Here is a 522,256-nt window from a genome sequence, read left to right as displayed (position 1 = left end):
TAATGTGCTGATATGAATGCATCATCTTGTGTCTTCAGTTTTGGGCACTAGTAGCTTTTTCTGCAGAAGATGAAACTTTAACTATGTTTCACCACCATAGCCCCCAGTTTGGCCCTACCACATACATACACACTGCCCACCCCTGTGTTATCCCTCAACTCATCTTTCCTAGAACTCTGGCGAGGTTATATATATTTATATATACATTATATTACATTCTTATACATTTATATTACATTATTAAATGCATGCCAATGCTATTTACTACTAAGCCACCAAGAAATACTATGACTACTTTTCCCTTCTGGCATGTCTTTTTGTTTCTCTGGAATTAAAATTTGTCCAGTGTTCAGAGGAGACCCAGCAACAGCTGGGGTTACTGTGGGCCTGGCTGCCACAGGTGAGCCAGCAGGTGAGTGACAGTGTGTGTGTGAGCTGTGACAGTTCCTGGTGCCCTGCATCCACCTTCCTAACCTGCAAGATCAGGGCTGCTGCCCACTTTTTCACCTTCCACATCTCATGCAAAATGTCACTTTGGCCAAGGCTAATCTGGAATCATTCAGGAAAGGAATTCTGCAGGGTAGAGTTCTAATGCAGTGAAGTTAACCCAATTCAAATGCAGCCCAATATTCTTGAAGGAATCCGACCTGTTCTAGTCCGGGCTGGGCATGCTCTATACGTGGTGCTCTGTTTCATCCTGGGATCACCTTCACCATCCAGGTGAGTCCCTTTGCTTTTTTTCTTTTGATTTAGACCTCCTGTTTCCTAGATGCCATGATGTCCCCTTTATTGGTTTATATTCTCGTTTCTGTGGATCACATGATCAGGAACACTGATAGAACACCAGGAGTTCATAGGCAGTGGATGTTTTCAGGTCTTCAATGTCTGACAGTGTCTCCATTCTACTCCCCCCTCTTAACTCTGAGTTGGAAATCATGTTCGTGAAGCATCCTTGCATCCAGTGTTGAAGCTGAGAAGTTCAATGCCATTCTAATTTCTGGGCTTTGTATGTAAGCTTTCCTTTTGTTTTTTTTTTCCTCTCTGAAAGCTCATAGGATCTCTTTGTTCCCAAAACTCTGAAATCTTGTGATGATGTGTGGTTCAGCTTTCATCCAGTGTGTTGGGCATTCAGTGGGCTATAATTTTTTTTTACCAAGTTCCTTAATTTTGTTGGTTCTCTCTTTATGGAACTCCTATCACATGGGTATTGGAATGTTCTGGAACCAAGTCTTCTATTTTTCCTCCCTTTCCTCCTCTATTTTCACCACGTTTGTTTGAGTTTTGCCCTTTCCCCCCCTTCTACCTTCTGGCAAATTTCCTCAGTTTTGCTTCCAAATGCATCTACTGAGTTTTTAATTTGTTATCATTTCTTAATTTCCAAAAACTTTTTGTTTTCTAATTGTTCCTTAAAAATCGTGTGTGCATGCTCATAAGTGATCCTGGAGTCCCGGGATCCAGTCCCATGGCAGGCTCCCTGTGTGGAGCCTGCTCCTCCCTTTGCCTGTGTCTCTGCCTCTCTCTGTCTCTCTGTCTCTCTCTCTCTGTCTCTCAAGAATAAATAAATAAAATCTAAAAAAAAAAAAACAAAAAGCTGACCAGAAGTTTGCGGATGTGCCCACATAAGGCTTTATCTTATGATGACACAGCAGAACCATTTTATGGGATCTTGATTCATTAGTATCTGGAGGATTTTTCCTTGTTCCAAGAAAGATCTTGTCTCTTTCCTGGAGGGTATGACCTTGACCATCAGTGTGCAAGGGCTGCCTGGTGTGTCAGCATTCCTACAGTCCTCAGTGGTGCCTGGCATCCCACAGTGTAGGAACCTCCACAGTCAGACCTGGGATTTTCTGTCACCTCCCCCAGCTTTCTCCTCACCTCCTAGCCTTGCTTGGGATTGCAAAGCAGTAGGAGAAAAGGAGAGGTGAGTGCTCTATTTCTTCAGTGTTCTCTCCAGCACTGCACAGAATGACACATCACATCCCCAAATCCTGTTTTTAGCCCCACCTTCACCCTGCTTTCCCTGTCGCCAGATCTGCCACCAAATCAGGTGGGAGTCATGCAGGGCAGAGGGAGCAGTGCTCGGTTTGTCCTGCCACTGAGGCTACACCTTTGGGGTCTGCACACATCCGTCTGCTCTGCAGACTCCACATTTCTTACTGTTACCAAACTTCTCATCCTCTCTTTCCTCAAGGGCTTGTGCCTTTTTGGAAATCCCCTTTTCTGTCCATTTTGGTGAGGTTTGGGAGGGAGCACAGGTATGTACACAAGTCAGTATTTTATTAACAGATACTATCTTTTCCTGGAATTCAAGGGTCTTTGTTCCCAGGTTATTCACAAATAGGACCCAGTGAGGTACTGACTTAGCTCTAAGAGGCATCTGTGCTGATCCAGGACTATCAGAGGAATCTGATTCTTTTCTGCCTGAATACACAAAGAGGCAACCCCGTTCTTCTCTTTAGAAAAAACGTTTTTAAAATCTTAATTCAAAAGAGAGGAATTCTGTATGCTTGGGGCGGGAGCAGTTTCTCTAAGCTGCCAGCAATCATTGAAGAAGGGTCTAGTGGCTCCTTGCTCACAGCAGGGGTAAAAAGAGTTAGTTTGCTGATACCTGCCTAACACCTTTTCTGCACAGTTTGCCTAATTCCAACTAAGGGGCCCATCTCTGACCCTTTCTTGTCCACTGGCTGAGTCACATGATTTCTCTCCCTCTAATGCCAATAGTTTCCAGCTCCTTCCTGGGGCAAGCAACTCAATGAGGACATCCATTTTCTTCCTACTCAGTATCAACCAGGGGATTAATCTCTGCAGACACGTCCTATCAGTCATCCACTTCATAGTTGAAAAATGAGATCAAATTCGCTATAGATTTTACCAAGAATATCTTTCTATCGTTAGCACAGAAAGCACTTTTTAAAAATGTGATTTACTTTTTAGTTTATAATTTTTTAGTTTAGAAGTTTTTCATAAGCTGTCACTATGACAGCCATAGATTTTTTGGTGATTAACTTTTAACTTTACAACTGACTTTTCTCAAGGAGCAAGTGGCTTGGGGTTTTGTTTGCTTCCTCTTAGAAAACTTTAATGGAATCTTGACAGAGGTAATTATAATAGCTTAAGAGGTTATATGCATTATCTTCAGTGTAATGATTTATTGTTCCTAGGAAACCACTTTTCTTACATGTAAAATGGGTGGTTCACTTTAGAGGTACACCTGACCACTATGAGAAGGTAATGGGATTTGTCAGGATGCCTGGGTCGCAGATGATTTAATAATGCACAAACACATCATTAGAAAAACAGAGGAGTGTGTGCTTCTGGCAACCTGGTGGTAAAACAATTCTTTGATATACTCAGATGTCTATTTAAACATGTTTATATTGTAAAGTGCAGGATAATCTCTTCCTAATCATTCTTAATGGCTGTTGCCTACTCCCATTTCTGGCTTGGTACTAGGTAAGGTTTGATGTTCAAAAGTCAGTTACAGTTATTTTGCTCCTCACTCTTGAATAACAGTGGAGCTGTTCTAGTTCTGAGTTAACTGGACAATGTGACAAGCCAACCAGAATTCAGATGTCTTGAGGACTAAATTTGATATACATTTTTTATAGACCAGCCATACTTACAGCTTTACACTAAATTAAAATGTTTTAAAGATTTATTTATTTATTTATTTATTTATTTATTTATTTATTTATTTATTTATTTTAGAGAGGAGGGTGGGTTAGGGGCAGAGAGAGGGGGAGAGAGAGACCCAATAGATTCTGTGCTGAGTGGAGCCAAATGTGGGGCTTGATCTCATGACCCTGAAATCACAACCCGAGCTGAAACCAAGTGTAGGATGCTTAACCTACTATACCTCACAGGTGCCCCAATAAAGTGATTTTTTAATAAGCCATTGGAATCAACCATATTTTCTCCTACTATACAATAAAGGTCTTCTACCCTTGAACACATAGCCTTTCTTTTCAATGTGGCTGTCCACATAGCTATTGCTTTAAAAAGCATAGACTGAGAGATATAGGGTCCTGAATGGAGACATGGTGAAACATTCATGCTGTGTTGAAGGCCATGTTATAACTCACTAGTAATAACTCACTTCCAAACTCTGCTGTTAATGTGTTCTGGGTCTGTGCTCCCTGAGTAGGGCCTCCCCGTGGCTTAGACTCTTTTCCCCTAGAGTCTGGGGCTCTTTTCTCAGTACCTATAGTCTATATCACTGAACAAGAGAAAAAACATTCATTGTCCAACAAATACTGGCATGATTTTCTGAAATAGAAATGTGTCCCCAAGCCAACTTCTATTTTAGAAATAGCCAGTGACATACTGGTAACCTTGTGCAAGAAAGGGGTGACCTTTATTCCTTGTTCAAGTTCCCAGGACTCAGAAACAAGTTATAAGGAACATGGTTTCTGACAAGGTTCTCCAGCATGCAGAGTGTATATGAGCACCCCTCCAGGCAGTGCATGCCCACATTCTCAGACACCTTTTGTTAGAGTGTTCAGGATGGCCTGGGAAAGAGGGGCACAAGATACAGAGCCAGACAGGGGTTTCTAGCTCCAATAGAGGTGCCGACCTGGGCAAATTCCTTAGTGTCTGTCCTCCTCTGTCCTCTCCTTGACAAATAAGGATAGTGATAGAACTTGAGGAGTTGTGGGGAACAAATATGTTAATGTATAGGAAGTGCATGTAACAGCACAGGGAGAGTGCTTAAAAAGGATCATCATCATTATTATTGTTTTATTTTCTTCACAAGTGTAATAGGTGAAGTTATTGTTGCCAATATTATATCCTCCATTTCCCATGTGTCTTTGAAGTTCCTCCTCTAGAGGTGGAATGCACCTCCTCACCCCTTGACTTTAGGTTTGACTATATGACTCGCTTTGGCCAACGGTGTGTGGTTTGAGCTTGTCAATCTCCAGCCTAAGCCTTAAGAAGTATTACGTGTTCCCACTTGTGCTCTTAAGCTTCAGCCATCATTCCTGAGAGTGGTAAATCCCAACCACACCTCTCATCTGGGGAGGATGAGAGACATGTGGAGCAGAGCTGGGCCCATCTGGCTTCTCAGAGCCAAGCCAGCTGTTCACTTGACTCCTGGCTGGTTGTCACCAGACAATCTGAACATGCATGAGTGAGAATAAGTGATGGTGCTAAACCAGTGATTTTTTTTAGATATTTATTTATTTATTTATTTATTTATTTATTTATTTATTTATTTATCTATCTATCTATTTATTTATGAGAGACACACACATAGGAGAGGGGGCAGGGCAGAAACACAGGCAGAGAGAGAGAAGCAGGCTCCATGCAGGGAGCCCAATGTGGGACTCGATCTTGGGTCTCCAGGATCATGCCCTGGGCTGAAGGCAGTGCTAAACTGCTGAGCCACCCAGGCTGCCCTAAACCAGTGAGTTTTGGGGTGGCTCTTTATTCTGCAATTGTGGTGATCACTGGCACATACAATAGGAAAATTAGTTAACTACTAGTTAACTCAAAGTTAGTTAACTATTTTCTTTCTTTCTTTCTTTCTTTCTTTCTTTCTTTCTTTCTTTCTTAACTATTTTCAAAGGCATACGCAAAGAATGGCATGGAAGCAAAGTATGAAGGGTGATTTAAAGGCAGACCTGAGAAAGAAATCTGCTTTTTGGATCTCACTGCAAAGCCTAGCACATGAAGATCTGGCTGTTCTGAACCTGCTGAGAGTCTTTTTCTTTTTCTTTTTTTTTTTAATTTAGAGAGTCTAAGTTTTTTTCCTCAACATGTATCTATTTTGACCACATTTTCTGTCTCTCTCTTTCTCTCTCTTTCTCTTTTCTTAATCAGCATAGAAAGGGCTCTACTTTTGATTCACATCCAGGGGAAACCCTGCCTTCCTCTGGTTGTCAAAGGCTCTTACTATGAAGGATGGTGAGAATTTGGATTCTGAAAGTGCTCTCTTCATCCATGCCCAGAATGTGTCACTATTTTTCTAATTCTGTGGAGGGGGCTGAGTGATATAATCTCTTTGGTGTAATGCTGAGGCTGCAAGGAATCACTGGCTTGACATCTTAGCATGCTCTGTCCTTGCTGTCAGCTTATGAGGTAGAGAAAGAGAGGGAGAGAGAGAAAGAGAGGTTGAGAGAATGCTATTGAGCATGCATTCAGTAGAGGCAACAGACTCTGGAAATTCCAGGATAGTGGTGGCCATAATGTCTTGTCCTGTTGACTGGCCTGGTTTCTTCGACTTCCTGACTCTCTTCTCAGATCTCTCGGGCAGAGTTAGAGACACCTTTGAATGAAATGAAGGAAGGCTTTTGAAATGTTACCTCACCCAGTTTGGTTAGAGTGACTTTTCTAGTTGCTTGTTTTTTCCATACCTTTTCTACGGTGATTTATTTATTTTATTGGGCAAAACTGGCATGAGAGGTCAGTGGATACTTTAGTAATGGAAATGTGACCCTCAGTTGTGTCATGCACTCAGCCTTCTGTGTGGTGTGATGAACAAACCCACAGGGCATCTATGGGATCTTAGGGACAGAGACTGCTCAGTCGGGGAGGGAACAAGACACCTGTCTAAACCCACCCCGTGCTAGGACTGAGCATGGCGCTCCCATTATTGTGTGTGTGCTCTCTGCCTTTAAGACAATCATGCTGAATTCTGCCTGAGGTGGTGGAAGTAGTAGCTGACATGAGGAACATTCTAGTTAAAATGGTAAGGAGATGCATCTCTGACTTCCGCCTCTTACAGATGCTTCATTAATTAAGCAAAGGTAATGATGCTTGTTGTTTAGAAAAGTACATTTGCACTAGTAACCCTTTCCTTAAGATCCAACCACTGCCTCGGGATAAGAATCAATGAAAGGTCAGAATTGGGCAGAGTGGGCCATCCTGTCAATTATGACTTAAAGGGAAATGTTGCCACGTATAAATTTAACATGAAGATTTCTATTACAGGGATAAATAACTAACCTTATTATCCTACTAATTAGCTTCTGTCTGCAGGGAGAAAGTAACTTTCACTGGCAAACAGAGCCAGGAACAGAGGTTCTCAAAGCAGGATAGAAGGAATCTGGAGCAAAACTGTAGTTACTTCCCTGAGGCCTTCTCGGCTCAGCACAGGCTGCACCTGCTCACTGGCCTCCCCCAAGCACTGTGGCCCCTGGTCCAGAGCAGTCTCCTTCCAACACAGACGGGCTCAGGTCATCCTTCTACCCACACCCAACCTCCTGAATAACTCCTTGCAAAGGCTCCCTGTTGTCCCAGAACCAAGTGTTCCCTCTGCCTCTGAAGTCCATTAGATCTGGCCCCTTATGAGGCACCTTTACTATGCACCGACTTCCCATTCCTGTGGCAGCCTCCAGCTGTCCTCCCACCTGCGCAGGGCATTCCTCTCCAGCCAGGGCCACACCTCTCCACTCTTCAATTATTAACTGCAACTTAATCCCTTTAGGCACTGGCTCCCGCTATGATGTTATTCCTTAGAGGAACCATCCCCTGTCCTCCAGTCAAGCTCCCCTGTTATGAGCATGTACACCATTTACCACACGTGGAGTTACACATTTGCTTTTTTGATTAAGTCTCTCTCCCAATAAACTCTGTAACTATCTATGAGTATAGCAGGTTTCTGCTCACCTGATTAGGACCCTAGCACTGGAATGGTGTTGACACCTAGCATGCCCTCAATATCTATTGAGCAGGTGGGAAGGGAATTTAGTTTAAAATGCACACAGAAGCCATGTATTCTAGATTAGATCCTTCCTCGGGGAAAGGACATAGCATCCAGGTCATCGTGGAAGTGTCTTTTCTGTGGTCAGACTCAAGCCAATAGCTCTTGGTTTGGCTCAGCAATTTGTATGTATGTAGGTATGTATGTATTTATGATTTTGTTTATTTATTTATGAGAGATACAGAGAGAGAAGCAGAGACACAGGCAGAGGGAGAAGCAGGCTCCCTGCGGGGCTGATGTGGGACTCGATCCCAGGACCCCAGGATCACGCCCTGAGCCAAAGGCTGATGCTCAACAACTGAGCCACCCCGGTCCCTGGTTCAGCAATGTGCTGGTTTGATTTTTGGCTCACTGGTTTTTGCCAATATGCAACCTAAATTCTATTTAGGTTCTTACTGACTTAAAAAGAAACATCCTCTCTACTCATTTATCTATCCATCCATCTCCCTCTTACCTATCTGGTGAATAAACTGAATGCATCTGGCTTCTTCAATCCACATTATTAATAAAAGTCTGGGGTTCTATGTTTTGTTACTGAGCTCATTCCCTATCCAACCGGTTCTTTTTAATCAATATAGTTCTGAAATCATCTCGGCCAGCACAGACCATATCTATATCTCCAGCGGCAGAGCTCTAGGGTCACCTGCTCTAAGTGAACAGTTACAGAGTGCAGGGAAAACAGGTGGTGAAGAAACAAAAGTGGGTCATTTTGGGGCTCTGTGTTCAATGGAGCAACATTGTTTGAACAGGGAACCATTCAGGACGTTTTTACACTACTTTTCTTGTGATTTGTTCATTTTCTTCCATGACTTCCTCATGGTGAATACTGGGAAGGGGCTTCTGAAGGGAGGCATGATGTCCTAGAAGGATGTGGAAGCATATGAAGCACCATTTGCAAAACAACAAAGGAAGCCGTACCAGTGAGCACAGCAGAGTAAACAGCACAGACGCTGCCAGCACACCGTTCAAAGCTTGGCCATTCAGGGGAACAACGCAGACAAGCCACCACAAGAAGCCTGTAGTAACCTTTCCCCCAGTTTACGAAACAGGCAGAGATCAAACAAAGGAGGTCAGGGTTCGAATTCCCGCTAACAGCCTCCCATTTGAACAGCGGGCAGGAGAGGAAGTCAGGTAGGGTTTCCAGAGATCAGGGCTATTTTTAGCAAAAGCAAAGGAGAAAAACCCTCATAGTTGTAGATTCCAGAGTGAACAACGCAATTGTTCAGTGAACTGTGCTACAGATGCACAGAGTTTGTCCCAACTGAATGACTGCACTGGACTGGCCCTTCTAAGCATGGGAAATGGGCAAATCCAGACAGCACCACCAGTGGTCCGGGAGCCAGGCTGGGACAAACACAGGTCTTTACCAGAGGACTATGGTCTCTACCACAATAGGGAGCGTGTTTACTTTTAACAGTTCAAGTATTATCAAAAACTGTAGTCTGCAGGAAGCAATTCGCAAAAGGGAAGTCTGGGTGTTGAGAGGGTAGATTGTTTGTCAGGGGGGATATGGTGGCAGAAGTGTTAAGTGAGAGGCCCGAGGACCCTGATTGTCAAGGAGGGAGAGACCACAGGGAACGCCTGCCCTGGCCTGTCTCCCAGTCTCAGTGAGGGCACCCATCAAGCCGACAGGTCCATGTTTCCTGTCTCTGAGGGTACGAGACATTTCAAATCATTCCAAATCCCTTTTCCAGCCAAAGGGACAAAATTGGGAAGTGGTGGAGAGGGATCTATGGCAGAGGCAGAGTCCTGGAGAAGACAGCATAAGGAGCTTCATGGGCTGTTTATGGATGGTTCGGTTAGTGCTACTCAAGCAATAAGCTACGATCCTGAGTGGCTTTGTGTGAGACATGATGGCAAAGAAGGGCTCTGCCTCGGGAATGCAGGATCCTGGCACAGACATTTATGGGCCTGAGGATGTCGAGGAGAAGATGGATGGAAGGAGATGCATCAGGAAGGTGTGAGGTGTGGGGGCAGAGAAAGCAGCAGGAAGGACAGCGGCCTCTCCAGCAGCTTCTATTCATCAGCCGTAGCCCAGGCCACACGGGCTTGTGAGCAGACCTGCAAAGGACCTGGGAGCCTTTACTTCAGTGGTGGGCCCCAGGGTAGCATCCGGGGTCCCGTAGTAAGGGGACTGCAGAAGCAGCCAAGTAGGTGTTTGGAAATCCAAATGAAGTCTCTTTAAAGACAATCTCCCCTTCCTAATGAGAAGGGGCTCTGTAAAGACATGACTTTCACCTCTCCAGGGATTAAGAATTGCTCTGGATGTCGAAATGGACCTTGGGGCCAGGTAGGAGTTTGCCTGAGGATTGACCATGGCATGTGGCTCTTACACAAACATCCGATTGGCCTGCACAGAGGCTTGTGTGTTTGGAAAGCTTTATGGAAACAGTGGCACAGAGCCGTGGGTCCCGGCTTGCCTGTTGTGTGTGGCATTGATTGGCATCGTGCTCCAGATCAGGAGGCCAGCGCTCCAGTGACCCCTCCCGCTGGCCCTCCAACACCCCTTCACTTTCACCCCTCTGCTGTTTGGCCGCATTGCAGGGGACGGTGAAGAGGACCAGAAGTCCAGCTGCAGCGTGTGAGAGTGACCCTGATGGTCTCAGCTGGCCTCTGGGGATCACCAACACTATGTATGGTGAGAAGTAAACTTTCAGTTCTGCTTTTTTCCTTTTCCCAAGGTAAACACCGGAATACTCAGCAAATTCCACTCGTCCCCACCCCTGCTTTACGGACTTTTTGTTTGTCAGGAATGAATCAACAGTTTAAAAGAGAGTTGTGTACTGGTGCACCACCTTGTCCATGAGCATTCTCTGGAGTAAAGTAGCGACTACACTCCGGCTCAGACAATGTCCACACTGTTCACCTGCGCACAGCATCACCCCATTGGCCTGTGGAGCAGGTGCTCACAAAGGTGCATTTTCCAGATCACAGGCAGTTCAAACCTTTGCATGTCAAAACTTTTAAAAACTCACTGTTTCTCATGAGCACCTTATGATATGTCTGAATGCTTCTGGACTTTTCTAAGCAGAAAATACGTAATGTAATTTGTCTTTTCATGATGACTCAGGAATATCATTATATCATTATAATCACCAATTGCTGGGCTGTCCTAAGTTAATAGCAGTGCCTGGAGGATTGAAAGAGCTTACAATATTGCTGTCCCCTACAATGAGCAATCCCAAACCTCAGTGACCCCTCCCCCCCAAATTTAGAAAACAGGACAACTAGACATTTATTTGTTAAAAATTGCTCTTCTAATTACAACAGTAATACATGTTCATTGGAGAAAACTTATGTATGAAATAAGAAAAAGTCACTAAAATGGGACTTAAAATAGCTTTTTGCTGCCAGGCATTCCTGGCACTATTTTGCTGATGTCTGCGTGTCGTACTGTTAGAATTCTCTGTTTCTACCTAGTGATTCTCATTTCTCCTTTAAGATAATGTGCCTGTGCTTTGTGATCACTGCTTTTACTTCTGGGTAAAACGGTTTTGTGGTTTCAAGAAGATAAGATCAACGTTATCATAAATGTATAAAAAAAAGTCCTCTATGACCTTATTAAAAAAAAGATAAAATTGGGGTGATTTATAAATGGTATCTTACAAATAACGTTTATCAGTTGAAGTCTATAGGAAGCTGGTGACATTGACAAATAGTCCTTAATCTCTGCATTTTTTCATAGCTACTCTCAAAAACTTCAAAACTTTGCAGGTAGATTCTAGAATAGAAGGTGTCAGGGTATCTTGCTATAACAAAATACTATTGGCTGGGTGGCTTGAGCAACAAAAATTGATTTCTCGCTGTCTAAGATCAGGGTGCTGCTAATTTCTGATGAGAGCCCTTTTCCTGGTGTGTAGACAGTCTCCTTCTCCTTATGTCTTCATGTGGCAGAGAGGAAGCAAGCTCTTCCATGTCTCTTATCAGGGCACTAGTCCCATCGTGAGGGCACCATGCACATGACCTAAGTACTTCTCTGAGCTCCCATCTCCAAACATTGTCACACTGCAGACTAAGCGTCCACATGAACTTTGCAGGGACTCAAACATTCAGTCTACAGCATTTCTGGAATATGCTTTGGCATCATTATAAAAAGCTTGAGAGTCCCTCAGAGCTTTATGCTGAGATTCTGGTGGCCACATGTTAATTTTCAGATTTCTAGCTTCCTACAGTCCACCTAGGATAGTTCCAGTGGGTGCCACCTGTCTAGGCATAGCTGTTTTGTTTGTTTGATTTTAAGATTTTATCTATTTATTTCAGAGAGAGAGAAAAAAAATGCAAGCATGAGCAGAGGGAGGGGCAGAGGGAGCAGCAGACTCCCCACTAAGCAGGGGCTTGATCCTGAGATCCAGCATCATGGACCTGAGCCGAAGGAAGACACTCAACTGACTGAGCCACTCAGGCACCGCTAGGCATAGCTATTAGTTGTGCCCCTTCTGCCCTCCAAAGGCCCTGATTATCACGCTCCAGCCTCAGGCCACATCCCTGCCTTGGCGGGGAGGCTCCTGAGTGTGTGCCAGTCCAGAGCCCATCAGGAGAGATGGGGAGGTGAATCTGTGTAAGGCCCTCCCCAGGCCTGGAAAATAGTTCAGGAGGATTCAGCACATGCAAAAAAGCACATTTTTTTCAATGACCAATTTTTGCATGCCTGAAGTAGTGACCATCCTCTTGGTCCCCTCTTTACTTTGAAGCAAGGGGAAAGAAGGCAAACCAGCAGTCACGATCTCCCAGTTCTTAGGGGCCAGGAAGGACACAATGGATAAATCATGCAATTAAGTGGGGAAAGCAGCCCTCAAAGATGTATTCCTTACATCTTTGAAACTCAGAGTCCTTTAGGCTGGGAGAAAGGTCAAAATGGCTCCTCTCATTCATATTTCATGATAGTTGCTAGTTCAGAGTTACCAGTTACTTAAAAGATCATTAAAAATGTAATGTCAAGAAAAAACAATTAGACCAGTCATGTCAAACCACATATATTTATGTTTTTATGTCCATTTTTGTCTGTAGGCATGCTTTATGTGTGCCTTTCTGTTCTTGCAACATTTTTACTTAACACTGGCTCTTACATAATTCCTTAACTGCACCCTGTGCGTTAGCCCGCTGCTGGACACGTCCCCCCTTGGGGGCCCTGCAGGGTGCTCCCAGACCCAGAGCCTAGACAGGCTGTTTCTCTGCAGGGGCTTCAAGGGAGGGTTGTTGAAGCCACAAGGAAAGGCTGGGGTTTGAAGAGAAAAGTGATTTTCCTCTTTTGAAGGCAGCATGAAACTGAGGAAGCCTGAGGAGCCTGAAACCAAGAGGTTGGGACTCTAAGCCTGTACCTACCTCCTACTTTTATGTGACCTTGAGAGGGGCTGAACCTTCCAGAGCCTCGGTGGACTACTGTGAAGGGTAATAAACCTCACGGGGCATTGAGGGATGGATGTGGATGGAGCCACTGAGGTCCCAGAGACCTAGGGCTGATGAGGGGCCCTGACCCCGGGAGAGGGGTAGGTTAGGTGTTGACAATGCTTTCAAATGAGTAGCTAAAGTAAAAAAAATGCAACTCTGCTCTCTCTTCTGTCCACCTGCTGAAGAAGAGGGGTCCCTGAGGCAGGGAGGGACGGCTAGACAGCAGAGCAGTAGGGGAAGGCCAAAGAGGAGGAAAACCCACAAGGAGGATTTCCCATGAGGGTGGAGGACCACCCTGAGGCCCTGGTGTGCTCAAATTCCTGGGCCATTTTGGTTTATATAACCAGTGTGTTATCCACATTCTCCCTCTTGACAGTTGTGAAGCTTTCCCAAGACTTGATTTTCTCTTTTGTAAAGTGGTTTAATAAACAGTATGCATACTAAACTAGTACGTACATTAATATGTATACTATTGTGGTAGGTGTACATACTGTAATTCGGAAGATCTGTGCCTTTTGTTTCATTGGGTCACTGAGGCCCCAGAGAGCTAAAGCATATAAAAGCCCTTTGTGAGAATGTTCACATATAAATAATTATTGTATAATTATATATATATATATATAGTATATAAATAATTACTCAGCCAATGTAACTGATTGCTGTGGGTCCCAGTACTTCTGCCTCAGTTGGCCTGGCTCTGAGTGGAGGGGGAAGACCTCATCTGTGTTTGTTCACTCTACTAGCTCCAAGATCTGGCCTGGTCTGGCACTCAGTAAACATGGAGGAGGGATGCACAGCCCTAGGCCATTATGTTCTTCTGGTAGTTTCCACCATAGACTCACATCCGGCTCAGCTGAGTGGTACCAGGTGGTTGAAAGGCAGCATTGCCTCAGTGCTGTTGGCGTGGTGCCTGGGCTCCAGGCCCTTGGGGTAGACACCCGGAAACATGGGGGCAAAGCCACCCTTCATGCCCCAGTCAACAAAACCCCCCTCCCTCTTTGCATTTTCTTCAGCAACCAAGCTTTTATTTTGCTAACTTTCTTTCAACATGAAAGCTGTGCTCACCCCCAGTTCCCTCCCTCACCTCCAGCCCCACCACATCCGTTCACTCTCTTTGACCTTCTGCCAAATACTCTATTTCTTAACACTCAGCCGCCCTCCATCTCGTCTGTTCCCCACGTTTCAGGCCCTGTAAGTTCCTGGTGTTCAAACCCCCTGAGGTTACATAAACAGTACTTGGAGCTGATCTTCTTTCTTTCTTTAGAGCTTTGTTTTCAGCTTCATTAGGGACTTCCTTCTATGAATAATTACCACCATTCTGTTTTGAGCGCTGACCACCTTCCCCCTATTTTGTTAAAAAGTCATAGATCTTCTGAGATTGCTTTACTTTTAAAGTTATTAATTGCCTGTGCATCAGTCTTGCTGATCCTCTTCCAAGAGATTTTCCAAAGTGAGCTTCTGCAGGGCTGTTTTTCTGCCCCCGAACCCCTTTTGCAGGAAGGAGAAATAAGGCAGGAGGAAGGAATTAGAACGCAAGCACCTCAGCTCCTTCAAACACCGAGTCTGCAAGCCAACACTGTGCCTGCCGGCTGTAGCTCCCTGTCTTACAACACTTGTGGTGAAGTCAACTACATGGATGTGGGGCTCTTCTGTGGATCCCTTGACTTCTACCCCATACAGTGCACTCATTTTTTTCCCTGTCCCACTCCATTAAGGAGGTTCCCTTCCCTCTGTGATGCCATTTCCTCCAGTTCAGACCAGAGGCCTGGCAAGGCAAACAGGATGTGTCATCCTTGGGCTACTTCCTACCTCTGGCTCAGGTAGGTGGTTTAAATGAAACTCAAATTGTGATCATCAAGCATCTGATTAAAGTTAACATTGATTAGAAATCACAGGTCAGAATGGAAAATTAATTTCCCTCGGGTTGCAGGTGTAAATACTAATGAGCAATCACCTAATTCTATGATAGAACCTGCTAATTCTCTGGGCTTCAGGGGAATCTCTGCACATGTCATTAGGAGCTGACAACTGCACCATATGTGACCAGGAGCTAATTTTCCCTGGATCCCTAAAGAGGCTTCATATTTGATCCCTGTCATGGAATGATGAGATGTAAATCCTCTCTGAGTTGTTAGAAGCTGAGCATGTGACATTGGTCGTGGGAAATCCATTTCCTTTAGATTGGCCATCAGGCCTCAGTTTCATTTGTTCATTGAGTGCAATGGTGACATCTCATAGGGAGTCATTCATCAACTAGTCACTCTTTTCCCTAGGATAGAATAATGCAAATACTCATGGCTATGGATGGCACCTGTCCATTTTAATCTTTCACTCAGCCTAGCTCATTTCTGTGAGCTGAGATTTTGATCATTCCATTTCCAAGACTCTCCTTGCAAACAGAACCACTGAGATGAATTGGGTGCTGTGGCCCAGCCACTTACGGTTCAGACCTGCCCCAGAAAGCAGGTGAGGTGGGGTCCCGGGCTATGCCCCTTGGGAGTTGTTTCCTGTTCTATCTCTGGAGGGAGTGAACTGCAGAGAAGGAGGAGACTGGACACAGGAAAGTGGGGACCTGGAATATTGGCGAGCCAAGCAGAGGGCTCATGAAAAGAGGATCTGGAAGAAGATAGGGGAAGAAAGCAGCAAGCCAGCAGCAAGGTGAAGGCCTAGCAAACAAAGGAAGCATGCTTGCTGGAGCTGGGTAAGCACATCTCAGCATTCCTCCTCCACCTGGCTTCATGCATTTCACTGAGCCAGAGTTAGACCAGATGGCTCTCAACCCCACCACATTGTACTCCCAGATACATCTTAAATAGCTTATTGGATGTGTAGGGCCTTCTCGGATGAACTGACAGCTGTGGTTCCTTGGGCTCGTTCTTCAACAGCTGAGGAGACATTCTCAAAAACAGCAGGGGCTTGGGTGAAACCTCTACTCTGAGCAGATCACACTGTTAATAGCCAATAAACAATAATGGTTGATGATTGCTCAGAAGCCTGATCACAAGGAGAGGGCAGGAAAATGAAAAGGTATGGGAAATTACAGAAAAGTAAAGAGATACATTTAAAGAAGGCAAACAAGGTAAATCCAGGGCCATTGGCCTGGATCTTTGTGAAGTTACTTTGTGAAATAACTTCCCAAAATCAAATTCTCCAGAGGGTCTGGATGGGTTGGACATGTCTGTTACTTATAAGAAATGCAATTTTGTTATGTGTAAGAAAATGGAATAATTTGTACTGTCAGGGTGCTTCAAGCTTTGCAGGTATGATGGTCATCTTTTTCACCTTTTCACACTTTTTAAGAGTGAAATATAACTAGTACAGAGGAAAGCATATTAAGACTTGAGTGTTGACTTCTGGTTCTTCATGGGTAGATAGTCCCATTCCTCACAAGTTCTTCATACACTCCCAAAGCCCCAGACTTAACACAATAGACAAGCGTAGGGAGACTCTGAAAGGTGGAAAAAGGAACACAGAAAGCCTAGAGCTCTCAGGACATACAGAATTACATGATGCTAAGTTCCCTTTTTTTTTTTTTTATCACTCCCACATATCCTGGACAGGGCACCGCAGAAGCCTCTAATCTGAAATTACCTACAGATATAGACAAAAAAGCTTTAAGAAAAGCCTGTTTCCCTGGTCAAAGGACAGGGAGGAGGGTGGCCTGACAACAAAAGGAAACTTTTTAGCAATATCTACCCTATCCCCCCAAAATACCAGTGGGCTGAACAGGGAGGGTCCAGCCCCACTGGTACCTGTTCTACTGTCAGAAGCTGGCTGAGGTACTGCTACTCTGCACTCCAGTGTTGTGGGCACCTGAGTAGGGAGCTGGGAACTAATCTTCCATCCCCCAGTGGAGCAAATCCAAATAGGATGAACACAAAGAAATCATAAACTCCTTAACATCATACATGTGTGAAAACAAAAAGTGAATAAAAATATTTGTAAAAGAATCAGAGAAACACAATGCCTTACTTAAGGGAACATTTTATCAAATGGCAATGAATTTCTCACTTGTAACCATAGAGGCCACAAGGGAGAGAGGCACATATTTTTCAAGTATTGAAAGAAAAGAACTGTTACTCATAAAGCCTATATCCAGCAAAAATATCCTTCGGGAATGAAGGGGAAATCAGAGATTGCCAGAGGAAGGAAAACTTGAAGAATTTGTCACCAAGTTAGAAGAAGCGGGTCAATTCCTAGAAAACCACAAACAACCAAATTCAACCAAGATGAAATAGACAACCTGAATAGTTCTTTGGCCATTCAGTAAATTGAAATTGTAAGTAAAAAGCTCTTAAAAAGGAAATCTTCAGGTGAAGATATTTTAAGAAGAATTAATGCCAACTTTTCACAATCCATCTCAGAGAATCGCAGAACAGAGTACATTTCTCAACACATTTTATGAGGCTAGTATTACCCTGATATCAAAACCAGAGAAAGATAGTACAAAATAATAAACAAAAAAGAAATAAAAATTTAAAAGTCCCCAGTGTAAACTTAGCAAATAAAATCCACTAATGTATAAAAAGAATAATGCACTGGGACACCTCGGTGCCTCAGCAGCTGGGTGTCTGCCTTCCTTCCGCTCAGGGGGTGATCCAGGAGTTCCGGGATTGAGTTCCACATTGGGCTCCCCTCATGAAGCCTGCTTCTCCCTCTGCCTGTGTCTCTGCCTCTCTCTCTCTGTCTCTCATGAATAAATAAATAAAACCTTTTTAAAAAAAGAATGCACCAAGACGAAGTGGGATTTATTCAAGGCATGCAAGACTAGTTCAGTATTCAAAAGTCAATGTAATTTGCATGTTGACACACTAAAGAATAAAAATTGTATGATTATATCAACTGCTGCATAAAAAAAATTTGATACAATCTTACATTCATTCACAATAAAAGCTCTTAGCAAACCAGTAGTAGAGGGAGCTTCCTTACCTGGATGAAAGGAAGCTACAAAAATCCTATAGATGACATTATGCATAATGATGAAAGCCTGAATGCTTGCCCCTAAGGACTGGGACAAAGGTGTCTGTTCTCACCAGATAGTACTGAAAGTTGTCCACTGAGATAAGGCACAAGAAAGAAATAGAGGCACCTGGGTAGCTCAGTTGTTTGAGCATCCCAGTCTTGATCTCAGCTCAGGTCTTGATCTTAGGTTGTGAGTTCAGACCCCTAATTGGGCTCCGTGCTGGGCATGGAACCTAGTTAGGAGAAAAAAAAAAAAAAAAAGAAATAAAACATAACAGTTGCAAAGGAAGACATTAAAATTAAAAAGTATCTTATGTGTAAGATGCTTTTTTGCCAGTGATGTGGTTGTTCATGTTAAAAGCCCAAGGAATTTACAAAAAAAATTTCCTACAACTAAGAAATGAGGTAGGCAAGGTAGTAGGATACAAGAACCATATACAAAAACCAGGGGCATCTCTATATACTAATAATGAACACTTTAAAACCAAAATTAAAAATTCAATATTATTTACAATAGTTCCTAAGAAAATGACATACTTAAGCACAAATCTAACAAAATTTGTACAGAATCTGCATGTTGAAATTATGGAATGCTGATGAAAGAAATCACAGAAGACCCTAGAAAGAGGAAAGATACACTATATTCACGGATTAGACTGCTCAACATCATAAAGATGCCAAATCTCCTTCAACTGATCAGTAAGTTGAATGCAATTTTTATTAGAATTCCAGCAAGGGGCTTTATAGACAGAGTGAGGTTTATCCCAAAATTTATATAGAAAGGCATAGGTAATAGAATAGCTAAAACAATCTTGAAAAAGAAGAATAAACCGAGGGGAGGCAGTTTATCCTACTCTCTAGTTACAGCAATCGTGAGTGTGGTACTGGCAGAGTGACAGACACATAGGTCGATGCAACAATATAGACAGCCCAGAAAATAGACCCCTACACGTATACCCAAGTGATTTTTGTCAAAGATACAAAAGCAATTTAATGGAGGATGGATAACCTTTTCAACTAATGGTTCTGGGGAAACTGGACAAAAGTCAACCTGGACCTAAATCTCATTCTTTATATAAAAAGTAGCTCAAAATAGATCACAGACTTAGATATAAAAGATTTATGAATTGGACTAATCAAAATTAAAAACTTGTGTTTTGTGAAAGACCTTGCAGAGAGGATCAAAAGCAAGCTACAGACGAGGTGAAATATTTACAAACCACATATCTGGCAAAGACTAGGATCTAGAACAAAGAAACCTTAAAACTTAAGAGTCCACAAACAATCTAGTTAGAAAATAAGTGAAAATTACGAGCAGCCATTTCAACAAAGAGGAAACAGAGATGGCAAATAAGCCCACGAAAAGGTGTTCAACATTCCTAGCCTTTAGGGAAATGCAAATTAGAACCACAATAAGATATTGCTGCATGGCAAAGAGACAAATAGTGATGGCACTAATTCCTGATGTGGATGCGGAGAAACTGGATCACCCACACATTGCTGGTGGGAATTATGAAATGATGCAGCCACTCTGGAAAAATGGTTTAACAATTTCTTACGAAAATAAACAGTCAATTACCATACGACCCAGCAATTGCACTCTGGGGTATATATCCCAGTGAAGATTTATATTCACACAAAAATTTGTATATGAGTGTTCATAACAGCTTTACTTGTAATAGTCAAAACTGGAAAGAGAGATGCCCTTCAGTGGGTGAATGGTTTAGCACAATGTGCATCCATATCATAAAACACTCTTCAGGAACAAAAAGAAGTGAACTATTGACACACACAACAATTTGGCTGCATCTCCAGGCAATTACTGAGTGTAACTAGGTAACCCCAAAATGCTATGTACTGTATGGTTCTATTTATATAACATTTTTCAAAAGACAAGATTTTAGAGTCCCTCCATTTATATTAGTATCTGCTAACTTTTATGGTAACAACATCCTTGCTCTTATTCTTTTCCTATATACCCATGCATCTTTAAATATTAGAGATTTTAAAACTTTATATGATTGAATTCATACAAGATATATTACATTGTGTTGCTCTTTATTCACTTAACACATTATGTTTATTTTATTTTTTATTTTTTAACACAGTATAAGATGCACCTAAGATATTACGTGTATAATTATTCCACTTTCATTTGCTATATAAAATTCCATGGACTAGTAGACCATAACTTACCCATTCTTCCCTTGACAGACAATTGAATTGCTTACAATTCTTGGCTACCTTGAGTAATGTTAGGGTCAACAATTTTTTGCATGTCTTCTCATGAGTATGTGCATGTACTTCCTTGGGTAAATACCAAGGAGTGGTCATAGGTTAAGACCATCTGTAAATATTTTCTAAAGTGGTTTCACCAAGTTTGATATCATTAGCAGCATGTGCAAGTCCCCATTTCTCCACATTCTAACAGTTAATGTGGCTTGTCTTTTTAATTTTTGCCATTCTGGTACATGTGTAGTGGTACACGTGTGGTGGTATCTCATTGTAGTTTTAATGTGCATTTTTCTGTTGTTAAGGAGGTTGAATGTGATGGTTAATTTTATGTTTCAAACTGGCTAGGCTGCGGTACCCACTTGTTTGATTGAACCAGTCTCAATCTAGGTGTTGCTGTGAATGTGTTTTTTAGATGGGAGTAACATTTAAATTGCAGACTTGGAGTGAGTCAGATCACCTTCCACGATGTGGGTGGGCTTCATCCAATTGGTTGAAGGCATTAATAGCAAAAACTGATGTTTCCTGGAACGAGGAAATTCTGCCTCTAGACTGCTTTCAGACTCAAGACATTAACTCTTTTTTGGGTGTCCAATCTTCTGGCCTTCCATGCAGATTTCAGACTTGCCAGGTCCCTAGTTGTAGAGGCCAATTCCTTAAAATCAATCTCTCTCTCTTTTTCCCTGTCTCTCTCAATAGATGACAGATAGATAGATAGAGATATAGATAGATAGACCGACAAATAGGTAGATTGTCTACTGGTTCTGTTGCTCTGGAGAAACCTAATACATCATATGTTTATTTGCTATTTTGATTTTCTCTTTTGTTAAATGCCAGTTAAGTCTTTTCTCTATTTGTTATTGGTATATTTATCTTTTTCTTAATAATTTTTAGGCATTTAAAAATATATTCTGAGTATGAGCCCTATGCAGTAGTGTATGTTACAAATTTCTTATTCTATAACTTGCCTTTTTATTCTCCTAATGGCATCACTTAATTAATAATTCATAATTTCATAATTCGTAATTCATAATTTCAGTGTAGTCCAGTGTATCAATCTTTTCCTCAAGTTAGTACTTTTTGTATCCTCAACCTAATTTTCCCTAACCTAAAAACATGAAGTTCTCTTCTACATCATTTTGTAAAGCCTTTACTGTTTGTTCTTTCACAGTTAGATCTGTAATACACCTGGAACCGATTCTTGTGTATGGCATGAAGTAGGGTCAGGTTTTATTTTTCCCCCATATGGATATCTAATTGTCCCAGAACAATTTATTGGAAAGCCCATTCTTTGCCCCATTTTTCTACATCTTTGTCATAAATCAAGTGTCTGTACATGCATGATGTGTTTCTGGGGTCTCCATTCTGTTTCACTGGTTTTATCTCCTATCCTGGAACTAATAGCACACTGTCTCAATGATCTTCAGCTTTATAATAAGTCTTGATATCCAAAAGATTAAACTCTCTCACCTGGTTCATTTTTGTTTTTTAAAGAGTGTCTTCACTCTTCTAGATGATTTGTATTTTTATATAAATTTTAGAATCAGCTTGTAAAAGTACACATACACAAAACCTGTTGAAATTTTTGTTCGGATTGCATTGAATCTCTACCAACTGGAGGAGAACTGACATTTTTATGGTGCTGAATTTTCCATCCATGGACATATAGACATGGTATCTTTTTCCATTTACTTAGATCTTTAATTTCCCTACTAAGACTTTTAATTTTCTGCCTGGAGGTATTACGCATTTCTTGCTAGATTCTTTTCCCATTTTTTAATGTGATTATATATCTCAGGACTTTTGCTATTACGTCTCATATTTTGTATCTTGTTATTTGATTATTTACATGTATATGGAAATGCAATTGATTTTTAAAGTACTGATTTGTGTATACCCAGCGATCTTGCTAAACTCAGTTATTGATCCTAATAGCTTACCTATACTTTTCTTAGCAGTTTTTACTTATACAATTATATCATCCATAGATAATGATAATCCCCTTTTCTTCCTCCCTCCCTCCCTCCCTTCCTCCCTCCCTCCCTTCCTTCCTTCCTTCTTTCTTTTCCCTCCCCGCCTTCCTTCCTTTTTTCTCTTTTTCTTCTAGCCTTACTGATCTATCTGGCTAAGACCTCCAGAAAAATGTTGAAAAGAAATAGTAATAGAGGACATCCTCGTCTGAATCCCTACTTCAAAAAGAAAACTTTCCACATCTCACTCTTACATATGATGTTCACTATACACCTTTATGTAGTTATCTCTTATTTGATTAAAATGTTCTGTTTCTAGCTTAATAATTTTATTTTTGTTTTTAGAGAGCAGGGAGGGGCAGAGGGAGAGAGAGAATCCTAAGCAGGCTCCATGCCCAGCACAGATCCAGACATGGGAGGGGCTCGATCTCACAACCCTGAGATCATGACCTGATTTGAAAGCAAGAGTCAGACGCTTAACTGACTGAGCCCCCCAGGTGCCCTGCCCTATGATATTATGTTTTTACGTATAGCTGGACTCAGTTTGATTTTTTTTCTTCAGATTTCTAAGAGAGAACATAACATTCCTGAGAGAAATCAGCTCTTTTACTTTCTTGTAATGTTCTTGTCTAGTTTTAAAATCAAGTGGAACTTTCTTCATTAAATAAGTTCCTTCTTTTTCCAGTGTCTGAGTACAGAGCTCTGGGAAGACTGTCACTTTGTTCCAGTATACTCAAGATATCATTTTGTTATATTTTGAGGACCTCACAGTTTCTGCTGGGAAGTCTTCTGATTATGAGTAATTGAATGGAATCCATCTTGTATCTCTGGCTGCTTTAAAATTTTTCTCTTTGACTTTGTTTTCTGTAGTCTTACTATTATTGTGTATTTGTATTTATCCTATTTAACATTTGTTTGGCCTCTTGAAATATGTGGTATTGACACTTTTAACTTACTCAGCCATTACCTCTTCAAGTATTGTTTCCATTCCATTGTTTTTCTCTCCCAGAAGAAATTCTGGATCCTGTCTTCTGTATTTTTTATATTGTTTTCTGTTTTGACTTTTATTTGTTTCATATCCTTTTCTTTACATCCATACTTCTTTCTGGATAATTTCTTCTAACCTGTCTCCAGTTAATTGATTGTTTTCTCAGTAGGGTCACTTTTTGTGCTAAACTTATTCTCTGAGTTTTATATTGTTATTTATGTTGACTTCAGTTACTTTATTTTCAGTTCTAGGGTCCCTATCTCATGCTATTTTAAAATCTTATTTTAGGATCCCTGGGTGGCTCAGCGGTTTAGCGCCTGCCTTTGGCCCAGGGTGCAATCCTGGAGTCCAGGGATCGAGTCCTGCGTCAGGCTCCCTGCATGGAGCCTGCTTCTCTCCCTGCCTGTGTCTCTGCCTCTCTCTCTCTCTCTATGTCTATCATGAATAAATAGATAAATAAAATCTTTTAAAAATAAATAAATAAAATAAAATCTTATTTTAATATTTCAATACATAAAGTTTCTGTAGGTATGCTTCTATTGTTTCTTGCTTTTGATGTCATGTCCTTTTGTGCCTATTATTTTTGATTTTGTGATGAATGTTCTATTTGAAATTTTTAAAGTAGAAATAATTTCAGCCGTGAGCTTATCTTCTTCCAGAGAGCTCTATTTTTCTTTCTTTTTCTCCTGGGATACTAGCAATCCAAGATTTCCTTAATCCAATTGGAAGAACTGAATTGTTTACAAGCCACCCAGAGGACATGAATCTGTGGTGTAGTCTGTGTTAAAGCTGGATTATTTCCAGTCTTCTTATAGCTTGATCCCATACCAAAACTCAAGGGGCTTGCCAGATCCCAGCCCTTGGAAATATGGGGCTCTGATGTTTGTCTCCCTGAAACTAAAGGGCTGTCACCAATCTCCATGTTAGGCAACAACACCAGCCTCTCATCAGTCTCCATGTTATCAAAAAAAAAAAAAAAAAAAAAAAACTAGGGCAAGAGGCTGGGCTAGTTTCAAGGACTGGGCTTGATTATCTGGATTTCAGGGTTCTCCTGGATATTTCTTTACAGTTCTTATCTGTGTTGTTAGCTCTCCTATGCCCACAAACAGATTTTTAAAAAGCATTAATTATCCTTTATAAGAGTTCCAGGAAGGAAGATTGATCCTAGTCTACCAAAAATGGAAATCCTAATGACCCTTTTCATAGTCAGTAAATTTATATTACTCTTAGAGTTTATGACTATAAACTCTATTTACATTACATAATATATATACCAAATGATCACAGTCTCCTGTGTTTAATGAACTTTAAAAGTGAATTTTATTTTTTGTATGTAATAATTACAAATATATTTGAAAAATAGTTGTTTATATGTATGTAAGTGCTTGAGATACATACAGAATCAGGAATAGGTTCAAAGTAATTGCCCTAAATTTTTTTAGTCCACATACTAAATACATGTTATTGAGTAAAGTAATGCAAAGAAAATAAGTTTACTATAATTCAACCAACATTTATTAATCATCTGTATTCAGCCAATCCCAGTGATAGAAGCAAGGAAGGCCACTACATTCAGTTGTGTGTAGTGTTCAATCCATAAGGGCTCTTGGCAAAGAAAATGAGTGGGAACTGGAATTTTAGACCAGGCTCTGCTGGCCAAACTCATCCATGTAGGTTTCACCTTTTTCTATTCTGCATGAAGACTAAGAGTGACCCTAGCTAGGAACTGACACTGCAAAGGTCTAGAAGATAAAGTTTGTCCCTAGGATTTGCAGAAGACCTGAAAATAGGTAGCCTAACCAGAGGGGCATAGTGTGGGAGGCTTCCTGAATTAATGAACAGCCAAGAATGGTTTGTAATTAGTGAATCCTTTGTATGTAAATTTTGATTTCTGAATTACTTTATGGTATTTATTCATATAAGAGATTTTTTTCTTGAAGTTTTATTTACATTGTTCACTTGCCTTGCCAACTTAAAAAAATTTCAAACAATAGTTAATACAAGAGTAAACTTTACTATAGATTACCTTTGAATTACAGTAAAACCCTATGTTTGCATTAGAGCATGTCTGGAGAGATGATGATTTCATGACATGAATAAATGCATTTTAAAAGCATCCCAAGCACAGCTATTTAAATGTCACTTGAAGCCTGGCATTGGAAGAGAGACATTGGAAGATGAAAATGATGAATTCTTGATACAGTCAGAAGACTATCAAGAGACCAAAACACCATGCTAAAGAAGTTGGATGTCATCCTATAGTGAACACTTACCTGGGCTTACCCCCAGGAATGTTCTGGAGAGGCCTTTGAGAAGATGGTGGCAGCCTGGAGCTGAACCATGGGTAAGGAAGCCATCACAGTCACAGTATTGATGGTGGTGTAGCCCAGCCAGGGAGGGGCCACCACAAGGAGAGCCAAGCCCAAAGTGAAGATGGTGGGGAGGCATTTTTGGGGTAGAATCCTCACACAGCTTGTCACCTAATAAGTGAGGGGAATAATCAAGAAGGAAAAATCAAAAGTGGTTGTTAGCTCTAGGAATTAAAACTTGAGTTGTGCTTTAAAGATCTTTATATCATTCAATACATGGTATTAAAAAATAAAATTATTTATTCCTAAATAAATTATTAAGGAGAGAAAACCCATGGTGTTATCTCTCGTTTAATTAGAATAGAATTTTTAGCAATAAGATTAGTAAGATAAATCACCAATTTCAATTAAAAACAGTATTATGGAATTGCCTTTATTTGACTCATTCTGTTAAAATAAAATTTCACAACGCCACAAAGCTATAAAGTGGAAGCATATAAATATGTGGGGGTTTCTTATATAGTCCTTTTCCATTCTAAGCTCTGCTTTTAGCTATCTGGGGCCCTTGGGAATTGAGGGGGGCGGGGGGAAGAGAAGGCAGGGCTGGAGAAAAGAAGCCTGTTATACTCCATGTCCGTTCTACTCATGTTTGGAAATTTTTACTGTAGTTAAGACATAGTCTACATCTGCAAAGCAAGCAGTTCATGTGTCAATGAAAAGCACCCCCAAAATTATTTCGGTCATCTAAAAGGGTGCTGTCTTTTGAACAAATAATTGGCACTACTATAGTTTTCATACAAAAAGGATTTACTGTATTAGATATAGTAAACCAGTAAGCCATGGGTGAACTGTGAGGATAGTTCTAGCTCAAATTTTTATTCCAAAAAAGTCCCTGCTCTGTGACTAGCCAATATGCTTGAAGGTGTGAGCGCAGGGTAGCTGGAGGAGCCTCCTTGAATGAACCTCTGCAAAACTGTCATCTTGTTCTAGGTGCAGGGGCCCTGAGAAGCCCTGTGGGGCAAGGAGTGCCCTGTTAAATATCTGGAAAGTTTAAGGTGTGAAGAAGGAATAAAGAGCATAGTCAGACAGGACGGAGGTAGAGAGCTGTCTCTTGGTGATGTTCAAAGTATATTGTTAAAATAAAGAAAGGTTACCAAACAGTGGGTTTTATTCCCAATAGGAATGATATTTTTGGAAGCATGAAATCAACTTATGTTTCATTATTTTCTATAACCTTTTCCCGTTGGGGCTAAGCCAGGAAGGTGACCCCAGGGGAGGGAGAGCCAGAATCCGAGTTTGGGGGCTGAACAGAAAATCTTGCCGCAAGTCCCCATGGAGCCCATTCTGTAAGAGACGGTGCCAGGTGAACATGCGAAGACTGAGGTCAGGAGTAAGTGGGGTGCTCCCTCTTCAGGACAGGGTAGGAGCACAGTCCCATGGAGAGGAAGTTCAGGGCATGGGGGCTGGTAGAAGCCCAGCAGTGTGAAGGACAACTGGAGCCCTGGAGCCCTGGGGTGGTCTGGTCTGGGCCCTCCCCTCCTGCCAGAGGCTAGCCATAGGCCCCAGCATGGGGGGGGGGGGTGTCTCTGGTGACTTTTAGCTTTCTACTCTCTTGGCCTGGAAATGAAGGAGGAAGAAGACACCCAGAAACTCAGAACACACCATTACTTCCAAAGAGACTGAGGTGACCTGAAAGACAGTGCTGTCCACCTGAGTGAGTTTATTCTCTCACATGGGAATTTCTGAGTTTCCTCCTCTTGGGACACCTTCACTCTCATCCTCATTGGCAGGATGAGCAGGTTATAGGAAATTAGGGATCCCAACATCTTGCAGTCCTCAGTTGGTAAATGTGTGTATTCATTTATGTGAAGGAGAATCCAAAACAGTGTTTGGTTTTGGTGGTGAAATCATGGGTGATTTTTTTTTCTTTTTGCCATTTTTCTTGGTTTTTGAATTGGGTGAACATTTTATGACCACGTGTAGCTATTTCTTTTCCAAAACAAGACAATGCACACTATAAGGCTATGTGCACTTAGATGAGAGAGAGACAAGCAGCATTCCCTTCACCCCTGTGTCCCTGAGCAAGTGGTTGTCTCTCCAGGGCTGGGGCTCCAGAGCTCTGTCTGGGCTGCTGTGGGGACAGAGGGCTGGGTTTGGGCCCAGCAGTGAGGCCACCAACAGGTGGCAGGTAGGAGGGAGACAGGAGACAGGAGGAAGGCAGTGCCTGGGGAGGAGGAAGCCTCCCTGATGGCCCAGCATCCCCTCTACCCTTTGGCTCCGCGCACTCCCCCTCCCCCCAGGCTGCATGTTCCCTCTCTCTGCCCAGAGCCTTCTCATGCCCCTCCTGTGGCTCTGCCTGGCCTTGCCACCTTGGGGCAGCACCCTCTGCTCCAACACGGCCTTGCCTCATTACCCCCACCTGTGCTTGGCCAAGGACATGGCTCCCCACTGCTGTGCTGGGGATTGGCCGTCCTGAAGAACTTAGGGCCAAGAAATGGGGATGAGTTAATGCCCAGTCTCTCCTTGACCTTCTGAGGGGCCAGAGGGGCCAAAAGGACCTTTTTATTAAATATATTTTATTTTATAAATATAAATATTTTATAAATAAAATATTAAAATTATTTTATTAAATATTATAAAAAGGCCTTTTACCTTTTTATTTTAGAGGGGATCTCCTAGTGACCCCGTAGGTGAAAAGTAGGCCTTATGCTCTGCCACACAGTTCCCACAAGGGAGATCTGCCCCCAATAACTTTGTGGGACTGGCACGACTGTCCACAGATTACAAACAAAGAAACTGAGGCTTAGCAGCCTCAATGACCAAACAATAAGAACAAACAAAATCCTCATCCCAATCACGCAGCTAACTAGGGGCCTGGCTGCAACCAGATTCTCCACCACAGCTGAAGGGAGCCCCCCAGGGGCTGGCCGCTGCGCTACTATCCCTCAGAATCTAGTCCTGGCCTTAGGCATGTGAGTCCACCTCTCCTGTCATTATTTCTGAGGACACAGCATCACTCTCATCAGCAGTCAATACTCACTGATGTGCAACAGAAATGTGCAGATCTCTGAATGTTGGGTAAGTCACATGGAGGAAAAAAAATTGATAAAAAATACTTAGAAATTCTGTGTAATCTAATTTTTTGAAGCATTTGAGCCATTAATTTTGTCTGTAAATATAATAGCTGTAGCTGAATAATTTTGCTCTTTCTTGTGAGGCATGATTTATTTATTTACTTTTCAGTGTTTAGTCATGCCTTTGGTCTTAAATATTAGGCTCAGACTCCTTCCTAAAAGGCATAACTTATATCATGGGGACATTAAATTTAATCATTGTTGGCAATTATTTAATGCTATCCTGGAAAATCAGCTTACTGCAGCTGCAGACACGTGGGGCCCCAAGCTCCCATGTACATTGTATCTGTGATAAAGCCGCCACTGAGATCCTGCAAAGCAGCCTATTGACCTTCCTTGCGCCCTATAACAATATGCCTTGTGCTGAGTTTCCGTTGTGGTAATTGAATTTCGGGGAATTCACATGAAGCCTCCAGTGTCTGCTCTTTTGAGACCTTTTTATACTTCTTTTCCATTTTTCTTTTAATTATTGTAGAAAGTGAAACCAATATTTTTTGGAGTGTGAATCTTTGGAAGCTGTTCTATATTCTATAGACATCTCTACAGTCCCCGACAGCCTCCTCCTAAATAATCCCATACCTTAACTTTTCTTGTGGGCTGGAGACAAAAATAAAGAAGTTGACATTTTTAGAGCAGGAGCAGGAGGTCCATCTCATACATAATATATTCTTATATCTGGACCATGAAAACACTGCTAAAGGGAGTTAATGAACCTTAAAAATGAGGATTTTGTTTCCTCATTTTAAAAGAAATCTTATTACCGGATTGGTATCATGTTTCTCATTTTTGGATCATTCACAGTTTTCCCTCTGTCTTTTTTTATTTTATTTTATATTTATTTTCCCCCCTCTGTCTCCTTTTAAAAGGCTCATTGCGTTTACAGCATTAAAGATACTCTCTGTGAATAAGATGGAGAAGAAAAAAGACCCAGTTTTTCCTAAGGTACCCACAGGGCAAGAATTTCAAACAAAGGTATTTTGGACTAAAGCTATTCCAGGTGACTGTGTTGGGGGCGGAGGTGTCTTTCCTCACTGGGCTCATTGTGGGACGGTTGGGAGTGGCTAGAGCTCAGGAGCTCTGCAGGCTTTGGAGACTCCTGGAACCATGGGAGGCCAAGCGCAGGTGCCATCTTTCTTTGGGGTTGGAGTTTCACTTCCTTTTCCATCCACCTTGTCCTTCCTTCCTCACTCATCCATTCTCTCCTGAGCACTGTTTTGCTGACCACGCCTCTGGGAGGTGTACTTAGGTGTATATTTAGTGTATACTTTTCTTGTAGCAGCCAATTGTCCCATTTGGGTCCACAGATCATTCACAGTGAGCTTTTCTCTGCTGTCCTGCCAATAAACGACCTCCTCGCCCCCATGAAGAACCCCTCTTAGTTTTAATACACTTGCAGGTCAGGTTTATTCTAGACGGGTGCTTCTCTTGGTATCTGAGAACAGAGGTGTAACTGAGAACCTTTTCTTTTTTGATTTGATAAGCATGATGATCTTTGCGAGGGACCATGCTGATCTTCTCTGTATCCTTCCAACTCTAGCATGTGTGCTGCCGAAGGGAACACAATAAGCATTAGAATCTGCTTAAATTGCTTTTTGTATTTACTTCTATCAGTGGGACGTGGGCCACTCATTATGCAGGCACTCAAGTTAGCCCCTCACTTTTGAGAAATTGCTTCCCTTTTTAGTTCAGCTTTTATGGCACATGGGAATTTATGGAGCTTTAAATAAAATCTGTGGATCACGCTAGTGCAAAATGTTGCCAGGAAAACATCAGAAATTTAGCTTTTCCGTATTTGGAGCTATAATTCATTTGCTCAGAATAAACAACAAAACCAACAACATCAGTGCTGACAAACACACTTTGGTCATAGTGTTTTGTCTCCTACGTGCTAGATGCAAAGTGTGTGTGTGTGTGTGTGTGTGTGTGTGTGTGTGCTTGTGTGTGCATGTACGTGAGCTCATGTGATACACCTGGGAGGTCTGATTTGCAGCCACTAGCCACTGTGGCTCTTGGGACCTTGCAGTATTAGACCTAGTCTAACTTATGTCAGTATAAAATATTCACTGGATTTCAGACTAAATATTAAAAAAATTATAAAATATCTCAATTATTTTTACAATTGATTACATGTCGAAGTGTTATTGGGATACTTTGAGTTAAATAAAACATACTAAAATTAATTTTACCTATTTCCTTTATCTTTTAAATTTTACCAGTTTCTAAAAATAAATAAGTAAATTTTACCAGTTTCTTTGTGTTGTTGTGTTGTTTTGCTTTTTTATCTTGTTAATACAAATATGTGGCTCACATCATATTTTTCTTGGACAGCACTGGAATGGGAAGTACATCCACCACTTAACAGCCAAGATTTAAAGATTTTAAGGGGCTGTGTATCCGATAGTCCCTCTCCAGGCTCCTAATGCTTGATTATAATTGCCATTTGGGTCTAATGGGTCTTAGGGACTTTAATAAGTCTTTTTAATACTAAAAAATGTTCAATGTTCTTACATTTTTTTTGAGATGGAAGTATTAACTATAAAGGATTGAATCCACACTGCAGGAGACAATGTACAGTTTACTGCACATTTAGGATGTGCATGGTATGTATAAACATATAATTTCTACAAATGTGGTACTTAGTTTGGTATTAGCTCCCCATCCCTCCTCACTAGACAGCATACGATTAATTTAGCCAGGTGTGAGTAAGTCCCACTTCCTCTGCCCTGGTTTCCCCATTGTCCATCTCCTGTGTACCCCGCACTGTTTGTATCCCATACCATCTGCTGTGGGATTCTTGCTTTGTTTTATCAGGACTTCCCAATTGCAGAGATAGCTTTCAGCCTCTCTGTCTGCAGTTGCTCAATAGGATGGCTTAGAATATAACATCTTCAACAAATTTCTGTGACTATTCTTTCCAACAGCATAGGCTCTCAGGAGATTAACTGCCTATACTGCTCTCTGCGTAAGGCCTGCTGGGGGCAGCGTCTTCGTCTGTCTGCTCTGGAACCTAGATGGGACGACAGCTAGTTGCTGCATCTGTTTGCAACTTTCTTGTCTGCCCTGCACTGCTGTGGTGCAAGAAGTCTCATCCTGAGTCTTGGGAAGAGAACGATTTCCATGTTGATTCCGCGATGGTAATGGCTCCTGTTTGTTCATGAAGACTTGAGTTTGCAACATCTTCTGTTTCCCTCTTGAATATTCGCCCCTTTCCCCATCAAGGTCCCAAACAGCTGATCAAAATATTTATCCAATAGAAACGGTTCTTGTTCCAGAGGGGCATTTCTCCATGACCCTATGCTTGCATTAGAGGCGTCAAAACCCATTCTGGTGTTCAAGCAATACTACAGAGCTCCACGTATTATATACTAGAGCTCCATATATACTAGAGAGCATGCCGAGAAAGTGTGCAGGTTTGCTTTCAAATATTTCCTCAGGTCAAACCAATATTTAACATATCAACCTTAGAAATAATAACCTAAAAGAGAGAAGGGTAAGTTATATGAAAGAATGTGTTCTTTTCAAATAAAAAAACCCCAGCTGACTGAGCCACCAATGTCCTTTGCTTTTATTATGGTTGCTCAAGAAAACTCCATGTTTGTGATTTTCTAAATCCTTTTTTATTTTTTAACTAAAATTGCTAGACTGCTTCTGACATCTTAAGAAATGAGAGACACACTTTGGGGTGAAGTGCTTTGTGACTTGTTCTGACTGGACCGAGCTGGCTGATGGGAGAGGCCTGGCTACTGCCCAGTTTATTCTATAACATTTTAGAGTCCCAAGGAGGTGGTCCTCAGGGTCAGGGTCCTATTGCTGGTTGAGGGTTAGGTAGGGTTCATTCCCAGTCTGGGCCACTTTCTAACAGATTGTGCAGGTTGGGGGAACTTGTCAAATATTTGGTGCTTAATAAACGGTCACTAAACAGGCAAATAATTGAATGAAAGGAGCGTTTATTCTCTTCTTGTTTGTTTTGGTTTTAAAATTCAATCACTAACAGTAATCACAAATTTTAACAGTAGTGACTAACATTGGTTTCCAATGTCCCAGGAATTCTCCAGTGTCTTAAGAAATGTCAGAATGTCCTTAAACCTAAGTTTAAATATCTTTAATAAAAACAAACATAGAAGGCATAGTTTATAGAAAGATGGACATAGTGTCACAGGCTATATCAATGTCTTAAGGGTGGGCTTAACATATTACAATATTTATACTTTTGGGAAAGCTTTTTTGCAGTAAGCTTTGACTCAAGTCTGATTTTCTAAAGCGGCAAATGAGAGACACACTTTGTGGTGAAGTGCTTTGTGACTTGTTCTCACTGGACCGAGCTGGCTGATGGGTTCAAACCAATTCTTAATTCTGAGTGTTTCTGGGGCAAAAAATGGTAAAGCACAAGTATTCCAATTTTTTAAAAAGCATTTTGATGACCTTGGTTTAGCTTCTTTATAGTTTCTGTGCCCAAGAGCAACAAAGGGAAGTGCAGCTTCTTACAAGGGGTTATCACTAACAGGAAATGGTGGTGGGGCAGGGAAGAGAGGCCTCTTTCTATGGGCTGGAGGTTGGGCTGGTCACCTGGCCCCAGGTACCTGGGCCTACCTAAAAGAGCACCTTTGTTCATTATGCTGTCAGCCAATGCCCTGGAGTGCCCGTTCCTGCCAGGTTTTCTCCTGGCAAGGAATCAAATGGGTTCTTGGTGAAATTTCATGCTCATTCTAAATCCAGAAAACTAGTAGGAATGAGTGTTTTGAGTTTTCTTAACCAGAACATGCTGGTAGTTAGGGCTTTGCTCATTCCTCTGAGGTAGGCCCGGACTGTCACTGGGTGTACCCCAGGTGGCCCCACAAGGCACGCTGGTGTCGGGGTCTGGGAACATCGTGGGGCAGTCTGGTAGCTCCCACCATGGCAAGAGTTGTCCTGGGCTGAGGTCTTGGTTGCTGTTCTGCCTCACGAAGTGCCACCTCACAATGTGGCCAGCAGTGCATGGATTGGACCAAGAAATGCTGCTCAGAAGCTGCCATCTGCTCTAGAAGTGATGGAGATTCTGGGCTATGGGGGCAGGTCCTATCCATGCAGAGTGCCCAGCTGTGGTTATGGACACAGTAGGGACTTGCACAAAGGGCCAGGGACAACAACCTGCCCTCATGGGTCTGTGGCTTTTGGGGGAACAGCTTGCTGCTGACAGGCAGGTGGAAGCTGAAATCCCCCAAAGTGAGGAGAGCCCTCCTCCCTATGGTCTGCTGTTGAAACAGCCGGCAGAGCACACCTTACAGTGTGGGCTCGACTCCCTCCTCAGTCAGAAACTTCTCGGGCTCCCACCACACTCAGCATTAGTCCCATGGCCCAAGTGTGCCACGCCTTCCACGTCCTGCTCCGTCCCACCAGGCACTTCAAACAGCATGTACCCATCACCCCAGCCTGGCACGTTCACTGCCCTGCAGTGACTGCTCCACACCCACCGTCTTAGGAGAAGCTCTCCGTGCCCCACTTTGTACAGTAGTCCCCGCACCCACACTGTGGTCCATGCTCCTCTTCTTGTACCTTTAGCTTCATTTTCTGCCATGGCCCTAGTCTCCCCCTGAGACTTGGGTGCTTTGCTTGTCTCCCATCATGAGTGCGAAGATTTATCTATTATCCTCACTGCAGGGTCTCAGTGCCCAGCAGAGAGCCCAGCATGTGATAGATGCTGAATCCATTTCAATCATAATTCAGGAAATAATAAATAAGTGTGGTAGGCAAGAATCCATTTGGGAAGCAGGGGTGAATTTGTCAAGGCTATTACTAGAAGAAAACTATCCGATTAACTCCTAGATTGCACAAAGCATTACTTTTGTCATGGAGTCAACCCTTATCCTATCCATCTGAGAGTCAACCTCAAAGGGCTCTGGAAGCCTGTTCTGTGGGGTCTCCCAATGAGCCCTGCTGCTTCTCCTGGTTCCGAGGTGCCCTGGCAGAGCCCCGGCAGGAAGCCCAGCACATCCAGTGGGGCAGGCCCTCATTGTACTCTGTGCCCAGAAATCAAGCCTTTGTGCCCTGCCCCAAATCGGCTCTTCCTCCCATCCAAGTCTGGAGTTCTGCCAGGATCACCAGGGCAGACACCCCCTTTCCTTATGACCAAACCTCTCCAGAGGCCTCTGACCTCTTCAGCTGCCGCTGCTCTTAATTGAGACAATGTGTTAGAAATGTCTACTCAAGCTGAAACTTCAAAAAGAAGAAGATGCCCATCCCTCCTCTCCCCAGGGGATCCTGGGCTCCTGTGTAGATTTTCTCACTCTCTAACATCTTTCTTTTTTAATTGAGTATAATTTACATAAAATAAAAGACACAGATCTTAAGAGTTCAGCTGGATGAGTTTGGATAAATACACACACCTGTGAAACCTCCACTCCAGTCAAGACATGGAGTGCTTCCATCGCCCAGTGTGGTCCCTCCTGCCCCCCTCCCAGGCCCTCCTCAAGGAGGAGCATTCTTGTATGAACATTCTTGTATCAGTGTTTGAGTGGACAGATGTTTTCATTTCTATTGGATAAATAGGAAAATTGCTTGTTCATAGAATAGATACATGTTCTATATATGTTCTTTCATCAAGTATCTGTTCAAGTCTTTTGCCCATTCTTAAGAACTGAGTTGCTTATTTTATTATTATTGAAACGAGGACGGTTCTTCTAGTCTGCATCTTGTCCTTTCACTCTCTTCAGAGTCCCCAAGTCTTCTTCATGCCTTTGCAGTAACCCCTGTGACTGCGCTAGCACCATCAGTTATGATTACTTAATTCTTATGGTTTTTCTCCCAAGATACTCAATGGTAGGGTCCTTGAAAATGGGGTCTTGGCATTTATTCTGTGTATTTCTTCCTCCTATTCCACCAGCAGAGCTCAAAACCTTCTCCTGAGTGATAGCATTTGTGACCTAACTTCTGCACCGACTCTGTAGCCAGGGTAACTCATTGGTGCTGCTTCCTATTGAATTATAAGCTGCGGAGGGTTTAGGATACCTCAGTGTACCTTAGGTACAGTGTTCTGAAGATCTTTTCTTCTCAGAGTAATTTGTTCTTTGGTCCCTCAGCCCCCAAAGGCGAGGGTCTTGTTCAACACCAGTGTCCTGCAGTGCTCTATCTTGCTGAGCACAGTACCTGGTACACAGCAGGTGCTTGTTAAATATCCCTTGGATAAAATACGTGACGATGCCTAAGAAGCACTTGTGTGGCCCTCCAGGGTCTAAAGGAAAGATTCACAGTCTGGCCGTACATGGTTAACAGAGCTCAGTAGTGTCTCTGAAAGTCACCGGTAGGAGGGAAGAGTCTGAAAAAGAAAGAGGAAATGGCTGTGTTCCTGTCTTTCGGTCTCTTGGGTTTAATCTATTGCTCATCTTTGATTAAAAATCAAGCATTTCCTCATGTGTCTTTACTATTACCTACTTACCTTCTGAAATGAATTTTTGAATACCTAGGGTTTCTGTAGGTTCAGGAAATACATTTGCAGGTGTCAGTGTCTGTTCCTATGGTGTTCCTTTGACAGCACATGATTATGCATGTTACAACCTAATTAGTTCTCTTGAATCAGTTGTCAGTGTCCCCCATAAATCTACCATTTTAATACTTTAAACTAGAGACATTTTTCAAGAAAGGGGTCAGCATGTTTATTAATTTGATCTATGCGCTGTATGAATTATGTAAGGAGGAACTGGATTTCTGTATTTTCTGTAATGTAAATGGCGGTGCGGTACCTCAAATTGTTTCTACTGGCTCTTAGTGACAGAGGACTGTCCTGACCTTGACTCTGACACTTGCGGCAGGAAAATCACCGTCTGATAATTAGGGTAGACCGAGGGCTGAGCAGATGGCATAGTCGACAGCAGGCCACCTTCAGCCCCCTGTGGGATGTATCTCTTCTGGACCTCTCAGGAGGGCCCGCAGGGGAGCGGTGGGCCTCGGCTGTTGGTGGCTGGTCCAGGGCGAGGGGAGCAGAGGTCTTTGCAGAGCCTCCTGCCAGCTGCTCCGCGCACACTGTTGTATTTCCCTGTCTGCCCCCCGCCACCACCCCCGCTGGGAACTTGAGAACAGACATTTGCTTCTCTCTGAGCTGCCCTTGGGCACTCACTTCATCCTCTGCGCACCCTTGGGCCTGGGTCTGCCGGGCTGCGACCTTGTAGGCCCTAGCCTGGCCCCTACTAGGTCCTTAGCAGTTTTCAAGGAAGATGAGGACTGTCTACATCAGTACTTACTCTTCGTGTTTATCAAGTGCTCGAATGCCAGGCAAGGCCTCTGCAGCAGGGAGGGGTTGTACTGTGCAACCAGGAGAGTTTTCTGCCCAAACTTCAACTGGAGACCCATGGGGGCCCTGTTGGCTAGAGGGTCACTGGGTGGTGGCCGCGAAGCCACGGTGGCAAAGGCAGCGGGCCTGTCCTGCCCACGGCACCACCTTGCAGGTGGGGGCTGAGGGTGATGGAAGGCTCAGCCACAGGGAGCCCCAGGAGCCCTCCGGGCTTTGAGCTACTCCAGTGCCAGCCTGCCAGCCCCAGCCTCCCTCTGGGGGCCTGGCCCCAGGGCAATGAATTTACTGGGAACCATGCCCCACAGTCCTTAGGAAAGCGGCATCTGGAAGCTCTAAGTCATTGTCTCATTTTCCAGAGATATTTATAGACTTCTGAAAAGCACAGAGGAGATGATGCAGCTGGCCCAAGATATTTGCATAAATGTGGCGTTTATTTAACGATTCCATCCCAAGCCTGTCCTCCTTGCCCTACTCTCTCCCAGGACCTCAATTATTCTGCTCTTATCTCACCATTTCTGTGATGTGGTTCATTAAACACGGACAATTCTCACCCAGGGGTTGTGCCAGGATGCTGGTGCTCACTGACCTGTCAGAATGGGGAGCATCCTGTCAGGATTCGGGGCTGATCATTTTTATAGCCTGGGTAATCATGATAAATACGGGGGGCCCCCTTGGTCAGGAGGGTGGAACTGATTGGGGTGGGGAGAGGGGAGGGAGAGCAGGGGCTATCTCTGGGAGGTGGAAGGGGTGACATCTCCAGAAGCCATTGGGGGCAGTTAGTTGGGGGCAGGACCTGGAGAAAACATGGTCCCATGTAGGATCACTTTTGCAGTGACACACACAGGTGGGGTGGAAAGCTGCCCTCTCATTGGGGTGGGTGGAGGGGGGAGACAAACAGAACACAGAGGCAGGGAGCACACGGCGGATGGAGGGGAGAACACAATGAGGATACTGTGCGGTGGGACAAAGGAGCCACGGGCCGCCTTGTCCCAAGGGCGGGCAGGGAGTTGGTGGATCTCAAACACAGCTTGGACCTGTGAGCAGGTTCCAATCAAGATGTAGTTTGGGAAACAGAAACTCTAAGTTCCAAGGACTTAGAGGCCTGTAAAATCACCAGCTGGCCTAGAGGCAGGTCTGGCCTAGGTCCAACATCTAGTGTTAAGGTCAGACAGTAGAGTTGTCCTCCAGGGGTTAGGGAGTTGCATGCTCCCACCAACCATGGCTGTAACCACGTGTCCTCTGCCACTAGGATGTGGGACCGCGTGCCTGAACACCTCCAATGAGCTTGCTCATAAGCCACCATGCCGCAGCATGAGAACCTCTATCCCTGGTGCGACCCGCACTTGATGGCAGTGTGTCTTGTTGGCAGAACATGAACGCACAGGGGACCCTTAGGAAATGCCTTTGTGCCTTCAAGCCTGAAATGTAGGGAAGGATAGCGGGACAAGAGCACCAGCACCCCCGAGGGGTAAGGGACTATGGAGGGGGGGCTTTCCAATGCCCCACAAGCCTGATGGCAGAGCTGACTGGGTCCCTGGGGCTCCCAGTGCAGCCTGCCCAGACCCGCTCACCTCATCTAATGAGAACTCCATTTCCACCTCAGAGCTGCACATCTTGAGGCATGCAGAGCAATCCTTAGAAAATTTTGCAGTTACAGCTGATTAAAAATGGAAAACTTGATCCATGTATCTAGAAGCTGAAAATGTAGAAATAAGGAAGGAACTGAGTTTCAGTAACTGAATACACCCTGTCACCTTGGCTGCTCTCTTGGAGACATGTGTCTAGCTCCACCTTGACTTGGTTCCATGGTGAATAAATATGCCTTTGGAATAAGCAAGCATCTGACTGAATGTTGACCCAGCTCCCACATGTCATGGTCTATTCATTGTACTCAGTGAGGAACTCCTGCACAGCTGCCCGCCTCTCTCCACATCCCAGCCCACACGTGGATGAGCCTGCTTTGCTCTCACCCTTACTTGCATTTGAGAACTTTGGGACTAGACCAGGCTCCATTTTCTAAATTATAAAGATCCAGTGAATTATTCTGAGTGCCGGGAAGTGGGAGAGTTGGACCGTTCTGCATGCAAGCTACTCTCCCTGGGCTGGCTTTGCTGAGCAAATGTACAGAGACCAAGGACAAAGTACCAATCCCAAGATGATCCAACTGCTGCTCTGGGCCTCAGTTTCCCCCATGTGTCACAGAGAATGGTCTTCCTTTCGGGCCTTTAATGACTGTCTTACACTTTATGAATTTCTCTGAGATTAAAAGTTCAATTGTAAATGTAACATATGCACCTGTAGGTAACTCACATGCTCAATGTACAAAATTTGGAAGAAGTCAAAATGCTGCAAAGAACATTCATAGTCCCAGCACCCTGAGGAAGTCAATACTGATTTTTTTAGCTTAGAGGGCATCCTTCCAGCAGAGTTTTTCAAACTTGCTCCATTTCTATGAAGAAATTGGCATAGAGAAACCTTTTATTCTTCTGCTTTTATGTATATATGTTCATATATGTACACATACACACACACAAATAGAGTTGCTGCTTTTACACATAGATAAGTGGTGAAGGTAGGCTTCCTTCTTGGCTGTGGAATGGACAGTACTTGTCAGCATCTTCAGGTCCTCACAGACATTCTGGGGACTTGCCCGGGCCCCTCGCTGTCCCCCGGAGCTGAGGGCCCAGCAGCCTGCCCAGCTGTAACCTACAAGCCCAAATTAAGGGGAAGTTGCTAACATGCATCCTGCCTGATCTATGATCTTATTTCTTTGGTGCTTCCTTGATTTCCTTGGTGTTCTAGGGATGTTGGTGAGATTCTTCTTATCTCTTTAAAGTAGTAAAAACAGAGAACTGCAGTTGTGGCAGAGACTGCCAGTTCTGTGGCGTCCTGTCACAGATGAGGAAACAGAGGCCAGCCTAGGTGGGGCCCAGGCCCCGAGGCACAGGGATCCACTCAGCTTCCCTGGCCGTGGTCAGGCCCTTGGGGCCTCCCCAGCGATGCTGCTCTACTGGGAGTGAGGTGAGACTTGAGTCAGGCTTCCCAGGTTGCCTGATATTTCCCCCTTGAGTTCCAGGGGATGCAGATGCCCTATATTAACACTGAGCCTATAGGATATAAGTTGCTTAGATCAAGGCTCTGGGGGGACCCTGAGACTAGTACACTGGCTCTCGGTGTATGTGTGTGTGTGCGCACATGCACCTACATATGTGTACTTGTGCACAAAAGGATCCCTGAGCTTAAGCTGAATTTCCCATTCAGTATTTCTGAGAAATTCTAGATATGTTTGTGAAAATATATGCCAAGGGACAGCTGGTAGCTCATTCAGCACAGGGAAGATTTGCTTTACATCACTCGTCATGTTGGTTTTCCCTCCCTTCCAGTTGTCTTTCTCATCTCCATCAGGGGTGTGTACGCTGCTTCAGTGGGTCTACATGCAGCCCTTGGCCCCCACTGGGCTGTAAGAGCAGGGAGGCACTGGGGTAACTGCAGCCTGAAGCCATTCACCTTGCACACTTACGTACAATGGTTTTTCAAGCACAACTAGATATTGTCATGGCTGGTACGTGCAAAAGAATTTTAAAATATTCCTCAATTCACCGTAACTTTGGATATTCTGAATTTCCTAAGGCTACAACTCCTATTATGTGCGGGGTGAAGTGGGGGAGGGAGATAATTTGGGATGTTAAAAAGTGGTTAATCCACATTCTCAAAATGTACCGGTTGAAGTTGGTGAGCTCTTGGGCTAGTTTCCCCTTGCCTGATTCAAATAGGGGGCAGGATCAGCCTGGAGCTATATGTACCCCCAGCAGCAGGGGCCAGCTGGCCATGTGGCTGTCCCTGAGCCTGTCCCCTCCCTCATTAGGGCCCCAGGACACCCTACTGTCATCTTCTCTAGTCCCTGTGCCCTCAGTCCCTGGAGTCCTGGCCTGTTGGGGAGAAGGCGGGTGGCTTGCTTCTTCATCTGTTCCTTTCTCTATTCCAGAGGGAGGAGCAAAGCTCTTCATACATAGTCTGCTTTGGGCAGAGATAAGACATGGGAAAAGTGTATATTTGGTCCTCTCTCTCCATCCCTATCTGCCCCGTGAAGTAGAAGTGAGACAAGGCAACAGTTGACTGCTGTACCAATTCAAGACAGAACTTTCAGCCAAAGGAGATCGTTTGTAACAGTAGAATTTCTAGCACCAATGAGAGGGGGAATGGGGTGGAGTGAATGTCTTTGGAGGAGATGCCCTGGGCCACTTAGACCACACCAGAGGCAGCCTGTGCCACTAATTTCTAAAGCAGGGCCTTATTTCAACATGCAGTGAAGCATACAATCTCACATGGATAGCTGGTAAATGTGTAGATATATATGCATCCAAGTAGAAACCACCCACATCAAAACAAAAGGTTTCACACACCCTGGAAAGTTCCATGAGGCCCCCAACTCCCACCCCACAACCTCTGTTCAGCAAGAGGTTTCTGACCCACTCTCAGATGGGATGACTGAAGCTGGGAGCAAACCCTCATTTACACTGCCCTTTCTCGTGTGACTGAACAAATGCAAGACTGCTGTCATTTCCCCAGGGAAAAATCCAGAAGATTTCAGATCTTGGGTGCTGGGATGGTGTGGGGGAAGGTGTCGGCAGCCTCTTGTATTTGTTCACCTTGGGGTGACCACTTGTGCAGAGCCCCTGCCAGCACCCCCGTCCCACCACGCCCCCCACGCACACTGCCCCTGGGCCAGGCTGTGCTAGGAGAGGAACTAGCAGGCAGATGGGCCAGAGCACTGGGTCCTGCCATCTCAGGACAGGACAGGAGCCACTTCTCTCTCTTCCCCTGCCATAGTATTCAGCTCCCCACCACCCTCTATGTCAGCCTGAGAGCCAGCTGTGTCTTTCCCCTGGGGCCACCCTATCACGTCCCTCCCCTCTGCTGTGCTTGTTGGGTCCCCAGGTTATGAGTGAGACCTGGAGGTTTTCCAACTGTGCTTGTATATCCCCAGGGGTTGGGGAAGGTGAGCGGGAGCCACCCACTCCGCGGGCTTTTGATCCTGCTTCAAATTACTGGTTGAATCTTTGAGTATTTCCTGGCTCCCTCCCTCTCCAACTGCCCTGTACCTGGGTTTGCCTTTCCTTCTTCAGGTACTCCCAGGGCATCCTGACACCATGGCCCACACTGGCCTTTGCTATGGCCTTTGCTATGGCCTCTCCTTCAGCCAGCAAGGAGCTTCCTTTCAGCTTAGTAAATGAGCATGTGGTAGGCCTCTCCCTCACAACTGTCCTGCCAGAAACACCTGCTGCCTGCTACTTCATATGCAAACGAGAAGACTCTCAAGTGATCTTGCCCAGTAATGAGACATAGAATTGGATAGTGAACAAACAGCTTGAATTTTCCTGAAGGCACCTGAGTACACACACACACACACACACACACACACGCACACGGCATCTATTCCCCACATACGCACTACAGACTTCTGACTTTCTTAAGTGCAGATGTAACTCATGACAAATTATATACAGTTAGTGGCTTGAGTTAGGGCAGGCTGGCTGAAAGGGTAACCAAAAGTGGCAGGAAAACTGATATAGTGTCTTTAGAAAACATTTTTTTCCCTTCACATAATATTAAGCTCTGGCTTTGATTCAGGGGTTCAGTGATAGCTGTTGACCATAGTTCTGGTCTTATCCTTATGCTGTTGTGGCACATCTAAAAAAATGACTGCCCCAGTTCCAGCCATCACATCCATTCCCAGTGGTTGGATTGTTTCTGGGTGCCACACTGAGCTTATAAGAGAAGAGACAATATGAGTTCTAAGTGCCAAGCACTGTGCTAACAAGCATTATCTCATTTAATCCTATGGTAATTCTATAAAATAGGTCCTAATGGTATTCCTATTTTAGGCACAAAGAGACTGAAGCTTACAGAGACTAAGAACTGGTAAGTGGCACAGTTTGGACTTGAGCCCACTTCTCTCAATGCAGTCTTCCTTTAAATGTGACCTGAGCTTTCAATACAAAGTAAAGAGTTCACGGTAGTCTAATGGAAATACAGAGGGGTCAGGGCAAGATGGCGGAGGAGTAGGGTCCCAAAGTCACCTGGCCCCACCAACTTACCTAGATAACTTTCAAATCATCCTGAAAACCTATGAGTTCGACCTGAGATTTAAAGAGAGAACAGCTGGAACGCTACAGAGAGAAGAGTTTGCGCTTCTAACAAGTACAGCTCATTTTTAGTCACTCTGCATTGGGCAAAATGACTAGAAAGAAGAACTCACCACAAAAAGAAAGAATCAGAAACAATACTCTCTGCCACAGAGTTACAGAATTTGGATTACAATTCCATGTCAGAAAGCCAATTCAGAAGCACAATTAAAAAGCTACTGGTGGCTCTGGAAAAAAGCATAAAGGATTCAAGAGACTCCATGACTGCAGAATTTAGATCAAATCAGGCTGAAATTAAAAATCAATTAAATGAGATGCAATCCAAACTGGAGGTCCTAACCATGAGGGTTAATGAGGTGGAAGAAAGAGTGAGTGACATAGAAGACAAGTTGGTGGCAAGGAAGGAAGCTGAGGAAAAAAGAGAAAAACAATTAAAAGACCATGAGGAAAGGTTAAGGGAAATAAATGACAGCCTCAGAAGGAAAAATCTATGTATAATGGGGGTACCAGAGGGCACCGAGAGGGACAGAGGACAAGAAAGCATATTTGAAAAAATCATAGCTGAGAACTTCCCTAATTTGAGGAGGGAAACAAGCATTCAGATCCAGGAGATAGGTCACCCAATTAAATCAACAAAAACCGTTCAACACCTTGACATTTAATAGTGAAGCTTGCAAATTCCAAAAATAAAGAGAAAATCCTTAAAGCAGCAAGAGACAAGAGATCCCTAACTTATATGGGGAGAAATATTAGATTAACAGCAGACCTCTCCACAGAGACCTGGCAGGCCAGAAAGTGCTGGCAGGATATATTCAGGGTCCTAAATGAGAAGAACATGCAGCCAAGAATACTTTATTCAGCAAGGCTCTCATTCAAAATAGAAGGAGAGATAAAGAGCTTCAGGATAGGCAGAAACTGAAAGACTATGTGACCACCAAACCAGCTCTGCAAGAAGTATTAAGGGGGATCTCTGTAAAAGAAACAGGAAGCCCAAAGAAATAATCCACAAAATCAGGGACTGAATAGGTATTATGATGACACTAAATTCATATCTTTCAATAGTAACTCTAAACGTGAATGGGCTAAATGATCCCATCAAAAGATGCAGGGTTTCAGACTGGATAAAAAAGCAAGACCCATCTATTTGCTGTCTACAAGAGACTCATTTGACTCATTTGAGACCTAAGGACACCTCCAGCCTATAAATGAAAGGTTGGAGAGCCTTTTACCATTCAAATGGTCCTCTAAGGAAAGCAGAGGAAACCATCTCATATCAGATAAATTAAAGTTTATTCCAAAGACAAGACTGTAGTAAGAGATGAAGAGGGACACTATATCATACTTAAAGGATCGAGCCAACAAGAGGACCTAACAATCATGAATATTTATGTCCCTAATGTGAGAACTGCCAAGTATATCAATCAATTAATAACCAAAGTAAAGATATAGATAATAATACACTAATACTGGGAGACTTCAGCACGGCACTTTCTACAAATGACAGATATTCTAAGCACAACATCTCCAAAGAAACAAGAGCTTTAAATGACACGCTGGACCAGATGGATTTCACAGATAGTTCCAGAACTTTATAGCCAAATGCAACTGAATACACATTCTTCTCAAGTGCTCATGGAACTTTCTCCAGAATAGACCACATACAGGGTCACAAATCAGGTCTTAACTGATACCAAAAGATTGGGATTGTCCCCTGCATATTTTCAGACCATAAATCTTTGAAACTTGAACTCAATCACAAGAAGAAATTTGGAAGAAACTCAAACACGTGGAGGTTAAAGACCATCCTGCTAAAAGATGAAAGGGTCAACCAGGAAATTAGAGAAGAATTAAAAAGATTCATGGAAACTAATGAGAATGAAGATACAGCCGTTCAAAATCTATGGGATACAGCAAAAGCAGTCCTAAGAGGGGAAATACATCACAATACAAGCATCCCTTAAAAAATTGGAAAAAACTCAAATACACAAGCTAACCTTGCACCTAAAGGAACTGGAGAAAGAACAGCAAATAAAACCTACACCCAGCAGAAGAAGAGAGTTAATAAAGATTCAAGCAAAACTCAATGAAACAGAGACCAGAAGAACCATGGAACAGATAAACAAAACCAGGAGTTGGTTCTTTGAAAGAATTAATGAAATAGATAAACCATTACCCAGCCTTATTAAAAATAAAAGAGAAAGGACTCAAATTAGTAAAATCGTGAATGAAAAAGGAGAGATAACAACCAATACCAAGGAAATACAAATTATTTTAAAAACATATTATGAGCATCTATATGCCAATAAGTTAGGAAATCTAAAAGAAATGGAGGTATTTCTGGAAAACCACAATCAAAACTGGAACAAGAAGAAACAGAAAACCTGAACAGGCCAATAACCAGGGAGGAAATTGAAGCAGTCATCAAAAACCTCCCAAGACACAAAAGTCCAGGGCCAAATGGCTTCCCTGGGGAATTCTATCAAACGTTTAAAGAAGAAACCATATCTATTCTACTAAAACTGTTCCAAAAGATGGAAAGGGATGGAATACTTCCAAAATCATTTTATGAGGCCAGCATCACCTTAATTCTAAAACCAGGCCCCCCCAAAAAGGAGAATTATAGACCAATATCCCTGATGAACACAGATACAAAAATCCTCAACAAGATACTAGCCAATAGGATCCAACAGCACATTAAGAAGATTATTCACCATGACCAAGTGGGATTTATCCCTGGGATGCAAGGCTGGTTCAACACTCATAAAGCAATCGACATGATAGATCATATCAACAAGAGAAAAAACAAGAACCATGTGATCCTCTCAATAGATGCAGAGAAAGCATTTGACAAAATACAGCATTAATTCCTGATCAAAACTCTTCAGAGTATAGGGATAGAGGGAACATTCCTCAGCATCTTAAAAGCTATCTATGAAAAGCCCACAGCAAATATCATTCTCAATGAAGAAACACTGGGAGCTTTTCCCTTAAGATCAGGAACAAGACAGGGATGTCCACTCTCACCACTGCTATTCAACATAGTACTGGAAGTCCTAGCCTCAGCAATCAGACAACAAAAAGACATTAAAGGCATTCAAATTGGCAAAGAAGAAGTCAAACTCTCCCTCTTTGCTGATGACATGATACTGTACATAGAAAACCCAAAAGACTCCACCCCAAGATTGCTAGAACTCATACAGCAATTCGGCAGTGTGGCAGGATATAAAATCAATGCCCAGAAATCTGTAGCATTTCTATACACTAACAATGAGACTGAAGAAAGGGAAATTAAGGAGTCAATCCCATTTACAATTGCACCCAAAAGCATAAGATACCTAGGAATAAACCCAACCAAAGAGGTAAAGGATCTATACCCTAAAAACTACAGAATGCTTCTGAAAGAAATTGAGGAAGACACAAAGAGATGGAAAAATATTCCCTGCTCATGGATTGGCAGAATTAATATTGTGAAAATGTCCATGCTACCCAGGGCAATTTACACATTTAATGCAATCCCTATCAAAATACCATGGACTTTCTTCAGAGAGTTGGAGAAAATCATCTTAAGAAAAAAAAAAAAGATTTGTGTGGAATCACAAAAGACCCCAAATAGCCAGGGGAAAATTAAAAAAGAAAACCATAGCTGGGGGCATCACAATCCCAGATTTCAGGTTGTACTACAAAGCTGTACTCATCAAGACAGTGTGGTACTGGCACAAAAACAGACACATAGATGAATGGAACAGAATAGAGAACCCAGAAAGGGGCCCTCAGCTCTCTGGTCAACTAATATTTGACAAAGAAGGAAAGACTATCCACTGGAAGAAGGACAGTCTCTTCAATAAAAGGTGCTGGGAAAATTGGACATCCACATGCAGAAGAATGAAACTAGACCACTCTCTTTCACCATACACAAAGATAAACTCAAAATGGATGAAAGATCTAAATGTGAGACAAGATTCCATCAAAATCCTAGAGGAGAACACAGGCAACACCCTTTTTGAACTCTGCCACAGCAACTTCTTGGAAGATACATCTATGAAGGCAAAGGAAACAAAAGCAAAAATGAAGTTGTTGGGACTTAATCAAGATAAGAAGCTTCTGCACAGCAAAAGAAATAGTCAACAAAACTAAAAGACAACCTACAGAATGGGAGAAGATATTTGCAAATGACATATCAGATAAAGGGCTAGTTTCCAAGATCTATAAGGAACTTATTAAACTCAACAGCAAAGAAACAAACAATCCAATCATGAAATGGGCAAAAGACATGAAGAGAAATCTCTCAGAGGAAGACATAGACATGGCCAACACGCACATGAGAAAATGCTCCGCATCACTGGGCATCAGGGAAATACAAATCAAAACCACAATGAGACACCACCTCACACCAGTGAGAATGGGGAAAATTAACAAGGCAGGAAACCACAAATGTTGGAGAGGATGTGGAGAAAAGGGAACCCTCTTGCACTGTTGGTGGGAATGTGAACTGGTGCAGCCACTCTGGAAAACTGTGTGGAGGTTCCTCAAGGAGTTAAAAATAGACCTGCCCTACGACCCAGCAATTGCACTGCTGGGTATTTACCCCAAAGATACAGATGCAATGAAACACCGGGACACCTGCACCCCGATGTTTCTAGCAGCTATGTCCACAATAGCCAAACTGTGGAAGGAGCCTCGGTGTCCATCGAAAGATGAATGGATAAAGAAGATGTGGTCTATGTATACAATGGAATATTCCTCAGCCATTAGAAACAACAAATACCCACCATTTGGTTTGATGTGGAGGGAACTGGAGGGTATTATGCTGAGTGAAATGAGTCAATCGGAGAAGGACAAACATTATATGGTCTCATTCGTTTGGGGAATATAAAAATTAGTGAAAGGGAATAAAGGGGAAAGGAGAGAAAATGAGTGGGAAATATCAGTCAAGGTGACAACATATAGAGACTCCTAACTCTGGGAAATGAACAAGGGGTGGTGGAAAGGGAGGTGGGTGGGGCTTGGGGTGACTGGGTGACGGGCACTGAGGGGGGCACTTGATGGGATGAGTGCTGGGTGTTATGCTATATGTTGGCAAATCGAGCTCCAATAAAAAATACACCAAAAAAAAAAAAAAAAGGAAATACAGAGAATGTGTTATGAAAGTTCTTTAAAAAGTGATTCTTTCTGGCTGGAGAAGTGAGCAGGGGCGGTGAGTGAGTAGGGTCTTGTGGGGCAAGTGTGACCGGGACACACAGGGGAGGAGGGATGAGCATCCCTCCCACTCAACCTCCTTTCTTTCCTGTCTAGGGGAACAACCTGAAGCTGTTTGTTTCTCCAGCCAGAGGGTCTCTCAGTCCTCTGTGATTTTGTATCCATGGGGAAAGAGCTTCTGCACTCTCACCACAGCTCCTTTGGAGCTTCTGCCTGGAGACAGGACTTTAGGCAAGCCCACAGCCCTCCTTCTAGCAGATAGGGCCTGGAGGACTGGATCACTTTTCTAAAAAAGGAGAAAAAGAAATTAAAGAAACTAAAAACATCTTGAGTCCATTTTAAGCAAAATTCTGGGGTAGATTCTTAAACAGATAGATCAAACAAAAATAAACTAATTTTCCTTTTTGAGTGCAACCTTCTGGGGGTACTAGACCTTGTGTGAGTTGTAGCTGATGGATAAATGTGCCCACAGAACCAGGGTTATTTGAATGGAAGGCTTGCGTGATGTGCCTGGGGCTCTGTATTGATCCAGTTCAGCTTAACACTTTTTAATCAATAATTTTAAGGAAGAGATAGGCAGAATGGTTTAGAAATTACAGAAAACAGAAATCTGGAGAGAGAGCCTGTGAGCTGGATAGTAAAATAAAAACTTCAAACGATTTTGAAAGACAGGAGCTTTGGTGCTTAAATAAATAAAAGGGAATGTAATAGGATTCATATCATGTCGAGCCATTAGATTCAGTGCATGAACGGAGATGCAGGGGGTCGGGAGTCCTGGTTAACTACAGGGGCCTGTGGAAGAAGCAGAGTGGACCACACGCAACACTACTGGCCTGGCTTCCTCGAAACCCACGTGAGGAGTCATTCTGGGTAAGGACGGAGCTCCTTGTCGTACGTGACCTTAGAGATCCCTGGTCCCTCAGCTTGTGGTCAGCATGCACCGGACAGAGATTTCCATTATGCTCCAAGTCAGCCTTCTCTTGGTTTTACTTGCTTGCTATAAACTTGTGACTCTTTTCTAGACTTCTAACAAAGTTGATCTTGCCAGTTTTGCCCGTTTTTCCTGTGTCTCTGTGGAGGGATGGGCCCTTGGGGATGCTTGCTCTGAGGTTTTTGCTGCAGCCTCTCCCACACTTGCAGTGTTCCACTTAAATTGTAGATGTCAACCCTTGTTCCTTTCCGGGAAGCCCAGGGCCTCTGTGTGGCGTGCGTCCCCAGGCTCTGGGGACTAACTGGGGGTGAGCAGCTAGTGAAGGGTGAGAAACCGTACTGGACCTGGAAGAGAGGAGGTCAATGGAAATAGAGTGGCTGTTTAAGTCATGATGGTCCAACCCTATGCAGCTCCAAAGAGGAAAGTATGCATTTTGGGAGGCGGGGGTGGGGGGGTGGGGTAGGGAGTGGCAGAGACCTGGGGACCCTGTATAAGAATGGAAGTGCCTGTCCATACAGGGGCCTCTGCATCGTGGGAGGGGTTTGGGCAGGCTGCCTGATGTCTGCCCAGGGACATCCTGCTGAGGTGGCCAAGATCCTCTCCATTCTAAGGAACTGCCATTCTTGTCTACTCTAGTCTTCTGTCCTCAACTCTTGCTGATGCTTCTTGGTAAAGTCCTGCCCAAGTCAAGCCCTGCTGCTTACCCTCACTGGATCCAGCTGACCCTTGCCAGCTCCTACTTGGACCCCCAGATCAATGCCTAACTGCCCTCCTCATTGCCTCCCACCCCCACCCCCATGTGGGAGCTGTCTCCCTAAAACAGACATCTAATATGAAAACATGCGCTTAGTTTCTGCTAAGGGTCAGCTCTGATTCCTCAGGGGAAGGCTATTTACATTGGCGAAGTCACCTTTCTAGACCTGGGTCCCACATGTCCCATTCTCCCTACCCCTGTTGCTGCTCAATCTCTGGGGACCTGACCAAGATATGATGAGGTGGATGTCCCGGGCTGGCCTGGAGGAGCATCGGGTTCGGAGGCTGTGGCCAAGACAGTCTGAGTTGCAGGATGAGTGATGCTAGAGCTGAGCCAGATGGGAAGAGGGTCACAGGTGATGAGGGGGGAGAGAGCATCTCAAAGTCACCAAGGGCCCCTCAGTGGATCACACTTCTCTGAATCCAAGAGGTGGCCAGGATGCTCAGACAATCATGGAGTTCTACATGAGATCAATCCAATAATTTCATTTCCTTTCAACATAGTGATGTCACAGCCTCTCCAAAGCGGGGGCTCTGGAGGCAGACTAGGAAACCTGGTGCTTTATCCTGGCATAGCCTTGGAACTTCCTCTCTGCAGGAAACAACATATAGCACAAAAGAATAATAAAAAGGAATACAGAAAGAAAAAAAATAAATAAAACCCAATATTGCAAAGAAAGGCTGCAGAGGCCACAGAGAGGCCAGCTCAGTGGGCTTGTTCAGCCCAGAATGCACAGGGAGGAGGGAGTAAGTGCTTGGCTTGGGCTGGCCCCTGGCTGTGCTTTCCCGGGAGAAGCCACTACATAAGGGTTAGGGGGACTCAGCCAGTCTTGCCCCTTATTCCATTCAGCCTTGGAGAATTAAAGCAGTTACTCATCCGAAAACACACGTGGACAGCACCACCTCCAGAGGTCAGTCACTGTGTTGCCTCTCGGCTACTCTTTTGCCAGGAGTGGTTCTCAGGGGAGGTGGCAGTGGCCTGGGAACTGTGTGGTTGGACATCGCCACCGCCTGCCAGGCACCAGTTGACAAGTCACCGCACCACTGCCTTCATGGCCAGGAAGGGGCGTAGCGGCATCTCCCAGGGTGTGGAGAAGCCAGTGTATACACACGCACGTGCAGAACACTGCAAACGTGACAGACGCCACCAGCTTTCCAGGAACCAAACTGAGCTCCTCTTCCCCCCAGACCCATTCCTGTCCCGGCCTGCGATCCTTCAGTGGCTCAGGCCAAAATTCCGGGAAGCCTCCTGATCCTCCTCTTCCTCCAACGGCTCCTATCCAGTGCGCCAGCAAATCCTGTGGGCTCCAGTCTAATTGTACCCAGAAGCCGCTTCACTGCGCAACTTCATCCCTACAGCTCTGCTGTGGCCTGTCGCCTCCCCCAGCAGTCTCCCTGCCCCACCGGAGCCCTGCGGGCCCTTAGGGCCGGTCCGGCTCGGCCTGTGCCCTGTGCACCGTCACCTGCGTGGAGGCACAGGCCCCCCTGCTGCGGCCACACCACCTGCTTCAGGGGAAGGCCCAGCTTGCCACTGCTTCAGGCAGCCGCCCGGGATGCTGGGGCCCCAGACATCTGCCTGCGAGCTTTGTGGCAGTGCCACCTTCCGAGTAAGCCTCATTTGACCACTTGACCACTGCCACCCACGCTGCCCACCCCTAGGTGTCCCTTTACCTGGTTCATTATTATCTGTGGTATAGTATTACCCGTAGCATATACGAACCTCTAACACACCATGCCATTCACTTACTCATTCTTTGACTACCCCATTTTTCCCTCTGGAAGTACAGTTCTCAACCACAGGATATCTGTCAATGTCTAGAGACATTTCAGGTTGTCATAACTGAGAGTGGGGTGTTACCGGCACCTGCCAGGTGGAAGCAGGGATGCTTCCACGTGAGAGTACTCTGTATCTTTTCCACCAAAGAAACACCTAATCGAGATGTGAGTCAGACCTACGATGAGAAACCCTGATCTAGAACATGAACTCTAGGGGATCCCTGGGTGGCTGAATGGTTTAGCACCTGCCTTTGGCCCAGGGCGTGATCCTGGAGTCCCGGGATCGAGTCCCACATCGGGCTCCCTGTGTGGAGCCTGATTCTCCTTCTGCCTGTGTCTCTGCCTCTCTCTCTTTCTGTGTCTCTCATGAATAAAGAAATAAAATCTTAAAAAAAAAAAAAAAAAGAACATGAGCTCTGGAAGAGCAAGAGTCATTTTCCCCTATTTTGGTCACTGTGATACCATGAGCACCCAGAACAGAGCTTGATATAAGAGAAGCTCAATAAATGTTGGGTGGACAGAGAGAGGTGGGCACATATGCAGCACTTGGTAAATATTAGTTTAGATTGTTATCATTCCTTATGGGTTTGTAGTTTCTGTGCCTAAGGTTTTCAGAAAAGTCTCTTCCCTTCTCCTGGCTGTGTGACAGAGTGGAAAGTGTGCTGGACTAGGCATCGAAGAACCTCAGCTCAGCCATTATGAGCTGTGTGTCTCTGGGAAAGTTGCTTGGCCCCTCTGAGATTTCCTTTTTTTCATCTAGGAGGTTGGAATAAAATAAATTTTTCTCTTTATCTGTCAAACTGATGGGATAAGAAAACAGGATAATATGTCAAAGGCTTATAGGCACTAAATACCTTTAAATGATTGCCATTATGTGATGCCTACTGCAAAATGGAAAAAACAATTGATTTTATCATGGCTGACAATCTCATATTGATTATGAGAGCCCACTTTTCATAATTTCAAAGAGTTTCCATTTCTGCCCATATGGCACTTCTTTAGGTATCTTGAGAGAAGAAAAGGAAGAGACAGCCCTTTAAAATACAACACACATATCACATATATTTTACTGAACAGCTTTTGCATTTGAAATTCAGACAATATGCTCAAAATAATACTAATAAATTTTCTGTCTTGAGTCTTGTTTCTCAGACATGTACCAAGGGAAAATAATTAAAGAAAGACCCAATAAAATAGACATCATAAAATAAAAGGAGGGGATTGTAAATCAAGGGCCTGGTCTTCTAGTTGTTATCAAGGCTGCTTTTGAGTGCAGGGACCCCAGATGTTTGATTTGGACACATGCGTTCTTGCAATATGATCACATTCTTCTTATGAATGAAACATCAAAAGGCACATGGCCATGGATGCCAGCATGCAATAATGTTGGCAAATGTGTCTTGGAGACCAGAAATAGCCAGCTTACAACTCCCTTCATCCTTTACGAAGTTGTTAGGAGCAAGCCCCAGGGAGCACATTCCGCCCTGCTGGCAATGAATAGCCACTCATGACAGATCATCGGAAGGCCTTTGTCTAAAGCCCCACAACATCAAAGAGTGAGCAGCATCGTGGGTCCAGAGACAACATGCTTCATTCCAGAGTTTCACCTTTCTGCCTCGGCAGGGATTAAATCTGAAAGAGCCGTTAGAAAATTTGATATAAAATGAATGTAAATATTATTTACCTAGCAACGTAATTCACATCTTTACTTCTTGGTTTTTTTTGTTTTTTGTTTTTTTGTTTTTTTTGGCTCGCTCCTTCAAGGAGTCATTATTCTTTCCTTGAATCAGCAGTTCACTTATTCATCCAACAATTACTTATTGAATTCTTTTTTCCAGTTTTATTGAGATATAATTTTCATGCAGCCCTGTATAAGGTGTACAACATAATGCATTTATTTACATATATTGTGGAATGATCCCACAATAAGTTTAAGTAGCATCCATCATCTCATATAGATACAGAAAAAGGGAAAAAGAAAAGAATGTTTTTTCTTGTGATGAGAACTCTCTTAACTGTCATAATATAGAACAGTGTTAGTTACAGTCACCATGCTATATATTACACCTCTAGTACTTATTTATCTTATAGTTGGAAGTTTGTAACTTTTGACCACCTTCATGCAAGCCCTATCCCCTGACTACTGCCCCGCCCAATCTGGTGATCACCAATCTTATCTCTTTTTCAATGAATTTGTATCTAGGATTCTACATGTAAACATGAGATCGTGCGATTTTTGTCTTTGTCTGTCTGACTCATGTCACTTAGCATAATGCTCTCAAGGTTCACCCATGTTATCACAAATGGCAGAATTTCCTTCTTTTTTATAGTTGATTAATATTCCATTGCATATGTATATCACATTTTCTCTATCCATTCATCCATCAGTGGATACCTATTTCCACGTCTTGGCTATGGTAAATAATGCTGCAATGGACATGGGGGTGCAGATAATCTCTTCAACATAGTGTTTTTGTTTCCTTCAGTTATATTCTCAGAAGTGGAATTACTGGATCATAGGGTAGTTCTATTTTTAACTTTTTGAGGAAACTCCATGGTATTTGCTAGAGTGGCTATACCAGTTTGCATTCCCACTGATAGTGCAAGAGGGCTTCCCTTTCTCCACATCCTTGCCAGTATTTGTTATCTTTTGTCTTTTTGACGATGGTCATTCTAATATGTGTGAGGTGATGCCTCATTGTGGTTTTGATTTGCATTTCCCTAGCGATGAGTGATATGGAGCACCCTTCCATGTACCTGTTGGCCTTTTGTACATCTTCTTTAGAAATATGTCTATTCAAGTCCTTTGCTCAGTTTTATATTAGATTACTTGTTTTGCTATTGACTTACATGAGTTCTTTATATATTTTGAATATTAACCCTTATCAGATAAATGGTTTGCAAGATTGTTTCCCATTCTGTAGGTTGTCTTTTCATTCTGTTGACCACTTCTTTTGCTGTGCAGAAGCTTTTTAGTTTTATGTTGTCTTACTTGATCTTGTTGCCTTATGCTTTAGGTGTCATATTCAAAAAAGATTTGCCAAGACCCACATCAAAGAGCTTTTTTCTTATGTTTACTTCAGTTTTATGGGTTTTGGTCTTAAAGCCATTTAAGTCTTTAATCCATTTCAATTAATTTTTGTTAGTGATATACAATAAGGGTCTAGGTTTATTCTTTTGCATCTGAGAATCCACTTTCCCGCACCATTTATTAAAGGGACTGTCTTTTCTTGGGGCAGCCTGGGTGGCTCAGCGGTTTAGCGCCACCTCTGGCCCAGGGCCTGATCCTGGAGACCCGGGATCGAGTCCCACATCGGGCTCCCTGCATGGAGCCTGCTTCTCCCTTTGCCTGTCTCTCTGCCTCTCTTTGACTCTCTCTGTGTCTCTCATGAATAAATAAATAAAATCTTAAAAAAAAAAAGAGAGACTGTCTTTTCTCAATTAAGTATTCTTAATCCCTTGTCAAACATCAGTTGACTGTGTATGCATGGGTTTGTCTCTGGGCTCTTGATTCTGTTCCATTGGTCTATGTGTCTTTTTTATGTTAGTGCCATACTGTTTTGATCACTTTGTAACATAGTTTGAAATCAGGAAGTATGTGCCTCCTGTTTTGTTCTTATTCCTCGGGATTTCTTTTGCTATTTGGAGTCTTTTGTGATTCTATATAAATTTTAAATTTTTTTTACTTCTTTAAAAATTGCCATTGGAGGGACGTCTGGATGGCTCAGTGGTTGAGTGTCTGCCTTTGGTAAAGGTATGATCCTGGAGTCCCAGAATTGAGTCCTGCATCAGGCTTCCTGCATGGAATCTGCTTCTCCCTCTGCCTATGTCTCCGCCTCTCTCTCTCTCTCTCTCTCTCTCTCTCTGTGTCTTTCATGAATAAATGAATAAAATCTTTTTTAAAAATTGTCATTAGAACCTTGATGTAGATTTCACTGACTCTATGGATGGCTTTGGGTAGTATGACCATTTTATCAGTATTAATTCTTCTAGTTCATGAATACAAAATATCTTTTCCATTTATCTGTATCTTCTCTGATTTCTTTCATCAGTGTCTTACAGTTTTCAGTGTAGAGATACTTCACTTCCTTGATTAAATTTATTCCCAAGAATTTTAATGCTATTATAAATAGTATTGTATTCTTTATTTCTTGTTCAGATAATCTATCATATATAGAAACCCTATTGATTTTTGTGAGTTAATTTTGTAACCTGTAACTTTACTGAGTTCATTAGTTAGATATAACAGGGTTTTTTTGTGGAACCTTTAGGATTTCCACATATAAAATCATGTCATATGCAAATAAAAACAATTTTACTTATTCTCTTCCCATTCTGATGTCTTTTATTTCTTTTTCTTGCCTAATTTTTGTGGCTAGGACTTCCAGCCATAGGTCACCAATTGTGTCTTCTGCATGGTTGCATCTGCTTTTGAAGCTCCGTATTCAATTCTTCAGTTTACTCATTGTATTTTTCAGCTCTAGGATTTCTATCTGTTTGTTTTGGTGGTTTCTATTTCTTTTTTGAACTTTCATTTTGTTCATGCATTGTTTACCAAAATTTGTTTAGTTTTCTGTTTTTCCTATAATTCATTAAACTTCTTTAAGAGGAGTATTCTGAATTATTTGACAGTTCATAAATCTCCATTTCTTTAAGGTCAATTGTTAGAACTTTATTGATGCTGTCATATTTGCCAGAGTTCTTATCATCCTTGATTCCTTATGTTGGTATCTATGCATTTGAGTCTTCCAGACTTTACAGGTTCACTTTGGCAGAGACTTCTTCACCAGTCAGCTGTGTTGGGTTTCTGGATTTGTCAGCTGAGAACATCCTTGGGAAGTAGGGCCTATCAGGATCTCTTTTTTGGGCAAGCCCAAGCTCTAAATTTGCAGGTAGGGAGGTTGCTGCTGGTGGAGAATGGTTGGATAGGACTGCTGACTGGTTCCCTGCACAAGCCAGGCTGTAGAATTGGCTCTGTAGTTGCTTGGGTTCTCTGCTCAGATTTAGTAGCTGGTCAGGGCTGGGGACTCCATTCAGCAATAGGTGGGACTATGAGTTAGCTTCTCTGCCCTGGCAGGGCAACAGAAAAGGCTCTAGGGCAAGACCATGAACTGAATTCCCTGGCCAGATGGGGCCACCAGTTTTATTCCGCAGGTAGAAAAACCATGGGCTGCACTCTGCTCAAGTGCCACTGTAAGCGGGGGTGTCAAGCATGCTATGGGACTCCCTGAGTGCTCTGCTTAGATTCCCTGGTTGGGTAGCCTGAAGTCTGTGTTTAGCAATTGATAGGGCTCTAAGTTTGTTTCTCTGTCTAGGACAGGTTGGAGAACTAACACCAACAAGGCTTTTTGTTTGTGGTCTTGATTCAAGTCGACCTGCACCCCAAATTCTCTGGTCAAATGGGGCCCCTGGCTTTGCTCTGCCTGCTTGACTTTGTTTAAATGTTGCTGAACTACACAGATTTCCAGGTGTTTTATCCAGGCTTCATGATTGGGTGGGTTTGGGAGCTACACTCAACAACGAGCTAGGCTATGACTCAGCTCCTCTGCCTGGGTGACATGTAGGGGGTCAAACCAGTTCTGGAGACAGTAAGACTTTTCAACTGAAGAGCTGAATAGGCAGATCTGTACCCTGCTAAGTTCCCTGATCAGATTGATAAGTTCATCTTGGCTCTGCAGATGAACAAAACCACTGGTTGGACTACTCCTTGGATGTTGCAGGTACGAGTTTGGTCTATCAAGGTCTGGGTGCTGCTTGTTGCATGCCCTTCTTCGTTCTCCATCATAATTGGCTTCCCAGTGGTCAATGTCCACAGATTCCCCTATAATCCTCATAGGGTGACATCAGAGTGGGGCCTCTCAAATAGCTACCTATTACATTAGGGAACCTGAATATCTGCCCTGGAGGTACTGTAGGTTGAGGGGAGCCTCTGAGCATGGAGCTGCCTGGCCTGTGGTAGGGGGCAATGTGGTCAACACGTAGCTTCTTCTTTTACCTTTCTAATGCATCTGTCTTGGCCTCCATGGTACAGGGGTTCTTCAGCATCACCTTCATGTACTAAAGTTCTTTTAGCTGTGTCTTGTCCATGAATAGTTGTTAGTTGTTCTTGTGATTGGGAGCAAAGTCAGCAAAGACCTCTGCCTCCATCTTGGTGATGTTACACCTTCTAAATTCTTTCTTCTCTGGGCAGTGTTCTAAGTCCCAGGAATCTTGTGGAAAATAAGAAAGATAAGTATGCTGTCCTCATGAAGCTTACAATCCGGAAACAACTAAATAACTGATAAACAGATGAATAAACAGCATAACTCCAGAATGTAGTAAGTGGAGGGGAAAAGAGCAGTCAAGAAAGGTGATGGTTGCTGGAGGTTGGTCTTTTTTTTTTAATTTATTTTTTATTGGTGTTTAATTTACCAACATACAGAATAACACCCAATGCTCATCCCGTCAAGTGCCCCCTTCAATGCTCATCCCGTCAAGTGCCCCCGTCACCCATTCACCCCCACCCCCACCCTCCTCCCCTTCCACCACCCCTAGTTCGTTTCCCAGAGTTAGGAGTCTTTACGTTCTGTCTGCCTTTCTGATATTTCCCACACATTTCTTCTCCCTTCCATTATATTCCCTTTCACTATAATTTATATTCCCCAAATGAATGAGAACATATAATGTTTGTCCATCTCCGATTGACTTACTTCACTCAACATAATACTCTCCAGTTACATCCATGTTGAAGCAAATGGTGAGTATTTGTCGTTTCTAATGGCTGAGTAATATTCCATTGTATACATAAACCACATCTTCTTTATCCATTCATCTTTCGATGGACACTGAGGCTCCTTCCACAGTTTGGCTATTGTGGCCATTGCTGCTAGAAACATCAGGGTACAGGTGTCCCGGCGTTTCATTGCATCTGTATCTTTGAGGTAAATCCCCAGTAGTGCAATTGCTGGGTCACAGGGCAGGTCTATTTTTAACTCTTTGAGGAACCTCCACATTTTCCAGAGTGGCTGCACCAGTTCACATTCCCACCAACAGTGTAAGAGGGTTCCCTTTTCTCCGCATCCTCTCCAACATTTGTGGTTTCCTGCCTTGTTAATTTTCCTCATTCTCACTGGTGTGAGGTGGTGTCTCATTGTGGTTTTGATTTGTATTTCCCTGATGGCAAGTGATGCAGAGCATTTTCTCATGTGCCTGTTGGCCATGTCTATGTCTTCCTCTGTGAGACTCCTCTTCATGTCTTTTGCCCATTTCATGATTGGATTGTTTGTTTCTTTGGTGTTGAGTTTAAGAAGTTCTTTATAGATCTTGGAAACTAGCCCTTTATCTGATACGTCATTTGCAAATATCTTCTCCCATTCTGTAGGTTGTCTTTTAGTTTTGTTGACTGTATCCTTTGCTGTGCAAAAGCTTCTTATCTTGATGAAGTCCCAATAGTTCATTTTTGCTTTCGTTTCTTTTGCCTTCGTGGATGTATCTTGCAAGAAGTTACTGTGGCTGAGTTCAAAAAGGGTGTTGCCTGTGTTCTCCTCTAGGATTTTGATGGAATCTTGTCTCACATTTAGATCTTTCATCCATTTTGAGTTTATCTTTGTGTCTGGTGAAAGAGAGTGGTCTAGTTTCATTCTTCTGCATGTGGCTGTCCAATTTTCCCAGCACCATTTATTGAAGAGACTGTCTTTCTTCCAATGGATAGTCTTTCCTCCTTTATCGAATATTAGTTGACCATAAAGTTCAGGGTCCACTTCTGGGTTCTCTATCCTGTTCCATTGATCTATGTGTCTGTTTTTGTGCCAGTACCACACTGTCTTGATGAGTACAGCTTTGTGGTCCAACCTGAAATCTGGCATTGTGATGCCCCCAGCTATGGTTTTCATTTTTAAAATTCCCCTGGCTATTCGGGGTCTTTTCTGATTCCACACAAATTTTAAAATAATTTGTTCTAACTCTCGGAAGAAAGTCCATGGTATTTTGATAGGGATTGCATTAAACGTGTATATTGCCCTGGGTAACATTGACATTTTCACAATATTAATTCTGCCAATCCATGAGCATGGAATATTTTTCCATCTCTTTGTGTCTTCCTCAATTTCTTTCAGAAGTGTTCTATAGATTTTAGGGTATACATCCTTTACCTCTTTGGTTAGGTTTATTCCTAGGTATCTTATGCTTTTGGGTGCAATTGTAAATGAGATTGACTCCTTAATTTCTCTTTCTTCAGTCTCATTGTTAGTGTATAGAAATGCCACTGATTTCTAATCATTGATTTTGTATCCTGCCATGCTACCAAATTGCTGTATGAGTTCTAGCAATCTTGGGGTGGAGGCTTTTGGGTTTTCTATGTAGAGTATCATGTCATCAGCGAAGAGGGAGAGTTTGACTTCTTCTTTGCCAATTTGAATGCCTTTAATGTCTTTTTGTTGTCTGATTGCTGAGGCTCGGACTTCCAGTACTATGTTGAATAGCAGTGGTGAGAGTGGACATCCCTGTCTTGTTCCTGATCTTAGGGGAAAAGCTCCCAGTGTTTCTTCATTGAGAATGATATTTGCTGTGGGCTTTTCGTAGATGGCTTTTAAGATGTTGAGGAATGTTCCCTCTATCCCTACACTCTGAAGAGTTTTGATCAGGAATGGATGCTGTATTTTGTCAAATGCTTTCTCTGCATCTAATGAGAGGATCATATGGTTCTTGGTTTTTCTCTTGCTGATATGATGAATCACATTGATTGTTTTACGAGTGTTGAACCAGTCTTGTGTCCCGGGAATAAATCCTACTTGGTCGTGGTGAATAATTTTCTTAATGTACTGTTGGATCCTATTGGCTAGTATCTTGTTGAGAATTTTTACATCCATGTTCATCAGGGATACTGGTCTGTAATTCTCCTTTTTTGGGGGGTCTTTGGTTTTGAAATTAAGGTGATGCTGGCCCCATAGAACGAATTTGGAAGTATTCCATCTCTTTCTATCTTTCCAAACAGCTTTAGGAGAATAGATATGGTTTCTTCTTTAAACGTTTGATAGAATTCCCCTGGGAAGCCATCTGGCCTTGGACTTTTGTGTCTTGGGAGGTTTTTGATGACTGCTTCAATTTCCTCCCTGGTTATTGGCCTGTTCAGGTTTTCTATTTCTTCCTGTTCCAGTTTTGGTAGTTTGTGGCTTTCCAGGAATGCCTGCACAAGCCAGGCTGTAGAATTGGCTCTGTAGTTGCTTGGGTGAGTTCAAAAAGGGTGTTGCCTGTGTTCAATTTCTTCTAGATTGCCTAATTTATTGGCTTATAGCTGTTCATAATATGTTTTTAAAATCGTTTGTATTTCCTTGGTGTTGGTAGTGATCTCTCCTTTCTCATTCATGATTTTATTAATTTGAGTCTTCTCTCTCTTCTTTTTAATAAGGCTGGCTAATGGTTTATCTATCTTGTTAATTCTTTCAAAGAACCAACTCCTGGTTTTGTTGATCTGTTCCACAGTTCTTCTGGTCTCGATTTCATTGAGTTCTGCTCGAATCTTTATTAACTCTCTTCTTCTGCTGGATGTAGGATCTATTTGCTGTTTTTTTCTCTAGCTCCTTTAGGTGTAAGGTTAGCTTCTGTATTTGAGGTCTTTCCAGTTTTTGAATGGATGCTTGTATTGCGATGTATTTCCCCCTTAGGACTGCTTTTGCTGCATCCCAAAGATTTTGAATGGTTGTATCTTCATTCTCATTAGTTTCCATGAATCTTTTTAATTCTTCCTTAATTTCCTGGTTGACCCTTTCATCTTTTAGCAGGATGGTCCTTAACTTCCACGTGTTTGAGGTCCTTCCAAACTTCTTGTTGTGATTTAGTTCTAATTTCAAGGCATTATGGTCTGAGAATATGCAGGGGACGATCCCAATCTTTTGGTATCGGTTCAGACCCAATTTGTGACCCATATGTGGTCTATTCTGGAGAAAGTTCCATGTGCACTTGAGAAGAATGTGTATTCAGTTGAGTTTGGATGTAAAGTTCTGTAGATATCTGTGAAATCCATCTGGTCCAGTGTATCATTTAAAGCTCTCGTTTCTTTAGAGATGTTGTGCTTAGAAGACCTATCGAGTGTAGAAAGCGCTAGATTGAAGTCACCAAGTATAAGTGTATTATTATCTAAGTATGTCTTAACTTTGGTTATTAATTGCTTGATATATTTGGCAGCTCCCACATTCAGGGCATAAATATTGAATATTGTTAAGTCCTCTTGTTGGGTAGATCCTTTAAGTATGATATAGTGTCCCTCTTCATCTCTCACTACAGTCTTTGGGGTAAATTTTAAGTTTATCTGATCTAAGGATGGCTACCCCTGCTTTCTTTTGAGGACCATTTGAATGGTAAATGGTTCTCCAACCTTTTTTTCAGGCTGTAGATGTCCTTCTGTCTAAAATGAGTCTCTTGTAGACAGCAAATAGATGGGTTCTGCTTTTTTATCCAGTCTGAAACCCTGCACCTTTTGATGGGGTCATTAAGCCCGTTCACGTTCAGAGTTACTATTGAAAGATGAGTTTAGTGTCATCATGATACCTATTCAGTCCATGTTTTTGTGGATTGTTCCACTGGACTTCTTCTTAAAGGGGAATTTTAAGAGTCCCCCTTAAAATTTCTTGCAGAGCTGGTTTGGAGGTCACATATTCTTTCCGTTCCTGCCTGTCTTGGAAGCTCTTTATCTCTCCTTCCATTTTGAATGAGAGCCTTGCTGGATAAAGGATTCTTGGTTGCATGTTCTTCTCATTTAGGACCCTGAATATATCCTGCCAGCCCTTTCTGGCCTGCCAGGTCTCTGTGGAGAGGTCTGCTGTTACCCTAATACTCCTCCCCATAAAAGTCAGGGATTTCTTGTCTCTTGCTGCTTTAAGGATCTTCTCTTTATCTTTGGAATTTGCAAGCTTCACTATTAAATGTCGAGGTGTTGAACGGTTTTTATTGATTTTGGGGGGGGGGGATCTCTCTATTTCCTGGATCTGAATGCCTGTTTCCCTTCCCAGATTAGGAAAGTTTTCAGCTATGATTTGTTCAAATACATATTCTGGCCCTCTGGCCCTTTCGGCGCACTCGGGAACCCCAATTAAAGGTAGGTTTTTCTTCATCAGGATGTCGTTTATTTCCCTTAATCTATCTTCATGGTATTTTAATTGTTTGTCTCTTTTTTCCTCAGTTTCCCTCTTTGCTATCAACTTGTCTTCTAGGTCACTCACTCGTTCTTCCACCTCGTTAACCCTCGTTGTTAGGACTTCTAGTTTGGATTGCATCTCATTCAATTGATTTTTAATTTCTGCCTGATTGGATCTAAATTCTGCAGTCATGAAGTCTCTTGAGTCCTTTATGCTTTTTTCTAGAACCACCAGTAGCTGTATAATAGTGCTTCTGAATTAGCTTTCTGACATTGAATTGTAATCTAGATTTTGTAACTCTGTGGGAGAGAGGACTGTTTCTGATTCTTTCTTTTGAGGTGAGGTTTTCCTTCTAGTCATTTTGCTCAGTGCAGAGTGGCCAAAAACAAGTTGTATTGGGAAAAGGAGAAAAAGAGAGAGAGAAAAAAAAGGAAAGAAAAGAGAAAAAGAAAAAAGAAAAAAGGAAGATAAAAGGAAAAAAGAGAAGAAAAAAAAGAAAGAAAAAGAAAGGAAAAAAAGGGGGTGGGGGAAGCAAACAAATCAAAAAGAAAAAGAAAACACGGGGAAGTATCTTCTGATTCTGTGTACTTTAAGTCCCTTGGCTTCTCCTGGAAGTTGTCCGTCTAGCTGGTCTTCTGGGGGAGGGGCCTGTTGTGCTGATTTTCAGGTGTTAGCACTTGGGGGAGCTGCTGTGCCCCCTGCCTGGTGCAGGGCTCAGTGGGGGTTGTTTACCCCGTGAGGCCCCAGGAGCAACAGCCCTAGTGGCGGGGCCAGCCCTGGAGCCCTGGAGTCAGCCCCCGCAGTAGCCCCGGAGCTCTCCGTCTGCAGGGCCTGGAGGCTCCGGGGCGGGGCCGCTGATCTGCTCAGCTCGGGGCAGGAGCGTCCTCGCTGTCCTGGGCCCTCCCGGCCTCTGCCTGTCCCCGGGGGGAGGCGGGATCCTGGGCTGTGTCCCGGCGCCCTGTGCTCCGGAGCCTGCACTGTTGGATTCGCGCTCCCGGCCCGCAGCCCCCTGAGCTGCTCCCGCCCCGCAGCCCCCTCCGCGGAGCCGCCCCCGAGCCCCTCCGAGCTGCCCCGGGTCCCGCCGTGCGCGCTGCAGCCCTTAGGGAGCTCGGCGCACTCTCCCGGGGCGCAGTTCCTCTGTTAGTGTCCCAGGGAGCCCGAGGGCATCCCCGCCCTCCTGGGTCCTGCTCCAATTCCCTGCGAGCCCCTTTCCACCCGGGAAGGTTGGTGCAGCTCCTGCTTCTCTGGGACGGGGCTCTCCTGTCCTGGGGACACCCGCCCGGGCCTTAGCCCGGCTCCTCGTGGGGCCCCTCCCCCTTGGAGGCCTTTGGTTTCTTTATTTCTACCCGCCCCCCCCCGCCCCCCCCGTCTTTCTACCTGATAGAAGCGCGAACTCTTCTCACTGTAGCATTCTAGCTGTTCTCTCTTTAAATCTCAGGCCGAATTCATAGATTTTCAGGATAATTTGAAGGTTATCTAGGTAATTTGGTGGGGACAAGTGATTTGGAGACCCTACTCTTCCGTTATCTTGCCCCTCCTCTGGAGGTTGGTCTTGAATAAGAGAGAGCACCAGTCAGCAGAAACTGAGTGAGGAGATAGAAGGGAGTGGCTGAAGATGTAGGCATTAAAAGCTATGCTGAGGTGAATTTGCATGCTTTTTTAAGGGAAACAGGGTTTTTGAAGCATGTTAAGTAGAGGAATGAGATGCTCTGACTTACTTTATGAAAAGAGCTCTCTGGCTTTTAAAATGATAGTTTATGGAGAATAAGGGGGAGGCAGGGAGACTAACAGGGACTACCACACCAGAGCAGCAAGAGAGGGATGGGCTTGAGGCAGAGAGGATGTGCTTGAGCCAAGGTGGTGGCTTGGAGAAGGGAGCATGGATTGCATTGAGGTGAACAGCAGGCCTCATGGATGGAATAGTCAGGCTGTAATGAAAAGGGAAGGTCAAGTATGTCTTCTGGGTTTCTTGCTTATGCAACAGTGCAGAAATACGGAGAGCTCAGAGGGCAAGCAATGATTTTGCCTTGGATGTGTGAAATTTAAATGCCCATTAGACATCTGAGTGGAGATGTCAGGTTGGTATTTGGTTAAAAGTCTTGTGTTTGGGGGAGAGTTCAGGGCCAGAAATAAAGGTTCACCAACATGTAGATAGTATTTAAAGCCACAAGAAGAGACAAGATAACTGAGGGAGACTTAGAAGAAGATGGCCCAAGGACCCCTGGGTGGCTCAGTGGTTGAGCATCTGCCTTCCACTCAGGGCATGGCCCCAGGGTCCCATGATCAAGTCCCACATCGGGCTCCCCGAAGGAAGCCTGTTTCTCCCTCTGCCTGTATCTCCGCCTCTCTCTCCGTGTCTCTCATGAATAAATAAATAAAATCTTTAAATAGAAGAAGAAGATGAAAAGGGCCCAGGAATAAGCACTACAACACTCTGGCATTTGAAGGACAGACAGAGGGTTATCATGGAAGGTGACCACAGAAAATGCCACCGAGAGGAATGTGTTCAACTGTGTCAAATGCTGCCAAACATCTTACAGCAGAAGCAAATGCGAAGTGTTATGGTGATATTGAGGGCAGCGTTGCCTCTAGGGTCCATGGCACCTTGAGCAAGTATTTGTAGGGGGGCTCTTGTCTATAGGATTAATTCAATTTTAAAATGTATTACAAATTCTTGGGCCTTTGTGGGGGTTTTATCAATAAAGACTTAGAATAATGGGTAAGAAGAGGTATTTCTGTATTTGTTTATTGGACAGTTAGTGTGTTTGAAGATTCTTCATGTTGTACCCCAAGTGAGTGTATCTCCCTAAACCAGTGCATCATTACCATTGTGATGGTGGTGGTTAGTTGCATTCTCACACAGTCCCATGTAAGAAGTGCTGGGCTGGCCAGGGGGCACACACTCTAGCCAGACTCTCCTGAATGTGTCCTGGCTGTGGACACTAAGTTCTGGATATGAAGGGCACCTGGTCAATTGTACATATAGAGTAGGGAAAGCACCAAAGGTCCTGATTTGGGCTCAGGGTCACACATCCAGGTGGAACAGCTGGCCCCATCAGGTCCCAGTCACCAAAGGGAACTCAGAAAATTTTGAGGAAGATACTCCAAAGTGCAAGGTCTGGGGTAGGGGGTCTGCTTGTCCTGGTATAAGATCAGTGCTGACTGAGGCTAGGGATGCTGAAGAAAGAATTACAGAAGTAACAACGGTATAGGACAGTCATCCTTTACCAACATTTTTGAGCATTCTCACTTCACTCTGAATCTGGCCTTCTCAAGGTAGAAGCCAGAAGTCTTGCAACTGCAGGCCTTGCTGCAGGCACTGGGAAGTTGCTAACGAGGTTCTGACTATGAGATATAGACCCTTACTTGGACTTGGATTCAGAAGTGAGCCACGTGAGGAGAGCCTGCAGGCAGGGAAATCTCTTTTGCAGGGGTTGGAGTGGGTGGCCATGGGCAGTTTACCTTCCCTTCCCATGGCTTAGTTTCTCCAGTCATAGAATGGGGATAATAATAGCACTATCTCATGGGAGTATCAGCTGGAATATGGAAGGCACTTACAAGCACGCTTGACACAGGGTAAGAACTGCATAAGCATTGTCCACTCTTATCATTATTCTGCAAGCCTGGTGGCAGAGGCATGGATACTCTTGAGTTGATGGGGCAAAGCCTCTGTAATGAAATCACAAGTTCCAGAGGTGTTGAGAGGTATTAGTTGCAGTGGTTTTGTTGGTTTGTTTGTTTTGCTGAAGGAGGAAGCAGGTTAGTTGGTCTCATTCTTGACTGTGCAACTTCAAGATCTGTCTGTCCAGCTCTCCTGGAGATTTGTAAGCAGTGGGAAACCCTTTAATGAATTTCTTTGCTGCTTAGACTCTCCAGAATGATTTCTTCTGTTTGGACTAAAAACTCTGATTGATATGATGACCTGTGAACTAAGCCTTGAGGATATTGGCCTTACTCAGCAGGTAGGGGGTGAATGAGGTCAGAGGGCCTCACCAGGAGGTAAGGCACCAAGGCATGAAGCTTCACGGCATGTTGGTAGGGTGACCATGTAATCTGTCATTAAGCTAGGACCCTTTTGAGAGGGAAAGGCATTGCTATTAAAAATTAGCATGGAGCAAACACCTAGAACCAGACTATCTTGGGTAAACAGGAGTGAGTGGCCTTCCTAAATATCTGGAGAAGAGTGAGTTTCTAGTATAACCATATAACCACAATCACACAACAGGCATTAGTGAGCGATGGAGGATTTAGTGACAATATCATAGGGAAGAGGGAACACATTTGCCTCTCACATCATATATCCCACATGGAAGGAGGTGGAGGAGGAAAGAAACAAAAACAAGTACAAAGGGGTCAATGAGAATTCTCAGCTATTTATAGTTTCATTGTTCATTCACTAAGTATCAGTGCAACTATTACTGTGTTTTGTGCCAGGCATACAAAGATGGATAAGGCCTGTCCCTGAATTCATTCATGTGAGGGGAGACAAATACACACACACACACACACACACACACACACACACACATCCCAAACCTACAAGTGTAAACATAGCTGAGACACCAATGGGGCCCATGTGGGCTAAAGGAGGAGGCTTCTTGGGGAAGGGGATTATAAAGGACTGGGGATTATCTACACAGCAGGTAGGAATTCTAGGCAGAGGAGAGATCATGAACAAGGCAGAGACAAGGACAGCTGAAAAGCACTGGGGGCTTTCTCGGCCACTAGAGTGTTGTCCGTGAGGCAGGATACAGCTAGACACTGATACAGGATACAGCTAGGACTGAATCATGGAGGGCCGCTCTACCTACCAATGGGCGGGCACACACCTGCAGACCTCTTTTCAAGTAGCAGATCTGAACCAAGCTGATGACTACAAACCTCAGTCAGTTGCCAGTGCTCCATGCTTTCCTTTTTAAAATTAAAAAATAATGTTTCTTTTGATAAAAGTTGCCATCTTCATCATTTTAAAGAGTACCATTCACTTCAGGTCACATTGCTATGCAATCATCAGCACCACATCTCTAGAACTGATTTTCATCATCCAACCAGAAACTGGCAACCACCATTCTACTGTTTCTATGAATTTGATGATTCTCAGGACGTCATACAAGTGGAATTGTTAAGTGTTTCTCCTTTTGTGTCTGGCTTATTTTGCTTAGCATAATGTCCTGAAGGTTCATCCATGCTGTTAGCACATGTCAGAACTTCCACCCTTGTCAAGGCTGAAATAATATTCCATTGTGTTCATATATCACATTTTGTTTATCCATTCATCCATCAATTGAATCTTGAGTTGCTTCCATATTTTGGCTATTGTGAACAATGCTGGTACTAACATCGGTATATAATTAAATTTTCAAGACCCAGCTGTCACTTCTTGTGGACATATACCCAGAAGTAGATTTGCTGAATCAAAAAAAAAAAAAAAGATTTGCTGAATCATTTGGTAATTTACATAGAATATTTTGAAGAACTGCCATACGGTTTTCCATGGTGACTGCATATTTACTCTCCCACCAGCCCTACTCACCATGGCATTCCTTTTCACCAGTCACATTGTCTTCCTTCCTCAGCAGCTTTCCCAAAACATTTTTTAATTTCCTCAATCTTTTCTCTTTTCTGCCTACTGTTGCATCCTCCAAAAAAACCAAAACCAAAACCATAATCCACCCTTGTTCAGTAGATAATTCAGCCTCATAGCATAAGTACTGGCAGGATTAGTGGTTTGCAGTGACATCATGTTTTGCCTTTTTCACACTGATCTTAATGCTTTGTGCTACCCTTCCCCTCCAGGTGTCCTAGAACTGCCACAAATTGGTTACAAAGTGGATCTTTGAGGACCTTTAGTAACAGTTAAGTTCCTGATCTAGCTTTGATCCCCAGTAAGCTCCAATCTGTGGCTTCTTCTGTTGCCTTGCAAAGACCCTCCTTTTCCCTCCACTGGAGTTCAACCCACAACAAAAGGATCCCAAATAGCAAATGAACCAGCTAGGTGCCAATGTGTCCTTGTTTCTTCAGAATTTTAACTAAATTCAGACCAAACTCATCTGGGATGTTGATACTTAAAAAAAAAAAAAAAAAAAAAGGGAAGTCTTCTCATTGGTCAGAAGGGTGGTAAAAATGTAACTACTAAAGAGCTAAGATTTACTTTAAAATGACAAATACACCTGTAAAGCCAGTGGCAATCACTGAGTTTACTGATAGCAGCTGTGAATCTTTCAGGAAAACAGGAGGCAAATGTTGTTACTTTAGGTGAAGGATGTTGTTGATATAAAAAACCGGACAGTTCCTAATCCTTCAAATTCCTAGAGCTTTCTATAAGAAGAGTTGGCCTGAAACCAGGCTGAGGTTGTCTGTGAGATTGCTGTCCCTGTGGGATTCCAAAAAGAGTGTGGCCTATCATTTCTACCTCCTGCAGAGGTGAGGGGTGGTAGAGATGGAGCAACCCAGATTTTGTCAGACTTATGCCAGGGACACTCAAGGTTAGAATGAATTGAGGCTTGTAAAACTCTTAAGGAAAATACAAGTGGGCTCTCTTCATCCTTAGAGCAAGGAGGAAGGTGTAGGGCCCACTGCTCATCATCAGAAGACAACACTGTGAACACAGAAGGACTCTGCCCAGGTTTTGTCTGCTTTCTCTTTCTAGGAGCTTGGGATTCAAATGTGAAGGACAGAAGGGTCACTGTTAGAGATGAAATGAAAGCGTAAAGTAGAAGAGAAGATAGTTGCAGAGCAGATTTATGTCTACAGATCTTGACAAGTTAATCCAGATCCTAGTAGAAATTTGTGGTGGTGAGAACTGAACCAGGGCTGGCCATCCCTGGGCAATACAAGAGCAGTTGTTCTCACTTGAGGGGCACATGACAACCACTTGGGGTCTTGCTAAACAACAGACGTCTGCCTCCTGCCAGGTGGGTAAAGACATTCAGAAGAAGAAGAGAATCCACAAATCTGAAGCCAAAAAATGTCCTCAATTTCAAAAGGAGGAAGTAGTAGATTCAAGGAATTTCCAAACATTTCCCACCAGACAGAAGCCCGGTCTGTGTCTGTCCTCTGAACTGTGGTAGCAGCTTCATCAGCTGAGGTAGTCCAGTGGGGGCATCTGAACCACAGTGAACTCAGGCAGGACTGTGGGTGGGGGAATGTGGGTGTTCACAGCCAGGGAGGCACTTTCTGCCTCAGGCAATCCCAGTTCAGCTAAGAGCCAAGCCACTGTTCCAGTCCAGGGCCTGAACTGCTCTGCTTCATGCTTTGCACTCCACAGTGTAGGCAGGTCAGTGATCAGATTATCAATTTTTTTGTCATTGTGGTAACACACACATAATGAAATTTACCATTTTTAACTGATTCTTGTGTGCAGTTCAGTGATATTAAGTACATTCACATTGTGGCACACCATCCCCACCATCCATCCCCTGGACTTTCTCAGCATCCCAAACTGAAACTCCATACCCATTAAACGTGAATTCTCTTGGGACTCCTGGGGGCTCAGCAGTTGAGCATCTGTCTTTGGCTCAGGGTATGATCCTGGTCCTGGGATCGAGTCCCACATCCAGCTCCCTGCGAGGAAGCTGTTTCTCCCTCTGTCTGTGTCTCTGCCTCTCTCTGTGTCTCTCTTGAATAAATAAATAAAATCTTGAAAGCAACAACAACAACAACAAAACCCCATGAATTCTCCATTCCTTCCTCTTCTCAGCCCCCGGCAGTCAGTCTCTATGAATTTGACTATTCTAGCCATCTAGTATAAGGAGAACCATACAGTATTTGTCCTTTTGTGTCTAGGTTATTTCACTTAGCATGTGTCCTCAAGGTTCATGCATGTTGTAGTGAGTGTCAGAATTTCTTCCCTTTTTGAGGCTGAATAATATTCTATTGTGGGTATATATCACATTTTATTCATCAATTCATTTGTCATTGGACCCTTGGGTGCATCCATCCTTCAGCTCTTGTGAATAATGCTGCTATAAACATGGCTGTACAAGTATCTGTTTGAGTCTGTAGGGTATCACTTTAAATAAAGTCATTCACCTCTACTGTTGACAGAGTCCCTGGAACTCTCAGAAGCAGGAAGGTGCTGTGCCAAGTCCTTTTAAATATGGGATCTTGTGATCTCATGTAATTCTTCAAACACCCCTAGGAGGAAGGATGTCATTCTGTTTTACAGACAAAGCTCAGGTTGGAAACTTGCCAGAGGCCCTGAGGTGGGCGATGGTGGCCCCAAGGGCCTAACAAGCCAGGGTGAGCAGAGGCCAATCTCTAGTTTCTAAGCCCACTGAGTGGGTCTGCTGGAACCTAGGTAAAGTGTGGGATCTATTCCAGTACGTCCCAAGTTCAAGACTCTTCATTTCATCAGATTCCCACCAGGTAATATCAGTGTTGCTATTTGAGAAAATACTCATGAGCAGCAAAGATTTAAGTGACAGGTCCTGTCACCACTCCACTGCCCTGGGAAATGCCTTCTACCCCTGCCACTCTGACTGCACATTTGCTAGGGTTGGTCACATATTTCTTTTTCATTGAATTACCTTTTCTCCTTTGTCAATAGATGCATATTTATATGGGTCTATTTCTGGGCCGTCTCTTCTGGTCCACTGATCTATTGTCTATTCTCTCATCACTGCCCCACTGTCTTGATTACTGTAGCTTTATAGTAAGTTTTGAAGTGGAAATAGTTTAATCCATGCATTTGGGGATTTTCTAGTTGTCTGTTGATTTCTAACTTACCTCATTGTGCTATGAAAACAAGATATATGATTTCTATCTGTTAAATTTGTCAAGATGTGTTTCATGGCCTAGAACATGATCTGTCTTGGTGAATGTTCCATGCAAGCTTGAGAAAAGCATGTATGTATATTGCTATTACTGGATGAAGTAGTCTTTAGATATCTGTTATATCCCATTGATTGATAATGTTAAATTCAACTATGTCCTTATTGGTTTCCTGTGTGCTGGATCTGTCCATTTCTAATAGAGGGGTACTGAAGTCTCCAACTATAACAGTAAATTCATCTATTTCTCCTTGCAATTCTATAAGTTTTGTCTTATGCATTTTGGTGCTATTATTAGGTGCATACACGTTCAGGATTGTTATGTCTTTTTGGAGGATTGGCCTCTATCATTATGTATGCCTTATGGTCTATCTGGAATTAGTATAGCTACTCCTGCTTTTTGATTAGTGTTAGCATGGTATATTTTTCTCCATTCATTTACTTTTAATCTATATGTGTTTTTGTATTAAAAGTGGGTTTCTTGTGGACAAAATATATTTGGGTCTTATTTTTTGATCCACTCTGACAATCTCTGTTTAATGATGCATTTAGACCACTGGCATTCAAAGTAATTATTAATATAGTTTGATTAATCTCTACTGTATTTGTTATTGTTTTCTATTTGTTACTGTTGTTCTTTGTTACTATTTTCATCTCCCTTCATCTCCCACTCTCTTTATGCCTTTTGTGGTTTCAATCAAGCATTTTTTATGATTCCATTTTGTTTCCTTAGTGTATCAGTCATATTTTTTCTTTTCTTTTCTTTTCTTTTCTTTTCTTTTCTTTTCTTTTTTCTTTTCTTTTCTTTTTTTTTTTTACCTTTTTTGGTGGTTGCCCTAAAGTTTGCAATAGATGTTTACAACTAATCCAAGTTCACTTTCATAACACTACACCACTTTACAGGTAGTGTGAGTACCTTATAATAACAATCCTAATTCCTCCCTCCCATCCCTTCATTTTACTTACATACAGCATACATAAGCATTTATAAATAATATAATATTGTATAATCTATATATGTATATGTATGTATATATGTATGTATATATATAACATATATACATATATGATACATAAGCATACATTATTGAATACATTGTTGCTATTATTTTAAATAAATTATTATCTGTTAGATTAAGAATAAGAAAAACAAAACACTTTTATTTTACCTTACTTACTCCTTCAATCCTCTTCCTTTTTCACATATATCCAAGTTTCTGACATACTATTTTCTTTCTCTCAAAGGAACTTTTGACATTTCTTGCAAGGCAGATTTACTGGCCATAGACTCCCTCCATTTTTGTTTGCCTGAGACAATCTATTTCTCTTTTCACTTTTGAAGAACATTTTCTCATGGTACAGATTCTATGTTAGTGGGTTTTTTCCTTTGCAGGTTTAATTATTTCATTCTACTCTCTTTTTGCTTACACAGTTTCTAAGAAGTTGGCTTTAATTCTAATCTTTGTTTCTCTACAGGTAAGGTCCCCCCCCGCCCCCCCCCCACCTCTGGCTTCTTTCTGGATTTTTTCTTTATCTTTGATTTTCTATAGTTTGAAAATGATATGCCTAGGTTTAATTTTTCTGGCATTATCTTATGTGGTATTCAATGAGCTTCCTGGATCTGTGGTTTGGTGTCTGACATTAACTTGGGGGAAATTATTGATTATTGTTTCAAACATTTCTTCTGTTCCTTTCTCTTTTTCTTCTCCTTCTGGTATTCTCATTACATGTATGTTACACCTTTGTCCGTTGGATATTTTCTTGTTTTTTTTTTAAGTCTTTGTTTTTCAGGTTTGGGAGTTTTCTATTGATAGATCCTTAAGCTCGGAAATTCTTTCCTCAGCCATGTCCTGTCTACTAATAAGCCTGTCAAAAGCACCCTTCATTTCTGTTACAGTGTTTTTTTAAAAATCTCTAATATTTATTTTTAGTTGTTTCTTAGGATTTTCATTCCTCTGCTTGTATTAACCATCTGTTCTTGCATGCCACCTTCTTTATCCATTAGAGCCCTTAGCATACTAATCATAGTTACTTTTAATTCTCAGTTTGATAATTTCAATATTCCTGCCATGTCTCATTCTGATACTTATTCTGTCTCTTCAAATTGTGTTTCTTGTCTTTTAGTATGCTTTGTACTTTTTTTTGGTATCTGGATATGATGTATCAGGTAAAAGGAACTTCTGTTAAAAGGTCTGTAGTAATGTGGTAGTAAGCTATTGGGGGAGAGGAAGTTTTCTATAGTCCTATGGTTAGATCTTAGTCTTTAAGGGAGCCTCTGTTTCTGGACTATGAACTTTCAAGTGTTTCTCAGGTTTTTTTCTTTTATCTACTCTCTTTTTAGGTGGGAGAAGATGGTTAGAGTGGGCCTGAATTGGGTATTTCCTTTCCCCCAGGTCTATCTAGACTCTGATAATATCCTAGGAAGTTAGACTCTGGTTAACTACTTTCCCCTTGAGGGAGACTGGGTCAAGAAAAATAGAATGCCTTGGGTTATTTCAAAATGGTCTAATTTTCCCTCTTCCTCCAGAGGCACAAAGAGGTATTTCTTTGATATTTACAATGAGAACCTGGTCAAGCTCCTGGTGGTAAGTTTTACAATATTGTGGGGCCTTTCCATGACTGGGTGTCCCTGGAGTTTTTAACTCTTAGGCTTGCCTGCACTGAGCCTCCAGTAATTAATCAATTACATTTCTGGCTTCCTGACCCTGGTACTGGCTCCCATGGCAGTTTCTGCTTGAGTCTGTTGCAGGAAGATGTGACTCTCTGTATTCACCTGTCTGTCTCTCTGTCTGTTTGGGGATAGCATTTTGCCCTGTGACCTCTCTCTCTTATCCAAGAAGATCTGTTAATTGTTCAGTCTGTTCAGGTTTTTATTTGTTTTCCAGGTGGAGTGGCAACTTCCAAACTCCTTACATGTGGAACTGAAAACCAGAAATCCTTTCAGATCTTGTTTTTACTTAAAATTTTGATGTTTTGTTTCTCATATACTTTCATTAAAGACCCAGTACAAGGAAAGGTTTGTCTCTTGTTGATGTGGGTCTTTTGTTGTTGATTTTTTGTATACCTTGTATTTTGTTGAAAGTCCGATATTTGTGTGAGCTGATAAAGACATGGGTGAATAGATTTAATGCTCAGAAATGAACAAACCCTTCCTTGTACTGGGTCTTTTGTGTAGAGGTGTGTCAGTCTAGTCAGGAATTGAGCTGGGTTTGAGATTTCTTGTTGCTGTGGTTGCTTTCAGTGCACCACAGACTTTAATTTCTTCCAGTGTGATTTTTGTTTAAGATGAGCATGGTTTGCTGGAGGGTTTTTAAAAAGCAGTATCTGCTCCTCCTTCAGCTTTAGGTCTTCCCTTCAGACGGAACCTCAGAGAAAATCTCTTCCCATGCTATCAGCTTGTCCTTTGTCTCTCAATACCTGCTGGCCTTGTGGAGGTTGCAAGACAGGGTGTTCTCTGCTGTTCTGATTAAGACTGTCTTTGGACATGCAGTGTGGCTGGGTCTCAGTGGTGTGGTCTTCTCAGTGGTCCTGCCTACCCCAGCTATAGATCTGGCCTCCACCAAGCTTGGGGACTTTTTTCTGTTTCCTTATCCCAGTGGGAATGGGGTTTCACCAGTACCAGAAGGGCAGCATGCTCCATCCCTGGAAGACAAAGCTTTTATTCTGTAGGGGGACGGGGAGAGCAAGCTGGGCAGATTTTGTACTTTTCCCTCAGTGGCAGCCCAGCATGCAGCCACTTTCTTTCCCTCAGCCCAGCATGACAGGGATTCCTTCCTCAGGACACTCAGAGTCATTATGTGACTACCCTGTGAGGTAAATTGAGAAGAGCTTTAAGCAGATCCAGTTCTTCCCTAAATATATGGCACTGGGAATCCCAGACTCAGCTGTTAGTGATACATTAAGAATTTTAGCTTAATTCCTCTCACTAGTGTCAGATGGTATCTTCCTCAAGTAAGCAAGTGTTCATTTCTGTCTCTGCTTGGATGTATCTGTCTTTTTGGAGATTTTAGGTCATTGGCTGCTTTGCAACTCCAAATCACTGAGGGGTTCAAGAAAAATTGTGAAGTTCTAGATTGCCCTATATTTTTGTGGTTGCTATTGTTGTAAGGGTGGGAACTATGCCTTTCCCAGCTTTCTGTATCTGTTTAAAAAATAAAAATAAAAAAAAAAAGACAACAGGCTCCAAATGGAGTCACTGTGCTAAGCCCCATGTCAGCAGACCAAGACTTAAAACCTAACTTAATTGCAGTTTCAGCCTCTCTGAGGAATGCACCCTTTAACAGGTCAATCTGGAATTATTTGGTCAGCACTAGAGAGGTAATCCACTCTGTAGACCCATCCCATCCCCCATAGGAAGGTGACCTTGTCTGAAACAATCAACTCTTTTCTATAAATGTTCTTGTCCTGTCCCTTCTTGTCAATAAAAGTCTTTCATTTTCCACAGCTCTTTGGACTCTTTCCTGTCTACTAGGTGGGATACTGTTAACTCAAGAATCATTGGATAAAGCCAATTAGATCTTCACATTTTCTTGTTGAATTTTATTTTTTTAAACTGACTTCGTGGCAGTGGCAGAACAAAAGGAGACTTCCAACAGTTTCAGGGGCAACAAGAAACAGAGGCAAGGTACCTTCAAACTCTTTTGAGTTCACTGTCTTTCTCTTTCTGAAGGCTGTGGGTAAGTTCCTCTCAGTTTTGAGCTCCATTGTCCTCGTATCAAGCTCTGGATCTAATTGGTTTTCCAGTCAGTTCTATGGAGGGAGCTGTTGGTAGTTCAGAACCCAATTCCCCATCTGGGAACCCCAGTTCTTGGTTTTGTCTCCAGTTCCATGTTGGGAACTGCTGGTGGTACACACAAGGCCTCTACTGGCCAGTCTGCATGACATCTCATTCGCTACTGCTGGTGTGCTAATGTGCATATGAGGTCAAAGCTATTGTTAGCATGCATCTTGGAAGACAAAAGCCACAAAATTAGTGGTCATGGCTGAGCACTTAAAAGCTGTTGGAGTGCTTACCACCTAACTTGAAGACTCCTGTGTTGGAATAAGTTGGTCACAGAATGGTTTAGATTGACACTGTGTCACCTGCCAAACTTAAGAAAATGTCCATTCAACAAGGTATACTCTAAAACACCAAACAATCCCCAACCCAGTGACACATCCCTTTTAGGTATTAATTTGGCTCCTAGAGACCCAGAGTCTTAGTTAGAAGAAATGAGCTCCTTAAATGTGAAAGAGTCAAGTGTGCCACCTTCTGGCACACCTGCTTATTTTGTGTATAAGGACTGTGGCCCCAGAAGCATATGTATCTAGAAAAATAGCAAAATTGTACTAAAAACAAGCTAGAATCACAATGGTCATTATAGGAAATGTTTCGATTTGGTAAGATCATTTACCAAATGTACTTAAAAGCAAGGGTTCCCAAATCAGCAAACAGAATTGCATGCCTATTTCAACTGGTATAGAGAGGACTCCAAAAGGCTTCAAGATTCCAAAATAGCTTCATGGAAAGATTTGTTATAAAAGCTAGCCTGTAAGAAGTACATGAAATGAAAGACTATATAAGGCTGACATAACTCCTACTGCTCTCCTCTATTCTTTATTGAGTAGTCATTCTAGTAACCCCTCTGTCTCAATTGCCTTTCCAATCTGAAGAGAATATTAAACAGTTAACTTTTAATATAAGACCATTCAAAGCTAAAGGCAATCTTTTTCAGATATCTTTTACCCCTTGGTCAAAGGCTAAATGAAGGGCCATAGTTTAAAAAGTTTCCTAAGCACAGAGAGAAACCTCAAAAGTTTTTGTAAGTGGACTGATTCCTGGTATTAGTGGGTTGATAAAAAAGCAGAAAATAGGTTGGGAAGCCACTGTTCTGACTAAACTCACAATTATAGCTGACTGCTTTGAAAGGATTTTGAGACAAGACCATAAACACCTGCCAAGGTAATCAGCCTTACAGATGCCCCCATATGTACCCTCCAGGAGGGCTTCCATATGGGTCCCTCCCAGAGTTGATGAGACTCTGAAGGATTTTCTGGTAAACTGCAATGGGAATCCAAAGTTCAAATTAATGGAAATCTTTGCCACATTCTGATAGATACCAGAGCCTGCAGATGGGATCCTGTGAAACCCAGCAGCAGTCAGCAAAGGTGAGAATTCTAACCAGCATCACTCTCCTGGATCTCTGTCTGTAGTACCTGGTTGAAAGAGGAAATCAAAATATCTTTTGAACCCTCTCTAGGGATACCCCTTGCAGCCAATGGATTGTTTAATATTGCCAAGAATATTTATTATTTGTCTGGCTGAAGCCTGGCAAGATATTTAAAAGGATCTTGTTTTAAGTAGCTCCATGGCCAGAAGTTGGCTAAATTAGGAGCTAATATTCAAAACGTGATAGGAACTTCTTTTTTAGGCCTTTCTTCTAAGCTAAAATGAAACTATGTACCCAGAGGGAAAGAAAACCTTCCAAAGCTTTTGTGAAATTATTTACTATAACAATCTGATAACAGGCAGCTTTCAATCCAGAACACAGATATCTTTTGATTTCTACTTTAATAGTAAATCTCCCTGATATAGAAAAGCACATTGAAGATAATGTAGTTGGATGGATGGATCAAACTGTAAAGTCATTTAGGCTTCTACCCAGATCTTTGAAAATTTAAAGCTACTGTCCTTACTTTACAAATCTTTGCAAAACCAGAAATACAGTTCTAACAGCAATTCAAAGTCCACCTATCCTCTTTATCAGTCCCACAAATTTCACCTATTAATCTCAGAAAGCTTATATGTTTTGTAAAAACCTGGCTTTAGGAGACAAGAGTCCTTCTGGCAGGAACTTGTATTCTTTCCCTGTGCCTTTGAGATGTAAATGTTCTAGCTGGGCTTCTCCAAGAACCCTTATCCAGACCATCTCTTTAAAATGCAAACTTCAAGGAGGTAATTCTTATCAGAAGAAGAAAAAAAGGGGGGAAAGGTTATTTGAAACTCAGGTGAGTGAAAAATCTGAAGTGTCCTCTCCACAAATATTAGTAGAAAAAGTGTTAGCCATCTGAGCAGGTGAATTGTTCTCTTGTAAGCTAGTGAGGGTTTTTTTTTTTTTTTAAGATTTTATTTATTTATTTATTTATTTATTTATTTATTTATTTATTTATAGTGAGCAGGAGAAAGGGCAGAGAGAGAGAGAATCTCAAGCAGACCCCTTTTTGAGGGCAGAACCCAATGTGAGGCTTGGTTTCATTATCCTGAGATCACAATCAAGCCAAAATGAAGAGTTGGGCACTGACTGAGTCACCCAGACACCCCAAAGCTAGTGAGTTTTGCATTATCATGCCCATTTTATGGCTAAAATTATATAACAGAAGCTATAAGTTCTCCTCCCCCCTCTCTCTAGACTATCAAACACATGTATTGGTTGTAGATGTGTGATATTTTTTACCTCTGAGTGGTATTGCTGAAATTAATTTGTAAAAGAGCTCTATTTGACTTAAAGAAAATTAGGGATTTATATAAATTATTCTAAAATTCTCAAAAATAGAGACAAACTCAAATGTTTTTCAGATTTACATGATCTGGGAAAATATTTTGTATTAAAGCTAATTTAAGTATGTAGTTGGATTAAAATACACAAATCTTTAGAGGTATCAACAGTGAATATAATTTTGGCATGCAACCTTTATTCTTCCTGGGTTTATTAGGGAAGTTCATGCTATCTTTCTTACAAAATTTGTCAGCAAGAAAATTTACTTGGTATAATGGATTTTTCATAAATTAGATATAAATGGTATAAAAAGTTTTAGGCAAACTTTTAAAATAGTTTTCTGAAGTCTTTTTGATAACCTGAAACCTTAAAATTTTACTAAGTCAAAGTAAATGATGGATAGTCATTAAATATATCATTTGCAAGTAAGATAAAATTTTGAAATATTAATTGCTGAACATAGGTTTATTTACTTTGGGCTTCCTTTTGCAGAGGAATTAAAGATATTTGTATCTATTGGTAAACATGTCCTATGCACACTGATAAATTCACTATAAGAAAGTTTGCACTTCTAAAAATTATACAGGGGCCTGAGTGGCTCAGTTGGTTAAGTGTCTGCCTTTGGCTCAGGTCATGATTTCAGAGTCCTGGGATCAAGCCCCATGTCAGGTTCTCTGCTCAGCGGGGAATTTGCTTCTCCCTCTCCCTGTGCTCCTGCTCATGCTCTCTCTATTTCTCTCACTCTCTCTCAAATAAATGAGTAAAATCTTTAAAAAAATAAAAAATATACAAAGTGTTTATAAATCTGCCAATCCACAAAATGCTAGGATAAAAGGCAGTCTACTATTGTTCATTTCTTAACGTTCACCAGAAATTAAGTTTTTTAGAGTTAAAAATTCTAGTATATTTAATTAAATCTACTAAATATAATAAATGACACATCTCCAAATGCAAGGAAAATAGGAGAAAGTATAAGGAATGGAGATGTTTTTGTTGAAGGAAAATAATGTAATTTTGTCCTAAAGGGGAAAAAACAGACAAAACATGAATGTGAAAAAGAAAGTTGTAGAAGGTTTGTGGGAAAAAAAATCTTTGGAAAGAAATTTTATTTTATTAAAAAAAAATTTTTTTTAATAGATGTTATTTATTCATGAGAGTCAGAGAGAGAAAGGCAGAGGCATAGGCAGAGGGAGAAGCAGGCTCCTTGTGGGGAGCCCAATGTGAGACTGGATCCTGGGACTCCAGGATCACGCCCTGGGCCAAAGGCAGACACTTAACCACTGAGCCACTCAGGTATCCCTGGAAAGAAATTTTAACATGTGGTCAAGCTGGCTAAGATTAGACTGAATTTAATTAAGTTAAACGAATTTTAATATCAAAAGTAAGCTGGTAGCAAAATTAGAATTTGAATTTCTCTTTGTTAAAAGGACAACTAAGTATTGTTGGTGATGTTAAATTAATTAACATAGCTTATTTGCTATGTTAAATTATATGGGAAGCATTTGACGATATAATGCTCGAAGAAGAATTGAAGTTATAAAAAAGGCAAATAATGCAAGAGAAGGGGAGACTATAAGGAATTTTTGGACTGGGAGTAGGAAGGAAGCCAAACTGGAAACTCATGGTTCAGAAAAAATAATAGAAAGGCAAGGCTGTATGGTCATCAGCTTCTAAAATCCAGATTTGGGCCATGTTGTCAGCACCATTAGGAATGTAGGCTGGAACTGTGTAATGCCATCCAGCTAACCAGAGGAAGAGCCAAAACACAGTGAGGGATGATCCAGCAAGGGAGAAGGGAAGGTGTGGGGCACTGTCCAGTGAAGGGGGGTAGGGAGAAGGGGGTACAAAGCCTGGCTGTTATTTCAGCTCACCATCAGGAAGGAAGGGGGGGGGGTGTGGGCTAGGCTGGAGGGGTCCAGGGCAGAAGCTCAGAAGCAGATGCTCTCCAAGTGCTCTGTCAGGAGGGGCATAAGAGTGGCAGTGGTGGGGGTGTGTGTGTGCTGCGTTTTGTTATTCACTATCTGGTACCTATTTTACTTTGATAAAAATGTGAAAGAACCCTATACTGATGAGGGATAGAAGCAGAAAAATGCTCACCGTTAGCCCAGAAGGCTGACCTATGCATAGTTTCCATAAAGATCAAACATGAGCTGGTTGCTGGGTTCTTAAAGGGTCTCATGATTGCCTGTACACCTCATCCATAGTGGTTAATATTGAACTGAATGATAAGCACCAGAGAAATCTGGTGAAAGTGGTTTTATGAGTAGAAATTTGAAGAAGACATTTAGATCTAAATTTATTTGAGAGAGAGAGAGAGAAAATGAGAGTAAGAAAGGGAGAGAGAGAGAGCACATGAGCTGGGGGAGGAGCAGAGGGAGAGGGATAAGCCGACTCCCTGCTGATCTTGGAGCCCCATATGGTGCCTGATCCCACAACCCTGAGATCATGACCTGAGCCAAAACCAAGAGTCGGATGCCTAATAGACTGAACCACTCAGGTGCCCCTCAAGAGTTCTTTCTTGACCGTGGCGCTCAACAATCCCATAGCAATACTGGCTATTTTCTCAAAAGCCCATCACCTGTCAAAATGTACCTGGCAGAGCCTCTTGCAAGGGAGGGGGAGGATGAGGAAGGGAGGGTCCCATAGCCTGACTGGATTCCCACAAGGTGACAAGATGTCCCTTCTCTCTTAGCTGGGAGAGGACCTCAAGTTTCGGAAGACACGGTAAGTACCACAGAATGATGTAAGCTACTAAGTACTTGCAAGAAAACAAAAGTATTTTGGTAAATCATTTAATAAGCTGTTTTGTCCAAAAAAAGGAATTTGAGGTAGGGCACTGACAAGTGAGGAGAAGCCAATTGAAAGCTGTGTAGAGTGTCATAAAATCCTCAGGAGAGGAGTGATTTGTGGTGCAGGAAACAATTCTGGAAAAGACTACTGCAGTGCATCATGTGACTACTACAGAGAGGAGACTAACATTTATATGGAGCCCCAGCTCTTGGGGGGCACTGTGCCAGGCAGTGGGCACAGCTTGTGGCTGCCGGCTTCCTGACTACAGGGGAGCCAAGGTTGTGGGCGAATGTTCTAGCCTCGGTGTGACCCTACAGATGATAGAGGTCAAGATGTAACTGTGAACGTGATGGTTACATGCATGGAAACCTTACTACCCGCCAGACACTGTTCCAAGTGCACACATTAACTCATTTGGTCTTGGCAACAAGTGCCTGAAGGGGGTCCTGTAATCACCCCACTTCACAGATGAAGGACCTGTGAACTACCTGCTCTGAATGTAAAGGACCTACTTCATTTGGTTCAAGAGATGTGCCGTGCCTTGGTATAAGGTCATATTTTGCACAAGACAGCAACTGGATCATGATGCATCTAAGCAAACTTCCAAGTTGTTCTCAAATACAGTGGCCCACCTGAGAATGCAGAAATATCTGTTTGGGGAGTATCTTTTCTTGTCTGTCATCTCAACAACCAAAATTAGCCACTTTTTCTGAAACTAATCTCTCAGGTTTTTTTCCCTACTGTTCCCGTTAATGATGTTCTGTGGGCCTTCTCCATTTTCTGTAGCTGCCAGAGACTTTGAGAGTTTGAAAAGACCTCGGTGACCACTGAGGGAAGAGGGCAAAGCGAGGATGGTAGGCTAGACAGGCACTCTCTGGAATGAGTACAGGTCCGGACCTGGGTTTTATAATGGGCAATTGGGCAAAGTGAAAAGGGACAAAGTAAAGGAAGCTGAGTGTTCTTACCTGTGTACATCCGGGGTGTCCGAGGGGGACCAGCAGTGCTGGGTACCCAGTCTCCAGTTTCCTAACTGCCAGGATCCCTGGAAGTGATGCAGTGTCTCTGCCCCGAGATTGTTTTCTCCTGGAGAAGGTCAATTCTTTGTGTCTCTTTACCTTCATTCAAATATCACTTACAAGCTTCTTACCTCTGCGTGGTTATGCTTCTCAAGCCATAGCGTTAGTGCTCCAGTCTCAGAAAGACTGGATCAGAGAAACTCAGCCTCACCCACAAAAAGAAACTTCAACATAATTTCTTATGCCTTTAATTCTATGAAAGGGATATTTAGTCTGCAGCAACAACAGCAATTGTTTAAAAATCCTCCGTTTCCTCACTCTTGGTAGGTATGCAATCTGGTGCAGTCACTCTGGAAGAGAGTGTGGAGCTTCCTCAAAAAGTTAAACATTTAACTACCCTACAATACAGTAATTGCACTGCTAGATTTTTACCTCCAAAATACAAAAAAAAAAAAAAAAAAAAATGACGTGGATGGAGCTAGAGTGTATTATGCTTAGTGAAACAAGCCAGTCAGAGAAAGACAAGAAAGACATATGATTTCACTCATATATGGAATTTAGGAAAAAAAAAATGAGTAGGGGAGATAAAAAGAGAGACAAACCAAGAAACAGACTCTTAACTCTAGAGAACATACTGATGGCTCCCAGAGGGGAGATGGGGGTGGGTAGGTGAAGCAGGTGATGGGGATGAAGGAGTGCACTTGTCTCAGTAAGCACAGGGTGTTGTATGGAGGTGTTGAGTCACTATATTGTACATCCAAACTAATATTACACTGTATGTTAACTAACTGGAATTTAAATAAAAAACTTAATTAAAACATGAAAATAAAGGTAGCCTAAGTGGCTCAGTGGTTTAGCACCTGCCTTCAGCCCAGGGTGTGATCCTGGAGACCCAGGATTGAGTCCCACGTCGGGCTCCCTGCATGGAGCCTGCTTCTCCCTCTGCCTGTGTCTCTGCCTCTCTCTCTCTCTGTGTCTCTCATGAATAAATAAAATAAAATCTTTAAAAACAAAAACAAAAACAAAAGAAAGCGTGGAGAACTCCTCTGCCACTTTTTCTTGAGGACAAACAACCTGAGCAGCAGCCACTCCTGGTCCCCCTTGTGGGGAATGCACAGAGCCCCGGAAGAGACAGGGCCAAGTGGGGGCTCTCACTCTGAATCTTGCTGCTAACATGAATTTAATTCAGGACCTTAACGGCGTTTTGAAATGGCTTTTATATTTAATTATAGATAACATAGGTAAGTATAGGCAAGCAATTACTTAAAGGCAAGCAGACACAGGAAATCCAAGAGCACTAATAGGTTTTTAATGACCAGTTATTTATTGTATTGCAAGTTTAATTAAATTGCTTCCTTCAAATGCAACCCATTGCTGATTAATAAAAATATGTTTTCTATTTATGTGATATGAATACTTAGTATCCCATCTTACTATACTGCCAAAATAGACTTCATAAATGTGAATACAAATTATATTTAACTTGTATCAATAGATTAGAGGCTCAGCTCTACTAATCCTGATGCAATTAGGTGAAGTTAAAAGGACATTGAATCAATTTTCTTTTCCTGAAGATAATAGTCTTGGCATGATACTCACATTTTTCTCTGGTCCTTATGTTCTTATCATTATTTTAAAAAATATTTTATTTATTTATTCATGAGAGACACACAGAGAGACACACACACAGGCAGAGGGAAAAGCAAACTCCATGCAAGGAGCCTGATGTGGGACTTGATCCTGGGACTCCGGGATCACTCCCTGAGCCGAAGGCAGATGCTCAGCTGCTGAGCCACCCAGGCGTCCCTGCTCTTATCATTATAAACAGAATCTTTGATCTTAAATTCTGTCACCCCATATATGGGCAATTGGGCACATGAGTCCCACAGTCCTCCTTCCCCCCAGCTCTGTGACAAATGTTCAGAATAGACCCTGAAAATAGAAGACAACCACTTCTGTTAAGCAACACAGTATCTCTTCTCTTAGAGATCTTTAGTCCCTTCATCTGTTTTCCTTGTTTCTCCAAGGTTTGTTTGCAACAAAGTACTAGAAGGTACAGTAGGGATGTTGGAATCTAATACATGCAGGCATTTTTGTACAACAGGCATAAAGTGGATTATAAATGAAATCCTACTTGCCCAATAATGCCTGGGTGTCTATCCTCCTGGGGTACTTGGTAAGTAGGATTTATTTCTTGCCTTCCTGGCAAGTAGCAGCAGCTCTGTGAGTAGGTGGGAATGCTCCAGGGGCAATGGAGTTAGGGCGCTGGAAATCACAAGAAGGCCTCATTGACTCTGAACCATTAACAGGCCAGTGACGTTTACCATCATTGAAACTTGGCAGAGTCCCAGATATCTGTGTCCTTGATCTTGGGATCACTTATCCACAGCACTTAGAGATGGCCAGGGCATGGAGGGCTCCTGTCCAAGTCCTAACCCAGAGCCACAGGGCAGATCAATATCATCACCCATCAAAATAACACCTGGAACTGAGAGAGGTATCCTCTCCACCTCTGTCTTGGCAATACTTAAAACTTAAACATACTATTCTGAGATTTATAGATTCTAGAGTCGTAGGGACCTTGAGGGTAATGGGCTCAGTCTCTTGGCCAATGCAAGAGTTCCATCTGCAATCTGCATCAGAGCTGGTTGGCCAGTCCCTTAAAGCTAAGGTTTCTTCTTCCAAGGTGAGGAACTGTCTTGGGAGGTAGCTATGCATATTATCTTGCACCAGGTGAGATCAGTTCATACAAGTTCGCCCCTGTGGATGGAGGTGGAGGTGCTGTGTATCACTCAGGCACAGTCCTCTGGCTGGTGGCAGAGGACTCCAAGCACTGTAGTAGGCAGAGTGGCATGGCATGATGGAAGGTGTGGGGTCCTGCATCACCACTCACATCATCAACCCTACCAGCTAGGATGCTCACACTGGACATGAGTCAGAAATAAACTTGTAAGGTATTAAGGCACAGAAAATTTGGCTTTTGTTTATAATGACAACTAGCATTACTCTAGCACAGAAGATGATTCCATCGCTGCTTGAATATTTTTGTGCTGAGATACTTCCTGGTTTAGAAGACACTCCATTCTATTTCTGAATTAATAGATCACCATTCTTCATCACGCATTGAAATCCCCCTCCCTCTACCTTCCACATGTTGGCCTCAGTACAGCCATACACAATGATCCAAGTCCCATTTTTTACATGCAGATCTGTATTTACAAAGGTTTATCTTTATGAACCGTTGAAATACGGCTTTGCTGCGAGAACACTAAGGCATAGGAATGGTACTGCCTGCCTGTCACACCACTGAGCAGTGTAATAGCAGCATGGGATGAGAGCAAGTTATGACTGTAGCCAAAGGGAAGTAGCCATAGTCCAGAACAGTGAAATGCTCAGGCTCACACCTGGACTCTGTCCCTTGCCACATTTACCCTGAGTCTCTCTCCTTCAGCATTTCAGACTTGTATAAGGCTAAATGACGTTGCAAACCCTTTGTATTTGGGAGAAGGCATTTTCCCAGAAAAAGAGCTATAGCAATATTTTCAATCTCTTATGTTCTTCTAAAACCTAGATATTCTCCCATTAAGAGGTGCAGGGTACTTTGCCAGCTCTTTAACCTGCATGAGTTCTTGTGACTACTGCCTGTGACCATCTGCATGGATGTGGTGCAGAGAAAGAAGTCTGCATGACTTTGGAGGTGAGGAGGCTTCCACCTCCTCGCTCTGTGGGGATGCTCACCTTGGGACCCAGGCCACACGAAGAGGCTGCATGTTGGTTCTGGCTAACAAGCCCCTGCCAAGGTAACCAGCACTGCCATCCAGGCATGTGAACTTTCTGACTCTAGTCCCCACCTTCAAGCTGAGTGGAGGAGAGACATGCTATTCCCACACGCCCCTGTCCAGATGACAGATGTGTGAGCAAAATAAAGAGTACCATTGTTTGAAGCCTCTAAATTTTGGAGTGGTTCTTTACATGGCAATAGATAACTAGAACATTTCACTATGACAGCCTGTGACAGGGTCTACAAATATCGCTCCTGTCCTGGGTGAGTTAGAGTGAGCATGTCAACAGAGTTCACACAAGATCCATCAGATGATTTCCTAGGGAAAAAAAGCCATAATTTCAAATATTTGTCATCATGTGGTTGAGAACCGCATTAATTCTCATTTTCGTAGAGCAGAGAAAATAGGTGGATGCTAATTGAAGCATGAATGCAGGCCAGGTATGTTGGAAGGACTTTCCAGGTTGTGGGCTATGACTGGCAATCGTCTGTCATTGGCAATGGCCATGCAAAAGTGAGTGGCCACCATGCTGCAGGGGTGTTGGCATTAGGCATCAAGGCTCAACCCGGGGACATTCTAAATTTGATTCTGTGATTCTGTAACTGAGTGACCATTGCTGCCTTTACAAAGCTTTTTCTGGAAAGTGTCATACTGGGCACACATGAGGCTATGACCTGGCTTTTCAAGGAGTGTCTGAGTCTTTCGTAGGTAGCTCCTTGGAAATGCCAAGAATGGCTTGTCAGCCCTGGAGTCTCTAAAAAGATGTCTATCGAGCTACCTGCAGACTTGCAATATGTATTTTGTTCTAGAAAACGTCTTTGTATTTCACCACAGCTCAGAACAAAAACAACGCGTGGCAGATTCATAATACAATTCTAACCTTTCCTGAGAAGGAGGCAAATATCATCTTATCTCTGAAAAGATTCCATTACTCTTTCTCATGAGATTGATTATTCTACTTTAGCTCGGTATATTTCATAAAGTATTTCACATTTTTCTAGAAAACACATCACTATTATTTATAATTGACAACCTCCCCTTGGATGATTTAGGATGTACTTCTGCCAAGACATGAATTTAGATATTAAATATTATTCAATGTCAATTATGCTGTGATTATTCTGGAAGCTTTTTTATATTCAATTTTCACTCATTTTGCTTATGACTGTAATTTAAATATGGGATTTTCTTTATTGTGTTAAACATATTACCAATGCAGTGCTTTAGCTTAATAACTGTACCATGCATACAAGTTTAAGTACCTTCCAAGTTCTTGAGCCAAACTAAAATAAAGTGTGTTATGTCTCTAAATTGGAGAAGAGAATTTATTATAATTCTTTTGAAGACTGTGAAAGAAAACAGACAACTGCAGGATTATTTTTAATTCCCAAAAAGAATTTGAAATATTTTTGTCACAGTGCTATGGAAACTGCAGTCAGTAACAAGGAGATACCTCCTGAGTAAAATGTTCGTTGCCTTAGATATTTAGTTGAATGACCTGTTTTATCAGTTTGAACAAATTCATGTTTAAATCTTGATGTTCCAAGTAATCTCTCCAGTCTCCACCTGATCAGATTAAGGAAGTCCAGAAATTTGTCTTGGGAGGGACCTCCCTCTACATTGTCTAAGAATTATAGTCTAGAGGGGCTGGCTGGCTGCTTCCAAGGCATCAGGGGGAGAACTGGAGGCTGTGAGTGCTTGCCCCAGGCCCCTGGCACCTGGTGGCCTCAGGCATTCTTTAGGGTGCGGTCACCCTGCCTATGCTCATCTGGGTGAGAAGGAGAGGACTCCAATATATGCTTACCCAGCATAACTCACCGTATCAGGGGTCTGGATCCACCCACTTTTACAAAAGGGGCAGTTGTAACTGGATGACCATGAGACATTCCAAGGGTCAGTCTCTCCCCCTTGGCCACCTTCAGCCAATGGAACCCTCCAGATGGCATCTCTTGAAGTTACCCTCACAAATGTGACCATTGTCCCTGCAAGAGGTTGGATAGGGAAGGTCTACCAGCCTCAGCCACTTCAGCTGGGTTAGCTTTCCCATGACCACCAAGACCTAGGTCGTCAGACCAACCTCACTTCTTTCTGATGGGGGGCCCTTACACTCTGGCCTCTCCCTCCGACTCCTCAGTCAAAAAAGTATCTTGGTGAAGGGCTGAGGAGACGATAGAAACTGGAAGCCTTGAAGCTTTATACACCAAGAGGTCACTTTCCAGAAGCTTTTGTCAAGTCACAAAAAAACAGTCCCACTGGCTTTCTGCAGGCAGCAGATACCTACCTGTCTTACCTGTGTGTAACCAGAGGGAGCACTCAGATATCTCTTCCCAAAACAGAGGAGTCCTGCTCCATGGTGCCCTGCAGCCTCACCTACAGTCAAAGGGCCAATACTGATGAGGCAGCTTACACAGGTTTAAAAATAGTTCAAGTTCTGCCTAAGCAGGTATCTGGGTATCTCAACATTAAGACCCAAAGGTGAGCTCCTGTGGGCAATAACGTATCCTGCATGTGGACTGATACTATTTCCACCAGAATGACCTAGAACAACTGCTCCAGTGAAGTAAATGCATGGCATATGTTTCACAAGCTCAAGAACGTTCCTGTCATTCTCTCTGCAATGGCAATGGCCACAGTTTTGTAGCACTAAATCACATCTGTGAAGCATTTTGCAACCCACAGATGGAAAGTGTTATGAGTAACTGAGAGTGACTGATGAGACCCCCTGGTGAAGGCTCCTCCCCTGTTGTCCATGTAGGAAGTGGGAATGACTCTTCTCGGCAGGTTCCAAGGAAGCAGCTATGCCTGCTCTTTTCACCACAGCTTCATCTATCACCTCTAGGAAAATGATTCCCAGATTCCCATCCCCAACTCTGACCTCCCTCTGGAGCTGTTTGAATCAATCCTTAACTTCCAGACATCTACCCTTCCCTGGCCTGCCAGCACCTCAAACTCATGTCCCTAAAATAAAACTTGTTATCTGGCTCCTCCAGACTCATCTTTTTGGTGGAGGGTCTCCATGATTCCCTCTGATCTTCCTTCTGCATCTAACCAGTGAGAGGAGGTATTTATTTTTATGTGTGTATTCAACAAGTATTTACTGAGTACTTGTTTTGTGTAAAGCACTGTGCTTGCTAGGGAGGATGCAAGCTTAAATCCAGGTCCTCAAGGAACTTGGATTCAGGAAAGGGAGGCAAAGCATCCATGTTGCATGAGAGAGAGGGACAAAATCAAAATGAAGATTACAGATAGTTTTGAAGAGAAATGGGGAAACACACTTTCGACGAAGAGGGTTTATGTTTGTTGAGTGCCTGCTCTTTGCTCAGGATAGTGCACACTGCTTTGGTTTGGGTTTTTCCCCAGAAGCAGATCCCAAGAGAAGGATTGGAGGCAAATGGTATATTTGGGAAAGGGTCCTAGGCAGCATCTGCAAGGGTGTGACACAGAGAAAGGGAAGTCAGCCAACCGAGTTCCATTGTGGGCACCCAAAGCTCAACCTACTTAAAGCAGGAGGTGTTGGGGAGCCAGTATAGAGCTGTCCTTCCCAAGGGGCAAGAGAACTGTTCCCTGCCATTGCTGAGGCCGCCCTGGCATTTCAAACTGGCCACATGCACTGGAGCAGAGAAGACCCCAGGCAGCCACAGAGAGCCTCCCGGCCACCACACATTTATGGGCCAGGCCGTGAAGGTCGGGAGCACAGAAGCAGAGCCTCCACAGCTGCCACTCCCTGCACATCGTCTCACTGAAACTCCTGTCAGGTTTAACTCATCTCACTTGGAATGGCCAGGCTTGTGCATATGCAGCTTGTGCAGCAAACTGGCCGTGGTGGAAAGAGGCCTGACGGCACGCCACTCCACTCTATAGTCCACGATCTTGGCTCAACAACCCAAGCTGGGAGACGTAGCAGGCTGCACGGAGGAGGCACCAGAGCCCGTCATGCAACTGTGTGGCTCTCCTAAAGCTGGCGGGGGGGGGGGGGGGGGGGGGGGGGGAAGGGGGGGGAGCGACCTGTGGGTTTCAGCCCTGGCTCCAAGTTGGTGATACCCTCACACCTGCCTTTTATCCCTTATGGGCTAGCGGGGTGCCTGCACTCCCTCGCAGCCACTCCTGTCTGGTTCCTCTCTGTTGCTGTTCCTTGTCTCCCCTGCAGTGCAGTGCTCCCCAGGGCTCTGCCCTCCGAAAGCTTTCCTCGCCTCTTTTCCATGGATAAAAGCACTCTGTCCCCTGGGGCCTTCCTGCTGCCTGGAAGCTGATGATTTCAAGTGTGCATTTTCAGCTCTTGCCTTATTCATGAGCTCCAGGAGTTGGGCGGATATAAAAAGAGATGCTGGAGTCCCGTGTCCTTTGTATGCAAATCCTAACTCTTCTGTTGGGAAGCTGTGTGACCCTGGGCAAGTTGCTCCTCCTCTCTCTGCCTCAATTTCCTTGCCTGTAAAGGGGAGGCAGCGTATTCCTTTGACTTCAGCGTGGGGCTATGCCTGGCAGCTACTTCGCAGTCCATGACCCTGCTTGTAGAGCTACGGTATCTCCACCGGCCTGTTGCACAGAACTCTGGCAGGGCCAGGATCCTTAGCACCCAGGCCCCAACTCCCATGTCATTTCAGTTTTTATTTCTATTTTTAAAAAATTATGGTGAAATATATGGAATATAAAACTTAACTGTTGTAACCATTTTAGGTGTTCATGTTGTTGTGACTCTTACATTATTTGTTAACCGGTGAGCTGCTGTCTAATTTCTCCTTGCCCCAAACGACTGCGTTTCATGGCTGCCCAACTTCCTAAACACTGCAATGCCCTAAGAGAGACCCTGATGGTGCTTCAGGACCTCAGGGTTCCACTAGTCCCTGACTTTCCAGCACTTTCTTGCTGTGTCTTTGACTACTTACTCTCCAAACCTATCATCACTCCCAGATCTGCCAGTGAGGTTTCTTCTCCACGCCTATGCTCCACCTCTGACCTTGCAGATACTCTTGTGCCCGACCTGGGGGTTGTCTCCCCTCTTTTAGCTCAGGCAGGTCCGGTCCATCCAGGAGACTTAGTGCCTCTTCCCAGGAGTGCTCCTGGCTGACTTCATGGTAATGTGTCAGTAGGTGGCCCGACTTCACAAATAGACTGCAAATCCTGAAGACAGGCTATGTATGAACTTTCTGCCTACTGATTCTCTGGGTCTATGACAGTGAATTGGGCCTCCAACCCAAGTGAATGGGTATTTGTATCCGTGGAAGATAGATCCAAAGGGGGCTTGCTCTGGAGATCAGAACAATAGATAAGGATTGGGAGGGGCAGATGTGCAGTGGAGAGAAGTCCATATGCTTTGCAGAAAAGGGACAACTGATGTCAAAGTTGGCTCTGTGGATGGCATGGTGGCATGTGGCTCCTGCTTGCCTTCTCTCCGTACATTACAAATGCGGACACTTTGAGTACGGGAGGCGTTGAGTTCCACAGCTATTAGGAGTCTTGCTGTTATGACCTCATGCCTGTGCACACAACATATACTATGTGAAATTAATTTTGAGAGATTCTTTTTTATGAAAAGAAAGCACAATAGAAGGTCCAGATCTCAGATGCTGAAAAGCATTTGTTATGATCTCATATGGTTTTGGAGTGAGAGGGAATTTAGAGGTCAACTGGTTCAGCCCTTTCAAACTCAGTTTAGTCCAACTCTGCAAATTTGTATTAAATGCCTACACTGCTCAGAACATTTTTGACAGGTCTTAATGAACAATAAAACACAGTCTTTGCCCTTGAGGAGTTTGTAGGCTGGTAGGGGCTACAAGACTTCCATAACATAAATATAAAGACAGGGAAGAATATGAAAGATGCGGGGGAAAAAAGGCCAAGTGGATCCAAAAGAGAGGCTATCAGGAAGGGCTTCCTGGAGGAGGTGGTCTGTGAGATAGATGGGTCTCCACAGGAGGATAGATACAGCATGAGTTATATGCACAGGCAAGGAAGTGCAGGTTTGGGAAAGAGCTTGGAAGATGAGGAGCCACAGCCCATGGAAAACCAGCTGGGAAAAGCCTGCAGCGGATGGGAAGAGAAGAGGCTGTGGACGCCAAGTGCCATGGTCCAGTTAGAGGCGGCAAGAGGAGATGGAAATGGGAGCCACCTGGGGGATGCACATCCATTATGAGGTTAGGAAGCTGCAAAAAAAAAAAAAAAAAAAGGTAACTAGGTACATATAAGGGCCTGGGTTCGGGGAGTCCTCCAAGGTGGGCTTCTGTGTTAAACGTGGGCACTCAGGTTAAGGATGGGGTCTGGGTAGCCACAGGATGGTGCCTTTTGGTTGAAATTCACTTAGTTCCAAGTGACAGACGCCCAGCTTGAACTATCTTCAACAGAAGCAGGTTTATCATGGCTCACATATGCTTCAGGTATAGTTTCATTCATGGACCCCCACCTACCCTCCAGCAGGCTTTCCACACACGGGAGGAAATGTGGCCCCTACAATCCTGGTGTCTACATCTTTAAGGCTCAGAATCCAAAGGGAAGAAAGAACTCCCTCTTCTTCAATACCTGTAGCTATCTGCCAAATCTCAGGTGCAGCTGAGGGAAGTGCCTGCCTGGAACCAATCATTTCAAGGGGTGAGCGATTCTGATTGGCCAGCTTCGGCCACAAGACCCGGGGGGGGGGACCTAGGTATAGGCACAGTGAGCGGCCGTCTATGAGGGCCAAGTGGACCAGGCAGGGCTGGTGGGCTCACCAAAGAAAGCAGTGCTGGGCCGACCGGAGGTGCTTTAGCAGATTCTTTACAGACATGATTTGTGCCTGAATTCTTTCTTTTGGGGATCCCACTTCACAAGACTGCCAATGCTGTAATTGGACAACTTGACCTTATCAGGAAGCCCTTCTCTATGTTCAGCTGGAAACTGCCTCCCTGTAACTTTAGTTCATTTTACTTTTCTTCCTAGTAACAAGGCAAAAACCGACATCCCTTCTAATATTTCATTCAATCTTAAGAGATTTCAAGGGCCTCAAAGCCTCTAAAGAGGTGAGATATTTTTGCCTTCCGGTTTATAGAAGACATAACTGAGGTTCACAGAAGTGATGTCACTTGCGAAGAGTTGACCCTGCTGGGCTTCCTGCACTCGCAGGAACAGGCTCCCCTCCCTGCCCCACACAGCCTGTCCTGGTCTGCGGGCCCTGCTCTCACCCTGCTCTCAACCTGGTCTGCGGGCACTGCATTGTCCAACGCATTCAAGAAGTTCTTGTTGAATGAATGAACAGTGCTCCGGGTGGCTCACTTTGATGCCTTTCCAGCATGAAGACCAAGAGGACTTACAGTTCAGCACAGTGACAATGGTCTCATCTCGAGGGTTTCCCCCAGTCTCTGATTTATAATAAATAATGCAAATCAATTAGGGCACCGTCTCACAAACAACAAAAACAGACTGGCCGATTTAACAAAAAAGGAACAAATTAAGGAAAACTGAAACATCCATAGGATCACCAGGAAAGCTGGCAAAGCAATGGAGGCCACGGGCCAGGCTCACAAGGCCAATCGTGCTGGGGCTGCTCTGCTGACAACAGTTGGCCCCGCTCCTTGAGATACCACGTGGTTCCCCCTGCCGTCCTCCCGCCCCTGCCCCTGATGCTGCATCTGTCACCTTCCTTCCACCTTTTAGGGCACGGGGTAGGGGGCGGGCGGGGGCAGCTCTCAAATGGCAGAGCCTGAGTCACATCCCCACACCCCAGCTGGAAAAACAAATTTCACCAAGCGGATAATCTCCCAAACCTAAGAAGGAGTTCAGCTCTTGGACAGCCAAAAACTTGACACACAGCTACCCATCCTGTTTCCTCTGGGCTTTCTCTTCTTTGGACAGACACCTTCTCTTCCTTCATCCTAAATTCATGGGTGAGGCCTCTAGATCTAATTACCACCTGTCATTAATATTTGGTACCCAAAATTGAAAGTAATCCTGCAAATGGGGTCTGACAAGCCTAAGGGATGATGAGATTATTTCTTTCCATACTCGGTCCCTTAACTTCTATTAATGCATTATAAGATTTCATTACTTTTCTAGGCAGTCATACTGTATTGATGACTCATGTTGGCTCATATTATGCTTGTGGTCGACTCAATTCCCAAGATCTTTTCCTATGAGTGGCTTTTAAGCCAGGTCTTTTCAATCATTGACTTATATAATTGCCTTATTGAACATGTGCACATTTAACCGAGTAATATAACACTGTATTTGTAATACGTCAACTATTTAGTTCACAGTTCACACCCTTAAGTTCTTTTACACTGTTAGTACATTTTGCTTGGCTACTTCTATCACAAATTGCAAACTGGTGGCCTGTGGGCCAATTTGGCCCCGCATTCATTTTGTTTGGCTTTAATATGGTGTTTTGTTGAGAACTGAATTGGTTGCCAACTATTGAACATCAGGAGATCTCACATAACGAGCAGGCCTTCCAACTCCTCTTGAAAAGTAGAAAGATCTGGCAATACCAGGTTCTCCTTTCCTTGAGGCCAGGTGTGATTGGCTGCAGCTGAGTGGCAGCTGCCCGCTTTGCAAGGTACAGCAGACCCTGCTCACTGCAGGGCCCACCATGCTCTATCGCTTCACCCACTTTGCACTGCTTCCTGAATTTCCATGCCCTGTGCAGCCTCTGTGTACATTTGTGACGACAACCTGTCTGCTGCGGGAGCTGGTGAAGGCAGGAGCTAAAAAGGGTAGAGTGGAAGCAGGGGAGGTCTGGGAAAGGTGGGGCTCAGTGGCACCTGAGGATGCTGCCAGGTTGTGGATGATCCTGCTCCTGTGGCCAGCACACAGTAGTCCATAGAGTGACCATGTGCACCAAGCTAGGTGATATGGTTTTAAAACTTCCAGCGCGTGACAGTGCCATTGGATTAAATGCTTTTGGAGCTTTGAGAGTGTTTCCTATCATGTGGGTTGGGAAATAGAGGCAGCTAGTGCAAGAAAGAGACTACCATCATATAGGGAAATGTGGAGAGCAAAACACGCTGTGGTCCCTCTGCTGTAAGCTGGCCCAGCTCTTAGCCTGGGGTTCTGTGAGGTCCATTCTCCTCATTTCAAACCTGTCTTGGTTTCTATTGTTTGCTACCAAAAGCACCCGAGGCATGTCATCACGAGTGGCCCCTACTCTGTGCAAAACCTGCCAGTGTCTCAGGTTCCCCCTTGTGCCCTGTATCCATGCCACCTGCTTTTGGATCAAGCATTCTGTGTCCTCTCAAAAATTCCACTTTGTTGTTCCTGAGGGAGGGTCAAAGAATAAAAGGAGGATGATGTGAATGTGCTTCTGGGCACTGTGACATGCCCTCTGGCCCTCCTGGAAGTCTGTTCCCAGGTACCAGTTAGCCAGGCAGTGCAGGAATGCCACCCATCTCACACGGGTGCCAGTGCTCATGTGATTAATACATACTGAAATCCAGACCACCCAGAGACATCCGCAAAGCAGGCACCAGGTTTCTAGGCACTGGCGACCTGGTATGAGCTCAGGATACCTGGAATTGAGATGTTAAGATGCACGTTCAAAACAGCACTAGGTGATGACTCTGAGACCTTCATTTCATTAACTCCATAAAGGTTGATCGAGCACCTACCATGTGCCAAGAACTGTCCTAGCACGGGGGTTCTAACAGTGTAAAAATATGTAGCCTGTAGGGAAGCTCCATATTCTGGAATACAGTATTCCAGTGGAATGGGATCTTAGTATGCATTAGGTTCGGGAGACACAAAAATTAACAAAGCTCAGCCTCAATGGTTTCATAACTATAAACCTTATTTCCCTCACATGTAAAATGAGTGTAAGATAATCATCTCACGGGGCTGTTTAGAGAAGGATTAAATAAAATAATACACAGGCAAGTCCTTAGCATTTAGGCCTCAGCAAATGGTACTTTCTTCCTGAAAAGTCGAACAGGGTGCGCTTAATTTCACACGCCCCACGTGTGCCTGACCCGGTGAGCGGGCCCAGGACGCCCTCCGGCCCTTAGAGGAGAGAGACGCCGCGTGCAGCTGGGCAGGGGCCGGGCGGGCCGGGCTGGGAACCCGACGCGGCCACGAGGGGGCAGCGCGCTGCAGGGAATCTCGGGGCCGACCCCAGCCCGCGGCCAAACTTCCCTGCTGCTCCCGGTCCTCCGTACGTACTTCCGTTGCTCTGACGCTCGCAGAAGCCGGGGCGTCGGGAAGGGAGCGCGGGTTCCCCCTGCCTCTGCGCCTGCCGAGGAGACTCGAGAGCGGGGTTCGCGGACTGCGCCGCAGCCGGTGCCCGGCGCGGGGGCGCGGGGGCGCGGGGCCGCGGGCGTGCGGGTCCTCGGCCGGCGGCTCCGGGGAGGGCGGGCCGCCGCCGCCAGGGGTCCGAGCCGCCCGGGGCGGGGGCCCCCGCACCGGCCCCCGCACCCGCACCCGCACCCGCACCCGCACCGCCGCTGCAGGCCGGCCCCTTCTGCGCCCCCCGCAAGGGGCCGGGCCGCGAGCGCTCCGGGGAGTCGTCGGGGAGATGCCCGGGTGTTGGCCGTGTGCCCACGCTGCGTGCCGGCGCCCGCGACCGAGGCGGTCGGGGTAACGCCGCCCAAACTTTCCTTGGCGGCCGCCTGGGAGGAGGCATCCCTGGCCGGGGTTCGCGGAGAGCCTGCTCGGGAGGGCGCGCCGAGGGCCCGGAGCCCCGGAGCCGCCCCGGGGGCCGCGACTAGTCGCCGGCGGGCGCCCGGCCGAGGGGCGGTCCGGCGGGCGCAGCGTCTCCTCGGCGGCTCGTCCGTCTCCCTCGCCGTGACCTCCGCGCGCTCCCTGCGCACGTGCTCGCGGCCGAGGAGGAGGAGGAGGAGGAAGGTCCGGCCGAGCCCGCCGGGGGCAGGGGCTCGCGGACAGGCCCCGGGCGCATGGAGGCGCCGCGGGGGAGCGCGCACGCCGAGCCCCGCTCTCCCAGGGGACCCGGCCGGCAGCCGCCGGCGCTTCCCGCCGCGGGGCTCCGCTTTCGGCGCCGCGCCCGCTGACGCCTGCCGGGCGGTGCCCCGGACCCCGCGGGGCTGGGCGGACACCGGGCCGGGCAGGTGTGGCCCCGCCGACGCGGGCGCCGCGCGCAGATCGACTGCGGGGCTCCGCCCGGAGGGATTTGGCCCGCGCGGCGCGAACTCCGGGCCCCGCACGCAGCGGGGCGGCGCCCCCCCCGCAGCGGCCCGGCCGAGCCTCGGGCGCCCCTCGGCTGGAGGCGGCCCCGGCAGAGCGCGGCTCCCGGCGGCCGCTCCGGCGCGACCCTGATGCCCGCTGCGCGCGGCGGGCCCCGCTCCGGCCCCGGGACTTAGGCAGCTGCGCGCGGCCGCCGGCGCCTCCCCATGCTGCTCGGAGCGTCCTGGCTGTGCGCGTCCAAGGCGGCCGCCGCTGCTGCGCAGAGCGAGGGCGACGACGACAGGCCGGGCGAGCGGCGGCGGCGGCGGGCGGCGGGCGAGGACATGGACGAGTCGTCGCTGCTGGACCTGCTGGAGTGCTCGGTGTGCCTGGAGCGCCTGGACACCACGGCCAAGGTGCTGCCGTGCCAGCACACTTTCTGCCGCCGCTGCCTGGAGAGCATCGTGTGCTCGCGCCACGAGCTGCGCTGCCCCGAGTGCCGCATCCTGGTGGGCTGCGGCGTGGACGAGCTGCCGGCCAACATCCTGCTGGTGCGCCTGCTGGACGGCATCCGCCAGCGGCCCCGCGCCGGCGCCAGCCCCGGCGGGAGCCCCCCCGCGCGCCCGGGCCCGGGCCCTGGCTCGGGGGCCGCCTCGGCGCTCGCGGGTGGCGGGGGCGGCGCGGCGGGCAGCGCCCCGGGCTCCCCGGTCTTCCTCCCTGCGGGGGCCGGCAACGCCACCGCCACCGCCACCGCCACCGCCAGCCTGCGCGAGCTGGCGACCAGCAGGAGCGCGCCCGTGGCCAAGGTGGGTACCTGCCTCGCGGCGCCCCCGTATCTGTGTGTGTGTGGGGGGGGCGTGACGTAGGGGACAGTGATGAGGGGCAGGGGCAGCAGGGTGGGGGGCCGTCAGTGTCGGGGCAGTGACGAGTCCCGCTTGCCAACTCTTGGGCATGGTGTCCCTACCCCCATCCTGTCCCCTTCTCTCTGAACTGCTTGTCTGCACCTGCTGTCCATCCGTCCCCTGTCTCTGAATCCTTTTCTGCACCACCTGCACTTACTCCGTGCCAGCATGCGGTCCTAGGGAACCTTGCCGCTTGTTCACATGTGGGGACACCCCACCTCCCCCAGGGTGGGAACGCCTTCCTGCTAACCTCTAGTCCCTGTAGCCCCTCTGCTAGCAGGGCCTGTTTCTCTAACTTTTTTTTTTTTTTTTTTTTAACTTTGCTGGGCCCTCCCATCTCCCCAGAAAGCGTCTTCTTCCCCTGGACCCCATACTAGCCCTCTGCACACCTCCGCTGGTCTGCGGGGGGGGGGGGGGGGGGGGGGTAAAGTGAGTGCTCAGTGTTTCCTGGGTTGTTCTGGCCATTGGGGAGACTCTGGGCCTCTTGCCTGCGTGTCTGGCCAGGGAGGATGGGGCAGAGGGAATTGTGTGACTGGGGTTGGAAGAACATAAAATACAAACTCCAGGTAACAGGAGGGAAGAATAAGTTAACCTGGAGATGGAGGGAATGTTTGGTTCAGCCCTTCTTGAACTTGGTCTGCCAGCAAGCCCTAGACCTCTTTGGGCTCTTAGGTGGGGTCACATTCCCAGGTGGGACATTATTTGAGTTTTTTGGTTTTTGGGGTTTTTTGCAACTACGTTATAGGGCATCTTTCACTGTTTCTGCTTTAGTAGAAGACTTTATCTTGGGGTTTCAGGGATTTGGTTTCAGAAGCTATTTGGAATGTATCACTTCACAACCCCCACTACTACTATTATTGTGGAGTGGGGAGGACAGCCTATGGGATGCTGGTTTAAATGAGAAGCTAGTACTCACGTTTTGTATTTTCTTTAAATGTAGAAAATTCCATTTGCAGGTAAAATAACCCATTATTATTATTATTATTTTAAATAACCCATTATTGATCTGTTGTAATTATCATTCATTTTGGAAAACACGACTTTCTCCGCTTTTGACCAGTTAAGTAGCTGGTGGTGCATAAACAATTTAAATAATCCTTCCAATGTGTGTAATACCAAGAAGCCGGAAAAGTTCTAACCATCTGAATTAGTACTACAGCATCTTTGAGGTTAGGAACTTAAGCTCTTGGGTGTTGAGCTTTAGAGGTAAATGCCCTACTTTACCGAACTGGGTGTTTCCTACAGATCACAGGAGAAAAGTCCTCTTTTCTCCTTTAACTTCTTTATTTTTCGGTCTAGCTTCCCGAGGATTACCCTGTGTCCACACAGCTTAGTGAAAACTAAGATTTGATAGGGATTGTGCTCAAGTAACTTGATTAAAATTTTGGTCTTCCGCTAAATGGTTTTGTTGGAGGTATTGGGTAGAAGAAGAATGGGCAATCATGAATAGTCAAGGAATCATTGCTGTGGGGTTGGGGGGAAGGCAGGTAAATAGTTTTTCTTTGGTTTTAATTGTGCTTAAATCCAGTTATGAGTATGCTTGTTCCAGATTTTCAAACTTCTTTTCTCCTGTCCTTGTTATTTTCATTTAAAGTATTATAATTAAAGGTCTGTTTGCAGAATAAGCAGGTTACCTCCTCATGCTCAGAAAACTGATTGGTTTTTGGAAAGATGTTTGTAGTTAAACACTAGGACATTTTGATGAGCGTGTATTTACAAATGTCCTCCCACTTCATTTTATGTGAATTATGTTTGATCTGGAAGGTTAGGAGGTAACCTCTGAAATTTGAAAGGCGGTAGCCTGAGGCAGCTCCTGAGAACTCTGTGGCATTTGTGGCATTAAAAAAAAATTTGTCAAAGAGGTTGAACTTATAACTTTAAGCAATGACACTAACGGGGTGGTAACTTTTTGTTCTCTGGACTTTGGGATTATTGGTGGACTTTCTCTGTAGGCATATGTAGGGTTTTTGGCTGTCTGAGCCTCAGGGAAACTTTAGAATGCACTCGCTTTCTTTTTGTTGTGTTAACTGAGTGTGATCCTGACCCCTTTCTTCACAGGCTCACCTCATAAGGACAAAGCTTGGGTTCCAGGAAGTCTGAGTTAAATCCAATTTTTGATTAATATTTTATCGTTTTCCAAAAGGCAAATGGAGTGACGGTGGGGATCATGGTATCTTCTAGCTTTTTAGTCACTGATGTTTAAATCAGTGGGAGTCTTCTTGGGCAGCCAGAAGTCCTGCATGGAGTGTTGCACGTTAAGCAACCCTATAAATTTGGCAGGCAAACACTTCAGCTGAAAATTTACTTCCAAATAGGCTTTTGATACTTCACTGTCTGTTGGATTGCTTTGACTCCTCATAGCAAGGCTGCATGCTGGAGGTTGCTGTATGTTAGTAGATGTGCACTTGTGTCATGATTCAGCAAATATGATACATGCCTTAGTAGAAGGTGGACTGTAAGTAGAAGACCGTCTCCAATTTTCCTAGTGAGAAGCTCCTCAGACCTTTTTTTGGGCCAACTGGGATATGTAAACATTGTAGATATGTAGATAAATATCTGCGTAGATTGGATATTTACTTACAATTAGACATTGGTTCTGCCTTATGTATAGAACGGATTGATTCTTGTTTGGTTCTACCTGGAGTTCATGAAATAATTTTTCTACACTCCTCACCGGCATCTTTTTCATCAAGGTTTTGGTTCTTAGCAGAGCTGCCTGGAATCCTCTAGCCTGGTGAGCAGAACCTCTCAGCTCTGCTTTCACTTGAGCTATCTGAGATGAGGCAGTTTTTGAATCAGTTAATTATGCTTCCCTTGGAAATTTTATACCAAGTTACAGGTACCCACTGCCCACGGTTAGGATTGTTGGTTTCTTTGTTTGCCTGTTGGGAAATACTTGCTGTTCTGCATTGCTTCTGAAAGTGATCTTTTAAAAAGTCCTGTCTTAACAGAAGCATCCCACCCTTACAATTGCTAAATGTGTGCTAAGTTTCTCAGCCTGACTTGTTTTTGTTTTGTTTTTACCATTGTGTGAGGTGACCCCTGTTAACACCCCCAACTAGCACTGGTTGAGGTGTTTCTGGGCAACATGTTTTTTAAAAAGGTTTTTTGTGGTTCTAAATTGAGTAATTTACAGAGTACTTTTTAATATGCTTTCATAAGAACTCCATTGTAAGACAATTCTAATTTTTTGAGTGATTTTTTTTTTTTTCTGGTGGGGAAAACCTCTTGCCTTATTATTTGGGCATAAACAGAATTTACTGTGGACCTACACTGTGCCCAGCATTCCAGGTGAACTGGGCCAGCCTGGGCTCTCTTTTTGGAGCTGCCGTTAAGGGAGTGAAAGCCAGGCTGGTCTCAGGAGGTTCCTGAAGGCACTGGATTGGTGTCCATCCTGTGAAGGTGAAGAGGAAGAGCATTTTCACAAATTAAAGAACTCTAGAAAATTTGGATAATGCTTTTGATGATATAAAATGTAGGTGGGGGAGCCTAGTTTGTCTGGATTGTGTTTGGCTATGTTTGGGCTATGTTTCAACTGGAAATCTCTTGTATTTCTCAGCCAGTGTGACTGGGACCCTGTAACGGGAAAAGTCAAATAAACTGGAGCATCATACAAGTGATATCTATTGGAGGTTTTATTTTATAAGGACATATGTTTATGTGTTCACTGTGTTTTGGATATAGGTTTAAGGACTGGTCTTTGAGTTCCAAGTTGACTTAAGCCACAGCCAGAGTTTATGGTTTCCTATTTGTTTCTTTCAAACTGAGGACAAAGAGACTTTCAAAGATTTCTGAAAATTCCCACTTAATGTTGTGTGGTTTTGGTTTTGCCTAATTTGATGATTTTTAGATTGATCTGTATTTGGTCAGTCTTTCCTAAGTGGTCACTGAGTTTTTCCAAAGAGTGACTTCTTTTGCCCTAAACATCTTTTGTTTACATAGCATTTCATTGGAGTGTATGCTTGCCATTACCAGTATACTTGCGTAAACATGGTTGGGAATCAAGCCAGTGAATTCCAAATAAGCACAGGCATCCCTGGGCAGGTAGGAAGGCTTGGGCAACAGTGGGCCAGACTGAGCCTTCCAAGGGGATGGGTGCCTTAGGAAGGAGTCCTATGAAGGAGATGGGGAATTGACCAGTCCAGCTACTCACTTCTCTGGAGGCCAGTTCAGAGAGAGTCTGTGGTATCTGAAAACAAGTCAGTGTGTGTTCTTTAGTCATCAGCAGTTGGGCAGCTTATGCTTGAGATTTTGTTTGAACAATGACTCAGTGCCTACCACATGCTGGGCACTTTGGCATATGTTGCTTAAAGAAATTTCACCATAATCCTGTGAGATGTGTGGCATAATTAACCAAGAGGGATTGATATATGAGCAAAATGGCCAAGTCAGAGAGATAGGAAGTGTTGGGGTCAGGGTATGTTCTTGGGCTCCGTTCACCTGCCCTTCCTATTCTGTTCTGCTGGGCTGTATCATTGGGGTTTTGTTGTCATTTGGTCTTGGATGTAATAAGGACTGCAGAGGAAATGGCCCAGCCTCTGGAGGCTTCACAGAAAGCCAGACAGCTCAGAAGGACAGCAGACAAGTGGTTGACTTGTGGTCTCTGTGGTGACAAGGGCAGACACCAGCTTTTGGAGATATAATAGGTGAGTCACAGTGAAGTCCTTTCTGGGCCTGTTTTCAGAAGGCTCCTGGGTGTGAAAACAGCACCTCTGAGACTTATACCAGTGTTGTGTTTCAGTGGCCAGTTGGTAAAGAATCTCAAGTTACCATTCATGAGTGCATGCTATGTGTCAGGTGTTCACTCAGTGCCTGTGTGTGCCAGGGCTTGAGTCAGGTGGTCTCAGCTCGTCTCATCTGTTCCTTACTACAGCTCGGTGAGGTGGCCATTTACAGAGATGGGGAAGTAGAGGCGCCAAGCTTCCTTGTTCAGAGACACCCAATGAAAAGGCGGTATACTCAAAAGGTGGACTCTGGACTGACAGGCTAACAGCTTCGTGTCAGAGGAGGCCTGTCCCTCTATAACGAACCCAGTTAATTAGAGACCAGTGTCCCACTCACTTTTAGGTCCATTTGCCCCCTGGCTGCAGATGCTTTTCTGGGTTGTGGCTGTCATCTTGTACCCCTAGGCTGTGAGCCTTGTGGGTAGTTAGGTCCTGAGGAAGGAATATCGTATCAGTTGTGGTTTTGGTGGCAATGTCATAGGCAGCTCCACGTAAACAACATGAGCAGTAAATTTGGAATCTGAATGGGTCAGAAGGCATCATATCCTCATGGCATGACTTCATAAGAAAAAGGATGGTTTCTTCCCCTTATGTTTGCTCTAGATCACCCTCACACGCTTCCCTTCTCACCTCAGGTGCCCGGACCAGCCACAGCTCGGCCAGGGACTTGGCACACAGGATCAGCTTCTCCTCCAGGGACTGAGGCCCACTGCCCGCCCTGTGCGTGTGGCTGCAGACAGGGTGTATCCCTGGGCTTTGCAGAGTTCTGTGAAGAAGGAGGGCAGAGGTAGAGCACAGGGGTGGGGAGCTGTAGCACAGGTGGAGTTATCCTGAGTTCTTTACTTCCTCACCATGTGCCTCTAGGCAAAGGTTTAGCTTTTCTGAGCCTTCTTATTAGTGAGAGGGATCCTATCTGCTTTATCAGATAAATGAGAGGATGTACCTGCAGTGCCTAGCACACATAATTGGCTATCATTTCAGCGCCTATTACTAATACAAAAATCTCAAAATTTTGTGTCACCAGTGAGGCACACTTCACAGGGCCTACCTTCCTGCTAGTAGATTCATTTATATGGTATCTTAAGAGTGTGTGTGTGTGTGTGTGATATAATGCTTTGCCTTGAGATTTGAAGTTGGCCTGTGTCACTGTGACTAGGTTGTTGAGCATTGATGCGCAACAAAGTTATATGCTTGAATCTGTTTGTTTCACCTTTTAAAATTGCTTCTGATTTCTATCTTTGTTATCACAGGTAGTGTTCCTTATCCTTATAAGATTCATTAAAGTGAAACAAAATCCAAATTATAACTGTTTTAAGAAAGGCAGTAGCGGAGAATAATGCCACCCAGTTGTGGGTATAGCTGGTTGGCAGGCTCTCCTGAAAAATGAAGCACACCTCCTTAATCTGTAGGACACAATAGCTTGTCTACAACTGCCTGGAATTAGGCTGCTCAGTGCGGTTGAGCTGAGCAGAATTATATCCAATTGTTCCTTCGTTCCGGCTTTTGAGAGCCCGTTTGCTTGCTGGAGCATGACGAAATCGGGTCTCAATTATGCAGTTGTTTTAAGTGTGTATTTCAGTTCAATCTTTATTTAATCTCTATTTTTTGCAGTTAATGTGCTCTTTTTCGGGGTACATATTTGAAATAAAACATCAGCAAGGATTTAGTTAGAGGAAAATGCTCATTATAGCACCACTTGCAAAGGCCAAGGTCAGTTTTTATCAGATTGCCTTGCTTGGAAGATCTTCATATTTGATGAATTAGAAATGCATGCTCAATGGGCATCCTGTAGGAATTCTAATTAACCTTAAAAGAATAAGGTGTCAAGCTGAAGGTGTTGGCAGTGGTGAATGGTTTAAACATGTGCTAGCACAGTATAACGTGGGGCTCCCTTTGCCCATTGAGTGGAAGTTAGAATAAAAAAAGGCATCTAAAGTAGAAGCACAATCTGAATTCTACTCACAGGCGCTGCTTTTTGGGCCCTTGGTGGCTTATGGTATTTAGAGGTGCAGTTGTCCTTTGAGAGACCTGCAAGAGCAGCCGAGAGGACTTGCTTTAGTGGGGTGTTTCTCTCATCTGGCACACATGTTTACATTGGTAACGGATATGATGGTTATCTGCAAACATGAAGATATTATGATATTTGCATTTCTGCTTAATGGAATGTATGCATAATGCTCATGTGAATTTATATGAGTTTAAATGAATTAAGATTTGCCGCAGGAATTCAAGTCAATAGAAGTGGTGAGGGATTTTAAGAGCACACTGGTAGTGGGAGTGGATATACATGTTCTAGAGCTCAGAGTACGTTCTCAACAATGCTCAGACAGGAAGCAGGCTTCCAGGAGCACCGGGGCGTCACGGCGAGGCTGTGACAGTAGTTTAAGGGACAGGATGGTGTGCATTCTCTTCTGCTTCACTGACAACTTATTTAAGTGCCTACTAACGTCTCAGGCACTACAATAACACTTGGGGTAAAAACTATATAGGTCTTTAGAAAGTGGCACAAAATTTGCTTGTCACTTTGCAGCAAATGGAACACCAAGCTCATTTTCAAAATGGTGCTGTTCCTGGCAACAACAGCTCCTGTGCCTTCTTTGACAGTTAAATTCCCAAGGCTTTGTTTGCTCTATACACAAAACTGCAGCACCACCACCTTATTTATCCCTAATGGTTTAGAAATTTCTGTGTAAGTATTTACTGTTATGGACAAACCATTGGATTCCTTAACTCTTTATCATCATACTTCAAATTCTGCATAACTTAAAAATTGCATGTGGTTCCTTTTCCCAAACATAGGTAAAGGTCATTAAAGCCAGATGTGCTTGTGCAAGATGAAGCCTGCAGAGCATCAGGAACAGGGCAGGCATGCAGACTTTGCGAAGGTACATCACCTTAAAACCGATAACCAACGAGACCCGCCCTTATCTACCAGCTTAACCATGGGTTACCAGCAGTGAACCCACGGTGCCTGTGGGTTAATTAGGTCACTAGCAATGATTGTCTGGATCATATTTGTAGTCTGAAGGTGTGTAGGATGAAAGGTGGGTGCTCCTAAAGAAAAGACAGCTCTTCTTTTGCTGAATAGCCATGCTGTTGTGCCTTCTATGGCTGAATTTGTATTGTCTGGTTCTTACAGATTTGGGCATTTCTCTGGTGTCACCTGACAAACTTAAGCTTTGGCCTGTGGTCTGTGAGATGAGTTTTCCCAGACTCAGGTTGTTGCCCTCAACATCTCAAATGAGGCAACTGATCTTGGATTCTGAGGACTTGTATGTACCATGTGGTTGAGCCTCAGCAGTGAGAACCCGCTGCAAATATTGGTAGCCTGTTGAATGATGGATTGCAGCTCCTTGGCTTTCCCATCTGTCCTTCGCTGGAGCTGTTGTGCCCTCGTGGACCTGTGTCCCCCAGGGCTGCGTGGATGAGGCCCGGCCAGCAGGGGCGGCCCTGGCAGTTTTGGACGCATGTGATGTCCATTCCCAGGCAGGTGGAAGCTGTCTCCCATACAGCTGCTCTAAAGAAATGGACAGAATGCTTTACTGAGCGGAGCTAGCGACCCATAAATGTTGAAACTCAGATCAAGGCAGAGGTGAAGAGTACAGGCTGGTGGAAGTCTTTTCCTCCCGGGGCTGGGTCTTCTTTGTGCTGTCCTTCCACTGCGGGGGTGATGTCCTCTCTGAGGGCCCGGAGCCCCCAGAGTGTGTGATGCTCTGTTCCGGGGTCAGCTGCTGGCTGGTGGGTTTCATTTCTGCCTTGTGAACCATGATTCACAAGGTCCTGTTCAAGGTCCTGTTCAAGGTCCTTTTACATACTGACATTCTTCCATTCCCCTAGACTTCGGCAATTTCTTGCAAATCAAAACATTTCTTTTTTAATTTAGGCGTTTAGGACATAGAATTTTCTTTCTTGCTCCTTTCAGCAGAAGGCATATGTACTCTACATGGGGTTAATAGCCAGTCAGTGAAGTGTGGTTGATATTAGTTGTAGCATTTCCTGTGTGTCTCCACACTAATCAATGCATCAGCTTTAACCACCCAGCACCTACGGTCTGTCCCCCAGGGTGCCAGTTTTCCACCTAATGCTTTACTTCCTGTAATAGAAACCCTTCCTCATATAACCCTGGGCTGTGCATCTGGGGTCATCATGAACTGAACAACTCCTGAGATGCACCCGACAGCCAGGCCCTCTGTGGGAGACCCCGGGATGTTGGGTGGCTTGCGGGTCTGTGTTGAGGGCAGTGGTCTAGGTCAGGTCCCGGACTACTCCCTCCCAGGTCAGAAGGTGGCTGTCACCAGCCCAACCCACTGAAGCCCAAACCTCTGCAGCCCTATCTTTTGTCTCTTCTGCACATAAAAAATGATTCCATTTTTATTTCCTCAAGCTGTTTTCAGTGTTTTTTCTTCACTGTTCCCTTCTGTGGGCTGCATGTTTTCCTGACAATTACTGCTTTGTTGGCCCTTTAAAGTTTGGATCATCTGGCTTCCCAGAGGCAACAGTTCGTCATGTGGTCTCTGGTCCCCTTCCTCTGGCTTTCTTAGTGATTAACGGGCTCTCCCCAAAACTGGCAGTGGCTCAGAGGAGGGGACGGGGGTACCTTGCTGCCCTGTGGCATTGCCTTCCCTCCCAGGGGTTAGAGGCTGGGCGTGGAGTGGTCCCCAGTCTTCAGGGACCACCAGTTTGGGGCCTTAGAGCTTCTTTCCAGGTGCACATGGAAGTCTGCTGTGGATTTAGGGCAGCTGTCCCAGAAATGGTGAGGCTATCCCTGCATCGGGAGGAGGGTTTGGCCTGTAAGCCAGCATCTCTCCAGAGACAGCAGAGTGCTCCTTTGCTAGGCTCAGGGGAAAGACCTCCTGTAGGCTACCCGTGGGAGGTCAGACCGGAGAGAGTGGCCATGGGGGCTGAGAAGAGCATGCCTAGAGCAGTTAATGCCACCCAGCAGGCCCAGGAGCTCACCCCCTTCTATGCCTGCTGGGCCACCACGTGGCACCTGCTGGTTCTTGGGTGTGCTCACGCTGAGGCTGAGGGCATCCTGTCTGTTCAGGGTTGGTATCCGGTGAATGAGGACATCTTTCTGGTTGTTCCACCATCACATGGCGTTTTCGTTGGCAACGGTTTACCTTTGGATGAACAGATATGTCTGGTGTCTGCCTTGGGGAATGTTCCTGGCTGTGCTCTGTGGGGTGCACACTGGAAGGTCATGCCAACCTGAGAAGCAGCCTTGTGTCATGGGCGGCAACTTCCCTATTTGAGGCTCCCGAGGTAACACACACAGACCTCCCCTGCTCTTACCTGGACAAACCACATGGAGAACTTTCTCTGCCTCGTCACTTCTGCCTCCTGGGCCCTGCTGGGTGTTTCTCGAGTTGTGATTCCTAAGGGCCCCTCTGATCTCTTCCTCTGGTCTCCCATCTGTTCTCCCTGGTCCCCACCCCACTGCTGCCTTTGTGGGAAAGCTGCTGCCTGCTGGGTGATAACTTCCAGCCTGTTGTGCTGAGCTGTCCCCAGGTTCCAGGTCCCCTCTGGGTGGACTGGTACCTTCAGACTGGGTAGCCTGTGTATCCCAACTTCTTTGCTAGCTGCTCCCTTCCCAGCCATACCCCTCCTGCTGCATTCTTTCCAGCAACAGGTGTTTATTTGAGGTCTTGTATTATCTTCTTAAAAATTCACACGAATGTTATTTTAGAATATGCTTCCTCTAATTTTTGTGGGGTTTTCTGCTCAAACTTGGAATCAGATGGGTTTCCCATGACTTCCCACAGCCCTGCAGGCCCCAGCACATCGGGCACAGCTATGGGAGGTGAGGTGCCACTGAGCACAGTGGGATGTCCTGGCTTCCAGCCACAGGAGAGGGCTCCCGCATGGGGCTTCTCTGAAGAGGAGTGGGTGGTCTCTCCGGGTCCTGACAGTGGTGTGCACTGAAGGAGGGCTGTAGATGGGGCTGCTGCCATGGGCTTGGCCCATTTTCAGGAGACCCACTCCCTCCTGTGGGTGAAGAGCTGCCATTGCCCTGGTACACCACGTGGAGCATAGCCTTCATCCTGGAGTATGGTTGGTCTGGCTGAGGCTTATTTTCTAATAGTTGGCATTTGGCCTTCCCTGTGAAGCAGTCCTGGGCTGTTGCTGAATGAAGGATGTGCCGTGACTTGTCATCATTGTGGGGAGAGGTGGCTGTTGCTTGGGAACACTTCTGCTTTCTGACTGTAAGTGGGAAACATTCTGTTGGGTTGAGGGATTTTCAAGCCTGTCGGTTTTCAAGGTGACAACTGTTATGTTGACAGATACAGTGAGGGGTGTTGCATGGGGTGTTGTGGACTCAGAGTGGCAGCCTGGCTGGCGGAGGATAGCCTGAGAGATGTCCCACGTGGTACTTGGTGATGCTCTATGTTGATGTTTGTGTTTATTTTAGTTATTCTTTCTATTAGGTCTAGCGGCCCACTAAAAAATTTATGGTAGTTACAAGAAATCTTATTTGGAAGCAAATTAATTAATTAATTAATTTATTTTTGGATTTTACATTTTATTTTATTTTTTTAATAATAAATTTATTTTTTATTGGTGTTCAATTTGCCAACATACAGAATAACACCCGGTGCTCATCCCGTCAAGTGCCCCCCTCAGTGCCCACCACCCATTCACCCCCACCCCCCGCCCTCCTCCCCTTCCACCACCCCTAGTTCATTTCCCAGAGTTAGGAGTCTTTATGTTCTGTCTCCCTTTCTGATATTTCCCACACATTTCTTCTCCCTTCCCTTCTATTCCCTTTCACTATTATTTATATTCCCCAAATGAATGAGAACATATAATGTTTGTCCTCTGATTGACTCATTTCACTCAGCATAATACCCTCCAGTTCCATCCACATTGAAGCAAATGGTGGATATTTGTCGTTTCTAATGGCTGAGTAATATTCCATTGCATACATAGACCATATCTTCTTTATCCATTCATCTTTCGATGGACACCGAGGCTCCTTCCGCAGGTTGGCTATTGTGGACATTGCTGCTAGAAACATCGGGAAGCAAATTTAAATAAAAAGTTAGTCAAGTTAAAGAACCTCATTAAGCAAATATTGTGAAGATGAGGCGTGGATGACTATAGTTTGGATAAAAACCACCTGCAGTCACAGAGTAAGTCGACTCTGTTTCCCTAGAGCATCTCAACATTTTATCTTTTCCACTCATAGTTTCCTCTGTATCTTAGCTGCTGGGCCTGGGCACTGGATTTTTAAGATTGGAGAGGGTTGGGTGAGGTGAATATGAGAGAAGGGGCAGCATTTGATGCTTGGAAGCCAACTTTTGGAAAAACCACTTAAAAATTTTTTTTCAACCCAAATAGCAAGTGTGAGCAACTTAGCTTTTGGGGTTTGTTTCGGGCTGAAATATCAATGGGACAGGGAGACTAAGAGTGACGTGTGTTTTGGGGGTCCTCATGCTTACTGAGCTGGGGTCCGAGCTGGGCCATCATCACACCCATCTGCAGCTTGGGGCACCCACCTGGCATGGAGTCATCTTTACACCCACCTGAACCAGTCACGTACCAGACTGGTACCTGAACTTGGCAAAGTGTGATCACAGCAGAAAAGTGGCACATGGTTCAGAATGGAGGGATACACGAGGGGTAAAGGAAATGGACGAAACAGGCTCTGAAACAGGCTCTCCCACCACCTTGTCCCCAGAGCTCTAGTGTCCTGGGGGTGTGCGGGCTCCAGGGCTCGTCTCAGGGCAGAGGGCTCTGCATGCTGGTTCCCAGTCTTAGAATCCCAGCTCCAGCTCCAGGGCCACTGCAGGGCTGTCTGGGTAAGCTCAGGACAGCATGCGGAGTGGGGAGGGCCTGAGTGAGTACTGACATCTTACAGGGACAGAGATCCTTTTGGATTTTCCTTCATCAGCTGTGTCTGTGTCGCCCAGTCTTATCCTACTGCATCAGGAGCATACTATGTCTTCCTGCCTGCTTCTCAGCACCAAACCCAGGTTCTATTGCACCAGGCCAGGTCCCCGATGGCCCACTCCCTGCCAGCCTGCTGCTCTTCCCAGTCTGAACAATTATCCCAGAATGCTGTTTGGTTGTCATAGCTCCTCAACTTCTTTGTTGGGCCAGATTCTAGGTTCTGTGGTCTTATTTCTGTATGACCTGTGGCCACAGGGCCAGGAGCTTGTGCCTGTTCTCCCATCCTGCCCTGTGAGGTGCCTCCTGCCACTTGCTCAGTGCTTGCACAAGACCCGGTGCCTTCTCTGCCATTGATCATGGTGATCCTTCCCCGAAGGACTGGTACCCCCCTCCTCTGTCCTTGTCCTCAGGACACACAGAGGAGCCTGTTATCACATCATCGGTGTGTGCTTCCTTAGGTGTCCTCCACCACCCCGTGTTGTCCCAGGGACAATGCTCTAGCCACTCGTCTCATCTCTCCAGTGCCGACCACTACGGGAGGGACTATGCACTTCTCTAAGCCATACTTGTCTACACACAAACATCTGAAGCTCTTCTCTAGAATTTGTCATTCTTTAGGTCTTGAGTTTCTCCCCCTGTGCAAGTGTTCGTCAGGGTTCACCATAAGTTTGTCAGGATCAGGACAATGCCTTGCGTTGAGTCTGAGCAATGTGGGAGCAGGACTTGTGTTGTGGTACTGGTATAGGTTAGTTGGTTTTTATGAGGAAGGAAAACCAGGAAAGGACAAATGAGTTATGGAGGGCTGCACAGGGCCCTGGGCAGGCCTGGAGTCTTGGGGCCTGAGCGTCTGGATGGACGTGCCCCTCTCCACATCTCCTGGCAGTGTGTGGGTGGGCCAGCCACTGGGTATGGGATGTGACTGCTGGGCTGCAGTGACCTCATCTGGGGCCCAGGAAGAGCATCTAGCATCTCAAAGGACTGAAGCTGAATGTGTTGAGACAGGTGTTTAATAAATGTGGTCTGTCATTATTTTTGAGCCTTGAGTTTTCATAATAATAAGTAGTCGAATGGCTGAACCCCAACAGAGATGTCTGGGACCCTGTAGAAGGACATGAGGGCAAGGTTGGGGGACCCTACAGAGTCTATATATGTGTATCTTTTTTTTTTCAATCCTTCCTTTCAAAAATTTCGGGTATCCCTTTTATCTAGTTTTGGATCACCTGCTGGTGTCATAGATTTTAGGGTATTCAAGTAAAGTAATGTTCTTGTTAGCTGCACTTCTCACATTCCCAGAGCAGCCCCTGGGAAGGGAGAGTTAGAGGCTATGCTCACCCAGAGGAGTCGTGGCCATGGGTAGGAGGTGGGCCCTGCTGTGTGCTTAGCCTGTGACCTCTGCCGGAGCCCTGGCTCCACATGAGCCTCACAGTGGCCTTTTGAAGGTCACACGACATTGGCTGGTAGCCTTTCCAAGTGTGTGGGAGGCCCTGTATTCCCCTCCCTGTCTCTCAGGAGATTGGGGGCCTGTGCCTTCTCTCAAGCCTCCTGTGGCCTCCACTGCCACAGCCTCCACTGACATGGAATCAGTTCACTTCCCGTGGTCTTGGGTCCTCTGTGGAGAATCTCCTAAAAGGCACTGACCAAGGCTTTATTGAGGATCATGGGCCTTAAGAGGCTTCACGTGACCTCACAGCCAGCCCCATCACGTAGAGCAGCCTTCTGTGTTTACCGTCCTGATGGTAACACCCTCCTCGTTGTGGGGAGCCCTCTTCACTGGCTGCCCTTCCCTTCCTCTCTGTTCTCACGGTCCTGTTAGTAAGCCCTTCCAGCAGTTACCATTATGTCTCCTTTCCTCTTGGTGCCTTCCCTGGGGCCTCCCCTCCAACCCAGTGGCCTCTGAGGCTCTCTCCTCAGCAAAAGCCCTTTCCTCCCTCACTACTATTCAGATAAGCTCTTTCCCTGGCTCTGTTCCTTTCCTCTGCCCCCCAAGCGCCATGAGCCTGGAGTGGGTCACAGAGCAGGCTTTCCCTTTCTTCCGAGGAGAGCGGCGTTGGGTGGCACCTTCCTAGAGATGCCTGGGATGAATGGCCACGGTGCCTGTTTCTTGGAATCACAACTGCCAGTGGCTACTGGGAGGCTGTTAGAAGACAATGAATACAGGGACAGTGCTGCACTCTGCCAGAGGACGTGAGCACACCAACACCCCTAAGGCCAGTGTGGGCTCTGTGGGTTGACGAGCAGCCCCACAGTCACCAGGCCCAGTGAAGGCAGTACTTGAATTGTTGCTTTGGTGCTGTTGGCGCAGCACATGGACACTAGATCTGTGCGTATTTATTGTTTCCATCTGCTGCTTGGTCAACAGGTCTGATAAGCCAACACTTGTGTGAATTATTTGGTAGCACCAAAATGAGATTCTAAACATAGTCTTATAAATGGTCCAAGAAAAGATGCCTCGTCAATTATTCAAGAGAGACACATCAAGGTCTCCTGGCTTGTCACTGATTCCAGTTCTTTCAAAATGATTTATTTGTTCATTGTCCATCAAGTGACCTTTCTAGTTATGTGTTTTCTGCTTCTGGGTCCTAGGACACTTGGTTTAGTAGTTTGAGTCTATCTTGTCTATCTTGTAAGGATGCAGAAGTTAATGCCCAGCTGTCTGGGTAAAATGTCTGGAACTTGGTAAAATGTCTGACTTGTTCACTTTTCACTCAATAACTAATACATGCTAATGTATATAAGTTAAGTATGTTTATATGTATATATATACATGTACATTGATATATAGAAAATATATGTATATCTTTTTGCTTTTCATAATTTCTGCATTTAAGGTGATTAATTTGACTGGCAGTTCATCCCTTTGAGAGTTTGGAGACGAGCTGACTTCTGATCCTGAGGTTTGCTTAAGATTACTTGGCCCTTTGAAATACATTGTATAATGGAAAAGGTCATCTGGGTGGACTGTTGTTGGTGACTGTGGGAATCGGGCTGAGGAAAGCACCCCAACTTGCTATGTGGCCTATCCAGGTCTTGTATGTTCTCCTCCTGGACTCCTGCCCTGTGCTGTCAGTGAGGGTGGGATCCTAGCACTCCCCCTGTCTGCTGCTGGGCTTGGGCACATCGCTCACCATCCAGAGTACCCATTTCTGTTCATGCCTCTGTGCAGGGTGACAGGGAGCTGTGGCTGTTCCCTCACTGGTCCATAGTGTCACTTTGCCAGAACTCACTAGGAAGCCAATGTAGAGTGAGTTCCTCCAAGGATAGCTTTGTCTTTTGGACAAATTGGTAAGATGCTATGGCTCAATCTGTGTATAAATTTGTGCACGTGTAGGCTGGCACATTTGAGAAATGGAAGAAGGGTTGAGTCGTTGGCTCTGGGGAATATGATTGCTGACTGGGGCCATTCTAATGAGTAATAGACCCCATTAGATCATAGTAAAATACTTGATGTATAATTAAAGATAACATTAGTCAGGCAGAAACCATAATATTTAAAGATGTGAAAGGAATAATCTCTAATGCTGAAAAGTACATTCATGACTTAAGAAGCAGAACATAACGTGGATGTATTTGAATCATGAAGTTACTAAGACTTGGTTATAGACAGGCTGCTTATTTGTCAGGACAGCTGGTGTCTCAAATATTTGTAGTGACAGTGACCATAGTGCTTTAAAGAAAAGTATTTTAGGTGAATTAACAGCTTGTGGAGCAGTCCTGGATTGGTGATTTTACCAAAAGAAGTAGTTCTAGTTTTTGTCTTCGGTGGAGTAGGCAGAGAGAGCCGTGTACGCCCTGGGTCTGAGTTCCTGTCTGCACTTACTAGTGTTCCATCCAGAATTCTCCTTCCTCCTTTGCCCCCTTTTCTCCTTTATTCATTTGTTTTTTTCCTGAATCCAGAAACTTTGCTGGGGTACCATATGCAGGCCAGACACTGTTCTGTGCTCTGGGGAGAACAGCAAGCCTCGCCGAGCTCTGCCTGTGGAGCTCACACCCTCGTGAACAGAAAACACAGGGAAGTTGTGACCTGATGGCGGGAGTGGCAGGACCCACCTGACTTGGTGTAAACTTCTTTGGTCAGACATTGAGCACATCCTCTGTCCCCCTGGGGACCAGTGCTCTAGCACGGATCCTTCCGCTTTGAGCTGAGATGTTTCTGGCTTGGCTTGAGCTCCTCACTTCTTTAATCAGGAGTCAAGTGTCTGGCAGACAACTTGAGTTATTAATAACGCTGCTATTAATATTCATATTGACAGTCATTTGCACTTCTAAACCTCTTTGCATCTCAAAGGTTACCACAGTATTTCATAAACTGCAGATGAATGGCTTCAAACACAGGCGGGGGGGCTGTCTCCTGCAGTGAGCGGACAACCGGGAGCCAGGCACACAGAGAGGAAAAGCCACGGGGGAGTTCATTTGTTCAGAGGAGCCAGTGCTGTTAAGCAGTGTCTGTCTCTGTGCTAGGTGTTCCCGTCAGTCGGCTGCGGTCTGGTCGGGGAAGGCCTGCACCTCATGTCACAGGTGTCCATGTGGCACCTGTGTCTCCTGGGCATGCTTCCATATGCTGCTGACATCACAGAGAGCAAGATCAAGTCTCTGGCTTCCCAGAGCTTCCAGTGGGTTGATATTATGGGGGTGCTGTCCAGAGACTGAATAAAATGCTGATTAAAAATCTCAGATACAGTGGAGATGTTTTGTAAGATATGTATTTTTATACTCTACTTAAAAAAATCATGTGTTTTCTTTAGAGTTGATAGATGATTTTTAAAATACTATTGGAAGATTGAAACCATCCTTTAAAATACAACAGCTGTGTTCTTGTATCGATGCAGTGGTTCGACTTGGGTCACATGTTGAAATCCTTGGGGAACTTGCCCAAACATTGAAGTGTGGGTCCGGCCCAGAGGTCCTAATATAAATGGTCTGGGTGCAACCTGGCATCAGCTTGTCAAAGATCCCCAGGTGATGGTGATGCTGATGCCAGGGTTGAGCAGTGCTGGTCTAAACCACAGAAAAGTTGGTGGGGTAGAGGGAACCTTTTCTGGAAACCCATTCCCAACCTGCAGAGAAATATAAAGGATTGTGAAAGCAAAGGACTGGAGAATCCCGCCTGATCTGTGCAGGAAGGATGAGCAGCTGGACTAGGCCAGGTGAAGAGGAAGGAAGAGTGTTCTAGCAGAGGGAACAGCAGGCATAGTGGCCTGGAGTCCTAAAGTGTTTGGAGCAAATGGGGAACTGAAAGGAAGTGGTTGAGGGCCCAGTGGGGATCATGAGACCAGCTTGAGATAAGGTTGGAGGGGCCGGGGGAGGCAGAGGTGCAAGACCATGCGAGGGATATTGGTCTTTACCTGCTGGTGGCTGGAACCATTTTATTTATGAGCCTGGAATTATTCTACTCATTAATTCACTTAAAGAGTAATTCTCTAGAAAAATAATTTTGTACAAAAACAATGAATTCAATTCATGAATTACTTAGTGAAATAGGTACTCTGATTACCCACATTTAATAGATGGGGAGACTGAAGCCCAGAGAAGTTGAGTGGCTTGTCACACAACTGGTGGGTGGGAGCTGGGACCAGGTGGACTCTGGCTTTTGCTTTGGGCGGTGCATTTTTGTAGGATTGATGCCATGAACCTCATTTCACAGAGCAGGAAACCAAGGTGTGAGCTGGGATTAGAATTCACTTCTGATTGCCTCAAAGTTCCCATTATTTTCTCCTCACCAGCTGCCTGGACCAGGGGAAATTAAAATATTTTGTGCTATCTTTTACCGTATCATAAAAAAAAAATATGTGTATAAAGATGCAAGTCATTGGTAGAATTTTCATAGCTGAACATAAAGAGGAGCTGGTGGGGGACGTGATGGGAACAGGAAGATTCTCTCTGCTCTGTTGCTGGAATGCTGGTGAAGGTCAGCCCTGCCTTTGGGGCCGAACACAGGAAGAGGCTTTTGAAGGTCATCTTGTGTCATTTCACAGCGCAACATGGGAAGTACCTGCCTTGTATTGGGGAGATGGGTCCTTGGGTTCTTGCTTATGTTTCAGTTTGTTCTTGATTCACATAGTGAAATGAACATTATGGAAAATGTGTACCCAGTGACCCCAAGGAAGTGTCAGTGCTGTCTTTTTTTTTTTTTTTTCTATGTTTTCTTGCAAAGGTAGCCTCTCCCCAGCATCTGAGTCTTCTCCTCTCTGGATTGAGTGTTAAAATCAGGCCCAGATGTTTGTAGGGCTCCACATTTGTGGCCATGGAGACAGACTGAATACAGGATTTTTTTTCCCTTGGACATCTGCGCTTACATGTCTCAAAAACATTTACAGAAAGCTAATGGATTAACATGTGTTCAAATAAAGTCTTTTGATGGCTTGAATTCTTAATCTCATTCTCCAAAACAGTACTGTCCACAGAAAGAATGTGAGCCACATGTATAATAAAATTTTCTAGCAGTCACATTATAAAACGTAAAAAGCAGCAGATGAAATTAGTTTTAATACTGTGTCTTATTTAACCCACTGTATCCAAAATATTGGCATGCAAGCATAAGCCACTACAAATAATATTAGTGAGATATTTTGCCTTCTTTTGTCCAGGCTTCCTTTGAAGTGTGGTGTTTATTTCACACTTAGAGCACATCTTGGTTCTGACTCACCCCCTTCCACACACATGGCTGGTGGCACCATGTTGGAGGGCTGGGTTTGAGCACTTAGGATACTCTAAGTGCCATGAGAGAGGTTCTGATGCCAATGTGCTTTTTCATTACTCTGACCGATTTGTACCCGTATGATGTACTTTCAGAAGGCTAATAGGCAACGATCTGAAGTTTCCTCTGATACCGAGATTGTTGTAGTGATAGAATCTGCAAACCACTGCAGGAATTTTGGGGCTGAGCCTAATGTAGTAACAGCCTGGAGGGCTTATAAAAGGCACGCTGAGAAATTGCTCTGAAACCCAGAAGGTGCACATTTTTCAGACCCAGCTGATTATTTAAATTTCCCAATGGGAAGTTATTACTTCTCTGACATGTCTCCTCATCAGCAGTCTTTTTTCAGTGGTCTTGATGGACATGGAGTCTAATTTTGTTTTTCTTCTGGCCCCTTTTTGGAGGGAGTGGAATCTGATGTCTGGATTTACATTCCTTCAGAGGAAGAGTGCTCGGTGTTTTAGGATTAAGTGATTACAAGGCTGTCACCTGCCAGCCTGTCCATTTTCTGAGGTGACAGGCAGTATCATAAGGGGAGGTGGACAGTTTCCCCTTCTCCATCATCCTGTTATAGCTTTATGGTTTGGGGGAATATGCATGGGGGTGGCCTGTACTTTCCCTGTGCATTTGTCACATCCTTCATGCAATGCTTTTGTTAGCTGACACGTACAGTGCATTGAGTAAATAATTCTGGGCTCATATTTCAAGTGAGGAACAAGTGTATAATAGCCTTGTTCTGGGGGCCTGATGTGCCTGCAGTGGCTTTTTGCAGCATTTAGATTGAAAGCTAGAATAATGGAAACAGTGGAGTTTGAAAGTTCACTACATGGAAATTGGATTTTTGCATTTTATTATTTACATTGTGTATTATCAGATTTATATTTAAGGTGGTGAGGATTATTCTGTTTAAATGATACTATTTAATAAAGAGTCAGCTTCTCATCAGAAATTCAGTTGATGGGTTCTATCTGGAGTGGGCATGGTTGGGAACCTGGGGTGTCCTCTTGTGTCCTCACTAGGAGGTGGGGGCCCCAGTTACTGTCCCCCACGTGGCCGCCTCTCAGTGTTTTGTTAGTCATAGTTGAGACAGCTTGTCCTTCAAACAAGAAATGGAAATCTTAGCACACTTTCCCCTTCCCTCTGGTGGAGTCTCTCTCTGGGCAGCCTGTTTTAAAGCTTTAATCTCTGGGATGAAATCTCCCTTGGTGAAGGTTGCCCTTAAACCTGATGTGATGATGCGCTAAGCATGAGTTCCCCTGGGGAGCACGTTCTGACCGGCAGAAGTGAACTTGGTCCTCAGACAGTAATTGTGAAGCTTTTTTTGGAAAGCCATCCCCCACCAGAGCAGAACATAGCATTGGGGCAAATATTTCACTCAAAGAGAACTGACCTCAGTCAGAATGTGTGTGTGATAGTGTTAGCCCTCTACCTGGCCTGTGGATGAGGATCACGAGCACATTCCTATCTGATAAGAGAAATTAAATCCATCCTCAAAGGTGATGTGGGCATTTGAGGAGTAACTGAGAAGGCATTACTGAGAGAACGCTGAGTTGTGTGTTTTTTCTCTATCTTCTTAGTGATTTTTTAATTTGTACCTTTGTTGGACAGATTGGCTCTGTTGAGAAGGAAATAATGGGGGTATTAAAGAGGTAGAAAATGCGGTGGGATTCCTGAAGGGAATCGTAAGGTTGGGAATAGATGGACACTGCGGGCCAAGGGTGCCGCAGATGGGGCATCAGGTGCCATCTCTCCACATACGGAAGCCACTGCAAAAGAGGAGCACATTGGAGTGAGAGTTCACGCACATGAGCACTTCTGGTGCCCTGGGAATGCACTGTGACTGGGTCCTGCAGACGATGTGCTCACACTGAGCTGGGATTTCCTGCAGACCCATCCTACAGAGCCACCCACCCACCTCCCGGCACTCTGTGGCCTTCTCAGTTGGCACCACTACGTCATTGGTGGGGCGCTATGCAAAGTGAAATTCTGGCCCCTTATTCAGGTTATAGGAGTTTAAGATAGGACCATGGTGCAGGTGAAGGGGCCCAGGCTGTGACTCCCAAGACTTAGGGTGCTTTGCATTTTCCATTTCATTTGTCACCTTTAATGATTGTAGCCTGGAATAACTCCTGCTCTTTTCCTGTTGGATTCATAAAACAGGACCTCGAATGTTTCATGTGTGCTGTATGGCGTGCAGGAGCTCCTCCTGTGCTCTGGAGGTCAGGTTGACTATTGAATGTGCTGTGTAAGGTGTTATTGCAAATTGCTGTGCTAATGTTAGGTGGTGTTCTAAACGATGTGTATTTTGTATTTATGCCTATTTTATGGTACTTGTGGTATAACGTTACTGTCTAAATGAGGGTAGAATTTTGAAGTTGTATCTTTGCTTTGATGAAACATATTCAGTTATGATTTATTTCAAGCAGAGTATCTGGCCTGTAATTCAGTCCTGAGTTATAACATTCAACTTTGATATGGCTTCCAGTAGTACTTTAGAACAAGTGAGCGCTGCCAATATGTATAATAGTACATGTGTTGATGCATATAAATAATATACAATTGAGTACATTCTTACTCTCCAGTAAGGGCTTTATTTGGGCTGTTTTGTTGTGTGTCTTTCAAAAATTACTGTACTTATTGTACCGAGTATATTGGATTAGTTGTGGTTTGCTTGGTGACTAGGGGCCATCCTGTATGTCCTGTGATTCAGGGCTCCCCCTGGGAGCTCCCATAGTGCTCTTGGGTCTGTTTTGCTCTTGGACAGATAGACCATATTGCTGAAAGTAGAGGTCCTTTCTCCACCTTTCCTGTCACTTTAAAGACTGCTGGCTGCTTGGTGCTGGGTGTGGAATTAACCCCATGAGTTATTGATAGGAGGCTCCTCCCCTACATGCTTAGGAAGATCAGGCGCACCCATCCTGTGCTGGTGTTTTCTCAGTTGTTGGTAGTGCCCTGGGCGCTTGATACTTGCTATCCTGTATAAGGATCTTGCAGGGAGAGCAAGTGCTCACCTAAGGCATTTGTTTCAGGACCTTCGAGTGATTCCATGGAGAATCTCTAAGTATGGACAGTAGTATGAATTTTAAGTTAAAAAAAATCACATGAAGGGCTATTTTATCTTCCTTGATTATGAGTTTAAAACTAGCCCTATGCAGAACCAAGGGAGCAGAGGAGACACTTCTGATGTATTGATAATAGCTGACAGAGGCACGTTCTGCTTTCTTTTCAGTTCATGTTCTATCATTCATTTAAGGACTACCAAATAAAGGTGAATGGAGGTTGATTTGTCCCTCAGATCGCACAGAGGCTGCGCATTACTTCAGCTTGCTTCCTTTACATGGAGAGATTTGCATCTCTGGCCCTGGGAGGGACTGCAGGACTCTCTTTGGTAAACATAGCAGCCTCTGCTGACCTGCGCACATAACGCTTCAGGACATTCTCACCAGCTGGGTGAGAGCTCCTGAAATGGACTTCCGGGTTGTTGTGATGTTACCAGAGGGAGTTATATTAATGGTTGTGGACTTTTACATATTACACTCTGACTCATTTTATTCTGTAGACTCAGAGTCTATGTGTTGTCCGTAACATCATAGGCAGGAGCCCCACTGATGGACCAGCAGCAGAATTCATAAGGGGTTACATGATTTGTCAAAGTCCTGGGGCTGGGTGAACGGATTGTGACCTTAGTGTAAAGCCCATGAAGGCCCCACTGCAGCACCGGGCCAGGAATTGAGGGGAGGAGGGGTCCCTCTCCCAGGTCACATGGGTGCTTTGGCGAAGGCTGGGCTCCCTGGGGCTCCTGCATGCAGCTCCTTCTGTTGAAGTGAAACACCGCGGTGGAAGTGGCCCATCACTACCTCATCCTTCAGCTCCCGTGGGGGCGCGGCCTTGGTCCCTGCCTCCTCATTACAACTGGGTGGTGGTCAAGTTCGCTGACTTCACCTTGTCTGCTTCTCACAGGAACTGAGCTAAGTACTTGGGAGCCCTGATTTTCCAGGGAACATGCATCAGAAGCGGTGCAGCCAGTTCAGACTCCCCGTCTCTGACTCAGAGGCTGTGCTGTCTCAGTCGGCTCTCTGGCTCTGGAATCCAAATCTGGACACACCTGGGGTCTGGCCCAGGAGTGTGGATTTGACCTGCAGGCCAGGAGGGTCACTGAGGTGCGGTTGCAGGAGATGTCCCAGGGGCTGCCAGGAGGCTGCTGGACTGCAGATGGGTCTGTGGTTGGGCTGTCCAGTGCAAGGTGGTGCCAGGAGCCTTAGCTAGGGGGGAGGCTGAGGGGGGCATTGAGCCCTGGGTCAGACTTGGCCATGAACTTGGGGAGGAGCTGGAGGGCGGGTGCTGAGAGCACAAAGCAACGGACTTTCCTTACAGAGACTCTCTTGGAGGCTTCCTGTTGTGCTCTTTGCTTCCTCTGCATAAAATCATGGTCACCCCCAGAGAGACTGGTTCTTTTGGTTGTGGGGTAATGATTCAGTCATGTGGGGCCGTTGAAAGGCACGGAGGTCGTGGCTTCTGAGCTGGGATGAGCCCACGGTGCTCTGTGTTGTGAGTGGCGGCTGCCGGCCCCAGGTTAGCAGGAGTTGGCAGGCGCGGCGTGCAGGGCGGGCGGCCTCAGGCTCTCTGGCCTGGAAGCCAGGCGCTGCCCAGCCCGGCCTGCTTCCCTTCCTTCCAGCGCAAGCATGAGGCTTCCTGGGGGGTAGAGGAGTGGATCCCCTGCACCGCATCCCGCCAGTGCTTCCTGCGGCCCGAGCGTCTCCGGGGTGCTGCCGCTGCTGCAGCCTCCTCCACAGGCCTGTCGTCAGGGTGCGGAGCCTGGTGCTGGTTCAGGAGTTCGCGGTGTGGCGGAGTTGGCTGCAGCACGAGACGCCTCTTGTTTTCCGCCCCAAAGTTCTATGGCTGTGAAGTGGACTCCAGAGAGAAGGGAGGACCTGTGCCCTGCAGCTCACCCGATACGTGCACCCTGGGGTGGCCTCCATCCACTCCTTCCTGAAGGTAAGCTCGCCGTCTGTGAGCACGGAACGTGTCAGCGCAGCTGCTGAAATCCTTGCGAGGTGCTGGTGTAAATAAAGCTGCAGGAAGCTGCTCTGACAACTGACAGGTGCCCACGAAGCTGGGGCTGTGCTCATGCTCCCCCCTCTAGTTTTTGATGTGAGATGAAGGGTTCCTTCGGTGACCGAGTCCTTCTTTTCTTTGGTGCCATGGTGCTGGAGACCACAGACTACAATAGAGCAGTTTCGTCCTAACCTTTCTTGACTGTGAGAGCCCCTTGGCTGCCACGTTTTAAGGTGGCTGAGGTGGTCACCTGGCTTAGAGGTTTGCAACTTCTCCTGGACTGACCGGTGACTTAGACTTGGCAGGAAAAAAGCCCGGGATATTTATAGTGCCCGGCCAGGGCTTGTCCCACCAAATAGGCTGAAGTGGAGTAGACGGTCGTAGTGACCCCTGTTTACCTTGGCAGCCGGGCCACACCCGGCCCCGCAGAGGGGTCTGGAATCCGAGAGCCACTATTGGGTTACTCATTTTCCCATTTCTGTCCCTGGAAGCAGGAGTGAGAGCCTGGGGGCGGCTGTGGCTCAGACACACTTACTTTTGGGGTGTGGTGCGTCAGCCGTCTGCCCCGTGTTCAGCTTCTGCTCTAATGAAACAGGTGATTACAGCGTAGGGAGAATAGAAGTTGAAGATGGACTGTTAAGGGTCATCGGAGGGCAGCTGGGGCTCTTCCTAGATGCACGGAGAACAGCTGTCTGAGACTTGGAAGTCTCGCGGCCCCATAGTTGGTAAGTGATATCACCGTAGGGTGAGTGCAGCGGCAGCTTGGTGTGAGCAGGAAACAGCTCAGTAATTGCTCCGCTTCCTCCTACACAATGTGTTTTCCATGATCTCTCTGGTCTCTTACCAACTCTTTGTGGTTGGACCAAGTATGAATGAAAGAATGCACTTAGAGTTTGATGGATGGGCTGGGACTGATTTCAATTTCGTGATCTGGACATGTTACTTCTCAGCATCTTTCCTTCCCTGGGTCTCTCGTTGACTTCTTGAAGGGAGAGGCTACATGATCCCTGTGTTTATATATTTGTCTCTAAGGTGAACCCCACCGGCTTTGGAGGGCTGAGGGGCTCTCTCTTCTCCCATTGATGTTAATTTCCAAGAAACTTTTGGCCTGGGACAACTCCTCTGCCTCCCCTTCTAATTTGTGTGTGTGTGTGTGTGTGTGTGTGGACTCTATGGCCAACCCTGCTTCTCAATGTAATGTAAATATTCCTGCCTCTACCTTCCCAGCTTCCTTTTCTAGGACTCTACCACACAATGGTGGGATAATAAAGGTTTAAAAACTGGGCCTCTGGGAGTGGGAAGGAAAGCCCACTGATTGTAGCATTTACTGATTTTCAGGGTGTCAACACTCACACCTTGGTCAGTTTCAAGCTACCAACCGTGATGTCTACTGGCTTGCAAAACCTCCCCCAATTTAACTGGCAATCCTTGAGCTGGTGAGAGCTGGTTTCAGCAGCCCCTACACTAGGGCCTAAGTTTCTACCTTCTTTTCCCCGTTCTAGATGCTTCAGGTTACTTTCAGATTTAAGAGGGGCTGACGAATGATGGTTATTGCATCACATCGGACCCTTCTTTTTTAAAATTTTTATTTATTTATGATAGTCACACACAGAGAGAGAGAGAGGCAGAGACATAGGCAGAAGGAGAAGCAGGCTCCATGCACCGGGAGCCCGACGTGGGATTCATCCCGGGTCTCCAGGATCGCGCCCTGGGCCAAAGGCAGGCGCCAAACCGCTGCGCCACCCAGGGATCCCACATCGGACCCTTCTAAATGAAAATAACCAACAGTGGGGATGTTGTAAATGTTTTTCTTTTCAAAGCCTCTTCACTGGAATATAAAGAAAGGCAGCCAGGGTCCTCCATGGGATCATTTTCTGTTCCTGTTGGGAATAACCCTTGACTGGACTTTGTGTTTCCCCGCTAGAGTTAGTTTTTTCCTGCAGGACCCCTCCTCTTTTGGTAGAGATAACTGGTGTTAGGTCCACAACCTGCCCAATTCAAGCAAAACCATCACCCACAAAGCTGAGGGAAGATGGTGCCAAGTCCACAAATCTTTACCAGGTGGACTAGGAAAGTTAACTTTCACATTGGAGGGAAGAGGAATGGCTAGTGGGGTTGCCTGTCTGGGGCCACTGTGGCCATGTCCACACAGCCTCCCTGTGCCTTCCTGCCTCCAGTAGGGATCTTTGGCAGGATTGGGAATGGTGTGCTCAGTGCACCTCATTGCCACTGCTGGAGGGAAAGTAAGAGTCAGCTGGAGGGAGCAGAAGGGAAAGCCTTGAAGCAGGGGAGTGGACCTCAGCCTGGGGGAGTCAGACCCTGCCACAGCCCCTTGTTCATGGCTGTCTGGGGCTGCTTTCCTGCTAGAGAGAGCAGCAGAGGGGGAGGAGCAGTGATGGGGCTTGGGGCCTGCAAAGCCTGGAATGTGTCTCAGGCTCTTGACAGAGATGCTGCTGACCCACCTTACAGCAGCCATTCTGCAGACTGTATCTCCCCAGGCATGGACACGCCCCACCTAGAGCCAGTCTGGCAGTCTCTTTTGCCCCAGAGACATGGCAGGCCTGAGATCTTTCCCTTGCCCAGACTCCCCTCCTCTGGTTCTTCCTTTTTTAGGCACATGAGAGTTCTCACTTGGCATGAGTGAGATAAACACGTTTATTTTAGCACATTTCAGTGTATTTGTGGCTCCGTGTAGACATTCAGTGTTTTTGTGTGTCCCCCTGGCTGTGTCCTGTCTGAGAAATGTGCAGAGACTAATTTTGTGTCTCAGGTATTTGACTTTAGCTCTTTCTTCCTTCCCTTTTTGTTTTTTCCCCTCTATTGGGTTACTCATTTTCCCATTTCTGTCAGTTTTCCTGCACATTCTATAGATAAATACCCTTGCAGACTGCATAGGTAAGCTTGGGCTTTTCAGAGTGAAGCCTGGAGGGGGCAGAGCATAGGAACGGCTGACCACGAAGGAGGGGCGTGAGTGCCTTTGTATGGCTGGCTTTGGCCTAAGTTCTTCTGTTAGAGGAAGTACACCCTTTCCTATTTCTGTTGATTTCGTTTGTAGTGTTTCACCTTTGTGTGCTGAGACACCATCTCCCTTGCTGAGTCATAGTGGAGTCAATAAGAAAAGATTATTCATAAAAAAAAAAAAAAAAGCATTCAAAGTAGTTACTTTGAGGGAATTCCAGTGGAGGGAGTGAGGGGGAAGTCCCAAGTACAAAGAATATAGGGAACAGGAAATAAAAGAAACCCCGTAAAATCTTCCTTAGAGCAATATGGAATGTCTTTTTTCCCTGTTCACCTTATTGGCAATTGCTATGAGTTCTGGCTATATACTACATATGTTAAAATTGTAATATGAAATTACAATAAATTCTAAAACTCTGTGCCCCCATATGTGATTTTTAAAAGATAATTTTGGAGGCTATAAGGTATGCTCAGGGCTCACTACTTAAAAATAACATCACTGTTTTTATGTTAACATGACGTATGCAGCTGCCCATTCCCTTGATGTGGCCCCCATAAGCTAGAGAGTTGAGAAGTGTCAGAAGTACAATGCCAGCTTCCTGCAGGCATCCCACAGGCATCCCATGGAGGCCAGTGTCAACCCAGAGGTGAATTATTAGCAGAATTGGTATAGGAGTAGTTCTGAGTATTCTTTTGTGATATGGTTCCTGCCATGGGGGATTCTGTTTTTCCACTTTTCTAGAACAGCGTGGCCTTATAAAAAGAGAAGTGGTGGGGTGCCTGTGTGGTGCTGTCAGTTGAGCATCTAACCCTTGGTTTTGGCTCATCTCAAGGTTGTGAGATTGAGCCCCATGTCAGGCTCTCCATTTCAGCATGGAGTCTGCTTGAGATTCTCTCTCCCTCTGCCCCTCCTGGTTACTCATATTCTCAATCAATCTCTCTCTCTCTCTCTCTCTCTCTCTCTCCCCCTCTCTCCCCTCCTCCTCTCTTCATCTCTCTCCATCTCCCTCTCTCTCTCAAATTAATAAATAAATCTTTAAAAAAAGAAAAAGAAGTGGCATTTTAGTCTGATACATGGTTGCCAATTTATTTACAGACAAGAGAAATCACAGGGGCAGGAGATGCAGTAGAGCCATTAACACAAGGTGGCTTCTCAGCATTTGCAGCCTGTAACAGGAGTTGAATTAATGCTTGTGTCTAATCTTGGCCCATATTTGATTAAAGAATGTTGTGGAAACTTAGGGTTCCTGGCTGGCTCAGTCGAGGCAGCATGCACCTCTTGATCTTGGGGGTGTGAGTTCAAGCCTCACGTTGGCTGTAGAGATTACTTACAAATAAAATCTTTAAAAAATAAAAAGAGTATTGCAGAAACTTGATGGCTGATGGTGACAGGTGATCAGTGGGTAGGAGAGCCCCCCATCTTACCTTTTCCCTTCTGTTATACTCTGGACTTCCTGTTGGGCTATCATAGCACGTTTGTACTGTTTCGTGTCTGAAGTTCCCACTTGAGGGTTACCTCATGATTGAGGTAAGGGGCTCTAGCTTTGTTCACTTTTTATCTCTTGCATCTATAACAGAAACATTCATTAAATGGATGAGCACATTGTACAAGGTGATCCCTTTAAAATGTGGCTTTAGAGAGAAGCTTGTTCTGTGCAAGGTCTCTGTGACACTTTGATTTGCTAAAATGAAATCATCTTACAAACCCAAATAAGGTAGGCCTTCTGTTATGTTTAGAGTACTTCCTTGTTAGGCTTAAAATATCTGCTTTCTGGGAGTCCAAACAGCGATGAATGCTCTGATTTGCAAACATTTCATCACCAGGTTACAAATTCAGAGCCTTTTTGGAGGGATAGAAACTACACGTTTTCACCATCTGCTAGAGGGTCTGGCCGTTGGGAGATGATATTCCCATTCTCAGTTTGATTCTGGCCTTTCGGCAGTTGATCTCAGAGCCTGGTGCTAGGATGAGCCAGTCCAGAGTTATCCTGCCTAGTTTGGAACAGCTATGAAGAGTGACATGACTGGAAGCCTTGATAATACTAGGAGATTCCAGGGCTTGGCAGACGGCTCTGGATAGGAGGCCGGTCCCTGTTCTGAGGGGGACCACTTGCAATAAATCCTTAATTCTTGATTTTCTCCTTCTCCTGACTTCTGGTGGCTTATAGCTGTCCACTGTGAGCTGAGTGGACTTGATGCTCCAATGCAGGGGGTGGGCCAGGAGGAGACCCTTGTGTGGTGCAGATGCCTCTGGACAAGCTCTTGAGAATCCCTGGAACGGGATATTGCCCAGGCTACCTGCCTGAGCTGGGCATAGGTTGTTGTGATCTTGCAAATCTGTGCTTGTCTGGATCGTTAAATTCTCTGAGCTCCTGCTTCAGGGTGAGTCATTAGAGGTAGCTTTTCCTTTCAAGCAGTGATGCTTTTATCAAGGAAGACACTATGCATTTGGAAATGGAAGTCGACCTCACAGGTTCTCATGCACCTAATGGGGAAGGTGGGAAGACTGGGGTGGGGTGAGGAGGCTGCCTGATGTGGTCACTTAGGGTGATGAGAGATGGCACTTCTCTGGGGCTCCTGTTGGATCTTTGGGTGTCGCTCCTGGGGCTAGTCATGGCTCCACCCTAGAAACCCACTTCGTCTTTAGATTTTCCCTGCTCATACTTTTAGAATAAAGAGGCAAAATGATTTCCAGCCTTAGAAGTTTAATTTATAATTTATTAAGAAGCCTGTGAAAAAAAAAGAAAAAAAAAAAAAAAAAAAAGAAGCCTGTGGAAGCCATGCAAATAGGTCCTAACCACATGGGTGGGCTTTGGCATGATTTTCACATTAAATCCTTATAGGCAACAGTTGATTGTAGATTCTTATGAAGATAAGCTTCATTCTATCCTTCAGCAAGAATGGCTATCTGTGCTCTCCAGACAGGGACTGGCGGGAACTGAAGCCAGGGGTTTAGGAGCAGTCCCCTTCACCCATTTCTCCCATCCCCAGCCCCAACACCCACTTCTGGCAACCATCAATCTGTTTTCTGTATGTGTGAGTTTGTTTTGTTTTGTTTTTTCCTTTTAGGTTTTGTGAAATCATATGGTATTTGTCTTTTTCACCCTGATGTATATTGGCCTACTTAGTGTCCTTTGGCTTCATCAGTGTTGTCACCAGTGTTAGGATTTCCTTCTTTTGTATGGATGAATGATATTGTGTGTGTGTGTGGGTGTGGGTGTATACTACATTTTCTTTATCTGCCCATCCACTGATGGACACATAGGTTGTTTCCATGTCTTGCTTATTGTAAATGCTGCGATAAATATGAATATAGGGGTACAGATAGCTCTTTGGGATAGTGACTTTATCTCCTTTGGGTATATGCCCAGAACTGCAATTTGCTGGTAGCTCTATTTTTAACTTTTTGAGGAACCTCCGTACTGTTATCCACAGTGGCTGCACCAGCTTGCATCCCCAGCAGCAGTGTACCAGGGGTCTCTTTTCTCCACATCCTTGCCAGCACTCATTATTTCTTGTCTCTTTGATATTAGCCATACTGACAAGTATAAAGTGATACCTCATTGTGGTTGTGATTTGCATATCCCTGATGGTCAATGATGTTGAGCATCTTTTCGTGTCTGTTGGGCATCTGTATGTCTTTGGAGAAATGTCTTTTCAGGTCCTCTGCCCATTTTTTAAATTGGATTGTTTGTGTTTTTTTTTGCTATTGAGTTACATGGTTCTTTAATCCCTTACAGATAGATGATTTACAAATATCCCCTCCCACTCACTGGGTACCTCTTTGTTTTCTTCTGGTTTCTGTCATCCAGGAGAGGAGTAGGAAGTCCCCCTCCCTTCAGCTGCTGTGATGTCTCCCAGGATGGACCTGGTGAGAGGCCATTAGGACTGTCAACCCTCCTCATGCTTCCTGATAGAAAGTAGGCCTGGAGGGGACAGCTCTGTCTTCCCAGTGTTAAGACCTCATTGAGAATGGTCCTTGCAAGTGTGCTGATGGCCTTCTGCTGTATCTCCATGGCTCTGTACTGACCCCAGGTTTCCTCACCTCCTTGAGGGAAAGGTAGCATTTGAGTGTCTGGGAGAAAGGCAGCCCATGGGTTTGTGTAAGGGGACTCCCCCTGGGTCACCAAGGGCTGATCCTTTGGTCCCTGGTAGCTGGGAAGTTGTCAAAGGAGGCAGCCTTTTCCATAAAGCAGTGTTGCTAGGATCTCTGTGAGTGTACTATCTAATGATCCCAAGTTGTAACTTTCTCTGTGGTTAAAAAGCAGCTGTGGGCATGAATAGATATTTCTCCAGAAAAGACATGCAGATGGCCAACAAACACATGAAAAGATGCTCAACATTATTCATCATCAGGGAAATACAAATCAAACTCACAATGAGATACCACCTTACACCTGTCAGAATGGCTAAAATCAACAACACAAATATCAGGTGTTGGTGAGGATGTGGAGAAAGGGGAACCCTCCTGCACTGCTGGTGGGAATGTGAACTGGTACAGCCACTCTGGATAACAGTATGGAGGGTCCTCAAACAGTTAAAAATAGAGCTACCCTACAATCTAACAATTGCACTATTTGGTATTTACTAAAAAAATACAAAAATACTAATTCAAAGGGATACATGCACCCTGATGTTTATAGCAGCACTATCTAAAATAGCCAAGATATGGAAAGAGCCCAGATGCCCATTAACAGATGAATGGATAAAAAAGAGGTGATATTATATATTCATATATATATTCATACATATATATGAATATTACTCAGCCATCAAAAAGAATGAAATCTTGTCATTTGCAACACCATGGATGGTGGTAGAGATATTAAAAATAGGTCAGAAAGACAAATACCATATGATTTCACTGATGTGGAATGTAAGGAACAAAACAAATGAGTAAAGGGAGAAAAAAGGACAAAGAGACAAACCAAGAAACAGACTCTTAACTCTAGAGAACATACTGATGGTTCCCAGAGGAGAAGTGGGGGGATGGGTGAAGCAGGTGATGGGGATGAAGGAGTGCACTTGTCTCAGTGAGCACAGGGTATAGTATGGAGGTGTTGAGTCACTATATTGTATACCCAAACTAATATTACACTGTATGTTAACTAACCGGAATTTAAATAAGAACTTAAAAAAAAAAAAACAACTATGGGACAATGCTGATCTGTCTTCTAGAATTTAACACCATTTTGGGATGTATTTGTACTCATCAGGAGGTAGGTATATTGTTAAGTTTATAGAGCCTTCCACTGATGGTATGAAATTAATTTCTGAACCTGCAGAAATTTTAGGAAATGCTCTCTTGCTCTATGTTATGAGGATGATGTTGGTGATGAAGGTGAAGAGCCACACAACCCAACTACCTGAGGAGGAGGATGGTGTCAGTCATAGGGAAGGGGGGGGGGGGCACAGGGGCTTGTTGTCTGCTCTGTGCTAACGTGTTCACCAGACCATTTTCTTTCTTGCTTCCTTGAAGGAATCTGGACTGATGCATAAAATTACTTTATGCTGAACAAACAGACCATCCCTTAGCAAGTAGGGATAAGAGAGAACTGGGTAACATGTCTGAACATAGTAGGAATTTCATTGTTTCATTGACATGATTTAAGTAGCAAAAACATGTGAATTTCTTTAACTTAGAGATTGTAATGCATTAACCAACGATGAAAGAAATATTACATCCTGTTTACTTGATGATAGTGACTTAGGCCTTGATTTTCATTTAGACCATAGCTATTATTACTTTGATAATCATGGCATTTTGGCTAAAACACTTTACTGAAAACTACAATTGACATGTCTTTTAAAGTTCGGTTAGGATATAAGGTGTTCTAGAGTGTGGATCACAGGTGACAGTGGGATAAGGCCAACAGGGCTCAATTCAGAATACCTGGAATCCAGGACAGGGCTTGCCTGTGACAAGTGTTGTAATTTTACACACAGTGTTACCAGGTTGGCTCTTACTTCCTTTTCTGCAGAGGAGTGGCGGGATATTTTCTGAGGATTGGTCCTGCTCCAAATCTGAGATTGTCCTTTGTTCATCAAACCTGTTTTTTGGTGAGCACTAACTATGTGCCTGGCACTGAGGGCAAAGTGGTCAAGAGGCCTGACCCTTCAGGAGATCAGGAGCTGGAATTCAGTTGCTTGGGGCAGATTTCCAAATGAGAAGAGAGAGCATGTTCTTCTGCAATTCAGAGATGACAGAGGGGTGCACACTGTTGGCAGGATTGCAACCCCTCCTTGCTGTGAGCCACAGAGGCTTGGGGCTCAGAGGCACCCCAGAAAATAGGGTGTGCTCCCCAGGAGCATGAAGCCAGATGGGAGGGAGGTTTTGCCACCGAAGTGTGTCCAAGCTTGGGAGCGAAGAAGTCTGTATCTTGCATCGGTTCATTGAAATCCCATGTTTATGTAGCGTACATGCTGTTTGACTTCTCTTTTCTGGAGTAATTTACAGAGTTGAAACAGCACATCAGATTTTTGTTGGTTGCATATTTGTCTGGTTGAAGGTCCTTTTATCTCCTTGCCATATCTATGTCTTGTCTACAGTCTGTTAAGAATTTAGAGTTTTTGTCATCTTCAAACAAAACGATGTGCTTTGCTGCTAGTTACTATGCATGTGCAGAGAAAATTAGATGAGTATTGACTTGAAATACCCTTTCTACTAAAGATAGATTTCCCCACATTCCGTGCTTCTGTTGCTTTTCTTTCTGTCTTGCTTATAAGGATGCATGGCGCTTGGGCTCGCAGGCATTGTGAGGCTGCTTAGGCCTGGGGTGGGACAGTGAAATGCATGAGAACACAGAACAGATGATGCCATTTCCTTCTTGCCGTCTATTATCTGTGCAGAACTGCACTGGAGAAATTTCCCTCTGGGGAACAAGATCCAGGACTCTCCAGGCTTGTTTGGTCTGGGCCTTTGGGAGCTTGGTCCTAGTGATGCCTTCCAGAGCTCTGCCCCTCCATGTGGTGGCCCCAGCTCCCGCCCCTGCTCCCCACATGGCCCTCAGAGGCATGGAGGGCCTAAACATACTCCCAATTTGGGAGGAAGAGAGTGGTTGCTTGCTCTGAGCTGGCATCTCTTTCATGAAATGAAGCCATGCTATTCATGTTTTATATGGATTCATTTGTGAAAACCTCATTTTGTGTTCCCATAAAATACATGAACGTGCAGAGAACTGAATCATAAATCCTTCCTTTGGTTGTGGTAGAACTGTTTCTTTTCAGTGTGATCTTGAGTGGAGTGGCCCTGTTTTCCAGTTGATAACAGAGTCCAGGGCTGTGGGCTTCCTGATGGCCCACTTGGTTGCTTGCTTTGGAGCAAGAAGAAAACTTGATATGCACGGCATTTCCAATGAAATGACCCAGAGGCAAAGCAGGATGGAGAGTGTTTCTCCCCATCAAAGCCATCTGGAATGTGCTGATGAGTAAGCTGGAAATTAGCGCCAAGTGGCAAGACTCGCAGGCTTCCAAGTTTCTTGAGCACAGCTGCTGAGGCATTGAGTCACTGAACATCTCATCTGCAGGAAGGATCACTTGGGCCACCGTCTTCAGCACTGGGCATGCACGTGCCTGGAAACACCTCTCAGACCTCCTCCAGCTTTCAATACCTCTGTTCATTATGCACTTACCTTCACTTCCCTTTCTCCCTGTCTGTGGTGGCTTCCCTCTTTCTGTGGCTATGTTTACAATTTAAAAATATTTAGAGAATATTTATTGTAGTATCAAACTTTATCCTCCCTGGTGAATGAAAAATATCCTTTCATTGTGTAATCTGCCCCCTTCCTCCTCTTCTCTCTGCCTTCCTTCCTGGATACGTTACTCTAAATGTGAGTTGCTCCATGGTTCTGCCTTGCCACTCGTGCTGATGTTTTTAATCAGCTGCATTACTTGCGGGAGAGCAGGGACAGGGTGGCAGTTGCTTGCAGTCTGGAGTGGCTGTCCTCTGCTCTGGGCTCTTTTCCTTCTTGTGACTTGAGACCATGACATGGCACCTGTGCCCAGGTGAAGCTCTGGTGGGAGAGCTGACCACATGTGGATTGTGGATTGTGGAAGTGGCCTCCTTAGTTTGCTGGCCTTAGCACTTAACCTCATGGCATGTATTACAGAAGAGGATTGTTTTGGGTGAGGCCAGTATTTCTTTTCCAAAAAGAATATACAAGTTCAAAGTAATTGCTTGGCTGTGGCTGTACTTGTTATGGCTACCGTGCTTGCTTTGTTATAACGTGTGTCTCTTTACATAGACCAGACTTCACCAAAATGCCAATGCCAGTCATCTCTGGGCGGTGAGGCTTAAGAGGAATTATAACTTTCTTTTTTATGCTTTTTTAAATTTAAGTTTTCATAGCATTTAAAATTTTTTTTTTTACTCAGATTAAAGAATTTATAATCTTTCAGAATTTTAGATTCATTTTCTTCATGGACATTGACGACTAAGTAATAGGTATTTTAGAATCGTAGAGTTGGAAAGAACCTTAAAGATTGCCAAGTTCAAAACTCATAATTCAGATGAAAGGTAGCATAGCCCACACCTGGATTCTCTCCTTTTTTTTTTTTTTAAAGATTTTTAAAATTTATTTTTATTTACTTTAGAGAGAGTGAGAGTAGGAGAGGAGGGGCAGAGAAAGAAGGAGAGAATCTCAAAGTCCACTCAGTGTAGAGCCCCATGTGGGTCTTGATTTCGTGACCCTGACATCATGACCTAAGCTGACACCAAGAGTTGGATGCTTAACCAACTGAGCCACCCAAGTGCCCTGAGGGTTCTCTCCTTTTGGTTCTAGCTCTTAGACCCTTTCAACCACTAACCAAGCCATCCTTGACCTGGGTGTCTTATATGACTATTTCAGACAGAGGTGGGCTATTGTGGTTTGGGATAGTTTGGACAAAAGCTGTAGTTCCTTATTTACTTTGCAGTTAAGGCCATACTCACAGATAATATTGATCAGGGCTTGGCAGACTACAGCCCACTGACCAACTTCCTGTTCCTAGAAATGAAGATTGTTATTACTGGAACACAGCTGTGCCCCCTTGTTAATGCATTGTCAACAGCTGCTTTGGAGCTACAACAGCAGTGGTGAGTGATTGCAGCAAAGACCTCATGGCCTGTGCAGTGGAGAGTGTTGGTTATCCTGACCTTTCAGATCAGTTTGTCGATGGCTATTAAAACTCGTAAGAAGGGCACCTGGGTGGTTCAGTGGTTGAGCGTCTGCCTTTGGCTCAGGTCATGATCCCAGGATCTTGGGGTCAAGCCCACATCAAGCTCCCTACGGGGAGCCTGCTTCTCCCTCTGCCTATGTCTCTACCTCTCTGTGTCTTTCATGAATAAATAAAATCTTAAAAAAAAGTAAAACTTGTAAGATGGTGAATGTTAATAGCAGATCTGTGACAAGGACCCTAATTCTAAGAATGGGCAGTCTACACTTTGGGGGTAGAACTGTCCAGGAGAGAACAGAGACCAGTGCTAGCTTGCCTCTGTCATTTGAGATGATCTCAGTTTTGGCCCCTCCTTGACCAAAGGCGTGAGATGGGGCTGGAAAGCTACTGTTATACTTGGGAGTGGATATTAAAACTCAGCTCTTTTGCTATATTACTTCATCTGGAATGTTCTCATTAGGAATGTAGAATCTGGTGTGGGCCAACTCTTATGCCCTTTAAAGCAGATGTCAAGTTCAGGCTGTGGGCACTAAGTACCGGAGGCTGGAATCTGCAGTGGAAAATACCATTTGGGCTTAATTCAGATGAAATATCAGAGGATGGCCAAGCAAGCAGTCTGGTAGGCTCCTCTTTCAGTGTCCTCACAACCATCCCCACATGTGCAGTGGCCCCAGGTGCCCCCCAGGAGAGGAAGGCCAAGCACAGAGCAGAGCCTCCCAGCCGGAGGTGCTGAATACCAGGGAGTCCCCTGAGCCACATAGTGTTCCTGAGCATGAGTGGACATTGAACAGTTATCTAGGACAGGCCAGCATGCACAAAGAGAAAGATCAAGTTGTATTGTTTTGGCAGAATGAGGAAAGGAACAAATATTTGGGTATGCTGCCTTTGTGCCAGTCAAGGTGCTGGGCACACCTTGAAATAATTTTTTAATTTCATTTCATGTTTTCTTTCAGAGGACCTCACTGCAGTTGGTAGCTAATATCTCACTTTGTAGCTGGGCTGTGGGTGGGAATGGTGCAGTGCTGATGCTCAGAAGTTCTGGTGAGGAGCCCAGCCAGGCCTACAATTCAGAACTGTGGTTTTTCTACTGTATCACATGGTGTTTGAAATTCCCTTTGTGTAGCCACAGTGTTCATGTCCAGAGGGTACAGCTGGGAATTGGATATGTTTGGTAAGGAATCAGAAGATGAATGGTTAATAAGTGCATTTATTTGGAAGATAAAATTATTGCAAGATGGGGCTCATGTTGAGACGGGGAATTTTAGTGGCATCTTCGGAGGTAGGGTTGGGGACTTTGCCTTATTATTGTGTAGAACAACCCCTTGGAGACATGCTCTGAGGGCTTTGAGGGCGTGTTTCAGAACTGGCAAGTGCCCTGGTAAGTTCTGTCTTTCTCACCATATATTTTGGGTTGTCTTTTGGGCTTGTTCAACAGTGGATGCCATCAAGGAGGGAGATACCTTCTAGTTGCCTAAAAATGATGTATTTGAAAGGTGCTTTCTACCTCTTTGAAAAATAATATACTGTGCATTTGTCTTTAGGCTTCTGTGAGCAGCCTTTCCTTGAGTCTGGCAGTAGAAACCCATCCTGAAAGTATTTTGAGATGCCGCTGAGGAATGCATTCATGCCTGCTTGTATGCACGCCTGGTTGTATTCAATCCTGTTGAAGCCCAGGACCTTAGAATCAAGACTGGGAATCTGAATCATCAGCTCCAGAGCCAATGAGAGGTCAGTTTGGTGCCACAGACTGTAGGACTTCTCTGTTGCTTCAGCTGGTGCTTGCATTTCATCATTTCCCCTCCCGCCTTTGCGTAGCTTTATCTTGATGAAATCTCTGAGGGATCTGTATTTCATCCTTTGTCATGGAAATAAAAAAGGTTAGCTTACTGAAAAGTCAATGCTGGTGAAGTTAGGCACCTCTGAAAGTAAATACAGAATTATTTGCAGTTGTCTGTCTAATCAGGAAGCATTGTGAATTGGCAGGGAGATCATACATCCGTTTGTTCATTTGCTCAACAAGTGTCTACTGAGAGCAAACAAGGGTGAGCTCATAGCTTCCCTTAACAAAGCTAGTTTTGTGACTATGCTCAATGAGCAGCAAATCCAAAATCTTATGCTATTGTTGTGGTTTAAAAGTGGAATCTGAGGAAAAGTGTAAGGATCTTCAGAATCAGTAAGAGAGCACAACTGAAGGGAGTAATTTTGAACAGTGTGACCTATGGGATTAATAGAAAGGCATCCTGAAGTAGGGAGTAATTCAGTTTTTACTAACTTCAAGCTGTCATGCCAGTAGATTAGCATGACATTTTCATTAATGAGAAAATAGTGTCCCTAATCCTGACCTCAGGGTTGGATAAGTCTTTAAGGAAAAGACCTCTCTTTGAGAGAAATTTCACCATCACTGACAAATAGGTCATTACATGAGTGACCTTTTTCCTCCAAAGAGAACTTACTGTCTTAGATTTTGGAACCATTAAAAGTCACTGACCCCATGTTACAGGGTAAATGGTGGACAAAGCTGGGAGAAGCCTGCACTTAAATTATTTATTGGATAAGTACTGATTTCTTTTTCCTGAGAATCCTTTGAACATTTTACGGTAATACTTTATTTGTCTGGGTCACTTACATTGAAGCAAATCAAAGAGCAAGGAGAAAAGATCCACATGGTCCACATGCTGCTCTATATGTGTATCCAATGAGACAGCCTTTGTCTTTGCCTGGGGCTTGTCTTCTTTTGCTTTTGGAAAAATTTACTTGGTTGACCTGCATTTCCTTGGTACCTGCTCTTTGCTTGGCACAGTGATAAATATTGAGAATTCAAAGGGTAATAACTAATATACAACCTAGTGAGCGGGGGAGAAGAACAGACTGTGGAGTAATTATTTTGTAATGCTTGAGTTAAGTGGTAATTATAGAAGTTCATAAAATATATAAAAGTGCTGAGGAAGAAGTCAATTAATTGAAAGGTCATTTCAGAGTGGGCTAGATGGAGGTGTTTTGAAAAGACAGATGAATGGCAATGAAAGAGATACTCCAAGTAGAAAGAATGCCATCTGCAAAGACATGGTTTTTTTTTTTTTTTGAATGTTAGGAGATCAATAGTTGTTCACAATTTCTGGATCAAAAGGCATCAAGAGCATAGAAGTAAGAAAGGAGGCTGCTGTGTAGGCAGAAGAGCTTTATTTTATTTATTTTTTTGGCAAGATTTTATTTTATTTATTCATGAGAGACCAGAGAAAGAGAGAGAGAGAGAGAGAGAGAGAGAGGCAGAGACACAGGCAGAGGGAGAAGCAGGCTCCATGCAGGGAGTCCGATGCGGGACTCGATCCCGGGACCCCAGGACCACTTCCCGGGCTGAAGGCAGGTGCCAAACTGCTGAGCCACCCAGGGATCCTCAGCTTTATTTTATAGATGACAGGACATTGTTAAATGGCTTTTTGGCAGATTGATATGTATTTAGTGGAGAGAGATATTTTTGGCTGGAGGGTGAGGATGGATTTATCTGAGGTGAGGCTGGCGGTAGAAGATCACTTAGGAGACTTTGTATTCTCCATGAAACATGTCGGTCTCCACTAAGGTGATGGAGGTGGGAAGAGATGAATGAGGACCTTACCACAGTGTAGTAGAGAAAGCCTTCCACTGGGATTGGGTGATCAGGCTTCTCCCAGCTTTGCCCATCACTTACCCTGTAACATGGGGTCAGTGACTTTTAACGGTTCCAAAATCTAAGACAATAAGTTCTCTTTGGTGGAAAAAGGTCACCCATGTAGTGACCTATTTGTCAGTGATGGTGAAATTTCTCTCAAAGAGAGATCTTTTCCTTAAAGGCTTATCCAACCTTGAGGTCGGGATTAGGGACACTATTTTCTCATGTGTAAACACAGGAGAAGCAGCAGCCCCTTTGTAGGATTATTAAGCAGTAAGATTAAATTCCTAGCATAGGGCTAGTGCATGGAAATGGCCCAGTGAATGGTGGTTTTCTTTCGTATCTATAAAGGATACTTGTGGTAGAGCCAAAGAGTGTAACCAACTAGGCCCTGCCCCTTCAGGGGTTAATTGGGTATGAAATAGTTGGAGCAGGGATTTCTTAACTTAGGACCTGTAGCTCCCTAAAAGGGCCCATGAATGGGCTCAGAAGGAGACATGAAGGAGCCCTTGGTGCCACGTGAAAGCTGATGTTATGATGGATTGGCGGGGCTTTTCTTTCCTGTGGAGTGTGGCCATCAGGTTCCCATGGGGATGCATGATCCCCCACAAGGTTAGAGTCAGTGATATGGAGGGGTCTGGTTGGAGGGACCTGGCAGGAGTGATCTGGAAGGATGAAATGGTGTGTGTGGTGGGTGGGAGGGAGATGGTTAGATGTCTAGGACTCTGAGGTCCTGCTCTTATAAAGCAATCTAACAACTCTTCAGGTAACTTAGGGTAGGAATGCTGCAGAGGAAAATTACAGGAGCTCCCTTCCTTTAAATGTAAGGAGTATCAAAACCTATTTATTAGACAAAGCAATTTGTTTGATTTATTTTGACTGACTGCCTGATGACTTGTAGGTCAGGAGCAAGTGAGCTTGTTTGTTTAATCCATCTTCCTCCCTTGAGGTGGGATTTCATTACTAAATTGGAAACTTCTGGGGAGCAGGAGTCTCATTTGATTTGTCTTTCTGTCTCCCAAAGCATCTAACTAATCAGAAAGCCAGAAGACCTAATGGCCTAAATCTTTTCTCCTAATTATTTAAGTATGTTTCTATGTTAAGGTATAAGCAAAACAAACAAATACATCCTAAAACCAGACACTTTCTCTTCCTATATGTAAACCAAATCTGTCCTGTTACACTGCAAGCTTTACTTTGGGTGACAAAAAGATATGAGGCACCATTCTACCAAGCAAAATACCTTTGTATGTACTTCATACGTTGCAAAGTCTTATTCTGAAACTTCTTTGGGAACATAGGAGGCACATTTTTGTCCTCCTCATTGCTTTAATTTTTAGAGCTCTCTTACGTACGTTCTCTGTTTAATTTTGAAGGGCGTGAATATATAGTGCTGCTAGTAGGCCTGATGTACACTGAGCATGTTGGAAGAAGAAGGGGTGGGGGCTATGTGATTTGCTGCTGTGCTGTACCAGTGAGCTGTGGCTCAGTGTGAGCCTTACATCATCTGCAGCAGATGCTCTAGACACATTATATTTGGATAGTTTACATTCTCTAAGTATATTACTCAGAGATTATTCCCAGCATTGCTATGTATTATGTCAGCTTTTTGGCCCAATATTGTTGAATTCAAATATGGCATTTTTCAGAATCAAAAAGGTCTGAGGTAGGAGAGCCAGGTGGAGCTAACTGCTTATCTCTTGGCTTACTTATCATATTCTTCTCCTTTCCCTCTCTGGAATTCACTTTGTTAAATTTCTTGTGCTGTTCACTTAGATCTAATTACCATTTTTAATTGGCATGTTGTTTAGTTCTGGAAACTGCTTATTAGATTTCATAGGTGTCTCTGGCAGCACAAAATGTTTAATGAGCAAAATAATTGTGTTACAGTGAAATGAATATGTACATATTCACTGAATTAATAAATGAATTAAATGATGACTTCATGGAAACCTCCTGAGAAAGTGGTTATGGACTTTCTTTTCAGTGTAATACTGAAATTGAGTTTTTATGTGTGTATGGAGATTCTGGAGGGAAGAAATGTGCTTTTTCTTTTAGATGATAATAATAATATTTTGTGTGTATATGTATGTTTAACTGTGTGAGTCTGTAAGTAAAATGGGATTCACAGCCTTTGACCGAACCTCAGAAGAATTTAGAATGCCTTGGCAGCTGAAAGCGAGTAGGATGTGCAGTACCTCTGATCAGGAAACAGGTTTCTCACAGCTGTGTAGAAATCGAGAGGACCAAAATTAGATCCTACCTCCTATTCCATCAAGCAGTCCTCTTCCTTCTCTGATTCTAGAAGCAGTGATCAAGGATTAAGGGGATGATGTAAAGGAAGGTGGTTAGGAGCCTTTTGGAGTGGCTGAGACCAAGTCTAAACTTGTCTTGCAGCAGGTGAAGCAGCAGAATCCTGGAGGCCGTGACTTGCCTGGTGTCAGGGTCACAGGAGCTCTTAACCGCTGGTCCACAACCTTTGGACCTGAACCACACCATCTCCTACCCTCAAAGTGTTCCTTATAGGAGGATAATAGGAGACACCAACCTCCCCCTGCCCAGATAAATAAATCACTGAAAAATAAGGAGGGCATTAAAGCCAGAGGCTGGATTGTTCTGGCTCAGAGGCGTTTTTTAAAGACTCCTTTGGTTGCAATAACTAGACTCACTGCACTCCCTCATGGAGGGGCTTATTGGAAGGTCTCCCCCTATGGGGACCCTGGCATAGCTGGGTACCAGGCCTCAGAAGAGGTGGCTGAGGGGCAGCCGTCCCATGGGTGGGGGCCAGGCACAGGCTGGGCTCTCCCCCACCTGCCCGCTTCCCCGCTCCCTGTTGTATGGCTGACTGCTTCCGTCTCTGTTCTGTCCCCCAGCCCTTCTCACAGTCCCCCACTGCCTCCAGCTCGTGCTGCCTTTCCTGATGTGGGTCTTCTTGTCCTGGGTCCTGATTCCCACTCCCCAAAGAGACTGTCCTATGGGCCCTGGGATAGTGGGACAGCAGGCCCGAGTCTGCCCTGAGCTAGCCCATGAGCTGGCTCTCTGGGATTGGGTGACTTTCCTGTGATCAGCTGGCAGGGTGGTCACATGGGCCCGTGGGGTCGAGTCGACTGAGGGAAGGGACGGCGAGGCCTGTGTCAAGGGTGCCAGTGGGCCACAGTCGGCTTACTCTGAGCAGGTCTCTCAGGTTGACGGAGTTCCCAGCCTGCTCATCCCCTATTTGTCCCTCTTTGACGTGGAGTCCCTGTGGCGGGCCGGCCTGCTCAGGGGACCCTCCTCATGGGGACCCTCTGTGGACACAGGCAGGCAGAAGAGTGAGGAGGAGGAGTGGGTAGGCCCTTTTAGTCCATCTATTCTCAATGTTAGACTTCTGTGTCAGACTTTTTCAAATCAACCTGATATTTTGGAATAATTTTAGATTTATGGCAATGTGGAAGAAACAGTACAGAGAATTCCCGTATACCCATCACGCAGTCTCCCCTAATGTTAACCTCTTACACGACCATGGTGCATTGGTCAAGACTAAGGGATTAGCATGGATGCATTCCTGCTAACAAAATTATAGACTTTATTCAGATTTCACCAGTTTTTCCACGCATATGCCTTTTCTGTTCCAGGATTCAATCTAGAACACCACATTGCGTTTAGCTGTGTAAGACTTTGTCAGAAAAAGGACTGCTGAATATGCACACAGACACACATACACGCACACACCACTCCCACTGACATGAAAGTGTACAAGTCTGCAGCCCCTGTCTTCTCCAGTCTCTCTCGTTCTACATACTTTTACCAGATTACCCTTCATCAAATCTGCTTTTGCCTTCTTTTCTGCCTTAAGGACCTACAGTAGTTGCTTGTTGCAGAACACATCAAATCCAAACTCCTGACCAGGCCCTTGGGCCTCCCATCCTTTGGTCCATGCATACACTCCTGCTCCCCGCCCCTTCTCTAGCCAGGGGGTTTCACACTCCCCCCCACCCCGCCCCTGTGCTCTTGTATTTGCTGTTGGTTTCCTTGCATCTCTGAACATGCTTCCTCATGTCACTTTCTGAAGATTGTTTCTCTGTGATGCCGCTTGGTTTGATGTCTGGGCAGATATTTAGCTTACATGTTAGCCTATTCTCTGTTTTCCTATTAGATCTTAGTGTAACCATACTGCTGCATCTGTAAGGGTCTTGAGAGGGCCTCCCCAGGTCTTCATGCTTGACAGGGATGGGAACCATGAACTACTTCAGTGACATTCACTCCTTGCTCAGGAGGAAGAGGATCCTGATTCTGGATTAAAACAATATTCTCCATATGATAAACATGTACATGCTGCAACCAGAATAATGTTTGAAAATAATGCTAACCCTGTTGAACCCTGAAGAAGTTGCATGCAGTTGTCTACAGAATCTTTGTCTCACATAGCCAGTGTCTCTGCTGGTTGTGCCTGGGACATAGAAGGCAGGTGGACATGGCACACAAATACTTGTTGAATGGACCAGGGAGTATGGGGATGAGTGAATGGATAAACGATGGCTCCAGTTAAATTCTAATACCTTGTAGCTACCCTGTTATATCCTTTGTGTCATCTACTGTACTTCCCTAAATATGAAGTGATGTCCTGTTTTTTTCTATATGAAAATTTAAAAGAGCATCAGGCCAATCTGGACATTTTAATTTCTGGGAATGTAAGTGGAATACTCAAATGTCCACTTCTAATATTTAGTTAATTCAATTATACATACTAAAAACACATATATTACTTTACAAATATTCTTTCACCCTCATGTTTCAGAAAACAATTCAGAAATTTCCCATGAATTTTTGCCATTGGTGGCTTTATTATGCCCATCTTAGGTATCCTAACTGATTTCAGAGCATGTCATTCTTAAACAGGACTGAATTGTGGGACACCTTTTCTTTCCTCAAATGAACTTTTTCATTAATTTATAAAATTGCACCATATAGAGCCTCTGGGAGGTTTGAAAAACAAAGCAAAACAAAACAAAACACAATATTAGGATGCAGAGAGGTTGAGACCATCACTGGTCAAGAACTTCTGATCCCATCTGATACCAGACTCCTGGCTACTCCTTGCATTGTGGCTCTTACACCAGGATGGTACTTTGCAAAGGCTTGAGACTCTTCATTTTAGTGTTCTACATCAGTGCTGCCAAAAACAAATTTGACGTAAGCATATATGTATAATTTTAAACTTGCAGTAACATTAAAAAAAAAACAAGCAGGAAGAAACAGGCGAAATCCATTTTAATACTGTATCTTATTTAACCCAGTATATCCAAATTAATATCATTTCAGCATGTAGTGAACATAAAAATTATTAATGCAATACTTTACATTCCTTTTTGGAGTTAAGTCTTCAAAATTTGGGGTCTGTTTACCCTTACTTTGCATCTCGATTCAGAGAGTCCCATTTCATATGTGCGGTGGCTAATGTAGCTGATGGCTGTGTTGGACAGTGCAGTTCCAGAGTTTGCCGAGGGGGATTTTTGGGTGTGGGAAGACCTGGGTTTGAATGCCTGTTCCATCCCTTACGCCCTTTGTGGCTTTGCACAAATTATTCTCCTGCAGAGCTTCATGGGCCTTTGGCGAGGCGAGTTCCCTGAAAGCACCTCTCCCAGCATCTGGCCCATAGTAGGCGGCCAGTGGATGTCTGTTCTCTTCCTAGTTTTTCACAATGGAGGCTCCGGCAGGGGTGGCTGGAGGGTAGAGGTGTTAACTGCGAGGAAGCCTGGGTGAATGTCTACCCTTCAGGAAGAGCGGAGCACAGATGCAGACTGCTTGGCTGGGGAGGGGGTGGGGTGCTGACCTGGCAAGCCGAGACACCCCACGACCCTCACATTTTACACACATACTTGAACCCCTTGCACCTCACACACTCACCCTTCTTTTGCACCCTTCTTGCATCATCCACTCAGTTCAAGACATACTCTCTGATCATTTTTATTCTGAGCTTCAATGACTGATTCGTCCAACACTGGAACAGTTAGCTAGTTAGCTGCTTTTTTTTTTTTTTTTTTTTTTTTTGAATACAGTGATCTTTAAAGGATTGTTTATAATATAGCCAGCACTTGGAATGTGGGCCATTCATTTCAGGTTCATTACCTACTCTGTGTTAACTTTGTCCCTTGTATCACGATCCCCCAAAAGCACAACCCAAGACCACCGTTGACTGAGTTAGTCTCAGGCTTGCGTGTTTCCTTCAAGTACTTCTTTGGTGTTGATAACAAAGTAAATGGCAGAGTGCTTTCCACGGTGACAGTCTGAGTAGGAAGCCCAGGAGAATGTGGCTCCTCGCTGCTGCTTTTGGTGATGCTGGAAACACAGCTTTGCCTTGTATCCAGGAACATGTGGTACAGTTCAACACCCACACGGTAAAGATCAGGAAATTGAAGGCTGGAGATGTTTCCAGGGCCTTTTGAAGGCTGTGCCTTTTGTGTGTAAACTAGTACGAGAACATTTGAGTCCCACACCAGCTCTTCCCAATTTAGTCTTAATTTTTTTTTGACTAGACGAACCTAGAAATTAACATCTACCTTTCCTGCCTGTCTGCTCACTTATTTTCTTTGTGAAAATGAATAATTCACCCCTCAAAACAGAAATAAAACCTGCCAGTACATTGCTACATAGAGTATTTGATCCTCGCAAGAGCTCTGTCAAGTCAGAAATAATTTATCCACTTTACAGATAAGGAGGTAAGACCCAGAGAAGTTAAGTTACCTGTCCAAGGTCATAGTGCTAATAATGCTAATAGGGAGTAGAGCCAAGGGCCCTGTTGTCCCACCGGAGTCATGTGATGTCTGGGAGTGGGGCTGTCACATTCCAGTCCTGACTTACTCAGGGTGGTGAGCTCCTCAGTGTTTTGCAAGGTCAGTTTTTCTCAGATATAGAATGAAGACAGAGCAGTCTTTAGTGGGGTTAAATGGCTCAATGTGTGTGGAGCTCTGGGTGCTGCCCTGGGGTGCCACAGTCTCTTCCTGGGTATGGCATGTGGATTTGAGGCTGCCTGGTGGTGTCCTGTGCTTTGGGAGCACCTTCTACTGCCACTGTCTGCTGTTGGGCCTGCCTCATCTGGCACCTGGCTGTGGTACTTCGGTAGATCCAGATCTCCTAGTTCTGCTTTTGCCCTTGGGAGCTCTGGGAGGCTCTTGGGTTAGTCTAACCATGATTAAGCTCTGTCTCTCCTCCCACACCTGCCTCTTTAAATGAGCAGGTTTATATCCCTGTTCATAAAAATAGACATTTTTTTGCATAAAGGCCTGTAGTTTCCTTGTAGGATGAAACACAAGCAATTTTTCAAGAGATGAAGTTAGATGTAGCCGGTGCACCTGTGCCGCTGGCAGTGGGCCCCTGGAAGGAGTGCTGGGTCCTCCTCCCACCCTGGCCCGGGGCTCTGCTCCCTGTCCAGCCTGGGCGGAGGTGGAGCTCCAAGCCGTGCCTCAGCCCCAGGTTCCCTCCTTTCCAGAGTGTTTGCTACCTCAGCCCCATCCTGGGGTACCCCTGTGCCTTCACAGAGCACGCCTAGAGAGCGCGCCTCTCACCCACATCCCATACTGGACTGGATGCCCTTCCTTGCCACCTGGCAGCAGCACCTTCTGGTTCTGCTTTTGCCCCAGCCCAGCTCACTGTTGGGTTTGCTGAGTTTGGGAGTTCGAGAACTTGTCTGCCCAGCCCAGTGAGGCATTTGAGTGGTCGTGCAGAACATGGGCAGAAGTTGGTGTCTGTCACTGAGGCAGGTGCTGGGCAGGTGGCCTCCTCAAACAGCAGAAAGCAGGAAAAAATGTTTACATTTCCCACTTACTGCATGAAGAAAACTCTAAGTGCCTCTGAATAATGTGTTATCCCCATGTTATACCCACACCAGCCTGTGGTTAGAATATGAGACCCCCTTCTCAGCGTTCTTCCATTTTCTTAGTTGGGGTCTGAGCTCTGCCCTCAAGATAATAAAACGTGAGCTAGGTGGAACATATGCATTGGTAGATGCTTTGGGTGGCATCTGGAATGTTTTTTTCTGGCTGCTGAAAGTCCTCCCATTGGGACTTGAAGGGTGATTGTTTTTCTGTATATTGACCAGAATAACGTGACAGGGACATGTGTGGGACGTCTCTTTTTGGGTTGATGTGAATACAGTCCCACGGAAGACTTCAGTGGGCGTGCATTTTTTTTCCACAATAAAAGATTGGATTGTTAGAGCTTCAGAGAAGAGTGAAGACAGCTGTGTTTGTTTTCTTCGGGCACTTAAATGAAAAGTCTTGTTTTAAATCCCCTTAGTCTGAAGAGGCAAATTAATGTGATGAAATACATGGAGGACATCACCTTTCCTTGAGTCCCAGAACACGTAGAGAAGTGCAGACATCATGAGGAGCCAGGGCGGGGGGAGAGGGTGTCCCCCATGTCTTTGGGCAGAGCTGGCTCTCCTGCTGCTGGGGATGGTGTAGAAGCCAGGGCCAGGCCTGCCTGGGCCAGCCGAGGACGCTCCTGGTTCATGCTAGTTCACAAGGCACATAGCACAGCGGAAGGGAAGCGTCCTGGCTGGGAAGTGGGAACTTAATACAGTTTAGACGAATACAGCTCATCCAGGATTTTATACTGTGGTTTTAGATGATTAAATTGGTGCACGAATAAGGTTATAATTAAGCTCCTGGACTGCAGTGGAAGAAACAGCGAGATGGTGTCTCTTCCTGAGAGGCATTCTTGCGCTTCTGGAAGCAGCCAAGTGACTCACTAGTGTGGACATGCTGTGTTCTGCTGTGTAGTCACTGTTCCCCCTAGTTCTGGCAGGGCTGGCTCCATGCCCTGTCCTGTGGCTGGCCAGTGGTGGCCTGGACTTGGCTGGCGAGTGCGCAGTTCCTGCCATTCTCCGTGTGCTTTCTTTCCCTTCGTCACTGGCTTGGCTGTTCTGTAACTTAGCCCAGTGTCGCTGCCTGTGTTTTACATTCCCAGAGTGATGTTAGCTTCCGTGTCTCTGTGTCCTTGGCGTGTTCCTTTCAGTAATTTTCCTACTGTTTGACAATGTCATTACTGAGACTGACACTTTTGCCTCTTTGGGACGAAGACAATGGTAACCAGACTGCTTACTGTCTTCTTGGTGTCTGCGCAGGTTGATTCGAGTAGTCCTAGAGGCAGGGAATGCCACCACCTCCACCCTCCAGTTGAGGACTCTGTGGCACAGAGAAGCTGAGTAACTTAGGTGAGGTCACACAGCACTAAGAGGTAGAGCCAGGATTTGAACCCAGGGAGTGAGGCGTTACAGTGTGTGCTCTTTGCCACCACATGAGTTTGCTAGATGCTCTGTGCAAGTTCAAATCGCATGTGAAATAACAGTACATAGGGTCAGCCACTCTGATTCAGAAACTCATTTGTGTTAACATTTCCAACAACTGCTAAAACAAATATCTCCTTGCCAACAAATAAATAAAAAGTTCATACTTAATAGGGTTTTAGACTGGGATGGAGAATCCTATGATGTCCACGTAGGAGATCTGTCTTATTTGTTCTTTCCTAATAACAGAACCTACCTACGACTTTAAGGTGAACACTTTTGGCACATTTGTAAGGATTTAGGAGGGTGTGGGAGAGAAGGGCCCCAGTCCAATATTGCATTATAGTCAACCTGCTAATTTAGCGTCTACCTTGCTTTGCCAGCTGTTGGGCCAGAATTTAATTTTTAGTAAATGTGTGATTCTGTAGGTCTCCTTATTTTATAACATAAAAGAATGTTGGGGCTGGGTGGGGACCTAGAGGTCGCCAACTTGCCTCCCCTGTTAGTGGACTTGACAAGTTTGCGAGGCTCCCACAGGCCAAATGGGGCCTGGCTCTGGTGTCCTGCAGCCTGTGAGCGCTGGCCTGGCTGGTCACATTGGTAGGCACTGTTTATTGAGCACCTTGGTCACACCATATGTCAGGCCTCAGAGCTGCAAGGTGAAGGACCCTGGGCCCCTCAGTGCATGCCACTTTTTTGTCATTACAGCAAATCATTCCCACAGGCATTGGTTTACCTTTTATTTGAAAGGTGGGGTTGTAAAAATCTACTTGAAATTCCAGTGATTGCTCAACTAAAAACGTTTGTGATGCTGATTTAAGTTGCTGAGTGGCCTCTGTTTAGTTTGAGATAGTGTTTTGTTCTAGACTTTTGAAAATTGGCAGTGTGTAGAAAAACTCAAGATGGTGCTTGAGGCTATATGCATGTAAATATGTATGTATGTATGTGCCCATTGCAGCGAGGATGCAACACGGGGAGGGTGGAATGGCACCCCTCATTTCCCCTCCTTGGGTGGAATGGCACCCCTGGGAGGCAGTGAGGGGTCTCTGCTTTGCAGCCACCTGCTCCCTCCAGAGCCCTTAGGGCTCCAATGAACGGGAAAACAGTAGGTGATCTACATCCATGGAGGGACCTTCTGAGAACCAGACCTGTTCCCTGGGCCCCCCAGGGCATCTCTGTTGCCAGCATCATAGTCTTCACCTGCCACCAGCAATCTCTGTGCTCTTCTTTCTATAAGATCCAGAAGCAGAGAAGAAAAACTGTCTGATCTGGAACATGGCTGAGACCCCAAGGGCCACACTATCGACACATCAGGGCGGAGCAGGGCGTGATCCTTTGCCTGGGGATTGTGCTCTCCATGGACTTGCCTCATTATCCAGATGAAAGACCATGTTCAGAAGAACAGCAGCCCCCCTCTCCCGTCATCATGGCCTGTATCTGGAAAGGAGAGTCAGACAAGTTTGTGCAGCGACAAGTCCCTCTTGTCCTGAACTGCCGAGGGCAGGATTAAGCGCAAAGTGCCTGAGTCTGCTTGAGTTTTCCTCCATCCCATCACATGGTGCTGCTGTCCATGTGACACTTGACACTTGCTGAGAGACACCATTGTAAAAGCAAAAATGTTACGATTTGCTTATTTATTGATATCCATGAATAGAATAAAAAATGGTTCATACTTTCTAGGCTGCTGCTTTAAGTGTAATTGAAAGGGAGAAAGTATTTGCTTTTCTGGGGCACTGTGTGGCAGCTGACATTTATTCTGGCATTTTTTTGTTTAATGAAAAAATCTGAAAATATGTTTAAAGTGCCCTTTTCAGTCTAAAAAACAGAAGCTTCTTCAGGGGGAAGGAGGCAGCTCTATCCTGGCAGCCTTCAGTGTCCCCCAAGACTGAACATGGGGGAGAATGCAGGCAGTGACTGGGGCAGAGACCTGAAGGCCCATGGATTTGGGGGGAGAGCTTCTGTGCCCCTGTGAGCAGAAGCTCCTTGTGGGCTCTGTGACTTGTGGACAGTGTTGTGTTTCTTCTGGGATGGAAAATGCTGCTTATGATTCCCCACGGTGATAGAGAGGCCTCACGTGACAGGGTATGAGGCCTGGCCAGGAGTGATCTGGAGTTGCCTAGCCTTGGGGTCATGGCAGCAAGTGTGTGTTTGTAATTGTCAGGCTCCATCTGGTCCGTCATCACCCCACATGAGGTGAATTTATGTTCGACCCTTTGACTTTCTGTGTTGTACCTCTTGGAGAAAAATGACTATCTTGATCAGGTTATAATCTCCTCCCCGCTCAAAGCCTTACATTGTATATCAGAATTCTCCATTTTTTATACCTTCCCAGCAAATGACTTTGTAGCTTATCACAAGTATATACCTTGGAAATATATCAATTTCATGTGTTATTAAATAACCAAAGTTGAAATTATAAGCCCATTAAAAATAGCTTTTATGTCTTCTATGAACTCCCCCAAAGTGATACCTGCTTTGCAATGCAGGTCAGGGTGTCAAGATGATAGTGACTGAAGACCATTCTTAGGTGCATCCAGCGGCAGTTGGCATAAAGCTGGAGATCATTCTCTCTGCATATAACTGCATAATGGATGCTTCAGTGATGTGGGGAGCAAACTGTGGTTGTGTAAAATGGCACCAGAATGTTTCTTTAGCAAATGTATCCATTGCTTATGATAAAGGAAGTTTGCAGAAATAAACAGGTGAGGAGACTTCTAAGTGCTTCTTGACACCCTAACTGCTGTCGCTTTAAACTTTCCTGCACTTAGGTGGGATAATTTTGTGTATGTGAACTTTTACGAAAACCTTGATGAAAATCTTCTTTTCCCCTATTATAATCAGATTGGCGTCTTATTTTTACGGGTTGTGGCTGATGGGTTATAAACTTCCAAAATGTTGATTCTTTTTCCTGTGGAGTTGTGTAGCACCTGAGAGAACAGATTGTTAATGGAGATGGGTAAATTACCAAACTCCCATCGAATCTAATTATGTTGTGGTGACTTAGTGTGAATTTTTCCTCGCTTTATTCCCACAGCCCATGTGCACTTAAAATCACCCACAAATTATTTTAAAAAATTATATATAGTAGGCATCTGGCATCTCTCTTCTTAGTCAAATGACCTGACACCCATGGAGTGGGATAACCAACAGGTGTAACATGTAAGACCAAGACTCATTAATAATTTTTTAGTGTTTAATCCAGAAAATATTTGATTAAATGCTTAATGGTGTGCAAAGCACTGTGCTATATATAAGGAGAAAATGTAAAGAGTATTGTGATATCTTGCCCCCTGGAAGCAAATGTTTTTGTGGGGGAGATAACTCCAATTAATTGTAATAATTGATTTAATACAGGAGTCAGCAAGTTTTTTCTATGAAACACCAGATAGTAACTATTTTAAGCTTTGCAGGCCACATATGGTCTAAGCTCTGGGGTGGTAGCAGGAAAGCAGCCCTAAATGATCTGTAAATGAATGGGGAGAAGGCAGGGCGGGGGAGGAGGTCCCTGTGTGCCATGGACAAGGAAGGACAGTGATGGTGCTACTTGAAGGGAGAAGCTGGGGGGGGGGGGTGTTCTTAGAAATGTGGATGGAAAGGTCCTTTCCTGACACCAAAAGGAGAGGGAGGTGGTTGTGAAATTCTCACATTTGAGGTGTACAATTTAGTGGTTTTAATGTAGGTACAGACATGTGCAACCATCACCACTGTCCGTATACAACATTTCCATCACGTCAGGAAGATACCCCGTGCCCTCCACCCCTCACCCTCAGCCGTGAGCAACCATAGCCCTTCTTCTGGGCTTTCAGATGAATGGGGTCATGTGGCCTTTTGAGATTGGCTTCTTGCACTCAACATGTTTTTGAGGCTCATCCATTGTAGTGTGAATCAGTACTTTATTTCCTTTCAAGTGTGAGAAATATTCCATTGTATGGATATACCACATTTTGTTTGTCCATTCATCATTGGCTACTTGGGTTGTTCCTGCCTCTCCCATTATTTTTAATGATTGTATAGGAAAATGAATATATACTCTCCATTTTGAGGACCAAATTATTCTTTTTCTCACATGACAACAAGCTGACAAAGGGAAAATATTGGCATAATGCTGGATCCCTTGGAAAACATGTTTCCTACACACCTTCATTAACTCCTCAGCAAACCTGGTTCAGACTCGGGGTTTGGCAGGCCACAAGACTTTCCCAAGGTTTCCTGGCCAGTGAACAATGATGGCAATGTAGAGTCAGAGACTGTGTTCTTCTGGTGTATCAGATGAGCAACTTCTGCCTGGAAATCAACACTGTGAGCTTTAGAACACTTTGTTCTGCCTTGGTATGTACACAAAATGCCGAATCTGCAGGTTAGGATATTCTAATAAAAATTCTACAGAACACGAGATTCAAGGACTATCGCTGTTGATGAACTGCCCCCAAGCTTGCTGACACTCTTGCTAGCAGTCTGTGGGGTTCCTCAAGTGTGGCTCAATTGCTTTGAGCACAGAGCACGTTTGGGAACTCAGCACCTATCAGCTGCAATGCGCAGGTAGATATATAAGGCTGGAGATGCTGGTTCCTGGACGGCTCAGCTCCAGGGGAGTTTTTGAAAGCTCAGGCTCTGATCTCCCTTGGATGTACCCCTTCCCAATTTCCCAGGCTCCCCGGACTCCTGGCTGCCATGGTAGTTGTAGACTGCCACCGGGGCTAGGCCGTCTGTGAGCCCTCCCCCTGCTGGCTCCACACTGTGCAATCCCCTCCTGGCTTGTGAGGGGCAGGCATGCTTTTCTCCTGGTGATCCATTCTGGTGCTGCCTCACCTCCCTGCCGGCTATAGTTCTTGGCTGAGCTGTCAGCCGACGGCAGGCATGTCTCAGCTATTTGTAATGGAGAAGCCCACTGATACGCCCGGGTCTGTGTGGGTCTGAGGAAGAGATCCAGTGAAGGCTGCTGGATCAAATCTACCTTAGGGGCATGGGGCATCCACTCAGTAGAGGGCTGTGCTGGATGAGGCAGTGCCTGCACTCCTAGGTGTGTGCTCTGGATCTTTCACACATGGGGACTGTGTACTTGGTAAGTACTGAATGTACATGTCATGGGGGCAGGTGATGTGCTCTCTTCCCCTGCCCCCAAAGACTGCCTGGCAGGCAGGAGATACTTCCTTGGATAGAGTACCCAGGACATGGCAGTCAGGCCAGTGAGACGAATTGCTCACAGAGCTCTAGACGCCAAATAGGATTTCTTGCGTTTCTTGCTCACCTACTACAGACTCATTTTTTTTAAAAAATGCTAGTTGGAAAAAAAAAAAAGGAGGAAAAAGTCCAATGGAGGGTGAAACAAGAACCTGTGGAATGAGAAGGCAGGGGAGAGATGTAGCCTATCACAGGGATCCTCTCTGCAGACCCGGAGACGTGCAGTGTTTAGGAGCAGGGCAATGAAAAGGAAAAAGTGAAATGGTTTTTAAAAGGAACCCTGATATTTTGGCTCCTTGGCTGAAAAAGAAAGCACTTTACAAATGTATTTGGCAGATGGTTAAAAAGAAGATGAATTTGGTTCTCTCTGAAGTGAGGGAAGCTCACTGGAGACAGGAATAGGTGAATAGCAGATGTCTTCGTTGGCTCAGTCCTTTCCTGTGCTCGTGCTCAGGAGGTGGAGAGGCGAGGAGGCCTCTGTATGGGGGCGGGGGGATGTCTGCAGGTGTCCTCCCATGCCCAGGGAGGGGACTTCCATGAGGGACAGGGGACACAGGAGCTGCCCCCTCCCCCAGGATTCTAACCCTTTAACCGCAGTGTCTGCTGTTGGCTCAAGCACCCAGCCTCTGGGGACCCCACCCTTTCCTGGCCTGGGCATTTAAAGAGCTGTCTGTTTTATTTGGGAAACCCACGTTCTTCAGAGACCTGTTTCATTAAGTTCCCATTTGCACCTAACACTGGCATCTGTGGTGGATTTCTTTCATTGGAGCTATTTTTAGGTCGTTTTCTGGAAAGTTGCCTCTTTTGCCGCAGGCAGCCTCTGACTGTGTGCCAGATAGCTCAGCTTTTGCATTTTATTTTTCAGAGGACTTACTATTTTCGTGGGTTTTTTGGTGCTTATTTGACCTGGACCTCTAATAGGGTGTTTAAAAATACCTTTTGGGGCTCCTTGTGGGCTCTTGGCCTTTTACAGTTACTCTTCCAATTTAAAATACCTGCTTTTGGTCATCACTTGATCTGGAATGGAGTAACTCCAGGTATTTGGAAGATTTTTCTAATTCCCCTTCCACCTCTGAGTGTTGGCCTTGCTGCTTCTCGCCTGGCCCACAGTGGAACGGGCCAGGTGACTTGTCCATCTTGTGGACCTTCTAGAAGTTTACTCACACAGGTTGGTTTGCTGATCTGCGGGTGTATGTTTTTTCAGTAGCTGGAATCCATGTGATCCCAAGGGTCTGCAGGAGGTGACTCTGGGCCATTTTGTTCAAAGCCTCCTTTGTGGGATTTGGCACAGAAGCCAAGAGGGGTCGAGTCGCACTCAAGGTAACACAGCTGATCAGTTGAGGCAGAACTGGCTCTCTGGCATCCCTAGAGGTGGTGTCAGGTGGCATTTGGGATGGACAGTCCTGGAGATCATCACAGGGCATCTCTGAGAGGGGGTAATGGTAGAGACTGGCCCTGACTGTGGGTGCCACCCCAGCCTTCCTATTTCCCTTGGCTCCCTGGCCTGATGGGGCTGGCTCACGGCTAGGTCATCCTCCCCCCTGTAGCCCGGCCGGGTCCTATCCCAGACATTCATTGTCATTTCTTGCTGGCATGTGGCCCCCAGCCCTGAGCATGCTTCCTGTGCCTCAGCTTCTCCCCTGGCGCTGGTAGGGGAGAGAGAAGCAGACGTTCTCATCTGGTTGGTTGCTGGGACCAGCTGCCTAAAACATGTGCAGAGACAGCCTTGGCTCGTCTGTAGGGTAGCTCAGACGGTGAGACAGGGCTAGACCATGTGCATGGGCCCTGGGCACGCTGTGGCAGGAGTGTTGCTGTTTTGTGATCACAGGCTGTGCCCTGAGCTGCATGGCCCAGGTCTGGGCATGAGGACCGAGGAGATCCTGATGTGTTTGCATGGTGTGCCCGAGCAGGGGCCGGGGATGCCGTACCTCACACCCTTCGTAGGCCCACAGAGCCCAAGGAAAACAGAAAACCAGGGCTCAGCGTGGTGGACCCCAGCACTGCTTCCAGTCTGACTGCTGACCTGCGGGGCTGCAGCCCTGGGGTTGGCAGGGGGGAGGGGGCAGGGGTGCTGCTGAGCCCAGATGAACATCTTCCGGGAGCCCGGGCACAGGTATGCAGAGGCTGGGCTCACCTGCCGAGGAAGATAACTGCTCCATTCAGCTCGTGGCTTCCACGTGCTGTTCCCAGGTTTGGATCCATTCCCTTGGCCTCCACTACAAGCTCAGTGCAAGGGTGCCACTCCTTTCCCTTCTTTGCAGGTGGGTGCACCTGAGGCCTGGAGAAGAACTTGCCCAAGGCGGGCAGAGGGTTTGAGCTCAAGTAGTGGTCTGCTGTGCATCCCTGGGGTCCCTGCTGTTCCGCCTGACCTAAGGGAGCCCTGGAGGGCACAGGGTGGGTGCTGGGTGGGGGTGGGCTAGCCCCTGCGTGGCTCAGTCTTGCCTCTTACACCTGCAGGCTTTTTGTCCTCAGGCAGGTGGTGTGATTCCTTGGACCACATGTTTTTTTTCATTAGTAGATGGGGGAGGATGAAACTCTCATCTGGGAGCAAAGTTGATCCTGTTTGTAGAAGCGATGTGGGACTCAGACACCTACATACCCCCAGCTGCTCCTTGAAGCAGGTCACCTGTGGTTGGCGCCTGAGCAGTGGTCTATGTAGGCAAGTGGCCACAGGCCCTCAAGGGGACCCTGAGCTTGACATTTAATGCTCTGTGGTCACTGTGTTAATATTCTGAATGATCTTTTAAGTCTGTGTTTTGTAAGGTTCAGTAGGGCAGCAAGTGTTGAGGCTTGGTGCTTGGGCTCCCACGAGGTCTGGCTTCCCCAGAACAGCCACTCCCTGCTGGTGCCACCACCTGTAGGGCAAGGGTGGCTGGGTGTCTTTGAGCCTCTGTGCTTGCCCCACCTGCCTTTCCTGCCTGGGGAGCCAGTGTGGACAAGCATGTAGAAACCACTGTGACCAGTGGGAGTGTGATTGCAGAAGAGAGGAAGAGCCTCTGCTTGCTGCATGCACCTACATTTTGTACTGGGTCCCACAGGGAGGTGGCTCTTGGTGGCAGCCTCTATTATTTGGGATCTAGAAGGTAGAGGATTTTCATGGAGTTGGGCCTATGATTTGTGAGGAACAGGCCTATAGTGTGGCAGCCCTGGGGGTGGTTCAGCAGCACCCCTGTTAGTTTTCCTGGCAGGCAGATCATGCTTGGGAACGTGGTGCCTGCGGCTGGCATTGGCTGGCTGGCTGTGACCAGCACACTTGGAGGTCCCTTCTTGATGCCAGGAACCTCAGGGAATGTAAATGACATTGACTGCATGTGTTTGAATGAAAAATATAAAGCCGCAATCTAAACCCTGTGAGATTATAGCTGCAGTAAGTATGCATGGCAGTAACATTTATGTCCCTAAAGGATAAATTCCCACAGGGCAAGAGAGGGATTACTTTAAAAGTCCATGTGATGAATAGTCTAAAAATAAAACTCAGTGAGCTAGGTGTGTGCAGGAGGGAAGAGGCATGATGAATGGCCTCTTGGGGTAGCGGGGGCTGACTGTATGTGCCCTGAAGGGCACACGTGCAATGTCTGGAGAAGCTAAGCTAAGGGGAGGGAGCAGTTGCTGAGCATCCTCCAGGGCATATGACAGACCCCACCACAGAGAAATGTCACCAGTGCTAAGGCTGGGAAGCAGCATCTCTCTTTAAAGAGACTGTGGGGTAGTTGACCTGGCAAGATGGGAAGCCCCTCCCGACAGCCTGCCCTGTGGGTGATACCACCAGCCTGTTCCCTTCATCTGCTGTAGTGCTCAGTTCTGGGCTGCCACTTCTTGTCCCCACATTATCTGCTGCATAACCAGGTCCTTTGGGGCCCAGAGCAAAGAGAAGAAGTAAAGGCTTTTCCTTGTCGGTGGTCTCTCTCCCCCTGTTGATCTGATATGGGATGCTCTATGGGGTCCCCATGGTTTGGTGCAGGGCTCTGCGGTCAACCTGGCCCTTCTAGCTTTGTTGTCAGGTGTCGCTGGGGACAGCCAGTTGGGAGGGGAGCGGAGGTGATGGCACTGAGGACAGACAGACGTCCGCGGCAGGTGGGACCAGCTGAGCAGCCCCGGTCCATGTGGATCACATGGGAGAGAGACTCTGTTTACTTCTTCCTCAACTCACCCTGTAGAGCTGCTGAGCAGCAGTGGGCTGCTGGGGAGGCGGGCACATGGCGGGAGGGCACAGCCATGGTGCTGAGTGGTGTAAGCAGGGCTGTTCATGCTGGTGCCTTGGGAAACCAGCAGAAATGCTGCTCAGCAGATGTCTTCGTGTTCCTTTATGGGGAAAATAATGCCCTCCTAAGAGAGTCATGTCCTGTGCTGCTAAGCCAGCAATATCCCACTGATTTGTCTACCATGTTTGAATCAATACTAGGGCACACAGAGTCACAACAGAATGTTGCTTGAGAGGCAGCTGCTTTAATGAAGGTCATTGGTCATATATTCAGAGAAAATGGAGGACACGAGCAGTGACCACAGGTCACCTTAGGATTTGCCGCGAGGCCTGGCTGGGTTTGTGACTGTGAAGCTCACAACGGCCTTGGCCCACCTCCTCCCCTTGCCCACCCTCATGGCACAGAATAAAGGGCTGCATTCACAGCTGGTGGGCGGAGGGAAGAGTGCAGCCCCTTGGCCCTCGGCCCTCGTCTTGGACCACCCAGGTCACCCCAAGCCCTCCTGTGGACGGCAGGCCCCTGGCCTCGTATCAGCATCCACAAGGCTGCCCCAAGCATCCCAGCTGGTCACGGTCCCGCCAGAATGGACCATCACCTGCTTTCAGGTCCAGTGCAGGCAGGGTTCTGAACCCATTTAAAAGAGAGATTGCCAGCGGGATTCTCTGGTGACTGCATTTTAGCTGCTTCAGGGGCCTTCCATCGTCTCGGGTTTCCTGCTGTGAAACTGTACCTGGGTATATTGGACTTACAGCTTTGGTAGCACCTTCTCTCTCGCTGCCTCCACCCTCCCGATGCTGTTTGCACCACCTGCCTCTGTTGTGACAACCAAAACCATGTCCAGACGTGGCCCAGGGCCTGCCAGGAGGCAGATTGCTCATTTGAGAACCGCTGTCCAGAACAGTCTCCCCAACATTGTTTTCCAAGGCATTGACCTCTTGAAGACACCAAGCCGGTAGTTATCTGATAAAATGTCACACATTCTAGATTTGCATTCTGGTCATTAAGTTGTTTCTCAGTTCCCTGTATTTTCTCCAAATTGGAAATGGGGCCAGACAAAGGCTTTGTTACATTTCAATGAAATGATGTGCAAAGCCTAATTTTTAAAGTAGAGCAACGTACGTGACTGTGTACACTCGCAACACAGATCCTTTCTGGGGGCGGGGGAGGGTGCGTTTCTCCCCCGTGGGTGAGAGTGGCCGCCGGCTGACCTCGTGGGGAGAGCCCCCCTGCAAAGCCCAGCGGCGGCTCCGTGCGGGCTGCCTTGCTCGCCTGTCGCCTGTCGTGAGGGCCGCCGGCCTCTGCCATGCCCCCCACACCGTGCTTCCTGGGGCCGGTGAGAGATCCGTGCACCCGTGTCCCTGACACTCTTGGGCCCCTCAGGCTCACATAGTCTCGTCTACTTCCTGTTTTTCCATCAAGACCACCCGAAGGTTCTGTATTATTTGTTTACTTAAAAAAGTAGATGTGTGTTCCTCTCCGCTCCATGGAATACGGAAGTGATCATACATCCTTTAAAAAAGTGTTTGAAGGCCAGCGGGTAGCTGGGACCGCCAGGGGCCTGTCGCTTGGAGTCTGAGGCTGCCCTGCAGGCTGTGCGGTCACCCTCCGGGGATCTCATGAGCCAGAGTGGTTGAATGGGAGGGCAGTGGGCCCTCCCGGCCTGGACATGCGGCTGGTGGCTGCGGTTGTTCTGGGCATTCAGTGGCTGTTCTTACCATGTCAGGAGCTAGAGGGTTTGTGGCAGGAGAGACCATGGGTCGCTGAACTCTTGCAGGTCTCTCCCTGTACCTGTCCTCAGAGTTCATCGAGATCATTCTTAACACCTGCCCAGCTTGCGATGGCTGTAGTCAACCTTGGCACACTTGTGTACAGCTGGTTCTGCCCTCTCGGAAGGTGAGGGGCCAAGGTCGTGCATGAGCCCTCGGGTGCCCGAAGCAGGGCCTGTCCTGCAACCAGTTGCAGGCCAGGCCGTGGGGCCGTTCATGCTTCTCCAAGGAGGGGTGCTGTGGCTGGGTAAGGGTGTGGAGGATGGTAAATGGGGGCGAGGGCACAGCGGTGAGATAAGACTGAGTGCTGTGTTTTATAATTATGCTATCATTGAGTGTAAACAGAGAGGTCTGTTTACAGAGGTTCATTTTTATGAGCTACAATGATTATTTCTGGATAATTCTGGTGTATGGTAATCATTAGTGTAAGCTGTGTATCTGATTAAATAAAGAATTTGTCTCTAGTTTATGCCAATTTAAAGATGTCTTCTGTATTCTTTGTCTCTGGGGGAGGGGAGGCAGGTTGCTATGGAGATGGCATAAGAAAAAGAGACAGCAAGGAAGCTTAGCAGTTTCGATTTTGAAAATATTTGTGATGTAGGTAATTATATATGTAATACTGTTATACAGCAGAGCCATCTGCCTTTGGAAAGATGTGTGTCATGGAATTTTACAGTAGGACAGTGTTTCTGTATGGCACACAATGCTGTCTGCGTGTTATTAGGAATTGTGAACGGTAAAGATGCACTGGAGCTCTGGACATGTGTGCAGGGGTGCAGCTGCTGCGGTGCCACATGCCACCTACAGAACTGGGGAGGCTTTCTCCCTTGGAAATGAAACATTTATATCCTAAGACTTATGTGAGACTGAACTGGGTAGGTAACTAAGGTCAATTTTAGTCTGCTGAGTAACTGATTTTGAGCAGCTGTATCAGTGGCACCATTTTCTTTCTCTCTCCTTCTTTTTTTTTTCTTTTTTTTTTCCCCAAGAAGGCCCACACCCAGTGTGAAGCCCAGCACAGGGCTCGAACTCACCTCTATGAGATCCAGACCTGAGCTGAGACCAAGAGTTGTACACTTAACAACTGAGCCACCAGGGTGCCCCTCTGTCTCCTTTTTTTTTTTTTTAAATTTTTTTTAATTTATTTATGATAGTCACACACAGAGAGAGAGAGAGAGGCAGAGACACAGGCAGAGGGAGAAGCAGGCTCCATGCACCGGGAGCCCGACGTGGGATTCGATCCCGGGTCTCCAGGATTGCGCCCTGGGCCAAAGGCAGGCACCAAACCACTGTGCCACCCAGGGATCCCTCTGTCTCCTTTTTTATTAAAATGTATCTCGTATTGTTGGGAGCCAGTTTAATACACTGACACATGGTGGTTTCCCTCCGTCCTCATTTTCCTTGGCATTGCAGTTTAGTTTTGCTCTAATTTGGAATTCTTTCTTTTACTCACATGCAGTTGGTAATCTCCTCTCCCTTCACACGCTCTGACCCCCACCCCACCGAATTTTAGAATTCGGACGTGATTAGAAAGAGCACAGGACTTGGTAAATGTAAGAGTTGAGCAGACGTTTATGGAATGTGTGTGCTAGGCACTGACCTGGTCCTCTGTTGGCCTTGATGGAGCTCACGCCCTGAGTCTAAGCTCTGCTGAGACATGGTGGGACTAACCTGTGGTTCCTGCGTGATCTACTAGTAGAGCTGAGGTTTCAGCTCACATCTTCAAGAGGTGGGTTTGACGTACATGCACATTGTGGACACTCCTGCCATTGAGGTGGGGGCATACTCCTTCCCCTTGAGCCTGGACTCTGTGGTGGCTTATAGTGGAGGTGACTCTGGGCCAGCTTCTGGATCAAGCCTTCAGAGACTGGCAGCTTGTGCTTCATCTCTTGGAACACTAGCCCTTGGAACCTGGCCATCCTGTGAGGAAGCCCAAGTAGCCCTGGGGAAAGGTCCATGTGGGGAGGAGCCAAGGCCTCCAGCTGATGGTCTTGGCAAAGCTCCAGCAGCCAGCATCCTGTACCTGCCCCACAAATGAGCTGCTCATAGGCGGATCCTCTGGCCCCTACTGACCTGCAAGGCTATTCTCAAGTGGAACCGAGACACACTGTTCCTGCCAAGCACTGTTCAAGCTTCATGTTTGTAAGCAAAACTGTTGTTTTACGTCACTGAGTTTGGGGCTGGTTTGCTTTTCAGCAATAGATAATCAGCCTCTCGACTATTGTTCTGGGAATGTGCCAGCGTGGAGTAGTCTTTTCATAAGAAGTGAGGTAAGGAATATTGGCCTAGGTCATACATGTGTTTGATAGATGTCCCGAGATGAAGTGCACAAGCAACTCCCACCATAGACAAATTCAGGATAATTATCTCTTACCAATAACTTTTGTTTTACTGATCTGCTAGAGTAGATCCTTAAAGAATGCCAATGTGGGTGAGAAGATCTTTAAAGAGGATTAGTGTGGGTGGATGGAGAAGATCTGAGGGACCTAGGTCACCTGATAGGGGGGCTCCCAAGGAGGTCCAGCACTGATAGGGATGCACCCAGAGTGGATGGAGTGACCATGAGTGGACAGAGCCACTAGATGTCTCAAACCAAACCCACAAACTTTGCCCCTCTTTTCCTAAATGCTCCAAGTTGGATGAGGTCTTTTTGTGGCACAGCCAGCATTCTCAGTGTGCTAGTCTGGGGTTGGTTCTGTGTTTACTTAGCCATGTGCTTGTCCTGAGGATGAGCATGCTGGGCCTTTGGTGAGTAATTTATGCAAAGGGTGAGGAGGATGCATTAGTTCTTTTTTCCCTCTGGGAGAAAAGCACTGTGGTCTGGCTGCCATTGTTGTGTAGCTGAGACCTGATGGTCTGATATCCTCTGGAGTCATAAGGTCTTTATGGACTATAGGAAACCAAGAAGTCATCAAATTTTGAAGTTTCCTCCGGCCAGGTCATGTGCAGGTGACTTTGACAATCATGACTACTTTTTTTCTGGCTGCAGGGATATGCTGGCAAATGCTTAATGATCAATAATCTGGAAAAAAGCCCTGATAACATATGCCAATTTAGGGTGTAAATATTCCCATCACGGCAGATTTCAAGCCACCAACGTGATGTCACTGATTTGGGGATAGATGTACACTATTGGCTCACCTGACCCACTGTAGGCGGCTTGGGCCCAGGTCCCTGGCATGATGAGGGAATGAGAACAGTGTGAAGGGTGTGTGCACACATGCAGCTTCTGTCTCACAGTATCTGAGTAAAGGTGCCAGCTGTCCCAGAGAAGATTTTCCTTCCTTTTGAGCTTTTTGTCCAGTCTTCTTTTTGGTGTTAAAATAGTTTTTCCTTTATGAGTGGATTTATTATTTTTATTGTGATAAAATATGCATAATACAAAATTTACCATTTTAGCCATGTTTCAGTGTGCAATTCAGTGGCATTAACATTCACAGTATTTTGCAACCACCACCATGATCCATTTCTAGAACTTTTTCATCATCCCAAACAGAAACCCTGTACCCTTTTAACAATTGTTCCTCATTCCCTCCTTCACCCAGCCCACTAGTAACCTCTGTTCTGCTTTGTCTCTGAATTTGACTGCTTAGGTAGGTGCGGTCATACCATATATTGTAGCATGTGTCGGAATGTCCTTCGTTTTGAAGGCTGAATAGTATTCCACTGTAGGTATAGACCACATTTTGCATGTCCATTTATTCGTTGATGGATATATGGGTTGTTTCCACCTTTGGGCCCTGTGAATTATGCTGCTGTGAACATGGGTATATAGGTATCTGAGTCCCTGCTTTTATGTTTTTTGAGCATAAACCTAGAAGTAATATTCCAAGATTTCTAATGCAACTGGTCCATTAAAGTCCACAGTGGGGAACCACTGGTCTTCTCAGTTCTTCATTCTTGTCTGTGGAAATTGAGCCCAGAGAGGCTACATGCTGTTCTCAAAGTTGCCCAGCTAATATGTGTAATGGTAGGTATGGAACCCAAGTACTTGGGGGACAGGGTTGGCTGGAGTGACATGAACTGAACAATTGGAATGAATATCTGAGCTTAGAGCAAATGATCTGAGCAGGGTAGTTACCAGTTTTTCCTGACATCTGCAGGCACGGGCAGGAGAAAACTTTCTACCAGCCTTGTCCCAACTCAGGGAGGTATCTGGGTCAGGCTGGACAGAGTAGGGAGATGGAGTCTGGTGAGCTTCTTTCAGGCGGGGAGTCAGGGGATACAGTTGGGTTTCCTACTGAGGTTCTCTTGTTTCAGGCAGGGAGAAATGCTACAGAGCTTTTCACTGTCCCCATTTTAAAACATGAGGCAGTAGAAAACATAATATTTTATTTTTTTTTGAAGATTTATTTATTTGAGAGGGAGATAGTGTTTGCACACACACATTCACGCATGAGTGTGAGCAGGGGGAGGACCAGAGGGAGGGAGAGAGGGGAAGAATCTCAAGCATACTTAGCATTGAGCAGGAGCCAATGCAGGGCTCCATCCCAGGACCCTGAGATCATGACTGGGCCCAAACCAAGAGTTAGAGAGTTAACCGACTAAGCCACCTAAACACAGTATTTTAAATTTAAAAAATCAATTTATAAATCCAGGTAAGAAACTTTGGTTTTTCAATTGAAAAGAGAAAAACCGGGATCCCCGGGTGGCGCAGCGGTTTGGCGCCTGCCTTTGGCCCAGGGCGCGATCCTGGAGACCCAGGATCGAATCCCATGTCGGGCTCCCTGCGTGGAGCCTGCTTCTCCCTCTGCCTGTGTCTCTGCCTCTCTCTTTCTCTGTGACTATCATGAATAAATAATAAAATAAAAAATCTTTAAAAAAAAAAAAAAAAGAGAAAAACCCTATTTCCACATGGTGGAATTACTACTGTACTTAACCTTCCAGACACCCTTCCAGGCTTGCTCACTACCTCTGCAGGGGGGCATGCGGTCTCTGCTCAACTCTCTCAGGATATGGGGATTGCTGATGGGCTGTGGGTCAATTTGCTTGGCTCCGGTCTTCTGTAAATAATCATCTACTTTGGTTAATACACCCATTTATGCATATCTGTGGGGCCTCTGGAGAAAACATTACTTGCAGAATTAAGCTCAATTAAAGGAGAGTTGAGCCCTGCCACTGGGCCTGAAAGCTGGGGGCGGGGGTGGGGGCGGGGATGGTTCAGTGGCAGAGATGACAAGCAAGAAAGTGACCATGATAAGTGGCAGGATAGGAAGTGGAGAGGGGGTGTCCCAATTGCAGCAGGCATTGGATACAAGCCTGGATTTTGTTTAACATCTTTATTAATGATGCTGGAAGCATCAGTAAACAGCAATTTAATGAAAATCACAGATGATGCTAAATTGAGAGGTGTTACAAACAGCAATGAAGGCAGAGCAAAGCCCTGGAGAAGGTAGAAAAATGGAGAGGACATAGCATAGGCCTTGTTGAGGAAAAATGCAAGGGAGAACAAGCAGAGGGAGGGGAGGAACCAGCCTTCACAGGGGTGTGTCAGGAGGACAGGCATCGGGAGAGCAAAGGGGCCGTTGCAGATGGGGAGAGGTGAGCTTAGAACACTGTGGCCCTGGAGGATGTTAAAGATGCAAAGACCAATGGTATTTCTTCACAGTTCCCCACCCTTTGTCACCTCTTCTTAGAAACCTGATGAATTCAATAAATTCAGTGAGCACTTGCTTTGGCACAGCTGGGCTGGCTCCAGAATTCCGGGAAGATGTTCAAGATTCAAGGGTGATTCTGTGTTTGGTGAATGGGTTGGTGGGTATGGCTTGCTTGATGAGGGCTCAGAACCATGGCCCTGAGTGGGATATGATTTTGTTTGGCTTCTAGCTGACTTGTCAGGATCCCAGGCCACTGGTGTCTCACTTAGAATTCTCTCCCTCCTTTCCTTCACTCCTGTCTCTCCAATTCCATGAACTAAGGCTCCCCAGAAAAGGGGAAGGAAGGTAAATTGGCTTACAGTTAAATTCTAACACAGGTGCCCTAAGTGAGGAAACTGCTCTCACCGATCACAGCTGATTATCAGTCCCAACTTGGACAGCATTTCATTTAGGAACCTGGCAAGGAGAAACTATATAAAAGTCTCAAAATGAATCCATTCTAATCACGGTGGCAGCTTGTGGGGATTAAATATAGCACCAAGGAATGCCTGGCATTGTTTGACCGTCTGTGAAGAAATGAGACTGTAGCTGATGAGCTTATATATGGCACAACCACTGTCCCAGGCTGGGCACTGAAAGAAAAAGGGGGGACCAGGCACAGCAAGCTTCTGTTTGGGGAGGAAGAAAGATGGTTGGATTATGATGTACCAGATGATAGGACAGACATCTGCTGGGGCTCCCTGGAGGAGGAGAGTCAAGCAGGTAGGAATGGTATCCTGAGTAGGCAGAGGAAACGGTCTGGGGGGAAGTTCAGAGCAATCTACTAACGTAGTCAAGTAGATGTGTCTTTTGGATGCCCTTGGCTACAAGTAACAAAAATGCAGCTTAAAGTAGTTTAAATCATAGAGAACTCAAGATCTTATTTGTAAAGAACTCTGGCAGTAAGTGCTCCCAAGTGTTGGTCCTGGGCTCACAGATGTCATCAAGGATATGGACTCTTTCTACCTCTCTGCCCTACCTACCACACACAGTATGTTCCTCACTAGAAGATGGCTGAGACAGTCCAGGCATCGTGTCTTCCAAGGACGAAGTCCAGTGATAGAACAGAAGCACCAGGGCTTCTTGAGCTGCTCTCCATTTTTGAGGGAAGAAAATCTTCCCCTTGTATCTCACTGATGGGAATGTGACCATAGGATCTGCAAGGGATCTGGGAAAGTGAGTGCTGGGCATTTTTAGCCTTTCTTTCAGGTAGGGGCTCTTAAAACAAGGAAGACACAGGTGGCTGGGGAGGGATAGGAGTCAAGTGGGTACCACTGTGTCGGCTATGGCAGGCCCCTTTGAGTGGTATCAGGATTGCAAACTGAGTGTGGACAGGCAGTTGGGATTGGGTCAATAGGGGCCTCATGTGCCATATTCTGGAGTCTGACTTTATCCTTTCCCTTGAGTGGGAAACCATGGGATGGTTTTGTTTTATTTTATTTTTTTCATGGGATGGTTTTAAAGAGCTGTAGGACACAATCACTGTGGTTATAGCATGGTGGATGGCAGGGAGGTGTGCATCTAATCAGGAGCTTATTTTAGTGATCCAGGCAGGTGGTAGTACTAGAACACAGAAAAGGCTGCCTGAGTGACCCCTTGAGGGGGCTTGAGGTCAGTCCGTGAGGCAAGATTTGTTGATGGGGTTGAATGTCAGGACCAAGGGACAGAGAAAGTCTGAAATGAACCCCCTGTTTTTGGTTTGAGTAAATGAAACAGGGAGAGCAGGCAGGTGATCAGGTTCAGACAGGAGGAAGACCCATGTTTTCTATGATTTGTTGTAAATGTATATGCCTATACCTGTGCAACATCTAACATCAGCAAGTGGTTGGACAAAACAGGCTAAGATGTAGCCTGGAAATAGAACTCCAAACATATGGTTTACAATTAAAACCACGTGAGGGGATGGGACACCTAAGGCCAGTGACAGGTGAACTGGGCAGAAGGGGCTCCTCTGCTCTTTCTGGAAGCACCTGCCATGATGGCTGAATGGAGGAGGAGCCCAAGGGCCACAAGAGGGAGGCAAGAGCCTGCAGAGGTCAGAGCTCTGAGCACCAAGGAGCAGAGATGTGGAAACAGGAGTGAGGCCCAGGACTGCCAGTTGCTGTGGGAGTGAGCAATAAGACAGGATCAGGCTTTGTGTTGACATGAAGCAACAGGACAAGGACCCATTTTGAAGGACATCTGACTTCTTTTTTTTTTTTTTATGGTGAAAAAATTTATATTTAGATTTATAGCCGGCTGGACTCAGTTTAGATGATCCCAATTTTGTTGGCAACATCCAAAGCATCATAGTCAGGAGCCAGTCGAACATATGCTTTCTTCTCTCCATCAGGCCTGATCAAGGTGTTGACCTTGGCCACATCAGTGTCATAGAGCTTCTTCACAGCCTGTTTGATCTGGTGCTTATTGGCCTTGACATCCACAATGAACACAAGTGTGTTATTGTCTTCTATTTTCTTCATGGCTGACTCAGTAGTTAAGGGGAACTTGATGATGGCATAGTGATCAAGCTTGTTTCTCCTGGGGGCGCTCTTTCGAGGATATTTGGGCTGCCTTCGGAGACGCAGGGTCTTGGGTCGTCGGAATGTAGGTGACGTGCGGATCTTCTTTTTTTTGTGACTGTGCACGCCTTTCAGCACCGCTTTCTTAGCTTTCAAAGCCATTGCTTTGGCTTTGGCTTTGGGAGGGGCAGGGGCTTCCTTCTTCGCCTTCTGCGCCATCTTCGTGAAAGGGGACATCTGACTTCTGACTTCCCCTGGAAGCATGGATAAGCCTGACCTTCTGGATGACACCTGAGCTTCTGTGAATTCCACCATCAGAGAGAGGAGGTCTGGATACTGATTAGTGCATGACCCTGAGCCAGTCACTGCCCCCTCCCCTTTCTTCCTCATCTGCCAAGGGCACAACTCTGTGGGGCCCAGGGGGACCCAGGCTGTGGAGGGTGGAGAGGTAAGCAGGGAGGCTTTGGGAAGTGGAAGGCCCAGTGGGGAAGCCACAGAGATGTGGGGTGGAGCAGAAGCGCCGTCAGGTGGAGCTGTGGACCAGGCAGGGCCTGCGTGTTCTGGTGGGACTGAGGCTCCGTGAGAACTCGCCATTTTGGCCACATGTCTCCTTAATGGCATAATGAGGGATCTAATAGTCTGGGAAACAACTTCAGTACATCTGAATCTAGTAATTCTGGACTGTTATTTTATATTTTTATTTTTTAATTTTTAAAAATATTTTATTTATTCATGGGAGACAGAAGCAGAGACATAGGCAGAGGGAGATGCATGTTCCTTACAGGGAGCCTGATGTGGGACTCGATCCCTGGGGCCTTAGGATCACACCCTGAGCTGAAGGCAGATGCTCAACCACTGAGCCACCCTGGTGTCCCTAGTTTTATTGTTTTAGGTAGGCTCCATGCCCATCATGGAGCCCAATGTGGGGCTTGAACTCACAACCCTGAGATCAAGGCCTGAGCTGAAATCAAGAGACACTTAGCTGACTTAGCCACCCAGGGGCCTCTAATTCTGGACTTGAAAAAAACATGAGCGGCATTAAAATTTCAGCTGAGATTACGAAGTTTTGCAATTTACCATGCTAAAATATTTCATGTGTCTGTCTGTCTCTCTCTCTGTCTTGTTTCTCTCTCTTGGAGCATTTGTCATTTTTGTGATAACAAGTCTACAGTCCAGTTCCTTGCCAGTGCCAGGGGAATGGAGGGGATAGAAGGGGGAGAAGGCAGCTTTGGGTCCTGGGAGAAGGGAGAATGAGTCTTCATTATACAACTGTTTTCTTGGTTAAAATCATGACAGTCAATTTAACACAGGGGAAGAGAGTTGCTCTATCAAGAAGAAACATTTTGACGAAGATCAATGAACCTAGATGATCTGTAAAATATGCAGTTTAGCCAACCTCTTCACAAACCACTTTAAACCTTTGGAAGAGCAGCAGGAGGAAAATGAGTCTATTTAAACAGCGTGTTTCCTGGGAACGCACTGTGAGTTCTGCACACGTGTCCTCTTTGGAGAGCTGCTTGTCTCAGGCACCTGCTGCCTGCCTCTGGTGACAGTCTACGGGATGAGCCGTTTTGTTGCTGAGGCTGGGGTCCCAGCAGTGCTAGTGGTTGGGATGCTGCTTCTGGGATCCTGCCACGTGCCATGTGCTTGCTGCTTTGACCTCACAGGAGGCATTGCACACAGTCGTTCCCGAGGGTGGAGTGGGAAACTAGAATTTGCCCATGTGCAGGTTGTTCTAGTTTGTCCCATTTCCTTCTATCTGGGGTTCGCTCCAAGTTGCAGATGTGTGCTTGGCTCTGGCCTTGCCAGGGCCATGGAAGGGGGGGGTCGGGTGGGCTTTCGAGTTGGTGTGAGTGCTGAGTTCCCAGGCTTCTTCCATGCCTTGCACTTCTCAAATATACATGGTCGCCAGGGAGGAGAGGGCTAGAGGGAGACCCTGGCTAGTTGATCTAAGCAGTGAACACATCAGCCTCCAGGGGAGAGCCCAGACCTGGCTGCAGCATGGAGCGGGGAGCAGGATGGGAGCTACCAGGCACTGTGGCGCCTGCCCACGATCGCATCTGGCCCCAGAAGAGTAGTTGCTGCTGCCTCACTGCCTCCTTTAGATTCTGAGCAGATTCCTCCCTGGCCAAGTCTAGCCCTGAACCATAGGAAAGAGGATGCTAGGAATTCGAGTTCCCAGCCTAAGGAACACCGGGAACAGTGTTTACCGGCCTACACTATCTCATTGAATCCAGTACTCAAAGCAGCCCTCTGTGTTCAAGTGATTAGATCCACTTTGTGGAGGTGAATCGGTCACCTGAGTACAGCCCTGCATCTGGTCAGGGAGCTCCAGAACCATGCTCTTTCCCTCCTGGGAAAGGAATCCTGAAGCCTGAGGGTGGTGCCAAGTGTTCTTGGGGCTGTTTGGCTGACTGTAGGGCTGAGCCAGCCATGCACATCACTAGGGACCTTCCTTCTGGCCCAGCTGCCTACCCCATTCCAGTCTGTGTCCTCATGGTGGCAAAGGCGGGTCAGACTATAGAGTCAAACGCTTATCCTAGAACCTGATATAAATCAGCATAGAAATATCTATTTTTTAATTGTAGTAAAATACACATAAATCTTATCATTTTAAGTATTCTTAAGTGCACAATTCAGTGGCTTTAAGTACATCCCTGTTGTTTTGTAAGCCATCACCACCATCCATCTTTGTGACTTTTTCATCTTGTAAAACTGCAATTCTTCCCATTACGTGCCAGTTCCCCATCCTTACTCCCCCAACCCCTGGCACCCAGCATCCTACTACAGAACTCTGAATCTGATGACCGTGGGACCTCATGTAAGTGTTATCATACAGTATTTGCCCTTCTGTGATGGGCTTATTTCACTGAGCATCATGTCCTCCAGGTTCACCCATGATGTAGCACATGTCAAATTCTTCTTCCTTTTTGAGGCTGAGGCTCTCTTGTATGGATAGACCCTATTTTGTTTATCCATTTGTCTGTCAAAGTTTGCTCTTGTAAAAATATTTTCATAGGCTGTATTCTGGGAGCAACACCTCTTTTAATACAGTCTTAGCTTTTCATTGAAGCTTTTGAGTATGCTTTGTTATTATTTTTAGTCCTTGAGAACCTGGGCGTCCTTATCCATACATACAAAGTTGGGGCTGCTGTTAGCAGACACAAGGGAAGTGACAGCTCAAGCTCCCAGGTGAACATTGCTGCCTGACAGCTTTTTTTTTTTTTTTTTTTTTTTTTTTTTTTAAGATTATTAGAGACCATAAGCGGGAGGCTGGGAGGAGAGGCAGAAGCAGACTCCCCACTGAGCAAGAAGCCCAATGACAAGGGGCTCAATCCCAAGATCCCAGGATCATGACCCAAGCCAAAGGCAGGCAATTAACCCACTGAGCCACCCATTAAAAAAAAATTTTTTTTAAGATTTTTATTTATTTATTCATGAGAGAGAGAGAAAGAGGCAGAGACACAGGCAGAGGGAGAAATGGGCTCCATGCAGGGAGCCCCACGTGGGACTCGATCCTGGATCTCTAGGATCATGCTGAAGGCGGTACTAAACTGCTGAGCCACCCGGGCTGCCTGGCTAACAGCTCTTAATGTGTTCCTCTGTGACCACTGCAGGTCCTCTAGCCTTGGTGCAGGTGAGCCATCCCTGGTCCTGACCTGACTTTGCTCAGCTGCGTCCTTCTCCAAAACAGGGTTTAGGGCCAGGATTGAAAAATAGGCTTACCCCTTGTCCTATGATAGGAGGAAGTCTTCTTGGCCAGCCACCTTTAGGATGCCCAGCCCCAGGGCAGGTTTTTTCCCCCACTCTGACCCACTCTGTCACACATGTTTGATGGACATGCTCAGTTCACCAGAATGAGGATGAGAAGGACTAACACAGGGGTCGCCAGCAAGGCTGCTCGGGAAGGAGGGATGTTACTTAGCACCAAATAACTAGAGCATAACAATAAGCACAGATTATTCTTGCTACTGTGTTTAGTTAATGTGAGGCTGGGTGTGGTGGCCGGGCAGGCCAGGCCCACCTGTTGGTACCAGCCCTGGAGGCCCGAGTGTCACGGACTTGTCCAGCCTTGAGCCTGTGTTGCCTCATCTGCATCTCTGGGTTGTGAATTGGATCCTGCATCTGAGGGTGACGAGGATGTGCCCCAACAGGGCCACATACATCACTACTGACAGCTCTGGGCTACACATGCAGCCTGTGGTTTCAAGACAAAGTCCCTTATTTCTGGGAGAAAGCTAGCAGTGGTGTTGAGCTGGCCAGGAAGTTCCGGAGCTGTGCTTGTGTAGCAGTGCAGATGAGAACTATGCTTTTTTTCCTTGCCAGTACCTTTGAATTCATGATTCAGGACGTCCTCTGAGTCTCCTCTAAGTCCCAGAAGACTGCAAAGAAGCCCCAGGGTAGCCCCTTCTTGATTAGGGCATCTTTCCTTTATCAGTAAAAACATTCAGCCCCTCATTGGACCCCCATGCTGTGGTCTCCTGTGGACGGAACCCAGGTGTTGTGAGGAATTAGGGTATGATGCCTTGATAATTCTGTGGAAACCCACACAGGCACACCCTCAACACATAGGCTACCAACACCCCTTGACCTGGGCTGCCTTCTAGAGCAGCTGGGACTCCAACTGTCCCCTCAAAGTCATCCCAGGGCTACTTTGGTGCTTCTAGTCACTCCCTAGCCCACCAGAAGTCTCTTAAAGTTTTCTCTGTAAGCTAAAGACCTCTTATGGAGCTTAAAAACAATGGACTGAGCTATGAAGAATAAACCTTATATATCTTATATATATCTTATCTTAGGTATAAGATATCTTATACATCTTAGGTTAACCAGCTGCTGAAAGGCAGGCTTCCCAGGTCTCAGACCCACCCCTCACTCCTGTGTATACTTTCTTCCTCTGTCCTGCCTGTCCTAAATGAGGAGAGATGTTGGTGTTTCACCTGTTTTCCTTTGTATAGGCTTGGCTCCCGGCCATGTCTGCAGGTTTCTAGCTATGTCTGCAGGTTCCTGGCCAGATCTGCCAGTTCCTAGCCATGTCTGCAGGTTCCTGGCCACATCTGCAGGCTCCTGGCCATGTCCATAGATTCCTGGTCATGTCTGCAGGTTCCTAGCGATGTCTGTGGGTTCCTGGCTGACCAGCATTCCTTCACCCCATCCAGTCTTTGTCAATACAGTGAGGCACAGTTCCACAAGGCACACAGAGGCCTTTGCAGACCAGAATTCTGCTTGTCATGTGCATAATTAATATATGAGCAGAGAGCTGATGAGGGCACAGTGGCTTTTAAATTTGCTTTCTCTTTGGCCTGTTCTGACTTTCTCACTGGTTGACTCAGACAGGCCAGGCTCTTGCACAGAGGTGATTGTGAGAACTTCCTTCCCTGACTCATTTATTTATGACTTGCCTAATTTCTACCCTTGAGACATCTTATGAGGAAAAGAAAATACAGTAGAAAAGCAAACAGGGACTGCAGTTCCTACTGGAAGTGGGAGTGTCAGGTGGCCTTTGGGTAGACAGACCCAGGGCCTGTCTGAGCCAAGCACATAGTTGGTACAGAGCAGGCCAGAGAATAAGTCCAGGAGACCTCTGTGTTTTCCTTTGGTCCCAACATGGGGGCCGAACTTCCCCTCAGACTGCCTCCCCCATGCTGGCAGGGCATCTCTTCATGGCCTCACACAAAAGGAGCTGCTGGCTCCTGAGACCTTGCAGGGCAGCTCAGCCAGGAGTACATGGTGGCCCTTCCCCACTAGGGTTTCTACTGTGTTCCTGTCCCCTGCTTTCTCATGGGCCTGTGGACTTTGCAGAGAATGAGGTACACTCTAAGGGTGGGCCATGATGAAGGTGACCACAGTTGTCAAGCTAGAGGGTTTTGGATACTGAGTTAAAACAGAAAATTTTTAATCCCCTTTCTGCCCTAAAACGAAACAAAACAAAAACAGAAAAACATTTAAAAAATTTTAAAAAGTCCCACCTCACCTCACCAGCTTGCCAAGATGTGTGACAAAACCTAGTTTTAATCAGAGCTCATTCATAGGACAAGGCATAAGGAAGGACATTGCAGTATTTGGGACTTCTTGGCTCTCCTGCTCTTGTTTTTGTGGTTGGAAGGAAGGTGTGGATTTTTTCTACTTCCCCAGAAGTTGTCCTTCTCTTGATTTGAAATATGAGCTTCTGAGTTTCTGGATGGAATGTTCTAGAAATAGCCTCTGAGTGAAAATGTTATGCTTAACAAAACTGGGCTTCAGTTTCCACTTCTTTCTGGTGTATGAGCCTATGCGGTGCTGCTTACTAGGCAGAAATGGGGGAGATGAAAGGTGTGTATTACTGGCGCCTCTGACCACAAAATCAAACAATAGACCTTTTCATCTCCCAGGCAAAACAGAGCCTTCTTGCCCCCCTCTCAGTCAGAAAGCAGCACCAAGCTACAGTTTGGGTACAGACATGGGACTGTGCAGTGGAGGGAGGTGCTGTTTTTCTATCCTGTCCTGGGAGCCTTGCTTTGGCATCTTGTACTCTAAGTGAAAACAAAAAGAGCTACTCACTAGGGCTCTACTACATACTCTATTTATTTAATGTTCTCTGCCTGGCTGCAATTAAATTTGAAGTGATTCATTTAAAAAAAAAACAACCCACGATTAATACAATTAGAAAAATAAAGATGAAGAAGGTGATTAGATCAAGGAAGGCTAGGAGAGCCTCATGTGCCCAGAGAAGAAATTAAGATTCAACACATTTTCTGAATTCCAAGTTTAGAGATTAGTGGCCAAGGAGAAAGGGCAGGAAGTTCAAAAGTCCCGAGGAATTGCATGTCCACCAGGCTAAGGCGTACTATCTGCTGTGATAGGAAGACATGCATGAACATTCAGGGCAGAAGGAACATTTCCATTTTTATCCTATGAGAGCCCTCAGCTTTGGCCTCAGAGAGGTGTGATCCTCAGTTATATGGAGGAGATGGACACAGAGGAGCAATAGTGAGGATGGCAGGTGGTTCTCCAAGACTTTGTGCTACATCATTCAATCATTCATGGGCATGGCTGCTTCTCCTTCTCAGCAACCCCAAGATGTAGGGGATGGATTGTCCCCATTTCACAGTTGAGAAGATTAGGGTTCAGAGAAGTTAGACAACCTATCCACGAAGTCACAGCTTGAAACAGCAGAGATTTGACCCCAGAACCATTGCCCTTAACCTGAGGTTATGGAGCTTGTTTTCATACCTGCAAGACAGAACCAGAACTTGTGAATGCATCAGGATCACCTGGGGCTTGTGAAAATGCAGATTACTATTCCCCCATCAGCAGCAGGTCTAGGTCTGGGTGGGGCCTTCTTACACTGTGCATTTCTAACAAGTTCCCAGGGGATGCTGGTGCTACCAAGGGAGCACTCTCTGAGAATCATTGAAAGCAAGATCTTGAAGAGATATTTATATACCCATGTTCATAGCAGCATTATTCACAATAGCTAAAATGTGGAAGCAACCCAGGTGTCCACCGATGGATGAAAGGATAAGCAAAATATGATACATATACAGTGGAATATTATACACACCGTGGAATATTATTCAGTCTTCAAAAGGAAGGAGATTCTGACACATGCTTAAATGTGGATGCACCTTAAGGACATTTTGCTAAGTGAAATAAACCAGGCACCAAAGGACGCATACTGTATGCTTCTACTTCTGTGAGGTACTTAAAATAGTCAAATTTATGGAGAAAGAAAGTAGAATGCAGGTTCCCAGGGGTGCAGAGGAGGAGGGGGTGGAAAATTAGTATGATTGAGACAGAGTTTCTGTTTGGGAGGATAAAAAATATCTGGAAATAATGGTGGTGGTTACACAACAGTACAGATGTGCTTAATGTCACTGAACTGTATACTTAAAATGGTTAAAATGGAAAATTTTATGTTATATATATTTTATCACATTTTTTCTTAAATAGAAATAACATAATCTGAATGGTATGCCTGTTCCTGAGAAAGGTCAGTAGGCAAGTTTATACAAATACATTCTAAAGAAAAGAAAGACTGTTAATTTGAATGGAAAAAAATTACAAGGTTAAAACTTTATGTCAATATGTGTAATAGCTTTCTGGATATGAGGTTTGGGGAGTCTGTATTGGACAGTCTGGTATTAGTCGAGCTTGGTTTAGCAATTCATTTGTCTCTGTTACGGCCCATAATCCACTTTAAGACAGGTGGGTCCTATGAACATGGTCTACCACTCTGGCCATCAGGTGTCCTTAGTCCGTGGCTTGGCAAAGGCTGGCACCCCAGCCCTGCTGCTTCTTTGTCTACAACAGGTTGGGCCAGGGGATGTGGCAGGCCCTTCTTACCTAAAACCAGACTGTTGCTGAGAAAGGTCTTGAATGCTTCTCCCCTCTCCTGCTACCCCCATAACATCACATGTGCCCTCAGAACAAGCAGCTGGTTATTGCCAGAATGTCAGAGCCTTCAAGTGACATAGTTCACCCTCTACCCCCTTGGTGAGCTACCTTGGCGACTTTGTTTCCCCCGCTCGAGGTATCAGAGCATTGTGGAAGCTGCTGTGGGCTGGCTTTGTCTGAGTTGTGAAGTGCTTTGATTCCCAAATTATTTCAGCATCAACTGGGTGAGCAGACCTGGTAAGGCAGAGGCTGATTTCAAAGTACAGGTTTCTGGACTCGACCCAACCTATCCCAGCAGTTCTTATACAGATGACTCACTCTGAAGGCACCTTGCGAGCCACCTGCCTGGCCTGGTCAGTGCAGATACCCACTGTGGAGTTTTCCCCCCTGAAAGCTAGGGCCAGAAGATGGTGTCCCATGTGGAATACTCTGAGCCCCCTCTGTAGGACCAGCCAGCGAGGCAGCCAAAATCACCTTCATGCCTGGATTCAGAAAATGGGAAGTTACTCCTTTCTTTCCTTTAAATATTGCCGGGGGATGCGGGGGGAAGGAGGGAGAGGGAGAAGCAGGTCAGTGCATGTGTCCTTGACTTAGCTTTAATATTTGTAAGTGAGTTTCAAGTTTTACTTACAAGAGACCCTATTGTAATCTCCTGTCGTTGGAGCTAGCCACAATGAATCCCCAGAATGTGATTTTAATATTAGAATATGACTTTGTCATGAAAAACAGACCTAACCAATTCTTCTGCCTAACTATAGTCTTGTCATCTTTGACTCAGAACAAGCTATTTTCTCATTTCTGGGAGGACATGGAGAAGACATCTTTTAGCAAATAGAGTCTGTTTTCTCTCTCTCAGTTCATAAACCCAGCTCCAAGTTCTGCTTGGAGCACCAGCCTGTCCTAAGCCCTTTTAAGTTCTTTCCTGTTCTTTAGGATGACTTTGTCTCTCTTAGCTTCTCCTTGTTTCTTCTGGAGCCACCGTTCCTTCCCACATCTCCACCCCTATCTCGCTTGTCCCCACTGGGCCCAGCTCAGGGCTGTCCTGGGTGCTTGCAGGATTCCATGCAGACTGCATTCTGCTGGTTCTTTGAGGATCCTCAGAGGTGCACAACACATTTGATGCATCAAGGAGCTTAGGACTTTGGAAATAGTTGGTTATAGAAATGAATCAGGGTTCTTACACTTGGAAGAGATGGAAAACCTACCCTGAACTTGCCCAAACAGAGAAAGAAAGTGATGCAGTAGCTTAGGGACAGAATGTCCTCAGGGTAGGTGGGATCTGGTTGGAGCTGGATTCAGGGCCCAGGTGATATGACAGACTTAGTTTCTTTCCAGCACTGGGCCTCACCTGGGACTCCTTGTGATCACATGGCAGCTCTAGGGTCGTTTTCACAGGAGCAGGATGGTGTACAGTCTTTGTCTGGAAGCCCTTCTGGAATCTTCTCTGCTAGCATCTGCAGAACATGTGAGCTTCACTGTGTTGGTGGTGAGAGCTTGTGACTATGTTAGTGGTTGGCTCAGGCCTAGGTCCTGTGCTTCCTCTATAAATTGTGGGGATTTTACCCAGGCCTCAATGTCAGAGGGTTGGGGGAGGAGTGGGCGTACAAGAGAAAATTCTAGCTGTTGCCAGAAAGAGGAGAGTGAATACCAGGCAGGTGGGAGACCTCTGGTCCATCTGTGTCCATGCCAGGAAATTACCATACTGAGAGGCTTTACAAGAGGCAGAAGTCAAGTAAAAACCAAGTGTGAGGAAGTGCTGAGGGTGGAAACAGTGGGAGAAATCAGGGACCACTAAACATGGGACTTCCTGGGCCTGCCTGGGTCCCTGACCTTCCTCCACCTGTTTCCCTGGGAAAGCCCTGACTTCCTGGGAGTGCCTCTGTGTGGAAGCTCCCCGAGTTAGCCTGGCTGCACCCTGGCCTCGGGTACGGTATGCCCTGGCAGCCCTGCTCTGGTCCCTGCCTGTCACATCTCCCCCTGCCCGGATCAGTTCTGGCAGCCCTCCGAGGTCCAGACTGATTGTCCTTCTGGGCATGTGCCCCTCCCAGGGCTCCTCTATGCACTCCAGCCTACTCGTCCTCTGATCCTCAGGTCTGCGGTCATGCTACCTTTAGATGTCCATGGGTGACACTGGTCATCCTGGTGCCCCCGCCCCTGCTCTCCTTCCAGAGACCCCAGTTCAGTGATCACGCTGATAATGCCTTGGTCCTGGCCTGGCTCAGGGGGGCTTGCAGGTCATGCTCATCATGGGTGGCAAGGAGTGGGGAGCAGCCCAGCACTTCCCTTTCTTTGTGGGAAAGCAGTATCCAGACACTGCTGTGTGTGTCTAGTGGGATACTTTGGCTCTTTCCTGATAAATACAGACAGTCTCTAATGGTTAAATTTTTTTCACATTATGTACTTGCAATGTTTGGCAAACATTGTGCCACTCGCTTATAATACTGTCAGAAATTCAATCAGCGGCCTTCACAGTCCCTGGAATGTGCTTGGTGGCAGGTGTTACACTGTGCGTGTTTATTCCCCAAGGGCTTTTATTGTCTCATTAATGAGCAGGTGCAATAAATTGTGTTGTAGACAGCATCTCTGTTAGTCTGAGGACGTGGGGGATGTGTGTTCCATCCTCACATGCCACCTCTTCTCTCTTTTTAATAATCCTTTATCTTAGGATAGTTATGAATATAGTCGAGAGTGGTCTCCATGTGACCCACATCCTGTTTCCCCTCTTCTTAATGCTTTGCATGGATATGATACCGTACTGTAATATGATACACTTGGTACAATACTGTTAACTGACATCCATTCCTTTATTCAGATTTCTTTAGCTTTTCCCTGATGGCCTTCTTCTGTCCCAGGGTACCATCCGGACCCCATATCACAGCACGTTTACTCACCACGTCTCCTTGGGCTCCTCCAAGCCGTGATGATTTCTCAGATGACCTCGACAGTTTTGAGGATGGTTGGCCAGGTGTTTTGTAGAATGCTCCTTAACGGGTCTGTTTGATGTTTTTCTCATGATTGGACTGAGGTTATGGGTTTTGGGGAGGAAGACCACAGGAATAAAGTGTCCTCTTCATCAAATTGTATCAAGGGTACATACTGTGTTCATTTTGTTTGCACAGTTCAATTGTATTAGGTACATTCTCATGGTTGTGTAGCCATCACTCACCGTTCATCTCCAGAACTTTCTTATCATCCTCACTTGATTGGTCCCCATTAAACACTTGTTCCACGTAGCCCCCTCTCTAGACCACAGCAACCATCATTCGACTTTCCATCCCTATGAATTGGACTTTTCTAAGTGTTTTAATATAGGGATTATGACTATCCAGGTACATTGAGGCCAGTAGGTCAGAATACGACTGCTTATGAAAAGATAGATGGTTTCTAAAAGGGGGGCATGCCACACCAGGAGGAGCCACACGAGGGAGCAGCAGAGGGAGGCAGAGGAAGCAGGGGAACTGGGAGCAGGAGCCTTTGTTGAAGATTCTGGGGAAGGAAGGGCCAAGGCTGAGTAAGCAGGCCAAGGGTCGGGTAGTTGAGTGTTGTTGGGGGTCTCTGGGGCACAGGGGCTGTCTCTCACTGTCCTAACCTGGCCCTGGGGTGATCAGGGCAGGTGGATAGTAGCCTGGATTGCATGAGCCTGATGAAGATGGTGGTGGTATGTGGATACTGGATTGGCTGATTTGCATTTGGCGGGCACATTCATGGGCATCTTGTTTCCTGTCTAAAAATTGGCTAACCCTGGGGGTGGGGGACAGTCCCTCTAGGGTAAGCCAGGCCCCAGGTGCTAGAGCATCAGAATACAGAAAATAAGACATGGCTAATATATCTAGATGTTTAATGTAAGTGGAATCATACAACATTTGTCTTTTGGTGACTGGCTTATGCGTAATGTTGTCAAGGGTCAGCCACATATAGCATGTGTCAGAATGCCATTTCCTGATAAGGCTGAATAATATTCCACTATATACGTATACCGCACATTGTGTTTATCCATTAAACATATTTATTTATTTTTAAAGAAGACAAAAATTCCAGTTTCGTTTCTCAATCTGGGAATTCACTGGCCACTCAGTGTCCCTTTGAGGGCTTCTCCCATCTCTGCTAAGGGACGGTGCATACCAGAGGACAGGAAAGGTCAAACTCATCTGTGGCAGGAATTAGGCTGGCCTTGCAGAACAGAAGTGCACTTCATTACTGTAATTAATTCTTACGTTTCTGAGCATCAGTGTTCAGATGGAGCAGGAGGGTTGGTTTCTGGGATGCAATTATTGCTCGCTGCCCATGACCGTGAAGAGGCCTTGGGTTCTTGCCTCACCTGCGTGCGCATGACTGCCTGCCACCCCTCCAGGAGTAGCCTCTGCAGACCACCTTTGTAGAAGTCTCGGGTGGACTGTCAGGCTAGAGCAGTCACTCATCCAGGGACTGTTTCCTGCTCTAATTACTGCTCTTTCTTCCACAGTGGAGTGGGATCGGTGGGCGGATGTGGGACAGGCAGGCTAATGTGATGACACTTTGACAAGTGTGTTACAATAAAAAATAACTCCCTTAGGAGAAGGTTAATGCAGTTATCGGCCGCGTTAGCATTGACATCCTTAGATTTGTGTTTTTTTTGGGCAGGATACTGTTCTCTCTTCATGCAGACCAAGTCTCATCCATGTTCTAATGGATAGAGCTTGAATTCTGTTTCCAGAAACATCTACTGAGGGTGAATATCATTATCTTTTCATAGATTTTTTCCACTGGGGGTTTCTTCTGTATTTCTTTATTCTGTGATGGGCTTCTTTTTACCTGCTGGTTAACTAGGCTGTTTTCCTTACTCTCTGCTGACATGTGGCTCAGGAATACATACTAATTTTAACATTAGCCTGAGTAAAAATATAATTAGTATTTTTAGTCTGTTTCCAATTTAAATTCTACCATGCATTCTAAAGGCAGCTACAGAGCATTTGGGATTTATTGTTATGTTGGATCTTCTATTCCTTGTTCTCTTCTTACTCAGTTTCAGTAATGTAGAATTTACTATAACTGGGGTAGGTAAATGCCATTTAAAAAATAGCATTGTAGAGATATGATTCATATACCATATAATCCACCTACCTAGAGTATATGATCCAGGGGCTTTCAGTATATTCAGAGTTGTGTGTCCACCACCACAGTCAACTTTAGAACATCCATTCCTTTATTTTTTTTTTATTTATGTATGATAGTCACAGAGAGAGAGAGAGAGAGAGAGAGAGGCAGAGACATAGGCAGAGGGAGAAGCAGGCTCCATGCCCTGGGAGCCAGACGTGGGATTCGATCCCAGGTCTCCAGGATCCCGCCCTGGGCCAAAGGCAGGCGCTAAACCACTGCGCCACCCAGGGATCCCCATCCATTCCTTTAATTGCCAAATCTTATTCCACTATATGAATGTATCGTATTTGTCCATCTATTCATTGGACATTTAGACATTTGAGTTATTATTTTATTATTTGATTCGATTATGATTAATTCTTCTATGAATATTCATGTATAAGCTTCTGTATGCACCTATGCCTCCACTTTTCTTGGGTGTAACCCCAAGAGTGGAATTGCAGGCTCAAGTGATAACTCTGTTTAACCATTTGAGAAACTGCCACATTGGTTTTCACAGTGGCTACATCACTTTACATCCTCCCCTCCAGCAATATATGAGACTTCCAATTTCCCCACATCCTTGCCAACACATATTACTATCTGTACTGTTGTTTGTAGCCATCCTAGTAGGATCAGATTTCTTAGTCTTGAAAGATAATATCAAATTGTTAGAAGGATTCAGGTTACTAGTTTACCACTTACTGTGTCACCTTGGTGAATTGCTTAATTTCTCTGAACCCTAGTGTGCATGTCTGTAATGTACCGATGATTACGCCTGTCTCACGGGATGCTTGTGATTATTAACAGAGAATGTGAAACATAATGGCACCTCACACATCTTAACACTTGATAGATAAGAACTTTTATCATTATGCATAAAATGATGACAACTGTGAGTTGCTGTCCTTCCAGTCCACCCTATCTGTCCCCCTTGTTTTTACAAATGAAGTGATTAACAATAAATTCTAGAAAAATGTGGGTTCATTCTGGCTGAGGAAAGATGAGTAAATTGGAATAAAGACGATGGAAATCAGGAGCTCTGTGAGCTGCCCTGAATTTTCACTGGTAGGGCTTAAAGAGGTCACTTAAACACATCTGGCTCTTCATTTTGTATCTGAAACCAATAAAACAGCTTTATTGTGGAAGAATTTATGTGCAGCAGCTCACACTTCTTGGTTGACAGAGCTGTGAGTTTTGACAGATTAATTGCGGTGCACTGACCACCACCATGATCCGGATACAAAACTCTCATCATTTCCACCCTTTTTGTTGCCACACCTTTGTCCACCCCCAGCCCCTGGCGATCCATCACAGATCAGTTTTTCTTCTTGTAGTTCTGCATATCCCAGAATGTCATATAAATGGGATCTCATGGTGTATAGTCTGGGTCTGGCTTCTTTGACCCAGCATATCCTGTCTGTGATTTATCTGTGCTGCTGTGTCCATCAGGAGTCTGTTCCTTTTCAGTGCTACGTGATGTTCCTGTGTATGGACATACCACCAAGGTATGTCTAGTCAACACTGAAGGGCGTGTGTCATTCCCAATTTGGGGCAATTATTAATAAAGTCATGGTAAACATTCACATAAAGGATTTTATGTGAGTATAAGTTTCCATTTCATTTAGTTAAACATCTAATAGAACAATTGTTGGATCATATAGTGAGTGAGTATATATTACCTGTATAAGAAACTGCCACATTGTTTTTCCAAAGTAGCTATACCATGAAATTAATAATATTGTAGGGGCACGTGGGTAGCTTATTTGGTTAAGTGGCTGACTCTTGATTTTAGCTTGGGTCATGATCTTGGGGTCCTGGGACTGAGCCCCACACTGAGCTCCACACTCAGCGGGGAGCCTGCTGGAGGATTCTCTGCCTCCGCCCCTCCCCCTTCACATCTCTCTCTCTCTCTCTCTCTCTCTCTCTCTGTGTTTCTCAAATAAATAAATCTTTTTTAAAAGCCTGTTATAACCAGGCTGCTGAAATCTCTGAATTGGTTACCATCTGGTTACCAAGAATAAGCTTGAGTCTTGGTACTTATCTGTAAGCTTTCCTGAAGTGACTGCAGTTGTGATTTTCAAGCTATTGGTAGGAATGCCATGACATGCACATTCCCTGGGCAGATTCATGTAGGAAAACTTCAGGTTAAGTAAAGTTAAACCATTTCTTTATTGCAGTGCATTCGGTATCTAAAACTTGTTGCCCTTCAGGAGGGAGACGGAGTAGGTAGTTTTTCTAAATGTATTTGATGGCAAATGTCTTACAGGGCCAGTGCTTTTTGGAACCAACTTAAGGGAACACTGTGCTAGAGTAGCACAGATTCTTCTCAATGAGTTGCTTCTATTTTATCTGAACTATCTCTATATTGGTTAGGATGGGGTCTGGTGTGCTGTGGGAACAAATAGCCCTTATGCTCTGCTGTTTAAAACAACACAAGTATATTTGTCATTCCTGTTGTGTGTACCTCAGAAGGTGAGGGACCTGGGTCTTGTTTCTTGCACACAGTAGCACTGGCCAGTAAGAGGGGAACGTGGCAGATAGCACTCTGGCTCTCATAGTGACACATGCCATATCCACTGACCTTTGCTGAAACGAGTGATGTGACCACAGCTGACTTACTGGGGAAGATCAACCCAAACATGTGTCTTGGAAGGAGAAGAAATGGAATAGTATCAGAGAGTCCTTGTTGCCACCTTGAATTCTAAAGGGCTCAAGGCAGAATGATTTTGTTCTCTTTTATGCATTTATGTACTGGGAGTGTTAGATGAGTACCCTTACCTCAGTGGCACCTGTTGTCACTGTTTAGTTGGCTATTGGGGCTTGTGTCTGGTACCTTTGGCCACCATTTTCTCCTTCCTAGGATGCAGGGCTTTAACATCAGACCACAGGATGATACCTTGTGGAGTTGGGCACTCTCTTGGAGACTGTGTAGCCTAGGGTTTCCAAATATGTTGTAGCAGAAGAAACCTTTCTTCAGGTGAAAGCTTACAAGGCAAGTCAGCCTGTATTGTACACAAACTCTGAGTGGGGTTTTTTTTTTTTTTCTGAGTGGTTCTTGGAGATGTGAGTCTGTGGGAGGAGAGACAAGGACCCTGAATTGGAGCATTTCTCACTCCCTTCCTCCTCCTCCTTTCCACCCCAGTGATCTCCAAGGGCCTCCAAAGAACCCAGCCTAAGAGTCCCTAATCTCTTCTAATCCTTTATCTGGTGCCTGAGTAGGATATGTACCATACATATCAGGACTCATGCTAGAATGACAGGTGTATGTGGGCCTGCCATGCCATTGAGTCACCTAGACTGGAGGAGACAGGCTAGAGGTGACTGGCAGGAGGGCTCACAGCTCAGTGTGAGAGATGCTGTGCATAGTGGGCCTACAAGGCTGTTGTTTCTTTTGCTCTTGATTTTTTTTTGGGGGGGGGGGCCGGAAGAGAGAGGGAGGGAAGGTGTGCATCTCTACTACTGTAAAGATTTAAGATCTGTAGTCAGGTGTCCCTGGGGGAAAGTGTGAGCTTGGTGATAGCATTTACATGACTCGTAACCATGCATCACCCTCCATTCTTTTCAGTCTTTATATTTACTCCACATCTGTGTGTCCCTCCCTCACTCCCCGCACCCAGTCCCTGTACCTGTTCAACCTTATTAACCTCTTAACCCTGCAAAAATAAATTGCACAGTGGGGAGTCTCCTAAGATCACTGCCCTTACTTTGGGAGACTATGGGGTTTCACTTTGACCTACTATAATATGCATTAAGCCTATTTAAACCTAAAACCTCTCCAAGATTAATGATTTGTTTCTGGGGGACATTTTTCTCAAGCTGTTAATCACTCTGCCAAAAAGAAAAATCTGGAATTGAGAACTGGCTCCTGGTGACAGTGTTTGTATTAATGATCAAACTCTCCTGGGTTGGAGGGACCAGGATGTTTCTGTATTTGGGGATGTGGGGTGATGCCCCAGAAGGGCCTGTGTTCAGCAGTGACTGTGAGTTCTCCCAGAGAAGCCTTCTGAGGGGACTGTCTGATGTTCTTCCCTCTCCTGTGCACCAGGATACACCACCACTGAACAACATCACTTTCCAATTGTTGATGTAAATTGTTCATTAATCCCTGCGGGGGATGAATCCCTCACCACAGATCATGAGGTCCCTGCAGGGCTCAGTGTGTTGTGTCTGCCAGCTCAGATCATGATCCTGGGGTCCTGGGATCGAGCCCTGAGCCAGGCTCCCCTCCCCCCCACTCGTGTTCTCTCTTTCTCTCTCACTCTCAAATAAATTTAAAGAATCTTAAAACAAAACAAAACTGTTCATTACTCCTGCTTTCTCCTCCCTGAAATGTACCACAGGCCAGATGATTGTGAACCTTGCTTTTTAGGAAGCAGAAAAATCTTCATGAGTCAATGCATATTAGGAAATAAATAGGGACGCCTGAGTGGCTCAGCAGTTGAGCATCTGCCTTTGGCTCAGGGCATGATCCCAGGGTCCCAGGATCGAGTCCTACATCAGGCTCCTTGCCGGGAGCCTGCTTCTCTCTTGGCCTGTATCTCTGCCTCTCTCTCTGTGTGTCTCTCATGAATAAATAAAATCTTTAAAATCTTTTTTTAAAAAGGAAATAAATAATGTATTTTGTTATGGCTAGTCCTTTGCATACACTTGGTTGAAGATGACAAGACATTCAGGCTTTGTTTTGCTTAGAGGCAAGGACAGTGCTGTTTAATGCTACCACTAGAAGAAGCTGCATAAATAGAAATTGAAAGAAACCTGAAGGTCTGGGTTGAGAAAAGGAAATCCTGACTGACCCTTCCCTGTCTGCTTCCTGATACCCATGACACTGTTTCCTGTTTGCAGATGGGTGCTATAGCTAAAATATGACATGGGCCAGATGCATGAGCCTGGAGACACAGCCCACACAGTTCAGGGATTCAGATCCAAGGTCAAAAGTTTCTATGACAGGTTGTAAAGCTTATGGATGACCTGGGCTTATGGGCTCAGGTGGTAAGTCCAGACTATAGCTAAGTAGGGGGCGGCAGAAGCAGCCTCCAAATAAATTTTAACTGGCCAAGGGTTAAATATTAAAAACTAGGCCACAGTAAGACCAGAAGAATCAACACCTTGTGTAAGACCCTGTCTAAACTTAAAAGGGGGACCAGGCAACGAATGAAAATAGTATTGTCATGTAGACTGCATACAATATTAAAAGCAAGTTTAGAAAAACCCAGTTAATCAAAAGAACAAAATACACATGGGGGAAAGATATTTAGAGTATATTTCAATGAGTTAATATTTTTAATAGAAGAATTTTTAAAAGCAGTTGTTTTAAACTACCAAAGCCTGGTCATATAAGACAGCAAAAATTAGCATAAATAATTCATAATAGAGGGACAATAATTAATGCTGGAAAAAGATTTGAGCTTGATAATCGGATAACTTAAGAATAAAATCTCAGTAATTTAAGAGGTACACACATAAGAAAATTAATGCCATTTCTCAACTGAACATAAAAAAGTGCCAGTCTGGGTAAGGCTGTGGTCAAAGGTCAGTCACTAATCCTGTTGGAGCCCTGCCTGATGGACTGAAAGCCTTTTAAACATCCATATCTTTGACCCAGAGATTGCACTTGGGGATCAGCTGTAAGAAAATAATCCTCAAAACAAAGAAACACAAAACTCAAATACCTTTTACATGAAGTTCCAGAAAAGGAAGAACAACCTCAATATTATTAATTAATAGTGTGGGGATTGCTAAATAAACTACTGTATATTTACATATATAATTTAAAATGATTTGTATGAAGACTAATTCAACAGAAAAGTGTTGGTTCTTAAAAAGAAACAGGAGGGCACCTGGGTGGCTCAGTGTTTGAGCATCTGCCTTTGGCTTGGGTTGTGATCCTGGGGTCCTGGGATTGAGTCCCACATCGGGCACCCTGCAGGGAGCCTGCTTCTCCCTCGGCCTGTGTCTCTGCCTCTCTGTGTGTCTCATGAATAAATAAATAAATAAATTAATTAATTAAAAGAATATATCAAATGGTATATATGCTATTATCATATTAAAAAAATCTAATAAACCTGTGCACAGAGAGAAGGCTGGAAGACTGCATTAGCAGGTCCATGGTGGTGCTTTAACACAAACTTCTTACAGTCTGTATTTTATCATTTGCTTGTTATGTATTCTGATAATGATGAAAATAAAAAAATATATTTAAGCTCTTGAGTGATAGTTCAGGTGCAGTGTCATGTCAGAGTCTTCTTGTTCTCGTGCAGAATATTGGTCTGAGAATTCCTGACTTAAAAGCAGTTGGTATGTGGGTTCCTCTACCCAGTAGTTTGAATTTTGTGGTTTTACGTGATGGTCATGGAAAAGTACTTTGTGCAATCATCACTTCTTCCTTTCAAGGCAGCCCTCACTATGTTAACAATGCTTGGGAGGAAAAGGGTGGGTGAAGAGAAGGTCCCTTGGAGGGTGTCCCTGCCGAGCCCCACGTCTCCTAGGACATGTGCCCATCAATGCACTGGCAGGAGGGAAGGAGGAAGGAGGGATGATAGGAAGGAGCGAGCTCACAGATGGCTATGGCTGGCAGCAATGCTCTCCATCAGTGTCCCATTCACCACAGATCATGAGGGTGGGGGCCCAGAGATGCAGTTGGGGAAGGAAGGCCAGTTTTCCTGACTTTTTTCATGCGAGGTGACTCTGCTACCTGAAGAAAGAATGTTCCCTTTTTTGTGAAGCATGTCAGCGAATTGTTTATTATATCCTTATTTTGCAGAATTAGAAAATAAGGAGAAGGAGAATTTTCTTTGGCAGCTAGTTTTTGCCTTTGTTTCATGCCTTTGTTTCATAGCTTCTAAACCTGGAGTAGGTTAAAGAAAACAGAGATTGCTCACGGCTGGGCTCACTCTGCAGTTGCCTGAATAGCCTTCTGGTGTTGCTCTTACCACAAATGAGGCTCTGTTCTGATTGCCCAGAACAGTCTGGTAAGGGTGGATCTGCTCCAGGGTGTCCCGGAGAGATGGTCTGGAGCTGGGTGGCAGTTGGCCAGCTTTGGAAACAGGACCCGTTGGCACAGTTTTGGAGAGGGAGCTCCTTCGGTGGCTTTTCTGCTTCCTATTCTTCTTGTTGGCGGAATGTAAAGATCTCCTAGTGGATAGAACAGTGAGAAATGCCATCAGAGTGAATGAGTTCCCTGTGTGTTAGTCTAGGATGGTTTGGCACCCGTGAGGCTGTGGAGCATCTGTCTTTCCAGGTCGTGTAGGCACTTTGCAGTTTGCACCCAGACCCTACTGTCTTTGAGTATGTGGCCGTGGGCAGGGTGCTCTAAGCGGTCGTGAGTCAGTAAAAGGACAAGTGGATGACAGAGTACTGGCTTTGGTTTTTTGTGTGGCTTTTGTTTCCTTGGGGGTCTCTGTAAAGGAAGCATTCACACATTTCTCCTGCTAAAGGGAGTGCTTTTATTTCATTATGTTTTCAATGGGTCATTTCCAGAGTAGTCCTCTTTCTCTTCCCACAAAAATAAACTCAGTGAGGACACATGTTGCTAGTGAAAAGCTGGGTCTTTTCCCCTATTCAGAATTTGTCAGAACAAATGAACCCTGCTTTTCTGAAGAGATTCTGAGTTAAGACCTTCATCTGACTTTTAAAATCTGACGGAGGAAGTGGGGTTAATGTACAGATGCCTCATTTGCAAACACAAGACTGGTTGTGGGGCTTTGGTTTGATCATCCAGAAAAACAGGGAAAAGTAGGGGCAAATGGAGGGTGATGATGGTCAGGAGTGTTCTTAGTTGAACATTAGATTTTAGGGGAAGGGGATGCTCTGCTCCTCCCAGAGCTCCAGGTGGAACAGAAGAGCCGGTGGAGGGAGCTGGCAGCTGTTCTGATGGTTGCATGTCTTTGGGTTTCCATGACCACCTGCCGGTCATCCCCGGAGCTCTATAACTAAGCCATGGCCTCTCACAGAGTCTTCCAGAATTTCTGATGCTTTTCCTTTGAGGCTTAGAAAAACATGTGCTAAAGGGTATGAGAAGCCATCCGGTCACCGGGAGCCTGGCTGTGATTACTTGTTTTGGAAATGTTTTCTGGTTAGCAGTGGGGTTTGCAAGCAGGATGCCAGCTTGTTCTCCGAGGGCTTGCTGGCTAATAAGGTGGATAAATCACTCAGGCCCTCTGGGGCTTCCAGCCTCTGGCCCAGATTCCTGTTCTTAATTTGCTTAGTCCAGTTTGGGCTGCTGTATTACCCAGTGCAGGGGCTACACCTAAGGATTATCCGCTGATGTTGTCACTTCTTCCTGGGGCACCATTGGTTGCCCACCTCACACCTACATGCCTCAGTTTCCTTGCATGCAGAATCGGGGTTGCATGTGCTGGTCTCTTCCCGTTCCATCTGTGGGGAGCCCCTAGGGTAGACCTTCACCAATACTTTACCCTATTGATAAATAGGTTCTTCTGTACCATGGTTTCAAACCCTCCATGCCTCCAGTCTCCCCTGCTGCTGACATGACGTGCCTGCAGATGGGAGCACCTTGGCCTTCCCTCTCTCTCTACCTGTGAGCTTGTTCACCTTTTCTCCTCTTGCCTTTTCCTCCCGAAAGCCCATGAGGCTGTTCTCTCCTGTTGCAAGCCCACATCATCCTTCTGGACTCCTAAGGTCATCTGCATCCTCGGGGACTTCGCTCTCCCACCACCTCACAACCCACATCCAGTCACTGGCCCCCCGAGACCAACCTCACTGCCCTTTTGGCCAACAAGAACTCTATAGAGCATTGGAAGAATTGCTAAAAATATATGTTTAAAATAAGTGACTTTATAGATAAAGTCTAAGAATGAGAGGCCTCATTGACTACATAATTGATTTAAAAAATTAGTCAATTTGCAATGATGAATGAGTCAAGTTTGCGCTTTTGCAAGTTGAAAAGCAAACTCTGAAAGCAGTTTGTCTAAATCTAGAAAAGGCACAGATCATCTTTGATCTGGCAATTCCAAGGTGAGAATCTAACCAAACAAAACAACAGCAACAATAGACCGTGTTTCATTTATTCAGTGGTGAGGAACTTTGTCAGGATGGCGAAGCCACTATAAAGGATGGAAGGATATTGGAACATTTAATGTAAAAAAAAGGATACAAAATATTTATGTGGTGTGATCCTCTCCCTTTTTTCAGTGCCATGTGGATGTATTGGGGAAAAGAGACTGGAAGGCATATTTTAGGAGTGTCTGTTTTAGGGGTGCCTTTTTTGATAAATTTATTTATTATTTTTTTTTGGATAAATTTCTTTATCTAAAAATTGTTTGTCTTTGAAAAGGATTCCCCCTTAAAAAAAAAAGAAAAAAGAAAAGGATTCCCCCTGAGGATCCCAGGGTGGCTCAGCAGTTTGGCGCCTGCCTTCAGCCCAGGATGTGATCCTGGAGTCCCGGGATCGAGTCCCACATTGGGCTCCCTGCATGGAGCCTGCTTCTCCCTCTGCCTGTGTCTCTGTCTCTCTCTCTCTCTGTCTCTCTGTCTCTCATGAATAAATAAATAAAATCTTAGAGAAAAGGATTCCCCCATCTAGTTAATTAACACACCTATTACTTCACATATTTATCATATCTTTTGTGAAAACATGTAGCTTCTGTTCTCAGCAAATTGCAGTTATAGAATACACTGCAATCAACCATAGTCATCATGTTATTATACATTAAATCCAGAGACATTATTCATCATAGAGCTGAAAGGTGGTATCATTTTGCCAACCTCTCTCTCTGTTTCCCCCACCTCCCCAGCCTCTAGCAACCACTTTTCTACTTGGTTTCTATGAGTTTGACACCGCCGCTACCACTGTCTCTTCTTCCTCCTCTTCTTCCTCTTCATTCTTTTCCTCCTCCTTTGAACATGCTCCTTATAAGGGGTATGCAATATTTATCTTTCTCTGTCTGGCTTAAAAAAATTTACTGATTTTTAAGTAATCTCTACCTCCAACTTGGCATTCGAACTTACAACTCTGAGATCAAGAGTCGCGTTCTCCACCCACCCAGGAGGCCACCCAGGCACCTCCCCCATTCTACCTTATTTCACTTGGCAAAATGTCCACAAGATTCATCTAAATGATGAATGATAATTTGACAAATGACAGATTTTCCTTTTTCATGGCTGAGTACATTCTATTGTATATATATATATCACATCTTCTTCATCCATTCATCCCTTTATGAACACTTAGGTTGTTTCCATATCTTGGCTATTGTGAATAAGGCTGTAGTAAACACCGGGGGGGTGGGGGCATCAATCTCTTTGACATAGTGACTTCATTTCCTTTGAATATATATCCAGAAATGGAATTCCTGAATCATAGGATAGTTCTGTTTTTATTTTTTTGAGGAACCTCCATACTGTTTCCCAATGTGGCTGCACCATTTTGATTCCCATCAACAGTATGAGAAGGATCCCTTTACTCCACATCCTCACTAGAACTTGTTTTATCTTTCCTTTTTGATTCTGCTGTTCTAGCAGGTGTGAGGTGATAAGTCATGGTGGTTTCGATTTGCATTTCCTGGATGAGGAGTAATGTTGAGTACCTTTCATCATACCTGTTGGCCATTTATATTTCTTTGATAAAATGTCTATGCAGGTCCTCTGCCCATTTTTTAATTGGACTTTTTTTTTTGTTATTGAATTGCATGAGTTCCTTATATACTTTGGATATTAACTCCTTATCAGATACATGATTTGCAAATATTTTCTCCCATTTAGTTTACCTCTTTATTTTGTTGATGGTTACCTTTGCTGTGCAGAGGAATGTCTTTTTTTCTCTTTTGAAAATTCTTATAATGAATTTGTATAACAATTTGTTTTTTATAAGAAAATCATATTTTAAAAATGTGCTTCCTCCCTCCCCTTCATCGTGGCCTCGTGGCCACCCTCCTCTGTCTGGCATCTGGCAGTGCTCTGCCCCATCCTCTGAAACCCTCTCATCTTTGGCTTTGGTATCTTCTGGTTTTCTCTTCTCTGTGTGTTTCCCCAGTGTCGTCGGGAGTTTGTGTATTCTGCTTGGGTCTGAACACCAGTGTTCATTAGTCTCTTTCCTTTTAACATCAATTCTCTTTCCTTCCATTTCTCTGGGTCAGAACCTGTTCTAGGCAGAATCTGTTCCTCTGTCCTCCATGTTGCTGTCCTGTATTATATGGCCCTTTCTCCCAGGCTTTGCAGGCTTGGCAGCACATTGGACTTACCAGGGAGAGCTTCAGAAATCCCAGGCCTGAGTCCCTTCCCAGTGGTTTTGGATCTTTGGTCTGGGAGGAAACTGGACTTGGGGAGTCTTAAAGCTCCTGGGTGAGTGTGCTGGCAGCAAGGCCTAGAAACTCTCTCCTCCCTGGTGTCTCACTGTACTGGGGTGTGTGTGTCACATGTGCCAGTCTCTGGGGTCCTAACCCAGACCTACAGATCGCCAGTACCAGGCACTGGGAGAACAGTAGGAGTGAAGATAAGTCTGAGTGAGGAAGTGTGTTTCTTCACTGGCTACCCTGCTTCGGTCCTGGTCTTGCGGGCATTTGATCAGCCCAAACAGACCTCCTGCCTTGACTTTACCCCCTGGGGTTGTGCCTCCCTTATAATGAAGAAGAAACTGGTATAATTCACCCCAGTGGCCTGTGTCTGCAGGCAGTTAGGACGTGTTTCTCAAGCCCCTGTTCCCTGCTCTGTTGCTCAGCCACTGAGGCCAAAACTGGGGACTCCTCTTCCTTCACTATTGATGTTCTCAGACAGGGATGCAATACAAGTGGAGGGGATTGTGACCTGATTCTGGCTTATAGGGTCAGTAGGGCCTTCCTCTCTGCTTCATGTTGTCTGCTCTCACAAAGGGAACTGGCATCAGAAGACTTTACACAACAGCGTCAGGAAATCAGAAATTGCAGCCAAAGGGAGTCCCATCCTTTGTGTGAGGCTGGGTTGAACATTCATGACTGAAAGTTCTAAGATTCTCAGTATGTGGGCCTACTGGAGAAATTGGGTCCCAGTATCAAGATTTGTGACAAGGAGAATGTGGACTGCTGTATTCCTATACAATGATGGCCTAGTTAGCCTGTCGGAACCAAGCTAAAACCATGGAAGAAGAGGTAAGACATTGTATTTTAGGCAGAGTATTTAGAAGAAGGATGCCTAGTGAGGGCTGATGGAAACTTCTTGGGGATGCATGGGCGCTAGTGGTGGTTAGGGACTGCAGGCCCAAGGCCCAACGCTATCCCTGGAAGCTGTCGGGACTCATTGTGTGGGTAGAACCAGTGTCACATGCCCATCATGGCTCCTCATGGCTCCTGTGGTGCATCTGGAACCCCTGAACTTTCTTCTACTCCATCCCTTTGCATTAATCCGCTTACCAGCACATACAGAGAACCTGCTGGCTGCCATCCTTACTCCATGCACATACTGGTGAACCACAAATAGGATGCCCCTATTCTTACTAAGACATACAGATGGTCAACAGACACATGAAAAGATACTTAACATCAGTAGTCATCAGGGAAATGCAAATTCAAACCACAATGAGATATCACTTTATACCTGTCAGAATGGCTAAAATTAAAAAAGAACACAAGTAATAACAATTGTTGTTGAGGACATGTAGAAAAAGGAACCCTCCTGATAGGATTGCAAATTGGTGCAGTGGAAAACAGTGTAAAGTTCTCAAAGAATTAAAATAGAATTACCATATGATCCAGCAATTCCACTCAAAGAAAATGAAAGCACTAATTTGAAAGGATATATGCACCCGTATGTTTATAGCAGTGTTATTTAAAATAGCCAAGATATGGAAGCAACCCGTGTCCATTGATAGATGAATGGATAAATAAGATATGATATATATGTACGTACACATACACAGAGGAATATTATTTAGTCACTAAAAAGAATGAAATCTTACCTTTTGCAACAACATGGATGGATCTAGAGGATATAATGCTAAGTGAAATAAGTCAGTCAAAGGCAAATACTATATGATTTCACTCATATGTGGAATTTAAAAAGCAAAACAAACAGAGACAAGCCAAAAAACAGACTGAGAATAAGCTAATGTTACCATAGGGGAGGTGGAGGTGGGGGGAATGGGTGAAATAGGTAAAGAGGATTAAGAGTACACTTATCCTGATGAGCACTAAATAATGCACAGAATTGTTGAATCACTATATTACACAGTTGAAACTAATAAAACACTGTATGTTAGTTATACTTGAAGAGTAAAAGAAGAGAAAAAAACACGTAGGGCAGGTGACATGCAGATAGTTAACAGTATATGGAAGGAAAGTGGAGAATGACAAAATGGTGGCTGGGGACATGCTGTTGTAGCCAATATCTGAAGATCGGAGTAGATGACAAGGAGCCTGCCAGGCAAAGATGAAAGATTGGTGCCAAGGTGCTAAGGTAAGAATGATTTTGGCATTTTCAAGAACCATGCAGCAGCCTGAATGTTGTAAAGTCTAGGGAAGGTATTTGGATCTTGTTTTCAGTGCACTGGGAAGTCATTGAAAGGCTTTAATCAGAGCAATGCTTGATCAGGTGTGCTCTAGAAAGATCTTGCTGGCTGCTGCTCACAGAAAAGATTAAGGGGGCCAAGTTTGGAAGCAGATTACCAGATATAGGTGATTATAATATTATAGGTCATAAATGATTATTTAGATCAGGTTGTAGTAGTAGAGATGAAAATACATGGACAGACATAGGGTTTGTTTGGAAGAATGATCAACAGAGCTTGTTGACACATTGGATGTTTGGCATGAGGGAGAAGTGAATCAAGGATAACTCCTAGAATTTTGGCGTCAGCAACTGGCTGGCTATTAATATTATTTACCAAAGCTGCAAAGACTGCTAAATATCCAAAAGGGAGTATAAAAATTTCTAATTGGAACATACAAAATTTGAGGTACTTATTAGACATCAGAAGAAAGATGTCAAATAGTGGGTTATAAAACAACAACAAAAACAAAAACAAATAGTGGGTTATACAGGCTAAAGACATGGGCTATTGGAATTGGTCAGTGGCATTTAGAAAGAATGATTACATGTTCCTGTGTCCCCAGGGACAGTCGTGGTCTGCACCTGTTGTCCCAACATCATTGTTAAAGGATCCCCTTTTTACTCTCAGCCTCATACCTGTTTGTACTATATCTCATATAGAGATGGTATCTCATACAGAGATGGTATTTAAAGCCATGGGACTGGAGAGTCACTAGAGAGAGGGGTAAAATACAGGTAGAACCTGTTGTACTTCAACATGTTGATGTGGGAGGGGACTGAGGAAGCAGCCACTAGAGCAAGAGAAAATTCAGGAGAAGGTGGAGTTATCCCAGCCAGGAGAGGAATGTAGCTGGGAAGGAAAGAGTGGTCACATGTGATTGAGTGAGATGACACAAAGAGTGATTAGTGATCACTGCATGTTGCACTTTCATAAGGGAGGTCCCAGTGGGAGGGCGAAGGTGGGAACCCACAGGAACTGAATTAAGGAGCTAAGAAGTGTGATGAGCTTGCTATGTGCTGCCCCACTTTTCATAACAAAATCATACTTATTTGGGAGGAGCTAATTTAAATGTCATCTCCTCCATTAAACTTACCTCAAGTTCCAACAATGAACTTGGTTGGAATTGTCCAACCAATTGTCCAACCAGTTGTCCTTCTGTGTTCTCATAGTTCCTTGTTTATAACTTTTTTAAATTGTTCATTGTGTGATAGTCATGTGTACCTGACACCTTCCTAGAGTACAGACTGCTTGGGGGCAGACACTATTTCTTTTCCATTTTTATCTTGCCTGTAAAACTTAGCCTGTCACAGTTCAATGAACCTACAAGACTTTTGAGAAATATTGAACGGATTAGTGAATGGATATATGAATAAATGAGTGAGTGAATGAGTGAATGGATGAATGAGTGAGTAAATCATGAGTGATTTAATATATAAATGAACAAGTGAGTGAAGTGAGTGAATGGTCAAGGGAGTGGATGGATGAGTGAGTGGGTAGGTGAGTGAGTGAATAAGTGGATGACTAAGTTGATGGGTGAGTGAATAGAGGGCTGAGTGAGTAGAGGGATAAGTGAGTGAATGGTCAAGACAGTGGATAGATGAGTGAGTGAGTTGATGGGTGAATGAGTGAATAGGTGAGTGAGTGAGTGAGTGGTTGGGTAGATGAGTGAGTATATGGGTGAGTGAATGAAAGAGTGGGTGGATGAGTGAGTGAATGAATGAGGGGGTGGAAAACTGAATGAGTGGATGGGTGAGTGGGTGGATGAGTGAGAGTGGATGGGTGAGTGAGTGAGCAAATAGATGAGGGGGCAAGTGAGTGAAGGATTGGAACTGTAGTCGAATTAGTACAAGTACTTCAGCGTAACAGCCATGGTGGTTGGTATTTCTGTTTCCCCCTTGCCCACCTCATTCATTTGTATACGTATGCGTCTGCTCCAGCAATGATCATTAAACACTGCAATGAATACTTGGAGAGCCATTATTTTCTATTCTGTTGGTCCTAGGCTCTCTGTAATTCTGATGGAAACAATAGTTTCCTTGAACTGAAAATTTAGTGAATCCTCTTTAGCTATTTTTCTGTTTTTCTTGTACTGTTTGAAGGATATACTATTTATGGACTGCACAACAATAGATTCTAATCTGAGCTAGAGATAAAATGTAAGGGGGGCATAAAACATTGAAGAAGCACGCATAAATCACAACAGAGTATTATGCAAAAGCTTTCTCAGGAAAATGTGCACATTTTGCATTTTGGAGTGGCTTAGCAAAGCAGCACACAGCTGATTTGTTGTAATATATAAACTTCTGGTAGTATTAAGAAAATAAATACTATATTAAGTCTTTAGGCAAAGCCATTGGTACTTATTTCCATCCATGAATGCAATTTTATCTTCCTGGTGTGTTGGAAATACCCCAAAACAAATGCCAAATGTAAGATTAGAGATTAAATTTATAGGGCCCTAAGCTGTGTGGAACTATGTTTTTAAGCTGAGAGCTGTTCTACCTACTAATTCCTTAAGGAATAAACTGGCAGAATGAGGAAAACCCAAAAATACTAAATAGTAAGAGAAGATGTTATCAGAATTCCTTTTAGGCAAATGCAGGGAGGAGATCCGGGGATGGTGTTATCTGCAGCCCTAAAAATCACAGCCTCAAGAGCCTGGAGTCAAAGATATGCAGAAGCCTCGATTCCTGGGCACTTGAAACACCTGGTGGCCCAGGATGAGGCCTCTTGGGGGAGGAGGGTTGGTGTTGGTGCTGAGAATAGCCCTCCCTGCCGAAGCCAAGTGAGGCTTCCCACTCCTTCCCACTGCAGCCTGCACCACTGTCACCAGTGGCGTCTCATTGCTAATGGTGTGGACATGCAGTTAGAAGCAGCTGGCCTGGGCTTGGCCTTGATGCCTGGTGTCGCTAAGGAGGTGAGCATAATTCTTGCTGTCCTTGCTGTTGGATGTCATCCTCTTGAAATGTTTAGTAGTGCTGTTCTGGGCAGCCTTCTGCTGAGGGACCCAGTGCCCGGGTACTCGTCTCCCTAGCTGTCAGCAGAGGGGAAGAAGGGTCTCTGGTGCCTCTTGCTAAAAGCCCGCATTGCCCTCCTGGAGCACCACAGACCCCGTCTCTCTCAGGGTCAGCTGGCTGCTGCTCTGAGGTTTTCAGACACAAAGGAACAGAGCCATGGTCAGAGTGAGGCCCAGGCCTGCGGTCACTTATTTCTGTCCTCCTTTGATGGCCAGCATTGGCCTCCACTGTCACTTGACTTCCCTCTTGGCATTCAGATGTAATTTTTGTTTCCTTGTGGTCATTATTGTCTGGATGTGCAGAGTCTGGCAAGATAACTTGCATATAGTTCTTCCCATGTAAAGTGGTAAGTTTCCTTTACAAGTGTCAACTGGAAAGTAAAAGTAAATTAATTTTTATTTTCCTTGGACAAGCCACACTTCTGAACGGACTTGTTATTATAGGAAATTGGGCTTTGAAGAAGACAAATTTAAGAGTATCTATAAATTACCTTCATGTTTTTTCATGTTTGCTTTTTAGCTCTTGAACTGAGACCAGATTCATTAGGATTTTCCTCAGAAGTTGGCCACAATAAATACCCTAATAATTCCAACTCAGGAAATTCATTATAAATCATTGTTTTGCTGTAATCCCTTGACCTTCAGGCTTTACCGTTGAAGTTGCCTCATGGGACTCTCACATCTTTCATGGAGTTTGTAAATTCCCTGAGGTTGAGGAGTCTTGAACTTGGAATCCAGAACATCTAACACAATCTTGGTCATTACTTAGTGGACTCAGGAAATCCTTTAAGGGAAGAAAAAAATATGTCCCTGTAATGAAAGTTGCTGATTCACTAAAAGTGCAGGGAAGTGATTTTTGAAATCAGGACACCTGGGTTCAAATCCGTTTTATACCTAGGACTGGGCCAGCTGCTTTACTTCTGTGAGCTTCTGTTTTCTCATCTGTAAAGTGCGATGATGCCTACTTTTCAGGGTAGTTATGAGGTAGAAGTAGACCAAAGAATAATACACCTAGAAAGAGCCCAGGGTGGCCGATACTGCAGATGCTCCCCCACTGGGGTGCTTTCCCCCACTCCCTCCCATGCAAGCAGCAGATACACCAGCCTGCAAAGGTCTCATTTGACACGGACGTGGCGTTAATGTGTAATGACTGGTGGCATTACTTTGGCTTGTCTTAAAGCTGGACGCCGTTGCATAGGTGACTGGACCGGCAGTGTGGATGTGGGAGTGGAGGTGGTGTGTGAACCTGAAGTGCCTCTTTTGTTCTGGGGTGGCCTGTGAATGTGCATCCCGGGCTGTGGTCTACAAGTTTATATTCTGGCTGCAAGCAGTGCTGGGAGGCCTATCCTATGTGATGTGATGAGTGTGTGTGACATGGGCTTGAGGGAGAGGACCACCCTGTGCAGGTAGACTTCTCCGTCCCCACTGACTACCAGCTCCAGGGGAACGCTGCCACGAGACTGTGAGTGAGGAAGGGTCCTCGGCGGCTGAGGAGGACCTGATTGCAGACAGTTTAGCCTAGTTTCTTTCTAGTTAGATTTTTTGCTGCTTAAGATAATGTGACACGTTACCTGGAATCACAGCTACATTCGACTGTAGTGCTGCTTTAATATTTTAATTCTCCCACGTTGGGGATGGGGATGCGGAAATCCCATGAGTATATAAATATTATCTAAGACGCGGACTTAGATTTGGATTTGCAGGGGCCAGGTGAGCAGTGGGATAAAGAGCAGATGGAGATCGTACCCACATATAGGTGCACACGGATTAAGTGTTGACATTCTTCCTTTCATTCGCAGAAGCCTGTGGTGTGCTGGGGATGGCTTTGGAGAGCTTCAGAAGCTCCCTCCCTCCATAGCTCCATGGCCTCTGAGGCCATTAGTTTCCAAGGAAATATCCTCCTTAAGTAATCTGTGAACTTGCAAGGCAAACTGAGCTCCCAGATGACCCCTGCAGCTCACCACCCACCATGTTGTCACCCTGCCCCTGCCGATGGGGACACTTCTGGAAGTGGTGGTACTGGGATTGGTCCTGTACAGAGCCAGCCTCTTCCTGATTAGAAAGATACAGGACAGTAATGCTTCAGTGTTGCCTGTCCTGGTCCTCTCCACAGAAGCTCTTCCCCTGACCGAGGACCTCTTCCCTTTGTAAACGTGCACATGAGGGCCACAGCTCCTCTATTCCAACAAACTGGCTGCTTAGGCAGTGCTTCCTCTCAAATCTACCCTTTTTGGGGCAGGTTTTGTAACTTTTAGTTTTCATATTAGCAAACTGAGCTTTTCATCATTCCTCATAGGTAAAAATTAAAAATTAAAAATTTTAAAAATTTTAATTGTGAAATATAACATGTAACAAAAGAATAAATCAAGTTATGCTAAGTGAAAGAAACCCATTGCAGAAGGCTGTATATTAGATCTTCTCATTTGTATAAATTGTCTAGGGTAGGGAAATATGCAGAGACAGAAGGCAAACTACTGGTTGCCTAGGGCTGGAGATTAGGGTTGGGAGGTTACAGGGCAGAGGGCTTCTTTTTGAGATGATGAAAATGTTCTGGAATTGACTGTAGTGATGGTGGCACACATCTGTGACTGTACCAAAAACCACTGAATCACCTGATAGGCAGTTTGTGTGGTATGTGAAACATATCAATAAAGGTATTAAAAAGTAAGGCAAAATAAAGGTATTTTATGGTAAATGAAAAAATATCTATACAACTTCATGGATAATAGTAGAATGAACACTCATGCACCCAGCAACCAGAACAAAGTGGAACATCACACAGCCCAGAGGTCTCCAGGTTCCCCCCAACCCCCATAGGTAACCACCGTCCTAAATGGTGTGGAAGGGAATGTGTGTATGCATCTATCCCTGGACTAAGTATACTTTGATTTTACCTGTGGGTCAGTTTTATATACATGGATTCAAATGGTACCTATTTTGTGACTTGCAGAAGCAAGCACTGTAGTTAATCTGCTACATGCTGCAGTAGATTATTCACATTTACTGCTGCTTATAACTCTATGGACAAATAGAACAAATTCATGTACCTACTCTACCATCGACGGCGTTTGAGTTTTTTGCAGTTTAGGGCTGTAATGGTTCATGCTGACATAAACATACATTTACCTCCTGGTGCACATGTGCAAGGATTTCTGTAGAAATATTCCTAGTAGCAGAATCCTAGGCTATAACAGTCCATGCATTTTTTTTTTAATCCATGATAGATAGCATCAAAGAATTTTTTGTCAAGAAGATTGTACCAGTTTATGTTCCCAGCAGCTGTGGATGACAGCTACTGGTGCTGTGTGTCTTCAACAACACTTGGGGTATTCTCAGCTTATTAATTTTTGTCAATCTAATGAGTTTAAAATGGTGTCTCAGTTTGTGCATTTTCCTGATTGTCAATGAGAGTGAACATCTTTTTTTTGTATGTGTCTTCCTCTATCAGCATTTACTGCATAACAAATACTCCCAGAACTTAGAAGCTTAAAATAATATCCATTTCATTTAGCTGATAATCCTGTGTGTTGGTTGAGATTACTTGGATAGCGAGAATGTCTGCGGACCCTTTGCATGTGGTTTCTCATCCTGCAGAAGGCTAAGCTGGGCTTCTCCTGTGATGGACGATGGATTCTAATAAGTAGCAAGAGAGCGAAATCTCCAGTGTGCACTTTTTAAACATCTGCTTACATTATAATATAGTTAAAATGTAGTGTTGTTGTCTCCTCGGCCAAAGCAAGTCACATGGCCACCAAGGCTAGGGTCAGTGTGGAACAGAACTTTCCAAGGGCCTGGATCCGGGGAGACAGGAATCCATTGGAGGGCATTATTGTGCAACCCACTGCAGTAACTACTGCCTTTTTTCTTTTAGGCTGTTGGTCTTTTATATTGCTGGTAAGATTGTTCTTTATGTAATCTGGTTACTAATTCTTTGATAGTTACATGTATTGATTTTGACCAGTAGAAGTTCTTTTAATAAATGAGGTCAATGAAATAATAACAATGGTATATTTTCTGGGCTAAACTTGGAAAATGTTATAGTCTAAAACAAATACAGAAAACCTATTTATCTCCAAGGAGGAACTGGGATCAAACTACTAAAATTTACCAAATTAAACTTCTCTGTTGTAATTTCATAATTAGCTATTTTTAAAAAGGCGCTTTGAGATTTAGAAATTTCAGGAATTTTGAAGCCCTGGGGGAAAATTATACCTAGTGTTGGTTAGTAGGACAAAACATCTAATCAGTCACTTGGAGTACATTTAAATAAGGGCATATCTTTTTAAAATTCTCTTTTAAGACAATTTGATATATTAAGAAAAATACAAAGTTTCTAATATTTTTAAAAATATATTGAGATATAAAAGGATGAATAGTAAGATTCTAGACTTTGGAGTTCTCTTGTTTTTATGTTTTTAAATAAGCAAAAATACTCCCACGCCAAACACAAGATAAATATTTCACCGTTATAATAAAAAAAAAGACTGGTATTAACCTAGAACTTTTACTGTGTCCAGCAGAACCAAAGTTTATTTTTTCAGAAGAGTGGATGAGTGCAAACTCTTCAAATTTACTGAATTTGATGTTTACATATGAAGCAATTTCCTCACCCCAGTGAGTCCTCTGTCTTCCTGCAAGTCTTCAGTTTTATCTTCTTCATAGATGACCAGCTGTTCCAGTTTGCCTAGAACTGAGGAGTTTCCTGGGACATGGGTGCTAAACTGGGTTACATACCAGGCAAACTGGAGCTGGTTGGTTACCCTATTCTTCACAAACTTTAGAAAAAAAAGTCATATCCACATCTCTAGTCTTTAAATGTGCTTTGATTTTTTAAAATTTAAAGTCAATTTGCCAACATATAGTATAACACCCAGTGCTCATCCCATCAAGTGCCCTCTTCAGTGCCCGTCACCCAGTTACCCCCTCCCCCCGCCCACCTCCCCTTCCACATCCCTTTGTTCATTTCCCAGAGTTAGGAGCTTCTCATGGTTTGTCTCCCTCTCTAATTTTTCCCACTCAGTTCCCCTCCTTTTCCTTTCACTATTTCTTATACTCCGTATATGAGTGAAACTGTATGGTGATTTAAATGTGTTTACCTTGCTCAACATCCTTCTTTGATTATTTTACTCGCCCCCCTCCTCCAACACAAATCATTTCTGTTGGGGGTAGAAGTGTTCAGGAAGCAGGGCCCCGGGATTGGTTTTGTGGAGATGGTCTTGGGAGCATGTGTGCTGCTCCCAGGCTGGTGAGGGACTTTCCTTGTTGCCCAACACTGACATTTCCCGAGCTTACTGCTCATTTTCTCATCCAGGTGTCATAGTAGTAGCATTGCCTACATTCGTGGTTTTTCTGTTAGAGCTAAGATTTTGAAGTAGCATATTCTGATTTTTCTCATTTGTTTAGGAGTCTCTTGGTTTAGGTTGATTGCACTCTGGGCTGTGCTTTGATAAAAATTGGTTGTATCTTGGTTGTTTGGAATGGCATTTGTCTGGAAAACAGAGCATAGAACAGGTAGTTATTAAACTACAGGTCAAGTGGAGATCATAATTTCTCTTTTATTCAGAGGCAAATGTTGCTATACAGGTTGACATTTGAAGATTTATAGTATATAATTTAAAGAATTATTCAGGAAATAGAGACCAGGGAGTTTATATATGAGCATTGTTTCTTATGCTGCATTTTATTCATTCTAAAACCATTATACTGTTTAACTCTGCCCCCCAACCCCCCGCCCCAATACACATAGCACCTAAGTCTGCCCTGTGAAATTGTGCAGGTCATGCACTGCAGAACTCAGGAGTGGTGGTGGGAGAAACTATTTGTGTTCCAGTTAACCTAGATTTGTCTTGAGAAAGGGGTGCTTTTTCTGACTTGCACAAGAATGCTCTTGGGCAAGTGACAGCCAGCATGACCACCGCCCCCCCACCTCCACAAAGGTACTTAAGAGAAAATATGAAGGAAATAGTTTTTTTTCTGCTTATGTTTTGTAGCCTTCCCTACCTGCACTATAGACTCTCAAACCTCTGGCCTGAGACAACTGATTTCTTTTTCTAGTTTTTAACACATAGCAACAGTGATATAGAGTACAGAACCAGGAGCCAGTGCCCACTTTCTACTTCTGTAACCCAGGGGAAGTTACTTGGCCCTCTGTGTGCCTCATGTTCCTCATCTATATATACAGTGTGGGTGGTTCCTTTCTCGTGGGCTATCGGGTGGGTTAAATGAATGAATAGTGTAAAGCACTTACACCTGTGCATGATGTGTTGCATGTAGACGCTACCCGGCTTGCTCAGCTTTGTACCTGACATTGCTCTAATGCACACCTCTCTTTAGCAAGACCAGATCTTAAACACTGGTTAATGGGTGTGGACATAGGTACAGAAGTCATGACCTGTTCCCTTGACCCCATGAGAAGAAGGCCAGGTCAATTCTCAAGTTCTTTGTGTCTTTTCTTCTGGGTTTTGCTTCTCCCTAGCTCAGCAGATCCCCTACCTGGCGTGTGATTGTCTGTTTATATGCTGCCTCTGAGCACATGAGGAGCTTATGTGCTAATGAGATGGAGTCTCTCCTGTGAGGAAGCTTAGATTTCCAGGACTTTGCCAGGTACATGGCAGGGGGCCAAGGGCATTTGACCTCAGTGGATGGATGGAGTCTCTCCTGGAGTTGGGAGGCACTGCCTCTTCAGGGCAGTATTTTCTCTCTGTGTCCTACTGCTCATGGGCAGGCCCAGGCAGGTGCAATTACCACATGCCCCATTCTGGTCTCAAAATCCAGAAAAGTACTCCAGAAGGATACTGCACATGCATGTAGGGCTCTGTAAGTATCATTTCCATCAGACCTGGGATGGCAGTTCTCAGCCTGACTTGGGGTTGCAACCTAAACAGAGAGCAGGATTCTCTCTGGAAGGCTTACAAGCTCATAGTCCTCACCAGGCTAAGGGAGAGCCCGGTGTGCCTGTGCCGTCGTGTGTGTGCATGCATGCATGTGATTCCTTCTTTGTGTGTGGGGTAGGCAGCCCGTTGAGACCACAGAATGGTGCACTCTGTTTTGGTGTTTCTTGGTGAGCCCACCACACCAGGATCCCAGTAGGCAGCTTATCATTTATTGAATACAACTTGGTAAAGCTATTCTAAGAACAGAGAGCCTTGGACATACTTAATTTTGTGAGGTTTGCCGACAGCAGTGAATCTCTGGGTTGTTTTCATAAATGAGTATAAAGATCTGTGAGGCTGTGAACACATTTAGAATCAGACGTGGAGGGGGGGGGTGTTCGTATTAGTCACCTAATTAGAAATCTTCAGTCACAAAAGATACAAAATTAGCAAATGACTCCATCAAAGTCACCTCGACAGTTCTTACCAGAGATGCCATAACCTCTACAAATATGAAATGTCAAATGAGATGCACCTAACAATGTGGGCAACTTATAAGAACTGTTGGAAGCAACTTTCTGAGTCATTTTTAAAAATATTTGTTTATTTTAGAGAGCAGCAAGAAGGGGCAGGGGGAGAGGGAGAGAGACTCTACACTGAGCATACAGCCAGACCGAAGGCTCGATCCCACAACCCTGAGGTCATGACCTAAGCTGAAACCAGGAGTAAGAGGTTCAGTCAACGGAGCCACCCAGGTGCCCTCTGAGTCATTTTAAGCAAAGAAAGTATTTATCAGAGGACACGGGATAGATCCTCATGGTAACTTCTAGTAAGTACCATCTGCAGCTGGGGCCAGAACCCTGGTTGTGGTGCATCTTCCTGATTTAATGAACTTAACAACATGGAGCAAGCTGCCTATTGTTTGTGCTTTTAATAAGCAGAGGTTTTCAGAGAAATAAGCCAACTAAGTTGGTTTTTCTTTTTGCCTCTTTCATTATCCCTGCTCCTGACCAGTGAATCAAGGCATAGTGGTAGGAAGGGGGAGAGCATCTCTCTTTTCTCGCTGCAGCCAATGGCTTACCCTTCACTGTGAGGAAGATTCACTGGGTGTGCCTGTGTCCTATGTACCCTCTTTCCTCGTCACAAGTGCGAGCACATAGTGTTTCCTCTCAGCTTCCTCCTGAGCCCACGAATGCCGCTCAGGAGAGACCCAGGCTGTTGCTAATGCTGCTCTGGCCTCAGTGCCTTTGCAGGGCACCCGCTTCCATGGTGCATGTTCCCGGCATTGAGAATGAGGGAGAAAGTAGGTTGCAGCACAGCTTGAAGACACTGCCAGTTGCAGGGAGTCCATCGTCCTCCCGGTGCTGGCTCAGCATAACTCCCGGAATCCGGGAGGCCAGTGCTGCTACGTGGGCCTGAGGGGCACGCTGCAGGGCTCTGACATGCCCCCTGCATGTGATTTTAATCTCAGGGCTGCGTTCCTGGCAGGAACTTCAGCAGTTCAACCTCGTGACTTATTTAAATGTGGAGTCAGGGAAGCCTTAGTGGAGTAGGGAAGAAGCATCCAAAGCACAGACACTTCCAGGTCCAGGAGCAGCCCACCCCCTGGGTGCGTGTTGCCGGGTCCCCTCTGATCTGGGTGGGCTGGCACTCTGAGAGCATTTGGAGAAGTTGCTTAGAAGATTGTGTCATAGTTTTTGTTGTTGCATTTCTTTCTAGTTTTCATGGCCTAAATTATGTTTCCTGAATCTTTTTTTGTTTCCTCCTTTTCTCTGGATGGAGTTAAGTTTTATTCAGTGAAAGGGAAAACTTAAAGCTACTGATGAGCGGACGGACCACTGGAGGAAATCAGCAAAGGAAGATTTTATTTTCAGGTACCTTTGGTGCCAGAGGACAGACAGTGGCGTCTGTGTGTCCTACGGCCCCAGAGACCAGCTGCCAGCCAGACCGTATTTTGATGTGTGTTCACGAAGGGAGATGGATGGAGCCTTGCGGGGAACTAGCTGCTCTTCTCAGTGGGGAAGGTGTTAAACCACCTCTTCTCTTCCCAGGATTCCTCGAATCCACTCAGAATGTGCTTAGCGGCCACCTCAGCGCCACCAGGATCCCTGTCGTCCACTCCAATGCCCCTGTTCACGTCACACCCCACAGAAGTGCCCATTGGCTGGGAGCTTGTCATGCCCGTGTGGGCACAAAGATAGGCCCTTTTTGGAGAGGCTAAATCAAGCCATTCAGTTCATCATATGACAAGGAAATAATAAATCAATTGTTCTGCTTTTAAACTCTGTGGGTTTAAGAAAGAGAAAGAAAGGAAGCAGCCTTGTGGCCTCCCTGTAGTGGCAGCTGCCCATGTCTGTGCCATGGCCGCAGGGAGGGCCAGGGCTGGAGATCGTGTGTCCCCCCCTCCCCCCACCCATCCAGGAACCCACAGGAGCAGAGTTAACATGACTTTTTTCCTAGATGGCTCTGGGCCAGGATGGCTCTGTCTGCCACCAGCTGCATAAAGAAGGTTCTCCCTCCTTCTCCATGCTTTAGTGTATACTCTACAGGAGCCTCTGGTACCTTGCCCATTTCCTGAACCACACAGCTAGAGCTTCCCATCCCTGTTTCCAAAAAAAGCAAGGGACCCAAGTGCAGAAACCCAGGCTGGGAATTATGTATATATTCCATATATACATGTCTGCATATGAGAATATATATGTTTTATGTAAAGGAGACAGAGACACAGTCCAGGTGGAGACTTTATCAGAAACCCGTCTTCCCAGATGAGTCCCCATAAACACCGGCATGCTGCTTGGCTTTTGTGCCAGTGGTTTCAGGAGGCTTTCCTTCTCTGGTTGGTACTATGCTCTGTGCGTGCTCACACACACATGTACATGAGCACTTTCTCTCCTGCTGGCGTGGCAGCCCTGCTATCCCTGGACTGCCCAGGAATCTATGGACTTTGGGAAGCAGGTTCCTTAATGAAGACTTTCAAATGCAGGGAAAGGGAAAGGCCCTGGTGCCCATTTGGTTCAAAAGTTAGAAACACCATGCACCATGGAGCTACTAGCCAGTGATACTCTAGCCCATCAACCTATATTTTATAAGAATAAATTTACCTTAATAGTCCCTAGAAAGAAATGACTGGTGCCAAGATTTCCTGGAGTCTTTTGTAGGGGGTGAGATGAGTGTTGCCTGAGGAGATCCTAATGGGACCGGTCAATATGACAACCAGGTAGGAGACTGTACCCAGATTTTTATGAGCAAGAAGCTGATGAGTTGAGGACCCTAGTGAACCAGGGTTTCTTTTTTTAAAATATTTATTTATTTATTCATGAGAGAGAAAGAGAGGCAGAGATACAGGCAGAGGGAGAAGCAGGCTCCTCACAGGGAGCCTGATGTGGGACTCGATCCCTGGACCTGGGATCATTCCCTGAGCCAAAGGCAGATGTTTAACCACTAAGCCCCCCAGGTGCCCCTGAGCCAGGGTTTTAGTAATGGTGTCTGGAAACTGAGACCCAAAGGCCTTCTATTCTCTCTGGGGTGAGGCCGGGAGTGGGTGCTTCCTCCTGCCCTCAGCTCACTCCTGTGGGATGTAGGCTTGGTGTCGCCTAGTCTAGTCCTCATTGGTAGTTCCGTCCATAGCAGTTGGCCAGTATCTCTGCAGTCCCATGACTGCAGAGATACTTGGTTTCTTGGGTTGGGATGTAGAGCAGACCCCTGGATGTTCTGCTTCCGTTCAATCCTGTTGTGATGCAGCTGAGTGCCTTCTGCTTCTGGGAGCCCCCCTCTAGCTGACCTGTGCTGGCTGAGCTTCTGGTTTGTTTGAATGCAAGACTGCACACAGTGCTTTAAACCAGCATGCTACCCTGCTGTTTGCCACTCTTACATGGGTGTTCCCAGATACATGCCCAGGCTTGGTGGTCTGGACTGGGTGCTTGGGGGGTGGGCATCTGAGCCCTGATTGCCTGTGGGAAGCTGCCTGAATGATGCTAATAGGCTGTGCTGTATTCAACCAGAACATTCTGTGGCTGGAATCCTGCCTTCAAGAATGAACTACAGAGAGACTGTCTTGAGGCCACTGTTCTCCCTGATTCTGTAGTTCATATGCGAACCATGGTCTCTAGCTGGGTGACCAAGAAGGACAGATCTGCACCCACTTTGGGTGAAGGATGCTTTCAGAAGGGAGAGACATCTCTGGGCTATCAGGGGGTCTGGTTTTCTCTGACTTCCATCACACGGTTTCTGATACACACCTGCTCTCACATCATAAACGGTTATAAACGGTAGCTGTGACATATCCATGCAGCTTGATGACTCAATCACAAAAGCTGGGTCAGGGGATTCATAGGACTTGATTCTCAAAGAGTGTGTTTAGGCTTCTCTAGCTTCTGGGGTCAGATGGAGGGACACATCCCAGCCTGTATAGGTCCTGAGATGGTTCTAGGGCCAGCTTGGAGCCTGCAGATTAAGGCCTGGCCCCAGCACCTTCTGGGACCGCCATCCAGAGATGTGTATATGTATGTGTGGGGAGTCGTTAACCCACCAAAGAGGGCAGGCTGGGGTTCCTGGGGCTTCTCTGGGTGGTATGACGTGGTGACATGTTGACTGCAAGGACCTTGGAGAGGACAGCTCCCTGGCTGAGCTATAATATCCCAAGGGCTTATTCGCAGAGCACGTTTTCTCCCAGTGGCCTGGAGTTGCCATGTTTCAGAGGCACTTTATATATAGGAGAAGTTGGTGGGGGAGGAGAATCTGAGCTAAATTAAAATATAATGATTTCTATACTTGTTCTCCTTGCCTACAGAAGAATTTTTTTCTTTGGATTTGTTCATTTCACTTTTGTGATGTGGAGGCTTCAAATAGGTGCCTGTGGAAGGGCTCTTTGTCAAAATGGGGCTCTCCTCAATGTCTCTGGGGAGGAGACATCTTCTGCGAGCTTCTAGCATTTAGGCAGGGTCCAGGCTGAGGGACAGATGACAGTGGGCACTGTCTGAGCCCTGTGTGTGATGGGCTGTGAGGAGCAGGGGCTCAGGGTACGATACCCATGTTCTTGGGCGTCCTAAGAACTCTCTCTGCTTATATTCTCTCCCTGCCCAGCCCCCTGCCAGAGAGATCCTTCCCAAAGGACGCCCTGAATGTTTTTTTGGTAGAGAGATGCTTGTGATGTTGACTCCAGCCCTTTCTGAGAGCAGAGGGGTTCTTTAGGGTCCTTTCATTTTCTAAATTCTCAGCAGATTTGGGGAGTAAATGTATTCCTGTGACTGTCCTCATCGTTATTTATAAACATGTGGGGAACTAACTAGGCTTTGCAAACCTCTTACTTAACCTGCTCCCTGGTGGGGAAACCATGCAAACTGTGGCCTGAACTCCAGTCTCTGCTGGGCTAGGGGACCTGTGGCCCTGGTCAGGGAGCTGCATGGGTCCCATTGAGGGACTCGGGGGGTGGGGGTCAGCATGCTGTGTGCCCAGGTGGAATTTAGGAATGGGCAGCTGGTGGATGAGCCAACCTACAGGCTCAGGAACCCTGAGCAAGCTGTGGGAGGGAGTGGGGATGGGCACACCCAGTGGAGGGGCCTGTGCAGGAGGCAGCTGTTCTGTTCCTCCCACATGCTCAGAGGAGAGAGTGGGCAGCACAGAGCCCCATGCCTCTCTGGGAAACTGGGAAAAATAATAAGCTCCTCTGTGTTGTCTGGGGGAGTTAGATGAGAAGAGCATCTGTGGTAGATTCTGGGCCATCCTGGGAGGAAGGGAGCGGGTGTCCTGCTGTCACCATTTACATTGGTCTGCTGTTGTGAAGGTTAGAAAACACTCTCTGGGGAACTCCTTTACACTTCACTCTGCCCCAGGAGCCTCGAGGGCCGTTTCCTCTTTGCCAATGAGGGCAGAACTTGAGCCCAGGTTCCCCCAGGAGGCTCTGGTTCCAAGTCCACAGCCTCAGGGAACAGAGAGCAAGTCAGTGTGTGAGTGGTGGTGGCACAGATGGAGCTGGCTGTCCTGGGTTCAGGGGCCGGGTAAGGCCGTGCTGGCACATGTCAGCCTCTGAGCCTGCGCACCTGGCCTCCAGCCCAGCTCTGGGCTGTTGCTATTGAGCTCAGTGTTTTCACCTGCAAAGTGGGTATGGGGCCATGTTGCACATACAGTGCTGACCCACAGGAGGTGATGGCTGGTGGGTAAGTGTTGACTGGTCATCTAGGGCCAGAGGAAACACGTGGGAGGAGCTGCCTACAGCTGTCTGTGGGGTGGGGAGCAGGGAAGACGGCAGCCACATGAGGACTTGGCCTGGGATGGCTCACACACGCCCAGGACCCTTGTCCAGGGCTGGGTGCTGCACAGTGTGGGCCTTCCAGCATGTTCTGCTCTGTTACACAGATATGGGAGTCAAGCCCAGGGAGCAGCCTTTCACCTGGAGTGGTGTGCATAGAGGGAGAATACTCCTGGTGGTTCTTCCAGCCACGTAGAACAGAATGCTGGTGAGGAGATGACTGTCCGCTTCCTGGGCACAGGGAAGCCCGCTTCTTCACCTGTGTTTGCACAGTGTGTAGCAGGTGCACTCATCAGTCGAGAAGACAGCATCTTTTTTTTTTTTTTGATATTTTTTTATCTTTTGTTTTATTAGTGTGGTATATTACATTGTTTGATTTTATAAAAATTACCAGTGAAATTACCATTGCAGTCTGGATAAATATCATTTGGTCGTAACTTGTAATCCTTTTAATATACTTTATTTTTTTAATAATAAATTTATTTTTTATTGGTGTTCAATTTGCCAACATACAGAATAACACCCAGTGCTCCTCCTGTCAAGTGCCCCCTCAGTGCCCGTCACCCATTCATCCCCACCCCCCACTCTCCTCCCCTTCCACCACCCCTAGTTTGTTTCCCAGAGTTAGGAGTCTTCATGTTCTGTCTCCCTTTCTGATATTTCCTACCCATTTCTTCTCCCTTCCCTTCTATTCCCTTTCACTATTATTTATATTCCCCACATGAATGAGACCATATAATGTTTGTCCTTCTCCGATTGACTTATTTCACTCAGCATAATACCTTCCAGTTCCATCCACGTTGAAGCAAATGGTGGGTATTTGTCATTTCTAATGGCTGAGGAATATTCCATTGTATACATAGACCACATCTTCTTTATCCATTCATCTTTCGATGGACACCGAGGCTCCTTCCACAGTTTGGCTGTTGTGGCCATTGCTGCTATAAACATCGGGGTGCGGGTGTCCCGGCGTTTCACTGCATCTGTATCTTTGGGGTAAATCCCCAGCAGTGCAATTGCTGGGTCGTAGGGCAGGTCTATTTTTAACTCTTTGAGTTTTCACTGTGGTGGGAGCAGTGCAGTGAAATGACTGATCCCTCAGGGATCTTCAATTGACCAAGACACGTACGTGCACGCCTTCCCGCCCCCAGCCACCATGAACAGCTGGAAGACAGGGTAACACCGCAGATGCTTGTAGAAGAGGAGGGACACTCAGGTAGAACTGCGTGTGACTGTAAGAAGTCTTTACCTGGCCTTTGACACCGTGTGTGCCGATGAGCCCCTAGCTGGTGGAGCAGGGCAAGGTTAGGGCCCTGCTAAGTGGGCAGGAAGCTACTCTACCTTTGTTCATCACATGGTGAGCTCCTCCTGTTTCTGCCCTTTCCTCCTGTTAGAGATGCAGGGCACCCAGACTGGTTGTGTGGGTGTGTGCCCCCCTCCCCCCACAGATGGATGGTCTCTATCCATTCAGCCTGAGAAAGTCACGTCTGTGTTGTTTGGCTGTATGCCCACTGACTGACATCCATGCCATGTCATACAGACCTTTATTTACTACCCTGGGAACTGGTTGAAAGGGTAGTCATACACTGTGAGCTGAGGATGCCAGAGCAGGGGAAACATGCCACTGGATGGGGTGGGTCCTTTACCCAGAGCTCAGGCCAGCATCCTCGAGGCAGGCATGGGAGGGGTGCAGGAGCAGGCCCACACAGTGATGACACCCTGGGATGTGACCTGCACCCCCACGCCAGCGTGACCCTGCACAGATGTCTTCTGGAGGGAGCCCACGTGGCATTCAGGGAACACCCGGAGAGCTGCTAGGGGTCTTGGGTTTACTCTGCCTGGGGCAAGTGTGCAGCGTACTGGTTCCGAGCTCAGAGAGCAGGGGCTGTGGTAAACGCAATGTAATGACGTCATGGGGGGGGAGGCCAGTGTTGTAGGTCCATCTGTCCACCGTCATGTAGGAGCAGTAGTTGAGAGCCTCCTGTGTCGGGTAAGAACTAGTGACTGTTCTCACACGCTTCCCCCAGCTTTTGGAATGGTTCCCTAGCGTGGCCATGCTGCATCTTTAGACACCCCGTAGAAGGCAGGTGGAGGATCCCCGTCCTGCAGCAGGGGAAGGAGCCCAGCCAGACAGCACTCTGCCAAGAGCTGGGTTCAGTGCGTGGTGGTACCGGGGCTCTGGATGCTACTAGGATGCCACTATTTCCCTTGTGAGTATTCTGGATTAAGAAACTAGACAACAACAGAGCTCCAGGCGCTAACCATTCTCTCTGTAAACTGTCGGGCCAGCACACTGACTGGTCATGATCCTTCCTCTGTTGAGTACCTGTGACGCTAACTAACCTGGTGATTCACTTACCAGTGAAAATACCTGCCCTTGTAACAGCCCTATTGTTTACTCCCATTGTTTAAAGTTCTTAAGTATTCAATTCCTATTTCTTCCCTAGATTTTAGTTGCCTTGAAGGCAAAGGACCTGCTGCTTTTGCCTGTTGAGATTCCTCCAGACACTGCTGTGATTCTGTCACCACCCTGCCTGGAGGGGACGAGACATCCCCTATGTAAAGCCCATGTTGCTCTGTGCATTTAATAGTTACTGGTCGTGTTGAAGGAGGCATGTATTTAAAGTTCGGCTCACTGAGAATCAGCTTAACAGCAGGCATTCCCAGGCCTTGCTCATGGACTCGTATGGTGTCTGGAAGCTGGGAGAACCCGGGAGCCCATTCCTCCAACCCTTCCCTGGCCGTGGAGAAACTGAGGCCCTGGACGGCCATTGGGTCTTCTCTTTCTTCGTTGTATTCTCTGCACTCCACTGACACAAGAGACATTCTGACACATTAAGCATGATGTATATTAAAAATCCTTCAATGGGTATGTGGCATGTGACTGTCTTAGATCAGGAGGAAAGGCCATGGGGATCTAAGAACCAGGTCCCGTAGCAGGACAGAGTGTGGCCAGAGCAAGGGGAGGCCAGCCAGTGATCTTCCCTGCCAGGCTAACATAAATGTGGGCCCAAGGAGCCTCAGGACCTTGGTGCTGGTAAGACCACAGAGTTCAGGTCTTTCCCACTGAGGTTATGTTGTATTTTTTAAACAAAGTCTTATTTAATGAAGACCATCATTAAGATTCTGCGTCTGGATATTTAAGGCTTGAATGCTTGCAGGGAAACACTTGGCTGATTGGTTTTGTAGATATGAGGGACCCGTGTCCCAGGTGACCATCATTCAGAAGCACTAGACAGACGTTATCATGAGGATCAGGAGACCCTCACAGTGCACGGGGCAGGCTGGCATAATTGCAGAGGCTCTGGGTCAGGAGTGGCCTCCCCTGGCCCCACTGTCTGCTGGCAGGTGAAGCTGTCCAGGACCTTCCCTTGCAGCCTGGGATCTGAGGCCGACTCATGCCTCATCCCTGCAGGGCTTTGTAAAGAGTTATTAAGTGGCTGGGATATGGAGGCTTAGAAAAAAAAAAAAAAGCCTCTTTAGAAAAAGCCTCTTGTGGGTTAGGGTGCTGAAGCACGGAGAGATTCAGTCTCTACTTTTTTTTTTTTTTTTTCCCGTGAGAAGTCAGGCAGAAACTGCTCAGGATTTTCACTGCCTGAGCAAAGGTAGTTGATAGACTTAGTTCATCCAACCTGGAAAGCCGCCCAGGGAGGAAATAGTGCTGGAAGGGGCTGTAAACTGGACCATATCAGGCCCCAGCCAGGAGCATGTGGGAGCCTCACGTGGTCTGTGCACTGCTTCTACTCTACCTGGAGACAATATCCCCTGACCTGTGAGTGCTCCCCATCTACCTCAAGATGGCCATCCCCGAGGCTGAGTGCTCCCAGCTTACGTCCACATGACATCCCCTGATCTGTGAGTGCTCCCCCATCTGGGGACACAGCTGCCCCTTGATCTGTGAGTGCTCCCCCATATGCTGACTCTGTGAGTGCTCCCCCATATGCTGACACAGTTGCCCCCAATCTCTGAGTGCTCCCCCATCTGCCTTCATACAGCTGCCGCCTGAGGCTGTGAGTGCTCCCCATCTGCTGACACAGGCTGTGAGTGCTTCCAGTCTACCTGAACATGGTTGCCATGTGTCCCACTAGGCTTCCCAGTATGTGGTGCCCACACCATGGAGCAGTCAGGGATGCCGATAGACCCAGATGATTTTGTTAGAGACTCAATTTTCCTACATGAGTCAGTCTGTAGGAGCCTACTTGCTATCAGAATGCCTCAAGAAGAAAGCCCACAAAGGCTCTCGGAGCCATGAGAAAGAACTAGAGCTTGTTAGCCAACAATGGCTTTGACATGCTAGAGATGCTCTCCCGCTGGTGACCTACCTCCCAAGAGGCCCAATCCTGCATGGATTGGTTGGTCCTGCTTCCTAGGATAACTCAGGTCAGCTACCCCCTGAAGCAGAGAGAAGATTCTCCAGGAAGGAGGTGTTCACTCCCCCCCCCCCCCACTGCACCCCTAAGCTAGTATTCTCTGGTTGCAGGTAGATTGCCTCTGTAATCATTCTGGCACTTGGGTCTGTTCAGATTAGACGTTCGCTACCTTATCCAACCCAACACGGCATTTAGAGACATGGAAATTGGTCTGTGCGTGTATGTAGCATGTGGCAAGCCCTGGCCTCTTCCCTTCAGGATGTGATGCTCTCTGGGGTGGGTTGTTAAACCTTCTTCCCCTCCAGTCTCATCACTTGACAGGTTTCTCCCATCGGTCTGGGTTTCTCACGTGGCCTGTTTGCTGTGTACTAAGAGCTACGAGGTAAAGATGCAGTGCAGTAGGAGATCCTCTGGCAATTGCTACACTTCACTGGTGTCCGGCGAGCTGGCTGTCCCCTCCCTATTGACATTTGGTGAACATGGTGTGCGCCAGGGTGCAGTGTGGTCATTCAGCCCAGATCTGAAACTTGCATGTCCATAGACCCAAGCCCACCAAAGTGAGGAGCAAAAACAGAAAACCCATCCACAACCCCGATTTCAGCCTGTTGTTAGATGCCAGGGCCTCGGGGGGTGGGGTGGGGGCATGGGAAGCTGATGCTGACGACGGTGGCGTCTGTGGGGTTGCTGCTCCACACCCGGCATTGTCCTAGGCAGTCTTGTCTATGAAGCGGCTCTGGGGTTGCTGACCTCCACTGCAGGCCCGCCGAGGCCCAGGGGTGGCATCCTGCTCAGTACTGTCAGGTCATGGTCCCCGACTCCAGAGCCTGTGCTTTCTCTAGAAATAGGTGTGACTGTCTTGTGGGGAGCTGTGATTCTCCTGAGACCACAAGGCCCCTGCTGCCGCATTTGGGAACCTGCGGCAGAGACTGTGGCATGCCCAGCCCCGTGCCCCTGTGCTCTGGTCTGGCAGGATGGACTGCCCCTCCTCTGACCAGTGCCCACTGGGGCCTCGTCCTCCAGCCATGTCCCTGGGTCGGGAGAGAGGGTGTCAGTAGGCCTGCAGGTCAGGCACCACTGCGTGGCGGCTGCCTGATTGTGAGTGGAGTTTTGGGCAGTTCTTGTTGGGAGACACTAGCTTGAAATGCATTACTCCTAGGCTTTGTTTCCCCAATCTTTTAGCGCAGACAGGAATCTTCTTGTGGATCTAGAAGTCACCCCCGTGGTCTGCTGGTGGATGCACCCCAGGCTTTCCATCCACTGTCCTGTCACTCCAGTGGCTGAGCGGGACAGAGGTCAGCACCTACTCTAGGGGACCTGCGGGTCACAGCTGCTCCTGTGTCTTCCTCCTTCCAAGACACACACACCACAAAGACACCACACAGGAACATATACACACCACACACATACCACAGATGTACCTCATATACACACACCACACACATGTATATACACTACACACACATACACACACACCACACAGACACACCACACACATGTACACACACCACACACATATACACACTACACATAATACACATACACCACACACAGACACACCACACACGTGTACACACACCACACACGTATACACACACCACACACACACACACCACACACGTGTACACACACCACACACGTATACACACACCACACACATATACATACCACATACATATACACACCACACACACACCACATACCACAGACAGCCTGCCACACACATGCCACTCTGTCCTATGCCCTGGCACATGCAGTCACTTGAGGAGTCCCCCTTGCTGCATTCTGCTCCCTGGAGCTCAGGGGCCTAAGTCGCTGTCAGAACTCCCAGGCTTCCCCTGTGAGCACTGTGCCTCCCTCACCATTTCCTCCGTGTCAGTGGTCACTGCTGCAATGTCCTGTCCAAGACAGTGGGCAGTGAGCCTGGGAGGGAGCAGCCCATGGAGCCTTTGCCCACGGGACCTGGGCTCCAACAGCAACCCCGGGCCGCCCCTACCCTGCCATGACCGCAGCCAGCCTGGCCTCCGCCCCTGCCCCTTGGCCTGTGGCGGGGAGGGGGGAGGCTGGCCAAGCCCCAACTGCCCACCCTGCCCTGGCACTGCAGAGGGGGAGCGGCCCACACTCCCATGGGATGGATGGGCTCTGGCAGAAGCCTGGGGACATCCACAGACGTCTTTGCTCAAAGCAAAGCCCTTTGATTTGGGGGGTGCCCACTCCACTGAGACCAAAGCTGTCCGCTAGTCACTCGCACTGGTCATTCACTGTGTGTGCTGTGTGTGGTGTGTAGATGGCCCCTGGGGCTTTACTCAGCCCGGGAGGAATGACAGCCTGGGCTCCCAGGGCCCGAGACCAGGAAGCCTGGTGCCTCTCCCTCCAGCTCCTTTGCTTGTTTGATGTTCAGTAGATAAGCAGTGACTGAGTGTGTTGAATGAATGAAGTCTGAAGGCCAAGGCGATGCTTGTTATAAGCTCTCAAGGGAGGATTTAGAGCTGCAGGTCCCAGGTGCATCCCGAGAGCTTTCCATGCCTGACTTGTCCCATGCCTTTTCCAGCCTTACCACATCAGCACTTGTACTGTGACCCCACTTTGTGGATGAGAAATGGAGGCATGGGGGCACTGAGGAGCTCTCCAAGAGCCACAGAGTCTGTCCTTCAACCACCCAAATGTGTACCCCGTCTGGGCTTTCTAGGAAGCATAGTTTCTTCACTTCCCATTTAGTGGTAGATTTCCAAACATCTTTGACTCCCTTCCTGGCAAAATTCTTCTTGTAAAACTAGGGCTTTTTTGAGGAGTGTGATGCATCGTGGATAGTCTCACGTGTTGCACTTGAGGTGCTGCTCAGTTTGGGGAGCACACGGCAGGAAGGCCTTTTCCCTGGAGAGGGGTTTGGCCACTTGGACTCTGGCTCCTGTGGCTTTTCACTACGATGCGGTTGTGTTTTCTTGTGATTGAAAAGTAAAATTTAAGAAAGCTGTGAGAATATTGGTGGAAAAGAAGGCATGCAGAGGGGCTACACATTAGGATTTAGAGTCCCCCAGCAGGAGGAAGGCACAGTGAGGATGGATGGCAGTTCACAGATGCATTCACAACTGCCGAAAAGGAATGACTAGAAAAGCAAACAAAATACAACAAAATGGGAGAAAAGTGGACCTTTCCTAATTACTCTTTCTATTCACATAATTAAAGTCTCCAGAAGTGAGATGGTGGGAGCACACATTGTAATTGTATATATCAGCCAGATACTCTTGTTGAGCTCCTGGCACCCTGTACCTTGTAATGGCAGAGCTGTCCCAGCTGGGGAGGGGGCAGGATTCCACCTCTAGGACTCAGGCTCTTTGTCTAGGAAATGAGAGGCTATTTGGTCCAGGGTCCCTGAAAGCCTGGGTCCCCTTAGAGGCAGAGGGGAGCACCTTCTGTCCCTGCATTGGGTCCAGTGAGGCAGCTGACCTTGACAAAGAATGTTTTTTGCTTCAGATTGAATTTATAGCCACATGTTATCTGTTTATAGTCAGGAGTTCTGATGAGCAGTTGTGAATTTTTTATTCATAAAAATGAAAAATTAATAGAAGAGATTGATGCATATAGGCATTAGTATGTGGTGTCTGGAGGGCAGTGAGGAATATCAGGAGGTAGGTGACAGGGTGGAAACCACAGAGCGGGGCCACAGATCTCTCCCAGTTCCAGATGTGTTCAGCTCTGAAATATTTGCCAGCATTAAAAAAAAAAAAGTAGAAATGACCTGCCTAGTCCCAGGAAAATTCTTAGGTGTGCGGAAGTATGCTTCTGTGTGTATGTGTGCACGTGCGTGCACGTGTGCATACGCCTGTGTGTGCGTATGTCATAGGAGATCCTTCTCGTGCATCAGACCAGAGTGTCTTCTGACTTGCAGAGACTTGTTCCCAGCGATAGGACATGACAGGGGACACCCACATTTGGAAATGCTTCTCTGGAGGCATCTTTAATCTGTGCTTCCTCACTCCCTCCAACCCTGGGCCTATCCCGAATAGAGCAAGGTCCCTAAACTGCTGGTGGTGGGCAGGTGCCTGTGTGCATGTTGTGGATGCTGCATGAATGGCACTGCTGCAAGTGGGGCCAGGCACAGCCTCTGAGTCCTTCACACTCAGAGGCTAGCTCAGCAGCCAATGCAGAAATAGATTTAGGAGGATTTTGTTTCAGGCATTTCCTTCCCTTGATCAGTGACTGGTGGGGTGGCCTGAAGCTTGCTTTATTAACAACATACTCACATGAACATCAAAAGTAAAATGGACACACTCAATTATGGCTTATTCAATTAACAAATAGCAAGAAAGAATAGTGAATGTGTGAGCATGCATATGAGAGCCACGGTGAGAGTTTTCCCACATTATTTAATCATTCTTCAGATATTCAGGGCTAAAGACCAATTCTGCAGGTAGCCTCTTTGCTAAGGACAAGGGTGATTTCCCTGAGTAGAAAAGGCTAGTATGAGCAATCCAATTTGTTTACGAATGTGTGTCAGCAGCAACTTTTAATTTGAAAAACTACAGAATATTTCTAGGACTTGAAATCATACTGTCTGTAGACAGACATGGATAAAAGCATTGATCACTATTTTTTCCAGTTTTGAGAGATGCTGGATATGTGGCGTTGTGTATGTTTAAGACGTATAGTATAATGATTTGACATATGTACAGACTGAAATGATTATCCCACTAAGTTTAGTTAAGATTCATCATCTCAAAACTTCAAAAAAAAAAAAAAAAAAAGATTCATCATCTCACATGGTTACAATTTTTTTTTTGCCTTGTAATAACTTTTAAGATCTGCTCTTTTGGCAATAATATCAATTAATATTGAAATACAGTATTAATGAGAGCATCCTGGTTTCCTCCCATATCTGAGGGGGGCCTCTGGCTAGTTGGCAAGTCTCTTCCTATTTGTGATATTCCCTGTATATGCTGAGAGTTATTATTTTTTAAAGGAGTCTCCCTCCCTCCAAGGGAGAAATATGTGTTGAGGAAAACCAAGGAAGCAGTCAAGGCTTCCTGTTAGATTTATGGGAGGGGGTCATCCATTAGGAGGGGGACAGGATCCAAACACAAACATGAGCAGCTTTAAGAAAGCCCAGACAAACCCCAAGTTAAAAACTGTGGTTTGTAAAAGTTCTGAGTGTTCAGCGGTAGTAAACAGATGAGCAAAGCAGAGGCTCCCCCTTCCCCCAGCAGGAGGATACCTTTGGCTGCTAGGCTTTTCTTTCTTTCTTTCTTTTTTTTTTTTTTTTGTAATAATAAATTTATTTTATATTGGTGTTCAATTTGCCAACATACAGAATAACACCCAGTGCTCATCCCATCAAGTGCCCCCCTCAGTGCCCGCCACCCATTCACCCCCACCCCCTGCCCTCCTCCCCTTCCACCACCCCTAGTTCGTTTCCCAGAGTTAGGAGTCTTCCATGTTCTGTCTCCCTTTCTGATATTTTCTACCCATTTCTTCTCCCTTCCCCTCTATTCCCTTTCACTATTTATATTCCCCCAAATGAATGAGACCATATAATGTTTTTCGTCATGAAGACAGAATCAGTGTTTCTAAGAGAACGATGAAGAATCTGACTTTTGTGCTTTCTGCTTTTGAGTGTCTTTGCTCCCTGTTGGCAGATCCCTGTTCCTCTGGCTTTCAGTGCAGGCTGCCTTTAGGTGCTGGGAGGTGCAGAGAAGGATGGGAGGAGGTGCAGCAAGCGGGGACAGCCTCAGGGTCAGCTCCAGAGGGAAGAACTTCCTTCCATACTCAATACTCGCTCTGGCTGACTTTTATGATGGATGTTATAAGATAGAGGAAGAGTGGCAGGCTGTGCTAGATTCATCTTCCCCAAGTAATTTTTATATGAAATTGAGTTTTGTTTTTTGTTTTGTTTTGTTTTGTTTTGCTTTTGTTGCCTTTGACTTTGGTGTCAAGTCCAAAAACTCATTGCCAAGACTGATGTCAAGGAGCTTTACGCCATATATTTTCTTCTAGGAGTTTTATGGTTTCCTGTTTTGCATTTAGGACTTTAATCCATTCTGAATTTACTTCTGTGTATGGTGTAAAGGAGTGGTCCAGTTTCATTCTTCTGCATGTGACTGTCCAGTTTTCCCAGCACCTTTGTTGGAGAGACTCTCCTTTCCCCATTGCATATTCCTCTCTCCTTTGTTGTAAATTAACTGACCCTATTTTGGTGGGTTTATTTCTGGGCTCTCTGTTTGGTTCCATTGATGTATGTGTCTGTTTTCATGCCAGTACTATAATGTTTTGATTACTATAGCTTTATAATACAGCTTGAAGTTAGAAAATGTGATGCCTCTAGCTTTCTTCTTTTTTCAAGATTGCTTTGGCCATTTGAGATCTTCTAGGGATCCATAAATTTGGGGATTATTCTAGTTACATGAAAATGCCATTGGGATTTTGATAGGGATTGCATTCAATCTGTGCATTGCTTTGGGTAGTATAGACATTTTAACAATATTAATTTTTCCAATCCATCAGCATTACATGTCTTTCCACTTATTTGTGTTCTCTTCAAGTTTCTTTCATCAATGTCTTATACATTTCGGTATATAGAGTTTTTATCTCCTTGGTAAAATTTATTCTGAGATATTTTATTATGTTTGATGCAATTGTAAATGAGATTGATCCTCCCCCCCCCCCACTTTTTTGGACAAATGTCCAATGAGGACTTCTCAAGCTATAAAACATGCTATGATATTGATGATACTTATAAAGCACCCCATCTCCAGTAATAGCTTTTTTTTTCTTTACCTCCACGATGCTATTACCTTGCATAAACATGGCATAGGAGCCATATTTGAGACTTTGAAATAAGCAGGCTTTGGAAGTGTATGCCTCAGAGGCAGGCCAGGCCAGAGGGATCAGAAGAAGTGGGTTCCCTTTAACTTTAGTCTTGGGAGGGGCAACTGGGGATGAAATCAGATTCCTGAGTTCTCATTCATAATTTCTTGAAAGTGATATAGAGTGACTGTCACCAAATCAAGAATGATGGCTGTGGATTGGATAACCTTGCCACTCCCTGGGGAGAATACAGGGAAGGCCTCCAACAAAGTATCGATGTGTCTTTGTTGCGGTGACACATCATTCTGGGGTTTTCTTTTTGGGTGGCTCTGCTCTGCGGTTTCCTCGTGTTAACCCTTGAGAAAGCCAGCTCCCCCTTTCTTTAGATTTTAAGCACCAGAGAAATATAGTTGCCAAAATACTTGCACATTTTAGGAACTCAAGACAACTCATCTGGCTAAGTCCCACTGTCCCATGGCAAGAAAGCGAAATGTAACTAGTGCTAATAAGCCAGCTGTACAGGGAATTCTTGGCAGTACAGAAAAGTAATGAAGCACTAGAGAAGATAATGTGATGAAATTCTTAATAGATTACAAATTGAAGGGCCTGAAGATCGGCCCAACACTGACTGAGGCAAACACTGCATGTGTCCCCAGTGTGTCAGCCCCTTGCCAGAGGGCAGGGGGGGCCGCAGGGGCAAGAGAGGAGGCTGGCAGGGGTGACTGCAGTGTGTGTGGCTTGGATTTCAGATCAGCGAGCTGGGGCGGCATGTAGCCAGTCAGACGGAAGATGTGGGGGGCATAGGTTACACTGTAACCCCTGAAGGTGTGTCCTCCGGGAGGACTCCCTGGTCTCCTTCAGATTCCCTGGGCATGGGAAGAGTGGACCCCTGTGTGTCTGGAACCCCCTTGGATTTACCTCTCCCTCGGTGGGGATGCTGCCCCGGGAGAACCAAACCTCAGAACTTTGTTAGGAACCTTGAGGAGGTGATTTGCGATGAGCTTTATGTGCTGCCTGTTCAGTGACAGGCACAGGGCCCATGCAGGGACACAAGACACAAGCTGGGCTTTCCATGGCTTATCTTCTACCTGGATCACAATTTATTTTCCATTTTTAGTCAATCTTTTGTCACCATTTATTGAATATTTAGTACATATCCTAAGTATGATTTCCCCTCAGATTATCAGTTTTCACTTCAGTGCTTCCCACCCAAATTTCCAGCCGGTGAGCATGGAGAAGCAGAGGGCCTGAGCTGAGAAACAGCAGGCACTCGTCTTCCTGGAGTGTTTGCTAATGAACAAAATAAGGTGTGTCTTCTTGAAATGAAAAAGCGACAGGAAGCCAAGAAAGCTGCTTTGGAGAAGACTGGCCCAGCCCCTGGGATCCAACTGCCTTGCTTGTATGATATTTGTAGACTTCTCTGTGTTTTCAGTACTTTCCTCGGAGAAACGTAACCCTCTCATGGGAAACCTGGATAGATGTGCAAAGGAAACATAAAACAAAAAGCTCAAAAACAGAGTGAAACAGGGTGGCCCTGGTGGCTCAGCGGTTTGGCGCCGCCTTCGGCCCAGGGCGTGATCCTGGAGACCCGGGATTGAGTCCCACGTTGGGCTCCCTGCATGGAGCCTGCTTCTCCCTCTGCCTGTGTCTCTGACTCTCTCTCTCTCTCTCTCTGTGTCTCTCATGAATAAATAAATTAAAAAAAAACAACCTTTTTTTTTTTTTTAAAGAGTGAAACATTCAGTGGTTGGTTTTTTGGATGTGAGCTTTAAAAGAATGGACTCAGACCATATTGCTTGCCCTTCCCTGAAATCAGTGGAAGAGTTTGCTACCAGGTAACAAAAGAGCAGTGGAGGAGGGAGCTCTTGGATGCCCTCAAAACTGACTATAAACTGCTAGTCAAATTCACAGCTATGGCATCTCAGCCAGGAGCCCTGGAAGGGTGTGCTCCAACCACCGTTGGGGCTCTGTGTTGACCCCAGTGCAGCCCCTACTGCTAGCTTACTGCCTGCTTGCACAGCAAAGCCTGTGTGACCTCTTGGTCTTCTGTGGTGTCACTCCTGACACCACAAAATAAAATGTTATGCAAATCTGAACAGGATAATTTATCTTGTGACTTGAGTATTGAAAATGGCTGGACTAGTCCATGGGAGGAAATGAAATTCTAATGACTATCCACACATGTCCTCAACCTGGGATTCTCTTTCTTACCTGTTCTTTCAATGTAATGATTGACTTTTTGCAGATTGTGGGACCTTCAGTGCATCCAGTGTGGATGAGTGCTGACTGGCTGAGTGACCTTGTGGTGCACTCTCCTGAACCAGGCCACCCACTAGCCAGGGCAGCCTCATCTGCCTCTGGCCAGCTGTCTGGACTGGCAGAGGGAGCCATCCCTGGTCTCAGGGATGAGATTTAGCTGAGGTTCAGACCTCACCAGGTCCTTTCCCATCATTGTCTGGTGGTCTTTTTCCTATTGAGCAGCTGTCTGCTTTTCTAGGCCAAATCTCTGGGAGTTGCTAGATCAAAGCCTACTTCTTAGAGCTGATGGCTCCCCATCCTATGAAGAATGCCACCTCTGAAAAGCAAGAGCTTCTGAATGGAGCCCAGAAGAAACGCAGCAGAGCAGATTGAGCCCAGACTCAGTGGTGGGGTCCTGCCTGTGCAGTTCTCCTGCTGGGATCTGTGGTATCCACATTCTGTGGGGAGGGGGGAATTAGTGGGGAGGTCCTCCAGGCCTATCCACCATTGGTGCTGGAGGCTGGTTGGTTTTCTCTTAGTGATAGCGTCTATTTGGGCTAAAAGGAGCTTTTGTACCCTTGAAAATCCTGCCTTGAGTGAGTTAAAAACACCTGCTTTCACACCTGAAGGTAGTCACTGACAATTTTCTTGGCCATCAGTCTGCAGTAGTCATGGAGATGGTACAGCCTGTCCATTTGTGATCTGGGAAGGAGCAGATGCCTCTCATGGGCTATCCAAGATCTCATGCAATTATAAACCTGCCTGGGGAAGGTGGGTGAGTGAGGGGATCAGGAACCTGAATGAATGCATCTCAATAAAATCAATCCGATGGCACATGGCATGACAGGAGGTTTTGTGGCTAGCTTTCTTCCACTGGCCAGTGTTCTTTAATGTCCCCTGAATCAGGGCACGTTCACCTCCACAGTGAGGGAATCTCAAAGGCTTCATTTGTTCCTTATTAAGCTGCTGGAAGAAATCCAAAGAGGAAAAGAAAATGGCCACTTAAACAAACTGGTTTTAGTTTTACCAATGGGTTGGAGACTAATATACCGTCCAACAGGAGTTATTTACTGAGTATGCTGGGTTGGAGAAATATTAGTTCTGGATGATCATCTGGGTGACTGAAGGACAAATTTTAAATTTCCTTTATGAGAACTGAAGACACTGCCCATTAACCATCAAGGTCATAGGCCTGTTCTAAGGATTATCACATGTTTGTCTTTAACTGAGTACCAACTGTTGGGCTGGGGACAGCCAGGCCCATGTGTCCCTGTAAGCATCTGGGCCACGTGGGCACAGGACCCTTGAGGCAGAGACTTTCCTGGGCTTGGCTGGGAGGAATGAGTCCTTGGCGAAGTCTTGCAGCATGGATGAGGAGGAGCGAAGTCATAAAGGGGAGGTATGGATCCACATCCGCTTCTGAGAGGTGTATGAGGTTGGATGTGATGAATGAAGATTGTGCAGGATATGCTGGTAGAGGAATAGGTTATTGCAGCTCCCCTCCAGCACAATCTCAGTGAATGCATGCAGGATGCCAGGCATTGTGTCAGTGCTGGATGTTTGGTGCTGGGGCAGGAGGTCCCTGCTCTCCTGGAGCTCATGGTGTCATAATGATGACAGACGTTAGACACGTGTAATGTTGAGGGGGTCCTAGGGTCTAGTACTCTGCAGAGTGGGATGACCTATCCTGAGCCAAAGATTTCCCTTCCTGTGATGACAGGGGAATGTGGGCTGGAGCTAAAATCCAGAAAGTACTCAGCTTAGATACCGATTGCTGCTGATGGGATTGCTCAATGCAAAATGGGAAAAATGGCTTACTGGTTAAGAGTCTGGGCTCTGGAGCCACATGACTTGTTCCCTGGAGAATGGCAATGGTAGTGTATAGCACATACAATACTGAGTGTCACGCTTGACTCAGTCAGGGTCAAGAGCTGTTACTTTCCGTATGTTATTATAATTATCATTATTATCCTTAGTACTGGAGCAAATGCAGTCTTGGAGCTCTAGAAACCTGGAACCTCAGTTTATTGGAAAGTTGAACATTCACCACCCCTGGGAACAAACATTGAAGACTTGAGATTTCGGGTGCATCAGTCCCAAGCACATTATAACATTGGGTATTTTGTACATCAAAAGCTAGTTCTAGCCATTCCAGTTCTAGATGTATGCCTCAAAGAATTGAAAGCACGTGGTCAAACACACACTTGACCATTCATGTATATAGTAGCTCTAATCACAGTGGTTACAAAGCGTCCATCAGTGAGTGAGTGGGTAAGCAAATTGTGGAATGCACATTCAGTGGACTGTTATTCAGCCATAAAAAGAAATGAAGTACTTGTACATGCTGCAATTTAAGTGAGCCTCAAAAACATCATGCTCAAAAATGTCACAAAGTATTACCTATTATATTATTCCATTTGTCACGGTTGACCCTTGAGCAACATGGGCTTGAACTGTGCATGTCCACCTATCTGTGGACCTTTTTCAATAAATACAGCAGAGTACTATAAATATATTTTTCCCTTATGATTTTTAAAAATATCATTTTATTTTCTCTTTATTGTAAGAATATAGTAATAGAATACATATGACGTACAGAGGATGTGTTAATCGACTGTTCATGTGATCAGTAAGGCTTCTGGTCAATAGTAGGATAAGCTTTGGGGGGGTCAGAAGTTACATGCGGATTTTCAACTGTGGGGGGGTTAGCAGCCTTATTAACCCCCATGTTGTTCAAGGGTCAACTATGTGTGAAATATCCAAAATAGATAAATTCATGGAAATAGAAAGCAGATCAGTGGTTGCCAGGGAATGGGGTGGGGGTGGGGTGGACGGAGAATAATTGCTTAATGGGTATGGAGTTTTATTTTGGCATGATGAAAATGTTTTGGAACTGGATAGAGGTGGTGATTGTACAGCATTGCAAATGTGCTAAATGCCACTGAATTGTTTACTTAAAAATGATTAATTTCATGTTGTGTGAATTTCACCTCAGTTTTTAGAAAAGCTGGCTTTAAGTACCACTTCCATGATATTATTTATAGATTACCATAATACCTCCTTTATATGACTTCAACCTTTACAAATAATGCAAAATTATCCTGTCTGAGCATCTGCTCAGAACAACTTCCATTATTTAAAAAAAAAAAAAAAAGTGTTCATCTGCCTGTGCCACCAAGAGCAAGGAGCCCAAGTGTAACCTTTCGAGAAGCTTTAGATAATCACCATGAATATGTTTAACATACCTTACTGCAACACGGTGAGGCCCCAGGGGCTGCCAGATGAGATAGATATTCATCCTGCCCTTTCGTCTGATCCTGAGAAGGAGAGACTTGGAGCATCCTAGGGAAAATCAGATGGCCGCACTTCATTTTATGTATTTGTTATCATATTGGTAAGTTGCTCAGAACCATACCTGGCCCCTGATGGCTACCTGAGTGCTTATTAATGTGATCTGAGGAGGGTCCTGGGGACCCTACTGTGGGCTCAGGGCTGCAAGGGTCTGAACTCACGAAGTCAATGGCCCTGCCCTCTTGGGCTTTCCAGTCTCCATAGGCTGTAGGGCAATGGATTTTCTCACTGATTTGGGGTGCTTTTTATTTTGGGGTTGTAGGTTGTTCCAAATGATGGAGATACCTAGAAATCTTAATTATAAATAAGTGAATTGGTTGATAACTGCTCGAATTGTATCTGCACCTAGTGGCACCCATCTTTTTCCTCTTCTGCCTATGGAATAGTTGCCACTTCCAAGTTCAGGAATTAACTGAGGCATTTTTAAAAAGAACTCCATTCTACATTCCACTTCTTGCTGGCCTCCCTTCCTCTCCAGCAGAGCCACCTACCTGCTTCCCCCGCTAATGATAGTTTATGGAGCGAGGCACCAGTTAGAGAGGTCTGAAGGGTTCAGGGGGAAGTAGTAATAGGATCTAGGCTTTTCCTTTCAAGGTTGGTTGGTTTTTTAAGTCCACTCTAGGTTTATGGAGAGGAAAATTCATTACAATCTGACATTCTTTGGCTTCAGTTATGGAATGGATTTATAGCCCATGCCAGTTGTAGCTGGGTGTGGGAAGACAAAACATACTCCCATTTGATCTGATGGCAGGGCTCTGCATTTTCATCCTGGGGAGGTTTTCATGGTTGGGTTGTCAGAGAGTAACTCAACAACCATTCATTCATGTGGTATTGCTGTCCCTGGGGTGGAGTGGTTTTGACCTGGAGATGGTTGAGGCATCCTTTGGCCCAACCTGAAGGGTAAGAGCAAGCAAGCCCTTTGTTCTCTGGGGCTGACGTCTGGCCCTATAGGAGCAGGTATTCAGCTAAAGGCGGAGTGAGCACAAACATCCTTTCACATTACCAAATGTGCAAGTATCAGTATTATTGGAGGTGGTAAAACTCTCATAACTTAGAAGAATAAAAAATCATTTGCTCTGGCTAGAAAGGGCCACGATTAGGTTGATATGGGATTATATCTTTGGGATATGAATGGCATTGATGGCAAATCTGTGTCCTTGGTAAACATAGCAGCTGTTTTGGGGGCAAGCCCAATGCCAATGGCCCAGGTATGACTGTATCAGGGTTCAGACCTGTCTGAAGAGTGTAAATGCCCATGGGTCCTTGAAGCCCTAGCCTTGTCAGTGCCACACGGAGGCCCTTGTTCCAGTCACTTGGTGTTTTATCTTCTCCATCTATGAAATGGATGCCATAACTGAAGTAAACTTGCATTATTATATGTATATTATGAAACTAAGTGATACAATTACTGTCATTATGCCATGAGTGCTTTGCTCAGCTGCATAGGCCTGAGCTGTTACCAGGCAAATAGTCTAAGTCAGATAGAGAACACCTGAAAAAAAACCAAGACAAAACGAAACAAAACAAAAAAACCTCCTTTATTCTGGCATTGCTGACATGTAAGCTTTCTCTGTTGTTTTGCACCTGGAGAACTCAGCTTTGATTTATTTGCATACGTACCTTGTTCCTGAAAGGATGTAAGGTGCCTTATAGAAATAATATAGTTAAGCAAGATAAAAGAATCTCAATTGACAGGAGAGAAAAATGATTTGAAGAGAGCAGATGTGAAGTATGAAATATTTGGCCCCAAGGGATCCCTGGGTGGCTCAGTGGTTTGGCGAATCCCACGTCGGGCTCCTGGTGCATGGAGCCTGCTTCTCCCTCTGCCTGTGTCTCTGCCTCTCTCTCTCTCTCTCTCTCTCTCTCTCTCTGTGACTATCATAAATAAATAAAAAATTAAAAAAAAAAATAAACATTTGGCCCCAAGCTTCATGTTTGAGGGGAGAGTTTAAGTCAAGGAGTACTTAGCTTGAGAACACTCTTCTACCTGAAAGGAGTGTTAAACAAATGACCATAATCCAGTAGACTTAATAACTGTGAAATGCCAAGCACTCTTGGGTGCTGAGAATAAATGTGGAGTCAGCATGGGCTGGGAGCCCCTTAGGTTTGTAGAACTCAGGACTTGAGTAGGGAGGGTCATGCCTTCAGTATGTCTTCATTATGTGGTTAGAAATGGATTCCCAGAACTTTGGTCATGTTGGTGCCACCATTTTGGATTTTTAAATTTTTCACTCGCCTCTGTGCAAGAACATAATGTGACTCTGAGATTGGTATTACTCAGGTTTGCAGATAATGGTTTGATTGGATTTTGAATGGGTTCTTTTCTCAGTGTCATTTTATTTAAGACTTTTTATGTGACCCGAGACTCGGTTATGGAAATCAGCTTCGTGCTCTCAATTACTACGACTGTGTAATTTCATAAGATTTAGTATCTTCTCTGAAGAGCCCTACTTCTGGTAGGGCATTTAGCAGCTGCCTGTACCTCTGAACAGTCCACAGAATACCAACTAACAGGCGTTGATTCTGTTGAAAGTGCCTCCCTGAGACTTTCTATATGCACTGTCTATATTATTGCCTGTACTGCTCTGCAGCGCAGCTCAGAATTAACTTTGGATTAAATAGTCAATCCTTGGGTTGGGACTCCATATCTCCCACTCAGGACACCTCCCATTCATGAGAAACCTCGGATAGATTGTGTGACAACAGGATCACTGATCCCAAGCATAGCTGTGGATGGATGCTTAGGTTTGGGAAAATGATCACTTGGAAAATTACACTCCTCTGCCTGATGGTGTCACATCTTGAAAATGGAGAAACAGTGGCCAAGTAACTAAGACTCTTTTCTCATCAAAATGAGTTATACGGGCATTTCTTTTGCTTAAGGCCATTTCCATAATTCTCCTGGACTATTTGTTTGCCCTCATTTGTGGAGGATGTTTTGTGGGTCTGCGGTGGACACCTTATTGGCAGAGCTGGCCCATGTGCAGGATGGGCTGGTACCTGTGTCAGGTGTGGCCCAAGGAGCTTCAGGCTGGAACTTGTCAATTTGTAGTGGTGATGACACTTCTGAGAGAACAGGGCATTTCTTCTTCTACCTTAGTGTTCATTAGTCTCTGCTTAACTGAAGTAAATGCGCCAGTGACCAAAAGCCCATGGTTTTCAATGAGGCACATAGATTTGGCCGTGGAGAAGGCCAACCATGTACTTACAGGAATGTAAGACAGTCTGTCCGTCAGCCAGTGCCCCAATAATAATGATGCACATCATCTACCCCAAGAATCACCAGCAGACAACAGTAAGCATCTACTCCTAACATACTTGTGATTGTTGGCTGGCATATGCTTAGCTTAGCTTCAAGCCGTAGTTGGGTCCAGGTCCTCTTGCATTTGACTTTTACCTTTTCTGACCCAGCAATCACTGGAGCCACATTCTCATGACAGAGGGCAAGACTTTAAGAAAGCAGGCCCACCTATGCCCGGCTCAAACACATTGCAAGCCTTTGCCTATATCTTGTCTCTCAGTATCTCCTTGGTCAAAGCAAGTCATGTGGCTAAGCCCAAAGTCAAGGGGTTAGGAAGTGTATCCCTATAGATGTGGAGGGAGCAAGGGAGTGTTTACTGTGTAATAATCTATCCAGGTGCTGCATGGACATGTGCTTTCAGCAATAAGGGGAAGACTGAACATCTCGGCTGCCAATGTCGTCATCCCAAAGTCAGTGGGCATGTGCTTGACCTTGAGGTGATTTTTCTACCTGCTGTGAAACATGAAAGAAGGAAGGAGGTCTTGGGGCCTGCTGCACCATTCAGTTTGTGGCGAATGCATTTATCACCCAGAAGATTGTCCACATGGTACTGAGTGAGCAGGAGACTAAGCTGTGGTCCAGATTTCACGTATGCATTTTGGGAACAGGCTTAGATATTCTTTGCTAATTAGCTTGCTGAGAGATTTGTTCACTTCTGAAGGGACATGATTTGCCTCCAAACCTTTACATCATCTTTGTTGCTTTTTCAAAGCTGACAACCGTGCAAAGATTTTAGTGGCTGAGAAAGGGATAGTGAGGATGTGAGAATGCTAATCTTTTAGAAGTGGTATTGCCCAATTGAAGGGCTCTCTCTCTGGCCTCACCCTGCCTTCAGGGTCTGTTTTCCACCTCATTTTGATGCTGGCAAGAGCCCTGAGGCTCTGGCCAGGGAAACTACTCCCCATCACTGACATTCTGTGTGTCCAGGGCTGGATCGAGAAGCCAAGAGAGTTGCCTGTTTGGTGAAATTTTGAGGAAATAGGATATGTTCCTTCCCCACCCCCTCACCTTTTCCCATAAATTTTCTTACCGCTCGTTTTGGGGAATTCCATCACTGGAATTTCCTACTTCTACAGCTCCTGTCTGCTTGTGTTTTCCTTTGAAATTCAATATTCTTGGGAGCAGTGACACGGAGCATTACGGACATTGGTCTCCTGGCCAGCTCTTTGGTTCCTCAGATGGATTTCCAGCAGCCTCAAGCCTGGTGATTGGGGACAGGAGGATTACTTTTCAGGGGAAGGGAATAGGGATCTCTCAATAATGTGAGAGAGGGGCAGAGCCTGCTCTGTGCTGGGGGCTGGGGTGTAACCCTGGGGGGCATTGGGCAGCTGTGGGGGGTGGTGAGAGTAACCACTAGTCACAGCATTTCTTGGGTTGTGCTGCTGTGGAGTAGGAGTGGTAGAGATTTTGCACTTGAGAATGCTAGACAAGTTCCCCGCTACTGCTTTTTCTTTCTGTCCCAGAAGACAAGGTAGTTTTCCTGTGCTTTTTGGGAACTCTTCCATTCCTGCCACAGTGCTCAGTGAGAATCAGGAACAACTGACATCTACAGTTAACCTTAATGATTTGCACTGGTGAAGGAAAGAAGAAGCATAGGAAACACATAATACCTGGTCATTGAGAATTCAGCATAAAAATCCCCTCGTGTTAGCACAGGAAGGGAGCCCAGAGGCCTTCCAGTAACCACCTCATGTCACCTACAAGGAAACCAGCCTGGCGTGGGGTGGACATACCTGAGGCCCCACGGCCTGTTGGTGCCTGCCACTGCCCTGTGACCCATGGCCATGCACTCTTGGCTGGGTAGCGTTGTCAGCCTAGTGGATAGTCAGCAGTGGGGAAGGGGAAGCAGTGGGGAATCACTTTCTGAGTCATCATTGACCAGATCAGAGTTTGACTGTGATCCAGGACTTGCTCCGGGAGGAATGAAATGCAAGGATGCAATTTCCCAATCCTCAAAAACCTTATGTAAAGAGTTTTGAAGCTCAGAAACTTGAAACAGTAGACCAGCCAAAGAATCTCAAAAGATTATTTTGAGACAATTTGGGAAGTGAAAAGAACTTCTCTGTATTTAGCATTAAAAGGTGAGTCCCTAAATGGTATGTCTGGATAAATCGAAAAGGGGGTTGCCCGAAGTGGACTGTGAATTCGTAATTTGAGAGTGTTGTGCATTTTTTTTGACAAGAATTCCTTCTCTCTCTCCATGTAATGAGCACCTACTGTGTGTTCAGCTGCACTGTGTTCACTATATTCTATACTGTGTATAAGAAGTCTTTGGAAATAGAGAATTATCTTTATTACAAATGGGGAAATTGAAATGCGAGGCATTAGGAAGTTATATGGAGTCACCCCGGTAGAAATGGTGATGCAGATTGAAACACGGACTTGTGCAGTATCCCCTCAGCCAAAACAACTCACAGGGCTAAGTCCTAAGTTAAGGAGTGCAGACTCATGGTGCACCCCACAGAAGTGGGGGGACAAAGGTGATCTGCAGAGCTGCAAAGCTTGATGCTCCTAACAACTGAGGTAAGCTGGAGAGAGAGGCAGAGAGACAGAGAGAACTGATCATTAAGAAGTAAGAATGGCTATAACTGTCACTCTTGTGATCAGAACTGGAGTCTCCACCTTGACACAGTCCTAGACCGTCGCTAACCTTTGTTGGAGGTGTGTTTGGGTGGGAGTGCATTCAGATACCCCCTTATCCAGCCTGCTTCATTCTCTATTATGAATTTCCTTGCTGGGACGAAGAAGGTGAGGAGAGGAAATGGCCTCAGCCACTCTGCTAGTGTAGAATTCTCAGGACAGGCTTCCTCTGGTCTCCAGGTCAGGCACAAGAAAGCCAGGTGTGTCAGAGCGGTTCTTTCCTGGTCGAGTCTGGAGATGTATTTGTCAACTGTCCGGCAGAGGGTGTGTGAAGGCATTACAATGGCAGTTTCACTGCTGGGAATTAAGAATACGAACCTTTAATCAGGCTCTAGGTCTTCTTGGAAAGTGCTACATCAAATCTGAACATAATGTGTTTTGAGTGAGCAGCTGGCAAATATTCCATAGTTCTTGGATTCGGGGTAGAGTTAAATCAAAAGACTCTGTCTCCGGTTTCCATGATGATGGAGTAGCCGCAGACCCAAAATCAAATCTGCAAGGTGATTCTGTGCAGATGAGCCTGCCAATCATCCTGAGGGGTGGGGGGAGCACACAGAGCGTGGGGTGGGGGCACAGACCACAGGAAAGGTGTGGGGGGCACAGCAGCCATCCGGGGGGTACCCCAACTACTGGCTGTGGAGCACAGTGCCCTGTGGGCGTGAGGGGAGGGAGGCACACAGACTGCCCTGGGACGTGGCCAGAGCAGATATTTGCTGCCTCCAGGGAGGCAGAACCTAGAGGTGGCCTGTGGCTGGAGCTGAGAGGCCTTGGCTTAGCACTGAGTATGGGGAGCGGGAGCTCTGGGAGTCACCTTTGTGCTCTGGGGGTGAGGGAGTGCCCAGGTTCCAGGTGCTGCTTCCTGGCATTCACCAGGAATGCCAGAGGGAACGCCGAGAGATCTGAGTTGACAGGCCCTGGCTGGTGCCCATCTCTAACTGTGTTACAGCCCAGGGACGGAAGGAGCTTTTGTTTGCTTGCTTGTTTCTACCGTTTTTCGTTCTTTGTTACCTTCCCAAGTGAACAATTTCTGACTGGTGATGGATGGCAGCTATTTTTATTTTATCTTATTGCCATGTGTGTTTATTGGGGTTAAATCTTCATCTTTCCTTTACATATTAATGAAGGAAGAGAGATGCTTTGTGCACGTGTGCAGATTGGACGACATCATTTAGCCAGACTTACAGTTGGTACAAGTTGTCTGCTCTTTTTTAACCAAAAGAATCCACCTTGGGAAAGCAGTGAACTCGGATTCTGCCGAGATGCTAAATCACAGGTGTGGTAGGTGCGTGAGCCGCCCTTCCTGCCTGTGCCACAGTTGGTCCCCAGTGTGTCACCAGTCAAGAAGGCCCTGAACCCCGCTGGCCTTCACAGCCCGAACCTCCAGAGGGAAGCCTGGAAAGGTGTGGGGTCGCCGCATGGGCTTGGGGACCATCTGCTGAGTAGATAGTGCAGGGAGCTCTTTAACTCATTCCGTTTTATGCTGGAGATGTCTACACACTCATGTGCTTGGATCAATTCCCCTAAAGGAGGTTCAGGTGATTATTTCCTCTTACCTTTCAACTTTGTGTTTTTGTTGCATCATTGAGTAACCAGAAGGGCCAAAGGAGAAAGCTGCCGTGCTTGCCCACGTGCTGTGGGGCAGTGTGAGAGGTGAGGGTGGGCTGCGGGCATGCCAGGTGGAGGGGGTCCTAGGGCCGAGGGGGATGCAGGCAGGGTCACCAGGGGTCTCAGTGCAGGCAGGTTGGAAACGGAGTAGCTGGCAGTGAGGCTGCTGGGGGGCTTGGTGATCTTGGGGAGCCAGGCTCCTCCTCCGTGTGGGAGTCAGGAGGGGATAACACAGGACTGCATTCCCGCACAGAGGGTAGATCATAGGTCAGGGCCTGGCCCAGGGCTGGTTCACAGGTGCTGGTGCTGAAGGCAGTAGCATGATAAATCCCAAAAGATAACTGAAAATGCCTGGCTTTCTAAAGTGCTGGTGTGATCTGTGAAGACACCTGGGGATTATCACCCCCACTCTGCTCCCTGCTTTCCCATTCCCAGCATGGTAGCCTTCCCACCCAGAGCTTGGGCCCACAGCCTTCCCTTTACCCAGAAGGCCCACTGGTCCAGGTCACCTGCTTGGGGGAGGCCTCCCCAGACACCAGCCCCCCTTCTGCCCCCGCCCCATGGCTGGTTGCCAGCCTCTCCCATGCAGGCCTCCCCTCAGGGTGGGGTGGAGGGCCAGTGCGACTCTTCTGCTCAGCACCCAGCCCCAGGGTGGGAACTCCTTCCCCATGGAGGGGCTTCAGAAATGCCAGTGAGCCTGGGCACTGCTAGTAGCTAGGAGGGTCTCCAGGAGATACAGTGAGGTCTGGCCTGCTACTAAGGAGGACGTGGGGTGCGTGGTAGAGGAGGGCTGGCGATGGGGTGAATTGTGACTTTTTTCTCACGGCTGGGGCTGTGGTAAAGTGGTTACAAGGGAGGTGTTCCCACTGTGTGCCTCTCGGTGCTGGCAGCGGCCCCGTAAGGGGGGACATTTGCTCCCCTTTGTTGGTTAAGAATTTGAGAATTAGAGTGTTAAGTAGCTGTCCCAAGTACCAGAGCTGTTAAGCGGTGGTCTTGTGATTTGAATATGGCTTTTCCTGGCTCCCAAACCAAGGCCGGGTGCTAAGCAGCCAGGGGTCTTGGGTAGAGGGTTCTTTTATGTGGACTTGCAGTCAAGCTTGTACAGAGTGGCCCCTGGGCTATGTGGCTCAGGGCTATGACTCTGTTTCTGACCCTCTCCTGCCCCCCGTAGCTGGTGGAGGTGCTGTGTACCGGGCAGAGGAGAGTCCTGGGGGTGGCACTGCTGACGGCACTTCATGGAACAGCTCCTCATCAAAACTGGCACAGATAGTCCTCTGTCACTGGCTGGCGGGCTTCCCCATTTCCCCTCTTAATGAAGGACCTTGGAAGAGCAGGATCTGTCAGGTCCTGAGCCCATAAGTCTTCCAGAAGGGACCGCACTAGGGAAGTGAGGCTGGAGGCCCTCTAGCTTTCCCTTCTGGGGTGTGCCCCTCAGGAACCTCTTCTCGAGAAGCATATCGTTTGGGGGTTGTTGGTTTTCTAGAGCACCTTCATTCTCTTGTTAACAGTGAGTGTTACTAAAGGTCATTTTAATCCTTAAGGCATTCAGGGACTGAATTTATAAAATAAATTTTTTATTTATAAAAAAATTTCATAAAATTTGTATAAAATAAAATTTATGACCCAATTTATAAAATAGTGACCCAATTTATAAAATAAACCAGAAGAGATGGAATAAGTGAAATTTGGTGGCTGTCAGGACAGGCTCCTGTCCCCAGGCTCCGACTTCCTTCTTGAAGGCAGCTGGTCAGGGGTGAGGTAGGCGCAGATGAGACGTGGCCCAGGACATGGAGCCCAGCCTTCTCCCCATTGTCTCTGGAAGTCCAGCCTCCATGCCACCAACTTTGGGGAACATACAGGAGACAGTTCTATTGCAGGAAACCTCATGTTTAAGTTCTCTGAGTAGTAACAGTGTCGTTGGCTGGAAGAAGGATGTGGAGTGGCATCTGCAAGCATGTGGGGGACCCCTGCCAGTTGTTTAGGCTGAATGGTACTATTGAGGCTTTGGTGACTTTGTGGGGCTGTCCTCAGGCCAGGCCAGACAGACTCACTGTCCTCAAGGCAGTTCCACTGGGTGCTTAGGAGGCACATCCCTGTGGAGTGAGCGTGTGGATTAAAATGATCTGTGGCTGTATGTGAGGACAATGCTTCTGAATAGACTGGATTTACAAATCTTCAGAGGGCTCATCATCTGCCTTCCTGATGACAGGGTTTGGGAAAGTAATGAGAGATATTTCAGCCTCACATTATCAAAAGTACACTCAGTGTAGGAAACAGGTGCCTCTTCCAGGACGTGTTGCCTTTGGCTCTGCACCTGTGCTGTCACACCAGCACCTAGGCCACACCTACCTTATCATTGCCCAGAGTAACAGCAAGACACACAAACAGTTCACCGTCCATCCCAAGGAGGAAAGAAGGGAGGAGAAGAGGTGCTGTGTGTGTGTGTGTGGGGGGGGGGCTTACTGTGGAAAGCTGCTTTCCAGAAAAAGCGGGCCATGGTGTCCAGCCCTGGCAGTCTGGTCCGGGGAGCGTGCCACTAGTCAAGTGTTCGGAATGCCATCCGGCGTAGAGCTGGGCTGCCCGGGGGCTGTGGGAGGGCTGCGGAAACATCAGGTATTAATAGCTGGATTAGGGCGGTCTGTGAATCAATAGCATGCGTTTCCAAAGCAATTGTACAAAATATTTTGTCTTAATTAGACGTAGGGCATGAACCATTGCTCTCCTGTGTTCCTGCTCTCTGCGTGGTGCCCTTCGGTTAGCCCACTGGCAGTAGTGTGTTAACCGTGCCTGCGGGGCACCCACCCTTGCAGGACACCTGAGCGCTGGCGGAGGGAGCGTAGTGAGCTGGTGCTGAGCCTCATCCTGTCATGCCCTGGAGTGTGTTCGTGCCAAGCCTGGAGCCTGCGGTGTGCCTACGGCAGTCCTTCCAGGAGTTCTGCTGGGAAGGGCTCCATGTATGGCTTCTGCAGGCCTGCTGTTGCATCTGTCAGGGTCACCGGGCCAGTGTGGGGGCACCGGCCCTCTTGGGTCCAGCAGTGTGCGAGTCTGCGGGTTAGAGGCCCTTTCCTCCTTCCTCATCTGGGTCTCAGTGACTGTCATGTGCTCTCGGGGACCACACTGCTACCCAGTGCCCAGCCAAGGGTGCTGCTTTCTCACCCATGCACCTTTATGGACTCTCTTCTGTGGCATTCCTATTTCTCTTTTCACTCATGTGGCTTGTGGCTTCATTGGTCCAGTTTTTCACTTTTCTGCTCTGGGTTCTGAGGTTCTGTGGCCTTCAGGATAGTTGGGCTAAGATAGCGGTGATAATCATATTCCAGTAAGGTATTGGTAAACCTGACCTCATGCTTATGAATAAAAATGATGAAAAACGATGATGTTTTTGACATTTGACATGGACGTCTAGCAAGTGTCGTTCATTCAGTGGGAGAAAGGAAAATTACGTGATGATCAGCGCCCTGGAGACGTGACTCCCATATCTGTGGTTTTTCAAAGTAACTTTATCCTAGGATTTCACTTCAAGTTCAGTGGGGTTTTTTTGTTTTTTGTTTTGTTTTTTTGTTGTTGTTGTTTTTTTTTTTGTTGTTTTTTTTCCTGGCTGGGGTATGTGGATATTTCAGGGTAGGTGGCCTAATGTGTCCAGACCACACAGCACTTGCTGCCATCACTCTAAGTTCTTAAGAAAGGGATGGACAGGGGTCCCTGGGTGGCGCAGCGGTTTGGCGCCTGCCTTTGGCCCAGGGCGCGATCCTGGAGACCCGGGATCGAATCCCACATCAGGCTCCCGGTGCATGGAGCCTGCTTCTCCCTCTGCCTGTGTCTCTGCCTCTCTCTCTCTCTCTCTGTGACTATCATAAATAAAAATTTAAAAAAAATTAAAAAAAAAAAGAAAGGGATGGACAAAAGGGACTGGACAGATTTCCTGGTCACTCTGAGGGAGGAACTGTGAAGGAAACAGATTTGTTTGTGAGAACTAAAACATGCTGGGGAAATAAATAAATAAATAAATAAATAATAAATAAATAAATAAAACATGCTGGGGATGTTTGATCCTCCTGGAAGGAATTGGTGAGGCCTTCCTACCTGGCCTCATCCATGGCCCTCTTGCAATTAGGGAGATTGGTGAGAGATTGAAAGTCTAGGGGAAGGCAAAGGGTCTGTTAGCACCATCTGCTGCCATTTCACAGTGATCCTGCTGGAGGCGATCTGTTCTTATCGCCTCATGATTCAGGTGGAATAGTTAAAGCCTACAGAAGTTCAGTGGTTTGCTAAAAGTCAGGCAGCCCCTGAGGGCTGGCCTGGAACCAGGATGTGGCCCTGTGGGCCAGATGGAACCCAGGCTACCTTACACTCAGCCCCCTGACTGGCCACCAGGATGGGCACTGAGCATGAGGGCTGGCTGGCTCTAGTTCCCATGACCAAGAGACTCCCTGATTAGAAGGAGCAAGGAGCCCCTATGTACAAGTCTTTCATCTGTAGTGCTGAAAATCCCAAAGCACTGAAAACAAAACATCCTTCTCTTATGTTTGGCACAAACTCATCTGACCACAGAACCCGATGTGTGCTCCCATGAGTCCATATAAATTAGTGATCTCTATGTTTCCTTGCAGAAATATGTTGCAGGGCAGGACCTATTGGGAGGGTTTATGTAACATAGGGGAGGTTGTAATTCTACCTTTCCTAAATCTAACCATTTCTGAATTCCTAAGCCCATCTGTTGTCAAGGGCTTTCGGCAGTGATATGGGTCTGCATTTGAAAGGAAGAATGAGCAGTTCTCTGATCCTGCCCTGATCCCAGTTGTGCCACTCTCCTTTGGCTGGGAACTCTGTGAAACACAAGATTGCCTGCTTTCCCACACCTCAGGCCTCCTGGCCTACATCCACATTGGTCTTTCAGGGTTTCAGTTACTTACCTGTGACGCTCAGGTCTTGACAGTGGTACCTGCCTCACAGGAGGGCTGTCAGGTTGTCAGAGATTCGAAAGAAGCAGTGATCACATGACATAGAACTTTGCATCCAAAATTTGCAGTGTAGAAATTTCTCCAAGGGCCTGGTTTCTACTGGGATCTCATGAATAGCCACTTCTCTTCCTGTGGTGGTTCTGGAACGTGCCAGGTGATCAGAGCCATTCCCTGCTGCCTGATACCCGATAGGAAAGCAGCCAGTGTCTACAGACCATCTTGACTCCAAACCATAGCTATTAATAAATAGACACTTTTAATTTGTGAGCTTCTCAAGAATATAAATAAATCTTTTTTTTTTAAATTGAGATATTTGGGCACCTAACAGCTGTTCAATAGTTTTGGAGAACACCAGGCTTGGGTACCACTCTCAGGTGGCTTCCACTTGGCTCTGCAGAGTCACCCTCCCCCTTGTGCCTGTGCATGCCCGGGAGGCTGAGATGTCTGGACAGCATCCCAGAATCATGGTTGGATATGACCAGGAGGAAGCAGCATGGACCCAGGTATGTACTGCCTGCTGCCTCCTTCCACAGAGCCCTCTGCTCCTGTCCATGAGCCCCCTGCCTGGAACTCTTCTGTCTGGGCTCTGCAGACCTCTCTCCTTTCTTCTGCTCTGGGTCCAGGATGCTAAAGTTTTGCTCATGGTAGGGGGCTGCACTACCCTGGATGCAATGTCCTAAACCCTGCCCACACTCCTGGCAATCTCCCTTATATAAACTCTCAGTTGCCCAGTTGAATGTCTCCTCTCTCTTCTCCAGGACCCACCTGATAAAACTATGAAACCAAAAGAATGGTTCAGCCCTTGGCATGGGCAGCCTTGTGGCACTTTGACTGATGGCTGCCAGCTGGTGGAGTTGTCCTTTCCTGATGTCATTAGTTTTAATTCTGTCTCATCCGCCCCATGTCCCCAAACTACCTTGTTGGCCATAGGTGGAGGCTGCCAAGAAAATGCTTTTAACTTCTATTTCTAATAACTTGTAAAACCTAGACACACAGCACTTGTAACCATTCAGGAAAGGCAAAGCAATCCAAATCCTTGCGCCTCATGAAGGAAGGAAGTTAAAAATCAGGATGACTGCTATTAGCTGTAATTGCTTTTGCATTCCTCCAATTAGAGTTACAGGAGCCTTGGCGTCCAGGAGGTTGCCTTAGTCCTTAATGTATTAGGGCTTGTGAACACTCAGAGAGAGGTGTTCTTATCTGAAGACCAGTTCACAGAGGAGGCATTTTAATATGAATATGCCAGCTTTAAAATTGGATGAAGCCAGAATGTACGTTAGCCTACAGAGATGTCATTAAAGACATTTTTCCTCCCTACACTATTAGGCACCCCAGGTGACCTTCCAGTACAGAATTTTCTGGCTGCATAGGACTAAAGCCACCCTACTCCTTTTCTGGTGCAGGTTGTTCTATGTTTCCTGAGTACACACTGGGATTTTTGCAAGGAAAGGCACTGTCACCAAAGGGGCCTGACTTATTTTTACCCTTTGCCACCATTTTTTTTCCTCCTTGCATAATGGGGTCCTGCCAGGGCCTTCGAGATGGCCAGCCCTGATCCTTGCCTGGGGAACAGGGGCAAAAGTGGCTGTCACAACGGAGGACACATGGGGGTAAGATGGCAGATGGCTAGAGAACTACAGCAGGATGACTGAAATCACTTTCTTATTTAGTAGCTTCTGGAAATCTTTATGCCCATGTGGTAGAAAAACAGATGGAGGTACTGTAAAGAAAGCGGTACCAGTGTCTGTAGAGCATAAGAGAATGCATCTTGACTCCAAATCACAGCTATGAATAAATTGACAAATTTATTTGTGGGCTTATCAAGGACATAAAAAATCATTCTGGCTGGCAAATGAAAATGGCATTGTGTTGCTCACTAACATTCGTTTGTCAACTGTTCTTGGAATGGGTGTTAAATTATAACTGAGGAGCTGGCATTCTAAAGCTGAACTGGGATTTTCCAAGCTGTCAAATGAAAATTATTAACTATCTCTTCTTCCACCCTTCCTCTGTTCTCCTGCAAAAAGAGCCCTTTCTTTGCTGTCATATGACTTGGAATGCACGCTCTTTGTGCACACAGTGTTGTAATGAATGCCACATTATCACTAACTGGCTGGAGATGATTCTTCTCATTATTTGCTCCCAACTGAAGTAAGATTTCAAATCCTTTGCTAGTATATAAAGGAGTCATAGAAACAACCATTTTAGATAGTTACTTGACTAAGAGTTGTATGTACTATTCTATAGCAAAGTGTTGTTTATGAGTTTGAATTTTCTTGTCGTATGTCTCAGTTCGACAAAAATGAGTCTACAAGTACCTTTAGCTAAACATTGGGTGTCATGGAATTCTGTGTAAAGATGCCAGTAATAATGGTCACCACGATGCAGCACTGGGAAGTTTTACCTCACACTTAGGTGTCTTTGGGTTTTGATTTCAAGGCACATGGGAGGCTGTGTTAATTTTCATCCTCCTGTGACTCTCACTCTGGCTGGCAGAAGTGTGGCTTTATGCTACAAAATGGGAAATGAAGAGTGAGTGGCAGGTGCTTAACTCCTGGGAATGACTGCTGAGGGAGGATGTGTAGTTGTGAAAAACACCTGTTTTTGATGGTTTGGGGCTTTTTTAGCCCCATACTAGGTGACAATGAAATCCTAAAAAATGGGAAAATTAGGAACCCAGTTAACGTTTTCATACTAGCACATATGCTCATCTAGCAAATGTGGGATTGAACTAGGTGATTGCTGAGGTCCCTTGCAGCTCTAATTATAAATCTTGGATTCTGAACCTTTGGGGCTCTTTGACCTGGATCAGTGCTTCTACTCTTTGACGTGCTGACTGACCATGGTGGGATCCTGTTAAAATGCAGATTCTGATTCTCTAGGTCCAGGGGGATGCCTGGGAGTCACCATTAACCAAAGAAGCTCCCTGGTGATACCAGTGTTCCTGATCCATAGATCACATTTCGATTACCATGAATGTAGGTGGCCAAAGTTGTGTGGTCCTTGAGTGAACCAAACCTTTCTTTGTCTTCTTAAGATTTTCAGAGCTCATCACATTATTTTTTCTCTTTGTCAAGAGAAACATGGAAGGCAAAGGGGGTCTTCTGTTTCCAGTAATCCAGTGCATTGCATCCAGGCATACAATAAATATTTATTAGATTAATTGAGTGGGAGAAGAAATGAGTGTATTCAGATGTATGTATACCATAGAATGCTCAGGCTCCCCCCCCCACACACACACACATACATGCCACATACACACACCTGTGTACCCATACCTACCTGATTCCGTTTCTTGGAACCACCCAACCAAACTCTCATGTTCTGTGGTACTCAGTCCATGTTCCTCAGCCTTCTACACATACCATGCCTGGGCATGTTTCCTCTCACTAAAATGTCTTCATCTTCCCAAAGCCTATCATTTTTCTAGATCAGCTCAAGCCCTAACTCCTCCTTAAAGCCTTCTGACTTGCTCTCCCTGTACTACCCCTGGTCTTTGGGAGGAAGGACACAGGCCAGGCTGCCCCTGCCCTGGCAGCACTCACAGAGGCACTGCTGTTGCTCATACATCCTGGCCTCATGATGGGGCTTCAGAATCCTTCATAACACAGTGCTCTTGACCGCCTTAAACAACTGCTTGAGACATCTTGTTAATCCTGGTTTGGGGAATAAGTATCATCTTTGTTCTTCGTGTATGTGTTTTCTACCTCTTTGGCTGGATGGTGAATTTGTTGAGAACGGGGACCATGTGTGTGGCTGCCTGCCTTGTTGCTGTTTCCCCGGAGTGCCTGGCAGAGCGTTGGGTACACATAGGCACATAGGAACCATGGCCTGGCTGCCCCCAGCAGCTCTGCCTCATATATTCTCTCGTGCTCATCTAGTTCCCACTGGGACCTTCATTCCCTTGAGCTGGGAAGTATCCAGAACTGGCCACTGAGTGGGTCAAACAACCTAATCTGAGATACTTTTCTCATAATTCTGGGGTACGATGCAGGGTACCATTTAACATAATTCCCTTGAAAATGCTGTCAAGATAATTCAGAGAAATGCCAGAAAAGCCACAACAGAAGGCTGTCAGGAGGAAAAAGAAACAGGGAAATTTCTCTCTCTCTCTCTCTCTCTCTCTCTCTCTCTCTCTATATATATATATATATATATATATATATATATATATATATATTTTTTTTTTTTTTTTTTTTTTGCATTATGCTTAAGGAAGAGGGAAGTTGTTTTGATTTTCAGTGTTTAGCATGGAGCTGCCTCTCTTGCTTTTGGTTGAATAAGACCCATCTACTCAACATTCAAGTGGGATGTCATGTAACATTACTGATAGCTGGAGCTGCCTGGGGTGGGGCTTGGGCTCAGGTCCAGGTGGCTCTTGGGATGCATGACTCCGGGAAGTGCTTATGAGATGCCACGAAGCCCTCTCCATCCTGGCAATGCTCTTGAAGGATGCTGCAGTCCCTGTGGCCTTCTGGGGCCAGGTAGACCCTGTGTGATAGGGAGAAAATGGAGAGATTTGGGAAGACTGAATCACTTTCCAGGGGACATGGAGCCCTTTTCCTCCCACCAGCTACTCTGTTTCCAACCTGCTCCTAGGCTCTGGGTTCATCCATTGACTTGGCAAAGTTAACAGTTTCAAGTGACCACAGCGTCTCAGCTCTGTGGAGGAGCTGCTGAAAGCCGAGTCATGTTTGATGCCTCTTCAGTCTGAAAATAGTATGCATTTCTAAATGTTTCCTTCTAACTAAAAACATTTATGCTCATGACAGGAAATGTGGGATGTATACGTGTATAAATATAGCATTTAAAGAAGGATATAGAACTTGCCCTTTCTGTAATCCAGAGAATGCCCTTGTTAATATTTTGGTGTTCTGCATATGTGCTTGTTTTCCAAACATGATTGGGATCATGTGAAACATGAAGATTTCTATCCTGGTCTTTTCACTTAGTGATGTATTCAGTTAGAATATTTTCACTTCATTAAAATGTTTTTTAATGGGATATTTAATAGCTGTGGAAATAAATCATTACAAAACTTCTCATAATTTATGTAACCGTTGACCTGTTAGAGCTCGTTCATTTTTTTTTTTCTCTACTTAAAATAATATTATCTTTTTGTTTTAAGTAGCATTTCCTAATTTGGATTTTGGAAATTTTTCTTCTATATCTTTTTTTTTTCTTTTTTCTTTTGCCAATTTATTATCCTCATGCCTTGCCTGGAAGAGTACCTGTCTTGCTGAGATAGCGTACAGAAGGGGGTCATACCTGCCTGGCTTACTCAATGGCCATGTGGTGTTCACACAGGCAGAAAGATCAGACTTTTGCTGAGACACAAGCAAAGAAAGGTTGGAGAAAGAAGACCCATGCCTTGAGATGTCTGGGAGGCTCCTGCTCTATGGTAAAACCATGAGAATAGTGTCCATCAGCCCTCCTGGATAGCTGCATGCCATGACATGTGCCCATGTTTGTGCTGCCTTGGGATTGGCACAGCAGAGGGAGGGGAATGGGAAGGGAAATGCTTCTTCGAAAAATATCCAGCACTGCAATGCACATAGGCAAGTCCACATGCCAACCGTAGTCTTGTCCCCTCCTTCCTGTTGGGTCTGCAGCCCAGCTCATACAACACAGCAGTATCCACTCATGCAGAATGAGAGACAAGCAAAACCTGGTAAAGGAGCTATGGCCTGGGCCTGCCTCCTCTTGACTGGCCTGGGCGTTCAGTGCATTGTCAGTCGCTGCCAGTCCAGGCCACCAGCAAAGGGGAGGAGTAGCCAGTGACAGAAGGGGAGCCACCCCTTGCTCACCCACACAGCCTCCCCACTCCACTGCCTGTTGGGAGTCAGCTCCTGCTAGGCCAGGCAGCATCCTTGCTGAGCCCACTGATCTCTTGAAGACAAAGGGCAGAAAGACCATGCCAACCCAGGAGCTCCTTTCTCAAAGTAAATCCAGTTTCCCAGACTTATTTAGTTGTCCTTCGGGCAGTGCCCAGGTCAACATGGGAGTGAGTTACGCCAGAGAATAAGCATCCTGTCCTAGCATCCTTACTTGGCTATCAGAGTTTCTTGAAATCATCAGCATGGAATGGGGGTGAAGAAAATTCTCCCTTGCTCATGCCTATGCAGAAATTCTTTAGTTTATTTTCAGACTAGGGGTCAGGAGAACCGGGAGAATGGTCCACATTCACTCCTTGCCCACATTTCCTTGCATGTGGAGGCCACAGCTTGAGGATCCCAGATTTGTGAGCAGGCGCCCATGTCCTCATTTGTATCCTCCAGGAGCACCTCTGCACGAGACATCCAGCACCTAGCAGCCGTGGCTCAGCCAAGCAGCCGCTCATGTGTTTCTTCTCCACATGGTCTGTCTTCTGCCTGAGAAGTGATTATGGAGTCTTTCTTCTGACCCATCAGCAGGGAGCTCTTTGTGGGTGGTGATTGTTCCTTGGGCCCCTCTGTGAGATAGTTTCTCTAGCCAGAAGGTTTTCTTCTGTTGTTTCAAAGGAGGAGTCTGTGTGTCAGATAAAGTTCCTTGGTAGGACCTCTCGCTCTGTTGGAGAGCTTCTCAAAGATCGGTGTCCTGTCCTTGCCTTCCTTCAGCTGAACGGTGGATGTTTGAGCATCTCTACATGGTCCGAGGACTCAGCTGGGAAGAGGACAGGTGCAGCTCCTGGAGGAGCAGGGCCACCCCAGGGTACCCGAGTGTCATGACCCAAGGCAGGGACTCTCTGAGGCAGGCCCACCTGGAGGAGGTGCTGGCCCAGCACAGGCCTTGGCAGAACCCTGACACGGAGCCCAGTGTGTGGGTGTAACTCAGAGGAGGTACAAAACAAGTGGAAAGCGGACTTAGGAAGGAGAGAAGCAGTTGGGGAGAGGGAGGGCATGTTTGGTCGAGGCCCTAGAGTTTTCTCAGTTGTTATTTTAGCTAATATTTGTTGAGCATTTGTAATATTTAGGCTGCAGTATGGGTGAGCTCAATGTGGGAGCTCCCCGCAAGGCTCTAGCCATCCATCCCCTTCCTCACTCCTTCACATGCCTTGCCTACCAAGCCCCTGCTGCATGCCAGTTGCTGAGGCCAGCCGTCTGTGTGTACTGGTAGGTCACCCCAGTCACATCCTGGCTGCAGGGAGCTCCTGGTTCCAGTGGGATGGACAGCCAGGACATAAACACCCAAATACGTGCCTGCAGGTTGTGCTAGTACGTGGGAGACACTGAGCAGGGAAGAGGGATATACCCGGAAGGAACCTGCATAGGTATTCAGGAAATGGTCAGGAGCTGACTGCCTGGAAAGGCTTTGCTGCCAATGCATCCTTCTGCCATGGACATTATTTTTTTATTATTACTGCAAATGCTGTAAATAATAGAAAAGACTTATCTGTGTGCCTTCTTTGAGGATGCCCTTTGCTAAAAACAGTTGAGAGGAAGCCCAGGAAAGGGGAGGGAAAGAGCTGACATTCTGCCACCTAGGTGATCAGAACCTCAACTGCCACCCAGACAAGGAGGCGCCTCGGACTTGCCCTAGCCCCCCCACCCTGGGTGTAACTCTGCTCACGGGCAGCCACGCTGGAAAGTGGTGTGGCACACAGCATGAGAACATGGCCAGCAGGGGCATCCTCTGTTGGGCGGGGGGGACCGTCCCACTCAGACCTGTCTGTAGGGAGAGTGAAGCTGAGGTGGGCAGGGTGAGGAGGGCATGGTGAGGTGAGCAGTGTCAGGGGAGGGACAGAAGGTATGAGATCACAGAAGTTGGTGTAGTCACCAAACAGATGGAGAGAGACAGAGGAGACTGAGAGGGCAGGGCATGTGTGGTCTTAGCTGTTTTCCAGGGAGCAGGGCTCCACGAGGGTTAGGTGGAGGTGGGAGGGGAACTGTGTGTCTGAGGCAGGGTCTCACATTGGGTCAGGTTTGTGCATGGTTACCAGTGGGCTGGTGGCTGCCCTGGACCCGTGGCCTGTGGCCCCAGAAGGAGGGTCTCCCATGGTGGAGGACAGCATAGGCAGGAGTCCAGAGGTCTGTCTACTGCAGGTGCTGATCCCCACCTGATGCTGGTCACCACCTGCACTTGCTGGGCCTGGGGGAGGACGAGCCGCAGGTGGTAGGCCAGGGAGTTGGTCAGGTGCTCCTTGCAGGACCTCCACAGTTACTCTTCCATGAAGCAGGCTATCGGTGGCCCTAACCTTCTTTGGTGCACCCATCAGTGTTCCCCACAAAGGGAGCTCACCTCCTTTTCTGTGGGGCTTGGTCTCCTTTTCCCTGGATGAGGGGGCTGTCTCCTGAGTCTGTCCTATTCTTTCCCTTGTCCCTGCATCTCTTCCCATACACTAGCCAGAGTGATCCTGTTAAAACAGAAGTCAGACCATGCCGTACCAGACTCCGAACCCCCCAGTGCCTCCCCTCATGTCAGGGAAAAATCGAGAGTGTGTGATGGCCTCCAAGGGCCCAACTCCCTGTCCCTACTGCCAGTGCCTCTCTGGCCATTTCTTCTCTGCCCCTCCACCTGCTGCAACTGCAGAGGCCCCTTCCATTCCCATCGCTCACCAGAAAGGCTCCTGCCTCAGGACATTTGCACATTCTGTTGGCACCGCCATGTCATCTTTCAGTGGGGCCTTCCTTGACTGATGACTCTTGAAACTACAGCCTTGCCTTCCCCGAATACTTCCTGTTCCCTCTCCCTTTGTTATTTTTCCCTGGAAGACTTTCTAACATTTAGCCTTCTCTATATTTTATTGGTACATTTTGTTATTGTCTGTCTTTTCCCACTAAAATTTGAGGTCTTGGAGAACAGAGATATTTTCCCCACTTTGCTGCTGCTGAAACCACATATTTAGGAATGGTGCTAGGTGCATAAAACCTTCAATGCATACCTGAGTCATTGACTGTGGGGCTACCCTAACGAAAGTCTGCTGGCCTCTGGGGCCTTTTGAAATAAGGAGACATCCTCATGATTCACCACCAGGCCTTTGACTTTTTGGCCTAGGACAGGAGGACTGCTCTCCCAGAGGAACCTCCAACAATCACCAGGGGGTAAAATTGCCTTTCATTTCCTAAATTTCCCTCTTGGGAGCTCCCAGGAAACCTTGAATTATGAGGCCCCTCTTTTGCCCTATACCTGATGAATCTCAAAGCAGGTTCTGTCTGGAATATTCTAGATAACCGGGGGATAAAAAGAGAAAGAGAGAGAGAGAATCCACAAGCAAGGCTTTTCTTTGCTCACTCTCTGCTCTGTTGTCAGCACCAGATGGAGGATGTGGCCATGATGCAGGCTAATTTATTTATTGATTAAAATGCTTACGAAACTCAGCATGTACAGCCAGGCTGAACATTCAATTAAAAAGCCTGAAATGAAAATTCAGAACTGCTGAATGACAAGTAGGATGTACAGAGCCAACTCAGAAAGGAATGAAATGATAAAGCTTAAAGCAGGAAGGGTTTGTTCTATTTTGTCCTTTCTTCTGTCATTTGGCCAGAAAGCACTGCAGCCCATAGTGCACAGCCGGTGAGCAAATGAGTGAGGGAATGGAAGCCTGCACTGTGTTGGGAGGACAGCCATTCCATGGAGCAAGAACGTGGGAGGGGTGAAGAATTTGACAGCGGGCACAGGTGCCCACGTCCCCACACCTCAGGGATAGAGAGAGCAGAGGGACCCTGATGTATACCCCAGAGACGTTAGCATGGGTTTGGCCCACACTGAGTGTCTCTGTGCGTATGTGGTGTCTGTGTATGTGTGCATGTGTGTTGATGATAGTGCTGCACTTGAGCACACCCAGGAGCTGCTGGCGCCTTCCTCTCCTCTTGGGAGAGCAGGGATGGTTCACGTGGGGAGCGGGCAGCTCTGATGACAGGGTTATGAGGACACATCCAGCAGGTGGCATGCCTGGAGCAAATGGACAGGTCGCCTCCACAGCGAGTTGTCTGCACATCACCCTCCCCAGGTGCTCCTGTGGCCTGAGCGTCCTCCTCCCCAGGCCAAGCGCAGGCCACACTGCTTCTCTGCCAGGAAGTTCGGTCTCGTGCTGTAACGGAGTGGGATTGTTTCGGAGGAGGAGGAGAGTTATTTGAGTGTATGTGTAGGTCCTTGCACATCCCGGGTCGTCCTCCTGGGAGAGGTGACCCGTAAGCACCCATCTTGTTGTCATCCTGGCCCTGTCTTGCCTTTCTAGGAAGTGTGACAAGTTTGGATCAAGCAGACATTTGTTCGCAGGGCTGTGCCTCCAAATAGCTGCTGAGCCTCTCAAGGCGAAAATGCATTGCTCCTCCAGCTCCCAGCCTGTCCGTCACTGTCCCTGAGTCCGTGTCCTCAGGCCCCAGCTCCTGCCAGGAATCCACACAGATGGCGCCTGCTGTGTTTTCTTCCTGGAGGTTCTCCTGTTTGGAGGTCTGCCCACTCCCCCTCCCCCGCCAGAGGCACAGAGGCGGGAGAAAGTTCACTCCTGTTTTCTTTGCCTGCTCCCCTGAACCGGATCCCCAAAGCTGTCCCTGGTTCTCAGGAGCCCCATGGGGAAGGACACAGGGCCACACCCGCCTTGGTGAGCGAGCTGGGCTGTGTGTGGCCATGCTGGGGGTGGCTGGGGCCCCGAGGAGTCTCCCTGGCACTTCAGGCCTCTGCTCTCCTGGCGTCCAGGACACTCTGTCATGCCCTGGGGCCAGGACAGACCTGGGGGCAGCTGCAGCTAGTGGCCTGGGGCTTCGCCGCCCCGCAGAGAGCCATCCCAGGGATGAGTCATCACATGCTAGCTTTCACCTCCCCCTCCAAGCCCCAATTAGTTAAATGAGGGCAATCCGGAGTAGGAGGGAAAATTCTAGTTATCTCGACATCGAATTTGCTACTGAAGTATTGATTTCCTTAAGCTTTCTTAAAATTTCCTGAATTTTCAACTCCTCAGTGTGGCTGAGGAAATTTGGGGGAGGTGCCAGCTCTGACACAGTCGTCAGGAGTGTGGGGTGAAGCAGCTCCCTGCAGGCGCGTCACAGGGAACGTGTGCAGCACCATGTGGAGGAAGTGCCTGTCTCCGGCAGGATTAAGTGGAAATTCACATTCAACTTGATGGAGGGTGAGCACTGTTCTATTTTAGGGCCAGGCTTTCCTCCTCCAGCTCAAACTACATTTTTAGTTAAGATGATCTCTGTGTAGACTCAGAGACTGAACACTGAAAAGTGATGAAACTTAAAAAAAATTTTTTTTGATTTTTATTTTTATTATTTTTTTTTTTGAAACTTTTTTATTTTTAAGTGAGAGAATTTTCAGGCTTAGGATATGGCACCCAGTAGGGTTGGTGGTCCTGAGGTGCTTTCTGTTCCCTTCTCAACTTCAAGGAAGCAAGGCCCACTCCTGTGGCATGAGTGACAGGCAACAGGGAGGTGAGCAGAGCTATGTGGTCAGGCTCAGGAGGCCTGGCTCTAAGATCACCTGCTGTCGGCCTGCAGCCTTCTGTCCTCCTCCATGGGGTCCCCGGTCTCCTCTCTCCAAGTCACGGGGAGTATGTGGCACCTGCAAAGGCTTCCAGAGACCAGATAACCAAAGTTCTCAACCCCCACCAAAACACACACACTAGAATGTCCTCTGTCTAGTGAGTGCATATTCTTCAGAGCTGCACTGCCCAATGCAATTTAGGGCTATTCAGACTTGAATTTAAAGTAATGAAAATCAGATAAGATTCAGTTGCTCAATCATACCAGCTACTCTTCAAGGGCTTAAGCACCAGCAACCACTGCTCTGGACATCACAGATGTGATACATTTCTGTCATCTCAGAAGGTGTCTGTCCATTGCTGCTCCGGATGGTGAAAGTATGGTCCAGCCATTCATTATGAATCAGGCCATGTAGGGTTGAGGGTCTGCCAACCAGTGCACAGATGCTCCTGGATCAGCTCCTCCTGTGTGTATGGTCAGCCCTGGCTGCTTGTCATCAGGGCAGCCATTAGTGGGGCTGGTCTTCAGAGCAGGAGGGCGTCAATGGAGCAGTGGTCTGCCATGTGGTCAGTACACTTGCTGCACACCTAAAATCTGCTTCAAATAATGTCAGCTGTGCCTGGTAGCGGTTGGCTGCCTCTCTCAGTCCCAGCAGAGGCAGGATTGTGTAAGTAGAGCTGAAGTGAGCCCTTGAATCAGCTCAACTGTGGGTCAACACACCAGAAAACTCGAATTGAGCTGTATTTGTTTGAGCCCTTGGAATCAGTGGATGCCAGGGAAAACTTGCCCCTTGTGGGAGGATTCTGTTTTCTAGGCCAGACCCTGAGGATACCAGAATTAAGAAAATAGGTAACACCAAGCTAGTCAGCAGGAAAGGCTGGACCCCAACCTGGATTTACAGTTTTGTGAGGAGCTTGGCCCCCCTCTAAGGGAAGCATTTCACACCCTGCTCAGCCCCTCACTTGGTGATGGTGGCAGGTAGAGCCACCTCGGAAATCGCTGAGGAGGACCCCGCTGATGGTGAGCTGGCATGTGGCACTGAACTGGGAGGATGGTGCAGGTGCAGCCTCAGAGCAGGTGAGAGGAGGGGCCCACCCCTCAGGTGGCACACCTGCCCCACCAAGTGCAGCTGTGATGTGCTACCCCGCAGACAGCAGCCTTAAGAGCCAGGTCATGGGAGCTTGGAGACACCATGAGGAGACATGGAGTGAGGTTACAGAAGTGATAGGTCAGAACTCACAGTTGCCTGGCTGGTTTCCATCCTTCAGCTTATGAAAAGGAACATGCGATGTGTTCATTACTTAATTTATCCATCCATGAGGTTCCTTGGGGACTTCCCAAGTTCTGTGTGATTCTCCATCTAAATGTTATCTAGGTCCATGAGGTGAAATGGTGCCTAAGATACTTTTGATTGTTTTGATAATATTGATCTCTTTGGAAGGAATCCACAGCGAGGGACTTGCTGATTTTCTCCTGGATTAGTTCTCAGAATTGTGATGTTTTAATTTATCTATTCTTCAGCTGGTCTTAACCTGTTGACTGCTTCTTGCTCCTAAATTCTGCAATTTATCCTAAAGTGGAAGCCTGTTTACTGAAGCTCGTTGTAGAATCTCACAGGGGTACTGTCTTCCTTATACCTGAGTTTCCCTTCCTGTCTCCTTATAGAGACAGAAGGACGTTTAAACCAATAAATATTTTTGTTATTTAAGAACCACAAAAGTAAGCATTTCCTTTTGTAACCTATAGAACACAAGGTTTCCTGCCCTGAAAGCTCAAGATAAAAATTAAGGCCCAATCATCAGGAGAAAGTTACTTACAACAGGCCATATTTGGTCATGTGGTTCTGCCCAATGTGGAGATTTAGAGGAGGGCACCTGGCAGAAACACATCCATGCATATCTGGTCAACTAATATTTGACAAGGGAGCCTTGAATACTGAGTGGAGAAAAGATAGTCCTTTTGTAGATAGTGCTGAGAAAAGGTTTATTTACATGTAAACAAATGAAACTAGACCCCTGTCTGACATTACTCACAAAAAATAACTCTCCATGGATTAAAGACTTAAATGTAAGATCTGAGCCCATAAAACTCCCAGAGGAATGCATAGGGAAAAGCTCCCTGAATGGGTCTTGATAATGATTTTTTGGATATGAGACCTAAAGCACAAGTAACAAAATCAAATATCAACAAGCAGGATTATATCAAACTAAAAAGCTTCTGCAAAGCAATAAAAAAAAATTGAAAAGACAACCTATGGAATGGGAGAAAAATATTTGTAAATTGTATATCTATTAATGAGTTAATATCCAAAATATACAGGGAATTCATATGACTCAATACCAAAATAATAATAATCTCATTAAATGGGCAAAGGACCTAAATGTTTTTCCAAAGAAGATACACAGGTGACCAACAGGTATGTGAAAAGGTGCTCAACATCACTCCTCATCAGAGAAACATGAAAACCACAATGAGATCTCACCTCACACCTGTCACAATGGCTATTGTCAAAAGGAAATAAGTGTTGGCAAGATGTGAAGAAAGGGGAACCCTCGTGCACTGTTGGTGGGAATGTCAATTGGTGCAGCCACGCTGAAAAACAGTACAAAGGTTCCTCCAAAAATTAAAAAACAAAATTACTAGATAGGCCAGCAATTCCACTTCCAGATATTTATTCAAAGGAAACAAAAACACTAATTCAAAAGATACGAGTACCTCCATGTTCATGGTAGCATTATTTACAGTAGCAGATATAGACGGAACCAACCTGTGTCCATTGATGGATAAATGGATAAAGAAGATGTGTATGCATTATATGTGTCATATATATATATAATGCACACCGTACAGTGGGATACTACCCACTCATGAAGAAGAAGGAAATCCTGCCATTTGCAGCAACATGGAAGGACCCTGAGGGCATTATGCTGAGTGAGATAAGTTACACAGGGAAAGACAGGTACTAATGATCTCACCTATACATTAAATCTAAAAATGACAACAAACCAAACTTTTAGAAAAAGCCATCAGATTTCTGGTACCTGAGGTGGAGTGGGGGTAGGGGTGGGGGCATCAGGTGAAGGTGGTCAGAAGTTATCAACTTCCAGCTGTAAGTTAACTGAGTTGTGGAGCTGTGCGGGAGAGCATGAGGACGTGCTCACACATGTGATACACAGGAAAATTGTTAAGAGAATAAATCCTGAGTTCTCATTGTAAGGAAAAAAAAAACACATTTTTCCTCTTTGTATCTCTATGAGGTGATGGATGTTAACTAAGCTTATTATGGCAGGCGTTGTACTCACAGTACCGGGTGAGTCCAAGCACTACACAGCTTATACAGTGCTGGATTTCAACTATAGCTCAGTAAAATTGAAAGGAAGGAAAGAAGTCACCTGGGTGCCAGGGAGCACAGCCACCCCCATGCAGGGTGAGCAGGGCTTCTGGGGGCTGGGGCCCAAGAAAGGCCCTCGGGAAAGCAGAAGGGCTGTGTCTACAGGGATAGGTGGTTCTGGGCTGAAAGGAAGAGCGGAGAGAGGGTGGTTTGGCCTGGGGTTGGGGGCCTGGGGCACATGTGGGGGATAGGGTTCCGGTGGTCATGCAAGCAGACCTCCCTCCCTGTGTGAGTATTTGTGCTGAGCTTTGGTGGCAGAAGTCAAGACAACGAGAAATGCACGGGATGTTTCATGACTGCTTCATGCTTTGTGTGGGAAATAAGCACCCACCCAAACAGAAACAAAACATCTTGCCTTATTGTGACTATAAAAGCAGCTAAATAAACTGTCATTGTTGTTAAAAGGAAAAGACAAACGTGCACCAAAGATGGTGCTGAAACAGCTGTGTTTACTTGGGCCCTAACCTTGCACACAGCATAACTTGGTGACCACACCACTGGGAAAAGTGCTCTTGGCTCTAGGGGCTGAGCCGGGTGGCCAGGACCACGTGGGTCAAGTCCCACCACTTTGCTGTGGTGCCTCCAGACCTCCAACTGACAGGCCACAAGGAACAGAAGGTGGCTCCTTAGCCTTTGTGCCGGGTCCTCTCCTTTGCCCTGCCGTGGGCTTCTCGCAGGGCAGCATGCACTGGCATTTGCCCTGTGGCTTCTGGCTGAAGGCAAGGGGTGGCAGGATGTTCTGCAGACGCCAGTCCTCCCTTGTGTGTACCGTGACGATACCCTAGGAGGACTATGCCAGCATGTGGGCTGCATGCACCTTGAGACTGCACTGTTGGGTGGGCCTCCCCCCACTAGCATGCCCATCTGTGGTGGGACAAGAAGAGCTGTCACTGATTCAGGCATTTCAGGGTTACTTGTGACCCCAGGAGTGGCTCTGCTGGGCTTACCTCAGCCACAGGGGGATGCATGAAGGGTGTTGTCCTTCCTTGTGCTGAGCCCGACTCATGTAACATCAGCGGGAAGCAGCTGTCACATCATCTGTGTACTTGCTTACAGAGAAAGGCTGTGCCTGGCAGGATGCATTCAAGGAAGGCACAGACTGTCCCTCAGAAGAGATGTAGAGTTAGCAAAGCACGGTACCTGAGGAGCGTCCAGATGGGGCCAGGCCGAGGGATGTAGGGAGGGTGTCCCTGCACACAGGCTGGCAGCCACCTTGTGGTACCATTCTGACTCCTGTGCTGTCCAGTCCCTCACAGGACTGTGTCCCACCATGAGAAGGCCATGCTGCAGAAGCACTTAGCTGAGCCCTAAGACTCCTCCCTTGCTGGAGGAGAGACTGCACGCACAGCAGAAGGTGTGAGGGCAGAGCTGAATGAAGGTGGTTTCTGGGAAAATATTTTTAGAGAGGCTGGCAGGAAATTGGTTTTCATGGGGTTCCCCTCCCTGTTGTCAAGTGCCTTCCTACTCGGGGTGGCAAGATGAAAGGACAACACTTGCCATCCAGATCCCTTTCGTAGCAGCCTGATGACATGAAGTGTCATGAGAGAAGCAGATGTGGCATGTATGGAGATACATTCCCCAGCTAAGGTTCAGTGCTCTGTCCTCTAACCAGGTCCGGGACATTTGTGGCAGGGAGAGCCCGTGGTGATGACACACTGTGGTTTTGGGGGCCATTTGATGCCTCTGTCTCCCATGGCCTATGAAGGAAGCAGGGCAGGTCCCCCCTGTCTATGCTTGTTGGACCTGGCCTGTGCATGTGTTCCCTGACCACCTGGTACAGTAGCTGCTGGTGTTCTCTCAGCAGGAAGCTACATGCACTGATGGGGGCCCTGCTGTGTAACTTGAGTCCTCAGGATGACTTCACAGTTACCAGTCAGTTGACTCCAAGCACACTCAGTGACTTGGGACATTATTTAAGACAATCCCAGGTGACTTGGCAGGATCACCTTTCTTATTGTCTGGGGACTCCTTTAGGGGACGATTCAAGAAAGAGCTTAGAAACCACAAGGCTGGGGCACCTGGGTGGCTCTGTCAGTTGGGTGGCCAGCTCTTGATTTCAGCTCAGGTCATGATCTCAGGGTTGTGAGACTGAGCCCCACATTGGGCTCTGTGCTCGGTGCAGAATCTTCTTGAAATTCTCTCCCTCTCCTTCTGCCCCTCCCCTGCTCACACGCTTTCTCTCTCTCTCTCTCTCTCTCTCTCTCTCTCTCTCAAAAATCAATTAATCTTAAAAACAAAACAAAACCACCACAGGGCCGTTTGATGGATTGGTTGATAGTATGTTCAACCAATACACAGTTGGTGTGTATTTTGAATAAATAGCAAGAGCGTGGAAGCTTGGTTCCATGTGTGTGTATGGCTTGCATGCCACACTCCTTGCTGGCTTTGTGATTTGCTCATAGAGGAATTCTTTCTCTATTGTTTGCCACTTGGTATGTATGACTTAAGGAATTAGCTAACGGCACCCAGTGTTATTGCAATACATTTTTAGGTTTATAACCTAAAACGGGGGACTTTTAATGTGCATTTTTTAACTCTCTGTGTAATCCGCAGTTCTGTATTTCTGTCTCATAGTGGCTGGAAATAGAAAAATATTTGCGCCTGTCGTTCCATTCATCAGATTTGGTTTCCATTGCTGGGAGGTGCATATTTGGAAATTGAATATACATAAGTACCTTTTCACAAATTGAGCTTTTATGTAGCCAAATCGATTTAATTCTTAAATCTGTGTTGTAATGTATGGCATTGAAGACGTTCTGTTAAGATCATTTTGGGAGCATTCTGCCAGGGGAAGTTAATAAAGGTATAATTTTGAGGGTAAGCAGGACGCTGCTTCTCTGCTCAGCTCAGCTCTGTTCTGTGTTCTGTGCTATCACTTGGAACAGATGCATTTTTATCCTAAATGCAGTGGATGGATGAAGAATGATTTAGTAGTTGACTAGGGATCAAGTCTATGGAAATACCTTTCTAATTGGTGTACCCTGGTGGTGGTTGTTTTTCTTTGTTTGGCTTCACTTTGAAAATAGCACTAATTTCCAGTGATGGATGAGTCACATCAAGGCTAATCATATGGCACAAGCAGTGAACTTTATGAAAAGAGTGGCTTGTCCCATTCTTTATTATTATTATCTTTTTAAATATAGCTTTGGAGTTTTGTCATTCTTCCCTACCCACAATTACATGATCTTCTAATGGATGGGACACTGTCACGTAGACTTCAGAGCTGGTATTTTCTATAAGTCACAATTTTATCCTAAATCCCTACCTTATGATGGTGAGTCCAGGCCAAAAGAGTCCAGCACTGTTAGTGCTGTTTGTTGAGCTGATCTGGGCACCACAGTGGCCAGTCCAGCAGGGAGACACCAACTGGAGGAACTCTGAGGAGGACATTTCTTGATTTCTTTTAGCATTTTTAGCTTGCAAATATGTCAGCTACCCAGAACTGGCAATTTGGTTATTGAATATCAAAACCTTACAGAGAAACACAGAGTTTAATAAATTAAACATAAAAGGCTGGAGGGGCAAAAATCCATCATAGCTCAGGTTCTAAATCTTGTTCCCTTTTCTTGTGGACCAGACCAGGTACTCATTCAAAGTCAGCTTGCTCCTCTCTGTAATAACTCTAACAAGTTCAGGTCTTGTATTTTTTATTTTTTTTATTGTGGTAAAATACACATTATATGAAATTCACCAGGTTACCCATTTTAAGGCCTACAATTCAGTGGCATTTAGCACATCTGCAATACTGTGCACATATCACCTCTCACTGGTTTCAGAACCTCTCATCAGCTGAAGAGAACTCTGTGCCCATTCAGCTCTTCCTCCCCAGTCGCCCCTCCCCGGCCCCTGGCAGCCTCTCTCCTGTTTTCTATCTCTATGAATTCCTCTTCTACTTTGGGTACCTCAAATAAGTAGAATCATGTAGTATTTGTCCTCTAGCGTCTGGCTTCTTTCACTCTGCATGACATCTTCAGGGTTCATCCATGTTAGAGCGTGCATTAGAATTTTGTTCCTTTTTAAGTCTAATATTCCATTATACATACATACATTTTGCATATCCATTCACCCGCTGGTGGACATTTGGGCTGCCCCCACCTTTTGGTCATTGTACTTAGAGCTGCAGTGAATGTTCCTTATGAATCTTGGCTTTGAGGTATATAGCCAGGAATAGAATCCCTGGGTCACATGGTACTTCTGTCCTGTAAAGGCACTGCCACACTGTTTTTCCAGAGTAGTGCTTTGATTTTGTTTTTATCTGAGTAAAGTGGAAGGAGAATGGGGACCGGGTGTTCCAGGTAGGCACGTTGATAGCACTAAGAAGAGGCAGAAGGCAGGGAGCCCAACTCACACACATACCTCAGCAGGGGAGATGTGTGTCTTGTGCTCATTGGTCTCTTCTGAGTGCCTGAACTGGGCTCTGAATGTTGGTCTGGTTTCAGGGTCCACCTTCCTCTTGACGGTGACCAGGCCTTACCCCCAATTAAGTGAGTTCTCATCTGGAGGGCAGGACCTGGCATCTGTCTCCTGCCACTTTGGTTGTTAATCCAGTTGATCATGGTGCACAGCCGGGGATGAGAACTGTGATGGTAGCGTCAGGTTTTAATGTGTTCGCAGGAGGCACTGGTCTGAGGTGATACCAAACAAAGGCTCACATCTGAGAGCTCACCAAGTGCCAGATTGCTGTCCACCCTTGAGGAGTAGTGTGTCAGGTAGTGCTCACAATAGCCTGATGAGGTAAGTGTCACTAGTATCACCTTTTTGCCAAAGAGGAAACAGAAGCCCAGGGAGGCTGCGGACTTAGCTGTGAGTTGAACACCCGGGGCCCCAACTGGCAGGAGACCTCACTGTGGCTAACTTCTAGTCCGGCTGCCTCTCAAGCCTAACAGCCACAGGAGAGACAGGATGAAAATATTCTGGGAGTTTAGTGGACAGAGACTGATTGTCCTGGCTTGAAGAAGAGACACCTTTCTCCAGGTGCTGGTGTTTGCCTTCAGGCCTGAAAGCTGCTTGGAGTTTATATGTCGAGATGGAATATCTGTCCACTCCACACAGAGGTGGCAGGTGAGCTGAGGAAAAAGGCTTAGTGTTCTGAGTGCCATTGGGGAAGACCAGGTGATGTGGGTTTAACTAGAGCACAGGGGTCTGAAGAGTCACAGGGAGAAGACATTTAAAAAGTGCACAGGGCCTCACATGTAAGCTGAGGCATTTGGACATCACTGAATAGGACCTGAGAGAGACAGCGGAGGCTTGGGAGCAAGAGAGAAGGTGACGAGGAGGAGTTCCAGAACCACCGGGGCTTGGGCCAGTCGGAGAAGGAAGAGGCCCCTGGGCCAGTGTGGCTTTGGGGCCCCCCCAAAGGGCGGAAGGCAGCAGGCTTACTGAGGCAGAGATGACACTACGCTGTGTACTTGGGGACCAGGACAGGGGCACAGAAATGACACCGGGTCATGTGTGCATCAGGCAGCCTATTTAAGGAAATAGGGCTTGAAATATAGTTTAGAAGAGTTTATTTTCCCTGAACTGGTTAGGCTAATGAATCCTCAATTATCCTAAAGGCTCAGGATTCCAAAGAATGGATCTTTTGAAGAGGCAAATCCCATGGATCATACAGAAATGATAATAATAATGCTTTGGTATAGCCAGGCAAGCAGTGAAGAAAGATAGGGGTGAGATCCCACTGGGAAAGTGGGTCAGCCCTAAATGGCCTGACCTCTGCCTTTACCTCCCTGCAAGGGGGGGATTTCTCCACCATAGGAATAAAACTAGTAGCTTATTCATCTTTATTATTCTTGCCACCTCATGAATAATGTCTCCACCTTCATTTGCATGTGTCTGTCACTTTGCTTGGTCTCTAAAGGTTGTGTATAAATTTGTAAATTAGTCCTTCTTTACATGCATAAGGCAAATGCTCCTTAATGAATCATTTGATGAATTTTTAAAACAGTGCATAATCTTCACCAGCCAACTTCTTACTCTGTGTTTTGCCAGTTTGATTTTATTTAATGTGGGGTATAACTTTACTGGCATCAAATTTCTGCCCATGAACCAGAGAATCAGACTACCAGGATATTAGACAAGCCCACCATAGACCTGTCTGTGTTGGTAGGAAGTGGAGCATAGCTAAAACATCACTGGTGACCACGGGAAAGTCACAGCACCATCTCTATGACTGTTATTTTCAGTTTAGCCCCAAATATTAAAACTGCCAGCACCTGTATTCCAGAGCTGTGCTATCTGATTAGGTAGCCACAACCACACTTGGCAATGACTGCCATATTGGACAATGAAACAGAGGGTATCCACTGATGCAGAAAGGTCCATCGAGGCAACACTGCCCCAGAATAATAAAGACAAATGCCATAGGTTTTATGACTGTTGTTGGCAAAATGTCTTATTTTAATGATTTATTCTTTGGGGTCCCCTTGCTCATGTGTGAACCCACAGTGTGTCACAGGGCAGTGAGTCTGCACAATAACGCAGAATTGTCCAGTGGGACAAGCCCAGCAATTTAAAAGGCCCCTGGGTCCACCCCCAGCTTTGGGCTATTAACTGAGTAATACTAAGCAAGGTCAATTCTTTGTCCTTTGAGTCTTACAGTTCTCTTAGTGATTAAAAGCAAGGGAAAATAAACCCCAATCTCAGTAGGATAGTTTGAGGAAATCATTAGCTTCAATGAAAATATAAATCCACAGAACCAGTTTTGCTGTGAGCAGAGGGGATAATAAGTATCTTATAGATGTCAAAAACTATAACACACGAGAACATGCTTGCCAGGTCAAGATCTGCATGGGCCTCCTGTCTTGGTTACCACTCTCCCATCCAGAGCTCATCTGTGTGCTCTTCCATTTCACACAGATGAAATGTCTGACCCTTGTGACCTTTGACAGAGTAGATTGCTAAGAGCTATTGATGGCATTAGCATAGATGAGCCTCTGTTGGTGTGGACAGCCAAGTGTAGCACACCCATCTGGGAAGGCCATTTGCTTACCATCTCATGTCAGGACTTGATCTAAGTACCAAGCCACCAGCACATCACCCATTAACCAGAGCAGGGAGGTCTCTGCTCCTATGTCACGCTAACGAATGGGAAACCTTTGGAGATATGTTTGGAGGTTTTTCGGTCTGAGAGGTCATACAAATATATTTGTTTTTTTGTTTGTTTACATTGCAAAGATTTTTAATACTTAGGGATTTGATGTGATTAAAAAATACTTTCCTAGCGTGCAGTTCTAAAGCAGGGAAAAAGAAATGAAGCCTTCAAAGGAGAGAGACGGCACAATGGAGCTGTAAGAGGTGTCCAGAGCTGCTTTTTTTGCACGTGAGGGCTTGGAGAAGGGTCCCCTGATACATCCTGGTTCTTGATCTTCATCCCTTGGAGCAAATGTGCATAGCCCTAAGTTGGTGGTCAGCACTGTGAGCCTTCTGTCTTGGGGCACATGGATGTGAAAAGGATGCAGGAGGGAAGGGTGAAGTTCATGCTTGTCTTTCTGGATTCAGAACTGAGGCTGGCACTGATCATGGGAAATGTGACGATGGCTGGCTCTGGGCCTCCAGCTGCTGGAGAGCTCACTGCACTTGGTCTTTCTCCTTCAGAGGCTGGCCTCCTGTCTGTCACAGGTGTTGGGGTCCCTGCCATCACTGCTGCACAGGTGGTCTTTAGCAACACAGCCCTTGGCATGAAGAGAACTTGTCTCTTATCCTAGAGATTTCCTCTGCTTTTTGTTTTAAATTGACTTTATTGTTTTTAAATCAACTTTATTTTATAGAGCAGTTTTAGGTTCACAGCAAAATCAAAAGAAAGGTACAGAGATTTCCTGTATGACTCCTGCCCCCTGATATGCACAGGCTCCCTGTCAGCATCTCCCACCAGAAAGATTACACTTCTTACAATTGGTTAATTTGACACATCTCTATCACCCAGAGTCTGTGGTTTACATTAGGGTTCACTCTTGGTGTCAAACATCCTGCAGGTTTAGACAAATGTATAATGATACATTTCCTCATTGTAATATCATATAGAATAATTGTACTGCTCTAAAAATCCATCTGTGATTCCTCCACGACTCCTGGAGGCCACTGATCTTTTTTTTTTTTTTTTTTAAGATTTATTTATTTATTTATTGATGAGCGACAGAGAGAGAGAGAGGCAGAGACACAGGGAGAAGCAGGCTCCATGCAGGGAGCACGATGTGGGTCTCCATCCCGGGTCTCCAGTATCACGCTCTGGGCTGAAGGCGGCGCTAAACCCCTGGGCCACCGGGGCTGCCCGCCACTGATCGTTTTACTGTCCCCATACTTCCCCTCTTCCAGAATGTTGCATAGTTGGACTCATACCGTATGTAGCCTTTTCAGATTGGCTTCTTTCACTTAGCAATATGTGTTTATTATTTTTGTGGCTCTGTAGCTCATTTCTTTTATCACTGGATAGTATTCCATTGTCTGGAGGTTTATTTATCCATCCACCTACTGAAGGCACTCCCAAATATGGGCAGTTATGAATAAAGCTGCTGTAAATGTCTGAGGGCAAGTTTTGAGTGGCGTAAATGTTTATCTTGTTTTTATGGTGTCAGATTCCTGAGCCCACAGAGCCACCTCCTGCTCAGGTGTGCTGGGTATGCTTTCTGGCGAGGTGAACTCCTGGAGTGTTGGCTCTCGTCCACCAGCCGATGGTGGTTTTGTGTCAGGTTGTACCCATGGTCAGTACCATTGATGCTGACCCTGCTCCCACCCCAGGGAGTTAATTCCAGGGGAGAAGGGGCAGAGGGAGGAGAGTCCTCATCTCTCATTCCACCTGTTGGATTTCTGTGAGGCAGCTGTCTTAGTCCTAGTGAGGGTACCCCAACCCCACTCCCCTGACTTCCCCAGCTCTTGGATCAGGACATGGCGTGGCATGGTTTGGCAAGTGGCTAGCCCGGGTCACAGTAAGGATTCAGTTTTGGTTCAGTTTCTGCCAGGCTTTGCCCCTCTGTTCTGATGGTACAGGATGATTAGAAAGTCCTCTGGTTTCTGTCCCTGGGGAAAGAGAACTGACCTATGTTTAAATGACTTCAGTTGCATAGTATTAGTTACCTTAATTTTTATACCATGATATTAAAATAAGAGGGATGGCTGCCTTTTGAGAAGGAACCTTTTCACAGCATGCCCTCTGCTATGCCTGCCTGCATGGTATCCTGAAGCTAACTGGGCAGTACGTGCAAGGACTTCATCTGTCTGGGGTGAATTTCTCAGGAAGGCAAATAACTGGAGTCTGGGTCAAGAGGAAAGAGGAGTGCGGCCAGCAGTGTCTCCCTCAGCTTGAGAACTGAGGGACCTGGGGCAGCTTCGCTGACTTTACTGACTAGAAGGTATCATGCGGACAAGGGCAAACCTGCATTTGACAGGAAGGCAGATAATTGCAAAGTGGAGGGGAATGTGGCTGCTGATTTCCCTTACTCTCCTTGGTCTCACCGAACCATAAGCAGCTGAATTTCGGTTTGCAAAAGGCCCCCTTTACACGGCAAAACCATTCTAGGGATGTGGAGAGTGAGAGCTGAAATCCTTGCCTAATTTCAGATTAAGCAAAACATAAGCATTTGGCAAACGCCAAGATTGTAAAGTTGTGCAAGCAGAAGAATCACTTTGAAATTTGAAACGCGGCCCCAGATGTTTGGGAGTATTTCCATTCGGCTGTTCTTCCTAGCGTGACTGGCTGCATACCTCCCAGATGCTGAAAGCCCAAGAGTGAATGTTCACTCTTCGCCAAGTACTGCACATGCCGTCTATGAAGAAGGAATACCATTGAGTGCCAGTTGATTAAGAGAGAATTGTGTAAGGGAGGAGCAAGGCAGGATTGCTCTCAAAATACTCATTTATCAGCACTTTTCAACTCTGTATTTTGGATTTGGTGGGATAAAAGATGTCAGACAACTGGAGCTTGCTCTTGTGGGGTATATCGGTTCAAAGTCAGGGTGCTTGTGGGCAGACTCCGAAGGGAGTTATATGTCGGCAGTGGCATTCAGAGCGCAGCATGGAGCAGGCACGGTCCGCAGAATCTGCTCTGGTCCGAAGCCGGCGCTACCCTGGACAGCTGCCAGGGGAAGCCCAGGTGCTGGCCTTCTGTGTGCCACCATCTGATCTCAAGATGGAGTAGAAGAGGTAAACCCTCACTAGCCTGGCCTGAGGCTTCTCTCAAAGGCAGAGTAGCCTTAGAAGAAAGAGGGAGGATTCTAGAGTCAGACCCAACTGGAATCACTTACCTCTTGACAGTTGAGCCAAATGGATTAAATATGCAATGAAACTTTATTTCAGAACTTCTCTGAGGACATCCTTATTTAAAGTCTCTGTTCTAGAACAGATCAAAAGCACTCATCTGGCTGGGATAAAAGCTGGGAGACTAAGCAGTGTCCCTGTTCTATGAGCAGCACCAGGACTGTCCTGTGTGCCTTGCCTAATACAGCAGCTGCGGACACAGTGGCTGCTCAGGTCTGACTGTGGGTTGGGAGCTCCCCACCCTGCCTGGGGTGTGTCTTGGTTTCTTTCCCTATACCTCACACTTGCTTGTCACCCTGTCCATGTTAAATAGTGACATCAGTATGGTTTTCCAAAGTCCAAGGGTTGGGCAGCCCAGGTGGCTCAGCGGTTTGGCGCCTGCCTTCAGCCCAGGGCGTGATCCTGGAGGCCTGGGATCGAGTCCCACATCGGGCTCCCAGTGTGGAGCCTGCTTCTCCCTCTGCCTGTGTCTCTGACTCTCTCTCTCTCTCAAGAATAAATAAATAAAATCTTAAAAACAAAACAAAATCCAAGGGTTAAGCTTGTTGCATTATTTGGAATTGAGAAAGAATTGGTCCCTATGGCATCCTGATATAAACTCTACATTTATTTCCCCTTCTTCTGAGCCAGTGAAGGCAGTGGCTGGAAAGAGACGAATGGTCCTCACTGTGTCTGCCCACAGGCCCAGCGGAGACTCCTAGAACATGAAGTGCTTTCCTTTAAATGTTCTGAGCCTAGAGCTTGCATTTACAAGGACTTTGCTTTTCCTCTATTGCAGCTTATTTGTCAGAGAAATGCGAATACAGCTTTGTGTTTCCCAATGGGAAGGGCTCACATGGCAAAAAGCAACCCCATGGGGCTTGTTCCAAAGCAGAAAGTCCTTCCCCAGCCCCATCTTCTCCTATCATCCCTGTTGTTTTTAAACATTAGCTTTGTCCCCCTTCCCTCTTTTTAAAATGTGCTAACTAGGGGGAAGCCAGGGCAGAGCCAAACGAATGTGGCTGGCTTGCTCCCAGGCCTGGCCTGTTCCCCTGTCCCAGACATCCTGGCCACATCCTACCTCCCCTGGTCCACCTTGGAGCCCCTGGCAGCTGGGAAGAGAGAGGGTTAGGCATCATGGTGGTCCACTTTCCCTGCGTTTAGGATTTTAAATCTCCTCTGACGGTATATGCAGGGCTAGAGAGGGCAGTGGCAGGTGCCAACTGGAGCAGCTTCCATTTTAAATCTTCAGCGGGCATCTGCTTTGAATGTGGCCTGAAACCAAGCCCCTGGGATGGGAAAGGATTTTTGTGCCAACCAGGGTTTCAAGTAACCAGCATTCCCCACCCCCAGTGGGCAGGAAGGAGGGCAAAAGCAGCAGTCTGGCTGCCAGCCTGGAGTCCATAGGTGGCTCTGGTCACTAAACACAGCCTCTCCACCCACACCATGAAATAAAATAGCCTCAGCAGGTTTCCAGAAGAGTTGTTTTGCGTTACCTGGCTGCACTTGACACCTGGCCCCTGTGCACCTGAAGTCTCTCCCTTAGGTGGTCCTTTGCATCTCTGCCTCTCACTCACTACTCATGCTCGATGGTCAAGCTCTTAAGTCCATGTTCACTTTTTCCTTCCGTCTGGCAAAAGTCTACTCATCTTTGAGAACCCTGCGTGTCCCCTGCTCTGGGAAGGCATATGACTCCTCAGGCTGTCCAGCTGCTGGCTTGTGTGTCCGTCCCCTCAAACCTCCCCTGCGGTGCTGTCTTCTGAGATGCCGCCTATGCTGTGGTTGTTCCCTCTCTGTCATGGGTTGTTGGGGAACACTAGAATGCCTGTCACTGCAGCCCCGCAGAGTATGTTTCTGGAATGAAGGTGGCTGTTCTCCCTGCCCACTTTTCCTGGCCATGATCCATCGTGCTGGCCCCTGCTTGCCTGGCTGGCTGTTTCTGGGCAGGTGGCCCTGTGGGGAGGGGGCACGTGACAACCATGAAGACAGGTCTCCTTCCTCCTGTCCTCTGCATGGTCACCAGGGGCCCCCTTGACTGGAGGGACAAATGTAACCACAGTGAGCACAAGACTACCTTTCCTGCTGGTAGAACAGCTCCAGCCACAGGACCACAGGACTCAGGTTCTCCACAGTGGATCACAGCTTCCCCTGCATCTTCAAATCCAAGGCTGGTTTCTATGCTATAAAAAGGAGGTTGTTCGACCTATTAGATCCACATTTGTTATCTGGGATCATTTAGTCCTATCCCAACCTCATCAGAATATCTAAACTCTCTGCCTACTAAGTCACCAGAGTCAGTTATTGATTCTAGCACTTTAATGCACAATACACAGAACTGTTGTGCCTGTAAGATAATTGGTATTCCTTTCCCATAAAATCTCAACACAGAGGCAAGTGCTACAGGTGAGTAAGCAGTGCCATGCAAATGAATTTATTTCTGGAGGAATCTCAAGCTGTCTAGGCATGGTGCTCAGTTGGGTATGTGCAGAGCAGCTACTGACCAGGGTGATGACCAACAACCCTGGACTCAGTGCCAGGCGTGGATTAAAATCCCTGCCCTGTGTGGCCCTATAAAGTTTTCTCAATATTTCTGAACCTTTGATCTGTAAAATAAGGCTAATATCACCTATCTTGCTGGATAGGCAAGTGAGGATTAGGATGTATGTAATGCTTTTAAGATTGTTTCATAGGACCTCAAGAATGGCTGCTATTAATGACAAGTTATAGCAATTTAAGTAATGAATATTGATAATAAGAAAAACTATTCATGAAAGAAAGACACATGAATGCACAAGATGCTAAGGTACATGAACACATCTCTCAAATGTTTTTCTTCTTTCTTTGCATTCTTTGAGGTATGCAGTCAATAATGGAACTCCAACCTTGGATTCACATTTAATTAGATTGTTCTCATCAAAACACCACCCCTTCACTATCTTGCCACTTAATTTAGTAAATTGGTAGAGCAAATGTGGCATGCAAATTGCTTCTTCCTCACTCCAGAACATCATTCATTGCCAAAGCCAGCATGGATTAGAAGCATTTGAAGTGGAAAATAGTTGAGTCAGAGCATACAGTTGTCAAATTTTTATTATCTGCTTACAGTATTTAAGATTATGCTTTGTTTCCATTTAACAAAGGAAGAGAAATGTTGTTGGGGATTTTATTAAAATAGAAATTTAACACACTCTTCAATGACTAGATGGATTACAGGAGATAAGACTAATCAATAAAGCATTAAATGTTGCCAAGCCAATTTAGGAGCCTTGTCTAGATAAAACCCTCTCATGGCAGCTCAGATCTGGTAAAAATGAATGTGTAGCAGATGTCAACCCTGGTCCCCTGCCATGCAACTCAAGGAAAGACAGATTTGGGGATCCCTGGGTGGCTCAGTGGTTTAGTGCCTGCCTTTGGCCCGGGGTATGATCCTGGAGTCCCGGGATCGAGTCCCACGTCGGGCTCCCTGCATGGAGCCTGCTTCTCCCTCTGCCTGTGTTTCTGCCTCTCTCTCTCTCTCTCTCTACCATGAATGAATAAATAAAATTTTAAAAAAGAAAGTTTTTTTTTTTAAAAAGGAAAGATATTTCTAGAGGGGAAAGACTCTACTTCCAACTACCACTATGAATGCTGGAAGAAATGCCTAAGGGATTGGTCACAGGTTGACTTTCAAGATTGGCCATGAGAATCCCAAAGTTCTGACCAAATTCCAGTGTATTACCTCACCTTCCTGACATCCCAGTGTGGTTAGGACTTCAGGACTTCTGTGAAGTGGAGAGGGACCATTTTCTGGCAGGTCTCAGCTCTAAAGATGATCTGTCCTGGTAATTTAGTATTGAAGCAAATACCACATTTCAAGAATGGGTGACTCACGTTCTTTAAAAAATAATCACCGTGACCATTAGAAATCAGGGTAAGGAAAGAAGGGCAGGGAGAGAAGGGGAGAGGGAGAGAAAGTGAGAAGGAGAAGAATGTAAAGGGTGATGGGGGAAAGGACAGATAGGCAAGCACAGAATGCCTGGCATGGCTTCTCATAGTCTGGGATCCCTAAATAATAGCAACCCCTTCTCCCTTTTTAGCAGAACTTTGGGTATTTTGCATTTCCCATTGAAGTCCTAGATCCAGATCCTTCTCTGTAAACCAACCTAGTCTGATGGCAGCCAGACCAGGCAGAGGCAAAGCCAAACCTATGAAGTGGCTCCCAAGGGCAGCCTTGGCCTTGAAAGGTATGGCAGGATCCCAGGATCCTGAACTAAGAAGTGTTAGTGCTCCTTGCTTTGGAGTTGAGCTTACGTCAGCCAATAAAATTGTCAGTCTTAAGGAAGCTTAGCTTTCTAAATAAGGCTATAAATAATTTCACAAATAGGGCCTGTGCTGTATAATAGCGTGTGCTGATTTTTGAGAACTACTGCAAGAATAAATTTACTGAATGAATAAATCTGCAGTAGCTGCCAGTCGAATGTGAAAGGACGAATCCAATACAGAAATAACCTTTTAAAAAGGATGCATTAATGGAGCACAAAGGGTACCCACATAAGTGATTTCTAATTCATTAAGGGGTAGACTGTCACCTCATTTTTGGTTTTTCAATAGATAAGAATTCAAATGAGGACCCTTCTGCAGCTTGGAAATCAGGCTTCTTGTGTCTGCATATCTCACCACATTGGGATATGGGCAGACAGCTTTATTGCCATCAATTAAAGTTCCATGCACAACTCTTGTAATGTTAAGATGAGGCCAAGAGGTGACTTTTCCCTGGCTAGATTGGAATTTAATGAGAGTAGGCAGACATAAAAACAGCTAAGTGTGGGATGTGGGCATGGCCATGAAGCTGTGTTGCAGAGGGATTTTCTTGTACCATGTCAGTGTCTTTATCATCCTACCCCTGGGATTGTTTCATTAAAATGTTATAGCACAGATAGGCAGGAACTTGGGGATTGCCTTTTGCTGTTTCTGCTGGCCTTGCTTGAGTGTCTAGGATGTATTCCAGAGAGAGTCTTGGCTTCCATGGATGGAAGGGGGAAATGTGGGGGAAGAAGGAAGAAGACCTAGGGAGATTGGTCTGGAGGTTGTCACCCCAAAGGATGTTTGGTGAGACTTAAAAACAAACGAACTATCCGTGTGTGTTCTCTGCTAATAACTTGTAGCCCCCACCTTTCTGTCCAGGAAAAATACTAAAAGTGGTGATGGGCAAGCAGAAACTGGGAACTCCTCAATATAGTGGTCTCCAGTGTGACCTGAGTCCATGTGCTTCTGCACTGGGAGCTAGAATCCTTTATGCCCGTGTGGTTTGCATGCAGGTTCACCTGTGTGCTTCTGGCAGGAGCCCGAGGAAATGAGGAGAACCATGATGGCTGTGCTCCTGCCCTCATACAAGTGGTGGCAAAATTTGGAAAAGATGGTGAACGTGAAGACATTGCTCCAAACAGTTAACTTGTTTTATGCATGCTAACAATTGTTATCTTAGGTCCCCAGATATCTCAGAGTGCTAACCTTTTCATTTCTTTAAGTTTATATATTTTTAAAAGATTTTATTTATTTATTCATTAGAAACACAGAGAGGGGCAGAGACATAGGCAGAGGGAGAAGCAGGCCCCCTGCAGGGAGCCCAATGTGGGGCTTGATCCCAGGACCCCAGGCTGACGACCTGAGCCAAGGCAAACGCTCAACCATCGAGCCACCCAGGCATCCCTAATTTTATTTTTTAAAGTATTTTTTAGTATAACTACCACCCCTAATTCCAGAACATTTTCCTCACCTCAAAAAGAAACCTCATACCCAACAATAGACTCTTCCTATTCCCTGTCTGCTCAGCTCCTGGAAACCACTAATCTGCTGTCTCTATGAATTTGTCTATCCTGAATATTCCATATAAATGAGATTAGATAATATGTTGACTTTGTGTCTGATTTCTTTCACTTAGCATAATGTTTTCAAAGTTCATCCTGGTTGTGACATATATCAGCACTTCATTCTTTTATAGGCGAATGGTAATACTGCACTGTGTGGTTAGAACACATTTGTCTATCCAGCCATCAGTGGACAGACATTTGGGTTTTCTTCCTTTTTGATTATTGTGGATAGTTCTGCTGTGAATATTCATGTGCAGGTTTTGTGTGGGCAGATGTTTTCATTGATGTAGGAGTGGAATCACTGGGTCATATGGTAGTTCTGTGTAGCTGTGTTCAGAGCGGCTGCACCATTTCCACCAGTACATCTCTACCAGCAGAGTATGAGAGTTCATTTCTCTACTTCCGTGCTTACATTTCCTGTTGTCTGTTTTTGTGGTTATAGCCATCCTTGAGGGTGTGAACTGGTTTTGATTAATCTCTTAGATTTTAAATTAATAAATCTAATTAATCTATTAATATTAATCTAATAAATTAATAAGGTTGCAGTGACCACTTACCTTTGGAAGGAAAACCACGTCGATGATCTATCAACTAATATTTGTAAACTGTTAGTAAGTCCTTTGAAGATGGTATTTTAAGAAGGCAAAGTTGGTTCTCGATCCTGGAATTCTTGCTCAGAGGCTGTTGATGCCTTCTGGTAGCCAAGTAGATGACAATAACAATGCTGTATATGCACTGAGTGATACTAGGGAGGATGAATACAGATGGGAACAGAGCCTGACAAATCTGCCTCCAATTCTGAGGCGCAGCCTTTTCCTCCCTTATGTGCAGTGTGTTTGAACTTCTGCAGTGTGCATGTGTGCATGTGTGCATGTTGGCACTCCATCTCCTGGAAGCAACAGTGAGATGTCAATTCCCCAAACTCTCTCTTCTTCCCATTCCTAAACAGTAATGACTCATACAGAAAAATGCAGTCCATAACCTTGGCAAGGAAATGGCTATTCTGGGACAGGCCTTTGGCTTGTGTTAAGAAACATTTTAAGAATGTGTGGTTTTTGTGTTTTGTTTTTTCTAGAGGCTGAAAGGGAATATGTGATGACTCTTACCAGGCCCTGGAGGTCAATGCGGGGGTTCTTGACCATATTTCCTTTGCAGTGCTCAGGAACCACACACTAGTCTTTAATTTTCCCTAAGCTCAGCAGCCTACTCCATCTCTACAGCTAGTATCACAGGAGTCAAGGTAGGTCGGTTTGCCCAGGGTGAACCAAGAAATCCTAGAATCCCAGGGCCTGAAGGGGGTCTCAGGGACCCCCTCCTCTGTTTACTTCCTTGGTTTCCCCTTCCATCAGCCCCAAGTGACCCAGCCCCCTTAAAGTCCCCAAATATCTCTTCCATATTGAGTTGGATCCCAGAGCTCACTCCTTCCAGAGGCAGCCCATTCCATTCCCCACTCTGGGTGCTAGGAGGTTCTTTTCCATAAGAATTCTCAGTCTGCCGTTAACATCTACCTGGTGTTCTGGGCTCCATCCTGTGGGCTGCTCTCTATGTGTTTGTCCCAATCTTTTACATGGTGACACTTTAATTAAAGTATTAAAAAAAAACACCTATTATCCCCTATCTGCACTAATCTGGTTTCCAGGCCAGATATCCCCCCTGTTCCTCCAGTGACCCCTCTCTGAGTGTGTCACACACCGCCAGCCCAGAGCAGCATGGATCCTGCCTGTTCCCACTGCCCTCCTGCCTTGTTACTGCTGTTGCACAGCATCACTGATGTGAACGTGAACCTAGTAGGTGTTCATTCCAAATCATTCCGGATGAGAAGCTATGGAGGGTTAAAGTGTGCATAGTGCTTAGATTAGAAATAGTTTTGGGTGCCTGGGTGGCTTAGTGGGCTAAGCATGACCTTTGGCTCAGGTCATGATTCCAGGGCCCTGGGATTGAGCCCAGGCTCCCTGCTCAGTGGGGAGCTGCTTCTCCCTCTGCCTTGCCCCTCCCCCCTCAAAGAAATAAATAATCTTTAAAAAAAGAAAAAAAATGAGCAGTCTTTATACTTTATTTTTAACAATACTTTTATTGTGAAACATATGCACAGAAGTCTATCTAGTTTAAGGAATGATAACACACAGCAGTGCGTCTCTCACTAGCCTAAGAATGTCAGGACAAGAGAGGCTCTTCAAGCAGCTTTCCTATTTTTTTATTGTTTCCTTTGCTTTTCTTATGGCGGCAAAACCATTTAAGAACGTGTGTATGTGTTTCTGAATAGTTTGTTTAGTTTTATTTAGCTTTGCCTGGTGCTGAGTATGACATACTTAGAATCATTACGTGTGACTCGCTTCTTCCACCCAGCAAAGAGTCGGCTGTGTTGATGCTGCAGATGATGTTCACCCGTCTTTCCTGTTGGGTGGTGGTCTGTGATTTGTGTGTATCACACATTACCCACTTTACAGTTGATGGACATTTGGGTTGCTTCTGGGTTTTTTGTTTGTTTTGTTTTGTTTTGATGCACACACAGAAGTGCATCCTTTCTCTAGAGAACACAGGGCGAGCTTCTTTGGAACTGAGTAGCCAGGCGAGAGCATCTCTCTCCCTCCCACCTGCATTGCTGGCAGATACTTCTTTCTACCCCTTTGTCAACACTTGCTATTGTCAGCCTTTTTAATTTTTGCCAGACTTGTGAGTGTGAAATGGCATGTAATTTGCAGATCTCTGATTACCCGGGGTGATGAGTATGTTTTCGTATACTTATGGAGCACTTCTGTTTGTCTTTTATACAATGCTTGTTGGAGTTACTTCTCCCTTTCTTGAAGATGGATTATATTTATCCAGGTTTATTTCTCAGTAGTGTTGGATATATTACCTGTCTTCATCCTTCCCACCAGAGTAGGCATTACTGCTGCAATGTTTGCCCCACTGGGGAGGAGTCCATGGGGCAAATGGGGCATCTTTCTCAGTCCCCCAGCCCACGGCAGCAAGGTTTACCCTAACCACAGTGTAGGTCTGCTGCTGAGCTATTTATCTATTCTGATGACAAATACCTTATTTCTGAAATGTGTTGTAAATATTTTCTTCCAGTTTGTGGCTTGGCTCTTTCTTTTAGTGCCCTTTGATGAATAGAAGTTTTTTTTAAAAATTTTGATGTTGTTGAACTGAGCACATTTTCTTTTATGGTGAATGTTTCATGTTTTATTTTAAATGTATTTTCCAACTCTGGAGCCTTATGTTAAGTTCTAAATGTTTCACAGACTTACTTTTCATATTTAAGACTTTAATTCTGCTGGAAATAACATTGTATATGGATGAGGTAGAGGACCATTCCCCCCACCCCACCCCATAGATAAATCAGTTTTGCCAATATCATTTATTAAATAGCTTAGCCTTCCCCTGCTGATCTGTAACCACGTCTGTGTGGTGCTGTTTCTGGGCTGGGGCAGTTCCCTCCATCCATTTGTGTATTCCTGATTCCGTTACACGTTCATAATTACTATAACGTATTTAAAGCCTTGATATCTAGTAGGACAAGGGACTTTGCTGTTCTCTATATATTTTGAATCAGGTTGTTAAGAACTTCAAAATTGTTGAGATTTACATTAGGAATGCATTTGAACTACATATCAATTTGAGAGAAAATCACAGTTTTTCTGAACTTTCTACTCCAAAACATAGTATTACTTTCCATTTATTTAGGTCATCTTTAATGTCGTTCAATAAACTTTCATAATATTTGCCATGAAGGGAATGAATATCTTGTGTTAAATTTATTCCTGATATCATTTATAATAGCAAGAAAAATATAGAGTATTTTTTAAAATTCTGTGCTCTGTTGATTGTGTATAGAAAGACAGTTGACTTTTGCATATTGGTGGCTGTATCTAGTAACCTTGCCAAATTCTTAATTTAATCACTTCTGGGTAGTAGTTTTGGTTTTTACCTAGTTGATCATATCATCTACAAATGATTGTAGCTTTGTTTCTTCCTTTCCAATCTATCTACCTTTTTTTCTCTCTTGTCTGACAGCATCCCCAGTGCAGTGTTGAATTAGAGTGATTAAAAAAAAAAAAGCATCTTTGCCTTGTTCTTGATCTTCAAGGTACTGTGTTCAAGATTTCCCTACTCAGGATGGTGTTTGTTTTAGGGGTTTTGTTGATATTCTTTATCAGGTTGAGTGTATTTTTCTCTGTTTCCATTTATTCAGAGGTTATTTTTAAATGGAAAGTCAAATTTGAATTTTGTCAAATGATTTTTTTTAAAAAAACTTTTGAGATGATATAGATTTTTCTCTTTCAATCTTCAGTGTGACAAATGAGTAATTTTTCTAATTTTAAACCATGTTATATGCTTGGAATACCCAAATTAGATATGACGTGTTATGGTTTTTTATACATTGATGGAGTCAGCTGGCAAGTCTTGTATTTAGGAGACTGGCTTTCAGAGCAGCTGGCATGTTTCTCATTCTTGCTTCCACAAAGGAGGTAGCCTATTAGCCAAACTTTCTTAGGTAGCTCTGAGAAGACTCCCCACTGTGAATGGGCCTGAGGCTTCACAGCCTACCCGCTTGCCAGCATCAAAATGGTTCAACAGAAACCTCACAGTAAAATGGCTTTGGTGCACTCTTCCCAGGGTTCCTGTGTTCACTTTTGACCTTTGCATAATCCTTCTTTGTGTGACAGCTCAGCCATGTATTTCTTTCTCTTGTTATTGTAGATACTTTCATACACAATGGCAATAGGTCTAGTAGAATGACCCCGCGTATCCAGCATCAACAGCTATCAACATTTGCTCATCTTATTTCCTGTCTCCTTTCACTTTGTGTGTGCGTGTTATCTTTTAAAGCCAATTTCAAGCATCATATCATTTACCTGTATATATATATATATATATATATATATATATATATATATATATATATCAGTATGTATCTCCAACAGATGAAGTCTTAAAAAAACATAACCACAATATCATATCTTTCAAAATTAACAATAATTCTCTAATATCACCCATGTGCAAATTTCCCAGATAATCTCTAAAATGTGAAATTTGAAACTGATGATGTGCTACTATATGTTGGCTAATTGAATTTAAATTTAAAAAAGAAAAATAAATAACATGTCTTTCCATGGCTTCTTTGTTTGTTTGAAGTAAGATCCACGTGTGGCACTGGATTATGTCTCTTCTGTTCCTTTTCACCTAATAGTTCCCACTGCTCTTCATGCCATTGATGTGTTGAAGAAACCTAGTCGTTTGTGCTGTGGAATTCCCATGTTCTTGACTTTGCTGGTTACATCCTTGTGTTGTTATTTATCACGTGCCTGCATCCCCCATGTTTCCCATAAACTGGTTTGAATAGATTTGTTTTTTGTTCCCCACCCCCAAGAACACTTCAAAGGACGTGCTGTGAACCTCTCGTTTCAGCAGTGCATTTCAAACATGGTCTTGGTACTTTTAAATCTAGCATCTTAGTTGTTTCAGTCAGGAGGCTTGTCCAGGATGTCAAGATGGTAGTACCGATAGGATTGGAAATCCAGAAATAGTTTTTGGTGATGTGACTATTCTCCATTTTAGGCTCCAGGTTGCACATTGTCCTGTAATCTGATAGCATGTTTCTTCTCATCCCCCAATCTGTGTTTGTGAACCAGAGTGATCATGCATCTCTGCTGGCGGGGAGGTGGCGGGGAGGTGACAGCCACTGACAGGAGCATTAAATGCCATCCAGAGTTGGAAATGTGGAAATGTCAAGCATGTGAAATCCCAGTTCCCACCTCCACTCTCTGACCCAGGGATCGTGATCACGATCGTGATTGTGTTAATGGAGTAGTCATGACAAGCCTGTGCCCCCCTTCCTCCCATGTCCTGGCTGGCCTTTCTTGTCTCCCTGGTCTGGTCACATGTCCACAGAGGCACCACAGCATCCACATTTCTTGTGGTCAGATATTTATTGTAGTCACCTTCCTCTTCTCTCACAGTGTGTTCCTCTCACTGCCATTGCAGCTTCTTGCAATGGGCTGCCTGTCCACAGCTCCTTGGCATTTCAACCTGCTGTCCTCTCTGTGTCCCTAACTCTAGACCCAGTCATTGACCAAGCTTTGTGGATTGCCTCTAAATCTTTCCATCCAGGAACCATCCTGGAAATTTCTGAGCAAAGAGGAAATCATGGCACAAGGGCTTCTGCATGGAGATAGGTCCCTGTGAGGAACACTTCTGGTCCCAAAGGAATGTGAATTCACTAAGACTCTTCCAATGGATGGAAAGCAGTGGATTCTTTGTGCTGGGAGGAAAAACAAATGATCCCAGAAGTCGTGGCTAGAGCCAGTGTCTGTCCCCTCCCCCCGCCATGGCCCAGCTTCCTCAGGCACATTTCTGAGATGGAGGGTCAGTTAGTGGAGTTCTGAGCTGGCAGGCCAGTACAGGACGCTTCAGCAGAGAGGTCTAGGCCTCTCCAAGGGCTGCTCCGAGGCTGCTCTTGGTTTGATTAGAGCTGAGACAAAAGACAGCAGAAAGGAAAGTAAAATAAATTGTGGGAGCTTGATGCCAACTAAGCAATAGATGCTTTTTCTTACCATAGATGAGCCCAGCATGCACCTTCAACCCACCCGTTCTCCCATGTTTAGGCAGTATTTCAATGTCCAGAGTGTGACCAAAGAAGAAAGTTATATGAAAGTGAATGGTTCCTAAAAGTCTCTCTGGAGAACCTTTTAACTTTGGGTCCAGATAGATCACATTTTCCAGTGGATTCTTGGGTCTCCAGTCATTGAGCCAGGCATTGAAAAGGGGATGCCATGAGAAGACAACATTCCTGGCCCTTAAGAAATATGTAATTTCATCTAGATGAAGCAAATGGTTAAAAAATTTAAAAAGCTGCATACGTGGTATATGTACCGACTGTCCATCTTCTCCCTCTCTGGGGAGAGTGAAGAGGTTCTCTGAGGGAAAATGCTGGAAAGAAATTCCTCTGCCCAGTTCCTGCCACTTTGAAATGTATGTGATGAATCTGCCTAACCTACTGGTCCACAGAAAGAAGAATGTTGCCTTTTCCTCAATTTTGGTTAGCACTTCAAATGTTATTAGAAAACTGAAGAAGGGATCCCTGGGTGACGCAGTGGTTTAGCGCCTGCCTTTGGCCCAGGGCGCGATCCTGGAGACCCGGGATTGAATCCCACGTCGTGCTCCCGGCATGGAGCCTGCTTCTCCCTCTGCCTGTGTCTCTGCCTCTCTCTCTCTCTCTCTCGCTCTCTCTCTCTGTGACTATCATAAAAAAAAAAAAAAAAAAAAACTTAAAAAGAAAACTGAAGAAAAATGGTGAACTTCTTGTGCCCATCTCTCTCACCCCCCTTCTTTTTTTTTTTTTTTTTTTTTTTGCTTGTCATCATGGCATGTCTCAGAAGTGTCCAAAGCTTGGGGCACCTGTGTAGCTCAGTCAAACGTTCGACTCTTGATTTCAGCTTGGGTTGTGGTCTTGGAGTCATGGTCTCAGGGTCGTGAGGTTGAGCCCCACATGGAACTCCATACTAAGTGTAGAGCCTGCTTGAGATTCTCTCTCTCCTCCCTCTGCCCCGCCCCCTGCTCACACTCTCTCTCAAAAAATTAAAAAATAAAAACAAATACAAAGAAGTATCCAAGGCTTTTGTCTTGTAGATTTTTAAAAGTCATGGATGTTCTGTATATGATTAACCTAAACAAAAATTATGTCTTCCTCACAGACTTTGTGAGAATGAGGAGTGAGTCAGCCCTTAAACTGTTACATCTCTAGGATCTCACATAGTACCTGGCATGGAGAAGGTAGTCAGTAGGTGGGTGGATGGATGATGGAAGGATAGAGAGATGGATGGATAAAGGTAGATACTTCACCTATGTACACAGATAGGCAAATAGACCCCATCACTCCCCAGGCCCCTGAAGAGGTCTGTGGGGCAGGGGGGAGCGGGGTGTGGTGAGTGTCTGTGTGTTTTCTCACCCTGGTTCCCATCAACGATCCCGCTGTGTGTGAAGGGACTGAGAACTCCCTAGTCAGGTCTTCCAGTCTTCTCTGGGTTGCTGGCACCTGCGAAGTGCTTTAGAAAGGGCGTGCTCATGGGCAGCCCAGGTGGCTCAGCAGTTTAATGCCACCTTCAGCCCAGGGCTTGATCCTGGGTCCCCAGGATCGAGTCCCACGTCAGGCTCCCTGCGTGGAGCCTGCTTCTCCCTCTGCCTGTGTCTCTGCCTCTCTCTCTCTCTCTCTGTTTCTCTCATGAATAAATAAATAAAATCTTAAAATAAAAAAAAGGAGAAGAAAGGGCATGCCAAGGAAATATCTGCTGAGTGGAAGTTGTGCCACATCTTAGCTGGTTCTGAGCCGCATGTGAAAAGCCAGGCATTTGGAATCCTTGTAGCTTCTGTTGTTGACTTTGGACCAAAATCTAAAAAGGACTCGTCAGCTTTTCTCTTGAGCACAGAAGGTGCTCTGCCCCAGATGACCAGAGGCATTTCTCCCTTCTCTCCATGTTCTGTGCCTGGATCTCTGTTTTCTTGAGCATCAGGAGAGCTGGGGCTCAGCTTCATGAAGCCGACAGCCCTTGATGCTGTACACAGACCCTCCCTCTGCCCCCAAGGCTGTGTGCCTGAGCAAGATTTGGGAATGGCCATCACAGAAATTCCTCATTTGTCATCAGCGCCTCCCCAGCCTTTTTTCCTGCCCCCCCCCCCCCCCGCCCCACTTCTCACTCCTCTGTTTGTATTGTAAAAACACTGATCTGAGTGTGAACAGAGGAGTTCTTGAAGGCCTGGGGCCTCACCCAAGCATGGCCTGAGTCCTCCCTGCCTGGGCCACTTCCCCCAGAACCTGGACTGAATTTAAAATTGCAATCCACCCCCAGCCCAGCCCCGTTGACATTCCTGTCCTCTTCCCGGGTATTTCCTCTGGAATCCTTCCTGACTTCAGTGTGCTGCATCTGGGGTCTGTGTAATGATTTATGTGTGTTCCCTCAGAGAGCATAGATGATTTTTGTCTGTTCTGTTTCTCACCTACTAGCACTACTAGAACCGCGGCTGACACAGATCAGATGGCCAGTGACTGCTGGCTCAGGTGAATGAATCACAGGAATCAGGGTTCTGAGGTCTTTGGTGAAGACTGTGGGAGGGCCACTCCTGGTGGGAGGCCTGGCAGAGAGCTGCCTCCAAGGGCCCGGCCTGCCTGGAGAGCTGGGCCCGAAGCGCTGTGGGTCTTGCCATGCGTGCAGCCCACACTTAGCCGTGGATGCCGGCCTTGCCCAGCCACAGTGGCTCCCGGAACTCTACGTTTCTGCTTTCTCTACAATGAAAAGACTGCACGACTTTTTCCAGGCTCGTTGGTGCTTGCTTGGGGTCTGTAGCGGGCAAGGCTGACCATAGGCAGTGGGAGGAGAGGTGCTTCACCCCAGAAGGGAGCTGCCGTGGCCTGGGGCCCTCGCTCAGGCCTCCTGTGTCTGTCCAGCCCTGCCCCCTCATCTCCTGACTTCTTTCCATGGCCTCAGTTCTTTCCCGCACTTGCCTGTGCTCCTGGACCTGTTTTTGCATCAGGTGACGAAGGTGAGCACTGCAGACTGGGCTGCTTGGCTGGAATCGGGTCTTCTGGATGGCCTGGCAGCCTGAGCGAGGCTGGGGTGGCATGAGGCTCTACGATGCTGCTCTTGACCCCTGCCTGCTTCCAAGACCGGGTGTGGGACAGAGGGACTGGGCCTTCTCCTGCCCCGGCCACATACTGTCTGCTCAGCTCTTCCCGGACACACTGTTGTGCCTTTAGTTCTGTCAGGATGCCACACTGAGGAGGCTGGGGCCACCCGCGGTGACATTGGCATCACCCTGTGCAGCAGTTCTTATAGCTCCAGGAGTTCAGTATGCAGCAGTTCAGGCACTAGTTTGGGTGGATGGGACTCAGGGCCTCGCTCTCGAATTTACATGGTATGCCCATTGTGTCCTTACAAACACATTCAGGTATTTCTTGCCATGCAGAATAAAGGCTTCAAAACCGATGGGTTCCTTTGAGCTATTGTGATGGGGCGGAAATAGTGTGAAAGCACAGCCTTGGCAGTCCCTGCTGCCACAGCTTACAGAGCACAAGCACAGCCTGCAGTCTTTTCCTCCCAGCAGCAGGTGGGGCTGGGCTGCAGCCCAGCCTGGGGTCCTATGGAAAGGTGAGTGTGCCAGGAGCCTGACCTGACCGGAGCTGCACGCAGGCCCCTCCAACTGATTTCCCTGTGGGTGTGGCCCTGCCAGGCTTTGGGGCATGGCCACAGAGCCTAGGCACTGGCCCTGGAGCATTTTCCAGAATAGAACTCGGATCTGAGCCCTAACACGTCTCCTGAGTTAAATGTTGCATTGGGCACAGCCTCGGTGGCAGCCAGTGCCAGGCTTGCACCTCAGAGGAAACCAGGGGTGTTTGTTCAGGCATCCCCCTGCCTGTAGTTGAAAATTCAGGTTAGGGTGATTAATTTTACCATTAAAAATCCCCAGCTTCTCCTTGTTGGACACGTTATCTTATATCACTAAATTACATAAGACACTGTGACCAATCTGATACATCAATTTGGGCATCAGAATTTAAGGAAGTCAGTGCATTGGTTTCTTGCTTTCAAAAACAAAATAGATTGAACCTGATGCTCCTTGAGGACAATTTGAGAGTGATCACATTTTGCAGGACACAAAGTGAGAGAACGTACTTTGAGCTTGGAGGCCAGATCTATCTCACTGCCTGTTTTTGTAAATAAAGTTTTATTGGAACACCCCGCCTGTTCACTGAGGTATAATCTATGGAATCTATGGCTGCTTTCATGCTACAACAGCAGAATGGAGTAGGTCTATCAGGAGATCCTGCGGCCTGCAAACCTGAAGTATTTACTCTGTGGCTCTTTAGAGAAAAGTGTGCTGACCCCTGGCATAGAGGTTATGTGACCTTGAACAAACTTCTTACTTTTCTGTGACTCAGTTTCCTCATCTGCACAATGGAGACAGTAGTAATATTCACTTAATAATGTCATGTAAAATAAATTAATTAATAATTGTAGCATCTTAGAATAACCTCTGGAAGGTGGTGAATTTGTTAGATTTCTTAAAATTCCAGCCACTCATTCAAATCTCTGCCAGCTCTTCATTTGTACCCTAAACCATTAAAGACCACTTCACTGGTTGGGTGCCTCCCCCCGCCATGAGGCCTTCTCATGGTAAAAAACGCTGCTCTTTGGGTCTGAGAGTTTCCTGTCTGACTTTGTCCTTGGATGACTTTTCCCAGAAAACAGGAGTAAAGACTTGATTGTCTGGAGGAAGGGTAGTGACTGGTGGGGGTGGCAAGCAGAGGACTTTCTGAGTAGCCCCTCACATGATGACAGGGGCTTGTGGGGCAGCCACAGTCCCCATGTGCTGTGGGATCCCAGCAAGAGAGGCAGGGAGGCCAGTGAGGCAGACAAAATAGCAACAGGAAGGCATGCTTTTTTTTTTTTTTTTTTTAAAGATTTTATTTATTATTCATGAGAGACACAGAGATAGAGGCAGAGACACAGGCAGAGGGAGAAACAGGATCATGCCCTGGGCCAAAGCAAACGCTCAACCACTGATGACTCACATGCCTTGTTCAGCATTTGAGGTAGTTTTGTTTCTGCACAGGGAATGGTTATGGCACTACTTGCTTCAGAAGTAAAACTTGTGTGTTCTGAGTGCAGATGCATCAGGATGGGGGCATCCTGGCAGTGAGAATGCTGCCTCTGTGGCTGAGCCTGATCCAGGATGCCGGCCAGATGTGGCCGTGCTGGCGGCAGAGCTGTGGGGCTTGATGGCTCAGCTCTCACTGCCCCAGGCAAGCAGCTCATCTCTTCCAAAAATGCCCACCCCGCCTCCCCCTGAGGAAGGAACTTTCTGAGTCCTTCTTTATCCTCTTCCTGTGCCTCAGTTTGCAAGAGCAGAGCCCTTACCCACACCCATCTCATACAGGGGCCCCTGGAACCCCTGGAGCTGCATGGCCTCTCCTGGCTCCCTCCCTCCTTCCCAAGCCCCACACACCCAGTTCATGGCTGCCCAGAATCACCATTTTTGGCGACACCTGTCTAAGATTCCCACCTGCCCCCTTCCTGGTGTTTCTTCTCTCTCCCTGATTTTTTGCTCCTCAGCACTGACTACTTTCTACTTCTCAGTTTTGCTTATGTGGGTGTTTCCTCACTTGCCCCTTAGCTGGGACGTTAGCTCCATGAGGGCAGGGACTTCGTGGTGTTTTGTTCACTGCCCATTAGAAAACATTTAGAGTAGATGGTGTTCCTCTTCCTAGTTTTTAAAAATTCAGGCAGGCCAAGTAAGCTCTTTAATCTTTTAGTAAACTCAAAAATATTGAATATTTTAGGCAGGTCAAAAATCACTACTTGGCCCAGAAGCCAGCCACTGAAGACCCTTCTTGACGCGGGGGAAGAGGTTCCAGGCTAGAGAGGTGGTCTTGTTCTGTAGGTGGGATAAAAGGACAACTGGAGACCCCATTTGCACTTGAGTAGGTTTACAAAGTCATACCAAAGCCTGAAGCATTCAAGAAGGAATTTCTCACAGATAAAACAGGTAGTAACTGGGACGATTCTCTAGCCTCCAAAATATATTTCAGACTGAAGCTGCCTCCAGGAAATTTCTCCCTGGAGTACAGGACTAACAAATACGGAGGGCTCACAGTGCCCCGTGCTCCTGCGTGGGCAGAGGACACTGGCTATGGCAGGGGTCCACCGCCCTCCGACACACATGATGGCAGTGACTCCAGACACCATTTGTTTGTTTCTCCTTAGTGAGACTATTTCCATTAATCATTGATTTATGAAGTTCACCTGAAGTCTATAAAAGTGTGACATACAATTCTGTGGTGATTTCCATTACAAAGTTAGCCTAGCATTTTGTAAATAAATATCTGGAGTTAATGATTTCTGTAAATCAACATGGAAAGAAAGCACCGAGGGATTCCCCTCCAGCTCTAGCCATATTTACCAGGGCTCAGCCGGAAGGCTGTGGTGAAGAGTCCTGCCCCTGCGCCTGCCTGTCCCAGCTACACGGTGGTCTGAGCCCTGCACACCCAGATCCCTATCTTCTGTAGGTTAGGTAGCAAATTCCAGGATTAGTGTAAAGCAGGACAATTCAATATAGGCATGAATTAAGCCCAAACCATTAGCTATCCTTTGAGTCATGCTTGATTTTTTTTTAACTTATTAGCAAATCCTATTTAGTATTCAATATGCTAATTCAGGGTTTGAAGTTTTCATGCTTTTCTATCCTATATCTAAAGTGCCTAAAGCATTTATAGAAGACAGAGAAAATATAGAAAAGAGGCTGATGGGATGTTTTTTCTGAGATTGGCCCCATGACAAAAAGATTTCTAGGAACAGGGCCTGTGTGTAGGTGAGAGGACCCCCAGCCATCCCACGACCCCTTTCTGCTCTGGGGAAGACCAGGCCCGTCCTGCCTGGGATTCCAGGCTCAGAGCCCATGGGGAGCTGAGTGCTGTTTGTCTCTCTCCTGGCCCCGGCCCGCCCTCTATCTGCCCTGTGACTGCCCCATGGCTGAGGCCATGGCTGCCTGGCCTGTGGTGTGCCACCTCCCACACTGCAAACTGTGCTCCTCGCGTGGTGATGAAGGATGAAGGATGGTGCTTGAGGTGTTACTGCCCTTAAACCCTGCCAGAGGGATGTATGGGGCTGCAGCGAGTGTGACACCCATCCTTCTGTCAAGGGGAAAGCTTTTCTTTTTATAACTGACTAATATAGTATCACGATCAAGTTTATTTTGCTGAGGACTTTATTTTCACAGCACGTGTGAAATCTCTGTGCCGTGTGATGCGGGCGTCTGTAGCAAACAGAGGATGTGCTGCTTTCTGACGGTGTCTTCAGGAAGTTATTTAAGACTAATGGGAACCCGTGGTTCTCACTGGGTTCTGGGCACTGGTACAAGTATCTGATAACTCTTACCACACTCACTCTCACAAAATCCTGGCAGAGAAGGACTTTATGACACCTGTTCTGCAGATGAGGACACTGAGGCACAGGATGTCCAGCAGGCGGCAAGGTCAAGCTCTTACACGCATCACTGCATGGCCATCCCCAGCCTCTCAAGGGTCCGGGATTCTAACTCAGGCCTCCCTTCTCTGCCCTTAAATAAAGCTGGATTCTTAGGGAAACTTGTTTTTTTTATATAGACATTTACAAATCTCTTATTTTTCCCTTTACATTATTGTATTCCTTTTTCTTTTCTGGGGTGGAAGGTAGCATTAAAACAATAAGATGTGAAAAAAATATTTAAAGATCATGTGATGGTTTCGGTTGAAATAAGGGTCTGGAAGGAACCATCTGCCCCTACTTTCCTTTTTGAAAAACAGCAGATGTTGAAGGATAGGAACCCTTTGCCATCCTTCCTGACCTCCTGACCTTGGAAGTGCTTAGAGATCCTGGTGTATAGTCCTCATGAAGGACACTCTGGTGCACGTGCTTCCCTTGGGGACCTTGGTTATGATGTCAGACATGAGACTGGCCTGGATACCCCTGGATTCAGGCCCCAGTGGTACCCTTGGTGGAGGGGCTGGGGTTGCAGGCAGCAAGCCCTTCATTCCCTGGGAGGGATCAGAGGATAAAGGAGCTGCCAGACAGAGACCATTTCTCAGGGTAGACCACAGTCCCCATTCCAGGGCCTGCTGCACTTGCCAGCCACAGGCTCCTCTAGGTGACCATCATCCAGAACGCGTCTAGGAACATCTCCATGTCATTCACAGTATTGACGTGGTCTTCCCCAAAAGTGGGAAAATGACTACTACTTCTCCAAAGTGGATAAATGCAAACAAAGATCTGGATCCTTCTAGCTTAATGGGTAACCAGTCCATACCTTTCCTTTTCCTTCCATGTTTCCTTCCGGGTGATCATCAGAGCCCCTCACGGCCTCCCCTCCCACTTTGGGAGCATGAGGAGGGAGACTGGGACTATGAACTAGAAAGCTGGTCCTCCCTTAGGAGCCCCATGGCACTGAGGAACTTCCTTGCCTTTCTTAATTCTCCTCAATTATATAAAATGACAGTAGTAATTCCTACTTTACAAGGTTCTTATGAGGAATAATCGAGTTACCTGGAGTTTGACATGAAGTAGCGGCTAAATAAATGGTCATGTTGTTTTTAGAAGGTGATATAAATGGTGGGTTGGTACCCAGGCTTGGAAGTCAGACCACCTGGGTTCTGACCCTGGTCTGCTCTTTTGTACAATGTCCAGGACACTGGGCAAAGGAATGAACTTCAATGTGCCTGTGTCCATCTATAGAGTGTCAGTAATACAAGACCAACCCATAGGGTGGCTGTGAGGAGACACGGGTCACACAAGGAGAGTGCAGGATGCAGCACCAGGCACATCCAAAGAGCTCAGCAGTGAGTGGCCAGTCCTTCTGATGAAGGGGTGGCAGGAACTGTGGAAGTCAGGGTGAAGAGCATCCCTTTGGAAACAAGGTGCGAAGGACTCCTGGGACCCTCAGCAGGACACAGGGACCCATGGGAGGGGAAGGAGAGGATGTCCCAGCTGAGAGAACACACTAGACCTTTGCTGATGTTACTTTCATCTGGCGCGTGATGGAGCTGATGTGTGCCGGTGCCAGGCAGGGCACTGTCCTGCCTCGTCCATCTGACAGTCTCCATTTGGGGGTCATTACTAGTGCCTTTTCAAGCACCGGTGTCCAGGATCCTGGAACATTTGTTTGCCTCAGCACACAGTCTACGGTGATCATTTTTATAGCACCTTCTTCATTAAGAGAAAGCTCATTACATGCCATCAATTTTATTCTCTTGACATTACTAGGAAATTTGGAAGGAAAGATTTGATTATCTCCAGCGTATGAGAAAACGGAGGCCCTGCATATGGTGCTTTATCAAGAGACATGCTGGAGGGCCACCACCAAGCCAGGGCCATGTCCAGGTCCTCAGTCGCTGCTTTGACAGTGGACGTGGCAGTGCTGTTCTTAAAAGCAGCGTGTGCTCCACTTGCACAGAGGGGCTCTGCAGCCACTCCCTCGCAGGACTGAGTGGAAATTGGGCAAGCATCTGACCTTGGGCCATCGCTTGCTCTGACGTTCTATTCCAGGAGTCAGCAGACTTTTTTCTGTGAGGGGCCAGATAGCAAATGCTCTTGGCATTGTGGCCCGTGTGGACGGTTGCCACCACTCACTCTGCTGCTGTAAGTGGACGGCGTGGCTGCGTCCCCGTAAAGCTTGATGTACAAAGATAGCAGGCAGGATTGACAGCCCCAGGGCCATGGTTTGCCAGCTCCTGATCTATGCTAATATTAGATGTTCACCTTCTCTTTCTCTTCTCTGCTTCAAAACAATAAACCTGGTTTTGTGCGGAACAGACTATGTTTGAAGAGCAGTTTGGGTGTGTGTCCGTGCAGATGTGCTTGCGTGCCTACATGTATGCTGTTCAAACATGCCTCTTTTTGTATGAGGTATGAAAGCTGGATCTCAGGAGACTGGACAAATACCTACAATACTTACTAACACCCTAGATACAAGACTGCTAAGCCTAGGGTTAAAGCTTTTCGAGGCAGTTATCTAATTATCTCATGTTTTCATCATTGTCAGAACAGAATTACTTTTGTTTTATGAACCAGGTGTTATAGGGCATCCTTCACACTTTGAGTAGGTCGTGGAATGAAACACAAATGGGCCTTCACAGCTCCCAGAGTGGCAGGGTCTCTGCAGCACTGTGAGGTGGTGACGGCAGATGGCCTGGGGAGAGCCTGGTTCGCAGGTAGCAGGGGTGGCCAGCAGGTAAGGTGAGGTCCATGGGTAGCTGGATGGCGTTGGACAGAACACAGGGATGTGCATGTACAACAGGGTCTCCCGCGGGGGTTGAGGGCCTCGTGTGTTAGCCTTTGAACCTTTGCAAGCTCTTGAGTGGAAACACGTTATGCAAATGAAGGAAAGCACACTCTCGCCTGGAGGGTCACGCTGGGCACTGGGCTGGAATCGTCTGGAAACCCTGGGGGCGCAGTAAAGCTGGGGCCTCCCATGTGGGGCCTCACCCTGCCCTTCTGCTGGTGGGCTATTTGCAGTCAGATTCCGCCTCTCCCCACTGAGAGGGAGGCAGGCTGTTGGCTCTGCGCAGGGAGACTCTGGGCATCCGTGTCTTGATGTCAGCGAAGGGAGGCCATTCCCAGCCCCCTTCCTGGCCACACCTGTCACGGGTGGTCAGCCTTCTTTGCAGCTCCCAGGAGTCCTCTCATGTGGCTAGCTAGGTGCTCTGCCTCGTGGCACACACAGCGTGGGGCCAGGGCACTACAGAATTCTGGTCAGGGGCCTCAGCCTTCAGCATTGGCTCTCCCTTTCCTAGAACCCTCTGGCTTTCATTCCCAAACATGGCTGTTGAGCTGCCCCTTTCCCTTCTCTCTGGAGGAGAGCAAGGACTTAAGCCAGGGCCTGGGTGTGACAGCTTGGTTGCTGTGCATCCAGGACCCTCTGAGGGGCACGGTAAGGAGGGCTGAAACGCATATTAGAGTGTCACAGCCCTTCACCCCTGCCATAGCGTAGATAATCTGGAGTTGGGCAACACAAGCATTTCTGAAAAACTTCTTCCAGGGCATCTTTATCTTTGCAAACCAGAAATGGAGAGATTGCTAGAGAAATAGAACTTTATGAAGCTGTTGATTGACCAGGATGCAACACACTGTAGCGTTCCTGTGGAAACTCTGTAAAACCAGCTAACTTTGGAAAAGCTGGTGCACAGAAATGTAGTTGTGTGTGGTTAGAAGCTGCTCAGACTTTGAAGGATGCACAAGTCTCAAAGGGAGAAAGGGCATATACAAGTGTGCATCTCAACTCCCCAGGTCTATGCACACAGGTGGCAAGAAGCTCCCCACACCCGTGTGAGCCTGCCTTGCCGATGTCAGCAGCAGTCTTGTGCTGGCAGCAGCAGAGAAGACTTTGTTTTGGTGACCGTGGGGGCTCCCTTTATTCCTCTTCATATGGTTGGTAGAAAGTGAGCTTCTGGCTGTGGGGGGAAGGAGCCTGGTACTGCATGTTCCCTGAGGATGGAGAGGAGGATGCTAGGAGATCTGATGGTCACACACAGGGCAGCAAACTGTCTGAGACCCTCATCAGTGTGAATGCTGAGACAAGGCCCAGCCTGTGAGCATGTCAGTGTGTGCACAGGTGTGTGCATGTGTGCTTTCCCTAGTATGATCTTCACTCTCAATATTTCCATGCATGTTGGCTACAAATCTCCCCAAATAAAAAGCAAAAACCCTCCTAACTGAACTATGTCCTTGTTAGGAGCAATTTTTTTGTAGACTTGTTTCTCAGTTGGCTTTCAGAAGACCTTGATTTGGATTTTACCTTCTCTCTGGATCCTAGTGTCTCTCCTCTTTCCAGGGTAACAAATGCAAGTGGCTTAGAAAGTGGCTTCACACCCTCTGAAGGGTGACTAAAGATTTTTAGAGCATAAATTCTTTGAACAGGAGCATATTGTTTTGAAAAAGTTTTATTTCTTATAACATGATTTTATTACAAAGTTGTGTCAGCTAATTTGAGAAGAGGTCCAAAGAACCACATTCCTTATATGACATAAGCACAGCGTTGCTTTATATAGCCCCATTCATCTGGAGGAACCCAAGGGGCTTCACACCTTCTACATACAAATGACTCCATCCAAACGGTGATATCCAAAGTCACCAGATGTCTCGAAGGCAGAACATGAGTTTCCTTAAATCTCACTTCTAACAGCTCAGAATGGGAAGCTAAGCCCTACCACCTTCTAGCAAATTACTGCTCACATCAGCAAATTGACTGCCAGAGTACATAGAAGAGCAGGCAAACTTGGGAAGAGGGCCTTTGACTAGAAAGATCTGGAAAAATAAAAGAAAAAAAGAGAGAAAGGTACAATTTCTTTTTAATCCTCACTAATCTTGCTGCAGCATGAAACTTGTGCTAAATATTAAGGAACTAAAGCCACTCCTGGCTGTAGACAGCTTCAGTCTGCATCCCATGGTAACTGCTTAGTGGGTCCTCACCCCACTGTGTGTGGCGACAAAAAGTACATTTCTCTTTTGTTGCCCTGTTCAGTGACCCTCTGAATAAAGGGATGCATCTTCCTCCCCGGCAGGCCTGCTTGCAGGATCTGGCACATTGAGGTAGTCCATAAATTCTGGGAAGCATGTGTATGCAAATACCAGAAAAAAAAATCATTGGGATCCAAGAGTGAAAGGAACAAAAATCCAGGACCCAATGCAAAGCTTTTAATGAGAAAAATGGGAGAAGGAGCTTGAAGAGCCATAAAACTAAAACCTGGGAACACCCTGGTTGACGTGTGATGTGGTGACAGCTCTATCACAGATTCAATGTGTAAACTAGAGGGAGAGGATATTCTGTCTCAGTACTTTATTTAACACATGATAAGGCCAAGAAATCAGGGCTTTTCAAGAACTTCTAAACCTGAAGGTTTCATGTTCAAAGTACCGATCTAACAGGAAATACATGCATGGTAACCTCCACAGTGGTGTGGGTAAGTGCTTTGCCTTGAGAACTGCTTACAAGCTGGAGAAATGGTCAATCATATCACAGATCCTGAGTTAGCCAGGATCCAGGGGGAGTTCGGGTGGGAGGATGGCCAGGCATGGCAGCTTTCTTGGTGAAGTTTCTCTCTGTCACATCACAGTCCAGGGATCTGTTCTATGTGGTCATCCAAGGAGCAGGTTCTTCCCTCTTCTACTCTGAGTGGGATCATGGACTGGAAAAAGCTGGCTCACCTCCACCATCTCGCCATCCAGACTGTGGAAAGGGGAACAGGAATTGGATTTCCTTACAAATGTCACTGGGAAACAAGGTCCCGAATTGTAGAGGCTGCTTTCACATGGACTCCAATGACTAGAGTCACGACACATGGCCGTGGCCACCTGAAGGCGAGGCTAGGAAATGGAGTCTTGAGCTGTGTGACCTTGACTCCCATTGAAGCTTGGAATAGTCTCTCTGGGAAGAAGAAGGAGCAAATGGATATTGGGGGACAGATAGCTGTCCTGCCACCTTTGCAGGCCCTGCGGGCTTGGCACCTGTGTGGCTAGGCAGCCTCCCTTCTGTGGCCTGCTCACCATCCCCAGGTGACCGTGCCAGGCTGTTTCCCCAGTGACCATCAACTCCGCCATGTCTGTGAGGCAGACCCATGTCTGTGCCTAACTCTGTGCTTTTGCTCAGCCTGTTTCCTCCTGTTACAATGCCTTCCTCAAGTAATCGTTGGGATTTTCCCCATTTATCCAGGCCCAGCCACTCTTAGCAATAGGATTTTGGGCTACGTGGACCCTGACCCTCACATTCTGGGAAAAAACAATGTGCAGGAGAAGCTCTTCCAGCCAGAGGCACTCAGCCCAGGCCCAGTCCTGGGGGGCTGGTTTGATTGGTCCTTGTGTTCATTCATTCAATAGGTATTTTGAGCATGTGATCTGTATCAGGCCTTGGGTCAGGGATGCAACATGGAATGAAAATTGGGTACATTATCTGTCCTCTTGGGGCAGAGTCTGGGGAGCTCCCGTTGGTAACATGTAGTTAGAGGCTGTGCTCACTACACCTGTTGCTTGGGAAGCTCTGAGTGAGGAAGAACAGGTTAGTCCTTAGAGTCTAAAACATGGGTGAGTTCTCTGCTCTAGCTTGCTGGGGGATCTGGAGGAGGAAGACCTGGCCCTGCCATGCTGCCCCCTCCACACACACACACACACACACACACACACACACACATACCAGGCCCCGGTCCCAGGGAAGCCGGTGTGACTTAGAGCCTTGTCAGCAGCATGGCGTAATGGAGGCACATTTGTCAGAGCCTGCTGCCGTGATGATCTCCATAAAAGATGGAGATGGTGCTGCCGTGCATGCGTGAGCACCCATGTCTCCACGGGGTAGGACATTAAGCCCACGGTAAGATTTGTGTGCTACATCTGAGTAATGAGCCATGAAATTGACATTATAAGTTTTAATTATTATTAATGCCTTGCAGGGGTGGCTGGTGTTAATTATCCTGTAGGCATCCCAGATGTATTTCCCTTTGCCTTTTATTTCTTTTCCTTAATGTCTTGAGCCCATAGAAGGCCAGCTGGGTGGCAGCGCTTGAACAGGGTTCCTCCAGAGGGGGGCGTACACAGCTGGGGGTAGCAGGAACAGTCTGCGGGCCAAGAGGAGGTGGCTGCACAGACACCCCTCCGTTTCCTTAAGGTGGGAGGGTCCTCGAGGGTGCTGCCTCTAGGCCCTGTCAGGGACTAATTAGTTCATCTTATAAAGGGCTTGGAAGATGACAGGCCCCTTGGAGGCCTGAGAGTCCCTGTTTCAGAGCATCTCCTAACAGCAAGACCCCAGTTCTAGCTGCTCGGGCCCCTGAATAGACGCCGTCTTGGTGCCATCCCTAAGTTGTGCTGCTGCCCTCAGAAACAGCCCTGCATCCCAGTCCTGCTCATTGAGGTGTCCATCTCAGCAGCGTGGGGAGGGAGTTCTGGGGTGGGCAGGCTCCCTCTCTCGCTTTCCTTGTCCGTGGTGCTCCCTCACTGTCTCCACTCACCCATTCCTTGCCCACCCCCGACCACGGACCAGAGCGTGGCCACCTGACTGGACCAGCCAGGCTGTACTGTGTGCTCCGAGCACTGAGATCTGACCTCAGGGTCACGGGGTGTTGGGGCTGCCTCACATCCCCCTGGCCCCTCTCTTTTCCACTCACCTCCTAGTATAGCTGCCCTTCTGCTCCTCAGTGTGGAACTGGGAGTGGCCTGATCCTGGATCCTCTGTGGGAGGCGTGCTGGCTGACCAGGGCCTTTTTCCACTTCAGTCCCCACCCAGGCCCTATCTCACAAAGAAACTCAGCCCGACCGATGGACACACATGTACAGGACTCCTGCTGTGTGCTGCACACTCCTGATCCGGAGCTTGGTTTCCTGGGGGCTGCTGTGGGAGGGGTTGATGGAGTAGATGCTCCCAGGATGGGAGAATACAGCCTGCTGCTGCCAGGTTGGAGAGGGAGAGAGGGGCCAAGGTGGTCGCAAAGCCCCAGAGGTCCCAGAAGCCTGTGCTCCATGAGTGAGGATCTGCCCCCCCCATGGCTGGCACGGGCTGTGGGGAGGAGCATCGGGAACACTGGCTGGAAGCTGTGCTGAGCCACATGGGGAGCCCTGAATGCTGTGCTGAAAAGATTGGTCCTCCTCCCTGAGGGTAGTAGGTAGCCTCTGAAAGCTCGGAGCCCCAGGGTGCTAGGACCCACTCTGCGTCTGGGCATCCCACCTCATAGTGGGCATATCGGGCTTAAGGGCTCCCTGGTGGAGGTTTGCAGTAGTGTAGGTGGGAGAGAGGAAGGGCCTGGCCATTGGAGTGGAAGCACGCCTCCCTGCTGTTTCCCTGAGCACTCGCTTACCAGTGGGGCAGTAGAACTTGCAGATGAGAGCCAAGGTGGAGGGAGAGGGTGTGCACACGGGTCACTGAGGGTACGTTCTGAGCAGCAGGCAGGCATTCCCTGGCCAGGATGAGGGACACAGGGGTTGGAGGCTCTAGGGACAGCCATGGGATGTCTGGATCAAGAAGTTGAGCAAGTGATTAGATTGGAACTAAGTCCACGACTTGGAAGGGAAGCTGGAAACAGAGAGGTAGGTAGAGTTGGGGCCGTGGAAGGTGCTGGGCTGACCAGGAGGCCTGGAGCCACGCTGCCCATATGGGTGAGGTTGTGCCCATTCTGGACAGGCAGGGAAAGACCAGGTCTCCTGAGCATCAGCAGTCTGTGCTCACAGGAACTGAAAGAATGCACCAGCCCTGGAGCCAGGCCACCCGCATGGGAAGGGCTCATTTTTTTGTCACTGCATCAGGCCCTTTGCTGCATCCCAAGCAGGTGGGGGCCAGGATTGCACAGCATGCACAGGAGTGGTGCTTGAGGTGGGCTGTGTGTCACCTGAGCTGGTAAGCTGGTGGCTGGCGGCCGGAGTGGGAACACCAGTGACCCCTCTTCCTGGAGATAATTGGGAGGTGCGGATGTCCAAATAGCACACAGATGGATGCAGAGTCCGTCCAGGCAAGAGTGCAAATCTGGCCTTTCTTACTTTTCTTTGCTATGAAGACTAGCAGAACTTAGCCAACAACCTACGAGTCTGTGGTTCTCCAAACATTGCTATTGAGCACTGTACGCTTCATCTGGGGGTGAAAGGAAATGGCAAAGCGGCAAAGTGAAGGTTCCTTTTGTGCACTGAGCTGAGGCCCATTTTCAGACTTGAGGGTGGGTTCTCTCCTTATTGTCCCTCTCACACCTCTTACCTTGATGGGTGTCTCAGCTTCCCTTGATGGGTGTGCTCAGTAGTGAAATGACTGCCAATGGAAGTCAGTGTTACATTTAACCTGTAAAGTTGTGATAGGCTAAGTTCAAAGAGAACAAGAAAGCTACCCTGTCTTTTTGTACATCTAACTCACAGGCTGGGGCAGAGTTTCTCAACATTGGCAGGCTTGATGTTCTGGGCAGGGTAGTTCTCTGCCGTGGGGGCTGCCCTGTGCATTGCAGGACATCTAGCAGCGTCCCTGGTATCTGTGCACTAGATGCCAGGAGCACCCCACCTCCCACTCGTGATAAGCAAAAATGCCTTCATACAGTGCCAGATATTCCCTGGGGGACAAGACTGTTCCTGATTGAGAACCCCTGGGCGGAGACTGACTGGCCATTGTGTGTCAGCTGTTCTGGTGATTCACAGCCAACAGCCCCTTCCATTCTTTCCTGATCACAGTACTTAGATTACAAGTCACCCCTCTGAAATCGGGGCCTGTTGTAGGCTATTGTGTTCATGGTACAAAGCTGGCCAGAATGAGTGTTATTGGAAGCAAACTGATTTTTTTTCCTCATGCGTTCTGCAGTGAAAAACCCTTTGGTGTTACTATTTAATTGGTTGGTGGTATCTGTTTGTCAATTTGCCAGCAGGTTCTCTCTTAACTGCTGTCATTTGACATTGCTGAAACATAAATGCAGAGTGATTGAGTTGCCAACATGCTATTAAGTCCTCTACAAAGAGCTTTTCGATGTACTACTGCTTCAGGCTTTTGTGGTTCTATTGATTGATTCGAATACTAAAGAAATCCTTGGCATTGACAGCCCTGGTAAGAAAATGCGGCTTCTCTCTGGGAAATTGTTGGGCATTGCCACAGGGACAGTGGTGGGTTTTCCTTTGGTTTTCCTCTGGCAGAGACTTGGCCTCTGGCAGAGCTTACCCAGTTGATGGGTGTTGACCACCCATATGGGAGAGGAATAGAAACCCCAGCGGCCACTGATCTTTATGAAATGGGTCCACTTAAGTCGAGGAGCCCACGAAGTGGATGGTGATATCAGATTTCAGAGTGGTTCAGCAGACTCCTAATTGCGAAAAACAGGAGATTGCCACAATTCTGTTTTGGTTTTCGAACTGGTCACTCACCATTTGAGACCAAAGATGGCAGATCACTTTGAGAAGGGCTGGCTAATCTTAGGATGCCCAGAACATCCCATGACATTGAGGATATTATTTTATGGTCTTGAAATTGTACTTCTGGACCAGACTGCCATGCTGTATGCATCACAAAACTATTTGTCATTGGTGTGTGTATGTTGGGGGGTGGATGACTGTGTGACAGCCAGAGACCACTTGTTAGAACTCCTAGTGCATTGGGGACCAAGGTCCTCGGGGGGCGGGGGGGGGGGAAACAGTGGCCTCCGCCTTCCTTGGCCAGACTGTCCCTCTGGGCTGGATGTGACAGGTGCATGCCCTTGGTTGTAAGGCTGTGAGTGGGAAGGTCCTGTGGTAAGTACGGGTCTGTCCCCTTGACCTGAAAACCCCATTAACATGTGTTTTGTTTTCTGCAGTGGATGACAGTGTAGCACAGAGTAGGGGATGGGAATATCAGAGGCAGCCCCCTGCTGGGGATTCTGCTACCCTGCGGGAATGTGGCTTTGGGCCAGTTTACCTTCTCTCTCTCCCTGCCTCAGCCCCCTCACCTGTAAATGACAGTAATTCAGCCCCCGTTCCACAGTACTTTTCAGCAGAGTGAGTTGGTTCCTGTGGACAGTCCAGGAGTGTGCTTGGTCCCCGTCTCACGTGGAGTGTTGGGGGGCCTGGCAATACAGGGACTGTCTTGTCTCAGCAGGGCAAGCATCCCCATACAGGGGTCTGTTTCTTTGAAGTACTTCCCACTCTGGAACATTCTGTATGTGCCCACACAACACGGGAGCCCCCACCCTGGACAGATCTGAAGGGGCGGCAGGGAGGCCACATTGAGTAACCGGGTACTATGTTTTCCTTTCAGACTCTTTCCCAGCTTCCCTATGGGAAGGCGCTCTACAGTTACGAGGGAAAGGAACCCGGCGACCTCAAGTTCAGCAAGGGCGATGTCATCATCCTGCGGCGCAAGGTGGATGAGCACTGGTACCACGGGGAGCTGCATGGGGCACATGGTTTCCTGCCTGCCAGCTATATCCAGTGTGTCCGGCCCCTGCCGCAGACCCCGCCCCAGGGCAAAGCACTTTATGATTTCGAGATGAAGGACAGAGACCAGGACAAGGACTGTCTGACCTTCACCAAGGTGAGGGGGGGACCCCCGTGAACACTGCCGCCCACCTCTGTGATTCCCACCTCCCTGCTAGTTTGAGTCCTGGCTCCTTCCCGCCATCCACCCTCCCTGCTGTGCCTTGGGAAGCAGAGAGAGCAGCTGTCCCTACTTCCTGAGTTTTTGTTTGATGGAAAGAGATGTTGCACAGCCTGACACGTAGCTCCGCCTGAGAGCTGACGGTGTGCTCATTGGGTAACAGGTGCGGCACCCTCTGTCACCTGAACCATGGGGTCTCTGCAGCAACTCAGGTGCAGAGGAGTGAAGTCTCTCAGGGACGGACTCACAGACCTGGGAGGGGGGCTCCTTGTGGGAGCCTGCTGCAGAGACCCCTGCAGCTCACAAGGAAGTGGTGTGGGGCCCAGAAACCAGCATGCCTCAGCCCCGTGCTCTGCAGCACCAGGGAGCACGCACATGTGTGCTGGGGGCAAGCCTGGGTCAGCCTTGTGGAGAGGGCACATGCACGTGTGTTGGGGGCCAGGCTGGGTCACCTTGCAGAGAGGGACCCGGGTGGTGGCAGACTCAGTGGCAGGTGCTGGTGGAATTGTTGTAGCGGAGCCCAGGGAGATACGGGAGGGCCTCTGCCCTTGTGAAGCGTGGAGAGACCAGAGGTGACGCAGCTGCCCTCAGCAGCTTTACCTACAGGCTGTCTCCCTGCTGTGGGAGCCCAAGCTCAGAGAGCTGAGGTGCTTCCTGAGGCCAGGGCTCAGCCTCTCCTGCCTTCCTGCTCCCCTCTCCCACCCTGCCTCCTATGAGCACGGACTGTCAGGACAGAGCTATAGCTCTAAATCTCAGACTTGAAAGCCCAGGGCCTTCCTTCTTCTGAGAGCCAAGGTTACCCCCTTTTCGCCACTGGGCTCAGGCAGAGCTAGCGGTGCTGGTGAACTCTCTGGAGGCCCGCGGGAGGACTGCACACACCATTTTTGAGCAAAATTGGCATGTCCTGTGCCTGGCTGCTATTTATGTCTTGTTCCATTGTTCAGACTGACAGTGAATAATCTATTTTTCATTCACAGATTCCACTCTTTCTTCCTTCCTTTTCATCAAGGTGTTCTGATGCTAATTCTGGTTGTCACCTGGCTGATGTGGCTTCTTAGGAAGCTGCAGCCAGACCTGCCCCACCCTCCTCCCATCTCCCCACTTGGTCTCTCTGGGTCTAGGCCTACAGTGCAGGGCCTGGAGTGCAGTGTTGGACAGAGCCCCTACTTTGCTCACTTTTCTGCCCAATGGACTCTGGAGAACCTGCCCTGAGAGAAGAATGCCCTGAGGGCCTGTGATGCTCTGTGCTGTCACTCTTGACCAAGAGCAGGAATCCCTGTCAATCTCTTGGGTTCTGGTTGGGCTCCTGCTGAAGAGATGGCTCCAGACTTCTTGGAGCTCAGCTGGCTCCAGCAACAGCCATCCTCACAGAATTGTGTTGGAGGAGGCTCTTTGACCCGGCAGAGTGCGATGTGCACTGACCACTGCAGAGCCCTGGAGCCCCCAGCTTCCTCTAGTGTGAGCACAGGCCTGCCTCTCCCACCAGTGTCATAACTGCTGTGTTAACATCCTTTGCTTGGGACCCTCACCTCCAGGGTGGAGACCCGAGCCCATTGTACAAGAGGACAGAGAGGCGCTTGCCCACTTATCAAGAAGTGTTCTTGCTTCTGCCTCTGCTGGGCACTGTGCTACACCGGGAGACTTGGACAGTCCTTCATAGCCCCAAGTCCAGTGGGAGAGGCAGGCAGGAGCAAGTCAAGAAATAAGTGTATCTATGTTTCTGAAAAAGGAACAGTTTAGCAGGCTGATGAATAAGATCTGAGTTGTCCAGCAACAGAAACAGCAAGATGCCAGGTGATTTTTCAGACTTATTTGTGATACTTTAAAGATGCAATAAAAACTATACTGATTTGGGGCCTTAAAAAAAAAAGAAAGAAATAAGTGTTCCAAAGCCAGCCTCAGAGAATAGCCCTGGCCACCCGGGAGTGAGATGCTATGGTCTTTTAGTAAAGGCTCCAGAATACTCAATGGTAGTGCTTCATGTTTGCTATTTCAAAAGAAGCAGTAAAGTATCTTCATGGGGAACATTAGAACTCAGGCTTTCTTAGACTCATTCTGTAGTTGGCAATGTTCTTATTTTGAATTAAGTTGAGGGTACAGTGTCTGCATCTGGGGAGTGAGCGGGCATCACCAGAGGTGTCTGTGGCTATGACGGCTTCTGGGAGATGGCATTGGAGTTGAGACTTAGGGGCAAAGGTGCCAGTGCAAGAGGACCTGGGGGTCTCTGGCTACATAATGTGGCTGTTCCCACTGGAAGCCAGGTAGGAAGTGCATATCTTAGGGAGTTTTTCAAGGACTTTTCATTCTTGCATCTTGTGGGTGAATGTGGAGAGTTAGAGACACCTGCACATGATTCCCGGTGAAAATCATGCTGTGACATCCACCCCCTGTCATGTTCACATAACCTTCTTAGGAGCACCCATTTTTGCCCTTCTACTTGGATTAAGACACAACCACACCTACCAAGCACCTGTTCTATCTGTAGCTCTTACCTCTAAACGTCTTCAGACAAAGCGTCTGAAGGACATGGGTGAGGAATCATGACTCTCTTCTGCTTGATTCATATTTCCTCTTACCCACACTGCTTGCCTAACATTTCCCTTCCATGTACATCTGACCAGCTCATTTGTTTCCATGCCTGGGATGCTGTTTCCATCTGACAACCTCCGTTTATATCATACCTCAAGTGACTCCGGGCTTGGCATCACTGCTTCAGACCAGCTTGGTTTTGCCTGCATGGAATGCTTTGTTGTTTGCATGTGTTCCACTCTGGAGACATCAAGGCAAGAAGGGTCTCTAAAATCCACAGATGATGCTAACTGACCTTTCAGAAGCATCATTGTGATGGGATTGATTGGGTTTAAAAAGGCAGGAAGAAAAAAAAAAAAAAGGCAGGAAGCAGGGGGATCAAAGCAAGATTTTTACCTTCGGCATTGGCTCTTGAACAGTCCTGTTAAAATTGCATTAATTAAAGCCATTCTAAGACCAAAGGCCTTGTTTCATTTAAGAAGAAAATGAATAATTACTTTTTGTAAAGCAGCTATGAAAAGCATAATTTATAACTTAGTAGTCCCACTCCAAAAAGCAGGGCATGTGAAAATACAAAACCCAAAGGAAAGAACTACAGTGTGCCCAGTGCAGCTCTGCTGGCTGCTCTCTTACAGGCTCTCACATGAGGCTTTGATGCTTGCTGCCCTCCACGTGCACAGGGAGGGAAGGGGCCTGCTGGGGAGGCACCCTTGGTGCAGGGACATGGCAGTGAGAGATCTCACATGTTGGGAAAACACTTCACCTTGCTGGGCCTCCCAATCTTCAGGGTCAGGACACAGATCCTACAGAGGGGCACCAAGGGCTGAGTGATCCAAGTAAAGAGCTAAACTTAGGGCTTGGCAGACAAGTGGGGACATTGAGTTCCATTTGCTTGGTGGCAGCTTACTCTCCGTATTACCTTATTTTCACTCAACTACAAAATTCAGCAAATATTCATTAAGCCCTAACGATGTGAATTCCAGTTAATGAGAACGCTTTCATCACCCTGCCAGGGAGCTGTACTGGAAGTAAAGGGCCTGGGACTACCCTTTAGTGAATTCACTCTGAAATGCTCGGAAATCCTGAGAGGCCATGAGATTTTTCTCTTGGGTGGTGCCTGGCTGACCCCAAAGCCACGTTTGCACACAGCTAGCAGCAGGAGCCTGAGGCTCACTGTGTTGGGCTGAACCCCGTCATGCTTGCCATGTGAGGCTGCAGGAAAGCTCCTTTCCAATGTTCACCTCTCTCTCTTCCCTGGCCATCTCCAAGGGCCTGAGGGATGCTCTGAGTCGGCAAAGACCCACGTAAATCACCTCCATGCTGTCCTGGCTTAGCCCTAGTCTTCTGTTCTTGGGATCACCACAGGCGCCTTCCATGTGATCTTATGATGCTACTGAATGTTTAGTCATTGTTTCCCAAAAGTGTAGGGCTTCCGTCCTATGTGAATTAACCCAGCATTAATCCCAAACTGTGTGCTTCTGATCCAGAGAACAGGCTTAGACAAAAATCAAGTCTAGACAGTTTGGGGTCTAGAGTCGGGTAAACAAGGTTATAAATCATGATACTTTTTTATTATTAAATGGCAACTTCGGGACATGTACTTACTCTCTGAGTCTCTTTTATTAACTGCCGTGGAGTCTATAACAGGATTCAATGAGCAATGGCATTTGGATAACAGAGCTCAAAATAGGCATTCGATAAGTATTTGCTTTCTATCCTCTGCCTTCTTCCTGTTCAAGAGAAGATGAAGTTAGGTCAGATACTTAGCACTTTTTATGTTGGTCCAGAATGCTCACAGAAACACGGACACCCTTCCTGAGGCACACGCTGCACGGGGAGCTGAGAGTCTATCTGGCCAGTTGGCCACACCCATAGCTTTCTGGCTAACTCCCTCAGGGTATTGCCCAGGGCTGTGAAATCTCAGCCTTGTGTCAAGACTGCTGTCCCCAACGCTGAGCACCAGGCCTGCTGTGTCATCCCTGCTTCTTCTGGAGGGGTGATAAGGAATGCTTTCAGGACTGGAAGGACTCAGGAAACAAAGTGGGATGAGCCTCAGTGCAATTCTCGCTCAGGTTTCCTTCAGAAGTTACCAGAGAATCTCAGTTACCTTTGTGGCTCGGGGCTCCCTCTTCCCAGCCTCCTCTGCTGCCTGGCCATCTGGGCAGAGGAGGCACCTTTACTAAGGTGGCCAGTCCCCAGCATGAGCACCCAAGTGGTGACAGGAGAGCAGCCAGAGGACTGCTGAGGAATGTCCTTGCCCAGCCCCGTATTTGAACATCCAGGTGAGGGTTGGAGACACTGAATCTTAGATTTTCAGGCAGAGCTTGAGTTATGTCTGAAGCTTTGTCAGAAGATATTTTCAGACAGGTGCACAATGTGAGTTCTTCCCCAGGACTAGCCTCCCACCTGGTGTGCTCCGTCTCCCTGGCTCACTGCAGGCACCCCCAGCCTGTTGTCACCTCAGTGGCTGGGGCATGCCCCACCTGCTTCCAGTCTCCTCAGAGCCAACATCAGAGGCTGTGCTGCCTGTGAGACCCTACCTGACCTAGCGTCCACCTCCCTCCCGGGCCTGCCTCTGGCACACTCCACTCCTGGCTCCACTGGCCTCCCCACCCTGCCCTTCCCTCCATCCAAGCCTGCTGGCTCTCCTGGGGCCTCTGCAGCCCTCCCCACCTGTCTGCACGTCCCTCAGAGTGCCCCTGACCCCTGAGGGGTGGAACCTCCCCATGCAGCACTCCACACCCCATTTTCTCCTCCTGAGAAGGTAGTATGCATATTTTAATGTGACAGGTGTCTGTCTTATGTGTGCGTGTAGGTTTCCCAAGGGTGGCCATCCTGCAGTTTCTAACTGCCTGTCCCCATTGTGGGACAGTGAAGGGAAAACAGGACTTTGAATACACATTCAGGCACTCTGCCTTGGCCTGGGCAAGGGGTCACCTGCTTTGCTCTAGAGAGTGTAAGCTGATTTTCATCCAGCCTCCTTGATCCATTTATTCATTCCTTCATCAGATGTTTATCACTGCTGGATTGTGTTCCAGGTGGGCCAGTGGGTGGGAACAGAGTCTCACCTTCAAGTGCCCACAGCCCACAGTGGGTGCACCAGGAGAGGGATCGTCACAGAACCTGAGCTTCCATCCTATGGAGAGAGTATGTGTGTGTGCATATGGCTTGTGTGGCATTGTGTGTCTGTGGTGTGTGTGCATACATGTGGCGGTGTGTGTAAGAGGAGACCTCTGGGCCCCCAGGAGGGTGTGGTGTGTGGCCTCTGGGATCTCCTCTTATACCAGGACCACCCCTGTGGGTGTAGGCGAGGCCCCTTCCAGCTCTGCCCCTCTCTTCTAGAGCACTGCCTTTCTCTGGGTGTCCCAGGCCTCTGACGGCCTCTGGAACTGAGATGGGGTGTGCAAGACTGGACAGTGCTGGTTCTGGAAGGTCCTGGCTCCCGGTGTCCTCAGGAGGACAGTAGAGGGTTAATGGCAGCCATGACTGCATTGGGAGCCTCACCCAGAACTGCCCAGAGGAACCATTTGTGCTTTTTCTGCAACAAATTGCTGCAGGAGTTTGTGAACTTTTCCCTTTTCCATTTGCCTTCTTCCCGGGAAGTGGGCCAGGGGCTCTGCACACTGGTGAGCTTTCTGGTGGGGAGGCGTCAGTGACAGTACACTCAGGACGAGGTGGCCATGGCCTGGGGCAGCCACAGGGACAGGTGAAAGAGGCACTCCCTCTGGTCCCCATGCTTCTTGGAAACCACTTGACTGTGGCGATGGGGACGGGAAGATTTGAGTGGCGCTCCAGGAGTGTGTTTGCTCTCCGTGGCCCCGCAGGGACATTTCTGGCTACTTTGTCCATGTTATTGCCACACCCCATGTGGAGGAGAGTGAAGCACTAGAGCCTCAGAGGTTGGTGTGTGCAGACTTGCTGAAGGAACCTGCCAAGGTTGTCAGTGGACGGGCTGTCTCAGCTGAGTCCCCAATGGGTGAGCGGGGACATTTCCTGAATTATGTTTCTGAAATGGTATTGAAGGACAGGGTGCTCGGCCAGCAACCGTCAGTGTTATCCAGAGGGCTTCTGTGTGCACACAGACGTGCTACCCTCCTTGTGGGTCAGAAGGGGGAACTTCAGTGCTCTGCTCCCAGCTTCTGCTTGTAACAGAGCCCATCTGCTTACAGATCCGTTTTCCCCCGGGTAGGAACAAATGCACAGACTTTGGGTGGGTTAGGTGAGTGAAATGGAAATGCAGTTGGAGGGGCCCCCGGGGGCCCATTCTTGGTTTCGGCTCAGGTCATGATCTCAGGGTCATGTGATCAACCCCTGCATCGGGCTCAGTGGGAGTCTGTTTCAGATTCTCCCTCTCCCTCTGCCCCTCTCACCATGCTCTCTCCCTTGCATACGCGCTCTCTCTCTTTCTCTCTCTAGTAAATAAATAAATCTTAAAAAAAAAAAAAAAGAAATGCATTTTGAAGGCCCGTTTTAGATGGCAGGCCTACCGTGGTACCTGAATCCTTTGCAAATGTATTACCTACTGAGCCTTGGGAAGAAAAGCAATATACTTTTTTAATAACCATGTTACGTTCATGGCCCAGACTTACGGTCACTTAGGAGCACCCTGAGACCACCTGAATGCAAAGGAGAGCCACTCTTGTACACCAGTGGCATGTGGTGTATTTTCAAAGCTTGGAAATTAGAGGGAAGAAGGAAAACAGCATATGGAATTAAACTGCCCCACGGCGAATAATGAGCACCTGACATGAAACATGTGAATGAAATTGAGCCATGACTCTGAAAGTGAAATGATGTGGTGGGAACAGCTTTCCTCCATAAAATCCTCACATGCTGCCATATTGGCCCAAAGCTTGTCTGCCCCTCCTGACTATCAGTGGTGTCTAGTTAGATTTTGTTTACTCAACCATATCAAGCAGGGGTTGGTAAACTGGTGCTTGCAGGTCAAATCCTACCCTCCTGCTGCCATTTGTGTAAATAAAGTTTTATTGGCACTTACTCTTCATTTACACGTTGTCTGGCTCCTTTCACACCAAAACAGAAGACTGGCATATGTGACAGAGACATATGGCCTTAAAATCCTGAGGTATTGACTGGCCCTTTCTAGGAAAGTTTGCTGATCTGTTACATAGAGCACAGCGCTATGGAGGCCAAGCACTCAGTGTTCTTCAGCATCTCACTCAGCATGGCTTTGTTCTGAGGCCACTGGCAACACACCATGTTGAGTGTGACATGCAAGGGATGCCTTTCTCTATGAAGCAGCAACTGAAAACTCAGGTCTGAACCATGTAGCTCAATCCTGCCACTGTCATTTAGAAAGGCATTTAGAGTTTGAGTGGGGAGCAATTCTCTATACTCCAGAGAGGCCACAGAGCAGGGATTTCCCCTTTTCCTTATCCTTCTGAAAGCACTGCCTCCAGCTTTTTAAAATATGACAGTGAGTCAGAGACCTGATGTGGTCCAGCCATGAAAAAAGGCTCATTGTTTCCCTGGTCCTGTATTGGTGGCAGGAGAAGTTAATACTGTTTCCAGAACATAACAGACCTCGTGCTGGTAGCTCTGACGTGCTGCAGGGAATTTTCCCATTGCCCAGCACTCAAATGCTCTTGGGAGGCTGTCTCCATTGTGCAAGTTTGGGTCAGAGGCAGAGCTGTAGGAGATCTTTCTCGACACTCCTAGGCAAATGTAGTTTTACTTATTTGTGTGTATAGAGAGTGACTGGCTTCCTACACCCACTTTTCTTCCAGCCAGCCCAGTCTCCCCAACAAAATTCATGCCACCTAAATGGGATTGTTTTGGATCCTACCACTGCCATGAAGCCAGGAATTGCCCTCTATCAATATTTGAGCCCGATCAGAGACCTGCCACCAGGTACCACCAAACCACCACTGGGACTGTATTGAATTTGTATCTGATAGGCAGATGGGTCTATGCAGGTTACACCTGCTCATCTCACTAACCTCACAGGAGCGCACTGACAGGATTGGATTTTGAACCCCACTTATTGCATTTTGCTGGGATTTCACTGTACTTACATTGTATGGGGTGATGTCCATCTCTTTATGAGCAGACCTTTCCCACCAAGTGTTGAGCTCTTCTTGGAAGGGAGAGTTTCTTACTCATATCTGGCTCTTAAGGGATGCTAGCTTATTGGTGGCCACAGCAGAAACAGGTTGGCACTGCTTAATGCTCGGAGTAAAGACAAGCCCCTGGCCTAAGAGGTGACACTTGTTTTTGGATGGCTCTCCCTTATGTGGAGCTGCATTCACTTCTCAGTACCTTGGAGCCCTTAATGCGTATCTTCCCTTCCCAGGTGACTCAGAATGAACCCAGATCTTCAGTGTGGTAATGATGCCAAGGCTGGAAGACAGTAACCATGCCCTTCGCTCAGATATCTCATATCTCAGGCTCAGTGATCCCACTTTCTTCTCTGGCTCTCTGTGACTTGATTTCAGACTATCACGTAATGGTTGGCTTCCTCAGTGTGTGATGTCTCTTTACAGATGTGTTAGAACCAATTGCAGTACTCAGGGTATGCTGTGACTTGTCTACACTGAATGGATTATTACCTTAGAAAAATCTTTTCTCCTTTCTCCTTTATTTCACTGAGTATAATACCCTCCAGTTCCATCAACGTCGAAGCAAATAAAGGGGAAAGGAGAAAAATGAGTGGGAAATATCAGAAAGGGAGGCAGAACATGAGAGACTCCTAACTCTGGGAAACAAACTGGGGGTGATGGAAGGGAGGTAGGCGGGGGGGTGGGGGTGACTGGGTGACAGGCACTGAGGGGGGCACTTGATGGGATGAGCACTGGGTGTTATTCTATATGTTGGCAAATTGAAAACCAATAAAAAATAAATTTATAAATAAAAAAATCTTTTAATCTAAATAAACCATAATATACCATCATGTCCGCTAATCAAAGTTGTACAGGTTGGTAATTGGAAAAAATATCCTTATACTCACTCACCCAGTGGAGAGATGGTGAGATACTAGCACCCGAGTCCTTTTACCTTTCCCTCTTCCCATGTCCTTAACACCATAGATGAGTTGTGTCTGTTCTTCCAGCTTCAAATACATGGACCATACATGTATATTTTTGTGTCCAGTTTTATTTTCTCTCAACATTACATTTGTGAGCTACATCTACCTTGTTGTAGGATGCTATTGTTTGTTCATGTTCATCACTCTATTTTTTAAAAGATAGACTTAATTTGTAGAGCAATTTTAATTTTGCTCCTGAGTTGAGCAGAAGGTGCAGAGATTTCCCATGTAACCCTAGCCCCATGTGGACACTGCCTCCCCCATCAACATCCATCACCAGAGAGGTACATGTGTAATGACATTAATGAACCTTCACTGACACATCATAATCACCCAAAGTCCACATTTTACATCAAGGTTTACTCTTGAGGTTATACATTCTGTGGGTTTGGACAAATTTATAAGGACATATATCCACCATTATGGCATCATACAGAGTATTTTCACAACCCTAAAAAATCTTCTGTGCTCCACCTATTCATCCCTTCCCTTTCTACTCCCCAACCCTTGGCAACCATTGATCTTTTTACTGTCTCCATAGTTTTGCCTTTTCCACAATGTCACATACTTGGAATAACATAATATGTAGCCTTTTCAAATTGGCTTCTTTCACTTAGCTTTATGCATTTATGTTTCCTTCATGTCTTTTCATGGTTTGATAGCTTATTTTCAGTGTTGAATAATATTCCACCATCTAGATGTACCACATTTTATTTATCCATTCACCTACTGAAGGACATCACATAATTGCTTCCAAGCTTTAGGATTATGAATAAGCTGCTATAAATATCTTGTGCAGGTTTTTGTGTGGATATAAGTTTTCAACTCTTTTGGGTAAATACCAAGGAGTGTGACTGCTGGATTATAAAGTAGAAGTATGTTTTTTTTTTTTAGAAGTATGTTTAGTTTTGTTAAAAACAAGACTATCATCTGAGGTGGCTGTACTATTTTGCATCTCCCACCAGCCATGAATGAGTGTTCTGTTACTCTGCATCCTTGCCAGCATTGGGTGTTGTCAGTGTTCTGGATTTCATCCACTGTAATACATGTATACTGGCATATTGTTGTTTTAATTTTCATTGCCCTAATGACATATGACATGGAACTTTTTTTTCATATTCATATTTGCCATCTGTATATCTTCTTTGGTGAGGTGTCGTTAGGTTTTTGGTCCATTTTTCAATTGGATTGTTCATTTTCTTATTTTTTTAAGTAGGCTCTATGCCGAATGTGGGCCTTGAACTCACAACCCTGAGATCAAGAGGACATGCTCTACTGACTGTGCTAGCCTGGTGCCCTTGTTTTCTTACTGTTGAATTTTAAGAGTTATTTGTATTTTTTTTTTATCATAGTCCTTTATCAAATATATCTCTTGCAAATATTTTCATGAATCTGTGGCTTTTTATTCTCTTGATAGTGTGTTTTGCAGAGTAGAAATTTTTTATTTTAATGATGCCCAGCTTATCAATTCTTTCATAGATTGGCCTTTGATATTGTATCCAAAAAATCATCACCAAATCCAAAGTCATCTGGATATTCTCCTTTGTTATCTTCTAAGAGTTTTATATTTTTGTGTTTCATGTTTATTCTGTTATTCAATTAGTTAATGTTTATGAAGGGTGTAAGGTATGTGTCTAGATTCATTTTTTACATGTGACTATTCAATCATTCTAGCATCATTTGTTGAAAAGACTATCTTTTCTTCCTTGTATTGCCTTTGTTCCTTTGTCAAAGATCAATTAACTGTATTTATGTGGGTCTAATTCTGTATTTATGTAGGTCATAATTCTGTTATGCTCCTTTGATATCACTTTATAGTCTATCACCCATCCCACACTATCTTCAGCCATGTAACTTCCAGTAAGTCTTGATGTCATATAATATCACTATTTGTTTTTCTCTTTCAAATTGTGTTGGCTATTCTGGGTCTTTTACTTTTTCAAATAAACTTTAGAGCCAACTTGTCAATATCACAAAATAACTTGCTGAGATTTTCATTGAAATTGCATTAAATCTAGAAGATGAAAAAAACTGACGTCTTGAAAATAGAGTCTTCCTATCCATGAACATAGAATATCTCTCTGTTTTGTTTTTAAATTTTAATAACCAGAGTTTTACAGTTTGTCTCATATAGCTCTTGTAGGTATTTTGGTACATTTGTACATAAGCATCTCATTTTTTAGGTACTAATGTACAGTATTGTGATTTTAATTTCAAATTCCACTTACTCATTGCTAGTATATAGAAGTGTTTAACTTTTGTATATTAATCTTATATCCTACAGCCCTGCAATAATTGCTTATTAGTTCAAGGAGTTTTTCATTTATTCTTTCAGATTTTCTATGTAAACAATTATGTCATCTGCAAACTAAATAAAGAAGCTTTATTTCTTCCTTCCTAATTTGTATGCCTTTTATTTCCTTTTCTTGTCTTATTGCATTAGATAGGATTTCCAGTATAATGTTGAAAGGCTGTGGTGAAGGGGGAAATCTTTGCCTTATTCCTGAACTTTGTGGGAAAGCTTCTCGTTTCTCACCATTATTATGCCAGCTGTAGGGTTTTTGTAAATGTTCTTCATAAGTTGGGGAAGTTTTACTTTATTCTAACTTGCTGAGAGCTTTTTTTTTTTTTTTTGACATCCTGAATCAATGTTTAATTTTGTTAGAGGCTTTTTCTATGTCTATTAAGGTGAGGATGTGATTTTTCTTCTTTAGCTTGTTAATGGGATGAATTATATTAATTGACTTTTGAATGTTGAACCAGCCTTGCATACCTAAAATAAATTCCAGTTGGTCATACTGCATAATTCTTTTTATACTTTGTAGTATTCGATTTGCTAATATTTTGTTGAGGATTTTTGCATCTATGCTTATGAGAACTATTGGTTTGTAGTTTTCTTTGCCTGCTGTGTCTTTGGTTTCAGTATTAGTGTAATGGTAGCTTCATAAAATGAGTTAGGAAGTCATCCCTCTGCTTCTACCTTCTGGAAGAGATTGTTAGATAATTTGGTATAGTCTCTTCTTTAAGTGTTTGGGGGAATTCACTAGTGAACTTATCTGGTCTGGTGCTTTCTGTTTTGGAAACTTATTAATTATTGATTCATTTTCTTTAATAGACATAGGTCAATTCAGATTGTTTCTTTTATATGAATTTTGACAGATAACATCATTAAAGGAATTGGGCCATCTCATTTAGGTCATCAAATTTGTGGGAGTGGTATTGTTCATAATATTCCTATATTATCCTTTTAATGTTTAGGATCTATAGTAATGGCCTCTCTTTCATTATTGATATTAGTAATTTGTTCCCTTTCTTTTTTTTCTTTGTTAGCCTTGGTGAGAGGCTTATTTTATTGATCTTTTCAAATAATCAGCTTTTGGTTTTGTTGATTTCCTTTATTGATTTCCTATTTTTAATTTCATCGATTTCTGTTCTATTTATTTTCTTTTCTTCTGCTTACTTTGGATATAATTTGCTCTGCTTTTTCTAGTTTTCTAAGATGGAAACTTAGATTATTGATTTTATTTTCTTTATAGATTATTGAGCTTTCTTCTTTTCTGATATATGCATTCAGTGTTATAAATTTCCCTCAGCTCACACATTTTGACAAGTTGTGTTTTCGTTTTCATTTGTTTTAAAATATTTTAAATTTTCCTGATATTTTTTTCTTTGAACCAAGTGTTATTTAGTATTATATTATTTAATTCCCAGGTATTTTGTGATTTCCCAGTTACCCTTCTGTTATTGATCTCTAGTTATTTATTGATCTCTAGTTTAATTCCACTGTGATCTGAGAACAGACATTGTATTGTTTCTGTTCTTTTAACTTTGTTATAAGGTGGGTTATGGCCCCACGTGTGATCTATATTGGTGAATGTTCCATGTGAGTTTAAGAAGAATGTATATTTTTTTGTTCTTAGATGAAGTAGTTTATTGATGTCTATTATTGTCAGTTGATTGATAGGTATTGTTGCCTTCAGCTGTGTCTTTACTGATTTTCTGCCTGCTGGATTGGTCGATTTCTGGTAGAAGGATGTTGAGTCTCCAACTATAATAGTGGATTTATCTATTTCTCCTTGCAGTTAGGTAAGTCTTGCCTGATATATTTTGACTCTCTGTCCTTAAATGCATATTCACTAAGGGTTATTATGTCTCTTTGGAGAATGGATTCCTTTATCATTATTTAATACCCTTCTTCATCCCCAGCAACATTCCTTGCTCTGAATTCTGCTTTGTTCAAAATTAATGTAGCTATTCCCACTTTCTTTTGATTAGTGTTCATCATGGTATATCTTTCCCCATACATTTACCTTTAATTCACATGTATCATTATATGTCAGGTGGGTTTATTGTAGACAACATATAGTTTGGTCTGGCTGTTTGATCCACTGTGACAATCTTTGTTGTTCAATTTGTGAATTTAGACCATTGACATTCAGCGTGATTATTTGATATTTTTGATTAATATTTACCACATCTGTTTCTGTTTTCTATTTGTTGCCCTTGATTTTTGTTCCTATATTTGCCCTCCACTCTCTCTATCTCTCTCTCTTTGCTTTCTGTGGTTTTAATTGAGCAATTTATGTGATTCTATTTTCTTTTTTTAGCATATCAATTGTATTTAAAAAATTTTTAGCAGTTGCCCTAGAATTTGCAGTATAAATTTGCAGTTAATAATGTTCACTTTCAAAAAACACTGTACTAGGGATCCCTGGGTGGCGCAGCGGTTTGGCGCCTGCCTTTGGCCCAGGGCGCGATCCTGGAGACCCGGGATCGAATCCCACGTCAGGCTCCCGGTGCATGGAGCCTGCTTCTCCCTCTGCCTGTGTCTCTGCGCCTCTCTCTCTCTCTCTCTGTGACTATCATAAATAAATAAAAAAAAATTAAAAAAAATTAAAAAAAAAACACCGTACTATTTCACAGGTAGTATGACTACTTTTAATAATTAAATAATCCTAACTCTTATCTCTTGTCCCTTATACATTCTGTCATTCATTTTACTTACACATGTGTGTACATGATATATGTAATATATGTGTATATATAATATATAATAATATATAGGCATATATGATTGAATATATTGTTCCTATTTTAATTGAACAAACTATTCAGCTAGATCAATTAAGAATAAAAAAAATAAAAGTTACATTTTACCTTCACTTGTTCCTTCTCCAATTTCTTTTCTTTATGTAGATTCAAGTTTTTGACCTACATACTTCTCTAAAGAACTATTTTAATATTTAATATTTCTTGCAAGACAGGTCCACTAGCAACAAATTCCTTAAATTTTGTTTGTCTGAAAGTCCTTATTTATCCCTCACTGTCAAAGGATAATTTTTCAGTGTACCTAGTTCTAGGCTGGTGGGTTTTTCCTGTTAATACTCTGTATATTTCATTCCACTGTCTTCTTGCTTACAAGAAGTTTTTGAGAAGTCAGGTGTGATTCTTATTTTTGGTTCTCCATAATATGATGTTTTCCCTTGCTGGCCTGAGTATTTTTTCTTTTTCTTTTTTCTTTTTTTTACATTGATATCTTCTCTTTATTTTTATTTAGTTTTTGGTATTTTTTTTATTGGAGCTCGATTTGCCAACATATAGTATAACACCCAGTGCTCATCCCATCAAGTGCCCCTCTTAGTGCCCATCACCCAGTCACCCCATCCCCTGCCCACCTCCCCTTTTACCACCCCTTGTAAATCAATTGGAGAGTATTTTTTCTTTATCTTTGATTTTCAGTCCTTTGATTATGCCTAGGTTGTGGGAGGTTTTTTGGCATTTATCTTGGTGTTCTTTGAACTTCCTGGGTCTGTGGTTTGATGTCTGACATTAATTTGGAGAAATTCTCAGTCATTATTGTGTCAAATATTTCTTCTATTTCCTCCCTTCCTTTCCTTTCCTTTCCTTTCCTTTCCTTTCCTTTCCTTTCCTTTCCTTTCCTTTCCTTTCCTTTCCTTTCCTTTCCTTTCCTTTCCTTTCCTTTCCTTTCCTTTTTTCTTCTCCTTGTGATATTTCCATTATGCATACATTACACGTTTTGTAGGTATCTCACATCCTGTTCTTTTTTTCTAGTCTTTGTTCTCTTTGCTTTTCAGTTTTGGAGGTTTCTATTGAGATATCCTTAGAGTCAAAGATTCTTTCCTCGACAATGTTCAGAGTACTAATTAGTCTATCTAAAGATTTTTCATTTCTATGATGGTGTTTTTATCTCTAGCATTACTTTTTGTTTCTTTCTTAGACTTTCTGTCTCTCTACTTACATTGCCCATCTGTTCTTGCATGCTGTACACTTAGTCCTTTATAGCCCTTAGCATATTAATCAGAGTTGTTTTAAATTCCCCATCTGATAGTTCCAAACATCCATGCTTTGTCTGAGTCTGGTTTTGTTCTGATGCTTGTTCTGTCTCTTCAAACTGTATTTTTGGTTTTTGTTTTGTTTCGCCCTTTAGTATGTCCAGTAATACATTTTTTTTCCCTTGATAGCCAGGTATAACGTACCAGGTAAAAAGAACTGCTATAAATTGGCCTTTAGTAATATGGTGGTGTTTGGGGAGGGGGGGAGCACTGTATAGTCCTATGGTCCTATCAGATCTTAGTCTTTTAAGGAACCTGTATGTTAAACTGTGAACTCCATGTGGATGTCTCTATTTTCCTCTTGTCTCCTTATGTAGCACAAGATGGCTAGAGTGGGCCAGAGGTGGGGATAGTATTGGAGGGCACTACCATAATTTAGTTAACAAAACCTCTCTTGCTGGGCATTTGTCTTTAGTTTCTCTCTAATTGAACAACACTGTAATGAACATTCTCAGAGCTAAATCTTTTTGCACATCTTTAATTTTCCTAGGGTAAAGTCTCTAGAAGTGCTCTTGTTAGATCAGTGGGTATGCAGGCTTTGATGTTTGATAGAAATTGCCGAACTACCTGCTATAAATTTATGTCTTCACCAGAAATGATAAAGTGCCTATTCCCTGCATGCCAACCAACACTTTATGTTCTTTTTTGCTAGTTTGATAGGCCAAATAGAACAATGAAGAAAAAAGAAAAACCTCTTCTTGTTTACAATTGTATTGTTTTGTGAGGTATAACTTTTAAAAATATGTTGAATGGCAAATTTACTTTTCTTCTTTTTTGTGAGTTGTCTCATTTTTGCCCTTGGCCTATTTTTCTTTAACGGTATTTGTCTTTTTCTTCTATTGTATCTTTAAGTTTTATGTAGTATTGATATTAAATTGTTGTTTCTCATAGATTCTCCAAGTTTTTTCTAGGTTTTTTTTTTTTTGCCTTTTTGTTTTGTTTTTGCTGTTTTTATTGTAGAGAATTTCATTTTTGTGTGTAGCCAAATCATTGTTATCATACTTCAAAAGGCCTTCCCTAGCTAGGATTAAACACCAATTCATATTTACTTCTTGGGCATTCAAGTTTTTTTTCTAACATTTAAATCTTTAATGTAATTCATTTTGGCATATATGATGTATTAGAGAAATTTTTAAATAGACAATTTTAATCATATTCTCTAACTTATTATTGCTGGTATGTGAGTAAACCAATGATTTTTATGTATGTATTTTAAAATTTGCAGTATTCAGATTATAAGACTGATGCGCTGCCCACTGCGCCAAGCGTCCTGCCTGCCCGAGTCCGTGCTGGCGGGTTGCCTTGGGGTCTGTGTTGTGCGTCGGAGGGTTCTGACCCCGTGGCTGCTGGCGGCCCCACCCGCCCCTCCCCACTCCTGCCGTCCACACCCGGTTGCAGGGGAGTCGTCTGGCCACCAGGGCTGCGGGTCTGCCATTAAGGCAGCCACAGGACCCCCTCCCCAGCTGCTCCCCAGCTGCTCCCCAGCTCCCGACTCACCCGCCACCTGCCTGCTCACCAATAAAGAAAGCCTGACCCTCTTCTAACCTGCCTACAAATGATCTTCTTCAGAATAGAATCAAAGTTATTGGCACAATCCTATGTACAACAATATTGCTTCCCCTAGTAAAGCAAACCAGCATTGCACTAACCACCCTGCCCTTTTGGGTTAAGATGTGAGTATCTCAGAGAAAGACAAGCACCATATGATTTTTCTCATATGTGGAATTAAAGAAACAAAATAGATGAACATAGGGGAAGGGAAGGAAAAATAAAATAAGATGAAATCAGAGAGGAAGACAAACCATAAGAAACTCTTAACTTGGGGATCTCTGGGTGGTGCAGCAGTTTGGTGCCTGCCTTTGGCCCAGGGCGTGATCCTGGAGACCCGGGATCGAGTCCCACGTCGGGCTCCCAGTGCATGGAGCCTGCTTCTCCTTCTGCCTGTGTCTCTGCCTTTCTCTCTCTCTCTCTGTGACTATCATAAATAAATAAAAATTTAAAAAAAGAGAAACTCTTAACTATAGGAAACAAACTGAGGGTTGTTGGAGGAGAGGTGGGTAGAGGAATGGGGTAATTGGGTGATGGACATTAAGGAGGGCATTTGATCTAATGAGCACTGAGTGCTATATGCAACTGATGAATCACAAAATTCTACTGAAGCTAATAAAAAACAAAACAAAAGTGTAAGCATCTCAAGATTATGGTAAAATGATGGGGTTTTTGAGTCCTAGGGACAAGCTAGCAACAACTGGATGAGAAATCAACTTCTTGCATTTGCAGAATAAAGGAATTATTGCATTAAAAAAAAAGAAGAAAGCCTGACCCGCTAAATAAATAAATAAATAAATAAATAAATAAATAAATAAATAAAATTTGCAGTACTTCTCAAATTTGCTTATTCTAATTTTAGTTGATACTGTTTTTTCTAGGTAAAATTTTTTATACTTTCTTTCCAATATTCATGCCTTCTGTCTTATATTCTTTTATTTCTTTGGCTCTAATGTCTAGACCAGTCCTAAGCAATAGTGTGGATAATATGGTATTTTCTGTTTTTTTTTTTTTTAAAGATTTATTTATTTATTTATTTATGAGAGAGAGAGAGAGGCAGAGACACAGGAGGAGGGAGAAGCAGGCTCCATGCTGGGAGCCCGATGCGGGACTCGATCCCGGGACTCCAGGATCGCACCCTGGGCCAAAGGCAGGTGCTAAACCGCTGAGCCACCCAGGGATCCCCCGGTATTTTCTGGTTTTTAACCAAAATTAACCTGGCATTTTCTTCTTTTGAATTTTACAAAATTAAATGTCTTTTTTTGGTGCTATTTTATTGTTGCAAAAACTCTGACACGTAGGAAACCTTCAATTACCTTTCCCTTTGTATGATCAGCACACATCCTAAGGGCCTCCCTTTGGCTGAATCTGAGTTGAGTTCATCACAGGCCCAGGACTCTCACCAGTTTTGAACTTGTGAGGTGAGCAAGGCATGGGAGTTCAGGGGCATTCTCTTCATCTCTCCTCATGACAGTTGGCTGCTTTGGCCCAACGATTACAGAAAAGCCTGTGCATTCTAATTCCTGAGCTAGAAGGGAACCCTTACAAATATCATTCTGTAGCCTAAGAACCACCTACCCTGTAACATATGAAAGGATATGTTCCCCTTGTAGTGTCTATTGTGTTTTTCTGGCTTGTATCAATTGAGAGAAGAAATACTCTGAAGTCACAGATTATTTTGTTATTTGATTTTTTTTTTAACTGGGAGGTTGGGGATGAGGGCAGAGAAAATGAGGCGTATGATTGCTCCTAGACTCTCCTCTGTGAGAAGCAGGTGAGGAGAGGTTTGAAATAGACCATGGGGAGCTTCTCTGACAGACACTCACCCTTGCTTTTCCCTATCTGTGTTCTCTAAAAGGCATATCCCACCCTCATTAGATCACTCTACCTTGACCCAGATGAACACCCCAAAAATGTGTGGTCCCTTAGCTCACAGATAAGCCACCTTTTCTGATAATTTGATGAAGTGTGCTGGCCTAAAATGTGTCTCTGACATGAGAGAAGCCTCCAAGTCCCATATTACTGCTTCATATTAAAGTACTGAAGACTCTTGGAGGACTCAGCTCCTCACTGGAAGATTCATTGCTTTCATATGAAAGTATTAAAGACTCAGATGATACCTTCAAATCCAGGAGGGGCTACCCCATTAGGCTGACCATCAGCTCCTTATCACAAGCCCCAGATGGGCAAAGTAGTCCCCTAGCAGATTTTGCTGAGGGACAAATGACAGGAAGGTTTTAATGTGGCAGGGCAGGGGGAGAGAGGGTGGTTTGGCAGACAGTCTTTGAGGGGTTCCATTATAAACCTTGCTTAGAAAAAATAAATAAATAAACAAACTTTGCTTAGTGTGAGGAGGATGGATACTGGAGAGGGAATAGAGGCCAGCCACAGACTGCTGATGGAGGCACCATTTTGCCTGTGAGATCCCTGTCTGGCCCTCTTGACATTTGATGCTGCCCCTTGTTGTCTCTCATCCCCAGTCCTCTTCCCTGGTGGATTCCCTCTTTTGCTCTCCATCACTTTCTCTCTCCCACCCTCCTATCTGCACCCCTTGTCATTTGTCCCTGCAGCTCCTGGCACACTGATGGCATCCTGGGCGTGACCTTTCTCACAACCACCAAGCTGCCAGTCTCCCCGGAAAGCTCCTCTTCCTCCATGCTTTATGCCTCTTCCTTTCTCATTCCATCTGTTTCCACTTTGTGCATCTATACTTGGCATCGTCTGCATTGCCAAAAAATTTAAGAGGGTTATCCAAAGCTTTTTGTACCCATGACTCGAAATAAATGGAATTGGATTGGGTCATTTTTTGTTCGTGGATGGAGCCAGAAACTTAAAAAGCTTTATATTTGCTGAATTTATTTTTATTCAAAATTATTTTATTTCAGTAAATAAGTAATAGGAACATGAATTTTAAAATACTAACCATATTGTAAATTGCCACGCTTTTCTATTTGAGGATTTTTGCAGCTATAATCAATATGTAAGAGAGAAAGAGGGAGACCATGGGTGAAGATGTAAGGGCAGACTTTTCATATGTCAGATCCCAGAATAGATAATAAACTATTATTTACATCATTGCTTGGGATCTTTTCCTAGCTCCTGCAGTACTGACTGTCTCTGTTTTTGTTGTGTTTGTTGCGTGTCCATGTATTTGTGTGCATGGTGGGCTGCGGCAACCCCAGGACGAGATCCTGACTGTCATCAGAAGAGTGGATGACAACTGGGCAGAAGGCATGCTGGGAGACAAGATTGGGATCTTCCCCTTGCTGTACGTGGAGGTAAGACTATGCTCTCAGATGGGCTTCCTCTTCCACCCTGCTGTCTGTTTCACCAGGTGGGACAAGGGGCAGGGGTGGGCTCCTGGCCTGTGGAGAGGAGGATGGAGACTGTGTTGGGTTTTGTTCTGACTGCTGTGCCAGTGCTAGGAGCACTGCCTCGGCTCCTGCAGTCATCTGTCCCGGCCTGGCTGCAGACCATCATACTGTGTGGGCATCACAGATGTGGGCTTTCCCCACTTCTCACAGAAATCCTGTGCTGGCACCCGCTTCCCCAGACTCTCCTAGGTACTGCTGCTCATGTCTCCCCAGCCCAGATAAGGCAGCATTCCCCGTGTCACTGCAAGAACGGCTGTGGCAGGCCATTTGCAGTCCTCTGAGGACTTGGTGACCGGTCAGCTCACCCAGCTGCGAGTCCCTGAAGCCAAGATGACTTGGGGCCTGTTAATTTCCTGTCTCCTTTCTATAACTGAGGAGCACTTGGTTTCCAATGAGTAAGTTATGAGCAGTAGCTGAGCTGGGAGCATCTTAGAATGTCTGATTTGTAAACCGCTGTTTGTGTGCAGGAGTGTTTGCCCATCGTGTGTACGTGTGCCATTTGTCAGTGCAAGTCACATGTGTACACTCATGAGCCAATACATGCTTCATCTATTAACCACTGCAGTTATCCTGAGAATCATTTCAGCTATTGCTGACTGTGTGACAAACACTTTCAAGTACTTGCTCATTTAATTTTCTCAACAACTCTGGTATATGAAAGCCAGGAATGTCCCCATTCCTCGCTGATAAATGGCAGAGCCAGAACATGAACACAGACTCAGCCCTTCACTGCCCTACCCTCCGGCTCCCCCCACTAGCAAACTGTAGTTCATTCAGCCTGGTGTGGGGTTTCACATGCTGCTTGGTGACGCAGCCGGCTTTGCCATGCCTGCTGAGTGGTGTGCGGGTGCCACTGGGTGTTTGTTCAACACGTCTGGTGATTCCTGTCACCTACAGGATAAAGTCCAAATGCTATAGTAAAGTATTCACCACTTTGAATGCAGTTTGCTCCTATTTTTCTAGTCTCATCTCTGCTCACCTCCTCTCCTTTCTCTAAATGCTCTGGATGAGTGGTTCTCACAGTAATTTTGGATAAACTGCCCAGGAGATTCCAAGGCTGTGTCACACAGTAATAGTAGGTCCACACACAGCACACGCAGTGCTCACACAGTCACAAACTCCCAAATGGACTCACACACATGCTCAGACACACCCCTCTATCATGCACTGTACAAGTCAAACCTCCTCCAACACCGTGTAAGCTTCCACTTGGGCATTTGTTCCAGTTTCCAGGGGTATTTTCTTTCCTATCCTGCTGCTTAGATAAACCTGGTATCAAGAGTGACTCTTGCGGTGCAGTCTAGAAGTGAGAAATCTGGCTTTGCAGGCATCGGTAGCCTATGGAACTTGTTTTCCTTGGCCAACTTACAAGGATACTCAAACACATATGCAGAAATGCTTACAGAAACTTTATTGTGATGGCCTCACACTGGATATGCTGCAAATGTCCATCCATCAGCAGCAGAATGGATAAGTAAAAGGGGGTATATCCATATGATGGAATACTACCCAGCAGAGGAAATGAATGATAGACTACTAGATTTCCAAGCATGACTGAATCTCAGAGACAAACCTTTGAAGCCAGACACCAAAGAGTATATACGGTTTTCACTTGCCGTGGGGCCTCTGCAGGGAGGGATGACTCTGGGATGCTGGGGTATTGATATCTTAGTCTTGGGAGTGGTTCAGAGTTGTGTGCAGTTGTAAACTGGTGTGCAGTTGACATTTGTGTACTTTAGAGTGCAGCTTAAGGAGCTAAGGAATGCCTCAGCAGGTCACGGGCACCCTCTGGGGAAGGCCAGGTCAGGCCCGTCAGCTACCCGCCCTCTGGAAGGGCTTGGGCATCATCAGGCAGGCTGGGCTGGGGGTCAGTGCTGGGAAACCTGTCAGCTGGGTGCACTGTGACTCCCGTTGGTTCCACAGATGTACCCAAAGGGCAGATGGCCTGTCCCTGCCTCCCCAGGGCCTTAGTGCCCAGCCATTGGAGATGCTTTCGAACATGTCTCCCTCGAGGCAGGCTCCTTCCTCCGCTGGCCTGAAAGCCCTCCATGCCTCATACCTCCAGTGACAGTCCCACCTCTGCTCTCAACATGGCTCCTGATCCCTTCATGTGTCTCCTCAGATTAGATGCCCTGAGGACACTCGAGGTGCAGGGGTACTCAGCTGCCCTCCCAGGGGCATTGGCAAAGCCCCCCCTAAGCCACCGTGGCAGGGCCTTGCTCCTCTGGACCCTGCTCCTTCCTGGGCAGGGTAGCTCCCGGGCAGCTGCCTGGCCACATGCCATGGCCCTGGACGCCTGGGCTGCAGCTCTGCACCCTGACCTGCTCCGAAGCGGTCTCCTGGCTGTTCGCTTAGCCACCACTGTAGACAAGAAGCCCCAAATGGGTATTTCCTGAGACCATGTCTCACTGTTTCTGGATAAGTTCCTTTTTGAAGTGCGTGGGTGGCTCCGGCCCCTTGTAGCCTTAGGGGTGGATTCAGGGGGTCCCGAGTTCAGGCTGTCTTCCCTCCAAGAGGCTGAGCAAGCCTCTGAGATCCAAGCAGTTGGAGCTCGGGTCTTCCACAGAGTTTGAATCTGACTTCCCACTGAGGCAGATCTTGGCCTTGTGCTTGACCCAGGTGGATCTGTAAGGAGGGAACAAGCTCTTGTGCTTCACAGATTGTACAATCCTCCCCTAAGCAGGGCCGTTTCTTCAGCCTGGGCCTGCCAGGCAGGCACAGTAGGGCAGGTATAAAGCCAGGCTGGGGCTGCATGGCCTAGACCTGGCAGCTTATCTTCTGAGAAGGCGTTCCCTATCTCCAGAAATATCTATATTTCTGGAGTATTACAGAAACAACCCTCTTGTCCCCACTCCCCCTAATGCACAGGGCCTGGCTGCCATGGTGTCCCCATCGGTGACCTGGGCCAGCTGGTCTCAGGCACTGAATGCCCGCACCTAGCTCCTTCACCCTCAGTTCTTGCCTCCTGCGTGACTTCCTTCCCCGCCTTTGACCTCCTCACTGCCTTTCTAGCTTCCCCAGCCATTGGCCTGTCGTCTTGAACCTGCCTCCTGGTTCTTTTCTCCCTGTTGGTTTCTTGAACAGTCACGATCAGCAGCCATCTCCTCACCAGGACCATGGCATGTGTTGTTGACACCTGCTGTGTGTTGGATTACAGCTGGGCAAGGCGCCCCAGCTGATGTCTACCCAAGACAGGAATCAGCGTTGCTCTGGCCATCGGGGAATAAACCCAAACACATAAAGGTGACATGGCCTTCCTTCGGTGCCTCCAGGAGGCAGAGTAATTGTCATCGTTTTCCTCTTTCAGAGAGAATGAATCTGAGAGAATTCCTCAGGCCCAGGGGTCAAGGGATCCCCCCTCCTTTGTGTGTGGGGGCTCAGTGCTGCCTGCTGTGGGGTAAATGTGCTGTAGGAACACAGGTGAGGCACTTCGCTCTTCTCAGGTCCTGGTGGGGCTGGGTTTGGCTTTGGATTCCACCCTGCGGTATGAGTACACCCAACCAGAGGTCCTGCCAAGCCAGACCCATCATCCTTTCCCACAAGGCTCCAAGATGACATGCTTGGCATCTACCCTTAATGTGGACCTCAGGTCATGCTCCAAGAACAGGCCTATTTCTCATGGGCCATGGCAGCCCCAGTGGCAGAATCATGAATGGGCCTCAGGGCAGTTCAGAGCATCATGGGTTTCAAAGGTAGCCTGCACTGGGCTCAACACCATGGCCTAGATGTGTGACTTTCTGAGCCTGGTTCCTCTCTCATACCAGGGCAGTAGCATAGACCTCATGAAGATCATTGCAAGGCTTTAAGACAATAACAGAGTGCACAGCCCAGGCATGAGGTAGGCTCTCAAGGGCCAACTCTGTTGTTGCTCTGCTATTAGGAAGGTTTGTTGAGTGAATAATTGCTCATTGGTCCATTCATGAGTTTACTGGAGATCTCTGTCACTTCTGGGAATTGACCATATTTGGCCTTGTATTTCTGAGTGTTTCCTCACAAATGCTCAATTCCACTCCCCAGCAGGGTGAGAGCTCCTTGAAGGTAGGCCCCCACTCTGTACAGGCACGACAGCCCCACCATGATTTCCTGAGCTCAGCCAGGTGTGCAGTTGGGTAATGTCAAGACAAGCAACGCAGATATTTACATGCTGCGTGATAGGAGAGGTTGCTCACTTGAAAGCTGTTGTTGAGCGTTCATAGAAATTAGTCTCAGTCTGGAGAGATCCAGAACCAGGACACAGGACTATTGTGCTCTGAGCATTAATGAGGGATCTGGATGGAGACATAGAAGGCACATGAGGAAATTTGCCTGTGTTGCTTGTCTGCCAGGAAAACCTCTCCACGCGGCCAAGATTAAGATCCCAAAGACCATGATAGGCTGGAAATACCGTTGAAAAGAATGCAATGAGCTTAAGTGTCAAGTTCTCCTTTCACGTTCAGAAAATCAGTTGTTTAGGCAGAGTGTGGGGAGACCGGGACCACCAGCAGTTAACCCAGGTCCATTACCAGGTGACGTGATGGTTCTTTACTCCTGCAGAATGGGATATTTAAACATTAGCTGTACTTCATGGTTGGGGTATATGAGGTTGGCTCCCTGGGAGACATTGTCATGGTGGTCTGCTCGTGCTTGCTTGAGGATGAGCAAGAAAGGCCAAGTGGCTGCGCCTGCCCCTGACACCAACCTCTCATCACTAGTCTGCCCTCCACCCTGTACCTGAAGTGTTTCTCTTAAATCCGCCCTGCCCTCCCCTCCACCCCAAGTCCCAGCTTTCTCTGTCCCTCCCAGCCTGGGCTCAGTGGCCTCCAGGGTGGTGATCTCCAAACCCGCCATGAGATGCTGAAACCCAACTTCACAACCTCCACCTGGTATGGCGGCACCAGACCCTCTCCAGGGACCTGAGATTCCAGCCACCCAAACCTCCACACTGCCCTTCCTAGCTCAGGGTCTCTATGCTAGGACCTATAGAGCTCCTCTTCACTCTTCAAAACCCAATTCAAATGGTCCTCACTTCATGAAATCATTTCCTGAGCCATAGGACCCTGTTCATGTCAAAGTGCAGGGCTTCCAGCACTTCCTAAACTTCTTCACTCCCCTGCTCAGATCAGGGTCCTTCTCTTATTCATTTTTAATATCCTTAGCACTTAGCAAAGTGACTACACACAGTGGGTGCTTAATAAATGTTTGCGGGAGTGACAGCTTGTCAGGAGGTCAGCACAGGAATTCGCCAGGAGCCATTCTCTGTGTCCAACAAAATGCAGTGATTGTCCAGAGCCAGAGGCTGTTTGGGGGACTGAGGGGCACGCTGAGTAGAGACAGTGAGTGGGAGGAAATGGGCTTGGACTGGTTTTAACTTTAAAGACACATCACATAATGTTTAGAGGGGGCCTAACAGGGACTGGCTGTCGACATAGCAGAAGAATGTGGTTGCCTTGTTCCTGAGTTTTGGAGTTGGCCCAGATTTTCCCTTGCTGGTGCTCCCCCAAGGCCCACCAGCACCTCCCTCACTCTTGTGCACCTTTGCTGGGTCTCACATCCTCTCGATGCACTGCTGGGTACGCAGACTTGTCCCTGCCAGCTGTGTGCCATTGCCTGACCTACCTGCCCTGGAATCCATGGCTGCGTGGGGTTGGCTCCTGCCAGTGAGGATGCTGTTGGGGAGAAGATGGGATGTCTCACCCCCAGCTCCCCTCATATAGCTCCTGAGGCCAAACCCCACACCCTTCCAGCCAGCTCCTACCCCTCTGTGAGAGACCTCTGCCCCTGCTGGGGTAAGGGCTTCCTCTGTGTTCCCAACAGATTATGCACTCACCCAGCTGTACTGTGCATGCAGGATTCTATCCATCTCCTTCCCCTTCATCTCCTGGGGCTTGGCACCCAGAAGAGGGGCAGTGACAGGTTTCCGTGGGAGAGGGAGCCACCCACCCCTGAAAACTGGCTTTCCTGTGCTCTGGGCTGATGCACACATGCAGGCGCATAGTGAAGACTGTTCATCCTATGGACAGGTGGTGACATCTGGTAGAGAGAGGCTGTGCTGTCCGCGCTGAGCACACCTACACCCAGAGGCTGGTCACCGGTGCCAGGGAAGCACCGTTTTGTCTTCCTGCCAACTGGCAGGACTTCTGGGTTAGGAGTGGTGATCTTTCCTTCCCTCTTGTATGTCACATGTCAACCCTTATTTAACAGACACACATTAATGCATTTCCTTGTTTTGTGCTCTTACATTTAAATATGTAGGTAAGGGGGATCCCTGGGTGGCGCGGTGGTTTGGCGCCTGCCTTTGGCCCAGGGCGCGATCCTGGAGACCCAGGATCGAATCCCACGTCGGGCTTCCGGTGCATGGAGCCTGCTTCTCCCTCTGCCTATGTCTCTGCCTCTCTCTCTCTCTCTCTGTGTGTGTGTGACTATCATAGATAAATAAAAATTTTAAAAAAGAAAGAAAAAAATATATTATAAAAAAAATATGTAGGTAAGGGGATGGCCACCTCGGTTCCCTGGGGGGGGAAAGCAAACTGCTCTTGATGATAATTTATTCAACTCACATGCGAAGGAACAGTGGCCGCCCTTGGCCACACCTGAAAGGGTGCAGGCCAACTCTGGGACTCTGCGGGTGTCTCTCCTGTGCCCGGTACCTGGAGACCCTCACACTGCAGAGGTGAAAGGAGCAGATCCCTGGGGGTTTGAGTCTAGGGACGGGAGTACCTGGAAGCAGGCGTGCAACAGGAAGGGAAGACATTGGGAGGAGGGTTGATGAGTGTACTAGTTGAGGTATCAGTACCTGCTGTGACAGGTGAACCCTGACATCCCAGGGCTAAACCACACTAGAGGGTCGTATCTGGCTGTTCAGGCTGGCCAAGCTCACAGAGGCTCTAGGGGGACCGACCCTCCTGGGGGGCTCTGCTGTCTGTAACATGTAGGAGTGAGGATAGTGTGGGAGTTTCGTGGGCCAGGCCTGGCAGGGGACGTCAGACCACCACTGACGACCACCAGGACCTGGTCACACAGCTGCCTGGCCACAGGGTTCTGGGGACCCAGGAGGTTGCAAAGAGTAGATCCTCCCAACAGGAGGGACTGCCCACTTCCGGTGCTTTCTAATTTTGTTCAGTGTGTGTTTCATTGGCACTTAGAAGGAGGTAACATGAAGTGACAAGCCATGTTCAGAGGACCCCTAAGGAATACCTCTCCTCTGTGAAAGCATCCCTTCCCTATCAACCTGTGAAGGCATCTGTTGTGTAGCTGAACAAAGATAAAACCTGGAGGGATGAGCAGGTGGGTAGATGAGGTCTCAGGTGAAGAGTCAGGAAAGGAGCACATCTTCAGTGGTTATCAGAGTCAAGGGAGCACTTGCTCAGGGTTCTATTAGATGGGGCAGCAGGGAGGACAGTAGAGAGAGGGCAATGAGAAAACCCAAGGGATTGCAGGGCACAGCTGAAGAAGAGCCGGGAGGGGAAGAGGGCCCCCTTGATGGACAGGGGAGAAACCTGCCCTTCAGAGGGAGAAGGAGGTGAATTGGGAGGTTCCAAAGCCCGAGGCCCGAGACCTGGGGGATACTCAGAGTTTATGCCCAGTTGTCCTGGTCTCCGCTACTGGGCTCATTATTTGTCGAGAATGACAAGGCTCAGGGCTTAAGAACAGAGGCCACGTGGGGGCTTCTGGCCAGGGGGAGATGGAGCGTGGGAGAGAGGCAGGAGCGGGGGCAGAAGTAGAGGGTGGGCAGAGGGCTCCTGGGTTTGGGGCCTAGTCGTGTAGGGGTGCTAGTGGGATGTGTGCGCAGGGCAGTGGGTACCACAGCATGCTGCGGGTGCTTAGGCTTTCTACGATGTGCTGCAGGGTGCAGCAACATGCTACAGGGTGCTGTGGGGTGCTGCAATGTGCTGCAGGGTGCTGGGGGTACTACGGCATGCTGCAGGCTGCTACGGGCTGCTGTGGGGTGCTGTGGGGTGCTGACAGAGGCCACTAGCTCTGGAGCCAGGACGGTGACCAAAGAGGGTGGTTTGGAAAGAAGAGCTGACTCAGGAGAGAGAAGGCTCCCAGGGGACAAGTAATGATGGGAAGAAACCTGGATATGAGCGCTGGAAGATAGAATTTGAAGGTTGAGCATGTGCTAAAGTCCATTTTATCTCCTTTGACACTCAAAATGCATCAAAGACAGCTCTGCCCTTCATGAGCCCTCCCTTAGCCAGATGCAGCCCAGAGTGGCTTCTGCAGGAAGCCCATTTCTCAAACTAGGAGCTGAAGCAGGGCACGTGGTGGCTCCATCCTCAGCTCCTGCTGCCCTAGGACAGCTCTGCTCTATCCGGTTTCTTGCCCTTCTGCTGCTGACACATGAACCCTTCATGACCTCACCCGCCGATGGGAAGGAGTCCCAGTCCTCAGGGCACTGGAGGCCTGGAGTCCCTGCGGGCATGTCTCAGGGGGCTGTATTCTGGACAGTGTGAGAGATGGGAGAGCAGGGCCAGGCTCCAGAAAGTGAGGTGGGGGCTGGTGGGAGCCCAGACAGTTCTGACTTTGGGGAGCCGGACCCCAGCCCTCCATTGGTGTCTAGGCCTCAGCCCCAGTCTTGGTGTTGAGTGAATCCTATGTGCTGTTAGGGAAAACTGTTGACGAGATGCTGTTTCTAGATCCTGGAAGACTGACGGAGGCAAAAACGAAAATCTTGAGTTAGCCAAGAAACGAAATGTGGTGGTTGTTCCTAATGACAGCTGATGCCCACTCGGGAGCCCTTGTCTGCAGCACAGCAGTTCCAAGGTACATTGCTAGACAGGTGGGTTCTCAGCTTCAGGTGATTACAATGTTGAACTCAGTTCGTCATGTAGCACAGTTGTCTCCTTGTCACTTCAGATTGTACAGAGGATATTATTTTGAGCCTCCATCTCGAAATACGGTATTAAAGCATTTGGTCATAACTCACTGGCACAAGCGACAGCTTTCACTGGGAACAAAGGGAGTCTGAAGTTATCCTCGTACGCACTGTGGACCATTCTGAAGTCGTAGACAGTGCTTCCACACATCGAATTTGCCATTTCCCAATGTAAGAACGGATTGCTCATGATTTCATCCACTTTGTCATAGTTTTCTAGCTCGCTGCCTGGGGCGGGCAGCTGTTTCCAGGGAGGAAGTGGAGGACAGGGTGTGGCTTCTTGGGGCATGCTCACTCCCAGGTTCCTGAGCAGAAAAGTATAGACACTGGAGCTCAAGATCCTCTTCCCCCACTCAGCGTCCTCCCCAGACCCCACACTGTCCGTGGGGTCCAGGGTGGGCAAATTTGTAGGGACAACTTGGGGAGGGTGCTCATTCATAGTCACCAGTCCTGGTGTCTGTCTCCCTCCTCCTTCCAAGGATGCCCTGCTCCTCAGAGGGAGAGCCAGCGCGTCAGGAAGTAATAGGGGCAGCTGCTGCCAGGTGACTGCCCCCCTCCCATCGAGAATGTCGGCCTGGGGTTGGAAGGCCCATTGCTCTACCTAAGGACTCTGGAAGCAGAGGCTTCTGTGGGCTTTGTCCAGCTCTGATGCTTCTGCACTGAACTCCCCCCCGCCTCTAAAATGTGGATGGCGCCCCCTGAGAGGCCTATCAGAGGATCCAAGGAAGTGACAGGCGCGAGCCCCATGGCGATGGTCCCACATCCCACAAATGAAAGCAACGGTTCTGCAGCCACGGCATCTGCGTGCAAGCATTTCAGGGAAACAGGACTCCCGAGGAGGTGGAAGGTTTCTGACAGCTGCTGGGGATACAGCCGGCCGTTCCCCACGCTCTCAGCAGCCCAGCAAGTGGGGGTTAGTGGCTCCCAGCCTGAGGGGCTCTCCTGGACAAGGACATTGCTTACTTTTTTATTGCTTTCCCTTTATCATTCTTTACTGCCCACAAATAATCAGCTGTGCTAACCTGTATGAAGTGCTGGCAGAAACACCCTGGTGCTGACACGGGCTGGATTTTCTCTCCCCAGCTCAGCTTCTCTCCCCACAGGGCTGTTAGAAGTTCAGAGTGTGTACAGACAGGTAGGGTAGGGAACGGTGATGCTGACAGCAGGTGCTCACTGGGGACCCAGGAGAACACCCCAAATGTCAGGTTAGTGACCTGATGAGGCTTTAGTGACATTTCATCCTGATGTACTTTGAAAACCAATGACATGCAGCCTGGTCCTCACAATTTACTTAGAGGCAGTGGAGTGAGTCTGTGCGGCTGCAGCTCTTCCCAGGGCTCTGCAGCTCTTCCCTGCCCTTGGGGCCTCCCTTGTGGCCAGGTCTGCTGCTGTGGGAGCTGGGGGGCGGGCCAGACCCCCGAACCTTCCACAGGGGTGGCACATTTTCTCTCTGTAGCACATTGTACCAAACCTCACCCATTCTTTCCTGCAGAGAGGTTTCGTTTGAAGCACACTGCTGAAATCCCTGCTGTCTGTGGAAGGAGATGAAAGACAGCCTCCGTGAAGGGAACTGGCAAGTGAGAAGCACAGAGCCCTCAGAGACAGACAGATGGGAGCGGGCTGCGCCTCTGACTGGGGCAGTTGGGTGGCTGCTTTGAGTGTCTGGGGGAGTTTAGTTCAGATACCGCGTTTCCATCTCTGGAGTCTTTCTTACGTCCTCTGTATCTCTCCTTAACACCCATGCTTGGAGGTAAAGTCATGGTAAACGTTCTGACATGCTCGTCTACAAATTCTGTCTTCTGTGTTATTTCTGGTTCTGTTTCTACTCACTGACTTTTCTCCTCTATAAATATCTATAAAATGGATTTATAGATTGCATTTTCTTGCTTCTTTGCATTCCTGATTATTTTTAATTGGACACCAACTTCGTGAATTTTGCCTTTTCAGATGCTGGATTTTTTTTTTTTAATTCCCATAAATATGCTCAGGCTTTGTTCTGGGATGTCACTAGGTCACTTACAAACAGTTTGGTGGTTTCGAGCCTTGCTTTTAAGCTCTGTTCCACAGGACTAGGGCAGCCTCTAATGTAGAGCTAATTATCCCCACTTCCGAAGCTGTAATCTTCTAAGCTCCAAGCCCTATGATTGACAAGGTTTTCACTTTCAAAGGTGGGAATGCAAACTGTTTCCAGCTTTGTGTGAGCCTCAGGAATTGTTCTGTCTTCCCCTTTTGGTGGTTCTTCCCCAGCTCTGGGTAATTTCCTCCCATGAATGCCCTCATCAGTACTCAGCTATAAACTTGTTGGGGGGTTTTCAGGGGGGCAGTGGGACGGACTCTCTACAGATCTCTCCTTTCCAGGACTTAGGCCCACAGACCCCAGCCACTGCTGCCTCCCCAGCCCCCAAACTCTGTCTTCCCAACTCGGAGGAGCCCTGGAGCCCTGGTGAACTGGAGGCCTCAGGTGGCAGCCTTCACCTCTCTGGGCAGTTACTGTCCTGAGCTCCTGATGCCCCATGTGTGAAGACGGTGTCTCATAGATCTGTTGTCAGTGCATCTGGCAAGAGGGTAAACGTGATCCTTGGCTAAATGGTGTTAACCTGTGATGGTTTAGGAACTTCCAAATAAGGGTGACAAGTCATTACGTTGTACCATCACCTAGTGCAGTGTTCTGTGTCAGCTATGGCTCAGTGAGACTGGGGATGGGGGGACGCCTGGGTGGCTCCATGGTTGAGCATCTACCTTCGGCTCAGGGCGTGATCCCAGGGTCCTGGATCGAGTTCCCCCTGCATGGAGCCTGCTTCTCCCTCTGCCTGTGTCTCTGCCTCTCTCTCTCTCTGTGTCTCTTATGAGTAAATAAATAAAATCTTAAAAAAAAAAAAAGAAAAGAAACTGCAGGGAGAGGTAAATAGGGCTGAGAAAGAATCACAGGGGTATTTTTTGGTGGAAGAGGAAAGCTATAGGTCAGTTATGGCTCTCCAGTGCTGCCTATCCCTGACTCCAGTGCCAAGTAATCAAGGACTCTTTTTAGAGAGATGAGGAACTAGTGAAAGCCTTTGAGGTAATTATTCACTATGGATACTGGCTATGACCAAGTTCTAAACACTGTCGAGTAGTCCAGCTTTGAAGGTGAGCCAGTGGTGTGTGTGTCTCACTGCTGGTATTTCCCTTGTCTCCTCCTTCCCTGTGGCCGCCCTCCCCACCTAGCCTCTCTTGGGACACCTGAGCTCACCGCCTCAGAGGCGTGCGGGGGGCGGAAAAGGCCTCAGAAATGACACAGGAAAGAAACTTCTCAGGGATTTCTGCCATAGAATGTTGAGGGGCATCTCCCATTTAAACAAAGTTTAACTTTAAACAAAGTTTGTTTTATTTCTTCTTGTTGCTAGCCTGTTTCTTAGGAGTTTCTACAGCAGTGGGCAGCTGCTGGCAGGGACTCCTCCCCACTTTGACTTGGCTGCGAATTCTGCCTGCATTTCTGTGTCCAGGCATGGACTGTCCTTCATGAAAACTTAATGCGCTTCGCAGGGCAACTCGAAGTCACCAAAGGGCACTGGCCTGGTGGAGGAAGGCTGCGGGAGTGTGGAGCAGACAGGTTCCTCAGGAGCCAGGCAGGGCAGTTCCTGGTGTTCCATGCTTTCTCTGCATCTGGGCGAACTGGTCTGGGAGGCCAACTCCTAAACCCACCAGGAGAATGAGCAGCGCATCTTGTCTTCACCGTGTTTCACTTACCTTACTGCTAACGGCATGACACAAAGAAACGAGACAGTCCCACCAGAGAGGAAGACTTCAGTTCTATGCACCTGGCCTGGCCAGGGTCTGGGTCTGCACCCCCAGGCAGGACATGTGCACACGTGTATGTGATCACTGGGGGTTCCCCCAACAAAGACAAGTGATGAGGTACCAGCTCACCCTGCTTTCTCACTGCTTCAGCTGGTTTTGAATCACTTCTGGGGTTAACATCTCGTAATACAATGTTGTACATTCCCTAGTTTCTGGGTTCATTGTCGTTCTTTGCCTCCCTAACTACAGATATAAGAGGCTGGATCCCGTAGCACATAATTTTTTTCCCTTATCGATCTTAGCATTGTGTTGGCATAAGACAGGTGCACCTGTGTGGTATTGTTGGCTTGTGAGCCAGTTTCACATGACTTATCAAACTTCTGGCAAGGCCTCAGCTGGGGTGCTTTCAGCACCAGACTCAGCAGGTCCCTGGGAAAACTGCTGCCCTTGCTCAGCAATCTCAGCGGGAGCATCTGGGGGATGAGGAGGAGCCCACACCTGAGTGGTGCAGCTGCCCGTGGGCCAAGCAGGAAGCCAGAGAAGGCCTGCATGACTTTCCATCTTCAAGAGACAAGTAGGGACTAAAGATGTCTCAGCCTGGAGTCAACTGAAAACAGAGGTGAGGTGACAGTAAAGAGTAGCCATTCCTGGCTGCCGTGTCCAAACCTATCACCATGTCGCAGCCTCCGGTTCCTCTAGTGGGAAAGCAAGTGTGCCCACCACGTACTTGTGCAGCCGTGTTTGCCTCGGGCTCCAGCTGCTTTTCTCCCTTCCCCTCGAGTTTTGCTCCAGTGGGTGGTCTCCGTCCCGCACACCCAGGGGTGAAGGACAGGCTCCCTTCTTACCTACCTGGAGCACCCTCCCTGGGCCCTCTGTCTTCCTCTGCGTCTGCTCCGACCACTGCCCCATGGGGTGCTGAGCCATCCAACCCCACTGGCCCTCCCTCTGGCATGGCTATACCCCGCCACCTTAACCCTTTTCTCTGCGTTCCTCTTCTCTCTTCATGTTTACCTCTCCTTTTGGAGTAGTCCAGGCCAGTGACTCAGAAACTTCAGTGAGTGTTAGAAATACCCAGGGAGCTCCAGAACCTGATGCGGTGGGTCTGGGTGGGCTCAAGCCTAAGAACTTGGGGAGGAAACTTGTCAGATTCTACTTAGCCCCAGGGGTTGGCCTCGGCTGGGATCATGGGAGCGCCCACCCCAGCAGAGTCCTGCTTGTAGGCCCCCTCACCTCCTTGGGCAGGCCGTGGTGGTGGTGGCTGTTCTCCAGACGTGATGGTGAAGCATATTTAGCCACAGAGATTTGACTGCAGGTGTTAATGAGGTGATGGTGGGATATTTCTGGGCTGAGGCTCAGGCCTGTGTTCAGTGCAGGAACACCTGGAAGCAGACAGCCATGTGGAGTCGCTGGGATCGCCAGGGGCCTCAGGTGTCTTCCCTCCAGACCTGACGAGCATTAGTGGAGACACCTGCCCCCTGGTCCCAGCGGCCACTTTACCAGTAGTTCTGAGCCTAGACAGTGAACTCTCACCAAGACTGACCCCGAGAGCCTGTTGGAGACGGCCTCCCCTGTCCTTATGCTGTTCTTTCCCCGTTACCCTTTGGTAATGCTTCCTGTTTGGAAAGGAGGGGGCGTGAGTTGCTGGTGGCCAGGACCTTTTTAGGATTCAGGTGAATGCTCACACCATGCCCGTGCATATGGGAGATGCTGTCTTGTTGCCACAGTTCAACAGATTATTGCAAAATGAGAAAATGCAGCTAATTCTGGCTTCATTTGGTTTCTGCTGGACTTAGAGAAACTCAAAGCTATTCTCTATTGCTTTTATTTCTTTCACGTCTTCAAAGTGAGAGCAATTAAGAGTTATAGTTTGAAGCTATTGAGGACTCTCCTTCTGTTGCAAGCGGAGACAAAGACTTGGTTTGTCGACCACTGTTTTCCAGATGTCTCTGTTTTCAGTGGTTTCCCTGCCTATCTCCCTGCCTGTAGACCCTCGGCACACTGCAGGACTGTGTTAGACTCTCTGGGAAAACATTTTAATGAGACTGTAGAGGATTCCTAGTTGCTCCAACACTTACCTGGGCTGCCCCTTGTGGGTGAAGGCAGCATACCCTCTACGGCACAGCCTGTTGGGAGGAGTGCCTGGCTGTGTCTCCAGGGAGGGCAAATGCAGTCGCATTCAGTCTTGCCGTCTCCAACTGTAAAATAGAAATACATCTGCCGATGCCAGGGCGGTTATCAAGAGCTGGAGATCTGTTTGTTCCTTCATTAGGTTTCTGTGGGTGTGTCTTAGCCTTTGAGAGAGCACCACAGTGCTCTGCAGACTCTATCTTTCACACCACTGTTCTTTTCTTCATTCACCCATCCCTTCTGTTCATTCATTTGCTGAAGTGCCTGCCATGTGCCTGGCCCTGGGCTTGCAGCTGCCAACAAAACAGGAAAGAAATGTCTTGAAATCCATATTCTAGTGGGAGGGAGACAAAGACTGGAGAAAAGAGACAAATTCTAGAAGGTAGTATATTCTCTGTGGAGAAGAAAGCTGGCAGGAGGGGCGGGAAGCTGAGGTGAGGGGACTATAATACTAATTAGCATGTTTGGAAGGCCCCACCCAGGAGGCCACCTGTGAGTGAGCAGTGCAGGTTCCAGGTGTAGGTTCCAGGTGGTGGCCTGAGCTGGCTCGTGGCTAAGGGGCAGTGGTGACCAGCAGGACAGGGCAGGCTGAGTAAGGTGAGGTCAAGGAGGCGGCGGGGGGCCAGCCACTCTGAGGATGGAGGTGTTTGCTCCAAGTGGAGGTGTTTGCTCACTCCCTGTGAGTCTGGGTTTGGGTCCATCTCTGTTCATACTACCTGTGTCTCTGAGCTCACTGACTCTCCCCGACCATGTCCATGTCATCCGTATGCCCACCCCTGGCTCAACCTACAGGCTCATTAGTGAGACACAAGTGTAGACAAAACCTCCTGGACTAAAAGTTTTCAAGTTGCAGTGATCAGAGACCCCCGGGGCTTTGGCCCCCTGTAGGTGGGGTGCTACCTCTCACCCTCTCCCAGCCGCCGTGAGCCCTACCTTGTCTGTGAGCTCCATCTCACACGGTGAGCAGAACCATCCCTACAAGGGTTACTTGAGTGGCCTCACTCCTATGAAACCTCCTGTGGGGCCTGTGGCTCTTGGAATCAATCCAGATTCACCGTAGCCTGTGGAACCATGGAACCCACCTGGCCTCACCCCTGGCCTCTCACTGCCCCTGTGGTACTGGCCCTGGATGGAGCAGCCCTGCTCTCCCACACATCAGACTTCCCCTCCCCATGCCTCAGTTTCCTAATCTGTGTTCTGGGGATAATATACTTGCCTACCTCACTTCGCTCAGGCATGAATTAAATCAGTAACATGAGTAAAGTTCATATAACACTGGCCAGCACAGAGTGTGAACTATGTGTTAGAAAATAGCATTCCCGGGACGCCTGTTGGCTCAGTGGTTGAGCGTCTGCCTTTGGCCCTGGGCGTGATCCTGGGGTCCTGGGATCAAGTCCCACATCAGGCTCCCCTACAGGGGGCCTGCTTCTCCCTCTGCCTGTGTCTCTGCTCTCTGTGTGTCTCTCATGAATAAATAAATAAAATCTTTGAAAAAAAAAAAAAAAGAAAATAACATTCCCTTTAACGTTGTTAGAGCCTGTGTAGAGAGCAGGAAGCGGGAGCACATGAGACTTACCACAAAATTGTGTTTACTGCTGGAGTGTTGTGTTGGAGACTGACCATATGAATGAGGAAAAGAACACCAACGTGTTGAAAAGTTTATTTGGAATAGTATTGTGTTTTGTTCAGAGTGAAGGAAACGTCATTTGGAGAATGGGTATCCATTAAGTGGGTGGGCCAGGGAGCCTTGTGTGGAACAGTCCAGCTTTCAAAAACGAAGCAGCCCAGCACTCGGTGGGACTGCAGCATGGGAGAGGCAGGGGGTGCAGGCGCAGGGCCTGCAGAGGAATGCCTCTCTGCTCCCACAGCTGCCCTGGAGGCACCCTTGCCCTCCCAGCCAGCTCCTTGCGCAGCCCTGTGCCTGCCGACCTTGGAGGCAAGGTCCAGGACCACGTACAGAAAGACAATCCCAGGGGGTCTGTTTCTGCTTCTATAAACCTTTTCATATTTGGAGGGGGTGAAGGTGTGGTTGAGGCTCTGCTCCTGGTTGTGTTTCTCCTGGCCAAATAGTTCATATGCTAACATATTCTTAAATATATCAATTTTGCAGAGAATCTGTTGGGCTGTCATTGGGGTTTTTTGGTCCTATTAAGTGTTCACACCCTGTTCTTGGATTCAGCTGAGGAAAAGATGAGTGTCTGAGAGAGGGAAGTTGAAAGGTTAACATAATTATAGATAAATCTCAGTAGGAGAACATAGGTCAGGCCTGGAATCAGGGAAATTGCTGGTTCCTCACCCTCAAAGCAGAGACCCAGGGACCTCCCCACCCACCTGAGTGGAGACTGAAGAGCCAGCACACCCACCTAGAATTACTGTCTCCCCCCCACCAGTCCCTGAGCCGAGCTAGTGACCGTGTGTATCTCTGTCCGCTGAGCAGCCACAGGTGGCATCATATGGCTTCTGTGCTTTGCTTTAACTGCTCCAAACAACCAGGGGCACAGGGCAGGCAGCACGTGACAGAGGAATAGCAGCGTGGTGGCTGCTGACACCAATGACCAGGTGCATCCTACTATTTCTGTGTCTGTTATAAGATGTTAAGAGACGCTGTGCCCACCTTCCTTCCCAGCAGTCAGTTGAGGAGGAGACAGGAGCGCAGGCTGAGACAGAGCACTGTTCCAGGGCGGAGTTGGCACATTTGTTTTTCAAGTGCTAGTTTGTTAGGTAGAAGCAGTCATACACGACAGGTAAGCCGGTGTGGCCGTGTCCCCACACTATGTGCAGTGACAGGCATTGGGCTGGACTTGGCTTGTGGGCCTGGCTTGCTGGCCCCTACTCTGTCCTCTGCTTAACCTCTCAGGGCTTCCATTTCCCTTCCATTTGGGCCAAGATTCCGTTCTACCTACTGAGCTCTCTGAGCCCCTTGTGGGAGCATGATGCCAGGTGAAGCTCTCTGAGGGCTCTAGACTGTGACAGCCTGTCTGCGCTCCCACATCAAGGTGCCACCACCCAGCCAGGGCCAGAAACCAAGCCACCTGGGAGGAGGCCAACTTTGCTAGCCCTTTCCTGAAACGTCATGCTCCAAAAAAATACTGCATCTCACTAAACTAAAAAACAACAATTTTTTTATGGCACCTCATGCACTTTTTACAAAATGGAAAAAAAAATATGTTCTTGCCACAACTCAGGAAATGTCACTGTAGGTTGATCAATATCCCAACCTGATCTGCGCTTTTGTTTTTAATAACTTGTGATTGTGAAAATAACACCAGGTTATTGTTCAAAACAGGGAAATTCAGAAAAATGCAAACAAAAAAAATAAAATTGCCTATAATCCTACCAGTAAATATAAATGAGCACATTAGGAAAAAAATGAAATGTTGTTAGCATATTGTTTTATTTCCTTTATTCTTTTCTATGTATAAATTTACATATATTGTGGACAAATTTGGGATTGTGCTGCATCAGTATTTCCATCTTGCTTTTTTCCCATTAAATTGTGAGAATTTTCCAGTGACATTGTTGCAATAGCTTCAAAGCCCTTGGGCCCTGTAGTCTACCGCCAGCACAATAGTCAGGGGGCCTTGCCACATGCACCTCACATGTCTGTCTGCTGTTGCAGACCAACTGTCTCACTCAGAGCAAAGCCAAGGCTGCCCGCTCATCCTCGTCACCTCTGACCTTATTTCCACCACTAGTGTGCTCTGGCCTCCCTGGCCTCCGTCTTCCTCCTCAGACTGCCAGCCCTGCTCCCACCCCAGGGCCTTTGCACTTGCAGTACCTACTCACTCCCATCACATTTCCCTCAGGTGTCAACAGGTTCCCTTGCTCGTGTCCTTTGGGTGTTGTCTCAGAGAGGCCTTTCCATACCACCGCCTGTAACCGTGCAGCCCTACCCTTCCCAGTGCACCTTCTTGCAGACTTTTTTCCTCCATATTTATTTGTTTACTGGCTGGGTCTCCATGAAGCCAGGGGTTTTATCTACTTTTTTCCATTGATGTACCTTCAGTGCCAAGCAAAACCGCTGGCATACAGCAAGCATCTAATATGTGTGTACTCAGTAATCAGATCCTCTACTTCTGTAGTACCAAACTCAGGTGGTTTAGGGGACACCTCTCCCCCAGCTAGTCTATCTGGGCCTGTGCCCTGCTGCCAGTTGGCCCAGGAGTCCCCAGCAGCCCGCCCAGGTCTTCCTTACAGCCTCTGCACCAGCTCCTCGGAGCCATCTGACCACTGTTCAGCAGGCCACAGAGGCTTCAGATCACATCCTCACCTGCATTGAACCAGAAATATCCATGACCTGAGTGCTGGCTTAAGAGTCTGTGCACACAGCACGTGCATGCACGCATGCACACATGTGTTCTTGTACCCACCTGTGCCTGCCCTACCTTGAAATGCTCCTATCACTTTTGGCCTCGGTCCATAACCATTGAAATTAAGCTCCTTCCTCACTTACCCTGATCTTTCTCTAATAGATCTTTCAGTGGATTTGCATTTATGAATTCTGAATATTCTCACACCCACTTTGTGACCATGGAATAGATCCCTAAGGGAAGTTCTTTCTATGAAAATCTTCTCCGGCCACGTGCTGCTGTGTGCAGCTCACATGTGACAGCTGGTGAGGATGAGTGAGTACTCTGAACCGAGGGGGCTCCCGCTGTCTCTGGGAGCTCAGACCCTGGGCTCAGGCTCAGATTTGGAGTGCCAGCTCCAGTATGCCCTCTCCTCTTAGCCAGTGGGTGGGTGTGCACAAAGCCAGGTGTGAGTTTCAGCCCCCGGCCTGGTGTGTGTGTGTGGGGGGGGGGGAGGGGGGGTGTTGATGAGAGCACAGCTCAAAGCACAGAATTGCCGTTTAGATTGTACTCAATAAGTAGACATTATTATGCACACACACACACACACACACACACGTTAGCTGCATCCATTCGTTGACTATTTGTTGAGCATCTACTGCATGCCCAGCATGAAGCTCATGAATCATTTGTGAAGTGAGGTGATTATTTACAAGAGGAAGAAGTAGGCTCTAAATTTCAAAACTGTATCAGCTCTGAGATCTTGATAGTGTTGATACAGGGGTTGCCCTGAGATCTCAAAAGAGAGGGAGGGAGAGATGGGGACAGAGGCAGAGAGGGAGGGAGGGCATGGAGGAGATGCATGTCTGCAGGCACTGTGAGTGTTTGACAGCTGTTTATGATTCAGTGGTGAGGAAGTAGCAGTCAGAATGTAAGACCACAGCAGAACAACTCGGTGACAGCCTGGTGAGCATTCCTCAAACCAGAGCCAAGCTATGTCCCTTGCCATACCGGGAGCTTGCCGTGGGTGGCATCCCGGGTCTCTTGGCTACATAAGCTCTGTTCACTACCCTTGGGAGTTGGTCTCAGAGATGTCCCCTGCATGACAGGGCCCCACTGCAGATACACAGGTGCCCAGGGTCAGCAAGGACAGATGGGGCCATGAGCATCTCCCTTGTGGCCTTAAATCCTCGAACCCAGCTGGTGTGTAGTTTCAAAGATGTGCGTCGCTAGAGGAGACCAGAAAGGCCTGGGTGGGTTCAGAGGCAAGCAGTGTTTCCTTTTTGTTTGTTTGTTTGTTTGTTTTAAGATTTTATTTATTTATTCATGAGAGACACAGAGAAAGTGGCAGAGACACAGAGGAGAAGCAAGCTCCATCCAGGAAGCCTGATGTGGGACTCGATCCCGGGACTCCAGGATTATGCTCTGGGCTGAAGGCAGGCGCCAAACTGCTGAGCCACCCAGGGATCCCCAGCAAGCAGTGTTCTCAACCTGGGTCCTCTGCAGGGAGCCTATGGTGCCTGGGTGTCCCCAGAAAGGCTTTCCAGCTATTCATGGGGAGCACCAAGCCATGGGGGCTGGAGGCACCACACCACACATTTTAAAATAAGATTTATTTGAGAGGAAGACAGAGCTGGGGGAGTGGCAGAGGCAGAGGGAGAAGCAGACTGAGCGGGCTCCATCCCAGGGCCCTGGGGCCATGACCTGAGCCAAAGGCAGACTCTTAACCAACTGAGCCCCCCAGGCACCCTCACACCACACATTGAAGCCATGCAGACAGGGAAAAGAGGACTTTTATTTCTTGACAGGGAAATGTCTCTCTTTCCCTCTTAATACCAATGGCTTTCAGCCGTCTTAGATTGCATCTCACAATGAGAAATGCCGTTTACATAGTGACCCAGAGAATGCACCAGTGTGTATGTGAAACTAAACCAGCTGTTTTTTACCCTTAGCACGTGATGCATTCTGGCATTTTCTCTTTTAATCTGGTTCTTTTTTTTTTTTTAGAAAACACTGATCAAGACCCACTAAATTGCACTTTAAAAATTCCTGTTGGCTAGAGATCTTCAAAGTAGGGTACACGATGGGGCGCCTGGGTGGCTCAGTGGTTGAGCATCTGTCTGCCTTCATCTCAGGTCCTGGGATCAAGTCCCACATCTGGCTCCCTGCTCAGGGGCTGTCAGCTTCTCCCTCTGCTCTTCCCAACCTTATTCACACTCTCTTTCTCTCAAATAAATAAATAAAATCTTTAAAAAAAAAAACAAAAACAAAATAGGATGCATGAAGCTCTGTGAGTAAAGAAAGGAGATATTAGAACTTTTTTCAAATTTATTATTTAAATTTTTCTGACTCCTTTCAATTTCTATTATGTGTATGTTTTCTGATGCGTGTTAATATAGTGGTACACTAGAACACGTATGTAATTTACTGGCACTGTATGCCCAGAAGGGCATTACTGCTGGGGGGTAAAGGTTGCAGGGCCCTGGACTGGGTCACCTTGCTGGACTGGCCCTGGTACCATCAAAGAAGCTGTTGTCTGCCATCTGAATCTGAATTCTGTACCAGCCACATCCCTTCATGGTTCCCTTTTCCTCCTTTCTCAGCTGCCCAAAATCTGTGACTTCTGTGACACTGTTTCAGTCAGTGCTGGTCTGAGACGGTCAGAGATACAGGTGCAAGCACACCCCCCCGCCCCCCCCCCCCCCCAGGCAGTGCGCTTTGTGGCACGGGGGTATCTCTGCTGGGACAGTCCCATGTCTTGCTACCTTCCAAGCAGCAAGATGTCCCCTTGAGGGTTCTTACAGAAAATGGAGAATAAATGGTGCCTTTGTGTTCCTCTTCTTAGTTGAAAAACAACCTTTTTTTTTCCTTCTACATTTTATCTTCAGACAAAATTATGATAGGATCCTTACACGAATCTCAAAACTTCTAAGCGGTCGCTTTGCTGACAGGACACACCTTGCTAAGGTGCTAATCATAATTCTTTGCCGCTTACGAGCTTTTTTCCTGAGTTTAACACATTCTTAGCAAATGAGTGAAGTTCTTTTTCCTTCTATAATTTTATCAGACTCCTTGGAATTCTCCTTTTTTGTGGGCTCGGATACTGAATGGAGAGTGTGATTGCTAGGACAGGGAACATAACCCACTAATGAGAGGCTGAATTCAAAGGAGAGGAAGCCTTGTTCCCCATGGTAACTGGGGTACATGCCTGAGAAGGAAGGGGTGACGACTTGGAGCAGAAGCTGAAAGGGGGAGCCTGCTGTGTAGTTTCTGGTTGCAGTGGAGGGACCCACTCCCCAAGCAGGGACACTGCCTTTCTATCTGAGGGCCGCTTAGGAGCCCACATGGCAGTGATGTGGCCATGAGGTCGTGGCCAGGACTCACTGCCTTGTCACATGTGCCCCAGAGGACCAGGGCCCCCCCTCTGACTCTCAGGAAGGTGCTGTCAGGGCAGCACAGGGTCATAGAGGGTTATGATGTGAATGTCACCGTGATCTGCGAGGGCAAGGGGTGGGACAGGTTTGCCGAGGCGGTGGGTAGCCGTGCCCAGCTGCCCCCACTCTGAGCTGCAAGCACGATGGAGGTATGTGAAACAGCCCCTGCTCTACAAGCTTCTAGGGGACCAGGGGATGTGCGCCCCCTTCTCATGGGAAGTGTCCCGGTCTGACAAGTGTCCTTGTCGAGTCTGTGGTAATGGGGTGTTGAAATGAATCCCATTCCCCACCCTGCACTTTAATTCTTAAGATCATCTCTTCCACAATCCTCACCCGAACTCAGTCTTTATATGCAAGATTAAGCAATTGTCTAGGCAGTTCAGGTCTACAGCTTTGTCTTAATTGCTGGATATTTCTTGTTTGAAACCTCAGTCATCTGAATAACTGCCTCAGTTCAGCAGCCCACTTTGGCAAGTGCAGCCTCACCTGTCCAATCCAGTCACCTTGAGAAGAGGACACGGAGAGAACAGAAGAGAAAAGAAGCAGCTGCCCTGGGCTGGGTGGGTGTGGGTCAACGCGGACTGGCCAGCAGCCTGGGATGATGGCTTCCACTACACCACTGGGGTGCTCACCACCTCAAAGAGTGCTTAGTTATGAGGATGGGGATACCTCCCAGGGTAGAAAAGCCTTTCCCATAGCAGGTACACAACAAATACATGTTGAGCGAATGGGAAAATGTCAGCCCAGGTTGTTGGCATGTGTAGTACAAATGTCTAGAGTTCAATTTTCCAGTAAAAAAAGGTTTGGCATTGTTGTCAGGCCTGTGAGGTCCCCACCCGTTTGCAATAAAATGAAAGAGAATAGAAATAGCCCCCACCCTTGATAATTGCAACTGGGGTCCTCCCAGGGTGAGAATTTGCCTGACCTAATTTTCATGCTCCCATAAAAGGTCTGGATGTTTTAAAGGTCCACATTTGAATCTCTAAAAGGAACCCAAGCCCCTCTGATTGCAGAAGGCATAGATGTACCCTCATGGCTATGATAATTTTTTAACCCAAAGATGTAGCAGGACCAGAAAGCATCTCCACACTCTGCAGTAAGAAGGGAACAATGGCAGACCCACAGACATGTGGTAGGCCTGCCATCTGGCCACTTGTTCACTGTGTGATTTGGAACAAGACACTTAAACTTCTCCTCTGAGACTCAGTGTACTCCTCTGTGAAATGGCCGTGTGGACCTTGGACGGTGGGTATGAGGGTCAGATGAGCCTTGTGGGGCGAGGGTGGAACTGTGTTGTGCATGGCTGGCCGTCATCCCCTGTCTGCTTTAACCTTCTTAGTGCTCCAGAATCCTTGTTTTGGTCACAAAGGCCTTGCTCATCAAAGGCACAAGCTGTGTTCCCGAGACAGCCTTCGAGGAGGAGGGTGAGGGGTGCCAGAGCTGAAAGCAGATCATTCTCTTCTCACTTGCCCCTGCTGACGATCTGATCCCCAAAGAACGGAGTGTTTTACAGACGAGCACAGATCAAAATGCAGTCAGCCGTGTGTGCCTGCCCACCTCTGGAGGCGGGAGGCTCCTGAGATTTTTCCTGACAAAAGTTTCAGGCGAGTAAAGGCCAGTCTTCCTCCGCTCCTGAGTTTGTGAAGCTGTCACGAATAATAGGCCAACTAGCAGGCCTGGTGACCTGTGTTCTCCGGAGCCCACCGGGGGATGAGGGGGTGGGGGGGAAGCCTCACATTAAAGCTGTGTGCCAAGCCCAGGCTTCCATCTCTGGTCATGTGGCTCTTCTGTGGGGAGAGCGCAAAGCAGTCTGTTCCAGCCACCATGGGTCTGCAAGAGCCACAGCAGTGTCTCCCGGGAGTTTGTCTACATGCAGGAACTTGAGGGCCATCCCAGACCTATTGAGCCAAAATCCACAGCTTTACAAAGCTCCCAAAGAGTTCGCCCCATGCAGAAGTATAGGCTTTACTAGGACAGCCCCTCCCCCTCACCAGAGCATCCCCAGGAGTGGAGCCAGGACACCACAGGTGTTCAGGAAGTAGCGGTTGTGTGCCCGCATCCACTGGTTGCCTGCGTTTTAAATGGTGACACCTGCCTTCCAGCTTGCTCCCCTCTTTGGCTTCCTGGATTTCCAAGAAAGGAAAGACACATACTTCCCTCCCTCTGGTCTCCATCGCCAGCCTGTCGTTCTGGGGTGCGGGCGCATGCAGACTGGACTTCTCGCCTCTGGGTTAGGATGGAGGTTTCCTGGTATTTCACTTGAGACCTGCAGGGCCCCTCGCCCCATTGTCCCTTCTTGCATGTTGTATCTGACAGCAGCCTGCATGTCTGGTTTCCGGTCTTACTCCTTCTTTAAAAGATCCCCCCACATTCCCTCAGTCTCAAGTCCTCTTGGCCAGCACTGGTGATTTCAGGTCACTGAGCCCTGCCCGGGATCAAGTACCAAAATCCCTTGCTAGCCTCAGGCTCCCTGCGGGGGCCTCAGGGCTCACCTGAGCCTGCAGATGAGAGCTTTTTTATTCAATCCGGTCCCCAAAATCACCTGCAGCCAGGATGCCACCTCTCTAGTGGTGACTCTAAGAGGACTTCGTATGGAACTATTGCAACAATGGAAAGAAGAACCCTTCAGTTCTGACGTTTCCAGATGTTTCTGTGGCTGGAGAGAAGAGTGGCGTGGAGGAAGACCACACCTGAGCTGACGAAGTTGGTGAGGCAGAGACCTGGGAAGAGGGTCCTGTGCCAGGGGAGACCCACGGTCCCTGACTGGGGCGCGCCATGGCTGACTGGACCCGGGGACGAGGCACATGGGTGGCGGCTGAGTGTTTGGGGCTTGGGCTGGCTACTGTAGAGGGCCCCCCACAGAGGGAGGGGACAGGCCTGCCAGGTGCCATCCCTTCCAGGGACACTGACTGTCCTCAGGATACATGAACAAACCCAGTGAGACTGGTCCATGTTGGTGCCACTTTGTTTCCATTTTGTATGGAAGTTGGAGATGTCTTCTATTCTCATCCCCAAGCGGGCAGAATAGGGGTTCTTGGATGCATTGGGGTGTGTGTGTCATCTGTGTGCAAACAGCAGCCCAGGCCTGTGTGTTCTGTCTCTGTGAGGAGAGGAGCAGATTGGTGACCAGCCATGTTCAGATGGGGAAGCAGAGCCCTGTCACTGCCAGAAGCACATCTTGGTGGGAGCGGGGAGCATCCTGGGGCAGAATTCCAGGAAGCACGCGTTCTCCCCTCCACATATCACTCTTCACCATTGGCAGGAAGCAGCCATTCACAGAATGTTCTAGCATTCTGCTTGTGGGGGGAACATGGGGGTGACTTCAGAGTTTACAGCCTCCTCGGTCCTTCCCCTGGGGCTCCCAGGCTACCTGGGCAGCATCCCTCAGGCCCAGGAGACAGGCTGTAGCCTGCTCTGGGGAGAGCAGAGCCATCTGGCTTCTGGGGCGTGGAGGCCTCGGGCAGGCGGGCACTGCCCCATTTGGAGTCTGAGGAGATGAGAAATGGAGGCTGCACCTGGAGGGTGTACTGCAGGAGCTGCTGCCCAGCACGTGCGGGGCAAAGGTGTCCTGCAGTCAGGCCGTGGATGGGCCCAGCCCTGAGTGTCACATGACATGGCTAATCGGAGCTTATTGGGAAGACGCTGGCAGCTCCCCCAGTGGGGACGGTCGCTGCCAGGAACCGGTCACAGAGTTGCAGCAGTCGGCGTGGGATCTGCCGGCCCACCATCTGCTTACCGGCCGTGTGCTTGTCTAGTCCAGTCCAGGGTGGCAAATTACGGCTTAATCCCCTGTACACACGGCTCCAACAAGAAGCTGCTTGTCACCAAAGCAAAGGTTCAGTGAAGAAGCTAATGCTGAACTGTCTATCTTCATTGGGAGGGGCTTTCATTGGTCAGCCACTGGCCTACCGCAGAGATGTCAGGGGCTCTGGCACGGATGACGTGTGGACCGCTCAGCACAGGAAGGAAACCCTCCCTACCCCTGTGGCTTGCTGACCATGTCTATCTCTCTGGACATTTATTGGCCTTCCCTTTCAGTGCCCACCATGGGCATGTGGCCCACACTCTGGTGTCCATTGAGAGGGGGGCGGCGTGGTTGGCCATGGCAGCCTGCTGGGGAAAGGTCTTGAGGACTGAGCGGTGTTGGGATGAGCCTTGTGGCCATCAGTGAGCAGGTCCTGCCAGGCCAGCCCCTGTGGTGCTCCCAGCTGCTGTGGCCTCAGCTCAGATCATGGCTCCCTCTGCCCTGGACGCGCGTATGCCTCTCTTCTGCCCATGCCTGGATATCCTAGAGTTTCTCACACGTTTCTCACACTCAGCGGAATCACAGGGCAACTACGTGAGATGCTCCAGATCAACTGCTTGGGAGGAAGAACCAGGTTATTTTAGCCCAACCTTGGGTGGCATCAGTGCTAATATATCCATATACTGCTGTTCCACATGAAGGTATTGGGTCTGGGCTCTGCTGCCCGTAAGTGGCAGGCGTTGTCCCTGTTGCTTCCTGCTCCTCTGTGGCCACTTGACCTGCGGCCTGCAGCCTGGTGCAGAGCACTGGGGCCCAGGAGACCGAGCCCAGGTGTGCGAAAAGCCCCAGGATGGCCGTGCGAGGCCATGGCCACCGGTCTGTTCTGTGAGCCAGCGCCGTAGAAGCAGCAAATGAATAAAGTCATAAAATAGAGCAAAACAGCTGAGCCTGGTTGGAAGAAACGTTTCAAAGGAAATAATCCTGGATTTAGATCACACATTTTGGGGCCTACAGTGAGTTTTTCAAAACCTCCCTGGGAAAGGCAGGTATTTGTAATGGAAATGCTGACAGCTCTACAGCCCTCGCCTGGGCGTCTGCAGGGGCTGGACGAGCAGCTACTGCTGCGTGTGTGATCTGCTTGGCATTATGGAGATGAAGCATACCCTCCTCTCACTGCTTAAATTCAGAGGGGCCTTTTTTTTTTTATTGTTATTAACTCATTAGGATGCTACCAGCTGCACACCCTAGTAGTACAGGCTGGGTATGAACCTGTGGTCTGTCCTCCACCGTCCCAGGGCTGACCCAGACTCCACGGCAGGCGGGTTGGACCCCTCCAGGCCTGGCCCCCCACTCAGCTCCCGTGCACATCCCCGGCTCAGGAAGGGCCTGGGGGTGGCTCCTGCACCTTGGACTGTGCCTCGCCCTCAGCCCTGAACTCTTTACTCTGCACCCATGGTTTGGTGCATATTTCAGGAGGGCCCTGCGTCCTGCCTTCTCCCCTGACCTCTCAGGCAGAGGCTCTGCCAGCAACCCGAGTACTCTCCCTCTGAAGTCCATGTAGCCTTGGAAGTGGCCAAGGCAAGGCTAGGGGCATGTGGGGTGCCACCCACACTCTGATGCTCCCTCTGGGGGCACGTCGGGGCCACAGTGTGGAGAAGGGAGATGCATCTTTGCTGTACCCTCTTCCCTTTCCCTGTCCTTCACGTCTGCCCTTTGTGGCCCCTCCTCTGGACACACTGTGTCATGGCTCATCCCAGGTGGAAGACTGGGTGGACAGTCGTGACCAAGCCATTTCCTATCCCAGGCCCTAACTCAGATACCGACTCTAGGGCGACTTGTGCCCCATGCACTCACCTGACACCTCCTGGGCCTCAGCCTGGGGTGGCTCGCTCTGCCTGGACACCCTGAAACTCCAGCCTCTGAGTTTAAGGCTTATTGGTTGGCTCAGCCTCACTGACCTCTGACGTTCTGTCTGTGTTAGGAATGTTATCTCTACTTCCCATGCGTGGGTGACTGCTGAAGCCCACCCCCCAATGTTGTGGCAGGACCATGGGGGTGCCCTGCTGCTGGCATCTCAAATCCAAGTGGGAGCTGGGGCCCCTCAGCCTCCTGGATGGCCTGACATGACACACTTTGTCTTTCTGATCCCCCCTTCTCCTCTGATTTTCTTCTCTAGTTTTATTGCAGTGTCAAGGGCGACATGCAGGAGCCCATCGCGGACACTGCTCTGGCAGAGAGCCTGCCAATGAAAGCATCCTTCCCACCATCCCTGCTCACACCCCTGAGCCACTGGAGGCCTCTCAGGGACAGGCACGCCTGTGCTTGCCTCCCTTGTCATGCAGAAAAACCCTGGCTGAGGCCCAGATCTTGAAGTGAATTTTAGGAAAACTGGTGCTTCTTCAGAGTGAAGGGACCTTTTCACCTTTGAGAACGCTGAGAAGAAATGGATGGGCTGGAGATGTCCCTGTCCACCTGCAAGAACACCTATTCCATGTCAGGCCAGGGAGGTGTGCTCCAGGCTATCACCTTCGTTCAGAGAGCAGTGCTGGAGCTGGGCAATGACTGGCCTCAGGGCGTTTGCCCTTCGGGAATTCAAAGAGCTTGTGTCCATAGGCTGGACATTTAGGAATGTGATGTGTGCTGAGAAAAAAAAGAAAGAGCAGGGTTGGAGCCCAGCAGGCACGCTGCCCCGCCTGCCTGCTGCCACACTGGGATCCAGCCACCTGCTGCTGCCTCGTGGTCGGGAAGCTGGACGAGGGCACCCATGCCCAGTGATGTAGGGGTCATTGTGGCCACTGCTCCCAGCACCAGCAGAGCCACAGTGCGCTGGCAGAAACTGGGCCAGCCGGGCCCACCTGAGCCCATGACACCCTCAGCTGTTTGTTGGCTCAGGAGGAAACAAAACGCAAAGGTTCGAGCTCCTTCATGATTCACTCTGTGCTTCCTGAACTAGGGCTCCCACAGGGCTAGCTGGTGGTGACTCCATTTCTTCTGCTACTTCTGAAAGGATGAGGGACAAAGAGTAGAATTTTACAGGCATTACCTAGCAAAACGACATTTATTTAACCCATCTTGTAGAGACGTTCCCAGGCTGCTTCTCACATCACATTGTCTTCCTGGCCACACTGAACACATGGTAACCAGTTCTCTGTCCTTTATTCTGTGCGCGCTGCCCCTTGGGTAGGAACTTAGCTTGAGCCCAGCCCAGACCGAGAAGGAAGGGCTCTGTTGCACACCTGGGATGGAAAACTTGCTGGGAGTGCGGGAGGCAGAGTCAAGTTGGCTCGCAGAAGGTAGTTGACCTTGAGGCCCCCCAGCATCTCCAGGAGCATGAGGCCTTGCCCCCCCTCAGGTGCCGCCCAGCACAGCTCTGGTAGGGAAGGCCGTCAGCCAGCCTGGGTGCCGACCCTGGGTCCCCCAGGCTGCTCAGGGGCTCGAGCCCATCCCACCTGACCTGATAAGCACTGCCTGGGATTGAACTTTTGTCAGAGGCACTTTTCCGGTGAAGGTATCTGCTATTTTATGATACAAGTAGGGAGAAATGGAAGAAGCAGTGCCCTGAGTCCTTGCAGAATCGCTGAAAACAGGACGGTCTTGCCCCCTCATGGACTGGGGGTCAGATCAGCCTGCGGCGAGCCTGGTCCTGCAAACAGCATCCGTGGCTGCTGCCGAGCAGGTGGGACACTCGCCACCACCTGCCGTCACCAGGGACAGTTGTGCATTCTGCTCACATGCCTTGTGTTTTCCTGCCCACATGGCCAGAGTGGTGCCAGGCAGGCCAGACCCGTCACCGTGGGGAGTGTGGGGCCCGTGGCTGGGCATTCCTTCTTCCCTCCCCTGCCCCATGCCCTCTGCAGGTGTGCACCTCACACCCCAGAAATGGGCACTCTGGGAAAGGATGGGGCTACCCCAAAAACAGCTGCTCTGGAGACCTTTGCAATAAAGTCTTTGGGGGTCACTGCTGCCTCTGCTGTGTTTGTGCCCAGTGCCACTCACAGGGAGGTCTGTTGGAAAGGCCATGTGAGTGAGAACACATTGCCGGGTGGGGAGGACGCGGGCTGGAGCCTGTGACCTCTACTTACTGAAGCTTCCCCTCCCTTTCTCACCTAGCTCAACGACTCGGCCAAGCAGCTCATGGAGATGGACAAGCCCTGCCCAGCCGCTGTGTCTGGCTGCCACGCCCCGGTGCCCTGTGACCCCGGCACAGCAGCCAGTGTGGCCCTGGGACCCTCAGCGAGCAGCACGGGGGCGGTCAGCGCCTTTCAGCGGCGTGTGGACAGCAAGAAGAATGCCAAGAAGCGCCACTCCTTCACCGCGCTCAGTGTGACACACAAGTCCTCCCAAGCCACGAGCCACAGGCACTCCATGGAGATCAGCGCTCCAGTTTTGATCAGCTCCAGTGATCCCCGGGCCGCGGCCAGAATTGGGGACCTGGCCCACCTGTCCTGCAGTGCTCCCACCCAGGTAATGTCCTCGGGTCGTGGACAGGGCGGTGCTGGGCCTCTGGTCCTGGGGTAGGGAGCTGCATCCTCAGCCATGCGCTCAGCGTCCGGTCTCCCAACTAGCAGAAGGAAGGCCACGGCAGCCGTGCCCCTGGGGGCCACCATGACTTCCCAGTGTCTGCCTGGCCTCAGGGACCCCCAGGCCTTGGTCTCGTAGCTCCCAGGGTAAATGGAGGAGTGGTACTTGGTGTTGGAAAGGTGACCTAGGTGGTGTGTGACACAGGCCTGTGTACTCGAGAAAGTCCTCCTTTGTCAGCATGCACGCAGGGCATCCAGTCGAGTCTTGCAGGAAGTCTGGGTACAGTTTATTGTCAGCATGGTATGTTTTTAGCATCTCTGTAGCACTTGCTAGTCTCATTTCAAAAGAAGCTCAGAACCAGAATGAACTGCCTTGTTTAGTACTTTGATTTTTATTTTTACAGAGACCTTCTATTTCTAGACATGGCACTGGTTCCATTCCAGAGGTAAGATGAAGGAAAGAGGGGGACGTTATTCTCAAGCTACCAGCCATTGTTTGCCCCACACACCACGTGCTGGTCTCCGTGTGCTGGCCATGGTGTCCTGTAATCCGTGGGTAATGATTGCCAGGCTCAGGCTTCCCCAGTGTTCCCAGGAGCTTTTGAGTGCACATCAGCAGAGTTCCTGCCCCACAATGTGTGGGCTCTGGCGTTCTGTCTGCCTCGCCCTCATCCTCACCTGCTCTTGCCCTCCTGTCTGTCCACAGCTCCTGAGTTAGTGCAGCAGAGGGCAGGTTCAGGCTATGCAGTCTGGGTCTACTAGAGACAGGCTCTAGGGTAGGAAGGGAACAGATTTTCTTTTTTTAATTTGTGTCCCATTTTGTTGCACAAGGACCTCAGTGCTGAGTCAGCTCATCCTAGCAAGGACTGGGACCCTGAGTCCCATTTTCCGGCAGTTACATTAGAAGTGAAAGTCATGGCCAGGCTCTAGGCTTTCGTCAGGGTCATTGAAAAGGGTGAGAGGTCAAGCAAAGCAGTTTCCACCTATCTCCCATCCCATATTAACTTAATTATTGGGACACATAAGAGGTGGCACTGAGCAGCCGTAGGAAGGGTAAGGCTGGAAGACACCACAGGTTGTGTCCTGCAGGCACCAGCATGCCGTCCGAGGTCAGATGCACCCGCAGACCAACCCCAGCTCTGCCGCCTGCCTGCTGCCTTCCTGGCTAGGTGTGACTGTGCTGACCCGTGGTCACACCAGGACATCCATCTCCTGGCCGACCCGAGGACCCGTGTGGCAGCTGTAGGTCCTGTAGTTGGCCACGGTGCCATGCGGATCGTCTCCCCACTGTGCCAGGCACGCTGGAGCAGGACCCAGTCCCAGGTTTCTGTGCCTGGCAGGCAGACCTGGGCTTTGTGATTGTGAACCTGGAGAAACGCAGCATCGTTGCAGGCCTGCCTCCATCCACAAACGGAGGCCTGTACATGCCAGACAGATGTCAGGGATGGGTTCCAGGCTGGCAGAGCAAGACTGCCTGGGCCTCCTGGTGCCCTGGGGCATGGAGTGTGCAGGTAGACCCCTGCCCTCCTGTCCCCCAGGCCCCTGCAGACAGGCCGTGACACAGACCATCATCACTGACAAGATGAACCCTTAACCCTCTGTGAGATGAAAGAAGCCAGTCATCAGGAACCCAGGCCAGCTCTGCCCACATGTTTGCACCCCCACCCACACACCCAGGACTTCTTGGGCCACAAGAGCAGAGGTTTAGGACTTTAGGCCAGGGGTCCCAGAGCATCTTCTTCTGGAGAATGAGGGCAACTGTGGTCACTGGTTGTCACAGTTACTGAACCCTGGTTGAACACTGCACAGTGTTTATAGAAAGTTTGTGGCAACAGGCCTGTGTGTCCTGGAAGAGCAGCTACCTGCATGGAAAAGGGGTGGCTGAGTGCGTGCTCGTGGTGTGCATGGCCTCGGGTGAGCAGCTGCCACTGAGTCAGTCTGCAAGACCGGCTCTCATGTGACAGGTACCTTACATGGATGTGACTCTGATCAGAAAGGGCTGCCCTATGTGAAGTGACTATGCTGCTCTTTGTTTACTGGACTTGATCCTGAAACCCTGTGGTGGAAGATGAGCTGCATTCAGACCAGGCACGTGCACACAGTAACAGCGCAGGTGAGATGCTCTGGGATAGGGAAGCCCCCGCAGCTGAGCCAGAGCTCGTTAGCATCGCTGACTCTCCTCGCTCTCCTTCGTGTTCCTTCGTAGAGTCGAGGGGAAGTGTCAGGGCTATGGTTTTTATACAAATGGCTCTAAAATTCGGTAGCTGCTTCTCAGATGGAAGGCAGTGAGCACTGTTGACCTAAAGCTGGGCCCACACCCTGCAGAGCACAGTGGGGGTTGCACGGCTGCCTGGGGGGGCATCCAGGGTGTGTGCAAGTGTGCGGCTTGCGTGACCCCAGGCAGTGCTGCTCCAGCCTCATCTCCTCCGCTCCTGCTCTCACCTCCCTTGTCTGGGCTTCTTTGTACATCCCACCGTCAGGAGAGCCAGCAGGTTGGATTATTTTCATTTGCACATGAGGAAACTGAAGCCCAGAGAGCATGAGTCATGTCTCAGCACTGCACTGGCCTGACAGACTCCCTGCCCTGTCCAGATGGCACAGACACGAATCCAGGCTATGGACACTGCGGCCCCTCAGCTCCTCTTCTGTAAATGCACAGGGCTGACCTCAGCCCCAGGAGATGGAGAAGGAAAATACAGCCAGTGCCTGTGGAGAGTGGCTGGCACCCTGTCCAGGCCGCCTCCTCCCTCCCTCCCCTCCTCCCTTCCTCCTTTAGTCTGGGACCCGGGTGGCGTGCAGATGAGGGCAGTGTCTCAGTGGACAGCCAGGCTCCTCTGCTCATGGGCTGTGCACCCAGGAGAATTGCTGAACCTCTCTGAGCCTCTAGAGCTGCCTTTAAGCGCCAGGTTGATCACGGTCCAGGTGCCAACTCTTCCCAGATCCTCAGCTTTCTCATCTGTTAAATGGAGCAGCTATTGCTGTGAGGGTAAATTGAGAGCACAGGCTGACCTCTTTTCAGTGAGCATGTGTAGTGGTTCCTCTGCCGCTGGGGATCAGGAATAAGACCGGCCCCGCTGCATCGGGTACGTCAGCCGGGGCTCAGGCCTCATGTGTGCTGGCCACGTTCTCCCTGTACCATGGACTGCGCTAGACGTTGGAGTGCCAGAGGCCACAGGTAGATGAAGGGGGGTGGCGCCGCCCACAGCAGTACCTCGTGAGGGTGGGGATTGATGAGCATCCTGCCTGCCAGCAGCTCACTGGTCTGTCCCCAGCGACAACCAGGCCCAGCTGTGTGGGCCCAGGGCCTCATATACCCGCCGTGCAAGTCCGAGGACCCTTCCCAGAATCCAGCCTTTGCAGCAGGAGGCTTGCACATCCCCTGACACAGCTCTGGCCCCACAGCACCAACGCGGCTGGTCTGGGTGCAGCCTGGGCTGGGCCTTGAGAGCTCCTGGCCTCCTGTGTGTAGCAAGAGGCACCAGCACCTCAGACACCTGCAGCAGCCCTTCTGTCCCCCTCCAGGCAGTAGTGCAGGCCAGCGCGAGACATGAGCCCCGAGTCCACACTGGATGACCAGCACCCATCGCACCTGGCACTGAGGATGCCCAGAGCACAGCAGTAAAGTGCTAACAACGGGACAGTTGGGCACAGCAGGGCAGTTGGTTGCCCTAGATTTCTCTTCCCTTCACTGGACCTCAGAGGCTGTGGGACCTGTGCTGGGTCCCAGAGGCCTGTCCGTTAAGCCAGGGATGCCTGGTCCCTGCCCCCAGGGCAGTGGTGGAGGAGACTCGAGGCATTGCTGCAGGACAGAGCTGGGGATCCCGGCCGTCTGGATTCTTGTTTGGTGTGTTTCATGCCACAAGGGGAGGCTTTTAAAACTTTCCAACCGCAGGGCTGACCCCACCAACGAAACCCATCAGAAAGGGAGGGTGGTCTGGCTGTAATAGCCAGGCCCATGTGCAGGGTGCTGTGTGACAGTCAGTGGGCTCTGGGAGCCACATCGGGCTCCCATCCAGGTGGGCTCAGGTCTGCTCCCAGGGCCTCATTAGATACCCTGCTCGGAGAGGCAGCAGTTCCCTGAGGCTTGAGATATCGCTTCCCTCTCAGAGCTGAGACAGGCTCAGGATGCAGTCCTAGCACCAGGCAGGAGTGAGAGTGAGGGCTGAGAAGGATGCCGAGCCCTTGAAGCCTTTGCAGGGGGTCAGCTGTGCAGCAGGACACTGTGCTGGGCCCGAGGCTGGCACACTGTACCTACCCTTGGGGCTGTTGCTCCACAGCTCTGGCTCTCAGAACAATTTGCATGTTGTTAAGGGTTGTTTTCAAAAAGGAAGAAAAGAGGATGGAGATAGAGGAAAAGGAGACAGAGAACAAGCCAGAGGCTGAAGTATACACTCCGTGGCCCTTGACACACAGAGGCTCACGTCTGAGGCAGCTTTGATGGCCTGGAAAGGCCGGGAAGGCCAAGAGGTGAAGAAAAGGAAGAGCATGGCCGTCGTATGGCTCACCCTGGGTGGGAGCGTGGGGTCCTCAGACAGAACGAGAGGAAGGTTCTGACTTTGGCCTAAAGTTGAAAGGCGCAAACACCAGGTCCTCCCTGGCCTGGCACTTGACAGGAGGCTGGGAACATGGAAGGTTCTGGAATTCGAGTGCCTTCGCCGTGGAGGGTACTGTCGGACACCGCCTTGTTGTGAGGTTTCTGCACACCCGTGGGAATCCTGAGGCTCTAGAATCTGCCCGGGGGGTTAGTTCCGGAGAGCCAGGGGCACAGGGATGAGGCACAATGGGTAGGAGCCAGAAGGAAGGTGGCCCCTGGCCAGCCCACTGCCCCTCCGCTTGGCTTCCCCTTTCAGTACTGCCGGTGGAGGGTTTTCCTCCTCTCGTGTTCTGCCCGTGTTCTTGCTGTACTGTGTTTATTTCTTCTTGCCTTCAGTCATCCAAGGCCACTATGGTAAATTCCCACTCAGAAATGTGGGCTCCTCGTGTCCAGCAAGGAATGATCATGGGACCTTGTGTCGGAAGGATGGCCACCTGATGGAATGTTCCCCCTGGACCCACAACGAGAGTTGGGCCTCGGGTTCCCAGGGAGCTGTGGGGTGAGGATGGTGACACTGTCCAGAGAGGGTGCGTGCCCCGCCCCGCTCCTACTCCTAGAGCACATGGCTCCCCACTCGGCAGGCGCCCTCAGCTCTGCCATGGCTCCCACCTCCACCCCTGCTGCCACACCAGCCAGCCCGCGCCACCCACAGGTCCTGTGTCCCCGCCCCTTGTCCTTCTCCCTGAGATCCTGCAGCTCCAGATGCTGTGGGCACGACCCCTCCCTGGGTTCCTGGGAGCTGGGCCCACACTCCGAGCACTTCCTTGCCCCATGTGAACATCAGCCTTTCCCTTGTGCCCCGTGCCTGCTCCCAGGGGCTCTCATCTAACTAGCAGCCAGGCCGCGCACTGTCCACGCTCTGCCTTCAGGCCTCACCCGATGGCGGCCCTACACAGGGACCTCATTCCAGCCACATCAGAAGAGCGCAGCTGTCCTCTTCTGTCCTCAAGCCCGCTTCCTCATCTTTATCCCATCTTATCCAAACTGTGCCACCCCCCTGCCCCTGCTTGCCCTGTCCCCTCTGCCATCCAACCGGGAGTCGCTCTAGTTCCACAGCCTATCTCCCGTGGTGTCAATCAGGGTGATGTAGACCATCCACTGTAACAAACCACTCCTGACACCGGTGCAGCCTGACACAGGCATCATGCGCCGGCCGGTGGGTCGGGCAGCCCTCCTCTCCCTCCTCCCATAGCCCTGCCGTCTACAGCACACAGCCTCCAGTGGGAAGAGGGCCACAGAGGAGGCCTTTAGACATTCCAGTGCCTCAGCCTCAAGACAGTCTACGTGGCCTGTCCTCTCAGGTCATTCCCGTGACCTGATCCCCGAGCCCCAGCATAGCTGCCAGGGGGTGCCAGAACAGCCTGACAACTCCAGCCACACCCGGGAGCCCCTTCATTTGTGGCACCCTGTCTGCCTTGGTTCAGGCTGATTCCGAAGTAACTCTCTGCTTCTGGGGTTCCCCAGAATCCACCGGTAATAAGGCTGATCTTTCCACAACTGCTTCTGGAACTCTGCATTGCCTTAGGATTGACTCCATGTTCCTTAAGTTGGCCTGCAGAGCCCTTCCACTTAGCCCCAGATTCTTTCCAGCTTCCCCTGTCACTGTCCGCTCCCACGTTGGCTGCCCTGCGTGTAGCCTGTACCACACAGCAATGTGGCGCGGGCTCACCCCTCACCGTGACCTGTGCCCAGCCCGTCTGTGTGTCCTCTCTCCCTTCCCCTCTCATCCTCCCTCCACCTGACACAGACACATCCCCGTGTGGGAAATCCCTGCTCACTTCCCCTCTGCAGCTTTCCATGGCTCTAGGACACCTCGTTTCCCCCCAACCAGATTCATTTGCTCTGTGCCTGCAGGACATTTTCCATACATTTATTGTGGAAGATGTAGCCTCTGTCATTTGTGTATTTGGCCACCGCCCTGAACCTCAGGTTCTTTGAGGGCAAGAACTAGGTGCCGGTCACTTCTGTACCCTGGCACCTGCCCTGGAGCAGAGTTCATACCCATTCGATTTCTTCTTGGGTGAGCATGGGGTCTGTGTCCGCTGCACCACATACTGAATGGTCTTGCTTACTTAACAATGTGATGCCAGAGATGCTGCATGGCCTCCCCACTCTTACCAGCTCCCTGAGGGGAGGCAGACAGGGTTCAGCTGCAAGGTGGCCAGCTGAGGGGCTCCCAGGGGCACAGGGTCAGCTGAGCCTCAGATGGCCTGCCCTGCTCACATTTGCACCTTTATGAATTATTTCTCCCTGCCATTTGGAGAGGTCAGAGGGTCAACACCATTCCTCATGAATAATGAAGCAGCACTCAACATGTCCTTCCTGCGGGAAGAGGGAGGATTATCAGAGGAGGCACAGAGGAGAGGTTATTCAGGCTGACTCCAATTTTTAAAATGCAGTCATTTGCTGATAGAGATCATTGGATCAAATTAGGAGGTGATTACATACATTTTAGAATCATTCCCTCGTAAACCAAACAGGAAACCAAGCGAATGGCTAGAGTCATCACCAGACCGCCTGAGGAACCTCTGTGGGTTCCTATAGCCCAGGAGAACCCCGGATTGGCATGTGTGAGCCAGGTTATGCAACAGTGACAAGCAGCCTCAAACCCTCAGTGGCTTCCTTCTCACCCAGCCGTGTTGGCCCCGGGCAGCCCAGGGCTGTGACCCACGGTGCCCTCCTGGGACACCACCAGATGGCCACGGGCCAAGTCTGACCCACTCCCTGTTGTGGTGAATGAAAGTTTCACTGGAACACAGTCACCCCTCCTCATTCATACATCATCTGTGCGTGTTTTCGTGCTGGGAAAGGGCTGTGTTAGATGACTCACAGAGCCTAGAATACTCATTTTCTGGCCCCATATGGAAAACACTCACTGACCTCTGTTCTGGAATGTCTCATCCCTGTGGCAGGGGTGGGCTGTATGGGAACTGGTGCAAAGGCCCTGCTCTCCTTGCAGGGGTGGAGAGACAGAGTCTAGTTGGATACCCATAAGGAGAAGAGATCAGCCCCCGGAACCTGCACATCTGTTTGCAGATGTTTAACTGTTTACACAGAGGCCGAGAAGCTTGAAGAGGCTGCACTGCCGTCTGCAGACAAGGACAGTGGAAGAGCTGACAGTTGTAGACTGAAGGCAATGTTTTGATGCTAGTTGGTGTTGGGCCGCCTGCGGGTGCGTGCTGGCTCCCCGGCCGGCTCTGGGCTCGGTCTGTGAAGGGGCCAGGGTCACGGCCGGTTGGCCCTGTCCAGCAGGGGCAGGCTCCTTCACCAGACCCCGAATGTTTCTCAGTGTCGGAGTTAGATGGCTTACGAATCAACTTCTCACAAGCAAACAGAAACCCTGGAGATTAGGAAAATGCCCTTTGAAATCCATGGAAGGGGAAGCGTTTGAAATTCAGCAGGGAAAACATCAAAAGAGAATACCCCTTGAGTGTCTGCCCGCGTCTGAGAAGTAATTAGGAGAAGTCTCGTTGGAAGCTTCCAGGGCATCTTTAAGATGCCTCCTACAGCCACCTGGCTTCAGAGGAGCAGGCCCAAGGCTCTCTGCTCCGCTGCTCTTAGCTCTTATCTGGGGCCCAGGACGAAGCCCTGGGTGGGAGGGAGCACAGGGGCAGTGCTGATAGAAGTGACGGCCGCTCCGTTGCCGTCAGCCCTAGGCCACCAGGCTCCGGCACCACCCAGGTGGAGAATGCTGCTTAGTGGTAGCATTTCCACAGAGTTAGGAATTGAACTCCATGCCTTTAGAAGGAGCCAGAAAAACAGTAACAAGTGAACATGGGATGAATTTTAAAAATCCCATCCTGAGGACTTTGTGTGAGGAGAACTTCCTTTTGCAACCCTGAGAACTGCTGTGAACATGACTTACCAGCTGTGGGGACAGAGAACCGTGGCCTGGCTGTTTTCATCAGGTACCAACCAGGTTTCTCCTGTGGCTATGACAAGATGGGAACCATACCCACGGTTTCTGTCTGTGCCTCAGGCTGTCTGTGGTGGGTGAGGGGAGACGTGTCAGGGAAGGTCCCTGGGGTCCGTTTGGCACCTGGTAAGCTCCCAGAAGCTCTGGTGGGCGCCTGCTGGCCCAGGAATGCAGGCAAGCTGCTGGTTCCCTCAGGCCATCCTCGCAAGTTTAGTGGACTTTTGTGAAACCAGCAGCCTATGGAGCCCAGCCTGCAGAACCCACCCAGCCCACCAAGAGCTGGGAACATGTCCATGCGCTGGGGGGTAGACAGTAGGAAGTTCTGTGCGTGAGCACAAGGGAAGGGCCACGGCAGGTCAGAGGAGGGAGGGCAGCTTTGCTTCTGGATGGAGCCAAGAGAGAAGGAAGCAAGCAAGAATGGGCAGCAGGGATCACTGAGTTGGCTTCCTCCGGGATCTTCGTGTGCCCTCAGGGCTGGTGTGAAGCACCGTTTCTCGGTAGGAGGTCATGAGGATGTTCAGAGTCTCCCCTCTCACCCTCTCACTTCCTGGCCACCTCACCTGCCGCCGGCCAGCCCCAGTCACTTCCCAGAGCACACCTTGCCAGCTGCTTCTTCCCCACCCAGGGCATCGGTGACCCAGCAAGGCCTGGCAGACCCTGCAGTCTTCCCGGACCTCAGTCCCCTCCTGTCCCCTGAGCTGGCACAGCTGGGCGGGCACCACCACCGGCTCTCGTAATGGCACCACAGCCTGTGAGCCTCACTGACCAGGTCTGCTGGTCCCTTACGCCCCCTCAGTGCCCGTCACAGAGCGTCTCCACAGCAGGCTTGCAGAGGCACGGGTGGGAGGATAGACACACAATTAGGGTTGAACAGATGGTTTCTCAAAGCCCGCCACTCTGGCAGCCTCTCGCTATACAGGAGGCAAGACATTGGGCTATGACTAACGTACACTTTGTGCAAAGCAGGATACAGATGCCCTGGGTTGTATGGCCTCACACGGAGAAAGGAGTTGCTCTGTCTACAGGGGCTGCTGGCACCTTCCTACGCTGAACCATCAAGCAAGTCGATTTTCATTCCCTAAACTGGAGTCATTTTGTGGCTGCTATTCTCCTATATCTGTCCACCATTTTTTCTTTTTTCTTTTTTTTTTTTTTTTTTTTTTTTTGCCTTTTGCCTTTTGCCTCTTGCCTTTTGCCTTAAGAATGTTCTGGATGTTGGCACAGCTGTGGCCAAATGCTGGCCCAGTGAGATGAGGGCAGAAGCTGGAGGTTCATCCTATCCCACCAAGAGCAGGTAAAGGGCCAGGTAATAAATATTTTAGACCTCGTGGGCTGTGTGGTCTCCGTCATAGCTGCTCCTGCCCTGTGAGCAGAAGCCGCACGTGAGTCGGTGTGGTTGGGTGCCGTGAACACCTCACTGACAGAAGCAGGGAGCAGCCAGATTTGAACTGGGGTGAGTGTGTTGACCCTGAAGCCAACCACGGAGACTCAATGAGGCCTGTACATGCAGAGTTGCAGTCAGCAGCTTGGATGCTAGAGTCGGATGCTGGTGAGCACGTCCCAACTCCTGCAGGGAGGACGGGCAGGGGGCAGCACTGGAGGTGAACAGAGGCCTCCTCCCTGGGCAGCCAGCCAGCTTTCCTGAGTGCCTACGAGAGAGCACGGGAGGTCATGTGGGCACAAAGCATGGCTGCCCTCTCTCATGGATGGACCATCTTGTGCAGGCTCCTAGCCCCTGACCTCACACTGCTGGCCTGAGCTCCTCCAGCCGAGGCCCCCACCCTGCCTGGCCCAGGTAGGCCTCCCCAGCCCACATCCCCTGGGCCAGGGCCAGGGAGGCACCCCTGGACCCACTGGCCCTGCAGGGTATGTGCAGCTCTTTTGGAAGCTAAGCAGAAGAATCAGGCCATAAATGTTTCATTCTAAAGTTTTCTTTAGGAAGCACGTTCCGTGTTCCAGAGTAGAATGTGATGAATAAAACATGCTCATTTCACTGCTCTTTGGGGTGATGACAGTGTTTTCTGGACTCATATTAAAAATTAAAATGAGATGTTTCTCTCAGGGTCCCAATGTGTCCAGGAGGGCAACTAGGAGCCCCCACACGGCCTGCCAGCCACAGAATCCCTTTTTCCCTGTTGCTAATCCTGACAGGAAAATAAAATAGCCCACCTTCCAGGACTGCTCAGGGCCCCATGAAAATGAAGCTCTGGGCCGCGGGGGTCTGGTAACAACCAGACAATTTAGAATCTGGGGTCCGTGGCCTCAGCATGGCAGCCAGAAACAGGCTGGCCTTCCAACCAATAGAGGCCAGGGCACTATAAAGAGATGTGCAGGGCACTCTGTGAGTAGCAGTCCAGGCTTCATCGACTTTCTGCTCCAGAGGTGTGTGAGCCACTCACGTGTGCAGTCTCGGGGGTCTGTCTTTGGTAGGTAGGGAAAGGAGGCCTGGAAAGAGTGAAGCTTGCCTTGTGTGTGTGATTACAGAGCTTGCTGCCCCTCGGCCTCCTGACCAGTGCATGTCCTTGGAGGGCCGTGGGCGTGCATGGCTCCAGGAAACAGCATTACGAGGCTCCTTGGCATGGTGTCCTGCCGTAGAGTCACCCAGAAAGAATATGACATGCATCTGTTTTATCAGAGTCAAAGACCTTCCTTGTGACAGACCCAGTGGCACAGCTCCATGGTGCACAGGGCTGGGCTTGGCTTTGAAGTCAGGGCAGAGATGTCCACCTGCTGACCTCTGAGACAGGATATCTTTTCGAGGGCTGCATTCCCAATTATTTTTATCTGAAAGCAGCTGTAGTTGCTTCTCCTTCCTTATTTTTATCCCTGCCTAATTTTTCTCACTCCCACCAAGGCTTCGCTAATCCCCTAAGGCACAGAATCATAACATTAAGCCATTGAAAGCCACAGCACTATCAGCCCTGTGGCTCTTGCCTAGGAGGAAACAGGCCTGGGTCCGAGGCCCAGAAAGCCCTGTTTGGTGTGGGCAGAGCTGGGGAATGAGAGGTACAAAACACCTGGGGGTTGCATTAAATCCACCTCAGACTAAACTTAGCTTGTCCTGTATGTTCTCAGAACAATTCATTAAGGGTGTAGCAGGGCCTCCTGTCAACACAGTGCCTCCCAGGCCCTGGCAGGATGCTGAGGACAGGGAATCCAGTGCGATGCACTATGCTCATGAATTTTTAATCTAAGTCACTTAAAGGAGAGCCCCTTTTTGCTGTGATACCTGCCAGCGGTTAGCAGTGGCCTGGCTGCCTCTTGGGCCACTCAAAAGGGCCCACGATCTCGTCATTACGCTCTGCTCAGCTGAGCCTGCGGTCCTCTGTCGTCAACAGCTCTGTTGTCAGTGGAGTTACCTCGTCCGCCCGCTGGCACCAGCAACATTTCTCATCACCTCCTACTAATAGTAACAAAAACGAAGATCTGATGCAGAGCAGGATGGATTGAAAACCCATCTCCATCAGAAAGTCACACTTTGTTTTTTTCTGTCCCTGAGGATAGAGCCCTGCCTGGTGTAGCCAGTCCTCAGCAGACATCCTGGGAGGCTTTTGCCTTGGGCTCTGCCCTGCCTGGAGGAGCGAGTCAGATGCACACACTGTGCTAAGCATCAATCCTCCACCTTATCCATCTTGACCTTTGAGAAAAAGCACTTTCACAAGTGTGACGTCTCTGCACTCCTCCATCCCAGCTCTAAGTAATGGTTTGCTGTGCAATCCCACATATTTGCTTTATAGCAAGTGTGTCAGCAGGAGGCCAGGGCTCCTGCAAAGCTGTCAGAAGGCCCCTCCCACTGGTTTTATTTAGGTGCACAGCCATGTCTGAGGTGGCTCCACGTGCCTGGGCAGCCTGGTCCTCCCAAGCCTCCTGACCCTTGGCTGCATGGAGTGTCTTGTGTTGGGTCCACGGGAGTCGGCAGGTGCCAGCAAAGATGGGGCCTGGAGCCCTAGTGCCAGCCTGTGGGCCCAGCCTCCCCACTGGCCCAGGCCTGGCAGATGGAAATCTGTCTGCTCTGTCTCTCCTGGCCACATACATCATTGCTCCTGGCTGGATTTTTGGCTTGAGTGGCTTGAGGACACTGGGCAGTGGAGACCTCTGACAGGCTGCCTTATTTATAGGCAGTGAGACTCAGAGCCTTCCCACATTGGGTCAGCGGTGCTTTGCATGTGAAGCGCTGGTTTGGACTAGTTGCCTGATTCGGGAGAGTTTATTCAGACAGGAGGAATGTTGAAGAAAGCAGGGTTATGGGTTGGGCTCCACGTGTCTCCATGACACCTGCTGGCCAGCAGATTGCCGATGCCCACATGCTGCTGCCAACAGTCGCCCAGTGGCTGATCTGAAGAGTCATCCCCAGGGTCCTCTCTTGTCCCCTCCTGGCATCACCACAAAGATGGCATATGTAGAAACCAGGGAAGCATGGAATCACTGTCAACCAGAGTGTGACCTTAAAACAGACCTCAAATAATTGAGCCCTGTTATTCTTTTTGTATGACTTTGGAAATGTCAGAAAACTATAGTCACTTGTTATTATTAAGATGATGAAAGACTTTTAAAAGGGGGGGGGTCTGTACTGGGTGGCTCAGTCAGTTAAATATCTGACCTTGGTTTGGGCTCAGGTCATGATCTCAGGGTCATGAAATTGAGCCCCACGTAGCATCTGCTTGAGATTCTCTCTCCCTCTCCTTCTGTTCTTCTCTTTCTCTCTCTTAAAAAAAAAAAAAGAGAAATAAAATAAAATGATGAAAAACTTGTACAGACTTAAAAAAAAATTATCCCAAACCCCAACTACCATTATAATTACCAGTGTTATCATTCGATATATGTACATTTCTAGACCATTTTTTTCCCCATGGAAATCTATGCATCTTTTGATGGACCTCATATGTCCACTCTATTGTGGTTGTGTGGGGCCTGTGCCATCATCTGCCACCAGGCCCTCTACCAGGCACATGTGGGCTGGTTCCGTAGTTCAAGTATCTTCTATTATAAAAAGCTCTGCTGTGAGATCCTTGTCTGCCTTTTTCAGATGTTTTAGGGCTCATTCCCAGCAGAAAACAGCTGGGTCACTGGGTTCGACCCCCAACCCCTCCCTCCATGTGCAGAACTGAACTCTGTCCACAAGTCTCGGCTCACCTCTCGCAGCCTTTGCCAGGAAGGCAGGCCTCTCTGCTCCTCCCTCACCTGCCCGGCCCTTGCGCCTGCACCCTACAGGCCTGCTGCTCACAGAGGTCCTGTCTGGCCTGCCCCCAGGTGCTGTGTTCCATGGCCCTGCCTGTGCTGTGACATGTACAAAGCTTGTCCCCCCAGCATGAGCCCCGTATGGGGGTCAGGGTCCTGACAGTCGGGGCCAGCTAGCCCAGGCCATGCCCTCCAGGCCTCACAGCCCTCCACCTGGCTGGCACATGCTGTCCTGCCTCGTACATGGGCAGGGCATTTCCCGTGAGCTCACTGGTTGTGATCATGCTCAGCTGATGAGCTCCATGCCCGAGGTGCTCGCCAACACCTGCTGGCCATGTCTGGTGTGGTGCCACCCCTGCCCACGCCCACCACTGTGACCAAACGAGGGGCCCTAACCTTTCTCCCGTGGCTACACACTGAGGGCTGCAGGTCCTCCATACCTGGGGGACCTGGAGCCTGGGGGCACACCCGTGGAGGGCCCTCTGTGGACGATGGTCCCTGGCCAGCTGTGGTGAACTACACTGGCAACTGTCCCGAAAGGAAACAGTCCTGAGCCCTTGGTGGTCTCCATCTCCTTCTGGGGGAGGGCCGGGGTGATGAGCAAGCAAGAACTTTCTCTCCGTTCAGCCCCTCCTACACAGCACTCTGGAAATCCAGCGTCTGTGCACCAGCTACAGGGACACAATCTTTTGAAAATCAAAGTTCTCTCTCCCAGGAGTCTAGCTCCTTTGAGACTTGGAGTTGCCTGGGAGACGCAAGGGAAGTCACGCTCCTGCTTGCATGTTCCATTCTGCCAGGGACCCTGTCATCCAGACGAGAAGTAGAAGCTTCTTAGAGGTGTAGGTGTGCTGTGGTCTCTGGCACCTTCCTGGTCTGGCTGCCTAGGCCACTGGGAGCACGTAGAGCTCATCGGCTGAGCAAGGTCAGGACTGGTCAGTGAGCTGAGGAGAAACACCCCGTCGCCCCTCCACACAAGCAGGAAAGCGACAGGACGGCCACTTGAGTTGTACAGTTGTCCCGGGGTCTATGCCAGGTACATGTCTCATCCCATCCTTGTGGTTTCTGCTTCCACTGGCCCTCCCCACCCGAGGACCACACGTAGTGTCCTGCCCACCTCTGCCAGTCGGAGCCACGGTGCCCTGCCGCCTGCTCCCCCACCTGCCTCTACCAAGGCACTAGCAGCTCCCGTGAGGTCTTCCTGAGCCTGCCTGGCGCCCTGGTCATCTGGATCCAGTTTCCTCCAGGATCCCTGCCCTGTCTCTTGCTGGGGAGCCTAAAAGGGAGGAAGGGAGGACCCCCGACTCCCTTGACTTTGAAGGGCATGGATCCCACCGTCCTGCAGACATGGCCAGGCATACCCATCTATATAAGCGTCCAGGGGCTGCTGTAACCGTACCACACGCTGCGTGACCCAAAGCACTGGGAAGTTACTGTCTATCAGGTCTCAGGTCAGAAGTCTGAAATCAGGATATTGGCAGGATTGGCTGCTTCCAGAGGCTGAAGGAGGCTCTCTCCCAGCTGCTGGCTGCCCGATCCCTGCATCACTCCTGTCAGCCTCTGTCTTCACATGGCATTTCTTCCCCGATGGGTGTCTCTGTTCCGTCCCATACTCGTACAAGGACACATGTCACCAGAATTAGGGCCCACCATCATCAGGTGATCTCATCTCAGGATCCCTACTTTATGCTATATCTGCAAAGACTCATTCCAAACAAGGTCACCTTCACAGGTAGCGGGGGCTACAGCTTGGCTGTTTCTTTTGGGGGACGCAGTTCAACTCATTGTGGCATCTACTACCTCACCCAGGAAGAAGGATGTTGCCCTGGGGAGTGTGGGGACAGGATGGACAGGCAGGGGGTGAGGGCCTGGGGCTACAGGGTTCTCACCAGATCATCCTGTGGCCCAGATCCCTCCACCTGGCCTGTCACTACTTCCCTTGGCCGGTTTAACATGCTTCACAGGCTTTAGTGGGGAGCAACTCAAAGTAGACCCCCCTCCAGCCATCTCCCTGTATAGTGAACACTTAGCTGTGAACACTCAGGTCCACTGCAGGGGATGCTTGCTCGGCCGACACCTGCCCCTCCGTCACTGCCAAAGGACCAGTTTTCCTTTGGGGTTAATCTCCAGCTCCTGGGAGGTCAGCCTTTAAATGAGCTTGTGCTTTGTCACATGAAAGGTTTTGTCTGGGTCTGCAGGACGTCTGCAGGACGGTGGGATCCATGCCCTTTGAAGTCGAGGGAGCCGGGAGTCCTCCCTGGTTTGTCTTCTTTGACAAACACAAGAATAATTAATGCAAGTTCTAAGAAGAAAAATGGGTCTCCCTACATTGCCTTCTTCTATGTCAAGCACAGTGTGATGCTGACCAACCCAAACCCAGGCCCAAAGTATGCTTCTCTGAGCTGTTCATTCCTAGGGGCACCTGGAAGCTGCTTTGGACCAGACGTCGGTGGCCACCAAGCGCCCTCCAATGGGCTGGGAAAAAATGCTACTCCATTCACATTCAGAGGAACTATTGAAAGAGAAGTTTAGTGTCATCGTAATACCTATTCAGTCCCATTTTTGTGGATTATTTCTTTGGGCTTCCTCTTTCTTTTACAGGGCCCCTCTTAATATTTCTTGCAGAGTTGATTTGGTGGTCACATATTAAATGTTGGCAAATCAAACTTCAATAAATATATATATAATAAATATATAATCAAACTTCAGTAAATTTAAATAAATATGTTTATATTTATATAAATGTTATTGACAAACAACCCAGGCAAGTGGAACCTGAGGATTTTGGAGGCTAGAGGATGGGGCTGGTGAGGGGAGAGCAGGTGCCTCTGGACTCCAGCCTGACTTTGCCCTTCTCTTCCCTGGGGCAGGAGCCTCCTGCCAATTCACTCCTATCTCCTCTTGTCTGTTTCCAGGACTCCTCTTCCTCTGCCGGACCTGCCTCAGCAGCTGAACAGCAAGGCACAGCTCCCAAAGTCCAGCTGCCCCTCAACGTGTGAGCTGCCGTTTATGTTTTTGGGGTCCTGTGTCTCCAGCACCTCCCTCCCGCCCCTGCTGGCATGTCCACATGTGGCTTCCATAGGATTCTCGAATTTGTTACCAGCTGGTAGTTTAGTTATGTGCATCCAGCAATGCTGCTGACAAGAGAGTGTGGAAACCAAAGTCTAGCAGGTTCTTTCAATATCATTGTCCCCAGGACATTTGTGAAAAGGGGGATATCCAAAAGATTTGATGGCACACGTGCCGGCCAATCAGGAAAGGACGGGGTATAGCACAGAGAAGATCCTGGAGGCCGGTGAGGAGGTGTAGAGGGCAGAGGACGGGGCGGTGGGCGGGCCTGCCAGCATGGGGCAGTAGCTGGTTACCAAGTGCTCGGAAGTAGCTCCATGTTTTAACAGCCACGACTGCCCTACAGTTAAGGCAGCTTATATCATAGCAGCTGCATATCATCCTCAAATATAACCAGATGAATCATTGCCAGGAAGTGAGATGCTTATCTTGTTTAGAAAATTTGCTCTTGTTAAATTACAGCTCTTAAGAGCTACATGCAGTTTAAAAATTCTCCATTTAAATAGTGTTCTGAAAAATTAGACTGCCTTCTACTCTTTTATTTGGCAATGAGCTCAGTTACTTGAATGGATGTTTTGAGGTGGAGAATATAAATTTGGCAAACAATATGGCAAAGTTGCATGTTCCACAGTCCCAGTGCAGGCCTTGGAGACACTGAGAACCTGCACTATTGTAGAACAGAAGGTATATTCCAAATGAAAAACAAAAACAAACAAAAATACCTTTTGAAAAAGCAAGTTGCTGAGCTTCAAAAGGTTTTCTAGAAGCTTAAATATACTGGCATGTGTTCACCTATCTTTTTTAAACTCAGTTGAAATGTTTGTCTTTATTTGGTGGCAGACAGGAAATCCCTGAACATCTCCCTTTCTCTGCCCACTGCTGTGATTGCATTACCACGACCCACTAAACCAAAGGAAATTAAGACTTAACCTATTTTTTTACCCAGCTTCCTGAAGAGCACAGAGATTAGGAAGCTACCTTTAGGTATCTTTAGGCTGAAATTCAGGTTTTCACCCACCCTGGACAGAAGATGCTATCTTCTGACCTAGGGTCCTGATGTGCTCTCGGGGCTTCCACTCAAACCTGGGTGTCAAGGAGGCTGGTAGTGAAGGCCTTGCTCTTCTTGAAGAACTGACTGCAGGACCCAATCCCCAAGGAAATGACCAGCATCTATAGGAGACCATTAGGCCGTAATGTGGCTGCCCAAATGAGAGGCAGGACAAGGACAAGGCCCAGGGGTTTCATTTTGGGGTTTCCCCAAATGAATGCCCAACACACAGGCTCTCAGTAACGTTTTCCTTGTTCTGATGGCCACAGCCTTCCCCATCCTGGGTGCATCCTCGGCTTCTGGTGTCAGGCCAAAGCCCTCAGCTCTCACATGTTAGGTCAGCCACCAAGAAGGCTGCTCTGTCTTCGAGACACAAAGGTTACTAATATAGTCCAAGAATATTGTGAATAGCTACTGGGAGCCACAACCATGCACAGACCTTCCATGCTGTGGAGGGTTTTGTAATTCGGTATAGAGTATGAAGTGACTTTTCTCCTGCCCTTGCTCTGCTCTGGGAGATGAGGAGGCCACCGTTGTTCCCAGCCCTCTGCCCTCTCCCTAGCAGCCTTACCCCAAAGCACTGAGTCCCCATTTGAGTAACAGAAGGGAGATTTTTATTTGAGTAACAGAAGGGAGATTTATGTGTCAGATGATGTCACTTAAAAGATGAAAAGTATCTTGGCAGGCATGTGACTGCTGGTGACAGTGGTCGTCTGAGCAGCAGATAAGTCGTGGCCAGCGTCACGGTGATTGGCTGTTGTAAGTTAAATGTATGCTCTCTGCGGCTCTTTCTACTGTGTAACAAGCACCAGGGGAGGGGGTGCCACACGTAGCAATGTACGAGATCCATTTGCAGAGCACGACCTTGGAGGTCACATTTTTCATGTTGTTCTGAGGGAGGAGATGAAGCTGACCTCATCAGCTCATGGAGTAGGGAATGAGCCTAACCACTTCCCATCCTCTTTGGCTCCAACACGTGAGCCCTGCCGTGTATCCTGGTGACAGATGTCTGTGGGGGGAGTGCGGTCGCTCTTTATCTGGTCGTTCTTCCCAGAACAGTGCAAAAGTCATGTTCAAAAGTTTGAGACTGAGAGTGGGAAGTGCCTTCACCACAAAGCTGCAGCGGCCAGCATGCTCTGTGAGCCGGGGAGCCTGCACGCAGCAGTGCCCCTGGGCCTCAGAGAGTGCCCGATGAGCTGGGCTGGGCCAGTCAGCGTCCCTCCCACAGGCCCTCATTCTGTCATCCCTGTGGCACGTGGGTATGATTGCCAAACCTCAGCTCATGTGCCGGGGTCACGAGCCCATGTGATTGCGAGGTAGGACCCCTCAGGTCAGCCTGCAGTGTGGGGTGTTGTTATGTCCCTCTAGCATGTAAACGTGTCCACTGGCATGGGCTTCCGAGGGACCCAGTAGCCCTGACACGTGAAAAGGGGGTCTCAGTTTGCAAACCCAGTGCATGGAGGTGGCTGCTGGTCTTCAGATCTGTGGGATCTGTGCCCTCCCTGCTAACTTGTGCAGTGCTGGGAAGGTACCCAAGGTCCACCCCTGGCTGATGGACTCACTGCCCTTTATCTGCCTCCCAGGGGTGGAAATGAGTGTCGAGTCAGGAACAGCCCATCTGGCAAGGCTACGGTGTTACAGTACACTGGGAGTAGGCCACCGCTCAGGCTGGGGGCTTAGTTCTCGCCTCCCCTCTAATGCAGGTACTGCAGAGCCGGGGGAGGAGGGGTAAGACCAGAGGGGTGGGTGGAGAGGAGGGCCAGGCAAGGGAGGGGGCTGAGTCAGCTCCAGAGTCCCACCTCAGTTTGGCCCAGTCTCCCAGATGCCCTACTGAGGACTCTGTTGTGCTGGAGGAGGAGCAGAAGCATGGGTGGCAGGTGGGCCAACAAGCCAGACTGCCGTTCCCTGTTCGTCCCAGTGTGTTCAGGTCTGCATACCTGTGAGCCAAGGGCAGGCATGGCTGTGGGCCCTGAGAGCCGCTGGTTGGGAGGGAAACTTCCACACACAGATGGGTAGTTTATCCCTAGGGGGAAGCCAGGAGCCTCCTGAAGTGTGTGAGCACCTGTGTGCCACCTGTGAGGTCTGGGAGCGTCGTTGTGTGAGCCACAGAAAGACCAGGAGGGTGGGCAGAGCCAGTGGGGTTGCCTGCAGGATGAGCTCCTGGGGGAAACCATTCCATGGCTTAGTAACATTTCCCCAAAAGCTCCCTGTTCTCCCACTCTGAGCATTTGCAACCGCAGGCAGCCCCATCTGCAACCTGCATTGACTCACACCTCCCCAGCTCAGCTGCCACATTGTATGGAGGACTTACGTGGCTTTCTGAGCAGGGGTAGTGCCCCTCCCTGTCCCCAGAGCATCCTGTGCAGACCCCGTCATGCACTTAGGCTATCCTCCCCTTCCCCAGAGCAGGTGCTCCTGGGGCAGGCTTCTCCACCACCTGGATGCACCTGATCATCATTCTGCAGACATCCATTGAATGGTACAGACAAGGAGTGGGCATGTGTCATGCTAACCTGAGCTGTTGTGCTGAGAAGAGCAGGAGCAGAACACTTCACAGGAATAATTGAAAAGAATCTTTTACTTATCCTAGAAGAAACATAAGCAAGCCATCATATAGATGAGAAAGGGTATGAAATAAATGAAGGCACTAAAATACTTCAGTTCACTCCTTGATTAGGGCTGAAAAAAACTCTGTAGATAATTAACACAAGTGAACACCTTGCTATAGAAATGAGCAAGTAATACAGAGGAGTTATTGGTGTCCTAGAGATATCTGATAGGCTGCTGGGAAATGTCGATGGTGCATGATGCCAGACTGCTTGGCCACACCTGACAGTCGCCTCCATGTGTGCATCACACATCCAAGGGTACTGGGGCAGGGGGCATGGGCCTGACCTTTCAGCCTGGGCTCACACGTGCAGGACTGCTTCAAGTCAGAGCAGGGTTGCCTTAGAGCCTAAAAGCCCACGTAGCCTACAGGATGGTGGGGAAGCAGGCTCTCTGAACCAGACTCTCCTACTATTGCATTAAATAAGGTGTGTTTAATGCCAGCATGTAGCCAGCCTGTGTATGTGAATCCGTAGAGGTGACTTCTGAGCCTGGAGGAGCAGCCTCCTCCGATCCACATGTTTTTTAATGACCCTGAGGGGTCAGTGGAAGGCTGTGGAGCTGAAGGGCCTTTCGAAGGAGTGAGAAGTGAGAACAGGCCCTGGGAGCCATGAAGACCAGGACCATAGGGGCGCCTCCTGTTTCATAGCAGGTGTGCATGGTCCCTGTAGACTCCAGCCTACAGCTCCGAGCACCCAGCTGGTGCCAAGACTACCAGCAACGCTGTCCTGGCTGCACCCAATGGAGGGGACATGGATGGAGAGGGAATGACAAGCTGTGGGGACCCGGCGGCTGCAGACATTAGGCTGACAGTGACCAGGGCCATCTGCCATTTGAGTGTGGTCCATCCCTTGCTTTCCTTGGGTCATTCCTAAAGAAAGCAGATGTCAAATGGCATATCCCCCCCTTCCCCAACCAGCGCCTCTCCCCACACGAGCCACACGCTGGGTCTCTGCGGACACCACGTGCAGAAAAACGATCTGCAGAGCCATCTGCTTCTGCTCTTCTCTCTGAGGCCCCCAAAGGAAACCCAAGTGGGAGGGGCAGAGGCCCTCCACAGTGAAGTCAGATTTGTTCACATTCTAGTCCCCTGGCAGCGCACACCTGGAGGCCGAACTCGAAGGACTGAGATGGGAGGACAGATCACCATGAACAGAGCAAACGCAGGAGCACTCAGCGCACACCCGTGCAGTGGCGCCAGGGGCTCCCCGGCTTCAGAACCCAGCCCAGCCTGGGGGCCTGCCAGCTGCCCCCACCGCCCCTCATGGACCCCCACCCAGCCCTGGGGCCCCAGAGCCCCTCTGGCCCAACTCCCTGCAGAAACAAGTCCTCAACCTTTTGGAGCCTCAGTTTCCCCAGCTGTGAAATGAGGGGTCGTCCCAGCCTTGGAGTTCACATGGGGCTTCAGCAAGGCCCCGTGACAGGCTGGCATGTAGCAGACAGCCCTTCCCCACCCCTGCCCCGTCCTGCCTTAGCTGGTGGCCCGCGGTGCCTGTGGTGGCCTGGAGCTCTGCACGACATCGGCCACTTGACACTTGAGGGTTCAGGGTTGTGTTTGAGGAGGAGCGGCGTGGCGTCCCTCAGAGGGGACAGCATCCCCGGGAAGGGCACCGTCAGTACTGCCCGTTGGCAGCACATGAGAGGCGTCTGTCCCCGAGCGTGGGATGAGCAGAATACCTGGAGCGGTGAGTTCCAGCGTCCCACATGCCCCCCGTGAAGGGGCACGCTGTAACCCGAGGCCCACGGCCGTGTGCTCGTGAGCGCTGTCCCTCAGCGGGTCTGGTGCCAGCGGTGGGTGCGGGCAGGGAAGGTGCTTTAGGCCTGGGGAGGACCGACCGGGTGGCGGGGAGGTTGTGGTCACCTCCAGGGTGCTCTTCCTCCTGCTTCGCTATGTCCTCAGGAACCATGTGTACTCCTCTAAAATGAGAGTGGAAGCGTGAGAGGAGACTTTTCTGACTTGGAAGGTTTAGTCTGGATGGCTTGAGGCCCATAACATCAAGAATTTTCTTCTTTTTTTTTTTTTTTTTTTCATTTTTGTTTTGATGGGGGAAGGCTGGAAGCTCCCCTTTGGTGCTGAGATGGGAATGCCAAGTCTTTGTTCTGTTAAATGGCATGGGGGTCTTCAAGTGTGGAGGGTAAGATAATCGGCTCCTTCCCAAAAGATAATTGACTTCCAGTTATTTGATGGCTACTCCCCCAGGATCACGAACATGACTGTTGAGCAGCTCCAATGGGTCCTGGGGTGTTTACTGCACTTGCTGTTGCTAGCGTTATATTTGAAATTTGCAGTGTACTTCCCCTGCGGTGGACGTCGGGTGCTGCTGGCCATCACTCGCTGAGCCTGGGGTGGGTGGGTGTGGGTCCCCCTGCACTCACCTGGGTCTGTCCTCTCTGGCATGGTTGGGTGGCTTTGAACTCCACTCAGCACACGAAGTCACTCTGGCCCCAGGGCCGCGAGGATGGGTGGAGAGGCACGGAGGAAGCTCCCATCAAAGGGACCTTCTGTGGGCACCCATGGGCCCTGTTTAGAGGGCTCTTGGACCCCCCGGGAGCTGGACAAGCTGGATGGGAAACTTAATCGAAGCTTTCTGGCTCCTGTTTCTCCTCCCCACTCTGCCTCACCTCTCACCCGTCCACGACCTCCCGCCCACCACCCTCTGCCTTCTCCGCTGGCTTCTGTCTGTCTGGTTGTTGCAGGACAGCTTGGGTCCCTGCTGGACAGACGCTGAGCTCCCTGCCCCCTGCCCTGTCTGCACCATCTGCCTCTCCTCATCCCACAGCCCCATCCTCCATGCCTTTTCTTGCCTCCTCACAATGCCGTCCCCTCCTGGCTTGGTCCCAGCTCCGTACTGACCTCCTGAGTGGGGAAGGCTGGCACCTGTTTGCGTGTGTTTCTGTGTCCGAGGTCAGCCAACAGACCTCAGGGCTGTGGGGGACGATTTGTGGCACGCACCTGCACGCTTGCAGGTACATGTGGACACACTCCCTTCAGCAGTCTTCATCTTGGTCCCAACACCAGAGCCCCTGTTTTATCTTCTTTTATCAAACAAGCACTTGTTGGGCATCTGCTCTGTGCCAGACACTTTCTCAATGCTGGGCGTAGAGCAGTGAACAGAACAGGGACCCACCTCTGCCCTTGTAGAAGATCCCGTGTAATGGGAAGTGGCCAGTGGCCGAACAACAGATGGGAGGATAGAAGGGAACATCAGTGCAAATATAGCACATTGGGGGTGCCTTGGTGTAGGCCGCCCTGAGCCAGGCTTTGCGATGAGCCCCGGTGGAAACACGTAGACGCGGCCCCCTTCCCTCGGCCTAGACGGGGCTCCTGTGGGCCACTTCTCACCATCCCCAGGAGGTCAGCGTGCTAGGCGGTGGCGGGGGGCTGTCTCTCGCTGGGATCCTAGCTGAGGGCAGGAGGATCTGTCACGTGAGGACTCGAGTGCTCAGGGCTGCTCACCTGCCCCCCGAGTGGGAAATGATGGTGGAAGCACAGAGCATTTACATTCTCCAACACCATGCCGTTTTGAACTTCCTCACCTGAAAGCAGCCTTTGGAAAAGGCCTCCCCAAGCAGATGGCACAGTGTGGAGCCTCTCCAGGACACCAGGTGATGGGTGGCCCCGAGGGAGGGGGAGGACACACCCCAGGCACTTGGGACTTGGTCTCCTCCTGGGCCTGGGGGTGGAGGAGGCAGCCAGTGGGGCACCGGCTGCTCGTAGGCCTCATGCAGCAGCATCACAGCTCCACGGGGGCCTCTGGGCTCTGCACAGGCCCCAGGACTGGGCGCGGTGGATGTCAGTGCCCGCACCTTGTCCAGGTTGGGGACAGGAGCCTGGTGCCATCACCCCTGCTGGGCAAGGGGAACAGAAGCAGCACATGGTTCCTCCCTCTCCAACCGAGGACACGTGATTGTTTGCTGAGGTCAGTGTTGTGCACACACACAGACTCCTAGGGCCGTCACCCCCAGCATGGCCACTGTGTACTCACAGAATCAAAAAGATTGTTTTCACACCCTGAAGAGACAGGAGGCAAGCAAACAGGATTTATGCTTCAATTACATTTCCCTGAGAGCAGGCACAAAAGGCATGCGTCGCTGTTGCTGTTCACCAGCCTCCCGCGGCCCAGCCCTCTCACACTCCTTCCCGTTGTGTCCATGCTGCCCTCGCTGGGGCCCAGGGCACCTCCCCACGGGGGCTGCCCCCAAGTGGTCACAGGGCAGGCTGCTGTCCCAGCGCAGATGCAGTTGTCATGTGGCTTTCCTGTTTGTCACCATCAGAGAGCTCCTGGGAGTCATCAGATGTGAAAACAGACGGATGACACCCAGGTTCTCTTTGTCACCTGGGCATTGCGTCAGAAACGTGAATCTTTCTGCCCTTGACAAGCAAGGGTGGGGGGGCCTCCAGTGATAGCTTCCTTTATCATCCCTGAAGCCCAGAGTCCTTCCTGGTTGTCGGCGTTTATCTTTTCAAACAGTGAGAAATCAAGATGTAAGCCACCCTTTCATCTCTAAGGGAAGAGGGAGGAGTGGGGTCAACCTATAAACAAAGGACATTAACCAGGCAAGGCCTCCACTGAATGGAACAGAGGCAGGTAATGTGTTGGGGCAGGGCTGAGAGGAGTGTCAGCTTTTAGGTTGTTTTACCTTATTTTACTTTATATTAGGGACGAGACATCTTCATAGGTTCCCATTCTGTTCTAGCATGTTCTAGCATGGGCCTCTGAGAGTCAGGGGGCCTCCTTCTTGCTTGAACCCTGGTGAGTCCCATTTCTGTATTTGCCTCCTGAGAAGGCCCCTCCCAGGGTCAGGAGGGTGGTCTGTCAGCCTTCTGAGAGCCTCTGGTCCTGAGCCCATGGTCCTGGGAGAGCTCAGCGTGCCCACCAAGCCATCCATTCTGCCAGGGGAGCCAAGAGATGACACTTCTTTAAAATTCATTTTTTGTTTCTCATTGAGCTGAAGCCTCACCAACTTTCCTCCTGGATCTTATGAGCCACATAGTTGCCTGTCAGGTTAAAACCCACTTCTCCAAACCCCCAAAGTAGCAAAGCACTTTGCAAGTATTATCCAGTCCTTGCAAGTGCCCTTTGGGGTTGAGGACTGAGATCTCACTAGATACGTGACAAGAGGCTGGCCCAGGGTCCTGGGCTACATATACTACAGGCACAGCTTCTAAACCCTAGGCCAGGATTTACACCACTGGGATTGTTCTTGGTTTCCCTTCACATAGGCTTAAGACAAAAGTAGAATTTAAATAATTAGTCGTGGCATAAATCCTGCAAGAAAGGATGCACCTGAGAATCCCCTAACCAGACTGCCTTTGGGATATCTTCCAGCTCATAATGACTGACTGAATGAACCAGGCAGGCAGGCCAGCGCCTGGTTAGACGAAATGAGAAAAATCCAGCCCAAAATTTGCCTGGTAAAGTTTTCTCTGGCTTAGAGCATCAGGCTTTAGATGGTGGGGCCCAAACACCAGTGATCTAATTCTAGCCTATTCTCCAGGACCTGGGATGAGTCCTGTGGGCTCACTGACCTGTCAGATGGGAAGGTGGTGCTGACCACCTGCCCACCCAGGTCAGCCAGCACAGAGCTGTGGAGTGACCTGGGCTCTAGGAGCAAGAGGCAGAGCCCTGTCTCCTCCCTGCACATACCTCTCAGGACCTGGTCCTCCAGGTGAGCAACAGCAGTGCTGGGTGCTCTCCCGTCCCTGCACCCCCTCAGTGGTTTATCATAAAGAGTAGGTCAGGCATGGTGCACACAAGCCCTGCAGGCATCAGCTACTTGGGTTCATCAAAAGATGAGCCCTCATGCGATCTAAGCGATGCCAGGTGGCATCTGCCCACCCCTGCCAGCCATCACTTATCCTTAGCCCTGCTCTTCTCCCTGTAGGTACCTGGCACTCTATGCTTACAAGCCCCAGAAGAATGATGAGCTGGAGCTGCGGAAGGGCGAGATGTACCGTGTCCTAGAGAAATGTCAGGACGGCTGGTTCAAGGGGACATCCCTGAGGACTGGGCTCTCTGGGGTGTTCCCAGGAAACTATGTAACACCCGTCTCCAGGTGAGGCCAGTGTCAGTGTCGCTGTCTGGGAATGGAGGGAGCACCCCCACCCATGTCCCCCTGCCACTGGTTACAGCCTGAAGATCATGCTTCAGTCTGCACAAGCCCAACACCCATGCAGAAGTGGGCGAGGACTCCACTGCCCACAGGGTTTTGCCCTGTGAGCTCAGAGCTCCCCTTGAGCAAGGGTTCCACATGGCAAGTTTTTCACCTTCTGAGTTAGGTTCTGCTTGTCATTCACTCAGCAGAACCATCTTTGAGGGAAACGGATGGGGAGGATGAGCTGGAGTCAGGGCAGCAAGGGGAATGGAAATGGAAGATCACCCAGGAGACTGAGATGTCAAGTGTGTGCATGCACCTGTGTGTCCAGTGTTAGTCCAGCTAAGGCGTGTGTGTGTATGTGTGTGTGTCCTACACACAAACCTGTTGTGCATAAAACACACACATCTGCATACGTGCAAAAGAAACACATGTATTCTCAAAAGCTACTGAGTTTGACTGAATGACAGCATTGGGCTAATTAAACATTTCGTCTTCCTTGTGCTTTCCTGTCTTTTGCAAATATCCTGGTATATCATTTTTGTAAAACAGAAAATACAATATAAAAATTTACTCAAGAGGTTATCTGGAGCTGTCTGAGAAGTTTCTATGAAGATGAGGAGTCCACTGTTGGTCTTATTTGTCAGTCTTACGTGGAAACCTCTCATGGGCACAGCTCTGGGTTAACTACAGGACAAGAAAATGACATGAAGACGTGGCTTCTGGGTTTCTGCTCTCTGGGGGCAGGACTGGCAGAAAAATAACCCCTTAACGCCTCAACCTTGCCCTGATGGCTAGACGGATTGACACACCAGAGGGGTGTGCTGGCCGTGAGGTGGGCTCCTGGTCACGTCATCACATCCTAGCTTCCTGGGAAGGCCCATGATTTGTGAGCATACTTATTCAGTCTTTACAGTTTTTTCTCAGGGTAAGAGTAAGTGCAGCAGGTAGCAGATGTGATTTAAAAAAAAAAAAATTCATGGGGCACCTGAGTGGCACAGTCAGTTGAGTGTCCAACTCTTGATTCTGGCTCCAGTTGTGATCTCAGGGTCCTGAGCTTGAGCCCCACATAGGGCTCCACGCTTAGCACGGGGTCAGCTTCAGAGTCTCTCTCTCTCCCTCTGCCCCTCCTGCTCATTCTCTCTCTCTCTCAAATAAATAAATAAATCTTTAAAAAACATTCATGGTTTTGGCTGGCCCACTGATGGAGTTCCTGGCTAGAGACGAATTTCAGAGCAGTTGTCAGGCCTGCTGGACAGTGGGGTTCTTGCCCAGAGCCTCCTTCCCATGGTGCTTGTCCAGGAACCTTGACTTAGTGCTGCCAGCCCACCCCTGATTGAGGTCATGGCCTGTGGTACTGGCCACACGGGCTGGGGCTGCCCACCTGCCAATGGGCCTGGTGGCTTGTTCTCGCCCTCATGTGGCCCCTGGGGTCTCACCCCTGAGACGCAGGGAGAACAGAAGGGGACTTGACCCCCAGACTCTGCCCCATAGTTCATGCTCCCTACCAGTGCCTGAGTTTGATGCACGTACCTGGAGGTCAGAGGCTAAAGTCCATCTTGAGAGTTATTGTGTTCCTCTTGTATTTCTTAAACACTGTAAATTGGTTTCATCTGGAAACTTGGGGTGAAAGGGCATCTATTTCGGGCATAAAACTGCAAGTTCCCTGACATCCCTCTGAAGGCCATGGCTGTGCCCTTTCCCAGAGGCCGTGTCCAGAAGGTGGGTCCTTGCCCTGCTTCCCACCATGTACCAGAGAGGTGTCCAAGCCTTGTGGGATGTGGCTGAGTCATCCGCTCCTTCTGGATGTGTGAGGACAGACACAACTGTTTTTTAGAATGAATCTGGTACAAAATATTTGATTAATATTGATTCTTAGGGTTCTTTTGCTGTTTCTTAACTATTTACTTTGAAAATTAGCCCCCTGAGGGTTTTGTAAAGAGTGTTCCACTGCCAAGCTTGGGCTCTGGGCACGTTTGCCTACAGGATCATCTTGACATTGTTTTAGTATTTGTGCCCTGGGCTGTGTGGCCTTCATCTCTCAGAGCTAGGAAGTAGGAATGGGCTTTTATTAACAACCTGTATTGTGTGGTTTCATCTGTGACCCCACCTGACTTGACTCTGTTTTATTTCCTCAGAGCTCCTGTAGGAGGGGCTGGGCCACCCCGGAATAATGTCGTTGGAGGGTCTCCACTGGCCAAAGGGATGGCCACAACCATCCACCCAGGTGGTGGAAGTCTGAGCAGCCCAGCCACTGCCACAAGGCCAGCCCTTCCCCTCACCACACCCCAGGCCCAGCACCAAGCGGCCTCTCCACCGACGGGCAGTTGCCTGCGGCACACAGCCCAGCCGGCCACCAGCCAAGCCCGGGGCACCGTCCCCACAGGTATGTGCTGCTCCTAAGGTCTCAGTCTGGAAGAAAAGTTGACAAGGGGTTCTCAGGAGGAATATTATGACCCAGGTTTCAAGCAGTCCAAGACTGGGCAAGTTGTATTTGCTTATCATGATCATAAGCTTCTGCTAATCTCCAGGAAGTGTAATGACTTATATTACCCTGTCCTGACAGCTGAAATGGGTTAGAAAATTCCCAAATATTGATACACTTCATTGTAGCAAGAGGACTGCATGGTCTAATGAGATTAACACTGGCACCAGTGGCTGGGCCCGCCGCCCTGGCCTTCCAGGTGCCCAGCACACGGGGGCTGCCCGGCGAGACAGCGCCCCACCAGCCAGAGCCAGAGAGCTCCTTCTCTGAAATGCCTTGAAGCTAGACGCAGTAATGGTCACTGACACCTTCACCTTTTTGGCAGCCTTATCAATAGCCAAGGTGACATAGTTTATGGAAAATCCAGTTGTTCCCAGGACAGTGTGAGATGAAAAGAAATTATGGGGTGGACGTTACAGGCCTAGAGAAGGTCAGCACAACTGGCTTGAACACTTAGCGCTGAGCCCTGAGGAAGTGGGGAAGCTTGGCTCATGGTGCCCCTGGGAGCCCATACCAAGCACCTTCCCAAATTGTAGAGCCAGCGACAGTGTCACCGTGCGGTGCAGGAACCCAGGACAGAGGTGGGGCAGGGGTGTAACTGAATTTCATTTGAATGACAGAGTTCTTGCTCCAACCCCAACCTTATTCTCTCAGAAATCATCTCTCTTCTTCTCAAAGTAAGGCTTAAAGGACAAAAAGTGTCAATTCTCTGGAGCAATAAAATACATGATTTTTTAGAATCTAGCCAGCCAGGAGATGGCCCATTAGAAGTGCTCCAGAAGGCACCTTCTCAAGTGTGAAAAGTCGAGATAATACTTAGCACCTCAGGGGCCATACTTTCTCCCGAGTCACGGCTGATGGGACAAGAGGGCAGGTGGTGGCTGTCCACACGCCCACCCAGCCATTCTCTGGGGAACTTGGCCTTCACCTCCCCGTGCTGGTGCCACTCTGGTGCGGGCTGGCACGCGGCAGCAAGGACTGCTAGATATGACAGGAAGAACCCTGAATGTTTCAGGGGATAGTTCACTTCAGTCAGCCTGCTCCCTAACAAAACAGGACTCCGTCCCTGCTCTCAGCTCCCACACACTGCCAGAGAGGTGGTGCCACCAGGTTGGAGGACTCTGGGTGCTATGGAGGAGGGTCCCAAGTGGGGTGCTGGGTGATGGGGGAGGCTGGGAAAGGCTCCTCAGAGGAGGTTGATCCCAGAATAAGCAGCAAAGTAATTTGGGTAGGGAAACCAAGAAAGGTGCCATTTGAAGCAGGAGGAAGGGAATAGTCAAGTGAACAGAAATAACATGCTGCATGCACATAGGATGCAACCAGGTGCAAGAAATTCAGTGAAGACAGAGTAAACGCAGATCTTCCTGAAGGCATGAGCTTGAGAGCTATGTTTGGGGGCTGAGCCACCATTATTATTGCTTGCCTCGGTTTCTCCCTCTGTAAAATGGCACTTAACTCCAGGGGCATAATGTGAGGACTGTCTAGCATGGTGCATCTAGTCTATATTCAGTACATGTAGCTATTTCTCTTCTTCTGTTAGAGAATAAGAATATTACTGTAATACTAAGGGCAAGAGAGTCCAAAAAGTAAATATAAATTATTAATGAAGGATCTAGGGGGTTGAATTCTCTCATGAAAGCTATGGGGACCCACTGAAGGGGTTTTACACAAGAGGAATGGCACTTTACCAAATATCTGCAGGCATGGTAGGGAGGAAGAATTGATGAGGGGCAGCCTGAAATTGGGAGCCACTAGAAGGGTGTTGCTGTCCCCAGGTGAGAGGTCTCAAGGGGCCCAGACCCAGTGAGTGCGGCTGTAGAATTGAGACAAATGACAAAATCTTTAGGAGGCAGATGGTTGTAACTTAGAAATAAGCTAATGCTCAGGGAGGGCAAGGAACCAAGTCCAGTTGCCCAGTTTCCGGACAAGTGACTGGAATTTTAGTATATGTGCTGCTGAAGCAAGCTCTGGACCAGTGATTAGGAGAATGACAATGGCATCATCAGCCTAAAGAAACCAGAGGGGCTGGTTTATGGTGAAGACAATGACATGTGGCTTTGCAACGTGTAATGGGCACATGCCACAGTGGTTTGGATCACTGTCCTTACATGGGGCTTGCATCCTGTATATGAATCCCACCTCGTCATGGTAGAAGGCTGAGCCTGCTGGTTCAGCTCACCTTGTAGATAAGTGCAGACACGTGACCTAGATGCTAGGAACAGACATGCCTGTGTGTGATGTGACTTACATTCAAAAGCTGCAAACAGGGCAGCCCGGGTGGCTCAGCAGTTTAGTGCCGCCTTCAGCCCAGGGTCTGATCCTGGAGACCTGGGACCAAGTCCCACATCGAGCTCCTTGCATGGAGCCTGTTTCTCCCTCTGCCAATCTCTCTCTCTCTCTCTCTCTCTGTATGTTGTCTCCCATGACTAAATAAATAAATAAAATCTTAAAAAAAAAAAAAAAGATCCACAAACATGAGGGCTATGTGGATCCCTTTGGGAGAGAAGGTAGTGGTGAAAATGCATCCTCCTTCAGGGGAAGCAGGATGGACATCTGGTGTCAGTGCCAGTCATCATTGGGCACAGGGTGCATATCTGGTGTCCACTGTCCAGCCTCCTTCTGGATAGTGTCCATTTCCCTCAGCAGTGGGATCTGTAGCAGGGAGGTCTCATGAGTGGGCTTGGCACTGTCTTGGCTTCAGAGTCTCCAAGACTGACTATACCATCCCAGAGACTCTGTAAGTGCCTAATAGTCTTTCAGAAATGTGTGTTTTAGTTAAATTAGCCAGGAATGAGTTCTGCTTTTGTAGCTCTGGCCCACGGGGAAGAACTAGTTGTCTTTATACTATAAGAATTCTGCAACAATATTTATCTGGTACCAGCCATCTCACCCCCAACAATTACCTTCCAATCAGCCATGCTTGTAACGTGGCTTAAGTTCATCTGATGACATTTATTGGTAGCCTCTGGCTAGACATACAGCCACTGTAGTGGCCAAGTGATTGAGTGAGCCCTCAGCAGAGCTTCCCGACTGGTGTGCTGTGACTGGGTCTGAAGTACCCAAGATCCTGACCTCATTGACCCTTGCAGCACCCAGGCAGGACCTGGGGCAACTAAAGTCCCATGCCAGGTCCCTCCTGGCTATAAACATCTAATCTGTTCACACCAGTGTGCTACATACACGTTTCTATGTGCACCACGATATGGAGAGTTTGGGCAGCCCAGGTCCTCACTGAGAGTGAATATCCCAGCACAGTAGCCCTTGGGTTATCTGCACAAAATGCCAGTATGATCACCTTTCTAAGCCATGCCTAGCTAGCAACTTTCCCAGTTCAAAGAAGAAAATGAGACCTGCCAGTCATTTCTCCCTCCATGGAATAACAAGCAGAATTGAAAGAAATTGGCATGGCTAGAGGCAGTACAACATTGCATCTCAGTCATTGATCACCATAGTAACCACCATGGTGTGACAAGCATTCTCTTCCATCAGTCTAATTTTACATATGGAAAGAGTGAGGCACAGGATGTTTAAAACAGCTTCCCCAGTGCATTCCAACTGCATGCTTATCCCCACACACTTGCTGTCACAGTCAAGTTAAAGAATGGCTCCTACCACATCATATCAGTAAATTAAATGCCACTGAGTTCCCATAGCATTTTCCACTTCATTCTGCATTTAGAGAGAAAAAACACGCTGTTGACAGTACAAGTAATGGATTGTTCACTGCAGTAATTGCCCATTTCAGCAGACCCCAACCCAGGCAGTTGAAAGGCATTTCATCAATGTTCTCATCTTGAGCCAAAGTCAGGCAGTTTGACAAAGGCTTAATTGCATTGGCCATAGCATCCAATATGATTTGTTCTGCTTGATTAATGTAACTCCTTTTTCCAAGGGCAGAGCTCTCCCTATAAAACACCAGTGTCCACACATCCTCATATCAGTGTTTAGCAGGGGCAAGAGCCTTGTACAGTTATTTATTCATCTGCAGAAAAACCCAAATCAAAATAAAAACCAAACCAAAAAAAAAAAAAAAAACCTGAAAGAGAGGTAGATACTCTGATAGGCTCTAGAAATGTAGAGAAGAACCACATAAACCCCAATTCTATACCCCCTTAAAGAGGACAAGAAAATAAATTCTTGCAATAGGGCTTGAAAAGCACTGTAGTGGAGGTATCCAGAGGGTATTATGGAAGCATGGAGGAGACATATGTAACTCAGACTGGGGAGGAAAATGAGAGAGCAGAAAGTTTTCAAGAGGTGGTGATCCTGTCTTGATTTTTAAAATGCAAATAGGAACTATCTGAGCAGACAAAGCACAAAGAGAGTTCTAGCAGAGGGACCGGCAAGGACAAAGACATGGCAATGAGAAATACCAGAGTTTCTATTTTAGGTAACTTTATTTATTTTGATGTGACTGAAACAAAAAACATGGCAAGAGAAGACCAGGATGTTGGTGACAATTTCTCTGCAGAGGCCAAATTTAATTTTAGGTCTTAAAGCTGGGTAGAATTTAGATGCAGCCGAGCATGAGGTGAGGGTGGAAGCATGGGGAAACCTCTAAGGCTAGTGCACTTGAAAACTGAGATGAAGTCAGGGTGAAAAGACAAAGAAAGGAGAGGATGAGTACCTCTGGCAAAGCTGAGAGGTAAGCAGGGGAAGATCATGGAGGTTCTTTTAGACCATGTCATGCAATTTTGGTTTTTATCCTAAGGGCATTGGGGCACATTAGAGGGTTTTAACTAATAGATATAATTTGATTTTTGTATCTAAAGGATAAATCTAGGCTTCTGCTTATGACCAACCTAAAGTAATGAGGAGATTTATCATCCCACCAGAAACAATTTATAAGAACAAGAGTTTGCAAGGAAACTGTGCAAAGCCAGGGGAACTAGGAGAAAAAGGATCAGTGCTGTCAGTGCCCAGCATTCACAAAGTGCTGGAAATAGTTCCTGTTCCACCAGCCAGATGGAGAAACAGTTCATATGACATTGAGTAGTCTATACAAGGGCCTTGACCCAGCCCCTAGGCTAACTACTGCTCTAGTCCCACCACCTAGTCTTAAAAGCAAACTCAGAAAGATCAAACTGTTTCCAGTTCATTTAACTGTGTTGCAGAATGAGCTCAAGAGTACTTCTAGGACTGCAAAAAATATCCAGCTCTCAATAACATAAAAATAACAATGTCTGATAGCAATAAAAAAATTCCTATGCACAGGAAGGAAAATATGACTCACAATGATTAAATAAATCAGCCAATCAGAACTGACCCATATGTTAGAATTAGCAGATAAAGATAAAAACAGATATTATAATTGCATCTATTATTGTGTGCTTATATATTATAATGGCTCAGAAAATTAAGTAGAAACATGAAAGATATTTTAAAGACCTAAATCAAATTTTTAGAAATAAAAACTACAGTGTGTGAGATCAAGAATACAGTGGGTAGAATTAATGGCAGGTTAGACATTGCCAAAGGAAATATTAGTGAACTTGAAGTTAATTGCAATAGGAATTATGAAAAATGAAACACAAACATAAAAGAGAACTTTTAAAAATGAGCATCAGTGAGCAGTGACAACTTCAAGTGGCCCAATATATGTGTAATTGGAGTCTCCAAAGTAGACAAATGAAAAGTGAGACAAAAATTATTTGAGAAATAATAGACCAAATTGTCCTGAATTTGATGAAAACTAAAATTCACAGATCAAAGACAGCTGGTGAGCCCCAAGCACAAGAAACATGGGGAGAACTACATCAAGGCAAATTATAATCAAATTGTTCAAAATCTGTGATAAAATCTTAAAAAGCAACAAGGGAAAAAATGATACATAAATTTGGAAAAAACAAAGATGACTATATATTTCTTGTTGGGAACACTAAAGTGAGAAAATAGTGAAGCAACTGAAAGAAGTACTGAAAAAGATAAATCTGTCAAGTTAGCATTCTACATCCAGCAAAAGTTTCTTCCAAAATGAAAGCAAAATAATTATTCACACCTAGTAAAGCTAAAATATTTCATTACCAATAGACCCACAATATGAAAAATGTTAAACAAAATTCTTAAGGAAGGTGGAAAATGATATCAGATGGAAATGTGGATCTATAAAAGGGAGTGAAGGACTTAAGAAATATTAACTGTATATATCAATCTATAAGTTTTTTTCTGATTATTTAAATATCTTTAAACTATAACAAACTGTTTAAACAAGAATAAAAACAATGCAGTTTGAAATTTAAAACACACATACCCCAATAATCACAGCAGCAAGATCCACAATAGCCAAATTATGGAAAAAGCCCAGATGTCCAACAATGGATGAATAGATGAATGGTTAAAGGATATCCATATCTATATCTCTATATCACAAAATATTACTCAGCCATCAAAAAGAATGAAATGTTGCCATTTGCAATGACATGGATGGCACCAGAGGGTATTATGCTGAGCAAAATAAGTAAGTCAGAGAAAGACAAATACCATATGATTTTACTCATGTGGAATTTAAAAAGCAAAACAGATGAATATAGGGAAATAAAATAAGATGAAATTTGAGAGGGAGGCAAAAGGCAGAAGAAATGCTGAACTCTAGTAAACAAACAAGGGTTATTGGAGGGGATGTGGGGGGTGGGAAGGGGTGACTGGGTGGTGGGCATTAAGGAGGGCACTGGGTGTAATGAGCACTGGGTGTTATATGCAACTGGTCAATCACTAAATTCTACCCCGGTAACTAATAATGCAGTTATGTGTTAAACTGAATTTAAATAAATAATTTAAAAACACATGTAAAAGTAAAATGTATAATGGTAAATGTATAGAGGTTGGGAGTGAAGGAACATACTATTATACTATACTACTAGATATTATTCTACTATTATTAGTATGTTCTTATACTATGTGTGAAGAGTTATGGAGTCGCTTGTAGGTGGACTGTGGTAAATTAAAGACATAAGCAAGCACTAAATATCAAAACAGAGTTACAGCAAATAAATTAACAGAAGAGGTAAAATGGAATCACAAAAACTTCCAATTAATCCAAAAGAAAGGATAAAAAGAGAGGAAAGGAAACAAATAATTCATGGATAAAATAGCAAACATATAGTAAAATGTAGGTTTAAACCTTTTCATAAAAATAAATATAAATGCTCTAAACTTTAAAAAGAATGCAGATTGTCAAGTATTACCTTAAAAAAAAAAGACAAAACCAAGCTATATGCTGTGAACAGGAACCATTTTAATACTTTAAATATAAAAACATGAATAAGTAAAAGAGTAAGAAAATGAAGATATGCAGTTGATTCTCATTATTCACAGTAGCTATGCTGTATAAATTTTCCACAGACACATTAGTGAATACTAAACTATTTCTGCTAAGTGAAATACGTGCATGTGTATATGTATCTCACAGAGATTATAATCTTAAATACTAAAAATAAGTCATTCTGGGAGATTCTATTTATTTTACAAAAGAGAAAATAAGGTTCAGAAGTGACTGCAAGACACCACCCCACTAACAGGTGACAAGCAAGATTCAAGCCTATCCATTGAGTCCCAGAGCTGGAGCGTCTTGCACTGCACTTCCCTGCCCCTCCCATCTCTGTCTCTGGGCATCTCTGTATGAGCTAAAACCAGAAGGCAGAGCATCATCTTGTTGCACCTCATCTGGGAAAATGTTTCAGTGACTTCAATTTTTTGCTAGTATATGCATATCTGTAAATGACTACAAAAGCACCATAGGTATTTTTTAAGATTTTATTTATGTATTCATGAGAGACACAGAGAGAGAGGCAGCGACATAGGCAGAGGAAGAAGAAGCAGGCTCCATGCAAGGAGCCCAATGCGAGACTCGATCCCAGGAATCCAGGATCATGCCCTGAGCCAAAGACAAATGCTCAACCACTGAGCCACCCAGGTGTCCCACACCATAGGTATTGATTTGGAGGTTACAAATCAATTTTAGCTAATAGATGAATTTGCACATACAGAATCTATGGATAATGAGGATCAAATGTATGATGCTAATACTACTAAAAAGAAATCTGAAATGTTATATTAATATCAGAGTAGAATTTAGAACAAAGAATATTTTTACTAAAAGAAAAGGCAATTTCATAATGATGAAGGGGTCAGTACGTGAAGAAGACTAAATATTTATACCCAAATAACAGAACTTCAAGATATATAAGCAATTACTGGTAGAGCTGCAAGGAGAAATAAATAGACTAATTCACAATTACAGTCAAAGATTTAAATACTTCTCTTGATAATTGGCAGAAGAAGTAGACAGAATATTGGTAAGAATATAAAACATTTTAGCAACCTGTAACTATTTTGACTTAATTGACATTTATGAAGCGCTACACCAAGAGCAAAATACACATTCTTTTCGAGTGAACAACATTTTCCAAGATAGACTACATTTTGGGCCATAGTATTTCAATCTCAATAAATTTAAAGGGATTCAAGTATCATAAATCACATTCCCTAACTACAATACCGATGAATTAGAAATTAGTAACACAAAGATACCCCCAAATATCCCCAAATAAATGGCACATACACTTAAAAGTAACCCATGGATGAAAGAAGAAATCAAAAGTGATATTAGGAAGCATTTTGAACTTAATGAAAATGAAGATACAGTATATCAAAATGTGCGGGATGCCTCTTAAGCAGTACTTAAGTGGAAACTTATAACATTCAAAACCTATGTTAGGAACAAAACAGATATCAAATCAATCACCTCAGTTTTACTTTAAGAAATTAGAACTAAAAGAGCAAAGGAATCATAAAAGAAGCAGAAAAAAATTCAGTGCAGAAATAAATGAAATAGAAGACAGAAAAACAATAGAGAAAATCAATGAAACAAAAATCTAGTTCATTGAAAAGATCAGTAATAAATCAATAAACATCTAGCCAGAGGGATAAAGAATAAGAGAGAATACACAAATCATCAATACTAAGAATAATAGATGTTACAGAATAATTAGGGATTATTATTTTACTTCAGATTTTACAGAATAATAAAGGATTATTTAAAAGATTATGCTAGTAGGGGCACCTGAGTGGCTCAGTCGGTTAAGCCTTCGGTTCAGGTCATGATCTCAGGGTCTTAGGATAGAGCCCCACACTGGGCTCCCTGCTCAGCAGGGAGTCTGCTGCTCTCTCTCCCTCTGCCCCTCCTCCACCCCTGCTCACGCTCTCTGTCTCAAATAAATAAAATCCTTAAAAAAATTTTTATGCCAATAAACTCAACAAATTACACAAAACAGATAAATTTCTTAAAAACAGAAATTGATAAACTTTAGAAACAATAATCTGAATAGGCCTATGTCTATTAGTTAAAGAAATTGAATTAGTTAAAAATTTTCCACAAAGAGATCTCCAAGCCTAAGTGACTTCATCGTTAGATTATACCTAATGGTTAAGGAAAAAAAAATACAATTCTATAGAAACTCTTCCAGAAAATTGAAAAGAAGGGAGAATATTTCCTAACTTTCTGTAAGGCCAACTTTACCCTCATACCCAAACCAGACAAAGACATTGAAAGAAAATTTTAAAAAGACCAATATAACTCATAAACATAGATGTAAAAACTCTATAAAAAATTTAGCAATCGATTATAGCAATAAATAAAAAGGATAATATATGATGACTAAGTAGAGTTTCTCCTAGAAATTCAAGATTTGATTTACATTTACCAATCAACATAACTTACTGTATGTAGAAATCAAAGATACGTCATTTGCAAATATCCTCTCCCATTCTGTAGGTTGTCTTTTAGTTTTGTTGACTGTTTCTTTTGCTGTGCAAAAGCTTCTTATCTTTATGAAGTCCCAATAGTTCATTTTTCCTTTTGTTTCTCTTGCCTTCATGGATGTATCTTGCAAGAAGTTACTGTGGCCAAGTTCATAAAGGGTGTTGCCTGTGTTCTCCTCTAGGGTTGTGATGGAATCTTGTCTCACATTTAGATCTTTCATCCATTTTGAGTTTATCTTTGTGTATGGTGAAAGAGAATGGTCCAGTTTCAATCTTTTGCACGTGGCTGTCCAATTTTCCCAGCACCATTTATGGAAGAGACTGACTTTTTTCCAGTGGATAGTCTTTCCTCCTTTGTTGAATATTAGTTGACCATAAAGTTGAGGGTCCACTTCTGGATTCTCTATTCTGTTCCATTGATCTATGTGTCTTCTTTTTGTGCCAGTACCACACTGTCTTGATGACCACATCTTTGTAGTACAACCTGAAATCTGGCATTGTGATGCCCCCAGATATGGTTTTCTTTTTTAAAATTCCCCTGGCTGGGATCCCTGGGTGGCGCAGTGGTTTAGCGCCTGCCTTTGGCCCAGGGCGTGATCCTGGAGACCCGGGATCGAATCCCACGTCAGGCTCCCAGTGCATGGAGCCTGCTTCTCCCTCTGCCTGTGTCTCTGCCTCTCTCTCTCTCTCTGTGTGACTATCATAAATAAATAAAAATTAAAAAAAAAATTTTTTTTAAAAAAATAAAATTCCCCTGGCTATTCGGGGTCTTTTCTGATTCCACACAAATCTTAAGATGATTTGTTCCAACTCTCTGAAGAAAGTCCATGGCATTTTGATGGGGAGTGCATTGAATGTGTAAATTGCCCTGGGTAACATTGACATTTTCACAATATTAATTCTTCCAATCCATGAGCAGGGAATATTTTTCCATCTCTTTGTGTCTTCCTCAATTTCTTTCAGAGGTGTTCCGTAGTTTTTAGGGTATAGATCCTTTACCACTTTGGTTAGGTTTATTCCTGGGTATCTTAAAAGAAACAGTCAACAAAACTAAAAGACAACCTACAGAAAGGGAGAGGATATTTGCAAATGACCTATCGGATAAAGGGCTAGTTCCCGAGATCTATAAAGAACTTATTAAACTCAACAGCAAAGAAACAAACAATCCAATCATGAAATGGGCAAAAGACATGAACAGAAATCTCACAGAGGAAGACACAGACATGGCCAACACGCACATGAGAAAATGCTCCGCATCACTTGCCATCAGGGAAATACAAATCAAAATCACAATGAGATCCCACCTCACACCAGTGAGAATGGGGAAAATTAACAAGGCAGGAAACCACAAATGTTGGAGAGGATGCGGAGAAAAGGGAACCCTCTTGCACTGTTGGTGGGAATGTGAACTGGTGCAGCCACTGGAAAACTGTGTGGAGGTTCCTCAAAGAGTTAAAAATAGACCTGCCTTACGACCCAGCAATTGCACTGCTGGGGATTTACCCCAAAGATACAGATGCAATGAAACGCCGGGACACCTGCACCCCGATGTTTCTAGCAGCAATGTCCACAATAGCCAAACTGTGGAAGGAGCCTCAGTGTCCATCGAAAGATGAATGGATAAAGAAGATGTGGTCTATGTATACAATGGAATATTACTCAGCCATTAGAATCGGCAAATACCCACCATTTGCTTCGACATGGATGGAACTGGAGGGTATTATGCTGAGTGAAATAAGTCAATCGGAGAAGGACAAACATTATATGGTCTCATTCATTTGGGGAATATAAAAAATAGTGAAAGGGAATAAAGGGAAAAGGAGAGAAAATGAGTGGGAAATATCAGGGAGGGAGACAGAACATGAGAGACTCCTAACTCTGGGAAACGAACTAGGGGGGGTGGAAGGGGAGGTGGCCGGGGGGTGAGGGTGACTGGGTGACGGGCACTGAGGGGGGCACTTGATGGGATGTGCACTGGGTGTTATGCTATATGTTGGCAAATTGAACACCAGTAAAAAATAATTAAATAAAAGAAATCAAAGAATAAAAATAATATGACCAGTTCAACATATATGGAAAAAAATTTTTTTTACAAAATCCAACACACATTCCTGATTAAAAACTGTCAGAAAATGAGAAAATAGAAGTGAGCTGCTCGACCTGATAAAGGGCATCCATGAAAACCACAGCTAACCTCAGACTTAATGGTGAGAGATAGAAAGCTTTTCCCCTGAGGTCAGGATTAAACAAGAATATCCACTCTTGCCGATTCTATTTAATATTGTACTATAAATTCTATCCAGAGCAGTTAGTCAAGAAAAAGATATAAAAAGCATGCAGATTGGAAAAGAGGGAGGAAAATTATATCTATTTGCAGATAACATGGTCTCGAATATAGAAAACCCTGGGCAATCCACACTCACACAGAACTTTCTGTATAGCTAATAAACGAATTCAGCAAGGTTGCAGAATACAAGATTAATATACAAAAATCAGTATATTTTTACATACTAGTGGTGAATAATTGGAAATTGATATTTTAAAAGATAATAACAATTTTAAGAACATGAAAAATAGTTAGGGACACATCTGATAAAAGAAGAATAGTTGTCTGCTGAAAACTACCAAATATTGCTAAGAGAAATTGAATATGACTGAAAAAGCTGAGAAAAAAACACTTTATCTATGAGTGAGAAGATTTACTATTGTTAAGGGATTTATTATCCAAAATTTTGACCTATAGATTCAATGGAATACCAATCACAAATGCACTCAACATCTTTTTTAAGATTTTATGTATTTGAGAGAGGGGGAGAGCACAGAGGGAGAGGGAGAGCGAGAGAAGCAGACTCCCTGCAGAGCAGGGAGCCTGGTGTGGGACTCTATATCCCAGGACCCTGAGATCATGACCTGAGCTGAAGGCAGATGCTTAACCACCTGAGCCATTCAGACGCCCCTCCCCAGTCTACTTTTTTGTAGAAATTAGTAACCTGTTTCTCAAATTCATATAGGCATTCAAAGGACCTAGAATAGCCAAACGACCTTGAAAGGAACAACAAAGTTGGAAGGCTAACACTGATTTCAGGACATAAGGCTACAGTAATAAAGTCAGTGTGGTATTGGTGTAAAGTTAAGCAACTAGATCAGTGGATACTTTTTTCTGAAAACAGAAAAGTGTCCATTAAATTCACTAACAGGTGGAGTCATAATTGATCTTGTTCAGGTAATATGTGATGGAAAGAAAGTGACGAACTATATTTCAGTAGACTGAGAAGTGAATGAAGAACTCCTCGATAGTATGGGACAGTGAGTTCATGTGGGAATCCCCCATTCCCTCTTTTAAACACAAAGAGATTTGTTTGTTTTTAAATTTTTAAAAAGTCAATTCTATGGATCAAAACAAAATGGGACACACAATAGCTAATGGGGTTGAAGCATTGGCTTACTGGAATGAAAAGCAGGCAGTGTTGGCTGACTTTCAACTCCTGCAGGAGAAAACGGACAAGAAGTCCCTGGTGAGTATCAGGGGACCAGAGCCAAGGGCAATGGTTTGAACAGCTGCAGTCCCCCCATGCTTGGGGAATTGTGAGTACTGAGCTGCTCCCTGGGGTATGGGAGAGGATAGAGAGGGCCACCTGGGCATGGAGCTGAGTTTGGCTCTATAACCATCCTGTTATACCTGGTTCTGAGAGAAGGTCCCAGGGGACCATGCAGAAGCAGTGACCAAAGATACAAGAGCAATAGGATAGTCATACTGAAGAGGAGCTTGCATACTGAAATCTCAAAGCACAAGGGGAACACTAATGCATAAAAGATAGCCAATAAACTGAAGAAATGGGAGAGAAGTAAGAGAGAAATCTGGGGCAGCCCCGGTTGCCCAGCGGTTTAGCACCGCCTTCAGCCCAGGGTGTGATCCTGGAGTCCCAGGATGGAGTCCCACGTCGGGCTCCCTACATGGAGCCTGCTTCTCCCTCTGCCTGTGTCTCTGCCTCTCTCTCTCTCTGTGGCTCTCATGAATACATAAAATATTTTTTAAAAAAGAGAAATCTGAAAAAGGCTTTGATATCAGTATATTTAAGATCCTCTAAGGGTGCCTGGCAGGCTCAGTCATTAGAGCATCCCACTCTTAATCCTGGAGCCATGGGTTCAAGCCCCATATTGGGTGTGAGTCTAGCTAAAAGTACAAATAAATAAAAATAAATAAGTAAATAATTCTCTAAAAGGGAAAAGAAAGAATAACACCTACATTCCCCCCCCTAAGAAAAAGAAAAAACAGTGTGTTATGAAAGGGAAAAATTGGATGGATAGTTATGAATCAGAAACTGGTGAATATGAAAACCAACTTGAAATTTTGGAAAGGGAAAAATATATCTATTTAAATACAAAATCTCTATAGGTAACATAGACTATAGCACAGACATAGTTGTAGATGGAAATTAGTAACACTAGAAAGCTGCACAAGGGAATGTATCTGGAACACAGAGCAGAGATGACAACTGTCATGAGGGCAAATACAGATCATGCAAAGAATTGAATGAAAAGTAAGAAAGAACAAATATAGGCACTATTTCAAGAATACTAGGTAAAAGGAAAATGGGAAAAAGAGGTACTGGCCAGAAAAAAAAGACTGTTTAAAAATGGGAGCCATAAACTTGCTTAGTAAATTGCAAGAGGAAAGTTAATAGAGAAATTTAATACAGGTGAGAAGGTGATGAGCTAGGGGAAAGGATCAAGATGAGCATGATGGGGCAGACCTGTGGGGACCCTGTATCCTTGAGACCGGAGGGCAGGGTGGGTCTAGATGAGTTGAGAGAGAGGCTGGCCTGGCCTGAAGTTTGGGGAGTTGCCAATGTTCATTTCATCCATGAAGTGGGAAGTGATAAACTTGAGGATAAGAAAAGGATAATGTTGGTGTAAGGTTGGTCATTCATTGGTTCAACTAGTCTTTATAAAGCACCTGTGGGATGACGGAGCAGTGAACTGACTGAGGTCCAGGGGGGTCAGGCACTCCAGAGTTGCTGGGCTGTGCCAAAGGTTTACGGAGGAGAAGCAGAGGGGAACAGTATGGAACAGGAACATTTCCTCAGACTGCTGCCTCTGTCACACAGGGGCTTTGGCATTGCTAAGTAGCAGGGTGACTGGAGGGAAGTGGTCTAGGTCAGTCCAAGGTCGGATGGCACAGGGTGGGTAAACCTGAGGATGAATCCTCCTGGGGCTCCGGGGAACCCCATATTGTTCTACCAGCCAGTGTGATGAGTCATGCCCCTCTTTCTCATGGAAGAGTTTTATCTTCTGCAGTGGTTCAATTCTGTAAAATCTGAAAATTCTCTTTTTTCAAAGACTTGTTCATTCATTCAAGAAATTGATCAAGCATCTGCATGCTGGGCCCCAGGGCGACTGTTTGGGGGTAGATTGCTGAACTGCACAGCAAGTGGAGCTCCCTCGTGGGCTCACCTCGAGGTGGGGGGAGGCAGGCTAGGAGCAGCCACACGCTATGAAGGGGGACTCACAGTGTGGAGAGCAGATGGTGCCGTGGGAGGGAAGGGGAGATGACGCGGGCCAGGAGTGGCTGGGCTTGCAGAGCGGCAGCCTGCACTGTTGGGTGGGTGGGCGAGGACAGGCTCTCCGGGAGCTCAGAGTCTGCAGTGACCGTGACCGAAGTGGGCAAAGGGACGCATGGCCCTCTGGGGAAGTGTATTCTGTGCAACAGTCTCTGAGGTGAGAGCGAGCCTGTGTTGGCAGAACAGTGAGGAGGCTGGAGTGGCTGAGGGAGGAACAAGGGAGAGAAGGGGGAGGATGTCAAAGGGATTGCCTGGCAGGCAGGCTGAGAACTCTCTGGAACACTGTCTCCTCTTCTGTACTGGGTTTGGCAGGGCCATGTGGCAGGCATGTGGAAGCCAGCCAGAGGTGGAGGGGAGCAGCGTGGGACTCCGTGGGAGAATGTGGAGCAGCCCCTGCAGGCTCTTGGGCCCAAGTGATTGTTACTCTTGCCTGGTCCAGCTGCCGCACCCCATGCCAGGGCAAGGGGGCTGGGGTGAAGGAGAGTTCAGATAGCTGGGGAGAGGCAGACGAATGGCCCTGGGAGCACTGTCCAAGTCACGGGTTCCCTTGGGCTGATGGAGTGACCCCAGTGGCTTCATTGATCTGCATCATTGCCTAAAACCTGGTCTTTTGAAATGTGAGGCCACATTGAGTGAGGATTCAAACCCGCCCCAAACTCTGAATACTTTTAAAACCATAAATCAGCCCTTATACATCGCACCTCCTAGAAACAGAGGACGCAGCCAGAGTCCCTGAGTCCCAGGGAGGCCAGGATCACGTAATTAGATCTCCCCAGCTCTTCCCACGCAGCACTGTCAGAATCTGAGGCCGGGCCATGTGGGGAGGGGCTCTCGTTTGCCCAGCCAAGTTACTTCACACGCCAGGGAAACGCTGTTAGGATTTATGAGTAGACTATGTATTCAAGGCATATTTGGGGGCTGAGAATATTGTTTTGTTTTCTCACATGTGGTTTCTTCATGTTGCTGAAGCTACAAATGCCATGAGTTCTGGTGGTAGGAAATAAGGGCAGTGTAAAGTGTAATTCTTCTCTGGATGACCGTGCAAAAACGATCTAATCTGAGTTGTGCAATGTGGCATGGGCCACGTGGCATGCAGTGGTGTGGGCTGCCATGACCCATGTCTCCCTTTAGGTCCCCAGCCCAGGTCACCAGTCACATTGCTCTGATGTGGCTCACTCTGAGCCCCTGTAAGTTTCTTCTGTTACGAGTTAGGAGACAGTTCTTCAAAATTACTGACACAAGCTGCAGCAGGATTAATTTTAATGTGGTGCTGGGTTTGGAAGGAACTTTATGTTTTCAAATGGTAGATTTTTACAAACGGTAGGCCTTTAGACCCTACTACCCTTAGGAGGCATTTTTGTTGGCAAGTAGGGGGTGGATACATCATTGTGACATTTCTGTTCCATAAATCCAGACACTGACTTTGGTGTGCGAGCAAGGCAACAGCCACAGGCAGATAGCAGTGAGCATGGTGATGGCCCAAAGCTGCAGCACCTTCCTCCTGTGACTGTCACCCACAAGAGCTGCTGCAGGCACGCAGGCCTAGCTCAGCCAGCTCAAATGCTGAGTGTGGACCAAGGGCCAGTTACAGTTCTGGGGTCTAAAGCAACCAGAATCCAGCTGTTGGCAGTGGTCACCTTGCATGCAGTGGTGTCTAATAGTTCTAGGGGGTGTCCTGGGGCTTCTTCAGGATTCTGTCATGGGCTTTAATTTATGAACATTTTCATTAGAGCGATGTAAAAGAACTTGTGAGTGTGTCTGCTCATCAAAGCAGAGAAAACCAGTTAGAAGGCTTCATGGGAACTGGGGACATGTCCACACTGGCAACAACCTTGGAGAAGAGGTTTCTGCTCCTCCCCAGGGCAGGCTGTTTGTGCTGCAGCAGGGCTTCGGGGAGACGGGATGTGTTCCCCCAGGCACCAGGCCCCATCTCTGTCCCCAAGGAGCAGGGTGGGTGCAGAGGGACCAAGGACAGAGGCTGAGAGCCCAGGAGGATGTATCCAGGGTGGAGTCCGCGATGATGGCACAGCCATGACAAACTAACCTTGCAACCCCACTCTCTCTCCAACCCTGTGCTCCAGCTGCCCACTCCTCAGCCCAGGCCCAAGACCGGCCAACAGCCACCGTGTCGCCCCTGCGCACCCAGAACTCCCCCTCACGCCTGCCCGCTGCCAGCCTCAGACCCCACTCGATGGTGTCCCCGCAGCACCTACACCAGCCCCCCGTGCAGACGATTCTTGGGGCCCAGTGCCCCCGAGCAGCCATCCCACTTACATCCGCAGCATCAGCCGTCACGCCTCCCAATGTCAGTGCAGCCAACCTCAACGGGGAGGCCGGAGGGGGGCCTGGCAGTGGCCTGTCATCATCCAGCCCCACCAACACCGGATGCAAACCAGATGAGAAAAAAAATGAAAAGGTAAGTGGCACATCCTGGGTGAGCCCTGGCCATGGCCCGGTTGGTTAATGTAAGTCTTTAGCACCAGACACTAGTCACATTTTGTAAAAATAAGGTACCAGGTTCCTGCCCCCCAATGCATCAGGCCTATGACAGAGACCGAGGCCAAACCAGCAAAGCAGCTGTCCTTGCAGTGGAATTCAGGCAGGACTCTGGTTCTGGTGAGGCCGCCGGAGCTTTTATGCAAATCAGAAAAAGAGTATTGCTTCTGCAGGATGCTTTAGTTCTATCTGTTGGAAAATCACTGTAATATACTCATTTTGTTAGAACAAGATACTTATTGCCAGGTACCAGGATATTATAATAATAAATATACAAATCTACTTATGTATACTCTGAACAGGATCCCTTCCCTTCAATGTGTCACCCTTGTGCAGCCTGTGACCTGTTCAGCCACACGGGACAGGCCTGTATCCTGCGGAGAAACAAGAGAGGGATGCTGGTCTGATAGCTGGTGTAGACAGCATTTTCTGCTAGGCTTTTAACTGTGAAGGAAGTTGGGCTTATTTCAGAAAAGAAATTGGAGTCCAATGAGCTTGCCTCTGTTGCTACCCAGCTAGAGACTAGATTAGCCAAGATTAGAGTCCAGATTTCTAAATCAGTGCTGCCCAATAAAACTATAATTCAAGCTACATATCTAATTTAAAATCTTCTAGTAGCCACGTTTATAATAATTTAAAATAATTTTAAAGATAAAATTAGGGGCACCTGGGTGGATCAGTCGGTTAGGCATCTGCCTTCAGCTCCAGTCGTGATCCCGGGGTCCTGGGATTGAGCTCCACACAGGCTCCCTGTTCAGTGGGGAGATTGCTTCTCCCTCTGCCCCTTCCCCTCCTCCTGTGGTCTCTCTCTCTCACTCTGTCTCATATAAATAAAATCTTTTTAAAAAGAGAGACAAAATTAAAAGGTGAAATTCATTTTTTTAAAAGATTTTATTTATTTATTCATGAGAGACACAGAGAGAGAGAGAGAGGCAGAGACACAGGCAGAGGGAGAAGCAGGCTCCATGCAGGGAGACTGACGTGGACTCGAACCCAGGTCTCCAGGATCAAGCCCTGGGCTGAAGGTGGCACCAAACTGCTCAGCCACCCCGGCTGCCCTGAAATTCATTTTAATGCTATAATTTATTGAACCCAATATCTAAAAATATTATCATTTCAACATGGGATCTACATAAAAATGTTGATGAGGTGTTTTACCATTTTTCACGTTCAGTCTTTGCAATCCAGGGGGCGTTCTCGAGTGCCCATGGTCCATGGCACTGCCCTTTAGTGTACTGGACAGTGCAGACCCACGTCTTCACCTGGGAACTACTCTCTTCACTGGCCTTGCTGCATGAACGCCCCACACGCATTCCCTCTTGGCTTTACCACCTTCTGTGGGACTTTTGAAACCTTTCTGTATAAAACCAGTCTTCTGACTAGAGCATGCTAGCCAGAATTGGGTTGAGCCCTGCCACGCAGGATGGTGTACTCACCCGTGCCCTGGGGAGAGTGCCCAGTGTCGACTGCCCCATCCACATACCCACCAGCTCACTTCCTATGCTTGGCAGGAGTCCAGGGACCTCTCAGAGCTGTGCACTCCGATTTCCTCAGGGTCCCCGGATCGGTAGTGCTCAGGCCTCATTACCTCCTGTCTCACCTCCTGGTCCTGAGGAATGTTACCCCCACGCTCAGGAGTGTGGAAGGAGCCTCAGGACAACCGTGGCTGCTGTGCCCTCAGCCAGCAGAGCTCAAGTCCGCTTGAGACCAGCATGGTGCCCCGGCACAAAGTGAAATGGTTGCTCTGAGTCTTGTGTCCATGTCTATTTGCAAACCCATTATCTTGGTCTGCTCCCTGTACCTTGCAGCCTGGTTGGGACACGTGGCCGGGTCTCACTGGGAGGCAGACGTGGGGGTGCAAGCCCACCCTCTCACTTGGACACCCTTCTGGGCAGACTACATCATCCTTTAGGCCTTAAAAGGGGGCAAGACTTGGAAAGGAAAGGGCAGTAATAATTTTGGAAACATTTCTAGCTCTTTACCAAAAAATACCCGGACTAGTTTGCAGAACCGATAGGGCGCTTCAGGAGGGCTGGTGACTAGCGTCAGGTTTGTAGGACTCCACAGGGAGAGAGATGTTGCCTACCGTCTTGTCCTCTAAAGCGTGTTGCTAAGGGAAACCAGCACTGGGCCTTCTCTCCACATTCCCAGCCTGTTGGACACTTAGCAGACATTTTGTTTCCATTTCATGTTCATTCTGTGCTAACGGTTCTCCTACTTCAGCAAGGAAGAGTTGAGTCCAGGGGACACCCAGCAGGTCCCTCTTGATGAAAGGCACCATGGGAGGAAGCTCTGCTCCCAGAAGGAAAGCAGCTAATGTGTCCACTTAGCTCCAGCAGCGCAACGCATGCCCACCCCAGCCTGTACCAGCCATGCTCGGGGCTGGGTGCTCACTGCCCACACGTGGGGGCTGTCCAGGTTGCACTCCCAGATAGTGAGCGAAATGGACTTTGTGGGATTGGGTGAGCATATGTTCATAGGTACAGCAGCAGTCATATCAAACCCCAGCTGACAAATCCTGTGTATCAGCCTTCTAAGTGTTATGTGTGGTTTTCATTTCTCACCTCTCAAACAAAGCAAAAGCAAAAAAAAAAAAAAAAAAAACAAAACAAAACAAAAAAACCACCTGTTACTGGTTTTCCCTTTTGTATTCCCAGTAAAACATCCACAGTTGCCATTTCTACCACAAGAGCCAAGACAGTAGCTGCTTACGGGAACAGCTCACCTGCGTGCACCAGGCTGGGGGCCTCGATGCCCTTATCCTGCACCCCTTGTCCCCTCGCCCAATTCTCCAGGTTGTTTCTGTTAGTGAAGTTTCCTCTGTGGAGCTCCCAGCCCTGCGGTCAGTCCTTGGAGACCCAAACCACAGTGCCTGTGTGTTTTTACAGTGCCGAGCTCTTCTGAAATTCAATCCAGGCCCTTCCAAGAGAGATCGTCAGGACTCCTGGCACCTGAGGTAGCAGCAGGACTGATTCTCTCCTAGGAGCAGGGGAGATTTATTCCCATGTGTCCCTACACATGGCATAGGAAGAGGCCCCCAAACCTGGCTCGTCTGTGTGGGTTGCTGTGGAGGTCCCCAGGAGGCTGGCACTCTGCTAGTGCTACCCTGGGGGATTGGGCCTCTCAGCCCTGCTGCACCCACACCTTGCACATAGGCCCTGCTTGGCCAACTTTGGGATTGAGGCCTCCGGAGAGACTCAAGTGCTGACAGGGTGGGGACCCTTTCCATAGATGGGTCCAGAGCTCCTCTCTGGGCCCGGGGCTTCTGCCAGTGTGTAGCCTCCAGCCTCTCTCCCAGATGCCTTTCCTGCCCATCTTCCTGGTCATGTGGCTTCCTACAGGGCTTTCCCTGTGGCCCGGCTGCCAGCACACAGCAGCTCCATCCTCCTGGAGAACTGCCCATTTCTGCCAGCAGTGCCCAGTCCAGAGGTGTACCCTTGTGCCTCGGCCCTGAAGCCTATAGTGACAAAGACTGGAGTGCTTCCTGGCACCAGTGCAAGGGCAGGGAGTTAAACAGAGGATGGGCCTACTCCAGGCTGAGTGGATCCCTTCGATCCAGGGAAGAAGGTACAGCCAGTAGGCATCATTGGAGGTCTTCCGATCCAAGGATTTGAGTCTAATTTTTCTGATAAAGGGACTGGATACAACTCTTGGGGTCATCTTTTAGGGCAGATCACAGAGTGGAATGAAAATCTTGGAAGAAATTTAAGTTGATCTGTAGTCTCTAAGTTAACCTTTTTGCACTTAAAAAAAAATTTTGTGCTTGAAACAACCATCAAATACTACCTGTCATGTCCATGCATGACTTTTCTGTGTCTGAGGCCTCATGAACATTCAGGACGAGGTGATGCAGATCTGTACCCCTCGGGTCAACTCCAGGGGAAAGTCATCAGAGAGAGAGCTCTTTGCCCCTTGGACAGAGGCCACAGTCATTGGCCAGCAGCAGTGACATACTGAGTAAGGAAGGAAAAGACCATGGCCCTCCAGAAGCCAGGAAGCTTCCCCAACTGTGCTCCTTCCCTCCTCTGAATTCTGAGCCGCTCACTGTCTTGCTTCTTCCTGCTCAGGTCCCTGTGTCCAGTTCGTGACAGCCCCTCTGATGGTGCCTTACTTCTTTTAATGCTGTCCTTGGTATCGGCATAGCCTTTCCTGTGATCATGGCTATAGCAGGATCTTTCAAACCACGGGTTCGGAAGTGACCCTCTCATGAGTCACCAAACCAATTCAGGGGATTTGAACCAATATTTTTTAAAATAGAATAAAATGTACAGAATAAAATAGAATAGACTAGATCAGCATGATCACATATAGGAGGGGTCAGTATATTTGGGAGAAATGGTGGTAGTGGTTGTGCTGAGTCCTCGATACAAGACTCATTTCCATAAAGTCTCAGAGCCCTGATCAGCAGACCCTGAAGAGTGCCTTGCTTCTATCTGGTGATATTTGTGGACTAAAGGGAGTTGGGAAAACTGTTGTCAATGAGTTCTCATTCCCATGACTTATGAGAAATTCTTTACTTTATAGGCCAAAAGAAAGTTAACTTTTTGTATATGGATGAAATAGTTTCAGTTCCACAGAGTAATAGAATATTGGATCTGGAAGGAACCTGTGAAGATCTTTTCATTAAACGCCTCTTTTTTGATGATGCTCCTGAGACTCAGAGATGTTGAGAGGTTTGCCAGGGGTCACACAGCATCAGCAGTGAGGCCAGCCCAAGGACTCTGGCTTCCCAACCCCTTTGTTGGCACTGCTTGGCTCTGACGTGCTGACTTGTGGTGGCCTCTCCAGTCTACATGAGGCTGAGGCCTCAGGTGGTTTTGGCTTGTCCAGATGTCTTGCAGTGAGAGGTCAGGGATAACTGTGGCAGGAGGCCTTGGGTGTGCCTAGGAGAGGGGACTGTGACCGAGGCGGGGGGTCTGCCTTCTGGTTCCACACTGGGCCCCCTGCAGCCAGAGCCCAGGCAGTGAACCATTTGGTCGAATCCACATGGATGGCATGACCTTTGTATGTGAGGCCTTGGGGAGCTGGTGTGAGGGGAGCGGCACTCCTCACAAAATGGTCAAGAACAGCAACAGCCAGGCCTGGCCTATAGCAGGGACAGCATGGGAAGCATGTTTGCAGATGAACTTTGAACTTGTTATTATCTACATTCCACCCGTTGAAGAGCATAACAGGCATACACTACGTAGGGTTACCATGATATTTTCAGTGAAAACCCAGGCCTATGCAATATAAAGAAATCTTGAGGGTGAACTCTTTAGAACAGCCAGGAAGTTTTTTCTAAATTGAAAAGTCACTGGTTTATGAATCATTTTCTTTCCAGTTGGGCTCTCTGCAGTAAGCAAGCCTTTATGTGTGCTGTTTCTAGATGGCAGACTGGAAGGGGCTACTGTGAGCTCTGTGATCAACATCTCACTCAGCTGCTGCAGTGTGTTTCCAATTTTGAGACCAGCAGACACCGTCCTGTGGTCATACACCAGCTATATGAGCCCTGCCACCCAAACCAGTGCTGTGGAGGTGTCCTGCTGTGTCCATGACATTAATCAGAAGTAGGGATGGGCTGGGGCTTGGGAGTCTGGTGATCAGTTGGTCACTGTGGGCTGAGGAAGCCCACTTCTTTCTGGGAAACACCCGTGCTGGGCAGCTCTAATCACCCTTGGCACTGGCGTTGGCTCTCTGGTTGGGCAGCGGGTCCCTTTCGGACTGCCCTGGGCCACCTGGAGCCCCAACGACTTCAGACCTCCTCCTCTACATCCCTGTGCTTGGGCTGCCTTCTGTGGGATGAGAAAAGCTGGCATTTAGCTTATGAGTAATTTCTAGGCTGAAAATGAACCCATCCTTAAAGCACGACCAAATCCCAGCTGTCAAAACAAAGCCATTCTGAAGTTTTGTAGGCAACTTATTTTTGGAAGGGAGCAGGCTGCTGGAGTGTCACTTTCCTGATGACAAGGGCAGAACCACTTCCTCATGCCCGTCAAAACTCAGACCCACAGGCAGGACAGGACGGTGACCCCACCCCATCTGTGGGGAGCTTGGAGGCAGCTTGAGACCTTCTTCAGGGTTTGGCTTTCTCCCAGGAAGGCACCGCTGGGCCAGGCCATCCCCCCAGCTCTCCCATAAAAACCCCAGCTTTTGTTCTGGGGTCAAATTCAATCCAATGCACTTCCAGGTGTCAGCTTGGTAGGGTGCTGGGGACCCTTCCAGGGCAGAGATGTGGATGCGGAGGTCCAGGTAGTCAGGGGGCCTGCCCCAGACCATGCAGCTTGTCATCACTGGGAATAAGCCAGACCCCTTGATGCCACCCCCTCTCCTCTGCCGGGAGAAGTTGGCTGGCTTCTCCTGTTGGGAGCCCAGGGGCTCCTGCCACCGAGCATTCAAGGCATGGTCCAGATGAAAGATGGTGCTGATTGATTTATGAGCAAACAGGGTGAGCCTGGGGTGCAGCTGCCAAGTGTAAGTCAGGGTCCTTCTATTTATTGACCGACCCTGTGACACCTTCCTGTGCCTGTGTCTCCTCATCTGTAAAATGAGGATGATTGTACCTGTCACTCTGAGTTTGGGGGAAGAGTAAATTAGTTAATCTCATAAATGCTCAGCTTAGTATTTGGGACAAAAATACTAGCAATCATTATTAATAATGTGATGTTAATTGAAGGCCAGATTCTGTAAGAATTGTGGGATAGATACAGAGAGAAAATTTCTATCCCTGAGACTTCTCATAAGAGATTAAAAGGGCAGTTGGTTTTGCAGTTTTAGAAAAATGGAGAGATGTAGGCTCCTCAAAAATGAACCTGAATTGACTGGTGGAATCTGTTAAGGAAATGGTATTTTTTTCATCTCCTCTGCCACTGGAGGTTCCATTTTCTGGTTTCTTTTTCTTTTTCTACTGAGAAACATAAAGTGGATCTTTAAGGTGTCAGTTTCATACCTATTTAGCCGAAGCAATGGATGGAGCTCAAGAAAACTATTTTAGTCAGAAATTACATTTCAACCACAAAGCATTTAACCAAAATTCATTTTTAAAATAGTAGTAAACTAGCCATGGAAAAGAATTTGTGATTACTGGTAATAGCCATGAGGGTTCTGTGATCCTCCTCATAGGACAGAGCCCACTGTAACTCATCCAGATCTTTTTTTTTTTTTAAGATTTTATTTATTCATGAGAGACAGAGAGAGAGAGAGAGGCAGAGAGACAGGCAGAGGGAGAGGCAGGCTCCATGCAGGGAGTCCGATGCGGGACTCGATCCCAGGTCCCCAGGATCACGCTCTGGGCTGTAAGGCGGCGCTAAACCGCTGAGCCACCCGGGCTGCCCTCATCTGGATCTTTAGGGGATTTTACACTCTAGTGACACATGACCAGCCCTTCTGGACAACCAAGAGATGCCTATGACAGCAAGGTTGGTGATGTGGATTGTCAGTGTGCAAATGGCCAAGAGGCATGGGGCACACTTGATTCCCACAACAAGTTTGGATTCTGTTCTGCAAAATTCTACCACTCTTACTACCTTCTTTCTCATGACGTATCTCCACATTGCTCATAAAGACAAAGTACTTTTTTCTAGTCTTCCCTACCCAGGGAAAAACTCAGCTGATGGAATCAGTTAAAAAGAAACACATACATGCACCCCATAAACCACACCAGAAGGCGATGTCTGCAGATGGGACCCAACAGGCTGCCCTTTCCAAAAGGCAGACAATGTCAGCTTGATGGGGCATCTCTAATGTTCTGAAAAACTTGTGAGTGCTTTTCCATTTTGTCACATAACTGAAGCCATGATGAGAAGGAACAGAGTGCTGGTGTCATCGTATTGTTTGCTGCGGTTTTATTTTGCTTTGTTGGTGCTCACCACCCAGACAGTAGTGGCAGAGGCGAGGGCACCGTGCCAACTCACTGAGGTAAGACAACTTTATACCATCTTTTCCCTCCAGGGTGAAGTCACTCTTGGGGCAGCCTTGATTTTTGTTGACCTGATATTTTACAGTCTTCATAATTCTAGACTTAGTAAATTCATGTCTTAGTAAATTACAGGACACATTTGCATATAGCATGAGAATGAAGTCCATTAATCTTTTTAGAGGATTCACACTCCTTCTGTTCATCTCAAGTAGAACTAATGGGTCAGTTTAATAAAAACAAAACAGTATTGCTTTCCAATGTCTTTGTAAGACCCGACCAGATTACTGATTTTCACCAACTTCCTTCTGACTCTTGGTTCTCTCCTCACTTTGCATCACCTTGGACACATCACTTAAGACTTCAGTTTGTTTTATATTAAAATAGGGATAATATCTTCTGCTATTAAAAATTAATTATTGTTTGTATAAGTCAGAACTCTCCAGAGGAACAGAACCAGTACAAAAAATAGATATAAATACTTGTTTTAGGAATTGGCTCCCATGATGAGTGGGGAGGCTGGCAAGTCTCCCAGTGACAGAGGCCAGCAAGCAGAAAACCCAGGCAAGAGTTGTTGCTCTAGTCTTGAAGCAGAGATTTTTCTTCCCCAGGAAACCTCAGATTGCTCTTGAGTTCTTCAACTGACTACATGAGGCCCACCCACGTATCCGGGCACATACTCTAAGCAATCTCCTTTATTTAAAGTCAGCTCCTCGTAGAAGTTTATCATGTCTACTGCATGCTTTCCCAGCAATATCTAGACTAGAGCTTCACTAAACACTGGGCACTATAGCCAACCAACTTAACACATAGAACTAATCATTACAATCTACCCTTTGTCAATGTGGCACCCATAGCCATCCCTGTAAACCATACTTAGTCTCCAAATAAAGATAGCAGTGAAGTCATGCTTCTGCCTAATATGATACAACTATCATGTATACAACTGAAAGCGCACTAACCCTTTCCCCAGAAGAGGATTAAAGTCCTTAGGCGATGCTCACTCTTCTCCTCAATATACCATAACTTAAATACCATGATGTAAAGTTAAAAATATTCAAATTCTATAATATGAAGTCAGTACAACTTATGTTACATGATAAGGAATTAAGAGAGGGAAGAAAAAGAGATTATACACATACAAACATATTTGTAATAAAATCAATTATAATCCTGGTTTCTGTAACTGGTCATAGCTGCTATTTATAACTACCTTTTTCCACTACCCACTCCATATTGTCTTTGCCTTCAAAGAAAGGCAAAGGAACTTGTGGTTCTTTCCTCAGGAAGTTGTGGTTCTTTCCTTGGTAGGGTAACCCCATTACCCATTCCTGAAGGGTCTGGGCTGCTAGCAGTACTGACTCCATTGACTTGTTGTAGCTTTCCATTGACCTTAATCACAGGACATAATAGAACTAGGAGATGCCCTAAGGTAAGTGTTCCAGACTCTTCCTCACCTCCATTGTGGGGTACAGCCCAGTTTCCCCCAAACTAAACCCAACTTCTGACTGCAACAGTTATAGTTAGGATCAGTCACTCCAGCCAGCAAACTAACTTCTTTCTTTGCCTGTGTATTCAGTCACGAGGAGTCCAAGATGGTCAGGTGGTAGTCTTAACTTCCAGTTCAATGGAATTATTGTTGTGTCACCTGGTGGAAGCATTCCTGCCTTTGAAACTAAGATCTGTAAGCCAGCAGAGCATAAAGTCATGGGGACATAAATAAAAAATTTTGCTAGTGAGTCTCTAGGTGCAGTGGTATATGGTGCCATTCCCATTTCCACATCTTGATTCCCAGACACATGAATCTTGGCTATGGGGGAAACTGCACCATAAATTGGGTGCTGATTTGGAGCGTATACAGCCTCCTGAAGAACCTTGCCCCCAAACCTGCAAGGTGTTGCCACCCAGCTGGTATTGCAACTGGATCTTCAAAAGACCATGCTGTCAGGCCAGCTGCTTTAGGGTAGTAAGAAACACAGTAAGATTGTGAATTCCATGAGCATGGGCCCATTGCCATACTTCTTTTGCTGTGAAGTGAGTGCAATGTGTGGAAGCAATGATCAGAAGCAATGCTGTGTGGAATACTACACTAATGGATAAGGCATCCTGTAATCCACAAACAGTAGTTCTGGCAGAAGCATTGCATGAAGGGAAGGCAAATCCATATTCAGAATAAGTGTCTGTTTCAGTGGGAACAAAATGCTGCCCATTCCATGATGGAAGCAGGACAGTGTCATCAATCTGCCACCAGATAGCCAGCTGATCACCCCTGAGAATGGTGCCCTATCAGGAGCTCAGTGTTGGTCTCTACTGCTGGCAGAATGGGCACTCCTATAACCAAGCTGTCCTTGGTGAGTGGAAGTCCATGATACTAAGCTATACATGACCTCTGTCCTGTAACAATAGCCACTTGGCAGGACTGGCTGGGGAAAAGGGATGACTGGTATTCGCAGAATGGGTCATTAAAATCCTCCCCTGCTGAGGGCAGCCTTTAATGAGCATTCATATAGGACACAAATTCATTTCACACTTTTGCCCATTCATTGAGGTCTATCCGTTTACCACTTTCCCAGACCTCCTTGACACCTCCTTGCACAGCAGCCTGGACCTCTTGCAGAGCCTTCTCTTATCCTGAGCCCCACTCAAAACTAGCAGCTCTGTCAGGACACTCAGTAAATGGGCTGGAGTAACACATCCAAATGGGAAATACGTTGCCTATAAATCCAAAGAGGCCCACTAGGTGTTGTGTGTCTTTTTTTGTTGTGGGAAGGGCCAAATGCAACAACTTTTCCTTGACCATAGAATGGATTTCTCAACGTGCTCTGCACCACTGGGCCCCTAGAAATTTCACTGAGGTAAAAGGCCACTGAATTTATTTATTTCTTTTTTTTTTCTGTTGGCTATCTTCTTTGGAAAAATATCTGTGTCTTCTCTCCATTTATTAACTGGATTATTTGTTTTTTGAGTAATGGGTTTTTTATGTTTTTATATTTTTTTATTAATAATAAATTTATTTTTTATTGGTGTTCAATTTGCCAACATACAGAATAACACCCAGTGCTCATCTCGTCAAGTGCCCCCCCCAGTGCCCGTCACCCATTCACCCCCACCCCCCTCACTCCTCCCCTTCCACCACCCCTAGTTCGTTTCCCAGAGTTAGGAGTCTTTATGTTCTGTCTCCCTTTCTGATATTTACTACCCATTTCCTCTCCCTTCCCTTCTATTCCCTTTCACTATTCTTTATATTCCCCAAATGAATGAGAACATATAATGTTTGTCCTTCTCCGATTGACTTATTTCACTCAGCATATCCTCTGACAGGTGTATGTCTTGCCCATAAGTCTAGTATCCAATAAGCCTAGTGCTCGATAGTTCCAGTTAGCATAGTATCACCCATGTGATTGATCAGTGTGATGTCTTGTGGAAGGGAAAGTGGTCAAGGTCCCTGTGGACTAAATATGACATAGGGCTGGAGAGCTGATATCCCCCAGAAGTAGGACAGTGCAGGTGTACTGCCAGCCTTGCCAGCTGAAAGCAAATATTCTGCTGGTCTTTATGAAGAGATATGGAGGGGGAAAAAGTATTTGCATGGTCAGTGGCTGCATACCAGGTACCAGGCAATGTGGTAATTTGCTCAGGCAAGGAGACCACTTGTGGTACAGCAGCTGCTAGTAGAGTTAACACCTGGATAAACTTACAGAAATCCTCCAGCTGTCTTTAGCACCAGCCAAATAGGAGAGTTGACTGGGGACCTGGTGGCAATCACCACCTCCTACATCCTTCTAGTCCTTGAAGATAGCATTAATCTCTGGAGTCTCTCCAGGAATGTGGTATTGTTTTAAGTTTACTATTTTCCTGGGATCCCTGGGTGGCGCAGCGGTTTGGCGCCTGCCTTTGGCCCAGGGCGCGATCCTGGAGACCCGGGATCGAATCCTATGTCGGGCTCCCGGTGCATGGAGCCTGCTTCTCCCTCTGCCTATGTCTCTGCCTGTGTGTGTGTGTGTGTGTGTGTGTGACTATCATAAATAAATAAACATTTTTTTTAAAAGTTTACTATTTTCCTGGGTGGAGCCAGTTCTAGTAGCTTCCACTTGGCCTTTCCCACCACAATAGCCTTCACTCCACAGGTTAAGAAATGAACGTGAGAATGGATTCTGCCAACTGCTAATTGTGTATATTCCTAGTATGCATTCCAGAGCTGGGGAAATAATCACAGGGTGGGTTTAAATACCCACAGGACCCACTGTGAGACAGATGAGCTAAAACTCCATCAGTTACCTGACCTCCATAAGCCCCCACTCTGACTAGGGGACATGGTGATATTTGAGTCTCCCAGAGCCAGTGGCAGTTCAGGTACAATGTCTAGAAGTTCCCGACAGGTCTGATATTTCCTTTTCCCCAATGCACAGTTAGCCTGGTAAAAAAAGATCCTTTTTGGGAGAGCTGGGACAAAGATTCACAGTATAAATTGTTAGCAACATAGTGGAGTCCTTCCTCAAGAGGACCCAGCTTGCCCTTCATCAAAGGGATTCTGGGTCTCTGAACCCTCAGTCTGGGAACTGATGTAGAAGTCATGAACGTAGTTAGAAATCTGTTCACTAGACTTAGAACTCTTCTGCTTATACTGATCAAATCAGGATTTAGTAGAACTGCCCGTCTCCTCCTTTTCTAGGGATACAATGATCTACTATTGAGTTCCACCAATCTGACTACTGATTGGACTCTGCCATCCATCGTGGCAACCATGACTAGCTTATTTTTGGCAATTAAGTGCCTCCACTTGGCTTCTCCTGGCTCAGGATCCACGTCCTCCTGTTGCATTCAGGAGGATGCTCCATGCATCTCCTTCTGCACCATGCTTCTCCCTGTAAGGTTTGGTCAGTGTGGAAGCATGACCACAGAATGCTTCAAGGATTCTGAAGCTCTCACAAATATGTTTCTCATGGTGGACATGAGAGACGTGTAATCCTGAGATGAGTGAGCAGGTCTTATGTGACAAATCCACTCAACATTCCCATCTCCCAAAACTTTTGCATACCTTTCTCTATAGTATATCAAGGCAGGTGGCATTTCAACCTCATTTACTATTTTCCATCTTTTGATCTGTGTTCAGCCAGCCAACCAGCCATCCATTAGAGATCTTTCTTATCCCATGACCCAAACATTAAATCCAGAATGTCTGTTCATTGGCCCACATGAATAAATTCAGCTCCAATTTTGTTTCTTTCACCATTATCCCACACTCTTAATATCAATTTCCACACATATTCCCCAGATTTAGAAGTTGGAAAAGTCATACACTTCTGTCCGAGTGTGGCACACGTCCTCATGGGTCACACTGTGCCCCTCATCCTTTGGAGTCCACTCAGACCTGAGTCTAGTTCTAGATCCAGAAGTGAAGAGAGGTGGTAGAGGTGGGTCCTGAGGATCAACAGTGTCTTGCAAGCCAACTACCTGAGGGGAGGCCGTAATGGGCTCCTCTGTCAAAGGAGGGTTCACCTCCTCACACATGGCTGCATGGGCTGCTTCTACTGGCAGAGAAGACTTGGTAGAATTTAAGGGTTCAGTGTTCAAGCCTCATCAGAATCGAACCATGTATTCCCCTGCCAATTTCCAGGGTCCCATTGCTTTCCATTCAGTGTCCCCTGCAACAGTGGACTGACTGTGAGCTTGGGCATTTGATCTGCATGGTAATTCAGCCACTGACAGGATGAACCTCTGGATTTAATGGTCAGAAGTCTCAGCTCTAGGGCTGCAAGAGATAGGGTTTCTTTCAGGGCATAGAAACTTTCAGGTTATTTATGTGTTGCTTGAGCTGGGAATTTGAAATCCTAAACTCATCATTTGTCCAGCACAGTTAAGAACAACTGGCCAATCTCATTATACTCATGAGTTTGACAAAAATGTTCTAAGGTAACCTATACATGATCACCCAGAAGCTTGATTCTTAAGAGTATTTGATTAGGAGTGTCCAGTGGTGATATATTTTGTATCTCTCTTGGCACATCCTACCATGGACAATCACTATCCTCTTTACCACTGAAAATAGAGGCATGGGGCCTTTAAATCTGTCAGCGTAGAGAACCAATACCAAAAAACACATAACTAACTCAGAAAATTCATACTGAAGATTCTGCTCCTCTAGCACCATCTTGGTACCAAAATCTGTCATTCAGAGTTCACCAGAGAAATAGAACCAAAGGATTGGCTCATGTGATTGTGGGGGCTGGCATGTCTGCAGTCTCTTGAGCAGACCAGCGGGTAGACGTTCAGGAAGAGTTGATGGCTGCAGCCTTGAAGCAGAATGTCTTCTTCCATAGGAAACCTCACTTTTTGCTCTTAAAAGCCTTCACCTGAATGGATGAGGCCTACCTGAATTATGGAGGGTAACCTCCTTCACTACAGTGAAATGATTGTAGATCATTTCATTAACCACATCCACAAATACCTTCACAGCAGCATCATGCAAGCATTTGACCTAACAAATGGCCACAAGAGCCTAGCCAAATTAACTCCCAAAAGTAACCGTAATGGTTAACATCAGTAGAATACTATTAACTGATTAGGTGAGCCATTGCTAAAAATCTCCAAGCATATTATTACTTAAATAAAACTATGAGAGATGTGGCCAAGGCTGGTGTTTTATTTTCGAAGATTTCACAATGCATATGATGATAACAGCTATTTCTTATTTATAATTCTGTACAAAGTCATCACTGAATGATTTGGGAACTAGAGTTTAAACTTATTATGTGAAGCTACAAGTAAAGTAAAATGCATCCTGTTGGGGGACAGGACATAAATCACTTCAAATTTCTGATTATTGCACAACTTGGTAACAAATCAGTACTTAGGAAGCAATGGGGAGGAAGCCATAAATTTTCCAGGACTTACAGAAAAGAAGGGTGATACCATTTGTTTCCACGGTAATCAAGCTATTTAAGTTCCTCAATACCTTAGAGAGATATAGCTTCAGATAATTATATTAGGAAAGTATTGAGAGGGATGCAGGAAAAATGTCCATTTCTCGGCCTCGACGGCATCATGTTCCCCAGTTGGGGCCTCTGGGCTCCCTCAGCACTCTCTGATTCCCTGAGCTGGGCTTTCGGGATTCTCAGAGCTGGAGGTGAACATACATAAGGCAGGAAGTGAACACTCAGAGTCTTCTCTCAGGAAAAGGCACCTGTAGAAAATTCCTGGCAAGAGGTTGCTAAAGGAAGATGCAGAGACCTTCATGCAGGAGTGCTCCAGGTGCACAGACTTAGCTCTAGGAGGGAGCTTACCACACAGACCCACCAGCCCCCACAAACCCAGCAGGTCTGTCTACAACATGACTAGAGAGGGAACACTCAGGTTCTCAGATGCCTCTAGGGACAGGGAATTTACTATTGAGCGAAGAAGCCTGTCCTATGACTGAAGCGACCTGTTGCTAAAAACTCCATCTTGAGTCACAATTTAGAGCCCATATACTTTCGTACATATAAATATGCACACAAATATATGCCCATGTGTATACACAGCCACATGCATATAAACATACACACATGCATGCAAACCTGCATGTACACACATGCACACACTAACACATGCATGCATGCCTACTTGCACATGCATATGCACGTGCACTCACCTACACATGATGCACGAATGCATTCACATACATACATCCACATCCTGCAGAATAGATCCCTGGTGTGTGTGGTTCTGGCACCTCACTGTCCATTTTCTCTTCTAAAAGCAGCCCCTCTGATATTGTAAGTCACCCTCCCAAAGATGTGTTTTAAATAGACTTTGTTAGAGCAGTTTGAGGCTCACGGCATAACCAAAGAGGAGGTACAAAGATCTCGCATGTAGCCTCACCCCTACACATGCACAGCCTCCTCAATTATCAACATCCTTCCCCAGTGACATGTTCGTTACAACCGATGAACCTACGTGGAAACATTATAATCACCCAAAGTCTGTGGTTTATGCTAAGGTCCACTCTTGGTGGTGTACATTCTTTGGGTTTCAATAAATATATAGACACATATCCACCATTATAATATCATACAGAATAGTTTCACTGCCTTACATCCTCTGGGCTGTGCCTACCCATCCTTCTTCCCCCCAACCCATGTCAACCACTGATTCTGCTACTGTCTCCATAGTTTTTTTGCCTTTTTTTCAGAATGTCCTTTAGTTGAAATCATATACCATGTGACCTTTTCAGGCTGGCTTCTTCCACTTCATAATATACATTTAAGGTTCCTTTGCATCTTTCCATGGCTTGATAGCTCATTTTAGAATAATATTTCACTGTATGGATGTACCACAGTTTATTTATCCATTCACCTACCAAGGGATTCTTGGTTGCTTCCAAATTTTGGCAATTACAAATGAAACTGCTGTAAACACCTTGTGCAGGTTTTGTGTGGACATAAGTTTTCAACTCATTTGGGTAAATACCAAAAGGTGTGATTGCTGGATCATATGGTGAACATGTTTAGTTTTGTAAACTGTCAAAACTGTCTTTCAAAGTGGCTGTGCCATGGTGTACATATACCACATCTTCTTTATCCATTCATCTATCAGTGGACGTTGGGCTGCTTCCATAATTCGGCTACCGTAAATAATTCACAGAGTAATACACAGAATTGTTGAATCACTGTATTGTACTCCTGAAACTAATATAATACTATATTACCTATACTGGATTTAAAAGTAAAAACAATACAATTTTTAAAATATAAACAAAACGAAAAGGCAAAGTGGGCTGTGCCATTTTGCATTCCCACCAAGCCATGAATGAGAGTTTCTGTTGCTCTAGATCCGTGCCAGTACTTTGTGTCATCACTGTTTGGATCCTTGCCATTCTAATAGGTGTGTACTGGTATCTCGTTGTCACTTTACCTTGCAGTTCTGTGGTGACATAGGATGTTGAGCATCCCTTCATATGTTTATTTGCCTTCTGTATATTTTCTTTGGTGAGGTGATTGGATCTTCTGCCTACTTTTTAGTCAGGTTACTTGTTTTCTTACTGTTGAGTTAAGAGTTCTTTGTATATTTTGGATCACAGTCCTTTATCATATTTGTCTTTGTCTTTTGCACATATTTTCTCCCAGTTTGTGACTGATCCTGTCATTCTCTTCACAGAGTCTTTTGCAGAGCAGAGCATGAATCATGCCTTTGGTGCTGTATTTAAAAAGTCATCACCAAACCAAAATTTATCTCAGTTTTCTCCTGTTTTATCTTCTAGTTTTATGGTTTGGTGTTTTACATTTAATTCTATAATCCCTATTGAGTTAGTTTTCCTGAGTAGCATAAAGCTGTGTCTAGATTATTTTTTTTTCTTCTGGTATGTGGATGTCCAGTTGTTCCAGCACCATCTGTTGAAAGGACCATCTTTTCTCCATTGTACTGACTTTGCTACTTTGTCAAATATCAGTTGACTATATTTGTATAGGTCTATTTTTGGGCTTTATATTTTGTTCCATTGATCTATTTGTCTATTCTTTGGCCAGAAACTTTTTTTTTAAAGATTTTATTTATTTATTCATGAGAGATAGAGAGAGGGAGAGAGAGAGAGAAAGAGAGAGAGAGAGAGAGAGAGAGAGAGGCAGAGACACAGGCAGAGGGAGGAGCAGGCTCCATGCAGGGAGCCTGATGCGGGACTTGTTCCCAGGACTCGAGGATCACGCCCTGAGCCAATGGCAGGCGCTAAACCGCTGAGCTTTGGCCAGAAACTTAATCTTGATTATTGTAGCTTTGTATTAGTCTTGACATTGATATTATCAATCCTCCAACTTTATTCTTCATCAATATTGTGTTGGCTATTCTGGACCTTTTACCTCTCTATATAAACTTTAGGATCAATTGGTCAATATGCACAAAATAACTTGCTGGAATATTGGTCAGGATTGTGTTGGATTGATATGTGAAGTAGGGAGGAATTGATATCTAGACAGTACTGAGTTATTCTATTTGTGAACATGGATAAATCTCTAGTTACTTAGTTCTTCTTTGATTTCATTCATCAGAATTTTGTAGTTTTCCTCATAGAAATTGTACATATTTTGTTAGACTTATACCTAAGTATTTCATTTTGGGGGGGGTGCTACTGTAAATGGTATGGTGTTTTTAATATCAAATTTCAGTTGTTTGTTGCTGGTATAGAGGAAAAGAATTAACTTTGGATCCTGCAAACTGGCTATAATGCATCTTAGTCACAGAAGTTTTTATGACAATTCTTTTCATTTTTCTACGCATTCATGTCATCCATGAACATAGACAGTTTTATTACTTCCTTCTCAATTTGTATACTCCTCATTTCCTTGCCTTGTCTTACTGCATTAGCTTGGACTTCCAGTATGATGTGGTAAGAGAGGTAAGCCAGACACCCTTGACTTGTTCCTGATCTTAACAGAAAAGCTTCCGGTTTCTCACCGTTAGGTATAATGATAGCTGTGGATTTTTTGGGAAATATTCTTTTTTTCAGGTTCAGTAATTTCACCTCTATTCCTAGTTTTCCAAGAGTTTTAATCATGATAGGTATTGTATTTTCTCAAATGTTTTTTCTGAATCTGTTGTTATGATCATGCAATTTTTCTTCTTTAGGCTGTTGATGTGATGGATTGCATTAATTGATTTTTAATGTTGAACCAGCCTGGTATACCTGAAATAAATCCCACTTGGTCATGGTATATAATTCTTTTTATGCCTTGTTAGAATCTATCTACTAACATTTTCTTGAGAATTTTTACATTATAATCATGAGAAATATTGGTCCGTAGTTTTCTTGTAATTTTTTTTAATTTTATTTTTTTATAAATGTATTTTTTATTGGTATTCAATTTTCCAGCATATAGCATAACACCCAGTGCTCATCCCATCAAGTGCCCCTCTCTCTGCCTGTAACCCAGTCACCCCCACCCTCAGCCCACCTCCCCTTCCACCAACCCTAGTTCGTTTCCCAGAGTTAGGAGTCTCTCATGTTCTGTCTCCCTCCCTGATATTTCCACTCATTTTTTCTCCTTTCCCCTTTATTCCCTTTCACTATTATTTATATTCCCCAAATGAATGAGACCATATAATGTTTGTACTTCTCCGATTGACTTATTTCACTCAGCATAATACCCTCCAGTTCCATCCATGTCGAAGCAAATGGTGGGTATTTGCCGATTCTAATGGCTGAGTACTATTCCATTGTATACATAGACCACATCTTCTTTATCCATTCATCTTTCGATGGACACCGAGGCTCCTTCCACAGTTTGGCTATTGTGGACATTGCTGCTATAAACATCGGGGTGCAGGTGTCCCGGCGTTTCATTGCATCTGTATCTTTGGGGTAAATCCCCAGCAGTGCAATTGCTGGGTCCTAGGGAAGATCTATTTTTAACTCTTTGAGGAACCTCCACACCGTTTTCCGGAGCGGCTGCACCAGTTCACATTCCCACCAACAGTGCAAGAGGGTTCCCTTTTCTCCACATCCTCTCCAACTTCTGTTGTTTCCTGTCTTGTTAATTTTCCCCATTCTCACTGGTGTGAGGTGGGATCTCATTGTGATTTTGATTTGTATTTCCCTGATGGCCAGTGATGCGGAGCATTTTCTCATGTGCTTGTTGGCCATGTCTATGTCTTCCTCTGTGAGATTTCTGTTCATGTCTTTTGCCCATTTCATGATTGGATTGTTTGTTTCATTGCTGTTGAGTTTAATAAGTTCTTTTTTTTTTTTTTTTAAAGTTCTTTATAGATCTTGGAAACTAGCCCTTTATCTGATAGGTCATTTGCAAATATATTCTCCCATTCTGTAGGTTGTCTTTGAGTTTTGTTGACTGTATCCTTTGCTGTGCAAAAGCTTCTTATCTTGATGAAGTCCCAATAGTTCATTTTCGCTTTTGTTTCCCTTGCCTTCGTGGATGTATCTTGCAAGAAGTTACTGTGGCTGAGTTCAAAAAGGGTGTTGCCTGTGTTCTCCTCTAGGATTTTGATGGAATCTTGTCTCACATTTCGATCTTTCATCCATTTTGAGTTTATCTTTGTGTATGGTGCAAGAGAGTGGTCTAGTTTCATTCTTCTGCATGTGGATGTCCAATTTTCCCAGCACCGTTTATTGAAGAGACTGTCTTTCTTCCAGTGGATAGTCTTTCCTCCTTTATCGAATATTAGTTGACCATAAAGTTCAGGGTCCACTTCTGGGTTCTCTATTCTGGTCCATTGATCTATGTGTCTGTTTTTGTGCCAGTACCACACTGTCTTGATGACCGCAGCTTTGTAGTACAACCTGAAATCTGGCATTGCGATGCCCCCAGCTATTTCTTTTTTAAAATTCCCCTGGCTATTCAGGGTCTTTTCTGATTCCACACAAATCTTAAGATGATTTGTTCCAACTCTCTGAAGAAAGTCCATGGTATTTTGATAGGGATTGCATTAAATGTGTAAATTGCCCTTGGTAACATTGACATTTTCACAATATTAATTCTTCCAATCCATGAGCAGGGAATATTTTTCCATCTCTTTGTGTCTTCCTCAAATTCTTTCAGAAGTGTTCTGTAGTTTTTAGGGTATAGATCCTTTACCTTTTTGTTTAGGTTTATTCCTAGGTATCTTATGCTTTTGGGTGCAATTGTAAATGGGATTGACTCCTTAATTTCTCTTTCTTCAGTCTCATTGTTAATGTATAGAAATGCCATTGATTTCTGGGCATTGATTTTGTATCCTGCCACACTGCCAAATTGCTGTATGAGTTCTAGCAATCCTGGGTGGAGTCTTTTGGGTTTTCTATATAGAGTATCATGTCATCGGCGAAGAGGGAGAGTTTGACTTCTTCTTTGCCAATTTGAATGCCTTTTATTTCTTTTTGTTGTCTGATTACTGAGGCTAGGACTTCTAGTACTAGGTTGAATAGCAGTGGTGAGAGTGGACATACATGTCTTGTTCCTGATCTTAGGGGAAAGGCTCCCAGTGTTTCTCCATTGAGAATGATATTTGCTGTGGGCTTTTCGTAGATGGCTTTTAAGATGCTGAGGAATGTTCCCTCTATCCCTACACTCTGAAGAGTTTTGATCAGGAATGGATGCTGTATTTTGTCAAATGCTTTCTCTGCATCTATTGAGAGGATCATATGGTTCTTGTTTTTTCTCTTGCTGATATGATGAATCACATTCGTTGTTTTCTGAGTGTTGAACCAGCCTTGCATCCCGGGGATAAATCCCACTTGGTCATGGTAAATTATCTTCTTAATGTACTGTTGTATCCTAATGGCTAGTATCTTGTTGAGAATTTTTGCATCCAAGTTCATCAGGGATATTGGTCTATATATAATTCTCCTTTTTGGTGGGGTCTTTGTATGGTTTTGGAATTAAGGTGATGCTGGCCTCATAGATCGAGTTTGGAAGTACTCCATCTCTTTCTATCTTCCAAACAGCTTTAGTAGAATAGGTATGGTTTCTTCTTTAAACGTTTGATAGAATTACCCAGGGAAGCCATCTGGCCCTGGACTTTTGGGTCTTGGGAGGTTTTTGATGACTGCTTCAATTTCCTCCCTGGTTAGTGGCCTGTTCAGGTTTTCTATTTCTTCCAGTTCCAGTTTTGGTAGTTTGTGGTTTTCCAGAAATGCATCCATTTCTTCTAGATTGCCTAATTTATTGGTATATAGCTTCTCATAATATGTTTTTAAAATCATTTGTATTTCCTTGGTGTTGGTAGTGATCCCTCGTTTCTCATTCATGATTTTATTAATTTGAGTCTTCTCTCTCTTCTTTTTAATAAGGCTGGCTAATGGTTTATCTATCTTATTAATTCTTTCAAAGAACCAACTCCTGGTTTTGTTGATCTGTTCTACAGTCTTCTGGTCTCGATTTCATTGAGTTCTGCTCGAATCTTTATTTACTCTCTTCTTCTGCTGGGTGTAGGATCTATTTTGCTGTTTTTTCTCTAGCTCCTTTACGTGTAAGGTTAGCTTTTGTATTTGAGTTCTTTCCAGTTTTTGGATGGCTGCTTGTATTGCAATGTATTTCCCCCTCAGGACTGCTTTTGCTATATCCCAAAGATTTTGAATGGTTGTATCTTCATTCTCATTAATTTCCATGAATCTTTTTAATTCTTCCTTAATTTCCTGGTTGACCCTTTCATCTTTTAGCAGGATGGTCCTTAACCTCCACGTGTTTGAAATCCTTCCAAACTTCTTGTGATTTAGCTCTAATTTCAAGGCATTATGGTCTGAGAATATGCAGGGGACAATCCCAATCTTTTGGTATCGGTTAAGACCTGATTTGTGACCCAGTATGTGGTCTGTTCTGGAGAAAGTTCCATGTGCACTTGAGAAGAATGTGTATGCAGTTGCATTTGGATGTAACGTTCTGTAGATATCTGTGAAATCCATCTGGTCCAGTGTATCATTTAAAGCTCTTGTTTCTTTGGAGATTTTGTGCTTAGAAGACCTATCGAGTGTAGAAAGCACTACATTGAAATCACCAAGTATAAGTGTATTATTATCTATGTCTTAACTCTGGTTATTAATTGATTGATATATTTGGCAGCTCCCATATTCAGGGCATATATATTGATGATTGTTAAGTCCTCTTGTTGGATAGATACTTTAAGTATGAGATAGTGTCCCTCTTCATCTCTCACTACAGTCTTCGGGATAAACTTTAGTTTATCTGATATAAGAATGGCTACCCCTGCTTTCTTTTGAGGGCGATTTGAATGGTAAATGGTTCTCCAACCTTTTATTTTCAGGCTGTGGGTGTCCTTATGTCTAAAATGAGTCTCTTGTAGACGCAAATAGATGGGTCCTGCTTTTTTATCTAGTCTGAAACCCTGTGCCTTTTGATGGGGTCGTTAAGCCCATTCACTTTCAGAGTTACTATTGAAAGATAATGAGTTTAGTGTCATTATGATACCTATTCAGTCCCTGTTTTTGTGGGTTGTTCCATTGGACTTCCTCTTAAAGAGGAATTTTAAGAGTCCCTCTTAAAATTGATTGCAGAGCTGGTTTGGTGGTCACATATTCTTTCAGTTCCTGCCTATCTTGGAAGCTCTTTATCTCTCCTTCTATTCTGAATGAGAGTCTTGCTGGATAAAGTATTCTTGGCTGCAGGTACTTCTCATTTAGGACCCTGAATATATCCTGCCAGCCCTTTCTGGCCTGCCAGGTCTCTGTGGAGAGATCTGCCGTTAATCTGATATTTCTCCCCATATAAGTTAGGAATGAATATCTTATCTCTTGCTGCTTTAAGGATCTTCTCTTTATCTTTGGAATTTGCAAGCTTCACTATTAAATGTCGAGGTGTTGAACGGTTTTTATTGATTTTAGGGGGGGATCTATTTCCTGAATCTGAATGCCTGTTTCCCTTCCCAGATTAGGAAAGTTTTCAGCTATGATTTGTTGAAATACATATTCTGGACCTCTGTCCCTTTCGGCGCCCTTGGGAACCCCAATTATACGTAGATTTTTCTTCCTCAGGTTGTCACTTATTTCCCTTAATCTATCCTCATGATCTTTTAATTGTTTTTTGCTTTTTTCCTCAGTTTCCCCCCTTGCCATCAACTTGTCTTCTATGTTACTCACTCGCTCTTCTACCTCGTTAACCCTGGTCGTTAGGACCTCTAGTTTGGATTGCATCTCATTTAATTGATTTTTAATTTCTGCCTGATTAGCTCTAAATTCTGCAGTCATGAAGTCTCTTGAGTCCTTTATGCTTTTTTCTAGAGCCGCCAGTAGCTGTATAATCGTGCTTCTGAATTGGCTTTCTGACATTGAATTGTAATCCAAATTTTGTAACTGTGGGCAAGAGGACTGTTTCTGATTCTTTCTTTTGAGGTGAGTTTTTCCTTCTAGTCATTTTGCTCAGTGTAGAGTGGCCAAAAACAAGTCGTATTGGGAAAAGGAGAAAAAGAGAGAAGAGAAAGAAGAAAGAAAAAGAAAAAAAGGAAGGTTAAAAAAAGAGAAGAGAAGAAAAGAAAAAAAAAAGAGAGGGGAAGCAAACAGAAATCAAAAAACAAAAAACTCTGATTCTGTATACTGTGAATCCCTGGACTTCCCCTGGAACTTTCCAGTGCTGCTTGGTCAATAATTTGTTTTTCCCCTCTCCGTCTAGCTGGTCTTCTGGGGGAGGGGCCTGCTGTGCTGATTTTCAGGTGTCAGCACTTGGGGGAGCTGCTCAGCCCCCTGCCTGGTGCAGGGCTCGGTGAAGGTTGTTTAACCTGTTTATCCAGTGAGGCCACTGTGAGGCTCAGTGGGGGTTGTTTATCCTGTGAGGCCCCAGGAGGAACAACAACAGTAGCAGTGGCCAGCTCTGGAGCCCTGGAGTCAGCTCCCACAGTAACTACAGAGCTCTCTGTCTGCAGGGCCTGGAGGCTCCGGGGGCGGGGCCGCTGATCTGTTCAGCTCGGGGCAGGAGTGTCCTTGCTGTCCTGGGCCCTCTTGGCTTCTGCCTGTCCCCGGGGGGAGGCCGGATCTTGGGCTGTGTCCCCACCACCCTGGCTCGGAGGCCTGCGCTGTTGGATTCGCCCTCCCGGGACACGCAGCCCCCTCTCCTCGGAGCCGCCACCGGAGCCCCTCCGAGCTGCTCCCGGGTCCAGCTGTGCATGCTGCAGCCCTTTAGGGAGCTCGGCTGCGGGGTGTGGGGCGCTCTCCCCGGGGCACAGGTGTCTGTTAGTGTCCCAGGGAGCCCGAGGGCATCCCTGCCCTCCTGGGGCCCTGCTCTAACTCCCTGCGAGCCCCTTTCCGCCCGGGGAAGGTTGGTGCAGCTCCTGCTTCTCCGGGACGGGGCTCTCCTGTCCTGGGGACACTCGCCCCAGCCTTAGCCCGGCTCCTCGCGGGGCCCCTCCCCCTTGGTTGTCTTTTGTTTATTTCTTTTTTCCCCGTCTTCCTCCCTTGATAGAAGCCTGAACTTTTCTCACTGTATCATTTCAGCTGTTTTCTCTTTAAATCTCAGGCCGAATTCATAGGTTTTCAGGATGATTTGAAAGTTATCTAGGTAATTTGGTGGGGACAGGTGACTTGGGGACCTACTCTAACACCATCTTGCCCCAAGCCCTTCTTTTCTTGTAATTTTTAAATCTGGTTTTGTTACTAGGATAATGCTGGCCTTGGAGAAGAGGAAAATATTCTCTTAGAAATATTCCCTCAGCTTCTATCTTCTGAAAGAAATGGTAGTGAATTGGTATAATTCTTCCTTCAATGTTGGCAGAATTCACCAATGAACCCATCTGGGCTTGTGCTTTCTGTTTTGGAAGGTTAATAATTGATTCAATAAATAATAGTGAAAGGGAATAGAAGGGAAGGGAGAAGAAATGGGTAGGAAATATCAGAAAGGGAGACAGAACATGAAGACTCCTAACTCTGAAAAACGATCTAGGGGTGGTGGAAGGGGAGGAGGGCAGGGGGTGGGGGAGAATGGGTGACGGGCACTGAGGGGGACACTTGACAGGATGAGCATTGGGTGTTATTCTATATGTTGGCAAATTGAACACCAATAAAAAATAAATTTATTATTTAAAAAATAATAATAATAATTGATTCAATTTATTTTATAGAGTTAGTCCTATTCAGATTGTTTCTTCTCGGGTAAGTTTTGGCAGATTGTGTCTTTTAAGGAATTGGTCCATTTCATCTAGCTTATCAAATTTGTAAGCATGAAATTATTCATATTTCCTTATTTTTTTGTGATGCCCCCAGGACCTGTGGTGATGTCCCCTCTTTCACATCTGACATTAGTATTTTGTGTCTTCTCTTATTCTTTACCTTGCTCAGCCAGAGGTTTATCAAGTCCCTGTTTTCAACTTCAATGATTTCTGCTCTAATTTTTTTATTTATTTTCTTCTGCTTACTTAGAATTCACTTTGTTCTTTTTCTAGTTTCCTAAGGTGGAGGCTTAGATTATTGATTTTAGATCTTCTTTTCTAATATATGCACTCAATGCTACAAACTTCCCCTAAGCCCTGCTTTCACTAAATCTCACAAATTTTGATAAGCTGTACTTTAATTTTCACTTAATCACAATATTTTTAAATTTCTCTTGAGATTCCTTCTTTGATCCATGTTGTATTTAGAAGTGTGTTGCTTAATCTCCAAATATTTGGGGATTTTCCAGTTATCTTTCTGTTATCAATTTCTAGTTTAATTGCATTGTGGTCTGAGAGCAGACATTGTGCAATTTTTATTTTAAGCTTATTCAGGCATGTTTTATGGCTCAGAATGTGATCTATCTTAGTGACTGTTCCATGTGAGCTTAAAAAGAATCTGTACTCTGCTGTTGTTGGATGAAATCGTCTATGGATATCAGTTAGATCCAGTGGATGGATGGTGGGGTTGAGTTCAACTATGTCCTTACTGGTTTTCTGCCTGCTGGGTCTGTCAGTTACTGATAGGGGATGGGTGCTGAAGTCTCCAACTCAAGACTTTTTAAAATCTAGATTAAACAAATGCAGATCACAAATCAGTCCTCATGCAGTGGGGCTCCTAACGCCCTAGACATATATTATCCTTGAACTGTTTGGTGAGTACCGTATCTCAGGTATGTTTCTTAGCATCAGGATCCAGTGGTGAACAAGGCAAACAAGGTCTTTGCCCTTCTGGAGTTGACTTGTGGTAGGGCAAAGCCAAATGTGTAAGCAAAGAACTAACAAATATCCTTCCAGATCCTCTAAGCAGAATGAAGAAAAATAAGCAGGGCAGCAGTGGAGGGGTGTGGTGTTTTAGAGAGTCCTAAAAGGAAGAAAGGAAGGAAGCAGTCATGCAAGGGAGAAGAGTGTTCTAGATCAGGAGATTACAAGAGCCAGGGCCCTGAGGACAGTAAGTGTGGCACATTTGAAGAAAGTCAGAAGTACTAATGTGGCAGGAACTGGGTGAATGGGAGTAACAGAGGTACAGGAGATCAGTAGGCTGCCCAAGGAGACCTCATGAGCCACAGCAGGGAATCTGGATCCTCATGGAAATTCAGTACTGAGTCTTTAGTGATTTAAAACTAGAGAGTGATAGGGTCTTGCATATGCTTTTAGAAAGAGCAGTGGGTCCACTGGAGGAGGCAGGCAGTGGAACAAGTAGGTGAAGGTCTCAGAGATGAAAGCAATATGGAGCAAGATAGACTCTTTTTGTTCTGGAAGAAGAAGTGAATAATTACATTACCATTAAAGATGGGGGAAGGAAGGTAACACAATAATTGACTTGGCCATAGAGACAAGAAAGTTATTCTGTAAAGAAGACAAGGCTAGAATTTTTTCTACAAGACTTGTGCTTGTATTTATGTAGAAACTTACTCCTTAATGTGTGTGTGTGTGTGTCTGTGTCTGTATGTCTGTGTGTGTCCATGTTCAGTGAGGGAAGGAGAGGCTGAGTATTTCAAGTATTAGATAGGGAACTCTCATCTATTGCTAGTGGAAATATAAAAATGGTACCCAGCCATTCTACCCCTAAATACTTACCCAGGAGAATTGGAAACACAGGCTTTTACAAAGACTCCTACATGAGCATTCGCACCAGATTTATTTGTAACAGCTCCAAACTGGAATCAACCCAGATGTCAATCAACTGCTGAATAGATGAACAACAGGGTGGCAGCTCTACAATGGAATACTAAATCAGCAATGAAAAGAAATGAGCTACTGATATACACAGTGATATAGATGACTCACAAGATCATTAAAGAAGCCAAAGAGAAAAAAAAAAGGATCATTTCATTTATATAAAATTTCAGAAAATGCAAACCAACCTATAGAGACAGAAAGTAGATCGTGGTTTCCTGAGGTCAGGAGATATGCGGCAAGGGACTACCAGGGAGCATGAGCACACATTTAGGGGTAATGGGAATGCATGTGCCCTGACTGTGGTAATGTTTCACAGGTGTATGCATATGTCAAAACTTATCCACGTTATAAAAAAAGAGGACAACACTTCGTTTTAAAAAAGAACTTAGTGTATTTTTGTGAAAATACACATTTTAGAGCCAGAAGAATGAACATGGTTTTCATATCTATTTCAGAAACAGTACATGCACTATGGTATGATACCACCTTACCACTCCTGATCCTGACCATTCTACAGTCTTGTCTTTGTATTTACCATGTGATGGAGCAAATCATGGAAAATGGAACAAAACATGAGCAATCCTAAATAGCAGATCATTTCTCATATAAACCTCAGCTGCTTTGCCATTTGGTTAGAGTCAGTAATCCAGGTCCTCCCATCTCAGGAGTCAGCTGGTAGACCTGCCACCGCTGCCGTTGCTGGCTGTTAGGAGAGGGAGAGACTCCTGGAAGGTTTCCCATGAGCAATTAAATGTTTCAGCCCAGAAGTGACACATCACATTTGCTCACAAGTTTTCCCACAACCCATTGCTCAGAAGGAGATGCATGCCCTCATCCGATCCCAACGGGCCAGGAAAGAAAATGCTACCATGTGCGTGGAGAGCAGAGAGCACAAACCGTTACCTTACAGAATAACAAAGAAGCAGAATTCAGAACTGTTTCTTCTGGTGACCCTGACCCTCTAAAGGTGGGACCCTGGAACCTGCTCCACACTTAGTGGTGGTCTTCTGAGCTTCCAGATGCATGTAACATTCAAGGCATTTCAAAGCTCCAGGCGGTTTATCTTACCTGCCTCTGCTCAGGAGGCTCAGGGAGCAGGTCGGGAATGACCTGTGACTTTAGTCAGAAGAACATCTGAATGGCCTCCAGCAGTCGTGTGATGTTAGGGGCCAGGCACTTGTCCATTGTGACTGTGGACAGCCTCATTTGTGCTTCCGTGGAGCGTCTCAACCTAGACCACAGGGGTTTTCAGAGCATTTTCTGAAAGTGCAAGCAGCAAAATGAACCCATGAGCAGATAATGTGAATTACCCTGCTAGCTGGAATTACTTGATGGTAATGACTTTAATATTCAAGAATCCCATTTTGGGTGGTTATTGTAGCTGAGTCCTTGCTGGCAACGAGCAACCAGGACTGTCTTCTAGTTAGTACAGGCAAATCCATACTCTCACACATGAGAGCCTTCCTGTTTCCTCTGGCACAGAAGGGCCACGTCTTACAGGTTCACAGCAGCCTCTCATCAAGGAGTCCAAGGACCTTACCACAAAAACAAAATGAGCTCTATTCCATTCCTCTTAACTGATTACAAGAAAACACTTGTAACAACATCCACCATAGGAACGGCCTGTGTGGGGCCAGGGTCATCGACTACCTTCCTTCATCTCCCCTGACCCACAGTTGTGCTCAGAGGCCGATGGTGTGGCACTTCATGGGACGAGGCTGCTTTCTGAGTCACCTGCTCCAGGATGCAGCTGGGGTGGGGCCGATGGACCTCCTTCCGTCTCAGCCTCCACATCCACAAAGAAAACAATGCCCAGAATTAAGGCATGGTAGATAAACCCACCCACAACACACGGATAACTTATCCTGCTCTTCTGCGTGGAGCACCTCTTACTTTACTGTTCCCACGTTCTCTTCTGCTGAGACGCCTCGACCACAGGTAAAGTGGCTGCCTGGCAGCTCTCAGAAGGTAGGCCTGTGTGCATCACCCATCATGTCATTTGGTCTAGGAGGTAATTCATTTCCCTCCAAGATGAGACCGGGAATGCAGGCACGAGCAGAGCGGGTAGGGGGACCGGTAGGATGCATTCACCTGGATTCTGATACCTCAGCTTCTTCCAGATTTCCTTTTCTATTTAATGTGATGATAACACCCACGCATGGCCTCATGATGGTGGTTCCTCAGAGAAAGTTAGGAGCTTTTGCCAATTGAAAACTGGACACGGATGAACACCCAAATCTGGGCCCCTAATCAGGGAGGTGCTCCTGGCCAGGGTGTAGGCTGCTCCCAGCCAGGTGGTGGCAGGGGTGGCAGGGCGGTGGCTGGAGACGACCCTGCCAGCCGGCCTCCGTTCCTCACCTGCAGCTCTGAGGGTGGCTTGCAGGTGGGGTGTGCATCTCGCATTTCCTGGAAGCAGTCTGTTTTAAGAAGCACACAAATGTAGGAAGGAAATTCAAATCATCCTGCAGAGCTTGCAGGCTGCCTGCCAGTCCTGGGTTGCTGTCAGCCCACGGTAAGCGCTAATGGAAATAATAGCTTTGACTCATAACTGAGCCTCAGAAATTCTGCATGCCCTTGACGAAGCATGCTGCTCCTTCCGCACATAACTAACCATCCTGCAGCTGCCTTTCAGGTCGGATGAATTGATTTATATCCATCTGGTTTGTTTTAGGGGGAAAAAATTTTCAGAAAGCACATGGACTTGGCATACCTGAGTAAAGTGTTTCATCTTTCTCATTCCATCCCAGAAATCTCTCAGAAGGATGCCAGGTTTTACAGAGATTTCATCCAAATCCATTTTATTTAATCTAATAATTTTGGAAGTTCTGTATAGGCTTTACAGAAAACGAGCCAGAAGCCTGTTGGAAATCCAAATGTGAGGCAAAGTTGTAGCAGGACAAAACCGTAGCAGGACAAAACCATAGCACAGCCTGGATGCCCTAGAGCAAGCGATGCTCTTCCAGTTTCTTATCTCTGCCCATCTGCCTTGTGGCCTAATCTCCTTCGAAGCAATTTTAAAGAAAGGAATGTGATGCTATAAATTCTACGGAGTTAACAGGGCCTTCTTACTTCAGTGAAAAGATTATGGCATTGGAACGAGATGTCAAAGGCACAGGGTCACACGTTACTACAGCTTCTCAGGTGCTGAGTCCAGAAGAATCTGTAAAGAACTGAAACCTCAGCATTTTGATCCTCCCTCATTTAGCTGTATTAAACCCAGTGCACTCTGGCTCAGCTCTGATAGTTTGCCTCCGGAGGATGGCTGCTTGCCTCCAAGCGTGAGTGCCACCCAGAGGTCTGATCTGGTCCCCGTTTGGCACCCAGGCTCCTTGGAGGACTTTGGACGTGAGCCTTGGCCCTGAGTGAGCCTCCCCTTTGGCCGCGGGCTCGTGGCCACTTACCGAGTGTAGGCTGGCTCCACACTCAGGACATGGGGTGCTCTGGGGGCACCACCACTAGGCCCTGGATCTGGGGTGAATATGATGGGTTGTGCCTGGTGCTTCTTTGTCGGGGAAGGTCAAAGCAGCAAGTACAGAGGCCGCAGAAGGCCTAAAGCACCCAGATGTAACAGGGCAGAGCACAGGAGAGAGAAATAAACTCCTCCACAAGTGCCCATCCAAGTTTCAGAGAGGAGATGTTTTCCAAGTGGAGCCTGAAAGCATGATTAGGGCTCACAGCAGATGGATGGAGGGGAGCGCTGGTGTCCTCTGCAACCGCCAACCTGTCCACATACCTCCCTACCTCACGGGCCCCCACTGGCCCTGTCTCACCTGGCCTGAGCCCGTCTGAGGGGCCCCTAGTGCGTGGGCCTCCACCAGGGCACATCAGCTGCCTTCCCCTGTGCTCTCTCTCCTGCAGTGTCTCCCACCTGCTCTCTTGTGCGGCTCCCTCTCATCAGCAGAGCTACCCCTACTCCTACACTAACACGTCCCCACACGTAAATGCAGCCCCCACTTAGGGCCAGAAAGTCCACCTACATACTGTCTTTCCCTCAAAAGTGGAGATCAGAGTCAGGGAGGGGGCCATGGTGCTGGGAGAAACTTCCCATGCCTCTATCTGACCTCATCACCTTATTTTGCGGGGGGGAGCAGGGGGCTTGCACTTGAGATGATAATGCGGGGCTGGTGGTTGGTGGATTTCAGAGCTGGCAGGTATTGGGAAGGTACAGGTGCAGAGAGGCTGGGCCAGTGCACAAGAGCACTTGCTGGAAGGCACGCAGGTGCAGGCCTTGGCTGCTCCTTGGGGAGGTGGCTGTGGGCATGGCTCTCTCTAGCTGTTCTTTTAAAACAGGAAGATGAGATTGAGTTATGAGTTTGATAGTTATGGGCCAGGCCTATTGAGGAAAGAAGGCCCTCAGGTTTCTGTACACCATTTGGGCTGCAAACATGAACTGACCATGGATGTTTGCCTGCCGACACCCCAGCAGAGTTCTGGGAGAGGATGGGCTTCGGATGTGGTGCCCTGTTGAGGGAAGCATGGCCTTGACCAAGAGCAGGGCACATCCCTCTGGGGACACCTGGGAGCAACATGTGATGTCCACAGTCGGTGGGGGGCAGCTTACAGTCAGAACCACATAGAGGCCCACAGCCACAGACATGTGTGCACTTGTTGTCAGAGCTTCGGAACCAGGGAAGCCTGCCATGGTGAGGGGGCACACATGGAAGCCAGGAGTCTGGGAAGCTTGAGGGCCAAGTCCTGTCTACTATCCAAAATGCCAGAGATGACTCTGCTTTCACAGCAAACTGGGGGCAGTATTGACGGTTTTGGAGGCCCGCCGTCCCTGACACTTTAGGATGGGAACATAAATGTGCCACACTCACTCCTGACTGGAGAATTCAGCAGCCTTCCAGAAGCCAGCCCCGGCCTGCCCACTCCAGCACCAAGAGGGGCGACCCCCGCCTCCCCAGATCACAGACGTTGAAATAGTACCTTTCGATGTTATCTCCGAATCTCCAAGTTCTTCTGGATCATTCTCTCCAAACACACCCATCATCGCCCCTGCACCTCCTTGCTCCCCAAAGCAAACCCACAGAGTGGCAGCCTGCCCTCCTGCCTCCTAAGAGCTGGTCCAAGCTTGCTTCCTGTAGCTGCCTGGGTCTCAGAGGCAAAGTGGAGAGAGGAGTGTGATGCTGACTAGCAGCCAGAGTATAGCCAACCTGCAGCCGGCATCTGCACTCCTTGTACCATAGTGGGCCTCAGCAAGGGACAGGGACAGACCCACAGGGAGTGCCTGCCACCTGCCATAGCAACCGAGGCTTGGCAGCCTTCACATTCTTTGGGCCAGACGATTCTTGGATGTTGAGCATCACTCCTGGTTTCTTTTTTTCTTTTTCTTCTTTTTTTTTTTTAAGATTTATTTGAGAGAGAGAGAGAGATGGGGGAGGGGTAAGGGGAGAGCAGACTCCACGCTGAGTGTAGAGCCTGACACAGGGCTCCATCTCATGATCCTGAGATCATGACCTGAGCCAAAACCAAGAATCAGATGCTCAACCATCTATGGCACCTAGGCCCTCACACTACTGGTTTCTGCCAGCTAGCATGTTGTACCCCAGTTGTGACAGCCAGAAATCTTCCCTGTGTGTCCTGGGGAGCAAAATTGCCCCTGGCTGAGAACCGCTGGTGTATAAACTAGCTGTGTCCCTAGAACCATGAATTGAGTTTGGACCCCGGGGCCCAGGCTTGGCTCTGACTCTTGGTTATGTTGATACTATGCTGTCAACTCATTGTCTTTCCAAATCTTCAGAATCCTTTCTTCATTTTTAAAAGAGCCCGAGGCCTACCAAAAAAAATCCTGCAGTAAAACTTAGCTTATTAGAATTTATTCATATTGCTATCAACTTATGCTTGTTGATAAAGTTCCCCTTAAGCAGGGTGACTTCATTCTGGACATTTGCTCTAGAACCTTGTACCAGCAGTCAGCAATACTAGATTATACACAATTCTGTGCTGGATTCTTAAAAAGGGTAGATAGATCTTGTGTTCAGTGTTTTTCTCAAAATAAAATTAAATTTTTGAAAATTTAACTTGTTAGCATAGCGAAGGTTCAAGAATATCCTAGCCTAGTCTAGAAGTCTAGGTTTCCTTCTTTTGCCCATCTACTAACATCCTTCAGTGTGACATTCATAGGGAATGCCGCCGGTGCTGTCATAGTTTGGGATTGGGTGAAGAGCAGATATGACCGTGTGCATAATGAGCCTTTGACAATTGTGGCACAACCCCAAGGTGAGGTTCCTACTCAGATCGTCTTAGACTCTTCAAGCAGATCCTACAATGAGATCTCATATACAAAATATCTGAATGTTCTTGTTAAGCTGGACTCTACTATGTCAAGAACTAAGGATACTGGTCTTTTGAATGCCCTCTAAAGTGCCCTTGGGTTCTCCAGGAGCCTCAACAGGTGATTATGAAGACATTGACCCTGAACGACCATAGCCTTGAGGAAAACTGGAAAATCTTCTAAGCTTACACTTCCTTCCCCCAGAGTAGGGGGCCCTCTGGTCCTGTAGTGACTATTAGGAACTGACCCAGAGGAGAGAAAATTTCTTTTCACATCTCTACAAAGACACAGCCTTCACCTGTAGAGTCACTCTCTGCCCTCCAAGGAAGAAATGGCAAGCCATATACAGTCAGCTGCCATCACTCATTACCATAGCCATGGCTTTTGGTGGTTCCCCATGGCCCTCTCCCAACCCAATCCTGAAGTCCCTAAAAGGAGATCAGGAGATCAGAAAGTCTTTGTCCCCACCAGACGTGTGGGTAGGGGAGAGCTAGCCCTTACTTAGGTTCTCCCAGCAGGAGTTGGGAATTGAAGTGATTGGATCACAGCCCCCATGGAATTCTCCCTTCAGTGTAGACCTGCCCAGAGATCTCTTCTTACATGTCTGCCTCCTGGCCTCCCTCACCCCGGTGAGGACCAACAAGGCTGAGAGAGGGCTTTGAGGAATAAGTCCCCTGAGCATACTGTCCAATGACAGTGACAAAAGGCCCACCAAGTCCTCTAAGCTAGCTGAGCAGTGTCTTTGCCGAGGGAAATGAGCTTCCCTGGTAGGAGGCAGCATTTGGGAAAAGCAATTTAAATGCTTTTATGTCCTCACAGCTTTGTTCAGTCTCACCTTCTGTCTCTTTTTTATTTCTTCTCTCTTTCTTGGTTCCTGTAAAGCCACTGATCTGTCTCTTTGATATGCTCAGATTTGCATGGATTGGATTCTGTGAGCTGTCTGAAAAATGCATCCTCTGGGTAAAACCCTTCTACCCCAATTCCCAGTCAAGCCTGGAAATCAGGATGGGCCTTCTAGTTTCTGCACACCCCATCTGGTTGGTCTCCTTTTTGACTTGGTTGTATTAGGTTATCTAGAACTCGATAACTCAGTAAAAATATATTGAAGCTCAGGTCTTGGCATCTCTCTTGACAGAATTCTTCTCATCTATTATTTGGATGCCTGGTGAGCCTTCAATTGTACATTTCCAATGTTTCTGTAACATTTTCCAAAGAAGTCTGTTGGGAAGTGTTTTTGCTTACAGGTTTGGCAGTTGGCTTGCGCCTCTGTTAGGCTGTTCTTCAAACACCAGCTGTGGCCTCTCCAGGGTCTCTATGAGTGGGCAGCTTGGGCTTCTTTGCAGTGTGGCAGCTGGGCTCCGAGCATGAGTGCATGGCATCTTCCTGCCACGGTCCTGCCACTGGCATTTCCAGTGCTTATCAGCCGAGGCTATCCCAATGACCCCGGCCCATGTGGATGAGACGTAACTCCTATCATGTAACAAGGGGAGTACAAAGTCACTTCACAAAGAGGGTGAATGGGAGGGGACTTAGGATCTAGCTCTGTGACCTCTCACTCTTTCCCTGAGTTCAGCCGGAACATTGCTTGTCTATTAGGGCTACCTCGGATTCAGTACTTTTAAATTAAGTGCAAGAGTAAATTCTGTTGAATATATTATCTTGTAGAGTCTGGCTTTCCAGCTCCCAGTGACATGGGCAAAGGAAGCAGTGGCCTGGAGGTGCCAGGAGCCCTCCTACTGAACTTCACAGCCCCGTCCACGCCTGCCACCTGTCAGTGCTGGGCACCTACACCACCCCCTGCCTCCTTGTTTTTCAGTTGAAATAGATTGTCAGTTTCTTAATAGTAGGGAGAGGGGCCTGGACTGCTCTGTGGATCTGACAGCCCTCTACAGCTCAGTGCTGCACAAGTGGTATGTCCCCTTGGGCCAGACCTGTCACCACAGCCTGTAGGAAGGGTGACTTCAACATTGCTACTTGAGAGGACCATTGATTCAGAAGGAAAGACCAGATTCCGCACTGTTCCTTTGGCTGAGGGGTCATATTTTCTTCTCCAACATAGTAAAAAGCAGCTATGAAATGACACGTGTCATTCATACCAAGACTTATTCTTGCAGAAAGAAGGCCTTGAGTCCAGCATCTCCATGGACAGTGACAGTGACTATGACTGCAGACAAGCATGCATCTCCCAGGTGTCAGGCATATAGCATGCATGGTTCCATTTGGTCCCCATAATAACTCTCTGTGGGGGGTGCTATTGTTACCCCACTTCTGAAGCACAGAAACTTTAGGGCACTTGTCCAAGGTGTATGGCTGGTAGGTAGTTGGACTGGAGTAGACAGGCGGTCTGTGTCCTGCTCTTTGTTGCTCTGCTGCCTTGCCCGTCTTTCCCATCTTTGTCTGGAGTCTCAGACTGCTATCTCAGCTTCAGAATGAGTATCCCAGTGCCCTGTGACCTGTCCTTTCCTAGTGCACACCCAACAAGCCTGATGCATATCTTCCAAGCCATGCATGTCCTTTCTTCATTCAGCACCCACTGATGGTGGGCCACACCTGCCCAGGATGCCATGACCCTGGCCTCACCTGCTGTGTGGAGTGACAGTACCGTGGGCCCACACCAAAGAAGTTGGTTGTGCGGCTGCCACAGGCCGACCAGGCTCTGACCCCTGTTCAGCACTTTGGTGGGGTGCTGCCCTGGGCTGGGCCTAAGACCTGGGGGTGCGTGCAAGGAGCTCTCCCTGGGGAAGGCTTTGGTGGCAGTGGGGCCAAGAGGAAAGAGAACAATCAGGACAGGAATCGGGGATGCCAGGGCTCTGTCCCTGTGATGTGACTCCACTGCCCCACCCACATTGGCTCTGTTAGATCTGGAGATGACATCCAATGTCTGTCACTCTGAGAGTTTCACTGCATGGAGGCTGGTTCAAGGAACTGTGGGACCTATGGGGGCATTTGAGCCTGTCCAGCCCTGGAGGTGTGACTGTCAGGGGCAGTAAGTGAAGCCTGATTAGATTCAGCAGACACAAGTAATGCTCCAGAACTTTGGCCAGACCCTGGGATATGGGGTGGATCAGGGATGAGAGAGGGTCGAGGCCAGAGGCCCTGAAGACACCAGTGATGAAGGAATAACAAACCCTCCCTCCATTTGCTCATTCATCAAGTGCAGTGGGAATGGCAGGTGGCGTGACAGGTAGAGAAGGCCTGGGATTCACTGTCAAGACCTGGATCCAAAGCCCAATCCCACCCACTTCATCTCCCTGAATTTGAATTTCCTCATCTGTGAATCAGGTGACTGTGACCCCTATAACAGCTGTGTTACATAAAGTACTGTCTGGGACTGAGTGTTCACGTCCCTCCAAAATTCATAAGTGAAAGACTAACCCCCCAGGGTGAGGTGGATCGTCTGGGGGGTAATGAGGGTTAGATGATGTCATGAGGGTGGGCCCCTCAGGTTGTGATCAGTGGCCATAGAAGAAGAGGGAGAGAGAGACCTTCCTCCACCTGCACACCTAAGGGGAGGCCATGTGACAACACGAGAAGGGGCGCTGTCTGCAAGCAGGGAGACAGTCCTCACCATGCTGGCGTCTAACCGCGGACCTCCAGCTGGTAGGCTGCAAGAAAGGAAGTTTGCTAGTGTCTGGGTATAGTCTGGTATTTTGTTATGGACAAAATTTTGCACGAGAAGGACATGAATATAGGGGTGTTTACGTCCCCTGCCACCCAAATTCATATGACAAAGCCCCAGTGCAATGGCCTTTGGAGATGAGGCCTTGGGGGCTAATTATTAGATGAGGTCATGAGGGTGGGGCGCCATGATGGGATTAGTGGCCTTAGAAGAAGAGAAAGAGAGAGCTGGCTTCCTCTGCATGCACCTGCAGTGAGGAACAGCCACGCAAGGACTCGGTGAGAGGCTGGACATGTGTCGCCGGGAAAAGAGGCCTCGCCGAGAGCCTGACGATGTTGGCGCCCCGCTCATGGATGTCCAGCCTCTAGGCTGTGAGAACATACACTGCTGCTGTGTAAGCCACCCCATATTTGGCGTTTCGTTACAGCAGCTCAAGCCAGCTGAGAGAAGGTGCACGAACACACCAATGGTGTCCAGACGCCGGGCACGTGGTCAGTGCCCCCCTGCCTCTTGGCTGAGCTGTCTGTCCTCCTGTGTAAAACAGTGGTGCGGTTGCCTGCCTGACTGAGAAGGAAATCAGAGAGTGAGTCAGGCCTCTGGAAAGGGGCCCTGTGAACGGGCCTGATGAGCAAGGAGGTTGGGGGAGGATGAGCATGGGCTGCCATTATTTGCAAGTTTGGAGAAACAGCCTCCGTGGGGTGTGGACCCCACCCTAGCAGCCAGGTGCCCTGGAGCCGTTGCCCTGTGTTGAGGAGGACAAGGACCCGTGGCTCGGAGGCCAGGGCACTGGCCTGCCACTGGTGCTGAGGGCTCACATCTGCTGTGTGTGTGTGTGTGTGTGTGTGTGTGTGTGTGTGTGTGCGCGCCCTCTGGCCCAGAGCTTCAGGCATCTGTTGATGGTTTTATTTGTGGGATTTCTATCTTAAAAGAATGTCTAGATGAGGTTGCAGATAAAACACCTAGAGCTCATTTGAGACCTTGGGGCTAGAGATGCTTTCACCACAGAAGAGCCAATCGTGTGTCAAAGCTTTCGGCAGGAGACACTCTAGAGTGAAGCAGGAGACAAAGTCCCTGAGTGTCCTGGGGGGGGGGGGGGGGAGAATCCAGCAGCTGTGCAGAGGGCAGGGGAAGGAACCATGGTACATGGTACGGAGGCAAGGAGCCCACGAGAGGCCCTGCTCAGCGGGGAGTTGATGAGGAAGGCCGGTGCCCTGGACAGGTCGCATCCAGGGTGACCAGAGCCTGGCTAAGGCGGTTCTGTGCTGTCTCTCTGCACTCAAGTTCTAGTCCCCACCATGTTGTCACCATATTTATTTACTGTGTTTTCTAAGAAATGAAAAGGGCACCTGGTGCTTTCCACCCGGCAAGCTGAGTGTGAACAAAACAAGGGAAAACAATATGGTTGGTGCGGTTTGCTTCTCACAACATTCCTGCCCTTCAGTAGACACCAGGGTGTTTCCTCCAGTTGGGAGCCTGAGTGCATCGTTTCAGGGACTCGGAGGATCTTTCTCAGCCTCTTACTGCACAAGAGGCTTCCAGAGGCTAGGGGATATGTAGCTGGTCCTTGAGTCCTATTCGATCTTCCTTTTGGTGGGTAAGTGGACGCATGAGCCTTCCTGTGACGTCGGCCATGGCTCCCAGGAATGCGAGCTGGCTGGGGGCCAGAGGAAGGATGAAGATGCCGGCATGCACCGCCACCATAGCTGAGAGGCCTTGTCGACAGCCCACTGTGTGCTGGGCACTCGCTAGGGGCTTTCCCTGCCATCCTCAGTAGTCCCCCACCAGTGTTGAGGGTACTGGCAGCGCCCCATCCTGAAGAAGCAGCCCAGAGGAGCAAAGAGTGGCTGTTTCATGAGGGGTAACTCGCCAACCCCCTGTTTTATCATCATGTAGTCCTCATTGGAGTTCTGTAATCACTGCTCTGTGTAAATACCTCAGTGCCCATCCACGAAGTGACTTAAACCATGAAAACCTCGGCAGGGCATGGCCGGGGGGCCTCCCACTTATTGGTGCCATATTGGGATTCCGTGCCTTAGCTCTCAGGACAAAGCAGTAGAGCTGGCATTAAAATTTGGAATCAAGTCCTGGGCCTCAATCCAGATCGTGCAACTTTCTTTCTGGTTGATTACCCTGGGTCTGTTGTTTAGAATCTCGGAGATTGTGTTTTTTTTACTGGGTTGTTTTAAGAATCTCAGAGCTGATGATGTCCAAGACTTGGGGCCCGGCTCATAGTGACTTCTAGGAGCAGTCAAGTAACTTGTTCACGATCAGTCAGCTGATAAATGCAGTGCCACCCAGCTCCCTCCATCTTCAAGGCGGTCATGATGTGCCATCTGGAAGTTCCTCAGGAAGAGGGTATCCTCTGCTTCAGGAGGTCTTTCTTGCTGCATTGAACTTGGCTGGTGGCCCCAAACCACGCCAGGCCCAGCTCCTCAGTGTTCTTCCTCTGTTTCTGATCCTGACAAACTGCTGTCTTTGTCACAGTGCCTGTGGCTCTGCTTTGAAGGACCCAGAACCAACTCCCACTTTCTCTTCTGCCCATTCGGCTCCCTTTTCAGAGTGCCCAGCACAGTGCCATGGGCAGAACACTGAACAAAGGCTTCACTTAATGGTTTCCGTCCTCAGGAGGAGCGAGAGAAGCAGCATACTGGAGCAGGCATCTCTCCCATCAAAAACAAAAGCTAGAGAAAGCACAGTTAGATTGGCACATTGTTATCTGCTGCTTCCCTTCTGCATTTTTTTCAGGAATCAATGTTCAACTTTGGTCGTTTGAGGACAGTATTTTTGAAGATGTTTTAATGTCTAAAATAGCCAATAGCTAAATGCACAGTTTTTCTGTCTCTTTTAATTAGCTTGTTAACCTCTTCCTCTTTATTTATTGTAGATCTTATATTCCTCTATTCTTCTACCCTTTCTGAAGAGCACTACACGTTTATATTGTTATAACCCTTTCTCTGCTCTCACAGTAACTATGTTTTCAGGCAAAGATGTGCCTTTCCCCATCAAAATTTTACCAGGGCATAGCTTTTAATTACTGTTTCCCCATCTCCAGTAGGAAACTTTCCAAACATAAATTTCTAATCAAAAGGTTTCCAAGTGTACCTGGCTGTCTGGAAGCCAGACTCAGTATATGAAGATAAGGATGCGCCACGTCCCTTGGTTTTTTATTTTGAACCTAAAGGCTCCTTGAAGCCCCCGGCACTGTTTGTCATGCCAAATCCATGTGCATCGGGCCTCTGACCACACTTTAGTCTCACCAGCTCCTTCCTAAACAGGCAGCTGCAAGTCAATCTAAGGGGCGTGAGGATGACACCCCCACTTTCCAAGCTTCTGGCCATCCTGGAGGCCACCGATGCCTGCAATGTGATTTTCCTGGCTGACCGTGGATTGATGTAGCTCCTGAGAACTCTTTGGCTCTCTTCCTACATGGATTTGGCTTTCTTGATCATTCCGCCGGTTGTGTCAGCCAGAGCCTGCAGTGCCCATGCCGGCACAGAGCAAGTTCCTGGCTGCAGGGCGCACGTGCCCCAACTCCTGTCTCCAGCTGGCAGGAGCTGGCATCACCTTCCCCCTAAGTGCCCTGTGGCTGTCATCATCACTGTCTGTAGTCCCATGGTCCCCACGCAGGCTCCTCAGCCATGGCCACATGCCACTGACCTGGCCACACCAGAGTCACTCACTCACCTGCTCTCCTCCTCTCCTCCACCTCCGCCTCCAGCACAGCTCCCTGCAGCTCCTAGCGTCTGCCAAGCTGACTTCAGCCCCTCAGCTTGTTCTTATGGCCATCAAGATATGCTGTCGCTTGCCTTTCTCATCTCCCAGGCATCTCATCTGCTCCTTCCACACCTTCTCATCCCTCAGTGGGACCATTTCACCCCCAAGCCCACCCATTTCACCGTATCCAATCAAATCAGCCCAGCCCTCAAGGCTACCCCAACTGTCCCCTCTTACAAAACCACCTCCTCCATAAGCTAACAGCAAAAATTCCCCCTGGTTTATCACCTCTAGGACCATTATGTTCAGAGCAACAGAATGCAACTTTTTCCTTTATTATGGTTCCCCCATTAAACTAAAAGAAATACACATTTGACATAATGACTCAAACAAATAAGAGTGCATCACAAAAGCGAAATGCTGCCTGGAGCCTCCCTCCTGTGCCTGCCCCTCCCCACCCCCACTCCCACCCCCCACCCCTGTAACTAATAGTAACAGTCTGCAAGGAATATTTCTATGCTTCCCTCGGCCTGCAGATGCCACCAGGTTCCTCAGTGTCCACACATGATCTGAACGCGACCATTGTCTCCTGGGCCTCAGCTCACGCAAATGCAGAGGGAAAATGTGTGACTGTGTTTGATCCTTTGTTTGCAAAGGAAGAGGTCGCAGCCAGCCTTCTGACTTCGCACGGAGCGTGTCCCCATCTTCTGGCATCATACTGGGGATTCTTCCAGCTGAGGTTTTCCCAGACTGTCAAGTCTGGCCACTGCAGGTGGCCCAGCGTTCGCTGTGTGCCTGGCCAGTGATTTATTAAGTGTTTCCCTGCACAAAATAAGAATTAAGAGTCTCTTTGAGAGGAGCTATGCCATGGCCACCTTCCTTAACGTAGGTTAACGAGGGAGACAACCTGATAAAACAAACAAAAAACAAAAACACAACGTGGTACTTATAGGTCACATTTATAGGTTTACTTCATTTTTGTGAAATGAGTTGTATCCCTGAAAATTTTAATGCCACATTTTATAAATCAAATTCTATTCCCTTCGGCTTTTCATAATTTCACAGAGAATTTCCCATAATTTTTTGGTTAACTCTTAACTGGCAGCAGTTCTTAATTTAAGCTTTAAATTTCTTTTTCCTTTTGCCAAGTTTTTACATTTAATGTTCTGTAAAACAATTAAGGCCCCTAGGGAGGCCCCTATTTTAATCATAACAAAAACTATTATTTTATTATTTATTTATAAGATGTTTTATGATGTTCCTATAATGAATGAACCCCTTCAAATATCTCTTCTTTTAATGTTAGGTTTTCAGATGGTGCTTTTAAAGTACGGCTTGACTTTATTTTAGGGTGTGTGTGTACGTATGTGTTAGTGTGCATGTGTGCATATACACATAAAATTTTTTAACGCAATTCGTAAGCTCTTCCTTCCCTAACATGAGAATGCTGAGGGAGGCTTTCAGAACTACATGTGTATCTTGAGAGGCGGGGCTTCTGGAATTACCTCATCTGGTGCCAGCAGTTGTTGGCTCGAGCCTGTTCCTCTGCCTGGTGTGGCCAGCCTTGCTTGCTGAGCCTCTACTAGTACATTAGCCTTGCCCCTCAAAGTGCACCGAGGGAGGTGGCCCCACCTGGGAGCTAGTGGACAGCTCAGACACTCAGCTTAGAATCCGCACACCGTGCATGTCAGCACTCCCAAGCACAGCTTTAAACCCATGCACGTTCCCTGGGCTGGGCATTTAGTAGGTGCTCAGTGAACTACCTGGTTTCATCACCTTCCCCTGAAGCTGGTCCCTTCTCTGGGTTTTTACAGCACTATCTGTAGTCTTCTGGAATCATTAGCAGGTCACACATGACCGGTGGCTTGTAATTGATCCCTTCCTGGGTTCTGGATCAGGAATCACTTCTTTTGTCCCCATTTCAGACCTGCTGAGTTAGAATCTTTGAGGGTGGGGCCAGCATTATACTTATCCAACTCCCTAGCTGGTTCTTTGTAGCCATAGTTGGAGAGCCAAGAGACCCCATGTTGACTGGTGGGACCTCTTAAGGGTTAACAGTGAGACACTTGCCTCGGGTGGAAATGAAGTTGATTTTCTTCATTTAACAAAAGTGTACTGGGAGTTAACTAGGTGGTGGGTGTTTTGCAGGAACCTAAAATTAACACATCATATAAACACATCATAAAAAGAGCCACACAATCAAATATTTGTGACATGCATTCGTAGTTTAAAAAGTACTCTGCCATTTGTCATCTTAACTGCTCAGTGTGGGCAGAGCCAGGACATGGAGCTGGGCCTTCCTGAGGCTGGCCTGGGCTGCCCCTGTGCTCCTGTGTGTTCCAGAGGCAGAGGAAGGGGAGCCAGGCAGCATGGGACTGCTGCCTGTGTGGAGCACTGTGAAGGGAGCCTCTCTCACTCACGGGAGTAGCCCATCACTCACATTGGGAGAAGACGGAAGGTGAGGGTACTTTTCCCTGCCCATGTGCCTCCCACATGCCAGGACTGAAAGAGAGAGGCTTTTTGTTCCCACAGCTCAGACTGTTCAGGGTCCCCCACAAGGCTGAAATGGCTGCCCTGTGGCCTTGGGATAGAAAGTGTTCCTCCTCTGGAGAGGGGAAGGCAGGCCATAGAGGGAGGTGCAGATGCAGGCAGGAAATTGTGCAGGGCAGCAGGGACTCTCTGGCAGCATACCTGAAAGGGCCGCCCCCAAAACCATTGCAGGATCACCATTCTCTGCACCTGACTGGGCTCAGGAAAGTCCCTAATTTAGTCTTGGTCCCAGAAGAAACCCCAACAAATCCATCTTCCTTTTGTCCAGATTAACCTGAAATTGTGTCCTCTAAAACTTCTTACTGTCCCATGGCGTTGCTCCTAAAATTGATCGGCAAGTCTGTTCCCTGCCACCTTCAGAGTCTCATGAGTGGATTCTTACCTGTGTCACCAAAATTGGACCACCGCCAGGGGAAGGGCTTGGAACACCTACCCACATGTTCGTGAATTCTGTGTGCATGGAATTGCTAGTTCACCAAATTCCACAGCCATTTGTAATCCCCTGGTACTTAAGGCATTAGCAGAATTCTGTCGTGGACGGCAAAGGAGAGGCTTTTTCCAGTCGTGATATCCGTGTTTGCCAAAGTCAAATTAAGAGAATGATCTGTCATATTTGATCGTGGAGAACTAAGGCAGGAAAATTACCCCTCACATTCCTGCACCTCTTTCCAGAGCACAACTAAGGCCAGAATTCCCTGCAAACCTGCTCCGTAGCCCGGTGGCTCTGTCTTGTGTCCCTTGCAGCACACTCACCGGGGCCCGGCCCACAGCTCCAGGGCTTTCTGTCCCTCAGTGGTGCCTTGCAAGAGGGCGTTTGTTGGCCAAACCTCTTCTCTGCCCATGAGACAGAAGGACACCACCATGTGACCCACAGGAGCTGTCATGCTGGTTGACACTGGGCCCTCGGCCCTTCCTTTTTTATTTTGTAACCTGCTAGGGTGTCTCAGGTAGGGCTGTGGTTTCACCCCTGAAACTCTAAGAGGCAGCTCCCCGCTAGCCCTGGGCACATCCTCGTTCTGTCTCCTTCCACTTTTATGTCACATGTAGAAGAGGTCAGGGACGCTGGCTGTGAATGGAGGAGAGACAGGTGCTGTCTGGGGTGATGGGGACAGTCTCTGTGGCGGTGCTTTCCCACGCAGGGCCCCTCTGACCACAGCGCTGGCAGCATTGCTCAGGGTAGACTGTCAGGGCTGTAGATTAAATTATTCTCGCTTGTAGTCTGCAGCTTCGCCATCCCACTGGATTAGTACCTGGGATGTGAACATTTGATCACACGTAGCTTTCGTGAGACTTGACCTAACCGTGTCTGGGTGTTTGGTGTGGGGGTCCACATGGCTCCTTAGATCCCCTGGGCAGGCTCAGCCTTCCGGAGCTCCCAGAGGGCCGGGGACCGTCAGACACCACCCCGCCCACCTCCAGGGCCCTCCCCTTTGTGGCCTTGGGTGAGCAGACTGTTGTCATGAGAAGCCAGCGGCCAGCACCTCTTGGTAGTGGGCTCGGGAGCCCCTGCTACTTGGGAGACAAGGATGCCTCTGAGCCAGCTGTGTTGCGCCCCCTCGTGGCCACACTCGTGAAACTCTCCTAAGTGTGTCCCAGCGCTGATGCCTGTGGAAGCAGGACATCATCAACAGACGGGGGGTTCCCTTCTCCATGTTACCCTACGCCCACCTGCTGCCACCAGTCTGCTCGCCCTGCCAGCAACTCCTCACCAGGGACAGTATTCAGGACATCCGCTTCCATTCTTTCTTTCACTATCAATGCTAAGAGTGGAGAAAAACATGGACTCGTTCAGGCTAAAGTGTTACTGGCTTAGCTTAAGGACGTGCACATCCTTTGATACGTGCCCGCTATCCCCAGGGGCCTCTAACCATGCAGACAAGGAAGGTGGGAAGAGGAAATCTTGTCAGCCCAGCTCCGGGTCTGCTCAGCCCAGTGACCAAAGCAGACTCTTCTGTGGCCATCGCTGACTCAGTGGCTACAGTTTCAGACTTGCGTGTGTTCTACGCCATGTGCCCATAGCCCCTGCCACCTGATTCCCCCAAAACATTAGAAAACCAAACTCTAGAGATATCTGGGGGGTGCAGTTGGTTCAGCGTCTGCCTTCAGCTCAGGTTATGATCTCGGAGTCCTGGAGCTGAACCCCAAGTGGGGCTCCCTGCTCAGCAAGGTGTCTGCCTCTCCCTCTGCCCTCCACCCCCCACCCCTGTTCGTGCTTACTGTCTCTTGAGTGCTCTTTCTCTTGAATAAATAAACAAAATCTGTAAAAAGAAAATTAAACTCAAGTAAGGCCATACAAGTACTCCAGTTCCAGGGCAATTGGATTGATCTAGAAGCACTTGTACACACTTTCTCTTTCACACACATACATCACTCAGTGGCAGCGTTCACACGCTTCCTTGCATGTGCTTCCATGTGATTGGCACAAGCTGAGGGAGGCCGGCGTGCCGACTGCTGACAGTGATACGAAGGGTTCAGGGCAGAGAGGGTGGCTGGGCCGGGGCACCCGAGGACACGGCTGGACCCTTCTCTGGGTCTGTCTCTCCGTTACCCATCAAGAGCTTGCCCTGAGCCCCAGGACGTGAGGGTGCACTGAGGGCATCTCCAGTACAGACTCTGCCCATCGTCCCGCCGGCGGGGGACTTTGCGGTGCGTGATGAGGAATCCTCCGTGAGAGCTGGGGGCGAGCTCTGGTGCAGGAGAGCTCTGCACGTCTAGTGGGACAGCGTATGGATGGCCTCGTGACTGTGGCGGCAGATTCTTCTGACCAGGTCATTTGTTTTGTGTGTGAAGGGCCATTACCTGAAGGTTGTCACATCCCATAGCAGCCCTTCCTCTTAAAATAACGAAGCCACCTGCTAGGTGAAGATATTTCATCGGGATGTTTCCCACGAAGGGGACGCCCTCCTGGGGAGCTGCCCTGGATTCTGGGACAAGTGGTCCTTCCCGCCCACACATGACTTTCTCAGGGAATATATGCAGGGCACACGCTTGCACACGTACATGCACACATAACACTCAGGTTTCCCATGTGGTACAGTCAATTATGTGCAGAGGAAGGTGTGCTTACAGTGCTGCCCAGAGTTTCCAAAGATGTGTGCAGGACACATGGGCTTTGGTTCTATAAACCCAAGGGCCGAAGGAGTGGATCTCAGGATCCTGACGGAGAATGCTTACACTCCCCTCCTGGGTAACGAGAACCAAATCATGTTGACTGTTGGCCCCTCTGACTCAGCCAGTGAGGGTGCCAGTCTGGGGTGGTCCTCGATGGCAAGGGGGGATGTTGTAGAGAAGGGCGCCCCCACAGCTTCCTCCCCTGGGACCAGTGCCTTCCGCCTGCCCCCAGGCCTCCTGGGTTTGCTCTGGGCACCTGCACCGGTGCTTTACAAGATTATGTTGTATATGTTGTATAAGTAAGATTATACTTCCCTTACCACTTGATAACGTAGGGGTGTTAACCCACTGGGTTTCAATTCTGTGTGTCTTTCCAGAAAGAAAAGAAGAGTGGGCTGCTGAAGCTTCTCGCTGGGGCTTCCACCAAGAAGAAATCCCGCTCCCCACCGTCCATCTCTCCAACCCACGAAGCCCAGGTGGCAGCAGACACCTCACTCCAGGGTGCCGTGGGGCCCGAAGTGTCCTCGCTGTCCATGCATGGCAGGGCAGGCTCCTGCCCCATAGAGAGTGAGATGCAGGGTGCTGTGGGGATGGAGCCGCTGCACAGAAAGGCAGGCTCCTTGGATCTGAACTTCTCCTCATCCCCCTCCAGGCAAGCACCTCTCTCCATGGCTGCCATCCGTCCGGAGCCCAAGCCTTTGTCCAGGGAGAGGTAAGGGTGGGGGCAGGGCTCACGTCCTCTGGAACCTTGGTGTAGGCTAGTCTCCGAGATGGGAGCCATTTGGGAAGAACAGTGACAAGGGGATCTTCAGATTAAATTGACCAAACGTCCCTCTTACCCACATCTGCTCGGTTCCTGAGCTTGGTTGGTAAGGATCAGATAAAACACACTTGGGAAAGAAGGGAACATATTTCACATTCTGAATCCACCGGGGTCCTGAGTTTAGGATTTGCAAGAGATTCGTCAGGAAATTTGGCACTGATGGGGTCCTGAGCCCAGAGAGTGAGCAATGACGTTGGTGAGGGACCACACCCCCTCAACCCCTGGACTGAACCCCCAGGCTGATCCCGTGGTCTGTGTGCCCCACCCCGGAAGCAGCTCTGACACCTTAACATTAGAAAGCATCACCCCCAATCTGGCTTCAAGGTATATAATCTTTTGGGTTGAACCACACAAAATTGCCAATATTTATTTGCTTTTCTACCAAAACCAGGAATTTCACAGTTAAGCCTAGAGTTGTACAGAGCAATAAACTGGGTCCCCTGAGGAGCCTTAGGTGTTGAACTTTACCAAGGCTGGAGGCTGGTGTCCCCCCCACCCCCAGTGGACGGGTCCTTCGAGAGCTTCACATAAGGGTTAGAGGGCACCGCACGGAGAGGGAATGAGCTCTCCCTTCTAAGCGAGCACTGTGTAAGTGGTAAGACTGCCAGTGGCCTCCTGAGCAGGCGATCCTGGCATGTGTCAGGATCCTTGCCCTGTTTTGCCACACTGATGTCGGCCAGCCCTCTCCTGCATCCCCTGGTGCCTGGGGTGGGAAGGCCACCGCTATCCCCAGCGCCCACTGACCTCTGGCACCAAGGCCGGGCTGGCCGAGGTTCCGTGTAGATGAGGGAAGATGCACCTCTTCAGTCAAGGCCCAGATGGTGGATGCTGCAGATGTCATGGGGTCTGCTGCCACCACTCAGCTGGGCCGTGACAGTGGGAAGGCAGCTGCAGACAACACAGAAATGGTGGGTGTGGGTTTCCTGGTAAGACTCCACTTACGGCCCCGGGAATTTAAATTTCATGTGATTTTCTTGTGTCCTGAAATATTCATATTTTGATTTGCTTTTCAACCATTTAAAAAACCGATGGTGGTACTCTTGGCTCTCAGGCCACACAGACCGCCACAGGCAGACCTGGTGGGTGGGCGTGGGGCCGGGTTGGTGCTCCGGGCTCGGGCGCCGGGCTCCCCATGTGGCAGGGCCTGGGGGTCCCTGACACAGCCGTAGCAGGGCCGTGCTCCCGCCCACTTCTAGAGCGAGAGCCAGCAGGGGTGACGTGCCACTCAGACGCTCTGCAGGCGGTGTGGTGCCAGCCCCAAATCCCAGGCTGGGCCCACAGCGTCCCACCTTGCTCCAAGGGCCTTGTGCTTGGTACCTCCACCCTCATGGGAGCTCTAGAGCACATCCCATCCCATAGATGGGAAGCTGAGGATTGTTGAGAGGCTAAGGGATTGGCCCAACACCACACAGCTCGGTAGCAGCTGAGCCAGGGACTGAACCCAGGGCTCCCCAGCCGCTCTGAGGAGCACAGTCAGCTGTCGCCCCAATGTATCATCTGCCCACCGAGGGATCTGGGTGTCTCTATCCTTTAAACTGCATGGATCTTGCCCTGCCAGGACGCCTACATGTGCTCCACAGGTGACCACGGCCCTGTGTGTCTGACCTACACCTGCTGTGCAGACTCAGTCACTGCAGGGCCCACTGCCATGAGCTGCCTTCCCCTCTGCACATCCCCAGCCCCGAGGAGACCGGGCTCACCGTACCACACCATGCCCCACACCATACGGTGCATACATGCACACATACACGCACCACACACGCACACACACAGAGACCCCCCCAAACACCACACACACGTACATGTGCACACTCCACACACACACCACACATGTGCACACACATGCCATACACACACCACACACACATACACACTTCTCTCTCTCTTTCTCCTTCCCTCCAGGGAGCCTCCTCCAACTGTGTGGCTCTTTCATGTCAGAACCTTCTTCCTTCCACAAGACCAACCACCAGCTGCCTGTGATTTCTGAATGTGGCTCCCAGTCCCTTTGCCTCGGATCACAAAGCTGGTGGCTCCTGAGAAGGACAGACCTAGGTATTTCAGACATGCTCTCATATCTCCCCTGGGTTTCTGTTCTCCTCACATCCCTCAACTTCCAGACGCCTTAATAAAAGGTCTTAAAAGACCTATTCTAAAAAATCATGAAAGTCTCTGATTAACTAGAAAGTTCAGAGAATTACTCTCATTCTGTGAATATTCCATCTAATCAGGGCTTATTGTACCCAGAGATTCTTGGCACCCTGCTTGTCCCCAGCACGCCATGCAGCTCATTAGTGATGAGAGTTTTCAAAATACAGCTTGAAACCAACGACTGCCTAATAAGCCCCCAGATGCCCCCTTCCCTCACCCTGTACAGCCCATAGGCTGCCTCATGTCCTGGGGAGCCCCAGCAGGTCGGAGTGAGGGTTTCACAATGCAAAGGCTTCATCTCCAGGCTAGGACAGGTCCAGAAAGCACTTGGCCTAGAGCACTGCAGGTTCCTGAATAAAACTTAGCTTGCAGCTGGAGGGGAGCAGCTGTAACAAGACTCCCTGCTGCAGATGCCACAGGTCTGTAGAGTGCCTGCGTGTGCAAGGCCACCTTACAGTTCACGGTGGAAGGAAGACAAAGGGCACCCGGGGCTCACACTCCCAGGAAGTGTCTGCCACCGGCATGCTGAGGAGGGGCTTCCCTCACCCTGAGTGGAGCGGCTGGTCTCTGGCTGCTGCGTGTGGGTGTCTCCTATGTACACACTCCCTCAGGTCTCTCCATTTCCCCCCTGAGGATTCAGGAAGACATTGCTCCCACAGGGAGGAAGTGTGGGCTGGAGGGAGGCCACCCAGGAGAGTAAACCCTGGAGAGCTACCCCCAGGCCCATGGGGCCAGGCCTGCAAGTCAGCTCCCCAGGGGCAGGCCCAGCCCTCAGGAGACCCATAGGCACCAAAACCACAGGCCTAATGTGTAAACCAGAGTGCCCATTACTAAGTCTTCCTTGCAAACCTAATCTTTGGGCCATCTGGATATATTATGCCCTATGGACAGTGTGCAGGGAATCACATTTCTGGAAGGTACTTCGGGAATACATAAGAGTGGTATAGTCACTGGACCCAGTGCCATTGTCTAATGCCTCGTCTCCCTGGCAGGGATGTGCCGAGCCTGGGCAGGTGTGGCGGACTTCTCGAGCCAGCCGTCCCACTGCCCCAGCCTCTGGATGCCTCCCTCCTGGCTCTCACACTTTGGGGAAGTTGTGCAGTGGCTCTGAGAAATGGGCACGCTTACCACTTACCAGCCAGTTCACCCAAATAGGTGTCTTACTTCTTCGAGTCCCCATTCCCCCACATACAAAGTACAGATATTAATATCTATTTGTAGTTATAATATTTGTAAAACACATGGATCCAAACCTAGGAAATCATGAATGCATAAAAAAGAACAGTAATAATATATGAAATAATATATGTAATAATGTGCAATGGTGTGACATACATAAGAATAACGTGATGACCCCTCCGGTGCTGACTGGCACCCCCTCCTCCACTTTTGATTGGAAAGTCGTTTTTCTCACGTACTCACACACTCAATATATTTATCCTCACCTCTAACCAGCCTGTGAATTGTTTGGCTTTGTTAGGATTTCAGAGATGTTTGGCTTTGATCTGTTATGTGTCATAGTTGGCAGAATAATGGCTTCCCAAAGATGTCTATGCCCTAATCCCCCAAACCATGACTGTGTGGCCTCACATGATCTCAAGGAATGAAGGCTGCAGGCAGAATAAGGTTGCCAACCAGCTGGATCTAAAATGGAGAGATGATCCTGGATTATCTGGGCCCAGTGTGACCACAGAGTCCTTGTAGGTAGAAGAAGAAGGCAGCACAGAGGGTCAGAGTGATGCAGTGAGGACTCCAGTGGCCATTGCTGGCTTTGAAGTGGAGGAAGGAGTGTCCAGCCAGGAATGCAGGAAGCTTCTAGGAGCTTACGGAGGGGGAAGTGCATTCTCCCTAGAGCCTCCAGAAGGAACCCAGGGTAGGAGACTGGATTGGATGTCTGACCTAAGGAACTCTGAGTAAGAAATTTATGCTGAATGGTGCCCCTGATTCTGTGGAAATTTGTTACAGCAGCAACAGGCAACTAATAATACGTGTGACGATGGTGGAGTTTAGTGTTCAAGATGAAGACATACGCTTATTTCCAGGCTCCTAGAGGGCCCTGCTCTGCCATGATCACAGTCTACCAGCTTGGGAATCACACATCCTCAACAGCCCAGAAGCAAGTGCTCCGAAGAGCCTGCCCCTTGGAGTGCCCCCTGGCACCCACGTTGTCAGGGAGTTGCAGATGACACATTTGCTGAGGACACTCCACACCTCACACGTAAAGCTACTTGCAAGGTGCAGGAGTAAGAATTCATCGTGACGTTCAGCCTTCTGGTTTCCTGAGTTCTGTGTCTGGAAGTGATCCGTGGTTGACATGACCTTTACTCAGCACGGGGCTGTCTCATGACTGGTGACACCACAGTCCTAGCCCGGGAGGAGCTGCTGTCCTTAACTGTTCATGTGGCCCTTTGTGTCTATAACAGGGACTATCAGGAAAAATAGCTCAGTCTTGGAATGATCTGGACAGAAACGTTAAATGCCCAACTCTTAGCATAAGGCCCACATCATCCATCTGGGCTCATTAAATCATTGAATTGCTCAGAAGCACCAAATTACTATTTTTTCTAGCAAATTACATTTTCAGAGTTGCTTGTTGTTTCACATCTGGCAGTTGAGGCAAAAGCCAAAACTTGTGTCTGAAGTCTGAGGAATCATGTTATTCTTTGCCTTTTCTTCCTCGGGGAAGAGAGGGAGGTGGGTGTCTGGAGAAGAGGTAGAGGGTAGCAGAGAGCCACAGGTAGGCCAGCCCTGGTCCCGCCCGTCGCATACTCAGCCTGGCTGCCAGAGGCGTGGGAGGGTGCAGGCTTTGCAGTGCTGGTCGCTCTCACAGACCCCATCCACACAGTGGCCATCTGTCCTCCAGGGGGGGCTGCAGGCAGCCATATACAGTTTCAGGGCTGGGAGGAGGGTGGGAGGCATACTGTCTTTTCTTTCCTCCTTTGTACCCTAAAAGCCAGTTTCTGAAGTCCAGAGACAGCAGTGAGAACTGGCCCAGCCCTCCCTTACCTGCAGCTGTTGCAGAGCACTTAGCTTGCCTGGCTGGCCCTGCTTCCTTCCTGCTGGCCTGCCAGGTTGGCCCCAGGAGCCACCTTGCTCTCTGCCCCCTGCCCTCACAGCCCGGAGCAAGCCAGGACTGTGAGCTCCCCAGAGTGGGGGCCTGGCTCGTCTCTGCCTGCGCATCGTCCCCCAGCCTCCGGGGCACCAACCCCAGCTGCTGCAAGCTGTGACTTCCCAGTCCTCCTCTGATGGGCCAGCGCCCCAGGCCCTGTCAGCAGGTGGCTGAAGAATGAAGATTTGCTGGCACTTTGACCTTGACTCTCAGACAGCAGCAGGCAAACATTCGTCCATATAACTGGTAGAAAATCTACTTCCTGGACCCATCAGAGATTCATCAGTAGGTCCAGGATAGAGCCAGAAACCTGACCCACGGGTCCTGTAGTCTATGGCCGAACTTTTAAGAAATGCTGACGTGTTTTATAATGTCCTGGTTTCTTCCAAACCAGAACATACAGGTCAGAGGCCCCGTGCAGAGAGCCCCTTGACAGTCCTCAGGACAGAGCTGCTGGGACACCCAATGGTCTCCTTCAGGGGCCCTCGTGTGGTTGTGCTGATGGGGGCACAGGCAACAGCTGGCAGCCCAGGGAACATCTTCCCTCTTCCCCTGCCAGGAGACAGCAGCAGACAGTGTGTGCTGGGGGTGCCCCTCTGAGGCCCAGCAGCATCCCCCCCAGCACACGGCTCCTCCCCTACTCATGGGGGACCCTGAAGGCCATGGGTCACCCAGCTCCTGGCCATTCGTCTGGCCGGTGTTCCCTCCTGTGGCCAGAGGCCAACAGCAGGAGGTGAGGTATACACCCTGGGCAGGGAGGCTGTGCGCCAGGTGGTTTGCGTGGCCACAGTCCAGCTACTCACCCTGCCCAGCCTCCACAGCAGCAGCAGAAGCTGCCCTCGGCCAGCGGCTGCCTCACCCCTCCCGCCAGGCTCCCAGGCTGCTCCTGCCCTGGGCTGACCACGACACCCTCTGGCCCCTGGGCCCTCTCCAGGCCCCCCCCAGGTCCCCTCGGGCACACAGTCACTGCACTCCTATGTACTGGGCTGGTTGTAGGCCGGGGGCACAACCAGAGTGTGGGGTGATAGGTGCTGCTGACCCCAGCTCGCCTGCCCCTGCCAGTGCAGGAGACCTACCGTGGGCACCGCCTGGGTCCCGGCCGGCCCGTGGACCGGTGAGCCCCAGAGAGACGGCGAGGGAGGTGGCGGGCAACAGCAGCCTGCAGAACGGAGCCCGAGCAAGCGGGCGGTGGGGGAGTGCGCAGGCGTTCAGCGGGCACTGAGCACACCGCCGTCCCGAGTGCAGGGGGAGGCCGCCGATGTTTGCACCGCACAGCCCCTGACGGACACCGACTGAAGGGTCTGGTGGGCAAGGGTCTGGCGGGCAGCCAGAGTGGGCAAGCTCTGTGCCCTGGAGGGACCCCCAGGATAGCCCTCCGGATGCGGGGCTCTGCACTGACTTTCAGCTGGGGCTTTTCAGGAGTGGGGAGCAGCTGCACCTGCCAGCCACAAAGCCCAGCTGCAGTCAGGACTTGGCTGCTGCCCGGGAGCCGCCTCCGTGCGCCGTGGGGCAGGTGGGTGCCTCGCAGCGCCGCCCATGATAGTTACCAGACGGGCTGGCATCGGGGATCTGCCCCTGAGATGCTCCCTGAGGGGTCAGCGGTGTAGCCGGCTGGAGAATGGGGACAGGTGACAGCAGCCAGGCTGAGAAACACTGAGAGATACAGGCACCAGGGCATGCATTCCTTGGCCCCTGGTGGTATTTTAGAAGACTTTTTTTTTTTTAAAGATTTATTTATTTATTTATGATAGACACACACACAGAGAGAGAGAGGCAGAGACACAGGCAGAGGGAGAAGCAGGCTCCATGCACCGGGAGCCCGACGCGGGACTCGATCCCGGGACTCCAGGATCGCGCCCTGGGCCAAAGGCAGGCGCCAAACTGCTGAGCCACCCAGGGATCCCCTAGAAGATGGTTTTTAACCGTCTTCTGAGGCCTGGTGGACAGGTGTGGGATGTGGGGTGTGTGCTGGCCCAGGGGCTTCAGATTCTTGGTGAGGGGCTAGCCAGAGGGTCAGACCTTTTCTCAGATCCAGGGAGCTGAGGGTGGCAGCACGCAGTGCCTACACATCCCTTGGACCTGCCGTGGCCAAGGGGATCCTCCGGGGTCTGTGCTGGGTCAGAGCTCTGGCCTCAGCTCCCCTTCAAGGGACCAACAGGAACAGTCGTGTCTCTGGTTGGATTTTATGTCATGTTGGTCTGAAAACAGGGCCCCACAGAGGCCTCAGGCTGCGGGGAAGCACCCAGGTCTTTCAGAAATGAGATATGTAAAAACGTGGGCCTCAATTATGATGTGATTTCAGCCAGTTCAGGTGCTAAGGCCATAACATCTTAAGATTTTCGGAGCCATTTAGAAAGGGTGACCATTTTACCTACATGATGTCGAGAACACCTGGCACATCACATGGGGCCACCACCTAAGAGGTGTCCTCCACTTCCCTGCTCTTCAGAGAAAGAAACCCACCCTCTGGAGGCGAGGACGGTAGCCCTGGGTCACGCAGCCAGGATGGACAGAACTGAGGATGCAGCCACGTGTCCTGCCCTCCCCCCGTGTCTGCCCCGGGACTACAGTGGCTGTCCTCTGCCCCACCCAGGGGGGACTGCGGTCTGAGAGGGGCGAGAGGGAGGGAAGCGTCCCAGCCACAGGAGTGGGCTCTGGGAGGACACCAGGGGAAATTCTTTTAAATTTTAATAAAAAATGAAAAGGTCGTAAAAAAAATTTTTTTTAAGTAGAAATTTTTAAAAGCGGAGGAAGTAGCCCCAAATTATAACAATTTACAACAGGCAGGGAAAAGGAAGGGAAGAACAGAGAGAGAGACCCTGAGAGCGGGCCTTGGGGTCAGGCTCACCCCGTATGGTGTCTGTCTCCCCCAGGTACCGCGTGGTGGTCTCCTACCCTCCCCAGAGTGAGGCGGAGATTGAGCTGAAGGAAGGTGACATCGTCTTTGTGCACAAGAAGCGAGAGGACGGCTGGTACAAGGGAACCCTGCAGAGGAACGGCCGCACCGGACTCTTCCCAGGCAGCTTTGTGGAGAGCTTCTGAGGACCGGCCCCACACCCTGCTCCTGGGCACCGAGGCTCCCCGGGGTCCCCAGGGGGTGAAGAGAGGAGGTCCAGGCCGCCGAGGGTCCTGGGTCCCTCTCACGGCTCCCGGCAGGCCACCCCGGACGAGGACGGGAGCTGAGGGACGCAGGGTCGCGCCTCCACCCGCAGCCCCCAACCGAGAGCGCGCCCCGGGGTGCATCTCCGACAAAAACGCTTCCCTCTGCGTAAACTGTAAGGAAATGTCATTGAAAAGAGAAGCTGCTGATGCGGGTTGATTTGCTCCGAGCCGGACTGCTCAGCGGCGGCGGGCTTGCTGGCTGCCCACCGAGCCTGGAGTCTGCCGAGGGGCGGCGGCCCAGGGCCCAGGGCCCAGGGCGTCAGCGTGATGCCTCGATGGGCTGCCCAGGGCTTCCTGTGGGGGATCCAGATTGCTCCATCACCTCTCTATATACCTCAGTCACCTGCCAGCCGGCCGCACAGCAAGGGTGTTCCCGGCCCCGGGCCTTCGCCAGGTCCGTGGGGTCCCCGGGCCAGCCCAGCGCACAGCTCCCATCGCAGGCGCCAGATCGCACTTGGCTTTGTTTCCTGCCCATGTTATAAGCCACACATTTCTTTTGCCGCCACTGTCCCTTTGCATTGCTTCTTTCTTACAACATCTTTTTAAGGTAAAGCTGTTAGACTTTCTATATTTCTAATAGGTCATACATTGCCTATTTTTCATACATCTGGTGCTGCCTTTTTGTAAAACCAGTAATGACTTGGTTGAGCTTGAAAGAAAAAATATCTAAGTTGATATCAAGTGGGCAGAATTTTTATACGTAGCATGTGAATTTTGGAAAACTCTGAAAAGCCCACGTACTCAACATCAGTGTTGGCTACTGCTCCGTGGAGAAGAGGGAACCACTTAAATAGTGGTTGGAGGGAGTTTGGTAAAAACCAATTTCTTTAAACCCTTACCAAAGCTCCGTGCTATGTCTAGACAGTGGTAATTATTTTTCAAGAACTGGAACCATTTCAAGGAAGGGTCACTATAATTGCTTTTGTGTGGCAGTAAAAAGAACATGAAGGTCAACCCCAGCCTAGGAAGGCAGAATTTTCCTTTTATTGCTTTAGAGAAAATGAATACAATTAGCATAATCAAAATATGACTTCTTGGTACTGAAATGTGCAGTTTTTAACCAGAGTTCAGATTTACCACCTTGTGATGGTTTTGTCTTTTTTTTTTTTTTTTTAAATAAATGCTTCCCTATCAGGCAGTACAGATGTTGGTGTAGAGACTGGAAGTACAATGAGGAGAACAAGGGATTTGAGGCATTGCTGCAGACCCAGAATCCAAGGGAGCTGGGAGGAGAAAAAGGAGGAAGGGGCATCTTTAATCCTGGCACCCTGTCCCGGGCGGGGTCCGTCAGAGCCTCCTCCTGAGCCCGGCAGCCCAGACCTCCCAGACACAGACTGGAGAAGGCAGTCTCATTCTCAAGAGAGTCAGACCTTAAGAATACGTTCCTATCAGCTCAAAGTCACAATTCATAAGCCCCCTCTTTTTATTTTTACAAAACTACTCAAGTTTAAATTAGGCTGACTAAATTAGCCTTTGGTAATGTAAGATTGCCTGGTTTTCAAAGATGCAACAAAATCCAGAAACACATTCCCTCGCCTGATGTGATGCCTTTGAAATACCAAATGTTTATTTTCAGAGTTCCTATTTGGGGATGTTACTTGGCTATTTGTTACTGCCAGGTGGCTACCATGCTGGTGATATCACACCTAGACAAAGGTTCCTCTCCCTTCTCCAGATGAGCATAGATTTAATAAGAGTTGAGAAATTTGTTCTGAATCAAAGAAAGACAAAATCCAGCTTAAACCTGGGGAGCCCCATACATGAGTTAATGACAACCAGAAGGTAACCATTTGCCATCAGTGCCAAATTAGTTGCCTGTAATGCACAAAAATCGTGCATGTTTAAAATCATGCCATCACCAAAAATGTGCGTGGATTAACCTGCTGAGACACATGTTCCCCAGTGAGACCAAAACTAACTCAAATCCCCAGATAATAAGGAAAGCCTTTTTTTTAAAAATGAAGACAGTTACCAAGCAACAAATAGACTAACTTGGATCTTCTTTCCTCTCCGAGCCACTGCCTACATGATGCTCGTGGTAGGTAGGAATCGCTGAACAGCCTAGTGACTGTGGGTGAGGCAGCAGCCCAGCAGGGCCCAGCACCCCCTCACAGCAGAGAGTTGGGGCCAGCATCCCGTGCCTTTGAAAGGTGTCAACTGGCTCCTTTTGCAGCAGAGCTGGGGCAGGCATTGGTATGACCTTGGGGAGGAAGCAATGCCATAGGCCAGCCATCACCAGGACATCCTTTCAGGTGGGACTCACAGAGAGCAGGGAAGTGCACGATCAGCACCCGTGCTCTGGGCTGTTTTCAAACACATTCAATCAAATCCCATCAGCCTTCATGACCATTTAGCCCACAGAGGGGAGCAGGAACAGAATTACCACCTTGTGATGATTTTGTCTTTTTTTTTTTTTTTAAATAAATGTTTCCCTATCAGGCAGTACAGATGTTGGTGTAGAGATTGGAAGTACAATGAGGAGAATAAGGGATTTGAGGCATTGCTGCAGACACAGAATCCAAGGGAGCCAGGAGGAGAAAAAGGAGGAAGGGGCACCTTTGATCCCGGCACCCTGCCCTGGGAACCACCATCTGGCCCTACAGAACAAACTCATTTTGGCTACTAAGATGAAACCAACACCTTGTCTGAACCCTCACACTCTACCCTGACCCAGCAATTTACACATCTTGGTTATTAGTGGCATTTGGCAGCCAAAGTGACTTGCTTTGAGGAATGCATAGAGTCCATAGCCACCACTGAGGTCCGCAGGCACTGAAGTGACAGGGACATCTGGTCCACCTAAGGGCCTCAGAAGTGGAGTGGGGAGACAGTGGGCAGCCAGTTCCCTGGCAGCCTCAATGTGTGAATGCCAGGCTCTGGTACCCCAAACAAGTTCAGCTGCCTGGCTGGGAAGTTCTTTGTACTTTGCACAGTTCACAAACACACACACACACACACACACACACACACACCGATGTTTTTGTTATACACAAATGTCAGCGTGTGATTTTGAAAGAATTGACAGTGATGACAAACTATGATGCCTGTGTTTCTGAGTCTTTAAATAAAAATGAACATGGAGAGGTCTTGTGTCTGGATGATTCAAGCAGTGAGGTTGGGGCAGAGGCTGAGAGGGGCCCGAGCAGAAAGGCCTAAATGGGTAAGAGTGTGACAAGGCAGGTGCCTTACTGTGTCCCTGCTGGCCAGCACGTTGGCTCACACACCCACCATTGCAGAATGCTTCCATGTGGGAAGCACAGGGTGTTGGGCCATTAGGGAGACCAGGAATGTCAAGACAGCCATGTCCAACATATGCCAGAGATGCACTATCCGGGCACTAAGTATTGAGCCAGCCACCCACTGGTGGGTGTGCAGGACCTCCAGTGGCTCATTTGCCTGAAAAGTGGAGTGACTTTTTGCAAATAACTCACCTTCCTTTCTCGTGGGAAAATGTTTTATGTCAGTATTCAAGTCCATCAATTCCAGAAGTGCCTGGAATTGACCTCCCAGACCAGCACACTCAGAGACCTGCCCTGGTCTTTCTGGCCCTCAGAGCACCTGGACTGTGGGGAGCTGTTCCCTGAAGCACAAGGAGGAGAGTACCTGGAATCCACTAACAGGAGGGACTTCAGGAGGCCACCAACCTCTAGGAAAGTAGGCCTGTCCCAGATCAACCTGATACACCAATGCCTGGCAGAGGGCTGCCCTACCAGCCTGAAACATGTCAGGGTGCTTCCTGAAATAGGCTTTCACTGTCCTCATAGCCAAGACACATACCACATATTCATTGACTATCACATATATCCTCGAGCTGGAAGAGAGCTTAGCAAGGAGCCATTTTACTCTTCTACAAAAATTAAATGAATGTGTATAAGCACAGGTTATGAGTGGGGAGTCTGGTGAGGGCCCAGCACTATTAAGAAAGTATACTACTTGCTCACATAACCCCCCCACCCTCAGTGAAACTCTGATCCTCATTCGCTAGATGAGCTATCAAGGTTAGAAGAGGTGAAATGAATGCCTCAGGTCCAATAGCTCACAGAATGCTATGACCTAGACTCAAGACTACTCCAGAAGCAGGACCCCAAACCCTCTACAGGAATAGAACGTCAAGAGTGAGCACATGAGAAGAGTGGACAGAGGACATGCAGGCAGTGCCCTTCACAATATGTCAGGCAAGGGTACCTGGCAGGACAATGCGCAAGTCTGTGGGGCAGAGGTACCCTGACTATAGAGGTTGCTATGGCAACCTCACAGGACCTGGTGCCATTTTAACATTGAAATCACATAACTTCTGTCTGTGAATCCATGCCCACTAAGCAAACAGGACTTCTTTCCCTTTGCTAACACCCACAGGGAGAACAGCTTTCTAATCAAGGAAGTTCCACCACTCAGCCTCCGCGGTGGACATTTGTCACCATCTACCAGTAAGCTGAACCCCCAGCAGAGGCCTCAGTCCTGTGGATTTTATGAGCAGGAGGCACACCTCTGCCTCTAACTTACAAGATGGCATGTCTGCCCTGGGGACCATTGGGTCTTCTTTCCCAGGAGAGAAGCTCCATAGGCCATTTAAATTTCTTCATGAAGAGCCATACTGGGTGCTGCCAGGCAAGCTACAGGGTGTAAGAGCAGCCAGCCCTCAGTAGAGCTGCTAGGATAACACACAACTGGCTGTTAACAAGATGGGCGAATCTGGGAGAGATGCACGGAGTTGTGTGACAATTATGGGCGGGGGAGCCAAGCCCCTCAGATACCTCCCTGTGAATCTCTCCCTAAACTGTGCTTTTTAGAGGGTGGGGGAAGCCAAGGCCTGGGGCTTTTCCAAAGGGAGGGACTGATATTCTATCCAAAATCTTTCACTTATATTTTATTTACATAAATTATTTCACTTCATCGTTATAGCATCTCCTTGAATGTGGCCCTTATTCTCATTTTATAGGTGAAGAAATCAAGATGCTAGGAAATTATATTAGCTCTGAGTTAAATAAGTGGCAGAGCCAGGACTTTCAACATCCAATATCTTGACCTTTACTGAATGCAGCAGAAACCCTAAAATGATGGTTGAGCAGCCAACACTCTGTTATCAGCTGGAACCACCTTTTGAGATGGGCACCGCTATCATATTATTTATAGATGGAGAATCAGAGGCAACACAAGGCCTGATGCCCTGTGTAAGACCTCACATTAGTGCATGGGGGAGCTGTGGTTGACGGGGCTTGAATACTAAGAAGAGTCTGTGCTTGGTCCTATAGGTGGGGGAGCTATTGATGGTTATTAGCAACCTGCTCTGAGCTATGCCTAAGGGAACACACCTTAGGCTCATACTAGAGGGAAGGAAAGACTAGAGCATCTCTAGGTCCCTTCCAACATTGAGATAAATGTTTCTCCTCTCAGACCTGACATGTGGAGGCAGGACACAGCATCCCCCCATAAAGCCTGTGCTGCTCAGAGAAAATGCTGAGGCCCGAATCCCTCCCTCCCCAAGCCAGCTCCCACCCTGGCTTGGCCTCATGGGACCCACTCGCCGTCTTTATGGATCCTATAAGGATCCTTATTGGTTTGAATATGTTGAGGTTCTTATCTCATTTTCAATTGATATTACCCTTCCAAATGGCTCTCTTAATCTCTCAAAGGAAGCCGCGTTTGGTTGCCCACAAGGGAGTGCATCTTGGGCTTGTGAGCTGGAAGTGTCCTGATTTAGGTCCAACTGTTGTCACCCCAATATCCAAGGCTGGCCCTAATATGCTGCAGTCTGTCCCTCTGTTCTGTTTTCCAGAACAAGAATTGGACAACTTTTCATTTGTCCACGTTGACAGGTAGCTGTGCCGGCCATTGGCTCCTCTCAGAACTAGTCCTGTGCTCTGACAGGCAAGATCAACTGACATGCTAAGGATTAAATCCCTGACACCCAAAAATATAGACAGACTGTCATTAGTCATAATTTGAAAATGTCAGAAAACCAAATGGAATAAATGAAAGGGGAAATTCTTGAGTCGAGTAACTGAAAAGCCAAGGGTAGCCATCTGGGATACATGAAAATGAGGGGGGTGGTTCTGATTGTTACAGTGACTATGAAAACTTCCTTCATTTTGCTAGTGGGAACTGGGGATGGTGAACATCTTGTGATGTGTAGAATGTCCCGCCCAAAATACCAATTGTGTATCCACTAAGAAGCTAGCTTAGGTATATTTTACTTCAGACACTGCTGGATCCACATACTCACAGGCTGTTCTTGGGTATCTCTTGTCTTTGCTGCCCTCATGTTGGCTCCTTTCTCTCACACATCCCCAGCAGGTTTGGGATGACCAACCTTCTTTTTTTTTTTTTTTTTTTTTAAAAGATTTTATTTATTTATTCATGACACACAGAGCGACAGAAACACAGGCAGAGGGAGAAGCAGGCTCCATGCAGGGAGCCCGACATGGGACTCGATCCCGAGACCCCGGGGTCACGCCCTGGGGCAAAGGCAGGGCTAAACCGCAGAGCCACCCGGGCTGCCCGATGACCAACCTTCTCTTTCTCAGTGGTCCCAGACAAAATTTTGGGGTTGAAGCCACTGTTTCAGTCTGGACCCATGCTTACCTCCCTGACTCAGCCATTGTGGACAGAGGGTGGGAATTTGCTAACTTATGGTACCTGAGATAAAGGCTGTCCCTGAGCTATCATCCAGCTGAACCACATGGATTGAAGATGGAGGCCAGAGAACATCCCTATAGTGCTGGTGGCAAAACTGAAGGAAATTGTGACTTACCAGCTAAAACCAGCAGATGCCCACTCCACAGAGCTATACCTACCCCAGCAAGCTGCCCCTAGAAACATCCTAGCAAAGTCTGATAAAGTAAAGTGAACCATCAGAGATACTGCACTGTATTTCTGAAGGTGAGATATAAACACCAAATCTCAAAAAGGTTCCATAGGAAATATCGACAGACTTGAACATAAATATGGAGTAAGATTCTCAGTTTGGAGGAAATCACATTCTTCGGTGTCCCAAAAAATAGAACCAGATGAAAGCCAGGAGGCAGAAAGGAAGTGCATGGAGGAAGTCTACCCATCCATGCACCTTTGGAGGCTCCAGCTTTCATCCGTCCATTCAGTGGGACACACAAGGCAAGGGAGCACTCAGATGCCAGGCTGCCCCTACAGACACGGTGAGGAAGGATGGAGCTACAGTCTGGAGAGGAAGGCCGGTGTTGAATGAGTAACTAGAAACGTGAAAAGCCCTGTGCCTGAGGAAAACAGCAGTGGTTGCACACGGCAGAGGGATCCAGCCCACTCAAGGATGAGATTCGAGCTGCTTCTTGCCTAGAGATTCTTAGCAAGAATTAGCAGTACCAATATAGCAAGGAAGAAGCCCTCTCCTGCCCAGAAAGGGGGTAAGCACATTCCTGCCAGGAGAAATCTGAGGATGTGGCCCATTTTATCATGGTCATTTCAGGCCACTTGCTCTGCATCTGCGCACGGGCTCTCCATCCTTCCAGGGCACCAGCATCACTGAGAATGTAGGCAAGACAATCCAGCTCAAGACGCTGAGCACCCCTGGAGCTTCTGCCTGGTGGGGCTCTGGTAGGTAAAGCAGAAAGCAACTGTGTTTGGTGCTATGGAAACAGAGGTGGACAAATCCACGATGCCTGTGTTAGTTTGCTAGGGCTGCCGTGACAGAGCTCCACAGAGTGGGTGGCAAAACAACAGACATTTGTTTCCTCACTGTTCTGGATGCTGGAAGTCTGAGGTATCAGCAACGTGGTTTCTCCCAAGGCCTCTCTCCCTGGCTTGTGAATGGCCACCTTCACCCTGTGCCTGCACGTGGCCCTCCTCTGTGTATGTCTGTGTCCAAATTTCTCTTCTCATAAGGACACAGTCATACTGGAATAGCCCAGCCTGGTAACTTCCTTCTAACTTAATTACCTCTTTAAGGACCTGTCTCCAAGCATAGTCACATATGAATTTGAGGGGACAGAACTTAGCCCATAACAGTGCCGATCTCAGGAGACCATGTTGTAATGAAGAGGTCAAAGGCTAAATAATTAGACAATAGCTACTCAGCAAATAATTATTATGCACAAAGTACAGAGGGATCACAAGGAGAATGTCACCTAGTTGCAGGGGGAGCAGCATGGCAGGTGGTTCTTAGAGAGAGGGAAGGCTGCTCTGGTGGATGACCTGAATATGCAAGTACCCAGAGGAGCAGAAGAGTGCTAGACTAAGCTGGGGGTAAGGGGAGAAGAGAGAGGGTGAGGCAAGGGAGGGGCGAGCTGGAGGAAGGGGGGCAGAAGGGGGAACTGAGATGTCAGGGGACTGGCCAGTGGGAGTGAGCCTTCTAGGCCAGAGGCAAGGGTGACCTTTGAAGAGTTGTAGGGAGTGTGGCACAATCATAGCTGTGCTTTAAACTCCCTCTCTGGGCAAGAGAGAGAGCAGATCATACAAATGTAGAGAAGCCAATAAAGAAGCTACTGAAAAGTTCCAGGAAAGATATGGTGTTGCCCTTGGCTTCGAGGACATGGAGAGAAATGAGCACGCTGCCTCTTGATTAAGCCAAGCCATGGTGAAGGCCCAGGAGGAGGCTGTCGTCATGTCTCAGACGAAGATCTCTTATTTGCACTTGTTTCTTTATAAGACTGTAAAGAAAACAGAGGAGGTAGCTTGGCTTGGGGAAGGGAGGATGCCCGGCCCCTCCCACCACGGGCTCACGTGTTAAGTCTGGGTTCTCCTAGAAATGAAGCCAGCAGGGTATATACAGACACATAAAGGGAGGTTCATTACAGGAATGGGCTCACACGATGACGGAGGCTGAGGAGTCCCACGATTGGCTGTCGGCAAGCTGGCGAAGCAGGAAAGCCTGTCTGGGGCGTAATTCAATCTGAGTCCAAAGGCCTGGGAACTGGGAGCTCCAACGTCTGAGAGCAAGAGAGGAACGTCCAGCTCAAGAAGAAATTCACCTTTCCTTTGCCTTTTTGTTCTATTCAATGGCAACGGATTGGATGACACCCACCCATGCTGGGGAGGGTAGATATTTTTTACTCATCTACTGATTGAAATGCTAATCTCTTCCAGAAACACCCTCACAGACCCACTCAGAAATATTATTTTATCAGCTCTTTGGGCATCCCTTCACCCAGTGAGGTGACGCATGAAATGAACCATCTGGGGGATCGTAGCCCATCAGGATCCCCTGCTTAGCAGGCCCCAGGGGACCATTGGGTTGGGGTTGCCGGAAGACCCTCTTCACATGAAGGAGGTGGATGCGTTTACTGAAATGAGAGCCAGACTCCATCCCTCTGCTTCTCACCTGCCCTTCAGGTGGGTGATGCTCCGGCTCAGAGGCCAGTGGTGATGTGAGGCTTCATTTCCATTCCTGGCAGGACACAGGCTCCGACTGCCCAAGGCCCCTTCTGAGCAAAGGGCTACTAGAGCCTGCGCGGTGGAGGCGTTGCTGTGTGCCGTCTGCCACCCTCACACCCTGACCCCAGTCGCCTGATAGGAGCTTCCAGCAACAGCAGCAGGGGCCAGAGTCCTGCCCACAGGTGGGCCAAGCAGGGGCTCTGAGCTGATCCAACTACCCAAACAAGAAGTTTCCCTCCGGAGAACTGAATGCGAGACAGAAGGACATAGTGATCGCCGGGGAAGCCGACGAGAGCTAAGGTAGAGGATGGTTCGGGGCGGGGTGTGGACACAGGTCCTGGAATTGTGCTGCCTCCCTGACCCTGCTGACAGAGTTCCCTCTGCTGGCACACACATGGTGCTTCATGCACGTTTTCTCATTTTTGTCCTCACATCAGCTTTATGAGACAGAAACTGTTACCATGACCATTTCACAGATGGGAAAATTGAGGCAGAGAGCTACTATACAGCTGTGTTGAGGCTAAAGCAAAGTGGTGCCACTGGGATTCAAATCCAGACAATCCAGCTCCAAAGACCACGTTCCAGACCCCAGGCAGGCCTGGCTGAGCGGCAGGTGACAACACCCTCACCTGACCTCCTGCATACTGTCACAACACACAGCTTACCTGGGAGGCTCTCCCATGTGTCTCTGCTCTCAGGCTGGAGGATGGTGTCCCCAACAGCCACAGTGGGTACTTGGCTGTGCCTCTGTGGCCTCTGATGACTGGGCCCCAGAGGCCCAGGGTGCCAGGTGCCCCCACTTAGGAGGCAACTAGCTCTTTGAGGCAAAAATGAAAATTCCTCTTCACTGCAGTGTGCCTCTGCTCTGGCCCACAGGCTGGTGCTTGGTGGCCTGGGAGTGCTGTCCTCACAACAAGGTTAAGAGGGACCGTGCCACATGCCTTGAGTAGCTCCAGCCAGCTGCCACTGTGCTGCTGCTCAGGTCTGAGACAAGGCACCGGCATCCTGGGGAGGGCGCTGGGGGAGGGGAGAGGGGCAGGCGGGACCCTGAGGGAGGGCAGAGGGGGAGATGGGGCCCTGGGGGTGGGCAGAGGGACAGGATGGATCCTAGGGGCAGGCAGAGGGGCAGGATGGGCCCTGGGGACAGGCAGAGGGAGAGATGGGGCCCTGGCGGAGGGCAGAAGGGGAAGCAAGGATGCCTGGGTAAGGGGCCAGGGGCCAGTGTCCCATGTGCCCCCACAGGCCAGAGCTCCTGTTGGTTCCATTCTGTTTTGTGGAATTGCCCAAACATCCTAATTGATACTGTCTGTATTCGGATGCCTGCTTCCTTTCCCTCAGATGAGGACCAGAGAGTCACACCCGCGAGAAGAATGCCCTGCTCATAGCATTGCCACCTGCGGTCAGGCTGGCACGAGGCACAGACGCTCATCCCATCACCACCTTGGAGACCAGACAGGGCGGACCACAGGCCAGCAGCTGTCTGTCAAGGCGGGGCCTCCCCTCTTCTCCGTCAAAGGAGAACTCATGCCGGCTCCTTCTCCATACCACCCCATCAGATGTCCCGGGGAGGACTGGGATCCAGCTGCCCGCCCCAGGACTCTTCAGAGTTCACAGCCCTCTGAGACATGAGCCCACAGAGATATGGGCTGTCCATCTTACATCTGAGGTCACTCTAAGTGTCTAGAAAGCAGGAGCACACCCCAGTCAGCCAGCCCAGCTGAGGGGTGACGTGGAATACAGGAGCAGAGGCTGGACCCTCGTCTCCCTAGGTCCTGGCTTTCCACCCAGCGGTCTTGGGACCACCAGGGCCCCAGAACCCTAGGTCGGAGGCTCCCCGAGGTGCCTGGGCCCTGGTTCCCCGGGGAAGGCCTCGCTGAGAGCATAGGGCAGTCTGGGTCCTCAGTGCAAAAGGCAGAGGAGGAGGGGACCTATTCCAGGCTGCACAGCCTCAGCGTGAGGCCCATTCACGGACCAGTGCCCATGGCCACTATGGCCTGACTGCTGCCAAGCCCTGCAGATGGAGAGGAAGGCTGCAGAGGATGTGGTCCTGCCTATGCCCCCCTGCCTCCGGGCATGTGAGAGCCCATGCCCACCCTGGCCCCTGGGAAGCCCCCACTCGTGTGATAATAAAGTGGGGTGACATGAGTCTCAGCATACAAACCATTCTAGGTGCAGTTGCCCTGCCTTCTTTAGCCTGCTCTGCCTTGCTTGGCTCTGCGAGGTGCCTCCCCCTTGTTCCAGAAACTCTCTCTCCCTTTGGCTCTGGCCATGACTCTGCTGAGGTCCTGTGGCTCCTTCCCCCATTGTGTTCCTGATGGCTCTGCACACTCTTGCTGTCTAAGGGCCTCCTGACACTATAGGGCTCACCCTTGTGCCTCAGCCTCCCCCTGTCCTGAGCCTCACTGCTGGATCTGACTGCTGGCTGGACACATCCATGCACCATGTCGCAGGCACCCTGCACATCCCAAGGTGACCTGGCAGGGTCCAGGCACCATCCAGGGGCTGCCCTCCACACGCTCTCCCTCCTCTTCCTAAAGTCCTGCCACTGAAGTGGCACCTTCTAACCCACAGCCCCCACTCCATCCATCTGCCCCCACCCTGGGGTGCCCAGGTGTGACCCCACCAGGTGGAGGCAGCACAGTGCCCCTACTCAGATGTGTGCCCCCTCACCTGGTCACTGAGGATTTGTCACGTGGGCCCTGAGCAGCCGCTTTCCTGGTCTGTTGCAATCCCCCTCACTGGTCTCATCCTCTGCGGTGTGTCTCTTTATCTCCATGCTGAGTGTTTTTTGAGAATCCTTGACTACAGAGACTGTGTTGAGGTGAGGCGGGAGCAGGTGTGCTGCGCCACTCGTGTGTGCAGAGGCCAATTGAGAGAAGGTGAGGAGCCAGCCCTGTAAGAATTGGTGCGTGAGCTGGGCATCGTGGATCCTTCAAGCACTCGGTCTCTGACCTCCTCGGGTGTGCGTCTCTCTGAGGACCTCTGCCTGCTGATCCCCTGAAATCCACCCTTCTCTCACCCGAACTGACAATACCCCTGACTCACCCCTGCCTCTTTTCCTGGCTACCCGCTTCCTGAAAGCTGAATAGCCCTCTGGGTCCCACGTTGCATCCCCTAGGCCCACCACTTACTGCAGCCATTGCCATGGCAACTAGCTTTTGTGGGTGTCACCTGGCCGTGCTTCCCCTTGGCTGCACCTTCATGTCCAGAAGCTTTTCTGTCACCCCAGTGAAAGAGCCTACAGGGCACTGAATGTACAGAAAGCTGAGGGTGGAAGGGGATGCTTGGACAGATGCCCTGTGGAACCTCCCTTTCCTAGGGGACAGTTCTAAGACACCCCTTCTTCCTTGGTTGGCTGTCCAGGTCTTCCACTCCTGTTCCCCAAAGTAACTGCCCAAAAGAAAGTACCTGGCACTATGGCCCATCTTGGACAAAGCCTGCCCTCCATCCGCCCAGACAGCCCTGCTTCCTGTCCTGTGTCGCATGAAGATTAAGAGGAAGTGGACCACGTGGGAGGAGAAGAGGCAAGGCAACCATGGAGGCCATAGTCTGTGTCCCTGCTCAAGGCCACCCAGAGGTGCAGAAGACTTGGCTAGAGGTGCGGGGAAGGGACCGCCGCTAGCAGACCAAGCCCTCACTCCCAGCCTGTCCTGTGCTCACTCCCTCACCGCCCTGGGGGGCAGCAGGAAGGAGGCCTGCAGCCCATCGAGGCTGGCCATCCCATCCCCATGGTGTCTGTGGCCCCTGTCAGACTTCTCAGCTCCACCTGGAGCGGGAACAAGGGAAGCGCCTTTAAGAGGTCACATCCCCACGTCCCTCAGGAAGGCAGCAAGCCCAGTTTCTGTCTCCTCCATCAAATGCTCTCCGGGCTCAGAGATTTGTTTGAAACTTCAACTGTGCACCAAGCTCCCTGGGCCAGATCCCGAGCTGACGTAACTCCCCGGGAATTCCCATGTGTTGGGCAGGCTGCCTCTAGAATCTCATTGTGATTCTTGACTTGGTTCCAGATGCAGAGCCTCAGTGCAGCGCTGAGCAGGTAAATGTGGAGCATCTACCATAGACTCAGAGGCCATGAGAACACAGACTAGGGCTACTAGGAAGAGTAGCTCCCATATCAGCTACCCGCAGCCGCTCATCCACCTCTGCCAACCCTGGTTCCAATGAGTCAAGACTTGCAAACAGCTCTGACTTAGAAGCAGGTCAACCCCGGGGAACTAATGATCATGTTCGGGGTGTTTGGTGGCATCTGGGGAGCAACCTGTGCCCGGGCCGGCCAGGCGGTTAGAGGGAAGGTGCAGGTCCTGGGGGCCGTCCTTCAGGGCACACCATTCTCCACTGGGTACAATTCCTTCAACCCATAGGCCTTGGGTGTGGAGTGTTCTTCTCTTCCAGGCCCAGAATCTGAGCTCCCAGCCTGAGTGGGCAAATGTCAGTAACCCACAGTGGGTCACAGCTGCACTGGCGTCTCCTTCTCCACATTTTCCACTTCCTGTCACCGTAAGACTGACTGGCATGTGGAAGCCCCTCACAGTTTTATTGACTGTGTGAAGTCACCGTGGGGGCCCGGGGCCCGTGGGAGGAGGTGCCAACTCCCACCCAAACCGTGCACAGCCTGAGCTGGGCTGCTCACAGACACGCTGCTGTGCCTCCTGTGCTGGCCTCCTCCTCTGTAGTCCATGACATGCCCCCGCCCTTCCCCTCTGGTCCCCACACCCTCCCTCTCACATACAGCTTCTCCCGGAAACTCCAGGGTACCAACCCAACCACTACCGGGTATTCCCCACTCCTCATGAACTACCTGCTGGTAGAACATGAGTCCAGGGATGACATGCATCCTGCAAATCACCCATGGCCTCCAAGACCAAATGCCTCTGCTCCTGGGCCAGGATCTGTGCTCAGCCTTAATGTCAGGCTCAGCATGGTGGCCTGAAGCAGGAGATGTTCTCTAAGCTCAAGAAGCAGCTTTAATGGAAACCTGGCAGCACCCAGCAGCCAGTGACTGCGAGCTTGGCATGACGTGTGACTCCACACTACACCTCGGACAATCCAAATGTAGCTTAAAGAAGGTTTGGAGGCAGTGGCTGAGCAAAGGGAGCTGATGCAGTGGGCAGGCATGGGGACAAAGCTGGTGCCGTCTCCCTGGGCATGGAGTGGGAGCTCACCACCTGCACTGTGTGAGCTGCCATCACCCCAGCACCAGGCACAAGTGAGATGGCCACTCCCCAGATGCAGGACCAACCAGCAGCATGGCACACCCTGATCTCATGCCCACTTCCCCACTGTGGGACTCAGGAAGGCTGAAGTCCACCGAGGGGCTCACTTGTCCCATCGGCCAGATTCCCGGTACCCCAACATGGCCATTGGCGTCAGAGATGTTCATACTCAAGGCAAGGTGTGCTTTGGCCTAATCACCTGTTTTCATACTCAGCACCCTCAGCACCAAGGTGTCTAGTTGAATAGAATGGTTCTGATTTAGGACCTTTCCTGGGGCCGTGAGATGTGGGGTCCCGCCCCTCCCCCTGCAGAGGAAGGCCAGTCTGAGATTGCAGACTCTGAGTCTCAGACCCTGGAGCCCCTAAGGCCCCCGGCCTGCTGAGCCCACTTGCAAAGCCTCCCAGCACCCCCATGCACATGGGCTGTCAGCCTGCATGGTCTGGCCTTACTTCAGGACTCATTTCACGGGTTTCCTGGATTAGAGAGAGTCAAGTTCAAGTGCCAAGTCCCTACTGACAATGTGATGTCAGGTCAGGGATCTTGCATTTAGAAAATGTGGATATGACAGACCTACTCTCAGGTTGAAGAAGGAAGTGGCACAATCTTTGTAAAGCATCTCCCACGGGAGAGGCCTCCTGGGCCCTTCGGGTTCTCTCCAGCACAGGGACCATGGGATCCCCAGCCGGGACTGAACAGAAATTCAGTCCTGGAACAGAACCTGGTCAGATACAGATGATTAGGCTGACAGGCTATGGCTGCGTGTGTGCCAAGAGCCTGGCCCATCCTCAGGAGAGAAGATGCCTAGGGTCTGCACCTGGGTTTGGTGGCCTGCAGGCTCACAGCTCCTGCCTGGTGCCCTGGGGCCTGCCCTGAGGCAGCTCAGGCACGAGGCTTTCAGTACTCACCACACTAAGGCAGCAGACAGGAGGCAAAGCTGTCCTGGGGGTGAAAATCGTGGCTGGCCCCTATAGGAGCCCCCAAACCTCGAAACGGGGCCAGGACTATGAGATGCAGCTAACTGCAGTGCAGAGATGGCTCTCAGCTTGCCAAGTAATTAATGCACATTTCCTTGTCTCTTGCCTTCAGATGAAGACCTCCTTAACAACGGCTGCATTTTCCAAAATAGACAATCCAATAATTTTCCCATAATAACTTCTTTCAGCGCAAAAACTACGTCACCTCATGGTCAAGATGGATCCCGGTCACTGTGGGTAGATGGACAGCATTCCTCACCCAGTGGCTGGCCTCAACTTAATGAGTCTCGGCCTGGCCCCTGACATTCATGATTCAGGGGACAGTGGCAGCAGGCACCGCTGAGCTGACCTCCCCAGCAAAAGCCTTCCAAGAATATCAGCCCCATCCCTGACCCCCCAGACCCAGAGCCAGCCAGAACCACTGTGCTCTGCTTGGGAAGGGTAACCCTTGTGTGCAAAGAGTTGTGGCCTTTGCCACCCCCTCCCTCTGGAAGCTGGTGCCTCCTGCAGCCCTTCTAACCCATGCCCCCTTTTGTCTCTGTGCCCGCCACCCTCTTCAGCAGGGTAACACTCAGTGCCTGGAATGTAGTTCATGCTCAACCAAAGCTTGAAGGGGTTACTGATCATTAGTGGGCTGATCTGAGGGCTCACAGGAACCTCCACTGGAAGGTTTCTCCTCACAGCTTCAGCATACCTTGGCAAGGAAGGCCAGACAAGTCAATGGGAACCGGAAGCAGAAAACCTGCAGGTTTGGCATGCACAGTGAGCAGGTCCTGGCCGTTTGCTTTGCTGAAGTCCATTAGTGGATTGGAGGAGGCTGACTTTGTCAGGTGTATGGCTGTCCTCCCTCCTGAGCCCCCCCTGTGGACTGTAAGGGAGCTGCCCTTGGGTCCTGGCACCTCTCTGCTCACTCATTCTGCACCTTGGCCATGTGCTGGAATCACATGGAAGCTTCCCAAGGTCCCATCACTGGGTCACTGTCTGAGCTCCTGAAACTAAGGGTCTGGGGGTTGAAGGGTCTCAGATGACCTAATGTGCAATTCAGGTTGACACCCTCTGCATGTATGCAGCAGCCCCAAGGACACACTCACAAACATGGGCTTGGTTGCTCCACACAAATTGTGCCATGCCTGGGGTGAACTCACGTGTGGGGCTCAGATTTTTTCAGGGTGGTAGTGTGGTTGTACCTGCACAGTCCGCAAATGCTGGCCGAGCATATGTATGTCCCCTAAGGGAAAGCGAGGGCGACTGGATCAAAGGGCGTGGCACTGAGTCTTGTGCTATGACTTCAGAGGCAAATGCTGTTAAAAATGGAGCCAGTCTGAGGTGCAAGGTCCTCCTGCCAAGTGGGCTGCTCTACTGAATTGCAAATTCACCACGCCTGCTCTGTACCTGTCTTCTTAACCCAACGCTTTGTTTCTCTCATTGGTCTCATTAGAGTCCTTAAACGAAATCCCTAAGAAATAACTTGAAGGATAGAAAAATAAATATGGGCAATCACATATGGGCAATTGTATTACTTTTCTAGTTTTGCTCTATCTGGCAGAGATCTGTTTCTAACCCTTATGCAAGAGCTGTTTACATGCAAGTCTGTTCCTCCTATTAATCAGTATGCCCCTAGAGGGAGGGGACCATTAGCTCCCCTCCCCTTGTTAGCATTACACATGATCTTAGCTGGCAGTGACTGTGCTCCAAGCATTTTATCAATGATCTCACTTAATTTTATTAGCTCCCTGCACACAAGCACTCCCATGCTGTTTTACTGATGGGAAAGTGGAGGCGCAGGGGGGCCAGGTAGCTTCTCAGAGGCCCCACAACCACCATTCAGCTGAGCTGGGAGTCAGACCCTCCTTGCAGCCTCCAGAACCCGTGCCTTCAGACCCACAAACACGGGATGCACCTGTAGTTTGTATACTCTGAGGGGAGGCATCGCTGTGATTTCTGATGGGCATTCTCATGATCAAAATTAGTAAGTGAATTGTATGTCAAGCAAATACACTAAATCAAAATCCCCCATAAGCTTTGCTGAGATTTAAAAAAAATGCATTCTCACAGAGAGTGTTCTGTGCTCCAATGCATGTACATTACTGCACAATCCACCCAAACCTTTATTTGATCATTGACACATATGTGATTCCTACTGTTAAAAGAACAGTCCTGGCACAAGAAACTGCCCAGGTCAGGAGATGCTTCCCTGAGCTCCTCCACAGCTCAGCACCAGTTGAGGAGATCACACTGGTCTCCAGGGTCGCTTCTGACCCGAAAATGCTACATTTGCACCTCCTTTTTTAAAAAGAGCAGATATGCCTCTACCCTCCAGCTGTCCAAGATGCCAAGAGGAAAGAAGGCTAAGGTGAAGGTAGCCCCAGCCTCCGCTGTGAAGGAGAAGCAGGGGGCCAAGAAGGTCGTCAGTACCCTGTTTGAGAAAAGGCCCAAGAATTTTGTCATTGGACAGGGCATCCAGCCCCAAAAGGACCTCACCTCCTTTGTCAAGTGGCCCTGCTACCCCTGGCTGCAGTGGCAAAGGGTTATTCTCTATGAGCATTTAAAAGCGCCTCTCAAGATTAACCAGCTCACCCAGGCCTCGGACCACCAAACAGCTACCCAGCTGCTTCAGCTGGCCTGTGTAGAGACCAGAGACAAAGCAAGAGAAGAAGCCGAGATAGTTGACCCAGGCTGAGAAGGCAGCTGCCGGCAAAGGGGATGTCTCCACTCAGAGGCCACCTGTCCTTCGAGCAGGGGTTAATGTTATCCACTTTGGTGGAAAACAAGAAGGCTTGGCTGGTAGTGATTGCACAGGATGTGGATCCTATTGAGCTGGTTGTCCTCCTGCCTGCCTGTGTCACACGATGGGGGTTCCCTACCGCACTATCAAGGGGAGGGCCGGGTGGGGGCATCGGGTCCACATGAAGACCTGCACCCTGTTGCTTGCACACAGGTTAACTTGGAAGACAAGGGGCTCTGGCTAAGCTGGTGAAAGCTGTCAGGACCAATTAGAAGGACAGATGTGATGAGATCTGCCACCACTGGGGAGGCAGTGCCCTGGGTCCAAAGTTGGTGGCTCCCATTGCCAAGTTGGGACAGGCACAGGCTAAAGAAATGGCCACCAGACTGGGCTAAGTGGACACTGTTGAATTTTCTGTAAATAACTAATAAAAAAGTTCTTTCAGCCAGTGCAAGAAAATAGAAAAAAAGGACAGACATGTATTAAAAATGTAATAATCAGGGACACCTGGATGGCTCAGTGGTTGGGCTTAAGTTGTGATCCTGGGGTCCTGGGATCGAGTCCCACATCGGGCTCCCTGCATGGAGCCTGCTTCTCCCTCTGCCTGTGTCTCTGCCCCTCTCTCTGTGTCTCTCATGAATAAATAAATAAAATCTTTTAAAAAATGTAATAATCACATACGCACCGGATGCCACCCAGCTAGTTATCACTTCATCAACAGATGTCCCAGAACTCTGATATGTAGAAAGCCACTGGGGGTTCCGCACATTTTTGTCAAGGGTACGAGGCTGTTGCTCTCTTAATGCTGTTGTCTGCTCAGTAGCCCAGGCCAGGGCACTAGTTGTGCAACACTTTATATCCTAGTGGATGGTCAGGGTCTGAAGATGGGAGGAGGGGTGGATGTGCCTCCAAGCTCGGCGAGCCCAGGTGTGGGAAATGTGGATGCTGGGAGCCCCCAGGGCAGCCTCTGGCTTCTGGCCTCCATCTTGAGGCCCCTTCCAGGAACCAGGTTCCTCGGGCCCGAAGGGAAAAGGGAAGAAGTAGTCTAGCATATGAGCCGAATCCCTCCCGCTGCCTGAGTCTTTGTAGTATGGCCATACACTCAGGTGGAGATCTGGGAGATCTGGATTCCAGGACCCTGCTCTCAGGGAGAGCACTGTGTTGCGTTCTCTGTGGTAGGCTACCTGGAGCGGGGTCCCTGAGACACAGGGTGCCCTCTCACATCAGCTGGCCACTCTCCTCTGCGGAGTTGAGGGAAAGCTAGCAATAGCTGGGGACACAGGCGACTTGTGGCCCAGGACGGAGAGGAGAGCAGGAGGGGCAGGTGACCCTCACACACTGCTTGCCTCTCACAGAAGAGCTTCTAGTAAGTGCACACCATGTCTGTCTTCTTGCCCAAGACAGTCAAGCTCTGTACACGTACCCATTACAATATGAAGTAGACATGAGTGAGCTGAGGAGCATCTTCTGCCTTCCGACTTCTCAGAGAGGATGACCTCTTTCTAAATGAGAGGGAGAAGCACATAGGGAAGTGTGTCAGCGGGGATGCCCTCCTGCAGCTGTGGGCGTGTGTGAACCCGCCGCCAGTGGGCTCTGTGGCCTGGAGGGGCCGCTGCTCCAGCCCTGCTCATGTATCAGCCTCCTGGGTCAGTGGCCCTGACTTGGAACATTTGCGGGACCCGGCTGCTGCTGTCGAGGCCATTGCAGAGGCGGGAGGTGGATGACTCCTCCAGCTACTGTGGCAGGTGCCTCCTCTGTCGCTCATTCCAGGAAGAGAGAAGTGTCAGGGCACTGGAATCCTATCCCCTATGGTCTCACAGAGGTGAGGGAAGACCCCTCTGAGCTGTCTACCTGTGGGTTCTTGCCCAGTTCTTCTGTCACCAGCAGGATCTGTCCTGGGTGAGCTGCACGGGGAGGCGGGCCCCTGGACCCATACACCAGCTGTGTGCCCACATGACTGGAGTCACTGGCACAGCTACAACAGGACGCCTGGACGGAGGGAGGTGAGGATCATATGGTGTGGTGTCCCTTCCGTCAGCGAGGATGGAGATGGCATAAGGGGGTGATGCAAGTGATCAGCTGGCCATGTGGGGCTCAGAGAGCAGTCTGCTGTTCTGACCTGCAGTGAAGAATGGTAGTTGGGGAGAAGGTGCCCACCAGGCAGCTTAGCAGCCTGCATGCAAATCCAGCCCCCCTGCATGCCCCTTTCGCTGTGGCAGTTCCTCAGCACAGCCTGCCTTTTCTCATCTGTAGAATGAGGAGAGGAACTGTGTGTGGCATGCCTGACACAGGGTAGATGGCACCAAATATTGCCATCCACAGAGTCTTTAGTGAACATTTATCAGAGACTGCCAGTGCCATGGTCACTAGCTGCCATCGAGGCCTTTTGGCTGAGGAGGGGCATGATCGGGCCGGAATTGATAGTCTATAACTGAGAAGGCTGCCAGGGTGCCCAGGGATGGGAAAGAGGCTCCTGCCTCCTACCACCCCAGGCTCCTAGTCTTGTTTGCCCACCCACCCTTTCCCCCTGGGTCATCCTAGCCTGGGTCCGTGGTCCTATGATGTTTCTGCGGGTGGAGATGCATTTCTTCATCTTTCTCAGCGCCCCCTCAGTGCCAGCCATGGAGTAGGATCAGTAACGCTGCACTCCCCGGGAAATGCCAGCCTGGCAGGTGGACAAAGAGGCACTGTAATGGGGCCCGGCCCCTGGGAACAAGCAGCCTCATGGGAAGAGAACCCGTGCAGGTGAAAACAAGTTTTTCAAGAAGAGAGGCCACTGGAATCAGGGAGGAGGTGCTCTCCAGAGCTCAGAGGTGGCCTCCAGTTCCAGAGACCCAGGACATGTCCCTGTGTTAGGTACCCACGAGAGAGGCCAGAGAAGAACCAAGAAATCAGGTGGGGACCTATTGGAAGTGGCTGATGGGGCTCCTGTCTTAGGAAGGAGGCAAAGGCTGCTTTGCTAAAAACTGGGGTGGAGCTCCTGCTACATGCTTGGTCCCTGAAGCAAGGCTGCAGAAGAGGGAGGGGTCACAAGGGCAGGCTGGCCCGGCCATTGGGACCACCCTGGGCTCACAGCTTGGCTGGAACTGCAGTGTCCTCTTCTGGTGCCAACTGTGATGCAGGGCTGAGCCGGCTGGCTGAAGAGCCTGGGAGAGGTGGAGTCAGATTCTAGGGGTGAAGGGAGTGGGCCCAGCATGGAAGCCACTGCCAAGGGCAGCTGGCAGCAGCAGGGTGGACACAGAAGCCTCAAGCAAACTGAACCTAAGGAAACACTTTAAGAATAGCTTTTATTGTTTTTTTTTAAGGGAGGAGAAGGGAAATAGCCAAGGAGTTATATCTAGAACATATAAAGAAATCTCAGCACTCAAGGATGAGAACCAAACAATTCAATTAGAAAAATGTTCAAAAGGCACAGAGACATTTCACCAAAGGATATACGAATGGCACAGAAGTGCATGAAAAGGTGCTCCGTGTGTATCATTAGCCATGTGGGGAACGCAAATGAAGACCACCAGACACCACCACATACCCAGTAAACACCTGGCTAAGATAAAAGCTGGTAACGACAGCAAATGCTGGTGAGGAGGTGGAGAAACTGAGTCTCTCATGCATTGCTGTCAGGAATAGAAAATGGTAGGATCACTCTGATAAACACTTGGCAGTCTCTTAGAAACTTAAACATGCACTGCCATGTGACCAGACATTGCACACCCTTGCACGTTTATCCTGGAAAAATGCGAACTATTTCACCCCTACAAAAACCTGTACATTAGTGTTCATAGAGGCTTTGTTCATAATAACCTCAAACTGCCAAAGACTCAAACGTCCTTCAGTGGATAAGTGGTTAAATAGGCTCTGGCATATCCATCCTACGAAATATTGGTCAACAGTGAAAAGCAAACAGGCAACAACCTGATTAGATCTCCAGGGTTGATTATGCTGATTGGAAAAATAAAAGGCAAATTCGACAGGTCACATACCATATGACTCCATTTACATAACAGTTTGAAACCATAAAATTATAGAGTTGGAGAACAGATTGGTGGCGACAAGGGGGTGGGCGGTAGAGGAGGGAGGTGGGAGTGGCTACACATGGTAGGGGGAGCCCTTGTGGGGATGGGTTGTTCTGTGTCTTGGTGGTGGTCACATGAGTCTATACATGTGTAAAGTTGCACAGAACTACTGATGCGTGTACATGTATACTTGCACACTCACACAAGTGCCAGTAAAACAGGTGAAGTCTGAATGGGGTTATACCAGAATCGGGGCCCTGGCTGTGACGGTACTATCATTTTGCAAGATGCCAGCCCAGTACCTCAGGGAAGTTTGGGGAGGGGTATGTGGAATCTGTCTATATCACTTCTTAAAACTGTATGTGAATCCACAATTATCTCAAAATAGAAAAAGAATTTTAAAGGGAGGGATGAACTGAGAATTTTAAAGGGAGTAGGAACTGAGTTTAGAGCCAAAGGGTGAAGGAAGTGGGTGGGGGACAGGAGCCCTGCTGAAGAATTGCCAGACTGAAGCCAGGTGGGTGTTCTCAACACGTGCACCCCAGCTTCACACTGTCCTCTCCATTAAGGAGACTAAACGTCAGAGGGGTAGGGGATGGAGGGAGGGAGGTGCCACCCAAGGGGTGGGCGGGGTGGTGCTGTGCTGGCAGGCTTGCCCACTGTCCTAGAGCCTGCTCTGCTGGCTCGGGCTCCCCAGTGCGGCTGAGAACGTGCTTGGGAAAGGACAGGACTACTAAGCTGCTTCGGCAGCGCCAGCCCGCCAGGGGATGGCTGTGGGGCTCAGGGTGCTCCCTCTGCTTACGGGTGTCTGAGCAGAGCTAAGGGAGGCTTGGCGCTGGACTCGGTGGCAATGGTCGTGCTGAGTCAGCATTCAGGGCGTGCTTACTGCTTGACACTTCAGCTCTGACTTAAGCCTACTCTGTTTTACTCTTCTATTTGTTCCCACCCCTTTATTTCAGTGCTGATATTTTTGACACTAGAAAAAAATAGCTGGCTGGAAGGGTCATCTGCACCAGCTTCTAACAGAAGAAAGGATCACATCCACGGGGACAGGTGGTTCCCTTTAGCAGACCGAGCTGCAGCTTTGCTCTTTGGGGGCCCCTGCTGTTAGCACTTTTAATACAGATTAAATCAGCTCATTACCTAAGTACTGTTACAGTAGGTGTTAATTGAAGGTGACTTTCCTGCGGGGAGAGGGCAGGCAGTATTGGCAACTGCTGCTCCGTGTGCGTGTGCGTGGGTGAGGCAGGCTCAGAGGCATAGGTCCAGCACAGCCCTGACTTGGCCCTGGGCCCCGGGGCAGCCGTCAACGCTAGGATGGCAGCATTTTACTTGTAATGCTCAACGTTTTAATGGAATTTTTCTTCAAAATTTAATTTTAAACAAGATACTGTTATATGAGCATAGGATTAATATGAATTGAATCTCCTAACTAGTTGAGATCAGTAAAAGTCAGCCGACTAAGTTTTGAGGGGGCATCTTTGTTTGTGGGGCTGTCTACTGTGGTCCGGGACATATGAGTATCCCTGGGAGACAGTACCAGTGTCCAGTCCCACCCCAGCAATTATGCCCAGTCCCGTGCCCCAGCCCCGGGGTCAGTCCTGGCGTCAGCGTCTCCTACAAGCTTCCCAGGGATGTTAATATGCTGCCACGGCTGAGAACCTTTGCTCAGTGCCTTCATTTCAGCACACAGTTTGGCCCTCGATGCTGCCTGCCTCAGGGCTGCTACCATGGAGCCGTCAGGCTCAGGAGAAGGACGGAGAGGAGGGTGTTCGAGTAGATGTGCATTTAGTCAGAGCTGCAGAAATTCCAGTTCCATTTATGCGTTGTAAGATAAGTGCTAAAAGGAACAAATATGCACTGATATGTAAATGAGCTGTCACTAAATTTCCTCTTGTAATGGATCTACACCCCTCAGACATTTGCTTCCTTAACACCCTCCCCTGGACAGGTTGCCCTGGCTCATTTTCATGATTACCGGTTCCCTCTCCTCCAGCCTCTATTTTTTTTTTTTCCACAAAGTTTTGTTGAGCACCTTTTCTGGGCACAGCTCTGGGGACACATAATATGTAAAATGCCATCTGCCCTGTAATGCACTTGGACCAAGGGCTCTCTTGGGCCCTGAGTGCCGACCCTCTTGCCTCATAGAGTGCTAGGCCATGTAGTTCCTGAGCATCTCACTGGGCCCTGAGTCTTGAAGCAGACAGGTCCTCACTGTCTGAGAACACCAGGAGAGGCCTGTCCTCCGAGGGACTCATGTCATAGAAGCAGAGGTTGAAAGGCGCTTGCTCGTCAGGATATAACTCTTCCTGCTGGCACCGCAACAGCCAACTTGGTGAAAACCCTGCTGGGGACACACAGCCCAGCTGTCTGCTGGGGACTCTCCCCCATAGGGGATCCCAGAAACCAGCAGCATAACTACCCTGCCGAGTCCAGTCCAAACTGCAGCCTCGTGGGCAGATAAGCTGTGGATGTTTTTAGTTGTTGCTAAATAAGAATAGTTGTGCTACTACCACTGTCTCCCCCGACAAAAGCAGATCAAATCCCTCCACTTACTAGGGTGGGTGTGAGGCTGCGTTCGCTGAGCCCAAGCACAAAGTGGGGTCCAGAGGCCCAGAGGCGCAGCTAGGCAGGTGCACACAGAACAGCCTAGCCCTTTGTCTCACAGCAGAGGTGGGAGCTGGCCCGTGTCCCTGGGGCGGGGCGGGGGGCGGGGGGTCTCTGTGCTGCCCCCAGCCCCTGCAAGTCAGCAGTTGTGATGAAGGCAGCACCCCGGCAGGGCTGCATGCCATGGCTATTTACAGGCACTGGCTCAGTAGAAACCGCTGCAGTGAGAGCAAAGAAGCAGAGCTGTGAGGCACAAATAGGAAAATCAGAAATAGGATAAATCTCCAGCTGAGTGGTAGCTCACATCCTAGTGACAGAAGCATTAGCCACAGTGGTAAGGTCAGTGCTCGCCAGCCCTCCGGGAACAAGCCCAGGCAGATCAAGGAGACAGGAGGCCTGGGAGGCAGCTGCCCGTGGCTTTCAGCCCCTGAGTCATCGCAGGTGCTGGGGAGGGTGGGAGGCTGCATGGAGGGGGAGGCTGCATGGAGGAGGCGGCTGCGGTTCCCACCCTGCAGGACATTCTAAATAGGTGATATGTGGGTAGTCTTACCTCGAGGTGGGGGCATGTGTGCCGCTCTATGGACCAGGTCCCCTTCCAAAACAGGCCGTGCCCCCACGGGTCCCACAGGACCCTCAAGCTGAATAGGGGCCACAGGGGGCTGGGCACCCTTGCCCCCATCCACATTCACCTGGGACACACTTCACCTGGGAGCTGTGCTGTGCTGCAAGCCCCCCTCATCCCCACCTGCCCCCCAGAGCCTTCTAGGAGGCCTTTTCTGACCAGAATATAAATGAATGCCCTCCTCCTGGAAGAGCTCAGCACCTTAGCAGCCCTGGGCCACATCTTGGCCAGAGGGAAGAGGACCTCCCAGGCCACACCAGCTGGACCCAACTATGGTCTCCTCGCACCCATAAGAAGATCATTCCAGCCCAGTACCCCCAACCTTCCCACACTGGCTCTGCAGATCCCTAGTGTCCTCACAACCTGGCAATGGTACCTCCTGGCCATTTGGATCCCACAGCATGGGCAGTTCCCCAGGGCCCTCCTGAGACCCAGGTGGGACACTGAAGTCTCTGCACCAGTCAGTCACCTCCTCCTACATGCTGGCCTTGGTCACGTTCTGAATTTGCAGCCCTGCCAGCCACAGTCCTGGGCAGTTTGGGGCCACCTGAGAAACACCCTTTTAAGAAAAAGGCAAGGTGAAATCAACTGATCCATTTTCTCCTACCAGGATAGTCACAGACTGCAAGAAAACATGCCACTAGTGGCCCTGTAGGGGCAGTGGACTGCTCACACTGGTCGGCTCTCAGTTCTAGAGGCTCTCGGGTGGGTGTCTGCTCTAGGCCAACCCCTAAGTGAGCTCTTGGGAACAATAAGGGAGGATCTCCAGTTCTCTGCAACTGCTTCTACCCAAATGTCAAAAACTAACCATCTTCAATGCCTGATTGTCTTCTGGAAGCAGCGCATATGAGTGGAGGCCTGATAGAGTAACAGCTGTGTGCTGGAGTACACTTGCTAGGCCGCAGTGTGCGCCCCACGCATGTCAGGTTCCTCAAGAATCACAGTGTTCTTGGCATTCACGGCACGTTGTCTCCTGCAGTCAGGATGGAAGGTCCCTCTGTGACTCCTGAGTCACCTGTCGGAGTACCTCAGGACAACCTACTTGAGGGCACATCAGTCATAAAATACAGGGGAGAAAGGTCACATGACTGGCCATTGTTCTTATTGTAAAAATCAGGCTCCATTCTAACACCTGCACATGTTTCCTCCACCACTGGCTTTGCCTGTTCGATGCATGTGTGAGTGCCTGGACTACAGTTGCGAGTCCAGGGTTACCAGCCCCACTTTCCCTTCTTAGCTCATCTGTCTGGGGTCTTGCTGGTCCTGCTGCTCTTGCTAATTCTCCCAGCTTCATCAGAAGACTTGCTGGTAATTTCTAAAACAACTGCGCCGGGGAGCTGACTGTGCAGGTGGGAGGCCGCGTCAGGCCCACGCCTGCCCCCTGTAATTGCAACCCGGGCACAGGTTGTGGCTCACAGTCACAAGGCCACAAGGGTCCTGCAGTGAGGGGTCGCCTGCCAACCACAGTTGCTGAGATCCTGCTGCCAAAGATCCATGCTCCAGCAGCCAGGAAACTGGGGGAAGAGAGACCAAAATTAAGCTTTATTATAAGTCTTTTTACAGATCGGAAATCCCTTCTTTTCCATTTTATAAAGGCTTCACCTGTCAACCTGTCATCCTTGAGACCTCGAAGTCACAGCACTGGCTTCCTTTTCTTGAGTTTAGCGCTCAGGGCTCCCTCCTACTGGCCTTGTGGACTTGGACAAGTCACCTCTCTGAGTTACTTTCAGCTCAGCTTTTAATGAGGACAATAATGCCTACTTTCTGGAGGTGGAAGGCTTAAAGGAAATGTGTAGAGTGTGTCTGATGTGGGACCTGGTACAAACCTATTTCTGGTTTGTAGTTCCCCAAATGCACCCTCTCTCACCTTTGCCAGAGAACCTCACCTTGGTCTCCATCACCACCACCCCCCATACTCCTGGTTAATTCCCATTCAACCTTCTGGTCTCAATTAAGATGTCACTTCTTCTAGGAAGCCCTCCTTGATTGCTTCTGTGTTCCTAGAACTCCAACCAGTGAGGCTTTGCTTCCAATGAAAGACTGCCCCACCCCAGGACAGGGACTCTGCCTCATTCAATTATTGGTTGCTCTAAGACTTGGTACAGTGACAAGCAGTACAGTGCTTGTCACCAGGTTGAAACCCAGCAAATTTTAGTTGAAAAATTAAATGGCTTAATTTGGCCTATAGAAATAACTGATTTTCATAGTCCGTTCATAGAGGAACCCCCCTCCCACACACACAGACACACTTCTACCAATGCTTACATAAATGTGCAACACCTCACACAAGCTCACAAGCACTAAACTCTCTTAAGTATCTAACCCCAGCTCAGTCAACATTTATCGATCAGCTGCCACATGCAAGCACTGAGAGGGTTCTGAACAGACAAGGAGAGAGGGTAAGAGGGCCTGCACATTCAACGGCCATGGAAAACCAGCCATGTGCACAGAAGTTGGACACCAAACAGAACATGGCATATTTGAGGCAGAATGGCATTTGTTTCCTTCCTCCCCACAGTGTGAAAAAAAGAGAAGCTAAAGTAAGATAAAGACAAAGGAATATTGCACACCTTTCCCCGTATTCAAGATGTGTCGTGACAAGGTCCTAAACAACAGAGAAAGACTGGGGAGCTCTCGCAGATTGGAGGAGAGCAGAGAGGCAGGACAAATGCAAAATGGGGTCCTGGCCAAGAAAGCGAACATTAGTGGGTCAGATGGCAGAATCTGAATAAGGTCAAATAGTAGTATATCAATGTCCACTTTCCAATATAGGCGCTGTGCTGTGGTTATTTACGTAAGAGGTTAATGTGAGGGGAATGGGGTGAAAGGTATATGAGAATTCTGTATTGTTTTGTAACTTTTGTAAGTCTATAATTATCTCAAAATAAATTTTGAGGGCTGCTGGCAAGATGACAGAGGAGTAGGGTCCCCAAGTCACCTGGCCCCACCAACTTACCTAGATAATTTTCAAACCATCCTGAAGGCCTACGAATTCGACCTGAGATTTAAAGAGAGAACAGCTGGAACGCTACAGAGAAGAGTTTGCGCTTCTAACAAGGTAGGAAGGCAGAAAAAATAATAATAATAATAATAATCCAGTGGGGGAGGGGCCCCGCGAGGAGCCAGGCTAAGGCCGGGCGGGCGGGGGGAGCTTCCAGGACAGGAAAGCCCCGCCCCGGAGGAGCAGAAACTTTAAAAATCTGCACCGGATTCTTCCCGGACAGAAAGGAGCTCAGCAGGGAACTCGAGCAGAACCGCAGGAGGGCCGTGGAGCCTCCAGGTTCCCGGGGTCACCGACAGAGGAGGTGCGCCCGGGGAGAGCGCGCTGCACGCCGCCCGCCGAGCTCCGTAAAGGGCTGGAGCGCACGCCAGGCGGGGCCTCAGGGGGGAAGCCGGGTGGGGGGGGGTGCGGCTCCAGGTGAGGGGGCTGCACCTGCTGCCTTCGGGAGCCGCGGCCCGGGAGCGCGATTCCAGCAGCGCAGGCCCCGGATCCCAGGGCGCGGGGGACACAGCCCAGGACCCTGCACTGCCCCCGGGACAGGCGGAGGCGGGGGGCACCCAGGACAGCGAGGACGCTCCTGCCGCGGAGCCCTCCCAAGCGGTGCAGGTCAGCGCCCCCCGCCCCGCCCCCGAGCATCCAGCCAGCGCGGACCTGGAGACTGCGGCAGTTACCGTGGGAGCGGACCCGGGGCTGGAGGGCTGGTCGCCGCCAGGGCTTTCCTCCTGGTGTCACCCTGTGCCTCAGAGGGGTGGGGCCGCCAGGCAAGAGGGGCCTCACAGGACAAACAGCTCCCCCTGAGCCCGGGACCCGGCAGGGGGCGGGGCATCTCCCCCAGGTGCACACCCCTGAGAACCAGCACAGCAGCCCCTCCCCCAGAAGACCAGCAGGAAGGACAGGGGCAGAGCAAGTTCCTGACCAAGCAGTGCTGGAAAGCTCCAGGGGAAGTCGAGGGATTTACAGTATAGAACTAGAGGGTACCCCTCCTATTTTTTTCTTCCTTTTTCCAGTACAACTCATTTTTATATCAGACTGCACATTTCCATTTTTTTTCTCTGTTCCCACCTTAACTACAATATTTTACCACCTCTTCATTTTTAAGTTTCTTCCTTTTTGACTTTCCTATTTCTACAATTACAGGTCCTAGATATATTTTCCACTTCTAGATTCACTTCAACATACCCAACTTAATTTGGGGAGATATATACAAGATATTTTTGTTTTGTTTTGTGTTTTTTGTTGTCTTGCCTCATTTTGTTCTACAATGGCAGAAGTTAATACCTTCTAAAACACGACCAGCATGCACCCAGAACCAAGCGGTATACCATGCTGGTTCATTCTGTGAGATTCCTCATTCTCAACCTGCCCCCCTTTTTTATCTCATTTATTTTTATATGATCAATGCTGGGGCTCTCTACAAGTACTTCGGGTTTATATACATTTGGAACCGAGCATCTTCTAACATACAGAACATAATATACTCAGAACCAACAGGATCACCCTCTAGCACCCTCAGGTAGACTACATTTTCCCTCCACTACAACTTCGTCACCACCACCATCTCCCAGTACCCCCACTCTTTTTTTTCTTTTTCTTCTGCTTTTACTTTTTTTCCCCCTTTTTCTTTTTTTTCTCTCTTTTTTTTTCTCTTCTTCTTTGGGATTCTAGGACTTTTATTTTTTACTACTTTGTTTTAAAATTTATTTTCCACTTTAGTGGTCCTTTTGTTTTATTTCGTTCTGATCTTTGTTTTCAATTTCTGGTCTCTGACCTCAGCAAAATCATCTAGCATGAAATTTACATAGGTCATGATTGATGTTCTTGACTCAGCCTGCTCATACAGCCACTCTTCACTGAGCAAAATGACTAGAAGGAAGAATTCACCACAAAAGAAAGAACCAGAAACAGTACTCCCTGCCACAGAGCTACAGAATTTGGATTACAATTCGATGTCAGAAAGCCAATTCAGAAGCACAATTATAAAGCTACTGGTGGATCTGGAAAAAATCATAAAGGATTCAAGAGACTTCATGACTGCAGAATTTGGATCTAATCAGGCCGAAATTTAAAAAAATCAATTAAATGAGATGCAATCCAAACCGGAGGTCCTAATGATGAGGGTTAATGAGGTAGAAGAAAGAGTGAGTGACATAGAAGACAAGTTGATGGCAAGGAGGGAAGCTGAGGAAACAGAAGAAAAACAAAAGACCATGAGGAAAGCTTAAGGTAAATAAATGATAGCCTCAGAAGGAAAAATCTACGTATAATTGGGGTTCCCGAGAGTGCTGAGAGGAACAGAGGGCCAGAAAGCATATGTGAACAAATCATAGCTAAGAACTTCCCTAATTTGGGGAGGGAAATAGGCATTCAGATCAAGGAAATAGAGAGGTCCCACCCCAAAATCAATAAAACCGTTCAACACCTTGATATTTACTAGTGAAACTTGCAAATTCCAAAGATAAAGAGAAAATCTTTAAAGCAGCAAGAGACAAGAGATCCATAACTTATATGGGGAGAAATACTAGACTAACAGCAGACCTCTCCACAGGGACCTGGAAGGCCAGAAAGGACTGGCAGGATATATTCAGGGTCCTGAATGAGAAGAACACGCAGCCAAGAATACATTATCCACCAAGGCTCTCATTCAGACTAGAAGGAGAGATAAAGAGCTTCCAAGACAGGCAGAAACTGAAAGAATATGTGACCACCAAACCAGCTCTGCAAGGAATATTAAGGGGGACTCTGTAAAAGAAAAAGGATGCCCAAAGAAATAACCCACAAAAACAGGGACTGAATAGGTATTATGATGACACTAAATTCATATCTTTCAATAGTAACTCTCAATGTGAATGGGCTAAATGATTCCACCAAAAGATGCAGGGTTTCAGACTGGATAAAAAAGCAAGACCCATCTATTTGCTGTCTACAAGAGACTCATTTGAGACCTAAGGACACCTACAGCCTGAAAATGAAAAGTTGGAGAACCATTTACCATTCAAATGGTCCTCAAAAGAAAGCTGGGGTAGCAATCCTCATATCAGATAAATTAAAGTTTATACCAAAGACTGTAGTAAGAGATAAAGAGGGACACTATATCATACTTAAGAATCTGTCCAACAAGAGGACCTAACAATCATGAATATTTATGCCCCTAATGTGGGAGCTGCCAAGTATATCAATCAATTAATAACCAAAGTAAAGACATAATTAGATAATAATACACTAATAGCAGGAGACTTCGACACAGCACTTTCTGCAAATGATAGATTTTCTAAGCACAATATCACCAAGGAAACAAGAGCTTTAAATGATACACTGGACCAGATGGATTTCACAGGTATGTACAGAACTTTGCATCTGAACGCAACTGAATACACATTCTTCTCAAGTGCACATGGAACTTTCTTCAAAATAGACCACATACTGGGTCAAAAATCAGGTCTCAACTGACCAAAAGATTGGGATTGTCACCTGCATATTTTCAGACCACAACACTTTGAAACTAGAACTCAATCATAAGAAGAAATTTGGAAGAAACAGAAAAACGTGGAGGTTAAAGAGCATCCTGCTAAAAGATGAATGGGTCAACCAGGAAATTAGAGAAGAATTAAAAAGATTCATGGAAACTAATGAAAATGAAGATACAACCATTCAAAATCTTTGGATTACAGCAAAAGCAGTCCTAAGAGGGAAATACATTGCAATAAAAGCGTCCTTCAAAAAATTAGAAAAAACTCAAATACACAAGCTTACATCACACCTAAAGGAACTGGAAAAAGAAGAGCAAATAAAACCTACATCAGGCAGAAGAAGAGAGATAATAAAGATCTGAGCAGAACTCAGTGAAATAGAGACCAGAAGAACTGTGGAACAGATCAACAAAACCAGGAGTTGGTTCTTTGAAAGAATTAATAACATACATAAACCATTACCCAGCCTTATTAAAAAGAAAAGAGAAAAGACTCAAATTAATAAAATCATATAATAAAATAATAAAAAGGGAGAGATCACAACCAATACCAAGGAAATACAATTTTAAAACATTATGAAAAAAACATATTATGAGCAGCTATACGCCAATAAATTAGTCAATCTAAAAAAATGGATGCATTTCTGGAAAACCACAAATTACCAAAACTGGAAGAAATAGGAAACCGGAACAGGCCAATAACGAGGGAGGAAATTGAAGCAGTCATCAAAAACCTCCCAAGAGAATATAAAAATTAGTGAAAGGGAATAAAGAGAAAGGAGAGAAAATGAGTGAAAATATCAGTGAGGGTGACAAAACATGAGAGACACCTAACTCTGGGAAATGAACAAGGGGTAGTGGAAGGGAGGTGGGCGGGGGGTCGGGGTGACTGGGTGATGGGCACTGAGGGGGGACACTTAACAAGATGAGCACTGGGTGTTATGTTAAATGTTGGCAAATTGAACTTCAATAATTTTTTTTTTAAAAAAAAAGGACACTGGGCATGTAATTTCAGAGGCCAGTTCCTGCTGCTGAAGCAGAACAGAAAAGGAAGGGCCTGGGCCTGAGGGCAGGCCAGCAAAGGACCTGCTGAGGGGGCCCCCTCATGGGGGCTCCAGCCCAGGGACACCTGCAGGAATGGGTCTTCTGGTTCTTCCAAACAAACTGGGATCTGTGTTTTTATCTGATATCTTCCAATTATTTTAACTCCGTGCAGGTTGTCAGCACGTAAAATGTGGTTTAAAGTGACAGAGATGTTTGGGGGTGCCTGGGGGGCTGTCGGTTAAGCATCCCACTCATGGTTTTGGCTCAGGTAATGATTCTCAGGGCCGTGAGATCAAGCTCTGTGTCAGGTTCTGTGCTAAGTGCAGTCTGCTTGCGACTCTCCCTCTCCTTCTGCCCCTCCCCCCACTGGCACACAATCTCTCTCTCTCTCTCTCTCTCTCTCTCTCTCTCTCTCTCTCAAATAAATAAATCTTTAAAGTGAAAAATAAAAACTTCCCAAGACACAAAAATCCAGGGCCAGATGACTTCCCAGGGGAATTCTATCAAACGTTTAAAGAAACAATACCTATTCTACTAAAGCTGTTCTGAAGGATAGAAAAGGATGGAATACTTCCAAACTCGTTTTATGAGGCCAGCATCACCTTAATTCCAAAACCAAAGACCACACCCAAAAGGAGAATCATAGACCAATATCTCTGATGAACACAGATGCAAAAAATTGCAACAAGATACTAGCCAATAGGATCCAACAGTACATTAAGAAGATTCTTCATCATGACCAAGTGGGATTTATCCCTGGGATGCAAGGCTCGTTCAAGAACTGTAAAACAATCAACATGATAGATCACATCAACAAGAGAAAAAACAAGAACCATATGATCCTCCCACTTGATGCAGAGAAAACATTTGACAAAATACAGCATCCATTCCTGGTCAAAAGTCTTCAGAGTGTAGGGATAGAGGAAACATTCCACCCTATCTTAGAAGCCATTTATGAAATGTCCACAGCAAATATCATTCTCAATGGGGAAACACTGGGAGCCTTTTCCCTTAGATCAGGAACACGACATGGATGTCCACTCTCACCACAGTTATCCAACACAGTTCTAGAAGTCCTAACCTCAGCAATCAGACAACAAAAAGAATTAAAGGCATTCAAATTAGCAAAGAAGAAGTCAAATTCTCCCTCGGCAGATGACATGATACTGTATATAGAAAACCCAAATGACTCCACTCCAAGATTGCTAGAGTCATATAGCAATTCAGCAATGTGACAGGATACAAAAGGAATGCCCAGAAATCAGTGGTATTTGTATACATTAACAATGAGACTGAAGAAAGAGAAATTAAGGAATCAATCCCATTTACAATTGCACCCAAAAGGAGAAGATACCTAGGAATACACCTAACCAAAGAGGTAATGATCTATACCCTAAAAACTACAGAACACTTCTGAAAGAAATTGAGGAAGGCACAAAGAGATGGAAAAATATTCCCTGCTCAAGGATTGCAAGAATAAATATTGTGAAAATGTCAATGTTACCCAGGGCAATTTACAGGTTCAATGCAATCCCTATCAAAATACTATGGACTTTCTTCAGAGAGTTGGAACAAATCATCTTAAGATTTGTGTGGATTCAGAAAAGACCATGAATAGCCAGAGGAATATTGAAAAAGAAAACCAGAGCAGGGGGCATCTCAATGCCAGTTTTCAAGTCGTCCTACAAAGCTGTGATCATCAAGACAGTGTGGTACTGGCACAAAAACAGACACATAAATCAATGGAACAGAATAGAGAACCCAGAAATAGGCCCTCAACTCTATGGTCAACTAATATTCAACAAAGCAGGAAAGACTATCCACTGGAAAAAAGACAGTCTCTTCAATAAATGGTATCCATCAAATGGTATTCATCTAATAAATGAATCCATCAAAATCCTGGAGAAGAACACAGGCAACATCCTTTTTGAACTTGGCCACAGCAACTTCTTGCAAGATACATCTATGAAGGCAAAGGAAACAAAAGCAACAATGAACTATTGGGACTTAATCAAGATAAAAAGCTTGATTGCTCTGCAGAGCAAAAGAAACAGTCAACAAAACTAAAAGACAACCTACAGAATGGGAGAAGATATTTGCAAATGACTTATCAGATAAAGGGCGAGTATCCAAGATCTATAAAGAACTTATTAAACTCAAAAGCAAAGAAGCAAACAATCCAATCATGAAGTGGGTAGAAGACATGAACAGAAATGTCACCAAAGAAGACATAGACATGGCCAACAAGCACATGAGAAAATGCTCCGCATCACTTGCCATCAGGGAAAAAGAAAACCACAATGAGATACCACCTCACATCAGTGAGAATGGGGAAAATTAACAAGAGAGGAAACCACAAATGTTGGAGAGGATGTGGAGAAAGGGGAACCCTCTTGCACTGTTGGTGGGAATGTGAACTGGTGCAGCCACTCTGGAAAACTGTGTGGAGGTTCCTCAAAGAGTTAAAAATAGATCTGCCCTATGACCCAGCAATTGCACTGCTGGGGATTTACCCCCAAAATACAGATGCAGTGAAATGCCGGGACACCTGCACCCTGATGTTTCTAGCAGCAATGTCCACAATAGCCAAACTGTGGAAGGAGCCTCGGTGTCCACCGAAAGATGAATGGATAAAGAAGATGTGGTCTATGTATACAATGGAATATTACTCAGCCATTAGAATGCTGAGTGAAGTAAGTCAATCGGAGAAGGACAAACATTATATGGTTTCATTCACTTGGGGAATATAAAAAATAGTGAAAGGGATTAAAGGGGAAAGGAGAGAAAATGAGTGGGAAATATCAGTGAGGGAGACAGGACATGAGAGACTCCTAACTCTGGGAAACTAACAAGGGGTAGTGGAAAGGGAGGTGGGCGGGGGGATGGGGTGACTGGGTGACAGGCACTGAGTGGAGCACTTGATGGAATGACCACTGGGTGTTATGCTATATGCTGGCAAATTGAACTCCAATAAAAAAATATACAAATAAAATAAATTTTTTAAAGAAAATAAATAGATGTGGTGACAGGCTGCTAATATTAGCTAGTTTGCTATGCAATCCATTCCTTTTGAAGGACCTCAAGCTGTCGTCAGAGTGACCCAGGACTGAAGCCGCCTTCCCAGCTCCATAAAGAGATTGGAGTGGAAATAACTGGCTGAAATGTCCACAATAGCCAAACTGTGGAAGGAGCCTCGGTGTCCACTGAAAGAGGAATGGATAAAGAAGATGTGGTTTATGTATACAAGGGAATATTCCTCAGCCATTAGAAACGACAAATACCCACCATTTGCTTCAATGTGGATGGAACTGGAGGGTATTTTGCTGAGTGAAATGAGTCAATCGGAGAAGGACAAACATTATATGGTCTCATTCATTTGGGGAATATAAGAATTGGTGAAAGGGAATAAAGGGGAAAGGAGGAAAAATGAGTGGGATCAGAGTGTAGGGATAGAGGAAATATCAGTGAGGGAGACAGAATATGAGAGACTCCTAACTGGGAAACAAACGAGGGGGGGTGGAAGGGGAGGTGGGTGGGGGGTGGGGGTGACTGGGTGATGGGCACTGAGGGAGGCGCTTGATGGGATGAGCACTGGGTGCTATGCTATATGTTGGCAAATTGAACACTAATAAAAAATAAATTTATTTAAAAAAAGGGAAAATGAACATTTTTTTAAAAAAAGGAAATAACTGGCTGAGAGATCCTTGGGCGGGTAGAAAGCCAGGGAAATTGGGGGTGGAGATGAGAGCAGGAGAACAGACCAGGAGATCCCCCTGAAGCCCATTCAGGGTGGCAAGGTGGGGCCAGTGCCAAACATCCTATAGGTGAAGCAGAACCATGCTCCCAATGTCCTAACCCCAGGAGCCGGTGAATCTGTCCTATTCCATGAGGAACTGAGGCTGCTTCCCAGCTGGCCTCGAGCCCGGGAAATCCTCCTGGGTTATCTGGCTGTACCCTTGCAGGTAGATAAGGGGGCAGAAGAGTGAGAGACAAATGCCATGTAAGAAGGGCTGAATCTGCCTCTGCAAGCTTTGATGGGGGGGGGGGGGGTGAGCCAGCAAGAGCACCCGGCCTTCCTTCCACAAGCTGGAAGACGTGAGCAAACAGATTGCCCCCTAGAGCTTCTGGACGGCCACCCCATCTCAGCCTAGTGAGGCCTACGTTGAACCAGCGCCAGAGCCGCAGAGGATAACGTGCCCCCCCCTCCAGGGCGCGGTGCCTGGTTACCGCAGCCGCGGGGAGCACGCGCGGCCGCCACGCGAGTGGCCCCGGACCCCAGTCCCTGCAGCAGTCGCAGGACCGCTCCGAGCCATGCGGCGGCCCGGTCTGACCTCAGGGAATCCTGGAGGGCTTCCAGCCGGTCCTGCCCCTCGGGAAGGATGGAGGTGCGCTGGTTTGAACCTGGACAGGAGGAGGAGGCGGCCAGGCAAAGGCGATGGGCGGCCGAAGCAGGCAGAGGAGGACAAGAAGCCCTGGCTGGCGGCACGGAGGAAGCTGCTGAGAATTTTCCAGGGGGGGCTCCCAGCGTGGGGCTGGGAGGCAGCCCGGAGCCGCGAAGCCCGAGGAGGAGGTGGGCACGGTGGCTGCCGAGGAGAGCCCGCTGCCTGGGAGCGCTGGCCCGCGGATGGGGCCGCGCGGGCGGCGGAGATCCCGAGGTGGCCCGAGGTGGCCCCGGCAGCAGGTGCAGAGCCACGGGGACTGGGTCGTGTTGGCTTCCTTTTTCGGGACACAGTGAAACCACGTGCTCAGGAGCAGGGAGGTGGGGAAGGCATCCCAGAGGTCTGGTGGGGCGGGGGAAGGACCCTGTCACCACACCCATCACACCCCTGGGGCTCTGCCTCCGAAGCACCGTTGGAAAGATGCCTTCCAGGGACCCACCAGGCCCCAGGCTGTGCTCCCCAGCCCCTCCAAATGAATGAAACTTCTTGCCCTTCGGGGCATGGATACTTCTCTTGAATCATCACCCATTCTTCCCCATTCTATTGTTTACGGAATAAATCTCATGGTTTACATCCTCCCTGCCCTCAGCTTTCTGGCAATAAAAACAACTCCTTTCTTAAAAAAACAAGCAAACAAACAAACAAAAAACTGTTCTTTCCCTGACTTCCGAGATTGATATTTCTGCTTTGCGTCTGAAGAATCTAATGAGTGGTTTCCAGAAAATAAATACAAATGACCTTTGCCATAGGAAAGGATGGCCTCACTCATCATCAGAGAAATGCAAATTGAAAAACCACAGTGAGATGTTACTCATCGCCCATGAGACCCACTGATGTCCTCAGATGCCTGGCAGGCTACACTGGTGATCAGCTGGGAGTGTGCATGCAGGAGCATAGCTCGGGGAGAGGACTGGAGCCACATGGACACACACTTGTGCACCGAGAGTGACGTTTGGACCAGAGCATTCACTGCAGCCTTGTAACATCACATGACACAAAGCAGCCAAGTGTGCAGCAGCCAAGGACTGAGTGAACACACGTGGCACGCATAGCACATCCCTACCACAGAGCCCACGGGGAGCCCAGCTTAGCAAATGTCTCCACGTGGTTTTTTTGTTTGTTTTTAAAGATTTATTTATTTATTTATTTATTTATTTATTTATTTATTTATTTATTTATGATAGACATAGAGAGAGAGAGAGAGAGAGAGAGGCAGAGACACAGGCAGAGGGAGAAGCAGGTTCCATGCCGGGAGCCCGATGGGGGACTCGATCCCGGGACTCTAGGATCGCGCCCTGGGCCAAAGGCAGGTGCCAAACCATTGAGCCACCCAGGGATCACCTCCACGTGGTTTGTTAAATGAAGGAAGTGAGATGTGGAACAATAAATAGTGCATACCTTTTGTAGAAATGTACATTTTTCAGTAATAAGTGTATTATAAAACTAGTAAGAATATATATTTATTCATATACACACACACATACATACATATATACACTTTGTATTTGCTTGGTTTTGCATAAGCAATACTAACAAACTGATGATAAACACAATTCTAATAAAAATGGTTAAGGAAATGGGACCTTGACAGCTCTGGGTATGCCCTTTTATACAGTGTTTACTTTTTACCCATATTAATATCTTACACCCTCAAAACATAATTTTCTTTTTTTTAAGATTTTATGTATTTATTCATAGAAATACAGAGAGAGAGAGAGAGGCAGAGATAAGGCAGAGGGAGAAGCAGGCTCCGCAGAGAGCCTGACGTGGGACTCGATCCAAGGTCTCCAGGATCACGCCCTGGGCTGCAGGTGGCGCTAAACCACTGCGCCACCAGGGCTGCCCAAAACATAATCTTCAATTTAAAAATCAAATGATCGGGCAGCCCTGGTGGCGCAGTGGTTTAGCGCCACCTGCAGCCCAGGGCGTGATCCTGGAGACCCTGAATAGAGTCCCCCGTCAGGCTCTCTGTATGATGCCTGCTTCTCCCTCTCCCTCTCTGTCTCTATGAATAAATAAATAAAATCTTTTAAAAAAAAAAATCAAATGATCTTTGATTTGATTTGGATTCGGTTGGAGTCTGAGCTGAACACCAACTGTTGGTATCCTGGGCTAGTAGGGGGGATCCGTCTGTCCAGTATTCACCCTACCCAGAGACACCTGGGAGGAAGGGCTGGGCCAAAGCTGGTTCCTCCTCCCCAAGTGGCCCTGAGGGCGGTCTGCTGAGCCTGAGACAGTGGAAGGTAGGGCTGAGCCCTGCCCAAATGAAGAAAAATTCAGAACCCCACCCCAACCCATTCCGAGGCCCATGCTTGCATGTGCTTTCCCATCCCACACCGCAGGCCTAGTTCAACCCTGTCCTATCCAGCCAGGGAGGGTGTGAACAGAGGGAACAAACAGTGCAGATCCAGGCAGAGGACCCTTCAACCAAGATCTTTGAAAATGTGGCCCAATACCTCTGTCTTTGGTCTCAGAGCTTGTCCCTTGGCTATCAATGCTGTCAGAGGGTTTTTTTTCCTTCCCTCTTTTTTGATGTTCAAAGCTGCAATCCTGACACTTGGTTTCTGATGTGAAAACATCCTGCTCTCCAGACTGATTTCGTGTTTGATGTCAGCCCTTTCAAATGTTCAAGACGTGCTTTGCAGAAATGCGGACTCTGGAAGCCTCCCTCTTGGCTATTTCTCTCTACTCAGTTATCAGCTGCTGTGGTGTTGAGCACTTATAAAGGGAAGGAGGGGCACACCCTGAGTTATTAAAATCACGGCCAATCCAACACATTACCCTGAACTCAGCCCTTTCATGTGACTCTTAAATATGCATCATAGCCCTAATAAATGTAAATCAGTCTGGGAATGACTTCTCAGCTGTTCATTGGGAGCATCACTGATTTAGATTTTTTTTTCAATTAACTTATCAAAGGACCTAGATTTTAATCAAAGACTTCAGAATCTACTGTGGGGCCAAGTCAAATCACTGTCAGTGTGAAGGGGAGTCTCTAGTGGCATACCACAGGGCTCTCCCCAGTAAAGCATTCTATAATTTAGGTGAAGGCATCAAGGAATAAATATCACATCTATTAATTACCCTAAGCCCAGTGGGACAGATAGATATGGTAGATGACAGACTCAAAGTCAAAATTACCTTAAGGGAAGAGATTAATGTACCAACCTGAATAATTGTAAAACCTTGTATATAGAAACCAGCAATTCATTGCACTTGACCAAAGATCATTTGTAGGGTGACTGGAGTTCCTCCAAAAGTAGGATATAACATAAATAAATTTTTTAAAAAAGCTTATGTGGGTGAATGTAGAGTGTCGCACTGCAGTCGGCACTGGCTCCCTGTCCCACTGAAAGTCCAGCTGCCATGTTGTAGGACATGTGGTAAAACACTAAAGATGAGCATTTGTGGAACCTGGAGAAGGTCAGTGGTAAGACAGCATTGCTCCCAGAACTGGGGCTTGAATGGCTTTGGACTCTCAGGATAAACAGGCGGAATTTGCAAGGAAGGTTGGTTTCTCTTCGATTATACAGTAGGTCACTTTCTAGGCATTGGAATGATCTATTAATACAGACTTTTGAGTTGCACCAAGCAAGCAAATTATAAATGAACTGCTTTATACTTCATATTTTTAAAAGACTAGAAACTTTTGTTCAAATGAAATCTCATCTGGTGTAGTGAAACAAAGGGGCACCTGCACCCCCAACGTTCACAGCAGCAATGTCCACAGTAGCCAAACTGTTGGTGGAGCCATGATGTCCTTTGACAGATGAATGGATAAAGAAGATGTGGTCTATATATACAATAGAATATTAGCCATCAGAAAGGATGAATACCTACCATTTACATCGACATTGGTGAAACTGGAGGGTATGATGCTGAGTGAAGTAAGTCAATCAGAGAAGGACAATCATTATATGGCTTCACTCATATGGGGAATATAAGAAATAGTGAGAAGGATTATAAGGGAAGGAGGGGAAACTGAATGAGGAAGAAATCAGAGAGGAAGACAAACCATGAGAGACTCCTAACTCTGGGAAACAAACTGAGGGTTGCTGGAGGGGAGGTGGGTAGGGGGATGGGGTAACTGGGTCATGGGCATTAAGGAGGGCATGCGATATGATGAGTGCTGGGTATTATACTATATGTTGGCAAATTGAATTTAAATTTAAAAATTAAAAAAAATTAAAAATTTTAACTGGAAGTCTAACATATAAACTAGATAGGGTTATTCTTCTTGAAACAGAGGTGGGGGCCCAGAATACCATTTTTATGGATGCCCCCTACATTCTAGAACACTCATAAAGGTCTTATATAGAAAAGCCCCAAATCCCTGTGATAAAGAGGCCTTGAACCATGTGTGCTCTTGACTCCTTTTATTTCTCCCTGGCAAATATAACATTTCTGTAATCTAAAATTTCTGTAACAATTGACAAGCTGTCAGTTGTGTTGGGGTGTGAGGTTCTAACATGCTCCTAGAGGAGCTTATAAGGATGTTTAGACTTAAAAATATGATCAAGAATTGATATCACAAAGGTAAGTTAAACAGCTCAGCTATCACATTTTATATCCAGCAGACACTATATCCCCAAAGTCCCCCACAATTTGATTTGGTGCCAGATCTCTCAGGCTTGCTTATTCCTCATCCCTCTTACTCAGTATCAGGCATGAGACCATTGTCAAGGGACATCCCTTTAAAGCCACTTCACAGCCACGATTCAGGTGGAAATGCACCATTCCAAACAAATCTTCACTGGTTATCTCCTGAAATGCCCAGCTATGTTGATGCTGCCTGGTGTACAGGATTTTGCAAGGATAAGTTCCCTCTTACATCCCATTTAAAAAGCTTCTTATCTCATCAAACACAAAAGTTTTACTGATGTGGCGTAGACTGCTATCACTCTCCCCTTCTTCCATAGATATATAAATTTTATCTGAGTATAAGATTGCCTCTCACGGTCTCACGAGGTGATCTGGCCTGGCCGTGAGCAGGGCAGGTGTGGAAAGCTATACAGTCCCCCACTTCTCTCCCTATTTCTGCAGCAATTGGAGCACAGTTGTGTAGAAAGCCAGCTCTGGCCATGAGGACCGGAGCAAGTCTACAGACAGCAGAAAAGCAAGAAGCGGGGAGGTCTGACTCCATCAAGCTGCCTGCCCAAGGTATTGTGTGAGAAAGAAATAAAGTCTTACCTGTTTAAGCCCCTTTGACTTTGAGTTTCTTATTACAGTAGGCTAGTTTTTTCTTCTTATGGCTGTGTTTTATAGTCTCCTTCAGACTTCTCTCTAATCTGACATTCTGTGAATTGTCATCTCTTGGATCACAACTAGAGCTGGAGCAGGTATTGCTGAGTGACTAAAGCTATAGTTCTGATTTCTGCTTATGGACATAATGGAAGGCAGGAATTGGATTTCCTTCCAGCTTATATAACTAGAAAATCAGACAGAAGACAGGACTTTAGAACACAGACATCATAGAACACTGATTCCTGAGACAAGGAATCCAAAGGAGGTACATTATTTTGCTGGGGCTGCCATAGCAAAGTACCAGAGGCTGGAGGGCTGAAACAACAGAAATGTATTTTCTCACAGTTTTGTAGTATGAAATTCTGAGATCAAGGTGTGGGAAGCATTAGTTTCTTCGGAGACCTCTCTCTTTGACTTGAGAAGGTTGCTCTCTGCCTGTGTCCTCACATGCCCTCCCTCTGTATATCCATGCTCCAATCATCTTTTTTTTTTTTAATTTATGATAGTTACAGAGAGAGAGAGAGAGAGAGAGAGAGAGGCAGAGACACAGGCAGAGGGAGAAGCAGGCTCCATGCACCAGGACCCCGATGTGGGATTCGATCCCAGGTCTCCAGGATCACGCCCTGGGCCAGAGGCAGGCGCCAAACCGCTGCGCCACCCAGGGATCCCCTCATCTTTTCATATCAGGACATCAGTTACATTGTATTAGGGCCAACCCTCATGACCTTATTTAACCTCTTCAGAAGTCCAAACACAGTCACATTCTCAGGTACTAGGAGATGGGACTTCAACATATGAATGGGAACACAACTCAGCCCATAACACAGAGTGTACCCAGTGAATGCCTAGGCCCTGCCTGGAGAGTATCTAAGCTTTAGTACAAGGAAAGGAGACCCAAAGATAATCTGCTGAGTTCTGCAGACAGAAGCAAAAGTAAGCAGAATTTGTGGGAGAGAGTACCAAAAAGGAGGGGGCTGTACAGAGTGAGCAAGATGTGGAGATCTGCATAGGGACCCCTCAAACCTTTATTTGAGTACCAATCCATGTGAAGGAATGATGCAAGCTTGGGAAAGCACCACCATGAGGAAGTAGGCAAAATAATCCCCAGGACTGACTTGACCAGTAGCTTGTGCTCCCACTAGCAAGTAAGAAGAAACCTCCTAATACAAGAGGCCTCAGAATGGTGTGGTCTCAGTAATGCAACCAAATTCACTCCAGAATGAAGCTGCTTGGACAAAGCTCAAATACAAGTCTCATAAAGGTTAAACTGATTCCAAGGAATTTAATTGCATCTAGAGCAAAGCCAAATTTTTTGAAGGAATACAATAAACTCCAGCACTCCATTTTTAATAATATAAATTTCACAATATCTGCCATTCAATAAAGAATCACTAATAAGTGATTGGATTATATTAAAATTAAAGTATTAAAATATGATTTTCAACGTTTAAAAAATCAATCAATAGAAATAAACATATACAAGACACAGCTTATAGATTTAATTTTTTTTTTTTATTTATGATAGTCAGAGAGAGAGAGAGAGAGAGGTAGAGACACAGGCAGAGGGAGAAGCAGGCTCCATGCACCGGGAGCCCGACGTGGGATTCAATCCCGCTTCTCCAGGATCACACCCTGGGCCAAAGGCAAGCGCTAAACCGCTGCGCCACCCAGGGATCCCCAGCTTATAGATTTAGTAGACAAAAACATTAAAACTATTATCGTGGGCAGCCCGGGTGCCTCAGCAGTTTAGCCCCGCCTTCAGCTTGGGGCGTGATCCTGGAGACCTGGGATCAAGTCCCACATCGGGCTCCTTGCATGGGGCCTCTGCCTGTGTCTCTGCCTCTCTCTCTCCCCTCTCTGTGTTTCTCATGAATGAATAAATAAAATCTTAAAAAAATAAAACTATTATTATAACTATAGTTCATAAGTTTAAAAAGGTAAAAGAAAGCATGGAAATGATGGAAAGTAAAATGATAGATTTTTAAAAGACACAAATGTAATGTATAGAGAGGAAAAATACAGTACCTGAAGTGAAAACTACACTTTACGCTCTTAATAGCAGATTAGGTGATTCATGAAAAAGATCAATAAAGTTGAAGACACAACAGTATAAATTATCCAAAATGAACATTCAGAAAAGAGATTAAGAGAATGTCAATGAGCTGTGGGAAAATATCAATTAGCCTAACACACATATAATATTGAGAAAATAAGGAAGGTGGACAAAAAGAGACTTTGAAGAAATTATGAAAAAAATTTTCCAAACTTGATGAAAACTATAAATGTCCAGATACAAGACACTACGTGAGTCCCAAGTAGAAAGAACATGAAAACACACATGAGGATTCACAGTATGCATACACAAATCATGATCAAATTCCAGAGGGCCAGTGACAAAAAGAAAAGCTAAAAGTAGCCAGAGGGAAAAAAAGCATGTATGTAGAGAGGAACTAAGTTAAGAATAAGGGAGACATCTCATCAAGAACAATTTAAGTCAGGGGTGCCTGAGTGGGCTCAGTCAATTAAGCATCTGACTCTTGGGTTTGGCTCAGGTCCTGATCTCATGGGTCATGAGATGGAGTACCGCATCAGGCTTTGAGCTCAGCAGGAGTTCGCTTGGATATTCTCTCCCTCTACCCCTTCCCCCACTCATACTCTCTACTCACTCTCTCTAATAAATAAAATCTTTAAAAAAAATACAAACAATACAAACCATAAGACAATGACACCTTTTAAGTACTGAATGAAAAAAAATCAACCTGAATTCCATGTTGGGGGATTTATCTTTCTTTTTTTTGTTGTTTGATTGCTTTGTTCTCATTGAAGTTCAATTTGCCAGCATATAGTATTACACCCAGCACTCATCCCACCAAGTGCCTTCCTCAGTGCCTGTCACCCAGTCACCCAGTTACTCCATCCCCCTGCCCACCCCCACTTCCACAACCCTTTGTTCATTTCCCAGAGTTAGGAGTCTCTCATGGTTTGCCTCCCTCTCTAATTTTCCTACTCATTTACCTCCTTTCCCTTATAATCCCTTTCACTCTTTCTTATATTACTCGTGTGAGTGAAACCATATGATGATTGTCCTTCTCTGATTGACTTACTTCACTCAGAATCATACCCTCCAGTTCCATCCACATTGAAGCAAATGGTGGGTGTTCATCCTTTATGATGGCTGAGTAATATTCCATTGTATATATAGACCACATCTTCTTTATCCATTCATCTAATGATGGACACCGAGGCTCCTTCCACAGTTTGGCTATTGTGGACATTGCTGCTAGAAACATCGGGGTGCGGGTGTCCAAGGGTTTCACTACATCTGTATTTTTGGGGTAAATCCCCAGCTGTGCAATTGCTGGGTCATAGGGCAGGTCTATTTTTAACTCTTTGAGGAACCTCCACCTGTTCTCCAGAGTGGCTGCACCAGTTCACATTCCCACCAACAGTGCAAGAGGGCTCCCCTTTCTCCACATCCTCTTCAACATTTGTTGTGTCCTGTCTTGTTAATTTTCCCCATTCTCACTGGTGTGAGGCGGTATCTCATTGTGGTTTTGATTTGTATTTCCCTGATGGCAAGTGATGCGGAGCATTTTCTCATGTGCTTGTTGGCCATGTCTATGTCTTCTGCAGAAATGTCTCTTGATGTCTTCTGCCCACTTCATGATTGGATTGTTTGTTTCTTGGTTGTTGAGTTTAATAAGTTCTTTATAGATCTTGCATACTAGCCCTTTTTCTCATATGTCATTTGCAAATATCTTCTCTCATTCTGTAAGTTGTATTTTAGTTTTGTTGACTGTTTCTTTTGTTGTGCAGAAGCTTTTTATCATGATTAACTCCCAGTAGTTCATTGTTGCTTTTGTTTCTTTGCCTTCATAGATGTAGCTTGCAAGAAGTTCCTGTGGCCAAGTTGAAAAAAGTGTTGCCTGTGTTCTCCTCTAGGATTTTGACGGGTTCTTGTCTCACATTTAGATCTTTCATCCATTTTGAGTGTACCTTTGTGTATGGTATAAGAGAATGGTCTAGTTTCATTCTTCTGCACGTGGCTGTCCAATTTTCCCAGCACCATTTATTGAAGAGACTGTCTTTTTTTCCAGTGGATAATCTTTCCTGTTTTGTTGAGTATTAGTTAACCATAGAGTTGAGGGCCCATTTCTGGATTCTCTATTCTGTTCCATTGATCTATGTGTCTGTTTTTGTGCCAGTACCACACTGTCTTGATGATCACAGCTTTATAGTACAACTTGAAGTCAGGCATTGTGATGCCCCTGGCATTGGTTTTCTTTTTCAATATTCCCCTGGCTATTCGGGGTCTTTTCTGATTCCATACAACTCAAGATTATTTGTTCCTACTCTCTGAAGAAAGTCGATGGTATTTTGATAGGGATTGCATTGAACCTGTAAATTGCCCTGGGGATCATAGACATTTTTGCAATTGTTAATTCTTCCAACCCATGAGCATGGAACATTTTTCCATCTCTTTGTGTCTTCCTCGTTTTCTTTCAGGAGTGTTCTGTAGTTTTGAGGGTATAGATCCTTTACCTCTTAGGTTTATTTCTAGGTATTTTATGGTTTTTGGTGCAATTATAAATGGGATTGATTCCTTAATTTCTCTTTATTCAGTCTCATTGTTAGTGTATACAAATGCCTCCGATTTCTGAGCACTGACTTTGTATCCTGCCACATTGCTGAACTGCTGTGTGAGTTCTAGCAATCTTGGGGCGGGGGGAGTCATTTGGGTTCTCTATAGACAGTATCATGTCATCTGCGAAGAGGGAAAATTTGACTTCTTCTGTCCCAATTTGAATGCCTTTTATTTCTTTTTGTTGTCTGCCGAGGCTAGGACTTCTAGAACTGTGTTGAATAATTGTGGTGAGAGTGGACATCCCGGTCGTGTTCCTGATCTAAGGGAAAAGGCTCCCAGTGTTTCCCCATTGAGAATAATATCTGCTGTGGACATTTCATAAATGGCTCCTAAGATATGGTGGAATGTTCCCTCTATCCCTATACTCTGAAGAGTTTTGATCAGGAATGGATGCTGTATTTTGTCAAATGTTTTCTCTGCATCAATTGAGAGGATCATATGGTTGTTGCTTTTTCTCTTGTTGATATGATCTATCACCTTGATTGTTTTACAAGTGTTGAATGACCTTGCACTCCGGGGATAAATCCCACTTGGTAATGATGAAGAATCTTCTTAATGTACTGTTGGATCCTAGTATCTTGTTGCGAATTTTTGCATCTGTGTTCATCAGGGATATTGGTCTATAATTCTTTTTGATGGGGTCTTTGTCTGGTTTTGGAATTAAGGTGATGCTGGCCTCATAAAATGAGTTTGGAAGAATTCCATCCCTTTCTAGCCTTCGGAACAGCTTTAATAGAATAGGTATTGTTTCTTTAAATGTTTGATAGAATTCCCCTGGGAAGCCATCTGGCCCTGGACTTTTGTGTCCTGGGAGGTTTTTGATGACTATTTCAATTTCTTCCCTGGTTATTGACCTGTTAAGGTTTCCTATTTCTTCCTGTTCCAGTTTGGTAATGTAGTTTTCCAGAAATGCATCCATTTCTTCTAGATTGCCTAATTTGTTGGCATAAAGCTGCTCATAATACGTTTTTAAAATCATTTGTGTTTCCTTGGTATTGGTTGTGATCTCTCCTCTTTCGTGATTTTATCAATTTTAGTCTTTTCTCTTTTCTTTTTAATAAGGCTGGGTAATGGTTTATGTATGTTATTAATTCTTTTAAAGAACCAGCTCCTGGTTTTGTTGATTGTTTTATACAGTTCTTCTGGTCTCTATTTCATCGAGTTCTGCTCAGATCTTTATTATCTCTCTTCTTCTGCCTGATGTAGGCTTTACTTGCTGTTCTTTCTCCAATTCCTTTAGGTGTGAGGGAGGTTTGTATTGCCATGTATTTCCCTCTTAGGACTGCTTTTGCTGTACCCAAAGATTTTGAATGATTGTATCTTCATTTTCATTAGTTTCCATGAAACTTTTTAATTCTTCTCTAATTACCTGGTTGACCAATTCATCTTTTAGCAGGATGCTCTTTAACCTCCATGTGTTTCTGTTTCTTCCAAATTTCTTCTTGTGATTGAGTTCTAGTTTCAAAGTGTTGTGGTCTGAAAATATGCAGGTGACAATCCCAATCTTTTGGTATCAGTTGAGACCTGATTTTTGACCCAGTATGTGGTCTATTCTGGAGAAAATTCCATGTGCACTTGAGAAGAATGTGTAGTTATTTGCATTCAAATGCAAAGTTCTGTATATATCTGTGAAATCTATTTGGTCCAGTGTATCATTCAAGGCCCTTGCTTCTTTGGTGATGTTGTGCTTAGAATATCTGTTATTTGCAGAAAGAGCTGTGTTGAAGTCTCCCAGTATTAGTATATTATTTGAGTATGTCTTTGCTTTGGTTATTAATTGATTGATATACTTGGCAGCTCCCACTTTAGGGGCATAAATATTCATGATTGTTAGGTCCTCTTGTTGGATAGACCCTTTAAGTATGATACAGTGTTCCTCTTCATCTCTTACTACAGTCTTTGGTATAAACTTTAATTTATCTGATATGAGGATTGCTACCCCAGCGTTTTTTTGAAGACCATTTGAGTGGAAAATAGTTCTCCACCCCTTCGTTTTCAGGCTGGAGGTGTCCTTAGGTCTAAAATGAGTAGATAGCATATAGATGGGTCTTGCTTTTTTATCCAGGTCAGTACCCTGCTCTTTTGATGGGATCATTTAGCCCATTCACGTTCAGGGTAACTATTGAGAAATATGAATTTAGTGTCATGGTAATACGTATACAGTCCCTGTTTTTGTGGATTGTTTCTTTGGGCTTCCTCCTTCTTTTACATGGTCCCCCTTAATATTCCTTGCAGAGCCAGTTTGGATATTCCTTGCAGAGCCAGTTTGGTGGTCACATATTCTTTCAGTTTCTACCTATCCTGGAAACTCTTTCTCCTTCCATCTATTCTGAATGACAGCCTTGCTGGATTAAGTATTCTTGGCTGCATAATTTTCTCATTTAGTACCCTGAATATATCCTGCCAGCCCTTTCTGACCTGCCAGGTCTCTGTGGAGAGGTCTGCTGTTAATCTGATATTTCTCCCCATATAATAGTGTCTTGTCTCATGCTGCTTTTAGAATTTTTCTTTATCTTTGAAATTTGCAAGTTTCACTATTCAATGTCAAGGCAGTGAATTTTTTTTTTTATTGATTTTGGGTGGGGGTTGTCCTCTCTAACCCTTGGATCTGAATGCCTGTTTCCTTCCCCAGATTAGGGAAGTTCTCATCTATGACTTGTTCAAATATACTTTGTGGTTCTCTCTCCCTCTCTCAACTGCTTCTGGAATCCGAAATATATGTAAAATCTTCTCAAGCTCTCATTTATTTTCCTAAGCCTTTCCTCATGGGCTTTTAATTGTTTTTTTTTTCTTTTTTCCTCAGCTTCCTTCCTTGCCATCAGCTTGTCTTCTAGGTCTCTCACTCTCTCTTTCACCTCATTAACCCTATCAGGACATTCAGTTTGAATTGCATCTCATTTAATCTATTTTTAATTTCAGCCTGATTAGATCTCAATTCTGCAATAATGAAGTCTCTAGAGTCCTTTATGCTTTTTTTCCAGAGCCACCAGTAGCTTTATAATTGTACTTCTGAATTGATTTTCTGACATTATATTGAAATCCAAATTCTGTAACTGTGGCAGAGAATACTGTTTCTGGTTCTTTCTTTTGTGGTGAATTCTTTCTTCTAGTTATTTTTTCCAGTGCAGAGTGGCTGTATGAGTGGGCTGAGTCAAAGATAACAACAACGAAATCATGACCTAAGTAAAATACACCCTAGATGATTCTGAAGTGGTCAGAGACCACAAAATAAAAGAAAAAGAAGAACAGAACAAAATAAAAGGGTCACTAAAATGAAAACAAATTTTAAAATAAAGTGGTGAAAATAAAAAGTCAAAAACCACAAAGAAAAATAGAAAAGAAAAATAATGGAAGAAAAAAGGAAAAAGAGAAAAGAAAAAAGGGGGGTAGGGGGATGGTGGTGGTGAGGACATGATAGTGGAGAGAGAATGTAATCTACCTGAGGGGTCCTAGAGGGTGATCCTCTTGGTTCTGAGTGTATTTTGTTCTGTATGTTAGTTGATGCTCAATCCCAAATTTGCATAATCCAGCAATACTTATAGAAAGCCCAACCTTGACCACCAAAACATAAACAAGGTAAATGAGGGAGGCAGAATGGGAAGGAAGAGAGAAGATAATCTCAGAATGAACCAGCTCAGTATTCCACTTGGCTCTGGGTGTATGTTGGTTGTGTTTTAGAAGGTACTAACTTCCACCATTGTAAAATCGAACAAGGCAGAAAAAAACAAAAAAAACAAAATCCCATATCTCATATATCTCCCGAAATTTAATTGAATACATTGAATGGAATCCAAACGTGTAAAATATATCTAAGACATGTAGTTGTAAAAATATGAAAGTCAAGAAGGAAAAAACATAAAAATGAAGAGCTGGTAAAATATTGTAGTTAAGGTGGGAAAAGAGAAAAAATATTGGAAATTTTTATCTGATATAAAAACAAGTCTTAATGGAAAAAGGAAAAGAAAAAGAAAAGGAAAGGCCCCTCTAGGGGGGCCTATTTTCTCTCAGTCCTGGAGCTTTCCAGCACTGCTGGGTCAAGAACTTGCTCTTCCCTGGTTCTTCCAGCTGGTCTTCTGGGGGAGGGGCTGCTGTGCTGATTCTCAGGGGTGTGTGCCTGGGGAGCTGCCCTGCCCCCTGCCGGGTGCCAGGCTCAGTGGGAGCTGTTCACCTTGTGAGGCCTTTGTTCCCTGAAAACCCCACCTCTCCCAGGCACAAGGTGAAACATGGAGGAACAACACTGGTGGCTACCAGATTTCCAGGTCTGGAGAATGCTCCCTGTGAGTAACTACCTGCAGCTCCCATTCTGCACTGGCCTAGATGCTTCCGGGGAGGTGCATGTGCGCCGATCTGCACAGCTTGGGGGCACCCAGCAGCAGGAGAGTCCTTGCTGTCCTGGACCCTCCGCACTTCTGCCTTTCCCAGGGGGAACAGAGGATCACTGGCTGTGTCTGCTCGGCTCCCTGGGATCTGTGTCCCTGTGCCCCTGGTCCCACCTGGGAGCCACCTCTCCAGAAGACAATGGGGCTCAGCCACCTCGGTCCAGAGCTGGCCTGCCTAACCAACTGGCTTCTCCCAGAGCCCCAGAGGGCTGTGACGCTCCGAGATCGAGATCTCAGCCCATGGTTTGTAGTGAGCTTTCCCCTGGGTGCCCCTCCTCTAATAGTGACTCTGGGAATCTTGAGGCTTCACTGCCCCTCCTGCGACTCTGCCTGATTTCCCTGCTAAGCACTTTTCCATCCAGGAAAAATCCGGTGTGGATTTTTAAAGTTTCCACTTCTCCAGGGCTTGGCTTTCCTGTCCCAGAGGCTCTTGCTGCTCCACTTCAGCCTGGCTTCTCACAGGGCCCTACCCCACTTTATTCTTTTTTTTTTTTCATCTTCCTTCCTTGTTAGCGTTCCAGCTGTTCTCTCTTTAAATCTCAGGTCAAATTCATAGGTGTTCAGGATGTTTTGAAAGTTATCTAGGTAAGTTTGTGGGACCAGGTGACTTGAAGACCCCTACTCTTCTGCCATCTTGCCCCTCCCTCCTCAGGGAATATCTTTCTAAAACAAAAACAAAAGAAAGACATTGAAACAAACAAACACTGAAAAAGTTTATTGTTGGTACTCTTAGATTATAAGAAATGGTAAAGAAAGTTCTTCAGGCAGAAGGAAAATGACACTTGAAGGAAATTCAACTCTAGACAAAGTGTAAAGAGTGCTGGAAATAGTAAATATGATAAAAGACTATTTTTCTCATATTAAAAAACACTTTAAAAGATAACCAATTGTTTTAAGGAAAATCAAAGGATATTATGGAATTTATAACATGTAGAAATAAAATATATGAAAACAGTATAACACAATGTCTGAAAAAGTAAAATGGAAGCATACTATAATAAAATGCTTAAAAAATATGTAAAGTGGTACAACATTTATGTTTAATATCATGATAATTTAATTATAAGTAATTAAAGATGTGTAGTGTAAACTCATTAGCCATAACAAAATCTTAAAACAAAGAAATATGCCTCTTAAGCAAACAAAAAGGAAATAAAATGGAAACATAAAAAATATCAAATTAATCCAAAGAAATCAGGAAGAAAATGAGAAAGAAGAAACAATGAGTGGATGAAGCAAAACAAAACAGCAAGATTGTATATTTAAATTCAATTTTATTACTGGAATGGCCGAAAACACTCCAATATTAGCAGGCAGAGGTCATCAGATTGGATTGAGAAAGTAAGATTCAGTTATATGCCATCTAGTAAAACACTATTTTAAATATAGACATAGCTAGATTAAAAGGAAAAGAATGGAAAAAAAAAAGAATGGAAAAAAGATATATTCTGAAAATGTGATTGAAAAGAAAGCTGAAGTGTCTATATTAATGTAAGACAAAGTAGGTTTCAGAGCAAATAATTTTATCAGAGATAAATTTTATCATTCTTACTGATAAAGGGACAATTCATGAAGAGAACTTATCAATCTTAAGAGTATATGCACCTAATAACTGAATTCCAAAGTACATGGACCAAAAAACTGATGAAATGAAAAATATCTCCAAATCCCATAGCCAGTAAAAAGGTCAAAACTACTATTGTAATTGGAAATTTCAAAAATGTTCTCAGCAACCAATAGAACAAGTAGACAGGAGCTCTATAAAGATACAGAATACTCAGCACTATCAGGTTGCCCAAATTTACATGTGTAGAACACTGCACCCAATAGAAGCAGAATAATCATTCTTTTCAAGTGCACACAGAACATTTGCCTACATATACCATATTTTTCACCTCAATAAATGTAAGGGGGTTGAAATCATATAAAATATTTTATTTGAACCACAATGGAATTAAACTAGCAATTAATAATGGAAAGATATCTGGAAAATCCCCTCAAATACTCAGAAATTAAACAACACACTTCTTATGAACTGAAACTCATGGTTCAAAAAATTTTAACAAATTTATAAAATATTTTGAACTTAACAAACCTAAAAACACACGTAAAAAATTGTGAGATAGGGACCCCTGGGTGGCACAGCAGTTTAGTGCCGCCTTTGGCCCAGGGCACGATCCTGGAGACCTCGGATCAAATCCCATGTCGGGCTCCCGGTGCATGGAGCCTGCTTCACCCTCTGCCTATGTCTCTACCTCTCTCTCTCTCTCTGTGACTATCATAAATTTAAAAAAAAATTGTGAGATACAGCTGAAATAATGGTTAGAGGGAAATTTATAGCATTAAACAGTTACAATAGAAAAAAAGTTATAAAATAATTATTCAAGTTTCCATCTTAAGAAACTAGAGAAACAAGAGCCAATAAAGCCAAAGTTAGTAGGAAGAAGGAAGTAAAGATAAAAGCATAAATCAATGAAATAAAATGTGAAAAAATAAGAAAGAATTTCAATAAAATCAAAAGCTGTTTCTTTGAAAAACTAGGAGATTGAGGAGGGCAAAAAGAGAGAATATACAAATTATCAATATCAGATATGAAAGTGAGGACAATAAACAGACCCTATAGTCACTAAATGAATAAGAAAGAGATATTATGAATAAAAATTGATGCCCATCAATTTGATAATTTAGACAAAATTAAAACAAATTTCTTTTTTTATAACAAATTTCTTGAAAGACAAACTACTAGAGCTCATTCAAGAAGAAATCAATAAACTGCATAGTCTTATATCTATTTACAAAATTGAAATTAAAATTCAAAACCTTCTCACAAAATATCAGCTCAGATGGCTTCACTGGTGAACTCTTTCAAATACTAAAGAAAGAATACCAATTTTAAACAGACTCTTCCTGATCATTTAAAAGCAAGATTATTTCCTCCCAACATATGAGGTTAGCACAACATGGATACCAAAACCAGACAAAGACTTTAGGAGAAAAGAGAACTACAGACTGACGTCCTTAATGAACACAGGTGCAATATTTTTTAATTTAGTGAAACAAATCTAACCATAAATGAAAAGAGTAGTATATTGTGATCAAATGGTATTTATCCCAGGAATGCACAATTTGGTCAACACTAAAAAAAGAAATCTATGATGTTCACCATATTAATAAACTAGATTAAATTCCATTTGTAATAATTGTCCACAATAGGCAAATCTATAACAGAGAGTAGATTATTGATTGTCTGGGGCTGTGAGACAGAGATGCATTGAGGCTAGGTGATATAGTGTGGAGTTTCTTGTTAGGATAATAAAAATATCATAAAATGTATTGTGATGATGAACGCATGACCATACAAATATATCAAAAGTCATTGAATTGTACACTTTGGGTCGATTGTGTGGTTTGCAAAGGATATCTCAATAAAGCTGTACAAAATGAGTAAGCTTATTTTAAAAAAAGAATAATATAAGTTCCAGAAAGAGCAGACAGGGAGAAGGGGACAGAAAGTTTATTTAAATAAATAATACCTAAGAACTTCCCAAACTGGCAGGAGACTTGAATATCAAAGTTCAGAGCTAACCGATAGTCCTGTTATCTTAATGCAAAAAGACATTCTTCAGGACACATTATAATGAAATCTTCAAAAATTGAAGATAAAGACAGAATCTGAAAAGTAGACAGAAGGGGAAAAATAGATTGTTAATCTACAAAGTAACCCTCATTATGCTATCAGCAAATTTCTCAGCAGAAACCCTGCAGACCAGAGAGAGTAGAAGGACATTCAAAAGTGTTGGGAAAAAATTGCCAGCCAAGAATACTCTATCCAGCAAGGATCCTTCAGATCTGAAGAAAAAATAAAGACTTTCCTAAACAAACAAAAGCTGAGGGAGTTTATCATCACTAGACTTGCCTTGCAGGAAATGCTTAAAAGAAAACAGTAATCAGTGACATGAAAGTATACAACACGTGGGTCATGATAAATATATAGTCAGACTTAGAAAACTCTAATTCTGTATTAAGAAGGTGTGTTACCCATTTAATTATAATATAAAGGTTAAAAGACAAAGGTACTAAAAAATAATAATTTGCTAACAGATATACAATATACAAAGGTAAATAATAACATCAAAAATATAAAAGAGAGAATGCCTAGGTGGCTCAGTGATTGAGCATCTGTCTTTGGCTCAGGGCATGATCCCAGGGTTCCAGGATCAAGTCCCACACCAGGCTCCCTGTGAGGAGTCTGCTTCACCCTCTGCTTATGTCTCTGCCTCTCTCTCTGTCTCTCATGAATAAATAAAATCCTAAAACATATATATATATAATATATATGTTATATATAATATATATACATATATACATGTATCATATATATAAGGGGGGTATAAGTGACTTTTATAGATGATTGAAGTTAAGTTTCTATCAACTTAAAATAGATAATATCATCTGAGATGTTATACATAAGCCCTATGGTTACCACCACAAAGCAAAAACCTAGAGTAGCTGTACAAAAGATAAAGGAAGGGGCAGCAGAGCATACCACCACAGAAAATTATCAACTTACAACTGTAGGCAGAAACAGAGAGAAATAGTAGAAGTACAAAACAGTAAGAAGACAATTAAGAAGATGGCATTAGTAAGTCTTTATACATCAAGAGTAACTCTAAACGTAAATGGATTGATTCACCAATCAAAAGGTACACAGTAGTTAATGGATAAGAAATAAAAACAAGACTCAATTATCCACTGCCTACAAGAGCCTCATTTAAATTTTAAATGGGGGATCCCTGGGTGGCGCAGTGCTTTGGCGCCTGCCTTTGGCCCAGGGCGCGATCCTGGAGACCCGGGATCGAATCCCACATCGGGCTCCCGGTGCATGGAGCCTGCTTCTCCCTCTGCCTGTGTCTCTGCCTCTCTCTCTCTCTCTGTGTGACTATCATAAATAAATAAATAAATAAATAAATAAATAAATAAATAAATAAATAAATAAAATTTTAAATGAAACAAACAGGCTCAAAGTGAAGAGATAGAAAAAGATATTCCATGCAAGTTGAGACAAAAAGAGAACAGAGGTGGCTATATTTATATTAGATAAAATAGACTTTACAAAAATGGTAACAAGAAACAAAGAAGGTCATTATGTAAAAATAAAGGAGTCAATTCATCAAAAATGAGAATTACAGACCAATATCCCTGATGAACACAGATGCAAAAATTCTCACCAAAATACCAGCCAGTAGAATCCCAGATGTTGGTGAGGATGTGGAGAAAAGGGAATCCTCTTACACTGTTGGTGGGAATGTAAACCACTGGTACAGCCACTCTGGGAAATAATGTGGAGTTTCCTCAGAAAGTTAAAAATAGAGCTTCCCTATGACCCAGCAATTGCACTACTAGGCATTTATCCAAAGGATACAAACATAGTGATTCTTAGGGCACATGAACCCCAATGTTTATAGCAGCAATGTCCCCAATAGCCAAACTATGGAAAGAGCCCAGATACCCATCAACAAATGAATTAATAAAGAAGATGTGGTATATACATATCATATATATATACATTATATATATATATTATATATATATAATATATATATATATACTGGAATATTACTCAGCCATCAACAAAGAATGAAATATTGCCATCTGCATCAACATGGATGGAACTAGAAGGTATTATACTAAGTGAAATAAGTCAGTCAGAGAAAGACAAACACTATATGATCTCACTCATATGTGGAATTTGAGAAACAAAACAGATGAACATAGGGGAAAGGAATGAAAAATAAAATAAGATGAAAATTGAGAGGGAAGCAACCCAGAAGAGATGCTGAACTGTAGGAAACAAAAAACTAACTGAGAGTTGCTGGAGGGGAGGTGGTGGGGAGGAAGGTATAATTGGGTGATGGTTATTAAGGAGGACACATGATGTAATGAGCACTGGGTATTGTATGCAACTGATGAATCACTAAATTCTACCTCTGAAACTAATAAAAATAAGTTAAAAATTAAAAAACATTTAAATATGTTAAGCAAATTATTAACAGATCTGATGGGAAAAATAGACAACAAATACAATAATAGTAGTGGACTCTAACACCTCACTTTCAGCATTGGATTCAGACAGAAAGACAACAAGGAAATTTTGGGCTTGAACCATACATTAAACCAAATGGGTATAACAGACATTTATAGAAAATTCCATCCAACAGCGGCAAATACACACTCTTCTCAAGTGCACACAGAAAATTCTCCAGGATAAGTCACACGATAGGGCCCAGAAGAAGTCTTAGCACATTTAAGAAGATTGAAATCATATCAAGTTTCCTTTCTGACAACAATGGTAAGAAACTAGAAATCAACAGTATGAAATCTGGAAAATCTACAAATATGTGGAAAGTAAACAACACACTCCTGAATAATCAATGGATTGAAGAAGAAATCAAAAGGGAAAATTTAAAAATCACAAAACAAATGAAAATGGAAACACAACACAGTAAAACCTATAGGATCCCATAAAAGCATCTGGGGGGATATTTACAGGAATAAATGCATATAGTAAGAAAATAGAATCTAGATCTCAAACAACTTAACTTTACCTCAAGGAACTAGAAAAATAACAAAGCCCAAAGTTAGCATAAGAAAGAAAATAACAAAGGTCAGAGTAGAAATGAATGAAATAGAGACTAGAAAACATCAATGGAGCTAAGAATAGGTTTTTTGAAATGACAAACAAAATGGACAAACATTTGGTAGACTACAAAAGAAAGAGACAAGACTTAATAAGTAAAATTAGAAATAGAAGAGACATTACATCTGATACTACAGAAATACATAGGATCATAAGACACTACCATAAACAACAAATTAGAGATTGAATTGGTAATCCAAAACCTTCCAACCCAGACAATCGAAGACCAGTTGGTTTCACTGGTGAACTCTATCAAACATTTAAAAAAGAATGAACACCAACCTTTCTCAAACTCTTCCCAAAAATTGCAGAAGAGGGAAAACTTCCAAATTTGTTTTATAAGGCCAGCATTATCCTGATACCAAAATCAGATAAAGACACTACAAGAGAAGAAAACTATAGGCCCAATGAATGTAGATGTAAAAATTCTCAACAAAATGTTAGCAAACTGAATCCAATACATTAAAAGGGTTATACACCATGGCCATATGAAATTTATCCCTGGGATACAAGAATGGTTCAACATCTGCAAATCAATAAATGTGAAACACCACATTAATAGAATGAAAGGTAAGCATTTTATGATCATCTACATGGGATGCAGAAAAAGGATTTAACAAAATACAACATACTTTCATGATTAAAAACCCTCAAGAAGTTGGATACAGAAAACAAATTAAATCAGTTGCATTTCTATACACTAAAAATAAAACAACTGAAAAAGAAATGAAAACTGTCCCAATCATATGAGCTTCAAAAATAAAAAAAAAAAAACAACTTAGGAATAAATTTAACCAAGAAAGTGAAAGAGGGAGAATTGGATGAAGGGAGTCAAAGGTACAAAGTTCTAGTTACAAGAAAAACAAGTCCTGGGGATGTAATGTACAGGAAGATGACTGAAGTTAACACTGATGTACTGTGTATTTGAAAGTCATTAAGAGAGTAAACCCTAAGGTTCCCACTACAAGGGGAGAGAAGCACTTTGTGTGTGTCTCTATGAGATAATAGATGTTAACTAAACTTATCGTGGTCATCATTTCACAATATATGAAGGTCAAGTCATTATGCTCTTTGCTTTAAACTTACACAGGGCTGTATGCCAATTATAACTCAGTAAGACTGGAAAAAAGTAAAATATCTGAACAATGAAAACTATAAGACTTTGATAAAAGAAACTGAAGACAGATGAAATTTATTCCATGTTCATGGATCTCAAGATTGAATATTGTTAAAATGTCTATACTATCCAAAGCCATTTATAGATTCAACGAAAGCCCTACTAAAATTCCAATGGTATTTTACATGGAAATCGACAAAACAATTCTAAAATTTGTATGGAACCACAGAAGATCCCAAATAGCCAAAGCAGTCATGAGAAAGAGCACAGCTGAGGCATCGCACTTCCTGATTTTAAACTACTACAAAACTATAGCAATTGAAACAGTATAGTACCAGTATAAAAGAATACACACAGACCAAAAAAAAAAAAAAAAAAGAATACACACAGACCAATGAAACAGAATACAGAGCTCAGAAACAAACCCCTGCTTTTGATAACATTTGACAGGGAGTCAAGAACACTCAGTGTAGAAAAGATAACTTCTTTGACAATGGGGTTGGAAAAAACTGGATAACTGCATGCAGAAAAATGAAATTGGACACCTATCTTATTTACCCCACTCACAAAAATTAACTCAAAACTGATTAAACACTTAAACATAAGACCTGAAACAATAAAACTCCTAGAATAAAACATAGGTAAGATGCTCCTTATGACTTTGATTGTGGCAATGATTTTTTTAAGATATGACACCAAAAGCAAAGGCAACAACAGAAAAAGCCACCCAGTGGGACTACATCAAACTTTAAAACTTCTGCATAGCAAAATAAATGATCAACAAAATGAAAGGGCAGCCTCTGGAATAGGAAAAAATGTTTGCAAACTACATATGGGATAAGGTATTCATATTCAAAATATATAAAGAACTCCTAGAACTCAATAACCAAAAAAACCAAAATTACAATTAAAAACAGGAAGAACTAAAAAAAATTAAAAATAAAAAAGATAAAAACAGGCAGAACTAAGTAGATATTTCTCCAAAGAAGACAATTGAATGGCCAAAAAGTACATGAAACATCACTAATCATCAGGGAAATGAAAATCAAAACCACGATGAGATTTCAAGAAGACAAGACACAACAAATGTCGGTGAGGATGTGGAAATAAGAGAATCCTTGTACAGTGTTGGCGGGAATGTAAACTGGTTCACCCATTCCAGAAAACAGTATAAAGTTTCATCAAATAATTAAAAATAGGTCTACCATATGATCTAGCAAAAAATAAAACTACCATATGATCCAACAATCCTACTTTTGGGTGTCTATCCCAAGGAAATTAAAAGAGAATATTGAAGAGGTATCTGCAATCCCATGTTCACTACAGCATTGTTCACAATAGTCAAGATATGGAAACAACTTATGTGTCTGCCAGTGGGTGAAGGGATAAGGAAGATGTGATCTATGCCTATATACAATGGAATATTATTCAGATAAGTCAGGGAAAAACAAATACTGTATGACATCACTTACATGTGGAATCAAAAAGAGCTGACCTCCTAAACACAGAGAGTAGAATGATGGTTACCAGGGCCTGGGGAAACGGGGAGATACTGTTTTAGGATGAAACTTGCAACTAATAGTAGTCCGGGAGATCTCATGCACAGCATAGATTATACAGAATAATACCATATTATAAACTTCAAAGTTATAAGAAGACTAATTTATACTATGTCAATTATATCTCAATAAAATACATTTAAAAATAAATTTAAAAAATAAATTAAAAAGGAAAAAACATAATCATTTCAATAGAGAAAGCATTGAACAAAATCCCCAGCCTCCAGTCCTGATTAAAACAAAAGAAGGCTAATTCACCATCCTTTAGACTTCTGCATGGGTGTTAATTCCTCTGGAAAGATTGCTTGAGGCTCCACCAAGTTCAGATTGGGCATATGCCATTTTACGAGTTTTGGTAGCATCCTGAGCTTCCCCATCAGAGCCCTCAAACAGCGGAGCTCTGAGCTGTGCCTGCTGGCTGTGTTATCATGCCTCGAACTTTAGCCCACATAGATATCTGGAAACTGAATAAATGGATAAATAAAGTTATGGGCTAAGCTTTACAAAATATTCCTCAAAGTAGAAGAAAAAATAATTAGAAGACCCGTATAGGAACTATGTATGCTTGTTTAAAATGTATGGTCTGCCAAATTCGAAAACAAAAAAGAGATTTTGATAAGCTTTATAGTAAAAACTATACACAAGTAAACATGGAAGTTAGGTTTTTTTTTTTTAAGCTATTAGAAACCTTACAGAGGAAGCAGGGAGGTAAATTTATCAGGAATTAAGAACAAACTTATTAATCTTATTGGGTGCTGAATTGAACTTTGAGCTCCCTAGTAGCCAAAGCAAAAAGAGGAAGATATCAGAAGGGACTGTAGAATTATCACTGGCTCAAAAGGAAGGCAGAGCCTAATTAGTAGCATAAATAAGCTGCTTATACAGATAAAAAGATGGGGACAAGTTAGTCAAGGAAGGCCATGACAAGGATTGCCATGTCAACAATTGGGGACTTTTCAGACAGTAACACTACCTACAGATCATTTATCTCTCCTGGGCCTCCAGGCCCCCATGTTAAAATCAAGATTCCACACAAGCTATCTATCCATCCCCTAGAATAAAAGATAAGCATTTTCTCTATTTAAATATCTTTTTTTTTCTGAAGAAATACAGAATGTATCTTGTGGAAGTGTAGAGCCACTTAGTTGGACGTGGATGACTTTTGGTTGTTTTCTGTGAATCATCCATGTAATCATCCATTAGCTCAGCACCCCCGTGAAGCTGGCATCAGTCTGCCCGTCCCTGGCTGTGTAGTGCTAAACTATGTCATGCTCATTAAGGAACCAGAGATAAATGATGTGTGAGTCTGCTGACCACACCTGCTTTTGTGTCTTGGATCTCTGCTAAAGGAGGATCAAGTTCCTTGCCTGGGCAAGGTGAAATTTGAGCAACTGCCACCTTCCTCTGAGAGGAGCAGGTGGGGTGACTCCATACTTCATGCAGGTACTTCATGGGGTGTAGCCCAGCTAGCTCAGGGAAACACTGGCAGAGGAAGACCCAAGTGCAAGGATCCTGTCTCACGGAGGAAAGAGGTCAACAACAAGGTCAGTTCTTCTGAAGGTAAATAAGTAAATAACAACAACAGCAAAGGCTACCTAACTGATAGATCTTGTGTACTTCTTGCTTAAATAATAGATACTGTGTCAACCATCAATAAACTGTCTCTCAACTTCAATTTCACCCTTCATCGCCTGTTCGTGAAAATTAAGATGATTCCTTTAAGTATTTTTTCTTTGCCGGCTGGTGCCACATTCATTTGTCAGTTGAGGGCATTGGGGAATGGTGCTGGTGCCGTGCAGTGCCTTTGCTGCGACACCTACCTGAGAACAGCCTTCCTGGCACACTATCGGGTGGGTTTCCAGCAGGTTTCCCAGGGAAGCACCACAGAAGCCACTCCCTAAGCCTGGCAAAGACCCTGGGGTGGGAAGCTGGGTCAAATCTTGTCCTTGGCAAACAAGGAGATATCATGAATCTCATCTAAATTGTATGGGAAGGGGGATCTTGGCAGAAAGTCATTTCCGGGAACACAAAAAGCGGGGTTTTCCCAGTCTTCAGTCTTCACTTTTTCCAGGATCACAGGCTTGGATAAAGTTTGACTACCACTTTTATTTTTGATGTTCTCTTGGATTTTACCACACAAGAGAGAGAGAGAGAGAGAGAGAGAGAGAGAGAAGGGTCAGTAGACTGGTGCTGACCTTACCCTGTCCTGATTTCTCAGGCCCTGCTGTGGCTGCTGACCACCACCAGCTTCACATTCAAACTCGTTGGGACAGTCTCACTGGTTTATAAGCCCAAGGCTCACACCATCCCTCCCTTCTCCTCCTTTGCAACTCCATAGCCCATATTTTAATTTTACAGCACCTTCTGATTAGGCTTTGCAGAGGGGAGCCAACGGAGCACTGCAGGGCGAGAGGGGGCAAAGGCAAAGCACCAGTCACTTGCCGTACTCATCAGCATGGCCCTTGGGCACGCTGGAGCTACCATTTCAATGTTACTCAGAGTCCTCCTGTGTTCTGCAACACCTATATAACCAGTTCCCTCTATGACATTCCTTCTGAGCTCCCGGGTTCCCCTCTTCCTGTCCTAACTGATCTGGACAGTTAAGTTGCTGTTAAATGCAATGTAAGGCCCTTATTTCATTCTCTCATCCCAGAGAGGTTAATCCCACAGGATACTAGTCAGCCTTGGCTGGTCAGGAGCCCTCCTGGGTTGAACCAGCTATGGTTACAAGACCATGTGGACCAGGAGGGGAATTCTCTGGGCACAGTGCTACCAGAGGCTGGTGGGTAGGTGCCCAGGGCCTCACAGCCTCCTTGGCACAAAACTGAGGTTCCCCAAGGACCAAGGGGATCCCATGTGGGAGCCTCTGGAGACAGGTTTGAACAACTGGACAGATGGTGTTCCATTAACCAGACTAGGGTACCCAGAAGGAAGAGCAGGGAGCGGATATGAGGAGGGCCACTTGGGACTGCTGAACCGTTGGTACTGGGTAGATATTTCCAGTACATGGTTAGAAATATCGATCCAGTGCTTAGACGAGAGATGAAGGCCACAGTACAAATATGGCACCATGGGCATGTGGCTGAAGTGAAAAGTGGAGGTGAGCATACACAGGAGGACCAAGGAGGGGAAGGAGAAGGAACGCTGAGGATGGAACACTGCTGACACCACTTCAACAGATGAAGGAAGCTGGTCCAACACAGAAGGGGGAGTAGAAGGGGAAGTAGGTGGAGAGGGAAGAGAAAAACAACTATCTTTTGGAGTATGCTGAGGATAAGTAAAATAATAATATAACAACATAATGCATCCACATGGTGCCTCACACATAGCATGTTAACCTCATTACATGAAGAAACACACAGGTCCAAGGCCCAGGAAAAGCAGGGGCTCCACTCATTCATATTGACAGTAGAGCCTCAGGAAGACCTCAGTGGACATGAGAAAGGATTAAGCCACTTAGCAGATGGGTCATAGTCCTGTCATCCAAAAGGAGAGATGGTAATCTGTCCATAGGAAGACATCAGAAAAACTATAAGGTCAACAACTTGTCTAACGCTAGAGATTATTTTTATGGTTGGTCTGTCATTACGTTTGCTTATGAACACCAGGCACTACTTAAGGTCATTTGTCGCATTTAAGTATAAAGAATCTCATATATTTACCCAAATGATAGATTTCTAAAAGAGATGGGAAGCTACTCAAATCAACCATCTCTGTGAATATCCCACTATACTTCGGCACACTCTTAAAAACCTCTCAGGTATTTCCTGGACAGCCTCAAGTGACTTACTAAATTCTTACCTCTCTCACAACCCACTTTGAGACTGGGTAAACCTTACATTTGTTCAGAAATTTGCACAAAATTAATGCTAGTCATCAAGAAGACAGCCATCCTAAACCACATGATTAAGACACGCAGCCACATACAACTCACAGTGATCACTTAGCAGCATCTGCTGGTGGAATCATAAACACTTGGATTTGAAAAGGAAATTATCTTACTTATGACAAACTGCCTATATATTTACTAGGAAAAGTCTAGCACCTCAGAAAGATTTTATTATTTTTTGTTGTTGAATGAGGAGGAAAAAAATAGAGAAAATGGTTCATGTTTAAATGGATGGTTCTTAAGATGTTAGCATTTGAAAAATCAATATACCAAGGTGCACTGTGAGTTGTGTGCAAACACGTGTGAACTGGAGCCCACAGGAGGACTAGCAAGACAGGGACTTCCTTTCTGTTATTGTGCTATTCTCTGTATTTTCAAAAGATATATTAGACACTGATTTTTCCCTTGGAAGACACAGTATTTTATCTGCATCTGCTACTCAAGAACAACAAAACATCCATCTTCTATGGCAGAAAATTTTTTAAGAATAAAGATTTTATTTATTTATTCATGAGAGACACAGAGACAGGCAGAGACACAGGCAGAGGAAGAAGCAGGCTCCCTCTGGGGAGCTGATGCAGAACACCATCTGGGGACCCCGGGGTCATGCCCTGAGCCAAAGGCAGGTGCTGGCAGGTGCTCAACCACTGAGCTACCCAGGTGTTCCATATGGTGGAACTTTTGATGTGGAGTTCCATGGGAAATCTTGATCAAACTCAGGCTGTGCAATGGGATAACATGGGTGTGAGGTAATGTCTGCATTCCAATAATATTCTCCACTCATGTCACATTCGTGTATCATTTTTTCTTACAGAATAACCTTTAAAACATTTTTAAAAAGGAAATAGGCTCTTAGCAAATAGAGAAACAGCTAAGTATTAGAGTGATACAGTGCCATATGAACTATGAATCCACTAAATTCCTGTAAACACAGTTTGTAACCAGTAAAAAAACAGCCTTTACTATGATCATATTAGAGAATAGGAGATCTTGGGAGGTGCTTTAAACAATTTCCCATCTAGGGGCATCTGGGTGGCTCAGTAGGTGGAGCGCCTGCCTTTGCTCAGGTCCTGATCTCAGGGTCCTGGGATTGAGCCCAGTGTCAGCTCTGTGCTCAGCAGGAGCCTGATTCTCCTTCTCCCTCCACCCCTCCCCCTGCTCCTGTGTGCTCTCTCAAATAAATAAAATCTTCTTAAAAAAAATTTATCATCTACTGGTATTCCTGGAATCCCATCACTCAAACTTGTTCAAGTCTTGAAGATTTTTTCGTTCTTAAAGCATCTTTTTAAAGCTAGCATTTCTCTCTATCTGGGGTAAGACCTTGAAACACTGAAATTAACAACTCTGCCATAAGAAACTGGGACAAATAACTGAGGGATCCAGGGTCAAGCCCTGGAGAATGCTAGCAGGTGCTGGCAGGGGGAGGCAAGCTGCCCTCCCTCCTTTGGTGTCTAGCTTGAGGGACACTATAACTGCTTTCCAGATGCCCAAAAAGAAATCCTCTTCAGATCTCTGCTTCCTGGAGACATTCTTTCTTTGGACAAGACTGTTGGTATGACTGTCAGGGACAAGTTTTGTGGACAAACAGCTACACTATTAACTGGAAAGACTTGGAAATGCCTGGTTTCCTCAACCTGGAGTACAGGGCAATACAGCAGGAGACAAGGGCGGTCAGTAACAGGCACCCACCTGCTGCCTGAGTCACATAAGAGCACAGACATTAGAGCAGAGTCTGAAAACTACTAAGTGCTTTAAAAGCAGCTGAGAGGGCACCAGACTCTGCAACTGCTTAAGCCAATGCTACTGAAATGTCTGGGACCGAAAGTTTCTCATTTTTCTATTTTACCTGATTCAAGTCAGGCAGTTTAGGGGAGGTGATAGTGGATGTAACTCTGAGAAGGCCGGCATCATCCAGCACTGCCTGGGTGGGTGCAGGGAGGGGGATTCTCCCTGGTTGTGGGCTCCGTTTAACAAGCGCATCTGGCTCTCATAGTAGTAAGCTTAACCTTTGTCGGCAATAAAGGTGACATTCTGGCTTCCAGCTGCCTATTTTACTTTTCAATTTCTTTCAGAACTCTGGTGAGGAAACTGGGAGCTATTTATTAGCCCCTGGAAAACTTTAACTGGTCAGGAATGCTGAGAAATAACAGAGAATGGACTACGTGGACCAAAGGAACTCGTGAGGTTCTGTGGGACCAGGTGCATGGACTCCAGAATGCAGCACTTCCCCTCCTTCTCTTCTTCCTTACCACTTGCTAGAGTATTGCGGAAAGTGCACAAGTACAGTCTAACAAATTTTCATGAAACCCATGTAACCAACACCAAGATCGAGAAATGTTCCAGGACCCCAGAGTGTCCCTTCAAGCCCCCTCCAGTTACCACTCCTTGCCTGGAATGACTGTGACTCAGACTTCTAGCTGCACCCATATGATATGGGTGGGTGTTGTGGCGTGGTGTCCTGTGGGGTATTTCTGGCTGTGCACTTGACTTTACACTTCTAGACTTGGAAGAATCTAAGGTTTACAGCACCTGCTGCTTTGACCTTGTGGGCAACAGCTACTTGGAGCTAAGAGAAGCAGGAATTTAAGTAAAGGTCAGAAGTCTCACTTGTATCTCCTTGGGCTAAAATCAAAGAATCAAAAAACAAGCAAACAAACAAAAAACAAAGAGCACAGCTGAGTTCCTTCTGGAGGCTCCAGCGGAGAATCGTTCCTCACCTTCTCCAGCTTCTGGAGGCCTGGGCGTTCCCTGGCTGTGGCCCCTTCCTCCATCATCAGAGCCAGCAGGGCTGTGTCCCTCGGATCCACTCTCTGCCTACAGCCAGGAAAGGCTCTCAGCTCTAAGGAACTGAGTGATCAGATGGGGCCACTGGCACAATGCAGGCCCTCAGTCTCTTACAGCAGAAGAGGGGACGGCTTCCCAGATTCAGGACATCAGGGCACAGACATCTTCAGTGGTGGGGAGAGGGGAGCGCCATCCTACCTACCACAGGGGGAGTACTGAAAGAATGCCCGCCTCTTTAAATGTCTGGTACGAGTCTTAGGTGAAGCTATCTTGGCCTAAACTTTATGAGGATTTTAATTATGGATTATCTGTTATTATGAGACTTCCTATTAATTTTTGTTAAGTTATTTTTAAAATGAATTTATCATTTCTTCTGCATTTTCACATTTATTTATGACATTTTAATGTCTAACAGGATCTGTATAGTGACACTTACTTTTTTTTCATTCCCATTGTTCCTGCCTCTTTAGAGTTTTAAGAAGAAAAATCAGGCTTAGTTGAGGTCTGTGGAGTTTTTCCGCCACTCCGAGAGGTTTCCCTGTGTGCCTTTGAAGTCAGTCTGCTCCCTCCCCTTCACCAAGCCCAGGAACCACAGCTCAGTTCTGTCCTGATAGTTTTGCTCTGACAAAAATGTCACATAAATGGAGTCACACAGACATCTGAGTCTGGCTTAGCATAATACTTTTAGGTTTATTCACGTGTCTACATGTATCAGTGTGCTCCTTTTCATCGTACGATGAACCACAACTTGTTTATGCATTTACCAGTTGATGGACATTTGGGTTATTATATGAGTTTGGCAGATTATGGGAAAAGCTGCTATGAACATTTCAGGATAGGTCTTTGTATGGATAAATGTTTTCATGTATCTTGAATACATTTTTTAGGACTGGAATTGCTGGCTTGTACGATATGGCAGGCAGACCTCAATCTGGGAGGGAGACATGCCCTCCCCCTACCGCCCCAGACCTCAATCCCTGTGAATGTTAGGTTACATGGCAAAGGGAAAAACTCAGGTTGCTAGCCAGCAGACCCATGCTGTCACCAGGGTCTCTGAAAGCTGAAGAGAGAGGAAGAAGAAGAGGTCACACTGAGGCCCTGTGAGGATTCAACTCACCACTGCTGACTCTGAAGACGGAGGAAGCTTCATGAACCAAGGAACATGGGCAGCTTCCAGAAGCAGGAAAAGGAAGAGGGTTCTCCACTAGGGCTTCCAGGAATACAGCCCTGGCCACACCTTGATTTTAGCCCTGTGAGATCCATATCAGCTTTCTGTCCTCCTAAACTGTGGTTTTTAAGCCACTAAGTTTGTGGCAATTTGTTACAGTAGCTGTAGAAAACACACACATATGGTGAGGGAACGGGAAACCGCAGACATCCCACAATGGCTGAACATTTTGCATTCCCACCAGCAATGCTCTTCACAACCTTTCTCCCTCTCTCTCTCTTTTTTGTAATGTCAGATTTGTTGTTTTTAATTTTAGCCATTCTATGCCTCTTTCTTTTCTTCTTGGTCATTCTTCCCATGGTATATCAATTTTAATCATCTTTAAAAAATATAAGAACTTTTGATTTTTTTCCTACTTTATTAATTCCTGTTTTCATCTTTATTGTTTTGTTTTGGGTTGAATTTACAATTTTTTCCCCAACTTCTTGAGATGAATTTAAACAACACTGGTTTTCAGTCTTCTTCCTCTGCTAATACTAGCATTCAAGATTATGAATTGTGACTCTAAGAGTGGCATTAGCTGCTTCTCACAAGTTACGACGTATGGTATTTTCATTATCATTCAGCTCAAAATATTTTTCTAATTTCCTTTTTTACTTCCTCTCTGAAGTAAGTAAGTCCCATGAGGGACTTAGAAGTATATTTTTAGTTTCCAAACAGGAGAATTTCTGTTATTCTCTGTTATAATAATTTATATATATTTATAATTTAATTTAATTTTAATTTAAAATTATATTTATAATTTTCTGTTATTCTCTGTTATTGTTATAATATTCTGTTATTCTGTTATTTAGTATACTTAGAAGCATATTTTTTAGTTTCCAAACAGGAGAATTTCTGTTATTACTGATTTCTATCTTAATTATATTATGATCAGGGAACACAGTCTACATGATATAATTCCTTTAGAAGGTACTCAGGCTCACTTTGTAGTCAAAATGTCCTAGTAAGTTTTCATAAATGTTCCCTGTGAGCCTGAAAGCAGTGTGTGTTCTGTGATTTCGGGTACACTGCTCTGTAATTGTTCACCAGGCCAATGTGCTTGAATGTTTTCTTCAAGGCTCCCATAGCTGTACCAATATTGGCCCACTTAGTCTATCATATACAAGAGGTGTCTGAAAATCTCTCAGAGTATGGATTTGCATACTTTTCCATGTATTCTCATAATTTCTGCTAAAATATGCTAAAGTTGTTACGTATGTACAAATTTGGAGTTGTTACATATCCTTGTATTTGAAGTATCTATCTCCATTTCTAACAATGCCTTTGCCTTAGAGTTTTTTTTAATATATAGAAAATACAGCTATACATTAGCTTTTGGTTAGAGTCTACATGATGTATCTTTTTCTATCTTTTGTCTATGAAGACAGAGAAAGTGTCAGACCAGTAAGATGGTTATAGCTGATTTTTTAAAGACTTTTATCTTTAAAAAAATTACAGCATGTAATCTATGTAATTACTTATTTATTTGGATCTAAATCTACCCATATTACTAAATGCTTCCTGGTTGTCATATCTGCTTTATCTCCTTTGTTTTCTTTTGGATGAGCATATTTTGGACTAGTAGTGTTCCTTCTACTGGCTTCAGAGTCAGACACTTTACCATGTCTGTGTGCACTCCAAGCCTCATGTTACCAGGCTAACTGGGACTCTAAGTTAACACAAGAACCAGAGATTACATGATTTACCCCTCCCCAATTTATATGCCACTCTAGTTTTGTATTTTAGTTCTCTCTATATTTCCATCTCCACAAGACATTGTTTTGCAGTCACTATCCATTTAGATTTAACCATATGGTTACCACTTCCATTACCATATATACCTTTCTGCATCCGTATTTTTTTAAACACTACTTATCTATTCTACTACACACTTATTAAGAACTGCTTGTCTGGACTGCAGTCTTTCCCTGAGTCAGCCAGCCTGGGTCAGCTCTAGCTCCACCAGTACATCTTTCCTGCAAACCCTGGAGGAGTATTATGTGAGGCCAACTCTTTTCATGGCTTCTACTGCCTGTGACACTGGGTTTATAAAGCTCTTTCACATAGACTATGATTTCAGCTTCAGAACAACACAAAGGGAAAAAAGTGCATTATGGGGGTGAATTCTTTTTTTAAATGATTTTATTTATTTGAGAGAGAGAGAGAGAGAGAGCAAGTGCAAGAGAAAGAGAGAGCAAGCATGGGAGGAGGCAGAGGGATGGTTCTCTCTCCCACTGAGCAGAGAACCTGATATGGGGCTTGGTCCCAGGACCCCATGATCACGGCCTGGGCTTAAGAGAGATGCCTAACTGACTGAGCCACCCAGGTGCCCCTATCCCATACCTAATTCTAAAATCTCATCCTTATTTATGCCCCACAGTGCCCCTATACTCTCTACTCATAGTTAGAGATTCTCTGGATTACCCGGATTTTATTAAAAAACTGCTATCTTGTAACCTGGATTGCTCCATTCATGTGTCTGAAATACTGCTTCCAATCTTTTAAGACCCAGTCACTTCCCAGGATGCTTTCTTGTGCTGTGTGGGTGGAGGCTGAAGCCCTTCTGAGAGCTCTATACATAAATCTACTCTCTTATCTTGTTACCACTCTGGTTGCTCCATGAGGGCATGGCTAGCCTTAACAATGTGTATCTCTATTTCCTAGCCCAGTAGGAAAATGGAGCCAATATTGAGTTCATCCTCAAAAAAGGGATAATAGTCCCTGTAACGCATTTTGCCCCTTTGTGTTCTGAAGCTGAAATCATAGTCTATGTGAAAGAGCTCTTAAAA

General features: G+C 46.7%; 1 protein-coding gene, 1 long non-coding RNA gene, 1 other non-coding gene and 1 pseudogene across 4 annotated transcripts; 2 read left to right on the top strand and 2 right to left on the bottom strand.

The window, feature by feature from the left end:
- Positions 1 to 30,138: 30,138 nt before the first annotated feature.
- On the bottom strand, positions 30,139 to 30,246 carry LOC144324469 (U6 spliceosomal RNA). Its single transcript, XR_013389972.1, has one exon. It is a non-coding gene; the product is annotated as a U6 spliceosomal RNA (small nuclear RNA).
- Positions 30,247 to 97,995: 67,749 nt separating this feature from the next.
- Positions 97,996 to 453,582, top strand: SH3RF3 (SH3 domain containing ring finger 3). The gene is made up of 11 exons (XM_077915849.1): positions 97,996 to 98,574; positions 295,835 to 296,110; positions 316,831 to 316,926; positions 347,359 to 347,712; positions 348,173 to 348,214; positions 364,369 to 364,448; positions 374,064 to 374,234; positions 376,412 to 376,659; positions 394,160 to 394,494; positions 441,632 to 441,966; positions 450,208 to 453,582. The coding sequence occupies exons 1-11, from the start codon at positions 97,996 to 97,998 to the stop codon at positions 450,374 to 450,376; spliced, it is 2,685 nt and encodes an 894-aa protein (XP_077771975.1). The 3' UTR covers positions 450,377 to 453,582.
- Positions 354,226 to 361,801, bottom strand: LOC144323888 (uncharacterized). Of its 2 annotated transcripts, XR_013389242.1 has the most exons (5): positions 361,412 to 361,801; positions 360,879 to 360,983; positions 359,508 to 359,681; positions 355,243 to 357,927; positions 354,226 to 354,684 (listed from the first exon to the last, which is right to left on the bottom strand). It is a non-coding gene; the product is annotated as an uncharacterized LOC144323888 (long non-coding RNA). The 2 variants fall into 2 exon arrangements; XR_013389243.1 differs by lacking the exons at positions 355,243 to 357,927; positions 359,508 to 359,681.
- A 12,434-nt stretch (positions 453,583 to 466,016) lies between the features above and the next one.
- On the top strand, positions 466,017 to 469,374 carry LOC144323028 (large ribosomal subunit protein eL8 pseudogene; annotated as a pseudogene).
- Positions 469,375 to 522,256: the final 52,882 nt, after the last annotated feature.

The sequence above is a fragment of the Canis aureus genome, chromosome 11, assembly GCF_053574225.1.
Source record: "Canis aureus isolate CA01 chromosome 11, VMU_Caureus_v.1.0, whole genome shotgun sequence".
Lineage (NCBI taxonomy): Eukaryota > Metazoa > Chordata > Mammalia > Carnivora > Canidae > Canis > Canis aureus.
The sequence above is the reverse complement of the archived record's forward strand: the minus strand, read 5'-3'. Positions and strand labels throughout refer to the sequence as shown.

Excerpts from the sequence above, each read along its gene's own strand:
- SH3RF3 (XM_077915849.1), top strand. The coding sequence starts at position 97,996 with ATGCTGCTCGGAGCGTCCTGGCTGTGCGCGTCCAAGGCGGCCGCCGCT. Across the intron at positions 376,660-394,159 it reads CCGGGGCACCGTCCCCACAG|CTGCCCACTCCTCAGCCCAG; the intron begins GTATGTGCTGCT and ends CCTGTGCTCCAG. Across the intron at positions 441,967-450,207 it reads AAGCCTTTGTCCAGGGAGAG|GTACCGCGTGGTGGTCTCCT; the intron begins GTAAGGGTGGGG and ends TGTCTCCCCCAG.